The sequence below is a fragment of the Oenanthe melanoleuca genome, chromosome 20 (genome assembly GCF_029582105.1).
Source record: "Oenanthe melanoleuca isolate GR-GAL-2019-014 chromosome 20, OMel1.0, whole genome shotgun sequence".
NCBI classification, from domain to species: Eukaryota; Metazoa; Chordata; class Aves; order Passeriformes; family Muscicapidae; genus Oenanthe; species Oenanthe melanoleuca.
The window spans coordinates 1-497,500 of NC_079353.1; the positions used below are offsets into that span (position 1 = coordinate 1).

Consider the following 497,500-nt stretch of genomic DNA (forward strand, 5'->3'; position numbering starts at 1 on the left):
ATTATATAATAATATAAAGATAATATAATAAAAATAGTATAATAATATAAAAACAAGAAAACTATATAATTTTATAATATAATAATATTGTAATAAAAAGTATATAATAAGAAAATAAAGTAATAATATAAAAATAATATAATTATATAAAATTATTATATATTATATAAAACTGTAATACAAAAAGCAAAATAATGAAGTAGGTTAATAAATAAGAAAACTGTAATTACTGCAAATAAAAGCAAAACAAAATACCAAAAATGCGAAAATCCAGCTTTATTCCCGGTATTTTAAACGTTTCTGTACATCCAGAAACCACACAATGGCTACTACTTCCCGGCCCCCAATAGGAGCAGCCGCTCCCCCTGTGCCGCTCCAGGCCCCCAACCAGCCGCCCGAGCCGCGCAGGGCGCGGCGGGAAGAACTGGGCATCGCCGCCCCAGGACACCGCCAGCCCCGGCAGATGCGGGCGCCGCGTCCGTGCTCACCAGCGCTTCGCGGTCCGGCATCCGCGCGGGTCCCGTCCTGCTGCTTCGGCGCCCCTCGGATCGCGCTCCAGCCGCCGCTCCCGCCGGTGCACCGCCGCCGAACTACTGTCCGGCCCCACCCCAGCGCACGCTATTTATACCCTAGGGCCAGCCAGCCCAGCCAATCACAATCCGAGGCACCGCCAGCCCGGCCAATCCCAGCCCGCCCGTTCCCGCCGCGCTCGGCTCCGCGACCCCCCGCTGTCCCCTCAAGCCCCGCTCCCGTGATTCTGCCCGCTGTGTCCCCGTTTCCCGGGCAGATCTCCCGGCCGCGACCTGAACGGGGAGCTCCCGCTCGCCCTTCCCAAGCCCAAAGAGCTCCTGCCGAGGCTGTGGCAGCGGAGCCAGGGCTCCGCCGTCTCCCAAAGCGGCGGCGGCGGGAGCGGCGCCTCAGGCGAACGCGGGAGCGCGGTCGCGACTGAGCGGGCTGAGTTTGGCGGGGCCGCGCCCGGATTGAAAGGGCGGCTGTGATTGGACAGGGCGGAGAAATGCGGGACGGGATTGGCGGGGCTTGGAAGCTGCGAGGCTGCAGCCCGTGGGAGCGCGGGGCGCTCGGCCGGGCGGAGCCAGGGCTGCTCCAGGGGTCCGCGGGCCCGCTGGGTCCCGCTGCTCCCGAGGCCCCCCTCGCCTTCTCCCACCGTCTCTCGTAACCAGGTCCCGGCTAAAAGGCCCCCGTACCGGAGCGCTCCATCGGCACTCGGGGCAGGGGGCGGGGACGGGCGTGGTTCCGGGTGGCAAAGGCGGGCTGTGCGGTCGCAGCGCGGACCGGGGGACGGCGGTGACACGGTGGGGAAAGGGTCGGTGGCGGGGAGGGCGTGCAGGGTCCGCTGCCGTTCCGCTTCTGCGGGGACTTGGACTGCCCCGACTGGGTGCTGGCCGAGATCAGCGCACTGGCCAAAATACTGAAGTGCCCGCCCCCGCCTGCTGCGGACCCGCTACTTTCCCTTCTCCTCCGCAGTCCTCGGTGAAGCCGAAGCTGATCTGCGCCCGGTGCTGCGGGACCTGCTGTGGGAGGCCATCGAGGCAAATGTGGGGCTATTGCAGTGGACGTGTAGTGTTTCAACACTACAATGGCATAATCAACAACTTCAATTAATCTCGTGTTCTGCATGCAAGCCTCAGTGTTAGGAACGCTACTGACCTCTACTAGTAGAAATAATATGCATAGTGTTATTGGTATTAATATTTAGGTAAGAATTGTTGGTGTTAACACTGGTAGTCAGTGTGTTAGCTGGTGTTTACCATGACGCTCTGCTCCCCACAGTATGACAAGATCCTGAAACTGACCTCAGATGCAAAGTTAGGTGAGCACTGCTGTCCTTACCACCATCCCCCGATGGAGCCATGCTCCTGGATGGGCGGCAATGTGTCTGGGAATACCTTGCCAAAGTGACAGAGCTCACCCTCCCTCCCGTCTGCAGCGTCAGGGGATGTGAAGGTAACTTTATCCTCTCCGGTGCAGCCAAGCACAATGTAGACAGTGAGTCTCTGCCAGGTGAGCTGCAGCAGCTGGGACTGCCCAAAGGTAAGGGAAACCCTGGGGGTGAACTGTGAAGCAGAGCTGGTGGGATGTTGCTGGCAGTTCCCAGCCGTGCCTCTTTCACCCCCAGTGCAGGGCAGGCTGGCTGCCGTGCTGTCCTCCATCACCTCCCTGCTGTGCTGTCAGTCCCCGGGGGCTCCTCAGGCGCTTTGGTGGAGTTTGGCAGCTGCAGGTCTGGTGTGAGCTGAGGGGTTCTTCTCTTGTCTCCCCTCACTGGCAGAGCGTGCCAGTGGGTTGTGCCATTTTGAATGTGACTGACTTACAAAACTGCAGGAGACTGAGTGTGGACACCATTGAAGCCTCAGCCTGAAAATTGAAAAGGCTTGGAACTTTTTTCTCATGCTAGGGAATCTTTCCCAGGCTGAGACAGTTTTCTCAGTTCCAGCCTGAGCCTTTCCCAGAATGATAACATTTGGGAAAAACAGAAAGGAATTAATAACAAGATTAACACCTGGGCTTTACTGAAAAACAGTTTCACGGTTTGTGAGAAAGTTTTGTTTTCTTCCATTGTCCAAGGGACTGCTGTTCTGTTTGCAGTTTGCGAACTACATTATAAACGTGGTTTGGCCGGTCAATAAATCGCTTCTTTGGCCACCTAGCTGGAAAAGTCCGTGTTGTTATTACACGCTATTCTTAGCGCGTAGCGACTACTAGGGACTTGTTACAGGTGTAGGACAGGTTCAAAAGAGACTTGGGAAAAAACCTCTGTCTTCCTCAGTCCAGAGGGACAGCAAAACTCACATCTGCTCACAATAATCCTCTGGAGAGTGGAGCAATGTTTGTGTGGAAGGATGACTGAGGGTAAAATCAGAGGAGATGAAGAAGTTCTATTTATATCGTAATGTTATAATGGGGCAGAAATTTTAGGGTAAAATACAGGTGCTGTTCCCAGGGTGGAACTTGGTTGGCGTGCTCCACGATGATTCTCCAGCAGAGCAGAATGGGAACACCACGACCAGGCTCTGCTGAAATCCTTGCAGGGGCAGCAATTTGGTGGTACTTTGAAGCTGATTAACTGCAGAGCAGCTGTGAGAGAGATGCCTTGCCGCCAAGCCAGCAACTGTAGCAAAATCGCTTTCCTCAGATGAACGTGGTTGTCATTATAGCCTAATTGTAATGTTAATGCACACCTCCCTCTCAAAGTTACTTGCCTCCAAAGAAGGACCACCTCTCACGGGGCACCAGCTCTATACTTTTTTTTTTACTGTATCTTTAAAAGTGAGGAAATTTTACACCAATCAGTAGCAAATATATGCATGACTAGAGTCACTCAAGCTTCACCTAAATGTAAAGAAATAGTATGAAATAAACCAAGAATGGAAAAAAAGTTAGGGAGGGCTCCATAATAACTGCTGAGATCTGAACCTGTCTTCTCTCCCATAGGAACACCTGTTAGGTTAGAAATGCACTCTGCCTGCTGAATATTTTTTTGGGGGACTACAGCTTGTCTGTGTATTACTTTGAATAGGTTTTTGTAATCAAATACTATCACTGACAGATACCATCAACAACAATCCCTGAACCTTAATCTGTCACAATTTTATATTAATAAATTTATATTCTGTAAACTGTTAGTGTGACTCCTTCACGGACGCTAGCAGTTGCCAGCAGCAGGTGACATACTCAAATAGAAAGTCCCACTGAGGGGTCATAAAGTGGGAAGACCTGCTGAGGGGTCTCCCTTATGCTATGTGCCTATTTCCCTGGATATCCATCAAACTTCCCTCCAATCCAGCAAGACTGCTCAAGGAAGGATCCCTGTAACAGGATGCTGACGGACTGGTCAGGCATAAGGGTCTCAGCTTTCCTGGGGCGCTGACAGACAAATTCAATACTAAGGGTCGAGGAAATCTTCCCTTTTCATGTGACAGTTCTCCAATCACCAGGTTGTGATTCCTTGCTGAAGCTCTAAGACTGCAGACATGCATGTGCCAGTAGGGCCTTAAGCATGAGCATGCCTAGAAAACTACTACTACTGGCTACTCTAAACATGATCACTCTCTCACACTCCAATGACAGTACTTACTTAATCTCCCTTACTAAATCTTCCCTTCAGTGAAAGCCCAGACACTGTTCAGAAAACTGCTGTGGTGGATGGACCCTGGCTGGATGGCAGGTGCCCACCAAAGCCTTTCTGTCAATCACTTGTCTCCTCAGCCGGATAAAATACAAAAAGGCTCATGAGCTGAGCTAAGGACAGGGAGACATCACTCACCAATTACCATCACAGGGAAAAAGGGGATAAATTAATTTATTACCAATCAAAATCAGAGTAGGATGATGAGAAGTAAAACAAGTCTTTAAAACATGTTTCCCCATCCTTCTCTCCTTCCCAGGATTAACTTTATTCCCGATTCTCTCCCTCCTCCCCACCAGAAGAGCAAGAAGGTGAGAAGGGAAGTTATGGTCAGTTCATGCCACTGCTTCCCCCTCAGGAGTCCTTGTGCTGCTGCAGCATGACATTACTCCTACAGGAGACAGTTCTCCATTAATCTCTCCAATATGAGTCCTTCTCATGGGCTGTGGTTCTTCACGAGCTGATCCAGTGTGAGGTGCCTTCCCTGGTGTCAGTCCTTCAGGAACTGCTCTAAAGTGGGTCCTACCAGGAAACCTGCTCTTTTCTCCACAGGTCCTTCCAGGCCCTGCTCCAACATGGGGCTCTTCCACAGGATGCAGTGGATTTCTGCTTCCTTCCTGCAGACCTCTGTGCACTCCGGGAGGACAACCTGCTTCACTATGGACTGCATCATTTGCTGCAGGAAAATCTCAGCTCGTGTACCTGACACACCTCCTCCCCCTCCTTCTTAGCTGACTGTGGTGTCTGCAGAGCTGTTTCTTTCACACATTCTCAGTCCTCACTTCTCTAGCTGCAATTGCTTCTGCCCAATAACTTTTCCTTCTTAAATATGTTATCCCTGATGTGTTACTACCATGGCTGAAGGTCTCAGGCTTGGCCAGTAGCATCCTGGAGCCGGCTGGCATTGTCTCTGCCAGACACAGGAGAGACTTCCAGCAGCTTCCCAAAGAAGCCCCTCTGCTACCAAAACCTTGCCATGCAAACCAATACAATGAACGTCACAGAAGCCTAAATATAAGCAAGAATAAGTCCAATCTAAAGTTTTATTACAGGTCTGCAAGCTCTTCCTCCTTGCACAGGAAAAACATGCCAACTATGGGATAGGCACTCTGTTGAACATTTCCTGCATTCTTCTTTCCTTCTGGTTCTCTTTCTAGATTCAGAGGAGCTTCTGATCATGACCTTATCTAATGAACTGTGAACAAGACACAGTTTGCTGAGTCTATCCATGCTGCATCACTCTTGCCCTCGTATACAAAACTGGTCATTTATGGCAGCACTGGTCTGGAGTATCAGCTTCACTCTGGCATTCACATGAACAGCACAAGTCACAAATCACCTTGGTGAGTTATTTATTTCAATTAGATTGTCTCCTCAAGAACAAGAAGAAAGACCAATAAAGCATGTGTGAGGTAATAATATTAGGATCATCTTCAAATACTTCATTTATCGTAGAGTCATAGAATCGTTTGGGTAGGAGGGGACCTCAAAGATCATCTTGTTTCAGCCCCATGCCATGGGGCTAGATCAGGTTACTCCAAGCCTTGTTCAGTGTGACCTTGAGCATTCCCCAGTGACTCAGTTGTATGAGAGGAGAATAAATAGGACCATGAGTGTATAAAGATTTGATCTCCCAAGTAATTATTCTATTTTGGGAAGAGAGAAGAATATGAGTAGCATATTTTCTCTGGTTACAGAAGGTGCTCCAAACTGCTGACTTGTTTGCTAGAGTTCTTTGGCCACAGAAAACTCAAACAGCTGCAGCTAAGGACAGATTTGTTACTATCAGACTGGTTTTTCTTTCAGTTTTTGTGACCTTATGACTAAAGCTTCTGTAGAGACTACCAAATCCAAGCACACTGGTATGGACAACCATGCTGGTGTTTATGAACCAATAACATGACAAGAACAATGCAAGTTACATTCTTTTGATAGTTCTCTACACCAATAACAGCTTGAAACTCATCTGCTGTATGTCAGAGTATTTCCTCCACACTCCACCACCCAGTTGTGCTACTGCTCTTCACAAAGTTGGCGTTACTTTTAGTCCATTTCAAAGTGATAATCTGGGACACAGAATAAAAAGGGAAATTGTGCCCTGAAATTTGGCCTTTACGTTTTAGAAAAACAAGTCAAATACTGACACCCAGATTCAGTTTTTCTGAACCTGCCCTGCATGTATGTGGCTAAGCTTCAGTATTTGTACAGGAACATGCACTCAGTTACATAAACATAGCAGTGTCTTTCTGTTCCTACTTCCATATTCGTGTTTATGGAAATTTTGTTTTGAAAAACACTGCCTCTCCTTTCTTGTGTTTCTACACCCTTCTGTCTGTTGGCACAGCATTTTCTTCCAGCTTGATTTATACACTATGCTGACAGTTGTTTATCATGGCCACAATGTGTGACAGGTCCAAACTTTTCATCATAACCTCCATGAACTCCTCATCTTTCCTTGCTCCCTCCACAAATTCATCCAGAGAAAGTTCACCTGTGTCAGACATAAATAAAAGGCATCAGAATCCACATCTGACAGGAAAAGGAGTACAGTTATCCAACAGTAGAGACCACTTACTATATCGACATTGTTCTAAGGCACTGTTCTAAAGTCCTCAGAGAGTCTTCCTAAGCATTTATGAAACATCCCCAGTATCCAGACAACACCTGCTTTCTTTCTTTTACCCATACATGGGAAGAGATACATAAGAAAGAACAATAGAAGTGGGTAGCTAAGGAGTGGGATCATAGTATCCTTTTTGGCTCAGCCTATGGTAGTATTAACCTGCTCTATACTTGCTGATTTTCAAGGATAAAGGAACTGACAGAAGGAGCCTGTGACAGGCAGAAACAAATTTTTCTGTCCTAGGCCAAAAAGCCCTTGTGCAGGGAAGCAGCTCAGCAGAGTCATTCTGGAATATCAAATGAGCCTGTCAGAAAATAATGAACACCTGATGTAACAAGGAGAGAGATTCCTCTTGGGGACATACAGGGACCATAGTGACACTGGGCACTTCATGTTCTTGCTGTACTGCCTGCAGTAGACCCAGTGAAGAAACTCTGAATTTAAACTTTAAATTCCATTTCCTCCTTTCCATGCTGAAGTACGTGGGAGCAGCTGGGGCCATTTGTTAATATTTCCCACTTCTAATTGGCATGAGCTATATAGCAACATACAAAAAGAAAAATAAAACACCACTCCAAAACCCCACTACCAAAATCACGTGGACAGAACAAAGCTGAGACTCAGTAGAGGGAACAAATCCTGTCACACTGATAATGTATAATGCCTGGAGAAAAATCCTTTTTGGTCCATGGAGAACACATTACTAGCTGAGAATGCAAAAAGAAAGAAAATATGAAGTGAAGAGGCCTAAAGTTCAGCCAAGAAAGGAAAAAGTGGGTGTTACTCTGAAGAAAAGAGACTGAGCTGGGTGGCAAAGGCAGGAATCTTACCGTCGCCGTTCACATCCTGTCGAAGACTCGGTTGGTGAACTCTTCTGCACTAGTCTCATGGTCACCACCATTAATAGCTTGAATAGCCTGAAACAGCAGAGCAAGAGTAAGAAGCTGCCTAACGACTCCCACACTGATTCCATGTGTCAGCATAGATTCAAAATAAGACTCTCATGCCTGGTACCTTCTCCATACAAATGAACCAGCATCATAGGAAAGCAAAGCACAAATCATCAGGCCTTAGGGATGGCACTGAAGGGTGCAAAGGGAGCACCTTTTTTGGACTTTTTTGGGGATTTTTGGGGAGTTTTGGGTGGGTTTTGGAATTTTTTTCGGGGGAATTTTTTGGGGATATTTTTGGTAATGTTTGGGGATTTTTTGGGGAATTTTTTGGGGATTTTTGGGGATATATTTGGGGTATTTTTGGGGAATTTTTTGGGGATTTTTTGGAGATATTTTTGGGGTGTTTTTGGGTTTTTTTTTCACATTCGCCTGCCAGGTTATGGCAGTTATGGGTTTTTTTTTTTTTTTGGGGTGTTTCTAGGGGGTTTTTTTGGGGGGTATTTTTGGGAGGTTTTTTTGGGTTTTTTTTCTTCCCTTTGGCTGACAGCTCCAGGTGGTTTTTGGGGTTTCTTTTGGGGTTATTTTTGGTAATTTTGGGGGATTTTGGGGGGATTTTTTTGGGGGAATTTTTCTGGGATTTTGGTAATTTTTGAGGATATTATTTGGATGGTTTTTTCAGTATTTTTGAGGATTTTTTGAGGAGATTTTGGGGGATTTTTGGGAATTATTGGGGGGTAGTTTTTTGGGGATTTTATTTTATTTTATTTTATTTTTATTAATTTTTGGTGATTTTTTTAGGGGTATTTTTGGGCTTTTTTTTGGGGTGTTTTTCTTACCTTTGGCCACCACCTCCACGTGGCTTTTGGGGTTTTTTGGGGGGATATTTTTGGGCAATTTTGGGGATTTTTTGGGGGGGAATTTCTTTTGAGTATTTGATAATTTTGAGGGATATTTTTCGGATTTTTTTGGGGTTTTTTGAGGGTTTTTTGCGATTTTTGGAGGGAATTTTTGGAAAGACTTTCTTGGGGATTTTTTTTTTTTTTTTTTTTTAATTTTTGGCGGTTTTTTTGGGGTATTTTTGGGGTTTTTTTGGGGGGTTTTTTCTTACATTTGGCCGCCAGCTCCAGGTGATTTTGGGGGGTTTTCTGAGGATATTTTTGGGTATTTTTTTTTTGGGGAATTTTCTTTGGGTTTTTTGTAATTTTTGGGCATATTTTTTGGGTGTTTTTGGGTAGTCTTTGCTTGCCAGCTCCAGGTAGTTTTTTGATAATTTTTGAGGGGTTTTTGGTAATTTTTTGAGGATATTTTTTGGGTGGTTTTGGGGGTTTTTTGGAATTTTTTGGGGATATTTTTTGGGGATATTTTTTGGGGATATTTTTGGGGTGTTTTTGGCTGGTTTTTTGGGGTTTTTCTCAGCTTTGGTGGCCAGGTCCAGGTGATTTTGGGGGTTTTATTGGGGGGATATTTTTGGTACTTTTTAGGGATTTTTTGGGGGGAATGTTTGGGGGATTTTTTTTGTAATTTTTGGGGTTTTTTTTTTGAGGGATATTTTTGGGGTGTTTTTTTTGGGTGGTTTTTTTTCACCTTTAGCTGCCAGGTTATGGTGATTTTTGGGGGGTTTTTTTTGGGGGTTTTTTCTCTACCTTTAGCAGACCTCCAGGTGGTTTTTGGGGTTTCTTTTGGGGATATTTTTGGGGGGGAATTTTTTGGGGGATTTTGGTAATTTTTGAGGATATTTTTGGGATGGTTTTTGGGGGTTTTTTTTTTGAGGTTTTTTTGGGATTTTTTGGGGGGGATTTTTCTTTTAATTTTTGGCGATTTTTTTTGAGATTTTTTTTTTTTGTAATTTCTGGGGAGTTTTTGGGTAGTTTTTTGGGGCTCTTTCTCCCCTTTGGCCGCCAGCTCCAGCTGATTTTTGGGATTTTTTGGGGGGATATTTTTTAAAAATAATTTGGGGTTTTGGGTGTGTTGAGGGTTTTGGGGAGGTTTTGGGATTTTACGGGTGTTTTCGGGTTTGTGGGGCTTTTTTGGGTTTTTTTCCTTGTTTTTGGCCTTTTTTGCTTTGGCCGGGTTTTTTTCCACTTTTCTCCCCCCAAAATTTCCTTCTCCAGGTCTGTTTTTTCAAGCGTAGCTACAAGGAGATGCTGGAGGAGATGCTTTGTCACCGAGAACCCCCAGTAACAAAACCTTGTGTGCGGAAGCAACTGCTAAACAGGTTAGCCAGTGTGGCTTTGTAATGGGAATTAGTCTCTTTTCCCTTTTCAATTTTATCTTGCTGATCCCTCCCTCTTGCCCCCAGAAAAAAATGGGGGCTGTGAGGACAAAAACAATTGAAATTGAGGGGAATAGCCACTCCTTCATTATTGTGTGTGTTTGAACTGCGGGGAATGCCCCTCTACCTGTGACTTTAAGGGGACTGATAGAGGCGGGTGGGTGCGAACCGTGCAGAGCCGAGCCGAGCTGTGCCGGAGCGGCAGCCGGGAGCTGCGGCACGGAGCCGAGCCCGTCTCAGCCGCTCTGCCCGCTCCGGAGGGGGCTCGGGCACGTCTCACTCGCGTGGTCAAATAAGTCTAATGTAAATTGTGAAAATTTGAAGAGTAACATGAAAAACGATTTTTTGGTTATCCTGCTCTCTCACTGTGGCCACCGGGCGAGCAGCTCGAACATGTGCAAACACACGCTGCGCACAAACAAAACAGGAACCAAAACTCCCTAAGAACTATTAAGAACTATTAGTTACGGGACCAGAGGTGCAGACCCACAGCTAGAGCTCAGCAGAAAGAGCGGGACATTGCCGCACTGTATTTTGAACAGTAATGCGCAGTAAAACGCGCCTTATGATACAGATACGGTATTTTGTGACCTCTAGGAGCACTGAGCTAGTGCCGCGGGAAGGCGCCGGGGGTGCACGGGGGATCGCTCCCTCCTCTCCTTTTGAGCCCGCCCTACTGCAGAGAGCGCGGCGATGCAGAGGCGACAGCTCCGGCAGCGAACCCGGCGCGGACTACAAGTACCGTGAGCCCCGTGTCAGGGGGGTGTGCGTTCCGTGAACACCCGCGCGGAGCCGCACTACAAGTCCCACAATGCCTCACGCCGCCTGGTGTCTCTGCACGGGTCCCGATTTAAATCCAGTGAGGAAAATGGCGGTGTGGGGCTGAGTGTGGGAGACGGAGATGTAGCTGGGCTTTGGCTCATTTCCCAGGTGAGTGGGGTTTGGACGCATGGAGGAAATGAGGGAACGAGCGGAGAGAGGGGAGTTCTAGTTCGCTTTCCTCTGCTTCCCTGGTGTGGGACGGCGACGGCGGAGGGAGAGCTGCCCCTTGCCGGGGAAGGGAGAAGCTTGGGGGTGGCCCTGAGGGGCGGCTCTTGTCTGTCTCTCGCTCCCCTCCTCAATATGAATGTGGCTCCCTGAGGGGAGGCGGAAGGGGACCGTCGATGGGCTGTGTGTGAGGAGAATTCCCAGGCCTGGAGATGAGATTTCCCGGGCAATGTGTCGCTGCCTTTACCTCTTTCCAGCTATTGTAAGTTCACTGGTGATTGAGTTTTGAAGGGGCATTCCTGCGGCATTGGCGGGGAATTGATGCGCGGACTGAAGGCTTCTCGTATCGCTGTGTGATGCATATCTAAGTATGGTGATTTGGGGTGGAGGCTCCTCGTAGAATACAAAGAGACCTGAGGTCTCTGGGGACTTGGCTTTAGAATCGTCTGACCCAGGGTTTCTCAGTCGGAGCAGAAGGCGGGGTGTGGGTGAAATAACTCGGTTAGAATGGCCCTCTCTGCCATTCATCAGGGCTTGTCCGGTACCGAGGCGGTTCCAAAGACCTTGAGACCGCATTCTCCTGGTCATCCTTATACCCTCGGTGAGTTTTAGACCTGACTTCACTTGTCTCCTTATCCCTGGTAATAAGAAAAAGGATGAAAAATCCTGCAACTGAAAGGTTCATTTTCGTGCCTCTTAACCATTTCTGCCTCGTAGTTGTAATGAAACTGTTGTTGAAGGTCGCACGCCACTGTAGGTGTTAGTGTTTCTGGGATATAAATAGGGTGATTATGAGTTAGAATTCAGCGTGAGGTTGAGATAATTCCCACAGTTCTCTTCCTTTGGTTCTAAAGTTGGTTCTGTTTGTGGTTTCTGCTCCTACTCCTAAGCACGGTCAAGTTACCCTTTGAAAGTGAAGCTTCTCTTTCAGACTCATTTGAATTCTCTGTATCTTCTTCCCGTTTTAGAAAGAAGTTACCAGAAAATGTTCTAACTGAAATGTCAGGACAAAACAAAACTAAATCTGAAAGTGTGAGGGATGGCAATATCTAGTATACAGTACCTGTAATCCAGTTAAAATGGATTCTTACAGTAAGCTTAAGATTCTATCATCACTACTATGAAAATAAATATTTTTTTATGGAATATTTCTATCTTAAATGTTCTGCTTCACATGAAACAAAATTGTATATTCTGAATATAAAATATAGCTTCATAGAAGCAGGTAGTATGTGAGTGAAAACTAGAGAATAAAAGCTTGGGTTTAGAGAAGAGAGACAAAATTGGGTGCTTTTTGGGGGGTTCAGGCTTTTTGTTTTGGTTTGGTTTTTTTACTTTTGTTTTATATACAAGATTGTGCATTATAGAATGCAGCAGTTATATTTGCAGTTAACTGCTGTTACAATGGGCTGTTCAACTGACTGTTGTAAAGAATTTCCTTCAATTCTGTTACTACTACTACATTTTTATTTTTTTTTAACTAATACCAGTGCATTTGATGGATCCACTGCTGACATGTGAAGATAGAAGCTGTGGGATATAGGAAGCAATAGACAAAATAAGCCCAGCGTTCAGCCTCACTTTAAGTACATCTCCTGTTTCCTGATTACAGTGTGTTGTTGCCAGTCTGATTTTATTTGGAAAATTACTTGGGTGCATTTTGGGCATTATACCGTAACGTATAGCTGAGACAAAATGCAGATTAGGAAGAAGATGCAGATCTATTTTATAATAGAACCTTAACATCATGGTGGGATTTTTTTATTAATAATGGACAAGAAATCGCAATCAAAAAGCCTTCAAGATTAATCCCTGTGGTACAGCTTCATAGAGAAGGTGGGGTGTGTTTTTATTTTTCAATAACGCTGGGAAAGAAAAGGTGTGTTGATTATGTTTGCCTGCAGAGTTAAACCATTTGTAGCATGTGAAAAGGTATTTGACACTACAGTCTGACACTACAGGCTGCTTCAGCTCCTGCATTTAAATGAGTCTCTCTTGAATAGGTGATCTTCAGTGACTGTATGATACAGGATCTTCTGCATTCCTTGTTCAAGCTTTTTGAGTATTTAGAAATATCTTAAATATTTCTGACTTGTTTTAATAATTAAAAAAAAAAAAGGAGGAGAGTGGGATGGGGGGATTAGTATAATTTATGCCAGGGATATAAGAGGGTGGTGAAGAATATCTAGCCTGAATGCTGGGGCAGCCTGCCTGTGCAGGTTTTTTAATTTGTTTTCCTCCCTTTCCCCCCAGCTAGATCTATTGATGTTTCTAGATGTGGGGTATTAGGAAAGAGGCAATTGTGAAACAATTTGACTGCTACCGATTTAAATCTGCCATGGAATGTAGTTCCACTCACTTTGATTTTTGTGTGTCACATTTAGTTGAGTGAAGGTGCAATTATTTTGTGCACCATATAAATGGGATGCATACTTCATATGGATCCTGTTACTAATACTTAATTGGTAACTTTTTAAATTCGCAGTTATCAATAAACTAATTTTTGAAAAGTGAAACAAAATTACCTTGTCTTCAATCTCATGAAGGATTTTTAGTCTTTTGTGTGCAGTGTGTCTAATAACAATCTCCTGCCTCTACTGAAACATCCCAAAGTAAACAGGTAATGAAACAGGGATTGGGTTGAGTGACTTTTGTTGCCATATCTTTTAAAGGAAGGGTTAAGTAAAAGATGGAGCAAAACAATTTACAGTGAAATACATATTCTTTCCAGTATTTTGGGGAAATGATTGTTCAGGACAGTCAGTCGAGAAAAGAGTTCTCTGTTCTGTGTAAATCTAAATCACAGATAGCATTCCTCTGGTTTTGCTTTGTGCATTCAATTTGTAATTCTAACCCTTTGCCAGTTGCCCTGTAGAGTATATTAACACCTTAACATTTCTGGGTTTTTTACATCACATTCTCTGGAGGCTAGTAAGTCACAGAAAGAGATAAACTGTGCTACTTGCTTTTTACTGCTATGTGCGTGTCTGAAGGAGTAGCAACTCATATAGTCTATGTGGATAAACTTTTTCTGAAACCTTTTAGACAGACATTAGGAGCATACACATGTGTGCGTGCGCGCATAAACAATCACTGTATGGAAATGCTACATTGTTTTTTCTGAATGTTATGGAAGAATTAGTAAAGGTTCAAAAATTAATTTCTTGTGTTAATAATGACAGCTTTAAATGGTTTTCCATTTTTGGCAGCTTACATCTTAAGGAGATGATTTCACACAAAAATTTTCAATTTCTTTGCCAGTGATCTGAATAGGCTTTTCAGACATCTTCCTCTATATCTTTTCTTTCCCCATAAAGGCTAGGCTAGAGAGGTTAGGTGGAAATAGGGAATTGTGACTTGGTTTGCTGTTCTTTTTGTGTTCGGTCCATCTTTGCTGCTGCCGTGAACTAAAACAGACATAAGCAGCATCTTCCATTATAGTACCCTCCTCGTTTTATCTTCTATGGCAGCCTTTTTGATGTTCAGAGTAGACATCTCTGGCTCAATGGGCTGGATGTCAGTCAGCATATGGCTTAACTTTCTTAGGTAGTAATGAAAGAATCCCCTCCTGATCGGTATTTCAAGTGTTTATCTAGTCATAGGTCCAAAGATAGCGCTAATAGCAACAAAAGCAAGAGTACTTTATCTTCAAACCATTGACTCGATTAAAATAGAGCAAAGCCAACATTTCCTGTTAACCTAGAGTATACATGTGATCCCTCCTTTTAAAGGAAGGCAGTTTCTCTAATTCACACAGAAAATTGAAAAAAGAAAACATCTTCCCTGGCTGAAGTAGCTTTCAAATACTTTCTATTACAACTGTAGGTTTTTTGTTGAACCCCCTAATCTTTGATGTACATTCAAGGCTGATGAATAAGATTTGTAGTGGTAAGGTATAGAACTAGTGCTAGCAAACTTGCCAGACTGAGATTGACTGTGTGAGAGACAATAAGCAGGTAACAGGGATGATGTGTGGGATTCAGGAACAATGGAAAATGAGTGCAAATTTGGGAAAGTTGAAGGACAGCAATCACTTGATAGGAATAGAATAGCTTGTATTGTCATCCACTGTAATTTCTGTTCAAAAGTACAGCTGCAAGGTAATTTTATCAACTGCTTTGTCTTCTCTTAACCATCAATCTCTCTGCAGCTGAACCTCAAGTGACCTCTGTCAAGATTACACAATACACAGTTTGATAATATTTCAGCTTGGCCAAGCAATTCTTTTGGTATATGAGCAAAATTTTTCCTTTCCCCCTCATCTTAGCTCTGCTTTATAGCGATGAAACTTTTGCTTTAAACTAAAGAGGAGGTCTAGATAGAAGTGGAAGGTTGTTTGGCAGTATATTTGAGGGAGCTTTTTTAAAAGCTAGCTCTATAAAAACAGTGGAAATTTCCAGGCTTCACAAAAGAAAACAAACAACAAGCAAACAAAAAAAAACCACACCCCAAAATCACACACGCAAAAACCAATAATCCAGAAACCAGCCAACCAAACAAACACTTTTAGGGTCAGGTTTAATAACTGCTTTGCAAGAAGAGAAATGTGGAAAGGAACCGCAGACATTCTGGATGTCAGCCTGAGAAATTTTCCACTGTTTTCTTTAATAACATGCAGCCATGCTTTTATTGCTGGAATTTCAGTTAGGAATCTTTTCCAGACTGAAACTTCAAGCTATTTGGTGAGCAAGTGCTTGCTGAAAATCAATTGTCTAGAAATAAATTCTCATGTGCAAGATTGTGCATAAACCATTCTCATGTTGGGTATCAACTACTGATTATATTACTTCAGTTTCTTCTTTTACAGTGTGTTAACTGTTTCTGTTTCTAAATGATCACTACTAGGTGACAAATACATCTTTTCTTGCTTCTGGAATTCTAGACCAACATTTCCAGTAAGGATTGTATGCTGCAAAGCTAGAAACCTTCATTATCCTATCTTTAATATCCAAAGGAAGAAAGACAATAGGAAACACATCTTTTGTAAAAGAGTTAAGTTTAAAGACTATTTAATGGTTATTTTTAAAAATTATTGTAGTTTCAGATACAATGGTGAAAATCGAACTGGAGGCATCTACAGGTTCAACCTCATTTGTCTACCTTACAGCTCTTTTCTCTGTAAGTTGCACTTATTTACTAAAAGCTACCTGACCTTTTTTCCAAGATGTAGAGGACTCTGTACTCAGAATGTATCTTGTCTTTCTGTCACTACAGATATTTATTGTTGACTTATGCTGTTTTGGGGTAGGGCCTAAAGAATCCTTCGTTTATTGGTTTGAAGTTTTTGTTTTCTTAAATGCCAAGGTGGGAGCTAAGCTACTGTATTATGTAAAAAGTAAGCAACATCACAACAAACTCTTGTCTTTCTAGTATTAATTGAAAATATAAAACCAGAACCCTTTACATGCATTTTAATGTAATTTTGTCTTCTTAAGGCAGCATAGTACGCTTCCAGAGCTCTCAAGCTAAGTCAGGGCCATTATGCTTCCTTTTGTGTTACCTCGCTTTGTTGGGTTGTTTTGGGGTTTTTTTTAATAATTATGTAAAAATTTCAACATCTGACTTCCTGACTGCTCTTAATCCTTTCTCACGTATTCAGTTACTGCTAATGAGAATGCTAATGACTAAAGTTAAAAGAAGAGTACGTTGTTGAACTTGACATGAACCTTAATATGTTTTCCACCTTATGTAAGGATCGTGTTGTGAATTGTTTAATTGGTTGCTTGCTGATTGAAAATACTGCTGTTGCTTTGTATTCCTTTTGGATATCTCATATAAATTTGTTACTTAACAAATTTGATATAAGGTTTAAGCTTGAGATGGGATTTCTAAGTCATAGTGAGACTTCTTCTTCCTGAAGGCAAAAATGCATTGCTGAAGACATAAGACAGCTGAAATGTGTTTATTATCAAAGCGTAAAACCAACTTACTTTGTTTATTTGGGCTTTGGATAAAGCTAGGGTGGCAGATGAGATATTTCACTATAGTGCTAGATTCTACAGCCTTACAGAAGTTCCAGTGTTCTTTGAGCTTGGTTTTACATTTATCTTTATTCTGCTTATTGCAAACTCTTTCATTGACTTAATTGGTAAGTTTGCTAAATACTTGATAGAGATAAGATTGATCTTTACTGAAACAATTCTGCACTGAGCAAAAGCTTAATGCGTGAAGATTTGGTCAACTTAAAGAAAAAAACTCAAATACTTCTTCTTGTTGTTCTGGTAGTAGTTTCTAGAGTGGTTTGCTTACCTCTGATATTTTATTCTTGTCCTCTACAAATGTAGATTCAGTAAACACAGATAGTAATTCCAGTCAGAGTGGTCACTGCAGAAGAAGCCATGGTGATTTAACAGAACTTTTTATTCAGGGTGACTGACTGGATAATATCCCTACCACTTGGTTTAGGAGACTTGTCCTTACTCTAGTAATGCTTTGGTTTTTATTCTTAGTGTTTTACGTAGGGAAGAAGAAGGTATGCTATAGCCAGTAGATCTTTGTTCGATTTTCCTCCACTCAGTAAAATAAAAAATATGCTTTTTCTTTCTAGGCATTCCTACTGGCTTCTGCTGTAGCAAACACTGTGCTAGGTAAGTTTTCTGTCACAACTACTTTTTCTCTGCATCAATTCTCATAAACTCTTGGTATTTAGGGAGTTAAAAAGGAAAAAATTACTTCACTTCCCTTAGAAGAATGAAGTTTTTTGGGGGTTTTTTTGGTTTTTTTTTTTTTTTTTTTTTTTGTTTTTTTTTTGTTTTTTTTTTAAATGTTCTATGTTAATATGGTATATAGTTTGCTGTCTTCCACCTCAACTTAAACTTGAGGAAATGCATGGTGTGACCTGGCCTTGGTATGTATCATGGTATCTATCACTCTATCACACTATCACTGTATCACACTATCTATCACTTTCTTAGGCTTTTGGGGAATACTTGGACCATTAAAGGATGCTCCTCCTAAGATGTGGGATATAGAATGCTAGTATCTTTCTTTGTATGTATCTGCCTTTGGTTTTTAATTCTCTCTATCATAGGTACTAGAGTTTTCTTCTTCCTGAGCTAATCGATAATTGTTTCGAGCAAAATATTCATGTTATTTTGAAAGACCGATGATGAAATAGGATTTCTTAGCTAGATCTGTTCTGGGCTCAGTGCAGATATAATGCGAATCACTGTTGGGTATTGTTTGTTTGAGGTTTGGTTGTAGCTTCTGGGTTAAGCCTTAATTTAGCCTTCAGTACTCGATTAGATGGATGTGTCAGCTTCTATACCTGTTGCTGGAGAGTAGTGAAACTGAAAGCTGGACATTCTATTCAGTGGGATTTTGGTCACAAGAGAGGAAGCACCTCCTTTGGAATAATCTCTTGTCTTAAATTCAACCACCATACTCTGCAGTTTAGCAGGTGCCCTGAAATAGAGTTCAGGTGCGCTGGCTTGGTTAGAATAAGGTAGGGTTAAAACAAAATGAAGAAAGTGAAAGTAGACAGTTGAAGACAAACTTTTGGAGAATGATCTCTTCCAAGGACAGAAGAATTTGTGGGGTTTTTTCAGATAGTTGTGCTCATCAGTTCCTAAGCCGTGTTTTGCAGATATATGACATTCTGAGGTAAATAGTATGAATTGGAGACAAGAGATAAATAACTTTTGGTCCTGACTGGATGCAGGCACTTGTCTGAGCACATTGTCTATCATAAATCTACTTTCAATAAAAAAAGATCACATCAATTTTATTCTTTAAGAGGATTAATGATATCAGGCTTAAGTTTTGTGTGCTCTTTTCTTGTGTTCCCTTCATGGTGTGGTGTGATTATCCTGTTACTGTTTGTACTCTGTTACTTACAGGCTTCATCTATATGAGTGTATAACAAGTTTTTGTACTGATGAAAACTCAGGAGTAGGTAAAGCATTGTAGCTTTTGGAACTTTCAGTGGACTGTTAGGTACACTAAAAAATGCTTACTGGACTTTGAAAAGAGAAGCTATTCTATGCCTAGAGACAATTAGTAGTAACTTTTCTTCTAAGGATTTTGACAGGGCTCAAGAATATAAACTGACTGCGGTGTTCCTAAAGGTAACTTCCCGTGCTGTGTGGGATGAACAGAACAGGTGGGATGAACCGTGCAGAGTCATTCACTGGATGAAGACAGTGTGGCATTTACTGATAAGAAAATGCGTTGTACTGATCACACTTCGTAGCCGATCTTCTCCAATTGCATGACATAAATGTGTGACCGTGTGCTCTTCATTTAGTTACTATGTTTTATTTGCTTATCAGATGCTAATATGACAACTTTTCAGTTGATGTGGCAGAATACTAACTTTGAAGGTCAAACAATGACTCTCCAGCTCAGGGTTTTGTTGAATGTTAGGTACAATTTATGTGGTCTACTGGTATGGGCACTGAAGAAAAAATGCACATAAGGAAAAAGTAAAAATAAAAAAACTTAAAGCTCTGTCCTGGCATTTCCACCAGTGCACTATATAAGAATACATAAAATTTGCTTCCTGATGATGTGAAACTGCACAACTGCTTAGCCATTTATCTATAAACAAGGAAGGAACTAGATCTGAAGACATTTTAAATGCTTTTGACATTTGAAGAGGAAGAGTATCATCCCATCTGGTTTTGGTAGTCATTGACCTCTTGTGCTAGTTTCCAGAATGGCTGCTAATCTTCCTAAAATTACTTGGAATTTCTATGCTAATGTTGATAGTGTCATTTTGGAGTGTCCTGCAGATAAACCTTAATGTTTTAGAAGTGCCATTTACCTAAAAAATTTCTTGAGTAAGACTGATTTTCTGCCTGCTTGAGGAATCCTTGGGAGCTTAAAGTGAGATTTGTTGATGAATGGCTTTTTAATGAAAATTAAAATCCTTTTCTTTAATAGAACTTTATAAAAACTAGAAGCATAAGGTTTTTATGTAAAGGAAAGTCCTTGTAAAGAATAGACGAGCTTGGACCAAAAAAAACAACCCACAAACAAAACCACCAAAAAACCCCCAAACAAAACAAAAACCAGAGAACACTGAGAGCTTTATTTAAATCATGTCATTTTTTACTCATAAATGGGAGGAAAAAAAGATCCATGATGGTAGGAATGAATGTTGTGGTCAGGATACTGTGTGTCCAGTAAAGATGGGACTGTTGATGTGTGTATGCAAAATTGTAATGTTACTTTCCTGTCTTAGTGGGCCATTGTTATAATGGTTTATCTCAGTATATTATGTACTACATCTCAGTTTATCTTTGGGCTGTAGTACATATTTCCCTGATGAAACTCATCGTGTAATTATGCTAGCATCGATCTAAACACCATGAGCAAAGTTATTGCTGGTTGATCAGGGTGTTGGTTCAGTCAAATATTAAAAGTCTCTAAGGGCAGGGATTCTGTAAGCTATCTGAAGGTAGTTCCTGTGTTCAATCACTGTTTATAAACTGGAATTTAACTTGCTGCGGGTAGTAAAGCTTGCCTATTGCCCTTTTCTCATAGTCCTTGGAGAAGAGTCTGTGACTCTCGAATCTCTAACACCTCTCTGGGTAGTACTGCTCTGTTTTATGTAGCATTGAGCAAAGACACCAACCTTTTTATTAATCCATCTTGCTTAATTTTTAGATAATGGAGCCCTTAAATCTAAGCTTTCATTTGACCAGAGACATACGCAATATCACTACAGCTTTTTTTGAGCAGTAAATTGTAGCAGATGCTCTGTGATAACCTGACTGTATTATGGAAAGATTAATTAACCTGATTGGGGGTGGGGGGGGGGGTGGTTTGGCACGGGGTGCAGTTTCTATTCTGTCCTTACTTTGCAATTCCACTGAAGATACTCTACTAAGCTCCATTTGCTAGGAATGAAATATAGTAAGGAATATGAAAAAGAAATAGAGGAAAGGAGATCCTAATTAATGGAGTGCTCAAATCTGTTGGGATAACATAGGTAGACAACTGATTTTGCTTCAAATATTGAATGGTAAGCATTTTTGTTGAACTAAATGAATATCTCTTGCAGCCAAAGGAAGTGTGCTTGTATATATTCAATCAGTTTTTAACTACAGCATTGAGCTTGAATCATTTCCGTATTTCAAGGGCAAATTTGGGTTTAGAAATGGCGACTTTGTATTAAGTAGCTGTACTTACTCCTTTCAATTAAATAAATCATATATAAGCGCTGATGCTATGCATGGAAAATTTGAACTATTTTGATTTCCTTTCTTCAGTAGCTTATTTTGGTTTTAGTCGTTTCTGATCTGGGAGTCTAGTCATGCCAAAAGCTTACTAACTTCATTAACAGACCTTTTATTATTATTAGGCCTCTAGTTATTATTAGATCAGCAAATATTTTTAAGATCTAATCTTAAAAACAAAGAGGATGTGTAAATTTAAAAAAATAATCTATTTTAGTAGCGCGATGGAAAAGGATACTAAGTAGAATTCTCAAAAGCATCCTTAAGACACCAGGCATTTAACTCCCCTTAAAGCCAGTTTGTGTGAGTCTGAGTACAATATGAAATCTGTAATGGATAGATGCCTTCCCCCCTACCCTCTCCTCACAGCACTCAAACACTTTTTCAGGATATGAATCTACATTTTTAAAAGTGTAATGTTTCCAGTGTAAAATAATATATTCCCTGACATTAATTCTGTAACTTAGTTCTTGTGCAAACATGAATAAATGTTCAAAGTACTACATCTGCCGACTAGCAAAACGGGTTAGTATATTTCTTTCATGCTCATGGGCCCACCCGTATTGATGGGTATAAATATATTCCAACAGTGAAGTTGGTGATTTAAATGTCAGTTTGAAGTCTGCTCTAAAATAACGTTCTTAATCAGAAGTTGTGATCTGTCATAATCAAGACAGTATATGTCAGCGTTGTTTACTCTGCATTGGAGAAAACCTGTGTGTTCTGATTTGATTGTCTCTGGAGCTTTCTGAGTACCTATGCTGGGCAAAGGCCATGTTAAGATACAGGTTCTCAACAGACATCTGATCTCTGTTTGAGACCATTATCTATTACTGTGTAGTAAATGGGAAGTGATTGCTGTGTTACTGCTTATTAGACTTTGTGTGGAATTGGCCCCCATCAGTTCACAGAGAAGACTACTAATAGTCTTATTTGTCTGTTGTATTGTCTGTGCAGTGCACTGTATCAGGAATCTGCTTACATTAAGAATGTGCAAGAAGGATTAAAGAAGTGTTGAGAGATGGAGCTGACAATACTGTTTGAAGGTTTGAAGGGTTTTTTTTAATGACCTGACATCCTTAGCACTTTCAGTGTAAGTTTTTGTATGTCTTTAAAAAGCTTAGGGAAAAAACAGTACAATTTGCCATAAGGAAATTTCTACTCTGTTTGCCAGCAAGGTAGTCATTGAGCAGGGTGCCGCCTTGGTCACTAAACTGACTGCGTCTTCTACATGGGCTACTTGCTGGAGGGCTGGGAAAGTGGGTTTTTAGCACTATTGGCTGAGACCTCCAGCTACCGCTTCAAATGAAATCTTGATTTAGGAGGGAGGTAAGGGCAGCCTTTGCTAAGCCGTTGATCCTGCTGCTGCCTCATGCTTTGTGGATGATGTGTATTGGGTGTGGCAGTATAACCTAGAAAAATGTCCCGGTTCAGTAGCTAATGTTCTGCCAGGCACTTTAATTGCATTGTAGCTGTCAGGTTTATAGAGAAGTTGCTCTTGGTCTTGGTAATATAATGATAAAGCATGTTCTGGTCTGTCAGCATGGAGGAGCTGTGCTGCAACAAAGCTAACTTGGTTAGATAAAATACTTGAAGATCTTGGCCACCGGTTTAAAACAAAACTGAGCGTGTTTGAGAACTTTGAATAAGGCATTTACCAGCTATACAGTTATCTTCATTGGAGCCAAAAGATAAAGTTCAGTTTGTTTAAACATTTGACCAGTTTCTCTTCCAAAGCTTTAACTTCTTGGACTGAATAAAAGGCTACACTTTGTTCAACAGAATTCTCCGTTCATTGCTTAAATATCTGAACCAAAAAGTAGTTCTGAGGGGTATGTCAGGGACAGGCATTAAAGAATTAGAATAGGCTGCAGCAACGGAAAATGTTAGGCATCCTTAAGCACAGATGTAGTTGTGCCTGCACAGACACTGATAGGCTGTAGTTTTTTCTCTATTTTAGGCAAAGATGCCTACCCAAAATGAGCAAGGTTCCTTTCTTTTTACTGTACCAATTTGTGAAATTTAAGTTTAATTCAGTAGATCATCCTAATTTTGGCCTGAAATGAAACATCTGTTGCAATCCTGGGTGTATCAAGGCCATTTTATTAAAGATGAAGTATATTAAGTTGAGGGTGTGTATGTCTATGGGTCTCCAGATGTCCTTGTTGGAAATGTCTGTTGATGTATGGTTTGAAATGTTTTTTCAGTAATAGATTACTTCCACCCTGCCAGTGTGGTGCTCCAAATTGTAGAAAAAGGAAAAATAATACTATTTCAGTTTGGTAGGGTATTACTTTCATGACCTGTTAGTTTTAACAGGGAAGGGAAAGCTACATCTAATTTGCCTGATGCATAATGCAGATGTGGCATGTTTTACAAACAGCTTATTTTAAAATATCTTTATAGGGTTTAAAATGTCTTTTCATGTTACAGGTGAACACGGTTTTCTTCTAATTGTTTTTGTAAGCTAGGTACAGTATTCAGAAACTGGAAAAATACATACTGTAGACTTCTGTAAAGAGCTTGCATGTTTTCCTAAAACGCATTTTTCCTGCATGACTTCAGAATAGGACACTGTGGATTGGGTGGGGCTGCACAGTCTCAGTAGGACTGAGACACGCTGTTAACTCAAGGGCAGTCTCTTAATATCTTCATGAGCTGCATGATAAAACATACACAGGAAAAAAAAAGGTACATTTTTTAGGAAATTGCATACAGTTTAGTAAAGGGTCCTCAGAATTAGTCATTTTTTGCAGGCTTGCTGGTGCATCATTGTGAATCTTGTTTGCTTGGAACAGTAATTATACAGACTCAGACTTTAATTATTAGGTTACTTACGTAGTGATGTAGTAAAAAATTCTAAATTCTACTCAACTTTTGTAATTGGTATATTTTTGGAGACAGTCAGTGCTAGCAATTGCCAGTATTGTCTTCCCATCCCCCAGCTATTGAGTCTAGCTTGCTTGCAGCTGCAGTAGTAGCCATCTTTCTTTCAGGAAGTGACCTTGGCTTGTATTAATCAAAATCAGAAAACACAGAAAAGGTTCTTGGTAGCATGCTGACTTGATATAAAGTTTTATAGTATCCGTTTTTTTGTACAATGAGGCCATCTTACAAAAAGGGAATTCATTTATGATATCTTACTGTAAAATAATTTCTCTAAAAAGATACTGTATTCAGAGAAGGCAAAACAGCAAAACCAAACTGCACTTTCTTCTGAGAGGAATGTATTGAGAGCTTTTTATAAAAGTAATTAAGTCAAATTGGTATTGGCAAAACTACCCTAATCTAGCTAAACTGTGAAAATATGGCATTATTTGATGGCATTTTCTGTGGTGTCCTTCCATTTTGAACTACAGTAGGAAAGCTTGGTAGTAGGGTATGAACTCAATCAGCTAAGATTTTATGATGTCTTCAACTTTCTGACTTTGTGTTTTAATCACTTCCTGCATCTTTTGTTAGCAGCTCTTGAGGCTTTAAACTTAAACTCGTAGTAGCTGCCTTAAGCTGCTGCTGTGCCTATTTGTGTAGATTAAGAAAGGAATCTACCTGTGTCAGTTCAAGAAATCACTGTTTGACCTTGCCCATGAGCTGGAAATTTGTTTTCTTCAGCTGCTCTGAAGTGGAGTGGCTGAGTATTCCTGAAGCAGGCTTTAAGAGGTTTTGCATGATTATCTTATTGCCTAAAACTCTTTTGTGAATTGAGTCACACAAGTATGATTTGCAAAAGTATGACATACATAAATTTGATTGGCAATGTTTTCAGCTAGCATAGCTTTTTGTAAGAGTCTTTATCCTTTTTCTGGACCTATGTAGATATCTGAGACCAGAGTATCTGTCACCATTACAAAGTGCACTGAAAGCCTTTAACGTTCTGGGTAAGGTAATTTACTGATTTTGAAACTGTATGCTGATGGAAAATTAGTAATAGCTGCCAACTGACTAATGTTTTTCCCCCTTAGGTTGTCGTGTGCCTTATCTTGTACAATCTCTCTTGGCTTCGGGGTTTGGAAAACTGAGTTGTATTTTCGCCGACATCCTTACCATATACTTTTTCTGTATGTCATTGGCATATTTAGTCATTTTACCTCTTTGCAGTATATTCAGATCCTTGTCATCCTTTCTGCACTGTGTTGGAGATCAGACTATGCCAACATACATGCCTCCAAATGTTTCCCAGTTTGACTGTCTCCTGGTTTGGAATGGTTAGTTCCATATATTTTACTCTGCAAATTAATGCAATGACTTGCCATTCTATTTGGTATCAAATCAGAGTTGTTAAAATCTCTAAGTAAGGCTACCCCTTTCTGCTGTGGTGAATCGTACTCTTTGGTTACAAAGCTAAAGACGTTGCCTGAACTATGTACTTTACATACTTCCCTTCATGCTCTCTAATATTACAGTGTCTGTCGCTGCACTGAACTGAGAACTCTATCCACATCTTCACAGGAGCTTTAGTCCTCTTTCCTTGCAAGACAAATAAAGAGGTGATAAATCTGTTTCTCTCTTTGCTTAAGTGTAGTTGGACATTGACTTTTTTCAAGTTCAAATGCCAATACACAATCATAGATTATGTAATTCAGATTTGCTGTCATCAACATTTTCTTCAATCTTCCAGAGAAAATCTGCTGTGTGGCAGCACTGGTTTTAATGTACCCCACTGTGGACTGATTCACCTGATTAATCTATAGTTCCTGAGGTGAAAACTGCATTGTTAGTAATGATACAGTGGAACAAGGAGCCTGTTCTGTTTTTGTGCTCTAGTTCTGTAATAACATAAGTGAAGATGCATCTTTACTTTTTCAGTGCTAAACCAAGACAATCTATTAGAAATCTCGTGTCCAGAGCATTTTTTACTTTTTTTGTAAAGTTTTTTGTTTTCCTTTGCTTTTGCTTGTTTTCCTTTGCAAGACTCTGAAGATCTGAGGATTTTTGTAGGCAAGAGCCATGAATACAATGTCCATCCTTCATGGAGTGGATGATGTCCTGTTTTGTAGTTGACATCTAGAGCCAGGTTATTATTACTGGTACTATGAGGACTGGACAGCAGTACTTGGGCTGCCCAGCCTTATGCCACAGCACAGTGGATTCCACATTTGATGTGAAGTTAAGTAAATGACTGCAGCTCTGGACTGCACATTCAGAATCTTTTCTGACAGTTTTGTGTTGGTGCTGTCCCTCCACTTTCTCAAGGTCGTTCCTGTTTGCCAGCACAAACAGGCAGCTCATAGCTGTAGCACCTCCAGAGTTAAGTGATGCTTTGATAATGCCTAGTAGCAGTTCTAGCCCTTTGCTTACTGCCATATTTTTCAGCTAAAGCAGGGGAAAGAGGCCCTACTTTTGCAGGTCTCAATTTCTGACTCACTGCCATACTGCTTCCGACGACTCCCCTTTCCTTTTATTTCCATGCTGAAAGCAATGCTCATTCCGGAGCAGCTGCACGTTGTTCTAATGCACGTTGTTCTGCTGCTCATTCGAAGGGAGGATAAGGCGAGGAGAGGCCCTTTCCCCTCGCTATCCGCTCCCCGGCGGGCCGGGCCGGGCCGCAAGGGGTTAAGGGCCGCTGCCGCCCACGGTTCTGTCTGGAGCCGCCGCTTGCTCATTGGTTGCGAAAAGGTGAAATTGAAACCACGGTAAACTTTTGACCCTTTGGCAGTTCTTGTGGAACGCCTTCCTCTTGCCAAGAGCAGAGGGCTTCTTTTCCACCCCCCTCCCCTTTTCCTGTATTTTTTTCTCTGTGATCGTGCTGTGCTGCATGCAGCCTCCCCGGCGGAGGGGGAGGACGAGAACAAGCGAGTAGTTTGGTTATGTGTCGCTAACGGCAGAGCTAGAATTTGCTTTAATGAACGGCTAGTACCAACTATCTTCTAAAAGTCCCATCCCTGAGGTACTAGGAGTCCATTCTTTCAGTTTCCAACATGTTTCTGTATAGCTGAAGAAAAAACAACCCAACTAAAAGCAACCTTGAAATTGATGCTTATGATCAGAGCTAATTAGAAAGTGGGGAAGGGAGGATAAGTCACCTGGTACATTGCTTAATAAACGTGTTGAGTTTTTTAAAAATTGAGGTGGTGTCTCCTTACTGAAATCCGATGTAGAAATGTCTCAGTATTACTGCTTAGTTCATACATCTGTGAATTAAATACATATTTACCTAACTAACTGCTTTTCTATTCTGCATCTTCCTTAAACAAGAAAACACCCAACACCTCAGTATGAGAGACAAGTAGTGCCAGCTGAACTTCACTTCCAAATTGTGAAGTGTCAGGGGCCCAGAGTAGCCAATGTTAGGAATTTTTATTTAGGGTGTGTGATGCCAGCAAATTCTGGACCTAATTAATGTGTGTGTCATTTTCATATTGTGTAGGTTTATCACAAACCCGAAATATCGGTGGCCAAGAAAATTCATCTTCCCTGTGTAGCTTTGCCAAACCAGACAAATAATAGCAGCATTGCAAGTATGAATACGAAATTTAATTATTTTACGTTTCTTTCCCCTTAAGTATGTGTCTTTCCACTGACAAAAGAATCACTGATGATTAATTTTCTGCGTAAGCTTCCATTTCCTCCCTCACTGGCTTGGAGGCACAGGTATCCGGGCGACCAGTTCTTGCTGGAACATTAAATTTACTGAATGTCAAGTGTCCCTTAATCAAGGAGTCACTCAGCATCTTCAAAACTCTTCCTCAACAAAGAAACCTGATGACTGACTACTTCAGTTTGTTGTTTTCACGCCTCTCCTGTCTTGTTCTTGGAAATAGTTTCATCGGATTTATACAGCGTGCTCGTTTTCCTAAGAGATTAAGCAGGGGAGGGACCCACGACTGCTGTGATTTGGACTCTAAAAATTCAGTTCTGTAAGCAGTTTAGTGGTTAAGAAGTGTTTCCTTTACAGCAGTGTTAATATGGTAGAATTGTGGCGGTTTGATGTGGGCTGGTCTTGTAGTGCTGCTGTTCTTGATGCAGCTTTTTCTGGGAATTGAGGGAGTCTCCAAAAGCATTACAACATCGAGGGAACAGTGATTATTAAATTATTTATAGCAGATCCTCTGCACCCTCGTGTGCAATTCTCCTTGCAACTGCAGAAGAAACTTGCACTTAGAGTGATCATTTGTAGCCTCCCCGTTTATTCCAGCTAGTGTGCCTAAGCAGAAGCTATTATATAGTATATTTTTTCCTGTTCCCTGTGATTCTTCGTTCTGTCCTCCCTGTGCCTGCTCTGCTGCTCATTGTCCTCGTGGCAGTTCACCTGCCTTCACGGTGGAGATGCAACAAAGTTGCACATCATGTTGCCTATCGCACTAAAACGGAATAAATGCTTTTCTAAAAGAGAGTCAGTAACAACCGTCAGAAATTAGGAATCACTTCTGAACCCTATTTCTGAAGCATCGTTTAATGTATCTTAGCCTTGTCCTGAACAGTTACATGATTGCATTGTGATAACATTGTGTGTACATGCCTTTTAGGGGTAAAAATCCATGAACTCTAAAATTTTTGCTGACCATGCCAGCAGTAGGATGGGAAATGGGCAAAAAAAGGTGGCACTGATACTGAAGCTACAGAAGCACAAATTTTGTTAGTCTTGTAAATCCTATAACCTCAAAGGACCCCACTGGAGGGAGTGTTTTTCAAGGCATTATCGAGAGCTAACTGCTGATAATGAAAATTGCTAGTATAACCATTTCGTGTAATGAGTGTGGCTGAAAATAAGAGTATCATGGATACTGTGAAGACATTTTGTGACCAAAGAGCGTTAAATGAGCACTCACAGACTGCAAATATGTGTTGGCCGTTCTATACTGCTTTATTCTGCGTGTTTATTCAGAATAGATCTTGATGTTGGTTTCATCTCCCCATATTCCACAATGGGGTCTTGCCAGCTACTTTACAGCTGCCATATTAGAATTTTCTGCCCCGCCAAGGTTTCTACATGGTGAATGAGAAATTTACAGAGAAGTTCATGCCACGGTGTTTTTATCTATTTTTCTCTATCTAGAGTAAGCAGTTTTCTAGCTAGAAAGCAGTTTTATATCTACTTTCTTCTAAGCAAAAGGATGGAAAGGTGATTTAGAGGAAATTCTAGAGCACAGCCTCTCAATTTGGAAAACTATTATGTTCAGTTGGTGGTGAAACTTACTACCTTCAGTGCCATGGTTTCATCGTGGGAAGCAGTAAGTGGCTTTTTCTTAGCTTCTTCCTCAATAGGTTTGCCTCAAAACCATCCTGTCCACATCCTTGTTGCTGCTTTTCAGTGATAGGTGAACTCTTGGTCTTCTGCAGCAATAATGACTTGTGTTTCTGGATTTCAAATGCTATTTCAAAGACCATGTTTATAGCAACAACTTATTGAAAGACATTTTTTTAAATGTTTTTTGATGTTTTTTTCTCTGCTCCAAAAGCTATGTAGGTGTAACAGCTATTGTCCAGAATTCACTTGAGAGGCAGCATCACTTTCTCGCTCTCGCTCGCTCTCTCTTGCTCTCACTCTGTTGTTATTACGATACAGTTGTAAGAGGGCCACTGTAATCACTTTTATGTCTTGAGGACTGAGGATGTGTGGTGATGTCCTCACATATGTCTAGAGATGTCTAGATTAATATTCCACACTGCTTCTAAGCTGCATGTAGTTTTGTTAAACACAACAAACCTCATAGGACAATTGTACTATCTTTCACAATTTCTTTGATTTGTGTGCACAAGCAGTAACTGATTAGTTTTCTTTTCCTTCTTTCCCTGTTAAAACTGTTTGATGAGATACCTGGTTTTGATAGTTTAAACTGGAGCTACAAATGATGTGATGTAACAAAGAAATAAATACAGTTTTGTAATGTGGTAGAAACTTCAGAATATATGTCTCATGCAGTGTATATGTCTGTTTAATGAGGGAATGTCTACTTATGTTTTCTTTTCCTGTTTCTGTGTTTGCTTCATGACTGCTGCCTGATTAATCTAAAAATCAAATTCATCAGAAAGATCCAGCAAGAAACAGACTAATTTAGTTATGCTACATGAGGCTTCCTAACTGCATTTTACAAAATTATACACATCTTCGTGTTACAAACAAAAAAGGTTTGCAAGCCTTCCTCCCCCACACCCTCCAGTATAGCTGTATAAGGTTTCTATTGTCTCTGTTTGTATTGAGATGTCACAGATGTGTGCACTCTTCTGGGTTCTTTTCTCACATGAAACTCTAATGACCGTTCCTCCTTTGATTCCTTTCTCAGGCAAATTGGCATGGCCTATACAAAAGGAAATTTAGGTCACAAATAATTTTTAAATTATTCTACTTGAGTGACTGGAAGATTTAGCTGCCAGTATTTGTATATACTGGAAATCCATGGTAAAATATGGCAGAAGATACCAACTTTAAAATATCACCAAAGGAGTGTGCATTTTTAGTGTGAAATCTAAGCGTGTGGTTAAATTTTAAAGCTGTATTTCTGCTATCCTAAAGAGTAAAGGCAGATGTGTTCACCTGTGCTGTTAAAACAACTAGGAATATTAGAAACAACTAATTTTAAAATAAATACTTAATTTTATGTGTTTTAATTTCGATATGAACCTAGGAATTTTTGCTGTGTTTGCTATGATTTGAGACTGGCAATTCTCAATACCATGTTTCCTGTCTGTCAGAAGAGTGAATTTAGATTTTCGATCTTATCATAGCTGTAGATTTCCTTGAAGTACAGGGAACACCACATGTGTTTCATCTCTTGATTCCATATATTGAGGTGTCGTGGTAGACAATTTATATTTGCTCAGGGACCATTTTAGTTGCACTGATGTGCAAATGGTTTATTTGAGCAAGTAGTCGCAGTGGTCTTCCACTCATTAAAAATTATTTTGCTATAAGCAAACATTTCTTTTCCATGGTCTTGAGATAGGTTATTTATGTATAGATAATGCAAGCATTTACAGAAACAGGAAACTGTTCTTTATTTCACATTACATGTCTTGTACCAACAACCTTTTATGTTTGGCTACTTTATTTCCCAGCACTCAAAAGGTAAACAACTGTTGATGAGGCATAATTTTTAGTTGTTTGATAGGATTCTGAGATTAAATCAAACATTTAGCTAAATTATTTAAGGTGCTTCCTGTTACTGTTTGTTGTGTTGAATTCTGTTCCTTCAAATACAAGTTCCCTTGAAAGTATTGAGTATTTCAGCTGGCCTCAAATTCATGACTGCATGCCTCCCAGTTTCTGGCACCTTTTTTTCAGAGGGTGATCAGTGCTCCTGTTCAGTACTAGAGGTTTGGTTGTGTGAAATGCTGTGTTTTTTGGAACTGCCTTTCAGTATTTAGGAAGAGGGACTGCAATTATTGTGAGCATGTTGTTACATGTATCATATCATTATCATATCATTATCATATCATTATTATCATATCATCATTATCATCATATCATTATCATATCATATCATTATAATATCATATCATATCATAATCATATCATTATAATATCATATCATTATCATATCATATCATTATCATATCATATATAATAATATATAATAATAGTGGTGTTCTGTTGTTTCCTACTAGTTACGTAAGTTTGAAGTCCCATTGTAGAAACCCAGGCATCACATCCTGTTTCTTTCTTTCTGGTATTTGAGCTAGAGATTTTTCTGTTTCTATATATGTATATATTCAGTAAATATCATGCTGTTTTTTTAAAAGTAACTGTTTACCACCTCTTTTTGGATACCAGTCTTTAAGGACTTACATTAAAAATATTCTAAAATACATTCTATAACAACTCAACTGAAGCCATCAGCTATAATGAAAGCCCAAATTGCCTCTTCCAGCAGAGTGTCTTGGAAATTAGTCAAGGTCGAAGACCGCCCTTCAATATTTTCTTGGCTGGCTGTGTTTGAGCATACCAATTCTCACTGCCAGGATCATGCAAGTAAGTGGCATGACTGCATCATGCCCAATGGCCTTTTCCTTACAAAAGCTATATCCTGAACAAACTCATCTAGCCAGATAAGCTGCTACCTGTTTACAGCTGGCTTCTGAGGACAGTGATTGTTCTGAACTAATAACACAGCTCACGTAGCTTTGGAGCTGCGATGAGATCCAGTGACCACTTCATCACAGTGCTTTGTTTGGAAGCTGACAAGTGACAAATTCTTGCAAGTGTTTGGCAGTGTGTGGTGAAGGCATAAGGATAAAAAATAGTCCTTTTTATAACTGTGTGTTCACTGGGGCCCCACTTTTCTCTGTCATACATTTTGTTTGCTGTTAGCGTGGTCCTTTATCTGTTGCTCTGACTGGCAAACCAGGATGCCTAGGAAACAAATTAATGAGTAATGACATTCCAAAAATAGATCACACACATTATTTATCAGAGGAATAGGAGACAAACTCCAAGCATCTTCCACCTCTGGCGATCTCTTAACAGAAAGTGTCCTGTCATATTAATACGTGCAAAGTGGAAAAGGTTCAGGTTAATTGTCATGTCTGAGAAATAGCCCAGGAGTGCATGGTGTTTACTAAACATAAACACTGCAGGGGAACTGGTAGGAATGTGGGACGGAGAAAGAGTTGAGAATGATCAAATGCCTTTGGAATAGTATTTTATTATTTACTGTACTGATGGAGAAAGTGCTGGATTAGCACAGTGGTATATTAATACAACTAATATAATTTCCTGTGTGCTTCATAATATAAGTATAGGTGCTTTCATCTTAAAAGGTGTTGAAAGACTTTTTAGTATGAACTATTTGTGGTACATGAAAACCTCTTTATTTACTCAGTGTACGTAAGTCTGTTTCAGTCGTTTGTTACATTGCACTTTCAGATTCACAAAGCTGTATAAAAGGTTCTGTGGCATTTTTTATCTGCTGCATTTGCCCCTGCCTTAGAGGTTTAAAAATATATGGGTCTTAGGCACTGTGATTTTAATTGTATTGTATTAGGGTTCATTTTTTTAAAAGGCATATTAATTATTATCTCTGAAACATTTAAAGAAGATCGCAAATGCTACCCTTCTTATGTCTTCTTTTAAGAAGTGACCGTTGTGTTTACCATATCTGGCACATTATATGTAGGCATATTTGTAACCTGAGCAGTGTAGTGTGTTCTGTCTTTAGGTGCCTGACATATTGTTGTCTGTGGCACAGGTGACAATATGACTTGTCACTTATCCATCTCATCCAGACTGTAATGTAATGATCTTTCTTTGTGTGTTTTAAAAGTTTGGTCAAAAAACCTACCATATGTAAACATAGATTTGGTAGCCAAAGCTGTGTTGGATGCTAGGTTTCTTCACATTTCTGGTGTGAATTGATTATCTTTCTAGCTCATTCATCCTGAGAGTGGGTAAATCAGTCAAAGGTTAGTATGTTGAGCTCATTGAGATCAAAAGATTCTGAATGACGTTTTTGTTTCAGCACTCTTGGATTTTGGTTGAGCAGGCTTTAGACAGGAAATTGTATGCTCACATGTTGAAGATTGTACTGGTATGGTGAGATCTGATGGGGAAGCTGACTGCTCAGCCCCAAATGCCAAGTGCTTAGTGCATGCTGCGCTTTGATACAAGCACCCTAATAACATAAACTAATTAATGTGGGGCAGAACAGACAACAGTGTTAAAATAAAATGTGGTTTTTGTTGGTTTTTTTGTTTTTTATTTTAAGATGTTAAGATACTAAGATGTTAAGCATATTAAGCATAAGTATTTAGAAGAGGAGCCTATGAGTTTAGAGAGGGACAACAGAGTTGAATGGTCAATTGTTCAAGGTATACCAGAGAAGACCGTTACTTGCAGTTACATATTATATATTATTTTTGTTTTCCAGGATGTGACTTAAAATGACTTCTGATTTTGAAGGTCTTCTGAAAGATATGCAGTGCTTGAATGTTTGCTAAGGACTAGTAAGTGACTGATCTCATATTTGGACTATATATACCTGAACATTTTTAAAGCTACACTTTAGTATATGAGAAGCATGTACTTAAAAAAAGGAAAAGGATGGGAGGGAAGAAAGAAGAAAAAAACCCAACTCAAACCAAAAAAACTTACTGCACCACTGCCAGAAAATGAAATTGCTGCTTATATTCCTGTGGATTCCTGTCTATGTAAGTGGAAACATAAGTTGTTTCTGTGGTCAGTCGGAGACCAAAAGAATCTTTGCATAATATCAGGAATATTTTGAATCAGAAGCCTCACAGGAAACCTTTGATACTTTTTAATGTGTATTTGAGGGAGATACAAGGTTGAAATAACAAATTTCCACTAAGTATACGGAGCTGTGGAATGGAATATCCTCTAGTTTTATTTATTATCAAAATTTAAGTGTTGCAATCTGCATCTTGCAAAAATTTGTGACTTATATTTTGGCTTTCAGGAGGGGGAGGTTATATTTAATATTTTAACATTATATACAATTTTAAAAATTCCAGGGCATCCTCATGATTCATTGTCATGAACTCGTTTGATTTAATTCTTTGTAACTGACTTATTCTGATAATGCTGAGTTCTACTTAGTCAATTTTTCAAACAAGAAATCAGCTCAGACAGAAGAGCTTCCAAGGATGCAGGATACTACAAGTACACATACTTAATATAGGAAAAACTTGGTGGTTGCACGGGACCAACAAAGTATTTAAAATGTTTTCATGCAAAAAAACATGATTTAAGAAAATATTTTGTATTTGTTTTGTATTGTATAGTTGTGTGTTTTGGAGGGTAGTCAACAGTTTCAGCGAAACAGATACAAAAACTAAATCTGAAGCAAGCATGTAATTGTTTGTATTTTTGGGCCCCTGCTAGGACAAAACCTTCTTACTTGCCATGTCCTGTTTGGTGAACAAGTCTTTCATCTACCAGCTACTGAGAGCAGGGGCACAGGGGAATCACGCTTGAGCTGGACAAGGAAACAAGTGCATTGAAAGATGAGCTAGCAGAAAGCAGTCTAAGGGATACTAAGTTAGTAGCTTTCCAAATTCTATGGGCATATGAGTTGAGTAAGACCAGGGAAGAAATAGTTGAATCAAACAGAAACTTTCTGCTTACTGTGCTTAGTAATTTCAACATCGTTTTGGCTTGAATGCTCTGAAGGAAATGGCCTAAGGACTTTGCCCATTGCAAACATACTGCACTGTTGGCATGTGCATCATTTTCTTGTTACTCCAGGGTGGAATTTTAAAAGGCAATGGATTTTACTGTGTTGAAGTACTGAAAGCGTGGCAGGTTGGACACTGCTGCTCATAAATGCTCATGATTTCTTTAAATTCAATGTTTTGTTTGGAAGGCTGTACATACGTTGTTGCAATGGATGGATTGCTAATTACTGTAACATATTTTATCTGCAAAACATATTTTATGTGCAGAACCCAGTACCTTTTTAGCAGCTCATTCATGCTTTTCACTGAGAAGGAATAGACTTGATATATGAAAAGTGTATGGTACATTGCAAAGGGTGTAGGCATAAGCACCTTAACAATGACTGGTGTTTTTTCAGTACAGTTACTGCTGAACAAGAAGATCTTTCTTTTTTTTTTTTTTTTTTTTTTCTTGTATTGAGAAGAATGTTGGAAAATTTAAGACTTTGTGTTGGGTAATTTATACTGATGTAAAATTTAGCAGAGTTTCTTGCATTTGCTCAGTTTTATGTAGTAACTGAGCTATTCAGTCAAATTAAGCTAGCTTTTAGATTCATTTTAATCATGCAAGTAACAGAAAGAATTTCACTCTAATTCTTTTCTTTAAAAAAATGCTTTATTTAGCTAGGTAATATTGTGTGATGTAACTAGCAGAGAAGCCTTTCCAGCTGCCATTACTGTCTCATAAGCCAGAAATATCATTGTTGCCTCTTAGCTCAGAAAGTAAGTTTACAAAGATGCCTGTGTTAATTTGTTTTACTTTTAGTAGTAAAAATGCATGAAAGTTTCAACTTTTGAAACCTGTGTTTCAGAGCTGTCTTTTGAAATAATTAGCTCCAGGAAAACTCCCCAAAACCCCCTAAATAGCCTTCCTTTTGGAAAAGCTTCTTAGCCCATTAGACATTACTGGTTCATCTTCAATGAACAAATGTAACACCTGGTATTTTAAAACTGGTAATTTCTTTCTTTATTAACTCACTGAGTAGTAGCTTCTTTTGCAAATACTAAAGCTGGGAAATTAGTTTGGCTGTTAACAATTTGTACTGTAAATCCATCTGCATTAGGAAGCAACTTCTGTTATTTCTTTAGCTGAACAGTTACAGAGTTCTAGGCATGACTTGCGTGTGCAGCTTGCAGTGATATTCTTAGCAAAAGGAAAATGCATGTGCAGCAACTGCAGCTTCAGGCCTGAATAAACTACCACTGGCTACTTGGGTGTAAGAGTAGGGGAACAGCCTATGCAAAATTACTGATTTAAAAAAAAATACTGATTAAAAATGTCAAAATTAATGGTTTTTCCTTCTTATCCAAGGTCCTATATTTATCACATTTCTGAGACAAAATGTAGTAATTTTTTGTTTTCTACTGAATTACATTGTGAGTTGTCTCTCAACACAAGTAGATGTTAGGCCCAAAATGACATTTCTAAATAATTTAATACTGCCATGTAACCTTCAAAATTATGTTATAGTGAATGTCTGTCTTAGCTCAAATTTTCAACTGCTTAATGTGTTTCAGATGTTTCATTCTCTTAAACAGAATTTACTTCTGGCTTCAGACATACTTGCTTTGTCCACACCCTTCGTGAGCTAGCCTTGAGACTTACATTTTAAGCTCTTCCTTTCTCTTTCCACATTAGCTCTTAAACCTTCAGGTCTGTCTATATTCAGCCTGTAAACTTAGTTACAGGGAAGGAAGCAGCACATCCTGGAAGTGTATGCGGGTGTCACCTTCAGCATGACTGATTATACAGCCTCAGCTGTGAGGTCTGTAGACATAAGACCTTGAGTCATATGTAATGAATGATAAGTATCAGCTTCGGATAATCAACTGCTTCTTGCATGATCATAAGCTGTTTTTATAATCTTTTCCCCAACTGCTTACTTGTTCAGATGAGTGAAGCTAATTGAAGGAAATACAATCCCTGCAGTTGTCCAATTCTGTACTGTCATCTAGAGGCCCAACAGTGTATTTTTCTTGAACTTTTTGTGAAGTGAGCCACTATGTATGTATTTGGGATCTTTTTGCCCTGGAGGAATATATGAATGGATAAAGGTCTTCAGGCTTGCTCTTCCATCTCTGTTGGGTTTGTTTTATTCATCCTGTTTCATCAAATATTCATATGTAAGACCAAGTTCTTAACTGTGCCGTTCACGCCCGTAGTACAGAGTTAGGCATCTTTTGTAATTGTTTATTTCAAGTGGAAGATTGTTTGATTGTTGGGTTTAATTCTGTTGTCATTTCAAAAACATGTTATCCTTCCTTTTGTGATGTATATCAGATTGGCATGAGGACTGTTATGATACAGTTTTATGTTAATCATTGTAACATTTTCTTAGCTGCAAAGACAATTTGTACTTTAAAGATGCCATTTTATTTCTGGGCTTTTTACACATGCTAGAGTAGTCAAGTCCTCTGTCCTATCTAGCTTTCAAAATTTTGCACTGTTGTAAGAAGAATGTTCTTTTAAGTTCCCCATGTGTAGAATTAAAAACCTCCATGCTGCTTCGTGCAAATCTGTTCTTGTGTGCCTTTGTCCTTTCTGTTTAGACTTTTGAAAAACTAAAGCAGATTTTCTTCCCCTCCCCTGCCCCTCACAAGAAGCCAGTAAGCAAAAATTCAGTCAGTCAAGGTTAGTAACCTCAAAAGTAATGCACACACTTTTTTTTTTTTTTTTTTTTTTTTTTTTTTTTTTTTTTTCCCTTCGCTATCTTGTCCTGGAAGTGGTTAGTTGATTGGGTGCTCTTTCTTTGGGGCTGGTTGTCTTTGCTGCAAGAATACACTGCTGACTTGCGTTTAACTAACTTCTTGTTCCATAGGGTGCTCATATTCTGTTCTGCAGAGCTGCTTGAGCCAATTGGCCATCAGCCTCTGATACGTTAACATAAACTTCAATTAGTTCTATCGTGTACCTGGGATATGTGATCACTGACTCCTAGGAATTTGGTCATCCCAGGCCAGTTTCTTTTAACAGGTATCGTAATGATAGTTTTTGCTTATGGAGACAAAGAACTTTTTCTGTAAAAGATTTTAGTGCCTAGGTTATGTTATGCAAAAAGGTTCTCTCTAACTGACAAGTCTAACTCTATTAATTAAATATTTAGCACCATTTATTGCCACTGCTGTTTGGGGTAAAGAACTGCAGTCTGAACTAGAATGCAGTAAATTAAATTTACACTTACTTTGGAAATTTCTGTAAAAAGGATAAAATAACTGCGTAGATTTGTTTTGTCTCGCTATAGTACAAAAGACCAAAAACAATTTTTTAAATTGTTTTATAGTTCTAGTTTTGTTCTAAAATACTCCAACTAGATACATAGCATGGATCCATTAAATTTTTCCCTCCCTCATCATGTTATTTATCCTAGTATAGCAGGACCAGACACTGCTTTCTTCTCTCATCTGTGTCTGTGCTCCTTTTTTCTCTTGGGAGTGAGGGGAGATGAGTGTCACATAGATCTAATCTGCTAGGTTTGTTTAATGTAACTAGCCTTCAACAAAATCACCTGGTATTTTCTTGGGTTATGGCTCAGTCTTTGCTGCAGAAGCAATAGAAATGAAAGACAGTTGAAGTCTTTGCTTGCCTTGGCCTTAAAGTTTTAGAAAATGGTATTGATTTTTGAAGGTTTAGCATGAGATGTGAAAACTCTAGTAACATGTGAAGATGGTAATAGTAATCTGTTTGCTGTATGCAGAGATGGGTTTGAAAATCCTGTAAGCTCCCTGATACACTCCTAAGGGTGAAAATTATTTGCTTCTGCAACTGTGTTTTGGTATAACATTAATTTATTGCTTTCTTTTCAGGGTATCTAAATATATGTTTAAATACTGAGAATCTTTTTTTAGACTAATTGGAGCTATACAGTGGTCCCAGTTCAATGGTGCACATTTTAAATATCTCTGAAAAAAAAATTAAATGCATTTTTAACCTTTACTTTTGCTTACAGTGATAGAAAGCTTTAATAACCTGTGTTTTGGCTAAATACAGGGCAGATTTTAAAGAAAGGTAAGCAAACATTATTTTTTAGTAGGCAAAAAGTTTATGGATTTGCATTAAGAAAATTCACTTGTAAACCTGATCAAAATAAAATACTTATCTGGATAAGTTCTCTGTGTTTTGAATTAGTATTTTGAGCATTTTATTCACAATTATTATTTAATTGCTTTTAGTTGCTGATGTGTGGTCAAGATGAGTGGATTAGGAGAAAACTCCTTAGATACTTTGACTAATGAGTCAAGGAAGCGCAAGCCATTGTCCTGTGATATACCAGGTGCAAGGTAGGTTTATATAGAACTTTCCTGCTTTTTAATAAGTTTTTAAAAATGCTTTTCAAATTTGCATTGTAATTAAAGTTCTAACCAAGGAATTTGTTTAGTTGAAAAACTCTCTAGGCCAGCTTCTGTTGCAAAGATCAGTAACTTTACTATTAGGAGTAGGTATGCCAAAGTTGATGAACTGTTCTTTATGCTTAGATTCTGTGGAAATTTTAATACTGTGGACATATAGAATGGTTTGAGTTGAAATGGGCCTTAAAGATCATCTGGTTTCACTTCCCCTGTCAAGGGCAGGGATACCTTCCATTAGATAAGGAATCCCTTTCCAAGTTGTGATTGCAAGGTAAAAGAAGAAAAACCTCTTTCTTCAGAGGAATTTTAAAGGCATAATCTCGTATCTTGTAATTGATTTGACAGGCCTCATTTCCAGCAGTTACATTTAGCAAAGAATACTGCAAGAGTTTGAGCTTTTTGCTGGTTTGGTTGTACTTCTGTTTCTTTCAAGTTCATCTCAAATTTTAGCAATGTATGCTATCTTCCTGCCCCTCAACCAGCTCTGTCAGATACTATTGTCTGAGGGACTCGGTTTTCTGTTCCCCACAAGCTTCATTGCTCTCCACCACGTGCAGTCTCTTTTATGCTTTCGTGTTCTTCTTCCCATAGAGTATTAACATTTATTAAATTTGTCCTTAGGCATTGTGTGTACTAATATTTGTCCCTTTTATATATACATCCCCAGTGGCCCATGCCAATTGCCTTCATCATTCAACAGATTGTGTATGACACCCTTAAATGCTTCCACTGGATCCCACTGGTTTTTTTATGAGTGTCCTCCATTCCATTTTCTCTTTCCCTTTCTACAGTGTCTCTCTGTCCATTCAGGAGTTCTTTTTCAGATTGTCACCCTTCATTGGCTTTCTTTATCTTTCAGTCTCCTGCTTTGTCATGTATTCGTTTTCTCCAGTGTTGGTCCATGCATACTTTCCTAACTTCTTCACTTGCTTTCTTCTCAAAGAATGATTATTCTCTTTCAATTGCTTTGATGTGTCCATTCTTACCCCTGCCCTGAGTCCTTCTTTTTCTGTTCTTGCCATACTGTGACATTTCTGCCTGTTGATTTAGGCTGTAGACAGTCTCTTTACTCAGCACATTAACCTGGGTAGGAAAAGGAATTTCAAATATCCAGCAGCATTAGGTTCTGTGATTCTGCTTTTCTTGCATGTTGAGATGGCATTTAGGTCCTGATGCCTAGAAATTTTTTAGGTATATACACCTTCTATAGCCATCTCTTTACAATCAAACTGAAGGGAGTTAATAGAATTCTAAAATTCAGTTTCATTTGTCTAGTAAATTTTAAGCAACTTTAAACAGTTTCTAAGATTAAAATATACTTTCTGTATGAGTGCTACAATTTTATAACAAAAACAGCTGCTCGTCATTAAATTTGACAGTAGAGTAATAGAGTAAAACCAGGATGATTCTTTTTTAATTAATAGCTTTCTTCTATTCTCTTGATATAAATTTGTACTTAAAATTCTTTAAAAATATGCAAACCAAACACAAACCCCAAACCAAATAGCAGTGTAACAAAACACACGCATTTATCCTTCAGATTCATGTTTGCTGGAAGAATAACTGCTGCCTAGGTAGTAGTTATGGATGGGTGTTAAGTGAATACATTATTGTTCACATAGTGAGCACAGGCTTTGTATGGGATGGTATATAAGTATACAAAACAATGTTTTTGATTCCTAGTCTGGGCTGCAGTGGTGAGAAGCGTCGACGTGAGCAGGAAAGCAAATACATTGAAGAACTGGCTGAGCTGATATCTGCTAATCTGAGTGACATTGACAATTTCAATGTCAAACCAGACAAATGTGCTATTTTAAAAGAAACCGTGAGACAGATTCGACAAATAAAGGAGCAAGGTATAGTGCCCTACTAAGTCAAAATTAATCGTTTAATTTCATTGTGATTCTTTTTTTGAAGTAATAGTTACTTGCAAAATTGAGCAGTGGTTTCCACAATAGCATGTAACTATAATAGCAGGTCTTTGGACTTTGACTTGATTCAAACCTTAAATGCGCCTTAAGTAATTTTCTGTTTAAAAGTAAACAAGTATGTGTCATCACTTTTTCTTCAGGATTTTAAAACTTTGTGCGGCCTTTCTTACCAGTTTTGTACCGCAGACATAGTTAAAGAAAGGAGATGGTACTCTACCATCTGCTTGTATTCTCTACCAAATACTCACCACTATGAAGAATACATACTGTTGCCTTTCACTTCAAGGAAACATATCCTTTTCTTATGGGCAAGCCTCCATTCAGAGATAGTGATTTTTTTAATGGATTTTTTTTTTAATTGCTTTTTTACTATGATTGAATGTATTCAGCCAATTCAGCAAAGGGGAATGGAGCAATGCATCATTGTTCTTGGTGATTTCTGTCAGGTAGGGTAAACCTAAGTGATATAATACTTTTTTTTAACTGACAGTTGTATGCAAAACCCATGTTTTGAGATGCAGAGTGAGTGATACATATTATTTCTTTTTTTAAGCACCACTCCACCCCCATCTCCACCTCTCAATGACTAGCCTCCCAAGCTTATGTGTGTCATTTGTGCAGTAAAGCGTTAGAAAAACGGAATATGCTGTGGTGTGTATCTTACCTGTTGCTGTAAATTGCCACATTTTATGAAGACATGCTACAACGATTTTTAAAAATCATCATCTGTTTTTACAGTTTTTGTAGTGTCATCTAGCATATTCTAGTTGAGATGATGTGCTCCTCTTCTGGTCTGCTTAACCTGCAAGTACCACAAAATAAAGTTCACAGTGTTTTTTCTGTAATTCTGCTGCATAGCATGGATTCGCATTACACCTTCCCCTGCAATCAATTAACTTAAGATAATTTGATTCTTAAAATATGATTTTATTATTCGCATGCACACACATACACATATCTGTACATACTGACTCACAACTGTTAACATGAATCAAAGCCTTTTTATAGAACAGTGGCGATGGCATCTGAAGACTATGGCCAAAGATAATGAGATGATCAGAATAAAAACACAAGAAAGAGATATATATAATGAGTGTGTTTAATGGCTAATGAGAGACTCGTCAGGTACACATCAGACAATGTCTAAGAAACAACAAGAAGTGTTCACAAAGCAAGTTCGTCATGTCAGCTTCAACTGCCATGTCAATTTATGTGAGCAAAGAGTTTGGCCTCACGTGACCATGACATTTTTTCTAGTCTTAGCGACCAACAGTTTATGAGCCCTCCTGTCTCTTTTGTGCTTCTTTTTGCCTTTATTTTGCACCCTTCCTAGGATCTGGCTTGTAAGACTAAAATGTGGCCTTCACGTGAAAAGTCACTTTACAGAAATGTATCTCTTGGCTTTCAGGGAAAGCAGTTTCTAATGATGATGATGTTCAGAAAGCTGATGTATCATCCACGGGTCAAGGAGTTATTGACAAGGATTCATTGGGGCCTCTTTTATTACAGGCAAGTACAAATTAGGCGCTAGTAAGCCCCTGTGGAACCAAGTATGTGGGGCAGGTGAAAATATTACAATAAAGTATGCAATCCCGTAGTAATGAAATAGTATGCAAGCACCATGCAGAAGTATGTTTGAATGGGTCAGGAATAAAATCTATCATGTTTTCTTAATTTTGGTGAAATTCTCTATAGAAGGAAATAGAATAGCCTTTGATTTTGTCTAATATTCCTATCCTTTATTTACTCCAGCAGTCATTAGCAAATTACTGCTGAAGCAGTGCTTATTTGTGCAAGGAATATTTTATTTCTTGTAGGGGATAGACCTTAAATGGAGGAGTTTTTGCAAGGAGAGGTTTGTTATATGTGTTTGCATTTGTGTTACTAAATTATGAAGCATTTTAAATTAATGTTGCCATAAGTAAAATAACCCAAAAATAATAGTAAACAAAGGTACACAACAGATAGCCTTTCTTTATGCCTAGAAAACCAATGTGATATTTACAAGTTCATCAAAGTATTTTTGAAGCTTAATTTTTAACATAGATATTGAATTTCTCTTTCAATTAAGAACATACAGTATTTTGCTTAATCCTCCTATCTCATCACTTGGTGGTAGAAATGTCGTCATGTCTTACTACTTGTTCCTACTGAACTTCTTGTTTCAATTTGCTAACTATTGAATTAATGTTACAAATTCATGATCTAGTGTTCATATGAATCAAGAATGAAACAAGGCTGGTTATCAATGTGAAAGCTGAATGGAATATCACATGGACATATTAATTATTATTATTATTTTTCTTTAGATAATTCCCTTCCAGACACACTTTTCCTCAAAGAAGAATTTAAAATTTCATCTCTGTCCTGAAAAGAAGTGAATATATTGTAAATTATGTTTATCACCCACATAGTTTTTAAACTAAATTATGCTCAGAATTAGTTGGTATGTCTTATATGATATGTTGTCACATTAATATTTAGGCATTGGACGGCTTCCTCTTTGTTGTAAATCGAGATGGGAACATCGTATTTGTATCAGAAAATGTCACACAGTATCTGCAGTATAAACAAGAAGATTTGGTTAATACAAGTGTCTATGGTATCTTGCATGAAGATGACCGGAAAGACTTTCTTAAAAATTTACCAAAATCTTCAGGTAGTAAAGTTGATTTATTACACTTACTAAACTATTTGAAAACAATCAGAGAAGAAAAAATGCCTTGTAAAGGATAACTTTTCAAAACAGATTACTAATATAAAGAATATTTTACTACAAAAATATGTTAATCTTGATAAATAGTACTGAATTTTTACAATAGCATGTCATCAGAAGTAAATGTGCTGGAAATTTACACTTTACTTTAGCTTTTGCAATTTGTTTGCCTATAACTTTGAAATAGCGACACTAAAGGAACACCTTCCCTAATACCACAAGGCTAGCTGAAGGAACGTCTCGGTACTCCTTCAAGTGATTTAAAGTGTCATGCAAAAAAGAAAGAGTATTTTTTACATGGTTCTCAATACTCCTATTTTATACCAAGCTATATTGATGGTATATTGAGAAGGTTTCTTAAAATAGTCTTTAAAATCTGTAATCTAGGAACAGGGTATGTAAATTAAGAAGAATCAGTTATGAGTTGATTTTATCTGAAAATCTTTATTAATTCTTACTGTGTTCTTTAAAGTTAATGGAGTTGCTTGGGCTAATGAAACATCCAAACAGAAGAGCCATACATTCAATTGCCGGATGATGGTGAAAAGCTCTCACGATCCCTTTGAAGACGCAGGAGGCTACCAGGATATACGTCAAAGATATGAAACTATGCAGTGCTTTGCTTTATCACAGCCAAGAGCTATGATGGAAGAGGGGGAAGGTAGGAATTTTTGTGTAATTGTCATGCATAGAAATTTCTGTGAAAAGCTCTTTGATATTTTCCAAACCATTTTCAAGAACAGAGCGCCTTTAATCCTTTGTCTGTACTTCCATTGTAACAATACAAGACGCTTCAGCTATTTTATTAGATTATTCAATACAGGAAGACAATGAAAGAAGAAACATTCTTTTTTCAATACAGATTTGCAGTCCTGCATGATTTGTGTGGCACGTCATATCACAACTGCCGAAAGGGTATTTCCAGCAAATCCAGAGAGCTTTATTACAAGACATGATCTTTCAGGTAGGAAGTATATCCAGGAGGAAGGTATGAAGGAGTCTTCTTTGTCCATGTGCTCTTGTTTTAAGTAAATGGAGTATGTCTTGTGTATCTGTAGTTACTAACAGAATTCTTACTGAGGTTTCCCAATTTGCTTTTTACAATATACCATTGTTGGTAGTGAGGGGTAATAAAACCTGTGGCAGGAATTTTCTTACATGTGTTACTGTTCGGTAGGTTGGTAAAAGGCATTACTTGTGTTTTAACGAGCATTGCAAATGGTTGTCGTTCTGCTTTCCTTTACACAGAAGAAATATTTTAGGTCATAACTGATTTGAGTGCAAGTCCTTTAGAATGTTTGTATTTTTATACAATACATGAACTATCATTTAAATTGGTTTACGGTGTTTAAATCAAAAGAGTTGTATAATCTAAATGGGATTTTTTCTGATGCCAGTTTGTGTTTGTGATGTTCATTCAGCGTAGTTGGTCAGTATTTTAAAAAATTTTACTCTATGTGCATGCCTTAGGTACCTGTAACAAGAGACTAAAGTTACTGTTTTCTGAAGCTCTGACATTGACCTGCGGGTGATTAACCTCCTCTTACCCTGTTACATAAATCCCTTTAAATATAGTGATGCTTTAACAAGCAGTATCATAGTCTCATATGGCAGATAATTCATAAATGTAACTTCTGCATGCTCAGAATTTTGTGGTTAAAAGTGTTATATTGGAGCCTTATGAAATGTACTGTATTCATACAAAAAGAAATTGTCATAGTCATAAAGAGTTTAACTTTTGTATTTTCTTTCCTGTTAAGGGAAACTTGTCAACATTGATACAAACTCATTACGATCTTCCATGAGACCTGGCTTTGAAGATACAATTCGTCGGTGTATTCAGAGATTCTTATGCCACAATGATGGGCAGTCATGGTCAAATAAACACCACTATCATGAAGGTAAAAATTAGTTTGCAATGTTTGGGTCATATTGCTTCTCCTAGGGGCTGCATTTTTTTCTGAAAAACATGCTAAATTCTGCCTGTGTTCCTTTTTTTTCATGGTTTTTGTTAATTACTGTGATTCATTTACCAGCTGAAGGAGGATGACCCCTTGAGAACAAGAAATTCTACTGGAAGTTGTTTTGGTTTTCAATTTGTTTGTTTTGGAAATTGTCACCTGGAAATATCAAATACCTGGAAAATACCAGATACATCTGCAGATAGATACAACAATGACAGAGACAGTTATATGTCTATGATAATATGTCATCCTTAATTATCATTAGCTTGTTATTTTGGTTAATGTTACTTTAATGTTATTTTAATTCACCCTTTCCTTTGTTAAAGATCCCCCCCCTCTGAAAGTGGTAACAGTTGTGGTGATGCGTTTTTCTTATTCTCAAGACACAGAGCTCAAAATATTTTCAGCTTTACAGTGCCACAGATAACCTTGCTAGATAAGTGAAGTAGTGCCACCGTCTGTAGTAAGAAAGATGATGTTTTCTAATTATTCCAAACTCTAGTCTTTTTGAAGGATTTACAAAGTAGTTAGAGCACAGGGGATATTAAATAAAGAGAAACTCATACTGTCAGAAAATGGATTTTTCCAGAAGTTCTTCAACATAACTGATCAAATGAATCCTAAATTAACAAGATGCAAAGCTCAAATTAAAACTAATAGTTTCCACAATTTTTTGATTGAAGAAAACTTAGAAATGCTTCCCCGAGCCGGAGCCATGGAATCTATAATCTAGCCTTGGAGGTCTATTGACAAATGCAGAAGTTGTGTCTGGTGAGCACAAAATATTGCAGCATCAAAATAATCTCATTTGCTTTTATTGTGACTCTATTGATAGAGGAGAAATTGTGGAATACTTTCTTTTTCCTCTCTCTCTGTCTTGGGTATGTCTTTTTATTTATTTCTAAAGTTTTATGGTTTGGGGTTTTTTTTTTAAATCCTCAGTAAATGAAAAGTGTTGTGTCAAAAATATCTTATAATTCATATTAATAATTCTTGGAATTTTAAATATTAACTATATTTGTGTATTCCCTTTACAGCTTATACTCAGGGTCAGGCTGAAACCCCATTGTATCGGTTTTCTTTAGCGGATGGTACCACAGTGACAGCTCAAACGAAGAGTAAACTGTTTCGAAATCCTGTAACTAATGACCGCCATGGATTTGTCTCTACCCACTTCCTTCAAAGGTGAAATTAGTAGTATCTGTTTATAATTTAAGTGTCACAGTTTTAAAAGATGCATCTGACCTTGAAGATAACCTGAGAAAAATACTAAATATTTTGCCCGGTACAAAAATATTTTACCTGATTAGAGTTCAGATGGGGAATAGTTTGGGAAACAGAGCTGCATAGCATACAAATAAATGTGTAAACCTAACAGAGTCTCATTTTAACTGTGCGGCAGAAAAACTGTCACAGTCAAAAGATAATTTTTTTCTATACCTGCAAAAAGTCTGCGCTATGTTTTTATTAGTCTTTTGTGATAGCATTGATGAAACACTGAAAATATAAATGCTCGGTCACGTGCTTTTGCAGACCAATTAAAAAGACAACAAAATCATCTCAGGTGCATCATCCATAACTGAAATGTGCCTTAAGTAGTATTCCCTATGACCTGGTCTTGTTCTTTGTAAGACTAATTGAAATGTCACTTTGGAGGGAATGTGTCTCCTGGCATTAGAGTGCTCCAGATGCTCAAAAATTGGTAACTGAGCTTGTTCAGGGTCACACATCTTTGATATGCACAGTAGAATGGTGTCAGGCATTGACTCAGGAAGGGGGTAAAAGAAGAAGGATCTTTGAATCTGATTAATAATCTGACCATTGATTAAAGCTTTTTGAGGCATTGATACTGTATGTGCTTATAACTCGAAGCTCCCAAAGGATCAAGCATTTCTGTAGTGAATAAATGTGGAAGCTTGAATTCTCACTGTTCTTTTTTGGAAAAAATATTTGGGCAATTATTTAATAATGTATTTGTAGCACATGATTCCAAATAAGGTTTTAATTTGTTTTCTTTGGGTTTCTGGGGACAATATTGAATTTACAGAGAACAAAATGGATATCGGCCAAATCCTAATTCTGTTGGACAAAACATCAGAACACCTGTGACTGGAAACACAAATTCTGTTAATGGCCTTATGAACATGTCACCTTGTCAAGCCATGCCAATGCAGAACAGGAGCTATGGGATGGAAGATCCCAATGCAGTGGGTCAGCTCACCAGCACTCGATATGGAGGCCCTGGGAATATGGGGCCAGTGAGCTCTGGACCTGGAATGCAGTCCTCTGCTTATCAGAGTAACAGTTGTGGGTTAAATATAAGTAGCCCACCGCATGGTAGTCCTGGCTTAGCTTCCAACCAACAGAATCTAATGGTATCTCCTAGGAGTCGAGGGAGTCCAAAAATAAGTTCACACCAGTATTCTCCAGTTACAGGTATTTTATTTTTGCTAAATGCTGTTTTTTCTTTTCAAGCTGTCTTTTCTCACGTCTATCTGAATTCCATCTTTCATCCATTTTAACCATTCTATATGATCTTATATGTGTTACTTGAATGTAGTATACCTGACTTCATGGTAAAAATATATTTAAAAATTATTAACTCAATGTGGCAGTCATACATAATCCAAAGGAAGAGTAGATACAGGCAGTACTGTAATCTAATAAGTTTGATCTCTGTCACATGATAACAGGTATGCACTCGCCAATGGGATCTGCCAGTAACACTAGCAACAGCGCTTTCTCCAGCAGTTCTCTTAGTGCTCTGCAAGCCATTAGTGAGGGTGTTGGAAATTCTCTTTTATCAACACTTTCTTCTCCGGGTCCAAAATTGGATAATTTCCCAAACATTAGCATAACTCAGCAAAGTAAGACAAGTACCCAGGACTCCAAAAGCCCTTCTGGTTTGTATTGTGAACAAAACCAAGTGGAAAGTTCTATCTGCCAGTCAAACAGAGATCTCCTTAGTGAAAAAGATAGTAAAGAGGGAAATCTGGAGGCATCTGAAAGTCAGAGAGGACCATCTGAGAGCAAAGGGCATAAAAAATTGCTTCAGCTGCTCACATGCTCCTCAGATGAAAGAGGACATTCTACAGCATCAAACTCACCTTTAGACTCAAATTGTAAAGAAGCTTCTACCAATGTTACCAGTCCTTCAGGAGTTTCCTCATCAACATCTGGAGGGGTATCTTCCTCCTCAAACATGCATGGCTCGCTCCTGCAAGAGAAGCACAGGATTTTACATAAATTGTTGCAGAATGGTAATTCTCCTGCAGAGGTGGCCAAAATCACAGCCGAAGCTACTGGTAAAGACACGTATCATGATGCTAGTAACACACGCTCCTGTGGAGAAGGCACTGTCAAACAGGAACAACTGAGCCCGAAGAAGAAAGAAAACAATGCTTTACTAAGATATCTTCTAGATAAAGATGATATTAAGGACCCACTTTCCAAAGAGTTGAAGCCTAAAATAGAAGGTTTGGATAGTAAGATGGGACAATGCACAAGTTCTACAATTCCTACTTCAAGTCAAGAAAAAGAAATGAAAATAAAAATGGAGCCAGCAGAGGAGGTACAGTAAAATGATGGCAATGAACTAACTAATATTTTGTTATTGCAGTGAATGACTAAATATAGAACGCTCTACAGAATGCGTGTGTAAACATCTCTGAAAAAGTTCCCTGCAAATGATGTGGGACAATAAACTCAGGTTTAATTGTGAATGAAAAAGCACAAACAGAAAGAACTACAGAATATGTATATAACCAGATCTGATGTCCTGAAGTCCTGGACTAACATTTTTAAGTTATGGTACGATTAAGGTAATATTTACAAATTATTCCTTAAAATTAGATCTTAGCACATGTTTGGTTTTATGGCTTCGGAGGAAGTGGGGCCGTAACTGCCTCTGTAATTAGCTGGCAATACAAGAGCAAAAGGTAAAATATGATTTAGTTTTGAAAATATAAACAGTACACAAAAATGTGTAATACTTGAAATAGCCATGATTTGGTTTAGTTCATTTGTTGGTTTTAGTGCTTCTTTCCGTAAATGAGGGAATATATTCTTCCAAATATATATATATATATATATATATATATATGTCATGATACAGAAAACTAGCACCATGGAACAACTACTCTGAAACCAGCAGTACACTTATTAGGAACAAATGTTCTTAAAATTATAATCTGTATATAACATTTCTATATTTAAGTTCTAAGATTTGGAACTTTGAAAGAAACAGTACTGGTCAGTATGGCAGAGTTTACTGAAGATATATTGATTTCTTAGACCTTGAATTTGCCAAATCAGTAATAACTGGGCAAATCATAAAAAAAAACTGAAACATTTTTTTATATTAGCTCCTGGATGACTATAAATGAAATATCTCATAACATTGTTTGAATACTACTTGCAGAAAAGTCACTAACAACTCTGTAATAGTACACAACATGTAGTTTCAGTACTGGCTCCTGAGATGTAATTAGGGTATTCAGAGAAGCTTCTTTTGTAAAGATGCAGATCCACTATGTATGAATAATTTTTTTCCATTGAAACTGTACCTGATTTAAAGACAAATTTTTAAAGAAAGTTGGGACTCCAACTGACCAGAAAAACCTGTGCATAATTTTTGTGTCTTGTAGCGATAGATACATTATTGCTGAATGGGTAGATATGTTATAGCTGAATGCTACACTTTCTCTATATTGTTTGCTATCATTAGTGGTTTTATCTTTGTAATTTGTGAGGATTGAAGTATTTGTATTCAGAAGTGTTTATCATGTTAGTTATGTGTGTTTTGTCTAATTCTCAAAATCACCCACACAAAATACTCTTTAAAAAAAAGGTACCTAAATGATAGCTGAAGTTCTTTCAAAGTTAAAAGATAGCTCAAGATAGTGTCAGTGAATTAAAACATTTGTCTCTGAGTCATATACTTTAAGATAAGTGAGCTAAGTAAAAATTGAAGTATAGCCACATGCGAGTAAATAACCTTGGTATTTTACTGCATCATTTTCAGATGAATGGAGACTTGGATAATTTGGACGCAATTCTGGGTGATCTTACTAGTTCAGAGTTTTACAATAATGCTGTGTCTGCAAATGGAAATAACCCTGGAACAAAGCAAGCGTCATTTCAAGGAAATGCCCTATTGGGTAAGGAATTAAATCTACCGCCTGGGTTTTAAAGTTAGGGTTTTCTTCTTACTTGATGTAAACATAATGTGTCCTCAAACCCTTAGAGAATACTTTCTTCATCTCCTATATCTTCAAGGACAAATGTAATGCAAAATGGCTAATTAAGCTTTCATAGGCTGTTATATAAGCAATTAACTGTCTTGACAGAACTTACCTACTCAATGAAGTTCCTTGTTTTATGGTTTATTCTGACTTTATCTAATGTAAATTTCTCAGAGGCAAGTCATCAGGAAAACTGTTTGTGAGTTGTAAATTAAAATCAGGAATTTTTATCCCTTACTGATGACTAGGGATGTAATATAGGATTGGTGACAAGCTTTTAATTTCTTTCTTATTCTGTGTGAAAACATCTTGTGACCAGTAAATTCTAATCGTTACTCCCCCTTGACATCAAAAGGAATCCTCTTCCTTAGCAGGATGCTGAGGAGGAGGGGAGGATGACCCTGCTCACAGACCAGCATCGTGGCAGTTGTTGCGTTCTCTCGTGACACTGGTCATCTCTTGATTATATAGAGCAGTGGATTGCTGAGATAACCGAAGGAGATGAAACATGGATAATGAAAAATATAAAACCAAGTGCAAGAACACATGAGGTCACTGACACTATTGGCTGTGAAGCACAGTGATTTGTGGGTTAATTGTCTGTAGGGGACACTGCTCAGGAACACACCATGTCTGGATTGTAGCTGTTTCAAACAGAACCATTTCTTTTTACCTCCATGTGGGAGTTAAGCAAAGTATGGGCAGTCCACTTACAGGTGTCAAGAAGTGTGTAATACTAAATTCATTACAGAACTTAAATTTGAATGAACCTCTTTTCTTGTCTAGGGTCAAAGGGAAGTGCCTTTGACTTTTTCTGCAGAAGGTTCTAACTATGCGTTCAAAATGGGAGTTTTTGTTGTGAAAACATAAGCAACATAACTGTTTCTGGCTTCCTTGAGATCAAATGTATGAGCTCATAAAGAGATGAGACTAATTTAAGTCATTAATAGCATCTTTTATTTAAAATGTACAGTTCCATGCATCTTTTAATTCTTTAACAGGTGTGAAGAGTTCCCAGTCTGTGCAGACTACTCGCCCACCTTTTAACAGAGCCTTGTCTTTAGACAGCCCTATGGGCTCAGGTGCTTCAGTGAAGAATGTCAATGTGTTCCCCATGTTACAAAAGCAAAACTTGATGGGTGGAAGCCCAAGAATGATTGAAAACCAAGAAAATTTTGGAGCAAATCTGGGTTTGTTGGTTGTATACAAACAGCTCTTATTTTAAAGGAAACAGCTTTTATGTAAAAAAAGTTGCAAGATAAAAATACAAATTTCAGTTAGAAGAAACTTTAAAGAATTTTATTTTACCATCATTAATAATTCTGAATTATTATCTTAGCTAAAATTATAAGAACATAGCTATTTACTGTGTCATTACCAGTACTTTTAAGTAGTTAAATTATTTTTTACTATTTAAGAGTTTTTAGTTTAACAGGTGCTTTTGATGTATAGAAGCAAGAACAATTCACAGTGGCAGCCAGTCATTATGAACTTTATGTATATTTAGGCTCATACAGTTTTTGTATGATTTAGAACTTGGCATGGTGAGCTCTAGATGCTTTTGTAGGACTTCAGTCAATTGCTCTGACATTAGCAGGTGCACTTGGTGAAATAGCAAAATAATTCTAAAACCAAAATACATAATGTACTCCAGATAATACTTTTTTGTGTTTTCTGCTCTTCATTGTAGCAAGCACTCCCAGCAGAAGTGTGGTGATGAATCAACATCAGTCAGGAGACTGGGGCTTGCCAAACTCCAAAGTGAACAGATTGGAATCCACAAGTTCTGCTTCACTGTTGAGACCAGGAGCTGAACTTAGTGCAGCCCTCCTGAGGCCCCCAGAGGGGGGTTCTGTGTCTGGTCTGCCTGTTCGCTCTCACAGCGTACCTGGTACTAGGCCAATGCTGCAACAGCAAATGGTTCACATGAGTAAGTTCTTAACTTCTTATTGTCCTACATAGCACTATCTCACCAGTTTCTTGGCAAGCATTCACCATAAGAATATTTGCACTTCTGGTAAAATGCTAGATTTTCATTGAAAGGCTTTTTGAGGTAGAGACTCTTATTGTTCCCTATGACATTTTATGACTTTTTGGCGATGTTCTTGTTTTCTTCTGGTGCTGTGTGTCTCATACACAGATAATTTTTTCTGGGTCCCGAGATGGGGGTGGGGGAGATAATTTTTCGTGTTTCTTTAGTGCAGTACTTCTCTGCTAAATTCCAGGAACTAAATGGCATCTGTGATTCCATATGTGACGATATTGTGGTTAATTCAATTCATCCTATTTGATATATGCCAATAGTATGCCCCAAAATAGCTTAAATACACAGCATTCCTTTCTTATCATGGAAAGCTACCAGGGATGTCATCAGTTCTCTTAAACAGACTTACTATTTCAATGCAACAAATGCATATAAGATTAAATACAGAGAAAATTTGTGCAGTCCTGACTAAGTCAGAGTTTTCCAGTTTAGCTTCCTAGAAATTATTGATGCTAAGTGATTCACATAGATACTGGAAAATAATGGGATGTCATAAACTCTCCTATGTAGTGCTGTATGTCCCTGGATATGTAGATAGAAGAAAGTACTCCAAAGAGCAAAATGTTATGTACATCATGTTTCTTTTGATTTCCCCTCTGTATTGGAATTTAAAATGCCAGATTTTGATGTCACTATGACCGTGTATATTTGCTGGTACCCAGATGTCATTGTCCAGAATTTTTGTACAGTTTTTTTTGCATGTAAAGTGCTATGTCTATCATGCTCCAATTTAGAGGCTAAAGGATTAGAAATAGCAATTCTGCTCTAACAGGGTAGTGGGTCTAGATCACTGTCTGCTGTATTTAAATCTGTGGTCGGTTATATATGAGAAATTATCTGGACTGTGAGTTTATGTGTGTATACACTGTAAAACACAATGGAAAGCTCACGAAGCTGCTTGACAATTTGTGTGATCATCCTAATGTGAGCACTAGGACAGCAAGATAAGACCTTTTGGTCTTCAAAAAAGTACACAAATGTTTTACCTTGCAGGGCCAAATGAGATAAACATTGACATGGGAGGGAATCCATATGGACAGCCTCAACCTTCTAACCAACCTGGATTGTGGCCTGACAATATGATGTCCATGGAGCAAGCATCACGGGGTTTGCAAAACAGGTAGAATTGGGGAAGGTTTTAAGGTAATCCTAAATACAACTGTTCGCTGTCAGTCAGAAGAATTTAAGACCTGGAAATAAAATTGAGTAGCATATGCAATGGGGATAACAGATTTGAGCTAGAATTCCATTTCTGGAATGCTTCAGAAATGTTTCCATTTCTGCTGGTCACCTGACACTGGATATTTTTTTAACCCAGCTCCACAAAAGGCATTGCTAACAAAGTCTAGTAACCACTTAGTTGGGAGGCACAGAAAAAAGAGATCGGAGACTGAAATTGTATCTCTGTGGCACATGGCAGAAACCAGGAGAAAACAGAATTTATATGTTCAAGGATGCATGGAAGGTGACTGGATATTTTAAGACATAAATTTGGGACTTAGGTCCTACTTAAGACTTAAGTCTCACTTCAGTCATCTGGGTGACTATAATACTTAATCATATCCAAGTCAATATATTATATAAAAACTGTTGTTTTCCTTGTAATGGTTGTAATGAATTTCTTCACTGAAAGAATGGAATGGTCAGGCGTTGGAATGGGCTGCCCAGGGACATGGTGGAGACACCATTCCTTGATGTGCTCAGGAAATGACTGGATGTTGCACTTATTGCTATAAGCGTGGTTGACGAGGTGGTATTTGCACAAAGTCTGATCTCCATGATCTTGGAGTCTTTTCCAACCTTATTGATTCCATTATTTTAGTGGTTTTTTTATTTATAGACAACTAGTTAGAAGCTCTTTGGATGATCTCTTATGTTCGGCACCAAATATGGAAGGGCAGAGTGATGAAAGGGCACTTCTGGATCAGCTGCACACACTACTGAGTAATACAGATGTCACAGGTCTGGAAGAAATCGACAGAGCCTTAGGAATTCCTGATCTTGTAAACCAAGTAAGTAAACAGATATTTTGGCCATTTATTTTCCAAGGACCAATATTTTGTTATTTGAAAAGAAAGTGAAGAGAGCCTCCTCATTTACTTAGTCTCCTCATATCCTCATGTTCATATTCATACATTTTCCTTTGGAAACCTTTACATTGACTAATGATTTTCAATGGAGGAGCTCAGTATGGATTAAATTTCTTGTGCATGACAAGAAATATAAAGTAGCATAATCTTACAGAAATTTATTGTATAATGCCTTGGTTTATGTAGGTGGAGCTTGGGGTGTAATTCATTATAATTTTATAAGATGAATTTGATATAATTCTATTCTATTCTATATATATATATAATCATATATAATATAATTCTGTTGGGTTTCCTTACTAGTCTGCTGTTAGCTGAGTTTAAATTGTGGATTATTTGACTGGCAGTGATGTGGATACTTCCCTCTCCTTCAGTTCTAGGTTGAATTTGCATGGCTAGCAAATAGGAAAAAGAAATTCTGTGAGTAATTTGGAAGTTTCTAAGACCCACATGACACTATCATTTGTACAAATAGCATCAAACAGTGCAGAAGGGCTTGAATGGCGACACTGGTTTGCTTGTGTACGCAGTGTGCAGCAAAATTGATTTTAAAAGGAATTATCATTATTATTAATCACTTTTGTTATTTCATTAGTTTGGAGACAGAACTAACAGGAACTGTCCATGCTATGTTCTACCCAAGAAATTGCTGGCTGGTGTATTATGCTGCATTAGCTTTGTTGCTTCTTTAGGAATTCTATATATACTCCTAGTGAAAGCACTTCTGTATCTGTTGAAGGGACAAGCTTTGGAACCCAAACAAGATTCATTTCAAGGTCAGGAATCTTCAGTTTTGATTGACCAGAAGCCTTTGTTATATGGTCAACCCTATCAAGGGCAAGGGGCAGCAGTGCCAGGAGATTTTAGTACCATCCAGGGACAACAACCATCTTTTAATTCAATGATGAACCAGATGACCCAAGCAAGCAGTTTTCCTCTACCAAGTATGCATTCCCGAGCAAACATGGTGAGACCTCGGACCAGCACACCAAAGCAGCTGCGCATGCAGCTCCAGCAGAGGCTTCAGGGACAGCAGGTAATTTTTTGCTCCTATATTTACACTTCCTTCATGTTTCAGAATAGAATCACTTGCACACGGAATTGTGTTGCTTTACGTATATGACAATGGACATTAAAACAGAGGATTGAGAGGGTGGATCTTTCCTTTTAGCAGTGCTTCATGTTGAATTGCCTGATGGCTGTAGGAGTAGAAGAACATTTATTAGGACAAGTGTTTCTCCTTTGTCAGCCTCCCTGGCTACAGATTGGTTTGGTTAATGCTGCACTGTTTAAAGGGTTTTCCTTTTTGTGTGTTTGAGCTGTTTAAACAAATAGTTTGGTTCTTCAGGTACATCAGAGAAGGCAAAAATTAGCCATTGCAGTTTATGGATTCAAGAGGTCTATAAAGAAAGTGTTTTTGCAGGAGTTGTCATTACTTTGTTCAGATACTGATATTTTCAAGCTAATTTTCAACCCTAATAGTGCTAAAATATCTTTTTCCAAGTTCATGAATCAGACCCGTCAAACGATTGAAATAAAAATGGAAAATCCCATCAGTGGTACTAACTCTGTGATGAGACCAGTTATGCAGCCACAGGTGGGATCCCAGGTAAGTACATATCACAGTAGCCATCTGTTTAGAATTTCAACCTTCTTTCACGGCTTTACAGCATTCCTCTTTGGTTTTGTTTCTCTGTATAATTTTTTTAAGAGTTTTTTTTACCTCCCTTACCTTTACCTTGCTGTGATTTGCAGTGGAATTTGTTCATTAGGTCATGCTGTCAATTCAGTATGCCAAGTTTTTCCACATAAAATACCATCATTTGTTTAGCACCAATAACAATTTAATGAAAACTTTTGTCTTAATATTTTCATGATTAATTTTTGTACTGGCTGTGGGTTTTCTTTGACTTGCTGGGTCTTAGGAATGAGTTTGATTGACTCTGACATGATTTTATTTGTAAGAACGTCTTCTAATATGATTTTTCTTCTCTTTGGGGGATAGCAGCAAGGTTTTCTTAATGCTCAAATGGTGGCTCAGCGTAACAGGGAACTAATAAGTCACCATTTTAGACAACAGAGGATGGCAATGATGATGCAGCAGCAACAGCAACCTCAGGCCTTCAGTCCACCACCAAATGTGACAGCCTCAGGAAGCATGGATAGTGCTTTGACAGGCCCTCCAATGGCTCAAGTTCCTTCACAGCAATTCCCCTATTCATCTAATTATGGTACTAGTACTAACATGTTTAGCTTTTTTTTTTTTTTTTTCATTTGTTTGGTTTTCTTTTCCTTTTTTTATTAATCCAAACTACCTAAATACCAATCATTCTGAAAAATGGAATATACTGCTACAAAAAAGGATGACTTTTCCCCTTCCAAGTACTGCAAGAAGATAAACTAGAAATACTAAGTGATGATAACTGAAGTATTTTGTATCTGTCTCCTTTGTTTTATTTTAAGGAATAAGTCAGCAACCAGATCCTGCATTTAGTAAAGTATCAAGCCCTCCCAATTCAATGATATCATCAAGAATTGGACCCTCCCAGAACCCCATGCTGCAGCATCCTCAGTCAGCAGCAATGTACCAGTCCTCAGAGATGAAGGGTTGGCCCTCAGGAAGCATGCCCAGAAACAGGTGAACCTCAAGATTATTATTACAACCTGTTTCTCAAAAAGTGTCTTTCATTTCTGATGGAAGTAGAAACTATGTTAAATAGCATGTAGTGGGAAAAGGATTTACAAGGTGAAAAAAATAACTGTCTAGTGTCTGTATTGTCCTTCATCCTGTTCTGGTTTAGGAAATAAAATGATGAAGTGTATTTTATGCTTATCTCCATTGCTTCATATTGCACCTCTACAATCTTTGTAACCAGAAACAACGTTCAGTCTTTAAATATTAACTTAATATTTAAAGAAAAAATAACTTGGGGGAGGGGGTGGAGAAACAAAAAATATGAAATAGTGTTACAGTGGATGATACTATAGTAGTGGCCTCCAAATAAGTTATATAAGGCATACGCATATAACTGTGCATTTCTAAAAACTTAAATTCCTTTTAGAAGGGGAGTTTCCACGTTAAACAGATACTAGGTAAAAACGGGTAAATGTGAAAATAGTTTTATTTTTTATATGTTAACAACTGGTGCAGGGAAGGCAATACATCAGTGTGTGAACTTCTTGGAAGGTAATTTTATTTGTCCTTTTGTACTTCAGCTCTTTTCCGCAGCAGCAGTTGAGCCACCAAGGCAGCCCAGCAGCGTACAGTGTGATGCACATGAACGGCAGCAGTGGCCACGGGCAGATAAGCATTAACACCATGCCTATGGCAGGACTGCCCATGGCTCCAGACCAGGTAAGCTGTACATCAAGAATGATGAAAAGATTTCCTATCTCACAATGAACCCAAGCTGGGATTAGCTGTTGATTTCGAAATATCATGAGCAGGATCAAGCCTTAAACTGCACAAAGAATGATTAAATACTTCTGAACCTGGAGAAACCCCAGAAAAAACCCCATGGACATTGTGAAATGCATCTGCAGCAGATGTTGAAAATTATATTTAATAGCTCTTACGAGTCAGGCTAAGAATCCTGATAGTGCAATATCCTTCTGGCAGACGTTGATACTGGTAATTGTTCTTACAATAACTTAGAATAACTTGTGTATGCATATCTAGAAACTGCGGAAAATTTAGACCCCTCATGTAAGGTGAAAATGCTAATAGCAGGCACTGAAAGGAAAACTGAAATACAAAATTTTTGTACACTTTGCTACAATCCTTCCAAAAAATACCTAGAATGAGCAACATAATACTGACATAAGCTAAATCTATTGAAGTAAAAATTACCTCACGAAATTTTATCCAGCATACCTGAGGAAGCAGTCAGAATAATGAAGACTTCTGGGGGATAAGTGAAGTTTTGGAACAACTTTAATACAATAAATGCCTTTTATAAAGAGGCTAATATAAAGGTGAAATGTCAGATTTTCCAAATCTACATGTCATAAAGATACCCAAATAGTGTGTGTAGGAAATTCTAGGACAGCATTATTCTCTAGAAATTTATTTTCAAAGTGGAGCACTAAAAAGCTATTCTTCTGCTTCTAGGCATTGGTTGTCAGTAGTTCCTTCTTGCAAATGCAGTGCACAAACCATTTCTTTCAGCAAAGATGTCTTCTCTGATGAAAGTATCTTTTCTTTAACAGAAATACTGCTGACACCTAGAACCACATCTTCAAACAAGAATGGCTGAATGCACTAATGTTAGAAAGGAAAGTGACACATTCTTCATGGCAAGTCATACTGGGCTTACAGAAACCAGTGATAAATTTCCTCATCCAGAGGAAAACAAACAAAAAAACCCCTACCCAACAAAAATACATTTTAGCAGAGGCAGCCTATGTATTACTGCATGATTTCAGGTACAAAAAAAGGTCACTAATACTTTTGACACTCTTCCTCTAGGAATGTAAATTTCATAAGGCCGTTTTAATAGATTTGATGGTAGACTCCTGGTATACCTTATCTATTTACTGTAGCTATCCAAAGCCCTTTAACCCAGGCAGACAAAAGTGCCAGTGACACAAGAAGTGACAGTGGTAAGAATTTTCTGATTTCTCTCACAACAATATCTGACAGAGAATGTAGTTCTTATCCTTGACTCTTTTATACGACTTCCTGAATATAAATGCTGCTTTTAGTCTATTACACCAAGAGTCAGGGATTTCCCAAGCAAAGTAGCAGTGCAAAATCAATTGGCACGAGCTAGTCCAAAATCCTGTCAGTTGAAACCACAGGTTAAAAAGAGAGGATAAACAATTTAAATTATTTAAAAACACAATTGTGACTAATATTTACATAATGCTGTGCAGCTGAGTGCACTTTATAGAAGAATATATAATGGATTAATGCAATGTCTTTGATAGGGACTTAATATGAAGACAGGGTGTACTCATGTTCCTTCTCAAACACAATCTCTTAAGAATTATTTGAAAAGACTGCATAATGTAATGTTTTCTGTCTATGGAAATTAGAGCAATAATTTAAATCTTTTTTTGAAAATAACTTCAGAAAACTCAAGGCAAGACACTGCAGTCAGAATCAGAATTTTGCAGTCTTTTTGTGAATAAATTTTGTAAATATGATCTTTAAAACAATGTACTATATATATGACTTTTGTAGGTCACTAACTCATTTTTGCAGAGTTTGTGAAGCTAAATATTTAACAAAATTGATTTCTGGAAACAGAGTGTAGTTGAGGTCCAAATGGAATTTTTTTAAATTAAATTTAAGGACTTCAAAGCTGGTTGACTTTGGCCAACATATTTCTATTCTTTGGTCTTCAACACTTCATTTGTTTTTGCATCTTTAACATAGAGCTTTTTATAAAAAAAAGACCGGTTGTTCAAAATTTTCTCCACCTGTGAGCACTTTTGTCGCATTTCTTTTTACCTAAGGCAATTTAACACGAAGGCTCTGCGCTGTAAGATCTTAAAGCTTGTCAGGACAGACATGTCTGTCTGCAATAGGTTGCCTTTTCAGTTGATGTATCTGGATTTATTCTTTTTGGTCAATTTTAATGAACTCTAAATGTTCTTTGAAAATGTTTATCTGTTGCAAAATATTTGTTGTTATGTAACATCCATAAATCTTTAAGGATATTAAGCCACACTTTAACCAAATGTCTACACCTCATTGGATTATTCTAATAGTAATGAATGTATTTTCTAGGCAGATTTCTGTCATAGCAGTATTTAAGTCTGGTTACATATTACTTGCTGATAGCATGGGGTTTTTATTTCCCCCTCCATTTTGGGTACTTGAAATGAAGATCCCTTTGCACTTTTTGCAGTTACAAGGAATTAAAGCGCTAAACCTTCATAGGGTATGACCCAGAAATGTTTAGGAGGTGTGGTGCTTCTGTTGTGTTGTTCATTCTGTAATGGAAAACTGCTTTTTCCCAAGTGAGTAAAAGAACCAAAAAAACCCCAACCTAATCTGTGTTCCTGTTTGCTTGTTCTTGGTACTGTTATCAAGAGGAGGTTTTATTGTTCACAATATTCAGTGATCTTCCATTTTAATAGAAGTAGGTTTCAATAGAAGTATTCTCAAAAATTCATCCTTAGCGCCTAGCCAGCTGTGTTTCAAAGGGAATGCAGAGTCGATTGCTCTATTTCATGGAAGCCTGTATCTTCCGTTAGTACTCAGTATATAGATTATCACAGCATTTATTTGAAATTTTCAGTCCAGTTAATATGTGTTTGTAATGCAAAACTTTTAAGAGCCTAAGGAACTTCCATTTTTTCATTTCTTGGAACATATCTATTTGTTAAATGCTGCTTACTGAGGGTGAAAGGCAACAATCCCTTGCTTTTTGTATCAAATCAGAGTAGAACACTATTTATATTTTCTAGTTGTTCATTATACTGATGGAAACTACAAACACCAATTGCTTTCATTAGGTGAGCTCTTAGACTATATACTGCTATATACATCTTGCAGTACAATTTTTTTTTTAAATTAGTAATTCTATTTATACATCTATGTATAACTGGTACCTATCTAACTGACATTATAAAGGTTCATCCTTTTCTCATATGTTTAGATGAGTACCTACTTTTTTTTTTCTCAATGAAAGGATTTTTAGTTTAAACTTGATGAAGGGGCAGGGGGCATTTTTAAAATGCATTGATATCATCTTTCATGGCAGCACTAAATAGTACATCTAGTTGGAATCTTTTGACATTTAGTTACCACCATCAATTTTGCTTTGGTCCTAGAGCAGAAGACTTTTCTGAATGTTTTTTTTTTAAATAAAACCCATGTAATATTATTCAGTAGTAAGAGATGAATTAGCTAGTACAACAGCCTCTGATCACTGCTGCACAAACGAGTGTTGTTTTGCAATATCTGTTACTTTTTTGATCACAGAAACCATGTGTTTATTAAACTCGTGTGTAGTATACTTTTTTCCTGGCCTAAAGTACTGCTTCAGAAGTGAGATTCAGACCATGTTTCTGTCACAAGACAAAACTTACTTGAATGTTGCACCAGTTAGCACACCTTTTATTACAGAATTTATGTGCAGACCACCAGATGACAGAAGATACAGCAAGTGTGAAACCATGTAATTCTGAGAGCAATATTTTAAAAAATTCTCAGGAGAAGGCATACGGTATTGAGAATTGCATCTAAGTTTAGTTTACATTTTAAGTACTGCTTGAAATATCTGTTCCTTTATTGTGCAAAACAGAGAAATCATGGGGACTGATGGGTTGGTTGTAAGGTGCCCTTCTGGTTTTTGTGTTTGGATGTTAATAATAATGTAAATAAAGGTTTCTATTTAAAATCAAATCTTGGTGACGCTGTGTGAGCAAATATTTTAAGGCTGATTATTCAGTAAAGGTCAGAGAAAATTCCCTGCTATCACCGATGAAAACTGTGTATAAAGAATGATTTTACATTTTATCTTAGTTGGCTGTTAAAGATGAGGGAGTAACAACTGAGACCTTTCACTTATGAGACATATTTAGCACTGACACCAGCTAGAATTTATGTCTCTTTCAACTTAAATAGCAAGCTCCAGAAGAGCTGAAAGGAGAAGAGGTGGTATCTTTCCCCAAACTTGACAACAACATACCTTTCATTAAATACCAGCTGCTTCTTGTGTCACATCCAAGTCTCTCAGTTCAGTATTTTCTATAAAGGGACAAGGTAACTCTTCAACCTTCTCTGTGACAAGTAACGTGCAGTAACACTGGCCCTGCAGGATTGTAACAGTCACAACCCCACCTGGCCAGAGACTAGGCCAAACACACAAGGGTGTGCAAATTCTGCATGCACACTGGGAATGGCTGCTTTTCTCCGGAAAGCAGCAAAAATGTGAGGGTTTTGGGGAACTTAATTGTTTTTTTACTTACTTTTATGGATCCAGGATTTTATAATCTAGTAGATTTTTCTGATAATCCATGAAAACATGTTATAATGAAAATACATGGCTAGATTAAGACAGACATTCAGATTTTACTTCCATACTTTAAAAAAATTGCAAAAAGTTTTGGGCAGTGTATTTCACTTACCACGTGATACAAATAAGTCCAATCTTACTAAGCATATACAAAGATTCCACTTCTGCTTTTTGAGGTTGTTTTGTTTTTTTTGTTTTTTTTGTTTTTTTTTTTTTTTTTGTTTTTTTTTTTTTTTTTTGTTTTGTTTTGTTTTGTTTTGTTTTGTTTTGTTTTGTTTTTTTTTTCATTCCTAAATTCAAGTCCATTTTTTGATTAAGGGTTGTGGTATATAATTCCACTTGATTTTCCTAACTGCAAAACCAGGAACAGTTTCAAAATAATTTCCATGCTGTATTTTTACACTGCATTTCTACAAGAAAAAGTTAAGTTTGCATTTTGAAAAAAATACTTCTTTGTTAGGAGTGAAGGCCACAGTTGGTTGAGTCTGTCCCATAAGCACCCTAAGGCATTTGCCTTTAAACATGGTAGCAAAGTAACATAAAACAAATGATAAATACAAATCTCACCACTAGTGCCTGTACTACAATGTTCCTATGAAACTACTCAAATAATTCTGTACACTGTGCTTCCTTAGTAAAATTATAGGGTTTTTTGCCCTGTGAAAGTCTTTGAACAGTAACTCTCATTCAGAACATTTACTTTTTTGCAGACTAAAGTATAACTAGATTATTGACTACAAGTATTGAACTCTCAGAGCTGACATTTTTAAAAATAAGTGTAAAAGTTACACTTCTAAACAAATGCTGCTTTCTCAAAGGAAGTGTTTTGGTTTTGAACATGCAATATAATATTACCACATAAAAAACCTTCATACAAATCTGATTTTGTTAAAATTTAAGATGTACATTTACTGAAACTTTTCAGCACTTTTAAAAATTAATAGATTCTGACTTAGCATTTTGAGAAATGGTGTGTGGGCGTTACACTCTTTTTTATTAACAAATTTCTTCACAACCTGAAGGAATTTATTTTCAAACAGTACACTGAACAATATTTACACAACCCCTCCAAAAATCTGGCATCCTGTTAGTCAAGATTTTCTCTAATTTTCATAGAGGTGACAATATGATGAACAAGTAGACATGGAACTAAAATGTATTCTCAGACGAAACTGAAGAAATTCAATGGTGTTGAGAACACTTAGTGCTGCTGACTTCAGTTCCTGAATCTTTTCAAAGTTCTTTTCAACCATTACCTTTACCCCAGTGATAAGCAAAAGCATCCTTGTTTTCTAAATCTTGCTTTAGAATTGTACTTGGCTCTGAAGTTTTTCTCATGATCTCTAAAGACACAGGTGAACTGGAAATTGTCTGAAGGTCCCTTCAACTGTCTGTGTAAACACTGCTGCAGTGGCAGTCCTCTTTGGGATGTGGCTGGGTTTCCTCTGTCAATTCCTGAATCAGCATTAGTTGTGTCTTCTTGAAGTAAAATGTCTCTTGAAGCAGGTGAGGTATAATCCAAAGCAAAAAAGCAGGTACAACAGTGGATTTCAGAGACCTGTATTTCTGGCAGTATTTCCCGTAATTTCACTGCTTGTATTCAGCTCACTCAGAAGTGCAAACAGTCTATCTATTTCAGCCTCAAAGTTTATCCAGTCCTTCAGGTGGATGTTACAATTCACTGAGTCTGTATATGGATTCAAGTCCTGGTGTGTTTGCGTCCTCACAGAGATGCAGCAGCTGGGGGAGATTAGCCCTCCCAGCCTTCCCACAGTTGTCCTCTTTAAAACAGAACAAATGCAGTTTAGTATATAATATTCTAGTCAAAGGTAGCAAGAAAGGTATTTTTAATGGTTCCACACAGTAAAAAGCAATGGAAACACCAATAAAAGCATAGCACGTGTATGACACAAACAATCCAACAGTGTTTGAAACTTAAATCTGTATAAAGCTTTTAATTCAACCTTCATTTTGTTTCTAAAGCCAGTCTTAGATCTCTTCAATTAGAAATAAAACCACTGCATTATATGAGCAACTCCTCTCAGGCAGGATGATCAGACTTAGCCTAAGAAGGGACTTGTACCTGTGTTTTCCACTGCACAGTTTGAGAGCACTTTATGATTTTTAATGAATTGAAGTCTCTGCCTTCTTTTTAAGAGACTAAGAGACAGTAACAGGCAACGGTAACTTTTTAATATACTTAAATTTTTACCACACCTTTGGGCTCTGGCAGTTTAAGAACTGCCAGATCATCATCAAGTTTTAAAGGGTAGCTCAGTAAGAAAAAGGCAGTTTTAGACATAAATGTGTCTTGTAGTATACTTTCTGTTTTAAACTCCTTTTTCTGCTCACAGCACAAGGCTGTAGTTGAATAAAAAGCAAGAAAATACATGATGCTGCCTCACTACTCATGAAAAATTACAGTCAATTTTGTTCTTTCTTTTGATTGTGTGAAAAACCACTAGGTAGCTGCTACTAATTCAAATTTAGACAAAACCAGTGTACTGGTCTTTAATTTTTACTGGCAATTAACCATAATCGGTTTCTTAACTGAGCATCTACCTTTACTTGTTTGAAACTGCCTTGACCTTAATGCTCCAAGATTCCCAAAAAACATGTACCAAGAGGTTTTGTGCAGCAATAGTTATCAGTAATGATGGCAGTATCGTATTTCTTGCATAATTTAGAGGACTTTCCTCCTAAGCATTTTGTGACAAAAGATGATGATGTGAAAAAAAGGTAACGCATGCGAAAAGAGAAGGGAAAAGGTAAGTAAAAGTTAATGCTTTTGGTGACTTGCTCCCAACTCACAGTGACTTGGCAGATGATGGTCTCTTCACATCTGGCCATTTTCGACGCTGAAACTGCCTAATTTTCAAGTAGCAAAAGGAGAAAAAATGTTAACCATCACTGAGAAAACAACCATCACCACAATCTGAAAGATGAGGAAGGAGAATTCAGCCAGAATTTTGACTACTAAGATCAGAACAAATAGCTCCAATGTTTCAAAGCGAGTGGGGTGGAAAGGTTTTTCAAATGCCCTTTCAGGCAAGGCCTTTCCCTGTGGTTCCCAATCCCACACTTAGCTCTTTCAGCATGAAAGTAGTACTTGTAGTACTTAAGAATAATAATATAAGGGGTTTTTTTAAATGTACCTGTACTGCTCGTAGCTTCCATCTTTAAGCCCTAGGTGAAGAAAAATTAACATTACTAACAATTGCCTGTATGAGGTAAATCACAATTTAAAAAATAAGGACTCAAGATTTTAACAAATTTCCTGATGCCTTGAGTAACCTAGTATGCCCTGACATCTGAGCAGAAGTCTGGAGCAGAACTCCAGAACTCCCAATTTGAACTGACCCATGAGCTTCATAGTTGCTATTGGGGTATTTTCTCCCTCTTTCACCAATATTGTTCCTTCCTCGTCTTCTGCATCTCAGCAACATTTATCACTATGCTAAGGGTCGTTCTTCATCTTAAAAACATGACATAATACAAACTGAACATGTTTGTAATGAAAAATCTGAGAATGCAGACATTACCTTCAGCAGGACATTACTAGCAAAAGTAACTCCTAAAATGCTTTTGACTGATTCAAGTTTCATAAAGGTAAGAGTCCTTTGGGGTTCATTGGGGAGTTTGTGAGTGCAATGGAAGAGGCACTTACCGAGATCCATGTTCCTAGTTCTTGGATTGCATTGCTTATAGCCTCTGCAACTTCTGAGTTCCATGAGCTGGACATGCAGTTGATTAAGAACATCTCTGTCAAGTGTATTCACTGCATTAATTAGCTGCAATGAACAGGGGTTCTTGTTAGTAATGGTTGCTCTGTAATTTGGTAACTTTTGGTATACAGGTAGCTTATTTGTAACAGGAAATAACCATGTTATACTACTTTAAATGATACAGGCCTTAACTACATCCTTCAGCAATACTGGATGATTTCAATTTATTTTTGATAAGTAACGATGTATTTCTTGAGCTGTGGTCTCAAGATCTATGATTAGATACCTGATATGGATCGGTATTGAGATCAAAATACTCCAAAAATCCAGTAGCAAATTCACAGAACAGGAAGTTGTGGGTCTCGTTGATTGTCCTCAAACACCAGTACGTGTTGTTGTTGGCACTGGTACAGGCACAGAAAGGGCCCACTGCAAATTGAAGAGTTATAAAGACATAAGCTACGTGCTTCTGTCTTTAGCACTGCTAATTAACTTCTGTTTATGGTATTACTTTATTCAGACAGTTACTCTCATTCTCACTCCTGAGGTCTAAAGCAGAGAATGCCTTCCAGCATCAGCTCCTTGTTCCCTGCATAAGTAAGCCACATGACGTGACTAATTACAGTAAACATCTAATGTCTAGTTGCTTTGTCTGCTTGTGAAACATTCCAGATGGTGAAATATCTTGCAGATCAGTATACAGTATTCAATATCTGTAGCTTATTTGCAGCTGGTTTTACCTCCTTGTTCTAGCCAAAATTTGCCCATCTATTCACTGGTTTACAGTATTCTTACGTGTCCAGAGGGGAGCAGTTTGCCAGTGCTGGTTATCGTGGGTGAAGCACGTCAGACCAGGCATGCTGCATGTGTCATTATTTTTAATTCTCTTAAGCAATTTGCGCAGTTTCTTCTTCCGTCTCTGCTCTCGCAGCAGCCACAGCCTGTCTTTCTCCTGTAGGGCTTTCCTGAACACATGAAACATTAGGGTCAAACAAACTCTGTTAGACTTGAACATACCTAAAACACCCCGAAGCAGCTAATAAAATAAGCTGCTTGGAGGGAAAGAACCCACATTTTTTAATTAAATGGTGCTTCATACAAATGGAGATGACTCTGAATTTCAGTAGCACTGGGAAAAAAAAGCAGCCAAAGGGGCTTGTAGGCCCAAGGTTTGCAATGTGCTTTTTTTCAAAAGCAGAGACCTTATCTTAGAATTTACAAGCATTTTGATATGGGCTTAGTTCCTCGCTCAGGTGTCTCTGTGTTTATGCTTTTTAATACCGGATAAATTGAATACTACTACTATTGCCTAGTGTGTAACTGTGTGTACAGACCAAATATTAATATTACATTTTGCACGTCCTCTCTCTTCACTTACTTGAAAGGATGAAGACTGGATCCTTTGTGTCTCAGTTTGCTCTTGTGTTTTGAATGGTAACTGGAAAATAAAACCACATTGCTTGTGAACAACGTCAAGACAGCTGCCCTTGTTCTGATAATTACATTATCAGACTGATATGAAGCAGATTTAATCCAGCGCCACTTCTTCCCTTCAGTTTATTAGTGTAGGTGATGAATAAAGGCAAACTCACTCGACTGGATCAGGCAATTCACAGCCTCACTGCATCTCAGATCCTTTGTCCACAGTGACACCCGGTGTGCTAACACTGCATTGCAATGTATATCCTTGTCCAGCTACAAGTTACTATCATTCTAGCTTTAACTGGTTGTTTTTCTACATGAGGCATGTAGAATAAATAGATTTTTAATTAAATTACATTTCTGCAACTGAGTATTCCCTAATTTGTTCAGATAATGACAAGTTTGTACTGCCCTCCTGTTATTTTCCTTCTGAGTGCAAAAATTTGCACAGCTTTGTGGATGAGGTGTGGGGGTGTCCTCCATTATTACTAGCTGGAAGTTCCAGGAAAACTTTACAAGATGGATTGAACTGTCCCAGCAAGAGCAGTGTCTAATATATTCAGAAATAGGCAGAGTGTAAGCAGACATACACATTCTTGTTGGGTTACTATTGCTTTGCCTCTCCAGAAACTCTTACAGAGTTTTGCAGAAATTTCCTTTCTGCGGAACTACCAAAGTTAAAAAAAAGAACAACCTCAATCAATGGCAATATTTTCTTATTGATAAAGTTACTATCTACACAAAACAGCAAACACAAACTTAATTTAATAAATATTGTTTTTCTAAACTGTACATCAGAATTCAATTAGTTGCCAGACTAAAATCCCCTTCAAAACAAATCTTTTAAATTCTTAATACTTTTGGGAGCTTTCATAAATTTAATCAGTATAATATAAATTAACAAAGTAAGATTATTAAAGAACTATCTTCTTCAGTCAGTTTTTAAATCTGGCATAGATGCTGGGCATTTCATAAACTAATTCTAAATGCTAAATCAAAGTAATTGCAATGCAAACACTTAACCAGTAACTCATGTTAACTATGTAACTCAGATGACTAATTTCTTTGATTTCAATGGGATTAGTCATTTTAATAATGCTATGCATGAATATAAGTGTACCCTGTATCAGTCTGAAAAATAACACGTTTTTACATTTTCTATAAAACATTCACCAAAAATAACTTCATCTTTACAGTACATATTAAATAAACTCAGTTCATGTAAACTCAGTTAATCAGTTTTGAAAGCAGTGGATTATAAACCAATATAAACTTTCTGTCTATTTACCATCTAGAATGTTACATCTTAAGCAGTTTTTGACATGGGCTCCCATAATACAAGAAATTTTTGATCTCCGTATTTTAGTGGATCTGCTGCTGAAATGGTGTTGCAGGATCCACACTGGCCACATCCACAATCCACAACAATTTCAAACACTGGACCTGTAGAGTATGTTGCATCTCCGAGGTTTTAATCACAATGTTCAAAAGGGCATTCTGTGACACCAATGAGATAGAGAAGTTTTATCCACACCCTCTCACAGAGTCTACTCGGGTGCTTTAGCCACACAAAGCACAGCTGCCTCGTGGTTTTGACTCTATTCAGGTACAGCCTTCTCTTTTTTGGTGGCACTCATACCATTCTGCCACTGTGGCTGCAGTACTCTCAGTGATACCTGCCTCTCAGCAGCCTCAGAGCTGGCTCTGTCATCACCATGAGCAGGAGAAGGTGCTCCTGGGTCTGTCTCTGAACAGCTTTTCTCAGAGACAAAATCTGTTTGGGTTACCTTTTGATTTTGGAAGATTTTCTGTTGAACTTATTTGCAGAGCAAGAGCTCGATTGTCCAACTGAACTCCTGCCTGGCAGATGGTGGGCCTTGTACTTGTGCAGCAGCCCAGCATGCCCCAAAAGTGTACCCAGGAGTACAGTAAGCAGGCAGCCACTGAACAAACAGGTCCTGATCTGTCCTGTGAGGACATAAATCAGTTACAGTTGCACACTACAAATAATTATTCAGAAGTACGCAAAAAAAATACCTTTGCTTGTTACAATCACATTCTTCAGGTCGCTTCTTCTTTAGATGACCTCTCACCTCCCTCAAGTTTTTTATTTTATTTTGCAAAGTTTCAATCTTAAAAAAAAAAAGAAAAAAAGAAAAAAAAAAAGAAAAAAAGTAAAAAGAAAAAAAAAAAAAAAAAAAAAGAGGTTGAAAAAAACCAGTATGATTTAATCCTATTCTAACTTTCTCATTCTCATTCTACCAAGAGCTTCCTCTTCACTACCTTCCGTGGCTCTCACCACTAACAAGCATTTTCAAATTATCTAGCTTTCCTGAAGGAAACAACAGTAGGAGGAAGCTGATTCAGTTTGCCTGCTCTGGTTCTTGAGTGTGGAAGCAGAATGTGGTGCAGAATGGGGGGGACACAGCTGCAGGGAGACAGACACTCCTGCATCCACTGGGGCTGCGCCTCTTGTGCCCTACAGCACAGGTACAAGGGGAGAAAGGCTGCTCAAAGGAAACAAAGTCCATAAATTTCAGTGTGTTCTGACACTGGGAAGGGGATGGGGCAGTAGTGGATATCCCCTCTTCAGAGGTTCTAAAAAAGCAAAGCAGCAAGATCCTGTCACTTTGCATAGCAGGCTTTAGCAGTGTCTGGGCACATGGGATAGCAGTCAGTTAAGTGTGCCACCCATGGGGTTTATTTTTACCTGCCTATTTTTCACTAAATGAAACTCCTGCTTTTGCTCAGTCTGGCTTACACATAGCATGGTCCATTCCCACTCAGATATTGCAGGCCTCTACCTCAATCCTCTACATAGCAGAAAAATCAAAGTAATCTAACATGAGCAAGTCTCTGCAGAACTAGCATTAGCCATCAGTGACCATAGGTGTAGCAGGAGCTTATGACTGTTGAATCAGACACAGAACAGTGTGTTCAAGGAAAATGGACCAAGAATCCAGCCCTGTGACCCTGTATCAGGAACACAACTGGACATAAGTGGGTTCTCATTTCCCTTGACGCTCCACATTGGCTACCTTTTCAGAAGAAAAAACAATTACAGGACCATGGTGATATTGTAAGTGCCCTTTTTTAATCTTAGCAGACTAGTAAATTTTTAAGTATCTGCCTTGTGTGCCAATCTCTACAATAAAAGGGGTCCAAGAAGTTCTTACATAGAACTTTACTGTGAATTTATGTAATTTGTTAAGAGATTACAGGATGTCCATCCTTTGTGCTTCTCTTTGGCGTTTGTTCCATCCTTACCTGGTCCTTAGACCCTCTTTCATACACAATACACATTAAAGGTTTGAGCTTATATTATTGAATATTAGTGACAAAAATGTCAGATAAAGTTTTACGGGCAAATTTCATAGGGCAAATTATCTCCAGGTTCTCCATATATACAGTCCTATGAAAAAAATTTAATTCAAAAGTGCAAGGTTAAGAAAAGAAGTAGCAAGTGAAAGAAATTAATTCTAGAAGCATCAAAACTAATGAAGCTCACTTTTCCTTGGACTTACATATTTGATACTGAATGACTTTATTTTGAGAGGTTCCCCCCTGGAGAATAGGGCTACTAAGATGCTAAAAAGATCCAGATTAATTTTTTCTCAGGATGGGGACAGCTTTAAGTCTTATTTGTCTTATAAGGCATACGGTATTTCTCAGCTGTGCCTTCAGTTGCAGTTCTTTCCTCCACTCAGCATCTTGTCGTCACAAACTTGTAATAATTTAATTATTTCTGAAATGTCTATTCTGAAATCCATCAGCAAGTTCAAAGGGTTCCAGGGAGGCACAAAGACACCCAGAGGCTGACAAACACAGAGACAGTCAGCATGATCCTATCAGCCGACAGAAAATAATGCTAAAAACACGCACTGAAAACACCACTAACCTCATGGTCAATATGAAGTTTATGGTCCTTCCAAGCTTGCAGTGACCTGTACAGATTGGTGTCACACTGAACAGTATCGTTCTCCAGGATATAGCACCTTGGCATGGAAAAGCAAACGGTGTTTATTACAGAGGATATACACACACACAGAGCAATGCAAAGAGCCACTCTTAATAACACAGCTCCAGGACAAATGAGACCATGGATTAGAAATGACATGCAGAATTAAAAAAAAAAAAAAAAAAAAAAAAGTTCCTTCAAGAAAATACAAGTGTGCTATGAGCCAGGAAAAAAGTCTAGGTTTGAGTTGCCATGGAAATTTTTAAGTAGAAAAATTAGATGAGAATATTTCTGTCAAGCAGAACCTGCTGACTGCTTCATTTCTATATGTAAATTGTGCTACACAGAATTCTTGCTTATTCATTAGATTTTCTGTATAAATAATCATTACTAACTAGCAAGCACTGAAAGCATTACTCAGAAGCAATTTCCCAATGCATAATTACATGAGGTAGGAGCTTCTAGTACTAAAAAATATAATACTTCCTTATATAATAAGGAAATAAAATACTTCCTTATAAGATGTATTACTACATCATAAAGAAAAGAGAAGAAACACAAAACAACAAACCAGAAGCAAAAAAGCTTTTCTGTTTTCTACTAAAGTGATAAAATCTTTCAAGGGTATCTCCTTCACTTTGAAAGCAAAACACCCTCTGACAATATAAAATTTGCATGTTTCGCTAACTTCTGGTGGAATCCAGTTTTAAAATTATTTAATAAAGAAGAAAGCAAAAATCACCACTTGACTGATTTACTTGGAAACTTTATTAGGGGTTGAATATCATGCAGTTTCATTTCTGAATGCTTTTTTAAATTAAAGCTGAATATTTTCAATACTCCTTTATTTTCTTTCAACCACCTCATGCATGTTGTCCCACGGCCTTCTTCTCTGCTATGGATGGCTCATGAATAATGTACAATCTTCCTGACAGTTCCTTGTACAAATTTGGGATTCACTCACTAAGGCAGCAAAAGTCAATTCAATTTGTTCCAGAAGAAAAAAACATACAGTGATTCATGAGTCCTGAACATTCTTGAGAGATAGGGTAAGAGGGCACAATTCTCTCATGATATTTCCTAATATTGATGAGTTTCTAATTCACTTCTGTGAACAGAAGTCAAATGGAAAACAGATCTCAAGAGCAGCTACCTGGCACCTGCATGCTTACATGAGCTAGTCATTAAACAACTGAATGCATATCATGATTGGTGGATTTTCTGATAATTCACAAGTGGAAATGGTAACTAAATGAATTAAAGTATAGCTGAAAGAGACATCATCAGTCCCTAAATTCACCACTGAGGAAATTATTTTTAGCTGTCAGAGTGGTCGGACAATTGCCTTCCCTCTCTCTCAGTATGTTCCATTTCCCAATGCTCCTGGTCCATCCAACTTCATTCATAATACAGATTCTCTTCTCCTAGCACTGGTTACAGAAAACTCTGTACAAAGCAACCAGTGACACAAAAACAGTTCATGCTCCAGTTAGGGCCTTTGGTCTCCAGCCAGGCCTCTGATTTCCAGGGCTAAGGCCTCTCCTGGTTTCATGCAGGTTTAACACCCCTGTTGCCAACAGTTTTGCTTGTTCTCACTGGAAACATAGGCACTAATGAGTGGTTACTGTCTCCACCCAATGCAGAAGACACAAAAGCACTGCTGCAGATCTTCAGGAGCTTCATGCCCCTCAGAACTGACAAAACTAAAACAAAACTGGAGACTATTATACACTTGGGAATAAGAATTTGAATGAAGCTAAACTGGGTATCCAAAAGGGACACAACATGCTTGGCACACTTCATCCCACTCACTTACGTAAAGCAGTCACTTAAGGAGCAAAAGCTTTTAAAAGTCTACCATGTGCACTTACCTGTGGGTCACTTTGATCAGATTAGGGGCTGTGTACTCTGCAATGCTACCAGTGCCACTATATTCCCCCATGTCTCTATCTTCCTCCTCGTGGAAAACAGCCCTCTGCACCTTGTGCCGCTTGGTGATGTTCCTCGGTACGATGGGCTGGAATCCATCCTCTAAAGGCTGGTTATAGGCAGCTCCATCCAGCTCAACAGCTACAGAACGGATAGAGCGATTCCGGACATAGCTTGGTTTGAATTCTGCATAGAAAAAGTGAAAGAGAGGCAGAAACAGCATGTTACAATTTGCTCCTCTTTGTGGTTCTCGGAAGGAAAATACCCAGCTCATACTGTGTTGTTTGGAATTAACTGGATGACAGTGTTTGTTGCAGTTGTCCTGTGAGCTGCTGCTTCCTTAACTTTGGCATGGACAGACGGGTGGGTGGATGGACATCTCAGGGCATGAGAAGGCAGGTACAAGGCAAACACAAAAGAATGGCAAAGGGGAAAAAAAATGCTCTAGTTCAGCACCAGTGAGAACAAATAGCTCCTTCAAATGGATGCTTGCACTTCCCCCAAGATCACCAGATGGCAGCCACACCTTAAGCAGTAACTGTGACAGTCATGACAACCAGGACACCAGTCACCCTCAGGGACCAGTTAGTTCTCTGTGCTTTTCTGCTGTACACCATACAATCCTTCCCTGCTAGGATTCCTACAACACATTCTTGAAGTTGTCCCAGTATTCCCAGTGCTCAGCTTGAGCCTTTTCCCAGTTCTATATTCATTCTTCAAGGCTAGATCCTTGATTTTTTTGGAAGGGATTAGTACATGAATCTTCACTTTTATCAACATGCAATTCTTCTCTCTGCAGTTCTTTTCCTGATGTGCAGCCCAGACAGTTTCTCCATGTAGCACGATCCTCCAGTGCTATGTTACTCCCTCAAACTCTGCTTCTCCATTTGCAGCTCAAAAGCAAAATGCAACATTTATTATGAATTGCCACTGTGCAGTATGAGATTCACATTGATCTTTTCCCTATGACTATTTTCCAAAGTTCTCTGTTCCAGCCCAAATCCCTGGCTCCTCTTCTGTTTGGTCTGGAATGGCACAAAGAGAACCTAGTTATGAAATCCAAATCTATATTTAAACTTCCCTGCTATATGATGGGGTCCATCTCTGACCGTATTTCCTGCTCAGGAAATATTTCCACCAGTGACTGCTGATCATTGTGCCTAATGAGTCATGCTGACTCATTAGGCACAATCATCTCATTCTTGAGAAAAAAGTACAACCTAGGTACCATAGACTCTCTTGTGCTCCCTGCCCTAGGGGAGCCCGAGGCTTTACTCTGTATATGGGTCTTGGAGTTACCACAGACATTACTAGAAACAACTGAGTCCCTTGGATCCTTTGGTCACTTCTAATTTAAAGAGACTGAAACATACAGCACACCTCATGAGATGGGACTTCCCTCTGCAATCTGATAAAGGGAAAATTCAACCAGTGTGCCAAATGAGAAGACCAATCCTTCCTGCAATCCCAAGCTCCACAGAAAGGCCAGCTTCTTCAGTGGGATAATCTCTCCAGCAAAATAAGTAGGGGGAAAAGAAAACATGGAACTGGATGTCAAACAACAAAAATTGACAAAAAAGTACCTTAACTGTCACGCTCTGGCATTAATGCAGAATGACTTTTTTCAATAAGCCTTACATTCATTTCAGATAGATTGCACAGTCTCAAAAGCCATTTTGCAGACTGTGGGCAGCAGAATAAACACCTCCTCCCACCTGAAACTGGGCCAAGTATGATATTTTTGTTAACGTCACACACAGAAAGCAGAATACCAGCTGGATTGTCTGGCTTTGCACATTTTCCATGTGTGGTTCAAAGTTTACTGTTGATATTGAGCCAGATGAGTCACTACTGAAAGGATAAAAAATGCCACAAAAGACCAGCCCTATTTCTGGCACCCATTCAGGAAATGTTTGAATAAATGAGAAGGAAACTCCCATCTTTTCCACGGTGGGAGTAAGTTCTGAAAAGCTACACCTTACCAATGAGATTCAAAGTATAAACTCACATTTCTTCAATCATTCCTTCATTTTATCTTGCTCAGCTCAGCCAACCAGCAATTAATCTTCCAAGACTAATACACCAACCCAGCATGCTGGACCTCAGTAGATAGCCCCAGGGAATCATCAAGTACATGTTCCTGGACAGCCAGGGGCCAGGTTACTCCTCTCTTTGCAGCCAAACTAACACAGACGTGGCACTAATTGGTGTGGAGTGAGGTAGCTCATAAAGGACTGCTTCTATTGCTTTATCCCAACATGCTACTAACAGTGCTGACTCAGTGCTATGATTAGTATCAAGCTTTGAAGTGGTTAAAACATTTAATAAGATCAATACTCATTTGTACAGTGCACTCCCATCTGCTAAGTGCACTGCAAGCATAAATACTAATGTTTAATTACTTATTAATCAATCCTTCCCCAGGTTTTACTCTCCAATCCATTTACCTCTGTACACAGGCTAGAAACAGTCAACCCAGGGCTCTTAAATATCGCTAAAAACATCTGTGCTCCTTTCTTCAGGTTACTAAATTCTGGCTTTGGTAAGCTCTCTGAATCTGATGCCTCTCTTCCTCAACAACTACAGAAACCAGCTGTCTTAGAAATGGTATTGCTTAAGAAGTTGCAACCTCAAAATTGAGTCGCAAAATGGAGTCCAAGAAAGTCAACTGCTTTCAGAGCCCCACTCATCCAGCTGGCGTTGCACCACTTGACCACGTTTGTCTTCACTGGAACCTGAAAGGAACAAAGTTTTGCACCAATGTCTATGTATTTTGCATTTGGTAGTCAAAAGAGCTTTTTTTAAATTTTTTTTTTTATTCCATAAGATAAAACTGGGCACTTTAAAGGCATTTAAAAAAAATCTCTAGTGTCTAGAAATATGGATAAAGTTTAGAGGTACTTTCTTGTATCCTCACAACTGCCATTAAAAATCATACTTCAAATGCATTATCTGTAAAGTAATGGGCTTTTTTTTAGTAACAAAGAATGTTATTAAAAATGTCATTTTGATCCTGCATTGAGACCACCTCAAAAGTAAAATGAATGTCAGAGACATTAGAATTCAAATGCACTAGCCTCTTTGTACACGTCTCTGTTTCTTTATTATTCAGTGTGGCCTATCATCATTTTCCTACATGCAGCTTAAGAATTCCTTTAATCACATGCACTCATTCATCACAGGAAGAAGATATCAAATCCACAGCAAGAAAAACATAATAGCCACAACACAGCCAAAGATTTTGAGAGCTCATTATTTACTTTAAACTTTCTACCTGCTGCAAAGCTCTGTTTGATCTTTCTTATAAAAATAAGAGCATATTAAAGAAATAAAGAGGACAAAAATGCAAGCATTCCAGACACCTAAATTCAGACATACCAAATATTAATGTTTCTGGGTTTCTGGCACTTAAGCGGTTTGCAGTCAAGTTGTGTATTTTTCACATTGTCCAAATGGTGCATATATGACACGTCCCTGTCGTGAAACTGACCTTACTCAATTCAGAAAATAGTATTGCCTGCTAAATGCACTGGTGCACCTGAAAATGCACCACTTCTAGACCACACCTACACTAGAAAGTAATTATTTTATCAAAAAGTCTGGTGCTCCAGCCCCTGTACCAGCAATTTAGTCTGGTCTTTTAGGCCATCTGTTCTCATATGTGACTGGTTTCAATCTTCCGGAAAGACTAATCTTTATGCCCTGTTAGGGTTTACAACATGCTTGATACACCCTAGATGGAGGGCATCTATTCTGCTTTTCTGCAAATGACTTAGATTGGAATGCAATAAAAAGACCTTTTGTAAATCTATCTCTGTTGTGCACAACAGAAATGAGTGATCAAGGCATTTCCTTCAAAACTCCTCTACATGACCCCTAGTCCAGTTAGAAACTTATATTTTCTGTTTGGTAGTCGTTCAAACTAACACGTAGCATTTACTGGCATTCAAGCAGGGCTGCAATGCAATCTCATGCACTTATCAAACTCTGAGTAGCAGACCCCAAAGTTGCCCTAACAATTATGCAACCCAGAACAGACCACATTTTATCCCAAGTCTCATGGAAAAAAGTCCCAAATACGCCTAATGAATATCCAGGTCACTCTTAACTAACCACAGTCCAGTGAGACAGCTTTACACATAAGCTGTTTAGAAAAACCTTGGTATGTTGCCTTAACTCGTACTTCTCTGGGCGCACATTTGGTGTGTGATTTATTAGAGAAGTGCATGTAGAAGAACAGCCAACACCAAATGGAAAGGTTTCTGTAAATACGTCCAAGCTAACCTCTTCCCTGTATAGTACACCCTGAATGTGGGAAGAGAGAAAAACAAAGCATCTGTGGAGGTAAATACTTTACTTTAGACATAAGCAATGGCAATGTGATTGTCAAGACCCTGTTTTATGTTGCTAAAGTTTATGCCATAAGGTTCAATGAGGCTAATGAGCTGAAGGGTATAGTGTAAACTCTGTCTCTTCTGGCAGAACATAGCGAAATAGAACCATTCTGATCCTCCCCCGTGAGAGGGAGCAAGCTTCACTTTTTTACCTCAACTTTCCACATACAAAAACTAAAGGTAATTATTCACTTAAAAACCTCCATTGGATGTTGTGAAAACTAGTTAATGTTTAGAAAGCAACAATGTGAAGTACTTAAGTAAGTGTTAACTATTATCAGATAGCATTCTGTTGCCCTCACTCAAATTGTTTTTCTTTCCTCATTAAATGCCTTCCATCTGGTGACTCTTCACGACTTAACTTCCTTCTGTGACTTAAAATAATGTAGTTAAATAAGTACAAATTCTAGTGTTTTTTACAGATTGTTGGCTGTACGCCATATTTAAACATCAAGTATAGTTGAGGGAACCAGTAATATTTTTTCAACTAAGAATTTGCTTAGTAACTACTAATCAGCTTGCAAGACAAATATAATGGGAGAAAATAAATTTTAACTCCATGCTTCAAGTTTGTGCCATTATATAGAAAGACTAATCTGCTAAATAATTAAGGCTCTGTATTTGTGGAGTGAGATGAAAGAAACATTACAAGCAACTAATAATTCTGTGTTGCCATTTACTTCAAATCTGCAATTAGACTACATAGTACAAATATAGATGTTAGTCTGACTAAGTTTTAACAGAGTCAGTAAAATGAGCTTTCTGAAAAAGCACTAATCTGTGTCAAGGAAACCAGAAACGTTCATCCCCTTCGGCTGTTATCTCTGATTAAAAATCAGTCTTGTCTCTGCTGACTGAGCAGAAGAAAAGGATGTTAGAAGTAAGCAGTCTTCTGTAACAAAATCCATACATCCTTATTTAAAAATAAATTACTGAGGTAACAGCTCCAAGCATTGCAGGAGCTACTGAAAACTGAAGTATTTGCTGTAGAACACTATTCATATTCCATATCCTATATAACTGTGCAATTTGCCTTTTCAGCATGGGCACTGGATTTCCCAGAACTAAACATTCTTCCTAAAGACAGATACTCTCAAATCTGATTGTCCAATATGAGACATGCTGTTTCATAGTTGAGATACACAGGAAATATGCTAACACAATTCAATGCCTGTAACAGTCAAGATAATTATGTGAGTTAGCAAACAACAGCTTTCTAAAGCAGAGATATAAGATGCAGTGGGTTTGCTTACTTTTCTTGGAGAAGAGTTTCTTTCTCTGTCTGATGTGGCTCAGCTTGTATTCATTCTCTTCACAATTGCAGTCTTCACTATTCCTGTTGTAGTACTTGGGCAAAATATTGGAGGTGCCTTTGCTGCTGCTTGCAGCTGCCAAGTCTGCCATTCCCTTGCACTTGTGCAGCTTGAGTTTTCCACTGGCATCTTCCACACACTGCCATTTCTGGAAAAAAAATCTGGTCATTAAAAATCTGTCCCAACTGTGGTCTGTCTAATGGCCAGCTCCAGTAATTTATCAGATATTCTTTGTAGTAAAATGGGCAAATGTAGTAAATAGTAAGCAACTATTATCAAACCAGATTTTTGTAATCTTCCATGTTCAGACAAAACAGCAACTCCTTGAAACACCACTGCATTTGTTTCTGAATGTGCCTCTTGGAGGCAGAACAATTGAAATTTCTTTAAAAAATCAGTATTACAGCTAAAAACATGAAGGTGGCAAGTGACAATTTTCAGAGGCCTAACTGTGGCATAAACCAAGGACATCCAAGCCACATCCTAACCCTGAGAGTCTTATTATAACTCTCAGCACAGTGGGACCAAAGCCTTCCAGCTTCATGAGAGCTCTCCAGATAGAATCATATACTGGTTTGGGGTGGAAGGGACCTTAAAAGACCATCTCATTCCAACCCCCTGCCACACACAGGGACACCTTTCACTAGACCGGGCTGTTCAGAGTTCCATCCAACCTGTCCTTGAACACCTCTGGGGATTAAGTGTTTTCCAGGATTGCTCTACAAAAGTGCCTGTTTCACTTCAATGACCTCTCAAGGGGTCAGATAGCTGTTGAAGTCCTTAGCTGCATGAATTTATCTCCATCTTGAGTGGTTCCCATAGTAGCTTTTTCCATTCAACACTCTTGGGCTTGACTTGTAAGGGTGAGTTGCACAGGATGTCTCTGATGTGAGAAACCTCTCTCTCTTGCACTAACACTAGAGAAAATACTGTCCCAGATCTCCAATTCACTCTGACACTCAAAATAATAATACTGAAATAATTTGCTCACAGTTCCTTTGTTATAGCTGCTGTCAGAGCTGTACCAAGGGCAAGGGAGTTTAGCTGCCTTCACCTTGGCACAGAAATTCTACCCACTTCCCAGGTACATCACAAAATTTCTTCACCCACTCCTTAATTTATCACTTAAAAAAACCCCTTACAGTAGCAGTTGCTACTGCTTTAAAAAAAGTTTCTCAGAAACACTCAGCTTCTTGTTGAGTCTTGAGAAGAGTTCCTCTTCTTCCCTATTACAAAATCTCGTAAGCCTGTGCCTCCAGGACTTGAATTGAATTCCAGGAATTGAAATATTGAGAATTTTCCAAATAAAAGAAATTTAAAAAGCAGCATCTTCCAGGGAAGATGATATTTTACAGCAGCATACAGCTCTGCAAGGGAGACTCAGCCACTTCAGTTTGCACAGCAAGATGTGCAAAGGTAGGACAACAAAGTGTCTATTTCCATTGACATTCACTCCATTGTTTGCAGGACAGCAAAGTAAGAAAACAAGATCACTGCATTTTGAATATCAGACTTTAATAGGAGTCGAAAGTGAAGTGGCCAGTTGCACACATTTAACTATCACCGTAGCAGAACCTTGCCTATAAAATGATCCATTTTATGGCCCACTGACTTCCTCAGATACCTGGACACCAAGATGTATTTGTGTTCCAAGGCCTGGGCAGCCCAAGCCTTGCTCGGATGCAGATAAACCCAGTTTAATTTACAGAACAATTAATCAGGAAATCAAGGAGACATACTGAGAATAAAACCTTTGCATGACTATCTTCATCTGGAAAGCAGTACATATTTACCCAGATGCAGTAAAGAAGTAGCATCTGAAGAATAAGTTGCTCTCGGACTTTTATAAATGCTAACACTGATTGATGTACATACAGAATGAGGTTTAAACTAAAAGTTACTTTACCAGAATAAGCAATGCTTTCTTTTACAACTAAAATAGATGTAAAAATGTTTATTGCTGTTTCCCATTTCATCTGAACATTATTTTTGAAAATATATAAACAAATTGCATTTTCTGCTCAGTAAAGCACTATGCTCTAGGTACATTTTAATACATGAAAAATGAAGTTTCAACAGAGGGCAAGTTCAATGCCATGACAAGAATTACTGCAAGTACTCTACCTATAAACCAATTTTTTCTCTATTTCTTTCATCTCTTGTCAAGAGATTGATGCTCATTTTTCCCCTCCAAGTGAAGTGGAAAAACTCCTTTAGGTTTTGGTGCAGTTGTATGCTACTTTGCTTTGGGGCACATTGTATGCATTAGCAGGCCCAGTGCTGAATGGCTGCAGTGCAGAGCTACAGAAACTATATTAGAAGCAAATGCTGAATACATGGGGGGGCAGTGGGGAGGCAGTGAGCAGGGGAAGGGAAGTCTGAAGCCTTTACTTTTTTCCCCAAAACAGATACAGGCATGCATGTGAATACATCTGGGATTCAACTCTTACCCTTGATCTGCTTGTTTGCCCAAATTAAAATTCTCTGGGTTGATATCATAGCTCTATCAGCTGCTGTCATTCCCACAGGATGTTTTCAAACTTAGGGGAAAAGGGCAGGAATTTCAAGAAAAATGTGAAAACCTCTGCTTAACTGCTACGAAGCTTTAACCACTGTTAATTCTGCCATTTAAAATTGCTTTCTAGTGCACAGCATACCATCTGCTCTGTGGAGAAGGACTGAGGGGTCCTGGTGGACAGCAAACCATGAAAATTAAAATAATGATGATTTATTAGGGCTGTTATCTGAGGATTGTATTCATTTTAAGGAACTTTAATTAACAGAACTGTTTTACTCCTTGAACTAGAAACAGCCTATTATGATTTTCAGAGGCTATTTTACTTACGGGATTTTTTTGATTGTTGCTTCACAATCAAAAAATCTGCATTTCTGGGTAGGAGATATTTTAACTCCTTGTCATTACAGCATTGGCCGTTGCAAATAAGTTGCTGAAATTGACACTAAAATTTAATAAAAATCCCAGCTTTTAAAAACATACTGATATGGATAGTGGTGCATTTTAGTTAAAAGACTACTGGAGGTCAGGAAACTGGCTTCAGTGTCAGTGCTATTACAGGCTCAGTTTGGAACCTCAAAACAAATCAATTCCCCTTTTGGTGCTGCTGTTTTTTTCCTTCACAGCTAATTTCTGCTGGGACTGCACTGACTTCTTAGCTTATGCCTAAAGCAGCAGCTGGGACCATTTGATACCACAATCCAAGTATTATATTAATGATTAATTATATCATTATAATCTTAAAATTAGCTGAATACCTGATTCTTCATTTGCATGCTAGTTGTGATTGTCCCACCTGCCTTATGTCAGCAACAGTTTGTGGCAATAAAAAGCCCTCAAAATATTCTGTCAAAAAATTGTTCATCTGTCTAATAATTTCAAGGTTTGAGTGGTATGTAGTGTGTACAAACTGAAATTAAGCTGAGAGTTCAGAGGTCTGAATCTTCAAAAGTCATGAGTCAGTGTAATGGAATTATATCGTGCTGGAATAAAAACCAGGCCATCGTCTTCATACTGATAACATGAAGCAGAGGAAACCAAATTTAATCCTTTGCCACTGGATGAAGGGGAAGAAGGTACCAGGGAAAGGGATGAACCCAGCAAAAATGTTAACATGTTAAGGAAGCAAATACCTATTGGGAAGAACTAAGGCATAATCAGTTAAAAAAATAGCTTAGAAGAGAGAGGTCTGACTGCCTGATTTGGAGAGATGTTGTGAAGAAGACATGAACTGATTAAGTCAACTAGAACAGAGAAGTAGTAATATGTACGGAACAAAAAATGGTAAATTCAAGTTGTTTGTTCCCTGAACCTAGTACCATCTGAGCAGTAGGACTAGCTGCCAGCAAAAACAACAGAACAACCTCTTGTAGAGTAGGATCTTTTGTGTGTCTCTCTGGATTTTGTTACTTTGTCCTCATTAGCCCTATGGAAAATAACACAAGGAGCAAGCCACAGCAGAGAAGAGGTAACTAAACTGAAACTGTACTGTTTCATTAAAGGAAAAAAAAAATGTATTCTGGCTACTCATGAATCAATTAGACTGTTAGAATATTAGAAGAATTAGAAGTTAGAATATTTCTAGCCATTAAAGAAGGTAGCTCACCATCTAATGTGGCAGCAACACTGCGTTCAGAAAGCATCTGCATAAATTAAAGACCGATATTACTGATGTGTTTTTCTCAGGTTATTGGCAAAGACAGAAGACTTTATTGTCCTGTAGAAACTTGAACTCCTAGAGCTGTTAGGGAAGCTTACTAGCAGTTCAGTGTTTCACTTTTAATTTTTCTGTAAAATAAGATGGAATCTCTTTGGCACAACCAAAAGAAAACAAACCAAAACAACAAAAAACAGCTGCTGAGACACAGAATGATGAATTACGGCTCAGGTCTGAAAGATATGTGTTTCAGTGGAATATGTCATAGTAAGATTTATATGATTGGTTTTTTTCCAAAGGAAGCAGTGTCAATTGAGAGATGCTGAGGGAAATGAGTGAATTGTAGGAAAAAAATCCTACAGGGAAAGTTTCAGCTATTTATTTCTGACTGGGGACTCAGATAATGACTTTGAATTAACATCTGTGATTGCTGTAATGGTAAGAAGGCATTGATGCACTAATGCAAGACCCACTTCATGGTGATAAGGGTTGTCAAGGAAATAATAGCTTTTTAACACACAGAAAAATACAATTCTGGTAATGGGTCATTTGCACGTTCAAGGTAAATACTGTTATTGGAAGGGAGCAAGGCATCTGTTCAGTCTACAACTGCTGCCATGAAGATTCATGTTTCATAGATATTGTAGTCCTAATTTACTCTTGGGTATGTATAGCAGATAGTTTAGGCTGGAGAGAACATGCTATGAAGTGTGGTTTGATTTTTTTCTTCCTTTGCAGTGTACATTTGAACAAGATTTCTATTCACTGTCAACAACTTGTCTATTAAACCAGTAAACCCTAGACTTTTCTGCTTTGCTAGCAAATAGCTGGGTAGCATGAGTTGTGCAATGGAAAGTGGGATAAGGAATGAGGCAAAAGCATCAGAACATGCTTAGCACAGCCAGTGACAGAAAGCATGAGAACAGCAACTAACTTGGCCTGAGGATGGTGGGAAATCTCCAGCTGGAACAGCTTTTATGTTAAAAGGAGGTGTCTGGAAAGTTTTGCACAATGTGAGCTTGACAGACTTCAGGATATATTGCAAAAGCCACTTATGTGATGGTTTGAGTAGCTGTTCTGCCAGGCTTTGCAGGAGGAAAGTCAGGTTCTTCTCTTGGAATTTTTATATGAGCTGATTGCAGTGCAGTCTGGGTGGGTTTTTCACTGAGTTTTGGTTGGTGTTAAACTCCCCTCTCTTTCAGGACTTTCTGCTTTTGACATGTTACAAGCTAGAGGTCATGATTTAGGAGCATATCATTTGCCCTAAAGAAGAAAATATCTGAAAAGTTTGGGGCAAGTGGTGAACTAAGGGCTTTTAGTTTTCTTGGCAGTAGAGTTAATCCACTATTTATAAATAATTGTTTTGCTGCTGGATGGTTATCATATCTACGTGTGAGCCAAAGTGTCTCTGAGGCACTCTGAAGTTATTAGTATAGAGATTTAATTATTTGATTCTCTCTTAAAAAATATTTTAGTTGCTTCCAGGGTTTTCCACAGGTATACACACAATGACAGAATTGCATAATGGTTGGAAAGGACCACATGGGTTTCCCAAGTCTGGTTGTTACAACCTCAAGCTACAGTGGCCCCCAAAATAGGAGAAAATATAAGCTTTTTTTTGTCTATTGCTCCTCCCTTGGCACTAAGCAATGGCTAATAATGATTGTGGTGGAATCAGGAATATGATGCAGAGGTGCCACTGCTAAGGAAGGCACACACTGATCAGAATTAGTTTTCATCACTGGTGTGCCATGGGGGCACCAAGCAAGTAAGTTATGTGCTTTTACTTATGGTGTCTTCAGGCCAGTTACAAAAGAGAGTATCCCTTCATGATCCTGGTATAGTACAAAGCAATTGGAGGGAAGACTCTATGCCAAATCTTTCATTCGCAGAACACCTGAAAGAAACAAAGTGCAAACATTTGCATTTTGAATGTTCTCCTGTGAAAACTGCCATATAAAATGATACTTTTAATGCTCTTTAAAAGCAATTTCTACTTGTATCAGATTTGCATATAAATAAAGCTTTTAAAATAAAATGAATTTGAAAGGAAATAATGTAAAATTGGGCAACTATTTCTCTTCCTGAGTGAGCAGTATAACTGTAGTATTGCCAGGTCCTGACAAAGAAAAAATTACTTTTAATTTTGGGAGTTTTTACATGTACTGCATAGATCCCTATAGCAGTCAGCACTGCTGCAAGTATTGCATGTTTATAAAATGTGCACAAAATTGGCAACTTACGTAAAGGGATATTTTGTGCAGCTGTTGTTATGATACTGTGGGGTTGCTGCAAATACTCCATAGAGCAGTGCTGGTATCATAATTGGCTTCCACAAAAGCACATTAATGCAGGCTACCAGAAAAAAGAAGCTCAGCTTCCACTCAGCAGCCAGCTTCGAATGAAAGGCCAAACTACACTGAAAAGAAAAAAATTGTGTGGAAGCCATTAGATACTAGGATAAACATTCTGCCATTTTTTAATTTCATGTGGAAAGAGCTCATCTCTTTTAAATCCTTGAATATAGATATTGAGCTGCTCTTTCACCTGATTCTAGAGTCATCCTTTGTTGGATGCAAATAAGTAACACACACCAAACCCTAAAAACTGAGAAAGAAAATGTGGCAACGCACAGATTCCCACTGCTCTCAGAAGAATTTACATATATTAGTGACACTAAAAAAATTCCACATAGTGGACTGTGAAACAAGGTTTTAGACACAACGAATAGCCTCATCTCCATGATCTTGGTAATCTCTTATAAAAACGAATATAGGTTAAGGAGGGTGACAAAGATTTGGAAAAATATTTTTGTGGCAATGAAGCTGTATTCACATGCTCACAAAGCAGAATTTCAAATTCTCCATCTCATACTCAAAGCTTTATTTACCTCTCCTTTAAGCTCTGTCCTTGTCTCTTATCCTTCACCACCCTTCTGAGTCTTTGTTCTACATTTGTGCTTCTTGTCTCCTGCTCACACTTCAGATTCCCTGGGACTGCTCAGACTTCTCTGTGCATGGAATAGCAGGTACCCAAAACTTGTTTAAGTCAAGAGTTCCAACGACTCAATTAATTCAACTAATTAAGCTTTCAAGTAATTCTGACAAAGACGGGTACTTATCTTTGCATCAGGATATGAAAATTCACTTTTTGTACTGAACACTCCAAGTCCTATTAACCAGAGTGTCCTGCAGGATCAGAAGGATCTGCTAAATAACCATCGCGTCTGCAGAGGCAGTGAGATGTTGTTAGTTTGGGCTCATTCTATTTAAGATGCAGAGCTGTGAACAGCACCAGCAAACAGACAACAGCCATTTGTCATTGCAGAAGTTAGTCTTCCTTCACTTCAAAGAGCTTTTGGGTGCACCCATATTTAGATACAACTTATCCTCAATCAAGCACATTCATCTCCCAGTATTCCTACCGTCTAGTCAGACTACTAGCACATAGTTAGATGGATTGAGACTCCCTTGAGAGTCCTTCAAGGATTTTGATTGACTTGATTGTCTGGCAGCTTTTCCTGATGTCCAACATAATTTCTTTTTTTGCTCAATTTCATCCTATCATTTCCTATTATGCCTGACCAAACTGCTCAAAACAATTCTTCTTCTCTCTGTCTCCTCACAATAAGGATGCAGCACAAGCATTTCTTATTGCCACATCTATACTGCAGAATTTGTTGGTAATTTTGACTATGGAGTTGACATTTTATAATTCTCTCGAAGAAAAACAGTGATAAAAAAAAAGAGCTGTATTTCCCCATACAACTTACTGGATAATGTTCTAGTGCTAACAATACCTTTTCCTCCAGTCCCTCAAATAACACTGCAAATTTATAAAACAACGGCTTGCTCCCATTCAGCTAAAATTTCAGCTCAAGAGTTGTGATGACAATAAACTATTGCATATAGTATTCCTTTAAGTTTAGTATTTTTACAAAGAACAGCGCATTATAATTGCTTTGTATACTAAATCTGGCATAGAAGCCCCAGGAGGAAAAGAATATTTTGAAAATTCTTATAACCGTAAATTGGATCCAAACACCTAAGGAACAATGGACTCATTTAACAAGTGCACTGAACTACATGATCAGTAGAGCCAGAAGTATGGAGTCTGGCCTTTGACAGTAAAAAAATTAGCTACTGCAGCCTAAGTAGCCTGTTACTGACTATATCTTGGTAAGTCATTCATATCCTGCCTGCAAGAACAACAGTTCTGTTCCACAGACTAACTTACCCTGACAGCCCTCTGGGCTGCCGGGATATGAGGTAATGCCCGTGTGACAACAGACACATCAGCATTCACCCCTTTATCCACAGAATGTGTTACAGTCCTTGGAAAGGGGTTCTCTGACCCATACCTGCATAAGAGACCATTAACACAGAGTCAGTTTTGCCAAGGATGGTGAATTCTTTGGAGATAGCCATGCTTTGCCTTTGCACTGCTCTGGTAAATTTATAAAATCCTCTCCTGTGCATGTCAAGTCCTTGTACTGATACTACCCTAATTTTTTTTCAAATTATTTCTTCTATGTAACTTGTATCTAAGGTGAAAATATTATCATATCTGCCCAAAACAGTTATGCAACATGGGAAATGACACACAATCAATGAGCTTTATGCCCATATGCAGCCTGCCTCCAGACACGAGTGCACCTTTGTTTTCCCAGCATGCTTTTTGTTAAGAGGAGGGATACACTGAATTAACAGAATTTTAGCTTCCCATTACTATATGCAATTCTAAGTAACAACAACAAAATGAATTAAAGAGAGACTTCAAAGCAAAGCAAGCTGTATGTATTTGTGTTACGTACATTGTAGCTTCTCATCACTAATGAATCCCAAACCACATTCTCTTTGGGCAATAAAACATTAAAACAGCCTAGGCAGTTTTCTTAATGGTAGTCAGGAATCAATACAGAACACTTGAATCAGCAATTTCCTGATTGGCAGTCAATCTCATATATGCTGTAACAAAGCTTTGAGCAAAGGCCACAGAATGAGCCACTGGATTTGTATGTTGACATTGATGATGAGGTGAAGGACACTGACACAGTGAAGGTATTGAGCTTAGCCCAGTTCCAACTGCTTACTTGCAGTCAGGGTAATAATGCCCTACCTGGCCAAGCTGTTCACAAGCTGTTTGATACTCAGCTCGCTGACAGAGGTCTTTCACACGCTGGTATTTGGGTAGAAAGTTTTCTTCTTGGGCATCTACCTTCTCATTCTCCCTTTTATGGAGCAGTTTACTGGAAAAAAAAATAAAAAAAATATTCTTATATTAATATCAACTCCAACATACAAATACAATTAGCTGAAAAGACTCAGAGGAGTAGTTATTTTCCAAGTCCATAGCATCTCTGGTAGTCAAAATGTAACAGTGACACTAGCACTTAGCCTGTCCAATAACACACAAGTTATTCATGTCCTTCTCTCAGGAAGCATACAAAAATGTGTAAAATCAAGACACTGTGTTACATGCCTAAGTGACAGGCAGCGACAACTGTTAATATAGAGAGACTACATCACATTCTGCACTTTGCAAACTCTTCGTGCCCCCATTTATGTATAAAAGCAGAGATGCAGATGCCGAGAGGAAGGGCTATTCATAATCCCATGATACAAGCAGGAGGATGGGGGACAGCAGCTGAAAGCAAAATGGAATGCCTTCCTGTCTCTCAATCCAAGTAAACTCCCCTGCCCCCACCACAAGAGCACATTTCTGCAGGCTCTAGGCAGAGGCCATGCATTTCCTCCAATCACACAATCGCTGCCATTAGGCATACTGCAGCCGTGTCCCTGCTGGCACAGCTAAATGGCTTTAGACTGCACAGAGTGCTGCTTTGGCTTCAGCTATTCAATATCCTTCTACTTAAAAAGATTGAGCTTTGTGATTAACACTTTCCTCACCCTCTTTCCACTAGGAACGAGTCTCTCCACACCTTCATCTTTTTCTTTAAATGAAACCTAGGAGGAAATGAAGAGAGAAAGATGCGATTCCCATACAACAGTAACCACGTTATGTCTCAGTTTTCTTTCCCACCTCTACTTCCAACAAGAAACTATGTAACCATGCCATGTAATTGCACAAGAGGACATCCAGCTCTATGAAACAAGAACACATGCCTCTCCACTGAAAACCATAGGACATGTTTCTCTCACAGGAACAAAATCCTCAACTAGTTTACATAGTACAATTTCTTCAACATAAGCATGTTTAAGGCACAAGGGATTAACTGGGATTAATAAGGAATTTTCCTTGCTCTCAAAGGTTCACAAATTAAATCAGGATTTCCTGACTCAAATCTGGGCTCTTACCCTGCATCTACCCAAAAAATATCCTATTCTAAAGCAGCTACTCCATTCCCCCTTCCCCCCCACCCAGCTACTTGTAAAACAAAGTTCTCCCTTCTTTTTTTGCTGCTTTTCTCTTGTAAGCATTCTCTAGCAAGTCTAATTCTCTTTCTCAGTCTTTTTCCAATGAAAGTACTTATGGAAAGTCTTAAATAAAAACTGTGGGTTTTAGTGCTAGCCTGTCTTTATACAACAGTGTGACACACAGCCAACACCTTCAATTATTCTGCTATTTATTCAATATGAAATGCTTTGCTACAAATGATGCCACAAAGACATTTAAATCTCTAACTTACATAGCTAAAGACCTTCATGTGTAACCCTCTCTCTTCTACACAGACTACATTTAGTATATACAGATGCCAAGTATGCCATACATCTAGAATATGAATGCACCAAAATGAAAATAAATAACTGAAGTGAGTTGTATATGCCAAACAGTCTTCAGACTTTCCAGTGGATGATGTACTCAGATAGATGGTGATTTTATTATATTTTCCTTCAAATTTTCTGCACACCGCTGAACACCTGTCTCTTGTACAAATACATGTATGTTTCCACGCAACATTTCCATTTCTTACCTATTTACTGGCCTCTCAGAATCCAGAAGCTTTAGAATGGATTTACCGTCCATATCAGATGGAATATCCAATCCAGCAATATCTAGAATTGTGGGTGCAAGATCAATATTCAACACAATATGAGGATTCCTGAAAAAACATAGGACAAAACAGTTTAAAGTCTCTACAATAATACCAAGCAACTCCAACTTCCACAGAGTCCAAGGATCTGAAAAGGCTTATTTTGTGACACCTGCAAATAAAAGAGGACATAATCTGATTCTTTTCCATGAAGGGAATTAACATATAATGTATAGACAAGTCGCATAACCTCAAGGGGACTAACACAAATATTTTAAACTTTAGTGCAGAACATTTTTGAGAAAGCAAAGCAGCTCATAAGGTAAAGGTAGTTAATTTTTGCAAAAGACGGTTTAAAAACCATTGGAAAAACTGTGTGGATATCTTACAGAATCAAAATGTCTGCCAAATATGCTGATGTCTTTCTTAAAAAGCAGATTTGGCAGGCAGCACATGCTTTACCTGTTTCAAAATCTGGTATTTATAGAAATGAGTACCTCAGTTCCTATTACAGTAGGCATGTTCCAAAGAGAACATGAGAAATTTATTGCTAGGCATTAGTAACAACTAAAAGTGCCTGTTAATTTACAGTGTGAGACAGAAAAAAGAAAGGGATGAAGAAAAAAAACAACATAGGGGAACAGTGATGAAGAAAAAAAGAGAAAAAAACAGCTTCAACTAAAACAATCTTTCGAAGGGCGCAAGTTTGCACATTCTGCAAAAACTTACAAACAGCCATCCTCTGGTACTTTGCACAGTATGGCAAACGCTCCTCAGCCACCACAGTTAACAGTACATGAGTTCAAACTGACTTCAAACTTGGATAAAGTACTAGCATCAACTCCCAAGTAGTCAGACAGCTTCTATCCTCAAACCCACTGAACTGTCACAGCTAAATATGAGCATCTAGCTCTGATACATGAACTCATATCCATCCAGCCCAGAATTCCGTAGCTAAATGAATGTCCAAAATTTTGAATCATGTGACTTGGGTTTACAATAGGTCTACTTTTGCAGAAATGTTTTCCATTTATGTTCAAGAACCACAGAGTATCCTGAGTTGGAAAGTACCTACAAGGATCTCCAAGTCCAACTCATGGCCTCCCCAAGCCTGGACAGCCACAAGAATCCCAAAATGTGCCTGGAAGCACTGTCCAAAACGATTCTTGAGCTCTGGCAGGTTCAGTGCCATGACTGCTTCCCCTGGCAGCCTGACCATCCTCTGTGAGAAGAGTATTTTCCTAATACCCAACCCAAACCTCCCCCATCAGAACTTCATGCTATTGCCTTGGGTCTTGTCACTGGTCACCAGAGAGAATGAGCATACTGGTACGCAGTGTTGTACAGCATTAAGCATATAGAATCACTGTGTTACAATGTGCAGGCACCAAGGAAAGATGGGACCAGATCGGCTGCAATACATGTTAGTGCAGAATTCCAGCTCAAAATACAGGAGAGAAGAAAACTGCTCAAGTCACACCATTTAATGAGATACTATTTAAAAATTACTACGTCTTTGAGAGAGTAAGCAAACAGGCACTGATGAGAGCATAGGTGATGAATTAAATTGATGCACCTGATTTGATCTTAGCTACTAATAATTATGATGTAGGATATTTGGTAACAGGAATGAGAGGTTAGCAATGACTTGCTACAATGATTGCTATTAAAATTTCCCTGCTGGAAAAACATATGGCTCACACAAAACATGGATGACTGAAGTTCTACCATTTAAAGAAAATGAGACTGAGGGGGAAGATGAATTTATTATGTGATGTATTCCCTCTCCAAAGTGTTTTATCCTGTTCTTCCTGTTTGCTCTTACTGTTACAAGCTCTGCTCTGATAAGGATCTGTCAGGCTGACTATTTCCATTCTAACAGAAACATGCTTTCATCTTCAGAAGTCTTTTAAAAATAAAATTCAGTGGGAAGGTTTCAGAGCTTTTATGGATATCTGGGTGTAAAGATCCTTGAACTACAGTAGACACAGTGTGGCTGGTCTCTAACCTTACATGTTGCAGAAGCACTAGCTCAGTCACTTGAGCTATTTTAGCATTGACTCTCCAGGAAGGCCAAAAACTGCAGTCAAAGGGAAAGAGAGAAGGTTTTTAGAAGGCTATTCCAGCTCATTTGAAATTCTGGGCTGCTGCAGACAAAACTCTTTCAGTGCTGAGGTAATATGTTTAATCCCATATGAGGAATCCCTCCCTGCTCTTTAGAGAATATTGTTTTTTCTCACATGCACAACTGCTGAAAATAAATCAGAAACAGTGCAAAATCTACAGAATTTAGCGTTTTTCTGCCTTCAGATAATGTAAATCAGTGAATTTAACCAGCATATGGAACAAGATGTTTCTAATAACTATTTGCTATCATATCACACACTAGATCCATTACTCTGTGGTAAAGAAAAAAACGTGTGGAAGATTGTGTATGTTAATTATGCTATAACATGCACACTGATATAAATATTAGGCAGCAATTTATGGCAGTCCGTCCAAAATCATTACCTAAGTGCAAATATTTGCTATCTGGAATAATTGCTTAGAACGTGTATTTACTTAATCTTTTAGTTGATCAAAGCTACCATTTTATAATTAGCAGTTATAGTCTGCATGCTTGTGTGCATCCAACAAACAGCCCTAACCATGTAGTCTCAAGGAATGAGCCAAAAAGAATATTTTGGGGACGATAATATATGAACAGGTCTTTAAAAATTGAAACAAGTGACTCCAAGTGACAGCAATAATTATCTACATTATACAGTATATTTTTAAACTTTAAAGTGACAGTTATGTGCATAATTTGCACTCCTCAATACAATGCAAGTGTTGCCTACACTGGACAAAATTCAAAGTGATTTTTCAACTATATCCACAGAAGTGCAGTGGCATGTGTTGCACACCCATGCAAGCAAAAAGGCCTTGAGTTTGTTATCCCATCCTGTGCTATCAGTTCCGCTTTATGAAGAGACATTTTTCTGCCAGAGAGAAGCAGCATGGGCAGAACTTTGTGCCTCCATTTGGTTGCCAGGTCAATACAACTAGAGAGGGGAACATGAAGTTTTCAGGTCACAACATCCACAAAAGGAAAGAACTTACAAGGACCCAGCCTCCACATTTGGTCCTCGGACATAGAAGGGAACTCTGATATCAAACTCATATGGCATGGACTTCCCTTTCACCAGTCCAAACTGCCCAATATGATAACCATGGTCTGCTGTGTATATTAGATATGTATTTCCCAGTTCTCCTGTTTCAGCCAACATATTGTAAATCTGAAAAAAAGCAAAACAAAATATGAAGTTTATTCCACTGAGTAACTCTACATGTAGAATGCTGGATATCAGTTTCTGCCTGTGTGTAACACACAGATAACAGCAGCTAAGGATGCACTGGCTTATCACAATGAATCTCTGAATAATACATAATCACATTTTAATTTTACTAACTGACTACTATGGCTATTACAAGATAAAATTCTGCTTTAAGGTAAAACACATTAGCATGCCATTTCAAAAATGTTTGGGTTCAGCATTTTGCATGAGAGCTGTCAAGTCAGTACTAAATACATACAGTAACAGATAAAAGCTTCAAGGTGTCATTTTGAAATTTTCTCTCCACCTTTATATTTTTCTTGCAGTAAACAGTTTTAAGAAAATGACAGCCCTTTGAATCTCACACATATTTAGGCAGCACTCAACAACCCTGCCTTCAGACAAATGACTCCCCATTATGCAGAATATCTGCAAAATATCTTCCAGATAAAAATCGCTCAGTCATACTTTCTCACTATGGAGAATTACGAGATTTAAATGTAAATGCTTCTAAGATTTACATAAGAAACTATGTGAAATGTACCAACTTGAGCATCAAAGATCAATTTTTATGTGACATTTTCACTTCAGAAAGCTGAGAAGGTGGTGTGATACCAGCAAAGTGGTGCCTCACACAGGTGCAAAACATCAGTACAGGAGAAAAAATATTGTGTTGGTTTGGGAGTTTATTTTTTATTCTTTTCCAGCTTGTTTTGTTTGCTGGTTTGGTTTTTTTCAGTTTTGTTTTGGTTTTGCGGGGGGGGGGGGTTTGTGTTTTTTTACGGGGTGGGAGGGTGTTATTTTCTTTTTTGTTTTGCTTTTTTTGAGTGTATGAGATCTTTTGTTGTTTTTTCTTTTTAATTTGGAAAGACTATTAACACATATAATTCAGTAGAAAAAGATTGGGCTAACTTGATAATTAGAACCAAAAACCAATCTAACTGATTTTGCCTGCAGTGAATCTACCCAGAGTGAAACCATTTTACTTAACAGAAAATACAAACTGTGTAGTAAAATCACCAATTTCCCCTAATGCTGTTTTCTGATCCGTCTAAACATGAAGCAGGGATCAGTAATGATATTAATAACAGGCTTAGGCAACGATATCCAGATAGTCTCATTTTTGCCTCCTCCAATTTTATGTTCCACCTGTTTTGAGTAATAATAACAAGAGATAAGCAGAAAAATTGCAACACCTTTAAATCTGTAAAACCATTATTTTTCAGTATAGCTTTTAGTGAATCCAGGAATTTTGTTGATGAAACATGGTTTGCATTAAGAAATCTCATGGTTATACAATTATGGTTATACAATCATGGTTATACAATGACAATTTTAAAAGTACCACTCTATGTATTTATTTACTTCCAGCATTTAACCTCCTGGGACGGGTTTACCGCGGGGCCATGCCAGTTAAGACTCCTGTATCATCACTTTTTGCTGCTGTTGTTTTCTACTTTCAGAAGGTCAATGTTACAGGATCAAAATAGACACACATTTAGTTAGTTATTTCCAACAAGTTGTAGGATGACTTTTTCTTTATCAGAGGATTCATTTTTAGGATTTATGAGGTGTAGTTTCTCAGGCAATCCCTTTTTCTTTCCCTTTATCAGTAGTGGTTCTGGGGCAACAAATCAGCTTGTTCACACCATCCAACTCAGGGTACCTGTCATTAGGAGATGAGGAACCTTACACATAGAATAAAGAGACAAAATGAACAGAGGTGAGAAAATTACACGCTATTAAAAAATTGATGCAGTCCTCCTCCTCCTTCTTTCTCCCTTATCTTCGTATGAAGGACAATGTGGAGCTTAACTCAAGAAATCAGCACCTGTTTAGCCAAAAAACAAAACAAAAGTAACTGTTAATCTTACCATCTCCATAGAGTCATCCACAGACATGAGTGTTTGCAGGCGCTTTCTCTGTAGCATATTAGTGAACTCCATGTGTATAGGTTTCATAGGACCAGTATACCTCATTATCCAGTGCTTGTCTGGGTTTGGAGCATAATTATAACTTGGAGTACTATGGAATAGAGAGAAAACCACAATGTTTTAGCAAAGTAGAAAAAAGTCATAGTAATGAATATTAATTTCTATTTTATCAACACTATAGTAAGTACTATCTGAGGTGCACGAGAAAATATTAAGATTACTTTTGAAATGTCTACTTACGTGTTCTGAAACATGGGAGAAGGAAAACCACTCGGGGAGCGGGGGGGAATAAAAACTATGAAAATATTCAACACACCCATTATTTTTCCAGTGGTTTTCAGATTAACATGTATATATTTCAAGGCCAAGAGACTCAGCCTCAGAAGTCTTAACTCCACAAGTATGATCACAATGAAGCATGTATTACAGAGCTCCTACTCATGCAACTGCTTTGTTTTCACTCTGCCCACATTAGCACCAAATACTACAGCTGGTGCAAGCTGTTTAAAAAGAACTATAGAACTTCCTGTAAAGGTGCTACTGTATTCTTTAACAGCTTTTTGGAGTACAGCACAACTAGTTACTTGAATATTTTCATACTTATGCACCAGAGGAGCATAGGCACTCAGCCTACTGGTATGCAATTGCATGTGAGCAGCAGAAGTGGACACACAGCTGGATTTTAAAGACCTGTGAAGAAAAGTGGAATGAGGAAATAGGGCTGTATTTTGAAGAGTCATTCCAGCCACCAACTGACTTGCTTGAAGTCCCTGCAAAATCTCAAGAATCTAGTTCAATGTCCCCTGGAATCTCACTGTCCCTCCAAGTTCTCATGGTCCTGGGACATAATTAAAGTGATGAGGAAAAACACCATCCATAGTTTCACACAGTTGTAAGTTCCAGCAATCACTTTTCTATGCATAATTACATTACTTTAGTTTAGCTGAACCTAAATAAAAGATGTATTTTACCACCACGATGTCAACTCTCTGCATCACCAACTCACTAAAAGCTATTATTACAGCTTACATTTGCAAGAAATACTATTCTTATGTACTATATTTATTCCTTGTCACTTCAGGTTGAAGACCACATTTTACAATTTCTTTACATCATGGCTTGAACACATCACACGCAGAGTCTAAAACATTAAAAATTACTTTTCCTATGTAATTTTGTTAGGCTTCCTTTTTTCATTCAAAACAATAAACTCGGTCTATGCAAATGCACAAGCCAAGAGAGTGACATAGTAACACAAGAAAAAACATCAAATATACATTACTTTCCTCTTAGCAACACAGAATTTCCTGATAAATTCCTATTTGGGAAATTTCTACTTTTGGTTTTGTTTAGGCAACAGAGCAGCAATCTAAGTTATTAAGCTAAAACATAATGTAAATTGAAACTTCTCATCAAAATATTGCATATCTAATGTATCTTTGAATGAGAGTCTTATGAGATTTAATATAAATATTAAACTAATAATCTGACAGTGATATGTTTTATGCTGAAAGCTTCTGTTAGATGCCATCTGAAAAATGTGCATAGGTGGCAAGGGGAGGCTTCTTACAAGGAGAAAAGGGCTGGTGCCTATTCTCTCTGTGTTGTTAATAATCTCTTGAATTTCAGAACGTTATTTGGTTGAAATAAAGACATTGCCTCTGAAAATGCTGACAGTTATGGAAACCGTTGCTATTTGATGCCCAGAATGAATTAAAAATGCTTTGAAAACACCTTTCCCAATTACTTTGTGACCTCCTGGCTGATTTGAAACTTCCCACTACTTAATCCAACCAAAGCCCACAATTTTCTTTGATTACTACAAATGTAACCTTTTAATCCTTAACAGACTTGTCTGTCTTATGGGAAGAATACAAAAATTAAATAACTCCTAGAAGCTAGTTGAGACAACTTCTTCAAACCAGAAGCAAAGCCCCAGAGAGATTGCAACCAACCTTGAAAAAGATGGATGGTAAAATGCACCTTCTATTGAGGTAACATTTCTGATCACTGTTAAACTGCCCAGCTGCCACATTTTCTACAGCTCAAAATGCAGGCAACACTAAAGAAAAACCACGCAGCTGAGGGATTTGCTCTGGGAATAATTTTCAAACAAGACATGACTGCAGATGCACATGAAGAGGAGCTCTACAGAATGAGATGGAGAGAGTTTGCAGTACAGGGCAGAATGGTCACACCAGCTAGAACACGGTACAGAATCAAGAGAACAACAGCATCAGTGAGCCACACAAGTACACAAAGGAGCTCAGAAGCACAGCAGCACCCTGACTGCAGTCCGTACCACCGGCTTTTAGCTGTTACTAGCCCCGGCACATGATGCAGTATGTGCATCAGTCAATGCCAAGCACTACCATCCTACTTTCCCTCGGCTCTTCTTTTCCACAGAATCCACTGACAGATCTCACCTGAGCTGCAGAGGAAAAGGTGGAGTGTCACACCACATGGTGTAGTGCCTTCTGCTTTGGGACCTACACAAAGACTTTGTTCAGGATATTGCTTACTGCTTTGGGGCAATTTGCAACTGTTCCACCTGCATTCTGGTTCTTCCTTAAAATGTCCACATGACAATGAAACAGTAAGAACTGCCTGCAACCCTGTATTACTGAAAGATTTATCTGTCACCGAAATCACCTGAAATTTGGGAACAAGAAGAAAATGGAAAGTAAAGAAATAATTTGCATCATTCCTCACTGTATGTACATGTTTTGCACTTTTACATTTACTCTTAAATCTAGGCCGATGAAAACTCTGGCACATTACTATCATTATCATTATTGTTATTGTCATTCTGCAGTGCTGGAAAATGTGTTTAGAAGACAACTGTAAATCTCTTTGTGCAAGATGTACATAAAATCCTATTTTACATTCATAACCAAAATAAAAACACAGTTCCTTAATCTACCAGGATAATTAATTTTTTTACAAACAAAACTTCTTTTCACGAAGTGATACTTCCTGTGTAACTGTAATCACTTTAAGAAAAGTCACCTAAAAATTAAAAAAAACCCTGTAATTACTTTATAATTATGAAGATAAACCTAATTTGTGTGAACAATAAAATTTAAAGTACTAGCAAAAGAAAAATAGATGTATATAGTCTGTATTTTTCATTGCTCAAATCCTTCTACTCTTTTTCATTCAGCTAGGAAGTAAATTGCTACAGAATGTTGCATGAGAATCATCTCTGAGATCCAAATGCCTTCCAAAAGAACCTAATAAAAGTAAGGTCAATACTGGATATAAGCCATGAGAAGTTGCTCATCGGGTATTTCTGTAATTTTCATTTCAAAGAAAATGAAAGAGTGTAAAATGGCAAACAAACAAGAAACACTTCATTGCTGTAGATCTGTGCCACAGATTCTACTGGACACAGCAGAAAACAAAGAAATATATAATTCTAAAGTTACGCAGTAACCAGACAATAGAACAAAAGAAGCTTTCTCTCTCAGACTCTATTTTAAATAAAACAAAAAAAACTCAAATGGATTTCACTGGACTTTCAGTTAGGCCTGACAAGCTTTGGCCACCAACTGACAATTATTTCCACTAGTTCCCAGCTCCTCCACAAAGCCAAAGTAAAACAGAATTCTCCTTAAAAAAGGAGGGGGCAACACACAGGAAGGAAGTTACAGATGTTGAACAACAAGTACGGCATGAAGCCAGCAGTTAGAAAACTATAGGAATGTTTTCATTTGCATCAAGAGGTGATTTGGGAGAAGAATTCATTTTACTCCATGTGAGAAGATACCTGTAATGCAGCATTAAGACCTGTACATGCAAAACGTCTCTCCGTTATAAAAAAGAAACATCTCAACAGGGAGTTAATGAACATGTTCCTTCAGAAATCTGGTGATACTGCTTTGGGGATCTGTTCAAGACCTTGTATTGGGTCATGTACAGACACAGCAGCTTGTTCCGAAATAATGCTGGACTTGGTGCTGCAGGCCTGGATTTCTGTTCTTTCCATATGTAAAACAGGAGCAATATGTACTGCGTAGTACTGTAGGTTAGAAGTAAGGACAGGGACACAGTTTCTTCCCCTGAAGAGATTATAGCCCAAGAACCAGATTTTGATCACCCTGCTCAGAATAAAAAGTTCTTTACTTCCCAAATAGACTGCAACAATGTCCAATGAATTCAACATTAATCTTCCCATTTATCTCAATGAGCTATGATTCTGAGTTCTAGATGCAGCAGCCATTTTCAAGATACTTGTACTAGTCTAAAGAGGTACCAAAAAAAAAAAATTTGGAAACTCTTCTTACATATTTGTGATAAAGTTATGCCAAGAGTACTACAAAGAAAACATTGTTACCCCTGAAGTACCCAGAACTTCCATATTCCAGAACCTGAAAATCAATCAAAGGTTTTGTTTTTTCCTTACATGTGTTCTGAGGCATTAGGAAAGAGTTGTGAGTACTGAGGGGCTGAATCTTCAGGACCATGAGGAGCAGCATGGCTTATAACCATCAGTACGGGCCTGTGAGGATACATCTTCTTTGATATTCTAAAGAAGGTAATACTGTCATTGGTAATCAGATCAGTCAGATAATCCTGTAAGTAGAAGCAAAAGTATAATGAGACACTTGAAAAGGAATTTCAAACTCAGGGGCAATAGGAAGGAGAGGTCTGAGGTATCATAAGAAATAGGAAAAAAGAAGCTACTTCACTTAGAATGGTACAAGGAGGAAGTAAGTTACCGATGTTAAAAACTCAAAAAACTATAAACAAATAATTCTTTCTTCACTGCCTAGAAATACAAAAAACAACAGCTTACAGCTTTTTCTCAATGGCAGTAAAGGAGATCAAACAGTACCCTTTCTTCCTAAAGTGGGTAACTATATTATGAAAAACACAATACTAAATACAATGACCAGGTACGAATTAAAAAATAATAAAATCAATGTTAGTATCTTCAAGGTGTATAATCCAACTTTACATCATAAAAATACCTTGAGAATCCAAATGGCTCCATGTTCTTTCTTTTTAACCTCCTTCTGAACCAGAAATCACTAGCATGGAGAGATGGTGGGCTAACTGAACCAAAGACTTCATTCAGTATTCCAGTGACAATCTGATAGAGATATAGCTCTATAACATATATTGTTGAGAATTAAGAAAACTTCCTGTAGAAGAGTTGGACTATCTCTATGTTTTCTAAGAAGTATCTTTATCATTCTTATGATATCTGGAAGAGCTATAGGAATTGAAGACAGGATTTTTAATGACAAGCCATGCTTTCCTTCAGGTGCTTCCCAGGAAACACTACAAATATAAATACCCCTCAAACATGAGTAGGATATGAAACCACATCTCAAAAAACCCCAAATAACTGCTGTGTCACAGCAGAATGTAAAATCAGACATGACATTTGCCTCTGGTCAAGCCAACAAGTACAAGGAGTGGCTCAGACTGGATTACATTTCCTTTAGAGTACAGCTTTGTGTCCACGCTTAAGATACTTGCTCCTCTTCACTTCTGTCAATGCCCTTTGTCTGAGAAGTCAGCTCGTCATTCAAAGGAAGTCTTTTCTATTCACTATATGTACTTCCCCCACAAGTTGCTTCTTGACTATGGGCATGCCAGAACAAGACTGGCAAAGTCTCCATTTATAATTTTACACACTGCTCCCAACACAAGGCACAACTGTTATGAAACTGCCGAAATTATACCAGTTACTGGGATGGCATTTTCACCGTAAACAGGTATTAAGGGAAGGACTTCCACTCATAAAAGTACACAGGGGAAGGGAAAATGTACCAAAGAAGAACTGACTTCTGAACATGCTTTCAATGCCTGAGGCAATATTCATAGTTGAGACAGAATACTTAAGTACTCTCAAAAATGCACTGCCGTTAATCTTCATCATGCTGCTTCTTTAAGCTGGTCAATCACTTTAAGCGTGCAACTCATTTTCGATTTAGCCATTAGAAGAGTATAGTTCTCCAATTTAATTTTAAATATATAGGTTTCTACATGGTCAAAGTGAAAATCACTGCAAATCCAGCATTTACCAGGCCAAAAGACCAAAGAGAAACATTTAACTGAACTGATTTCTTAAGGGTTTTTTTTAAAGGTCCATATTGTAGAGGCTGCAGTTGTACAAAGATAAAAACAATATAAAAAAATGTTGACAGAAATTGAAAAAGGAAAATCAAAGTAGAATATATCCTGTAAGAAAATCTGAAATAATTTCATTTTCAGAGAAGTTTAGCAGTAACTTTAGAGGACAAAATAATCAGTGGGGTTTTTTTCTAGTTTTCCTCTGGCACGTAATTAACATTAACCATGTTAAATAGATAGAGCTGAAAAGAAAGATTATCTGATTATATTGGTCATTGCTGGAAAATCACATTTCCAGCAACAAAAATGGCAGGAAAGCAAGAGAAAGAGTCTTCAACTTCAGCTTCTTCAGTTTGTTCATTTGAACTCCAGCATTAACATCAACTACTGCCATTGTTCTGCACACCATCTGTTTATTACTGTAGCTGTTTATTATTCATAATTATGAAGACTATAAAAAGTTGGTACTTTCAACATCCTTATTTTCTATTTATTACCAAACTCTGTAAGAAAACTAAAACAAGTAAAAATGTAAACATTTTCAAATCTTGCGTATAAAAAACAGAGCTGAAGGTACTGGAACATAAAGCTCCCTGTTGGCTCTTTGATACAATGGAGAAGGAGAACAGTGCCTATGAAATCACTTGACTGACACTGTTCCACTCAAGATATTTCCATCATAACGTTTCAGTACACAGCTATAGAGATTAGCTCTGTTATTCTTTATAGATCAGAAGGAAAATAGAAAACAAGTAATTCTGTACACTAGTCTGCCTCTTCCCCTTAGCACCTGGTAATGGAAAAGGTAACCCCAGAAGACTGAAGTTTCATCTCTCAGCACAAAGAACATTCAATTATATAAGGCAAATAGGGCAAAGGAAAGTGGAAATCACAGACAGGAAATCCCAGACATCAACCTTTCAAAGGAGAAACTGACTGTGAACACCATGCTAATGAAACACAAATAGGATGGCAGGATTTCCAATCAATAAGAGAAAGTGAACAAAACATGTGTGAAACAAATACACATTACAAATCACTCCAGAGTGAGTCAATTTCCTTAGCTATACACTAAAACTAGAGCAGTTCATGGACAGATTTAATGACCATCATATTTCAGAGTCACTTCTGCCTACCTTAGGGCTTCAAGTAAAGCCGGTTCCTTTGGAAAGGAACACTTTTAGCTGAAATAAACTTATTCCTGACTGCAAGCAGGTATTGAGCTGTAACATGTCAGATGAGGAAAAAATAAAACAGCTATTTGACAATGACTATGAAGCATTTTTTGTAAGTTTGATCAGAATGTAAGATCCTTGAAAGGATACTAAAAACATATGCATCTCTATGCACAGAAATGCAAACGTAATAATGAAATTCTCCACTCATTCAGAATTATCATAAATTGTACCAAGATTCTTTGAATATTCCGTAATATCAAGGCTGTGAAAGATGTTCTTTAAAAGGGTGGAGGGAAGTGGATTCGAATCTCATTAATGCCTGTGTAACTACACTGCCATAATAATTATTGTACAAAGCACAGAAATAGTTAACATGAAGCATTGAAGCATTTAAGTCTCCTTCCACATCTTCAGCTTGTAATAGGTAACACAGTCTCAAACAGTTTACACTGTTAGTAACAATGGTTTCAGTAACAAAACCCTCCCAGAATGGAAGGTAGCAATACCCCAACACTACTGTTACTGGTTGTACATAATGTTACATGTAGCAGCTTTCCAGTACAAAAAGATACTGAAACCATAAAGTGCAATTTTCTTGTGGTAGTGTCCAAATGTTAGTAGAAATGAATCAACCGGACCTACCCTGGAGTAGTCATATCCATGCTTCTCCTTCACTCCATTCCTACATAGTGTGTAGTTGTAAAATCGAGAATTTTTAAGTAATCCAACCCATTCTTTCCAACCAGGGGGCACATAGGAGCCATTGTATTCATTAAGGTACTTTCCAAAGAAAGCTAGGGGTACAAAAAGCAGAAGCATAGTAAGAAGGCATAACAGAAACAGCATACTTAAACAGATTCATTCCTTCCTGGTTTTCCTCAAGATAACTTTGTTCTCTCCATTACAACAGATCTGAGATAAGTTCTGAGTCTTAATCTTGCCTCTGTTTTTTTCTATTTATATCTCCATAATGCAGATATTTTGATTTACAACCTACATACAGGAGAAACTGGACCAGGATTCCAATTATACTTTCTTTTTCAGTACTGATATATTTGTAGCCAGACCACACATTCCTACTCCCAGACTCTTCTCTTCATATTCTTCATGCTATTGAGCTGCATCTATCCGCCTATTAGTGCCCCATGAAACTGAACCTACTACCAAGAGTGTGAAATTAAAACTCACATTTTAACATATTAACACCCTACATCAAAAAAAAAAAATGCTGTGCATTAGGTATATTGAAAACTTAGAGTCCTCTTCTGACCTATTTCAACAGACAACTTCCAGATATTAACTTGGATTTTGAGCATTAGTCTTAATTACACATAAAGATTTGTTTACATCTGTAAAATCTTTTCCTTCTGTATCTGATTCCAGTTTTCCACAGCTCAAAGTCAAACATTTGCCCAAACCCTTAGTATAGTGATGGAGTGTGGGGAGGGAGACAACACTTCTGTCCTTTTTTCTGACGTACATCTAGCAAAAATTACTTTTAACACATTTTGTCTTCTGAGAGACAATCAGAGGAAAACAGATGAGAAAGTACTCTCAGCATTGCATGGAACAACCAGTTCTCCAGGTGTGAAATTGCATTTTATTAATTCTTTGTATAATCAAGTATGGGCTGAGCACCACAAAGAGATACCGACACATTACGATACAAGCAGCAGCTTTTCCCTTTGCTAATACGTTCATTTCACTGAATACGGTTAGCTGTGCTATAGGGTGCTGCTCAACAGGAATGAGGAGGGGAAGTTAGTTAAAATGTGTGCTGCATTTGTTGCATACTGAGCCACATTCAGCCCTAACATAAATTAAGGGAACTCTCAGAAGAATCACTGAAGCAAGTGTCCTGCCCGGCTGCAACTGACCCACCATCCCTAGTTCTTCTGAATTTCTTAAGATGAACACGTATTTTCATTTCCTGACTGCAGAGAAGGCTAACAAAATTCTCTAGAATCAGTCATCAATTTAAGACCCCATCATTCAGCCACCCGGATGAACAGAAAAGAGAAGCTTTCCTCATTAAGTAATGTCAAAACAAACTTTTAATCTGTATTCCAATACAGTATCTTGGTATTTGTTGCTGTAGGACTAAAGTATGCAACAATGCATTGAGCAGTTTAAAACCCATCCTATAGAAAGATGCACATGTTCATAGAAAACAGATCCTTATAAACGTGAAGACAGAAATGCTTGGCAGAGAACTGCCTTTCAGAAATGTTTGTCACAGGATATCTTTGTTTCTTTTCCATTCTAATAATGTCCTGCTCTAGGCTGAAGTACCAGCATCCACTGTTTTAAGATAGCCATGATTCAGATGTAGCTTACAGTGACTTATATTTAAGTAAACCAATTCAGTTGATAAATCAAACTGTCCTTCTTGCCCAATTTCCCACATTATGCTACCAGAGAATATACTGAGATGGGGAGCTCCAGTTGTGGGAAGGTGTCATGGCTACATAACATGAACACATGTTGCTATTCAGGACACTGGAAGTTTTGAAGTTGTGGGAGCCGTTAATGCAGAACATAACGTACTTGCAATGCCTATTGCCTCAATGGCTCCCCTTGGAGAAATAAAACCCTCCCTCTGTATTCCCATGATGTTTAACTGATCGACAAAAAGTGACAGCAAGCCTGTGCATGACAGTCAAAACTCTGGCTGTTACAGCCAAAGACTGAACTTCCCTTGAGCTCGGCCCCTCTGTTCTTTCAAGTATAGTGCCTAATGAAATTTGTCAAGCTTTTCAAAGTGCCAAAGTTAAAAAATATAAAAACGACAACCAAAGTTGAAACCAAAGAAACAATTAGGGGAAAAACACACCTTTTCCATCTCCTATTTTTCACTTGCAACTGGTGAAAGAAAAATATGCACCACACTGCTCCCTCCTGCCTGCGACTTAGCACATTCCCAAAGGTGTCAGCAGCAGCACAAGTCTATATAGATCCCAGCCACAAATGCCACTACCCCGGAGAACACACTACAGTGCAGAAAGACGGAAGCCATGAAATGGAACAGAAGAGTACAATTTCTGCCTTCAAAACTACACAAAAAAGAAAAGATGAGAGAAAAAACATAGGGAGATGGCCTGGGTTATGAATTTATTAAAAAGGTTTCTCACTCCAAGGTTGTGAACCAAAATACAAATGCAAGCCTCAAAAAGCTTTACTCCTCATAGCCTCTTTTTCTGCTCCTTAAAAAAACCCAAAAACAAACAAACAATAAACTCATCCAAACCAACAAACCAACCAACAACACCAAAACCAAGGAATTAAGAAGCTAAACTGTACATCTGCAGGGCAAACCAGTACTACCAAAAGACTGCAAAAATAAAAACCAACAATTTAATTCCACATCTTCCTCTGTCCACCGTAGTCATGTTCCAGGAGGACTCTCCATTTCAGAGAAATTTTATTAATAATCTTCAAAATATTCTTCTTAGCAGGTTTCTTTTGAAACTTGAGAAACTGAGTAGACAAGGTTGTCAAGTACAATCTCCTGCTGTTTCTGAAGCAATTAAAGCTAATTCATCTTTGGGGGGGCGGGGTTTGGAGGGGAAAGAAAAAAAGGTAAAAAATTACCTTATTACTGCTGACATCCTTGATAGTGGACAACTCTAAGACTTTAACTGCAGAAAAGAAATGAATGCCAGCCTCCAATTATGGCAATTTCCATTTAAATTTGCATAACATGGTACATTTAACTACATGAATGAGGATCTCATTTTCACCTTATAATCACTTTGTACCTGTAAAAATCCTATTTCTAGGAAAATGTTCCAGGAAATTTAGTTTCCAAATTAAGAGAGGCAGACTGAAAACGTAATACAGATTCACTAAGATTTTGGGCCTAAATTTAAACATTAAGTTAACGTAAAAAATGTAAGACATACGAACACAGGACACTTGCAATAGCTATGCAAGTTAGTAAAAATTGCAGGATCTTGAAATACAGCCACTGAATATAAAAAGTATTACAACAGACAAAGCTGAGTAAACACTAACCAAATAATCTGTGAAGAATAAAACATTAACCTTGGTTTGGTACTTATATGTTCATCAGTATTGGTGCCAGGGAATGGTAAACAGAGGGAAACAGCAAGCAATGAATAAAGTATGTGCACTTCCCCTAGTTTATTTCTTTCCAAATTAATTCAGGTCTTCATTTTAGAAAAATAAAACAAGGAAATCACTTATTTAAGACCAAGACTTTGAAAGTAATAATATGCAGAACTCAAGTGAATAGTTAGAGAGAAAATAATGATCTTGTTACAATTAGTATTCAAGGCTTCTACTAGTTTCTGGAAACATCTAACAACCATGAATTCACAGGGAAAAAATGCATACTACTAATAATAATACAATACTCCAGTACATATACACTATAAATAACACAAAAAGAACCAGGTTTATGAATGTTTCTCATCCTGACAAAAGGCATTAGCAAGAAATGTAACAAAACCCCTGTCACAGGCAAGGACCTAAACCTGCTGTGAGAGGAAACAAGATGGAATTAGGTGTGAAACATATGCTACATGTTTTCTGAAATCCTTTCTACATGATACCTGCCCCTGAGGAGCACACATGCAAAGAGGGTAATTTCTTTCTCAGAAGTACATTTCATCTTGCTCATTATTCCTAAATACCTTTCCAGGAATTGATTGTCTAGAGAACTCATAACAGCTGACTGCCCCAAAGCACAATTTGCTTAATATATCAGTTCTATGAAAAAAATCAAAGCACTAATTCCTTTTCATAGCACCTTTTTTGGATGTTCTGCACACTCGAGGTAATTGTAGACCATATTCTAGGTTTGCTAGGCCTTCAGTTCAAGCATGCACAGTACTTTATTCCCACCTTCTGAAAAACAGAAGTCTTGGGTTTTTTGTTGGCTATTTGTAAATAGAAATTTCCTCAAATGAGGATACAAGGAAGCCAAACCAACACCAAGACGTATGTTCTGGCATTATACACTGCAGCAGTCAAGAAGAAATTAGAATTAAAATATCATATACATTAGCCTCTCTATAGTAAGTCTAAGGCAGCTTTCAGATGGACATAGCCTTGATCTTACCTGTCCTATAGCCTGTATTGTTAAGGTACACTGCAAAGGTGCGTATTTCATGCTGAGCCTGCCAGGATGGAGAAGAACAGTTCTCATTGTTAGTGTAAGTGTTGTGGTTGTGGACATACTTCCCCGTGAGGATAGAGGAACGGGATGGGCAGCACATGGGCGTTGTCACAAAGGCATTGATGAAATGAGTGCCTCCATGTTCCATGATACGCCTTGTTTTATTCATCACTTGCATAGAACCTGAAAGAGGGAAAATATTTCAGAAATATTTTCTTGTTTCAGTCACAAGAGCTCAGATGTTACATTAGAAAGCAGAAGGAAGCACAAGTAGTAAGGGCATTGTTTTCTCTGAGTGCACCCAAATCCAGAGAGATTACTCATCCTGCCTCAATGAAGTTCTCCCATCGTTTCAGTAAGGACTAAATAGTGAATCCTAGGTAAAGGTTTGACTCGCTCATGTCGACATTGACCATAATACTTCTTTCATTTCTCTCCCTCTAAATTCGAGATTTACAACCGTAACTGTCTGCAGCATTTCTACATCCCTTCTGGAGCTGCTAGTACTGTTCCAGCAGCTGAGGATGAAAAACACTTTCTGCAGCAGCCCTGACCAAAGCTTGCATACTCTGTAAGTGTTATTTAATCTTTGGTTTCACAAGAAACCTGATGTACTACCTTCTGTGCCAGCCTTATTCAGAAGGCTGGGGGCTGTAACCACAGAATCGTATCGTTTGGAAGACTATTTAGCCCAAACTACTGATCAAGAAGAGTCCGCTAGAGTTGTTCTCTGGTTAAATCATTCTATTCCCAAATTTGAGGTATTAGGAAGTATTGATTTCTGTGATTGTCACTGAACCAAAGACATGGAAAAGCTCCCATAATAATTGCCATAACAAGTTCACTGAGTTCTAGCTTTCTGCTTCATCCATTCTGGTAGTCTTACTATTTACATTTTCTTAGGCTTGATTCTGCAGCATCAGATTTTCAGATGACTACATGGAGCAGCTAACACTATGTTTTATATAACCATTGTCTAAAAACAAATAAGCAAGGAACTTGGATAAACTGCGGTAACATGGATAAAAGTCTTTTTGACAACAATTACTGAATGCCACAGTGCTGCCAAATGACAGCACTGACAGACAAGGTTTTGGTCAAAGACTGGATCTTTACCATAGACATCCACCTAGCTAATTCTGGATTCATATCAGCACCCTTCCTAACCCCAGAAACACCAAGGATCAGAGAAACAAGAAATTTAGCTTCCCTCCTCTTACCAGTGCCTAATAGTTAAAACTGCATCAGAACAAGTTAGGAAAAACTTTCTTGATCTAGGAAGAATTACAATTTTCTAAAGAATTTGTCATGGTACCTGTCAACAGCATGACCTTGCAAAGGAGATTAAACCTGTTCATCACCAACTCTCCCTTCTTGTTATGAGCAGAGAAAGCCAACTGACAACATGGAGAGGTAGGGATGGGCTCATGTAGAATATGGTTGGGGTTAACTTGCCCAAGGCTGAATTGGATTAACAGTTCCGCTTTAATCAATGCATCCTGCAACCATCTGGCACAAACTACGCTGTTTCTGTCAATAATGGATTTAGGTTTCTTCTAAGCTCTTTATGCAGGGATTTCATTATGCAATTGCAACAGTAAGTTGATTGATACAGAGCACATTGATACAACCAGGAGCCAAAACCTAGATGGAAAACGGTCATAAGCCACATAAAAAATCTGACTCCGGCACCATGAAGGAAGATTAATTGCTACGCTAAGTCATTTTACCTAAAAATTGCCATGGCATTAGTTTGAGACCACGTTGTAGGAATGAGTATTAAAAAAAAAAAATTAAAAACTGTGAATTTCTCAGGTCAGAGCACATCACATCACTTTATGACAAGAACCAAGGCAGGTTATTGCACTGCCCCCTTAGAACTTGCTAAACTTCACATATCAAAAAGGAGTTTCTGAAGAAAGTAAGATTTTACTTTTTTGTTTCTGTAATAGCTGTGGGTTAAGTGTTAGTGCTTTAAGGTACTAACAACACAGTTAACAATTATAACAGCTAATTATACATTATGTGAGCCTGAAAACCATGGATGTTTTCTCTGTGTTGTCTTATGAGCTAGCCCAAACATAGACAGGCAGTCTGAAAGAATGTTTTGTCATCCCAATATTGAAATACGATTTAACAACCCCTTTAAACAACAGAGGCATCTGTGAATAAATAATAGTACATGTTAAGACTCCCCTTGGGGACAGTAAGCTTCTTTAATAAAAGAATCTGTACTGCTGTAATGACAATGCCCTATATATCAACAGCCTTTAACAAAAAAAACATATGATCTAATCTGCTTCTCCAGCTTGAAAACTAATACAGAGAGACAGGGCATTGCAAGGTAAAAATCCAGTATACTCTTCTGTATAAGCTTAAATAGGCTAGCTTTAAATATTTTAAACAGCATTAAACCAGTCAACCAAAACTTATTTTCTTCAGTTTCTTGGGCAGATTACTTACATGTTAATCAGCAGCTGGAACATCACCATATCACCTTTTGAGCTGAAAACCTTCTGAGGTTTCACCAGTGGATGTACAACAGGAAGTCATGTTTTGAAAGGGTCAATATTTAATTCAGAAAATGTTGTTACCCATCTAAAACCACTGATAATAAAAAAAAATCTAACAGTTAAAAATGAAATTTCTAAGCCATTTTAAGAAAATATTCATTGGACTACTGTAAAATAAGGAAGTTTAATCAATCTGATGTGTTAAAGCTACCCAGTGAACAAAGCTAAGCAAAGTTTACGTTGAAACTTCACTTGAAATACGTGCTTTCCATAACTTTGCTTTGCATATCTTCACAGTTCACCTCAGGGATAAAGCTGAGATTTTGACTATTATTAGTGGAGAATATATGCCAATTATTTCTGAAATAATACTGACTTCCTATTGGTTGTGTTTTGTTGAAGGAGGGGAGTAATTTACACTTTATGGAGATCCAACTGTTGAAGAACTTGCATGAAATATCAAGTGATTTGTCTACTCTGATGCACAACTTCACAAGCGTTTTCCAATAAACTGAACCCCAGAATTTTAACTGTCCCCTAAAGATTTCTCTTTTTATTGTATTTGAAACTTATTAGACACCCTTTCCACATCTTCATTTCCCTTTCTTCACCCCAAGACACCCTCACATCCTCACCTTAACAAAGCTCTAAAGCCCAATCTCCACATAGCATAACCACAAAAAATTATCTTCCATGCTAGTTTTGTAGCTTTTTAAAAGAAGGTCTCAAAACATACAAATCACCTCGCACTCAGATTTCTCTAATGTGGTTGAAATAGCTCCTAAATAATGAGATCTTTCTCCAGCTAGACTATGAAATGAGCTGGTTTGTTACAGCCATAGCAGTATCTCTCAACTGGAGATGCTGAGTCCACCACACAGGGGACATCAGCATTATACTAACTTGGACTTAAATGGCTCTAATGGGGAAAAAAAGTCTTTGTTCCTTATTAATTATTCCTTCTCAGTATATTCCTGCTCCTTATATTATGCTTGTCAATACAGACAGTCTATCAAATACAAATGTGTCAGTAGTTCTTGGTGTTCTCATTTGTCCTCTCCCATTTCTGTATCCCACGGATACAATAATTGTATCCATTACAATCTACACTCATTCTCCTTTGATGTCTTCCAGAGATTCTGCATACAATGTACCAGCCCTTCAAAAGTTTTTTCCTTATTTCAGTATAAGGCTGAGGTTTGGTTTCCCAAGAAAAACTCATGATTAATAGCAACGTGAATTCAAACAAATAAACAAACAAACAAAACCACCACCAAAACATCTCCTTTCAGGAAAGGGAAACATTGTCCTTCTGGTAAGCTCCAGCTGCTACTGGCACATTGCTAAATCCATCTTCAAATAAATAAAGGAAAGGCTGTTAAAGGCACTTTGGATTGTGCTGTACTACGCCCTTTCACCTTCAAAGCAGCTACAAAAGAACAACGAAAGCTAAAACACCCATCAGTTACAGAATACTCTTAGAAACAGATGAAATCTTACCCACAGTTTTCTCTGCTATGCGTTCATAGCTTCCAACTTTTCCTTAGCTTTTATTTGTAATTCACATCTTGTTTTCATCTTTCTTAAATACACTAACCACAATCACCATGGCAAATTTTATTACATTGGACAGCTCACGAGACAACAGATAAGAATAAAAATTATTCCAAACAAATATTGGGTTTCCCAAAATCATTATTGGCAAATGATGACTATCCAATCTCAGCTTCATCAAATGGATTTTTCTTAGTTAGATCTTAATTTGCATGGACACATGCCCATTATCCTTGAAATTTGGAAAGCATCAAGTTATCAGAGAAGTGAAATATAATGCCCAAAGGACTTAGACAACTGCATCAGAAACACAAAGGCTAGCATAAAAGAGAAGACAATATATTTTTTAGACCCTTCAAGCCTGCAAGAAAAAAATGTACTTAGGTTCTTTGGGATATACATTCTTGAAATTGCTTCATTTGTGATCCAAATAACCATTAAAAAAAGGTGACAACAACAAAAACAACACTATCTGATCCTGATAATTTGAATGGCATTTAACTTGATGAGATTACTTCTGTAGCAGGCTTTCTTACCACCTTGGAGAAGAATGTGACATCTATGATACTGCAGACATACAGTAATGTTGATAAGAAGGAAACACCTGTAAAAAGACTGCCACATTGCTGTGATTAACTTCCCAACATGGTAAGTGTATGAGGAGTACAAGTTGATTAATTGTATGTTCTATTTCTTCTGTGAGGTCCGCTTGCCAAATTTTCCTATCCATGCTAGAAATCGGATGCAGAAAAATATGGTGGCAAAGCTCCCCCCTCCAGACTACACATAAATGAACCAGGCTTCATACACATATGAGAGTATCCTTCTAATGCAAAATTATTAATGTTAACTGGTTTGTGCTAATGACTTCTCATAACTAAAGACAGCATTTGGTAAATACAAGCTTGTTCAGGTAACACAACAAAAGCCAAACTCTGTCAGTTAATTCACTATTCCAAATGATTAGGCAAAGCATGTGTTTAATCTTCATCTCCTTTCTCTAACAATTAACATAGCGTTGATAACAGAGTAGATCCTTTCATCCTGTGTCATTTTGGTCAGTAATCAACTACACATCTAAATGGACAATTACAAGAATGGTACTACTGTGTCAGGTAACATTTAAGTAAATAAATGCCTGCAATCACACACATAAAAATTTGGATAATTACATGGTGCAATTATCAGTTACGAATTTAAATCTACTGTTTTGGCATGTAGATTACCAGGTTTACTTGCAATTGCCAGAAGCAAAGTTTAGGTGTTTAGATGAAGACAGGCAGGCATGAACTGTGTATTTCTACAGGAACAGGAACTTAAACATTATAGGACTAACTGTTGTTGTCCCTGAATTGCAGGCAGATAGAAAGGATGTTTTACATAAAGACAGGTTTAAACCTCTTCTTCCTATCATTTTTCACACTGAAAAAAAAAATTCTTATTTTGAATGCAAGAATCCAGCTCCAAGAAAAAGCAGTGTAATTTTCATTGGCTAAAATTCTCTTTATACTGGGCTCTTACCAAGTTCTACATCCTGATCATCAGTAAGAACAAGGATGATGTTTGGGCGGATGTTTCTACGGTCTCTTTGAAATCTTCCCTTCAGACGTTGATTTAACAGGAAAGTTGAATTTCCATCCAACAGTGATAAAACAGTCATCATGAACAATCCAAGGGCAATACTACGCTGTGCCATGTTGTGCTGATTTAATGTCCTCTCTGAACAAGGTAGCTTAACGGCTTCTATTTCTTTTTCTTTGTAGGTCTCCTATAAGGGAGAGGGAAACAAGTATTTATCTATATTTTTCACCCCTCTGCACCAATCAAGAGCCAGGTTCTCTCCAAATAAGTAAAAAGCAATGTACTTGAAATAATCTTAATTCCCAAGACAAAAACACTAACCGAACTCCCAATGCAAACAATTATTTTTCTAGTGCCAGCTAGAAGCAGAAACTTGAAAAATTAAATTCATAAGATGTTCTCAACATAGGCAATGAAATTTCACTCAGAGCTCAGATCTGGCAGCAAGTTCAAGGATTTAGCAGGGTTTCAAATTCTTTCGTTTTCATACATATAAATAGTCATCACCTTCCTCTTCTTTCTTAGTGATCTGTTTACACATGACATTTTTGTTTACATAAAAAATGCAGACGCTGAAGAGAAGAAACCCCATATCTACCATTACTTTTAAACAGGACTGTAGCAAAATTTACTGAGCTAACAACATATTTGCAAAGTCAGAGAACACTCAGACAGAAGATCTGTTATACATTGATTTATCTTATAAATTCCATTAAAAAGTAAAACAGCCCTGATCTTAGAACTACAGTATGACACTGTTTGAAGTCTACTACAGCTTTGATGTTTAAAACACCATGATTAGTAATGAACATATTCGAAGGCCCATTACTGCACATGTTTGGGAATGGATGCACCAAAGTGATTTCCACTACCTATGACTGGATTGCAAAACAGAGAATATGCCCCAAAATTGACTTGAATGCAAAACAGAGCACACCTAACTGGTACTACTCCTGCTAATGAGGCAGTAAAAAAAATCTTAGCAATTCCTACAAGGAGATTACAAGAAATTACTTAGCATGCTGAAAAATCTTTGAAATTGCAGTTTTGCTCAGTCATCTTCTGATATAAAGGGATCTCCTCTTGCTTTCAGAAGTCAAAATAACAATGAAAATGTGCTGAAAATATCAAGTACTAATTATTTCATCAGATACAGTAATCAATGAGTCAGTTTTTAATGAAATCTCTACTTGCTCCCCATCTTTTTCTGGACTGATGCCAGTGACCTCTTGTACGAGAAGAAAAATCAATTAAAAATTCTGCAAGAGGGATTCTCTGCTGTTTGTAAAGCTCAGAAATGCCAGAGCAGAAAGAACATAGCACAATGTGTTTTACCCTAAGAAACATGTTGGCTATTCTGTCCCTGCAGAAAAGTTTTTACTCCAGCAGATTATTTCATAGCCACATTATTACGTCCTCCCTGTTAGCAATTGCTCCTTGAGATAAACTTTCTTAATCAAAGTTTTCATGCAATAGCAAAACCACTGGTATGAAAAATAATAGTCAGTTTCTATGCTCACAAAAGAAATGCATATTGAATTTTCACATAAGTCAACAGATACATTGCTGTACTATGATGGAATATTTAAGGATACTTCCCAAATTTGCACACTAATAGCTTTTTGAAGAAATGAAAAATCCTCCTTCCTTACTAGTCTGTCCAGAGAGTTTTACAGGTGGGAAAAGTTACCTTTTTTCCTAGAAACTAAAAATTCATTTAAATGTCCTAGCACTTGTTCCAATGGGTGGTAAAGACCTTTCAAATTTTACAGATGCAGCTTTAGTATATGCTGCTGCTGCTAGCTGGGCTATAGTAAAAGAAACACTGAGAAGTCAAATCAATTTTCACTCCTTGTACTAAGAATTCCATCTGCAGCAGTACAAGTGGGAAGAATGATGTCAGAGTCAATGTGTTGCTACTCTCCAGAGTAGTCGAAAGCAACTTGAGAAAGAAACCTGGATCTGTTTCAACAGGGGAGGATAGAAAGAAAGTTTGCTTAGGAGGCACATATTCCTGGACACAAGCTTTTCGAGGGATGAGGTAGAGAAATGCCTTCTGCTCTTCAGAAATTACTACATAAGTATTTTTGTTAAAAAAAAATAAACTGACAATACAGATGTTTTCATTACACACAAACATTTTTCTGAACATCTGAAAGTTCATGTGGGCTTTCTCCAGTCTACACTAGCCACTATCTTCTCAAAATAAAAGCATTTGCTAGCTTTTCTCGCAGCATTTGGAAGGCTGCCCATGCTTTCTACATCTGGCCATAACTACCTTCACTACAGTGCTATGCATTTAACAGTCTTTCTTACATTTTTCTCACCTTTAAAACAAATGCATGGAAGTAACCTCATGACTTCATTGCCATGACCTCTCCCTTTAGCCAGTGCTTTCCTCACAGTTTATTGCCCCTGACACACTCCATTTGTAACTAAAAATAGAAGCTGTCCCCAGCTCAGAGAGCTGCTTAGCTATCTATGAAATACTTAAGACATTTGGGGATGCACATAAACTGCTCTCCCTCAGCTATTCTATCCACACTTGTACATTTGTGGTTAAAAGGAATAGTGATCTCTGGCAAGATACCACGAGTGGAAGAGAGAATTTCACGTCAGGTACAGCAGGCATCTTCCACCAAACCTTTCTCACTCCCCCACAATGAATATTTTTCAGCTATTGTGATGTGTTATGTTCCCATTGTTATTAGTGTAAGTACTCCTGGGAATCAACTCAAAGTACATAATTATATACAAATGTCATAGCAAAAACTAGGCAAGACAATTAAAGCAATTTTAGAAAATAATCTATTTCTTAAAGTATGTTATCACAAGACATACATGCCACAACTAACAGCGTATATGCAGTACAATCCAAAAGCTACCCTTAAGTAGTTATGAGAAAAGCAACATGAGTGTCTCTCATGGACTGCCAGGGGCCAAGTACAGATTGTTTTTTTTAAGCCCTAGTCTTCGGTGAACTTCCAGGAAAAAACACAACAAAGTTTCTATTAACACTTCTTTTCCCATTTCTGTCAACAAGGTTAATCTGCAACTCACAGATAAAGCCAGAACAGTTCCACAGCAATGCCCCAATCTGCCTTCACTTTTAATATAGCACCCTCTCCAACAATGCATTTTGATCTGAGTGGTACAGATGGTACACTGCTCTCTGTGCCTCTGCACGCCATCCTCTAGTATTAAAGATGCTTAATCTGTAGTGGTTCTCATGAGAACGAAGTATGTGTCGTACTTTCTTCCAAATTACACATATGAACTTGACAAAGCTAGTCATCTATGTTTTATATTTAGGAAACTGCTGCCAGAAATTTATGAAATCTTCAGATGGGGCATCTAGCTGAGCTTTCTTAAGCCCATCAAACCTCTTAGAAGGCTGCTTTTGAGAAAGTGTGGTCATCTTACTTTCTTCTATGTGGCAACACAAAAAGTTACACTAACTCACGTTATAAATGTTGAAGAGACAAAGCCAGACATCCACATTCCATTTATAAAAGAACTCAGCAAAGGGCTGTTTCCAAGGAGCATTTACACCAAGGAAAGACTTCTTTATAACACTGCCCTCAGTAATTAATGTCAGTTCTATAGCAGCATAGGCAGAATGCACAGGGATGACTGATGTCAGTTCTATCCCAGAGGGTATTTTTAACATGCTATTGATTAGTATTGCTGGGCACAGATACAAGAGGCCCCATGTATGCAAAATTAGCAACTGACAGTAGCTTGCATGGTGCTCCCAACCTCACTAATGCAAGTCCCAGCACAACTGTCCCTCTGTGTAAGCTCTGTGCAACTTCACTGAAGACAGGTAATTCAGTTATTAAAACATTAATAAGCATAACATCTGACTCTTTCTGTAACTCTGCATCAAATGTGTAAGTCCGCTTCAAATCTAGTTCTAGAAATTACTAGTAACGTAACGTAATAACTAGTAATGCTTGCATTAACTAGTTTTGGGTTTATTTGTTTTAGTTTGTCTTTCTTTTAAATAAGTAAGCTGAAAAACAGAATAAAATACAGAATTGGTATGAAAAGTTCAACTTGCCCAGCAGCCACCACAGAACAGGGTAACTGCATGTCAGCCACAGGGTGGAAGTGCAGAGTAAGGGAAAAACTAGCTAGAGAGAAGCAATACACACCTGCTCTCAATATGGCTAGAGCCAACACCAGGTGGATTATTTAAGCAGACCTGTGTCAGGTGTGCCATTGATCCAACGTTTAAATTCATTGAAATACACGGTATTCCCTAGCAACCAACCCAATTAAATCCATTCTGCCAGTTAAATGGATTCAGCTCTGCTGCTGTTCTTTTAACTGGAGTCGCCCCTTTGCATCAAGCTTTGGTTATGCTAGGTCTTTTCTCACTACAGCTGTCAACCACCACTTCAAACCATTATATTGTAAGAGATAAACACATTTTCATATGTGAATTGGGAAGACTCTTGTTTGCAATCTAACAAGGTTGCCAGGGGAAGAGTGGTATCAACATTACTGCTGTAATCTAACAACATGCTGCGTCTCCTTATAGTTTTCTACTTTCTGATTCTTTTTTTCCCCAGGCAGTCAAAAATTTATGAGGAAAGTTCAAAAATCAAATCCTCAATGCTAAATGTGACTATTGAAGATTACAGCTGTGCTGACCTACAGTCAGGAACAGAGCTGAGTACTAGAGCACTGAATTACTATTAAAACACATTCTTCTAACTTGCTTGCCTTATGCTGGTGAACACTACACAAAAAGGAAGTATTTATCAGAGAGAAGCTTGGTCACATTACAAAATCCCATTCATATTTTGTAACTTTATTTTAAATAAAAAAGAATTGCAAATTAGTTATAAATTTCCCTAGGACTTGATATTTTAAGAAATGTTTTAAGTAGCTCAGTCTATTTTCTTTCCGTCCACTGCTTGCATATTACTGTTAGAATTTCCCAGCGACACACAGAGAATTAGTCCTCTGATAGGTTAAATTGCCAATCGGATCCCCTGAATACACAATAATAAACACGTTTTATCTGCACCATATACAATAACCAACAACCTGAAGGAAACAGAGAATTATTTTTCTATTTTACCTATTATCATCACATAATTATATATAACAGATCTTAGACTTTAAAAGTAAATATACTAGCTTGTATTAAGTACAGTAAAAACCACAGACTTACACTTCTGAAAATACCATAAGGGAATGAATACAAGCCTTTAAGATAGAAAAAGTAGGCAAAACCAGATACCTTTACACAAATACGTCCTACGAAGTAAACACCTTTTTTGTAGCTGTATACAGTGGGAGAAAAAAAAGTCTCCCTGTGTTTATATAGCTGCAGACACACAGGCATTCAGATGCACACGCTGCCCGGATCCGTCCGGTGATGTGCCGAACGTGAAGCTGAGCGCTATGACATCAATTGTCATTTGGGAACTGTTTTCCACCCAGCCCGCACCCTCCGCCCCTCGCCAGAGGGCGGCACGGCCCCCCGGCCGCTCCACAGCCCCCACCCGCCGGGCCGCGCCGGCAGGGCCGCAGCAGGGCGGGGCAGCTCCGTGGAGCTTCCAGCAGGGCCGGTAGGACCACATCGCCTCCAGTCGCCGGCCCCCTCACTCAGCTTCCAGCCCCAGCCGGTCCCTATCCAGCTACCCGAGACCCGCCGCCCAGTCTCCCTGCGCTGGCAGCCCCGCTCTGCGGCCAGCAAGCACACAAGGGCACGGCCGCCCCGCTGCCCCCGGCTCGCCAAGCGGGGCGCGGCCTCCGGAGCTCCCCACTCACCGCGGAGCCGCGCTCAGCCGTGCCAGGCCGGGGCCGGCGCACCCACCGCCCGCCCGCACAGCTCGGGGCCCGGCGGCGCGGGGAAGCGCATCCTCCGGCCGCGGAGCCGGGCAGCAGCCGAATCCCGTTTCCCGAAGAAGCGTCTAGAGGAAACGCTCGGGCGGGTGGTGCCCCCGCCTCTCCTACCTCCTCTCCCTTCTTCTCCTTTTCCCTTTTAAAAAGTTCATTTACCTCGAGGATCCTCCTCCCAGGATTGACGCAATGCCCTGCGGCGCGCAGGGAGAAAACCTGTTCCACCAGCGCCGGGTTCGTTCAAAGTCCAGCGGCAGCACCGCGGCGAGGATGATGGCCGCAGCCCCGCAGCCCGGCGCGCAAGGGGGAGCCGGGGAGGTCCCAGAGCCAGGCCCGCTCCAAAGAGAAGGGGCCGACGCTGAGCTCCCGCCTGGTGCACAGTGTCTTTATAAGCTCTTCTCGTCCCCCATCGCTACCAGCCAGAGGCAGCAGCTGCTCTCCAACCCCAGTGCTGTGGGGCGGAAGGAGGTGGGAGACTCCAAAGGAGCTGAAGGCCTATGTCTGCCCCGGACCCTGCCCCGAGACACCTGGAGGGACAGCCTAAAGGCTTCTAAAAGTTCACGCTAACACGGACCACGTTCCACTGGTGCAGTTGAAATGAAAGGGCACAATATTCATCAGTAATTAAGAAAAACTTAACCAAGCTCTTCAGGTAGGGACTGTGCTCATAGAAGGTGCTGTCTGCACTACTTGCAACCAGTTACATTTTACTCCTGGAACTATTTTGGGTAACTGTCTAAATCGGTAAATTGGTTCAGTGGAGTCTTTAAAGACCGCTTAAACAAGTATCTTTCAAAAACACTAGTAGATGAACATGTAAAAAAAAAAAAAAAACAAAAAAAAACATAAGAACGTGTCCTAGGGTGACTTTATGATGCTTGTATCCCCAATTGTCTGTTCTGTTAGTGTTGAATATTGAGTTCTGCAGCTTTAAGACTGGATCAGGAGTGAAGGGGGAAGAGAAGAGGTGCCGAGTTTGTTATCAGGGACTGCACTTACTCCCCTGCATCCTTCACACAGACTATGCTGTCTGCAGTGGACAGCAGGAGAGAGCTCTCCTTTGCTCTTTGTTAGTTTCCGGCTAGCTGAGGCAAAGAGAGCAGCCTGAGTGAGCCAGGCTGTGACCCACAGAGGGGACTGAGAACAGCCTGAGAGAGCTGGGCTGCGACCCACAGAGGGACTCTTCTGAATTTGTCATCTCTTCAGAGCAGCGAGAGGTTTTGCTGTTTAGTATTGCTCATTTTGTGCTGGAAAGTGCTTTGCCTGTTAAATAAACAGGTTTTTTTCCCCACTTCTCCCCCAGGAAATACTTCCCCGAACCAGCTGGGGGAGGGACTGCTTGAATCTGTTTCCTAAAGGGACCCCATTCAGAGGTTCCCTCCCAAATTTGCCCTAAACCAGGACAGAATGAAACATTTTCTTCTAGCATTCCCATGCTGCTAAGCATCAGACATGCAGCACAGGTTACCTCAGAATTTCCTGATGCTTCTTATTACATCTAATATTCTGTTCAACCTATGATTTATTAGGACTTGTGCTTTAAAACAAGCATTGCCCCTAATGACTTCATCTGGACTTTGCTGAAGAAGACTATTAGTCTTGAACAATTTTTCACTGTTGGCTCTGTCCTTGGCTATGCAGGCAGCTCCTAAATTAACATCTTGGGGTGACACTGTATGATACTGTACAGTGAAATGGCACACACTTCCTCCAAACACAAGGATGTCACTGCTAAGGTACCAAGTGTGCTCCTGTATGGACAGGAATGAACAATAGAGGTGAAACACTTCATGTCAGTACTACAGTGTTCACACTAGGGGCTGCAACAGCACAACTGTACTGGAATAAATAAACCACTCCCTAACAGGGAGTTACACTAATCATAGATCCACATGATGTGCATAAAACAGAACCTACATCTCGCTAACATTGTGATAAAACTCTTTTACTACTTTCTGAGATAACATCTGACATTTTGCTAGCAGCTTTCAACTCACAATGAAACAACTTACAAACACACCCATGAGCCAGGATGTTCTGATTCTGATTCATTCTAGACATTCTAATTCATTTTAGACATGAATTAGTGTCTAACGGCAGCTGAGTCACCCAGACTCAAAAAGCCTTTCAGGCGAGGAACAGAGTGAGGAGCCTAGCATTCCTCTGTTCTAACCACAGGCCACAGTTTGCTACCTGCAAAGCTCTATGAACTGCCTCTAAAGGGATTGGAAGCAGTAACTACCAAGCTAAAGAAAATATTCAGTGTGCAATACAGTGGTCCACAATCCACATTGAAGAAGAAAATTAACTATCTTCCTGTATTTCTAGAGGACTGTAAATGGAACTTTCCATTTTAAGGAACAGATGACCTAATATAAAGCTACCATTTCATTAATATAAACTAAAAACATCAAAATAAACTAAAACTAGGATTAGTGACATTAGCATAGGAATCTAAATTTGACTTAATATTACTGGAAAATCTGTCACAATAGATAGCTCATTTCAACAAAAGAGTGTGTTCACCTCACAGGGAGTGCATCTAACTTCCATTAATGTTAATGGGAGTTATGCAAGTGCATTAAGAGGATAATACAACCCCTGGTCTCTGAGACAACACTGCAAAGTGGAAGGTCTTCCTCTTTGAGAGAATGACATTTCCATCTCATGCATTTCAAAAGAATTTGTTCTGGCATGGTTACAAAACAGGATGGGTAACAACTATTGTATATCCAAACTTAAAGTGGTTTAGTGATTTCAGCTAGTTTCCCTATTGCCAGAAACCTCAAGGGATACAGATGTATTTAAAATATTGTGGTTTATTTGAAGTCTAAGGCAATAAAATAATGTGAAATTACTGGTAAAACAAGAAAGTCTGAAAACTGACTCATGCAATGATGAAGAAACCTTTAAGGAATCTCCTTTTTAAATAAAGGAAGTAATTTTATTCACTACCTAGAAATGAACTATTGTTGGTCACAGCCCATAAGAGGAAGAACAGTAGCCTTCTTTAACCCCATTAATAAGCAACGCTTAAAATAGCTGCCTGTAAGACAGCAATAATTTAGTAATTTATTTTAATAAAGAATTTTCCTTTTTATAAAGGATTCATATTTTTCTTTAATAAGCCAATCATCAACTGTTAATTGATGATTAGCTGCACTCTCAGCACAATCTGGTATGTGATGTAAGATATGAAAGACGACTACATTATCTTTTATTAAAAATTCTTCTAGGGAAGTTAACAGCCAGTCCCTTACCTAAATAAGATCTCCTAAGAAAATAATAAAGTATGTAACAATAAAATACTTAATGTCTGTCTAAAAACAACTATGCTCTGATTTGTAAGTATTGAAGCAGAAAAATGTATTATCAACTGATAAAGAGGATGGCTAGAGCAGCAGGCCTCAGAGCGCCAGCCATCAGTCCCTCCAGCACTCCCCTGGCACTCGCCGTTAGCCAAGGCTCCCCTGGGGCGGCCACACCAGCCCCGTTTATCTCAGCAGCCCAGTCCAAGCACCCTGAGTGGTCACTTCCATGTCTTGGCTGAACATTTCACACACTGGCACAGCTATACAATCTATGTTATACACTTTTTGCCATAGAAAGGTTTTGTTTGCAGTCTTGAGGTTCAGGTGAATTTGATGCACTCACGGCAGAAGTACTTTCACTTACAAAGACCTATCCTGTAGGAAAAAAGTCCAAACAGATACACCTGAACTTTATCTCCATAAGGACAGTTGAGTTTACTTTGCTTTTAATTGTCTTTGAATTTCCATTGTTTAGCAGTTCTCCCCCTCTACCTCAAATACTTTACAAAGCAATATATAAATCTGGATCTGACTTTACATATTCTAAGCTGAGCTTCAAATGGACAATTGCAAGAAATAATAGCAGGGAAAATTACACAACTGCCTGCATTTCACACATGCAGAAAGCAATTTTCTGGTTCTCCTGCATCAAGAGCATGAGTGAGGAAAAGCTTATGGTGGGATGATACCTGTTATTAGATCAACTGCTACAGATGGGAATGAACAGACATGGCCTCAGGCATAACAAGCACTTCTTCAGATCTGAAACACAAGCAGCTATCTTCAAAGTTAACCTGCTCTGAATTTAACTAATGTGTTAATCAAGCCATGTGAAAGTAGTTCATATCTCTGATATATAAAGGCTTTCTTACAAAGAAAAATGAGACAGTTTGGATTGTTAAAATAAGGTAGTAACTCATCTGCTGAAAAACACAGACTTGTTACTGAGGTAGGAGAAATGAGAAAAGAGGTTAAGAAAATTACAATACCTTTAAAACCAGTCTAATAAGTATGTAATTTTTACCTTTTATCAGTCATGAATTTTAATATTAAGGCTTATCTTTTGAAGGTGCTTTGTGGATTTCCCTTGAGGGTCAGGACTGATTCATCAGAGATACAGTAGTTACTTTATGAGAAATGCTCACCTACCAGTCATTGGCATCTCTCTTACTGATCATCTGCAAGGACCTTGGGGATTTCTTGATTCCCATTGTGTAAGGTCATTTGGGTATGCAGGTTAATTCCTCTAGAGACCACAGAGGTGTATCAGCAAGTAGACATGAAGTTCTGATAGAGTTATTATGGTAGCTTCATTACTCTCAGAACTGGTAACGTGTAGTCTTTTGAAAGATACATCGTCTACCTTGGGCATTATTAAAATATAAACTACAATAATTTTGAAAAAGTTGTTTTTTAATGACAAATCAGTTTCATTTTTTTTCTATCAAGTATCAAGGGTAGAGATTATTTATATAATGTTTAAGGGACACTAAAGCCATCCAAATTCTTTCTACTTCGTTTGAGACTAAAGACACTGGAACAGAAACATATGCTGCCTCTGGCTAAAGAACATTTTACTTTCATTTCCAAAATGTTAAAACAAAGTTGAACCGACATAGGAACTTTGGCTTCACTTCCCAGCCTTTAGAGTTTACAATCTTCCATAAGATAGTGACAAGATTTCTGCATGTGACAAAACTTAGATTCATAACCACTATATCATTACTGGCCACGTACTATATCATTACTGGCCACGTACTATATCATTACTGGCCACGGACCCAGTGATGTCTCAAATCATAGAACTGGTTGGGTTGGAAGGGACTTCAAGATCATTCCTTCCAATCTCCTGCCATAGGCAGGGACACTTTCCACTATCCCAAGTTTGCTCCAAGCCCTGTCCAACCTGGCCTTGACACTTTCAGGGATGGGGCAGCAACAGCTTCCCTGGGCAACCTGTGCCAGTGTCTCAGGTGCCACCCTCAGACAGAAGAACTAAACTTCATGGTTGCCCTTCTGGCATATAATATGTATTATTTCTGATCTGAATTCACTGATCCTGAATTCAGAGAGAAATGTATTAATAACCAGAAGCACAGTTTATTTTTCTATCACTGCAAAGCTCTGGCATTGCCAATAAACAACAAATTACAGGTAATATATCTTACTTATAGTAAATATCATTTATACCGCTAAAACAGAGAGGACTGATTTTTCTGAAGTAGCCATACAGAATAGTTCTGAAAATTTATGTAGCTTTTTTAGGTCCTGAAACTGTAGTCAAACACTCTTGATGTCCAGCAATGCAACCTCTTTATTTGTACTTCAGTTTACTTTATGTTATTACTATGCTCATTACTCTCATGACTGACCCCGGCAGTAATTCTTGAGGATTCTTCGAGAGTCCAAAAGCACATTCAGTACTTCTCATGCCAAACAGGAGTGTCTGACATGAGAATATCTGAGTATATTTCCACAGGGCTTTAGGAGATTATTTTTCAGACAGGTTGAGCCCCACAGACTAGAGCTACAGCTCTCAGGACACTTGAACAATTCCATATGCCCAACTTAGGAGTCCATATTTAAGTGCCCAGAGGCCTCTGACTTAGCTCCATGCTTTGTCATCTCCTGTGCTGCTGCAGTGAGGCACAGAGATGATGTACCAAATGGAATGACAAACAAGAGTTCTCCAGTCCCTTTTCACCTGAGAAGGAAAAGGTAGAAGCTTATACAGTAAGTCAATACTCACTAAAATGAAAAAAGGTTAAAAGACAAAATGATTGAGCAGAGTTCAGCAGGCAATATATTCCACTGCTGGAAGCAGAAAATTTGATGGCTTGAGCTGCAGCCTAGGTCACAGTCCCAAAATTTTATATCAAGTGCGCTGTTAGTTCACTGATTGAGAAAAGGTCAATCCATGAATGTGTCTGCCAGAGTATATTTTTTCTGGCTACACTCCAAACTGACAGAAATACAGGAATAATTTAGATGAATCAAATGAATATAAACTGTCTGTATAGACAGCAAATAACATTAAATCCATGTGTATAGATTCCTCCCCTTTAAACAGCTCCAAAAGCTAATAAAAGCCAGGAGAGAAGAGAGAAGCAGGCTCACAATGAATGCCAACAAGAAACAATGGCATGCATGCAATAAAATTTAATACACTGCAGTTCCCATTCAAACGGGCCTCAGAGTTTGATGATGCAACCCAACTGATCGTATCAAACATAATGAACTGCCCAGGAACAGGAATACCACCATACCACTCAGTAGAACTGGCAACTGTGTCATCTTCCTTCACTGGTAGAATAAAAAAAGCTTTTTATTTCTTGCACCATAGTACAGTCAAGAATGTTAAAGAAAATAGGGTGGATTAATTTAAATTATTAAAAAAACCTTACTTATTATTTCAAATTACTTGAAATAATTGGAAAACACCTCAGGATACCATTTCTGTTCTTCCAGGGGAAAATGGTTAAAATTAAAATAGCTGATTTTAATGCAATTGGAAGATCAGTACCAGACCCCATAGCAAACAAAAAATATGTGTAATAAACGAAAAGAGGCTGCTGCAAGAATGCTGAGATGTCACTGGGCAATGGATCTAGGGGTCCAAGATAGCTGCAGCTTCCTGACCTCACTGTGAAAGTGAGTGAAGTATCAGAATCACTAGATGAAAACTTCACAAAAAAGGCACAAATCCTCCAGAACAGATTTCTGTAAGATGAGTGGACTCCATATATCTAGGAAAGACATGCATATGTATAAGAAGAGTAGATCCAAGGGAATAAGGAGAATACAAGAGAAGAATAGATCATAGTAGGAATTCCTCTGAAGAGCTAATGGGTTATGTGAAACATAAGGTACAAAGATGTCAAAGTTAAAAGGATTTTTTTTACTAGGGAAGTGAGGAAGCATGCGAGAGAACATGATGGTGAGAATAAAACCCAGAACAGTGATGACATATCTATTAAAAGCCACGGGATTAATTCAGGCATCTAGAATGTAACTATGCAAGAAGTCAGCACTGAAAACCAAGATAACAATGTGTTCTTGAACTCAGAATAGCTTTAGTTTATTCAAATATAAAAAGAAAAAAACCAAAGAATTCACCAGTGCTCTACTTTTCCTACCAAATGAAGAGCCTTTACAAGCCTTTGGTTTTCCAAAGGTTTCATTACACAAAGAGGAAGCTGTAGCGCTACATGGAGATGTTGCTCTGTGCTACAACACACAGTCCTTCAGGACTCCCTGCTATTATATCTGCCCCAAGTAGAGATTTCTATGCTTCTCTGAGCTTGCTCCCACCCACACACCTTTAGAAATGCAGACATATTTTGCTGTGCAGGAATGGCTTTGAGATACCTTAGATATCACTCTTTTCCAGGATGCAAATTCAGAACTCTTAAAATATAGAATTTCAACTGAAATCCGTAGCATTGCTTCCTGCAGAAGTTGGACTGGCCTGGAAGGTCTTCTTCTCGGACATGGACAACTTAACTCTCAGCCACTAACAGCTAACAAAACTATTCCAGTTACGTAATACTGACTCCTCTCCATTTCTGCATATTTCCACCTTTGGTGAGCAAGGTAAGGAAATTGGTCCTGCCTCTAGCTAGCCCTCTCAGTTGTCAATAAACAAATATTAGGCATTGTTGAGCATATATCATTAATTTTTTTTTTCCATTATCCCATAGGAGCTCTAGCTTTTAAATTATCTTCTTTGCCTTATGTCCTTGGCAAGTTTCTCTTTTCACTCCTTTAGCAACATTCCTTTATCACCTGTTTGAGTAAGTGCAATTACCATCTTACAAAACATATGAACACTTTTATCTTTGTACAAACATTCAGAGTAATCAACAATACTGGCTATTTTTTTTGTCTTTGCCAACAATCTTGGCAACTTTAAACTGTACAAGAGGCAAACAATTTTAACTATGAAGTTTACATACCTATTTTTTGAAGCAGCATGTATTTTATATACAGAATTACTGGGCCACAAGTGACAATGATGAAGAGGCAAGATTTTTTTCACTGCATTTTAAAATGGCTGCATCAGATGCCTTTTTTAGTCCTTGGAAGATTGATGATTCCATTATTTGTAGTACTCAGCAATAAATCTCTGAGTTTAGGCTAAAGTGAGCACTTTTCCCTACTTTGCATCTTCCATTACACTGTTATTAATCATGTTTAATCATTCATTTACCTCTCGCTGCTGCTACTGCTCCTTTTGGGAGGACTGGAACATTATTGATTTTTGACTTTTACCCTTTAGAAGTTGGGTAACGGGCTTTGCAGTTGCTTAATCAAAAGTGACATGACGAGGGCAGGGGAGCTGCAGACCTCAGGAAAACAGCAACTAAACAACATGCCAAGTTATGATAAAATGAAATTAAGGGTCAACAAAGAAAGTAAAATGTAATAAATGAAAATAATAGCAGATCACAAAATACAAAGCACTTCTTTGCCTTGCAAAACACATTGCTAGGAAAGAGGAGGCCAAGATTAAGGAGGAAGTTAACACTACAAATTCCCACAAAAAGAAAAATGCAAAGCCATGTTCTGTTACAGAAGCGTTAGTCAATGTGATTTGGCTCAAGTAGATTCTCAGTTGCCTATCACGCTTTTTTCTCAGCGGAAGCATCACTTCAGCACTGTAATAGCAACTGTAACAAGAACAATACGCAATGTAATATTTCCGTAGCTGGCTTCTTCTCTGCTTACCAAAAACATAGCATTTTTAAGAAAGTCAAAGAACTCCATTTGTACCTTAAAAAGAGTACATATAAACCCTAATTTTCATCTATAATATCTAGAAAATTATGCACTAAACGATCTATATAAGTACATTATCAGCTCAGTATGAACAGCAGTAATGCTAACTTAATATTTCAGAATAGAGGCCCCCTCAAAAAAAACCCAAACAAACAAACAAAAAAAACCAACAACAAAAAGGTAAGAGATTAAAAACTGTCAGGTTCTTGTACAACTCAGTTAGAGATAAGGAACTAAAAGTGGGAGAATTTGTGGTCTTACAAAAAAAAGACCTCAAGCTCCTATTGCTCTTTTCTGGAATTCTCAGCACTGTTTTTTTCTTGACATCGTGTTTTGTCCTGTTTGTCCTAAGTTATGCCACCCCAACTCCACTAACCTCAGTGTAGAATATGAGAACCAGAGGAAATCAAATTAACTCATCAAGCAATATGTTTCATTAATGTGGTTGTTTTTTCTGAATATCACACTATTAAAATGTGTAACACACTTGCAAAAGATATTCTCAAGACCAAACTACACAGACCAGTAAAACTCTCATCAGAAGTTTGCCATGTACCATGCATCTACAACACTTAGTTGTCAGTAACTTTTTACACTATGGCTACTATGCAGTAGCAGCTCAGGTTGCATGACAGTGACTTCTCTAGGATCTCCTGCTGGTGATTAAAATCTTATATTTTGTCAAAGGCCACTGCAAACCTTCCAGTATCACTTATTTTGTAAGTTAAATGGGAATATACAAGGTGTACCATCCACAGCATGACTTTAATCTGTCAAAAAGAATGCAGTAAAGTAGTTCCAATATGAAAAATGCCACTACTGCAGGTGAGGTGTTGTTCCCTGGCTATGCTAACTGAAAGAAGATTATTAATAAACTGTTTATGAAAGTGAAGTTGACCTCATAGAATGTGATAAATGGCACAAGAAGCTCAAGAAAGGAAAATAAATAATGATGCGTCATTAAACATAGTACACATAAGCCTACATATGTGCAAATAGCATGGGGAACTCTCCTGGCCAGATTTGGTTCCTTGGGTTTCATGCACTTGATTTTACTTTGTTACACTGCAGGAAAACATGAGCCAAAGAGCAGAGTAGAACATAGCTGAGTTTGTGGACACATATTTCCTTTTTTGACATCAAACAGTGTTTGAAAATATGAGCCAAACTTATTTGCCTATATGACTTGAAAGAATATTCACCATTCTGGTTCACTTCTAATGATTGATGCAGTGCATGATTACAGCTCCAGGCCATGAGCTGGTCACACAGTCGGTCTGAAAAGAGCAGCAGCAAAATTAATGGAACACAGGAACGGAATAATGGAAATTTGTTAGTTACTTAGACCCCAGAGACCTTAAATTCCACAGTTTCTGGTTGGCATCACGAACTGAATCACAGAAACATCCCAAGAGAACAAAACCAATACTAATGCACACTGCAACATAAGATATCCTCTGACTACCAAACAGTTAATCCAAACCAATGCAGTTTTAAGGATGTAACACCAAAGTATCTAAAGCTAAAATAATAAAGTGCTGGATATAATAAAGCCATTCAGAGTGACAGTGCTGAATCATTCAACTTGGAACATGCAAACTCTTTTACTAACTGAACACAGAAGTACAGCCAGCCTTGCTCTTGCTGTCTCTGAGGTTACATGACAGACTTTAACTACCAATCAACAGCCAAGTGGACAAGAGTCACAGCATATCTGCTTCCTGGCATCCAGAAGGATACTAGCTGGTCAAAAATACTCAGGCAAAAAGGCACCTGTCTAATATAGGCAAACAGGGAGCCCCCCTTAACTTGCCAGCAGAGCAAGTAATGCATGAGTGGCTTAGAGAAGATGTAGCTGTACACTTGTATTGCCAGTGGCTATATATACATGCTTTTCTTGCATCCAGCTGCAAGTTGATGGAGACTGGCATAGAAATTGGAAATAGAAAAAAGAAAGCTTATTTTGGCAACAGGAGGCTTTCCTGAAAGCATAGTAACTGAACTCTGACACTACTCGGATTCTCTGAATCAACAGATGCCATTTAATTCAACATCTGTTCAGCAAAGCTAATCACATTCAGTGTTTAAACTTTAGACTAGACAGTGAGACAAATTAGAAATCTGAATTCTTAGCAAGTAGAATAGGCAACCATAGGCAAGTTTTTAAAAGCCAAAAATTGCCATGGTTCCCTTAGGTGAGGAAAATTTGAGATGTTTGTAGTTTTAACTCTCCACTCTGCAGACATACATTGTCCCACTAGTTGTCAAAACAAGTAAACTACTGTCCTAACACCTCCAGTATTTGTAGCCTATTTTGTTTTGCAAATCAATTATTAAAACTCTTTTCTCATGAAAAACAGATCACTTTCCCCTTTTCCTCATCTACAGCACTGTAAGCGAGATATTTTACAAAACAAGCATTATTTCCAATAAAGCAAATTAGCTGAAGCAGGTAAATCCCTGAAACTCACTGACAAGAAGTTTTATGAAAAATTAAGTAGATGATATACAGCAACATTACCATGAGCCTCTTACTCACTCTGGTGCATTTCTCAGCATGACAAGACTTTGTTTCTGAGGTATAAAGAGACTCCTAATTAAATCTTCATTCTTCAGTGTACCCAGATTTATTCTTCTTTACATGACCTCAGATTATTATATTTAATGCTGAATAACATTAACTTTTTGCCTAAATTCACCAAATTACAGATGGGATTTCCTTACAATTCCTTGTTGTTTCCATTTTCTTTAAAATACAGTGCTGCACATTCTTTAGATAGAAATTCATTGCACTACTATTCCAGTTTTCAAAGTAGGAAAAAAATTTCCGTTTTAACATACTATTAGTATGTTGGAGTGATCTTAATCCATAGTCATAAAATTCCACATAATTGCCTGTGTCTTAATAGCCTTAGGCATTAAATACAACCACTGGTCTTTGCACACTGCCTGTCGCGTTTAGTGCTTAAGTATGGACATTGTATTTTTTTTAGATTCTTTTCAGTCCTTTAATGATTATGTCAATTAATAATGCATCATTCTCTCTCCTCTAGCTAATTTTAATTGCTGTAATTTATGTCCCTAGACAATTTTTGTACTACAGATGGAATCTAAAATACTGTAGCTCAGTTAAAAGATCACACTCCCAAGATCCTTAGCAGACAAACAATAGAATTTCAAGTTTATAGACACCACCAATAATTGACATGAATTACTGTACAAGGAAACAGTCATGATATTACAGGTAATAAACAGATCCTTTTTATGTTCTGGAGCAGTGTGGACTTCACCCGTAGGGTTTTGACAATTAATTATAGCTTCACAGTGCTTTATGAAGATAGTCAGATACTCAGTTTCCCTTGAAAGGGAAAAATCTGTGTGTTCTTTTAACTAGGCATAGTACAATCCATTCAATTCACCCAGTAGGACCTCACACTGTACTAGAATACTTTCTCTTCTCAAGTGCATCAAAATCCACTAAAGATTTTGGACCAAATCATATTTCCCCTTTCATGGAGAATGAAAGGTCAGATGAATGATTCAACATCAACAAGGTCAGAAATCCATGAAAAAAAGATGTGAGTGGCTAACCTGCTTGCTATTTCAGTAGACAAATATATACTCTGGATTTAATTTACTCTCACCTGGAGTTCACTGGAACACTGTTGCAGATTACTTTAAGACTAGTGACCCCTCCCTGGGGGTTCAGTGCTGTACTGAATGAAACTAAAGATTCTGGACATAATTTGTAATTTCTGCTCTTGATATAAGTAGTATATTTCATAGGGGACAAAAACATTAAAACAACTGCCCTCAAGCACAGTAATATCCATAATTCTTGCAGGACAAATGTGTACCTGGTTAAACAATCAAATAAATTTACCTCTACAAGTGTCACAGACAGTGCAATTTATCCCAGTCATCCTTAACTGATCCTTTCTTTTTACACAGAGTATTGTTTCTTAATAGACAAGATGACTAAATGAAAGATAAACTGGAAAGCAAAACTTGTTGCTAACAATGCATAATAATAATTCAATTTCCAAGCACCAACTGAAGAATTTTTGAAACAGTACACATTTTTAAGTAGTCTATAGTAACATGCAAGAATGGATGTCATCTTCAGAGCTCGTCTAAAACACTCCATAAAAATACAGGCACAAGTAAACAGAAAAAGGTAAAATCCTTTATCATCCTGCTAATACACATTCAGCCAAAGCATCCCACCTTACAGAGGTAACATCCATCCTTCTTGATTTCTAGAAATTATCAATTTGCACCTGCAGATGAAGTTTGCATCTAACGACTTCAGCATTACTGTCAAACTCACTTTGAATTATTTTTTTGTGCCACACATCTGACAAACTTCCTACTGTTGTGAACAGCCATAGCAGATGAGTCAATTAAGAGCTATATACTTTACACTCATCTCTTATTTAGCACTGCAGTTATTTCTTTTTAACATCATGTACTGTATCTTATTCTCAAGCTGGAGGAAAGCTCAGCTTCATATTCGTATCTGCTTATAGTTCTGATGACTCCCTCTCTTTTTCCCTCTAAGGCATTAAATATGCAGAGATGTACCTTCTCTCACGTCTTTCAGAAGAAATATCCTATTCCAATCCCTGCTACCCTCTTTTAACCTCATGCACACACTCCCTTCTCCACCCTTCAGTCTCTAATAACAAATGCATGGCTGACAGCCACTTCTCTTTCAGAACTCTGAGGATAGCCACATGTCAGACCACAAAATGAACTGATTTTTTTTTTTTTTTTATTTTCTGACTACAAAACTCCCCTTCCCCCAAGCTGACAAACTGGTATCTTTTCTTCACATAGTTACAGTCTCTGCAAACTGCTAACGTCTCAATGAGAGCCCAGCTGAATAAATCATTCAAAACGAAAGAGCAGCTTAAGCTGTAAGTGACCTGAAACAGCTGCTGAATTTTTAAATGCTCACATCCTCCCGTCAAAGCAATGATATATTCTGTATAAACAAACACCAGCTTCTCCAGACCTGCTGGGCTTTCAGAAAACAGGGTTAAGGAAGCACAGGAGTTGTGAATGAGCAGGGATAATTAAGCTTTTTGAAGGACTGCAACATTTGCCATTAATTGCCTTGACGTGTACAGAGTGTAGGAACAGCCTCAATAAAAACTGATGTTCAAATTCCACCTGCACTCATCTTTTAAGCACGTCTTGCACATTGATTTTGACATACATGTGTATTACAGAGTATGATATTTGTATTGTGAAAATCCTTTAAGACAAAAGGTGCACTTGGGAGGGAAAATGTCAGCATTATTCTGTGGACAATTATATACTGTATTTTCCACTAGTTGTAACAACTGTTGTTCCAACTTGAAAAGACACTTTTCTTCCAAAACAGAAAACCATTTACATATATTTTTCTATAGGAAGTGTTGGCTATTTTTCATTTATTTGTTACTCTTAAGTTTAAACTAAAACTGGAATGAGCTTAAATTATAAGATCCAGTGTAGAGCTCCCAAAAGCTTGATGTAGATTATTTATGTAACTATTTAATTCTATGGCCTAGATAATATAACATTTGAAGAAAATAAGACAAGTGAAATTTGCTACCAGTCATATTTTTGTAAACACTTTGTGGACCACACGGAATATAGTACTCTCTGTAACACACTGTCAGTGAAAGGCAGCTGCTTCCTAAACTAGGAATTTCTAGGCAGGAGCAAGGAATTGTAACAGAACAGAGAAAATAATTACAGGGGAATATAAAAGGCATTTAGCTTCAAAGATGATAATAGCAGGCAGAACAGACTTTTTGTAGTTCTTAATTTTTTATTGTTACCATCAAAAAATGCCCATTTTATTTGAATTTGTCCAATAAAATAAATCCAAAATACAACATGCAAAGTTCCTTGCTCCTGCCTTCATACCAGCTCATTCTATGTGAATAACTGAAGGGACATTCTGGTCTCCTCTACTCACTTATCCTTTCCAACAATTTCAGCTATAACTCCTTTCTAGCCACCAGGATAAACTATGTTTGATGGCTAAATTAGAGAAGTAAAAAGTAAAGTTCCAATAAGAATGACTAAACCCAGCAAGAGCTGACAATACAGGTGGAGAAAAATGGAAGCTATCAATGAAACAGCATGTAAATTCAAGCCAGGGAAAAAAAAAAAAAAATAAAAAACCACTACTATAATCTGCAGCTTTTGGGAAACTATTCTAGCCATCACCAGTGACTCAAGACAGCTATAACCACCTTAAGCATCTTCCTTTGATTTACAGATGAGAGGAGGACTCAGTTTGATCCCCTCATGTAGAAAATAACTAGAATCCAGTCACACCAAACCAAGAAGGTCACAGTAACCCTGTTTTGCATCCTACACCGCATTCAGTTCGGGTTCCTGGCTCTCTTTAGGTTCAGTAACTGCCTCTGTCCTATGTCAGGTCATTCTCTGCTAGAAGAGCAACACAGTAATACCAAATATGAACCAAATAAGCTAAGGTAGCAGCAGAGATCTCCATATGAGACACGCTGTCTCCTCATTCTCTGTGGGACATGCTTTGATGAGTGGACAATATTTATGGCATATTCTAGACTTGTCCTAACGAAGACTGAGCTATTCAAGAACTACTCCGGGTTTTCCCTAGTAACTTCTCCAATAATGTAATGGAGACATCTCCTCATTGAAAATGGGTATCCCTATTGCACTCTCCATTAGCAGAGACATCAGAGATGCCCATCGCCATACAAGAGGCTGACTGGATGGATTTAGTAGGTCGGACATAACACTACAGCTGCACTTCATTTGGAAGGAGACAGCTCATAGTATAGCAAGGGATAGCAGTAATAAATTACAATTTAATTTTTAAGTACTCTCCTGCTTGGAAGGAATTCAACTAAATGACTTCCACAGGTCCCTTCTAGCCTACATTATTCTATGATAAAGAAGCAGAAACAAAAGAAACAACAGGAGATTTCAGTTTACCATAAAATCACCCAAAGCTTGTTGTTGGTTTTGGTGTGTACTGCACAACAGAACAAGCACTAACTATTTTGTGCATGTAAAGCTACACAAACCATAATCTACCACACCTTATTTCTAAGAAAAGCTTTTAATTGTTACGTTATTCAAACAACTGCTCTAACATTACAAGAATATTCAAAAGAAATTCGGAAGCGGTCTGAAAGAGGCAGCTTCTTCCATCTCTTACATTTTTATGCAGGTAATTAAACACAACTTAAATTTGAAACAGTTCATTCAGATTTGTTAAATTAACCATACACAACATAGATCAGGTCAGGAGAAACATGAAGAATCAGCAGTAAAAAGGACAGAATTCTGGCACATATGTGTCACTGTAGCTTTCTCAACTCTAAGACTGCATCGCACATTTACAAATGGTATTAGCTTCAGGCTTCTACTTAGGAATAAATACTGAACCTCTTTAAAATTTGGTCATAGCTTCTTACAAAAGAGTCATTTCTGTATTTCTTTAAAGTCATTCTGAATACACCAGATGCACAAAGGCAAACTGAAACTATCAGAGCCTGATCAGATGAAACAAGTGAAAAATCAATCTCTGGTTGACAGAGAGACACTAAAATTGAAACATTTTCTCTTTTTCGGTGAGGGCTATACTGCAATGCAATCCTGAAATCACAGCTACTGCTGAAGACTGACAACCTTCCAGCTATGTTTCAGAAAGCACAGCTTGATGAACTTTATGGTCAGCAGAGACTTATGTAGGAATAACTGTCACAAACTCAGTCACATTCATGGCAACTTTGCAAGACAATTTCACATCAAGCTATCAAAATATCTACTGCATTTTGAGGTATAAAGAAGGTAACATCATCTGCAGAATATATAAATTTAGGATGGCATTCATGCCTGCATAAGAATGTTGGTACATCATCCTTTACAGTAACAGATTTAAGAACTGTCTTAAAAGCACATTTGTATTTTGGATATTTTAAACTGCAGCTCTATCCTGCATGTGCATCTGCAACACCAGTGTTTTTTAAAAGGAGGTTTAAGAGACATGATAGAAAATAATAAATAAATAACAAAAGCCCAAATACAACTCATCTATGGTGTCCCATGTATGACATAGCCCACTACAGTGCGTGCAACTCTGTCAGACATTTGCCTGGCCATATGGAACATGTAAAGGAACTTAAAGTAAACTTAAAGTTTCACATATAGTAAGTTGTATTCCTCTCTGTCATTTCTCTGATCTGTTTCATCTTTCTTTTTTATCCAAGTATGTGTATGCATAACCTACACTAGGAGACAAATAGTGGATGCATGTTTCTAAGTTTACTGTGAAAGTGTCTGGGATTTTCTATTTCTAATGAACAAAAATGCTTGATCAAAAGGAAGAAAGGCAATCTTTATACAGTTTAAGTACTAAAATTCAAAGTGATCTACCTAGCAATAAGCATAGAATGAAAACAACCCATCTGTTATTGCACATGGAGGGAATAGGTAACAGTATTAAAAAAAACAAACAAACCGAAAACATGAAAAACCCACAATCTAACACACATGAGAACATTATCCAGAACACAGTACAATAAACTTAGTATATTTTCCTTACCTGGTCTTGAAGGAATTCAGGTTCAGCCTGAATTCTTCGATCTGAGAAAGTTCTTCTCGGCTTAGTAGCAGCAACTGCAAATTCATACAAATTAACAGAAACATCAGATATATCTATACAGGAATAATTTATCTCATTGATTTCTTTTTAATCATAAGAGATACCACTGAGCTTGAGATTTGAAAGATATAAAAAGCATGCTCCTAACTTTTTTTGAAGTTTGCAATCTGGTTCTTTTCAACCACTACCGAAGAGAAGCAATTCCCTTATAAATTTATGAATAAGGGAATTACACTGTGTGTAATTCCAATCTTCTCAGTCACAGTTGTTTATTTCCTCTAGCAGTAGGAATATTCAGAGTTGAAATAGGGAAAGGATCCATGGAGACCACCACCAAATCTGAAATCCTGTTAAGCAGCTAACAATACCAAAACTAACAGACCCTGACAGAATAAGCTCATAAAAAGAAAAGACCAGGGACTAAGCTGTGGGGAACTTTAATGGCCTTTATACATAGAATTCCCTGCAGTCTCAGATGACTGACAGAAAAAGTTCTCATTTTCAAGATGTTCCAGTCAGTAAAGAGAGATGGATTTAATACCTCACAATGATAAATTCCTTTTGTTTCAACTTAATTTTCAAGAAAACCAAAACAAGACAGAGGCTGACATTCTAGGTCTTCTGCTGCCATAAGGAAAAAAAAATCCCAGGAAATTACAGGACATATTTTCATCATTTAAGTACAAAGCCACATTGTAACAATATAGCAAACTACAACTTCAGTATTATTTCTACAGATTCACTCTTTTTCCCTCACCTTTACAAAAAGGAGAAGGGCTGCAGTGCCCAGTAGAACTCAATGTGGTGGATCTTTTACATACATGCTCTTAAAATACAGGAAAAAATCTGTTTAATCACCAGTGCAAAGTCCCATTTGGATGGCAGTGGTTTCACAGCAAGCAAGCCCATTTGTACAGCCCTGTACCAGGAACGTTTTTATTATGTTCAATGTGTTTTACAGGTAACAAGGACATGAGGACAGATAAAAGGGTATGCGAGTTCTCCCCAGCTGCTGCAGGTACATGATCTCAAGCAAAAGTGCAGAACATATCCATGGAATACACCAAGCAAAGACACTGCTTATTTGGTGTGGTTCTCTAAGTTGCCTGACTGAACAGACCAAGTTCCCAAGAACCTGTAAAAGGAAATTTCTCCTGTCCCTCTAGATATTGCTTATTTGTAACATATGATCATCAGTAAGTGATTCTTGTGTCATAAAAAATCCCAAAATAAACCAAGTGTGAACAAATGTCCTGTAACAGCCCAAAATTCCACACTTCCCCGCCACACCCATCTCACTACATGGACAACAAAGGTCCCAGGATTGCTGTAGAAGTGTTTCTGTCTGCTTTTTGCAGAACATTCAAAAAGCTATTTCTAGCTGCTCTTGTTGCTGTGACAAGCAAAACAAAAACTAAGTAAGGATTTTATCTCCAAAGGAAATTTGTGGTAAAAACTTCAAGGAACAGACAGTGCAGAAAGGATTGGCTCTAGAAGAGCAGTTTCTCAAGGCCCTGTAAGCAATCGATGTTGTAATTGTCAGAAAATGCTAAGGTTGTTTTGGATTATGCGTTACTTAATAGATCTGTGATACAGACAGTATGAACTGCTACCAGAAATGGGTGTGAATAATCATTCCGCATTTTTCAGCCAACTGCTGTATAACTTCACTTCCTTAAAAATGTATGTAAACTTCATGGATGAGCCCACCCAGGTGCCAGAGAATCCCATTTGCATCAGAAAAGATCTGCCCTTAGACAAGATCTTCATAACTATTTTATGGTTATATTCAGGTTTATCTGCATAACACAGCCATTCAATTAGAGAATTGCATCAGTTGCAAACCTCCCTACCAACACCTGTATTGGTTCTAGCTTAATTTAAAGCATGAAAAAGAGGGGAGCTCCTGGGTAGCTGCCAGCAGTAATGTCCTCCTGCACTTTAGTTTGTTTCCTCCACAGGAGACAGATCAATATGCAAGAAACAAAAACAAAATCAAGAAAAGCTAAAAGCTTAGTCATGTAAATCAGGGTGGAGGAAAAGTGAAAGAAAGCTCCTCATTGGCATTCTACAACTTCTGCAGACTCCCATGGCCCATTAGCTAATTTCTGTTAAAACACAGAACTCTGGAATGATAAATGCCAGTGGCACATTTCTAAAGGTTTGTGGTTACTGAAATAAACATGTCCCTGTTCCCAGGATACCAAGAGACAGAAAATTAACCAGAGGTTAACTGGGTCATTAGCTACAGCACAATATAGGTCACTGGAGATTTAATTTAGTTTGTATTCGGCTAAAGAATCAAATACAGCAACCAGTTCTCACAGCAGGAAAGCAAGTAACTTATCAGGATGCTGATGTATCTTAGATACCAGGGCACCATGTCTGTCATGATTCATACCACTTTCAACTGATGTCACATTAATTTGATTAAACAAAATACAGTGTCTACATGCACATGCATACAACTTAAATGGTTCTGAATCTAAGAATTCAAATACATGCACAAATATTGAATATTTAACATTGTATGCAGTCTAGAGTTTTAACCTTTTTTTTTAATACACTGAAAAATATCTAAGAAAGCTTTTCCTCCAAAATAGGGTTGACAAGAAAGTAGTCAATACACAAGTCTAAAAAAAAAATCATGTGGGTTAAGAAAAAACCCAGATCATTAGGTTTTAATGATTTTGGTCAGCACCTAAATAACATATAAGTATTTTGCCTCAAAATATGTCTCTTATGAACAACATATCTCAGCAGCTCTAACATGAGAAGCCAAATACCTCAAACTCTGCAAGAATTGAAAATATTAAACAAACATTTAGAACCTGCTTGTACCAACACATTTGCATCAGTCTGCATTAAAGAGGAGAGTTCTGAAAGACAACATGATTAATCAAGAATTCTGTATAATGTATTTCAAACCTGAGGGGTTGATTCACTTTTTTAAAGTAGATTGATCTTAAGGCCTTGAAACAGGATTAGATAGATTTTCAAAAGAAATAGATTTAAGCAAGAAGTTCAAAACCTTTAATTCTCTGCAGTAAAATTTTTATTAAAAGTGTGTATCTTTCCTAAAATTCAGAGACTTATAGCACCTGATTTAGTAACTTATAAACCTTAAACTTTTCATTACTTAATGCAAAGCTGCAGAAATGTGGCTTATGCGTTCTCTTGCCAAAACTTTCAACAAGATCAGAACTGAAAAAAAAAAATAAAATCAGTGTTTAGCAAAACTCCATTCCATAGTACTAACCAGTCTAGCTTCATAATCACATGAACATATAATTTCTGCAGCACAGGGTTTGCAGAACAGATGATGTAAAACATAACAGCATTTAGACATCAGAAGAACCACCATGAAATCATCCCCCAATACAATATGGTTTCCATACCATATGCTTTAGTGTCATTGTTTGGAATTTGTTTTTCCGCCCATCCTCCAATAGATGATGCGAAATATTCGGTAACATCTAAAATTTACAGCCAGCTAAATGTTATTAAACTCCTGAGATACCTTTTTACAATGCAGTAGTAAATCAACCCATAAAAGGCTGTCTGGGAAATTAGTTTATTAAGTGCCTCAGCTCTATGCCTACCAAGAGTCAAAGAAATCCTTACCATATTCCAGCTTAACACAATATACCAAATACATTCACAGGTCATCAGATAAGCAATTCTAAATGCTGTTGCTTCTGAATAAAGCTTACATGGGACTTAGAATATAGTTTTAAATTAACAAGTCTTACTGTTTGTTTTTTTTTTAACTAAGTCATAGAGAATCATTAAGTGTTTTCTTTCATTGGAAATGTTCTCTTTGAACCTGCCATTTTTCTAACAATCTCCTCTCTTTTTCAGCTGTCTTTTTTTCCTAAACAATCTTATTCCAATCACAGTTACACACGTATCTTCAAGTTAGTTATCTTCTCTTCTTATCACCTTACTGATCCATACACAACAGAGCTCAAACCTGCAAACCACCATCCAGAAGAAAGCTTCAAGAATCTTTGCGAAAAGTGCAATCCAATCATAAATTGTCAAGAATTGTTAAAACAGTAGTACAGGTTCAATTTAGTGAAAACATACATTAATAGGCAAAGAAATTCCATCAGGGGTTCCTAACGGTGACATGTAAACCCAGTACAACCAGCAGAACTTGTTGAGCCATGGGGACTTCTCATTATCATACCTCTTTGCATCTGTATTCTTGTTACACGCTAAAGTGCCTATTATCAGCTGCAACAGGAGATAAAACACTGAGCCTGACAGGTCTCTCTAACTGCCTTGGTGTGAGAATAAGAATACTGGATTAGGCCAGGATGTTACTTATCTGCAGTGGCCTAGTACTATCTTTACTTTTGATATTCTTAAACAGGCATTTTTTAAGTAGACCAATAAAATACACACCAAGTTATTTTCCAATTTCTGCTAATACAAGCTGAGGCACTCCATTGTTCAAAACATGTTTTCACCACCTTCAGTACACGCTTGATAATATTGCTTATAAACCCACCTCAAAATAAAGTCTTGAAACAAACAGGAGCAATGAAATTTGGTCTAATATTTATGCCATTTCTTGATACATTAAGGACATTCATGCCTTACGTATTGACATTTACAGTTGTTTACCCATCACCACAAAGCTGCAACCTTCATTTCAGAATACTATATATAGGTTAGCAACAACTAATAGCCTAATAGATTAATTTTATTTCAACACTCTCTCCCAACAATCCATTAAATATGGCTAATCAGTACTAATGATTACTCATCAGAATTTTTCTTTCAGCTCCCAAACTGTTTAAACTCTCTGAACTTAGAGCTGCTATTCTGATTTTACTGCAAAAGGTGAACTAATGCTGGAAAACATGCACAGAAATACAAAACAAAGTAAAACTAGTATAACATTTTTATAGAATTCAGAAATATTACACATCCTTTTTCTTCCTACAAGGTCAGCCATTAATTAGCTGAAATCCTCCCTTACTGAACTTGTATTATCATTTCAGAATTTCTTCCCCCACACCATTTAAGAGAAGGGTGAGGAAGAGTGGTAGGGACAGGCAGTGGAGAAGCAGTTAACTAGCAACAAACTACATGGAGAAAGTCAGACCATTTCCAAAAGTTAAACAAAAATTCATAACCAGCATACTGATAAAAAACAAGAACATGTTCTGTCAAGAATACTGCAAGAGACAACTGAAAAGGCAGGCTTTATCTGCTCTTCATGAAAATTGGCAAAGTCATGGAGTATTCTTCCCAGAAGTATGATCTCACTGAAATCTTTAACCAAGAGTGTCTGATGGGTTTGTAGACGTTCTTGACCTTACTTTCACTCAATTCTAAATTCCACAGTAAGACAATGCCTTCAGATGGCTAAAGGAAGTATGTTCAGAGGAAAAAAGGGATGAAAAAATACTGTGTTTCATAGAGGAAACAACTATTTCAAAAATATTTTAATCATTTTATGCTATCTACAAAGATGTAAATTAGAGATACCTGCCACTTAAATTAATTACTTCTAAAAATAACCCTGAAGGAAAGGTAAAATATAAGTTTGCACTATAAAATATATGTTTTAGATTTTTTGGAATTAGATATTAAATCTAGCATCTCAAAAATACGTATTTCTATTACTCAGCTTAAGTGTTTGCTTTATTTGACCACCTTCTCTCTCACAACAATGGTTCTTATTCATATATGTAAATCAGTAATATTTGCGAATTTGGTATTACCAAGTCTGTTTGAAATATCGTTTGTAGGTAAGCAACTGTAACTCTTCCAACCTGAGATCCTCATAACAGAAATGCTCAAAAGGAAGTTACAACAGTGAAATACATAGACTCTCTTAAAAACAAAACATAGCCAGAGCAAAACATCATCCATTACAACTTACCTTTTTTTTAATGAAATACTACCAGCTACTTAGATTAAAAAAAACTACAGACATTTTCCTATCCATTTAGAAGAAATGACGGAAAAGCTGGTAGTAAAAGGGCAAACTAATCAAATGAGTTTATGAAGTACGGACAAACTTCAAAATTCAACTAGAAAACAAAATTCAGCTAGAAATTACCCAAAAGAAGACTACTTACAAGTAATCTTGAAGGAAAAAAAAAAAAAAAAGAAAACAAATACTAAGCAACAAAAAAATTCACCAAATATTATATAGGCAAAACACAAGCACAATTAAAACTTTTTTTTTTTTTTAAATATCCAAGTCCAGGGGAAAAAAAAAAAATACAATAAATGATTTGAAAATAACACTCTATTTTCTGAATGAGACTAAAACAAACACCTACAAACCCCTCCAAATTGAAATGACAAAATATCCACACAAGGGAAATCCTGTGATATCAGAAATCTGGCTTTGAATTCCATAATTTGTCTTGAAGACTGTACAGAGTTCACATAACTCCTTAATAGAGATTAAAAATAAAGCTGTCCTACTTACACTAACATATTAAGCATTTTACTAAACTTCTCTCATATTCTGTTTCCTATTCCCCCCACAGAAAACAAGAGGAGCAGCTAAGGAAAACTGAGACGGTAGCAGGGACAGTTTAGCTTTTGAACAGCACATTTTAACTTCACAGTTTCACTGCTGCAGGAAATTTTACAAAATGCAAACATTAATTACAGTCTATAAAAAGGATTGACTCTGACTACTCTAATAATACTTTTAATCCAAAAAATATCCTCATAGTGAGAAATTCAAAAGAAACACTAACCATTAGCAGGTATAAACTACAGAATATCTTCATGCAAATTCATTGAAATTATTCCTGGAAAGGAGTGTGAGAAGGAAAGATTTGCTATGTATATAGATAGCACCAAAACAAACACTCCAGTTGCATCCTTTGGAGAACTCAACCACATTATATTCTAGTGCATAAGTTCTTAAAGCATGGCCTGCCATGCCTTATATCTCACATGCACTGAGAATAAAAGCTATTGCACTACAGATTAATTTTGGAATGCAGCTGCCTCTTAACCAGTTTAAGGGCTTTTCACAACGACTCTCTGATGGTATAAGAAAACACTCACTATTAATATTAAAAAAGCCCAAAAACCAATTTTTATTACCATGGTAAAAGCTTCGAGAAAAACATTGTATTTTTACCAATAATCTTCTACTTATTATTAGTCACAGAAAAGCATACCACTTACGCATTTATTTCCATGTCTGAAGGTTGGAGAAAACAAAGGAGATGACACAGATGCTGCACCTCTGCATGCTTTAACATCCACACATAATTTTAAAACAAAACAACAAAAAAAGTAGCTAATTAGAGTCCTAGTCACAGCTCAGCCAGATTTATGCTTGGGGCCTTGCAGTGCAGCTGAATAGCCCAGGGCCAGAAATCAGAAGTTTTTACTACAGCACGTTATTTGCCACTGCCTTAGAGAGTGACCTTGGACAAGTCACTTCCCCCGCATCTCAGCTCCCCACCTGCCAGTCCGTCCCCCGCTGCCCATGGAGCGCCGAGAACCGAAACCCGGCAACGGCTCACTACAAGTGGCTCTGCATCAATGAAGCTGCAATCAAGGGAAAGGGGGAGCAGGGCTTTCCCCTCACCTACAGGTGATAAAAATCCCCCAGCCTGGATGCCGTCTCCCACCCGGGGGAGAATCAGCCCAGCCCTTGCCCGTTTCCCCAGCGCACAGGTTAGACCGGAGGAGGCGGCAGCTCCGGCTCTGAGCGCGGGCGACAGCAGCGGCAGCCGCGCCCTCAGGGCCTCCCGCCCTCCGCGCCTCCCGCCCCGCTGCCGGGGCAGTCCCGGGGCCCTGGCCGGCTGCGCGCGGATGTGGCCCCACTCGCAGCCCCGCCAGGCGGACACTCACATGTGCTGAGCCGTGAGAGTCGACCAACGTTCCGGAGCGTAGGTGGTGTCGGCACCCCCGCGAGAGGCGAAAGAGCGGGACGGGTTGTGAGCGCTGCGCTGCCGCCGCGGAACCGCCACTGCGGTGCGCCCGCCCACCCTTTCCCGCGCCGCTGGCCAATGCGGACCGCGCCAGGAGCCGGCTTGAACCATCTGTTGTGAGGCGCCTCCCCCAGCCTTTTGCCGGGGGCTCCCGCCCAAGAGCAGGCGAGGACGGGGGAGCCTCCGGCCCCTGCAAGGAGCTCTTCGCCCTACGCATCTCGGGGGCTGTGGCCGTGCCCCGCCTCCTTCCCCCCCAACCAGGAATCGCCCTTCCCAGGGCTGCTGCTTCTCCCTCAGCGCTCGGCTCCCCTCACGCACGCCGCGCTCGGCTCCCCTCACGCGCCGCTCTCGAATCCCCTCACGCACAGTGCGCTCGGCTCCCCTCACGCACGCCGCTCTCGGATCCCCTCACGCACACCGCTTTCGGCTCCCCTCACCTGCCGCGCTCGGCTCCCCTCACGCACGCCGCTCTCGGATCCCCTCACGCACAGCGCGCTCGGCTCCCCTCACGCACGCCGCTCTCGGATCCCCTCACGCACAGCGCGCTCGGCTCCCCTCACGCACGCCGCTCTCGGATCCCCTCACCTGCTGCGCTTGGCTCCCCTCACGCACGCCGCTCTCGGATCCCTTCACGCACACCGCTCTCGGCTCCCCTCACCTGCCGCGCTCGGCTCCCCTCACGCACGCCGCGCTCGGCTCCCCTCACGCACGCCGCTCTCGGATCCCCTCACGCACAGCGCGCTCGGCTCCCCTCACGCACGCCGCGCTTGGCTCCCCTCACGCACATTGCGCTCGGCTCCCCTCACGCACGCCGCGCTCGGCTCCCCTCACGCACGCCGCTCTCGGATCCCCTCACGCACAGCGCGCTCGGCTCCCCTCACGCACGCCGCGCTTGGCTCCCCTCACGCACATTGCGCTCGGCTCCCCTCACGCACGCCGCGCTCGGCTCCCCTCACGCACGCCGCTCTCGGATCCCCTCACGCACAGCGCGCTCGGCTCCCCTCACCTGCCGCTCTCGGATCCCCTCACGCACACCGCTCTCGGCTCCCCTCACCTGCCGCTCTCGGCTCCCCTCACGCACGCCGCTCTCGGATCCCCTCACGCACAGCGCGCTCGGCTCCCCTCACGCACACCGCTCTCGGATCCCCTCACGCACACCGCTCTCGGCTCCCCTCACCTGCCGCGCTCGGCTCCCCTCACGCACGCCGCTCTCGGATCCCCTCACGCACACCGCTCTCGGATCCCCTCACAGCCCGGACAGCCGCCTCAACAATGCCAGGTGGGGTAGCGACAGGTTCGTGGATGCCAGGGAGCAGGAGCTGCATGTGGGGCTGATCCTCCTCAGGTGCGCAGGTGATAAAGTCCCAACCTGATAAAATTTTTGCACTTCTCGCGTAGTAACCGGAATTCTCCACGTGGAATGTTGCACGGGTGTCTCATCCCGCTTCAGTGTCACAAACAGGGCTAGAACATGTCTGTGTCTGGAGTTAAACATCTCTTGTGAGCAAGCTCTCCCAAAAGAGTCAAGTCTCTTTCACTATTTAAGGGGTTTGAGTTTTAGCCTTTCCCGTTCCCAGCCGGAGGGTTTTCCCACAAACATGAGGTCAATCAATGTGCCGAGTCCTTTATTTTGGGTCTCCACTCCGAGCAACAGTAATTGAGATACTTACAACGCGGGTATAAAATTTCACGGAAGCAGAACGATAGTTCTTGTTTTACTTCTCTTTTTGTATTAATAATTTCTTTGTTACAGACGCCTTTGATCATGCTTTTTAACTAGGTGCCTGTGTTTCCTGTTCATTCTGCAGAGAAGATCCAGGGTCTAAGACACTAGCTTTATTCCAACAGGTTCTAGAGTAATATTTTTAGGAAGTCATGTCAAGAAAAAGATGTAAATTTATCTAAATTTTTAGCGACTTAAAGTTAAGAAAATAATCTTGAGATTCATGCTTTGTAAAGGAAAAAATGTGCATTTCTTTAATGGGTAAACACAAATTCTAATTTTGTCTTTTTTTTTTTTTTCTTTTTTTCTTTTTTTTTTTTCAACTCTCAGATTCTTATTTCTCACCAGAACAGTGTCAAATTACAGATTTAAAACCAGAGTATGGACCAGACACAATTTGCAGGACTTGAGAATTTGATGTATAGTCAATTTTATGATGGGGTGAACGTCAAAGGGTCAAAATAAGCTGGATAATCTTGCAATTAAATTAATCAGAAATTAAATTAATCCTAAATCCTTTTATTGTAAAAATATATGATTTCTGGAAGCCAACCAGTTGTATTTTATATGAATGCTGTTATGACATGGCTTGTAAGTGATTTACTTACCACTTCATGTTACTCCAAATAGACTTTCAAAGATGGGATCTATTTCTTGCCTGATAGGAAAGTTTTATCTTTGCTTTAAAGGGGCTCAACATAGCTGAGCTTTATCTTATTACAAAAAAAAGTCTAAAAAGTATACAAAATTAAGCAATTGCAGTCTTCCTTGTGAGACTCCAAATGGATGAAATTTTGTCCTCAATATGCAGTGTAATGCCTCTAAATCTGAAGGGATGATTTGTCATTGCAAGACATTTTTAAGGAACGATTTCTATATAGTTATAATTAGCAGAATGATGAATTGGCTAGTGAATCTTCCATTAATCTTACAAAGCTATTCTCAAGGCTAAGTTATTCCCATATATATTCTAATCAAGACTGATCATAATAATTTTGTGAGATATTATGTCTAACATTAATGCAAGGTTTTGTCTTACTACTTTAAAATGTTATTATTTATTTTATTAATATATAGAAATTCCTTCTAACAGCTTAAATAAATTGAACTAGATACCAAATATGAAAAATTGCTCTTCACTTGAGTGAACTGCATGCTGTCATCATAAATGAGAGACAAAGGATGGTTGGAAATAAAACCACATCTAGGCAAGAAACTGATCTCTGAAACTGAAAATACAAATAATTTGTTCAACTGTACAAGAAATCTTGGCAAAGTCTAAAAGCATAGGCAGGTAAGCATATCTCAGTCTGCTGCTATAATAAAAAATACTGGTAAATATAAAAATTTACGTCTTAAGTCTCAAAGTAATATTTCTCTATTAAGTGGTTTAATTTACAAAATTACTACAGCAAAGGCAGTTGCTTACCTTTTTTTTTTTAAATATGTATTCTTTCTGCTTGCTAATTACCCTTTTGTTACTTTTTGTATAGATTAACTGTATCACAAATTCTGCATGCATATGCCATGTATGTATGTCATGGATGTTAATAGGGAGAGATCAATTTAGGGTTTTTCTTCTGTATTTTTACTTGCCCTTTACTTTGGAATGTGGCCTTGGGCAGCTTGCTGAACTTGCCTGTGAATCACTCTTTCATCTGTGAGATCTGGGATCATCATACTTGAAGAAGGGCACCTTACTAGTAATAGCTTTTCATGAATTATCTATAAAAAATTAACTAGTAAATAGCATCTTTGAATATAGGCGTCCGATCATTGTGCATCATAACATGTGGCCATGTGTGCCGCAGCCCAGAAAGTCAGCTGTATCCCAGGCTGCCCCAAAAGCTGGATGACCAGCAGCTTGAGGGAGGTGATTCTCCTCCTCCACTGCTCCTATGGGATTCCCCCTGGAGCACCGCATCCAGTTTTGAGGCTCCCAACACAAGGAGGGTGCTGAAGCCCCTCTGGAGACAGACTGGAAGAATTTGGGCTGTTCAGCCTGGAGAAGAGAAGGCTCCAGGGAGACTTTTGAGACCCTTGCACTGCTTAAATGGCTCCAAGTGAGCTGGAGAGTGACTTTGAACAAGAGGCTGGAGTAATAGGACAAGTGAGAATGGCTTTCCACTGACAGAAGCCAGGGTTAGATCTATATTAGGAAGAAATTCTTCCCTCTGAGGGAGATGAGGCACTGGTGCAGAGAAGCTGTGGACATCCCATCCTTGTAAGTTATTCAAGGCCTGGCTGGATGAGGATTTGAGCAACCTGGAAGATGTCTCTGCCCATGGCAGAGGGGCTGGAACTAAATGATCTGTGTCTCCAACACAAACCATTCTATGATTCTAGGATAACAGCATTTTCTCCTATTTCATTCTCAGCAGCAGATATTTGGCAGTTTAAAGAGTGTAAAATAAGGTTTAAAACCCAGGCAGTGTTTTTTGTCAAATATAGTAAACAAAATCATCAAAGATCCTATGTGAAAGTCATTTAGCGAAAAAGCCTTTTTTTCATTGGTTAAGCAGTGCATTGACACTGTGTGCAGAGGTAAAGCTGCAAGCAATTATAGTTTAGGAGACTAAAGATGGAGAATGAGCAGGTTTCCACAGAGTTAATGATGAAAACACTGTATCTCTGAAAAACTTGGTTTTCTTCATGAAACATTATTGCAGTGCCTAGTTATGGGACTTCAATGACATGAGGATCCAGTACCACCAAGAAAACAATTCAAAAACTATTTTGGTGTGTTTTTCATGTGCAGAAGGTGTTCATTAACACAATAAGCTCAGGAAACACCATCTCTTGCCATTTCCACACTACACATTTGTTTACCCTAAGAATTTTGGTTTTATGGTTGTGTGCATATTGCATATAGTTATGCTGTGATTTTCTTTCCCCATCTTTTCTTTATGCAAAGTTGAGCAAAATGTGATCTATTAGGGTGATGCTTTCAGGAGAGTTAAAAATATTAATATACACTAGCTGTTATAATCAATTTTTTATCCCTAATGTCTTTGAAGATCCATTAACCTTAAATCAATCCAACAAATCCGATTATTCTTGCCAGCTTCCTTTTTCCAAATAAAGATATATCAAGTTACATTAATAGCATCAGTAATTAAATATTAGTGTGAAGGTAAAAGCAAACCCTAAGATCCAAATAGTGCAAACTTGGGCCATGGATTTAGTTCAGATCTTGAAGCAGGCTGTTCTCTGAAGTGAAACAGCCAAAACCATACAATGGGAACTCAGCATGTGAGTGTAAAAACAAAGTTGGAATTTTAACCCACCTCCTCCTTTTCCTTTTTTTCTGTATGTTAAGTTCCCAGTGGAAAAAAAAAAAAAAAAAAAAAAAACAGAAAAACAACAACCCTGGGACTGCAGAAACTAATCGGAAACATACCTTGGAGCCTTCATAAAGTTGCTTTGTTATGAGGACAAAGCAGATTTGTGGGAATGTTACCACATTTTATAAAGTGTCAAAAGCTAGGATTTTTTTTTTTTTTTTTTTTAATTTTGGTTATGTGCCAGTGATGACTCAGGAACTGTTATGAAAATGAATGTGCTATTTCAAATGTGGCAAGATCTAGCCTAGATTTAGACAGTGTAGTGTATTTACATAAGCAAACAAATTCACCTCGGAAGCTGCAGAACTGAAACCAGTTGAAATGTCATTTTGCTGCTGACACTAATGAGCAAGCAAAAGCATGGATGGACAGTGCTAACTGCTGGAAATGCCAGTGGATGTTAAGTGGAATGTCAAGTTCCTACCCCACAGGGCCATGTCTTCTGCTAGCAAGCAACTGTATCTGCAAGGGGAAGGGGAAAACAGGAAAGCAGCAATAGCAACAAAGAGGCACATGAAGTACTTTAAAATATAGCTGTCTAAACTTCAGCACGTAAGATAGCTGTCTGTTTGATTCCAAGATGAGTCTTTCCGTGTAAACACAGCTACCAAAACTGTTAGTTTTTGCATGTTCTTTGATAACTGTGGTAACTGGTAAGTGCAATCTCATGTTTCCTATCCCCTTCCTCAGAACACGTTAAGGGAAATGGATCATAACTCCAGTGCTGACAGGGAAGTGTTCAGCATTGACAGTCTGTAGTTTTAGAACACTTTTCTCTTCCGAAGGGCTTTGCAACCACTGATTAGTTAATCAGTTCTGCGTTAGTTCTGGGGAAGCACACAATCCTTCCTCTAAACATTTGGGCTTTGTTACAGGTCCTAAAGACTGAGCTGTGCTGTGAGCTGGGTGAGAACACGTGAAGAGAGGCAGCTCAGACACAGCTTCTCATCTTCAAATCACTTGGCAAACAGCCTGCTGTTGATGTTAACCTTGGTCATTCCTTGAGAGGCAATGACATTCCATATAATGATGGAACTAATTCTTTTTTCATAGTGGCTGTACCACTCAGTCATTGTCTTGCTGTTCGTTCTGAATTCTTGTTATTACCCTCCTGTCTGCTACAGACATTCTGTTGCATGTCATATTAAGAGATACTGCATATAAAGAGAGGTTCTGCTATAGGCTGAAAGTCAAAATAGCTGGTGTTGTAATTTTAATACAATTTTTTCACCCAAAGCTCTTTGACTATTAATCATATGTCATGCTATTTTTTCCAAATTTGTTGTATCTTGTATCTATCACATCAAAAATCTTTTTTTCCTTCCACCACCTTTTCCCTTCCCTTCATATTTCATCGCTCCCTATTTTAATGGCAAACAAAACAAAAATTCTGGTTGTGATCTGATTCATTTTCATTGAAGGGTGAATTCTGGTATTTATATAGAGCTGTTTTAAAGTAGGCAGTTTGCTAAATCCGTCGTCTTGGGTTTTAACTTTCATCCTTTAATTTTTTAACTTTAGGATATTGTCGTGTGCTGTTTCCAGTTTTCTGGGTGCTTTGTGTCTCTTATCTTTCCTGCTTAATCATTAACAGCCAACTCTCTACGTGGTAATGTGTTTAGAGTTAAAAATACTTTGTGCCATTGTACCACCTCCCAGGAATTTGAAAAAGATTTACAGCTGCTACTCAATGGAGGTTGTAAAAAAATGCTGTGATTCTTTTTAACATGAAACTAAGGCATAGAAGGGGGAAATGAACTGACTGAAGTGCTTTACACTTCTTAGTGCTTTACACTTCTGTTCAGTTGTGAAAGTCTTTGCTACTGGTCTCTCTGCAGACACCTCTCATGTTTTTGTCAATCTAATGGCATTAGCAGCTTTACAATTGGTCTCTTGCTGGTATGCAGTGCACCGAGGTGATATACAAGGTGGCTATATGGTCACAATATATAGATCTTGGTCTCTGAGATTTATAGCTGATTTGGCTGTAAAGAACAATGGGTAAGACTTGGATGAGTTGGTGCTGCATTATGTGCCACATCTAAGATGAAACTAGATGAAAAGTTTTCTAAGATGAAAAGTTTCTGCTGAAATACTGCATTGTGGGCCCAGTCTATTTCTATTCATCTTATACTACAAAAAAAAAAAAAAAAAGAAAAAGAAGAGAAAAAGGACAAGACAAGAGTATATTGAAGTTATGCGCATTTTAGGAATCTGTCATACTGTGAGGTTTTTTTGTGCTGAAATCATACAGCTACTATCATCTTGTACAGAATTCATGCAGTTTTAATCACCATTCTCCCATTATTGATGAGCAGGAATTTCAGTAGCAGTTTGGCCCTTTGTACTTAATTCTGGTATAATTTAGAGCCTTGGACAAACACTATTATTCTGCTTTACCTGCCTAGTTGCAGGAGATGAGGAAGTTACCTGGAACTGAGGGAATTCTCTTTGTTGTGAGGGTAAAGCAAGATGTGCTCATTCATATATTCTAAATCTAAAGAGCTGGTTCTTGCATATATTTCACTTGAGTGCACCCTCTGCTACTGTTCTCATTTGTGCTTTATATCTGGCTCTCTGTGTAGGGAATTTGTGCACTGGGATTTGTGTTCTCACTCTTGGATACAGTTTCTTAAGGCCTTTGTCCAACAGACTGCTTGCTTGTGAGTAACTGCCGGGGAACCCCATTCTGTGCGATGTTACTGAATGTTTCCTTGGTGCATGTAGGAAACATTTGCAGGTGTTTCCTGGTTTTGGTGGGGAGGGTTTATGCGCAAAAAGTAAATAGCAAGCACAAAATGCTACAAATTCCCTTTCCTGGTTCTTTTGCAAAAGGAAGGAAAGATTATGTGAGAAGTGAACTGTTGCAAATCTATTTTAAAATACAGCTAAGTACATTTACACCATGGATTTGCAAACCAGAAATTAATTAACTGCTTTGTATTTTGCTAGGATGGGCAAAGATTTTTTTTTTCTTTTCTTTGTGATTAAAAAGAAAAAAAAAAAAAGAAGGAAGCAAGAAGACCTCTGTTCTTGACCTTGTTCATTGTTACCATCTGCAAAGTATACAGTATACAAACAAGGTCTTACATGGAGCTGTGTCTGTGTTTTTTTGTGGGCATTGTTATTAAACACATCCTTGTATTTAAATTAAAATAAATCAACAACATAAAGATAAAAAATAACCAGCTTAAAGGTTGTGTGAACCCTGATGCTCTGAGTGCAATAAGAGCCAAATGCTGTTTGCAGAAAGCCAGTGAAGCACAAAATATAGCAGCATGTATCCCTCCCTGTGTGCCTTATTATCTCTCACACATTATTGAGGCACCCCATCTTGCACAGTGTGTGGCTGAATAACCCCCTGCTGCTGAGTGGATTCATGCCTGCTGTTCATTTTTGAAAAGTAATTTTGTACAATTATCCTGCTAAATATTGATAGCTTTCACCGCTCCAGCCACGGCTAATTAAAAGACACACTGTGTAAAATTTTAATTAGGATTCACGTCAGGGTGAAAAATGACAAAAAAGAAAGAAAAAAAAAAAAAGAAAAGAGATAAAAAAGAGGAAAAATAAAGGAAAGAAAGGGAGAAAAACAAAATCTGTCGGCATTTGTGGGGGGACTGTTGAATCTCTTTTTATCTTCAGATTTATTGCCCTTCCCAGGCTGTTCTCAGCTCCTGATCTGAGGGTATGGAAGAAAAGAGTTCCTCAGTGTAATCCTGTATTTTATACATTCTCAGTAGAAGGTTATATGTTTTCTACTGTGCTGGTCGCTATCCTTTCAACTGCACAATAATGACTGCAGGAACCAGACTTTTCCTGAGGACTGATGGCCACTGAGCTGGAACCTTGGCCCAATGAAGAGAAGGCAGTCATTAACTCCAACTGGGCTTCATTCATATTCTATACATTGGTTTTGGTTGTACATAAGTCAAAATAATCATTAAAGGGAAATATGTGTGAGACAGGGAATGAACCCTTATTTTAACTTACATGGCCCACATTATTCCATTTGCTTTAAAATGGAAAAAATGATGTAAAATCTATAGTATCTGTAGTATGGATATCTCTCATGAAGAAATGTGTAATGCTGATTGTTACGTGTCAGCTGCAGGGAAGTTTTGGAAGTGTTTTCAGACTTCTCTGATAAAATTTAATGCATGCAAATTTTAATTAAAAATTAATAGAAAAGGAGTGAGCAAGTATCCACCAAAAGTAATTTAAACTCTAAAAGCCACCTACATTTTGTAGTGAAATTTATTTCTATTTGGGGGCTGACTTTGTCTCCTTCACCATGCTCCATATTTGAGGAATTTGCATTTAGGTGTTAGACAACTACAAGTGTGTCCCTCATACAAGGAATTTCCTCCAGTGCACAAAAATAACATTACTTAGTGTTAACTTTCTAAGACTGCCACTTACTAAAGGCACTGTTAATTTTTTTTTTTTTTTTTTTTTTTTACCCATTTACTAACAGACTACATTATGTAGTCTTTCTTCAGTAAGAAAGGTTAAAACCCAGAGGGGCTTGTGCTCACGGGCAAAATTTTGGGATCCTAGAATGGTGATGAAAGCAACAGTTGACTACAGCAGAGCCTTTTGGAAGCACATCTTTTTAATACATCATATCTATAGAGGGGGCAAAGTCAGATTAAAGATTTTAAAGGACCCTTTGTTACACTTGTGCTGCCAATTTATATTTGCTCTATTCTCCTTAAACTGTGAGGGAAGAATGTAAATTGTAAGTATTCTTGGCTGGAATATATGAATGATCCAGATTATGTAATGTGAATAAATGAAGAGACACCATCATTGCTTAGAGATAAAATTAACTGAGTACAGAGAAAAGACGATTTGCATTCATAAAACACTGAAATTATTATCTTAATAATATTGGAAGAAAGTGTATAGGAAGTAAAGCTCCAATGTTAATATTTGCCAATTGAGCCTTTATTATTTGTCAGTATGTAATTTAGTTATGGGTAATTTATTATTAATGCTGATTTTAGGGGTTCATTCTCTGGAATTCTCAGCTTTGCTGAATTCAGCAGCTCCTAAAGCTGGTGGCTTCTTTGAGCTGAAAGTCAAACCCTGGCCCATCCAACCTGTGCTTTGCCTAACTGTAAATGGAATGGGATCACAATATATCTTTCAGCTCTTTTATAGGTCAAAACATAACCAGTAGAAAAAAAAATTACCTCATATTATGTGAAAGCTATGTGTGCACCAATTTATGTATGTATAAATAGTGATTGTTTTCATATGTTGTGGTTTGGATTTTTCATTAGCCAATATAAATATGATGACTAAGGTTCCTAAGTAACTGATTTACAGATCTTCTGGGAAAATAATAATTAATAGTCATAAATGTTTGCAAAATTTAAACAGATGTAGAAACCTGACATGACAAATACATATACTAATTTGGAAATCTGAAAAAGCAAAATGCTTCTGTGACTGTCTTCCAACATGAAGAATCCTGTTATGGAAGTGGCTGTCTTCCCCTCAAAACAACCTCTGCTAATGAGCATGTTTGTCACTGTGGTACATCTGGTAATTTGCTCTTACCACATTGTTATGGGGCAGTAGAGGCCTGGGCCATCAAACTACTAATCAGAATGCTGCATTTCAACCCATCTATGTTGGAGGTAATTTCACGTCATCCACCTTCTGTCCCCCAGTCCACCCAGGGGCAGCTGAACAAATACTGGGTACTAATAATGCAAAGTAAGAAAAGATGAATAGCCTCAGGAGCCTCTGGATCAGTCTGTAACAAAATATAATTGGGGTTGGCACTTAGATCTGCACAGCATTAAAGTCTTACCTGCTGAAGAGCAGGATACCCCTCAGGTATGGAAAAAATTTGGATAGCTTGGCTGCCACAGAACATGTAGGGGTGCAATGTAAATATATCCCATGCCATGGAAGCACCTCTAAGCATTTGGGGCTAAGCTCTGTGATGAATTGTTGGGTTTCCACAGGTTCCAGATCCTGTGAAGATATTTCAGTTCAGGCAGAGCATGAGGCTGATTTATCTATATTCACACTGTGCTGTTGCTGAGTTAAGAAGCCGCCAGAACTCAGAGGCAGGAGGATATTAACTACTCTCTAAAAAACAGCACTGAGTGCATAGCAAACATGATACTTCACTATGCCCCTTGCTCTTGATTGTAACTCTTGAGTTTCCTGCAACTGTGAATGACGTTACATGGCTTGTCCCTGGGAACAATATTGCATAAATTATTATTTAGGCAGAGGAATTTCTGTCAAATTCAGATAGATAAGAGATTTCTTTATTGGAAAATCAAATCAAAAGCTTTCCTACTCCCACTACAATTTGTCTGAAACAGAATATACAGCAGGCATTGCAGCATGACTTATAGGGAACAGTTGTAAAAAATAATTCTTTAGAATCCATTCTTTCCTGATGCTGGTTTACACATTATTATATGTAATGCCTGCATAATCTCACAGTAAACTCAGGGTAAACTGTTGGTTACCATAATTTCATTAGCATATGTGTCACAGCAAGATTAAATCATATTAACTTCATTATTCACTTAATCTTACAATATTGTACCATTAAAGTAATTACTTCTTCACAACATTTTCTCTATCACAAACTCTGCAGCAGTATCACTAAGTACCACAAGCTAGTCCTGCCCACAGACAAACAGCCCAGCATGCTAAGTACTTTGCCTTTTATTGTTTGGGTCCTATTTAAAACAGCAGGGATTAATGGTAGCATTGCTGCTATTCCAGTCCTGTTAGGCAACAAGAAGGCACTGTCTGCTCATCCTTACAAATATAGGTCCAAACTGTTCCCAAAGGCAGTGCAGGAAAATTAGCCATTTGCTACTGGAAGCATGCACTGAATGGCATGTGAGGCCTCTTGTCAGATGACAAAACTTTACTTGCTACATGTAGATCTGCATTTGAAAGAAAAGATTCCTTATTCCCCTGTGTTTGTGTTCTTTTGCCATATCTGAGCTGAACATTGTGATGTTATTTCAGGTACTTCACATTTTATGTATTTGAGATCCACATATATCCCTGGCAGTATTTCAGCGGCATTGAAGTTTTAGCCAGGACCAAGTCACTTCTTGCTACGTAAAAACCAAACAAATTAAAAAATCCCCATGCCTCTCCCCCATCCCAAAACCAAACACAGAAGAAATCACTTTAGCAGAGTTAAGATCACTTCTTGTGTAAGCGCTGGTGGGTATTATGAATGTTTTACCTCTAAACTGAAATACACATTCGAGAGGTTGGTTCTAATTTTCAAATGAATGTACAAAAAATTCCTTAATTTTTGAGGCTTTGCTCTTGTTTAGGTCCATGCATCACTAAACATCCCTTTTTACCTGACAGTTTGGCTTATCTAAGTCAGTCTATTTTGTATTAACAGAGGTTTTTCCTCCACCTTGAAAAGCTGGGATTTAAAAGTATTTTCCTCCCATCTCTCCACCTTGAAAAGCTGGGATTTAAAAGTATTTTCCTCCCATCTCTCATATGAGAAATCTCTAATGCAATTGCCCTATACCCTCTGGTTACTCATTTCTTACCTTCTCTCACAGCTCCTCATCGAAGAGAACATGTCCAGGCAGAGGGGCAACAGCAGATACATGCACAGACTGGAGAATGTTGCCATCTGAGGTGTGTGTAGGCAAGAAATGTACAAAATCAAGCATGGAAATAAAAATGAATACATGCTGAAAGGGTGTAAAATTTAAACTCAAAAGTTATTCAGAAAGAGGTCAAACAAGAGAGTGGGGGGTGATGGAGTATGAGGAGGGAAACTGAATAAAGAGATTCAGCTTGAAACAAAATATAAGACAAGATGATAATGTTCTTGATTGTCCGAAATGAACTAGAAAAAAGAAGTCCTGAAAATCTCTGAACTGGACCCTATGTGAACCTTTCTAGAAGAAAATGCACACCCGCACAGAATAATTCATAAAATGATAATATATTAATAATCAATAATAAATTTTTGAGTATAAACATCTCTCAGACTATTAGATATTTACTTTAATCCAGGGTGTAAAGTCATATATTCTTAAGAATATCACTGTCTAACTCTGAATTCTGTTTGAACATCACCGTCTGATTGATTTTTTTTTTAAAGACTGATATTTTATTTAGGACTGTGTAAAATAGGTATGCATACACAGATAGCCCCAACATATTCTTATCAGGATCTGTCACCTTTGCCTCAAGATTCTGTGCCGAATGAAATCTGCTTTAGATTTATTTTTCTTTTAGAGGTGGAGTTAGCTAATTCAGTACACTTGAGTTGAAATGAGAATTACAGAAACTCTTATGACTAATCTATACACACTGACTAGTATGGGTTTAGTTTCAACAGTACAGCTATTTTTGTAGCGACTCTTATTTTGGATTTCTTTGATTACTATCCTTACTTTAAATATGTTTTTAATCAACTTTGAATGGTCACAGTGAGATGTGGACAGCTGTGAGATAGCTCTGTTTGCATTTTATACTGGTTTGCTGTTTGTGCAGATTACTGAGGGACTGTTCTCGAACTAGCAAATCCCATGCTTTTAAAGCACCAGGGCTAAGTTGAATCTAAAACTAAGCTTTTATATCATTGCCTGTAAACAAATTCTGTTCTGCTTTTGGGAAATCTGGAACTATTCTGCCTATGCCTACATAATGAAATGATTCTGAATTTAGAGTAGCACTCGAGAGCTCACCTGAGTAGAATGTGCTTGACTGCAGTCGCTTAAATTCTACAAAAAATACCTGAGCACTGCTGGCATCCATCAATTTACGGGCTTATGTCTATTTGCTGTTCTTTAAACTCCTACCTCTCTATTAACTGAAAGTTTGTTTAATAAGTCTGTTGATCTTGAAGGAAAGATTATTTAAAATAATTCATGATGGAATAAAAAATAATGAAGCTTGCTGCAGAGAAAAAAATTGACAGTGTTCTGCTGAGTTCATCTTTTACTGTGCAAACAATCTTAAAAGGAGCTCATAGGCTTGTGTGAAGAAATTGTAAGAAATGAGGTGTTCAGAGTATTTTCCCTCTGCATTGTCTCTCATGGATGCTTTTCATGCAATATTATGCCATTAAATTGGCAGAAGTGTTCCATTTTGTTAAGTTTTACCTATTAAATGGGAGGATTCTCTGTATTGTTGTTTCTGCTCCATGCCAGGACACAAGCACCATCAGGTTTATGCCATTAGATGTGCAGTATCTGCACGTGCCATTGAGTTGAAATTTAGATATACTTTTCTATTTTAGTGGAATTCTTGCTATTTATTTGCTTTTAGTTGTTTAGTAGAAGTTGTTGCTATATCATCATCAGTTTAATGAAGCTAGTAGCAAGTAATCCAGAGAGATGGTACCAATGTTGGAAATAAGTGAATTCATATAAATGAGAACACCTTGCCTGTTGCATATTTAGGTATTTTCCTTCTCTACCATATGTAATTTTATGAAAAAGACTAATTTTTTCAGCAACTGTCTCTACATTTGAGTTCCTATGTTTGTATGTGAATAAACTGAATAGATCATAACTAAACTTGTCATTACAGCAATCTACATCAGGAGTTAGTCCCATGTTTATTCTTGAATTTTACCTAAGGTTGAGCACGAGTTTTAGGTAAAAAAGGATTATGTATAAAAGTATGTGTATGTTGTTGTTTAAGAGAGAAAGAATAGGCAAGAGGATGGTTCATTATTTTTGAAGTAGATTTCTGAGTAGATTTCCAGAAATCAAACATCAGTGTGAAAGGGATGTTACTGTGCTGTGTGGGCTGCACTCTATCCTCTCCATACACAGTCATGTCCTTCACCTGAACTTGCATCTTTGTGAAGCCAGTGAGTATGATTCAGAGTTTTCATTATTACTAGAGAGGCAGGCATTTTTTGCTAAACAGTACTGAGTGATGTGTGGTGATTTTATGATCTTATCCGGGCATTAGGGAGTTGGAGCTAAACTCATCTCCCTTAGAGTCACATGAACCACAGTTCATGGACCATGGTGATAAAAAGCAAATTGTTTTATTCAGTTCACATTAAACTTAAACTTCAGGCCCTGGAGACTTGTAGAAAGAATGTGTTAACATTTATCTTACAGAGCTCAGTCTTCTAGGAATAGCAATCATTCAGCAGCAGAGCAGAGAGAATGCTAAGGCTTTCAGGAGTATGGCATTTTGTCCTGAAGGAAGTATTGTGCTACAAACTAAATTTTGAATTTTGGGAATGCAGTTTTCAGGGGATGTGTGTGCTGCTCCCAAAGGGTCATAGGAATAATATTTGTGCATTCTAAAGTTAAGTCAAATCTTAATTATTGCTGAAGATAAAACCAAAAGAGCAAAGTCTGTTCCTGTTACCTGAGAGATTCCCATCATATTTGAGTAGGGGACAGAATGAGAAGAGCTGGGTGGGAAAAGGGCCTCAAACAGAGGTTTTGGCTGATCCCCATATCCCCTTATAGTACACATAGTAGCAAGTATGTGTTGATTTAGAGCAAAGAAGCATTTGCCTGTCAAGTATGATCCCAAGATTATATTGTTGTTCATCATCAGTGATGAATCATCATTCAGTGACAACAGTGCACTAGAAGGCACTGGAAAATTAAAACCAAATTGACACACAATATGGAAGCGGGTGGATGTATCATAGGGAGAAATTAAGATTCAGGAACTTATTTCCAATGTAGAATCATTGTGGAGGAGTATATTCTGGATTCCAGGAATAAAAGACAGCACATTTTTCTTTGGAGTAATATGCTCATAAATATCTGCAATATTTCTTCAATGTTTCAGCATTGTGAATTCACAGAAGGAATAATAATGCACTTGTAGTTTGAACAGCGATAAGCTATTTTTCTGCTATCCAAAAATGGGCATCAGCATGTAAAAATCCCTTTTTCCCCCAAGTCTGTGTCAACCAGAAACAGCTTTGATTTCACAGCTGGTCACCATTACAAACTGAGAACTTTCAGCAAGTTCTTCAACTCTGTTTCTCCTGATTAGGTAAATGGGTGCTATTCCCTGAAATTATCAAAGCACAAATGGAATGAAATTAAAAGATAGCTTAGTGCCTAACATAAGTTAATAAAACTGGTTTGCCTGGGGAAATAGACTGGTTTGTCTAGGATTTCAAAGAGATTAAACCAACCAATTGATGATAGCATAATCAGCCAGAATACTGGCTTATATAAGCTTACAAAATTTACAGAATTTTAAATGATATCTCTGTGTTCAAGAAGCCTGCCGACATAACAGTGAGTGTTCATAGCTAAGCCTGGCATTCTTTGTTCAAGAATTAGATGGAACCTACTATATCTGTATGTTTCCTTCATAATTAGGCAAAGACTTAACAAGGAGGTATAGGGACTGTAGGTCTTGCACTAGTTCTCTCCTGCAGCAGGAACTCCTCCTGTAATGGGAATTGCAACCGTCTGCCCAGTACTCACAGAACCTTTATGGCTTGTTTGCCTTTCCTGTTTAAAAGTCAACATAGTAAGTTAGAGGCTGATTTCATCGAGACTGAAGAAATGTTAACCAAAGCAATGAGAGCAAAGCCATTCTCTAACTACAACATGGAAAGACATATCAGAAAGTGTTGGATAATGCTAACCTTGGAATCATCACAAATATGAACAGTCACATTCTTTTTGATTACTAGCACTTTATGGGTACCTAATTCTCTTTATTAAATTGCCTCCCCTCTGAAAATATTGCAGTACATACTGAATAGGCTCTACAAAGTGTAGGAGTTGTTCCTTCTTTATGGAGTTTTATTTTTGTACTTTTAATGAGGGAAAATACTAACTGCCTTTTTCTGAAGTTCAATTAGTTTTTGCATTAAGTTCAAGTTAGCATCCTTTTAGATGCATGGCTAATTTCTCTTCTGCCTGTCTGGATAAAGATCTCCTAAATTAGATTAATTTCTACTATGAAACATATTTTTCAAGGGCACCTTTTAACTCTTGATACTCTGTGTTACAGGACATTCTAGACTGTTCCATATTTAGTTTCTCTCCAGTTGTGCTCATGTCTCTTGCTGTTCCCACATTTCTAAAATCTCTCCAATTCTTCTTCTTTATTCTTACTTGGTTCGCCAACCTGGAAGCACTATCCTCATTTCTCAAATGGAGTGCAATAGATTGCATCTGTCTTACGCATGACTCCTGTAGCAATGCCTCCCAGAATGAGATCAGTCTTTTGTGTTTGAGCATCATGTTATTAACTCATTATAGGCTTTAGATGTTTTTATGCTGAAATGATGCCTTGCCAGATGGTCCCCATTTTGCTTTTCTGTATTTCATCTGTCTTTCCTAAGTGTAGAGCATTTTACACTTACCTTTATTGAATTTAACTTTGTTCAGTTTAGATTCTCTCCAACCTGCCAAGATAATTTTGAATTCTCAGCTCTGAAATGTTTGCAGCAGCTCTAAAGGATGTGCCACAGACAGATTTTTTAATTATCCTCTACTTTTATTATCTGTACTGATAACAGAAAATACTTCTTAGACTGAGTTACAACACCACCCCTCCATGGATCCCACTTAAAATATTTTCATTGTTTGACAAAGGAACATATTTCAGAACTTTTACATGTATATAACCTGATAGAACTTATATATATATTCTTTCTGCAATTTCCATCAAGGACATATACCAGTCCTTAAGTATTTGTCTCTCAGTGCAGCAGTGCTTCAGAGCTTAAGGAAGACTCAGTCCCTCAGTATTTTTGTACTGCTTCTGTCTGTGAACCATGCCACAGGCACATCATTAACTATCACATGCTTGTAACACAGAATGTTGTACCAAAGTAATTCTAAGATCACAGAAAATCTTCTATCTCAGCAACATTTCTGCATTGACTGGGAACTCTTGGGACACACAGCAGAAATATTAGTTATTGGAATTAGCAAAAATTTTCTTCATTATTTATGCTGTTTTTGATTCATGTAATGTTATGCCATGCTACTCTTCAACTGAAAAATCATACATTTCACTAGAATAGCCAAATACATTAATTCCTGTTTTAAATGTGAAAAAATATGTTTCTGGAAAATTAGAAGAGAGAAAAATGAAAGAACCATCAAGCTGCCTGCAGCTCAGTACCACAGCAGGTGTATGTGGGGGCAATTTATTCCACAGCTCCCTTTTCCTTTATACTCTTCTGCTTGTGGTACCGAAAAGCCAGCTCCCCTTAGCAGCCCTTTTTGTCCTGATTTTCACCTGTTGCCTGCTTCTGCTACCCTAATATCATACTCCTTCTACCTCTCTTTATTATTATTGTAATTAGCCTGGGATGTGGACTGTACCCTTTTTACTCTAAGTGTGGCCATGTCATTAAATTCCTTCGCCAGTATTCTGAGAGGTATAAAAAATCACGGCCTAGCTGAAGGAGCTGTGAAGCGACTGTGAGACGGCTTCAACTTCAATGGTCTGAAGTGTCCTTCCAGAGAACACCTGCCCTGCAGCTGTGAAATCCGCTTATCTAGCTGACAATTAAATAGCTTAAATCGCGACATGAACGCCAATACCTCTTCCGGCAGGGTGTACTTAGGGCGGGGTAGCTGATACCTTTATAAAATATATATTGAAAGTGTGGAAAGACAATTGACCGGAAAGCGCGGGCAGCCGCCCTCAGGCCCCAGCTCTCGCGAGAGCCGCCCGCGCACCCCAAGGGGTTCGAGAGGGAACGCGGCGCGCGAGCGTACTGCGTGTGGGGGCCGCCGGCGAGGGGAGCGGCTGAGCGGGCGGCGGTGTCCCCTCAGCGCCCCCGCAGCGCCGAGCCCTGCCCTCCTCACTGACCAACGATGTTGCCAGGGGCAGAAGGGCCAAATTGTGACTTGGTCAAAAGAAAGGTAGGTTATGGTTGTAGGTGACTATTCCCCTTCTGAGAGGAATAGAGGGTCCAAATACCACACCCTCCTCTTGGAGAAGTCTGCTGCTTCCCCAGGCCTAGGTTAAGGATATCACTAGGAAACTTCCTGATCTGGCGTGGTCCTTGGACTATTGCCTATTATGCTTTTCCTTGTGGGTAGTGATGAAACCACAATGCACAGTCCAGAGTTAACCAAAAGTGTCTTCAGGGCCTTGGGGAAGGAATCTGGAGTACAGGTCACCTTTTCCTTCCAGCCATAGGCAGCAACATTGAAAGAAATAGAAATAGATGGGCCCAGTCTATTAAAACATGACTCCAAGATGTGCTAACAATGCTGCAGCACACTGGAAAATTTACAAAGAAGAGCCAGGTGCTCCTCAGATGATAGGACTTACCAGGGAAACTACTAGCATGTGTCCATAACAAAAAAGTTTGGTGTTTGAAATTTCTGATGTATCTCTAAAACATAATTTCTGTTTCTTTACTGTTATGAGGATTTTGTGTGGCAAACAGTAATCATTTCTATTTAAGAGAAGGTAACTTAGAGAAAGAACTTATTTCTAGGCTTGTGGCCACATCTAAAATTTGATTAGCGCATGATGGGACTATTTCATGTTGCAGATTAAAGATTTCACAAGCGGGAATGATTAATAAAATGCTGGAAAATTAGGAATGCGTATTGAAGGTAGTGTGTTGTGATAAATGTGGCTTTTCTAAAAGTAATGACTTAATTTTGTGAAAAATTATTTACCAAAATACGGACAAAAGACTCTCTAACAATTTAAAGTTACAAAGTGTGTGTTTATTCAGCGCTGGGCAGCAGTGTGAGGCAATCCTCTAACAGCACTGCAAAATCACAGGTGATCTATTTATTGGCAAAGGATTCAAACAAATACATATTCATAATAACAGCCCCTCCCATCCCCACTTCCTATGGTAATTAGCTTGAATAGCTATTAAGCATGAGTGATTGACTTCTTAAATTAAGTCTGGGGTTGTTTTTGTGGGGAGAGGTCTTAAAAGGAGGAAGTAAGGTGAGTCTTCCTCACCCTAAACTCTTGACCTTTTCTATCAATGACAATACAAATGATTTCTGGGGTAGTGTAATTTTTCAAAGAGTGGGTTTCTGGTTGCATTGTCTATGTTCCTTTGGATCTGCTCACTAGTTTAGTCTTTTTCCATTGTAAGTGCAGCTGAGCAAACATAAAATGACAGACAATCAATTATTTAAGTTTCAGATAACTACTCCCTTCTAACTTCTAACTTTTATTTTCAGCAAGGTAACTAAAATCCTAATTGTCTAAGATTAGTGTTTCAAAACCACTTCAATTCTGGTAGGAACTCTTTTTTTCTTATTTTCTCCTTTTGCAGACAGTGATCTTTCCAAGTGGTATGTTCCATTATGTTAGTGGATTTACAAGGAGCATGGGACATTCTTATGACTAGTAAAAACCAGTTTCACGTGCTTCAGGCACTGACTGGACATTCAGCTATTGAAATAATGAACCCTGCTTCAACTTCTGTTTTCCTTCGCCAGTTCTTGGAACATCTTTAACAAGGAACAAAACTGACACCACTGCAGGGCAATGTCTTTTTCATTAACTGGCAGTGTGTCAATGTTAGGAGAAATGTAAAATAAGGTTACAGATAATGTAGCTTTCTTGTCAGGCCTTGGGAATTACTAATTTTTAGAGACTACACAAAGGGCAACAATGTATAACAGATGTGACAGCATTATAATATCATGCCATTTCAGAATGGTAGAATATTGCATTTCTCCTGATGGCAAAGAGTTCCTGCATTTATATTTCTTTTTCTTGCCCTGTAACACTAGCTTAGCGTCAACTGTTTTGTTAACATTATTTTATTATTCAAGAAACACAAACCCTGAGCTTTGAGATACGGCTGTAAACTCCACTGCTCTGCTCTTCTGGTGACACTGATCATTGATGGAAATGGACTAAACCAGGTTTCCTTTTTCATTGTGTGAAAAATTATCTCCATTTCTGCCTCGAGATAATATTTTTGTTTCCTACAACAATGAATTCTGTGTAGAATGCTTCCATCAGAAGTGTAAAAAGAAAACAGATGTGTTTGTATTGTCTCCATGGAGATACAAACAAACAAGCTAAATTCACACGAGCATCAGGGAGAGGATTCCTCCTACTTTTTCTTCCAGAGAAGGAGAATTACAGACAGAATATTTGAAGCAAATGACACAGAACTGTCTACAGACCAATTTTGTCCCTTGCCTTTTCAGCAGAAGATTCTTTGATCCTTCAGTGAGGATTCTGGAATGCCATGATGGCTGCTTGTAGTTCCACTAGGATTTTGGTAAGAGTTCAAAGTACTGTAAGTTGTATGAATATTTTAAGTAATGATAAGCAAGTAATTGTCCGCAACTACTTCATTCCTTGTCTCCACCATTAGAGTAACTTCACTTTATTCAGTGAGGAAGTATTATTAAACCACATTATGTTCCTTCTGCTCCTTGTTTGGAGGACCATTGACTAGGTTTGCATAGACATTAACTATACATTTTTTTCCTACTGTATTTTCATCACTTTGCACATGTCTATTTTCATGAACCTTTACAAACCACTCTGTTTCTCCAAGCAACTGGAGTTTGGCAACATGACACGTGAAAACAGTTTGAGGCTCATAGTGACTGGGAAAGGGAGAAATCTTTCCCCTTTCTTCTCTTTCTCTGGAGGTCATGATTTCTTTACAAATTGTACAGGGCTGAATATATCCATATAAAGTAATGTGGCTTCTTAAGTTCTTTTAATGGAAGAAGAGATCTCATCTTGACAGAATAGGTCATTACATATGTGATGTCAAATGCATCTTTGTGTGATATAATATTTCGCTCACCCAGCAGTCCTTAGTCTAGTAGATCGCCGGGATTATAAATCTACTGAATATGGTTTATTCCAGTATGATTTATCCTGTGATTCCTGCTGCAATCACAGGAATGGACATTATTGCTGCTAGTGACAGCTTAGTGTATTAGCTGCTCTTTTGCTTTTCCTTCTCTCTAAATTAATGACTTTGTCACTATCTGCTGTCCAAAGACAACTTTTCGGGGAGCCTAGGGCATTGCTGAGGCACAGCACTTTCCAAGCTACCAAGATTTTTGTTATTTTATACAGAACAAATTATCAGAAAGTAGAGGAGAAGGAACAGAATCAGTTGAAGTTTAAACATAAAAAGAAAACTGTTCTCATAACCAGTTTAGTTACCTAAATAGTGGCATTCGAAATTCACCAGCCAGTTATGGTTTATTTTCATGGGATGTGTTTGCCCTTCCCAGGAAGCAAATGATAAACAAGTATTCTGCACACTGACCTAGAGGGGCCTTTACTTCTGCAGCCACTATCAGCTTGTCTTACTTTCATGGCTAAAAAGAGAGAAAAAAACCACAGATCGTGCTCTATCACTTCTAGCAGTCTGGCATCTCAGTTCCAAGTAAACAAGCCATATATATTATTTCTGCTGATATAAGTAGAGGAGCTCTTTCAAAAATTAATATGTAAATACAATCTGACTTACAATCAAACTTGCTGCCATTAATTTCTTTTGCCACCTACTGTTCACTTTAACCCATCTATTTCTTCTGTTGCATAAGGGTCTGTGGTTCTTTTCAAGCTTTAGCTAACTGTTTAATAAAATTAATGGAAATGTGCCTTTGTTTGTCTCAGTTCTAGTTACTTATTTCCAGCTTCGAGGAAACATTAACTGACCACGTAAATCACAAAGTAGCCAAAATCCATTGAAAAACCATAGTTTTACTAATCTCTCAGGCAATAACATACTTACAAATAAAGTTATGCATAACCAACAACTTCATAAATACTAAGATCTATTTGCAGAAATTTACAAATATTTTATTCATGCTATTCATAGTTTATTACAGATAAAACCCCTGCATATTTGAATGCAAGATCTGCTCTGTGTCCTTTTCTTGTATGCATAGAAAAGTGAGGAAAGTATTTACAGTGGACCATATTTGCTAGCAAAATATAATTTCTCTGAAGACGAGTGGTCTAATTGTACAGAAGCCTTTTGCTAGCTGTAGAAATGTTTCTGTGGAGCTATTTAACAGAGTTTTTTTTCATAGAACCCCTGTTTAAAGGGGGTGAGCTCTTCATTGCAGAGAAATCATACATATTTAGCTTTTGATTCATAATGCTTCCTGGTACTGAAATGCAAAGGCTCAGGTTGAGTTGAACCAGCAGAAAAAGCCTCCCCTAATTATGATTTCTCACAATCCATCTCCCTACAAAAACCAAAAATAAAGACAAAGCACACCATAATTTGCTAAAAAGAAGAGTGAAAGAAGGGAAAAGAGAAGAAAGAGAATAAGGAGATACGAGGGTGTTTCTCTTCTTGAGAACCCCAAGGATAAATTTATTGGCTGCTTGCTCACTGTGGATGCGATCAACCAAAGTAGTGCATTCAAGAGATTCTGAACATTATTCTATTCTTTCCACTCTTTTGCATTCTGTTATGGTGCCAGGTTTCCAAAAGTACATTAAGAAAAAGTTGGCCATGGAAGGCAGGAGGGGGAGGTCCAGGACCATAATTCAAGCCTTCAGCCTGGCTGTTTTTCCTGTAGCTATAGTGCAATGCCAAAACTGCTTGCATGCAGACTTACAGTGTAATTCTGATCACACTCACCTCCAATAAATTTCAAGCCAAGAGGTGGAGATGATACAACATGGCAGTAGTAAATGGAGGTGCTTTTATGGCCCTTAGTGTATATATCTTCTTCTCACATCACCAGGAAAAAAAAATATATTGCTCAGGATAAATGAGGAGTTTAATTAACAAATAAAGACATTTGGCTATCAGGGTGTCAAATAAATGCAATTACTGAAGTAGGGAAATAGAAGGAAATGTAAAGTGACAAACCTTTTCTGTTGGCATTTTGTGCATTTTGAATACAGTCTTAACCTGGTATATGTTATATGAACATGAACATCATTAAGGAAAGAAGAGGAGCATCTTCTGTCAGCTGGTGATTAGTATTAGTTTAGATTATTTTCTCAAAGCTAGACTGAATAATATTTACATGGTGCAGTCTATCATTCATTATTTAGAAGAATTTTCTAAAAATTTTTGAAAAGCAAAACCTGGAATTTGGTAAATTAATGGTCACAAAAATTCAGTAGTTCATACAAGAAGAATCAGACTGCAGTGAGAGTATTTACCTTTAAATTAGTGGTCTCATACAGGAGCTTCTGCCCTATAGAAAATTCACCTTTTCCATTGTGGCTTGTCTCTTGGTTTGTGTACAGTCAGTAGCCACCTTGATCCCCACTTCTTTCTAAGCTCCAGCATTTCAACTGGGGGTTCAGTCTCTCAGTTTTTACTCAGTACAGCTTCAAGCAAAAGAACTCATTGATCCCACATCAGTGGGAGCTGGGCCTAAATAAGAACAGCAGATTCTGGCCCCTGAATTGTAGCTCTGTGCAATGCATTTTTTCTGCTAGTTGGGACACACATTTATGTAACTCTTTATGGAAGATTTTTGTTTTTCATTTCTGCAGTGGAACAGTGAAGACTGACTAACCTTACCAATAAACTTATTAGAGCTGTGAGGGCATCTGGGGGTGAAGCTGTGAAAGTGCTCAGCACTTTCCATTTGGATGTTACATTATCTCTTGAATTTAACTGAACTCAGGTAAGACACTGGCTCTTCACGTTTATAATTATCAGAGGGGTCTAAATTCAGCAATGTGTTGGGTCAGCTGTCCTCTTTTCTCCTAAGCAGTGCATTTACATCACACACGTTCTCAGCTGATTATCGTCTTAGCAATTATGGCATCTAAACTTTTTTCCTGGTAAATCTAGTTCATACAGATCTACAGTTCAAGTGGTGTGTTTTCTGGGTCTCAGGAGGAAACGTATGGCTCACTTTTGGTTTAGTAACTTACAGAGATTGAGTTTTGAATAATGTAAATGGGACGTGGGTGATAATTTGTAATGCTGTGAGTGCAATTAGTGAGATAAATACACAGCTAGATTAATTTTCTCTGAAAGGAAGCAATCTGATTGCTATCCAGAAATCACCTTTCTTTGTGATACTGGCTGTTCATAATGTAGTTTGCAATGCACAAAGTAGCATTTTCTTTTGGAGCTTTAAAGAATTCTGAGATAAATAAAACATGAAATTAATTGCCAGAGAAGAACCTTTGCCAAACTAGATGAGATCTACTGTGCTGAATAGAAGCTATAAGTTATGACAGGGTCTGTTCCACTCCCAAAGGAAATTATGTCAATACCAGGAAAGGTTAAAAAACACTTCAAATAATTTGCAGTACTAGAAGTTCTTCCTCGTGTATCTGGATTGAGGGTACATATGTAGGTTGAGGGTAAACATATATTTATGTGTCCTATCATCCTGCACTAGGTATTAGAACAGAAATATGTAAAACTTTTAACTCCATGCTTTGTATTAATTAATTTGAAGAAGTGTTGCAGTCAATTTTGACCTAGAGAAAGCTGTTAAATTGGGAAAATAGGCAGATTTGGATGTTTTGATATATGGAGGTATTACTGAAATCCTCTGAATATTTGGGATTAATAAGACTCTTTGCCTTTTTAGTGTTAGGGAGTAAGACACTACTTTATTCTTGGTCAAGAGGTATGTGTGTGTGTGTGTGTGTGTAGCTGACAAAGTTCTGGCCTCTGCATAGACCCCAGTACAAGACTTTTCCACTTATCTATACATTTTTATCAAACAAAGAAATTAATAGTCTTTGGTTCTAAATTGCATAACTCTCTTCATTAGTTAGTGTTCTGTCCCCTATTGGTTATTGATTTCTCTTCATGCTAATCTGGTCCACATTCTTTAGTCTCTATCTCTTGCTCAGATGGGGAGTCTCCAGCTTTCCAGACCTTAATCTCCTCTGCATCTTCTAATAATGCCAATGTCCTTGGAGGGCCATAAATTTAAAATCCCAGATGCCCAATCTTCAAATCCCTTTGGTTTTGTTTATTAAAGTTTGTCAGGGTTAATTTTAGCAAACTTTAGGTTTGGATGATTTAATGATCAAAATAACAGTGTCTGTGAAGGAACTTAAATGATGCTGGCCAAAAGCGGGCACTACATACAACTAATTAAAATGATTAATTAAAAATTAACTGGGAAACTTATATATTTCCAGCAGAGGATCCTATGTCCCTGTGTGAAGCTGTATATGGAATGTTCCATGTACATACAAAACCCTGCTAGAATCAGGGAACACTCCACATGCCCATGAGAAACCCGGGTATCAGTTTAGGAATCTCAGTTTATGCATGTGTGTTTGAAAAGGCTTCTGTTGTGGAAGACTCTGGTGTGAATCTCTAAGTAGCTGTTGCTAGAGTGACTTGCCCTGTCAATAGATGGATTTATAGAGGAAATTTAATCATTCAGTTCTGTCTCACAGTAGAAGTCCAGAAGAGCAAATTGAATGAGTATATATAATTTTAGGAAACATACAGTAGTGAATATTATTTAAGTTACATTATTTTTTACCGAGCTATTAAATTCACCCAAGGTTTGTTGCGAATTTGTCTTGAATGAATACATGAGTAGATTTTTTTAGCTCGTTAACAAGTAAATTTTGTTCAGTTTAATTCATGTTGTCTTTTATACTAAGAGTCTACTTGAACACCCCTTGGAAGTGAAATCTAGAAAGTGAACCAGTCTGGAACAAAATAGGGGAAAATGCTATGGGGGAAATCAGTAATGAAATGAAGAGGAGCTATCCTTTTTTCAAGTTCTTACACAAAATACACACAAACTCCTACAAACCTAGAGCTGTAAAATTTAGTATTCCAGTATGCTTTTAGAAAGCACTTGAAAGGGTTGTGTACATGTGTCTAGTGTAATATGATATGGAGGAGAAGAAAGAAGATAATTCTAAACCTCTTTCTCTAGTGAATGGTGCCAGAGACCTCAATGAAAATTACAGTCCTTCTGGAGGCTGTGACAGGAGGGAGTCTTTCTGGTGTGGAGTATGGGAATGTGATCTCAGTTGTAGCTTAATTCTTTTGTTTGTAACTTGAGTGATAAGAGATATGGAAGGAGATGAAAAGAAGTTTAAAGGGAGGAATGCATGAGCGAAGATTTTCTTTTCCGAAATGTGCGTAGGTTTCATGAATTTCTGTTTATTTCTATGTAAATTATGAATTAAAGATGGCTTGGGGGACTCACAGGAGCATTCAGCAGAGGCAGAGATAAGTAGAATATTTAGTTAAACAATCTTGAAATTAATAAAACACCCATACCCAAACAATTTTTGTATCAATATTTGTTACACTTTTATTGATATATTTTAACTGGATGTTTTCTGCAGACCTGTGAATACCAGTGAGATGAAGTATCTTTTAAGAAAATAGAGAAAGAAGGTAGAGATTTCTCTGAGAAATTAATATCCATGCCCTGGATATTCAGGGTTTTGTCTGTAATATAATTAACCAGAATTTGAGCTCTTTCACATGTAAATTAGGTCACTGAGAGCACAGCCAATTGTAATCCTTTTTCTCATTGTTTACTGGATTTTGTAGGTTTACAGGCTACCTTTTAATTGGAAATCTTAAAATTTAAATATTTGGTCTTTTGTGTCTTTTCAGCATTCCACTACTATCACACTTTATTATATAATGCAAATCATATTACGGTCAATTTAATTTGGGGTTAATGATTATGTTGCCTTAAACTTCTCTGAGGCATCATTTAATAGAAGGACAGTTCAAAAAAACGATCTTACCTTAAAATTTCTAGACTTGAGTATTTCCTATGGGTGTTGAATCTCTGTATTTGACCTATTGCACATGTAATAAATAAATGAAATATATTTGTTTGTGAAAAACTTCAGCTGCCTATCAGAGCAGGCATGGAAGATTTTCACATATTAAGATCTGTCTAAATCACAAAATGTTATTATAAACCTATTTGAGCCATTTTAGCTCAAGTATTGTGGATCAGATCTTCCGCTGTGGTTACGACATGTATGTTGTCTGTGGAAGTATCAGTTTACATCCAGAGGTCTAGAGAGCAGTTTGTGGCTATTGGATTTTTTTTTTTTTTTTTCTGAATGCAATTCTCACATTTAATCTCTGTACAGGTGGTATTTCAAAATAATGAAAAAAAAGAATGTGTGTGACCTGTGTGTGGGGCAGCTGAATTTGATTCATTGGTTAAGAAAGGATGGTTTGAAATTCTCTGGACAATGTTGTGTGTCTCTGGATGAAACCCTAAAAGTCTTCTCCTGTTCTAAGGTCACACATACCGTCTTGGGACTCTCATGTTTTCCCAAGACCGAGTTGTTTACACCCACAGATTATTACATCAAATCAGCACGTGGTGCTGGTGCAGCAGTATGGGTATCATGTTACTTGGCATTTCAATAGCTGTTCTGCGGTGGAGAGAGGGTTTGTCATACTGGTAAAAATATTCAAATCTAGTTTATTGATGTCCATGGTAGGGATTGTGTAGTATGACATTCTAAATAAGGAAAGAAAAGTTAAAATCTCAACCCTTTAAGCCATGTACTTAGCACTGGTTCAAAAACTAGGTTAACCAAGCATAAAAAAAACCCGAGAGGCAGGGGAGGAAGAAAACTCAAACTCTTCATTTTAAGTAACCTTGTGGTGGGTTCATGAGATCTTAATTGAACAGAACCTGACCCAGTGACTCTCTGGTTCATGATTTCCTAGACAAATAGGGCCAGAAGGTACACTGAGAGACCATGAGAACTCTCCCTGAGTTCCAAACCACGAAGAGCTGTCCTTTGCAGGATGTTTGCTTGGTCTGTACCCAACAACCATCACAATGTCACTTTGTGACCTGTCCCCTTGTTTCATTTTGCTTGCTGTTAAAATAGGCCCATCCATTCCCACCACGGATTTAAAGGCTGTTACCATGTTGCCCTTTGGTCTTCTAAGACTGAAGAAAATTAATTTCAGTCTTTTGTAGTCGGTCTTTGTTCTGGTCATTCTTGTTCTCCTCTCCATTCTCTCTATATTCTTCTTGAATTTCTTGATTTTTTTTTTTTTTTTTTTAATGGAGTTGATACTGCATTCCAGCTGAGGTCTTAGCCATGCTAAAGAGCCCAGAATAATTATTTTGCCCATCTTGCAGGTAGTGTTAGCCTTTAGGAAAACCAGAATTATGGTTGCACTTTTTTGCAAAAGCGTGACATTTTTAAAGTACGTTGGCTGATTTATGGGGTTCTTTAGTACCATTAATTTGGCCTACATGTCATACATAGCTATCATCTGTTTAATTTCCATTGCTTCTCTTAATTATTTCTCCACTTCTCCAAGAAGCTGCTTGTCTGTCTCTGGTGTTTGGCAAGGAAGCAGGTCTGGGTTCTACCTGCTCCTCTCTTGGGCCTCCCATGCAGGAAATATGTATGTGTGTGTGTGTGTGTGTGTATGTTGTGATTAACAGGATGGAGGGTATGAATTTGTTTCTCATGGAAGACGAAGATTTTGGAGAGGTGCCATCTGTGTAATGTGGCACTGGACCAGCCAAGAATTGTGCATTTCTGTGATATGCTGTTTTAGAGTGACTGCACTTCTCTGTACTCAGACTGATCTGGTCACATAAGGTGTGCAGTGTTCATACCAGCTTGCCTTGTATCTGCTTGAGCTAGTGGACATTATGGCCAGTTAGCCATTTTCCTCTTTTAAACTTGATTTGATTGTTTTGTTGAAAGATTAATTCTTAAAAGCTAAAGATTGAAAATTCTATTGTCTTCAGGATTCGCCGGATCGATAGTATCAATACAAATCTTAGTACTATTATCTGAGGAACACTAGAGTGAATAAGAAGAAATATATGTTTCTATAAACAGAGAAGGTGATATTGCTGCTGTTGTATATAATAAACTGCTAGAGAGAATTTTTCTTTAGTTCTGACATTTGAACAAGCCTATTAAGAACAAGTCACAAGCTATTTTGTTTTCAGCCACTCAAAGCTGCCCAGTTTAGACACATTCCTTGTTTGCTTTGTGGCAGTTTGAAATCACTTTGTTCTACATCTGTATGGTTATCTTGATTAAATTTTAATGTGAAAGACATATGCATAAGGCCTCATGAACTAACAATCAGGGATAAGGTGACCATCTGCTCACTTAGTCAAATCTTTATGCTTAGAATTGCTTTTTACATTCAATGACAGGCTCTGAATGGTTCTTACAAATGGTTAGATGAAAACAGGAGATCAACAGAAGGCACATCTCTGTTGTATAGAAACTTGTTGCAGAACTTCTTAAGGTTTGGGTCAGGCAATACAATTTTTGTTTAAGATACAACCTTTTCAAACATCTGTACCTTGATTCCAAGTCTCAAATTCATTCTTTTTGTCAGTCCATTAACTTTGAAGCATTCTTGGGGATACTTTTGGCTTTTACTTTGCTTTCAGCTCATTGTATGTCACTGATCTTCTGTACTGTACTTCTGCTCAGCCCAACAGTGTTTTCTTGTACTGAAGAAGATGGGACTGACTGATTCTCACGGTAACCCAGGCCTTGGTAAAGTGGGAACAAGGATGTTGTTAGGTGTTGTTTTAAAGCAGCCAGCCAGTTCCATCATTGCTGTCATCCTCTGCCCCTGCTTAGGAAGAGTGACCATACTATGCAGTATTTCTCCAGCTGAGCCGATCACTTATGGCTCTACTTTTCCATTACCTTGTCTTCACATGTGAATGCTTCAAGCTTCTATATGAAAGGCCCAGTATATTCCTGTACTACATGGAATTACTATCATCTGAAAATTGTGTACCTCAGGAACACTAAGTTCAGAAATTGAAGCCAAGAGAAATCAGATTTTTAGGCTGGGCACTGAAGCCCACATCTGTTTAAAAAGCTGTATTGCTATTTTATTAATAAACTCTTGTCCTTGTTTTTTTCTCTTATCTCTTTATTAGGTACAGTTTCTCATTGGCAACCTGACAACCTAACTGTGTTTCAATTCCAGATTAAAAACTTCCACAGAATTAACTTCTTAGTAGTCTTCTGTTACATGGCTTAACTCATGCATCTCTGAATGCTTTGAGCATTACTTTGCAACTAACATTAATGCTGTGATTCTATTGTACTTGGACAGTCAGAGTGACCAAAAGAAGCCCAAGTCACTATTTAGTCTTACTTGTTTAAGATAGAAGTTATTTAGCAGCTCTCCAATGACATTTTTTAATGAAATGCCAACAAGCATGCATGATGACAGGTGCCAGGTTTAAATTTTATGTATCGGAGGGTTCTTTCCCACTCTTCTACCCCACAGACAATGAGAACATTAATGCTGTTGGCTAATACATCTTCATTTCAATATAATTTATTTAATCTTTTCATGCATTAATTCTCAACTAAAGAATAATTCAAATTAGTAAGAAGAGGAACAAATGAGTTTGTTTTCTCCTAATGACTCCTAATGAAAAATACTTCCATATGAAGAAAGGACTCAGAAAATTCCATCTGGACTGGATGAAATTAGACTGCATCTCCCAGGTTAATTGAATTCTTTCAACCTTCTTTTTCTGTGCAGAATAGGACAAAAGCCTACTTCTTTTAAAGCACTTTGCATGCTCTCTTCAGACAGCAGAGATGGCTGCAGTGAATAAGATTGATGACATGAAAATTTTGCACTGATCGCAGTGCATTTTGAATACTCAATTAATTTACTGTTCCATATTCATGGGGTTTTTTTGCAGTAATGTCTGTGTTATGGTTAAAAATGACAGCAAAACAATTTTTTCAGCAGCATTGGAATTAATGAGGCCTAGTTCATAGTGGCACCATGTTGCTACTCACTAGTGCAGCAACTCACATCCCTCCACAATGCTTCCAGTTCCATGCCATGCTTTCCTGCTCCTCAGCATGTAGGCAGTGTTTCTTCCCTTTCCCTTTCCCTTGTTGTCTGTACCATGAGAAGCAATATCTGCTGTGATTGATGCTAAATGTTGCCTGCTGGAATCCATGTGATAACTGGATAAGCATAAAGCAAAGTGAGTGGCCTAAAGTGATAGGACATTACAGGACTGGCTGGGAGTTTCTGAGGACAAGGTCTGCTAGTGAAACACTCTTCAAAAGCTAGATATTACTATCTTTTATTACGTTCTTCAAAAGACTGCCAGGGTGTCAAGGCAACCAATGTGTGGAATGGTGTTCTTACATTAGAGACTAGTGAAGATTCAAATAAATAACTAAAGTACTTCTTATGGGTTTATTAATTTTAGACATTTGAATAATATAATCCCTAATGAAAATGCTTATAAACCTCTATTTTAACACCATTTGTAGACTCTGTAGAGAGCCTTAAATAGTGGGGGATTTATACATTTTTAATTAGATTTTGATAATTTGTCTTGGGGTACATGTGTATTCATGAAATCTGAGAGATCACAGTTAATCAGAAGGATGGTGCTCAGCATCATCAGCTCAGTTGTGTGTGCAGCTGCATAAATGTTTGATAATTGGTATTCAGAAGTGCTTGTGCTGGTTTTAAGTATGGCTATACATATGTTTGGTCAAGTTTTTTGATTAGGATAGATTGCACGGTTTTGGCTACTTTTAAAAAAGTTGGCAAATACATGCAGAAAAGTATGATTTTAATTTATGTGTAAATTCCCCATGACTGGGTGGGTGTAAATAGGGAATGCAAACATACCTGATTAGTTGATTGCAGCTGAATGTGCAAGTTTCTGAATTGAAAGCATTTGCATAACAGATATGTTCCTGCAGTGGTAAAATAGTTACTAAAATTGGAACTCCTCAGCTCATTGACACATACACGTTAGGAATAAAAGAGAGAACAGTTTTGGAATGTAGTACTCTTCCAAACTACACTTCTCAAATGTACAATTTATCTTTTGGAAGGGCTTTCCATCAGAAGGTTGTTTTGGCACTGAGATAATGATGTTGTGTTCTGTGAAAGGATGGAAATGAATCGGTCTGTAGTTGCTGGGGAAATAGTTCTTTACCTAGCTTGAAAGCAGGGACAATGCTGGCAAGAATGGTGTAAAACTGTAAAGAATCCTATGTAGTATCAATCCATCTTCATAACAACAGATCCAAACTTTGTAATACTTCTGCTGGCATATAATGAATATGTTATATCACTATGTTAACAAGCCGCTTCAGTGTTTTTGTGAATTCCAAAACACTGTTGAGGGCATAGAAGCTGTTTAGCTGTATCTAGCTGGAAATGAGAATGAGTGGATATGACTAAAATCCTGTGCAAAAATGAATACAGTTTAGATTTGTGTGAAGCTAGATTGCTTTTTAAAAAACAATTTCCATTCTGAAATGGGTGAAAATGATGTAACGGAATACATTATCCAAATCAAGATTTTCATTTTAGCATGAATTTCACAGTATTAACTATTTTAAGATTAACTAGCAATGGACCATGTGTTCTTCACTTCAGATTATGATAGCTTGTTTTAAAATCAGCAATCCACTCACTGCTAATGTAACAGGGCCAATTTTAACCCGCATGTAACACCCAACAAAAGCCTGTTGGATTTACATCCGACCCTGGTTTTAAAGTTTGCCATTTTTGTTTTGAAAAACAGTTTCATATTGCACTCTTCTTCCTGGAGACAGCTGTGTAGCTTTGGAATATTGTACAGGTTCGCTAAAACGTTGAGAACCAAGATCTGATCCCATTCCAGAGATTCATGCTTGCCAGACTAATAAGAACGTGGTCAATTATTGCCCTTTTAATCCCACTGCATTTCCCTGAGGAGCAAGGAGAAGACTGACTTCATTGCCTGGCATGTCAGGATTGTGTAAATCCACTGCTACTGTTTCAGTCCTGGTGTTCATATGAAGCAGGAAAGCAAGTCTTGAAATTACTCTGGAATTTGAACTGAGGTAAATAAGAAATTAGGCCACAGTAGCTCAGAAAGTAATGTGGGTGAGAGTAAAAGTACACATGCAGCATAGTTGGTTTTTACTGAACTTACAGACTATGAACTACATTTTTACCCCCCTTTGGATATTCTGAGAACCAAAAGTGTCCTTACTGTATCCTGACTACGTCCACTTTGAGTCCAGCATGGTGATCTGTTGTTCAGAACTGAGACAGAGAAGAACAAATCCTCTGTTCTTGGTAGGTCACAGAGGAGAAGGAAAGCTTCCATTAGAAGTTTCTGCTCTGGTAGACTTTCAGCCTAGTAAGTAATGAGTAACATTGCTGTTCCACTTCAGCAGGCTGTCAAATTAAATACGTTTCTGTGATGATGCTTCTGGCATAGCTGGCCTAATGCAAACGCAATTCATGTACTCAAGTAAAATAAAAATGAAATAAAGTACACAGTGAGGGTGTGAGCTGGAAAACATTATGCCATCTCTGTGACTGAGGTAGGTGACTTGGGTGTTAAGCTGTGTTTCCCTGGAGCAGGAGGAAAGGCCTCCTGTGTTGAAAGTTGTAGCACTAGTACAGCCAGGGTTCCTGAAATCATCAGGCTACATGCCTATCTCCTTGGCACGAAGAGGCAGAGTGAGATGAGCTGCAATGGCTCCAGCCGTGGGACATATTCGAGTCTTTTGGTTAAACATCTGTAGAAATAAATGGCAAAACCTGCATTGCAAAGTGAAGGGCAAAAGCCTGACTTTCAGACGCAGAAATACTTGAGTGAAGTCAAAATCTCCACGGGCATCTAGGAGACCTGTTTTTCACAGGGGCCTTGATGTTTGTTCTAGTTTTTAGCAACTGCTGACCAGAACAGAGACAGGGCTCTTCTACAGCCGTATAGGAGCTGCTGCAGATGACTGACTCTCTGGGAGCTTACAAGGGCTACAAATATGGGAAAGCTTTTCCTCTATAATGTTGTTTTGCCTTGTCTCTCTTAGAGGTTATACTGAGCACCCTTTATTGTTGAAACAAGGGCTAACCCTGATCCGATATAAGATCCTATATTTTTATTTCGCAGAGGTAATAACTGCACAACTCTTCCAGTTAGACAGGTATAAAAAATGTTGAGTGAGGCAGACAAGCAGTTGAATACTTTGTGTGCTGGAGGGCATGGTGAGGCAGGGAGGGAAATGGCAAACAAGACTGGGAGAGCAAGGACATCTGATGCTTAAAGACAAATGTGGTGTAATTGGAATAACTGAAATGTATCCTGTTCAGGAAATAGGCTGTGATATTACATTATCCAGATACAGAGTGTAAGGACAGGCAGTTGTCACTGAGAACAGAGGAGATGTGACAGTCTGAATGAGGAAGAATGTTATGCTGAAAACAGAGTAATATTCACATGGATGGCAACTAAGAGACACCTTGAACTGGAGGCTAAAGACTGAAATGGTAAAACAAGTATAACAGAAAACAATTTCAGATCTCCCAGGGCTGGGTAAAAAGACAGATCAGGAAACATTTATGCAGATGGGGGACTGTACTTGGGCTAGGACATTGATCATATGAAACTGCAATTACTCTGATACTGACTGGAATGAGAATTACAGAGGGATTTAGGAAGCTAGAGCTGTGTGTATTGACAGATTCTTTCTACCCTGCAGCTTGACAACCAACAAGATTAGAGGCCATCTAGAAAAAGCTGCAATGGCTAAGCAAAGCAGCACATCTGCTGATGCCAGCACTAAGGCCAGAATGACATTAGCTGAAAGTTAGGATGGAAGGAAATTGATGTTGAGTGTGAGCATGATTCTGATTTCCAGATGTGAAGAAATCCACGCTCTTTTATACTCTGTGGGCCATAACTCTTGGGTGAATTGAATGGATGCCATTTTACTGGATAACATACCACGTTAGTTTTCACGACTACATGTCCTGACATAGGTTTAAAACAGAATCACTTATCCTAGCGGGGTTTGGTTGTATTTGTCTTAAACTTTTGAGAATAAATAGCTGATGCAAATATGGTTTCTAAGTAGGATCAAGGAAGTAGACAGCAAGTAGCTGGCCAAAATTGCAAAGGCCTTTGTAAGAAGATTTATGCCTGTTAACTAATAGATCACAAAGTACTGGAAAATGACAGGCCCAGAGCATAATTTAATTCAGTTTGTTTTGATTCAGCAAAAGGACAGAATGTGGTGGATTTAAAGAAAAATGTAAAGAGATGTTAAGAAGAAGTAGATCCTTCTAATGATCAAATATTAGACGGAGGTGAAATAATCAGAATTTATTGTCACTGAGACATGTTACTGTAGTTATAGTAATCACATCCAGCAAAAATGTAACTTCTCCAGCTTATCTCTTTGGAGCTTTTCATTTTCCTGCTGTCATGTTGTTTCTGATACACTTTAGTTGTGCTGTGACACCCGTCTTTGTTCAAACTAAGCTATTCTCTCACTAAAAGCAATTAACTCATAATTTGGTGTATTCAGCCAAATAGCCTTGTCATTGTTTTTGTGACTGTATGAGGGTAAACCCAGCAAGCTGACACTGAAGAAATGAATCTTTAAAGCTGTATCAGATGGTTACAATATAAATCGAAAATAAACCAAAATAACATAATGTAATGTAATATAATAATATTCCTTCTATAGTGAAAGTATAGGAGGGAAGTTTACAAAGAATGTATAAAGTGTTTAAAGAAACTTACTAAAAGCAAACTGTGTGAGTAAATACTGGCTAGTGGGACAAAAATCTTCACCCTTTACCTTGCTCAAACAGTGCAGTAATGTTTAACAGTAATGCTTTTTCCTATGGATATGACAGTAGACTATAAAACAAATACATATTGATGCAAAGTCTGTCATTTCCCTCTTTGGACTGTTATGAGACAGGATGGTAGAAGCTTAACGGGAAAATAATGCTAACCTCTTCCATGTTGTTTTCCTTCACTCCATGGCAGTGTGCTTCCATCCAAGTGCCATACACTCATGTACCTAGTGTTGACATACATTTTCTAGACACTAAGAGACTAAAGGCTGCTTTTAGTTTACATATGCCATCTGAAAGAGAAGTTACTGCTCTCCTTAGGAATAGATTACAATAGTTAGCCAAATGTAAGAGCAATTTTTTTAAGCCAATAGAATCAGAGGAGACTGGTTGCATCCACAACTAGCTAAAACTGGATTGGTTTTTGTAGATGCACAAGAATTATTGCTTGAAAGGTAATCTCTGTCCTCTAACCTGTGTGAGGCGAATTTGTTCCACAATGCTACAAGCTGTGTTAATGTGACTTATCAGCTTCTTGGCTTGAAATCTAAGCCTGCTTGCTTAGATCCCATACAAAGTATGCCTACATTTATTTGCAAAATGCCTTCTTGCCACAGTGTGGTCCAACATAACTATTTAACTTAGAGTGTTATGTCTGCAGAGCTTCAGTGTGAGCCTAGAGTACACTTACATCCTCCAAGAGACTGGAATATATCTGCCTGGAGGATGGAGGATTGCATGATGTTGGAGAAGTTAATGCCAGCTGCAAAAAGACAGCTTGAGGAGTTGTTCTTGCTGGGTAGAAGTTGAGACTGTCAAGGTGGGGATAGATACTTTTTCTACAGGATGCAGACAACAGCAGTTACAAATCATCACACATAGCTATTGAAAGGCAAATGACAAAGATGCAGAGAAAGCCTTATTCCAACAGTCCTCAGTAATTTGTCCTGCAGAAGTCTTTTAAAAGCCACAATACATAATTTACAGAAAGACCCATGCCCTTTCTTACATTGACATAATATTGTGGACTAACTTGTGGTGTATATTTACGGTGATGTAATGAATATTTGATGTAAAAAGTTTTTCTCATGGGAGCTTCTGTGAGCTGTTTGCTAGGAATATTCATCGTGAATTTTGAAGTGTTAACTCCTTCGAATGGGCAAATTATATTGCTCTACTTATTCTGCTAGAGTTTTGGTAAAAATCTGCAAATTTGAGATTAATGGAGCAGCATCACACAACCCCACCTGGATCTATCATAGTAATCTAATAAATTTATAACTTTCATACTTCTAGGATAAACATGATTTTGAAATGTGGTTAGCATTAATATCTTTTAAGAACCATACCAAATTCACTATATTTTTCAGCAGTCTGGCCTGTATATTCCCTCTCTAGAGTGTTTGTAGAACTTCAGCAAAATGAGGGAAATAAACTGTTTCAAAAGCTTTTTTGTTTTGTGTATATGCATTTTGCAGGCCAAAGAGTAAGGGTTTCCTACACAGCCACACAATTCCTCCTGCTTCTTTAGGAAAGCAAGTTTTTTTCTACAGAATGCTAGGGGTTGTAAGCGACCCAGTTCCAACACTCCCGCTACCATGAGCAGGGACACCTTCTGCTAGCCCAGGTTGCTCCAAAACACCTCCAAGCTGCCTTGGACACTGTGGTCTCTGGGCAGCCAGAGCCCCCTGGGCAGTCCAGAAGTGATGCTGTCAGTGTGGGCCAGGCTGAGGCGGGCAGGACCTGCAGCACACAGCCAGGATGTGCTCTCAGGACAACGGTGGGATCTAGGAACTTGTAAGGGGGGAAGATGGGCACAGCACAAAGGGGCAGTGGCAGGGAGCAGTGCTGAGCAGCTGCCTGCTCTGAGTTACAGCACTGGCACAGGAATGTGCAGCATTTCTCTGGGGAGGAGCCTGGTGGGGGGGAGATCTCTTCTGCTTATTCAGGTTCTTTCTAATGTACAAGCTTCTGAGCATGTTTTCACAAATAACACTAAAATACTAACATACAGCTGCTGACTGACATATAAATTTATTGCTCTTCTTGAAATAGGATTAGTACTAACTGAAAGGTCTGGATGCTGTGCATCTCCAAGAATTTTTCTTTCTTTTAGACACCAGAGAAATAGTAAAGATAGTCACAGAAGCAAGAAAAACAGCTTAGCTCTGCTCTCTGCAGAATGTGATTTTGTTCACTGAGTTCAAGCAGGCTGTTTTCTGCATGTCTTTCCCTATCTACTAAATGCAGTTCTTTGTCTTCTTGGAGCTTTATTTCTGTAAAGGAATCACTGCCATCTCCTGGTCAAGCAACAGAGAAGAATAAAATCCTTCCACCCATAAATGAGCTGTACCATTGCCCCATTCTGTGGAAGCAGGGATTTTCAGTGGGGATCCCTATGGATTTGGTGCAGCCATTCCTTTACTATCATAGCAGTTATTTATCTGAGCATTCAGAGAAAAAGGGAACACTTAATTCATTGTAGGCTAGCTGCCTGGTCCATGGGTCTTGACTAGTCAAATTTGAACATTTGTTCCATCACTGTTGTAATATGTAAATGGAGATGAATTCATTATTTGTCATTCAAGAGCACAAAAATCTATTGGGAGTGAAGGGCTGAAGGTGCAGCTGGATGCCATCAGTCCTATCAACTCGTCATATAGTGCCAATGAATGCCTTATGTTTTCTTTGCTGTTTAAGAAATAGAAATACCCCTGTGACTGCATGTGAAGGGACAAAACTATTTCCTTTCATTTATTCAGAACAATCATTTCCATAAGACCTTTATGTCTCTCCTAAAAAATCTAGTCTTCTGCATGATTATATTTTCTGTGATCTTTCTTTGTCAGAAAATTCTGACTTATATTTAAGTCAGCTTAAATACTATTTACCCAAATACCAGTTTGGAATAAGCATTTCCTAATTTTTTATCTTCCAATACCTTGCCTTCATTGTGACCTCTGAATTCATAGCCAGAAGTAGATTTAAAAACTCAAGTATAGCCACTTCGGAGTGAATCTGCCAGCTAGTGATATATAAAGGTTGCACTTCAAAATGTCAGTATGCATTGTACCTTGTGTGTCTGGAAAAGACTAGTGGGTAAGGGGGTAAAGCTGGGAAGTACCAGCATTTTGAGACTTTGGCTTATGTATTATGAGGAAAAAAATGAAAAATGTTCACAAAAGAATGAAACCAGGGGCTTGCAGCCATTTACATTTAGGTTCATTGTGTTCGTTCACATCCTTTCTGTGCTCTAATTCCACAGCTCTCTCAATCAACTGCATGGAAGAAAAAAATTGGCCAGAAGCTGACACCACTTCTCAATTCATAATTTAATAATGGACACTTAATAGTGTCCATTCAGTTGTATCAATCAAAAATTGCTTTCTGAAAACAATTTCCTGTGACTGCTTAGACCGTATTTGCTTATTACTTATTTGCTTATTACTCATTATTATATTAGTAAGTGGGAAAACTCATTTGGAGAAAGAGAGGGCCTGGGAGTGATTCCCTTAATTTCCTCTGGCTTTCAGAGGCAAGAAGCAATTTTGCATGTTTGAGTGTCATTCAACTGCAGTGAAGGACAGCAGCAGGAGAACAGAAGTTAAGGGCAATGAGTCATCATGTCGGGGGCTGATGGATGTGTACATGAGAAAGCTGAGTTCCACATGTGTCTCTTGGAAAGCCTGTTATTTTATGGGTGTGTATTTCTGGACTGGTTTTCAAATGTCCTGCTGACAAAAACAGCCAAATTATCCCAGTGGAGCTAACTGAATATTTACTTTTCTCTCTTTAGGGGATCCAGCTACTCGGACAGGATTGCAAACCTGGGCTACTGTTCTTAATGTCCTTTCAGCTGTAGATACAAGCAGCATAATTGTAAGGTGATAGTGGAAATTTCTTTGCTTGATAGGGATTTTTTAGTTTTAATTCTGCAACCTCTGTCATTTTTTAGAATCTGACAATGGAATATTCAGATTCACATCTAACACGACATTAATTTGGAAGAGTTGTGAGTTTATGAGTTTCCTTAAACATGAATCCAGAATCATTCTGACTGTGATAAACACACAACTTTAATGGTTACCTAGTATTTGGTTGTTCCGGGAGGAGAAAAAGCCTTGCATTGACTGTGTGCTGATCACGAGCAACCTTCTGGAAGGCTGGCTTGGCCTAGCAGAAAAACTTTCCATCTGAGAAAAAGACGAATCTTATTCTCTCCTTTTCTATCTTGATATGGTAATTTACCTTCTCTGTTTTTCATTTCTCCTCGTACAAAGAGAGATAAGGCTATTTATAGGCCAGTAAACACAGAGTTGAGCTAGTTTCTGTGGATTGTTAGTGCATAAATATGCTGAAATTGTAGCTTTAATTCCATTACTAATTGCAAATTGGGAAGTTTCCTAGAGCCTTTATCAAATAGAGACATAGTAAATGGGACTGTGGTTTTGTAAGCCATGGCAACTTGTCATATAATCTTTTCTCCTGCCTGATTTTATGTCTGAAAAAGGCTGTTGAAACCAGCAGGGGTTTTACTTACTGCTGCTTATATAGATATTTCCATGAGATTTAATGTATTTTACAATTTTATGAGTATCCATTAATAAAACTTAACTACTAATGAGGAATTAAGCTAGAAATATGTGGTTTCCTATGGGTTTTCTTCCATCACTTTGAGACTGGACTCAGATGAGTCTGATCTCAGGTATTAGGCAAATTCTAAACAGTATTCTCGACATTTTTTAATGGTTATAAATACCCAAACGAAAGGAAACTCACTTGATGAAGGGAGAAACCCTGAGCTTCTCATCAAGAACCTTTCTGGGGTACATACAGAGAAGAAAGTCAGGAGGAAAAATTGCTAAATTTGAAGCACAGGTTGTTCAGAGGTCAGAGGATGCCTACACTGTCATGAACTGGAGTTATTTCTGTGCTGCAAAAGCCATTGTATGGCACAGGACATATTGCTTGTGTGCAGATCCTTAAAGGGGTTCAAAAGCATTTCATGCCTAAACCAGTAATAATTCTTGTAGTGGTTAAGACTCAGGGGCACCATGGAATTAATAAGCTATGGCTTCTTTTCTGTTCCTAACAATTCCAGTTTCTTTTGGGTTGGTACAAAATACTGAACTAAAGATTCCAGAAAATGGTTCATGGAAACTCGGAAAGATTTTCCAAAGCTTGGGTATCAAATTTAAAACCTGACTTTGTACCTCCACTGCCTAATAATTTATTTTGTGTGACCAATGCTCTGCAGTTGCTGATAGTTCATTTTATTACAATTAAATCACTTCAGACACTCATTACTTTAACTTTCTTTTGCAGCTTTTTTCAACTGCCTTTGGATTTTGTTATCCTAAATGACATTTTCAATTTTTTTTTCTCACCAGACCATTTATCCCATTTATCAGATCACTGGTGAACAGTGACAGATCCCAAGAGAGATGTGAACAGTGTAGTGCTGATCACACCCATCCAATACAAAAACAAATTTGTTTCTTGTCACTCCACAATTTTAATGCAGTCATTTCAGCTGGAATTACTGTTCTTATTTCTCATCCATACAGAGGTGAAATAGCTCCCTAGTTCATAGTTTTAAACTACTGCTTAAGAAGTTGAAACTTCTGTCGCATTTGAGATATATGCTCAAACCTGTTGGTTGCCACTGGTTGGCAACCAAATCTAGAACACTGATTCTACTGAATTTACTGAACCTACACCCAAGCAGGCATAAGAAAAAAGGCTCAAGGTTTGTTACTTTTTGTAGCAAGACACACCATGTGTTGTACCAGTTCTAAAATTGCTTGTTATTTACAAAAACTATAGTAAACTCCCTGAAAATAAAACAGAACTGAGTTCACATGGAATCACAGATGAATGATGCAACCTTGCCAAATCTTGCATTCATGTGATAGCCACATTAACTTTCATGTGATAATTTGCAGATAAATTCCATCAAAAAACCCCAATATTCAAGCACCTCTAATAATGTGAATTTAATTTTTGCACATTAAAACTGTGATAAAGCCATTCTAATTATTTTTAATTATATTGAGATGAAAATATGTCACTCATGTAAGTAATTATGTAAGTAATTTAAATCTGATTAAATAATGATGATTCTTTCTGCGCTGCCTTCAAAGTGCTTATAACTAAATCTAATTTTAAGCAGGATCAAGAAAATAATCACTTGATTCAAAAATCAATTACTAATTTTTATCCTAATTCGTTTAAAAACAGACCTGTTTTTCTTTTGCAGACTCTGCAGGGCATTAATTGACATTTTACAAAATGAGTCATTATTTTGGCAAGGAGAAGTATTTTTCAAATAGTGAATCACGACAACCAGAAGGGGTTGTTAAAGAGCTCAAAGGAAGCCTTGGCAGCTCAGTGAAAGCAGCTTTATTTAGCAGCAGTTTGGCTTCTCCAGGCTGACTGGAAAAGTTGTGCCAACTCTGCTCTTCACACCAGCCAGGGCACTGCTCTCTGCTTTCACTGCTGCCAGTGGGCGAGAGAGCTGAACAAAGTGTGTCCTAAAGCATTAAACAGCTTTATTGAGGCATGCTGGAACAGGAGAGAAAACACTTGAGATCACTTTGGAAGTGTTAAGAATCAGGAGGTTTATGGCTTTGTTTCTAATCCGGTTTGAAACGGATAGAGGGTCTGAGCAATCTTCTCAGGATCTGACCCAGGACCCCGAGCCTTACAAGAGTAGGACTGGTTTTGTTGGGGTTTTTCTGTCTGGACCCTGTATCTTGTTCGGAACTGGGGGAGTAACAACACCCTCCAAAAACAGGCCAGATTTTTGGATGTATATTCCTTTGGTAAAGAACTAACTTTTTGATATGTAACTTGTAAGAATGAAATGGCTGACTGGTTCTATAGGATAAGAAAAACTGCATTCATATATCAGTAATTTTTCTGATAGTAGATCTTAAGCCCCAATGAGATTATTATAATGATTATGTGCAGTAAGTGACAAATGTCACCCATGGGTTTTATCACTTTTTTCTGAAGCTACTAATTCAATCACTCAATTTTGCTCACTCAAATCATATGCTTTGTAAGCTCAAAGGAGACCAGGATTCCACCTAAGGGAGTGTACTGTCATTTCTTCACTGCTTGAGCCTTTACAACTTGCTTTGGACAAGTTATTTCTTTTTTTGTCAAAGCCTGATGGAAGAAAAACTATCAGTATTTCACCCTGATCACTTTTTCTCCTTCAGGCTGTATTTATATTGAGATTGAACTGTCTTTGTCTTTCTCATTATTATTTTCTTATAAAAGTATCTGTTTGCTTCAACACCTAGCTACTGCATTTTCACTTACTTGCCCTCATCAGAGAGGCCTGAATAGTTCTCCATCATAACTGACCATTTGTTTCCTAGCAGAAAGCAGGCTGAACTTTCATGATTCTATCAAATTGCCTCTGCACCATCTTGTGACAAACTCTGATATGATACGGTCCTTTTATTATAAATTAAGAAATACAGCAAAATATTTTGTTTAATCTTCAAAGGCATGAGCTAGTATTTCTGTGGAAAAATCTAACCCCACTCATTTCATCCTCTTCAGTGTTCAAAACAGCATCACCCCAGACTGCCAATATCTGTTCTTCAGCGGTTACTGAAAACGTTCAGCAAACTCAGTTACGAGACACATACACAAGCAATTCCACTTGCAGCTGCCACCCTGCCCCACCCACCTCATCATCAAGCTGCTCTAGTTCCCATCTTCTCCATCTTGACTATCTTCCACACTTCCACTGTATCCAAATAGTAGATATTCCAAATCTACACAATCTGCACTTGTTTTGTTGTGCCAGGCCTGATTCTTTGCTTTTAGCCCTGGAAATTCTGCAGATCTAATCTCTCTTTGCTTGCAGGTTGGTTTGTGCATTGCACTCTTCTTTTTCCACTTGAACCTGTTAGTTCCCAGCACTGGTTCAAACCCCACAATTCTGTAGCATCAAACCAGTTTTTCTTTTCTACCTTAACCAGAGTCTGTGGTCTCCCTCCCAGCTTTTGGTGACTGCACAAACAGGAAGAGTTCAGCTCTACACTGCCAGTTTGAGCTGAAATCAAACCCAGCTTTTTCCTTACCATTTAAAGTTCTGACTGCTCCCCATGCTAAACAAGTGTAACTGCTCAACAGAATGACGGCTGAAGCAGCTAAGGGTAGAAAAAAAACAAGATTATCTTTCTTTCCTTATAATACAAACCAACTTTTAATAATAAAAACGTTTCTCAGGTTTTCAGTGAGAAGAACATATACATTTCAGTGTAAAACAGTGCACAGTGTCAATGCCCTTGGAAACCCTTCTCTGCATCTCTCATGTAGCCAGAGGCTGCAGAGCACAAGTGATGGGGACACAGGCAGGACTCACCCAACAAGTGTTTTTTTACTTTGGGGTGTTCCTACGGTTCTTATAGTACTAAGCACATTTGAAATTGAGGATTCAGTGAAGAAACATCCATTTTTTCTTCAAATAAAAAATGGTAAGGGTAACTTTTCCAAAATTAACAAAAAGTGCATTGAAATGGATCTGCTCATCTGGTTGCAGTCCAGAATGGACTCTCAGTACCAAATCTGTATCCCAAAGCTTGCAGTCCATGGGCTGTCCTAGTTCCCTGCAACACGTTGCTGTAGATCACAGGAAACAATTAGAAGTAAGAAAACTAAAAAAAAAAAAAAAAAAAAAAAAAAAAAAAAGATAAAAACAAATTCCTTCCCAAAAATTATATCAGTCTGTGAGAGAATAAAACAAATATTAAAAAATTAAGAAACAAGATTCAAACTGCACCCCCAACTTGCCGTAAGCAGTTTTGTGTTCAAGAGAAGATTAGAAAAGATTAGAGGCCTTCATGTCCAAATGAAAACATCCAGTTTTAGAATTGCTTTGGATATTAAAATAAAATTAAGCCCACTAAGAAACAAGCAACAACACAAATAAAACCCCCAAACCTTTATTTTCTAAAATATACATTACTGCAAAGCTCCTGGGTCTCCTCACTGGGAGCTGGTTTAAAGGACGTGGCAGAGAACAGGAATGGGGAGTTTCTTGCACACCTGCCATGTTAAGGGAGGGTTGGTCTTGTTAAGGCACTCACTCCAAAAGAACATTATCTCTGTCCTGAGACTGCTGATATGTTTTGATGAGTTTCAGCAAGTAATGTGGAAATAACTACAGTGCTTAAGGTAATACTGACAGAATGGAGAACAATTTTTCAAACAAGAAAAATATAAAGAGCATTATATACATGATTCCTTTTTTCTTTTAACTTAGAAGCATCCCTAATACATCTTAATAACTGTATTAAAGACTACTTAAATATTGAGGATTTTAAATAATGTAGATTTTTTTTCTGTAAACTGGGAGTAGCTGTGTAACTGCCAGTATATTGGTCCCATTTTAAACAATATAATTTTTATTTTAATCTTGTACATATAATAACATGATCGAAAACACTTATTATTCCACTCCACATAAATAAGTATAGTTCTTCTGACCTGTTTTAAAAACTACATCTGTTCAAATAATCAGATTATAAGACTGTATTTTTTCTTTGTAAAGTTTTCTTAAAAATCCTACACTCCTCTTCGCTAGCACTGTATTCCAGAGTACATAATCACAGGGCATTAGTAAAAAGAGTTAATCAAAAACCTGAAAGCTACGGTAAGTAAAATGTAGTAATGGTAACAAGTATTATGGAATGTATACTCTGCAGCATAGAGAGAGTCTCTCACTGGGCTGAAGTGGAAAATTACTCCAGAAGAAATTCGTTATGTTCCTATTTGAATAAACCATAGATTGTGCTCTTTGCTCAAAAGTGCCCGTCAGTTCATGAAAAAGAGGGGTTTATGAAACTACCGCTAAAGGATGTTGACCAGAAAACCTGCTGGCAGTTCAGTGAGTGCCAGGGGCACTACAGGGGGAGAGAGGTGTGTCCAGCAGGATTTTCTGAACCAAGCCGTATCTTGAAGTCCACAACATTCTGGTGGTTGCACAAACAAATCACCAGGAGAACTGTGCTTTCTTGAAGAATAATGTCATTTCCCAGGCATCTGCTGAATGGCAGCAGCATCCATTCTTGCCTGTGGTGCTTGTTTCAAGAATTTCTTCAAGAAGACAGAGAAACACATGGATCCTGCACAGGCTCCAGGAGTTCCAAGGCAGGTTGCTGATGCCTGGGCCAGCAGGTCCCTCTCTGCAGAGCCCAGCAGCACCATCGGGGTCAGTTCCTGGGGTCAGCAGGGCTCCTCCGAGCTGAGTGCTCTTGTGGGGCTGCCAAGGGCTGCTCTGACTTCTACAAATCCCCCTCTGTCGGCGGCTGGCACAACCTATAGAGGCTTTTGTGCAGAAGGAGAGCAGGGAATTAAAGTTCATAGGGATAATAGCAGTTACTAGAATCAGGTATGAGGGTCAGCAGATTCTTTGTTATTCTGCAATCTTTAGAGGTAATGATGTTATCAAAAATACCCCTATTTTTAATCTTAGTAATTTCAAGCTTAGAAGGGCCACTAGCCATTTCTTTACTAAAGTATTTACAATCATTGATTACAATATTATTTGAGACTTCCCATTGCGTCCTCTTAATTTTGGCTCAGTTTGGTTCTTCAACAGTCCCTTCTCTCTTTTTCTATTTCTTTTGGTTTTAAACCCAGTTAAGCATTTTTGCTGAACAAAAAAGTTCTCCCGCTCATACAGGCTGGGATACCAAACACATAAAAAAACATATCCGCTTGTTGACATGCTTGAACAAATCTTAAAATTAATAATCATCTTTCTGAAAAAAATTTTGACTCACAAGATTATCAAATTGAGAACAGTGGTTAAATCTAAGCACATGTTGACTTGTAATTCATGTGTGACTTTGTGAGCTTTTTCTTGGCTTCTTCTTCTTTACATCAGAATATACATATAACTTCTCTTTCAAGACAGCTATTACAGATTTGTGCTAAGAAATATAATCCTGGGAGTTAATTCAGCAGATTTCCTTTTAACTTTGCTCAGTTTATTTCGCATTATGATGAAACCCAGTAGGAAAACACAGATCTGGGCTTTACTGCCCCAAAATAATCCCAGTAAATAGTTCTGTTATTTGTCATTGTGATTTAGAGTATACTCAAAAGAAAAAAAAAAAAAAGCCTTATTTTGTGATTTGTTTTTAAAACTGCTTCTTTTTTTAAGGTAATATGGTTATGACCATAACAACGGAGCCAAAGTAATGTACAACCATTAATAAGGCAAAATAACTACACTCTATGGTACAGGAGCCAACACCATTGTTCCATTTGTTTTTGAAACACCAATTACAATCCAACAGAAGGATAATTCTACTCTTTCTAACGTCTCTGAGAAAATGAACTGAGACTGTTAGAGGAAGCATCACCACAGTCTCTAAAGTTTAAAATAATTTTCTATAAACATTTTGAGGAGTGGATAGGAGAGAAAAAATAAAAATGAAAAGAGGGGCTAATTTATACTAACTCAGAAGTCTTACTGGGTGAATAAGGTACCAGTGTTTAAGGAAGTCTTCTTAACACTGAACCAGTGTGCTCTTTGGAGGACTGAGGCACTAGCAAACACATTTGTTCTGTCTGAAGATATGGCAGAGACTTTGCTGGACCTTTTTTGACACTGATTGTGACCCAGAACTGGTTTTCCTTCACATAAACAATGCCATTAACAACAGCATAGTAAGTTTTTCTGGGATTCGTACAGACAGATTCTGTGTATATTGTCATCTAAAACATGACAAATTGTTATTGGCATTGTGGGAAAATGCTGTGTTACAGCTTACTGAAGAACATTCTTTTCTCTCTGAGAAGTGAAATTGGAAGAAACTGACTCAAGATACTTTACTTAAAAGCAAAGGTATTATTCTCCTGTAAAGAAAGATGCACATCTCTATCTCCCATTAGGTGCAGTAGGATTCACAAATGTACAGAATTTTTCAAAGCTGCCTTCTAGACAAACCCAGATATAATCCTGGGCAACTGGGATTCCTTAGGTCTGCGTTATTGTGTGGTTACTCTGACTGGAAGTGCTGGCTCTTAAACCTGCTCTGGCAGAACTAAGCCATCAGACTCTTGTAAGCACACTACTGTATTATCTGCATATCTGCAGTCAAATTTGCTGTTCAGGAATTTTTCTTTGTAAACATTCCAGAGATGACTGTCCATCACTAGCTTTGCCAATTCCTAGAAACAGTCCAAAAAAGATCAGCTATGTCTGATTCAGAAAATGCAGAAACCCTTGAATCTGATGATCTGCAAATCATAAGCAGCAAAGCTGATTAATCTACAGTGTGTACTTAGTTTAGTACAGGAGAAAGAAGAATACGATTTTTTTTTCTTTTTATCCAGTATTGCTACTAAGATCATCTTTGGTTATAGCAGGACGTCCACAATTGTTACAGAAACAAAATCAGCACTCAGGGAAAATGCGTAATACGTAATAACCTACCGAGGTGCATGCTGTGGCATTTGGTCCATCACTTTCAGATTCTTGGCAGAGATTTCAACCCTTGGTCCCTGTGAAAACAGAAAATTTATGGTACCAGCAGTACTGATAAAGCAAATGACCCTTAGGAAAAAATACTATAATGGGAGCATAGTTCCTATGTGAGAATCCATGAACTACTTCTAAAAGATCTGGAATTCATTGGGTGGATACTATTATCATCTCTGTTTACTTAAAAGATAAATTAGCCCCAAAGCACTTTACAAGCACTGCTGCCTAGCACTAGGTAATTTCTGCTATTTTAACACTATGATTGAGACTTGGATTTTTTTTTTTTGTACAGATGTTGTCTTAAATATGCTGCACATTCTCTCTTTTCTAACCATCAGGGCACACACAATATATGCTGAGGCATAGATTTGAACTACTCTAGGGGCTGTACATGCAAAAGTTAACTTGCTCCTGTCACACACAGTAGTTATTCAGCAATTAGAAGGAACAGGGATATGTAGGTTTGCACAAAGTACAGTGCCATCCCAAAATCAAGTAGTGTTTGCCCCCCGATGCTACTGGCATGCAGCAGACACATGCAGCACTCACCTGCTTTCGCATGATGTCTGTAGCTTGCATGATGCACTTGGGCAGCAGCCCATGGCTGCGGGCCAGAATGGCTGCTTGCTCCAGGGACACACTCAGGGTACTCCTGCACAAGGGAACGAGAGCTAGGAAACCACAGATCACAGCTTCCAGAGTATACATAGGTGTCCTGCTTTAGGGCAAACTGGGGAGGAACCTCCAAATAGGGTCCCTCTAGAAAGCAGATTCAAGCAGCCCCTCCCCCAACTGGTTCGGGGAAAGATTTCCTTGGAGAAAAGTGGGAAAAACTGTTTATTGAACAAGCAAACCATTCACAAGCATGAAAAATGAATAATATTAAACAATGGAACCTCTCATTTTTCTGGAAAGATGGAAAATTCAGGAAGTCCTTGCCATGGGGTGTAGCTTGGCTCGCTCAATCTCTTACCAGTCTCTCTGGCACTGGCAGTGCCATGTCCCGGGCCCTGGTGGGCCACAGGTGTGAGCTCCTGCTGTGCTTCTGGCTTTTCGCTCCACACCAGAGCCCAGCAGTTCCAAGAAAAAGGAAAAGCCACAGTCTGGGGAACTTCTCTGCCTCAGCCAGCTAAAAAAACTCACTAAAAGCAAAGGAGAGCTCTCTGGCACTGTCTGTGCTGACAGCACAGCCCAGGAGCAGCTATGTGGTACAAGGACAGTCCCTGGTAACAAACTGCGCGCTTCTTCTCGCTCTGGATCCAGCCTTAAAGCTGAGAACTCAACATCCAGCACAAAGAGAACATGACTGGGGATACAAGCATCATAAAGTCACCCTAGGCAACAGGCATGTGCAGAACATTTAGCTGTTATGTATTGCTTCTGTTAGCTATTTACTTTTATTTAACTTTTTTAGATTTTTCTTACATACAAAACTACTAAATGACCTCAGTCTTGTTCCACCTGGATACTGCAGGTGAGTCTCCAACATTATTACAAGGCTGTGTGTCACTGCTCTTCTGCATTGACTCATTTTAAAGGGATTCACAAATAAATCTTTAATTTTGAAACACTGCCAGAACACTGATGTGTTTCGAAATCAGGGTGTGCACACATCAAGATTCTAAAGCTATTTTTGAGCAACTTCGTACATTTTCAGTGTGTGACTGAAGACAATGCGGACTACAAGTTCTATGCAATGAGATCACTTGATCAGTTGCATGGGATGACACACTGAAACACAAAATATTTCGTGTCAATACTACTTAATAACAAAAGTATTAAAAAGTTACAACCAACCCTGAAAGATGCCAGTAGACTTAGGTCCTTATTACATTCCCTTAAAATTGACCATATTTTGCTTTGAATAGGATCACACGTCTAAAAAGGCCAGAAGGAGCCATGAACAGAAGCAGCAGACGCGTTGAAGCCTCCCCTCACCTCTGCATGCCAGTGGCGCACATGGTGATCTGACAGGCTCCCAGCCGGTAGCAGAGCTCCGAGGATATGGGCAGCAGGCCAGCTCCTGCTGAGGCACTGCTGGAACATCCTGACTGCCCTGGCTTTGCACTGATGAAAGACTTCAGCAGCCTGCAAAGCTCATCCATTGCATTGATAGGGCGAATAAGCTGAACAAAGCAATACCAAAACCATCAGTAGCATATTAACACCTTCAAGCTATAAAGACATTTACAAGTCTTTATCCTATGTCTAATCCTATGTCTATCCTATGCCTAATCACAACATTCTACACAGAGTAACTGCCACACAGTAACAACTATTTACAATATATATGAACTTCAGAAGTGGCAAAACAAAATTACTTAGGCTTAGGACAATTTTTTTATCATAAATCATACAGGTTGTTTACAATGTGTATTACAATTGCAAATATGTTACCTGCAATAGCATTTTAATGCTTTACATGCACATACCACATGTTACCTGCCTATAGGTGAGATGCTGGGCAGTACTATTTTCTTGTTTTCTCTGCAACAAAGTCTATAAAGTGAAAAAACTTTGTAACTTGCAAACTGAACATTTGTTGGTTTTCATGCATCTGTGGGAGAGGAAAATGAGCCCATTCTGTCTTGGCATCCGTGTTTGGCAAAGACAGGCAGAGTCAAACAGAGTCACCTTAGGGCTGCATTGAAGGGCTCTTGTGTCTACCCAGGTTCTGATTTTCTTTTCAATAAAAGAACTGTAGCCAAGCTTCAGAGAAATTTAGATTCTCCCTTTAAGGGTGGGAATATTTTAAAATGCTGTTTGGGTTTGTACAGATCTGCTGTACAGGTATCCCTCAACCGGAATTTTAGAAATGTTGAAATATGAGAGAATTTATTGCAGAAATAAATGCAGAAACAATACCTGGTCAATCTTCACTGCAGTAGTATTGGAATCAGTGGGCAAGTTTGATCTCTCTAGGTAAAATGTCCTGCAAAAGGCCAGCAGGTACTACATTAGTTGGGTTTGTCCCACTTCAAGCACATATATGTGTACTATCTTTTATAAAACAGCTGAGAAAGCTATGCTAAAAATCTTGCACTTAAAGATCTGCCTCCTTATTGAACCACTATGATTGCAGTAATTTACAGAGTTTAACATATTCCAAATCCCCTTTAAGAAAAATATAATTCTAGCTCTGCACAAAATTCTGAGGTCAAATCTGCATTCCTTCTGAATGGGCTAAACTATTGGAAGAAAATGGCCAATCTCCAAAAATTCTGTATGTGCAAAAAATGCATCAGGAACAAACAATCTTTTTCATTAAATTTTAAGGCCCTTAGCAAGGAGTGCTCTGAAATTTTCAATGTCTTTTAAGGCAAAGCAGAAGTACAAAATACCTGAGTTTACGGTAGTATTGCTGCACTTTTTCAAGTGAAATACCATTAATTTGCTGTGGGAGTTCTTCTAGAGATGAACCAGCTGGTTGTGGTTGCCCCTCTGTACTCTCCAGAGCTGAAGAAGAAAACATTTTACTAAAGCTATGTTCTTAGTGGTTTTTTAAAATTCATTTATTTATCTCTGTATCATTTCATTGCTCAGCAGACGACTGTTGGATCATGTCAGGCAGATTCTGTTACTCTATACACTTAATGCTTTTCCCAGTATGGGAGTACAGTGATATTATCACAGAGGTGAGCTTCACAGAAAGCAGTTCTGTCTGACAGCAATTACTGCCCATTAATGGTACCTTGAAAGAAATTTCCTGCCTTGTATTTTGGTGTGAATATTTGCTTATCAAGTCTATTCCTAGCCCAGATGATTCTGTCATGGTGTTTGCTTTTTAAAACACTTCTCTGTAGCCTGGGCACAGATCTCTTGATCCTACACTACATCAAACTATCCATGTAGTCCAGTACATGCCTCTATGGCTGAGGTGCAAAAAAGCCCCAAGCCAGCACGTCTTGTTCTCGTGACTGTGTCTAATTCTGAAGTCTAGCACTCCCCCAGGGCTTCCTAAAATAGAAATATCTGCTTCCTAAGTGAGTCTGTAGGTCTCAACTGCTTGTTTTAAAGAGCTTCATGGTCATTCTTTATTTTTAATCTTTCAAAATCAGTGGTTAGTAGCTTATTTTTCTCAAGAAAGCTTTTTATAGGCACCTTTTGTAAAGAGCACTGTGTGCAGTTTCAAGGTTCCCCCATTCTGAAACCGAGCAGGCAGTTTGGAGAAGTAGTAGCTGTCAAGGTAAAAGATAACCTTCAAGGCCTGACGACTTCCTTCGATGTGGTAGAAGACATGAGTATCTGGAGAAATAAAGATAAAATACTTGCTGCTTTACCACAGCAGGAGAATTGTGAAACCACTGTTATCTGAGTTTGTTAGATTACCTAATGACGTATCATATCTCCACCATAACATGAATAAGGGAGAGCCTTTATGGAGAGAATGCAGGCTCTGAAATCTTACACTTAAAAAGATCATAGTTAGTGTGACCTAGTATGATGTTTGATCCAAATACAGTAAATATAGTTAATAATTAGAATCCCAAGTTGTTTCATGGCATTTCATAGCCAGTGGACATGAAGAGAGAGATCTGGCAGGGGTAAGACATTGGACACTGAAAAGCTGGGAACTCACCACAGGGCCTGTGGTGCTAATTCTCTGTCATATCTCCCCCCCTGCACAGAATCACACAGATAAGGCACCCTGGCACAGGCCCCAGCTACACAGCACAGCACACAAACCCCCATTCCACCATGTCCCTCGTGCTTTAGGGAGCCTTGTGCTTCAGGGGAAGCTCAGGGAATACAGCAGTGCTTCAGATAAGCTGCCCAGTGCTCTCCAGGGGTGACATGGTCTCTAAGATTTACAGTCATAAGGAATATTAAATCCATAGAATAAAAGAAAAAAGTGCCTCAAAGAAACAGAATACTCACTAGCTACAAGGACTTCATCCAGCTGCTTGAAAAAAAAGGCAACTTTGTCTAGTTCAGCCAGAGTGACCTGGATGTCTTCCAGCATGGTGCGCTCCTCCTTCTGTAGGGCAAGGCAAGGGACACAAACATGTTATTATCTGCCAGAAGATGAGTGACAGGAAGGTACTGCTGTTATGGGCATGTTTTGGTTCAGGAAACCTAAAGCAGAGTGCAGAGCTTTCCATGAGCTCCATCTCAGCCAGGAAATCACTAACAGCTTTTTAACGCTGTGATACAACTTTAACCACCCTTTGCTTAGATGTCATCTGATGTGATTCACGGAGTAGAGAGGTTTAAGAACTGAGTAAGTTTGAAGGGATCTCTTCCTCCAAAGTTTATACCTAAAAATGTGACGAACAGTTAATCAGTTGCAGCAAAATAAATAGTGATACATTCTATGCAATGCAAACAAATAGCAGTTTCATGCATAGATAGTTTGGATTGTGTTTTATAAAAAAAACTCCACACTTGATCTACAATATCTACAAAGTAGAGAAAAAAATCTCCCTTCTCTATAATGTCAGAACTACTATTCTGTTTTATGCCTCTCTTTTCTTAGCATTTTTAGAGGTTCAGCAGCTGATCTACTGTAGCTGTAGCTCATCTGTTCATTAGGTGCAGATGAACTATGCAAACACAGCTCCTCTCCTCAGACATGGTGCCTCAAGTCCCAGCACCACAGACCTGAGAAACAGACCGGACTCTTACCTGTTTGTCTGAACCCTTGCCATTCTCAGAACTTCCTCACCTGTTTGGGAACTGCATGTCCTTACCAAGGGACACTCATGCCACCAAGAGCTGGGCACTAAAATCTCTCTAAATACTCTCCAAATACAAAGGCTGACTGTTTTCTACAGTGTTCAAAGAGGTGAACATGACCAGAAAAGGAATACAGCACTTGTTTGTCAGCTGTGGAAATCTCCAGAGTTTGCAGTAGTGAGAGTCTGAATACACTGCTGGAATGCAGGTAAGAGGCTCAACAGCTCTGGCTGTGCTGAGTGACACAGAATCAATCGCACAGGCAAATATAGGCAGACCCAAGGATACCACAATTCTTCATCTTACCACGGTGGGGGAGAGAAGAGACTGGTAGTTCAGTAAAACGCCAGTGGCTGCTATCTGTTCCAGCCATTTTCTGCTGGCATCTCTGCTGCTCTCTTCATACTCCCCATTGTTGTTGTACCGATAGTTGAGAGCAGCCAGTAACTGCTCTGAAAAGGTGCAAATAGCAGCCACAAGAGACTGACAGAAGATGGAATCACGTCTCAGCTGTAGCTCAGTATCTGTCAGAGAAAAGGAGAGAAGCATAAAGTCATGAATATGCTCATCTTCCTCCTCACTGCCAACAAAGTATTGTGTGTGTGTGTGTGTGTGTGTGTGTGTGTGTGTGTGTGTGTGTGTGTGTGCGCGTGCACATGACATTCAGCTTCTGATGTAGCTTTGCTCGGACTGCACAGATAACCTCTCATTGCTGTGTGACCTGGGTGGGTAGATAAAAACAGTACAGTTGGCACATGTGCATGTTGCAAAATTTTCTAGTCCAATTGGCTCGTCATTATTCCCTCTGCATGCTCCTTCTGACTGGAAAGAAATTAACTACTAGAAAGTAACTCCTTAGTTACAGCCATATCTGGGCTGATTCCCTTTCTATGTTTACAGAAGCAAGAGAATTATTGAAAGAGGGTCTCCACCATTACATCTCTCCTGGGCTATTAGAGATTAATCTTACCCCATCCATCTGAATTTTGTGGGCTTCCCATATGCCTAATGCACTAACTCGGCCCACCCATATGGTACCAATTGGTTTGTTTCTTGGGAGAATTTCCCCATGTTAATTTTGCTTCCAGAGTGCCTGCCAGGCAGCCACATGCTGGTCAAATCAATCTTGTCATGCTTCAGGGGATTGCAGGCCAGAGACGCACATGAATAAGTAGAGTTACTTCCTAGGTGCCCCCAGCCCCTGCAGCAGGCTGTGCAGTGCTGCAGCAGTTGCTCTCATTGGCAAGGCACTGTTCCCTAGGGAAAGAAGCTAAAGACATCACCCAGAGGCTTTGAAGGTCTGGATTATTTTTGTAAGCACTGAACACAACAGACTGACAAACATACTCCAGGCCCTGGGCCATATTCTCACCTTAAGGACAACCATCCTTCTTTCCAGCAGATTTTCATGGAAATGCTGCAGGAGATGGGGCACACAGAGAGAGACACTTTGGGAGGCATTTTATCTACTATCAAAACCCAGCCTTTATGGTCAGTAGACTGACATAGCTTGGTTTGGACAGACTCACAGACCCGCCCCGGCAGGAGCTGAGAAATAAGTTAGAGCCATACAAATCTCTGATCTTCATTCTGTGAAGATCTGAGAATCAAGTGTGGCACAGTGAAACACCAGTTTCCAGTTATGTATTATCTTGTTTTCAAACAAAAGGACACCAAGTAAATGCTGCAATTACAAAAAGCCTGTGCCCAGGCTCCTTAAAGACCTGTCCCTTGCTCTGCAAGTACAATGTTTGGTGTGTGGTAACAGGTTCCTGATGTCCCCAGCATATTTGGGTTCTCCTTGCACATTTAAGGTCTTGTCTGCTCTTGGCTGTAATTCCAGCGTGCCTGCTTGGTTTGGAACGATGACAGTCCATGGGCTCAAAAAAGTTGCACAATAGATCTCATGTTTGCTGCATGTTCTCACCACAGCAGGAAGGAGTAAAGGGGAGGAGGGTTCTCTTCCATCTGGGAAGGAGGGTTGTACAAAGGAAAAAATGAAGACAGAAAGACCCTGTCTTAGGGACATCTTGAGTATGTTGTTCTGTAAAAAATGAAAACCCCTTACCTGTGCATTTTAACAAGGCCAAAAGCAGCTGATTCTTCCCATCTAAAAGAGTGAAGAAAATAAATGCTGTAGCCAACATAATACCAAAGTAGATGTGATTGCAGCTGGTTAACAGTTTCCTCATTCCCCCAAAATCCCTGGCACCTGCAGGGCCATGTCTATTTACTCTGGTAGCCCTCACCTGCACAGACATACTCATGACTGAAAAAAAACCTAAGTGTAAAGCAAAGAATTTTATTGGCTACATGCTCTGTTAACTCCCGTGAATTACTGGAAACAAACTGCATTTGCAAATGAATTCCCAAGGAGATGATTTCCATTCAGTGCTTCACACTGATCTGTAAATATCAGGCTCATCTCCTGTTTCAGTTCAACCAGACTGCAATGGTTTAGGATGTTTTAATATCTGATTAGCATTCACTTCACAGTTTGGAATATACCAAGCATCTCTCTCTTAATTTTCTAAAAGGATTTAAAAAGCACAAGGGAGATAGATCAGTCTGACAGCAATCTGAACAGGCTGATGAAATAACTTAAGAGGAAAAAAGTTCTTTGGAATTGCTGCACAGGTTCAATTCTACCATAAAGCACCAGGACTCTGCAAACCATAACCTGCTCTACCTGGTCCTCTCTAGGCCTTATTACAAAATGAGTTAAAATTATGAAATCAACTGCTAGATTTGGCTAAGATCTCTTCTCCCCAAAGCTAGTAACAAATTTTCCTTATTTACAGACCTTCCACATGTTTCTGTATGATGTCAACAAGGTTCTTGATTCGCAGTGGAAGGTTCCATGGATCTTCCTGAATGCTGGCTTGAATATTATTCCGGCACCTAACTGTGGTTTCTTCCTTCTGTTTAAATTCTAGGAAACACAGTGTGTGTTAGCCATTTAGAAAATGCCACATAACTAAGAGTGGCTTAGGAGCTAAAATATGAATACAGATGAAAGCAGAGAGACAGTACCAACAGCAGCAATTGGGAATTAAGAAGGTCCCTAAATAGAACTAATAGAGAGGGCAAAAGACTCTTTTCATGTTAGCATTATCAGCAGTCTCCCTGCATTGCTTTCAGGACTGTGGGCCTGGCTGACATGCAGGTGCAGGGAGCTCTCCCCCATTCACAGACAAAGAACCCCTGCTTCCTCTGCCTTTAATGGCCTGCACAGCTGTACCGGGCAGATCCAGAGAGTATCAACTTCTTGGCTGCAACTGTCACATCCCATAATACTGATGAGAAGTTCTGAAATATCCTGCTTTCTCCCACTGATGAAAGCTAACTGTTTAGTTATAGAGTAGAAAATTTATTCTCCATGACTTAGCTACGTAGTTAAGTCAAACATCCCACTGTTGGTGATGAAGTGCATAAGATAGAGAAACCAAAAAAAATTATGCCAAAAAACTGATCCTGGACAGGACCAGGAGAGCATTCCAATGTCCATCCATAACAAAAAGGTGGCTATGGTAGCTATTAAACAGACACTGTGGTCCAGGATTCCAGCTGAGTGTAAGCAGGGCTTGTCTGTTCCTCAGTGTGATGATTTAACTAAAAGACTCTCTCAGGGTAATTAACCTACTTTTAACAAATGACATTCTGTTTAAGCAAAATAAAAGAAATGTTATTTCTTATTCCAGCAGTGCATAAAAAGGCTAACATTCTACACAAATGTGAATGTGTTTACAGAGATGAGTACATATAACAGAACTCCACAGTTATTTCTGGAGTCAAGAAAAAAATAAAGGAGGAAAAGATCTCTAGTTCTGGAGTTTGCCACTGTAACTAAAAGCAGAGCCTGAGAGAGGTTGGAGCTCTCACCTCCTACAGCACCTGAGGTACAGCAGGAGTAGTAGGGAACATTTCAGTTTTCAAGTGGGAAAGAAAATGCAGCGAATATTTAGAAAATAAAATCTTTCGTATTTCAGGCAGAAAAGAAACCACATCCTGAGCCCCAAAAGTACTAAACCAAAGAGTCATCAAGCTCCCTGAGGAAAAAGAAAACACGGTATCATCTGTTTGCTCTCTATGGGAATCAGTTTTCAAAGTAAGTGTTATGTGAGGATGCGTTTACTCTGGCAATCATCCATCTGAAGAAAAGCAGAGCAAGCCATTAAGCAAACTGAGGCAGAACCTCTGGTGCCTTGGAGCTCCAGTGGTCAGCCCCCCATCAGCTGATCAGAGGACTCCTTCACCTTGAATTTGACTATCCCTACATTGCATCTTTTCAAATATGTGCACATCAAAGCAGGGGTTTGGAAACTGGTGAAAGAGCTTCGAGAATTGAGCAGCATGTAACAAAAGAGGCCTCTGTGTGTTTCAGGAGGAATTCCCATGAAAATGACCTCTTAGAGATACAACATTTCAGTGGTCAGATATGGTACCTGCCTAATGCATGACTGGGTAGACTGCAGAGTTAAGGAACTGCGTGGCCATAGCACATTTGCTTTCATGTTAAGCTCTTAAGTCTTGGAAATCACATTATTAAATACAGTCAATCTATTTCTTTACCTTGAAAACTGTGGTCCATGGGAAAATGCTTGGTTTCCTCAAAGGCCTTATTTATTCCTGGTCCTTTTAGAAGTGCATTGATTGCGTCAACCTACAATAGGAACGTTATTCAATCAGTGTCTGAGACTTGCAGAAGAAAATCTGAACAGAACTCTTGTGGGAAATTGCCAAAGCCCTTACACTACTTGTATTTTGGAATGACTGACACACAGCAGTCAGACTTTGTAGCCATGAACTGACCTCAAAGAGCTTCTCACATTTAATAACAGCATTTTCCCATTTTCCACAACGATGATCTATGTGCTGATGAGATAATAGCAAACAACTCTCCAGGGTCACACATTATGACCACATTTACACACCAGACTTGTGAGAACCTCCTGAAATCTGCAAATGTGATCCATTTACATCAAACAAAGTAGTAGAAGTCTGTCCTTTTTTTTCATAAAAGCTTTTTTTCCCTTAGTCTCATGCCTTAGGTAGGGCAAGTCAGCCTTGCTTAAATCACAAGGCGACTTTAATAAAGCAAACAAAAGTGATTCATCAAACAGTCCTACAATACACTTGCTTACAGTGCACCCCAAAATCTTGATAGTACACCTTCCTCAAAATATTTCATAACACGATTTAGAACTTCCAATTTCTTGATTGACATTGATAAAGAGAAAGCAATTCTGTGTAAGAATAACGCTTTACACACCTGGTTAAAAAGGTGTTCCAGACAGCCATGAAGTTTGTCTTGCTTATCTAAAGGTATCCTCATATCATTGGGAAGTTCATCTCCTAATACAGAAGAAATGAAAATCTTTTAACTTACAAACATGATCTGTGATGAGGTATGGGCACACTGCTCTTCACACTGGTGTGAAGAAAATAATGATTGCTGCTTTATCTCCAATTCTTAGATCAAAATACTCACTATTCTTACATTATGCAAGTATCCAATAACTAAAGAAACTCATCCCTGCCTAATACCTCTCTCATGTCCCAAATTTACTGTGGTTTATTAGAAAAAGGTAAATCTGTACCTTAATGTTCCCGTGATTAGTTTTGATGAGACCACCAATGCAAGTTAAATATGAAAGTGCTTATAATCAGCAAAGACTTCTCAGAGCTGCTGAAGGGCCAGGCATGAAATGGAAGCCTGTGACCTGTGCCCACACTCCCCTGAGCCCATCCCATCCCTGACCTGTCCCCACACTCACCTGAGCCCATCCCATCCCTGACCTGTCCCCACACTCACCTGAGCCCATCTCATCACTGCCCAGGTAGGAGCTGTTGCTCCGCACGCTGGTGTAGGACACCACGGAGTCCCGGTTACTGTTACACTCACTGCAAAAGAGAGCACAGAGGGCACTGAACAAAAGCTGGCCCCACATCCAGACACCCACACTGCTATTCTGCCTTTATTAGCACTGTCTCCCCACACCTGGTTCTGTGAAAATGAACTGACTAATGCCATGCAGAACAGCCATCAGGAAAGGACTCTGGAGCCAGAGTGCCACTGGATGCCTTCTTCTATTTGCAGTAAGCACTGAATGCATAATACATCACCCTGCTTTGGGAAATAATGAAAACAGACATCTCCCCTGATCGCTTGTTACCAATTGTCAGGGTATTACAGCACCCAAATTCAGCATTTAGGGAGGCTGCAGTAGCACAGATACTGGAGGTGGGAGAGGAAATTTAGGGAATCTAAGACACTGAAGAATCAGGCACTGCAGATCCTATAATGAAGCAGAGAAGTCACCACAGCTCCACGCCCATCTTGGCTCATGCACACCTAAAAAATTCTGGAGTTAATCTCCTCTCTTTAAAGTTCACTTTAAACTAATCTTACTAAAAGTAATTAAATACTATGGATCTCAGGCTGTCCCCTTCCAATGAAGTGACAATGAGAGTAATTTTAATGGTAGAAGCCCAAAACAAAGCTTAAAAAATTCTCCACTGTCTCTGCCTCTGAAGCCATTTTTAACTGACATGAGAGAAAAATATAAAAGCAACTGCAAGTACCCTAATTGGGATTCTTGCTGTCTTTTTAAAAATCTAGTATCAAACAAATCAGTTTCTTTTCAGGAAGATTAATACTTACGGCAACTACTCTGCAGTACAAACCCTTATGCATTACACCTCAATGTACATCATTTGGATCCGGATCCAAATGATCCCAGAAAATAAGCATGGCTATTGCAAATAGGTATTTTCTTATCAGCAATTTGCTTGGGTTTGTAGCTAATCAATGCTCTTTTAAATCAAAACCCATAAAAACACATTCCTGCTCGAGTTACTATTATCTGTAATATATGCTTAATTCTCTGCCTCTTTCTAATAAAGATAAGACAGAATAAGGTTTCTCAAATTTATGTGCATAGTTCTGGAACAAGTGACAAACCCAGAGAGACTGTACTGTCACTTTGTTACCCGGAATAAATTAGCCTCAGTTACAGAAATTTAAACCCCAGGGATACCCTATTAACAGTGAAAGAAATTCAGCACATTTCATTCAGAAAGCTCCAAAGCACATGTGCAGATCGAAATCTCACACCACAGAGATGCCCCAGATCTCAGCACTGCAAGTACTCGCTCTATTTCTTTATTGACTTCGTATTTGCTGTCCTTTGAGGTGATCAATATTCAACTGGACAAGACCCCAAGCAACCAATCTCATGGCCCTGTCCTGAACGAGGGACTGCAGGCTCCAGAGACCCCTTCCAACACAAACTATTCCCCTTCTGCCATTCTGCAGTCCTGCATGGCTGGCACCTATTGCTACTGGTACGAGTGCCCAACAAGAGCAAGTAAAGCCTCAGGACTGCAGTGGGGACATTACAGAGACAGCTCATTCACTCAGGTCCCTGGAATCCTCCCAGATCTACACTCTTACTAGAAATGTAAAAATGGCCTATTAAGGATGTTAAATTGCAGTGATCAGACATGGCCATAACTTGTTATCCCAGTTATTCTGAAGATGAGTTTCCAAATGTTTCCCCCCGAAACAGAAAGAACTGGGAGTGAGATTCCCTTTGGCAGCAAATATTCCTGGAGAACCAGCAGTCAATCATGTACCAAAACGATTTTGAGACACCTGAATAAATATTTCTATTTGTGGTTTCAAATGCCCATTAAAAATAAAAAACTCAATGTCCATTTCTGTTTCTCAGGGTCTTAGACTTTCAGGAAAATTGGCTGCAGAACTGAATGTTAATACCAGCTATTATAAGACCAAGCAGTCTGAGAACTCTGCTGGGCTTCTGTAATTTCTGGCTACAGGATGCAGAAAGTCACACTAGACCTATTTATTTAATTTTATTCCATTTTCTAGGAGCTTTAGCATTTTGGCGGAAGTATTTTTGCTCTGTATGTCTCCAGGGTAAAAAACATAATGAATACTTAAGTGAAGTGAATACTCTACTATGTGAATACTAGGTAATTGACTGACTGGAAAACAACCTGTTTGTTGAATCCATACTGGAATCAGAACTTTGAAATACTGTATTACTAAGGTAAAAGTGGCACAATCTTCAGACTGACCTGTAGGAGTCTCTGAAACTCATTGTGTCATGTCCAGAGTCTTCCTGGTCCTCCTCAGAAACTTTGAAACAAACCTTCTTGATTCCACCATGCTCAGCTTTGTCAGGATCACTCTCTTCTGTTGCCAGGGAAGGTGAGGATGCCTCCTCAGCAGATGGTGGCTCACAGGCACCAGCTTCTGTAGGTTCTGTTATAGTGGACAAAAGTCTGCAGAAGCACAACACAGAGCTCTCAGTCCCACAAATGAACCATCATGACTAAGGCTAAATGCAGCTATGTGAAATCAGAGCTAACGTGAGCACTTCACATAGACTACTACCTAACATCTGATCTGAACTTGCTCTCAGTTGGAGGCCATTCCCCCTTGTCCTGTCACTCTAGGCCCTTGTAAAGAGTCTCTCTCCATCTTTCTTGCAGGCTCCCATCAGGTACTGGAAGGCCACAGGTAGGTCACCCTCCAGCTTAACAATCCAAATTCTCTCAGCCTTTTCTTACAGCAGAGCTGCTCTGTCCCTCTGATCATCTCCATGGCCTCCTCTGGGCTCTCTCCCACATCTTTCCTGGACTGGAGGCAGCTCTGCAGGTAGGGTCTCACCTGAGCAGGGCAGAGAGGCAGATTCTCCCCTGGCTCCACCTGCGGGGATAAGCCCAGGACAGAATGGGAGTGCTGGTGGATGAGAGGCTGGACACAAGGCTGATAACACAGAGATTACTATTGCTCTTGTTATTGCTGAGCTTACACAGAACCTTTTCTGCCCCTCATCCAGCCACACTGGGGAGGAGGTGGGGGTGCGTGGGAGGCTGGGAGGACACACAGCCAGGACAGGTGAGCCCAACTGACCCAAGGGATATTCCAGATCATGTGACACTATGCTAAGCATATACAGTGGGCAGAAAAAGGAGGAAAGGGAGGATACTGGGAGTGGTGATGCTTGTCTTCCCAAGTCACCATTCCACAGGATGGGACCCCTGAAGGTGGCTGAACACCTGCCTGCCCACGGGAAGCAGTGAAATGAATCCCTGGTTTTGCTTTGTTTGTAAGTAGCTTTTGCTTCACCTGTTGAACTGTCTTTATTTCAACCCACAAGTTTTCTCACTTTTACTCTTGTGACTCCATTCCTGATCCCTCTAGCAGGGACTGAGCAGTGGCTGTGTGGGGCTGAGTTGCCAGCTGGGGTCAAACCATGTCAGTGCACAATGGGCTGTTCTGTTCATGACTGGGATTCCTGGAAGTGGCTGTCATCAGCTTAGGGCATTGTACAGCCTCTTCCTACACAACTCATCCCTGCAGCCCCTGCTACCAAAACCTTGCCTATTATGCACAAACAGACACAGACACACTACTCCATCTTTTGTCACTGCTACAAGGAGACCTGTGATGATAAAGAGAGAAAAACAAAAAGAGGAAGAGAAACCATAGGTTCCATGAGAAACTGGTCTGCAATTACAAGTTTTGTTTAGTCTGCCTTATGACAAACCAAATCTCAAGGGCTCTTGACAACAAACAGATTATTATTTTGGAATACAGAGTAAGCAAAACAGTGGCTGTTAAATTCAGGTAGACTTTTAGAAACAAAAGACAGTGATATGAACATGGATGGACCTAGTAGTAGATTTGACACAAGCAGCAAGAACCCATGATACATGGGCAAGAGTAAGAGGTGAGTAAAGAGGCTGACAGCTGGGGTAAACAGCACAATGTGTTTGTGGAGGTTACTGCCTCAACGTTGTAACAATTTCTTTCCCCAGTGCATACAGGATTTTCTACTCACTTATTTATCTGAACGACATACTGCTTCATTTCCTTCACTGCAATGTCAAGTTTGTTAAAAAGGTGCAAGTAGGAGTCCTGCATCTCCCAATCTTCCTGCTTCAGCAGGAAACTGAGTCCCCTTTCTTCCCGATTTGTTCCTTCATTCTGCTGGCCACAGCTTCCATCAGGATCTCCATCTTCTGGGGCTGGACATCTCCAGGATGGTGCAGCCATAGTGGTGATGCAATGCTGAGTATATGAGACTGGATTTAAGGTACCTACTAAACATTAAAGGATCTAGTTAGCATATAGGAAGTCTCTCATGACTTTCTCCACTTCCTCCCAGTGATGATCGTTTAGGATAAGTGGAGTTTTAACAGGAAAAACTAAAATTTCACAGAACAGTTTATATAATTACATTCTATGACAAAATCATTTTGAGATAAACCAAAGAAGTTGGGCTTTTTTTCCTGGCATGCCAACTAGATATTTTGAATTTATTGCAGTTCAGAAACTGGCTAAATTATGGAAGTAAAGACCGATGTCCACATGTATACTCATACAGACAAAACAGAAGCTCTCTAAAAGCATTTGTTGAAAAGTTAATGAATTTGGGTTCTCAGGAGTCAGCCTATGCTATTATTCCAGCTCTACAGACATTTACACTTACACACATGCATATATAAAGGAACAGAATTCTGTCCTTACAGAAGATAAATTAATTCTTTTTCATTTAGAATTGCTGACAGTTTTGGTTTTGGTTGCAGTACTTTGCTAACTACCTCAGCTCACATTAAAAATACTAGTGCCAAAGCAAGCAGGGCACCTTTATAGACTTCAATTTGAATAGTCAATGCCATTGTTCAGAAGGTTGGTTAGTCTGTACTTCCCTCTTCCAATTCCTGCACTCTTGACCTTCACGTAGCAATGAATCAGAAGCATGTTAAGTGAGATCATGATAAAGAAATGTTGGAACTCAACAGACTGTAGGAGAAATGCTGCATAGCAGCAGTTTATCCGAAAATAGATCCCCTGTCAGAGAAGAGACTTTCAACTCCAGTGCACAGAATTTATCTAGCAGTGAGAGTAGAAAGCAGCACTACAATGTGATTGACTTCAGTTTTCCCCCTGAATGAAGCACTAGCACTGCCATCAGTCCCTGCTCACTTTTAGTCAGCAAGTCACCTCTAGTAAGGGCACAGCACCCCAGGCACACAACTACCATGAGATCACACCCAAACCAGTTTAGCTAGCAAAAGCTTGGCACCTGAAGCCCCTCCATGCTGAAAGCCATTACTTTTTCACAACACAAGAGGGCTGCCATTTAACTATAAAATTTTAAGGAGGAAGAAAGGGTACTGGCAAGACTATGTTTCCTTGGAACTTACATTTGATTTTGCTGCGTGGTAGAAAAACACAACTTTTTATACAGATAAAATCAGTATGACTTGAAAGTTAATATCACCTTGCTCTGGATCAAGACCAATAATAGAAGGTTTCCGTCCAATGCGAATACTGAACGATCTCCCTGCTGAGGTAGTGCTTTTGGGGTATGACACCTCCATGAGGTTAATATGGCAGTTGGTGGGGCAGAAATCCATGCTGTTGAGGGAATGTGGTTCCATAATGGCTTGTTTGAAGGCTGGGCTCACCTTTGTTTTCAATTCATCTGCAAACTGGGAGAAATTAAATATGTGTATGCTACTCCACTTTCCAAAAAAATTTGATGTAATACAGACAATTGTTTTCTTTTCCTGCCTCCTATTCCAGAAATCCAGCAATTCAGATTTCTGCTGCAGCTGGAGTAACACGTTAAAATAAAGCTCAGAAAACAACAAGGGAAAGCAACTAGCTATACCTCCTAGCACTCTCTTTTCAAGCAGCTCAGATAACTGCACCAAACAAGCACACACACTTTGTTTGTTTACACCATCATACACTGTAGTTACATTCCTGTTAAATAAGACATGTGTCAATCTGTTCTCATATTTATTCATTCCCACAGTGGAAATGAATCTGCAATAATATGTTTTAACCTACAGCTCTGACAAGCAGAACAGAGTGATTTACAGACAAGGTATTTTTCACTCAAAACTTGCAGTTTCAGTAACTTGCAGAGCTGTTCTCATGCCTCCAGGACACCCACCTCAGAAACAGTTTGGATTCATTAATAAAGAATACCAAGACCCACTTAAAACAATGAAGCATTGTCTCAAGACTTCACCAATAACTAGTAGTGTTGTACCTCTTGGTAGCTCGTGAGCCTCCTGCTAATGCTCTCCAGCTTAGTGTCACAGATTTGCCGGAACTCATACTGGGGCATGGTGGCCACAGCACTGCCAAGGGACAGGAGCCTTTCACAGCTCCTTACAAAGTGACTGTCCTCTGCTGCAAAGGCCGCTAAAATCTAAACAAAAAGACAGGATGTCAGTGATATGAGTCTTGACAGGGAGGGAAAATAGTTTTCTTCCACTCAGTGAGTAGCAAAGCCCCATGGTTGAATGAAGCTGCATCCAGAACAAGCTGCCTTTATTACTACCTGAGAACCACTAATGTGTCTAACCCTCAGAGACATATAACGTTCCTTAAAAAATGTTTAGAATCACAGAAGTGGATCAAAATATCCACTGTCCAAATTACCTGCTCTTGCATGCTTTCATGGGACATAACAATAATGTTACTGGGATGTGACAAACATTCACTGCTAGCTCATTTTTGTCAGAGATGACCAAGCCACTCAGCACTCTCTGCTACCTTCCAATAGCAGCAGTTCTACCCAATTGCTGTAGCAACCCATCCATCCTCTCAGGTGGGAAAAAGCAAGAATTCTACAGCTGAGGGCTCCCCTCCATCTGCCTCAACAGCTAAAGTCCTGGAAGCACTTGCTGATTTGCTCATACCAAACAAGCTATTGTAACTCAGTACATTCTACTGAACAAAACTCTAAACAGCCTTGAGAAGGCCAATGTCAACCTCAACTGAAGAGCCAAGTCCACAGCAGGCAATAATAAGCTCTATTATTGGTTTCCCATTCTGTTTAGGAACAAAGCTGACCACATATGGTTTTTGGTACCTTCGCAGTGAGATTGAAGCAACCTTTTGGTTCCACAATTTTCTCCAGGACAAAGGATTTGATTCCTGCACTGCTAACATATTCATACACCACCCCATGCTCCAGGTGGGTGTTATCCACAGTCAGGCTGATGAGAGGGGTTTCTTCACCAATGACCAGTGCAGAAATAACAGTCTGTGGTGTCTGGGCTGGAACCAAAGTAAGTCATTAGATGTGTCTAGCAGCACATGTGAACATAGGTCTGCCCAGGCAAGAGAAACCTGCTGAGAAGAAGTATTGAGTGCAGAGACACAACCTTTGGCTCAAGAACTATGTGCTGCTGGAGATTGAGAGAATATTCTTAGGACACATTTTTCTTCCCCTGAATAAACTGCAGAAAGGAAATACTTCCTCTGTCAGACGTCATTCAATTACAAAGCTTTGCTAAGACAACAGATATTCTACAATAATAATTTTAATTTATATTTCTACTGTGTTTTTCCTTCTGAAAGCCCCTGAATTGTCCCTAGGCTTTCTTCCCTCATAAGGATCTTTACCTGATTCCTGCTGGCTTCTTTGAAGGGGTTCCAGTTCTGCATGTTCTTCTAGTGCAGAGTTGTCTTTGCTGGAGCCCGGGCGGCTGCCATTCAAAGACGCAGGGGATGCTGCTTGCTGAGCTCTGTCCTCTTCAGCATCTTCATGTGTTCTGTACACCCACTGGTACAACCCCTGTCAAAATATAGGCTTCAGCTAGGACCTCAAAATGCCAATCTCCAAATATTTGGACTACAAAGGTGAATCTAACCATCAATTCTTTATCTTCTAAGTAGGCTGAAATATCAACATTCCCCCAGCTTTTCTCTGAACTTCAGAGAACATAAAATTTACGTCAATACTGGGTAAACTCCTATGGTCAGTAGCAGTTAATAATTTTCAGTACTGTATGCATGAAATGACTGTGATATTATTTCTAGGTATTTTGCAACTATGGGCAAATCGAATTAGGTCCCCTCAGTGACAGCAGGACCCTGGCACAGAAGAAAATTAGTTAAAACAAACATATATATGTTCTTTTTCCGAATATTTAGTGAGCATAAAAGCTCACAGGAAAAGGGAAGGGCAGAAGAAGGATGGGAATTAATGTACTTTGAGGCTGTGCATTCATACCAGTGCTTCCTGCTGCCTGGCCCTATAGGCTGTGAAGTGCTCCAGAACTTCCTTGTAACTTCCATGTGTTGCATTATTCCCATTAACTTTCAAAATACACTGCCCTGGATGAAGGCCTATGGCTGCAGCCTCAGAACCTGAAAAATAACAGGAGAGAAGTTGGCAAGAAATGTCATCTGCCTATGGATGAGAATACTGGAAAACTTGCAAAAGCTTTCTGGCTAGAAAAAGTAAGAAGAGCTGAGTCAGTCCTGTCATGACTTAGCTACTATTCAGAGAGCTTTGCTGTGGAAAGACAACATCATGTGTCTATCCTTCATGTTTTCAGCAGTGCTGGGAGGATCAGCAGTCTCACAGATCTACATGAATTCATGCTAGAAATTGACATGTCTGTGGGAAACTCTTTGGGATTCTTATATGGTTCTGTTTTAGCCTTATGGTTATATTAGCTGTGGTCTTGCTTAAGGACAAGCTGTTATATTTCTTCAAGCCTCTTTGCACCTGAAAGACAGAACACACTTGCATATTACACACTTTGCCACAGAAAAAGACTATGATGTCAAATGTAATTTGTCTTTTCCAGGCAAAATCCTGAAAAGGGACAATCTTCCTATCTGCAATTTCCAGCTTGCATTCCAAACTGTGAGAAAGTAGTTAATTTCAGGTACATAAGTAGTAAATATCTCTATCAAATTGTGTTTTCTTCTTTTAAAAAGATCAAGGAGAGCAGTTTGCCTCTGCCTTATAGTAGCAATTTGTAGCAATATATGCCTATGTAAAGGGAGAAGTAGTCTCCAAGTCTTATGTCATACTTTATGATGTCCAGATGGTGTTATGACTTGTCTACCAACCTGCCGATCCTACTGCACCTTCAAAACCCCATGACCCAAATTGTGGACGACTACAGGAAAAAATATTGGGGAATCAACAGACATCTATTTAGATGATCAGCAGTTTGAGACAGAAAATCTCACCCTGTTCTATGGTTATGTGAGTGTAATTCTTGTCTATCACAGGTTCTTGTCACTATGGTCACTAAATTTGTCAGAACTTGTATAGAACAAGCTGAACAATGAAACTTGGATCTGTCTTTGTTGAAAGATTTTTATATATATATATATATATATATATATATATATATATATACATACATACACACACTTCATATACACGTGTCTATTCAGCTGTACTCCCAACTTCACTGCACCACAGAGTCTCTACTGACCTCTTCCTACTGCGTGAATGTACGGTGGTGCTGCTCCCCGGATCTGAAAGCAAAGGGCTCCAGGACAATCTGGGATTTTAATAATCCTGCAGATAAATCAAGGAGAAGAGAAAGCATGGTTCTAATTTAGGCTGTCAGAGTTCTGGGCAGTTCTTAACAGCATCTTTTCTTGGCATTCACAACTGGCTTGGGATGAAAGAAAGCATCCACAATATTTACAAACAAATAACAAACAAACAGATCTGAAGAAATATACTCCATCTTCAATCTCCAAGGCAGACAGAAGATTCTATCTGTTAATTAAAATTTGGCACATCTTAATTTATTACATCTTTAAGTGAATAATACTTGACAGAAACTTTCTAAGGCATATATATTCACTTCCATTTCTATGCAATCTTCAATGCAGCTGTGCTGACCTATACCAGCAGAAGATTTTTTTCCACTAAAAAACTGAAAAAAACAAAACAGACTGGACAAGACATTCTGGACTAGAATTCAGCAACAAATGTTCACTGAGACATTCAGTTCTATGGCACATTCTGGGATTACTAAATCTAACAGTACACAAGACACTAACAGGGCCAACTTTCATTATAGGAAACAGACTGAAAATCTGTAAGGTCTGATATTGATAGAGTCATCCATAAATAAGTCAAGTTTTAATGGATGAAAATTGTTTTCCCATGCACACAACAGAGTGTGAGAAGCTTCACACCTGAGAAAGAATGACAATCCTTGTGATTCAGTTTTGTTTGTACACAAGGAAACCAAAAGTTATCTGCAGTATAAAGAGAGCACACATCAACCTCTCCTAGCAGCCCAAGGGCCATCACTAAAAACAAGCCATGACCTTGTACCTCTCATTTCTGTCAAGTTTTCCTATTGAGTGGCTTCTGCACAGCAAAGTGTTTACACAGGTCGCACTACAACTGTGAAAGTACTACAGAGTAACTGACATTTCTCACTAATCTTCTCTCTCTGCCCATCTGGGCACTTACTCTTTTGATTTGGTGGCTACCAGAAGCCTGAGTGGCCTCCGTGAGCAGAAGGACTGGGATAAGATGGTTTCCACTTCAGCAAACGGGCGCAGGAATACTAAATCCTCATTGATGGAATAGATTTTTCTTCCTGCTTGCAGGCCAGCCATCTGCAAAGGGAACAAAAACCACAGAGCACTTTGTATCACTGGCACCAACTCAGAAAGCTCAGGCTTCAAGGTTCAGCTGTTCCCTACTTATGGACATTTCTAGGATTACTTTCACATGGAATACTCTCTAAGTATTGTTGGTTCATCAAATTATTTGTCACTCCCCCTAAAGTTTTGTGCATTTATAGAAAACTAAGGGATTTCTGCAGTATCCTTAGAAATATGCCACTCTACAGATGTATCTTAGTTTGCAATGGATAAATCTTAGTACTTTTCTGCTACAAATTTTAAAAGGACTATTAAAAAAGGAGACTATAGAAAAATGGGTGAGGGGACACAACTGAAAACTAGGAGCCCATAAAAGACTGGCTGTGACACCCAGTGAGACACAGAAGTGTGACCTCCCACACCTTGGGCACAGCAGCTGTGGACAGTTTTCAGCCATCAGCCTTGCAAAACCAACCTATGCCCAGTCATGTCAGTAAATGTAATCTGGTTTGAAGTGGTGATAAAAACTGTCTCTGCTTTAAGTGAAGTACTAGCTCTTCACTAGCCTAAAAAGCCGTAAGATTTTGATTTTAATCCCTAGGTTTTGCACCTAACTTTAGTTATTTGGCAATGGTCACAAATCCAATGACAAGACTGAGATCCCCTACTCTGCCCACTGGACAATAGCCTCAAACATACCCCCTGATGATCTCTACCAGTTAAAATGTAACACAACAACATTTGGACTAGGTGTTAAGTATCAAGGAACCACTAAAAAATTATTACACAGTCCTGATTAGAATTACTTTGTATAACTTCAAGGTTCAGCAGTTGGGTTTTCTCCTAAATATGGCAAACACTTTTCTATTCTGCCTGGAATCCACGGACAAGTTTCTTGACTTGATAAATGAGGTCCTACACTCTGGATCAGGGAGATGCAGATTTAGTTCTTTGCTGGACCAGCATTATTAGATCAAGTCCAAAAGATTGGCTCATGGTCAAAGACTACCTTGAAAGATCAAGAAAAAGATTCCTTAGGAAATGGTATGCTGTTGTTGTCCCCAAACACAACAGATTTGCAGGTTATTTCCCAAGCTTCCAGCCAAACAAAGGGCAGAGGATTATCTGGCAGGCAATGGTTCACAGCACAGGTTTAGATTAATAACATTTCTGGCCAACCTATGTTGATTTTGAGCACTAGATATAGCATAGTGTTGGTTTCTTTGGTAACTATAAACCAAATGAGAATCATGAATACTGAAATAATTTAATTCTAATACTAAACCTCAGTTCAAAATTCCTTCCTGTGTAACATTCTCAACTTTCTAAAACCAGTCCGTCTGCTTCAGCTGTTTCCATTAAGCAACTTATCCACGAGTTATTTGTAGTCCAAAGGAGTAACTCACAAATCTTAACGTGGAATTCAAAAATTCTAATGGCTGTCCAGGACTTGTAATTAGAAGCTCTGTCCTGCATGCTGCCACAATTTACTGTGAAACCCTTGACGAGTCATTCAGTCCTCTCTTATCTTCACCAATTTATCTGTGCCTTATTTTGGTAAATGGAAGATCACACTGTGTTACCCACATAAGGATCCTGCAGGGCTAAACGTGTGATTAAGAAATACTCAGATCCTAACACATTTGAGTCATCTATGTGCTTCAAAGAAACAAAGCAAATACATTCTACAGAACTCCTGAAGGAAAGGCTCTCATCCTATCACTTACCAATAACATTCAAGTCTCCCAGTAATGCCAAAACTCTTATCAGTTTACAGAAATAGCTTATTACCAGGAACTGCAGAAGACAGCCATCTTCTATTAGCTGCCTTTAAAGGAAACAGCTTTTAAAAGGATGGTTTGTAACTTTTCTAAGTATTGAAACTTCTTAGGTTTCAAAATATGAATGTGAGGTCCTACCTCAGCAGAAGACTCTCGTCGAACTGACTTCACCACAATTGCTTTGTTCTTTTCTTCTATGTCAAATCCATAGTCATCCTCTTCTGGTAAAATCTTAAACAGAGCACAATATTTACACATATTTGTGCTTCATAAATATGGAGTTCACAGAAAAGGTGAAGACTCAAAATGAGAAATGAGACCTTTCCGTACAAACCAGAGCTGATCTGGACTTTTGTATTAAGATGGAAAAGGTACTACCAGATCATTTCACCTACATAACATGAGCCATAAAATTTAATCTTAGCTATTTCTGCATTAAGCCCTTAATGTACACCAAAGCAGATTTTCCAGAGCTACTAGGTATGATCTGCAGTCTTCAAGAAGTGAAGAAATCTATTCCCACTCTTGAGAGTTTGTTCCAATAGTTAATCAACTCTTAGAAATCTCATTTGGTTTTAACTCCTAGGCCTTCATCCTTCAATAGAGCTTTCACTTTTAGATTACAGAATTCATCATTATTCAGTATTTTCCATTGGTGAATGTACTACAGATTCAGTATAGTCATTTGTTTATTTTTTAGAATACATCCCACCTACCTGATAATGAATGATCTGCTTCTCAGCCATCAGCTTCAGACAAATTGCAGATCCCAGGCCTACCTGTTATAGATCTAACTACACACTACATAATTGTAATTAATACAGCCCTTCTGTGGCTGCACACACCTGGATGATGAATGCCTTGTCACCTCCTTCCCAGCCTGTCCTCTTGGGATCAGAAATCCCTAAAGGAAGAGCTCCTTAGTGGCCTTCTTCCCAGACGTGTTTGAAATCCATGACTTTAATTCTCTAGCTACAACAGACTGTGGTACACCAGCACAATGAAAAACAGAGGGAAAGCTCTTCTTTGCTCTCTCTGCTGAAATCTTGCAGAGTTGAGCAACTACTGCCACACTTTACTGAGTATAGGAAATGTGGGATACCGTGGAGGAATCCCAGGAGTTATCAAAGGCCTGAGAAGTTGATGACCTTTTGAGTTCCAGTTCAGACCTACAAGTCAGCACAAGAGTTTTGAGAATGCTACAGAAAAGGTACACAGGCATCATCTTTACAAATCCTTGAGAATGTTTCTCTTTTGAGTCTTTTGGGACTCCATCATCACACGTGCAATCAAACCTCTCACCCAACTGTGATCGTGGCCAATCTCTACAGGAAACTCTCCTTTGTCTGATACCCAGATCCAAGCAGCCAGCTCTGATTTGTGATGTGGTCAGTTTGGGATAACAAGCAGAGGTGCTGACCACAAGTTCACAGCACACTAATGTACCCAAATCACAATGCCTGGAGTCAGGCCAAAATCCAAATTTCCTTCAACTATGCAAAGAATGTTGCCTATTTTTTCAGTCTGTCAAGATTTATGTCCTTCAATGAGAAATAATTGTGCAAATAATTAAATACTAGATCTTGTTTGAATCATGTTTTCCAGACCAAAAGCATTTTGTTCCTTGGCAATTTTAACAAGTATTTGCCAAGGTTTCTGTTGTTTTCTGTTTCCAAAGGCAAACTCTCCTGTAATAGAACAAACTTAGATGAAGTGGGTGGGGAAACCTACTCACTAAACAGCTAGGATTTCACAGCAGTAGGAAAATGTATTTCAAAATAGTGCTGAGGAAACTCCAAAAAACCTCCTGTGCTGGGATCAGAGGATGGGAAGGAATAATGCCCTGTCATCAGTGTGGAGGCAAGCAGTGAAGTTCCACAGATAGCAAAGCCCCAGGATTACAGCTGCTCGTAATTGCTAAGCACAGCATAAAGCAGAAGTCAGGCACAATTATTTGGTGGATAAGTGTAATGAATTCACTGTATTGCTTTTGCAGGGTCTTCATAAGTCACTTCACTCAAGGGACTGTTAATCTATGCATGCAAATGAAAGCAGCTCATGACTTAAGCATGACTACTACACATTTGACACAAATCTGTGCCCTCTAAGTAGGAAATTTTTCCTCAGCATTTGCTCTTCATTTGTTTTCTGTATGAGAAGGGAATGCATTTTGACAGAGCGACTGATGCACTTCGGAACTACAAGAGCAGCACTTGTATGGCTTAGAGAATGATGCCCGGAAATACCTGTGCTCCTATCAGTCTTTTAACTTGCATCTGAATTTACATATAAGCATGTCTGAATTCAAACTGTGCTTAAACTTGATGGCAGATCTCTTCCAAAAGAGTAGAGCCCATTACTTTTTTCCTCCACCATATCAACACTGTGGTACCTGCTAAAACATCTCCAGCTCCCTTTTACTCTTGCAAGGGCTTCCTGGGAATAGAAAGGGCTTGAGCTTTGCACTGGGAACAGGTGAGAAGTTCCATGCACTTGCACCTGTGTGAACTGTACATCCAAAACTGCAGGCCCAGAAATGGGCCTGCAATGTCAGAATTTCCCCTGCTCCCAGTGTAAGTTATGCTGTCTGCCTAACTAAAAAGTCAGAGCTACAGAAGTTGAGATACACAGCAAAGCAGACCAAGAATTAGTAGCATTTACTAATTTACTAATTAGTAGCATTTACTAAATGAAGAAAAACCTAGCTAGGTGTGCAACTCCCAATTTTAATTCTACTCTCTCATTATTCTCCTCTACTATAAAACAATACTTTTTCAGAAGAAACGTCAAGGTTTACATTAACATATTTCTTACCAGAAGATTCTTTCCCAGGATGTTTTCCACGAGCTTGAAGTCATTACGTAATTGTTTGGTCTTGGAACTGGTGCCCTCCATCTCCTCATCAGCATAAAAGCGGAAATATAAGGATTCATCCTTAAATTCACTTTTCTCCAGGACTGGAAATGATATATATGAAATAAATACATGCATTTACATGGAGAAAAAAAGAGAGAAACAGAGAAGAAAGTTAAAGGAAACTGTAAATATTTCCCCAATCTTTACAGAATACAGATCAGATGTGTCTCTATCAGTCAGTTCCTCAGCTCTGTATTTTTAAGCTAATTCTGTATTTTAGGACAATAATTTTCTTCACAATGTATAGTAGCTCATGACATGATGTGACCTCTCTGGCATGCAGAATTTATATAAAATGTGAAAGATCCTCTTTGAAGGAAAGTGCTGTTCAAAACCTCACGCTCCTTTCCTACATCCAAATGAATACTGTGAAACTATAAAAGGGGCAAAGAGGGGTAAAAGGGCTCTTTAAAAGTATGTAAGTATCCACACAGACTAAGGCTCAACCTTAAAAAAAACTGAGCAGGAAGTGAGATCTACAAAATTCTAGAAGGCACGAAAAAGTTCTCTGCCAGTTTTTCAAATACAAGACCTGAGGGCTTCAAATAAAACCAGCAAGTGATGAGCAACTCCTCCATCCAACATGTACTTATGGAAAGGTCTTCCTTAACAAAGGATGCAATAAATGCCAGAAGTTTGCATGGGCTCACAAAAGACCAAACTATTTTTAAAAGATTCCAACTGTTCTTACATTGTTATTAATTTCTGCAAGTTCTCCATTAGTTATTTACAATTATCTGCCCTCAGAAACACTATTCAAAATACAGAGAGTAAATGTTATTTATCTATGACTAAAACAGAATGTTTCATTTGACAAACTATGTTTACACTTAGGACTTGTATATTCTATTTCATACTGATACAGATGTGATTTGTTTACTTCCCCTGTTTGAGGATGGATGATGTCTAACTTGGCAATTTGGATTGTCTAAGTTTTTAGATTTGGATGCTTGAGCACTGAGGATTATGTTTGTTATCCAAGAGGCAAAAATTAGCCAATTTTACATAACATCTGTTATTTTTTGGTGATATTTCAGGACAGTACTTCACTCATGCATTGCTCAGATGGCTCTGGAAGAGATGCAGTGAAGGAATATGCTCCTTCTAGCTGGTATAATCCCTTCAGTGCTTCCCATAACTATCAGCAAGTGTACCCCTGGGAAGGCAGCAGCCTTAGCCATGAACTGGCTTGGGGACTGTGCTCTAGAAGGACTGGCAGGAACACCTGCAAATCGTGTATAGAACGTATGGAAAGCCTAGGAAAACCCATCTGACTGACGTAAGAGCTCATTTCATTGGCTGGGGGAAGCAAATTAATGCATTACCATGATGCATGAAGCCGTTATTGCAGAGTCCCACACCCAGTGCAACAGCTTCCTCCCGAGTCTGACAGTCTCCCTAGAAACAAGAGAAGAATGTTACACCTCAGACTGTTTTCTGAGATAAATTATTCCCCCTTCCCCCTGACATAGCTTGAGGTTCTGAAATTAGCAGGATGATCTATGTAGGGAACAATTAAAACAGGTATCCCACTGCCCAAACATAGGTTGTTACTCCAGACACCATCTCGCCCTCCTACAGGAACCAGGGGAACAGGGACCAGCACTGAGGTAAGATACCACATTATCTCAATGTGAAGACATTTTATTTGAAATCAGAGTATTTGACTTCAAGACCCATTAGTCACAGACAATAAAACTCCTTCTTTGAAGCTGAGAGATCCCATCCATATTCAGCTCAAGGGAGAAAAAGCTAAGCATGTGAACTCCAAGGGTCAGACAGGTTAAAACTACAGTGGCAGTTTGCTTACACAGGAGATTACAAAGGCTTCAGTTTCTCATGACCTGGAGCCTTGAGTGTAGTCATTCAAAACAGCTATCAAAGGTGACTTGCAAATTTACAGACTTCCCTGAAACAGCAGCCTTGAGCTTCACATCTACAACTCAGTTAAATACAAGAAAAGCCTAGTTTTCTCCATGTATCTGCTAATTTTCAGTCACAAGTAAAGACTTTACAAAAGGGGGTTGAATTTTTAGGCAAGTAAGCTTTAAATAGTGCTGGTAAAAATCAGAAGGCACTACTGGTCTTATAAAGATTGTTAACACTGGTCCCTTGATGTGAGGTGAGCAAAGGGACAGGGGAATCTGGTGTCTGCTATCCCGTGACAGCAGCTGCTCAGCTTATTTCAGCATGGAGGGCACCTGCTGCTTTGGCAACAGAAGCAATTTCAGTGTATTATTTTCAGTCCTATTTACTGAGAAGCTGTATCCTCCACAAGTATTACACCTTTCCTCCCCTCCATCTGAAGAACTAGATACCCGAAAGCTCTCACAGCAGCTGCAGGGTAGTGAGCTGACTTTGTTTTAAGCAATCAAGCACCCTCTGATCTTGGCAGCAGAACATCAGTTCTTCAAATACTGCTAAGGAGAGCAGTACTTATTTGCAGAGATTTGTAGTTTTGTCAAGATTCATAGAGATTTGCCAAGCAAATGCTGGCAAAGCCCAACACCAATATGGTGTATCAGCATTATTTAAATACAGGATAAAAAAGGATCAGCTTTGGCCAATCCACAGCACTACTAGCTTTTGTTAACGAGGCTGAGAGCAGAAAAGGCACAACATTTACAAATTAAGAACTAAATACTATTGTCTTGGTAGAAAAGGGATCAAGGTGGTTCTGAAAGAATTGCATGACTGTGTAATCATATAAGGAAAGTCAAGAAAATAGCTTAAAGAAACCAGAAGTTTAGTTTTTATTATAAACTAATTTCAGGTCTTCAGAAGTCTTCTCTTATTTCCAACATCCTGTCATGAGACAATGCTCAATGCTCACACTGTTTTATTTTATGGGATAAACAGGTAGTTTATTTTACACAGACTGGGATTTAAAAATCCCATTTATTCTTTAAACTGTAAATACTGGAGAAGAAATACCTTCTAATGTTACCATCTTAAACCTTGAGCAGTCTATGTTTGTTCTAGGCAACAAAACCTTTGCATAGGAAGAGTCTAAACCAGACTTGGCTACTCCTGATGACGTTACCTTGGCCTCAAAACATTCCCCTAGAATCTCTAGCATCTCTAATTAGAAAATAGAGCTTAAATTCTTTCAGCTCACTAAGTACTTCTAAATGCTATGTAGGTATTTGTCCAACTACAATAAAGACAATAATGAAAATCTTCAGAAAATAGAGCTGTTTACAACCATCAATCTTGAAAAAACATGTCTCAACCTTTTCATGCAGAAACTAGATACACTAGTTTTGACGTGATAACTTAGGTTTATTCCATACAACCTCTCCATTTGAGTCATCAGAATTACAGAAACAGTTTACAATCAGTACCAAAGTAAAGAAGCATGTCCAGAGTGCATTACTATTACTCTTATTACTACTGCCACCATTAAATTATTATTGCTGTCTAGTTTTGGTAATGATGCGATGTCTAAAGCCCTAATCATGGTGGCTGGCTGCTTTGGGATGTGTAAACCCAGCAATTAAGATGGTCTCAGACCAAGACTGTTAATAAGCTCCCTTGGAGGAGGAAAGAAAGCACATGCACACAGGTAAGAGCAGTAGCCAAACCACTTTTAAATTTTCCACTGGTATATTGAAAAAGGAAAGTTTTAGGATTATGAAGTGCTTCTTAGCAAAGAGAGTATCCTAAACTTTTCTTACCTGTGCAATAAGCCAGTCCACTAGTTTACTCGCAGGGATTACTGATTTGTACGTCTTTAGGTGGTAGTCACGGTCTCTAATTAAAAAAGAGAATGCAGAGCAAATCAGGACTAAAAGGTATACACTCCTTTTATACTCTAAATCTACATATACTATTGTGACCTACTACTAACAAGCAGTCATCCTTTCTCTCTAGAAAGTTTTAAACTTTTCTAGCAGCTTTAATTAGGAAGATACTTCAGATCAACACAAAGCAGTGTTATTTAAAATTTCTCTAGATGTTGTTTCAAGCCATCTTCAGGGAGCTCACATTCCCACCAGAAGATTCTTTTCACAGATGTCCTAAGCTGCTGCCGTAACTCAGGTTAGAATACTGCCACCAGCAGTTGCACTAAAAATCACACTCTTCTGGCTGGAAATCTTCCAAAATCCATTGATGTCCAGCTTACATCTTTTGGCTCAGCACCAGTCCCATCTATAAGCTTCAATAATTCTTCTCTAGTGTTTACCTATTGATGCATTCACAGACAAGGACTCTACACATTCCCTCTGTGCCTCCTTTTCGTCAAGCTCATGGAATTAGGCAGCTTGTACTCTATCTTGTCAAGACATTTTCCATACCTGTTCAGATTTTACTTCCTTTAGTAAAATCTCCCATAGTAGCCAGACACAAATGGAATACACAGTATCCTTTTATGGAATTAGATTATTTCATTCATTGTAAATAAAAAGGGTTGTGTTTAGTTCTTGTAACACCACTGACACCAGCTCACACCCAGCCCTTGCAGAGAGCAGCACTGCTCCTGAAAGAAGGAAAAGGAACCCTATTATAACTTGATGCTTTTTGCAGTTTTCTTCCATTTTTCTTCTCAAAGCCATGGAGATAATTGATGGCTTTAGCCTTTTGTGAAATATTTCAAAAGAATTTTGATACAAATATAAGATGACTATGTGGCTCAGGACATTGGGCTCTAACACCTTTCACGTCCAAGGTCACTGGATTAAATCCAGCCTGGAAGAGGAAAAAAACATTTTAAAGCTGTTTACTGGCCCATGTGAAACAAGTTTCACGGTCTTGATCCAGTTCCTAGTTCCACATCACAAAAGCCACTACCACCATTAATTTGCATTAATTGGCTCCCTCTCTTTGAGAGTCTCAGTAGAGAGGCCAAATGCTGAATGGGCTATGAAGAATTCATTCCTCTCTCACCCTTGGGGTGGTCCTTGTATCTGAAGCTTGAGCTGCACTGGCATGACTGTGGAAGGAAGCACAGCCACTGAGGCTGTTTCGTAGTCCAGCTGGATCCACGAGGCAGGTCAAGACAAGACTTTATTCTTCAGTTCTGTCAAATCAGCCTCTCTCATTAGCACAACACTATCTGATACTGCCTTTTTCCTAAAAATCGAATATCCAAACATCATCTAAAATCCATCCTACCTAACCCTGTTCCTTTTACTAATCATCCATAGATACAAATATGTTGTGACTGGGTGTTGTAAATAAATGCAGCAGAAATGTTTGTGTGTTTTCAGAATGCAGGGTGTGAGAAATTAGAAAGAGAAGTCAGACTTTCAGAGCTTGCAAAAAAACCCAACAAAACATGACAGCATTTCCAGAAATGTGTGTCCTCAGAAAAAAAGCTTTCCTCATAGTGCTTATACAGTTTTCAGCTTGTCTTCCAGTAATGCACTAAACCCAGCACAAATCCCTAAGAGTTTTCTGGGCAGTTTTTTCTTCTTACACTTTTATCTTGGGAAAACACACTTTTTAAATGTCAGCCCAATAAAGGAAAAAAATTAAAATACTGAGCACTAATGAGTAGGGGGTTCCAGATGAGAAGTATCTCCCAAAACTTTCCTAGAGATGCTGACAGTATTGAATAAGCTGCCATCAATCTTGGTCCAAGGCCCAGTCTTTCCCTGCTTGCAGGTCAGTGCTGGTCAGGATCAATGTTAGTTCACTCTCTTTTCTCCCCATTTCAATCTACCCTGAACAGGAGCAGAACACAGAACATTATCCAGAACCATGAATTTTAGGTGAATAATCAAATATAGAAGTGGGACCATTGAAATTTTGGCAGAACCTTGCTGCCTCACAGAAATTAGAGGAATATTCTTCACAGGGTCTAGCCCAACGATGCACTGACATATTATCCATCACATACATAAGTGGGAACAAGTCCTCTCACCTCATAACTTCCCAGAAGTACATCAGAGAAACATTCAGAATTTCCAAAATGCTTTACTTTTTATACTTCAATCCCCAAAGTAGCATGATTTGTTTCCAGTGGTGAATGTAATCTTGCCCTCCAAGTACGAGGGTGTCAGATTTTACTTGAGGAAAAATATAAAGGCAAATACTACTGGAAACTCCAAGGTTTCCAGGCAATAAAATAGAATTGTATCTCAAGGTTGTCAACAACACAACACAACAACACAATTTTGAATTTGTGATTCCTCCAGATCCCTGTGGCACATGTACCTGCTATTCCAAGCAGCTTTGCCAGTTTTCTAGAAGGAAGGTTGTGCCAAAAAGGCAGCATGAATGAAGGGATCAGCAATCCTAAGATGCCAGATAAAGCACAGCACAAAGCAAAGGGCTTTGCCCAATGAACTTGGCAAAAGTTAGCTTCCTCAGCCTAAGGTGAGGCTTGTCAGAGGCAAAATGTCATGCTAAGAAGACATAAAACAACAACAGCCTGAGAGATTTTTTCTAGAATGGCTATAAAAGGAAGGATGAGTATGAAAGAGAATGGCAGGAAGAAGAGCCTAAACATACTGAGAATTTAGTCCATTCACAATGATCCTAAAACTTCTGAGAGTCTGGTACCTTGCACTGATTATACAGTTTGTGTTAACAATGCTGCTAGCACAGATCTATCCTAATATGAGAAGACTCTCCAGCTGGGAAGTTACTACAAAAACAGCACATTGACAAAGCACACAACACCACAAGATGGACCAGTGGAAGTTATTTTGTACTTGTTGATTCCTTAAAGCATTAGGGTAGATCCACTTCAGTTTGTGGAAACCCTCAGGTCAGGGACATTTTTTGAGCTTCACATCCCATCATGTCTACTCTGCATATGAATTGCCATCTTCAGGGGTGAAATGTGTACATGCAAATACACTTGTGCATCTAGAGAAGCATTCTGTCTGTCACTGGCAGCATCACAGAATTTTGGAATCATGGAATTTTCTGCTCTCTCCACACCTTTGGGGCTAAGTGAAACCTGTGCCTTGGAGAACACTTATTCTGGGAGAAAAACTCACAGGTATGATGATGCAAATTTATGACTTATGAATGGTAATTGTCATTGCAGCTCCTTCTAGCATGACAGTGGCATCTCTCAATGAAAATTCAGTTGCACAACTCACGAACAAGAGGCCAGTTTTGTTGAATTCGGGAATCCAGTCATCTCTACTAGAGGCTTTTTCTATCTCATCAGTTTTTTATTTGTAAAAAAATAAATTCTCCTAAGCAAAAATGCCCTAATCTTTCATCATAAATACCTAAACAGAACAATAACAGAGTTCAGGGTAGTTTCCATTATAGGCCAGAAATGTTCATCTGATGTCACAGTTCAATAAAGAACATCTGAAAATCATCTCCTGGGCTCTGGGAAGAGAGTCACCTAGCACTCGCAGACTATCTGAATCCTTCAGCAGTTATTTATACAGAACCAGGTTCTTAAGATTCCACACAAAACTCCCAGAGCTTCTTCAAATTACAGCTTCAGCTTTTATTCTGCTTCAGACTGGCTTTGTTTGTTTAGGGAGCTCTGAATGACAAAATCCTAGCACCACACTGGAATCTGTTTACATCACTTCAGCATCTGTTGGCATTTTCTGTAACTCAAATAATACAGCAACTACAATCCCCACCACATGATGTGCCTTAAATCAGAGTCACTGTAGCCATACCCAGCTGCTCACTCTCCTTGAATCCCCGGTTCCAACATCCTTTAGCAGCAGCACTACAGATCTAAGCTGTGGAGATGGAAGAGCAGTAAAAGAGCCAAGAAAATTCAGAAAATTATTGTTTATAGAAGAAACAAGAAAGATTTCAATAGTAACACCATCCTTTTAACAAAGCCAGATAATAAATCCAGGGGGATCACGAAGAGGAACTTACTTTACCACTGGAGTATACAGGCAGTGCAGCCGGCAGTACAGCCTTACCCCCTGAAGAACAGGAGATGCAGAGTGTTAGCAACTTTTCCTTTTCAAAGAAACACTGACTAGCTGATGTTAACAAAACCTGGACACTGTTGTCTCTACTCAGCCGGAATCTTCTATTGATTAATATTAATATTCAGTTCTTTTAGCCTCTCTGTCAAACATACTTTCCTCTTTCCCGGCTTCCAACAGCCAGAGAAATCTGTTTTTACCTCTAATCACCTCCATTCCAACACTTTCTCCATTAATCCTTCCTCATAATTAACCCATTAACCAATGTCCATAAGAAAAAAAAATCAAATTTATTAAAAGGCATGTGGACAAATATGGGACCAACAGAATTCATTTGACAGACAGTTATTAGGAACAATTAAATATTGATCTCTTCTATCTCCCTGAACCATCATGCTCAGATTTTCAGCAGACATGCTACCTCCTACTGTTTTAACTTGTGTTACTCTGTTGGGACTGCAATCAGCAGTCTTGGGTGCAGCCACAACTGAGCTGCTGCTCATTGCTCTGCCTCCTCTCCCTGACACGGAGTCTCATGGCATTGGGATGGAGGCTCAGTAGAACACAGATCCACAGCAAAGGCAACCTCCCACACTACAGGGCAGTGATACTTGGAGGGAGAGCAAATCACAAAGTTCCAACAGACCTTGGACACGATGTCTTCCAATTCACTTCTCGGCTTGTACGTTCCATCATCGTAGCGAAATCTGTACATCACCTGTTCATTCTTAAACTGGTGCTTATCTGAAACTAAAAATCAGCTTGATAATTAAAATTGTCTTTTGTCCCCACCATGTTCTACATAGGCCAGTTGGTAAAAACTGAATTTTTAAAATTTTACTTCAGGTTCAGTTTATGCAAGGCTTTGGCAATAGTCCTAGTGAAGGGAATTGGGAACATCTGACCTTTCTCGATGAGTTTTCAACGAAGTGTTGCAAATTCCCACAACAGTTATCACAGCACTTACAGACATTTTTGCAGTTGCCCAAAACTCTGCAGCTCCAAAACCAGAAGCATGTTGCTGGCAGAACTACAACTGTCAGAGTTATTCTTCTATCATGGTTCTTATAGTTACCAAAGAGTTCCTTCTAAAAATTAGAGTGTTTTTTTTTTTTTTCATCCAGAAAAGCAATTCCCCAACAGAGCAGTTAAAATCTATTGGGTAATGCTATCTGCTGATGGGCTTTAAAGAGGATACAAAAGATGTTTCAATGTGATCAAGTGCCTTTCAAAAGAAGCATTGGCCAAAATCAGAAAATACTTTAAAAACATACCCAGATTCAGATTTATCCAATGCATCAGACTGGAAGATGGTTGCAGTCTACATCCAATTACATGTAGGTTTATCCAATCTCTATTCTAAGGCAAACTATTTCCATGGAAGGGGAGAACCATTTCCATGGAGGTGGGGAACCCTTATCCTGAAGATGGCAATTCAGTAACTAGTAGAAATTATTTGTTTCACTGAGTAGTAAATAAGTGACAATTTTAAATATAAAAGTGTCAAGAACTGAGCAAATAAAAATTAAGTAATAGAGTATCTTGCAGATTTTACAGTATGTAGCAGAGAAATGCCATTATTCCCACCCTGATTTAGTAGAAATGCAGGTAGCACTGACAATGTTCAAACAAGCATCCTTCAGTCATGCAGCACTTTTGTACACACTGTGCTACATCCTAGAACACCTTGTCACAACACTGCCAGGTCATCAGCCAGGTGACAGGAAGAAATATGGTTCCTCACTATTTTAAAGAAAGATGTTCTTGCCAAATGAGCTTCAAGCACAACAAACTCCATCATCTCTTTCTTTTGCGACAGGCAATGACCCATCACTTGTGCCCCAGTCTAAAAGAGCACTGCTCCACTCTTCTCTGGATTGCTGGTGTCTCATGTGCAATTCTGTATTTATGGACTGCAACACATGTTCAAACACACACAGTACAAAGGAATATGCACCTCCAACTAAGATGCTGCAGAGAAATCAAGCAATTGCAGACACGAACACTTTCTGGACACCAAACAAGTTCTCTTTTCACGGCATAAGTCTGCCGACTAATTAATCCCAAAAATCACTACACATTTTGAGGATTTCATGGATATGGCAGAGAAAGTATTTGAACATATGTGAGCAGCTTCAGTAAGTTTTACACCCTCATTTCCAGGGCATTAGTGAAATCTGATATCTTTTCATGGCATGGCACACTCACCATGATGAATGATTCCATTTTCCAATAGTGCCTGTCCTAGGTTGACCCCTTCCTCTGGTTTGCTTATCTCTCCAATCTCAGTGAGCCAGGAGACAAACTCGCTGCAAAGGGGAGCAGAACACACACAATTAGCTCTGAGTGGCAGCAGGCACCTGCCTGTGAGTCATCAGCCAAACACAGGAGACACTCCTTGAAGCAAGTGTGAGAGCTGTTGCAAGCAATGGTACCTCTAGCTAGTGCCTTCATTTCCTAAATTCCTGGAGGAAATGCTCTGCAGAAGATTTAGGCTCCCCCCATCACTGCCCTCAGCTCACAGACAGTGTACACACAGAAGGAAAGATGACCTGGCTGCATCATTAAGGACGATGCAAATCCTTGTCCTACGGAGCAATCCAGACATCCACGGGGGAAAAGATTAGCAAGCAAGACTAACTGAAGACCTCAAAGCAAGTTCAACAGTAGGGTATTCTCCCTTCCCAGCTACTTCTTCCCAAGTTACCTATCCAAGTGGTGTTCATGATTTGACTTAATTACACATGCTCATCTTCCTTCACTGGATCTGATTTCTGTCCCCAGCCCCATGGCGTAATTGGATTGGCTTTAATGGAATCACAGCTGGACTCAGGATAGAAGACTCAACCTACTGAATTGAAGCACAGAGCAGTAACAGGTAGCATGAGTCCCACTGACAGGTTAATTTAAGGTCATTTTCTGGAGGAGGTGCCTGGCAGATTACATACATCAAGCTTCTAATTTATACACAGAAGACGCTAAGTGTCATCAGCTGCTCATGCAGCACAAAACAAAACCTCTCTGTTGAGAGGCAGAGCTGCACATATAGGCAGAATAAAGGACAAAAAAATTGATAGATATGTAGGATCTATTAATTAATTAGAAACAGGAAATCCAAAAAGGATAGCAAGCCTGATGAATCCAGCTCTGTCAGAGCCCCAAGGGACTGAGCTGTTTGCCAGGTTAACTAGCAATTATGCCAGAAATGTGTTACAGTCCTGGAGAAGAACAAAAGGAATATATGAAAGTAAAGCAACTTATGGGAAATGTGTTCAATAAAACACTTAGGTGCTTGCCAATGTGCAGAAGGTTGCTGCTTTACAAGACCAGTATCCATGTCTCCACCTGTGGGCTTTAACTGAAATATTTTTAGTCTCTCTGTATTTATCAGCACTGACTGATCTAAGCCAGTGGATCTAGGAATTATTTGTATTTTGCCTTTAGAATAACAAAACAGCTTCAGGTTGTTGGTTTGCTGAGGGGCTGCTTTGTAGATGTCATAGTGCAGAAAAAGCAGCAGCTATTCAACTATGCCAGGATATTCCCATGGAAACCAGTAGGGTTTCATGAAGCCCCTAAAGCCAGAGTAGTGATGAGTCAGGCTGTCTCCTAAGGAAAGTTCTTTTCCCAGTGATTCTGAACTGTTTCTGTAAGGCAGGCCCAGTGTGCAGGACCCTGCTACCAGGGACTGCAGCCAGGGCAGCACCCCAGGGAAAACCCCAGCTGCTCTGGAGCTCCCCATCAAGAGCAACGGGTCTACGGCACTTTAAAGCACTTAAATGGTAGCCCAAAACTTCAGTGGAAGCTACCCTGTTACCTTTCCTGCTTCTTTTATTTGGATCTGTCTCTGGAGTTTATGTGGATTGCAAACAGAAGGTTGACATGGTGAGCTGAAATAGGAAAATAACTGAATGCTACCCTCACAGCTCTGGAGCTTCCCAACCATGAGATGATTTGCTTAAAAGCTGCTTTAAGATTTCTACAGCATTTGATCTGAAGGCATTATAAGCCCTGAAAAGGGCACGATCCAAAAATATTCCAAGAGGTTCTTAAGGAATATGATAGACTGTTTCTAAAAAGTCATCAACTCAAAGAGTGGATGGCAAAGCTTAATTTGTTTCCTCATCTTGTCTGAATCAGTTCTCCAGGATAATTGAGAGCATCCTCACTTCCCTGCCAGAGTGCTGCCATGCTCAGCTCTCATCTGACATCCAGGCCACGACGTCATCTCCCAGCTACACTTTGGAAACTAAGGGATTTGGAACAACTGTGCTTCTACACAAGCAATACACAGGAAAATCCAACCCCTCCAGGACTGTACAATCTGATCAGATGTGGTTGAACACCTCCAGAGGTTAGCAGATGCTCTCTCTTACACACTCAAGGTTTTGCAGTACTGAAAAGAAGCACAGCCAGCATATCATTTACACACAGTGACACCAACACACATCTTTCCAACTGTACCACCAGTTACTTGCCTAAATGCCACAAAGAGTGATCAGGAAAACAGATTGCCACCCAAGCCAGTCAGATGCTGAAGTTAAGTTCAATGAACAGCCTTATAAATAAATGCATGTGGTATCTCTGAAAATACTAGGATCATGCTGTTTTCCCCCAAAAAACATTTTTTCTCTTGAATTATGAGATGTTATCTGATATTCACATTCCAAGAGAAAAAATATTTTTGTGGCCTTGGTATTGCTCTCAGCTGCTTTTAACAAAAAAAACACTAAATGCATCTCAGCACAGTTATCAGTGAGCTCCTTAGCCAGGAGTATCTGCAAAAATAAACAGATCACAGCCAATATGCGTTGTTCAGGGAAAGCCCTGGGAATGATCCAAAATCTGCCAGGCACGACTGGAATGCACAAGTTGCACTCAGCTGAGTTTCCCAGGACTATACCAACAAGTGAATGCAGAAAAGGCATCAGAAGAGTTATGTGGTGTGTGATCAGCTACAACATTAGGAGCAATAATCCTTTTGTCAGAGATCAGGATACCTGCAGGTATCTGAGTTTGGGCTCAGTTAGCCATTAGCAAAGTCAAGTCCTCACTACTAGACTGTCAGGTGGCTGTCGAGCAAACTGAGGGCATTGAGCAGGACAGACTGTAAGAAAACAGACATTTCAAAAGGAAAAGCAGTAGTAGGAAATCCTGGATAAGACTTGAAACTAAGCATAGTATCAGGGTACCCACAACAGGCTCATACATAACAGCACTGGAAGAATGTTAAGTTTCTGGCCTGGTACTTCTTTTTGCACGGAAAATAGGAACTACCATTATCAGATCTAAAAGCTTTCAGTTTTAATCAAGATCAGCTGGGTGGGAGGAGGGGGAAGAGGATGTGTGCGAAGAAGAAAAAAGCAACTACTTCTGCAATATCAAGGATTTTTTTTTTTCTAGCTGAAGTATCACTAATCTATGCTACCAGCCCGCCTTCTGTTGGGCAGAAAGACATTTCCAGCCCTGAGCACTGGCAGTGCTGCTGCAAACTGTTCTTACAGAGACCAGAAAGGGAAGGGGAAATGAATGCACAGTCCAGGTTAGGCCACCAACAGCCTGAGCCTGTAAGAGTTGAAGGTTGTTTTCTTACTCCTTTTGCCAGTCTGAAGCAGCTGTATGACTCACTGTAAAACAGAGTGAGCTGTCACACTATTCTGCCTGCGTATAGTGTGAAACAAAAATCAATGATTCTTTTTAATACATCACTACTAATTTCTAGTAGTGGGGCTCATGGTCTTTTTAATTAAGCTGTATTTGATCTGTGTCACAATGCCATCCCCAGAAATTCTGGAGTCCATCAATTGGCATGAAAGACCTTTCCAATTCAAATGCCACTTACTTGCCAAGAAAGCACTTGGGAACAGTACTTAATTTTCTTCTCCTATCTTTGATAAGATTCACTTTCTTGCTCATCATCATTTGGTACAGCTTCTCTCCTTTCTCTGCAATCATGACATATGCATCCCTCTCCATTCCCAGTTTCAGACCTGGAATACAAAGCAGAAAATCCTTCAGATCTTTAACATCAAATAAAATGTTTGCTTGAAGTCAAAAGCTGAGGCCAAATAGCAAAAAATGGTAGAAACACAAAAATCGATCGACTTATTTTCCATTTAAGGGGGAAATTAGGTAATGTTTTTATTTGAGTACAAAACTGTCATTGGTAAGTTTAGCACCACCAAGATGCAGCTTTTGTTCTCCATTTTAAAAAGCAGCTTTAAACATATGGTTATATCATATCACACAAAACAGAATGGCTTACAAAACATGAAGAAAATCCAAAGCAAGATGAACATGGGTCAGGGCAATCCCAAGCACAAATACAGAATGGGAGAACAGACTGAGAGAAGGTCTGGAGAGAAACACGGGGGCAGCAGGAGGAAGAAAAGCTGAATGTGACCCAGCCACACACTATTTACTAATACTAAGCTAAAAATAGTGTTTGACAATCATATTATCCAGTAAATTAAAGAAATACTGCATGACTTAAAGAATGACTGATAATTGAATATAAAGAACATTTCACGTTCACTTTGTGAAAGTTCTCAAGTCCACAGTTCATGCCAACTTGAAAGTTGCTACAGGCAGGGGGATGATCTCTGAAAACTGCAGGTGTCTCTGTTATAACTATCTTCATAATTGGCATTTTCTGGCCCACTTCTCCTCAGATATGCAAACTGCTTTAGGAGGACAGCATTTCCAAAAGCTGTTTTGATGCTGTACATGCTTTATGTCTTCCAGCCTGAACACATCATTTTCTGGGTATGCTACTCTAAGACTTGCAAATCTGGGCAACTCTGGAGTCCAAAAGAGAGACAGATTCTAGACATCTCCAAGACTAGCTTGAGAACAGGAAGCCTGAAGTGGTCCTGTACTTCCATGCCTAATTTTAGCAGAGACCGACATTAGGCAGAATTTAAGTGATCGGTTAAGACTAGGGAAAAGAAGTGTGATTTTTTGGGAAGAGAAGCTCATCCTAACTTGATGGTAAGATACTGCAATGAATCAAGGACCTTCTGAGACCTCAGAGCTATTTCCTAGCTTTTGGAAAACATTAAGGACAAATTTAAATTCTGCCCATGGAGTAAAATGTGCAACCTTTTCCCTTTCTCTCAATTACGCATATCTGCATATACATTTGTCCTGCAAGTTCATTCAGTGCAGTACAAAATACATCATCCACTTACTCTCTCTCTGCTCCCTTTCCTTGATGATAGCATCCAGCCACTTCTGCTTATCTTCGGCAGTCTTGGCCATACAGACAAACCACTTGTTTTTGGCTGTGTTGTGAATCTTCCAGCCATTTGTCACCGTGTAGCCATTGCTGTGGTAATCTGCTGCAAAAGACCAAAGCACAAAGCACACAGTGAGCAGGAAGCCTGCTCCTTTAACCAAACAGTGTAGGACACTTTCAGCAAAATCATCCTCTTTGAAGACCTTGATTCCTGAGGTGTTCCTCACCGAATGCCCATGCAACCAGCTGTATTTCCCACTAGAAGTGCAAGCATCACCAGGCTGTTCAAACGGACTGAATGCTTCAGTCCTAAGAGTGACACCTGCTGATTCCACCTCAGAAGAAGAACTAAAGTCTTTTAAATACAAGTCCATCAGCAAAAGAGTCTATGATGTTTGTTCAGGTTATTTGTTCTGAATTTTCTGGGGACACGCTATCTTCCTGAACTGGAAGGATTTTTGTCCCCATGACACAGAAACTCTTTGTGTTGACTTTGTGTTTAAAGGAGATCATACTAATTCCTGACTTATTACAATAGGGGCAGCAGTGGTGAGGCCTTTATGGATGGAATCAGAAACCCACCCGGTCTTCCTGCCTGTGTCAGGATACAGGAGTCATAACAGAACTGCCATTCTCATGTTTTCCTCATGGTCACACTTAGTTTGGATACTAAGACTAGTATTTAGAAGCATTCTAAATGAGAAGAAGATCCAGAAATTCTGTTCTTTTAGCTGTAGTGGCTTAAGATGTTAAAAAAAAGGATGGAAGGAAGACAGAAGTATCTTTTATTAAATTAACTTGTATTAGGACAAAAAACAGACAAGTTTTGGGAACACATGCTCTTAATAAGGTCATTTCAGAAGGAAGGACTAGTACCTGAAAGCATTCCCAATCTTTCAACTACATAAGTTGGTCCAATAATGAAGGCACTACAGGTTCCATAGATTGCTTCAGATTTCACTAAAGGAGATGGATGAGTACTTTTGCACCACCTTCTGACTTGCAGTGTTTGTAAAAGACAGCATTTCGTCACTTACCTGTTCCATCTTCCACATTCTCTACCTCCATGACTTCTGTATTTATTCGGCCCCTGAAGATATAGAGGGACCCGTTGATTGACTTTGTTCTTTTAGACGCTTTTTTCCCAGTAACTCTGCAATTAGGATGAAGACTGTTAGCAACACATTAGCAATCGGTCTAACAGATATATGAATAAATCAATGGCTATTAAAGGAGGATTGCAATATAGTAACTGGTGGTATTTGACCACCCCTCTGACATGAAGTAATTGGAACACTCATTCAGATTTCCAAGATAGGTGTGTACCAGTGTTAGAACAGCAATAACAAGCTTGTTTTGCCAGATGCTGTGAAGAGATGGGTGGCTTCAAGGTTTACGTTCTCCATGACTGGCTGAAATACATGTTATGAACAGCACATGGCCTCGGGGTGACAGCTGCAGCATCCCCTGACAACATCACCTCGACTCCTCTACTCTCTAAAGCTGTGATCAATGTGTGGTGTTCACCAAGCTCCACGTGTCAAACGAATGAAGAGGCCAGTGGCACACAGCCTGCCACATGTGTTACACGTTGTTGTAGGGGAAATCCTGCTAGGGCAATCTTGCACCCAAGTTTACATCCTTCTCCATAAGCTTTACAGAACCTCTCTTGAATCCAAAGCACAGCACTTTTCATTACTACTTTCTGATTTTTATGGCTAAAATAGGTTTAAAACTATCCAAGTGACACCTGTTGTGCTTTACCCTCCAAGAATAATCCTGCTATGCAAGACAAAACACAACTGGTCAAATGGTCATTAAGAGGTGGCAGGTGTCCAAACTCCAGTCAGTGAAGGTTCTGATGTGACAATTTTCCAGTACCTCATAAGATTCAAAAAATATTGCAGTAAAAATCAGCTAGGGAAAAAATTTCTTGTCAAAGTGAAGTGCCTATAATAAACTGAGGTGAGATAAGAATCACCAAAAAAAAATATTATGCTTTTTAGTGGAAATCAGATCCTCGACATCCCATCAGTTCGAGTTGTCAGACAAAGGTAAACAATCCCAATCCCCTGAGAAATCCAAGTGCTACAGCAGCCTCCTCCAAAATCAGGCCAACCTACAGAGTTTGGAGAGGAGCTTGGTAGTCTCCTGTAAAAAAGAAAGTTCTGCTTAAAGGGCACTAGCACATTTTGTTTTCTAAATCTTAGTGTTCCAGGAAAACTGCCTGGCCAGCACTGGAGTTAGGCTAACCTCAACTACAAACAGGCTAGAAAAACAGTTTCTAAGAGCTCTGAAGAAGTAAAAGATTAGTATCAAATTAACTGGGAGTTTTTAAAGGAACAGTTTCTGTTAAAAAAACACTCAAATTTCTGAACTCTGTTTCACACAGAATTTTGAACTTTGATAAATCTGGTAAAGGGTCCAAGTTAAGTGTTTCCTCTCCTTTGTGTCATTTCAGAGTCAGAATGCTTCAGGCAGACGACATTTTAGGTCTTTTAGATGTAATGGTGTAATACTTTTTTTTTTTTAATTTAAACATTTATTTGAATTTTAAATGTAGATATCACCTAGTAATTTGTATTTAGGTTGTACAGGTTCGGCATTATACACACTAAAAAGTCTGAACATTACTGAAATTAGTTTTCACAGCTTAATGGTTCCAAAATTTTCATTGTTTCCCTGGGGGAGGGGAGGAGGAAAAAAAAAGAAAAAAAAAAAAAAAAAAGACCCAAATTTTGAGAAATGTGAGAATTCTTTGGAGAGAACACTGGTTTTACAGAATTTCTAATTGGGTTGGCTGTTCTATTTGGCCATCACCAGTCAGGAAGTATAACTTGAAGCAGGGGGACTGGATTACAGGAAAGAGAGGATGAGGAGAAGGCAGTGCAGAGAATTAAATACTGTATAATTGCTGCAGAAGAAAGTTGCCTTCCACTCTGCCAGTGCTTTTAATTACAAGCAGCAGGTGTTAATAACACTTAAGGTTTATTAGGTGGAATGATAAAAAAAAGAAAACAAAAAAAACAAAAAAAACAACAGGATAAGAAAGGAAGAAAACAAACAGAGCACATGGGCTGTAAATACTGACAGCAACAGCCAAATCTTCATCTTTTTCTCACTCCCCTGGATCCTGTATCTATTTTATATTTGCTTAGTCTTCTTTCCCCTATCTTTTTATCATTTTCACATCATCCTCTTATGCTTAGCATAACTTCACAATGTAAGTTGGCACCTTCACATAATTCCTGGAGACGCAGCTGCCCTTGGAAGCTTTTTGTCTGTAAGAACTCACCCTGAGCTTTTGCTGCACTGTTTTAACTCCTTTTTGGACTGCACACTTCTCAGAAGGGCACTCCTATTCTGCCTGGAATATTTATCCTACCACATAGTCATTTCTCTCTCCTATTGCCTAAGTGATAGAAATAGTCAAGAACAAAGGAAAGTTCCACCTGTGACAGCCCTACAGAGCAACAGAGAATACAGTGAATGATCAGTATTGATCACAGCTTCCACTTACAAATCTTCTGAATGGTAAAACTGAAAATACACAGAGGCTCACCTGGATTTCCTCTTGCAATAGACCAGGAGATTATCAAATAGAAAGAACATTCTCTCCTGGATGTTTCCTGCTGAGATTTTTAACAAAGTCCCTTGCAGCAAGAGCTGTGTGCAAATATCTGTCAGATTTGACCCCTAAAACATAAAATAGAGAGATTAACTTTCCTTTATGAGTGCTCAATGAATGTCTTGTACTAACATGCTCTTATTTATCTGCCATTAAACTGTAAAAAAACTGATGCACTCATAAGGATTTCACCCAGATCTATTTGCCTTTCAAGTGAGATCTGCCCATTAGAAATGCCAGCTCCATTCTAGCTCTAACACCTTCCTTTCTTTCATAAGTCGCTTGTTCTGCTACAATTTAGCACCAACCTGCACACACAAAATAAACACTAAACTTTAAACTCCTCAGAGTGATTCTGCCCACACCTTCAAGAGTGTTTACATGTCATGAAAGAAATAGAAATAAATCCCTGAACACAGCATAAGTCATTAAACTGTCATTAAATGCTTGCTGGTCCTGCATCCTACCTCCCATCCTTCAATGTGGGACTGCAACTGTTCAAGGGCTTCCAGTTTCTCCATCTGTCTCTTGGTCTCATTGATATTTGTACAGACTGTCTTCATTGCCTGAAGTGCATTCTGGACAGCTGGGTGATCAGGGTGCTTAGAGGGAGTCCTCTTAGCTAATTCCTTCAACAAAAAGACAAAACATGGAAACTGAGAAGTGGTTCATGGAAAGGTATGAGCATTAGCAAGCAATCCTGAAGGAAAATGCAAGAACTATTGTAAAATTAAAGAGGATTTCGGAGTATTTTACTGCAGATGCTGTTCTCTATTCTTCATCTGCACAGGTTTAATAGGAATGCTGTTAAATAAATAAGGCAATTGCTCCTGGTAAATATGCTACGTTAAAAGAGCTCAAGACAGGTATGTTTTGCTGGGTCAGACGTGTTTGTTTTCTGTGTTTAGAAGGCTGGGGCATGTGTCCTGACATAGAGACAAACAACACCTCTGCTCTTAAGGAATCTTGCAAGAGTCTCTGCTTCACGTGTGTCAAAGCACAACCCAGTTAAGCCCCGTCCACCAAAAAATAGCAGAAGCAAAACTCAGAACCTGACAATATTAATGATTTTGGCAAAGGGGCAACCACTGTCAACTCACAATTAATAATTTTTTTAGACCAGTATTATTTCACAGTCAGTCACAACTGAATAAGAATACATTAAAGAAATCTAAAATATGGTGATTTTACCTTAATATATAATATGGTGTTGAAGACTGAAATACTTAATTTTCTCACTACCTTTTGCCTCAATATGTTATTTGGTTGTTTAAAAGTCCTGTGCTGCTGAAGAGACACAAGAATGAGTTTGGATACAGCCAGAGCCTGCCCAGCACCATGACTGGATGGAACTCAATTGCTCCCATGCATCTGTGGTTTACAGAGTAACAGATGCACAGCAAAAGGAGGTTCGCTGCTGCAAATGTCAGGTGATATCAAAATGAAATTCCCCATGGAAGTCTTTACTCCACTTTTGCTGATAGTGAGGCCAAGAAAAGTAAATGCTCAAAAAGAAGACAGGTGTTATACTTTGGCGACACTAGCTTCTGCTCCATGACTGCATCACAAATGACTCTCACTAAAAATCAGTGAAGTTCTGTAGTTCCAGTGTCACCCATACTGTGCGGGAAACAGGAACGTACACACTAGCACTGTCTGAACATCCCACTCAGAAATATCCCCAGCATCCAGAGAAACACCTCTTCATCCACAGCAGTGAGCAGCATGCTGCCCATGCCAGCTGCAGCCCAGAGCAGGGGAGGAGGCTGCCAGGGCAGGGAGCTGCAGCCTGGGCTGCCATTCGCCCCTCAGCCCTGCCTGAAGCCATCCAAGGCAAGGCTGTGCTCCCTGACACTGCCATTCCCAAAAGAGCAGAGCTGGGCACTTCTGAGACACGGCAGGAGAGCTCTGGCTACTCACTTCTTCAGTGACACATCCAGGATGTGTCAACTCGAGGAGCATTTGACAGCACTTTCAAAGGCAGCACTTGGGCAAGCCTTGTCTTCCAAAAAGCCCACAGCCACTGCTGCTGGAACTGCTATTTCTGCACTGCACCTTGTGTGCTCAGAGAGACAGGAAATGAGGCTGCTGCCACTTGCAGAAAACTACTTCTTGCCAAGAGTTTCTTAAAATAATTAATAAAAGACATTTTTCTTTCTTTTTTTTTTAAGAAGTCTCTGACATCCTTCCCCATATCTGCCCTTGTCACAAATGAAAAAAAGAGCTCCTTACAGCTCTTTAGAGAATAGGAAATTTTTAATATTATGCTACATAAAGTTGGATTTTAACCACACAATGTCATGAATCAAAGAGCAGGACAACTTTTCTTGGAGGAGGGAAAGAGGTAGAAAAAGCCAGTCCTCCAAAGATAAATCTATTCAATGATGTCCAAATAGGAGGTTCTGTTTCTTGAACAGCTACAAGAGGAATGGAGAGACAAGGGAGACAATGAGGTGAGTGTCCTTCATCCCGCTCTGTGTGCACAGCAGCGGCCGCCCGTGCCTCCTGTCCCAGTGCAGGCGATCCATGAGCGCCGTGTGCGCCCCTGCTGCCTCGCCTTCCCTTGCCTGGCCTGGCCTGGCCTTGCCTTGCCTGGTCATTGTGCCTGCTCACTGCTCACAACTTCTGCCCCTCCCAGGGCCTGTGACTCTGCCCCACACACAGCAATACACAATTACTGCCCTCATCACCCACGGAGCTGTGTGTCCTCTGACGTGTTTAAAGGATCAGAGGTACAATGTGCATTTCTGGCTGGAGTCTGAGCAAATCCTTAGCAGAGCAGAGCTCAGGCCAGGCCCGAGCCCTGAGAGCTGCTGTCATGTGCTGCACATTCCTCGTGTGCCAGGGAGGAAACACAAGGGACTGTGCCCAATCCCCACACCATGGTGTGATCAACTCATGATCACTGCTGCCCCAGGCTTTGCTTCCTGCTGACATAAATGCTCTTTATTAAGGGGAAAAGACTATTTTTGTTCAGAGACTGCTTTACACAACAGCTGCTTCTACCCTCAAGGAGTAGGGCTGAGCTTAGTTCACAGAGTCCCACAGTCAGCACGAGCAGACAGAGCTGCCTTCACCCAGAGCCCTGTGCTGTTCCACATCTGCTCTGGAGCTTCTCCAGAGCTTCTCCAGCCGCCCACCCTTGCTGGCTCCAGGGGCTCCCACGGCTGTTCTGCCCCCTGGCTGGCCCTTCACCTCTGCTGCCTTCCTTCTCAAAAACCAGTGTCCATCACAGCCAACAGTTTCGTTTTGCTTGAGTCTAGTCCAAACCCCTTTCTCAGTTATAAAGAACTAATTTACTGACTGACAAATTCTACACTGATTTTCTTGTATGCTGTCTGAAAGAGACAAGAACTGCATTGGAGCAAAAATATTAATATATTGTTACTTCTCTATTTGTACAGAGATTATGAAATGCCATAGCTAGGTTTGGGTCCCATCCTTCAAACCACACAAAAGGCTTGCAAATTAGACAAAATTAGACAGAGAAAAAGCAACAAAAATTAAAATATATATCACTCCCTAAAGCCAATAATAAAAAGCACCACACAACAAGCCCCACCCACAAAAAAACACGCCACCCTTCTCCGTCACCCCACCCTCCAAAGAACATTGCCAAACTAAAAAACCCAACCAAAAACCTGTCCAGCAGTTCAAAACTGCAATGTCATAAAACCTGGGAAGCCATAAATAGAATTGAAATTTTATGATCACCATCATCTGAATCACTGCTCTGTCTCCATCATTTGTTAGTTAAAAAAACCCAAACAGCTTCATCAGAAGGTATAACATAAAGTCATCTGTTGCAGGATGCCATATTTAATTGAAAAATATTGCAATGCTTAAAGTGGATCAACACTTGGAGATACTCTAGTGTAATATTCCTAATTAAGTAACTCAAATCAACTCCATGCCAGATGCTACTGTTCGGAAGAAGAACACACACGTACATATATACATGTTATTAATAAAAAGTAATTACAGTATTTAAAATATGTGCCTTACCCTACTTCTTCAGTTTACTTTCAAGCAAGTCTGAATTACTTTGTGCATATTAGCTTTATCAAACCCACCTACTCAGCTACACTAAATACTTACATTAGACAAGGTCATATCAAAGTTACCAGACAATCTGGATGTTCACAAAATAAAAACAAAGAGGAAAGTAGGTTAGCTTTGGTCTAAAACTTTTCTCAGCAGCTGGAATACAACAGTATCTGTTTGCCCTGGGAATTTGATAAAGAAAGATCCAACCCCCACGAATACAAAAGAGCTATTTCAGGAGCCATAACCGAAGTTCAGTAGCAAAGGGAGAGCAAACACTTAATTTGAGGGTTGTGCTATTTTTAAATCTATCTCTTTTTTTCCCTTGCTTGGAGAGCTCCATTTTCCTGGTCAGCGCGAACAGAATCCGCCTGTGCTTTCCCTTAACTGTTCTCATGTCTGAGACATTTGTGTCTGCTCTGGTAATTTCATGCTAGTCACTATCAAGCAAGTCTTGAATGGGGCACAACTTACTTGCTATGAATTCACTATCTTTGAGAATCAGAATCAACCAGACTTTATAATGGTCACTGATATTTTCTGAGCAGAACAACTCCTAGTTATGGTATTATCTCACTGACTGAAGCAGATTTGTTGCCTAATGGAAACCAAATTCCTCTTTGCTTTTTCTTAAAACTTTTATTTTCTGTCCAGGAAGCTTCAGCTAGTGAACAGTGTGTGATCTCTATCAGCCTGTACACAAGAGGAAATCCACAGCAGAATGGAATGCAGTCCCACAAGGTGCCCAGTGACGGTCCCTCCCTACAAAGCTGTTTGTTCACATGGGTGTGGGTCAGCTGCCCCAGAGCCAAGGGCAGGCACAGCGAGGGCAAATTCATTTCTAGCCCACTGTGGCTCAAAGCAAGAAACTGTTTCAGTCTTCATCTTGGTGGAATTGACTTTGGCTTTCAAAGAAAGGATGTTTGGTCCCCAGGAGTTTTGACATACGTTCATCACAGAATTCCTACTTTCTTCCAGAACTCATAAAGGGACCTTTCTTTCAAAATGAGGGAAAGTCCTTGCATTTTTTAAATTACTTTTGTTTTAGTAAACACAGTGTGACTCTGCTGAGGAAGAGAAGATTGATGGCTGTCAGCCACAGAGCATCTACGAGGCCACTGCGGGATATTCCTGCTCTCCCAGGAACTTCCTCCTTTTGCCTCTCCTTGTCCCCAGCAGGCAGGTGACACAGGCCTGACTAGAAAGGATGAGAGGCAAGTCAGCTCTCTGTAGATCTTTTATGCTTTATCTTCTAGGGTAAGAATACTAGCAAGGGGCCCAGTTAGGGCCACATAGCACAGTCATTTCTGGGCTGACACCCACCCATGGGGAACTCACCTGAGACAAACACAGAGTTTTCAAACAAGCTGCCAAACAGCTGGCAGAAGATAGAGGATTTTGATCACTACTGACCTGATCACCAGCAAACTAGACACCTTGTAATGAAAAACACATCCTGTTTAGAGTCCCCAGAGCCATGCAGCCCCTCAGAACACTGGCACAATGCTAGCTGAACACAGCTTTACAGGCAGTGCCTGAAACAGCCTGCACAGGCCTTAACAAACATCTGAAGAACACTGAAGTCAAAAGGCTTTGGTTAGTCACTAAGGCACCCTGTCTGCTCTACCCACACCACAACAGGATTTAGCAGCCTGCCAGCATCAGGCAGCTTCTTGCCTGTAACCAAAAAAAGCCATTTTCTTCAGAGAAGATTCAATTCTCAGAAATGTAAATCAGGAAAGCAATAGTGGCAACAAAAGTCAGGGCTAAAAAAAATCAGAATCATTCCAAGAATAAAACAACCATATGGAGAAATATTTTCTCTGGTTTACCTTGAGCAGAAGAGGATATTTGCAAATTCTCTGAATTGGAGTCAGCAGATAACCCTCTAATGGAATATCTGTTGTCTTTCTGCCTCCCAAAAGCATGCAACCCTATGATCAAAAAAGAAACAAATGTTACCTCAGACACAGCTTTCAGATGATTTTTAACATGACTTTGTGTTTCTAAAACATGTGTTTTAGAAAGTGAGAAAGCACTTTAACACACCTAGGGTACAGGAAACGGCACTTCATTCACCACTGACATACAGCCATCAAGTCTGCAAAGCTCTGCAGGCATCAGCAGAGGAAAAATGTGCTGTGGATTAACAATGGCTGTGCAGAAAGGTATCTTCTCAGAGAAATATTATACAGCTGGTGACTCAAAAATCATCCTAACAATACAATGGCAAACAGCAAAACTAGATGGACCATCACCTAAAACAATCCCATTTACCCCCACAACAGGTATGACCCGTTGTCTTTATTCACTATGTAAAGTTGTATACTGTTAGTCCAGAAAACTCTTGAAGGCTAAAATAAAGCCTACTAACCAAGAATCATACAATTAACTTTAGTCTGATTCTTATGTCTGAATTGAACTGGAATTGAAACAAATGAGTCATCTGCATAAATCCACCAATTCTCTGACAAAACATTATGCCTGAGCACAGCTGGACAAACAGCCAGCACACTGGCTGGCTAACAAGCACACATGGAACTTCTCAGCAGATTATGAAAATTAATTTCTCAGGATTCATACAGAAATAGAGTTTAAGAACAGGGTAGGGCACTGGGAAAGAAAAAAAGCCTTATAGTCCTTGATCTGACCTTAATTTGTAACAATAATCTGTAATCTTTGTGACAAATCAATACTGCCCCACTGTAAGTTTTTTACACTGATGGTTCCACTATTGCCTGCTGCCAGAGACAGGTAGTAGATTCAGGTGGACTTCAAGTCTATTTCAGATAAACTAGTCCACATTCCTATGCTCAACCATGAATATGGACTTTGCTTCAAAAGTCACTCCAGTTGCAAACCTGTCCTGTCCACACAGAAGCTGAACTTTAAATGAAGTTCAGGAAGTGCCTGCTTTGGGGCACCACCAGTAACATTCTCCCCTGTGAAATATGTGCTGTGGCTCAGACACACTCTGAAATTTAGTTTCTTGGCTGTAGCTCTACAATTCTCCTCTGCAAGGAACATTCACAGACATCATATATAAAAATCTCATTAGTCCAAACTGGTATTTTTACAGACAATTGTCTGTAAAATAACCTGTCCCCAGGCTATTCTAGATCTGTGGCATTGGCTACCCAGCTCACAATGCTCCCTGTCCAATTTCTAAGTCTCAAGTGACTCAGTCCTTCCCATCTCTTCTTTCAGCTGCTCTCTAGCTCTGGGCTCAAACATGCCCTTTAACACTTACTGACTTTTCAAACACATTCCCATATTCTATGTTTCAGCAGCTGTGAGGGGGCAATTGGGCCAAATCTATCCTCACAAGTAAAGCTACGTACTTCAGCTCTGCCTTCTCTGCATAGCAGCACTGTAGCACTGGTTTCAGAGGCAGATAAGAAGAGAAGGGAGGCCTGGAAGAAACTACAGCACCACAGCTAAACAGACACATCAGGGCAGCCCTTGTTCCCAGATTTACTGCCATTTTAATAGTCCCTTGGATTCAGGTGCTCCCCAAGCCACAGCAGACAGTGTGACATCTTTGATGTTCCTCATAACCAGTTTGCAAGCTGCTGTCTCTTACACAAACAGAACACTGTGTCAATCCAGAGGAAGTGGAGAGTGCTCAGAAGATTGGGAAGAGTGTTGTTTACATGCACCTTCTCTCCCCTTTCTCATTGGTTTCACCCACCAGAAGCATCCAAAAAAATCTCATGAACAAGGTAAGGGTCTTTTGGTAATTCAAAGTAATGGTTTGATAAGGTTCATTAAAACTCAGACATGACAAAGAGACTGCCTATGCAACAGCACGAGGGAAGGCTCCCTCTGAGGCCTGTATCTTGAGGCTAAAGGAATGCTCTGGCCCTGCTTGTGATGGATATTTATGTGGAAGCTTTCTTTTGCTGTACTACATTGGGAAAGAACAGACCTTTCACAGCAAGCAAAAAAAAAACCAAACAAACAAAAAACCAGAAAGAAAAGCAGGCCCTTTGCAAAAAAGACAGCCTTTATTTCACTTCACAGAATTTACTAGGGAAAAAGCTGATGTGATGAATTATTCCCTCACCTATGTGCCAACTCCATTACAAAGGACACACATCCATGGCCAAGAAAACAAGACATTCAAAAATCAAGCAGAATTGGGGTGAAAGTAAGGAGGAAAAACAACCAAGAAAGGAAAGAAAAGTAAGGAATGCAGAAGTAGAGGCAGAGCCCACTGACTGTTTCTCCTCCCAGCCCAGCCTCCATGGTGTGTTTGAAGGCTGGATGGCCACAGTCCCTCCCTGGATGGGCGTCAAGTTAGTTTTGATTTAAACAGCAATGAGGCACTCAAAATAATTCATCCACACTACATCTCTTGCCCACAACTGGACACCTGGAGGAAAGGATGTCAGAAGCAAGTCACATTTTTCTGATGAGCCTGCAAATGATGAGTTGGTCCGAGAACTGAGCAGGGAGCCAAATCCAGTGGGAACTAGCTTCAGTCTTGCTGCTGACTTATTGCATTACTCCTTTCATCATCTGTGCTTGCTTTATTCTGTTGGTTCTTTAAAAAAAAATCTTCCTTGCTTCCAGTGCAATTGCTCATGCTGGTAGTACTCAGCTGTGTGCCTCAGCTCATGAGTGATTCCAGTACCCCTGCACTGAGTGCTCCATAGCTGCCAGGTAACACCTGCAGCATGCCTGGCATTCCTGTGACACCAAGGAGTTCTCATGAGCAGAGGGCAAAGTCAGATCTTCCACTCAAGAGTGCTAGAGAAGGTGCTTACCAGCAGGAATGTTCTCACTGTCGGGATCTTGTTCAATTCCATCAGCAGTCTGAGTGCTTTCTCGTGGTTGCTACAGTACTCCTCATACACAAAGAATCTGTCTTTCTGAAAGGAAAAACAAAGTCACTTATTGATTCAGACACCACAAGAGAGATTATTTTGCCATAGTCTGTTACCAAATTCTTTACAAAGAGAGGTGGACTCCAAGTGACATTAGCACTGGAGTTCTCATGAAGTGTGTGACACTCACGTAATGTGAACAACGCATACAGCCAAGAACAATATAATTCCTGACTTACTCTATTGTAAGTTAACAGACACTTTTCTGAGCACTGGGACTTTCAGCACTTTTCCTCTTAATGCTTCACTGAGATCATAGGTACTCTTTCTTGAAAGGGATTTTGCAATCTTGGGAATACTTGTGCGTGTGTCAGGATATTCCATGGAAGTAGCCAGGAGCAAAACAAAGCAAGGGGGTTGACCATTCCTGCAGGAGGAGGAAAACCAGGTAGCTGGGAAGAATCAAGGCCTGAAAGAAGCTCTGAGATTGGGAGGGGAACTACAACACAAAGCAGACAGCTGGAAATCCCCTGCCTTTCAAGGGGTGAGAGCCCGGCCCCAGTAGCTTGGCTGGTTTACTTTGTGTTCTGAAACAAGCAGCAGACAAAACAGCTAGATGTAATCCTTTCTGTAACTGGATGAATTTCACCAAATACACACCAAATAACCAACCCATTACAGATACTAAAGGAAAGAAGGGTAGCTTCACAACTAGATTGAGCTACTAATACTGGGACTGTCACAGCCACCAGTACATGCTGGAATTAAATCCCCTATTAAGAAATGAAGGTCAGCTGGCAGGTCAGAGTCAGCAAGTTCTGCTCTACTGATCTCCAGATTCAAAGACAGTGCAAGTCCTTCAACCTAAAATGATCAGAGAGGCTGAACCCATTGCAAGCACTAGAGTGATTCACAAAAGAAGCAGGAACAACTATTTCCATGCCCGAGCAGATAAGGCAGAAGGCAAGTTGATCCTCTCAAAGCTGATAGGAAGAGCTGAACTTTCAGCAGCTATGTTCAGAGCTTCCAGTATTGCATTCACTAGAATAAAAGGGGGGCCATGAGATTGTACTAGGCTTTAGGCAAAATGAATGATTCAGATGCCAAAAAAAGCATAATTTTTGAGTGCTGCTCGCAATAGTAGCTTATTTCCTGGCTCAGGTTGGCTTCTGTGCCATAATGCAGCACCATGTGGAGGCACCCACACAAGCTAGTTTGCATATCAAAAGTAATTTCAAAGCATTAGTGTGGCATTCTACAGGGTAATATGTGAGGCTTTCCAGAGCTACCATCTCAGGGCACTAAGCCATGTAGCCAACACCTTCCAGAGTTTGCTGTTGCATTCAAAGCAGGATTCTAAAATCTAAAAATATTCTATCTGAACCTTTTAATCTCCCCAGAATATGGAAGTTAATTTTTTTGAGTTTTGATTGGAGTCCTAGCACTCTTAGAGCTTCCTGTGTCAGCTGAAGGTATTTGCAGCATCTAGCTACTTTAACACAGCTCAGAGAGATCCAAGGAAAAAACTCCTGCCAGCTGAAGTTTACCAGCAGGAAACCATGGGAATGCAGCTGCAGTCACTGGGTGTTTCCTTTGCTATTGTCACAAGGAAAAGATATTGCATTTATGTTAGTTTAGGAGAATTTGACATTCTGGTCAGATGTTCAATAGTAGATATACGTGTTCAGAGGCTGTAAAAATGCTCTGGGGTTTGGTTTATCACTAACCTGATTAATTTTTACCCTTCTTGCACTTCAAAAGAAAGAACTGAGAATAAATAGATATATATCCAAACACAAGAACAATGGTACAAAGCAAATGAAACAACAGCCACAAAGGGTATGGTGCAAAGAGCTGGAATGCAGATGTTCAGGACTTATATCCTTCACTGGCAGCTGCTCATATTGCTACTGGGGTGCAATGCTGGGAAGCTACAAAGAAACAAAAGCTTCTGAGCAGCAAATGCAGGAAAAGGCAGGCCTGGGTCACAGCATGATAGAAAAGACAGCAATAGGACTGCTGTCAGCCATAAAAACAGGAGAGTTAGAGAGTAAAACAGATAGAGAGGTTTTTCCCACATCTCCTCTCACCTCTCCTCAGCTCCCTGGATGCACACAAGCACCACGCTTGAAACTAAAACCAGCATCACTGATACAAGATCATCTGTTACAGCAGTGACACAAAATGTCACTGCTCAAGCTTCCGACTGCAGCTCTGAGCGCCTGCAGCTTGAGAGCCTATATTGAGATGATGACAAAATCCTTTTGCTAAAGCTCAAGACAGTACAACAATTATACACACACCAAAGTGCTTTCCTCAAGTCTTTTCCAGCTGTACCCCATGCCAGTGACCCACAAATATGAGAACTATGCTTAAAATTACTCTGTGTCTGAAGTGTTTCATTTCCTCTCTGGGTGATACTCAGTCCTGGGCTCTCCCACAGCCTGGAGAGGAAATTATCAGTTACATAATTAGAGATGTTAGCCCAGGAATTCTGAACCTACAGTTGCTCTAGGTTAAAGTGCAATTATGGTCAGAGACGTGACCAAAAATGGCACTGTCTTACTCAGCAAATCTGCTAGATACACAGCTAGGCCTTCTGTTTTGGTGACGGAACTAAGTCTGTACTGTTCTCAGTTTGGTTAAAATAAGTCTTTAAACCAATAGCTTATTCTCCAAATATGTCATTTTGGATTCATTAGTCCTGCCCACAAATTGTTGCCAATTTGAAAACAGTTTTGACTAGAAAAAAGCAAATAAGACATTTGAAAAACTCTAACATTTTATTTGGACATATTTTTAACAAGGTATAGAATTTTCTTGTTTCAAAGCAGGCTGAAGCCAACCTTGTCAACATCAAAACCCTAAACAGAAGACATAACTCTCAGCAAAACAATATCCCTGGTGACTTAGACAGTAAAACTGATCACTCATGCAATATTACTCCAAAAAAATGAGCACAACACACCTTTCCCTAGAACAAGTTTCTAGCTGCTTTTTTGAAACTTCTGGAACAAAAGCAGACTAATACTCAGCAATAAAATGTGATCAGATGGGTTAGAAGAAAAAAAAAAAATCAACAGGAAAGGGAAGAGTTTCTAAAAATACATCATTGTTTAGCTCAGTTTGATGTGGTATCCATTGTTCTAACCACATTCACAAGTTTTTTCCCACCCTACTTACAACTTTCATACAAGACACACATTGTCATAGTATTGCTAGAAGCCTTAGAGACTAGGGCTTGGTAAGGGGCCAGACAGCTTATGACAGGAAACTGTACTTTCAGATAGCATTAAGTCTTTGTACTTACAAATTTTAAGAAAACATTTCCCAGTTCATGCTGAGACTGGGGCTCTGGTTGCAAACAAAATTCCAGAGCAGCCAGGAACTCCTTGTGAACACCAAGAATGTCTTCAATGTTAGAAAATAAGATCTGAAATATAAGGAGAAAAGCATTACTAGTTTTTAATATGTCAGAGTTTTTTGCTAAGTAACACCAAAATACTGTGGAGCTCTAGACCTCCCACGATAGGATTCAAAGCTCAGACAGGGACTTGTAAAGAATGAATTACACTGTATTTGCCCCTTTCCTAGCCCCCTATAAAAATCCTTATTGGTTCTGAAGTAGCTGCTATAAATTAAGATCATCTTTGCAGACCCCTAAGCATGATAAATGCAAGCAACCTCTTTTAAGTCTTGAGAATATATCAATTCCTGGTTTATAACCAGTTTCTATGTGGTTTAGCAAGGGTAAACAAAATCAGGAATTCAAAGCCTTTCTGTGTGCAGGTTGCCAGGTCCAATGATGTACTTCTGTTACTCACAAGGATGGGCAGAGTATTTCTCTCAAACTCATCCTTCATGCTGACTGCACATCCAGAGCAGAGTCTGTTGCATCTTCCTTGTCTCTGCTTCCCAGAATTCCCTCCCCTTCAGGAATTCTGAGATCTGGTGCTGTGCACCATCATCAATGCCCACTTGTACCTCAGAGCTCCTTTCCAGCTCTCAAGAAGCTGAAAGATCCCAACACGCTGAATTTGCACTGGCTGAATCCAAAAAAAGGCCAGGGAGCTAGGATCCTTTCATTGCTCCCTAAAAAATTCCCATGCTAATTCAAGTGGAGCCTGCAAGTGTTCTGTCACATGGCTGAAAGTGATGTGCTGATGCAGGAGCCCTTGCCTTTACTGCTTTGCCAGAAGCTGTGCCAGAAGGGGATTAACAAGCAAGAGGAAAACATCTGTCAGGGATGATTTTACCCTTCAGGACCAGTCTTCAGAGGTGGTTTTTGATCCAAGGAATATCTGTGCAAGCTAATAAATTCTGAGGGGATCAGTAAAGCTCTGCTTGCAGCAAAATCTGCAGGCAAGAGTCACTTGAAAACCAAGGCAGCAGACAGACCTTGACTGCACATGCTCCTGTACCAAATCCAGTTAGCAGCCTTGGGCACATCCCCAAGTTGCACTGCCTTCAAACGGCTCCATCAGGGAAGGGACAGCCTAGCACAATAGAAACTCATCGGGAGAGTTACTCCCACATGAGGCAGTGAAGAAATTCTAACCAATTTTTTGCAATGTTGCTGCAGCTGTTAGTCTCTGGTGCTTAGCACTAGCTACAGGAGAAATATGCAAAATAATACTGGGGAAAATAACCTAAATTATCTTAAAAAGCACTTTCTCCTTTTGCTCAGAGGTGAGTGACTGCCTGAATGCCCTGTATTTTCCTCTAGGCATTTCTGCCACGTGAAGAAAGAGAGCAAAGGCAGGCTTCTCCTTACATAAACTGCCAAACCACTTTTATAGTCTCTTCTACTGTTGGCCACCTTACAGCTCTTTGGTGACTCAAGACACGTAATATCAGCATGCAGATTATCAGATGTCCCAACACCACCTTGCTTTTCCTGGCTCTACCAGCAAGATGGGAGAAAGGAGTGGGAAACACAAAACAAGTGTCTTTCACCTGCAGGAAACACACCTTACTTGGCATAGCAGGAGATGGAGGGTGGAAGGAGGAGACAGTATTGACTCTGGAAACTATGGACACATGAAAACTGTGCCTTGTGATTCTGTTTCACCAGAAATAGGCATAAGCCTTTTATTACTGAAGGGAAGCTTTCTTACTGAAAGTTGGCTATTGTGATAACAGCAATAAATGAGGTCTCACAGTGGCCTCTGAAAGACCCCCCAGGTATTTCAAGAATGACACAAAAATAAAGTGGTACTTCCCCAGAGGAGTATTAAGAAACTTTAAATACAAATTCTGCTGTACAGGATTTGTAGGCACTGCCTCTGATTATGTGGCCGTCCATTTTGATGATAGGAATAATGACAGAATAATAATTTTCATCAACATCAACATTGAGAAACAGTTGTGTAAGTTTATTTTCATGCAGAGCTCAGTTTTTGCACACTTCTATGTACACAAGATCTACTGTCACTAATCACTTGTCTACTTTTTCTTCAGCCAACCCTGAACTTACTTCAGATGCTAGATGGTGAGTCTTTGGAGAGTGGGGATTTCCAGATTTGAAGACAGCAAGAGGCTGAGCTTCACAAAGCTGCCAGCAGTCTTGTTCCCAGCCCTTTCCAATGCCAGCCAGTCAACAGCACACCTTGCTGGCCTGAAGAACTGGCAGCCAAGGCGAGGCTGGAGCCCTGCTCATCTGGTTCATGCAGGAAATGCAGGAGGCAGCAGGGGAACTGCAGCTCAGCAGCACTGTGGGTGTGACATCCCTCCTGTGGCTGCCTGTTCCCACAGGGCTACAGGGCAAGGCTGCTGCTGCTGGAGGAGCTCCAGGACCAAACAAGGGCACAAAAGCACTATCCAGTGGCAAACTGTGCCTGTCCCACTCACCAGGGCTTTCACTTGTGTTCCTATGCCCAGAGGGGTCTGATGTCATGTGCATATGTGTACAAGGTGAGTTTTTAAGCCAAATAACTACAAGAAAGTGTATTGTGTATTTATGACATTAATGAGCGACATGCACCCCTGTGACCACAGGAACTTGAGAAGCCTGTACCTCACAGTTCTCTATGTCCCTTAAGTCTTCCAGTGCAAAATTCATTCAGGAACCTCCTCACACAAGGGTCTCACAATATGTAGACCTCCCACAAGAACCCAAATTCCTTTCCACAAGAACATAAAGGAAAATTCCTGCCTCCTTCTCGAAAGCCCTATCAAATTTCTACTAGTAGAAAACAGCAGATGCAAATTGGCTAACTGAATACTGTCAAACAAAACAGACAAGGGCTGTGATTCCCTGCCTTCCCTCTCAAAGATATTGAAATGGCCCCTCTGTACTCCACTCAGCATTTCACAAATCTTGCCAAAAGTTAGTATCTCTGACAACACTACACTGTTGTCAGATTTTACTAAAATTAGCCAATGAGATGAAAAATTACTGGAAGATGACAGCTATAAGAATGGGCCAGCAGATTGACAGATAAACTGTCAACATGAGCTCCTTTCCTTAGGGAACCCACTTAATAACAAACATCAATATGACAAGAGGATATTTGATATTCATATCCCTGAATCTAGCCTTCCATTGCATCACTTTCCCTACCAAGAAAACAAGGAAGATAGAAGAAATACCTTAACATTCTCCTCTGTTATGTACTTCTCAGCTTTATCCACTGCATTCTGTCGGATCCGGTGAAGAAATGCCTGCAGAGATGAAAGATGTTTAATAACACTTTAACTCTTTTATTTCCTCTAGGCTCTCATCAACACAGTGTGGCTGGTTACCTTTAAGACTGAAAGAATGTAAATATTTAGGAACTGCCCACCACAGATGTGCAGGCGGCATGCAGGCACTACCAGAGACATTTCCTACAACACTGCTGGGCTTTGCCTGACAGCGAATGTCTTCCCTTTGCTGAAGCTTTTAGCTTTGATAATCTCTTACTAGCAGTGGACTTCAGCAGGGTCCATTGGCTCCCCTGGAGCTTTCCTGTGTCTCCAGGATGCAGCTGCTCCACCCCAGGGGCAGCGAGCTCAGCCCACAGTGAGATATGGGACAGACAGACACTGCTGGAGCTGAGGCACAAGGGACTTGTCTTGTGCCTTAACTCTTTAGGTCTTACAAATTTAATAGTCTACTTTCCAAAATGCAATTCCCCTCAAATTATGAAAAATTGATGCTGAAGTTTGATCCCCATTTTTCAATACTACTGAGGTGCAAGTAGAATCTTTTGCAACAATCATTCAAATAAAAAGTATGAAAAACACAAGCTATTAAACAGCAGCTCACGGAGATAATGCCACATGCCCCGTTCACATGGCAACACCACTTTCTTCCAAACCACTTCCTGCTTGGGAAAAGCAACCCTTTTCCCAGAGACATTATTCTGACATTCAGGTCAGCATTTCCCAAACTTCTCCAGTGATTGTTTTGTGCTACTCATTAGGGTTTCATAAATACTCATGTGTTTCATTAGGGTCTCAGCTCATCTGTACCAGCACTACTTCTCCAACCACCTGTGACAGAGACTCCAAGGTCTATTACACGAGTAGCGTGCAACTCTTTTGGGGGAAGGGAATGCTATGATCTTTCACTAGACCTATCGATTTAGCTTGAAAATCAGAGACATTTGGAACAGGACATGACAAAAGTGATGCCAAAAGAGAGAAGGTGGTGGTGCATGAATATTAAAAAATTTGCCATGCCTATATCTTAATTTATATTCCAACATATTTTGTTATAAAAGAAGTAAGTAGCTGAAAGGGTAAAGGCTTGTCTGGCCACCTACAAAGTTACTGGGACAAATTCTCTCTGGCTGCTCCAACCTGTTCACACTCCCCACAACTCATAAATTCAAGAGGTCTGGTCCTCGACATTTTTCACAAGGAGCTTTCAGGGACCCCACAGTATAACCCGTTTCATCTGCAGCACCTTCAGTCTCTGTAGAAACTAGCCTCCAAGGATTTGTGGAAGCATGGGGTCAGCTTTCTCAGGAGATCTTGGAAGTACGACCTGGGCACTCTGAAAAACATTCTGAAAGATGATCATAATCACATTCCACTGCAATGAAGAGCAGAAATCTCTATTGTGGCACACTGCTGGTTTCCTCCTCTCTGAAACTATTAGGGATTACTGAAATAACAACCAACTGCAGATCACAGACTGCTGAAGAGCTGAAGCTGATGAACTGGCAACAAAAGCCGGCTCTGCTTCCTTCTGTCTCCTGCTCTTGGCCAGTCAGGACTCACAAGGATAACAATTCCACAAAAAGCAGAGATAAGATGGCTGAGAGCACAGCCCCTCGCTGCATTGCTCCACTGTGCTCACACTGGGCTAGCTCTGAGCAACCCAAGCTTTTTGCTTAGGTAGCAGAGGAAGACAGATGCACTGAAGAGCCCATGGATCCAGAACAAGAACAGGTCATGGCACAAGGCAGGGGAAAAACAGGAAACCAGGCTGACCAATTTTCATTTGCCTGATAAAGATTGTAAAGGTGCCATCTTCCATTTTAATGTGCTCAGTATCAGGGAAGCAGTCCAGAGAGGACTTGTTTTAGTTGAAAATTCTGCTGTGATAACGTGATGTTTATTTGTGCACTGAGTCTTGTTGTCCCAGAGGTCTGCTGTTCCCAAACTCAGCAGGCCACAGCTGATGCTCCTCTTGCCATACATAAGCACAATTTATAGTTCGTCTTACAGTAGAAAGCCTTACAAGATTCAAGCAAATCTATGACAAATTAGAATGAGCAGAGTGAAATGTTTCCTTTCTGTCTCACATCATGCTGGACAAGTTCCTTCCAATACAGACTAATAGAAACATGTTATAAATCTAAAACGAAATTTAAGTATAAAAGTTCATTTCATTAAGTAAGTGCTTTTTAATGGCCCCTTTTGTATAAAAGTCTTCTATTGTTCTTCTATTCATGTTCCTCACAATCCACTGTTTCAATGAAATCTCATTGTTTTGAGTGTCTTTGCAGCACCTCTAAACCACAAAAGCAGAGTATATTTTAAGGAAATAATCTGCTAATTGTTAGCTGTTGTCACATGAAACAGCCACACACATGAAACACAGGAAGCAACAGGGATTTCTCTTAAATGCTTTCCATATGGGCTTTGTTGAACTCAGTTTGTAGCCTTAATTAGGGAAAATTAGTATTTTCCATCTTCTATGTAGCAGAAGTAACACAAGGCAAACACTAGGGACGACGCAGTGACAGTTTGCTCATGCCCCTTCTCAAAATTCATGCTTAAGGCAGATACTTCCTCCAACATTCAGAAATAGCAAGAGACTTCTTACTAAACAGCAAGGCAGGCAAAGTGTGCCTGGCCCTGAGGGAAACAAAAAGGAGAACAGAAACAGATGGTGATGCAACAGGTCCCCTTGTCCTGGAGAAGCAACAACTTAAAGCACAATCCTGTAAAACCTGTTTCCTGAGCAGCTGACCGGAATGCCACACTGCACTTCAGAAACAAGGGAGACAATTCTGTTAAACTCATCAGTGATCAGGACTGATCAGAACATGGGTCCAGGGATTTAAATGAGTCCAGAATTTTACACTTTACACTTGTGCCATCAATTGTTTAAAGATTCTTGCAAGTGCAGATATCTTGTTTCCAAGAAAATGTGCTCACAATGACAAGTTAAGAGGTAACATGAACAATAAATTCCAACATTTGACCATCACTTGCATCTTCACCTTGCACACAGCACAGGAACCATACATATGAACCAGAACTTGCAATCGTAATTTTCATTTCTTCTTTTTTATCACTTGAATTAGTGTTGTCACTAAATTTGGCTGTTAGAAGCCTCTGCCTCCAATACCAAAAACCCTATTGTCTTTAGCAAAGCAGCTTGAAGATCCTGTGGGAACAGCGCTTTACTGAAATAGTCTGACAAATTAAAATGAGTGTTTAGCGTAGTTCATGTTTTAAGAGCAGATGCATCCTTGCTCCTGATACTCAGTTGTTAGCTTTGAACCTTATCATTCAACAATTCTGATCATGTTCTTTTGCTTCTATCAGATGTGCAGCTCACAAGCTAAAGCTCTGCACAAAGGACAGAATACAAATATCCTGTATCCCCATCCCATGTGTCAACAGGGTTCTCACCTGCACTAAGGTCTGAAAGACAAGGCAATAAACCATCTCCAAGTAACATAACAATGGCTGCACAGGGCTCCTGAAGCCTTCCAGCCTTTCCCTTCAAGCAGGCTCTAAGTGCCTGAGTGCAGGACTGCACCCAACTGAGAAGGCAGACAGCTCAGCTGGGTCACCCTGCTCAATGCTGCTGTGCCCTGGCCTCAGTGCTGGGCACTGGCACCGAGTGCTGCTCGTGCCCATCCCACAGACAGCTGCCTTGGAATGCACAGGAGTGCTGAGCAAATACAGGTGAGTGCCTTTCCACATCCCTGCTGTCCTGGGCAAACGCCAGCACACAATGAGAATACTGCACCTGACTCAGCCTTTTCAGTTATCAAATTAAGTTATAATACTGGAAATCAGAAGCAACTTTTTTGGCATTACTAGCACTGCACATGTAAAATGGAGCAATACTGAAGCGACTGTCCACTTTTAAAGAGCCTGTTATGTTACCTCTTACTGGCCGTCCAGTACTCCCTCACTGCTCAATTACTGGCTGCCATATTAATATTTCTATAAAAACACACTTTAAATTATCAGTGTCTGGAGAAAGAAGGAAGAATTTAAGCATCAGATGAATGCATTTTACTAAAATTCTCCTAAACAACAGAGTCACAGCTGTGAGAGAGAGCAACTGCAAAAACATTGTAGCAGTAGCTGAGATCTACAGGCAAATTAATTCATCAGTGAACACCTGAACAGGGACTTGCCCGACAGACAGGTGTTTAGTAAGAGGAAACAGCACCAGAAATATCTTTTACTGCCCTCATTTCAGGCTTCCTGTGTATCAAACTGGTTTTAAAGCCTCAAAGCTTTAGGTTCTTTTTTAAAAAATCTCTTCCCTGAAGAGGAACTAAATTATTACCTAACCAAGATGATTAATAAAAAAAAAGAAAAAAAAAAAAAAGTCACGCACATCATGGAGTATCAAACTTTCTCTGCAAACAGTTCAGGCAGTCTGAGATATAGAAGCTGCACAATCATTTCACACAAAAGCACGGGAGTTACAGGAGGCACCATCTCTTCCCACAGCAGACTGCATGACCATCTGCAAAAAATCCAGATTCCATTTCAGGTCGTCCTGGTTTAGGGAGACCAGGAAACCAGGAAAAGACCCTCAGAAAAGAAATGCAGCTTCAGTTGCAAAATTCAGATATGTCACAAGGGAGATGTCCTTTGACCTGAAACATACTTTTGGTGGGTATTTTTTGTAATTGTATAGATACATAAGCAATAAACACATGTACCCATGTTACAAAACCACCACTCATACTGGCAATTTAATAAACATTAACTAAGCACTGATCATGGCAATTTGAAACTTCTTCCCAGTTCTTAGTCTGACATATGGTGAATGCTGATAAATACTAAATGAAATATAGAGGAGGATTCTGAAATTCTTCTATTTAAAATTATCTAGATGCATGTATGAATAAAATGTTTGAATAAATAGATTTGATTAATTCTTTAAATACTAATACTAATAAGAGAAACAGCTACTGCTAATATGACATACATGCCTGAAATAATTCCAAAACTCTGATTTGTCCTTAGCCAATCCTGAATTTTAAGGTTCACGCAGTTATGACAACACTTGGCTGATTTATCTTACATCTATCTTATCACTGTTACACTGTCTATAACATCAAATCAATCACAAAATACTGCCATTGCACAGCACTGGGAGTTTCAGCTGTGTTTAAGGACTCAGACATTCCAACTGCTTCCTTCTCACTTTGAACTTATCAGAGGTCCAGCGCAAAATGGCTTCTGTCAACAAATCTCTGGGGCTTCAATGAGGACTCACCTCATCCACTGGCACCCCCGAAAGCTGGAGCCAGTGAGCCAGGCCTCCAGCAGAGCATGGGCAGGCAGGCTGCAGGGGGAGGGCAGCTATGGACAGGCTGAATTACCATCTAGAAAGGCTTTCTCTCTCCATCAACAGTGAGCCTGGGTGACAGATTGAGCTCAGCCCACACTCCTCAGCTGTGCCCCTCTCAGAGCATCGGCAGATACAGATCCCAGGGCAGCGAGTGCTACTGAACCGGCTCCAGAAGTGAACCGGGACTGGCTCAGTCACTCCTGGATGCTTAAGGAGGCACCTGACACACGCAAAATTCACATGCACGACACTCTCAGCACGGTGTATTTCGGGACTAATCACAACTGAGCTGACCTAGCAGCACTTCCCACAAAAAGTCTTTTACTATGAAAGCGCCAAAAAGGTCCTGGGCCATTATCTGCACTTCCAGCCTATTGCTGTTTACACCGCAATTCTGCAACAACAAAGCAAACCACTCAAATCAAATTCATACTTTGACTGAAGGAGGGAGGTGGAGCTGAAGGGAAGCCACAGAGGAATATGTTGCAGTGTTCCTCACTCCAAAGAGCGATCTCTTTCTTAAGGAGGAGCTGCCTTCATTTGAATTACAAAAAGCCTTTTGTGAACTGAAAGACAAGCTGGTGCTGCAGAAGGGCCATTGTTCTTCTCTACCATTGCCCTGACCTCTGCTAGCCCATCCTTCTCCCAGTCACTAATATTTGCATTCTCAGACAGGTCAGAAGATCCCAATTCACTTCCGGGCCCCAAAAGCTACATTTCTCACCCCTAAAATCCTTCAGGACTCATTGCTACTAATTTCTGCATATCTCCCATACCCTGACTCCTCTTGACTCCTCTTCATGCTCTCCCTCCTGTACAATGTTACCTCTATATCACTTTGAATAATCTCATTATTGTAGACTTTAAAAACCCTCCTCCCTCCTCTTCTTTGCTTAAGCATGCCCTTTTATGAATATCTATCCCTGGAAGATTCCAGCCCATTCTAATATCAATAGTAAATGTATTTGTCTGGATTTTCAGAAGAACTTAGAAAAGCTACGTGTGTAATTCCCTCAAGCCTTTGGAATATTCTTCCTTTAACTGGCCTCTTCATGTCATTTTCCCTGTTCTACAATCATGAGATGATTTTAAACATTTTACTGTACCACGGCACTCTTCAAAATGCTTTCAGGACAAAGTTTGCTTGAACAGTGTGGTTTACTTCATTCCACTTTTATGCAGAGAAATAAATCCGGATAAGTCTGTGTCTGCTTAGTCTTTATCGTACTTTAACCAAAGTTTGTTTCAGAAGTAAGGATTCAACTCACATTATTCACACTGTGTTCATGGAGGAGAGGTGCCTGCAGATAGAAGTTCTACACTGGAGGTGGCTCCAGCTACTGAAATCCAATCAGCAGCAGGGGATTTTTACTCAGTTTTAGGGCTCTGCACAATTACTCTTTTTTCAGGGGGGAGGTAGAAGCATCAGAGAGACTAGAAACATCAAGTGGTATCCAAAAAATGTAGAATCGAGGTGATGAATAAAACTGCAGCAAAAATTACAATTTCTTCAAATAATATTTCAAGATAACAATCTAAGCTGAAGAACTTTGCTATCAGAAAGACTATTTTCTTCCTTTTCTACTCTTTCTCTTTTTGGTGAAGGCGTCTTAATACAGTAAATATTAAACAGACAACACAGAGGAAAACTTTAAATCTAGTCCCTAAAGTCCATGGAATATTCATTAGCTGCACCACAGCCTAGGACTTGAGTTAAGTGAAGCAGAGCAGTCCAGCTGACTGCCATCAGTTCACTGGCTCTTGCTCTAAATGACCTGCAAATCTACACTGGGCCCACCCAGCATCATCTCGGGTGACCCACAAACCTGATCTACATTGCAAACAGGTAACAGAATCCCAGGATCTTATTTCCCTAGGAACACTCTCTGTGTCCTGATGAGACGTACTGAAGATTGTCTATCATAAGCCAGTTTAGCATCAGACTTCGGATCTAAATATTGAGATTGCTTTCTTCTCAAGGGCAGTGCGGCTGGCTGGGCAGAGGCAGCCGGGCTCGCAGGAGGGGAAGGGGCTCGGGGTCCCCGGGCTTCCCAAGCAGAGTGAAGGGCCGTTTTCAGTGAGGCAGGGTGTTGATGAGGTCCCAGAGCCAGCCCCCCAGCAGAGCCCCGCTCTCGGCAGGGGAAGGCAGCAGGAGACGGAGCTCAGGTGGGGCGAGTTCCCGTACAGCACCCAGAGCCTGTTTGCCCCCCGGACCGAGAGAGAGCCGGGAGCTGCGCAGCCCCTTCCCCTACACGGGCCCAAACCTGCGCAGCCCCTTCCCCTTCCCTTCCCGAGCCCAAAGCTGCCCGTACCTCCGGAGAAACCCCAAGAGAAAGCCCTCAGCTAAGAGAGCCAGCCAGCCCCACCTGCCCTGGAGCCTCGGCCACTGCTTTTGTCTCTCTTTAAGGCCGTTATCGTCTCTCAGCAACAGATGGGAAGAAGGAAACAAAAGCAGCAAGCCTACCCTCGCCACAGTGCATGCACACCTCTCGCACAGGAAAGGACACCGCGCCTGAGCCGCAAATCCTCTGCGTGTGCTTCGCCCCCAGCCAGTGAGAGAGCCTGCACACACAGACGGGCTGCACGCACAGCTGCACCTGCAAAATCTGCCTCCATGTGTTTACAATTATTTACACACAAAAAAAAAGAGAGGGGGAAAAAAAAAAAAAAATAGCATCTTTTGCACGTTGTTAAAAAAAAAAAAAAAAATAGGCAAAAGAACCTCAGAAGTACATTTTTATTACTATGCCCGAGCAGGAACAGAGGGTTTTGGCTGAAGGTCCAGCAGCTGATCTGAGCTGGGTTTCCTAACCAGCCTGCACTATTTGAAGTGTGCACCACCTACCTGAGTGTTCATGGCAATGGCTCAGTTTTCCCACAGACTGTCTATACTGCAAAACCTGGAAAGTACACACTGTTTGGAAAAAAACAGGCAGAAGAAAATCCTTAATTAATTATGAAATATAATGCCAAAATTTTATCAAAATCTGAAATCTCCCTGATGGCAATGTCATTCATGGGCCTTGTTTTTTTTCTTCTCTTTCAGAAACAGCACTACAGACCTGAAAGGCACTGCAGAGTGTTCTAGAGCCAAGTTCTGGCCCCAGAGCACCTCAGAAACATCTTCAGAAGACTTACTCATGTCAGGGCTCCTGCCCCGCTCTACACACCTAGAACATTTAGCCTTTTCAAAAACACACCCGCCCGGGGCACCCAGACAGACCTAAACTCTTCACTGCACTCAATGCTGCACCCAATGGCAACCAGACACATTTCCTCTTGGACAAGTGGAAAATTATGCCATTTTGTCAGATCTAAGAGCTAGACAAGTCTAAAAAAACTGCCTGCCCCAAACCAGCCCAGAGCTAGGTTTCACAGCTCCCCTTCAAATACATCTGTTTTCTCATGACATACCAAAGAAAACCTCTCTCATGGTAGCATGCCTTCTCTGCTCACACGCTCTTGCAGAACACAATCATATCACACAGTCTTGAACTCCAGCTTCCTGAGAAGCAGAATGAAGAATGAGACCATTATATTTTAACCACAGCAGGGAAACTGAGCTAGCAAAGCTTGCTGAAGGCCCTGAACTGAAAGGCTCCGGCAGGCAGCCTGTCCCAGCCCCAGACTGGCCTGGAGAGGCTGATGCCAGTCCCGGGCTCTGCCTTGTGGCAGTTCTGTCAAATCCATGCACTAGAGCAAAGCTAAAAACATACCTTTGGTATGTACACTTGCTCTTTCTTTACACAGATGCAAATTGATGGGAAGCCTTAAAAGGAACTACTAAAATTTTAATTTTAGAGGGGGCTTTACGATCAAAACAGATTTTTTTCAAGTATTATGATATTTTCAAATGAAAACCAGATAAAATTTTACCTTCCTTCATCTGAAGCCAACTGCATTACATTGCTAGGAAACATAAAGCACATCTCTCCTCAATCTGTTTCTGCAACCTGCCCTTTTCTCAGTACTGCCACAGCTTTCTTCCCTGCATTAACAATTATTAAAGCAACTTGGGGCTCTATACCAGGACAGTCCTCTGGAAACTGAACAACTATTTTCAGTGAAGTATCCTGTACCTTCAGAGCTGCCATTAGGATTAGGTACGACTTTTTTCACCACTCCATCCAGCCACAGGAATTGCCCCTGCTGACCAAAGGGCAACAGCCACCCTGCCTGCATGCCAATGCACTGGCTGGGGAGTTCAGCAAACCATCCATTCAGGCTGCCATCTACTCTTCTGCAGTGCTTTCCCTCCAGCTGACTCTTCATTAGAGGCTGACTAGTAGCACCCACTATCCAGCAAAGAAATTCCCACAGTGAGTTCCTTTAGAGCTGTGCTCTCATCGTGTGTGCCAGTACAGCAGCTCACAGCCCCAGGGCACTGCTAGACACCTCAGACACTGCTGGCACTGCTTCCCCGGGGATCCATCTCTATTACTCCAAAGAACAAATCTCAAAAGATGCTGCCAAAGCTCAGGTGCATGCTGGGCCAAAGCAAATAGCTGCTTTAAACCTCATCTACCACATTTACACACTGGACTGAATTTAGCCTTTGCAAGAGTCCCAACTGCATCTGTGAATGCAGCTGATTGCCAGTTACTGAGTGCTCACACAGAGCAGGGCTTTTATTTGTAATAAAATATTTAGAGTGGAAAAACACCACAGAATTTAATAAAAGAAACACTCTCAGACTGCCAGTGCCTTGTGGTGCATCTATGCAGATGCTTGGAATTCCCTACATAAATAAAGCTGGAATTTAAAGTTCTGCCAATTAAATAAATGTCTGTTTCTACTCAGTTTTGTATTAAAACAGTAACCAATTTTATTTATACAAAATAAAATGTGAAGTCTTGGATTATAAATAGGCTCCATTTGTGGATTTCTTTTCACAGTTACTCTGCCTAAATAGCTGACTGTTCAGAGAAAAAAAAACACATCCAATTTGCATACCTAAGCACAATTGCATTAGCCAATTTAAGAGGCAAAACACATGCAAAGTCGAATTTAGACGTCAGACATTTTAAGTAAGTGTTGGTCATTCCCACAGAAAATGCAACAGACCTAAAAGCTTTTTAAAAATAAGTGTTTAGGAGCTTATAGAGGCAACATCTTTTCTAGTGGACTGTTTCAGTCTTTGCACAGTAAAGGTACCGGGAAATTCTGGATGCTCCATCAACTGCCACATGAATACAGGATCCTTTATCAAAACCCCTTTTATGTGAGCCATGTACCAAATTAAGGAACTGTGTTTAAATGCAGAACAGATGGTGGACAAAGCAAGAACAGGAGGAAGCTGGAACTGCAACCCTTCCTTCTCTGCTAACAGCCTAAGCAGAGTGTCCTGCTCTCTGGGAATCACTCATCTGAACTGGGAAGAGCCCACGTTCCTTTTTTCCATCTACTGACACTGAAAGTTGTCCGGTGGTTTTCTTGGGAGGAAAGCTTAGAATACTCTCTGCTAGTCTTCTAGCAGGAAGCAGAAGAGAAGCAAAACAAGAAATGACCAAAAAAATCTCCAGAGCACTTGACTGAACTTTGAAAAACCAACACAAAGCTCTGACACCAACAACACAAAAACAGCCATGGGCCTTGCAAAAAGCACAGGACCTTGCTCTTGCTTTCAGCCACTTGGGACTGAAAGCAGGTAATACAAAATGCCCATGAGAAACACTGAGAAACCACAGCAGGAAGTAATATGCAGAGCATGTCACAAGAAGTATTTATATTTATTTTACTTATTCTTTAATTCATATCCGAAAAATCTAAAACTTCTTGAGGGCAATGCTCCACTGAAACCACCTCACAGCTGGGATCACATCACCACTACAGCTAGGTGGCTGTGCATGCTTTGATTCTGATGCTTACCATCATTTCAATGGAAAACGTGGTTTGTCACGCTACTAGTGCCTCCAGATTTGAGTGAAACCTAGAGGCATTACAATCCCTCTATAGATATTCTGGAGTTGATGTTTTGACTAGTGTATTTCTCCCCTAGTAGGATGGTCCTCGAGGTACTGCAAGATCCCTGAATGGGAAAGGGCTGCTGTCCGCTCAAAGCCCTTTTCAGAGACTCCCAGCTCTCTCCAGCTAGCAATGCAAATGTTTGTTGGCTTCACTTACTGCTCTAAACAACAACATAAGGCAAGATGGGATTACCCACAAGGCTCTATGCTACTCCTCATTTTATTACTTCTAGCAAATGGAGTAGAAAACAGCAAAACAAAAGCATTTGATTACTCCTTCCTAAGTACAGAACCTGTGCAGAGCCTGTAATTTTTGAATCCCACAGTAAAGCTATGTGTGACCATTTGCTTTGAAGGAGACCACAAAATTCCTCTCTGCTCACTGGATTGACTCTCAGCTGGTTGCTCTTCCACCACTGGCACCATACAATAAAGCATCAACCTGCTTCAAATGCACATGCTGATTGAATGGGCATAATTCTATAGAATTAGGAAGTTCTGACCTCAGCCTCAGAAGTGGCAGGTCCCTTGGTACCGATTGGATTTCTGGCTCGTTATCACAGTGCTAATTTACATGGCATTTATCCCATCACTCCCCATGCCTTGTCAATCACTGATTGCAAAGGCAGGCTGGTACCTCATCTTCACCTTACACCTTGACCTGGGACTGCCAGTTTCTAATTACACAACTGTCACAAACCAAACCCCATCTTTAGGGCAGAACCCTTACAAGAGTGAACCACCCATGAAGTGATGCCAGAAATCTTCTGAGATGTAATCCATGGTCCTGAAAGCAAGGTCTTCCTGTACATTATAGTGCTGCTGGCACTTCATACAGGAGGCAAGAAGATAACAGCAATGACTGCTCAGAATCTAGATGATTAATTACGGTGGTTATTACTTACAAAACCATCTCATTATTCTAGAATTCCCTTCAAAATCCTCTGTTTCTAATTACATATTACTACTATAACAATATTAGGCCTTATTACCCAAATAAAGTAATTTCTAGGAAATGGCTTTCTTTCATCGCAGATGATGCCGACATTTTTTATTTTCTAAGTATTTAATTTTTCATGTCTCAATGCTGAAGCAACAAGATAACCACAGGGTTATTTCAGGAAAATCTGCTTTAAGTGCTCTTTGGATTTGTTATCTTTCCTACAAAAGCTTAATAAAAACCCACTAATTTGTAAGGGAGAGATGGCATGGTTCATGCAAACTCTGCAAAACACCAGAACATTTCAAACACCTCCGCAAAACAAAGAGAACATTGATCACATTAACATAGGTTTAAACTAAGTATTTACAGGTAATTATGAAAGAACTTTGATCAGAAACTCAGTAACCAAGTAAAACAAAATCCTAGGACAGCTGGTCATGAACAAAGACATGCTATAGACACTGAAGCCCACTGTTCTCATCAGAATAGTTTCATGACACCTATATGCACGTTTCACAATTATCCAAAAGGGTCGGGTAAAAGGAGGTACAGCACGAGTGACAACTTCCTTCCCAGAATTCAAACTTCTTTCCTTCAGCTTTTTCCAGAAACAGCAGAAGGAACAATAGAGAATATGGGGGAAGGAGACAGGCAGACGTGAAGAAGTGAGATGTGTTAACAAGAAGGCAAAGTTTTCCTTACAAGTTTTCACATGGTGCCCTGGCATAAGATAGCACTGGAGTGCTAATGAGCCTTCACCTCAGGGGAGTGACTGCAGAGGTTCCTTGCTTAAAATTCAGAATATGTCTAAATGCTGTCTCTGAAATAACTGATTAATTTTGACTTAACACAGAATTAAGATTGCTAAGATTTCTGCACTCCACTGCTTCTTTTTCACTCTTTGATAAACGCAGTTATAACATCCTTGCTTTTAGGTCTGTAATACGTGATGGGGTGTTTTGTTCTAGTTCAGTGGCAAAAGGAAAGTAAATGCATTGCTTGTATATCAGAAGGTGTTTTTTCCCAGGCCTCACAAAGATAAGGAGCACAGCCCGCCCTGGCTCCGTGGTGCCAGTGCACACAGGTCTCTCTAAGGACAGCAGCACGCCTGGCTGATCTGTCTTTTGGTACACATTGCTCCAAGAATGCACCTAGGATCTGGCAGGATCTGCTCCTCTTAGTCTTCGTGCCTTTGCATTTGGATCTCCAAACTTCATGCTAAGCACTCACTACCTACCCCTTCCTTAGAAAGACATTTAATATGGGAACTCCTGGTCAGTAAGACCCTGTGGGACACAACTTGCATGTCAGACCACCAATGCAACTTACAGCTGCTTAAAAGGGATTCTGATTTTATAGAAAGTCTGTGGCTTTTACCAAGGTTTAATTTTTTATATGAAAAAGTATACAAATGTGTATACATCTTCAGTTCTCAAACCCTCGCTACACATTCCCTCTCCCGAGGTCCAAGAAAGTATGAATTGACACAGAAAGATAAGCAACGTGACCACAAACCGCACCCCAAATGCAAGGAGCAGATTTATTTCATTACATTGCCAACAACGCTGGGCGGCAGAGACACACGGGCTCTGTTAGGCTCAGTTCATCCTGGGGCACAGACACACACAGGCACACACGGGCTCTGTTAGGCTCAGCTCATCCTGGGGCAGACACACACAGGCACACACGGGCTCTGTTAGGCTCAGCTCATCCTGGGGCAGACACACACAGGCACACACGGGCTCTGTTAGGCTCAGCTCATCCTGGGGCAGACACACACAGGAACACACGGGCTCTGTTAGGCTCAGCTCATCCTGGGGCAGACACACACAGGCACACACAGGCTCTGTTAGGCTCAGCTCATCCTGGGGCACAGACACACACAGGAACACACAGGCTCTGTTAGGCTCAGCTCATCCTGGGGCACAGACACACACAGGAACACACGGGCTCTGTTAGGCTCAGCTCATCCTGGGGCAGACACTCACAGGCACACACAGGCTCTGGTAGACTCAATTCATCCTAGGGGCACAGATGGGCTCTGTTAGGCTCAATTCATCCCGGGGCACAGACACACACAGGCACACATGGGCTCTGTTAAGCTCAGCTCATCCTGGGGCAGACACACACAGGCACACATGGGCTCTGTTAGGCTCAGCTCATCCTGGGGCAGACACACACAGGCACACATGGGCTCTGTTAGGCTCAGCTCATCCTGGGGCAGACACACACAGGCACACACAGGCACACACAGGCTCTGTTAGGCTCAATTCATCCCGGGGCACAGACACACACAGGCACACATGGGCTCTGTTAAGCTCAGCTCATCCTGGGGCACAGACACACACAGGCACACACGGGCTCTGTTAGGCTCAGCTCATCCTGGGGCAGACACACACAGGCACACATGGGCTCTGTTAGGCTCAGCTCATCCTGGGGCAGACACACACAGGCACACACAGGCTCTGTTAGGCTCAATTCATCCCGGGGCACAGACACACACAGGCACACACGGGCTCTGTTAGGCTCAGCTCATCCTGGGGCAGACACACAGAGGCACACACGGGCTCTGTTAGGCTCAGCTCATCCTGGGGCAGACACACACAGGCACACATGGGCTCTGTTAGGCTCAGCTCATCCTGGGGCAGACACACACAGGCACACACAGGCTCTGTTAGACTCAATTCATCCCGGGGCACAGATGGGCTCTGTTAGGCTCAATTCATCCCGGGGCACAGACACACACAGGCACACATGGGCTCTGTTAAGCTCAGCTCATCCTGGGGCACAGACACACACAGGCACACACGGGCTCTGTTAGGCTCAGCTCATCCTGGGGCAGACACACACAGGCACACATGGGCTCTGTTAGGCTCAGCTCATCCTGGGGCAGACACACACAGGCACACACAGGCTCTGTTAGACTCAATTCATCCCGGGGCACAGATGGGCTCTGTTAGGCTCAGCTCATCCCGGGGCACAGACACACACAGGCACACACGGGCTCTGTTAGGCTCAGCTCATCCTGGGGCAGACACACACAGGCACACACGGGCTCTGTTAGGCTCAGCTCGTCCCAGTGAACAGTGGCGGGGGAGGCCCGGCCCTGCCCTCCCCCGCCCCAATATAAAGGACTTCACACATGCAGGGTTTATCACGGGGCTGTGTTTTTATGGTCTCGATCCCTCTCGAAGCAGGAGGCTCACGCATGTCCGTGAGAGTGTTATCTCTACAGAGGAATTCTACTTCTCAAAGCAGGCAGGGGATGAACAACACTAAGCATAATAAATGGAGTTTCTCCACACTGATACTCAGCATTCTCAGCAGAAAGGTCACTTTAAGCAAAACTATTCCCTCCTTGCCAAATCTTCTGGGTTTAAGCCTTTCCTCTCAACACAAGTCTTGTTTGGGTTAAGAATTTCACAGGATGTATAAAGACACATTTTCCTTATGTGTTTCTCTCATGAGAGTCCAGCATATTTATTCTTTGCGTTTCTTGTGTACTGCTTCTAGAGATTTCAGCTTTATTAAATTAACATGACTAGCCCAAGAGAAGGGAATTACTTAATCCCCTGCCAGAATATATGGGATTATTTAGAGAAAAATGTTTTTACATTGATGAAAAGTAATTGTCTTTCACTGTGGGGGTTAATTTTTATTGTTCTCTAGTCTCAATCTATTCCCTGTTGTTAAGTTTCAACACAAAATGACAAACAAGTAATTCCTGAACTTAAAACCCACCAATAAAACGGTGCCATTTATAACCTGGAGTAATCCACCTACAGCCCACAGTAAATCCCTCTGGATTCTTCACTGGCATTTCTTCATTTGCAAAACATAAACAGCATCATTTATCTTCATCCTTGCCATAACAACATAAATAATGTACAGATGTAGACAAAGCCTATCTATCCTATCTCTAAAGAGCAAAGAAAAGTTCTTAAAAATAAAAGAGAGCAGCGGGTCCACCTCCCTCCTATGCTGGGGGTCCCAGAGGTAGCAAAGCACTCTAGATGGGTCTCAGGAGAGCAGAATAGAGAACTCGCATCCTAGCCATGTATAAAACACCAGATTTTTCTTATGGGTGTTAACAAATGTTTCCAGGGTAACATAATGGAAGCAAATGACAAACAATACAGAGCTACTCTTACTTTCCCAAATGGACACAGCAATGTGCATCTCCTGCTAATGGGGCTCTCTTGCACATGAGCACCTTCTACTCATGGCAGCCACCACCAGTTGTGCATGGAGCAGCTTAAGCATGCCTTAAGAAAGCAGGCACCAGACAGCTTCTTGAGCACAATGTTGAAGTTGAGCTCTTCAAAACCATTCAGCAAAGTTAAATTAATCAGCATATATTTTATATCACTGACACATATACCACAAAAACATCCAAATATGCTGGCAAATATTAATCCTTTCTCTTTACCACTCCACTCCACTTACCAAGAGCAATTAAGTCTCAGTTGCATAATTGTTTTTCCATTGCAATATACTCAGACTGGAAAGCAAAGCTTTCAGAGATAAAAATGATATGACTGAACTACATAGAGATAGAAACTGATACAGCTGAACTGCAAGGTAATAGAAGCTCTCTGCCTAAAATGTCCAGGGAATTACTGCCTCGCCTGTGTGGGTGTCTTCTTTGCTGACTCTCACCTGCGAATCAAGAACTAAGTGCAGAGTTTATAAGGAAAGCCTCTCCTATGTCCTTCTTCCTCTTGAGTCATCACAGCACTCACTGATATTCTTCAAATTCAGCAAAAAACAGTAATAGAGAAACAACACTTTCCAACTGTTTTCCTCCAAACAAACTTTCATGTTACCAGATTTTAAAAGATTTGTTCATGTACACTAGCATAAACTAGCCTCTATCACATAAAGCACATGCAGAACAAATGTTTAAAAGTTTATTCCAGGCAACACCAGTGAGCCATGCAAGGATGCTTTAAATGCTCAAACTCACCAGATATAACTTCAGTCATTGTAAGAACATCTTGTCCTACTGAAGCGTAGAACTGAAGAGACAATTCTGCACTGGCTGAATATCTCACAAGCTATTGTTTCTAATCCCTGTATTCCATGATGTTACATTTTTGATAGTTTTTGTAGGACATACAAAGAGAGCGGCTTAGCAACATCATCTGCCAGCTCCCTCAGTACCCATAGGTGCATCCCATCGGGGCTCATGGATTTATGGGCATTTAGTCTGTCTGGCTGAGATCTAACACAGCCGTCTACAACTAAGGATAAGTCTTCCTTTCTCCAGCCTTCCTCTCTTACCTCCATGGCCTGGGACTCCTCCAAGCTGACCACTTGTATCAAGACTTAACGTAAAAATGAAGAGCTATTGGATTTTTCAAATGTGGGCAAAAGACAGTATTTTGATCTTGCTAATTTAAAGGGGTTTAGTTAAGCAGGTGCAAACCTCAATGCCAACACTTTGATTTCTACGGAAGTATCTTAGGTTAGTTTGAAATTGCTCTCCATAGATCTAAGATGGACTGCAAACAACCACTGCTAAAAGGTTTGCACATGAGTAGCACTTTGGTTTAAAATCCTTTCTCAGGTCCCACAACCACAGCTGTTTGTGTAAACAAGGCCTACTGTGACACATAAAGGAGAAAGAGTGGCAGTTGAGGTTGGGAGGAAACAATTCAATGAAGAAACGAGTACTTTTTCATGCAGGGCTATAACACAATAATAAAAGAAGTCATAGCCCAGCTCTATCTATCCTTTCAATATCTGCTTCAAGTCACAATGAGAACACAAGAACTATAAGCCTTTGTCAGTCTGATATTTGCATGACATTGCCAAGAGTTCCTTTGTGTCAAACTCATGCTCAAGGCACAGTTTCATGGCTATTGCCTATGCTGATTGCAATGATGCTGGCTGCCAAGAAGCTCCAATTCTAAAAGGCCCCATGAACGTTCTATCTATGGGTTGAAATCTGGAAGGGCATTTTCAATAGGATAAGTGATTTTACTGCTCAGGTATCAGTGTGACACTGATGTCACACAGCAACACAAGGATGGATTCCAGCCCCTGCTCTCGGATAGCAACCCTCACAACCGACAAGCTCTTCTGTTATTCATTAAGGATCACATACTCACATGGTGAAAAAAAGGATGTTCCATTTCTAAAATCTGAGGATTAATGAACTTCATGAAACTCTCACTCACAAATCTATAATATTCTCAGGACTTGGGGCATTTAACTAACAAAATCAGAATAATCAGAAGTGCCTGATTAACTCTGGACATTTACCTAGAACCTGAATGTACCAAAGGCAAGGTTTCATCAGCGTGCCTGGTGGTTCAGCAACCCTCTCTTCTGCAAGTTAGAGCCCTGATGGCATGATCAGGATAACTCCAGGACGCCCAGGAACCTCCTAAGCTGTCCTATTAACTGAAGATGCTCTCCTCAGTATCACCCACTAAGATGAAATATGAGGAGCTGAAAGCCTCTCTCACAAAGAGAAATAGGCTCAGTTACAAAGTGTCACAACATAAGCTGTCATTGACCCAGAAGCATCAATTTTACATCACACCAAGTACAATGAGGCAGTCACTGTGGCTGAGGTAAGTCTCCCATCACAAACAATATTCCTAGCAATATTTCTGCACACAGCAGACCTTCCTCAATGGCTTGCATTTCTCTCGAATTCTGAAGTCTTACCAACAAAAATGCTCTTATAGCTTCAGTACCCATAAAGAAGCCACAGGAAATCTGACTACCAAATGCAAACAAAACTACCAGCGCTGGGAGCACTTAAAAGAAGAAGTGTGCATTCTATTTAAATTTTGTTATAAATAAAATGAGCAACTGATCAGCACAGCTGTCTCTAGAAAAATCAAGTGTTAAGAACCATTGTGATAATCAAACCAAGACATGCAAATCAGTGCAGGGATTTTTAATGGTAACGTAAGTCAGATGCTCACAAATCTCTTAATTATTGCAGCACAGTGAATGCAAAAGAATACTGAAATCAAGATAAAATGTTACAGGCAAACAATACAAGAATGCAGAACAGGAATGATTATGGTCTTTGTGTTCCTAAGGAACCTACCTCTCCCATCCTGCAGCCCCAGTCCCTGCACAGCTCCCATCCTGCAGCCCCGGTCCCTGCACAGCTCCCACCCTGCAGCCCCAGTCCCTGCACAGCTCCCATCCTGCAGCCCCGGTCCCTGCACACCTCCCATCCTGCAGCCCCAGTCCCTGCACAGCTCCCATCCTGCAGCCCTGGTCCCTGTACACCTCCCACCCTGCAGCCCCAGTCCCTGCACAGCTCCCATCCTGCAGCCCCGGTCCCTGCACACCTCCCATCCTGCAGCCCCAGTCCCTGCACAGCTCCCATCCTGCAGCCCTGGTCCCTGTACACCTCCCACCCTGCAGCCCCAGTCCCTGCACAGCTCCCATCCTGCAGCCCCGGTCCCTGCACACCTCCCATCCTGCAGCCCCAGTCCCTGCACAGCTCCCATCCTGCAGCCCTGGTCCCTGTACACCTCCCACCCTGCAGCCCCAGTCCCTGCACAGCTCCCATCCTGCAGCCCCGGTCCCTGCACAGCTCCCATCCTGCAGCCCCGGTCCCTGCACACCTCCCACCCTGCAGCCCCAGTCCCTGCACAGCTCCCATCCTGCAGCCCCGGTCCCTGCACAGCTCCCATCCTGCAGCCCCGGTCCCTGTACACCTCCCATCCTGCAGCCCCAGTCCCTGCACAGCTCCCATCCTGCAGCCCCGGTCCCTGTACACCTCCCACCCTGCAGCCCCAGTCCCTGCACAGCACAGTGCTTCTGTGCAGAGAGTATCTGCAGCGCTGACCCTGCAAAACACAAACACCAGGATTTAAAAACCATTACGGACTGAACAGACACCAAATCACACTGCAAAAGCCTGAAGAGCTGTAATTCCTGCACAGTCTTGACCTGTAATCCATTTCCACAGTGAGCAAAAGGAACACTGGTTAATCCTTCATGCTAGGATCCACTTCTCCCACAATTGGAGCTAGCCAGTTAGTCCTGATCTGGGATGAGAGGATTTTCTGAAGTATCTGAAGTTATTATATAAGAGGATCAATCTGAATTTCAACCAGATCTGCATGTAAGATACTCAGGCAGCTTCCCAGCAATGCATTGGAATAGGTCTGAGAGCAGCTCAGAGAGACAGATTTCCATAGATGTAGGATTCTCAGTTTTATCCATTAATCTTGAAAATAAATGAGATGTGACTTAGGTACAACTCTTCTACCTACTAGAGAGGACAAAGCCTCAGTCTCAGACAGTGTCAAGCCCACCAGCCTCACCAAGACTGCACAGAAGCAAAACAAGTGAGATACCAACAAAAACGTCTGATAAGGAACTTATTTGCAGATACATATAAAACATTACTGTGAAAGGCAGTGAGGAAGAGTTATTACGTGCCTATTATGTTCTGTACAATTCCTAATAGTATCACAATTAATGTTGTGTTTGTAGTGCTGTGTTCCAGCGTTAAGAAAGCAGCCACGGGAAGCTTCATGATGCTGTAGAGGTTAACTTCTGGGCTTGGCTAGAACGACAGTATTCTGGGGAATTTAACACTTCAGGAGAAGATGACACTGTAGTGATGCCTGTAAAAACCAAGCCAGATGCTCAGCCTGTAACGCATCACACCCTAAATGCATTAGCAGTGAACAGTGAGCCTCCAAAACAAGGCCTCCAAAAATGAGTAACATCCAGGCACTTATTGCAAGACACTCCAACATTTTTCACTGCAGCCCCAATCATTCCTCTGAACCAAACGAGGCAGAGAGTATTTCAATTTTCACATAATATGCAGAAAATCACTAGGCTTGATTTTCTGTATGTCACTCCATTCTGCCCATGGGATCTTCAGGGATCCCAGGAGAGCTATACAGGAAAAAAGTACAGCCTATTGTGCAACTGTGTGTGCACTTATTGCAGCACCTACAGACACAAGCAAGTGACCACCATGTCAGCTTCTCTTCTGCCAAAATACATAACAGAATAATAACCTTGATTTGCCTTGAGAGAGAAAAGATTGAATCTCTCTAAGCAAACCATTCTGAACTAACATCTACACTTGACTTTCTTGAAGAGAATTTCTGCCCAGACAGCATAACTACTCTGGATGCTTCCATAGCACACTGGAGGAACTGATCTGGCCTCTATAATGTTTAGATTCTTGCAAAAGGATATGACATCTGTGGAGCAGAAGGAAAGGAGGCCAAGCTGGAGCTCTGAAGGGCAGTTCTGCCCCCACTACAACACAGCACAGCACAACCTCCTCCACCCCCTGGGGAGGGATGGAGAAGCCTCAGCAGGAAATCTGCAATGCCAATGGAGTGATGAGTATCTAAAAGGACATCTGAGCCATTAAGCCAAGGTGACATCAGCCAGAGATCTAGACTGCTAGACACTAACTCAGAGATAGCTGCTTCCCTGCATGCAGAGTTTGGCCAACCTGTGAATAATTTCAAACACAGAGCTCTGTGGGGGATCGTACCTGATAGGTGTGGGGCCCTGGATTTCAGGCCTGTTTTTCATTTGAATTGAGTTCCTAGTGTAGGAAATCACAGGCAGACTCCCTCAACCAGAGAGAAACAAGTAGCTCTTGAGAAATAATTTTTAACCCTTCAGGATGAGAGGACTGAGATCTACTGCAGTAATTAGTCACACAAAACAGGAGGGGAAGGAAAACAATTCTAAATGTGTTATAGCAACAAAGTCTTCAACTGGCCAGTAACTGGACAGCACCTGAGGGGATTGCCTACAAAAGCCCTGCACTTTCTGATGCTCTAAATTAGACATATTCAGCCTCATGGATAGGTAGGCCATCTTCTTTCTGTGTGTGGAAGCACAGGATTTCCTTTCCAAAGCCAAGGAGTAGCATGCAAGAATCCACCACTTCCTAGGAAACACTGCATGTGTACCAAAAACCCAGTGTTTCTGGATGGCCACATTTCTTGGCTTGCACACTAAGAAAGGCTAGATCAGAAGAAAAGGCAAAAATAGGCAGGCCACGAGCAAAAGCTACAGCTCAGTATCTCCTTCAGCCTATTTCTTCTCTGTCACCTCCACTACTTCTAATGCTGTGTATGAAAAAGTGAGAGTGTTGCCAGCCCAATCCTCACTGGTTCAATTCTCTATTGCTCCTAATTCCTCAGGGCAGCTTCACTGTTGTTCCAGCCATTGGCAAGCATGCATCTACTCTGCACAGGGAAATACTCAAGGTCAGTACTGCAATACAGCCCATTTGGTTACACACCAAACTTTGTCTCAAAACTGCCACATCTAGCTCCTTCCAAAGGAGTTATTTGCAGTCTTCTGGGGAACCCCAGATCCAATTAAAGGAATACAGAAAAACAGCAAAAAATTAGTTTTTATTCAGAAGTGAATTTAGCTTTTATTCAGCAGTGAAGAAGCCCCAATAGGTGAAAAAATATTTTTTCTGCAGAGAAAAGTGATCCACATTACAGTGTAATTCTCTTCAAGAAAAACAGAACACTTCGAGTCCAGCTCTTCTTTTGTTACAGTAACCACAAGACCAGATCCCTTTTCCAGTGACTCACAGCTCTCTGCTAAAGATCACAGACGAGAAGGATCTGCCTTTGTCTCTCTCCTGGCTACCAGGCTGCAAAGAACATGAATCTCTAATAACAACATACAGCAATCAAAATAAGTGCAGAACAGCAACACCCAGGAAATCAAAGCTATCTACAAAAGCAGCCTGTGAGCCACAACATGATGTAGAATTCAAAACACCTTTTCTAATTCTGCCCCAGAAACATGCCTGATGCAGAAATTGTTCTAATAAGATACATGAGCACATAAGAAAGGAGTAAGGGAGGTGTAAGAAAGCTCCAGAATTAGTGTGGGCAGTATCCAGTTTGTTAAGACTTCATTTGACCCAGTGACATTCACCGAAATGAATTCAACTGCAAACAGTAATACGTTTAAATATAGGGGACACACCAATGACCTGGGCTAGGTCTATTTGCATAGGCCAGTGCTTTCACTACAGTAAATACTTAGCAGCCACACTGTCTTGCATGCAGAAGGTGGCTTTGGAGAGGAAGCCCAAGTGACTACTAGAGAAAGCAGCACACCTGGGAAAGTCAGTGAAAGGTCAGAGCCAGTCTATTTAACAAAACAGTCCCTTCAGTATTCACGGCTTTTAGATAAGATCTTTTGATCCCTGACTGAACTCAGATGCCATATTCCATTCACAGAAATGGATGAAATAATTTTAATTCAATAGCTGACAAAGTTTCTCCAGGAAGACAAGACAAAATGACCTTTATTTCCCACTAAAACAGTTGTTATTGAGACTACGGTACCTCATGTATTACTATATATATTAGTAAAAACAATACACTAAAAAATACTGAAATAATGAAATAACACCACATAAAAGAGACACAACCCATCTGGGATGTCTTTAGACTGGGATATAATATACGTATCACCTTCAGATTTCCTATAGCTCCCCTAAAAGTCAGTGCCAAAACATCCTGGTGTTCTCAGGCTGTAATCAAGGCTACTTCTTTAGACTTTAGACAGATAAATCCTGTCAGCAGTGGTGTTTCCCTTCCAAACTCCAGGGTCTTGCTAAGTATTTTTATTATTTATCCCTATCTTTGCAGGCAGAGGTTTAAACCTTGTAAATGCTGCACTGAACAACTACAAAAGGTCTTTAAGATGCAAGGAAAATATCAGGATTTCAAAGCACCTCACATTATTCCTGATCTCTCTTTGACTGGTGTCCATAACAAGGAACTGGTGAGAAGGAAACGCAGAGCTGCCCTGCAGAGGTCTCATCTGGGAGAATGTCCCAGGCAGAACCATCTCCTGGAGATCTGCCCTCATTTTCTTCCTGTGAACTTGTATAAAATTGTCTCCACTTGACTGCTCCTGAATAATGCACAACAGATGAGCAGCAGTGATTGCCAAGGGAGCTGCAGCCAAGGGCAGCTCAGCGAGCCCACTGCTGTGCCCCAGCTTCCACAGGCACTCTGAGGGAACCACAACAACACGTGCTCAGGCAAGAAAGAGTCACACTGTTAAAAAATGCATGTGCCACAAGAACAAAGAACACCTGACAGCTCACTTAGGGCTGAAACAAAATTCCCAGATCACCTTATGCTCGCAATTTTCCCAACTAAAATCCAGGCAACTCCAAAACCTATACCAGACATTACAAAGTAAATAAATAGCTTTTTTCCTGACTCTTATAACACACTTTACTACCCTTGGTTATTTTATCCTTAGAGAAAACTCTGATTGGTGACAAACTTATTTCAAACTTATTGAAATATTTGCCTTTTTTTAAAAATAGGATTCAAGTGTTAATAGGAAAGGGGGGTTACACTTTAGAAAATTAAATGCATCAAAAGGGGAATATAAGATTCATTACATTTACACTTGAGCTGTCAAGACTGCCCAGCGAATCCACAGCAGCTCCGCATTCTTCAGGCAGAGGGACAGGTGTACGTATCTATCTCACAATAGCCTGAATTTGTACCAATATTCAAAGTACTGCTAGTCAGAGGAATCACTAAAGGGGTTTCCTTTCTAGACAGAACCAGTCTGAGGTGTTTAAATTTGAATCGTTTACTCCCACACCCCACCACCCCCCATCAGTGAGGCTGGTCAGGTGCAGGTATGTAAAAGGACAAAACCTTCAGGAGAAAATGCAGGAGTCTCAGCAGCCATGAAACCCACAGAGCACAGCAGCCAGAACATGCAGCACAAGCTGCATTACTGAGCTCCATACAAGCCCAGCACGTCGCTCCTTCCACCTCAGATCAGTGAGTGAAGAGGCTGCTGTGCTCCTGTCACGGCTCCACAGACAGACAGCATTTCCTCTCCAACACTGCCCCTTGCTCTCAGCCACAATGACTTGCAGTGCTGGATCTCTCCCTGCGTACCAAGACTGTGCTTCAGCCTCTGAGAGAAATGATTCCTTGCTGAAAAGCACAGACCAGCATCACCTGTCTGCACTGAATCCAAGAGAACAGGTCAACCAGTTTACAGCAGAAACAATCTCTTTCCATTACATCCCTGCACACAAATCGACTCTGAGAGCTTGTCCCAGCCCCTACCAAGATGTTGGCTGACATTACTCAGCTTTCCTTACCCTCTTCTTTTAATTTTCCATGCACACATGCTTAGTATGAAAATGTTTTAAAATTATGTTTAAAATGCTGGTCCTGCTACCAAGGGCATTGTAGGTGATGCATCTGTTTGTAATCTGTGTTACATTACTCAAGAGTCTTGCTAACACACAGTGTAAGTTGGTACTGTGATACTATATCTTTACATTGAGTTCTTATTACAGAGAAAAGAAGAAATATTACCCAAAGCAAAAAAACAATTTCTGTCTCCTTATTCTGAAATTACAGTGAAACCTGAATAAGAGTGGGAAGGGGCTGTTTACACTGAGGCAAGAGTTCATGTGAAGCTAGGGACAGATGGAGTTTTTCTAATGTGTAACTCCTTTGCAATGCATCATTATGGCTGTGGGCGCAACACACAAGAGATCTTTGACAGATGTCAATTCCAGCCACTAATACACAACCAATCTTCCTAAGAACAGAAATGTTTATTTCCTCTACCTGACTTTGATTCCCACTTGGGGAGGAACCTAGTCTTGTCTTTTTCCCATTGTTCATCCTGTCCTCCCATGAATCGCTGTCCATTCCCACCCACCTCTGCTCAAGCAAAGAATCACGGGTTATGTGCTGGCCAGCTGGTCACAGTGACAGGATTAGAAATGCCACTGGAAGCTGAGTGTTTTCAGAAACAGGCAAATACATGCCTGCCACAGGGCAATGGTCTTTCCAGGGATTTGGGTTTGGCAGCAAACAGCACTCATGCAGCAGTATGAAAGGCCTCATGAGACAGAACATTCATGCCAGCAAAGCAAAATGCAGCCCCAGAGGTTTTGATTAAATCCTGTAGATGACAACGCAGAATAAATTTAATCTGCATTGCTTAGTTCACAGTTTTTCCATATGCTAGAAAACAGAGAGGAAAGAAATAAAAAATATAAACAGGTACCTCTTCCCTTAAGACAGGAATCTTTGCACGAAGGTCAAATTACCAAATTACCAAGTACTGAAAGCTGGAAATGATGGGAGAGAGGAACTACTGTGAGTAAAACTCACAGCAATACCTTCCCTAACCACAAACAAGACTTCGGGAGAGATAAGCAATCTCAGTTTGGGGAGATGCTTTACTTCATATTCCATCCAAGTCTGACAATGTTGACTACAAGCAGCAGGCATATACTGATAGCATGTATTTAGGACAGATCCTATTCTGTAACTGCTAATCCAGCTCTTCTGCAAACTTGGAAACTTCCATAAAACGTTTAGGGGGTTCCTCCAATCCAAGAAAATGTGGTAACATACTTAAGAGTGCATGTCAATCCCTGACTTCCAATCATGTCACAGTTTGTGATCAAAGCAGCTGCTTATATTGATGTCAGCAAAGGTGACATACCTTGTAGTGTGAGGGAGTGTAGTATGTAGAGAGCAAGGTGTGCTGGGCACAGAATCCCATATCCACACAAAGCTGGTCCCACCATACACCTGTACAAACCTGTCTGACAGTGGGTACTGCAGCATACTTGACTGTAAGAAGCCATAAATGCAGCAACTACACCTGCATTGTAGAGACAGTTTGCAGACAACTGGCATGAGGCAGCCAAATCCTCCTTCACAACAATGCTTAATCCACACAGCACTGTGGCAACAAGGAACTACAAGCTTCACATCAGTGTTCTGTAACTCTGCTCTGCCAAATTCTAACAGGAAAGCTTGCTCCTTGTCCCTTCCACAGCAGCACCAAAATAGGGCAGCATCTCAAATCCAACTCTGTACATGTGAAAGAAAAAAAATTGCCTTCAAAGTCAGCAAACAGATACAACTTTGGAAAGAAGTTAAAAGGAACTAGCAGAATGTTACGACAGTATCAGTCAGAGAAGCTATCAAAATAACCACCCCATTCAAGGGCTTCCATCAGCCTGATTTCATATGCTGAGGCAAACTGCTATTGGAGTTGAAACGCTACAAAGCACTCAGAATGACCTACTTTCATCCTCTATGGACTAAGACACACTGTAGTCCCTACTAATAATATACACCCTTCAGATTAAATCATGTACCACAACCTGAACATTGCTTCAGTCCTCAGAGCAATAAAACCCCCAAAAAACAAGTTTACTGAACCATCTTTAATTCAGATGCTTGCCACAGACTCATGAGATGAGGCTTGATCCTAAAGAATGTGTTTCTTTTCTGTAGACTCCACTGAAGTTAAATCTCCTTTACTTTAGTGAGTTTGGCAGATTATGGTACAAGAACCCCCATTCTTTTCTCACAGGTTATGAATTTTGTAGATCTGATATTGCTAAATTCAACAAAGCATGCTTTGTGTTCCACTAAGGTATTTCATAAACATTAAGAAAATCTCTTTCCATTCCATTACTCAAAAGACATATGGCAAGGGAATAAATGTGACGGCTTTATCCTAACTTGTCAAATCACAGTTTGCTCCTGGTTCCCTCACACCCCCACCCCCCATCTTCCACACAAAAGAATTCCAAAATCCTTTCAAAGCTCTAGATAATGTTTTGATTATACTAGTTCATCTTCTGACCAGAAGCAAGAAGCACATGGACTCACAGGAATAACTGGGGATTACCCCTCACCCTAGAAATGTGGTTGCTAAAAATGTGTCGGAACTGCCATTAGGAGAGTGGGAAAGCTTACCCCTCCCCACTCCCCCCCTCCCCCCCAAAAAATATAAGAACACCAAAAAAACTTAATCAGGCTAGTCCACAAGGTAACAGTCCTGACTCCTTCGGGGTGTCTCCATACTGTGAATTAATCCAGGAAAAACTGATCAGGTATGTGTAATTTTCCAGAGCAAAACAGTTGAGGTTATCTAGGCAAAAGATCAAGAAAAATTCAAGCAGCAGACAATGTACTTCCAAGCCAAACAATAATCAAGGTTCACAGAGCCTCTCTGAGAGCTTGGCCTGGGGAATAAACCCCTTGCTTAGTAGAAAGAGGCCTGTCGACTCAGCACCATGAAATGGAATAAAACCTCTCTTTGTGGAAGCAACCAGGGGAGCAGCACAAAGGCCCTCTGCCACAGCAGTGCTTGTGAATGACAGAGGCCTCCAGCACCTCCAGCATGCCTCCCACCCACAGCAGAATCCCAGGAAACTGAGTGCTTATTCATGACTTGGGCTCTGTCCATTTTCTGAGTCTCCCTCTACATCCTCCAATGCAGACTATTTAACAATATCTTCTTTTAGCTCGTCTTTTGTTTGCCACTTCCGCATTTAATTGCAAGTTCATGGGTATAAAGTGGCCTGAACAGCTGAACTCAGTCATCCTGATTTGAAGGTTCCCTTTCCTCACAAAAAGAGAAACAGTTCTTTCTCTGTCTTTCTGTCTGTCTTCATTTCCCTTTCCTTGGCCACTTCTCCCCTTCCCCCTCCAACCCGGCAATTTTTCTCCTTCCTGTTCCCTTTCCCATCCTGTATTTGTTTCTGTCTCCCTCTAAATCAAACTGCTACTTCTCAGAGATGTTGATGTGTGCAGGGAAGGGAAAGCAAAGCTCTCAAAGGCTGGCACCTGTCCCTAAAACAGCTCCCAGGCTTCTGCAGCCGTTCCCAGAGCGTCACCGAACAGCCCCTGCCGCCCCTTGTGCTGAACACACAGACAGACAGCTCCTGGGATCCCACTGATAACAAAACTCTGCCAAGGCAGCAGATCTGTCTCATACAGCAAGCTTCAAGGGAAAATCTGTACACTGAAGCTGTAACTTCTGCATCAGTTAAATGGGAGGAAGCAGCAGAACAGATAAACAATGCACTTGAGTTCCCCACTACAACATAAATTCTGAACTGCACTGATGTCACCTGTTCTCACTCATTGGGCAAAAGAAGTTTATTAACATTGTAGTGTGCAAAAAATAAAAAAAAAAAACCCAAGCAGGAAACAAACATAGAAACAGACATCAGCTTGAAAGTACCAGCAGTCCATTCTGGCCTGGTTTTTGACAATTACCATGCTGAAAAGGGGGAAATCTGGTGCTAAAACCAAGAGCCATAGTAAAACCACTACTGTCATGTGAAACCTGAGATACAAACTCACAGCGTTAATTATTTAATTGGGCCATACGATAAACAAAATTTCACCTCTTTCTGCACTCTTGCCTCTTTCCACTCTCCCCAGTCACACACAATACCATGATTTTATGCAAAAATGAAAACTAGTGGGAAACAGAAGTGCAGAAATTAACTATGACTTCCCTGCTAATAAGGACAAAATTTATTAAAGCTATCTTTTTGTTTCATTTTATTCCAATTAGTTAAAAAGCAGTGCAGAAGGGAGGAGGCCTTCTCAACAAGGGTTAGTGCAACAGTGAGTGTTCTGCTGTGAGTTTTGAATACAGCTGTTTGAGGAAATACTGACATGGAATTTAAAACCTCTTCCTGATTTCAGGAATCTATGTGATTCAAAACAAACCTCATCACAGTTTGCTCAGCAGTACAATGCACAAGGCACAAAGGCCAAGTCCTCATCCTAAATAAGCAGCTCAGGCTCTGCTGACCTGAAGATGACTGGAGGCAGGAGAGGTGTCCCTTGACAGAGCTGCAGGAGCAGCAGGCAGCAGCAGGGACCAGCAGCAGCAGGGACCAGCAGCAGCAGGATGAGCACTGTCCATCTGTTCCCATGCACGCTTGCGTTCACCTCTCCGCACTGCCGGCACTCCTCACATTGCCACAGGTGCCACACAGGGCAGGGACAATAGCAAATTCCTCCAAGGAACAAACCTCAAAACTGCCCGCAGTTAACATCGTTTAGTTGTCAAAAGTGCGGCTTTTTAACAGCTTGTTACTGCTGGGATGGTGACTCTTGGTAAGACAGATGAGGCAGTTCTAACTTCTCCCAGTCCTACATACCAATTTTATCAAATACTCAAGTAGTAGTGCACAAACACAAATGGTTTCTGGTGCCACAACTTCCAGAGGCTACTCTTATTAAGATGTTGTCTGATGATACAAGCATTGCTCTGGGTTGGAAGGTTATGGAAACAACTGTCAAAAACAACTACACCAAGGCAAAGCAACAGAACAACTATCCTGCAGCAGAGAGCTCCAGCCTCTGTTACCAAGCACCTAATGCTGCCCAAGTTTTGTATCTGCTGAAACACAGAAGCCAAACTGCCTCAACAGCCCTGCACACCAAAGCGTGTATCTGTTTAGCAGATGTCAATAGTGGCTAGAGGTCACCTCAGAGAGGCTTTGGGCCACTGTCCTACATGTTCTGTGCAGAGTGGCACTAACACTCAAAAGCAGATTTTGCCAAGTTCTGTTGGCGCTGAATTTGTGGAAGATGATGATAAAATATTTCTGGCTGGCAAGTCTTTTTGACACCATGACCACAGTGATTTGAAAGTTCAGAAACAAAAGCCATTTGCATTATATTTTTCTACCCTCACTAGTTACTCAGCCTCCTCAAAGCCAGCTACTAATGGACTTAAATGTATGGACAAACCAGAGCATGGCCCTTGGACAGGCATAGTTTGGGCATTCTACAGAAGATGACAATGCCACCCATCCTCCTCCTTGCTAATCTGCCAGCATGATTTCTATCCAGAAGAAAAAGAAGCTGAGAGTGTTAAAATTGTTGATCATGGAACAACAAATGAACCTACATGGCAAAGGATGTCGAGCAGAAGCCTATGAACCGTGAGAGTTTAGCTGCCTTTAAAATCAGAAGGGTGTCTGTGGGAGTGGGGGTTGGGACAGAGGTATTTTAATTATTTGCCTTTTGAATTCTGAAACTTTCAGTGCTCATACACTGATTCCACAAGCTGGTCTCAACTCGACTGAACTACAGACTTTAGCATACTCCATCACACACCTCTGCTGTACAACTGCAGAGCTCTTTCTTCAGAGATACAACTTCATAAAACTGAAGCCATCAGAGACCTCCTTACGGCATTTAGTGACAATTTACATGCTTAAGAAAAAATGCTAAGGCACCCTAAATGCCAAAGAATTTTTGTTTGCTGGTTTTAAGAAACAAGGAATGTAAGCACATAAAGAGATAACAGATGAGAGAAAAGAAAAAGTGGCAATACAAATTGCATGAGACTAAGTCCCAAGAGAAACCCAGAAGGACTGTGTGCAAGCTGCAAGGGGGTAGCTGAGACCCAGCCAGGCAGTACAGGCACTGAGAAACCCAAACCCCTAGTACTGCTAGAACTACTGCAAATGCCTCTTGATACAAAGCTAGTAATTGCTACTAATTGGATCATTAACTGTCATTTACTACAGATCATTAAATAGTATTTTTTTAATTAAGCTCAAAGAGCACTAAGTCTTTTGGAAACAAATATGACAAAATAGCACTTAAGTCTAAGCAGATTTTAGACATTACCTGCGCTGCTGTGGCAAACAAAAGGACCCAGTTCCACTGACTCATGGCATTTAATGAAGCACAACTTTGATACAGCAAAAATAACCCAGGGATCCTGAAAGGAGATCTCCCAAAAACAGACGATCAGACATACGCTCAGGCAGATTATATCTTGCAAACAGATTTCAGAAGCAGACTTTGAAAAACAGCACCATCTGGATCAAATTTGCAATTCTATCCATAAATAAGAAGGGACAGCGTATGGCACCATTGCCAGCATATTTATAAAGTGTGGGAATACCCGGCTGTGAGGCAAGAGCGCTAGGGGAAATGCTGTCTACAGGAGCAAAAAATGCAGATGAACCACTAAGGAAGTAGAGTGAGGAAGCCACTTCTCAGCAAAAGAAAACTATCCAGGACAAAGATGAGTGGAAATGAGGCAGCTGGATGCCAAGAATTTAGAAAAAGGTGAAGCCGGCAAGGTCCTGGAGCTAAATTGTAACTTACGAACTACAATCCTTCTGACTGCTCAGCAAACTTCCTTTCTACCACGGTGCTCCTAGCAGCAGAGCAGAGCCAGGCATGGAGGGAAAGCTGACAGTGTCTGGTTTCCCCAGGAGAACCCAGAGAGAGAATTTCAATGTATAAGTGAAAACGGTCCAGTGATTTATACCTTTGAGAACCCAGGCAGACAAAGCACACACACTCTTCTGGCCCAAGAGACTTGCCAGAAATGTGGGGGAATTTCTTGCTGTCCCAATTAAAAGGAGAAAATTCTCAAACAAGTTAGGTCATTTTGCTTTAAAGAGGATATTAGTATTCTGACAGTCATATCACAAATTTATATTGCCATTTATTGCCACAGAATCTTCAAGCCACTGTATTTTCAGGACATATTTGGAACCAGAAATAAAAGAAATTACCTGGTAAAAGAGGATGGCTTAGGCAGTAGTTTTACTTTAATAACCTCTCCCAAACATGAAACACCCACCCATTATCACAGGATGTCTCCCATGGTATCTTTCCTACCACTGGTAACAGCCTCATAAAACTGGATTTCATATTTTTACTCTAGAAAAATGCTTAGTTCCAAAATTACTTTTATTTCACTTTTTTTTTTTTTTTTTTGTTTTTTGTTTTTTGTTTTTTGTTTTTTGTTTTAAGAAAGAGTCCACATTTTTTATGTGTGTTTAGGGATTTGTTCTATTTTTAAATATGCTTGGCTTTTGGAGAAGTCAGGGTAAATAGTCTGGACTTACAAAAGTAAGTCACAATTACTTTGCTAAGAACTGGAATGATCTGGGAACTTCAACACCTGTTTTCCTGGTTACCCCTGTGCTGCTGGAAGCTACAGTCCCTGCTCTCAGCCACTTTACATGAGCTATTCTTCTGCCTCAGCATCGTGTCAGCCTGCTCAGTTTGAGCTACCAAAGACACACCTCAAACTAAACCTCCTAACTTTCCACACAGGTATCCTAAAGAGCCCTCACAAATTTCAATGAGAGCAAAAGGATAAGGGTTGTGAATATATCAAATCAGATAACAGGAAAGAATCAGCCAGGGGAGCTGCCTAAAAGCTTTGAGGCTGCTGCGATGCCCAGGCACGTTGCTGAAGGAGCACAGCCAGGGCTGCCCATGCTGACCAGCCCAGCACCCACACGGGACATCCTTGGTGGCAAACCCAGACAGGGAAATATGGATTGGCTCCTTGCTTCTGGACACAACACTCAGGGCACAAACAGGACAGGATATGAAGTAGCATGTCAGACAAACGGCCTTTCAGCTGCTTTTGAAGGGAACAGTAAGCCTCAGTTCCTGAAGTCTACTCATTGGAATTTTTTGTGGGATACTGGTGAAAGCCAGGGAAAGAAGCAGCTTGGATTTCTCCTGCTCAAGGAAAACGTAAGAGAAAGAATTAAAACATGACTAAGCACCTGCTGGATGTGTGAGCTATGTGACGTTTTCGTGAAAGCGTGTTTACCAGGGGTGTCACCTTTCTTGCACCAATGAAATCACTTCTATCCCTACTACCACGATCTACTCTATAGAAGTGTAGTTTGATTCTTTAATAAAGGGCTTTTTACTTCTCTTCTGCATGAAAGAAGTTTGTTGCTACATTCTTTTCGCTGCTCACCAAGCCCAACAGCAACAATTTTTATCCTTTTTCTTCTCTTTTCAAAAATCTTCTATTGTAATTTGCTTCCAGGGGCTTGCCTATACCTTACTGTGCCTACTCTTGGCTCTGCTGTAAGCACAACTGCTCTCCAACACAGCAGCAAGCTATCACTCAGAAATCAACAGAAATGCTTTCTTGTTGCTCCCTCATACCTGGCCCTTGGAACAATCATCATATGCTGCTTGAATTATTTGTCTCTAAAGAATTGGTGGCCTCATATTCCTCCACTCATTTATAGTTTACATTCTTTCCTCTTCAAATTTAAAGCAGCAGGGACTGAGCTGGTTTTCCCAGAACTAAAGCAAATCTATACCTCTCTATTTTATTTAATGAAAGACTTGCATGTGATGAAAAAAATACCATATTTTTCTTGTTTCATTTTGATGTTTGGCTGAAGAAACAGCCATTGCAACTGCAGAATTCGAGACCTGGAAAGCAGATATGAGCTGCTAAGGAGGAGCAGCTTCATCTAACATTTAGCATCACACTCTATGCAAGAATACCCTACATAACTCACTTCAGATTCTGCCAAGACTTCAGCTCATGCATGCTTTAATAGTTGTGCCACACATCAATAGCTTATGCATTTGGAGTTATCACTGCTATGTAAACTCATTGAGACTCCACTCAAATGAGTAATAGACAAGAATCCACCACAAAAGAAAAACAACCTCATAATTCTGCAATAGCCTAGAAGGTACCTCCCATTAATAAACAGGCAAAATATACATACATGTACATATATCTAGATATATGTGTGCATGTGTGTCTCTGGGTGTGGGGTGGGAGGTACTATTCTGGCATAAGTTTTACAAACTAAAAACTGAAATACTTGAAAGCAGGAAACTGCTCCAAACTAGCAGCAATTTACTGCCAAACAAGATTTTTAGGTAGGACTGTGCAAGTATTCTAGCCAGGCCTCATTGCTTCTGTTCCTGGGCACATACAGGGTGCAGACCCTTCTGCCCAGAGCATGCAGCCCCAGGCCCGGGGCAGGTGGGGACTTGCACACAGCTCCTCTCATTGCACAGGTACAAACCTAACAGAATCTCATTCCTCCATTAGTGCACAGGAACCAAATTTCAGAGATGTTGTAGAAGTATTAGCACTCCTGCATTTGTAATACTGCCTGCAAAGTGAAGTTTTTACATATACACAAAGACTGTAAAATCAACTGAATCTGAAACACACGAGACATTGTTTATCTAATCTGTTCTCTTGTCATCCTCTTTATGTCTTTGGGTATATAATTCTCTCGTAAGCCAAATGACTGCTAAACTTTACATGAAGGGAAAAGAAAACATACTTTATTTCTCAGCAAGTCATAACCTTCTGTTTATCACCTTGAAAGTCAAAATAAGTACTAGAATCACCTTGAAAACAGCTACTTTATACTAAAATCACTATAAAGGCAGCTCCAATTAAAGCTGGCAAATAAAGAGTAAGGGCAGATGAATCCTCAAAAAAGTGGTTTTGTGCAAGTAACACCAAAAATAACAAAAAAATTTGCTGCATAGATCTGAAGATCAAACTAATAACTTCTCAGCATTCTCCTTTAATCCTTCATCAAGAGAGCTTTGTACAATTACTTTTGTCAAGTTCAGGACCCATGGAAATTTTCTCAGTTGACTGTATACCTAAACCCTGGGATCTCTCTTCTTACACTAACAATTCCCCTGTCCATACCCATATTGTCTTCAAGAAGAGACAGAACGTGGAAAAATGGCATTTTATGGTTCCTCTCCATCTCTCTCCTGAAATACCTTTTTCCTGAAAACAACAAGAACTTCTTCAATGGGTATAAAATATTGTATGTGCAACACACACATCTCACACACATCTCAGTGCTGATTAAAGAAAGATGTGGAAAGAGAACTTCCTATAGCATTTCACCACGTCTGAACGCCGGCACTCAAAACAACCTGAAATTGATACACATCATCTCTCTTCCTTCTCCCTGACTTCTGCAAACATAATAACTCCACCAATACGGACACGGTGTGATAGAAGAATTGCCTCATCAGGCACTCAGTTCCCTTTTCAGAAATGCTCTCAAGGAGATCTACACATAATGAAGCACCAAACCTTTTTCTTCCAGGTACTCTAAAGCAGATCACTTTTTTGGAGAGGCATCCCAGAATTCTGACAGCACCACAGAGCCTCATATGAAGTATGTGCAGGAAATCATGCTGGGTGTCTAGGATTGTGTTTCCTACCCAAAAGCTTCTAAAGGTAGGAGAGTTGCCTCAGAAAAACTGACAAGTTTGGCAGCTGAACATCATAGTACCCAGACAGGGTACTCAATAGACAGGGACATTTCTATCTAGCCCCTGTCACTGCCTGATGCTTAGATTGCTGGGAGAGACTTTTTCTTTAAGAAAATATTTGTATAATGATGAGTGAAGACAGAAATTATTAACTTAGATTCCACTTAAATGCACATTACAGCAGACAGGTAATATGCCTCTAAATGAGAAGCTTTGCAATGAAAAAATTGTGAGATTTCTGTCACTGGTGCCACAGCTGGTGTATCATTAAACAAAAAAGGACACTAGAGCCTAAATTACCCCCATACACAAAAACCCACATAGGAAATTTGCTTTCACTTCGTTCCAGCCTCAACCCTTCTGACCAATTCCAGCAGCTCAGCTGAAACTTGCTTACACAGCAAATACAACAAAATACCATACGCCTAGAAAACAGAAGTAAACTAAGATGGTAGGTTTCTCTTCCTCCCTTGAAATTGTCACTCAAATATAATCTGTATTTAACATTTCTTGATTCTAAAAATCAAGGTAAGTGCCTAATATCCTCAGCCACTCCAGCTGCATCTCCCAGTCAAACTGTTAATGTGCATTTGGGCTAAGGACTGTGACTCTTATTTGCAAACTGATTTAAACAAGACAATTTTTGTCCTCTATTCTGTTCCTCCCTCTCCTGAAGGTTAGATCTCTGTTTCTGACAAGACTGCACAGAATGTGCATCTGTTGCTAAAACACAGTGCCCTCTACAACTCAACATTTAAGCATTTAAACAAACGACTGTAGCCTTTAACTCGCATTCATACAAAAAGCTGTAGAAACTGAGGAAACAGACCCAGACACCCATTCACACTGTGGGACTTCACCTCCAAGCAGTGGGGCCAGGCAAACAGGCATGGCAATAACTGGAGTGGTCACCTCACTTTAACACACCATCAAACATATCAAGGCTCTAAGCACTGAGTAAGAGTGAAATTGCTGGGAATATCTTCTGGTTTGGTCTACTGCACTCTAAGATAATTAAGTAAAATATGGATTCCAGGATAATGGCATATCACATACACCAGCATTTCCAATTGCTTGCAATGGCCAATACTGAAATTATGATCTCAAATTATGCACAATACTAATGTTGTGTTGTGTTCTGCATCAACCAGTCCTGGTGGACCTTCACCTGTCCATCTCCTTTGACCCATGCAACAGCAGCAACGCCACTCCAGCACGAAGCTGAAAACACCGAGCTCTCTCTTTTCTTTCCCCTTGTACAAAGGTACTTGCACCCCACCTCATGAACTGCTGGAGTTAAAGAGAACAGAAATAGATTGTGGGGATAGTGGAGAATTTGTGATGTGGGACACAAGACACAACAGGATGCTGCAGTGATGCAGGGATGCAGAACTGAGGAAAACTGTCCAACCCCACCTCGCGCTAAAGCACCCACCAGACCAGGTGTCTCAGTGGAAGTCTTGGTTTTCCAGACAGATCACATCAGCTGGCATGAGACAAAAGGCAAGCAGTGCTCCTATGAGGGTACTACTGCACCTCTCCACACAGCACTCTTGCTCAAAATGTCAACAATCGCTTATGCAAATGGTTCAACAGGCCCATGGTTTGCAGAGATGTATCATGCTACTTTTTTATTTTGGTACTGGGTTAGTTTGAATAAAATATCATGGCCTCTCAGAGTCAGAACTGGTGAGCAAAGATCTTTTTGTATAAAAAGAAGGAGAATTTTTAAGGACAACACCCAACAGGCATGGACTGAAGAGGTATCTTTAAAATGAATGAAAAGGAAGTAGGTGAAGCCTTAGAAGATCAGAATTGTGCAGAGGGGTACAAAATCTACCAAAAATAAACACTCTAGTCCAGAGGACAGGTTTCCACAGTGAATTTCAGGATTAAAATACTTCTTTAATTCGCCTTCAAATTTCAAGTTCTGGAGCTAGAAAATTACAGAGGAAGAAACTTCCTTTCTGTGGCATCTCTGAAGTTCCAGCTCCTCATCAAAAAAAAAAAAAAAAAACAAGTGCAGATAAGCCACATAAGTGAAATGTTCTAGATACTGACTTTTGTAGTGACTTTTTCAAAATTTCACCTTGGATTCAGCTTGGCATTAGACAGTTTTACTTTGCTTGACCAGACTGGCTTTTTCTAGCGAATGCAAGGGCATTCAAACCCCTCTACAGCAGTACATCCAAGCCACTGACATTTTCACTTAATTTCTGTCTTTTACACCCTTTGTGCTCAATATGTGCCTGACTGCAGAACTCAGGCTTGCACTTACTGCTTTAAAAATTACTTCTGCATAGTGTTGAGAAGGATTTGTTTCAGCAGCTAGGACACAGACTAGGCAAGCATGAAACCAGATGTCCAAATGTTTGCACTTGGACTTGCCGAGATTTTAGCATGAGCACAACTGTTCAGACAACTGCCACTGAGTAATTCTGAGACCTAACATCACTTCTTTGTTTACATTTTTACTGTTCCCTGAGAGTATTGGGAAAAAGCTGACTAGCAATTCCTGAAGGGCCAAGATTTACATTCTATACCTTATGTTCACACAGGAATACTTTGGCAGGAGGAAAACTCCCCCAGCACAGTCTCTTGAACCCAGCAGTGGTACTCCCAGAAGGGAAAACTGTTAATGCCTCCTGTCCCCATGGATTCTTTGTCTGTACACAGAGACTGCCTCTGGTTATGCATAACAGACACCCTGGAACTGAGCTAGGAGCACCAATTCATCAATCAAGCTGGTTGTCAGAAGACCGAATTGAAGAATTAACATTTTTGTTGCACTTTTTCACAAAAAAAGTCACATAGCTTATGTGACATCGTTTGCTCAGCTTTTTCTCCTAAAGGAGGTAAGAAATGGAGACAAGGCTCTGTTAGTGACTTCACCTGCACCCTCTGGACAACTCATTTTGCCTTTCTGCACCTCAGTTTCTCCAACTGCTAAATACTGGTTCTCTATTTTGAGATGATCCAGTCAAAAAAGCGCTGCATAAACCAGTATCTTTATTCTTAATGCACATCACAACAAAATCTTCTTCTCCTCTAAGTGAAATAGTCTGAAAAATTTCTTTGCACCAGATTGAGCTGGTTTTTGACACCATGCTGCCCCAGCAGCTCACCCACACACTAAAAGAGAACTGATGTCATGTAGCCTTGCCTCCACACACCACCTGGACATGGTAACTGCTGCCACTGCAACTTCATTCTTGCTTGTTGTTTGCAAATTTCAGTTCCTCTGGTTGTGTGCTGTAAAAATTTTGATTCATACTTTATTTTCCAAATATTGTGGCTTTTCTTGTGCAACTGCTTAAGAAAGATGGTCCATATTGTGCAAAAGATCTCTTATGACACAGTGCATGCACAGTATAACAGACAAAGCCCATTAGGAGCCTAGCTGTTCTTTCAGGCTTTATTTCACACCAAGATGTGTATTAGCTGTTTTTCAATGGGGAAGAAAACAGAAGTCCCAGTGGAAATCCCAGATGTACCTTGCTGTTCACGGTGCTCACATTCTAGAAGCAGAAAATGCTGATACTGCAAGGTGATAGGCACTGCTAGAACAGACTGAGCTCCCCCAGCTCCTCCTGGCTTCTGCACCCCTCAGGATGAAGTCTGTGGAGGCAGCAGAATCCCCAAAAGGCACTCTACCACACATCATGCAAAACAGAGTGCCATCCTACATATTCCTTCTTGTATGATTTTCCTCTGCTACTCAGTATAACTGCAGAAAACTTCCAGCACCCTTCACCAGCAGATCAATCCACAAAGCAAGTTTCATCAGCCTGATCTGTTCACCATGCCAAAAATCAAGATGAAACTGAGCACAGTTAGTGAAAGAAAGGCTTGCTTAACAGTCAAAAAGAGGAAAACACACATTTCTTCAGGGACTGTTTTGCCCACTGAATAATTGCTGCATTTGGCAAATGGACAAAAACCCCAACCCAAACCAACAATAAAAATCAAAGCAAACTAATAAAAACTGTGCATAAGTGTTAATTTATAACAACAGGAACTTTCCACAGCTGATTTTTTTAGAGAACCACCATGGCTAGTGAATAGTGAAAGATTGTGCAAGGATGTTATACATCTTTGTGACCCGTCCTAACCATGAAAGTATTTACTTCAATACAGAAGTATTAATCTGTGATTCCTTTTGACTCCTTCCACTCATCTAAAACCAATACTCTTTCCAATTGTGTTTAGTTCAAAAGCCTGGATTATACTTTCAATTCAGTGGTCCAATTTTGTTTCTAAATGCTTTTTACTCTTGTTCTCTAAGTGCAGTGATTTTGGTGTCTTCTAAAAGTTGAAGGATGAACGCACAGGAGTGAAAAAAAAGCCATCTACAGTAAGATTATCTGTCCTTGCACAAGGGCTTTGCCATCACTGGAAAGGAAGGCAGCAGCAAGCAAGAACATGGAGGCAATGTCACAGCCTGCTTTAGCACTGAGTGCCAGAGCCTGGGCTGGGACCTAGGGCCACGCCTCCACTGGCGAGCCCACAGGGCCAGGACGTGAGCCTGAGCCTTGCAGCTCTGGGAGAAAGCTGGGAGAATGTTTCTGGCATGCTCTGGCCTGGGCCTGCCAGCATTCCCCCAAACAATTGTCAGGCATGGTGCCAGCTAGGATAGGCCAAGGACCATTCCCAGCAGGCAGTCTGAATGCAGCCATCCTGCTTCGAGACAGAGCTCAATGGGACAAGACATGACCAGATCATGCCAGTTGGCCACAGGGCCAAAGAGTAAAGCCTGACACTGTTTTATTTATGACATTTGTAGCCTAAGTCTCTTGCTTAACAATACAGGGCATTAAACACCGATCACGTCTAACAGCAGAGACAAACTTTTGCAGTCCGTGCCTTCTGCTCTGTGACCTACATATCAAATAGCTACTCATGTATACCTACATTAAGCTTGTCCACTTTTCCCACAGTAACATGGATGCTATTTAAGAATCAGGTTTGAGAGTCCAAACCACTTTTACAGCCATCCATTTGCCCCCTCATACAGAATGGAAGAGGCTTCTTTAGCCACGTAGTGATGCAGTTACAGCCATGGCTCCCTGGGAGACCATGCATTCAAAGCTGTTGCCAGACTAGACAAAGTGCCATAGGACCAGAGACTGTGCTGTGTAGCTGAAACCCACCCACCTACCTGAGATAAGAATTTGCATTTTAGTGAGTTCTTATCAGGAGTCTGCTGCCAAAGCAAGGCCTTCCACCAGTGACACACACTTGGAATGTCACGGAACTCCTCTCATTGTCAGCTTCCTCAGCATCCAAAATAATCCCTGAAAGCAACCTTTAATGTTTTCCCCTACTTCCTGACAAGTATTTCCCTCATGTATCCCATGACAGGTTGTTCCAAATTACCCAAACCATGCTAGGATGCCAAAAGCATGAGCAGGCAAAACTTCCAAGACAAAAGTGGTATCACTAATGTGATTTACTGTAGATAAAAGGTGTAAGAGGATATGGATGATGTTGTTAGCCTTTTTTAAAATCTAAGCCCATTCTGTCATGTAAAAAGGTGGCAAACATCTGGCAGACATTCAGTAAAAAGAGACTCGTGGGTTTAAAGCTGTTTCTTAGTAAATTGCTCAGATCCCAAAGATAAGCATCACTCCTTGGTGGCAAGCTCAGCAGTCAGGGCACTGGTACAAGGGACTGCAGCAAGCTCTCTGTAAAAGAGGTGTTCTCAGAGAAGAGCCAAGCAATATGCCTCTCAGGGATCAGTATTTGCTCATTCTGACACCCTGAGCCAAAACATGTCAGCAGAAAGGATGTGGGTTTGGTGTCACCGGCAGCAGCTCTGGTTCGCCCTAAACTAGCAGCCTGATGCAAGCCAAACTTCTGGCCCAATCTCATCAAGTTTCACACCCAAAACAGACAGCCAAACAGTTTCTAACTTATGCTTGAGGCAGGAGCCCTGGAAATGTTGGTCCTATCACTTAGCTAGTGGTAACTTAACAACTGACAAATCCACAGGGAATATATAAACAGCACTCTGCCTATCAGATGTTTGCTCCTTCTTTTTTTTTTTAACTGAAAGTGTATTACTGAGCCAAATAAATTAGGATTAGTCTACAAAGATTTTTAAGGACTAAACAACTGCACTTGTTAAAAAAAAAAAAGTGTCTTCATTTTAGATAAGCAAAGTGGTTTGGGAACCAACAAATTAATGTGTTGGCACAAGAACTGACCACAGCAAAACCAGAAGTACAAAATGAAAGGTTAAGAATGGTCACAAAATTTACTCTATGAGTCATGAAACATCAGATTAACTGCAACAAGGTATTATTTGTATGGCTGATATGCTTCCACAAAAATAATTTCAGCAATGGGAATAGCAGTGAGAATGACCCAGTATCCTCACATGAACCTAAATGTTCCTGTAATTCAGTCCCACAGTCCCATCATTTCATACCAACCTTTAAATAATCAGCACTTATAAATCTATGGCCCTCTGTGCAGCTCAAAGATGCATGACATAAAATTGTCATTGTTTCCAGAACTGTAGGAAGTGGCATTGCCAGCTGGTTTGTAACAAGCTCTTGTGCCGATAGCACTGGGTGAAAGGGCAGACAGGCCCAAGATGAGACTCACAATGCCAGAACAGTCAATTCTGCCTCTCTGTCCTTAAGTTTGAAGCGGCCTGTCAGAGCAACATTCAGCTTTGGGCACTCAGCATCTCATGGCCTGACATATGGCACTCAGCTGTGTAAGCAAGGAGGAAGACTCATCAGGAAGAGTGAAGGGACAGCTTCCCCATCACAGAGCTGTTTTCTCTTACTCTGCTCTTGAGTTCTGCAGTTCAAAGGCAGCCAATGTCTCTCCAGATGAATGGCATCTACAGAAGGGTGAAGGTGTCATGCAGAAGGCAGGTGTTTTAATCAAACAGCCACCCTGAGGTTCTGTCCCATACAGATCTACTGCAGCTCTCTACATCTGCTACAGTTTGACTTAATCACACCTGCAGAGGCAGAGTGAAAGCTTTTGATCACGCCTGACTGGGTAATTAAGCAGGACTCATCTGCAGCAATATTTAAATCCAACAACACTTTGGTCAGATCTCAAGCATGCTGTTGGTGCAATCCCTGGTCCAAGCCTCAATTTGTGATCCAGAAGGGAAAACGCAGTCAAAGGTAGCCTGGCTGAGATGGCTTTGCATGAATTGCATTGCTCCACAAGAAGTCTTTGTGATTGAGAAACGACGTGGCTGCTTATTTCAAGTCTTTCCTTGTCTCTGGTTGTACTCACTCCTGGTAACCAGGACAGGCTGCCATTCACACAGGAATTTCGAGCATCATCAAAATCAAAAGATACATCACCATCAACATTCTAAACCACACTACAACTGTGCAAGGCCTTTACCATTGCAGGCTGGAAATCCATTTGGGGAGACAAAAACAGAAAAGGGATTCTACAGTTGGAGAGAAGACAGAAGTTCACACAGTCCCTTTATATTTTCTTGTAAGTGCCAGAAGCAAACAATAGGCAGGCAACAGAAATAAGTAATTTCTTGAAAGCTTAATCTGTCCCAGACTCCTCTGGGTGCCTGAAGGAAGACACTGCCTGGGAGATGCTGCTTTCTCAAGCCTCAGAAACCCTCAGTGTCGGGTGCCTCTGGGAACGCCAGGAAGTGCACACAAGAAAGCTGGCCTGCAAAGACATCACTCTCTTCCCCTCAGGAGGGCTCAGTGCTCCACTTCCAGGCACTCCCAGCAGTGTGAATACCTGACTGCTCCCATAAATGCTTTATGCTGACAGCCAGTCATAATCACTGGTATGAGCAATGAGTTGTCTCCAAATGCAGGTACAAGCTTAGACAAACCTTTCTCTCCTGTGACAATAATACTCCGTCTACTGTACAAACCCTGTTCAGTAACCCACTGCCTCGCTTAGTACTGCTAAAGCCTTGGGAGTGCCCTGCACCTGGTGTTTTGGGCACTAGAGTTCAGAACACAGATTAGAGAATCCAGATAACAGCACAGAAATTATCAGAAGTAAAATTAAATCATTTTTTAGAAAGAAAATTAAGCAATTTGACTATTTAGCATAATCTGAAGCAAAATGTGAAAATATTCTTGAAATATTTAAGGGATTGGCACAAAGGAGAAAAGAGCACTAAAAAGATTAGACATTATGTTAGGCATTAATAAGACATTTCTAATACTAACAACACCTAAACACAAGGATAAACCATCAGAAATTAAGATCTTTCCATATCAGAACATGATGGGATAGTTTGTCAAGATTCTCTCCAAGGCTAGTTTTCATGATTCTATGATACAATGTAAAATTGAACAATTTCATTTCCCACCCCTGTAAACCAGTACTCCTGACTACAGCAGAAATACTGTGTGACCTGGGGAGTAGAAAATTATCAAAGCTTTTAAACTTTTTTGCTTCCTATATTTAGGGACAAACAAGTTCCCATAATGGATATCTGGACAGTCTGCTTCCTGCAAGCATCAGCTGAAAATGCTGTAAAATCAACTATGCATCCAGCTTTGTACCCAGCACCTCTAATATTCTGCTCTCTGCGATGCTTGATTCACTTCCTGACCCCCATCCCTTTCCTACCAGAGCCCAGGGTCTCTGTCCCCCCCTTCCCTCTGCTCCCGTGGTGCTATCGCAGGAGAGTTTTGCTGCAGAGGCACCAGCGTGGCTCTGGGAAAGCCCAGGGCAGCCAAGCAGTCCCTCCTCCCTCAGAGATCATGGCACATGTTCAAACAACAACTGGCACGCCTGAAATGAGAGGGAGGGACAAACGGCCAAAAGGCTGATTGATCACAGCGTAGCAACCAAGAGGAGAGAAATGCAGAGCCAGAGCGAGGTCAGGCACCTCATTCCGAAGGATGGAACAAGACCAAAGTAGGTCGGAGATACAGGCTGACAGATGCAGACCAAGCTGGAATGAGTTCAGGGAAGCAAAGAGAAATTTGTTTTAGTTCTCACCTGTATGGCAGTAAACTGGTGAAACAACACAGGGGATTTATTGATATTTTCTCACCATGGGAATTCTGTGAGAGCGCAAAAATAAACACCTTTCATATAAAAGGCCTCCTGTACTCCTAGAAAACTGATTTGTAAAGCCTCACTGCAAAGGCATGGGCTCTGCACACTATTTTCAAAGCGACACACTAAGCTCATACAGCTCAGAGCAGGAGAGAACCTGGGTATTCTGGATCCTGCACCCCTGATCCCTGATCTTAGGCCTGTGGCTGTAAACTGGGCTCTCGAGACCACAGGCTCAGATGAATAAATATTTTCAGAGCTTTCTCTTTGCTTTGTTTTTCTTTTTAGTTTCTCATTTTTACTTCATCTTACTACATCCAGACTGTTTCTTTCACTTTCTTACTTTGTATCTGGGGCAAAAGAACCTTTTAATCTATTTGCATTTCAGCCTTTAACCGCTGATTCTGCACTACACTTGGTCTAAACAGAAAACTCTACTAGCAGAATTGCCAACCCCAAACTCAAGAGTCATAACAAAAGCCCCTAAAAACTCAGGAGTATTTTTGTTTTGCTAATGTTCTATCTTCAAGTCGTGCTTTACAACCAGAAGGGCAACAAAAATGTCACTTGAAATGAAAGCTGTGATCTTCCTCAATTTACATACATCAGGAACAAGGCTTTAAAAGAAAGAAAAAAAAAAAGTTCTGTGACTTTAAAACTAAACAGAAGAACATCTTGATCATTTGCAATTTTAACAACTGGCTGTAGGTGACCAACTGATCCAAAATAACAAATCAGCAGAGCTAATTTAAATAACTTCCAAACAATTTCCTTTCCCATCTCCTTTCTGTCCCCCAAATGCTCTTTTAGCTGTCTTGTAATAAAGGAGCAACACTGCCCAAACTATATGGTTCACCTTTCAGAAGTGAAATCGGAATCAGCGTTTATCTGTGTCTGCTAAGGGTGAACAGGCAGAGAACAGGGTAGGACAGTAAACTTCAGCTAACAGTTGAGACAAATGGTCTGTTTACTACTCTGTTAGAGCACCAGAGCTCATCTTGGATGCAAACAAGATTGTGAAATAGAAAGGGGAGGTGGGGGGAGAGGAAGGCCAAACAAAGCGTGTGATGCTTATCATGTTTCAAGATGGGTGGAGTGCAAAACCTAGAGACAGATCAATTACACCTACAAAGCAGGCAAGAAAGGGGAGCAAAACATAAATATTTTGAGTCTGTACGACATGGGCTAATTTCTCATATCCTAACATAAAATTTATACAATTGATAGGATTGAAGTGGACTTCTAGTTTTCATACAAAAATAAAGGAATGCACGACACTAAAACCTAAAAATAGTACTGGTACAATTACTTATCCAACTTGATACCTATCTGGTAAGAACAATTCACCTTTCCTGCTGTTTTCATGCCTGCACAGAACAAACAGCAATTGCTCAAGCTAAAAGTACATCCTGTCATTCTGACATTAAAATTCACAAGTTGGTGGTTTGTCTCTGGAAAGACAAAAGAGACATATTCATATACCATGCAGAGAACAATCTGGCTTTATATATTTGCAGTTATCTAAGCTGTGGGAGCTGCACGTGCAGGTTTGAGCTGAATGTTCAATGAAATAAATGAATGTAGAGGGAAAGAAGTGATGCAACAAAATACCTACCACTGCAATCCAGTGTATTGGATAATTGCTGCTCCAACACTTCCACATGTAGTTCATGATTATATCTACAAAATGGTAAAAAAGCCCCTTGAAAAACTTGACAGCTAACTGCTGTGTATTCACTATTTCATCTACAGAATGATGGTCAATGAGTATGTCTGAAATTGCTCAGGGCTCCTGTGTCTCCTTACTAGAGAGCTGGCCTTTAATTACTGAAATATTAGTGTCAGATTTGACTGGATTTCTGTGGAATGAAACAGTCAAACACACCACAGCCTTTCTTTCCCCAACAAACTGCATGACTTCTCCATGCCAAGCGACACTCCAAGCAAGAGCAGTTCCCAGAGCCCGGGCAGGGCTGAGGGCTGCACTGTAGACACTGCACCTCCAGCAGGGCTGGCAGCCCCTACCCCTGCACAGGACTGCATGCCACCAGCCACGTGCTGCCACTTATCCAGCTGCCCACTCGAACTAAATTATCACCCGCTCTGATTCCATCACACAAAAAACAAGTATTTACAAAATTATGTAGGACAATATAAACATTTCATGTATACAGTACAGAGTTAAAAGAGGCAAAAGGATTAATTGAATCCTAAAGTCTGAAGACTGAAAATTCTTATGGTTTATGATCACATCAGAGACTTCCAACAGAATTCTCTGTTTTTACATCTTTGAAGTTTATCTTACTCCTGAAACTTTCACTGAAGCTCCATTAGGTTCTAACAATTTTCCATTCTGCTGCTTCTGTGATCAGCAGTTCTTCAATGATGTTAGCAGCAGTACATTTCCATCTACTCCATGCAACTCTCCCTGCTGCTTAAAAAGTCTGGCTGTGTAATGAGCCTTTACTAGTACAGTTAGTAACACAGCTGCATAACTGCAGTATTGTCTATCAATACTCCTGAGTTACACAGCATTTCCTCAAGGATGATTCCATAATTAGCAATAGTACCATCCCTGCCTAACAAAATGGCAAATAAGACAGAACACAATATTGTATGTGTATATTCGTAATTAAATCAGCAACTTCAGTTCACCAGCTGTGAGCTGGTAGAAAAGAGTTGTCCCCTCTCCTTCCTTATTGTGAGGAAATATCTAGGACAGCTCAGACTATTGAAATAATGGTATACATATAGTATCATATCTGTATTATATTACAATTTAATGTAAAATCCAGACTCTGTTTCAAAAAACAGCTATATCCCTTGGAATTGATCACCTCACCTTGGTAAGATGTGGAACAAGTTTCATTCTCTCCATAGTTATGATACATTGAAAATATATATGAAATATTATACTATAATAGATAATACACATTATATATATATACATATATATATATATATATATATATATATATATATATATATATACCTATATAATATATATATACACACACACATAATACAAGTATCAACAGCAGTACCAGAAACTAAACAGGAGCTAAGCTAACTAGGAACATCTTCTCATGTCCAAAATCAAATGCAAAAAAATTACTACAAATCACACACAAAATGAAAAAATAATAGGACATCTAAGTTAAATTTGCAACTCCATTTGTCAAAATTACTTTAGGTATAAAACATAACAGATTCTAGAGACTGTTTCATTTAAATAAATAAACACATGTAGCATTTTCATTAAATACACAATAAAATACTCTTAACAGTGATTAACAATTTTTATTGTTAGAAAATAAAACTCTATGTTCTACAACTTTAATTATTTAATTATAACTTTAATTATACTTTGTATTAAACTATATATACTCACCTTATTGATTTACGAAAGCAAAATATGCACCACAATCTTTTAGGCAAAGCAAATAAGGACTGAGTCTTTATGCTAATAATGAACCTATCTTCCCCTGCAGCTTAGTGGGGAAACGTTTCTAAGCATAGAAAAAGAAAAGAAAAAGGAAACTTTTCCTTAAACATGATCACATATTCATCTCCCAAAACAGATTAAAATACTGTAAGTAAATTGAAGTTACTTTGACTTATTTGCAAATGCGTAGTATCATATACTTACAAGATTCTAAATACTTAAGAGATTCTTGTACATTAGCAGGGAACACAGGAAGCTGCTGCTAGCAAGCAACTTCAGTGCTGTGAATAAAGCCATAGAATATAGCTGTTTGCTTTTTAAAACATTGTTTATTCAGAACACTCAATGAGGACTAGGGCTTCAATGGCAAATATTTAACCAAGAGCACAGATTCCCTCACATAAGCACAACTGTCCCAGCCTACTTGGGGGAAACTCATTATGATGATAGAAGATAGGAGATTTAGCCTTCCTTTACTTAACCCAAGCTGTTGAAGTTTTTTGAGCAAAGGAACCCATACTACACATCTGTCTCATCTCCTTTTTGACAGGAATAAGTTTCCAGAATATTTGGGTACTGCAGTACACCTGCACAGAACTGCAGTCTTTCAGTGCAGCCAAAATCATATGGAGAACAAAGCATTTCAGTGCAACTCACACTATAGAGAAAACAATCAGCCTTGCCCAGTCACAGTGGAGTGGTAACCAACTGTGTTATCCCAGGAAGCAGAACAGTGTGCACTTATTGCACACTGGGTAAGTGCTGCCCACCCAGAAACGAGCTGGGGAAACACAGATCCATGGGGCACGAGGGGTGGAACAGGAACACAGATCCATGGGGCATGAGGGGTGGAACAGGAACACAGATCCATGGGGCACGAGGGGTGGAACAGGAACACAGATCCATGGGGCACGAGGGGTGGAACAGGAACACAGATCCATGGGGCACAAGGGGTCGAACAGGAACACAGATCCATGGGCCACGAGGGGTGGCTCCAGTGCAGCAATGCCAGCATGCCCAGGGGAGCCAACAAACCAGAGTTATGTGGTCTGCATTTGTGAGGCCAAGCAGAGCTGAGAATGCAGCAAAGTACAGCAGTACTTTCATCAGTGTCATAGATCAAAACTTTTATAACTGCATCTAATCCCAGTGATTATATAGATGATATTATTCTTGCACGTTCCTGTCCAGTGTGGGAGGTGGGGCAGAATTCTTTCTTGGGGGCTGTCTTGTTAGAAGGATTAAGTTATGGCCATCCACATCATTTATGCAGAAAATATTTCACACTCCAAATTTCACTTTTAAAAAATTTAATCCCACTACAGCTCCTTTTACCCTGACACAGTGCTGTAGATCCTCGCTCTCCTCTCCTCGGGGCTAACACCATTCAGCTATCCAAAAGCAGTTGTACAGAGATTCAGGCCATAAGATGTAGGTCAATGACTGAAGAAACTGACATTACTTAGGACAGCACATGAATATTTGACGTGTGCACCAAGTTAAACCTGTGCAGGAATGCTCTTTAAACTAAGGCCCAAAGATGAGAAAGATCCTATCCCTCAGTGCTTTACTCAAACATAATGAACAAAACACAAATTCTGCAGGGTTGAAGCTGCACTTCCAGAACTAAGACCACAAGATAATACTGTGAAAAAGTGCCTCAGAAGGGCTCTGACTGCCAGCAGTGCCAGCCAGGACCACGATCTTCTCCTGCCATTACCTAGGGCGTATTGCTCACTACTGCTCTAAGGAAAACGGCTAAGTTAATGAACACAAATAAATAAAAGACCTGTTTTGATTTTTTCAATACATGAAAATCCCATTTAGCTAACACTGCGAATACATTCAGCTGAAAGAACTGGAATTAAAAATATATGTAGCTTGAATCTACATTCTAGCCTGCAGCTAAAAAAATCCTCAAATTCAGTACTTAGGACAGAGGAGTTTTCTGAGGGATTTTGGTTTTGTTTTGTCTGTAGGGTGGGGCTCTTCTACATCTTACAGCTTTTAGAAGAAAACCTCCCTGCACTAAGACAGAACCACAGTTCTAAATGAAGCTAACTGGCATACAACTGGGACTTCAATTGGAAAACTCAAATTAAAGGCTCCGAGTTCAACTACTGGAGAGAGGAGGGTTCAAGTAGAGACTAGTTCATAAAGCAACCACATCCTTGTCATTTATATTTTAAGCTACACAGTTTGCCACTTTGGTGAATCTGAAGAACACTGAAGACAAACTGATTTTAAAAAGCAAACAAACAAAAATCTTGCCAGAAGGACAGGTCAAAAGGGGCTCAGGGTATAAGCCCTTTTAGATGAAACCAGAGTTTAGTCTTTATCTAGGAAAACACCAGAAAAAATTCCTGCCCTGACCAATTTTTTTAGAAGTCTCTGCAGAGACTTCCTTTGCTTTGATTCTTGATCTCTGTGTGATCACTAGTTTCTTCTTCTTTTTTTTTTTTTTTTTTTTTTTTAATGATGTATATGTTATCTAGTAACTTTTACTGCAAGCTGTCCTAGTTATTTGCAGGAGTCTGGTGGTACCCAGATGAATTCCACATTTAGAACCTATATAGGAAAATGGAAATATCCAGATGGATTTTTTTCTTCTGAACTAGCCCGTGAATAATTTCAGAGGCAGGTATAATTGTTTCCACATGCACAGACACACCCGGCACAATCACAAAATTCTGTTTACCATTAAACAAAGACAGATGTACAGTATTTATTTGTAAATAACTGTCAGTAAGGTTAGATTTTCCAAGTGGGTGTAAAAGCAACTTCTAAACAAGAACCACCAAAGGGACGAGGCGCTGAGAGAGCGGATCAGCTCCCCGGGCCGCTGCGGCCACCCCGCGGGGCCGGAGCGCTGCGGGGCCGGCGCTGCCCCCGCTCCGCGCCGGGGCCGAGGGACCCGCCGCGCCTGTGCCGGCCCCGCGCTCGCCCCCGCCCCGGGCCTCTCCAACACAAACTCCTTCTCAGCGGCGCGGACCCGGCCACGGATACTTCCACAACTTGTGCCCCGCCGCCCGCGGCCCGCCCGCCCGGCCCCGAGGGCGCTCCCGGCCCCGAGGGCGCTCCCGGCCCCGCGGTGCGGCTCACCGACTGCAGGAAGCGGAGGGTCCCCACGTAGTCGCGCTCGGTGCTGAGGATCTCGTTGAGGACGCAGAGGCGGAGGCGCAGCTGGCGGTCGGTGTCCTTGGGGCAGCCGGCGGGCTCGGCGGCGCCGGGGGCGCCGGGCGGCTGAGGTGGCGGCTCCATGGTGGCGGGCGGGCCGGGCGCTCTGCTCCCGCTCCCTCAGTAGCCCCCCATGGCCCCGCGGCACTGCCTCGCCGCGGGCGGAGCCCTCATAGGAGCCGGGCACTGGGCGAAGCCCGGCTGCGGGACATGCCGGGATAGCGGCGCGGCACCGCCGAGCAGAGGGGCCAAGGGAAGTCCCTGGGGAGAGAGGGGAGCGGGGGAGGCAGGGACGGGGCGGGCGCAGGCGGCGGAGCCCGGCCCCGCGGGCCGGCGGAGGGCAGCGGGGCGGGACCAGCGACGGCAGCGCGGCTGCCTCGGCTCCTTGCTCAGCATACCCGCATAGCGCCTGGCTCCATCTCCTCGAGCTGCGCACCGTCATAGCGGCCTGTCCTCCTCACACACACAGCGCCTCACACACAAAACACACACGCACACACACACACACACACACAGCCCCTCACGCACACAGCCTCTCTCTCTCACACACACACACACACACACACACACACACACACACACACACACACACACACACACAAAACCCCTCACACACACGCACACAGCCCCTCACGCACACAACCTCTCACACACACAGTCCCTCACGCACGCACACACACAGAGCCCCTCACGCACACAACCCCTCACACACACAGCCGCTCACACACACAACCCCTCACACACACCCACACAGCCCCTCACACACACGCACACAGCCCCTCACGCACACAGTCCCTCACGCACGCACACACACAGAGCCCCTCACGCACACAGCCCCTCACGCACACACACAGAGCCCCTCACGCACACAGCCCCTCACACACACAACCCCTAACACACACGCACACAGTCCCTCACACACACGCGCACAGCCCCTCACACACACGCGCACAGCCTCTCACACACACGCACACAGTCCCTCACACACACAGCCCCTCACACACACGCGCACAGCCTCTCACATACACGCACACAGCCCCTCACGCACACAGCCCCTCACACACACAGTCCCTCACGCACGCACACACACAGAGCCCCTGACGCACACAGCCCCTCACACACACAACCCCTCACACATACAGCCCCTCACGCACACAGCCCCTCACACACACGCACACAGCCCCTCACACACACAGCCCCTCACGCACACAACCCCTCACACACACGCACACAGCCCCTCACACACACAACCCCTCACGCACACAGCCCCTCACGCACACAGCCCCTCACGCACACAGCCCCTCACACACACGCACACAGCCCCTCACACACACAGTCCCTCACGCACACACACACACAGAGCCCCTCAGGCACACAGCCCCTCACACACACGCACACAGCCCCTCACACACACAGCCCCTCACGCACACAACCCCTCACACACACGCACACAGCCCCTCACACACACAACCCCTCACACACACAGCCCCTCACGCACACAGCCCCTCACGCACACAGCCCCTCACACATACAGCCCCTCACGCACACAGCCCCTCACACACACGCACACAGCCCCTCACACACACAGCCCCTCACGCACACAACCCCTCACACACACGCACACAGCCCCTCACACACACAACCCCTCACGCACACAGCCCCTCACGCACACAGCCCCTCACGCACACAGCCCCTCACACACACGCACACAGCCCCTCACACACACAGTCCCTCACGCACACACACACACAGAGCCCCTCAGGCACACAGCCCCTCACACACACGCACACAGCCCCTCACACACACAGCCCCTCACGCACACAACCCCTCACACACACGCACACAGCCCCTCACACACACAACCCCTCACACACACAGCCCCTCACGCACACAGCCCCTCACGCACACAGCCCCTCACACACACGCACACAGCCCCTCACACACACAGTCCCTCACGCACACACACACACAGAGCCCCTCAGGCATACAGCCCCTCACACACACGCACACAGCCCCTCACACACACAACCCCTCACACACACAGCCCCTCACGCACACAGCCCCTCACACACACGCACACAGCCCCTCACACACACGCACACAGCCCCTCACGCACACAGCCCCTCACACGGCCTCGCAGCCGCGCTCCCCCATCCCGTCCCGCACACAGCCCTCACTCACCTCCGTGGCTGCAGAGCCGCTCCCCGGCCCTGCGGCCGCAGCAGGAGTGCCCGCAGCACAAGGGACACTAAGGTGCAGAAATGGCTCTTCTGTCGCTGCGTGCCGGGGCTCAGGGGGGAAGCACCGGGCGGAGGGACTGGCCAGGGTGACCCCGGGCTCCGTGCCGGTCTCGGCTGCGCTGAGGAGCGCTCCGGGATGTGGGAGAGCATTGCAGAGCGGCTGTGCGACATGGACGGGGAAACGGAATCTCCACAAGCGCAGATTAGACTCTAAATTCACTGCTTTTCTTTCAAGTTATTTACATTTAACCTTTTCTTCTGAAAGTCACTACAACACTTTCATTTATTAACTCATTTTGTGTCCAGCTGATCTCTTTTTAAAAATCATCTTTCTTTTTATAATTATTATTTTTTCTGTTTGGGGCAGGAGGCAAGACTTTCTTTTAAAAATCATAATTGAATAACAATGTACCCTGCTAGGAGAAATCACCATCACCAAAGCTACGCCCCCATCCTGTGGCTGAGTAAGAAAGTTGATCGTTTCAAAGTTGTTATTTTACTATCTCTGTTTCCCGTGTTTTCCTCAAAAATCCTATAATAATTTCATTTCTCAGCAAGTTCTGAGACAGAAGCCCATCACAGCTCATAGGATGTTACCGGGGCGATGCTGCCACCGCTGGAGGGTGAGTGCCTTTTTGTCACCGTGGTACACAAGCTACACTGCTTCAAAACACTCCTCCAGCTTTAGTGGCAGTATTGAAAACTGATTACTCTGTAAGGATTTTAAAAAGGATGTCACTGGAAGGATTAAAACAATAAGGAAAAAGGCTTCCATTAAAATTAAAGGCAGATTTTTCACTCCTTTTTAGAAAGTGTTTTCTTTTGGCTGTAGGAAAATTCATTTTGGTTAAGTCCAAATTATTGCAGATATGCACATAATCCTTACTTTTAAATGGATATTCCATTATTTGCTAGCATGGACTTTTATTTTAAAGACAAATAATATGTAATTAGCCAGCAAGCTCTTTTATTATTGAAGGGCTACTATCTGATAACTGACTGAAACTCCATCTGAAAATGTTATTTCTAGCTTGTTTTCTTTTTGCTTCATTTTAATTTTTTATTTTTTAAAAGGAAGAAATTTACAACAACTGTTCAGTTTGAAGAGAATTTTTACTGCCAATATGTGTTTTCAAGTGCGCACTTCAAAAGCAAACAAAAAAATACTGTTACTTTGTAAAACAGTCAGGGAGTCAATTACAATAGTCTGACATCAATTACCGTGAATTCAAGGTTTTTCGTGAAGATGTAATTAATTTTCACATGCATGTATGTTGTTTGCAGCTGTTACATTTTTATGTCCTTTCTCCAGTAGCAGCAAGGTGGTAAGGTTTCCACATGGTATCACAATACCAAAGAAAAGAATCATCCACGATGTGTTTGATTGCACACTGGCAGTATTCAGCCTTGTAGAAGAAAATGTTATTCACTCTTGGCCTGCTGAAGGCTCCAGGAAAGCCCCAGAAAGTTGTGTGAGATGACTCCAGCACCTGTTTATTGAATGGCAGCAGCTCATTTAAATCTGTAGATACACAGAGTAATTCTAGAAACTTCAATCAAAATTATGTAGTTAATAGAGATTTCCATGTGTGTGATTAAAATCAGATTCTGGTCAGTGTGCAGCGGACAAGAGTCACCTTCCACTTGCCCCTATATAATTCATTGCAGATAACTGATTTTTCTAAAGCCACTGATTTATTCTAGCTAAGAACTAATCCCTTTGATTTCTACAAACGATTAATTTTCAAGCAAGATATATGGAGGTAGTTTGCAGTGAGCTTTGCAGAAATAATTTCTTAGCTTCCCACTCTTCAAGAACCTAGACTGCCAGTGGAGCATTTGCATTTCTCTTTTTAACATCTGCCTAAAAATAGACTTAAGATAAAGATGCTCAGGTAACTTGACAGCAGAGTGACTTGGAACAAATAGAGGCTTAGAACATGGTGAACAAAGAAAAATAATTGCTAGGAAGGGTTGGATGGAATTCTCAGTGATTAGAGGATAATATAATACACACATTTGGTTAAACTCTGAAAGCACTTAATTAGACACATGGTGTGTGGTAGAAGGACATAAGTATTACATCCACTTGAAAACAGGGGAACTGAGATGCACAGGTATGAAGTGGCTGCCCAAGAGTGCTGTAAACACGTGCAAAACAGAGCCCACTTAAAGGGCCCCACAATGTCACACGAGTTTCCAGCCAGCAGCTCTGATTGTACCCTGAGGTTGCTGCGATGAAAGCAGTGCCCAGGGCTGGGCTTCTCCTTGGCGTCCCCACTTGTTCCAGAACTCCAGTACCCTAGACAAACTGTCACTTCATGACCAAAAGGATTTGGGATTTGAGAGGAAAGAGGGAGGTGCTATAAACCGTGTCATGGGACCTGCACACAAGCTTTTGTAAAATGTTACTTCAGTGTCTCACTTGGCAGAGGGACACACAATGAGAATGGCGAGTTGCAGCCTTCCCAGGAGGTATGGGGAGATGGACAAAACTTGTTTAAAATATTCTTGGTATTGAACTCACTAATTACTCGGAAATACAGCTTATTTCCTTTCCAGAGGTTTCAGATTTGTGCCAAATTCTAAACACATATAATTGGGGAAGAAACTTGTGTTATTTTGTACAGTCTGTAGTCAAGCCAAAACATTCAATTTCGGAACACACTCTGAGAGAAGGCAGTATTTGCTATTACTCACTCCTCTGATACCTCTTTTCTTTCCACTGCCTGATTCACTTCTTTTATCATATTTCCCCTCTTTTGCTCTTCCTCAATCATACCCACCTACTTAAAACTAATAATGTACTAAAAAATGCATAATTAGATTTTCATTATGTTCTTTCCTGACATAATTTTTGATTATGTAATTAAGGGTTCTCACTGAGCTCTTGAACTGAGAGAAGATTTTTGGTTTAATTAATCAATAGTCCTTCTCAATTCAGGGTTTTTTAAGTAGTTTTAAGTCAGCTGCAGAAAGTGTTTCTATCACTCCTGACATAATGCTATATGATCTGATCTTTACCCTCTAAAGCCAACAATGGAGAAGCATTGCCTTGACAGCAGGCTCAGGTATATTTATCTAAAGAAAAGAAGATGCATCAGACTTCAATATACTGGAAGGAGGACAATTAAAAAAAAAAAAAAGCAAATTCTTTTTTTTTTTTCTTTTCAAATTGGAAGTTTGTCAGATTTTGATTAAATTAAACTGGAGTTGTTCCAAGTGATTTTTCCCCATATGAGACCATCTACAAATTTGCAACTCCTTACATTTTTCCCTGACAAATTAACATTCTTACAGAATTTATTCTTTTGGGGAGGTACTTGAAAAGACTGCTGGAAGCTTTGCAGATTGTATGCATGTAGGTATTTGCCCTGAGCTAACACAATCAAGGTTCACTTGCTGTATTTTGTTCTCTGTAAATACATAAAGTAAAAATAATGTGAAAAATAGTGCTTGTTTTTGTTTTTGTTATAAATTACCTCTTACTGACTATGTTTGCATTATTTCCTCTGCCAGTACATCAAGCAGGAAAAGCCACCTTCCTCTGTGTCAGCACAACCAATGTATAGAAGTTGTAATGAGAAACTGGAGGCTGGAACTATGTAGCCAGTTCAAAACTCGTGGTGTTTTCACAACTAAAGCTGGGAAGAATCTTCTGTGGAACTGAGAGTTGAAGATCAGAGAAGAAAATCTTTTATGGCACATAAGTATGTGTGGAATATGTGGCATACATCCACCTGCTCTCCCTTTCTCCAGTTCCACTCTCTGCTGTTCCCGATGCACCTGAGTGGTGGTGATGATTTTGGAGCAGGGGATTTGCACTAGCTCAGCAGTCTGTCATTGCTGCCGTCCAGTGTGCTGAAGGGCTTTGGTGAACTGTTCTCAGCTTAAGATCAGAGCATGCCTGAGGGACGGACTGGGCTGGGCCCACGCCGTGTGCTAGGTGAGGAAAAGGAGCAAACCTCCCAGAACGAGCTGCTGCATCTCCTGCATCTCTGGCACTTGGTTTTCCCAATGCAGCTCTACAGAGATGGAAGTGTTGGCATTTGTTGTCTGCACCTGCAATTTTGGTCAGATTTTCTTTCATATACTGGAGTATATGAGTAAGCTAACATGCATTTGTGAGACAATATTTGAATTCTTCTCCACTAAATACTATGAGTAATGGAGGTCTACATTTGATAAATTAAAGATCTTTGCTAAGGATGGGCCGAGCCAGTTTGATATCACATCAGCACAAAATAGAGAGCTTGGTCATAATACATAATTTTGCCATTTATAGGCTCCCTGTGCACCTTGTATCCAGTATGAAACTCTCTCCATGGTTATTGTAGTGCACAAATTTTGTATCTATAAGACTGAATTCATGTAACTGGGAAATATTTAGTCCTGTGTGTAACTGTGTTTTTATTGTTGAACTTGAGTTAACTGAAGTGTGAGCTACCCTTTTGACTTTGCTGCATGTTTTCACCACTTCCTTTGTGACACTGTGGTGAACAGTATCAGGAACTGATCAGCTGATCCAGCTCAAATTAACTGGAAGGCAAATAAACAAAAGCTCCTTTTTTATTCAGATTTGCTCCCTGACAGTATCAGGGTGCAACCCCCCAGAGCTACTGGTATGAGAGGAGGTGTTCAGTCCTGTGGTAAGGGCAGGGCTGGGCAGGGCTGGGAGGATGGGATTGCCTCCTCTGGCAGTAACTCACCTGAAGATCAGTTTAAAGCCATTTGTGAAACTATAGCCTAGCACAACTACCTGCATCAACACTGGATGCAGACCTTGGAATTATACCACTTTTAAAAGGTCAGTGCATGGGCTGTGAGTTCACAGTGTAGGGGGAGAAAGATATTCTAGGAAATCATCACCAGCTCGAACAGAATACTAATCAACTACAGCAGTCTCACTAGGGAGGGGGAATCAGACTTTTTTGTACTATTGATATGTTCAGAACAGGCTTTTTTCCTTTTCTCTGGTTGATCTTGTGCAGAAACATTAAAAGTATAGCAATAAAAATACCCTTAAACTGACAATGTCACTCATGAAATCACAGAACATTTTCATTTGAATTACAGTGTAAATACAAGTCTTGACAGGAAGCCATTGGTAACAGTTAGGAGGAGGCACATGTGCTTTGCCACAAAAGATGGAACTGTAGGCTCAATGCTATGCTGAGGCTGCTTTTCAAGGGGAAAAAAAAGGATAATTTGATAATTTTGTTTAAGCAAAATCTACTTACCAAAGTCAAAGGTATCTGTCTCTGGCTCACACAATGCCTGGCTTTTATAGTTCATAGGGACACCCTAGTGTGCGGTGAGCATAAAGTGTGCAGAGCTAAGCAGAATGCTCTTTCCTGTCCTCAGGATGCTCTGAACTGGATTGTGCAGTCACTTTTACAGCTTTACCTCCACTGCTGACTTCCGTGATGTTCTATTACATCAATAGTCCCAGATGCTTGAATGGACCTCCACAATTCAGACTTTTCTGAAAGTCCTCGGAGACTTCTGACAGCAGCCCTGAGCTCTGAGTCCCTGGGGAAGGTGACAAAATGTCTTTTAAGCTTCCTTTCTCCCAAGCACCAGGAGAGAGAACGGCTCTGTAGAAATGTGCAAAGTCTTCTCTTGGAGTGGCTGATGCTCTGTTGGTGGCTTTCGCTAGACCTGTATTGTCATCGTTCCAGCACCAAAGTCCCTGCAGACTCTCACCTTTCCGGCGTGCAGACTCCTATCTTTCCGGCGTGCAGACTCCCACCTTTCCCGTGTGCAGACTCCCATCTTTCCGGCGTGCAGACTCCTATCTTTCCGGTGTGCAGACTCTCACCTTTCCCGTGTGCAGACTCCCACCTTTCCCGTGTGCAGACTCCCATCTTTCCGGCATGCAGACTCCCACCTTTCCTGTGTGCAGACTCTCACCTTTCCTGTGTGCAGACTCCCACCTTTCCTGTGTGCAGACTCCCACCTTTCCCCCTGCAGACTCCCACTTTTCCTGTGTGCAGACTCCCACCTTTCCCGTGCTCCTCCAGAGGGGTGGAAGGCAGTGGTTTGTGTGTGAAGTGTGGGCTTTGGCTGGAGTTCTGTTTGCACACACATGGCAGCAAAGCACACTGGTGTGAGTGCTCACACAAACAGCCCATGACAATGCTCACTTACTAAAGGGTGGAACGGGGTGAGTTAGTAATTTTGAGTCCACATTTCATTGCCATGATGATATGGAAATTATTTTTCCATTCTACTAGCTGAACAAATTACAGAACCATTTCAGTTTCAAATTGAACATGCTGCTTTAGAACACCAGACTAGGACAGTTAACAGGTTCTTTCCTCTGTGTCAGTTCAACATACTGCAAGCCAGTTTTTTGTACCTTTGCTTTTTGGAACTTTCCTTGAAATGGTGATTGGGACTTATGTGATGAAGTACAGAGACAAGGGGAAACTTAGAGCACTAAAATGGCAGTTATGGAAAGAAGGCCAAAAGATATAATATAAAGATAAGACAGAGATGTTCAAGAAGATTGTGGAAAAATTTTCATTGGCAACAGCATAGAAAAATAATTTTGCACTTTATAAACTGAACCAGTCTGGACAGAGAGAGAAAGGATCTGTTTCATAGCTCCAAATTCTACAGATACTCTTCAGTTTTGTCAATATGTTTCTTCTGATCTGATAACATTTAATCTCATAAAGCATTTGGGAAATTCTTCAAGGACAAAGAAAATGACGCTTAAATAAAATAAGAGTGATTGGATAGCTCACTGCACCTGTTGGGTTATGCATCTTAAATCTAGTCCAATAGGAAGAAGATAAAATAAGCAAAATCAAAACAAAGCTCCTTTTGTCTCAATGAAGATGCCTCTAAAGAATATTTAACCGCAACTCAAGAATAAATGAGCTTAGTAATGAGCAGAGAGAGGAAGTCCTTCCTGCTGAAAGGAAAGGAAACAAGCCTCCTTAAATGTGAACCAAGGAGCCAAGGAACGGACTTTGTGAAAGACATGAGGAGCTCTGCACACACATGAATATACTGTATGGTAAAGCTAGGGACATTTCTTGATGACACTCTGACTTTCTTAGAAGAAATGATGAGACATAAAGGTCAGATTAAAGGTCAGGGAGAAGATCATTTATCATTTTAGTTCTTCGTAGAGCTACTCATATCTTCTGACTGAAGTTATCCTGATAGAAACCTACTACAATTGTAAATCAGGATCTTCAGCATTCCGTTTCCTTTGTTTTTACGGAATACAAGGTTTCTATCAACAAAACCCGCCTCGTTATACAGGTACCTTGGTGAAAAGCAGAGTGCTGTGCAAAGCAGGCTGTTCTATGCACACACACCATGTGGAGCAGCCAATTCTGTGCCATTCAGACACACACAACTCTAACTAGCACTTGCTTGTGTGGTAAGTGAAGTCTCATTATCACCTCTCAGACAGGAAATTCGGGAGTGAATGATTATCCAGCCCCAGGTCTTCCACCTCTCCAGCATCTCAGGCTGTGGGAGCTACTCAATTGCATTTGCATCTTTCCAGACAATTACACATCTCGCTCTGCAGGCAAAAGCAGAAGTTTGCAAAAATATTTTTCCCAACTGCTCCCTCACTCTGGTTGCTATCTTTTAAAAATAAACACACTTTTTGTTGTTTTCAAAACATGCTGTTTCTAATGTTTCTCTGTATTTAGGTACTTGCAGACTTTCGTGGCCTAGATATGGTTCTAAACTGTAAAAGGAAAATAGTTGAAAAATTTCAAGCCTGAATATGTTAAGCTCTTAAAATGACTGTGTTTAGGGCTGCTGCTATCAGAAACCCACACTGGTCTCTGTGAGAGCAGTGGTTGTTCAGTAATATGAGCCATGAAGACAATAATATTTGAGTATATGAACACTTCGATTTAAAGTCTGATCTCCAGATTCTATTGTGTCTCTGGTTGTCTGAACACTGTTACATTCCTAACACATCCTTCTATGGTTACATATTCTTTGTTATCATGACAAGGAATAGAAGCTGCAGTACAGCATCGAAGGGTCTGTGTCTACTGCTGCCCAGCACATGTGATTCATTGCAAAGCTTTCATGTGAGTCTGGTACCACTGCTGATCTCAGGATTGGCTCTTTCTGCCAGGACAAGTGAAAAGAAAAAAATCTCTAACGTGGTTTTTATTGAAAGGTGGGATTTTAACAAAATTATTCTGTGGGATAAGTGTCTGCTTTCTTCGGACAGGCTGCTTATCCTTTGAAAAATGAAAACTATGAAAACTACAGATTTGGGGTATAGCCAAAGTGTGTATTTCAGATTTTTTTATAAGAAAGTTCAAGTTCACTTGTGAGAGAGAGAAATGCAAATCTGATCTGACCCGATGGCTTTCTAAGGAAAGAAAAATTTAATTTGTATTGACTCAAAATTGTATAAATCTCACATATTCCAAATGTTGCTATTATCCTTCATAACTTCAAGGTAAAATATTGGGTTAAAAGGTAAATCCCTGCAGCAAGCAGAAGTGCTGCAGTCAGGTTTGAGAGCTGGGTGGGGCTGGGAGATGTGCAGGGCTGGCTGCAGTGCAGGGCTGGCTGCAGTGAAGGGCTGGCTGTGGTGCAGGGCTTGCTGTGGTGTAGGGCTGGCAGAGGTGCAGGACAGGCTGCGGTGCAGGGCTGGCTGTGGTGCAGGGCTGGCAGAGGTGCAGGACAGGCTGTGGTGCAGGGCTGGCAGAGGTGCAGGACAGGCTGCGGTGCAGGGCTGGCTGTGGTGCAGGGCTGGCTGTGGTGCAGGGCTGGCTGCAGTGCAGGACAGGCTGTGGTGCAGGACAGGCTGCAGTGCAGGGCTGGCTGCAGTGCAGGGCTGGCTGCGGTGCAGGACAGGCTGCGGTGCAGGACAGGCTGTGGTGCAGGGCTGGCAGAGGTGCAGGACAGGCTGCAGTGCAGAGCTGGCAGAGGTGCAGGGCTGGCTGCAGCTCCTGCCTGTCCTGGCAGTGGGAATGAAAGGGAGAGCATTGCCTATAAACATCATGGTGAAATGTCTTGCTAATACCACAAGAATACTTGTATAATTACTCACTTAATCATTACCTCAATTATATTGCAGTGCGAGAACACTTTTACTATGTGGATTTATTGCTTTTAAGGCATGCAGCGTTGAAGCGGAAAAATTTAGAGAGCTGAGATAGTGAATCAAATGAGGACCCCCTGGGAAATCCACTAGTAAGTACATTACTGGACAGCAGAAAAAGTGGCTGGAAGCCAGGCAGAATAAATAGAATAATTTCCAAAGGAAATAATTAAAAATGGGCAGAAGGGAGAAAAGTTCTATGCTAATGTTGGGCTGGGATATAAGCTACTATACAGACCAGTGCTGGTTTTCCAAGAATTTCCTGGTCCATTCTGCATCTATTTTTCCAGCGTGGTTTCCTTCCTAAAGTAAACTATGTAGCAATATGCTAGTGGGAAAGTGCTGCGAGGTTACTCCTGTCAGTCAGTACATAGCACCTGGCCTCTGGGCAGAAATCCAGAGCAGCTCCTTGCCAAGGAAGTAGCTTGTACAAACTGTGAACTCTGTCACCTGTTAGCCATTGTTTGCTCATGATTTATGTCTCACACTACAGACGTCTTTGCCACAATGAGCTATTTACAGCGGTTTAATAGTAATTCTTGTAATTGGCACGGAACCCACTGGGAACACGTGCATGCAGATACAAGTATTTCTTCCCCTCTGGTCTGCTTTGTCTCCCAATGGAAAGGCTGGCTGTCTTTGCCTGCGGCCAGTGACACACGTCATGCAGCTATGCTCTGCAGCACAGCGCTGTGCTCACTAGCGACGTTGGACTGGGCTGTGCTGCTTTTGAATTAGCACATAACGCACATTCCTCCCTCAGAAACCAGCTACCGTCATCTTAAAATACTTGGATATTTGAAAGTAGTTGTAAGAATGATATCAAGCTCATTATTCTTTCACTGCATTTAGTCCCATAGTGATGTCAATGTAAGGAGAGCACTGTGTGCTGAGCAGGCCTAATTGGACATTGGAACTGTCTGTGTCTGCTGATTGAGACTTCATGCGGGGCTGGGAGACACTGAGCCATTATGCCATGTGCTGGAAAGCTCAGGTGCATTTGGTGCACCGGTGAAAGAAGCGCTTGATGAGGCCCTGGGCAAAGATAATGTAGACTAAAACTTTTGTATTTATGATATATTGAGCAGGCAGTCTTATGAGGCAGGTGAAGGGGCTCCACTAATATGTGTCAAACCCGCAGTCAAATGCACCTTTAAGGGCAGAGCTTCAGTCCCTTCTCTGGTAGTGTGTTAACAGCTACTGTTTCTTTGACAGGCCACTTCATGGTCTCATTCAGGCTTTTTTTGCTTATACTTTAGAATACTGTAAAATAGACATACTACATTCATGTGCACAGCCAGGTGTAGCTGCTGAATCACAGGGCTTTCCCAAGTAGTATGATGACTTGGTGAGTAGCTACTAGGTTTTAAGGCTGCATATTATTTATGCCTTTTGGGGGGGTTCATAAATGGTTATTTACAAAGAAGAGCAATTGATTGCTTCCCTGTTCTGCCTGTTCTGAAGTTACACAGAGTTGAATCATAGGAGTCATAACACTGTCTTACCTGTCCTGGTCATTTAAAAAATAAATTTGTTTCCTGTTTCCTCACCGAAGTGCAAAGACATTAGACAAGTGGAGGAAAAAGAGTATACAATCACTTCTTTGTGAGATCTCTTGATGGAATTATTCTAGCACAGTCAGAACAATTTTGAGTGACATTCTAGTTAGAAACAAGCAATTTCTAGGCTCATCTTCGCATATCAAATCACCCACAATTTGTGACAGCATATCTTTCATTTTCAACTGGATGCATAGCTTTTGAGATTGGAGAGAAAATTTTAAAAACATTAATTCTTATGATTGGAAGGCCAAGAAAGAATATTATTAAGAATAATTTTTAAATTTTGCAAAATCTCGTGCCCTTTTTAAGGCTCTGATGACTGACTGCCATCACAGGAGAGCTCACTGTAACAGAGAGCTCACTGTAGCTGAGGCCTGCTTGGCTCTTTGAAATCCAAACCAGAACCTCAGTGTAGCCCTATGCCTAGGAATTCAGATACTACTCTATGATTTCAAAAACAGGGGTTTTGCCAGATGGAAATTTTTTTAAAATCTTGGTTAAACCATCTGTTCAATCTATTTTCTAAAAACTAGCCTGCATCCATTTGCTTCTCTCCTGAGAAATAATCCTGTCCCACAATAAAAACCCTAAAATCAGAACTGATAATTTGGCTGACAATATGTGAAGAGCTCTGCTGTTAATTAGTTCTGCAATGCTGCTGACAGTAATTACAGCCTCCTTTTGTGTCAATAACTAAGTCAGCAACTCTCAAAAAAGATTCAGGGCCTTATTTGTCTTTTGGTTATGCCACTTCTGCATCACTGTAATTTCAGTGACAACAGTAGAATTGCCCTTAATGTGCAGTAGTGTAAGTGAAAAGACATGTCCAGACATGTACATTGGGGGTTGGGTTTGCAGTCACATTTTTGATTTGGAGCATGTTTAGAAAATATGTGTCTAAAAATACAAGCACTGGTCAATTTTCCCCGGGAAATAATACTAAACTAATGCTTTGCATAGGTGTTGGAGCCTTTGTTAGTGGTTTTGGGGAAAAAACTTGCAGTTCTTGACAAATCAACACTAAAGGTTCGTTAATTTTAAAGAGTTAGAGTCCTGCTGTTTGAAGAAAAGGAAATAAAACCGTAATCTAGAGAATGGAATGTGGTCCTGTATTCTCCATTAGATGTGGCCATTTGAATTTGAAGGAGACCTTTGTGGAACTTCATGGAAAAGATGGCTGTGTGCAGTGATGGTTAATAGAGCGAGGAGGGTGTCAAAGGAGTAAATATGGATTATTGCCACAGTCCTGCTAGCTTTGGAGCCCAGAACTGGATTTCAGCTGTGAGGTGCTTTACCACATAGGCAAAGGGTAAACGGAGAAGATACAATTAGTTATAAGGTTATTAACGGAGGATTAATTTCTGTGACTGGAAGTACAACTTTTAGTGAGTCCTCATTAATGTATGACTTTGACTTTTTTTACAGGCGCTTTCTCTCCATGCCTCGTTAGAGGACTGTGTGAGAGTTAGCAGGGATAATGCGAATGGCGCGATACTCAGGTTAGAAGCATTATAAAACCGAGTATTCCACCACAAGTATTTCACCAACGCGATTTCCCGGACAATAACTTACAGTTTCATTCCTGAGGGGAGGGCGGCGCGATCCCCAGCCCCGACTCCCCCTCGGCCCCGGCCCCTCCTCGGCCCTGGCTCCCTCTCAGCCTCTGCTTCTCCTCACCCTCGGCCCCGGCTCCCCCTCATCTTCGGTCCCCCTCAGCCTCTGCTCCGCCCCTCGCTCCGCCTCTTCCTCCGCCCCTCGCTCCGCTCTCTGTCCCGCCCCTCGCCCCGCCCTATTTCCCGCCCATAGCTCAGCCTCTTTCCCGCCCCTCGCTCCGACCTCTGCCCCGCCCCGTCACGCGGGCCCCGTGGGCGGGGCTAGGGCCGGGGCTAGTCACGTGACGGTGCCAACATGGCGGCGCCGTGGCGGCGGCGCGGCCGCTGAGGGAGGCGCGTCTGTTCCGGGCGGTGCCGCGGGCCCCGACTGCCCGCTCGCCGCTTGCGGCCGGCCCCCGCCCCTCCCCGGCCTCGTCATGCAGCCCCCGGCTCGCGAGCAGGACGCCCGCACAAAGAGCATGTTCGTGTCGCGGGCCCTGGAGAAGATCCTGGCGGAGAAGGAGGCGAAGCGGCCCCCGCACGGGCAGCTGCGGACAGCCTGCCAGGTGGCGCTGGGTGAGTCGGCCCGGCCCGGCCCGGCCCGGCCCGGCCTCCGGCACACGTCCCCTCCGCCCGGCACCTTGGAGCGGAGAGACACTTCTGTCTCCAGTACAGGACGTGCAAAAAGGAGGGGATAACCCCTAAATACCTGTTTTATTAGGTTCTGGTCTCGGTGTGAAACAGGAGGGACTTGGTCTTTTCACTTCGGCTTTGAGAAAATTTTTTGCATCTTTTAGAGTAGGAAACAAGAGTTTTCAAGGCCCTTGATTTACGGTGTCCCAGAGCTTCGCGGGGTGTTAAATCTGACCTCTAATCTCCAGGTCGTGTTCGAACTGGCTAAGGACTGTTAGCATTGTGGCCAAGTACGTGTAATATCTGTGATGTTTTCAGAGCTGAAAGAGCTTTTTGTGAAGCTGGTGGACTGGTCCTGAAATCTGCAAGTACAAGCTTATGTAAAGGTCTCTGTGTTAAAAGTTGTGACAACATATGGTCACAGAGAGCAAAAAGATAAACTGGGTAGAACAGTAGAGCTCTGCAGCTGGAGTTCTCTGTGGCCCTTTCTTAATTTGCAATAGTAACATCTCTCTTTCAGTTTCGAGTGCTTCCCATCAATATTTTCCTTTGAATGGGGAACATATAGTGTATCCAAGACAGAAGAAAGGGCAGGTTGGGTAGGCTGTAAGGAGGCTGGGCAGATGGAAGTTCTGTCCCAGGCAGAGTGAGAGCAAGCTTAAAGAAATGCTGTCATTTTTATCTTCCTCCCTGCACTCTTTACTGCCAGGACATGTCTAAAAGCTATCTGAAGTGACAGTATATCGATAGAAGGGTATTTTAATTATTATTTAAACTTGGCAGTGTGAGCAAGAGAGTAACATATGCCCCAGCAGTTAGAAACTGCTTTTCCTAAGGAATTCCTTTTCTTGATCTCTTCCCCACGTGCGCTGAACCCATTTACGGGACTGAGAATCTGTTTTGCTGCTATGTAAATGTATTTAGAGGTTGAAAAAGGGAACTTCCTTGTAAGATGCTGAGTGAAGGTCTGTGTTTGCTGAGGCCTGGCAGGTGAGGATTTTGGGAGGAGTGTTGTGCAGTAGCCCTCGTTGGTACCTGCCACTTGTATTGTGGCTCTGCCGTGCCTGCGTGTTCTGAGGTGCAGTGCGATGGAGGGGAACTAATGCTTGTGATGGTGGACATTGCTTCCCTAAACTTGCTTTGAAAAAGAGTCCATGGGCTCTCTGGACTAAAACAGAGGTCAGCATAAAGAGATAACCTTCTGTTGAGCAACTGTTAGGGGTCTGGATGACTGTATGGCACGGTCTCTGTTACATTTGGACTGATACTGACCAGTTTTGGACTACAAAATACACATGACCTTGTAGAAATCAGAAGTACCATTGGTACAAGTAGGACAGAAATACAAGAAGTGTGGAGGAAAAGGTGCAAAACCACTTCACAGTGTTTTTTTTGATTTTTCAGGGTTTTTTGCCTCTTTCCACCCCTCCTTTGAAATACACAGCATTAATGTTAGGCAAGCAGAGTTTGAATAGATTCCTTCATTCAGTCTCTTGCTTCATCAGTAAATGTAATGGTTGTGTCCTGCACTTGTAGTGCTGGTAAACTCCAGGAGAAATTGGGAGAAATTGAGGGTTTTAAACTGTGAAGCTCTTTTGCTCTTCTTTAGAAAACTGTCTTTTAAAGAAAATTTGTTTTCAACAGACCACTGTATTGCATAAAAACAATTGTTTAATAAGCATTTACATGAAGCTCCAGGTACACATGATTCTTAGTAAATTTACTGAAATTATCCTGAAAAATTTGCAATGGAATACTGACAGTCTGTATCACAGCAGTTCATGTTAGACTAATGCTAGTTGTGCACCTGGGTCCCTCACATAAACTATTACTCCTGCCCTACTGGGGCTGTTTTCAATGACGTCCTGTGCAGCCATCTGGTTCTGTGCTCTTCTTCGATAGCCTGGGCAGTTCCACGTACGGATCTTCAAGCTTTGTAAACAACGGAATTTGTTTAGTTAGCTTGTTAACAAGTGAAAGTATTTTCAACCATGCCTTCGCTTAGAAATCTGGTTGCGTGTTCAGGAAGTCCCTGTGTATAAATGGCAGATGTCCCAAATAAGTTGTGTTTCTTAGTTTGGCCTCTTGGCCAGCGTGTTCGGAGCTGGGGCAAAGAGGAGAGTCCGGCTCCCCGCCCTTCGCTGCGGGCTCCGTCCAGCCGGCGTGATCCGAGCTGGGCTGGGCTCTGCACGGGGCTGCACTGGGGGAGGGAAGCTCCGGCTGCTCCCCACGTGTTTGTGTCGGCGCTGCTGCCTGCTCGGCCCGCGCCGTGTCCTTGTGCCGGGACAACTCGCCTTCTGCGCAGGGCTCGGTGCTGCCAGTGCCACAAGCCTGACTGTGGCCGCAGAGCAGCGTCGGGCTGCAGCAGACAGCAATTGTCCTCTCTCGAAGTGGGTGGCTTTCAGTACACGTGAACTGAACCCATTCATCTGCTGCAGAAAGGCAGCTGCTCAGTGTAAGCTCATCCTGCTTTTATGGCCAGAAGCTCTGGAAGGGATGGCTGCAAGGCCATTCTTGTTCCAGTTCTCTTGCCTGGTAGGAATGCTGCAGGACTTCCATTAGGTGGGCAGCACAGGGGCTGAGGCTGTTTCACTGGAGGAGATGCTGTGGCAGAGACAGGGAGCTCTGGTACCTAAAGCAGCAAGTGAGGGGTCAGCACTGTGCTGAGGTGACCAGATGTTGGCCAAACTTGGGGCTGTTCTGTAGCTGTGGAAGAGAGTTGAGCTGTGCCCCTTACTCCTGTGACTGGAGAAAAAACAGCACCAGTGGCAGGTGGTTTCTGGAAGCTGCCAGTGTCTGCTTAGGGCTTGGCAAGCTGTTCCTGGCAGCAGACTTCAATTAGGCAACTATTTCTGTTTCACTCACTTGTGATGGTCAGACCACCAAATGAGTACTTCAGATGTGGAGGTTTTCAAACTGTTTTGATGCAATAAGTAGCATAACTATGCCATTAGCTTTCTTTTGTTATTTCATTTATTCTTTTCTGCCAGCATTATCTATGAAAATACCGTTTGGTGAAGATGTTATTATATAGCTTTAGAAAAGCTTTTATTATAACAAAATTGTGGGGAACTTGGTCAGGCCTTGGTTAGCTTGTTGTTGTTTATATAGTACTTCTGAGAGTTAAGCTGTGGTTGCTCTAATATGGGATGTTACTGCATTATTTTTCCAGTGCAAGACCTAAGACAAGTAAGTATCAGTAAAGAATGGCGTGATCATGTCTCCTTAAGGTTATAATCTTTGTGAAGTTTCAATTCAACATCTCTTTTACTCTGCAAAGCAGTCAGTATGGGGGAGAATGATCTCCTTGAAAGAAAGAGAAACTTAGTGGAGTTTTTGCACTGGAAAAATTGCTTCATTAAGAAAAAGCTCTGTACACCATGGTTCTACAAGATATCTGAAATACAGCATTAATTGTGTTTTTCTAGCCCTGGCATTTTGCTGTACTTGCCTTTCTCTGCCAAGATCTGGAGGCAGGAATAAGTGTTCTGAAGGTGTAGAGCTACCCAGAAGACTCTGTGTTTTAAGCAGCCAGTTCCTGCATGCTCTGGGAATGCTGTGCTAAGAGCAAGGTAGATTAAAACAGGGACACAATACATTGGTGGGTCACATGTGCTGTTCTCAGTAGCTCTTTGGATCATAATATGATGTTAAAGATGGAGAGGGTAATTAAATCAAAAGCCTGAAATTATGCTGAACTGAATTTTTGACTAGTCACCTTGTTGGTAGGCCAGCTGGATCCTGGAATAAAAAACACAGTGGTTTGAGAAGTGGTGCTGTGCAAGATTTACGCTGTCTGTTTGGCACAGAGAACCTTGGTGATTTCTTACCAACAGCCTCCATTGTGTTGTCTCTTCCCCAGCTGAAGCCTAAAGCATCAGGGGTTGGTGGTGCTGGGTTTGTGCTGCCACAGAGCTGCAAAGTTCCTGCTGATCCTGAAGTGCCCCAGGGCTGAGCACTGGGCTTGGCTTCTGCAGGGCTGGCAAGTGACAGCTGTTTTTTAAAGCTGCTGGATGTGATTCTTTGTGTGATGGACTTGAGGAGAGCTGGAACACTGTGCACCCAGGGCTCTCCCGTTGTTTTGGTGTCTCTTTGGCTGGCTCTGGGGTGGGTAACATCACTCCAGTTTGTGTAGTGTGACTGGTGCCATGAGAACTGAGGGATGTCAGACTAATGCTCGTTAACGAGCAGATATGGCAGAGAACAGCAATTCTGGATGGAGCTTATCACCCACAGCTTATAGTAACACAGGTTTTCACTATGTTCTCTATTCCATTTTCTCTATCCAGTGTGGGCAGTAACTTTACAAAGTCAATGCACACTGTGAGGATTAATTCCTGTGCCATTCACTGTCAAGCAGGCCTGTACAAAACCCTGTAATCTGTGTTTGTGTTTGTTGCTGTCCTTGTTCCTTAGTGTGATTTGTGTATTGATTCTCCTGAGAAAGAAACTCCTGAGGTTCACAGACAGCATTGAAATCATCTGAACTGTGGACATCTGTTCACAAACAATGGTGCCTCTCCATAGCTGTGGAGAACAAGTACTGAATGAATGATCATTTTCTAATACCTGCAATTGAAACAAGATTTGTAAGCAGGATAGTTTGCAGAGTCAGGGTAGTTTGCAGGTTGTGCTGTAGGGTGGGATGGAAGGTTCCACTGGTGTTAGAGGTGATGTGGTTGTGCAGCCTTACTGTGTGTGCTGGTTTAGATGTGGGTTTGTCAGTGTTCACAGTGGGTGCTTATGCTGGTCTGTATTGGGCATCGTGGTGATACCTCAGAAAACCTTGGAAAGCTTTACCAGGATCTTTGGGACCTGCTGCTGTAAATAAGAGAAATGAGAAAGCAACTTTCCCCCTCTATTTAATTCTATGAAAAGCTCTTTAAGAGTGTGATTAAAAAAAAAAATCTGCTTGCAAAAGGACAGAGTGCATTTGGGATTTCCTATCTCCTGGGAGCTCATCCAGCTGATTGCTGTTGCAAGGCTCAGGACCAGCAGGCTGCTTGGCACTGCAGCTAACAGGGGGTTGAGTGCATTGAACTCATGGTTTGTGCAGTACCTTAAGGGCTTCTGCAGAGCTGAGTGCTCTGTCATGTGGACGTACACTTGAATAAAAGTTGCGTCTATGCCTGACTGTTCTAAAGATGCCTTTTGTTGAGCATGTTTGCAAAAAACAGGTTTTTTAAATGTTAAATTGGAGAGATACACCTTTCAATAACTGGTGAAACTCTGATCTCTGAAACTGAAATGTTACAGGAAAGGAGTAGCAAATACTGAAGTGCAAGACTGATTTAAACAACTTTGCTTTATTACTGTATTATTGATAATGATAACTGAGGCTTGATTTCTTTTCTTTCTTCCAGATGAAATAAAAAGTGAGCTGGAAAAGCAAAGGTAAATTATTAATTACTCTGAACAGTGTGTGAAAAGAACAAATGAAATAATTTTGTGGAAGTGTAAGAGTGTGTATATGTTACAGCAGTGACTTTGTGAATAGGCAGTTACCCACCTTTCTGCCAAGAACACGTGGCCTGGCCTGTGTGCTTCACTTACACAATGTTTGTGGCTGTGGGTGCTCAAGCCGTAACTGCCTATGAATTTCACTAGGAGAAAATTGCAAAATTTCTAAAAGGTGCCAGTTTTTGGCTTCCCTTTACTGGACTTGATAGCCTGACAGGAAGTCATGGGAAGTAGTGCATACCCTCTGTTTGAGAGCATGTGCTCTTTATTACCTAGATCAAGAACACCAATTGAAATACTGCTTAAATGAAAATGTATAAAAATTTTCTAGCACTGTGCTATGATTGAAAATGAGCAAATGCGTCTCCAAATGTGTTTCTATCTGCTTAGTGTTCTGCTTACAGGCTCTGTTTAATCCATTTGGAGTAATATGGATAGATGTAACAGTTGTGTAGGAGTTTTCCAGTATTTAAGGTAGTGGGACAGTGTTGGAGTATAGTGGGGAGGTGGAGTATAGTTAAGCTGAAGAAGATACAAAAAAGATCAGATAGAATATAAATGTAAAATGGGTTCTGTGCAATTAAAAAAAAAATTATCTTTGTTTGAGAAAGTATATGCAAGAAAGCTGCAGTACATTTTTAGGCTGCTGTGCATTATTTAGTTTTAAATTTAGAAAAAGGAGAAAGTGTAGTTTGCTGTGATATACATGTTTAGAAAAATTAATGACTCTTCTTATCTGACCTAGAGAAGGCACTGCTGCTCCACCAAAAGCAAATTTCATTGAAGCAGATAAATATTTCCTTCCATTTGAGCTGGCCTGCCAGTCAAAGTCTCCACGCATCGTCAGTACTTCCCTGGATTGTTTACAGGTGAGTGTTGTGGTTGGTCTTGGTCAGAGTGGGATGGAGAAAGCTGCAGTGACCAGATGTGCGCAGCTCCCTGCTGGAGCCTTTGCTGGGGCTGGGGCATCCTCACAGCAGCCCTGAAGGGGCTTTGTGTGCTGTGCTCCACAGGGAGCCTTACCATGGGCTTCCTGTGGTGCTGATGTGACAGAGGGGCTCACACTCTGGAAAACACTGGTGTTAAAAAAAATTCTCTGGTTATGGTATGAAGAAATGGCCTGTGTGGAAAAAGTTTTTGTGTCATACTAAAATCATTTTTGGCCACATATGTGAGCAGTGAAAGTGTTTGGTGGCCAGACTATAGATGGTGTTAAATTTTTGGTCATCTAAGGTGCATTTTTCCCATCCAGAAACTGATTGCATACGGGCACATCACTGGCAAGGCTCCGGACAGCGGCGCTCCGGGGAAGCGGCTGATCGACCGCATCGTGGAAACCATCTGCAGCTGCTTCCAGGGGCCTCAAACAGATGAGGGAGTACAGCTGCAGATAATTAAGGTATTTTATGTAATTTATTTTGGTGCAACATTGATTTGCTTTCTCTCTCTTTTGTTTTGTAACTGAAAAAGAAAAAAGCAAAATATTACTGAGGGCCCATTTGCTCCATTTTTTCCATTGTCCCACATGTCAGTGCATTCAGGGAGGCTGTCACCAGGGCAGAATTGGTGAGGAAAATGTACTTCCTATTGGGAAAGAATGTAAGGGAGGGTTTTATAAATTCTTGTCCTTTCTGAGATAAGCCATGTTTCAGACAGCTTGGTGCTTCTGTTAGAGGCTCACAGTGCCCACCTCCATCAGGCCAGGGAATTTCTTTCAGCCCTGACAGCAGCCCCTGGAACTGGGGTGCAGTGCCCTGGAATGCTGTTCAAGCCTGTCTGCTCCCCTGGCTATTTTCCCAGACAGCTGCCAGTGTATCTTCTCAAGAAGGCGTAGTAATGTCCAGCAGTGCTGTGTGCTTTGTCTCTGAAATCTTCTTGGGCTACTGTAGCTGAGGGTGGAAGTTGCTGAACCTTCTAATAATCCAGCTTGATGTTAGTGTAGGCCAGTTGGCTCTTGTGTGCAAATGAAGCTATGGAATATAGTAACTTTATTTTGGAGGTGGAGTATCTCCCTTGGTGGAGAATGAGTTTTGATAAGACCCTCTAAGAACAGCTCAGGAGACAACAGAGATGTGGAACTCTTTTTAAACTTTGATTTGAGATGTGGTTGTTTGTAAAGTCTTAAAAAAAAGATATCTGTGTTTTGTAGCAAAGCCAGTGATTATTCTTGAAGACATGCATGAAGAAGAACATGAAGAACATTGCTGCCTACTTGTTTAGGTTTCATTTTTACCATATTATGGACTTTTCTAGGCTCTTCTCACTGCAGTAACATCTCCATATATAGAAATTCATGAAGGAACAATTCTTCAAACTGTTAGAACCTGCTACAACATCTATCTGGCCAGTAAAAATCTTATTAACCAGACAACTGCCAAAGCTACCCTGACACAGATGTTAAATGTCATTTTTACACGGATGGAAAATCAAGCTGTAAGTAGCTATTACTTTTTCTCATCTCAAATGTTTAGGCTTGCAAGTGACCAAAAATTTTATTATTGTTATTTTTAATGGATCTGTCATTGTAGTTGCATATCTGTTGATTTGTCATGTTAGAAAACCTATCAAATCCTAATGCAGTGAGGCATGCTGAGTGATTTGAAAATAAAAGGTGACCTGCACTGCTGATAATGAAGTTTCACACGCTGTAGCTTCTGCCAAATGGCATTGGATAAACAAATGATGCTTTTCAAATAAACTTGAAGTGTATCTTTTTAATCTTATTGGCCAAGTGATTGTAGTTTCACTGTTTCCTGCTAAGGAGCATCAGTCATCAGAGACAGGATTTCCCTGTGTGTATTTTGTGCTTAGATGAACCTTTATCTGTGTGTGTTTCAAGCTGCAGGAGTCCAGAGAAGCAGAGCAAGCACAGAAGCCTCAGTCCCCACGGCCAGGACAGAGACAGCAGAGCTGGGGAGGCAGGGCTGGGATTGCCAGCAGTGTGGTGGCCAACGGGGACCCTGGGCAGGGGGAAACAGCTGGGCATGGTGAGCCTGGGCAGGGGGAAACAGCTGGGCATGGTGAGCCTGGGCAGGGGGAAACAGCTGGGCATGGTGAGCGTGGGCAAGGGGAACCAGCTGGGCATGGTGAGCCTGGGCAGGGGGAAACAGCTGGGCATGGTGAGCCTGGGCAGGGGGAAACAGCTGGACATGGAGTGTGGCATGGTGAGCCTGGGCAGGGGGAAACAGCTGGGCATGGTGAGCGTGGGCACAGGGAAACAGCTGGGCATGGTGAGCGTGGGCAAGGGGAACCAGCTGGGCATGGTGAGTGTGGGCAGGGGGAAACAGCTGGGCATGGTGAGCCTGGGCAGGGGGAAACAGCTGGACATGGAGTGTGGCATGGTGAGCCTGGGCAGGGGGAAACAGCTGGGCATGGTGAGCCTGGGCAGGGGGAAACAGCTGGACATGGAGTGTGGCATGGTGAGCCTGGGCAGGGGGAAACAGCTGGGCATGGGGAGTGTGGGCATAGGGAAAGAACTGGGCATGGGGAGCCTGTCCATGACTTTCAGTGAGAACTGCTGAAGAAAATGGATAAATTTTTATGCTTCTGCCTCTGTCATGTTTTTCCTTTTAATCATCTTCCTGAACAAAAAATACTAAATAAAAAATTCTCTGTGTTTCATTAGAGGAAACAATTGATGGAGGAAAGGAAATGGTCCAAGGCATTTTGGAAGATGTGGTGGAGTCAGCTGTGAAAGGTAGTGAATGAAGTCTTCTAAAGTTAGCTAGTTCCATATGTATTGATTACAGAAGCATGAAGTAATTTTTATTGGGAAGTATCTTGACAAGAACAACCTACTAAGGCAGCAAGAACAGGTTCTGATTGTAACATGATATTCTTTTGATGATAGCTGAGAAACTTTCTAGGTTATCAGTGCTACTTCTGTGCCAGTAGGTGCTAGAGCTTCCCAGAGACATAGGATAGAGAACTCTTCATGCGTGATTTTAATCATTTTTCCTTTTTCCCCTTTAGTGGCTGAAGAAAAGCAGGTAACAGAACCTGTCAAGGCTCTGCCTGCATTGGAGACTGCAGATACTCTTTTATCTGGCTCTAGCAATGAAAATGTACAAACAAATGGGATTCCAGATGATGGGCAGTCTGTTTCCTCCACCGATAATCTGGTAAATAACTGGACTGAATGCCAATATACATCTACGAAAGAAGAAATGTTTTTATTGTGACAACTAATAGAATGGGATTTGGCAGAAGAAAGAGACAGAAACTCTAATGTGTGTGTCCTGCTCAGGTTCAAAAAGGAAGCAGCAGCTGCACTTTATATATTGAAAATACCTGTCCTAAAATGGATTATATTAGTTGTATTTTAATACAGAGTGGAGACAGAGATAAAAGGTCAGTCAACATGTGTGAAAAGAGCCAGATCCCTTGTAATCCTGCTTAGGTGTGGTTTAAACTGAAACTGATTCTCAGAGGAGCTGTGGAATCTCCTAATTGCTGTTTCTTTGCCTCAATGAGGGTCTGTGTTGTTTCTTACTCTCAAGGAAACAGATGTATCTGGACATCAAGCTGCTGCCAGATTTTCCCATGTTCTACAAAAGGATGCCTTCCTTGTGTTCAGGTCGTTGTGCAAGCTCTCGATGAAACCTCTGGGGGAAGGACCACCAGATCCCAAGTATGAGACTGTGTTTATTCTTCTGTCCCCTCCTGGCAGCTTTTGGAGATGGTTAAGTAATTGTTGACTAGGTGTTCAAAATCCACTTGGTTTAGTTAGCATGATGAATCTAGGTTTGAAAATAGCTTCAGATTATTAAAAATATAATACTTGAGAATTTTGGTTTTTGTATAATAGGCTTATTAATCTTACCAGTTGAAGTGGCCTTGACTACAGTATTTGTGAAGCTCTTGATGGGAGAGTGGATAAGTGCTTAAGAAGCACGGAGCTGCATTTGTTAGGCTAGGCTAAGATGTTAGTATTACTGAAAAAATTTTCAAATTTGGATGGTAGAAGTTAAAAAATCACTTGGTTGATTTCTACCCCTCTTGCCCCCTGCATTTAAGTGAATCAAAACAGCAATAATTTCTTTGTGATGTGGAAGAAATGCTGCAGTGCTAATGTCAAATGCAAGTATATACTAAGAAAATACAGAAATGCATTTACTGTTGAATTTTTTCTAGATCCCATGAATTGCGTTCCAAGGTTGTGTCTCTCCAGCTGCTTCTCTCAGTGCTGCAGAATGCTGGTCTGGTCTTCAGGACACATGAAATGTTCATCAATGCAATCAAGCAATATCTTTGTGTAGCATTATCTAAAAATGGAGTATCTTCTGTTCCTGATGTGTTTGAGCTCTCCCTTGCCATCTTCCTCACATTGCTTTCAAATTTTAAGACCCATTTAAAAATGCAGATTGAGGTGAGAGAGTTTTAATTTATAAATTGTATTTGCTCTAGTTCTCAAAATACTGTAATGGTAAAATACAGCTGGAACTTCCATTTTAATGTCTTAGTTTGGTTTGCTTACTAAACTAATATATTACTACTGTATCCAAATTCTAATATGCCTGAAATGCTACTCTTCAAGAGAAATTACTGAACAGAAATGAATCTTTACATTTGATGTGGTTCTAATATGTTTCAGATCATTAAGTCTTTAACCTTATTTATTTTGCAGGTGTTCTTCAAAGAGATCTTCCTGAATATTCTAGAAACTTCTTCAAGTTCTTTTGAACACAAATGGATGGTGATTCAGACTTTAACAAGAATCTGTGCAGGTATTTCCACTGTGTAAAAGAATCACTTCTTCTGGCAGCAGATAAAAATTATTTTGAAAAGAAATGCCACATATAATGTTTATGTATGAAAATTTAAATTTGATGGTAAAGTGCTTGGGTTAAATGTCTGGAGCACTGCATGCTCCAGCTGGCTGATTCCTTTAAAAAATCCTGTTGCACAGAATCCTAATACTTCCATTTCCTTTTATTTTCCAGATGCCCAGTGTGTAGTGGATATTTATGTTAACTATGATTGTGATTTAAATGCTGCTAATATATTTGAACGTCTTGTAAATGATTTGTCCAAAATCGCCCAGGGACGAAGTGGGCACGAGCTGGGAATGACACCTTTACAGGTAAGGAAAGCACCTTTGAAGATAAGGTACTGTTGTTTTGTGAACAGTGCTATCTTTGCATTGTTACTGATCCTTCCAGAAGTTCATGTTGTCTGTAACCTACTGATGTTACTTTTGATTAGTTTGATGATTTGCAATTGGACACTGAAGCAGTGCCAGTAATTACTTGGAGATCTTGCTGCCTGTGTACACTGTGAGACCAGGCTGCTTTTGTCTCTTTGGTTGCACTGCCAAGGGAGAGAGAACAAACTGAGCCTTCCTGTGCCAGTTAAATGATTTCCTTTTGGAGCTCATGAACTGGTGGTACTGTCTCTGGGGTTTGCTTTGCACAGACTTTGTGTCATATCTCCACCATGAGCATTTTATTTTTTAGATTACACTTTTCCAGCCCTTAGAGGGAGACTGTTGTAGAGACTGTTTTTAGCACAGTTTGTTGGTTTGGTTTTTCTTTTTTTATTTTATTCTTCTTCATGTTTTAGGAGCTAAGCCTGAGGAAAAAAGGACTTGAATGTTTGGTTTCTATTTTAAAATGTATGGTAGAATGGAGCAAAGACCTTTATGTGAACCCAAATCATCAGACTAGCTTGGGTAAGATTGTTTCTGTATGTATAGACTGGTTTATTTAATCAGTTAATTCTTGTGTTTGTTCAGTGTTTAGAAGCTATTCAGGAGTGTGGATGCTGGGTTTGTACCTAACAATTTGTTTACACAAGTGAGGTATTTTACAGACAGTTGCTAGTGCTGTTGCAGTAGCTGATTCTCCAGTGTCTGGTTTGAATAACCAGGTTCTGTTGATGAGCTTTAGCCAGACCCTTGTCTACTAAAAAAGCTCAAGTACAACAAGATGTGTGACCAGTCTTGAGTTACTAAGTTGAAATTAATTTCTCCATAGATGCTGCTGCTTTTCTGCCTTTTGTTGGATTATTTTAGAATTGCATCAATAGAGCATTTTCACGTAGTGTAGTGCAGATTGCCAAAAAGTATACATGGTAAAATAAGAATATTGACTCACAGATTTCTGCTTACAAGTTCTGTAACTAAAAGCTCTTGACTGAACAAGGGTAAGTTGAATCTCACCTTGTTTGTGAATAGGATCATATAAACCATCTGAACAGGAAATGGCTGAAGGGAAATGCCTGGACACTGGAGGGAGACGGAGCAGTGTCAGTTCCTTGGACTCCACTGTGTCATCAGGAGTTGGAAGTGTTGGCACCCAGACTGCTGTCCCAGATGATCCAGAGCAGTTTGAAGTCATCAAGCAGCAAAAGGAAATAATTGAACATGGGATAGAACTGTAAGCCCAGTATGACAGGAAAATTAAAGTTCACCCGTAATAAAATGTATTGTTTCTTATTGTGTCATAGTCACACCTGTAGGGACACTTACAAATCAATATTAATGCTGAAGGCTCTTGTCTGCTGTTGTCAAAAAACAGTGCTGGAGGCACTTCATAAAATTTCATAAAATCCTGGGTAGAGTGGAAGGGGTTTTGACAGCTTTCCTTTTTTGCTGGCTCAGCTTCACAGGAGTGTGTATGTCTGCAGAGAAATTGGTTTGTGGGGCACAGTTGTCTTGCAGCTCTTAAATGATTTGTTGTCCTTTATTGAAATAGAGTTTGAAGAATTAAATCACTATGTAACTATGTTTTACTTCTTTTTCATTAATTTGAAAGTCTTCATTTCTGCAAATGTTAGAAAAAGGTCTTGAACAGCAAAATATTTAACATTTCATGTAAAGTCTCTAATTTTTAATGTTCAAAAAGGTTAACTTTGGAGTTTTCTAAGGTTATCAGCAGCTCAATGTACCTTATGAGATAGAGCCTATGGTGTGAAATAGGTAATAGATTTGTTGCACTTGGTTTAACTCTCTTCCTAACTAGAAAGAAAAGACATGGACCTCCAACACAGAATCTTTGATTTATGAAGACTCTGTAAAACTCAAATTTTATAGGCTGTGATATTTTTAATTGCATGTCAATTTTTTTCATGTTTTTCTCTGAATAGGTTTAATAAAAAACCAAAGAGAGGAATACAGTACCTACAGGAGCAGGGAATGCTTGGCACTTCAGCAGAGGACCTGGCACAGTTCTTGCACCAAGAGGAACGCCTCTGCTCTGTAAGATTACGTGCAGCACAATTAATACATTTGTACACCCAGTTCCTTCAGCCCTGCTCTGGAGTTCATACCTTGCAGAAATGAAGGTGCAAGGCTCCTCACGGACACACCTAGTGCCACAGCTCCCTGCTGTTTGCTCGCTGTCCCAGGCTTCTCAGTGAATACTGTTACAGTGAGGTGCTGGGAGGTTCCCCATCATGGAATGTGCATTTTGTCAGTGCCTGGAGGCTGGCAGGAGGCAGAGTAGTGTCAGCAGTCCCTTGCCAGCAAAGGAGTGTCCTGTGCTGCAGGGGCAAAGCATTCTCAGCTGTGTGTGCAGCTGGGCATGGTTCAGCTTTGCTTGGCTCTGCAGTAGTGCAGGTCTTGCCTTTGGCAGTGGGGGAGCAGGAATCTGCAGACTGAGGGGGATATCTGGGACCCCTGAGCCTCTCCACCCTCCGTCAGCTGCTCTGCCCACTCAGCACTGGTCAGCTTCACAGAGCTGGCAGCTGTGTAGTTCTTGGCCCAGAAACCCTCTTGCAGAGCTGGCACTTGGATTGCACAGTAATAATAACTGTCCCTTGTGTTTTTTAGACACAAGTAGGGGAATTTCTTGGGGAAAGCAGCAAGTTTAACAAGGAAGTCATGTATGCCTATGTAGACCAGCTTGATTTCTGTGGAAAAGACTTTGTCTCTGCTCTGCGGATATTTCTGGAAGGTTTTCGTCTGCCAGGGGAAGCCCAGAAGATTGATAGACTGATGGAGAAGTTTGCTGCTAGATACATTGAATGCAACCAACGGTAATTCAAACCCTTTGCATCAGATCAGTGCCTGAAGAACATTCCCTGGCTGTACTGTTGTGTGGCCCTTAGGGGCAGGGGGTAGATTTAGCTCATACCAGGCCAGGAACTTGTGCAGGCTTGTGTGAGGAGGAGATCTTGCTGGTCATATTGCATAGGAGGGAAACTGATGCTTGCATTTCCTTAAATCCCAAGTGCTTGCTAGAAGGAATTACTGGAAGAGGGAAGCCCTAAGTATGTTAAAATGCAGCAGCTAATAAAGAGATAATTTTAGACAAATATAGATCAATCAAGTAGAAAGGGCTAGAATTAAAAATTCATTACATATTCAGCTGATAGGATGCCACAATGCTTCTGCTTGCCTGTTAGATGTAGAACAAAGTGGGTATATGTTGTTTGATACCAAACATTAGCAGGCAAAGCTGCTATTGTTCCTAATGCAATCACCACTGAAGTGTAGTCAGGCTTAATTAGTTTCCTTTCCTTAGTCCAGCTGGTGTATCAGTGGGTTGGTTTTGTATCAATCTTTATGAAACTCTGTGAGTGAAATGTGAACTGTCCTTTAACTTTTTAAAGATGATACATTATTGTTCTTCAGGTAATTGGTAGGGAATATACTTGAAAATCTCAGTCACCTCTAGTTTTTAATATTGCAATGATGATGTGCTTTTCCCCCCCTTTTTAGCTGTGCTTTAAACTGCTTGGGGTTTGATGCATTTCTAATGGCTAGCTTCAGTTTTTGTTGGCTCTTTGGTTGAATCCAGAGCACTTCTGGGTATTTTTCTTGCATATGGAAATAGAGGTAATGGATTGAGGAATTGGGAGTCTATAAACCTGTTTTGTTTTTTTCTCCCTCAGGCAAACACTGTTTGCTAGTGCAGACACTGCCTATGTTTTGGCATACTCCATTATAATGCTGACTACAGACTTGCACAGTCCACAGGTAGAAATTTAAAAAATCCAAACTTATAGAGGTTCAGATTTCTTTTGAACTTGCATTCAAAATCTGATATCCAAATTATTGCTACTTACAGGTAAAAAATAAAATGACCAAGGAGCAGTACATTAAAATGAATCGAGGAATCAATGACAGTAAAGACCTGCCAGAAGAGTATTTATCCACAATCTATGAAGAAATAGAAGGAAAGAAGATTGCAATGAAAGAGACAAAAGAATATGCAATTACAACCAAGTGTAGTAAACCAAGTAAGGAGAAACTAGAAGCTGGGAAGAGCACAGTGCTCTAGAGCTGTGCAGGAGCTTAGAGAGGGCACAGTGGTGTGCAGAGTCCTTGTGGGTGCCTGGGGCAGTACCTAAACTACATTTAGAATGGCTGGTGGAGGCACATGGAACGGAATTGGTTCAGTCCCAGCTTCACTCTGCCTTATGTGGTGGGAGCAGCCTGGATGTGCCTCTGGCAGCACTGCAGGGCAGCACTGGAAACCAAAACTCTTGGGGTTTTCGCACAGGAGCGTGAGGAGGAACTCGGGGGAACTTACTTTGCAATTAACTTGGTTTTTTTGTGCTAGACAATGAGTGAGGGCTTGATTTGGGGTGGTTTCTTGTCTCCCTCCATAGTTCAGTGGGAGGAAGGTGTCATAGTCCTTGTGACAGTGTTTGCAAACCAGAGGGATTTGAGTGTTTATCATGATCTATAGTCAGTCACCTCTCCTCATCCAGACCAAGTGAGGGTGGCATGCAGTAGAAACCAGTACCCCCAGCTGTACCCTACTTTTACTCACAAGAGCTGGTACTAATTTATATAAATTAGTGAATTCTGAATCTTCAGCATAGTGTTTTTTCCAGTGTTTTCATACTGTTTGCAGGTTTTCTCAATCAAAATAGGAACAAAATTGATTTGCTTGAAAGTTGAAGTTGCACCCTGTAGTATAAGGATAGAGAAACACTGAGTTATTAATTTATTTATCATGCTGGGGTGAGGTTTGTTTTGGTTTGGGAATTTGAGCCTCAGAAGATACAGGAGTATCCATCCACTTTTGCAGGCAGAATGACTTTATAATAGAGTTTCCACCTCTGACTTGGAACAATTAGGTAATAGCATGTGTTACATAGTAGAGGGCTGAGTTAGTTGTTTTGGACAAAATAAAGTTTGAAGTTTGCATGTGGTTTTTAGTGCTGGACTTCCTTGCTTGCTTGCAGCCTGGGGCAGCCTCCTGACTTCTAAGATTTTGTCAGATTCCTAGCTTTAGGTTTCATTTGCAATAGCTTTATAAATGTTTTGTGATGCTGTGTGAAGGGACAGAGTACACTCTTGTAAGAAAAGCAAGCAATGTGTGTGTGTGGTGTTCCCTTAGGTGTAGCTAATGAGAAGCAGCGGAGGCTGTTGTACAACTTGGAGATGGAACAAATGGCAAAGACAGCCAAAGCCCTCATGGAGGCAGTGAGCCATGCAAAAGCACCTTTCACCAGTGCCACCCACCTGGACCATGTCAGACCCATGTTCAAAGTGAGTGTCATGTTCTCACTGTGCCTTTGTTATGAAGAGTTTTAAGCTTGGGAAAAGAAGTGGAAAATTACTCTGAGGAGTTTGCTAATGGAGCAAGTGGACTCTTGGGATATATTTGGCTTCATTAGCCCAGTGTTTTGGGCTAAAGTTGTAAGAGACTTCTGAATTTAGTTTCTTCCTCTGTTTAGCTTGTCTGGACTCCGCTGCTGGCAGCTTACAGTGTTGGCCTGCAGAACTGTGATGACACAGAAGTGGCGTCCCTGTGTTTGGAAGGAATACGCTGTGCCATTAGGATAGCCTGTATCTTTGGGATGCAGGTTGGTGCCACACTTAGCCTGGGACTTGCTGAGGGTTGTGTGGGCTCTGGGAGGCAGATAAAGCATAACAGCTTATACATAGAAGATGAAGTGTCTCATCTGCTTTCTTGAAGTGGTAAAAGGTTGTGGTGTAATCCAGCATTTCTTCAACTCTGCTTTCTTTTTCTTGCTGAATCTTCTATTAAGAGTGTTTGCTACTCTCCTTTAGCTGGAAAGTGCTCTAACAGTGCCAGCTAGCCACAGAAGGAAAATCTGGGCAAGCTGCTTTCTCTGGCTCTTTGGGGATTTGATTTTGATGCTTGTTTCTCTGTCCTGTAGCTCGAACGAGATGCTTATGTGCAGGCCCTTGCTCGCTTTTCCTTGCTGACTGCCAGTTCCAGCATTACAGAAATGAAACAGAAGAACATCGATACCATTAAGACACTCATTACAGTTGCTCACACAGATGGCAACTATCTTGGCAGTTCTTGGCATGAGGTAAACCTTTATTAAATTAAATAGTGAATGTGGTGTTAAATTTTTTCTTCTACTATCAGCTCCCAGACCCTCTTAAAAATGTGAAGGAAGTGCATTAATTGTTACATTTTTTTTTTTTTTAATATATATATAAATAATGCACTGCATTTTTTAAGACCCTGTGGAAACTGTGTGACAATATTGTAATTTTGTGGCTGCATTTGATATGGAATTGAAGTTATATTAAAAAAATCTCATTTGGTTTCAGAAAATTCTGCATATAAACTATTGTATTCTTATTCATGGAAACAAAAATATTCTGGCTCACGGGTCCAGACTTGTCTGTGCACTGTTTGGCAACATTTACACCATTAGCACATGAAAAATTAGGACTCCAGTACTTTGGTGGATGATTGGTAAAGATGAGTTATCAGGATTATATGCATTTTCTTAAAGCCTGTTTTCCAGGAGCAATTCAATCAGCTCTAAATCTGTTCTGGTATGAGCCAAAGTATACTAGAGCTGCCAGGTGCCTCAGACCTGGCTCACAGCACACTCTCCTGTGTGCTTGTGCCAGCCAAGGGAAGTGGCCATGGGGGAGCAAGACGGAGGAGAGGCAGTTTTGTGTCGTGGGAAGCACAGCACTGGCGTTTAAACTGTCCGGGCTGCAACATCGTTACTCAAGTGGAGACAGCTGCAATGTTTCAGTCTTTTCATCTCTTCAGGACAATGAAGTCTGTAGATCAGCTCCAACCTGTTTATAGTCTTGAAAGTTGATGCTGTGAAAAGTAATAAAAAGGTATCCTTTAGTAGTTAGAGATCCAGGTTAGATTTTGGAGCAGTGTTTATTTTATTCTTGTATTGGAATGATTCATGGTGGCTGATGATATTGAGTTAACCACTCAAGTTCAGTGTTATTAGTAGTGTTTTAGCTCCATCAAAGCTGTTATCATGGTCAAAGTTGCTTGAATGGTTGGAGAACCTGGGAAGGTCATAAATATTAAATACAAATATATGTTAAAAATCAAAAGATGGTGGTGTGCAGAAACACAGTGTTTAATTTCTTTTGGTTTTAGATCTTGAAATGTATTAGCCAGCTGGAGCTGGCACAGCTGATAGGAACTGGTGTGAAAACTCGGTATCTGTCTGGTTCTGGGCGTGACAGGGAAGGCAGCATTAAGGGCTATGCCTCTGCAGGAGAGGACTTCATGAGCCTGGGATTGGGTAAGATTATTAATCCTAAACTTCACAAAGATGCACATACAACTGGAGAAAGGATGGTAAAGAATCCTTAATGTTGTAAAATGCTCAAATATATTTACTTGCTTCCAGGGAGGCTGTGTTGGGTTAATGAAACTGTGTATTCAAGTATGTGTTCATCGTTACCAAATCTGTTTTAACTTTGGAATTGGGTTAAGCTATTTGATAGCTACTCCAGATTTATTTGTTGGAATATGTTGTTGTCAAAACTGTTTTGCCATACAAAGTCATGGTTTTGTTACAAGTATTAATTAATAGAAAAAAGAGCCATTTATTTTTAGGAATTAATAGAAATTTATATAACTGATAACTGATTTTCCAAAGGAATTTCTTATCTCTGTATGTAGGGCTTGCTATTCCAGTTCCTATTGTTTCTGCAGTATGTACAAGAAACAAACCTTAGATTTTTGGCTGTAAATTAGACAGATGGGGCAAGTTGCCTTAATCTAAACCACTAAGGAAACAATTTAATTTAAAAAAACCTCCTACATGATGATTATAATGAATACAGAATTGTGTTCAGCATTAACTGTTTGTAGCTGGCTTAGAGTTCATATTTTACAATAGTATTTTATCTGTTCCAATTTTATGAACAATATCTTATCATCTTAACCTAATAAATATGATGTTTAGCTGTGTAATGATCTGGCACAGGTCTGGCAAAGGCACCATCTGCTCCATGTAAATTATATGGTAACTAGAAGCAATAGTCACTGCTCTTTGTCTACTTGTTTGATGTTGGAGTTAGTATTTCCTGGTGGCAAATCCTGGTTTTAATGGGTTTATTGCAGGGAACCTGGTTGGGAGTGGGGCTGACAAACGGCACATGGCGAGCATCCAGGAGTCTGTGGGGGAGACCAGCTCCCAGAGCGTGGTGGTAGCAGTGGACAGGTACTGAGAACATAGCCTAAATCACCATCTCTGTCATCTGCCCTTCTGAAATGTTGTCTAAAGGCATGCTTCTATCCTCAGCTATGAGCGGGAGTTCTTAGTAACTACTGATGCAATTGTGCGAGTCTGCACTATCATATATTCAGACTTGCAGTGTTTATTTTAACCGTGAATGTGTCTGGCACCACATCAAAGTCCAGAACATTTGGGAATGTTCTCTGCTGTATCAGTGTTCTGTATGGACCACTATCAGCAGTCTGAACTCCTCTCAAGACTGAACAGCTGAAGGGGAAGAAGGGACAGTAGTGCATCCCTGTCTGTCTTGACAGCCACAGCCAACTATATTCTCAGAGGATTTAAAGATCAAAGGTGGCTGATAACAAGTAAAGTCTTGTAGCAAAGCTTTCTTACTGTGCGTGTATTGTCCCCATGAAATTTAACATGCTGTCACCCAAAAGAGTGCTCCAGCACAACTTGGCCTGGGTAAACTTGTGAACCAGTGCCTGTTCCTGCAGCGAGGCAGGAGCACTGAGACTGAGACTCGGTGCAGGAGAGAGGATGCTTAGACTCAGGACAGATGCACGTAGTGCTGCCAAGGAGCAGGAGCACAGGAGGGGCAGAGCTCCTGGCCTGGAGGACTGAAGCACCTCCAGATGTGCTGAGCTGTTCCTGCGGCACTGAGCTGTCGGGCTCCTGCGGGCACGCAGCTGAAGCCCTGCTGTGTTTGTTGCAGGATATTCACGGGCTCCACGAGGCTGGACGGCAATGCCATAGGTAGGTGAGGGGGTGCAGGGCCCCTGGCAGGGGCAGCCCGCTGACTGCCCTGTCCCCGCAGTTGACTTTGTGCGCTGGCTGTGCGCCGTGTCCATGGACGAGCTGGCGGCCCCGCACCACCCGCGCATGTTCAGTCTGCAGAAGATCGTGGAGATCTCCTACTACAACATGAGCCGCATCCGCCTGCAGTGGTCCAGGATCTGGCAGGTCATCGGGGACCACTTCAACAAGGTGCTTCTGCAAATCAGCTCACTGCATGCATCGGCAGTGGGGCTTCTTTAACCAGCTTCTCCCTCCTGTGTTGTTAGTGCCTTAAATTCTGATATGGAAAAAATTCCATTCAAGGCACCTGAAAGAAGCACCTATTTAAAAATCTAAAGTGTACAAATAGAAATGTTTATAGGAGTGATCTTTAATTAAATAACATTCATTATATGATTTGGTATTTTTGTAATTTTTGTTTGTCTTTTCCTTAGAATGAAATGCCAAGTTAGTTTTCCTCTAAAATGTACACAGGAGATCCTGGAACAGCAGTGGTTTTACTTAGGAAATTGAATCATGTTAGGATGGGATTTTTTTAACCAAAGATTTTGTTTTATTTATTATATTGTACTGTATTTTAATTTTGGCATCTAGCTGGCTTTTGTAGTCCTGCTTTGATGCATTCAAAATCCATGGGTCTGTTTAGATGGATGAAGTGACAGAAAACCCCCTTCAACAAGAACCCTTTCTTTCCCAAGTGTCTGAACACTGGAATGTGATAGCAATGTTTAGTGGGCTGAGATGGAGCTTGAGTGACAAATTTGTTACTCATATAAATGACACATCAACTGACAAGCATTTGAAAATATGCTTTTCTTCTAGGTTGGGTGTAACCCTAACGAAGATGTCGCCATCTTTGCTGTAGACTCATTAAGGCAGCTGTCAATGAAATTTCTTGAGAAGGGAGAGTTAGCCAACTTCCGCTTCCAGAAAGACTTCCTAAGGCCTTTTGAGCATATTATGAAGAAAAACAGGTGTGAGGCACTGCAATTTCTCTTTTAGCTTGCTTTAGTCCCACTTAAGGATGTCCCTGGTGTGGATTAGGTGGTCATGTATAGGCAAGTGGGGCAGTTACTTTGTGCTTTACAGTGTAAAGTGGTCTTGCTTTCCTTTCTCCTGTATTTTTTAAGATCTCCAACCATTCGAGACATGGTGATCCGCTGTATTGCTCAGATGGTGAACTCCCAAGCTGGTAACATTCGTTCAGGCTGGAAAAACATCTTTGCAGTCTTTCATCAAGCAGCATCAGACCACGATGGGAACATCGTAGAGCTGGCCTTTCAGACTGCAGCACACATAGTTAGTAAGTATTGCTTGACAGATGCATGCACCCACATCAGCCTGGCTGCTGGAAGTCTGCTTCAAAAGGCTCATCTGAATAAGGCTTTTGTATTTCCAGGCAGATAAACACACAACCTCATAGCCAGTCTGTTTAAACTCTGCAGCTGGGTCATACCCTTGAAGTCTCCTGAATGCTATGGACAGGATAACTAGATACAGATATCCTGCTGTAGAACTTTGCAGTGTGGTTGCTGAGGTGGGACAGGGAAGAATTCAAGAGAGGGCAAAGAGCCATATTTAATGTAGATCTGGTCCTTTCATGATTGTCTGTTCCATAGCAGTATACCATGGGTGACATGCCTAGATTGATGCAGTTTATCTATGAATTTTAATAAGTAAATTTTAAAAAGTATATTTGTTTGTTCTTCACAGCAAATATTTTTCAGCAGCATTTTCCAGCAGCAATAGACTCCTTTCAGGATGCAGTGAAATGCCTCTCTGAGTTTGCCTGCAATGTTGCCTTCCCAGACACCAGCATGGAAGCCATCAGGCTTATTCGCTACTGTGCAAAATATGTCTCAGAAAGACCACAGGTACATTTGAATTTTTACCCTGCTGCATTTTCATACTCTCTTCTACTGCTAAATGGAGATTAATCTACTAAGAGCTTTCATACGCAAACTTCAATTGCAAGTGTTTGTATTCAAAGCTTATTTGGATTTAGGAGAAATTTGGTATTATGTAAGCAGCAAACTAGGGCTAGTTAAGTAGCCTTAAGTCTTGTAAGTCCAAATGGGAAATAACTGAATTAAATAGTCCTTATTTTTTTGTTTTTGTGGTGTTAAGATGACTTGGAAAGCAGTGCTTCCTGGTCTGTCACTCTAGTTATGTCTAGTTCAGTTGGTTACAAACGTGTATTCTCCATCAGTCTGTGGTGTGAATATTGAATGTAATAATCACTGGCTGAGGAGAGCCTGGAGTTACATTGCAGTTGCATGTCCCCACTGCATTCAGGGTACCAGAGACTTGTAGAACTGGTTTATGCCAGTTTTGGATTTGCTTGTTATGTGTATTTATGTTGTCTGTCACTGTTAAACTTGCTTTCTAAGGAGTCCAGACCTCAGCAACTTGTAAGGCTTTTAGCTGGACTGAAATAAAACCAGACTGAAGTGTTCATTTCCATATATTATTTTCTGGTATTTTTGCAAAAAGTTACATCTCAGAGCTATACTTACATTTGCAGAATTGGAGTGTTACAGTAGGAACTAAGCTAACTTTCCAAGTCTGTCTGCACCACTGGTAGTATCTACATTTGTCACATAAAAAGATTTTTAAGATAATTTTTTCTTTGAATCTTTTTTTCCTGCTGATCTTCAAGGTATTAAGAGAATACACAAGTGATGACATGAATGTGGCTCCTGGGGACAGGGTGTGGGTCAGAGGATGGTTTCCTATTTTGTTTGAGCTTTCTTGTATCATCAATCGTTGCAAGTTAGATGTCCGTACAAGGTAATAAAGCTTTTCTTTTTTTTCCATTTTAATTAATTCAGTGAAGATATCACAGGAACATATTTCAACATCTGTTCCTATACTTGTTTGGGTTTGTTTATAGAGGCTTAACAGTGATGTTTGAAATCATGAAGAGTTACGGGCATACCTTTGAAAAGCACTGGTGGCAAGACCTGTTTAGAATTGTGTTTCGGATTTTTGATAACATGAAACTCCCTGAGCAACAAACAGAGGTAAAACCAAAAAGCAAGCATTCCCTAGAGTTGTTTTTAAGAACTCACACACCTAAGGCAGCAGTTTCTATTGACATCAGATAGTGCACCCCATACTGCTCCAGACTTAACTAAACATGTTCTGTGTTCTGCCAAGTTCTGTGGCATGAATGAAACTGATTTCCAAGGAGAATGTTCTCCCTCTGTTGTGAATATGTACAGTTTTCTGAGCAGTGTTCATGTGGCCAACTGAGTGCATCTGACAAGACACCTGCAGTCATGAGGCTTTAGTTGAGTTCTATTCCCAGAGCTGTTTCTTGTTGACCAGCTATGTGTAAGCCAAGTGCCGTCATCCTGGGAGAATCCCACAAAAGCAAAGATTTTTCATTTTCTGTCCCAGAAGTCAGAGTGGATGACCACAACGTGTAACCACGCCCTTTATGCCATCTGTGACGTGTTCACACAGTTCTATGAAGCTCTGCACGAGTTCCTGCTTCCTGACATCCTTGCACAGTTGCACTGGTGTGTAAAACAAGGTACCTTATTTACCTGCATCTTCTGGTTAAATGTAGTTTGAAGTGTTCAGTACTTAAGAAGGGGAAGGATAACTGAATTTTGGAAGAATAAAAGTTCCCATTAGTTCCCAGGTTGCAATAGATTGATGCAATGTCTTGAATATCTGAGCACCAATCTTTTTATTTTTGTTACTGTGTTCATAATGGGCTCATGGTGTTACTGTGACAAAAAAAAGCTTTTGGAGAATGGTGTCAATCTTCTGAACCTTTTGGCAACAGCCTTCCTTGGTTTGGCTGCAGCCATGCATTACCTCCTTTATTTACACATATGGATATGTGAATGCGCTCTGATTTTTTTTTCTTCTTCCTTATTTTCTGGCACCCACTTCCCCTCCTTCTCCCAACAAATGAGTACTTCAAATACACCTTTGTAAAGAACATGTATTCTTTCTGGCTCCAAGTCTTACACCTGAAATCCTGCATGTCACTAGCATGGAATGTTGGGGGATGGTCTTGCAGTAAATCAGAAGTTTTTGATTGCTGCTTTTCCTTCCTTTTTTTCACTGTGTGCTTCCCTTCTGCTTCTGCCCTGTCTTTTGTCTTCCCTGGTTGGATTTCCATCTCATGAAGGGGATTTTGAAACTCTTTTTTTTTTAAATTCAGTAGGTTTTTCAGCTTCACATTATTTGAACTTATTGCATACGTAGGCTTTGAGCCAAGAGACTGTGCATTTCACAGTATTAGTAAAAATTTTTAATAGAGCAGTAATAGGGAATGCTTAATTTTCATTGATATTGTAGAAGTTGATAAATATGGAACATTTCTTTCACAGATAATGAACAGTTGGCACGATCAGGTACAAACTGCCTAGAAAACCTGGTAATACTCAATGGACAGAAATTCAGCCCTGAAGTCTGGGGCCAGACATGCAATTGTATGCTAGAAATCTTCAAAACAACTATTCCTCATGTGTAAGTTTATAAGTTTAATTCTTATATTGATACCCAATTCCAAAGCAACAATATTTACCTTTTTTGTTTTGTTCTGTTTTGTTTGATTTTTTTGTTTGTGTTTTTTATTGTTGTTATTTTGCTTTAACTCTGTGAAGCTTGCTGACATGGAAGCCTGTAGGAATGGAGGAAGATTCATCTGAAAAACATTTGGTAAGAGTTAACTCAGGGTGATAAACTGACTTGGGTTTTGTGTTAGGTTAGCTTTTGAAATATTGTGTTATAGTCAATACACTTGACAAGGAATTGACAGTAGATTGCATTTGGTGTTATTGTAAATAAGGATGTAAGGGGTGGATGCAGGAATCCATCTAATCTAGGATTAGAGAAGTCACCTGAAAAGTGATAGCTGGCTGGGAGTCAGTGTTTCAGATAGCTGGAATTGCTCTGCCCTCTCTTCTAGGATTTGGACCTAGATCACCAGTCTTTAAGCAGCATGGATAAAAATGCTTCTGAAAGAGGACAAAGCCAATACTCAAATCCAACAGACGAGAGCTGGAAAAGTGGTCCTTACACAAGTAAGGAAAGCATACAAGCTTTTCAGTGCACCTTTATAGCCAGTCTTGGTTCACTTCTGTAGTTCTCTACACAAAGTTTTGGGGCAGTTAAACTTGGATGAGTTTTTGCAATTTGTGTTTATGCCTTGCAGTGAGATTTTCTCTTTAGAAGATTATTCACAGCATTACTAAATATTGAATTGTTAAGGGGAGTGTCATATTTTGCTAGCCTGTTGTAAGTGAGTAGTCATGAATTGCTTCTGAAACTTGTGTTGCTCCATTTCATTAGATCAAAAACTATTTGCTGGCCTCCTGATCAAGTGTGTGGTACAGCTGGAGTTGATACAGACCATTGATAACATAGTGTTCTATCCAGCAACAAGCAAGAAGGAAGATGCTGAGCACATGGCTGCAGCTCAGGTACTATCAGACTCACTTGTGACCTTGTGGTGACGGTAAAGAACAAACTATGGAGAGCTCTGAGGTGTTCACAAAATGCTCTTTTACTGACTCTCAGCATTACCCTGAATGTGTGTGTAAACTACTCTTACCTAGTGAATTTTTTGTCTCAACACCTCCAGTGTTGCCAGGTGGTTTGCCTGTTGTAGTATTACCTTAATTTTTATTATCAATATAATAGATTATAATTGTTTTTATCATGAATACATACTCATCAGAAATGGTTTTTGTTTGTTTGGGGAAAGCATTCTTTTCTGCTCATTAGACTGAGTGTCTTCATTTGGCCACAGCTGAGGCTCTGCTCAGACTCTGGATGTTTGCACAGGAAGTGTTGCAGAAGTTGACCTTCAGCAAGGTCAATGGTCAAGATTTCACTCACTGCTGACCTCGGAGATGTCCCTGTCCCTGAAAGTTCTGATTCTGGGTACTAGTGCACAGTAGCTCTGGCTTGGCTGTTAATAAAACCCTGAGCTGGAAGTTCTGGCTAGTGCATTCAGATAATGTTTTGGGGATGGTATATTTTAGCTAATTTCACTAGGAATTTAAAATATTGACTAAATTTAACATAACCCTACTGAGAAGAGTGCAGCTCTGATCTTTGTCAGGGCCACCCTGCTGTGTTGTGCTGCACTAACACTGCCCTGCACCTATAAATGCAATTAGAGTTACTGGAGTTAATGGCATGCTCTCTCTCTGTCCCTCTCCCCCTGTTCTTTAGCGAGACACGTTGGATGCAGATATCCACATTGACACAGAAGACCAAGGAATGTATAAATATATGTCTTCACATCACCTTTTTAAATTACTGGATTGTCTGCAAGAGTCTCATTCATTTTCAAAAGCCTTTAATTCAAATTATGAGCAGCGAACTGTGTTATGGAGGGCAGGTGAGGCTTTCATTTTTATTTGATAAAAATGCTGAATTGCACTTCTAGCTTTAAGTGTCATGACACAACAGTGTGCCATTGCTATCACTTCTGGAGTTTATGGGACAGTTGCATGCTTTTATTGCTTGTCTCCTTCCTGATGACTTGAATAATTCTGTTTGCTGAATTATCTGCTTTTTCTTGATTAAAGTAGAGCTACACAGCTGGTACTGCTGTAGTTAGGTATCTTTATAAATAAATGAGAACTCAATCAAAATCAAGCATGAGGAAATACTGTTTGGACAAGAAATCACTGCTGGTCACTAGTGCAGATATTGTTGATAAAATTTATTTTTGGTTAGTAACGCCAGCTTTGGATGTTCCCTCTTGTCCTGTGTGGGACTGATTTCTAGGGTTCAAGGGTAAATCAAAGCCCAATCTCCTGAAACAAGAGACCAGCAGCCTGGCGTGCTGCCTGAGGATCCTGTTCCGCATGTACGTGGACGAGAAGCGGCGGGAGGCGTGGGACGCCGTGCAGCGCCGGCTGCTCAGGTGGGACAGACAGACACAGAGAGAGGCTGCTCAGGTGGGACAGACAGACACAGAGAGAGGCTGCTCAGGTGGGACAGACAGACACAGAGAGAGAGGCTGCTCAGGTGGGACAGACAGACAGAGAGAGAGGCTGCTCAGGTGGGACAGACAGACACAGAGAGAGAGGCTGCTCAGGTGGGACAGACACACAGGGAGAGAGAGAGGCTGCTCAGGTGGGACAGACACACAGACACAGAGAGAGAGACTGCTGGGGGAGCGGACAGACAGAGAGACAGAGAGAGCTGCTGGGGGAGGGGACAGACAGACAGTGAAGATCTCCCAACTTGCTCTTGGTACTAATGCAGTGGATTCTGATCTACCAGCATGTATGTTAATCTGCTTAGTCCTTCTTTAATTAAAAGAGTGTCCTAAAAATAGCCATAGTAAGTGGTACAGTTTGTACCTTGTGTTGACAATCTGCAGCAGGGACCGAAAATCTATTAATACAATAATAATTATTCCTTAATCTGTGACGCTGAGCTGTAGATTTTTATGAAACCAGTCCATATTTGGAGGGAGAGCTCTCTTGTGTTGCTGTTGCCTAAGCTGTCCCAATGTCAGGGTCAGGAAATAATCTTTGCAGGTTGAAAGTCAGAGCACTTCAATTGCAAGTTGTTTATCAGACAGAATAATTTTCCTTTTCCTTCTCTGTCACCAACATGAAAAGCATTTCAGTTCAGTTATCTGTATATTCCTGTACCAGAAAAAGCCAATTTGTGTAGTTAAAGTTGTTGCATGTGTTGAGAACTTTCCCGTGGAAGGGCATTTTGTTTGAAAACTAAGTACACTGAAAGGACAAACAGAGCATGTCATCAAAAACTTTCTAAGGGTTTTCTTTATGGCTGGTGTGAACTGTGCCATCTCTGCAGCGTGTGCAGTGAAGCCCTGGCGTATTTTATTACTGTCAACTCGGAAAGCCACAGAGAAGCCTGGACCAATCTCCTGCTGTTGCTTTTAACAAAAACCCTAAAAATCAGTGATGACAAGGTAAGAAGGGGCTGGAAGTCATGTCTGCATTTGGGTATGTTTTTCATTCCTGCTTCAGCCTGAGTTCAGTCTTTATTGCCAGCCAGATTGGAGGTGGGAGGTTCCTCATGGCGAGCGCTCACCTCGCAGTACAGCAGTGGCAGCTGCATTGTCTGCAGGCATTCTGCATTGTGGAAATGGGGCTGCATCCATGCAGTTCCCAGTTGGATGGGAATGTGGATAGAATTACTGAATAGCTTTCATAAAAAAGCACAATGAGTGTGCAGTAAGGAAGAGGCTTATGCTGTATTACAGCTGCACAGGAATGGTAAGGGGAATTTCACCCCTGTAAAACTGGAATTCCAGTTTCCTTTACAGTGATGGCAAGAATAATTTTCAGGATGTTGGCCCTTTTGAGGAAAAGGAAATGCAAATACTCATATTGCTACAAACAGACTCTAATACTGCCTCTAGGCTGAGAAGTCACAAAACCCTGGCTGTGTTCAGGGAGTGACACCACAGCAGGGCTGTGTGCACAGCACAGAGCTTGGTGCCCCGGGGCCGTCGGGAGGGCTCGGGTCAGACCTGGTGTCTGCTGAAGCCACCAGCGTGTCAACACTTATTGTTTTGCTGTAGCAGTGGAGAATGACGCTGTGTTTCTGTGTCTTGGCTAGTTCAGGGCACACGCCTCCACCTACTACCCGTACCTGTGCGAGCTGCTGCAGTTCGAGCTGATCCCCGAGCTGCGCGTCGTGCTGCGCAAGTTCTTCCTGCGCATCGGGCGGCTCTTCAACGTCTGCCCCGCGGAGCAGCGCCCCCCGCTGGGCTGGGCTGAGCTGAGCCTGCCTTAACCAGCCCCAGCATCTGCCCCGCGGAGCAGCGCCCCCCGCTGGGCTGAGCCTGCCTCTGCCAGCCCGAGCATCTGCCCCGCGGAGCAGCGCCCCCCGCTGGGCTGAGCCCGCCTCTGCCAGCTCCCGCCAGCTGCCACACAGCTGCCCCACAGCTGCCCCATGGCTGTGCCCAGAGATGGAGGGCAAAGTGGAACCCTAGGGCAGCACCACCACGGGACAAATTATTCTTACAGTGGCTTTTGGGAACGAGGAAAATAATCCTGTTCTGTCCATCCTACAGAAGTGTCAGCAGTTTTATTTAAATTATTGCTTACAGAGTCAATACAGTAGGTATGCAGTCTCTTTGTTTCAATGCTAATCATTTGTATGATCCAGTATGTCTCTTATAGTCTTTTATCCACTGCTCAGTCTTTCATCCCAGCTAGAGCTGGTGAATCAGCTGGAGCTCCGCAGAAGTTATGCCCCTTGGATCTAATGACTGTATTTGTGTAGCCTTGTGATGTTGGCATGTGTTCATAATAAACTCGACCGTGGTGGCCAATGACCACCTGAGATCCCACTGGGTTTTCCTTTGTGCCCAGGAGCAGCCCAGGCAGGGCACTGGGCTGTTGAGCTGGACAGCCTGTAGGATATTTGGACTATTTAGCTAATGACGTACATTTTTTTAAAATATCAGTACTGCATCTTCTGAGACTTATTTTTAGTTTTATGGAAGATTTTACATCAGGAGCACCAACAGAATCTACTCCTTTAGCTTATTAGGCTTGAGTCAAAGGCATTTAAGAAAAAGAAAAGGTTTTTTTCTTTCATACATTGGCAGATCATAAAGAGAGCATACACAGGAATATCAAAAACAAGGCTCAGAACAAATTAACCCACCCTTTTGACCCTTGAATATAATGTATTTATGAGTAATGCTGACTGCTTAGCAAAAAGTCCAGTCCTTAACACAAGTTTGTCTCCTTTTACTGCAGATCTGCAAGTTCTGATTTGTCATTTTGTACAAATGATTTTTGTTCTCAACTCTTAATTCCTAGTGGCACCTAAAAAGACCTGAATTTCCAAAAAACTGCTCTAGCAAAATTAAACAACTTCATTAATGTGCTCTAAGTTACCAACACAATTCTGTGCTACCTATGAAGCAAAATGTGACATGACAGCACCGCTTTGCTTGCCCAATTCTTTCTTTCCTTGAAATGCATCAGGTTTCTGTGACAATGTTTCCATGACAGAATGCTGTCTTGACCTTTGAAATAATTCTAAATTTCAAGTTTCAAGACTTCTCTAAACCAGGAAAATATGGCAGGATGGGAAGAGAGGCTCCACTTCCTAAAATAATGCAAAGTGTTATATTAGCTACTGTGCTATCCAGAGTAGCAAACTGAAAATATTAACAGTATTTAAAGAAAAAAACCAAACCAACAAACAGCAACAACAACCTTGAATGGAACTAAGTGTATAACATGATTTTGTTTTTTGAATTGAGTTTCCTGGTAGCATGGCCTCAGGTGAGGTTGTATTGGGATATGCTGCTCTGGGCTGCTGGGAATGTGCTGTCTTTATTCGTTTGGTTTGTTTTTGTGATCTTTTTCCAAAGGGTTTTTATGGTGCTTCTCAATGCATCAGTCCTGTGTAAGCATTGTTTGGGGAAGGTTTTACATACAGTCCATAGTAGTGACAAAGCTTTCACAATTTATTTTTACTTTTTATTTTTAACCAAAGAAAAGTGGTAGTTGTGGCTCTTTGACTTTTAAATGCCCATTAGGTTAAATCTCTACACTGCTATTTAGTAGAAGGGAGTGAATGGCTGTATATGACAATAGGAGAAGACTGAAAAATAAGCAATGCTGGTATTTAACTTGCTGCATTTGAGATATCCTTTTGTGTTGCACCTCATGTAGCTGCTCGTTCCCTTGGGAATGTCAGTGCATTGGGTACTGCAGATAATGAAGTATTTATTTTAATTCTATTTAAATCTGTAATAATATGCTATTCTTTTTCTTCTGGTCATAGGTAGTCCTAAGGAAAATATATGAACCATTATTTTTCAGATTTGGAATGTGTCACTGCCTTATGGAATGTGTTCCCTCATGTCCCATCAGACACACCTGGCCCAGCTGCATGTTCCCCTGTGAGTCACATGTTTAAAAGCCCCACAGTTATGTCTTGAAACAAGTCTAAATTTTGAAGTCTTAAATGACTTCACAGTAGCTTCATGGGCTTTCTTTACTGTAAGGGGCAGCATTTGTACTTCACATAGGATAAGGATGTTTAATTCATGCTTCCTTCAGCCCTTGGTCTGAGACTGTTCTTTTCCGTAAGAAAAGCTTTTGTTGTATTTAAACCAGTTACAAGCTGCTGAATTTGTGTGTGTGACAACCAGGCAGCGCAGGGTGTGCAGTGCATGAAGGAGAAGGGCCCGGGCTGCAGCTGCGTTATCAGGGGCCAGCGCTGCGCTGCTGCTGCAGGCACTGTCCCCGTTACAGCAATAATCAGGGTGTGCTGAGGGCACTCAGTGCGCTGCTTGCTTCTGCTCGGGCAGGAGGGGCCGAGCCCAGCAGTTCAGCAGCTGCCGGTGCGGCCCAGCGCTCCTGCAGCGGCCCCGGCCGGTTCCGTGTCCCGCCTGCCCGGGGCTGCTCGGGCCGGAGCGGTACCGGAGCAGGGAAGCGCCCGGGGCCGGCTGAGCAGCGCGGGGAGCTGCAGCTCCTCGGCTGGGAGCGGCACCGACGCGAGGAAAGGAGGGAATGCAGGAAAACTCCAAACCCTCCCTTTGGTGGCGATTAAAAACTCCCTTCATGCTGCTTCTGTTGTCCAGGACAAGGTTGTTTTTACAGCAGTCTGTTGTCCATGTCTGGTACCTCACCTTCTAAACTGTAAACGCAACAATCCAAACCAATGTCCTCTACTACAACCAGCACCCCCCAGATTTTAGCTCAGTCTTATTATTCAGGAAAAAGATTAAAAATAGTAACTCTGTCAAAAGTGCATCTCCCTTTAATCCGTAACTTCAGTTCGTTCAGCACCTTTCTTTAAAATGTATGTTTTCATATATTTAAAACGCCTGAGTTTTAATATCTCTGTATTAAGTGCATTTACTATCGATAATTTAAAGACCATTCCTTGCCAATCGATGTATAAAGTTCTGAGAGAATACCAAAATTATATAATATGATAAACTATGTAAAGTTTTCTACATGAAGATACGATGTATAATAGTTATAATATTCCATGCTTTAATCAAGTGATAAATCAATAAAGTTTTACGAAGTGTTGCTTTTTTGCTCAGGCACTTCCTTAAGCGGCTCAGAGACTTCGGCGCCACTCGGGTTTCTCTGCGGGGCTGGGGGGATTCGGTTCGTGTTTTATCCCCCCGCACGCTCCGTCCCGTCCGTGCTCCGCCGCCGGGCCGGGCCCGTTCCCTTCGTAGCGCAGGGGCTCCGGCGGGTTCCGCCGCACCGTCCCGAGGCTCCGCCGGACCCCGCTCCCTCCCGGCCCCGCTCTGTTCCCGGGCCCCGCTCCCTCCCGGCCCCGCTCTGTTCCCGGGCTCCGCTCTGTTCCCGGGCTCCGCCAGGCCCCGCTCCCTCCCGGCCCCGCTCTGTTCCCGGGCCCCGCTCCCTCCCGGCCCCGCTCTGTTCCCGGGCCCCGCTCTGTTCCCGGGCCCCGCTCCCTCCCGGCCCCACTCTGTTCCGGGGCGGGGCGAGGCCGGAGCGCTGCGAGCGGCGCCGCGGGGCCTTGTGGGAAGGGCCCGGCCATTGGCCACCGACCATTAACGCGGCGCGGATTGGCTGCGAGCGGCGCGCCCAGGGCCGGAGCGGCCGCTGATTGGCCGGGCAGCAGCGCGATGTCACCGCCCCGCGCGATGCGGTCACGGAGCCGCCGCCGCGCCCTCGCCCGGCGGTTTGAATGTGAAGCGCAGCCGGAGCGCTCGGAGCCGCCGCCGCCGCTGCCGGGGGGAGCCGCCAGGTGAGTCCGGGACGTGCCGCCCCGCGCGGCGCTGGGGCTGCAGCGGCCCCGCGCACCGGCGCCACCGCGGCCGCCGCGCGCCGACTCCGCGCCGCGCGCCGACTCCGCGCCGCGCTCGGCGCTGGGCCCGCGGCGCGGCCACAGGCGCAGCGCACCATGCTGGGCCCTTCCGCCCGCCCCTCGCGGGCCGCCATTGGTCCGAGGCCGCCGGGCCTGCGCAACCCGCGCCCCTCATTGGCTGCGGCCGCTGCCAGTCGGGGGGAAGGGGCCCGGGTTAGTCTGAGGGTTCCGGGGCCGCTCGGGCTCTCGCCCGGCCTGGTCCCGGTCCCGGTCCCGGTCCGGCCCTGCCGCCCCTCACGGCCCCGCCCGGCTCGGTCCCGGGGCCGCCGCAGGAAGCAGCGCGAGCGGAGCAGGCGCGGCCCGGCGCCGGGACCCGGGTGAAGGGCCCGGGGGGCGCGGGGCCGGTTTCGGCGCTGCCCTGCCCCGGCACTGCCGGGCTTTGCACAGTCTTTTGTCTCTTATTTTGAAAAGCATTTTCTTCTGAGATTTTTCTTTTTTTTTTTTTTTTTTTTCTTAATAAGGAGTATTTGATTTTTTAAAAATGCCTTGACTTCAACACACTTTGAATGGTTTTGTTTACAATTATGTAGGGCAGGACTGTTCAGCTGTTTCAGTCAGGAGCAGTTTCTGGGGCTGGCAGCAGAACCAAATTCCTCTTGTCCTGAAAAGACAAGAGATCATCTTTTGGCTGTACCTGGCTCATGCCTGCTGGATGTGTAAGCCTCTTCTGGAGTTTGGGGTCCCTAACCCAGCCCCCAGCAGTAACCTGTAGCTTGAGCAGTGGAATGTTTGCTGTGCCTGGTGCCCCCTGTGGGGACTGTGCTTGTGAGGTATTGTCAAAAAGAGCTGATGTTGCTTCTGTGGGAGCTGGTTGTACATGGGTAGCTTTAGGACAGATTTTCTGATCTCTGGTTGTAACAAAACTTCTTGTGTGTTTTAGGTTCTGCCAAAATGGAGCTCAGTGATGCCAATTTACAAACTTTAACTGAATATCTAAAGAAAACACTAGATCCAGATCCTACTATAAGGCGCCCTGGTAAGTAATTCTCATGATTGAGAACAAGAAAGTTCTGTTTCTTGTCTCTGTGTTGAAAACTTCAGTGGATATTTATGCAAACTCAGAAGTTCTCAGTATCCCTTTAAAGTGAAAACCAAGTGAAGAATGTATATAAATACAAATAATTTTATCTGCTTTTTGTTCTTTTGTTTTTCTGTGCTCTTGCTCTTTTTTGTTGCTGTTTTTGCATGTTGTTTAAAACAGTGCTGCTATTCACAGCAAGCCAGGATATACTTCTCTGGGGTTGTGGCTTTTCCAAGGGTGAGGAGGCAGTGTTTCTCCATCCTGCTGGGGATCCCAGAGCTGCTGTTGATGGCAGGAGCACTGAGGAGCTGGGGAGCAAGGAAGTGTAATACCTTTTGTCAGACATGTTCTTGTGAAGCTCTGGGAAGTGTTTGTGTTGGGTATTTCAGACAAATCGTAGGGTTGCCATTATTGACAAAGTTCAGCTTTTGCTAAGCTCAGTGTATTCTCTTACAGCGGAGAAGTTCCTTGAATCTGTGGAAGGAAGCCAGAACTATCCTCTGTTACTCTTAACACTGCTGGAGAAATCACAGGAAAATGTCATCAAAGTCTGTGCATCTGTAACGTTCAAGAATTACATTAAAAGGAACTGGAGAATTGTAGGTATCCTAGTAAGGAGCTGTGCTAAGGACTAATCATCCTTTTAAGGTACAATAAGCAGATTCACCTTCCAGCCAGCTCAGAGTCATCTGTGAACCTGCTGAGGGAGCCCTTGATGCCCTCATCCAGATCATCAGTAATGATATTAATTAGTAGTGGCCCCAGTACTGAGCCCTGGGGACGCCCATTAGTGATGGATGGCTTAGATAAGCATACCCCAAACTTCTGAAATGGCAACTTTTGACTTAAGTGTGTGGAAAGATGGTAAAAGGGGTATGAGAAGGGTAGTGGTGCCATCAGTTTTAAGGTATCTCAAGACTGAGTGTCTCTCTGGAGGTGCTTTTCTCTTTTAATTGTTGGATGATTTCCAGGTCTCTGAACTTCAGTGCTGTTGTCAGAGATAATGTGACTGTCATGCTGTCACTGGCTGGGACAGTCCACCTCGTTATTTTATTTCTTTAGTAGCAGCTTTGCAATTTTCTACTACTTGGCACTGCTGAAAGACTGGACTTGGAACTGATTGGTGTTTTGAGCTGGTTAAATAACTGTTAAAGTCAGTGTTAGGGTTTGGATTGTGTAACCTTCATGTATAGTCTCTAGAAAGGATGGCTTGAGACAGCTCACACAAAATCAGTTTGTGGGGTTGGCAGAGGTGCTGTTTGGTGTGGTGGAAAAGGAGACTTGGTTAAATGTGGGGATTGTGTTGCCATGTGCACCCACCCTCACTGCTGCTCAATTGCTGACCTGAAAAGTTACCCTTAGGGAAGGAGAAAAAAACTTTGAAAGTTTTACAGAAAGACATTATTTCTTTCTTTTTTCAGATGCTGCTGTTCCAGATTCATTGAAGGCAGTGTCTCTAACAGTCTGCTTCTTAGTTCTTAGGTTCTTCAGCATTGCAATAGTTGCATAAATCAGTATAAACAGTTGGTTTCTGAAATGCTGATCATATCTCATTTCCTAGAGAATACTGAGATGCCCATAACTTAATTATTGTTTCCATTTTAGGTTGAGGATGAGCCAAACAAAATCTGTGAATCGGACAGAGTAGCCATTAAAGCCAACATAGTGCCCTTGATGCTTAGCAGCCCAGAACAAATTCAAAAGCAGGTAATAAGTCTTTCCTGGTTGTATCCATTAAACTTTGGGAATATTCTAAGCATGTCTAGAGGTTATTGGCAGAGCTCAGTTCCCTTACCAGTGAGCTCACCCTGATCCAAAGGATATTGTCACAGGTTTTTCTACCTACTTTAACTTTTTTTCAAGATGATTACTTTTAGCTGAGTTCTAACACAAGGCAGTTAAACAGCAATTCTAGAAGGTGAGAACTTAAGGTGAATTTTTTGCATTTGTGTGGAAAGCAGTAGATACTTAAGGCAGTGAGTTTTGAATTGGGCAAGAGTGAGCAGGATTTTCTGGGATGTTTGCAGCTGGCAGGGCTGCCCTGTGCTGTTCTGTCACGTCCAGTTGTGTTTCCTTTGCAGCTGAGTGATGCCATCAGTATCATAGGGCGGGAGGACTTCCCCCAGAAGTGGCCAGACTTGCTGACAGAGATGGTGAATCGCTTCCAGAGCGGGGATTTCCACGTCATCAACGGCGTCCTGCGCACCGCCCACTCTTTGTTTAAGAGGTACAGAGAGAAGGGGGTGGGCTGTGGCTTGGAAATGTTCTGGGCAGCTGGTATGTTGGACTGTTACGCTCCATTTTGGACACCTACAAAACCTGTTGTTGTGGCTTCTACGTACACCTTTTAAGTTGTTATCAAATTGTACACCTTGCATGGTTTTGAGCCATGTTGTTTAGTTCTTGTTTACTTGACAATATATGTTTCAGGGTTCAGTACAAGACAAAACTCTGTGTGAATTAATTTGGCAATAAATGTGAAGCCTATTCTGTTTTTCATGTGTTTCTCTCTAACTTGTCAGGTATCGCCATGAATTTAAGTCAAATGAATTATGGACAGAGATCAAACTTGTTCTTGATGCCTTTGCTTTACCCTTGACAAATCTCTTCAAGGTATTTCTTGTTGAGTCATTTCTAAAACAACTTTAATGTTCTGAATTGCTTGCTATGGGTACCTGTAAAATTAAAACTCAAGAATTATTGTTTGAAACTGTTAAAAGGGTTCAAACTCAAGTAATGAACTGGGACCTAACAGGATTGATAAGAACATGAAAAATAACCATATTTTCCAGTTTAAAAAAAACCCAGTCCATTACACTTTTCAATATTTTTTTGTTGGTGTGGGTTTTGTACTTGACAAGCTTGCATTTTTTCTAGGCAACTATTGAACTTTGCAGCACACATGCAAATGATGCCAGTGCCCTGAAGGTTCTCTTTTCTTCACTCATTCTGATTGCAAAGCTGTTCTACAGTTTAAATTTTCAGGTGAATCTTCTTGTTCTTGGGATAGTTTCACTTTGTTCTAAAGAAGCTGTTACTATAGAATTCATTTGAGGCAGCCTTCAAAGCCACGCTTTATGGCAAAAGGAAAAATCACCAATGCATCTGCTGGAGTAAAAGCACAACAAGGAAGGGTTATTGGAGGCATTAGCTTGGCCCTCTGTAAACTCAAGTTCAGGAGAGTCTGAGCTGGCATTGCTGCAGGGAGGTGGTGTGGGAAAGGCAGGAGTCCAATGCCTGGGCTCCTGTTCACTGTGCCCCTTGCTAAAGGTGTCTGTACTGACAGGAACAGCGTCACATACTGCAGGGCTACATGGCATGTGGCTCTGTGCACTGTAGGGCAGTAATTCTGGGAGCAGGGTGGGTTGTCTGGGTTTGGAGTCAGACCTGCATTTGGACATTGCTAAGTGTGCTGTATGGGAAATGGTAAAAAGCTCCCTTGCTGACATGATGTTTGTTTAGTATCTCAGCATGAATGCAAGTCTGTGAAGTGTGGTTGTGCCTGGATTCCTTGGGATGTTCTTCCATAGGGGGCAAAAATACAAGCTGGAGTCAAAAAAGACTTGTGTTTTCCTCTTTCTGAGAGTAGGAGGTGATAAGGCTCATTAATTATAAAAATGTGATCTGTTTAGAGTCTAAGCAGCTAGTTTATTTGGGACTATTTTACTTCAGGGCTCTGCCAGAACAGCTTTTGTTCAGGAAGAGGAAGGGGCACTCTTTCAATTTGAAGACTGTTTTCCACAGGTTATTGTCCCTCAGTAGATTGTAAGGTGAATGCACTGCTTCCAGTGTAGGTATGTTACCTAAGCATGGTAATCAGAAATGAAAATGTAAATTTATGCTTTTCCTTCACAGGATCTTCCTGAGTTTTTTGAAGATAACATGGAAACATGGATGACAAACTTTCACAGCCTTTTAACTTTAGATAATAAACTCTTGCAGACTGATGTAAGTACTGCATAAACCACCTGGCTTGCATCTGTAGGGGAGAGGGTGGGCTGACAACTTAGGTTTGATTCTGAACAATCAGTGGCTTTTGTGGGGCAAACATAGGAGTAGAATGACTGTAAGAGAATGGAGTTTAAGAGGAGTTGCTCTGCTGTCCTAAAAAATTTGAGGTTCAGTTCTTCAAGTTGTGTGACAGTTACAGCTATACCCAGCTATGCACAGAAATCAAATTACCAATACTGATCACTGAGTTGGTTCTTTCAGGAACAGCTGCTGAAGTAACCTGACCATTAGCATCACAGGGCTCAGGCTTTCTGTACCTTTCAGCTGGTTCATGCACTGTGTTCTAGAAAACAGGGTAATTTAAAGAGCTTGAAACAATTGAACATAGAGGGCAGGGCATCTCTTAAGCACTTCAGCATTTGCTGTCTTGGTCTAGTTAAAGAATCAGTAATTTCACTGGTGAAAGCTGATACCAGCTCAGCAAAGCTCCAGTTATTTTTGTGCATGTTTTGTGCATTTTAAGTGCTGATGTCTTCCAAAAACAGCACAATAGTTTGCCACTTGATGGAGCCAAAAGAACTCTATAAATTTCTTGGCAGCACATAGGGAGGCATATTAAGTGTATGTTATGCTCTAGTTACCCTGCTGCTAGAAGAAGCTTTGCTGCTCTTTTGTCTCATGTCTGTGGACTGCTCCCAGCACAAGCACTGTGAAGCTGAACTGGGACAGGCAATAGAGCTGAAAGGTGGGGGTGGAGGGAAGAGGGGCAGACAGAGCTGGGGTACAGTTTGGTTGAGTTATTTTTTTTAATTCCAGCTCAATTTCCCAGTTCACATTGTTGTTCCACAAACGTCTGTGCTGATCTGGGGAAGGGGAGGGGACTTCTACAACTAGTCCAATTAAAGAATCATGATGTAGTGGCTCTAAGCATATTTTTCAATGCCTCGTGTGGTCTTTCCCATATTACATTTGTAAATTAATTTTGTGTGAACCATTGTGTTTCTTTTCAAGTACACAGTACCTTGATTTGAAATGCAGGTATGATTTCTAACTTTAAGAGCAGTTTGGGTACAGATTAGCAAAATACAGTAGTTCCAGGGACATGAGGAATTTCTTTCACCTGTTTAGAACATGGTGAAACAGTGATGTAAATAATTGAAATACATTGATACTTTTGATGTTTAAGTAGTGTTGAAGTTTGGATGTTTAAGTTCTTAGTTTTGTTTTATGTGAGGATGAAGAGGAAGCTGGATTGCTGGAGCTCTTGAAATCACAAATTTGTGATAATGCTGCTTTATATGCTCAAAAATATGATGAAGAATTCCAGCCCTACCTGCCACGTTTCGTAACAGCAATCTGGAATCTGTTAGTCACGACAGGCCAGGAAGTGAAGTATGACTTGGTGAGTTGCTAAAATGTGATCTTGTCAGGTTTAATAATAAATTATAGATCACAAGTGGATCAGTCATACTGAAGTTTTGTGTTCTGTTTGTGGTGCTGCAGCTGGTCAGTAATGCAATCCAGTTTCTGGCCTCAGTTTGTGAGAGACCACATTACAAGCATCTGTTTGAAGACCAGAGTACATTGACAAGCATCTGTGAAAAAGTTATCGTTCCCAATATGGAATTTAGAGGTAACTTTTTGAGAGTTAAATTTTGAAAAACACAACAAAAATCTAACTAATTATCATGACATGTTGCTTTGCAGGGCTAAGAATTGAGGATTCCCTCTTGTGTACCTTAGTGCTAGATTCAAACCCAAGTTTCTGCAGCAGATTGCTGTCCTGTGGGCTTTGTAGCATTGTATGAATAAACCTAACTTTACATGTTGAAATCCCAGTGGAGGAAGTCTAGGTCATGTGCCACCAATAAATTTCTACAATTGAAGTGAGTATCTCAATAATTCAAGGAGCCTAAATAGGCAGGAATATCAGGCCTACCAAATTGTAGTGTTTAGTTCTCTAGGTTTTGATGGCTCATATTGATGGCTCATATTGATCCTATATTTAAAATGCAGTGAAAAAATGTTGCAGTGATAAGAAGCTTCTCCCTCTTAAGTCTGTGACTCTGAAAGCCTCTTCAAATGCCCCTGGTGTTGAATATGTGTTGGAGGTTTTTCTTTGAATCCATACATCAGCCCATGGATAGGAAAGACTAATTTGTGGGGCAGAAGCTAAACAGACTAGTCTGGCTGAGTATTTCTTCTTAATTAATGTTAATGTTTTAGAAAGGCCTTTGGAAAAAATATCAAGTTGATAATGATACATGCTTTTACCATAAAAGCCAGAGACTTCAGTACTTCAACTTCCATGTATTTTATATTTTCAGCGGCTGATGAAGAAGCGTTTGAAGATAATTCTGAAGAGTATATAAGAAGGGATTTGGAAGGATCTGGTAATCCACAGATTTATACTAAGAATACTTGGTCTTTAAATATAGCTCTAAAGAGCTGAAGTAATTTACTGAAGCTTTTATAACTTCATTTTGAAATGGAGAAGGTTTCCACAGCACCCCCAGCTGGATTTTATCCAGTCTGTGATCAAGCCTGCTGTCACGATATGCTTGTCACAATGTCTTTCTGGTTTGAGCAGTGTTTTTATGGGGGTTTTCCTTAATTGGATTGGTATGTCTCCTGCACTGCCCACTTCTCCTTTCAGCAAATACAGCTGTAAGTCAATGCTGAGTAGTAGCCAGTTGTGTATTAGATACTATGTGTGGAGTTTTAAATAGCAGGGAGAGACTCTTGGTGTTTAAACTGAAGTTCTGCCTGGGGCTGCACACAAGCTGTGCTTAGCCAGCTGGCCAGCAGCCAGCCTGGGCCGTGGCATGTGTTCAGAGCAGTGCCTGCCCTGGGGCATGGCTGTGCCAGCCCAGCTGCTGCAGTGCTGGGGGAGCCTGAGCGAGCCAAATCTGCCTCTGTGACAGCTCTGCCCCCAGCACTTCACTGACAGACACTTCTGAAGTGACGGCATTTCATAATAGATTGAAGGAATTACTGTATGCTTGCAGTGGAGGACAAAATTGGAGGAAGCGTTTTTGAAATTTTTTCAAGAAAACATAATTCTTATCCAGCATTGGCTGCATTTTAGGTATTTGTGAAGTTGTTTACAAAAATGTCCTGTCAGGTGTGGTGGGCTTGTGGTCTAGCCTGCTGCAGTGTGATGGGAGGGAGAGAGTGGGAGGGGTGAAAGGGAGAAGATTCATGGATAAAGACACTTTAAGTGAAAGAAAGAGTAAGGAAAGGGGAGAAAAGCTACTGCCTCACCACTGGCCACAGGCAGGCTTTTGCCCAGCCTGTCCCTGAGCAATGGCTACTTCTCCCAGACCCCCTTCCCTGTTTCTACTGCTGAGCATGTCATACAGCATGGGATGTCCTGCTGGTCAGTTTGGATTAGCTGCCCTAATTAGTTGTCCCCTCCCATCCTCTTGCCTGCCCCAAGCTACTTGCTCAGAAGGCAAAGCAGGAGGAAGAGGAAGCCCTGACAACTGTGACCATGCTCTTCAGCAGCAGCCAAACCCTGGCTGTTAGCACCACCCAGAGAAGCACCTTGAGAAGCTGTTACTGTTTGGTAATTTATGTTTGTTAATATGAAAAGCTGTCTGCTTTCTCAGATTCTAAGAACCTTTTGTTCTCGTGCAGATATTGACACCAGGCGCAGAGCAGCTTGTGATCTGGTCAGAGGCTTGTGCAAATTTTTTGAAGGACCTGTGACAGGGATTTTTTCTGGATATGTTAATTCTATGCTGCAAGAATATGCAAAGAATCCATCTGTTAACTGGAAGCACAAAGATGCAGCTATTTACCTTGTAACATCTTTGGCATCCAAAGCTCAGACACAGAAGGTACTGGTACATTCTACTCCTTGTACTCTGCCTGCACTCAGATATTGCAGTGCAGAGGAGGCCTGCAGTGCTTCAGAGAGGGAGCAACTGTGTGTGCAGTAGTTGATGAGATGGAAAGCTGCCCTTTTATATAATCCTATCACAGTTTTTTTTTGCTTCTTGCAGCATGGAATAACACAGGCCAATGAACTCGTTAATCTGACAGAATTCTTTGTGAACCACATTCAACCTGACTTAAAGTCTGCTACTGGTAAGTTAGTGTTCATTTTGATATGGTGTTTTTGTGATTTATCATAACCTTGACAGCAACCATTGCTTGTGAAGTCTCAAGCACTCCTTTGCCAGCAGGATCTCTGAGACAGGCTGTTAGCCCCTGGCACAAATGCATTTTTGTGTGGCCAGCAGAGAAGGAGCTGTTACAGCAGGTGGATTGCCTCCTTCCCTCCTGCTCTCTGCAAGATCAGGCCATGTATACACACATTGCTATCAGCTGCATGCTTGAACTTGTTGAATCAAAGTAACTTGATTTCTGTATTTGAGACCTTATGGTTAACTTCTATGCTCTACAAAACCCTGAGAAGTTAAAATCCTGAGGCTAGGTCATGGCCTGTATAGTCCCCATTGATGAGGTTGTGGATGTCTAGATTTAAACCACATAGTGTTTTTTACACTTAAACAATTATCTTACAGCATCTTGAAATGTGTAATTGAAGGCTGCTAAAATTGAAAACAGAAGATGACATTTCATCTGAGCTTACTTTTAATGGTACTGGGGTGTGATTTGTACCTAAAACTGATATTCTAACAGTGCCCATACTGAAGTGCAGGAGCTAAGAAATGTAGAAAAAGATTGTCTTAATTCTTTTCTACAGGGGAAAATTATTACTTAGTGTCAGGTATCACCTGTATATATAGTACATGTTCAGTAATCACATTTGAATGAGAAGTATCAACGAAGTTTGCATCTTTTTCTATTTCAGTGAATGAATTCCCTGTGCTAAAAGCAGATGGTATCAAATATATCATGATTTTTAGAAACCAAGTAAGTTTTTCATTTACTCTTATGGAAAAACATATTGTAGGTTGTTACTTTATACTTGCCAAACCTAATTTATTGCACTTGGCCATATGGTAGCTCAACAGGTGTTTGATAGTCATATACAACACTTCATGCTGAATTTTCAGTTTAGAAACTAAATGATACTGTTATAAATATCCAATTAACATGAGTCTATATGCTGTCCATATGCTGAGGGAACACTGAATATCTTAACTGCTTAATTCTGTGACACATTCAGATGTTTCCAAGTCAGTGTTAGTGCAAATACCCTTGATTGCTTCTATCATTGCAGTAATAGTTACAGTCCAGCAGTTTTGTCCTTCACCTTTTCTGATTCGTGAGATGGGGTGAGAAAATACTGCATATTATTCCAGATTACCTTTATTCATTTTTTATGAAATATCTGTGATTTTGGTTTTTTTAAACCTTGATTTTTTAAATTACCTATTAAGGCAAAGTAAAATGGAAAGGGAAATGTACATTAGGATTACCTGCACTTACTGCAGATCCAATGTACCATTGGTGTTCAGGGGCATAGTATGAACAATGACAGAAGCAGGTACCCCCTTGTCAGGATGTGAAGTAGCAGCAGGAGGAGCCTCCCAAGATACTCCCTGTGCATGTCACTGATGAGCTTGCTTGTGCTCTAGACTTGAACCATCTGCATTTTTAATGTACTTGTGATCTGTTGCTGTACTTTTGTAGGTACCAAAAGAACAGCTGCTGGTGTCTATTCCTCTCTTAATCAATCACCTCCAAGCAGAAAGTATTGTGGTCCACACCTATGCTGCCCATGCTCTTGAAAGACTGTTTACCATGAGAGGCACAAATAATGCTACCCTGTAAGTTTTCAGGCAGAAATAAATCCATTGCTGCATAGATTTTTTGTATTAAGGGTGAGGAATACCTGTAGAGGATCCTCTGTGTCATATATTATATTGTATAAGGCTGGAAGTTTGTGACTCTTTCATCATTAAAGAGCTGTGTTTCATTTAACAGCATTACAGCTGCAGAAATGGCTCCATTTGTAGAAGTGCTGTTAACCAACCTTTTCAAAGCTCTGACACTTCCTGGCTCATCTGAAAATGAATACATTATGAAAGGTAAAGGCCACAATATAAGAATAACTTGGTTAACTTCAAGTAAAGGCTTACAGTTACAAGTTCCTGACATTTTTATTTGAAAACCTGTTTTATGCAAATGTTTTGAAGAGCCTGCAGTTACTCATCAGGCTATATCAAGTCATCTTTGACTAAACTTATGGTACCAGAGAGGAGCACCAAACATAATGGTGCTGTGGGAAATGATTTCTCCAATGGTAGCCTTGGAGACAGGAGAGTTACCTGGGCAGTGTCAGGGCAAGTCTGAGCAGTCTGATCATGGCTGAGAGGATGTAAGATCTGAGACTTGCCTTTGTAAAGTTAATCTGCTATGTTCATCTGTAAAATGGGGATAGGGAGACTTTGTTTTGTGCTTTGTCTTGATTGTAGATTGAATGTTCTTGCAGCAGGTGCCCTTTTTGTTCTGTACCTTATTTCTTGGGATCCTATTTTAACAGTAAAAGGTAAAGGATTTAGGCATATATTGAGTGGCAGAAATGTATTTTGTCTTCAGAAGCTAAAATTTTCCATTTATTTGCAGCCATCATGAGAAGTTTTTCTCTGCTACAGGAGTCCATAATTCCATACATCCCTTCTGTCATCACACAGCTCACACAGAAACTGCTGGCTGTCAGTAAGGTAAAGAAGCAGAGCAAAAGGCTCACCTTTTATCTTTCAGAGCAGTCTTCTGGGGACTTATGTGTGCCTTGTTGGTGGTGTTCTGTTACAATACTCTAAATAGTTCAATATTTTCTGATGCAACTAATTTTAAACAGCATTCCAGTGAGGTACTACCTTCCTTTTAGAACATATTCTCAGATCATTCTCCCTGCTCTCATCTGAAGTTTGGAAGCAGCATATGAACTCTTTCTGTAATGCTAGTTTGTTGTAGTATAAATGCTTGCTTGTGCAGAGGCCACCAGTACAATAATCTGGTGTTATCACAACTCCTGTATTCTTTGCCCATGAAACTTCTGAAGCTAATACTAATTTAGCATTGAAATGTGGGATTGAATTAAATAAATTACCCTTCTGCTTTTGGTGGGTAAAATTCCCTTAGTATTTTATTTAGACTTGCTAAATTCTTAACCATTGACAATAGGGAATGCCTTAGAATACCTTCATTGAGTGTCCAGAAAACTCCTTCTCTGGGCAGTTTAAACTCAGTTGAAGACTATAAGGAGTATTCCATAGAGAATTGACTGAACACTTAGAAGATGGAAAAATAATCTTTTTCTGGCTTTTGTTCTGTGATATTTTAACTGTTTGCTAGGTTATATAGAGCTTCTGAAAAACACTTGCTACAAAAAGACCCTCTCCTTTATGCCTTAGAGATCTTTATGTTTGCTTTTATCTATGGAATTAATTTCATAAGCATATTAATACATAAGTTACAAGTATCCTAGTCTGAAATGCTATTTAGTCTTCAGTTGAAATAAAAAATATATTTAGCAAAAATAAGTGACTTGTGTGCAAGTTTGGGTTGATTAATCTGTTTATAACTTGTTTTCAGAATCCCAGCAAACCTCATTTTAACCATTACATGTTTGAGTCCATCTGCTTGTCGATAAGGATAACATGCAAGGCAAACCCAGAGGCAGTGGGGAGCTTTGAGGAGGCTTTGTTCCTGGTGTTCACAGAGATCCTGCAGAATGATGTGCAGGGTAAGGACAGTGCCTCAGTGCCTGGGCTCTCCTCACTGGGCTGGCTGCTGGGATTTAATTTAGGGCAGGTTTTTTGCAGCACAGGAAATTCAAGGGGAGAAACAACATTTTCACAGTCTGAAAATGTTTAGATTGTTCCATAGGGTATGTCAACAGCATTCACTTACGTTAAATTGCATTTTTAAAATACCTAGCAGTTACCACTCCAAAGCCTCTTAATATTATTCTTAATTCTATTGCCTTGTTTGTAGTAGTTTGTTTTTATATGTTCTGAAACATTATACTGGTTAGAGGAGATAGAAAGTGTATGTATGCAATGCTTGCTAATTTTTGGAATAGTTACATTTGGGAATATATATTTCTTCAGAGTTTTATTTATTGAAATCTTTGTGATAATATTAAATAGTGGGTTCTTTGTGATAATATTTAATTGTGGGTTCAGTCCACAGATATGAGGTTTCTGGGAACTGACAGTGACCATGTTGTCTGACTTTGCAAATGTCCTCATTTCTCTTCCAGAGTTCATTCCCTATGTGTTTCAAGTGATGTCCCTACTTTTAGAAATGCATAAAAATGAAATCCCATCGTCCTACATGGCGCTGTTTCCCCACCTGCTGCAGCCAGTTCTCTGGGAAAGGACAGGAAACATTCCCCCTCTGGTCAGGCTGCTGCAGGCGTACCTGGAGCGGGGCGCCAGCACCATCGCCAGCGCTGCGGCCGACAAGATCGTGAGTGTGCCCAGGCTGCCCCAGGCTGTCAGAGCCTGCCCCAGGCTGTCAGAGCCCTGCCCCAGGCTGTCAGAGCCTGCCCCAGCCTGCCCCAGGCTGTCAGAGCCTGCCCCAGGCTGCCCCAGGCTGCCCCAGCCCTGCCCCAGGCTGTCAGAGCCTGCCCCAGCCCTGCCCCAGGCTGTCAGAGCCTGCCCCAGGCTGTCAGAGCCTGCCCCAGCCCTGCCCCAGGCTGCCCCAGCCCTGCCCCAGGCTGCCCCAGGCTGTCAGAGCCTGCCCCAGCCTGCCCCAGGCTGTCAGAGCCTGCCCCAGCCCTGCCCCAGGCTGCCCCAGCCCTGCCCCAGGCTGTCAGAGCCTGCCCCAGCCTGCCCCAGCCCTGCCCCAGGCTGTCAGAGCCTGCCCCAGCCCTGCCCCAGGCTGTCAGAGCCTGCCCCAGCCCTGCCCCAGCCCTGCCCCAGGCTGCCCCAGCCCTACCCCAGGCTGTCAGAGCCTGCCCCAGCCTGCCCCAGCCTGCCCCAGCCCTGCCCCAGGCTGTCAGAGCCTGCCCCAGGCTGCCCACAGCTTGCCCCAAGCATGCTGCCCAAGCATGCTGCTCTGGGCTTACACACTGAGGAACTCCAGCAAACTGCTGCATTGCACACAAAGACAAACCAGTGCTCACAATGGGGCTTTCTGGCTGCTTTTCCATTACGTGTGTAAGATGAATTCTAGGCTATTGTGCTTTTGTCAACTAAGATAAAAAATTCCTGCTCTTGGCTCTTGCAAGCAGATAAGTTTTCAGTTTTCCTGTCTTGTTTGCCTCATGTTAAACACGTGGATAATGAGAACTCTCAGGTTCTGTTCAGAACAGTCTTGAGAAGAGAGAGTGAGAAGGAGCCAAACTGGGTCTTTCTTGACCTGAACCACAGCAGCTGAATCCTGGCTTAGCTTATGAAGGCTTATACCTTGGTGTATGCCTTAGATGGTAAAGGTCAATTTTTTGGTAGGTCACATATGAAGAATTGTTGCCTAGGGTTTTATATCTGCTTTTCTTGCAGCCTGGATTGTTAGGTGTGTTCCAGAAGTTGATTGCCTCTAAAGCTAATGATCATCAAGGGTTCTATCTTCTAAACAGCATCATCGAGCATATGCCCCCGTGAGTATGAGCTGACATTGCATCTAAAGCTAACTTCTGTAGACTTTAATTATGAAGTGTATAAACATACCAAATGTTAATTTTTAACAACTGAAAACGTCACATTTTTCAGTCAAACAGATTTGAACAATTCTCTACATGTTTTCTGTGAAGTAGCATCAGTAAAGTCCTAGTGTGAATTGAATAACTATCCTTTTAAATTTCCAGTGAATCAGTTGACCAGTACAGGAAACAGATCTTCATTCTGCTATTCCAAAGACTTCAAAATTCCAAAACAACAAAATTTATCAAAAGTAAGTTCCTTGCTCTGTGGAAAGCTCTGGTGACAGAGGTGCAGCTGCACAGAACAAGTGTCCTGGGGGAGTGGTGACTCCAAGGACTTGCTCCAAAGTATTTGTCATCAAGAGGGGTGTATGGGGCAGGTGACACTTACTTCATGGAAATGGAAGGAATGAAATTAAAATAATGGACAAGACTTGCCTATTTCTCTTCCTTTCCTAGTGTATGATGTCATTATCTGAAAATGTCTCCATTTAATATCCAGCCAGTAGCAGCAAACTTTCCTCTTGTGCAGCACAGCAATGCGGACCACATGTCCTGTGTGTTAGTGCTCTGAAATACTCCATGCTCTTGTGTCATTTTGGCCTTAGTGTGACTAAATTTACTGATAAGGTTTCATGTTAAACTGGCAAAGCTGTGACAGTTTATTGAAATACATATTCTGGTAATTCATGCTGTCACAAGAAGATTGCATAATTTGTGTAGTATCATTAAAATAATTTTGTAAGTATGACAATGTCCATTATTTAACCCTATAATTATCTGGTTAATGCTACCTGATAGGAGCAAGAATGATAGAGTTGCTTATAATGGTCTTCCACAAACAAAGTTGAAGTGGATCATTTAATATCCTGCACCTGTGCAAAGGGGCTCATACCTCACTTCAGAGTCTGCATTGTGTGAAGTTTTCTGCTAAAAGTGGAGGTTTTTAAAGAGTTTCTTTGGTGCTTGATCTGAAAAAAATTGCAAATGGCTTTTCTAATGCTTTTTTCTAACTGCTGTAAGGGGAAAAGGAGTGACTCTTGTCTTGTTGTACCACCTTGTTTTTGTGTCGTGTGTGACAAGTTGAGTTTTTAGACAAATTTCATGGTAGCAAGTTCATGTACTTCACTTAAACTGAACACATATAAAGACTGCCATTTCTATCCCCTTGAAAAACTTGCTGGAATGTATTTTGCTGCTGACTCCAAAGCTATTCCTTTGTTTCCACATTGAGTTTTACTTCGACTTTTTTCTTGTTGCAGGTTTCCTTGTCTTCATTAACTTATATTGTGTAAGATATGGGGCACTAGCTCTGCAAGAAATATTTGACAGCATACAGCCAAAGTTAGTATGTTTTGTTGATTATACTTAATACTGCTGTGTTATTTTTATCTTTTGAAATAAGAAAGAGTTGTCTGTTTAGCAAGACTGTCAGACTACATTTATCACTAATTTGACTGGCCAAATGTTTCTCTTAATGTGGTTTGTTTATTTGTCTAGAAAGTCTTCTTTTTCTGAATTTCTGACCACAGTTCCTCACTAATGGTTAAAGTTACTAATCTAAGAAGATTATGAAAAGGAAAGATGGATATTTTTAGTCGTTATCCTTTGTGAAAAGTTTGTGTATGCAGATGTCCACTGCAACAGGGCAGCATCTTAAAAAATTATCTGGTTGTCTCTATTTCCTAGTGATACATATTCTGGTTCTCTTTTGTCACCATAAGGCTGATAAGGCTTTCTAATGTTTTTTCTCTCAATGCCACCATAGGATGTTTGGAATGGTGTTGGAGAAAATTATAATTCCTGAAATCCAAAAAGTGTCTGGACAAGTTGAAAAGAAAATCTGTGCTGTTGGCATTACAAAAATACTAACAGAATGTCCTCCCATGATGGACACTGAGTACACCAAGCTGTGGTAGGTACCACACTTCTTCAGGCTGTGCTAGTGAGGCTGTTTGAGTTACTGAAAATATGAGCTCAGATTAAAACACATCCTTGAAGGAAACTCCTTTGTGATTTCCTCAGGCCCACAAGGCTGTTTTAGGCTTTTCATACTGCTTCTGTTTCTCAGCAAATGAAACTGTGTTTTCAGAGAGGATAACAGAACCGGTTTGAGATGTTTTGGATGGAGATAGCCTGATTTGGGTCCTGGAGATGCATTTAGGGAAATATGCTGCTTTCCTCCAGCTTGTGTTCTTTCTGAAAAGCTAGACCCAGTTTCGACTTAAAACTCTTCTAGTCAGGAGAGCTGAGCATATTCATAACCTGACAGAAACTGTCATATCTTAGCTTGAGAGTGGACTGTTGGGGGAAGCTGCCAGGGAAGTTTGATTGTCAAGCAGTCCAGTAGTCCAGCATGCCAGGTAGTTTAAATTTGATGATAATCACTGGATCCCAGACTAGATCCCCGAACTAGAACTTTTTTTAATGTGCTTAGAGGGAAGTTGTGATTGGAATCATTGCTCTTTTTAGGTGTGTTTCATGACAATTTGTCCTGATTAATACATAGATTGCTCAAGCTGTTGACAAGAGTACCCACATTATGCCTGTAAAATATTCAGACCCACAGTTCTTCTGGTCCAACATACCTTGGGCATTTACAATTTCAGTAGCCAAGCAAGTACCTGCAAAGGCTAAATCATAAGGGTTCCAAGTAACTTGAGCGTCCTTGTAAAATACCCCTATCCTGTATTTTAAGCACTCCAATTCTGCCTCCCCTCTCTGCTGCCAGGATTCCTTTGCTGCAGGCCCTCATTGGCCTCTTTGAGCTGCCTGAGGATGACACCATCCCTGATGAGGAGCACTTCATTGACATAGAGGATACTCCAGGCTACCAGACTGCATTCTCTCAGCTGGCCTTTGCTGGCAAGAAGGAGCACGATCCTGTAGGGCAGATGGTGAACAACCCCAGGATCCACCTGGCACAGTCCCTGCACAAACTGTCCACAGCCTGCCCAGGCAGGGTAGGTGCCTGCACAGCTGCATGCTGATTCTGCCTTTGTAGGAATGGGTCTCTGCTGATGTTTGATAATCAGCTAAGTGAAGTAGGTCATGACTAGAATGCAAGGTGCTATGTTTTTATTCTGTATTGGGGTGTAGCTTTTGTGAGGGTTTTCTTTAGGAGCCTTAGAAAGACCTTATTTTCACAGCACTTAATTTTGCAATAAGCTTAAATATGCCATTTTTAAAAAGAAAATTTATACACTTGATGGTCTGTAACTCATACTTGTCTTGAGTTCTGCTGGTTGCATGTACTTGGGGAATTAAGGCAGCTCATATAAAATTAGACAGGGTGGGTGCACAGTTAACTCTTGCAGCTCACAGCCCTTTGTTTTGCCCAAGATTTTGGTGAGTGAAGGTTGCCTGAGAAATCAGCCACTTGGCCGTGGCTGGCTGCTGCTCTGACCTGTGTGTGTGATGGCAGGAGGCAGCAGAGCAGGGTTTGTGTTTCACTGCTGACAGCTCTGCCCACCCTGTGCTTGCAGGTCCTGTCCATGCTGAGCACCAGCCTGAACGCAGAAGCCTTGCAGTATCTCCAGGGGTACCTCCAGGCTGCCAGTGTCAGTCTGCTCTGAGTCACAGCCTCACAAGCAGGAGCAGAGCTGGATTGTCCTGCAGAAGGTCGACACTGACTCTTATAGCAGGGCTCTGACAAAATGAAAAAGCTGCTTGAAATTGTATTGCAGATTCCATCTTGTAAAAGATAAGTGTGGCTTTAAGCTGAAACTGAAGAATTTGAAGGTTTGTGTGCTCGTAGATAAAGGGGGCTAACTTCCATTCCCAGTTTTATCTCAAAGGGAATAGTCATAGCAGTTTGTTACGGGATTGATTTGAAATCTGCATCTGCAGTGTTTGGATAATATTTGGAAATGTGTGGAGAGCACTGGCTGTAGAAATTCACTTCAGTCACTAAAATTCCTTTTCATTTTAATGTTGTCCTTTGTATTTCTTTTGTCTTTCCTTAAACTTTATCTAAATTGTGAATAAATAAGTACTTGTTTAAAATGCCTGTCACTGTGCACTTACTGTTTGAGAAGAATCTAGTTGTTTTAAAAAAATGTTTTACACTTAGGATAGAATATGAAATAGTGGAACTGTGAGGGTTTTTCTTTACGTACTAGTTTAGGTACATTGTAGGATCATCCAGAGCAAATCTCAAACTTTGGGAGCAGAGCATGTGAGGGCAGGTGCTCTTCCCTGGGAGCAGAGATCGGGCTCCAGCTGGGGTTTTCCTGCTCTATTAAAACTGAAGCGGTTTTGGACATTTTGGGGTTAGGTTTAACTGGTGTTGTCGCTGTCTCCACAGACGCCCTGGTCAGGTTTGTGTGCGCTCTCAGGAGCCTGGGCTCCCGGTTCCGGGCTGCCGTGCGTGCCTTCCTGCGCCCGCCCGGCTCCCGTTTCTTCTCCCGGCACGCGCAGCTGCGAGGACAACACGTGTTTTACCGCGTGCCCGCTGTCCGAGCGGGGAAAGGCCGTGCGGGCACCGGCTGCGGGCGGGGGAACGGCCGCCGCCGGAACGGCCGGGGCGGGGCCGGAAGCGACGGCGGACGCAGCTGCACCGCCCTCCCCGCGCGGGGCACGCCGGGAGCTGTAGTTTTCCGTTCTGCGGCCCGCGCGGAGCGCGACGGGAGTCGTAGTCGCGGCGGAGGAGGCGGTGCTGCCGGCAGGCTGCGCGCCCATTGGGCAGGCTCGCGGCGAGGGCGGTGCGGCTGCGGGCCCGCCCAATGGCGATTGGCTGTGCCGAGGCCCCGCCCCCGGCGCGCTGCCGTCAGTTCCGGCGGGCCGCACCGCCCCGCTCATTCTCTTTGGTGTTTGCCCTGTGCCGCCCCGCCGGTCCCGCCCGGCCCATGGACTGAGCGCCCCCCGCCCGCCCCGGCCCGGAGCCGAGCCTAGCGCAGGTGAGGGGCGCGGGCGGCCCAGACCCGGCGGGGCCGCGGGTGGGGGGCGCCGGGGCCTGGCGGGCCGGGCCGGGCCGGGGCTGGGGCCGGGGCCGCGGCCGGGGCCGTGGCCGTGGGGAGGGGGCGGCCCGGAACCCGCTGCCCGTCTGGGGCTCGCCTGTGCCCGTTCCCGGCCCGGTGCTCGTCCCGCGCACGGCTGGGCTGTGCAGCGGGCAGCGGAGCGCGATGGCCCCGCGGCGGCGGGGAAGCGCCGGGGTGGCGGCGCGGGCGGTGACAGCGGCGCTCCGGGCGTGCCGAGGCGGGGGGTGCTCGCTCCCTGCCCGCCGTGCCCGGCTCGGGGCCCGTGGCAGCGGGGCCGGTGCTGCTGGCGGCCCCGGGGGCCCTCGGAGCGCCCGCAGCCCGGCACGCAGCATCCCCGGGGCCGGCGGTACCGGCACTGCCGAGGCGAGCCCGCTGCTGGACAGCACGTGCGAGAGCGGGGACAGCGCGGGGACAGCGCCGGCCCCTCCGGCACAGCCCCGCTCGCCCCTCGTTCCCCCTGCTCTGGCAGCAGCCGCTGCTCCAGCGTCGCTTCTTGCTGGTTCCGGAGTAGAACACTAGTTTTTCCTGAGATGCAAAGCAACAAGTTCCGTTTAAAGGTTTCCCCTGTCCTAGAGACGGTGCAGCTTTGGGCAGTCCCGGGATGCTGTGCCTGGTGATGCCAGAGCCATTTCTGTGATTCATTCATCTGCTGGGTATTTCTGTTGTTGCTTTTCTGGCAGGTTTAGGGCAACCCTGAGAGGAGCATCCTTTGGAATGTCAGTGAAGGCTAGGTGTGTGTATACACACACATATATCACTGAAATAAAGTACCTGAACGAAGTCTGTTGTCTGCTTTTGGAATGGAATATTTATAAAATCTTGTTTCTTCTAACTAGAATGTGCAAGTGTTCCCTTGCTCAGACTTGAGGCAGTGTTTTGGGTTTGGTTTTCTTTAACACTAGTGGATGTGAGAATTTGAGTTCTGATTATGCAGCTATGGCTGCAGTGTAATAAAGGGATTTCTGGTTTGTCTGTTGATTATCTCACACATGCAACAAATGTGTTTGTCCTAACTTTTACAGAGATTCACTGAAAGTCTCACATCTCGATGAGAATGTAAAGAGCCCAGGAGCTGAACTTTTTACTGTATTTTCTATTTTCTGAAGTTGAATCACAAACTTATTTTGAAACTCTTCTAAAAGGATGCATGCAAGAAACTATTCCTTTTTGTACTGTTATTTTAAGCAGACACTCTGTTCAGAGTTTTTCATAACATCATGAATCATATTTTCACTATCAGTACAAGTCACTCAAAAAGTGTTTTGTGGCAAAATTATTCATAGGTTAAAATAAATTTGAAGTGATGTGAGTGTACAACATCAGAGCAAAGCTGGAAGTTGCTTTGTGCCTTTCAGATCTTCCTGAAGAACAGCCATTTTCTTTTGGAGAGAAATGACCATTGCAAAGCCCTTTTGCTGGTTCCTTTGGCCAGGGTCCTTGCTGGGCTTGTTATTTCACTGGAGGTGCAGGAGCCCTGGGCATGCTGACTCCCAGCAGTGGCTCTGTGGGTCTCTGGCTTCTGTGGCCTGTTCTGCTGCAGGGAAAAAAGCCAAAATCCCTGTGCTGCTTTGTCACAATGCTAATTGAGCTGGAAGTAAACAGTTAGGTGTTTATTCACTATGTCACTCCCAGGTTTATCAATTTGCATTGTTTGGAGCTGTCTGATTTATAGGTGTGTTTGGTAGTTCCCTCTTTTCCTTCTTTCTTGTCCTTCCAAATTTTTGCTTTTCTTATCTCTTTAATAATCCATATCTTGGCTTCCAGACTACTTTGCATAACATTTAGTGTTTGTGCCCTTATCAAAAACAGCAGCATCTTTTTCCAAAGTGTTACTTTTGGGATGGATCCTGTCCTGTGGAGATGTTGCAGATTTATCTAAGAAGAAAACAGCCTTAAGTCTGTAAAATTTAGTCATTGTTTATCAATTTATAGTGAGTTTTTGTTTGTACTTTCCCATTGTAAATAGATGCTCTTAAACACTGTTGCAGCAGCTTGAGAATGTTATGCTGTATGTTACAAAGCTACCCCTAATGTGGGTTTTTTAAAGGTATTTTAGGTAACAGAGCATCTCAACAAATTTCCTAGAGTTTGGGGATATTTATTTTTTGTGCCTCAGATCAATGTAGTGGCTGATTCTCTTGTCCCACACTCAATTGAGTTATTTAAAATTCCTTAAAAAGAGGAGGAGAGAAGGAATCCTTTAATCAGGGTTTTATTTAGGGGTGAAGCACACTGATGTGTTCCAGTCTGCACACAGGGCAGAAGGTGCTGTTCACAGTGGGGACTGGATTGCAGTGTGAGCTGGGCCTGGTCTCTCCCAGCCCCAGACTGTCCTGCTGAGCCCTGGTCCCCTCCCCAGGGGCAAGGCTGGGCTGGGGGCTGGGATAAATGAACTGTCCTGCCTGAGAGCACTTTGGATGAGGAGCAGGGAACGTGCCTTGCTCTGCTGCCCCAGTGCCAGGGAGCTTCTGCCCCTCAGAGAGGAGCCAGTGCTGCCTTCAGCATCTCACTTCCCATGGCTGAACCTGCTCCTTGGCTACTGTGTGTCAATGGCTTTGCTTGGTTGATGCCAGGAAGCCTTGTGATACCAGCTGCAGGGAATGCAGCCCCAGAGGTGCAGCCAGGTGTGTGCAGGGAATGTAGCTAGGTGTGCACAGAGGTGTGTGCAGTGCAGAGGTGCAGGCAGTGCAGGGAATGCAGCCAGGTGTGCACAGAGGTGCAGGCAGTGCAGGGAATGCAGCCAGGTGTGCACAGAGGTGTGTGCAGTGCAGAGGTGCAGGCAGTGCAGGGAATGCAGCCAGGTGTGCACAGAGGTGTGTGCAGTGCAGAGGTGCAGGCAGTGCAGGGAATGCAGCCAGGTGTGCACAGAGGTGCAGGCAGTGCAGGGAATGCAGCCAGGTGTGCACAGAGGTGTGTGCAGTGCAGGGAATGCAGCCAGGTGTGCACAGAGGTGCAGGCAGTGCAGAGGTGCAGGCAGTGCAGGGGATGCAGCCCCACAGGACTGCAGGGTCCATCCAGCCCCTGCAGGGCAGCCTCAGTGCCATCCCTCAGGTGACATCCCAGCCTCATTCTCAGGACATGGCAGTGACCTGCAGCTTGCCACCAGCAGGGAACTCCTGTCCCCTGAGCAGGGCACTGGTGTGACTGGCAGGAAAGGCTTTCTTGATGTGTTTTAAGCTGCTGTCCCTCGTTCTGTCACTTTAACCATAAAGAACAGATCGTTCTTTTCCACTCCAAAATCCTTTCAAGTACGTGAACTGCTGGATCTCAGGTCCCAGCCAGCCCTCTCCTCTTCAGAATACACAAGTTCAGATCCTTTAGTAGTTGTCCCATAGGTTGTATTTCTCTGAAGCTGGGTGTTTTGGGCTTTTCCTCCTTTCCTGCTGCCTGGGGCTGGTTCCCAGGTGGTGCAGGCTCCAGCTGAGGGCTCAGTGTCTGAGTGCAGAGCAGGACTAGTGCACACCTTGCTTGGGCTGCTTCTTATGGCTGATCTCAGCATGGGGAGGGCTTTTCCTGGAGCAGCCTGGCAGTGTCAGTGTTGCTGGGAAGGGGTGTTGGTGGAACTCTTCTCCATCTGCTGGTGCCCTCAGTGGTGTCCGGTGCCATCCTCCCTTGTGCCAGCAGGAGAGCTGCTCACAGTCCTGGGAGTCAGCCCAAGAGTTTGAAATGCCTGTCTGAAGTAAATTCAGGAGCTCTGTCCTCTTCTAACCCTAACCAAGATTGAGGTCTCCCCCATTTTGTGGCTGAGAATGATGTTGCTGGCATCTGCACGCAGTTGGCTTAGGCATGGAGAAGAAGGATTAAACACTTTGTGCTATATTTGTAAGCAGAATAAAATAGGTTTTGATTTCCATTTAGAGTAGTCCATGTAGTGACAGTTTTCATATGCAGCACTGAGATAATTTCATTCTGAAATGGTTTTAGCCTATTTGTTAGTGGAATCACTAGATTGGAAATGTAGCCAAAAGGTAGAATTTGTATCAATTATTGCAATTAATAGCCACCAGGGTTTCTCAGTGTCTGGTTTACTTTTGGTTTAGCTTTGTGAATTAAGGTCTGGGCCTCAGTTTGGGAGCTGATCTCTAGGGCTCTTAGGAAGAAGAGCCTCACTACAGAAGAGCTGGAAGCCTTACTACAGGAGGAAAATTGGCAAATGACTTGTAATTCTTCAAGGAGCACTGTTGTGAGATTGCACTGCTTGGGTGAGAAACATCAGTTGGGGTTGGGGAAAGGGCAGGGAGGGTTCCTGATCAGGCTGGAAATTCTGCTTGGGAAAGCAGCTGTGCTGAGCAGTTTGTCAGTGGTGAGGGAAGGCTCACACAAGTCCTCGTGATCCAATAGAGGTGAACTCAGTGTAGGGTGAGACATTCTCTGCTGAAGATTTTTTGTGCCTTTAGGAAACAAAACAGTGAATCTCTGTTTTCCCTTTTAGGCATTCTCCATCATAAATATCCTATTTAGAACTAAATACAAATCTTCATTCTCTGGATCTCCTAAAGGAAACTTACTTAAAACATTAAAGTTTCTTACCTTTCAATTTGCATCATATTAAAATATGACAAGTTGTGGTAAAACATGAATATCCAGAGGAAGTGTTTGATTTTTGCTTGGTCCTCTGGCTTCTATCTGCAACTCCTGTGTGAATTATAACACAAAAAAAAAAAAAAAAAGAAAAAAAAAAGAAAAAAACCCCAATAAAACAAAACAACAAAGCTTTTTTCTAAAAATGTTACATTCTTTTACATATGAAGATGTTTATTTATTTTTGGCCGAGTGGACTGGCCATGCTCACATCTTCGTGCATTTCTTTGGTTACCTTAGTGACACCTGAACTTGCATTTTAATGTGTTCAGAATTTCTAGGAGTGTTCCAGGCACTGATGCACCAAAATAAAACAAAAATCTAAGAGCAGGTGATGAGCAGTCCTGTGTCATGTGGAATCCCTTGGAGTTAATATTGCCCCAGGTCCCTGAGGTGTTTGGTGCAGCCACCCCCTGGGTGGGATGCCCTTCTGGTTGGGAAACACTTCAGTAGCCTTGGGTGAGTGAGCCAGAGGTAACTGTGCAGGTGGGAGAGCAGCAGCTCTGTGCTCAGCTGCTGGCTTGGACTGTGAGTGCAACATTTGTTCTTTCACCTCTCTTGCACATCTGAGTGGCCTCAGTTCTAGCAGCACCTCCAGTGGTCAGTAGGGATCAGTTGCTTGCACCAGCAGGTATCTTGGAAAGTCTGCAGTATCTAACCCCTGACTATGTGGAACAATGCCTGAAATCCTGGCATCTTTGTTCCTCTGTCCACTGAACAGCCTTCATGAGTTGTTAGCTTCAGCTTCCTGAATTTTAGAAGCCTGTTATAGGGTAAAGAGCATATTTCTTTGTAAAAGCCCTGTAAACCCTTTCAGAATCCCCTGATAGCCCGTAGTTAAATGTGCAATGATGGTCAGTGAGTTTTTTACCTGAGTGAAATGCTTGCCACGAATCAGCTCCAGGATTGTCATCTGCACAGTAGCTGTGAATGCAAACACAGATTCCATTTTGTTTTGTCAGATGTTCCTGGAGGTTCTTGTGTGAAGGGCGGGATGTGCCCTGGAGTCCCCAGAGGTGAGCAGGGGCTGTGCTGTGCCCTGGGGGAGCAGAGCTGTGCTCTGAGCTCCTGGGGGCTGGGCTGGCAACAGGCAGAGCAAACGGGGCTGTCCTTGCCAGGGTCCCTTCGTGGGCAGCCAAGCCCTGAGGATGGTTCCCTGCTCCTGCCAGCCCAGCCCTGTCCTGTCCCATCCCACTGCCAGCCACCTCCCCGTGTGCAGGAGCCCAGGCAGCCAAACCCTGGTGTTGTCTTCTGAAAACAGGTGGCTAAAAGCTGTGACTTCAGTCCTTAGAAAGACATTGCACTTCACAGGACAGGAGTGTTTGCTTTCTCTTTGAAGGCTTCATTGCATTTCTTCATCTGCAAGACTTGGGTACAGTCTTTGCCAGGCAATTATTGCTGTTGTGTTACAGCTGAAAACTTTCAGTGGTTCTAGGGATGCTCTTGGGAATGAAACTCAGTGATTGTAAAGTTACTCTGGAGTCTGATTCTGCACTTTCTTAGAGGTTCTTTAGACAGACTCTCTAATACCACTCACAGCTACAATGCATCCAGTGTGTAACTACAAATTTGGTAGTCAAATATAGGATTTGTTTTGAGTTTAATCTGCATATGTGTCTTCTGGACTAATGAGACCTGAACTAATCTTTGCTCTCTAGTAAAAACAAAGTTATCCAGGTGGTACTATGATAAGTCTGACATGTTTATGATTTTTTTTTTCCAAAGTAGAAATACTCCAGATGGTAGATTTGGTGGTGTATCTGTTGTTTCCCAGTAGTTTCTTACATCTTATTTAATAAATAATTGAATCTTTCTGTCCATGAATGTATTAATCTAGGTTCTCCTCTCAGGCTTGTTTTGTCAGTAACTAGCTAAAAATTTCCCTCTGACTCATTGCTGCTCCTCTCAGATTTGGAAGTCCATTCACAGGTTCAGAATTTGGAGCTCACAGAGCACTAGTGGAGTTGTGTTGCTGCTAGCAGCCCCCTGGTGGTAGCTGGAGCAGTGATTTCTCCTTTTCACCTTTGAGTTAGGAAAGAATAAACCTTTGTTTGCTGCCCTAATCAGGTCTGCAGGTGGCCTGCGTGTGTGTTGTGCATGTGTGAGTGCCTTTGTGTGTAAAATGGATTTACTTGGCTGTAAAATGTGTTTCTAATAAATAAATTGATATGTGGCTTGTAAGTGGATATGGGCAGCTGACCTGTTTGTGTCTATTTAGGTTCCACTGGCTGAACATGAAGATAATTTTGCATCCATGTGTAAGAGAAATCTAATACTGATTTGTGAGCACAGGGAAGATCTGTCCCAGCACTGCACACGGGCTGGGACGTGTCCTGTGCTCCAAGGGGCTTTTAAATGGCCCCAGGTGCCATGGGCACTTCCCACCCTTGTCTGTAGTGCTGAGAGCCCAGTGACTCTGAATCCATGCTTGAGCTGTGATGAGACATGTCCTGACTTAAACAGAAGAAAATAGAAATAGAAGAAATAGAAACTTTCACAATACCTGTGGCTGATACAGTTTATGAACTCTTACACCTTTGCTTTTCCCAGCCAGAGCTACTTCAGCATTTCCTGCTGTCCTCCAGCTTCCTCCCTTCATAAGTGGCTTGGCATTCTTGGTGATCCTGGGGGAAAACTCTCTAGTTAAGGATGTATTCTCTAAACAGTTTTTTTGTAAAGACTGCATTTATTTGCCCTCCAAGTGAAAAAGTTGAACTTCAAGTGGTGGAATGCATGAAATGTGATTTGTCCGTGGAAGTTGCTCTTGTCCAGTGCATAACCAGTGGCTCTGGGTGTAAGTAACAGGATTCAGTCATGGGGAAGAGAGATGGACAGTAATGAAAAAGCACAAATAAAGCTTCTGTGCCCTCTGCTGTGAATGGAAGGAGTGTGAGGCACGGTGGGGTGTATGGGTGGAGCTGCTGGGCCCTGGGTGTGTGAGTGACCAGCTGCACAGAATGGGAGCAGTGGCTGCTTGCTTGAACACTGTTTGTCTTTTTACTGATGGAGGAATAATTTCAGTAGGTTGTTAGAGAATGCTAACTATTTGGTATAATCTATTTTTCATCTTTACATTTTAGGTCAGCAATTTGGCTTCCAAAATTGGAGTTTGTCTGCGTTCAAAGCTGTTTGCCTACAGTAATCTGCTCTGCTTGGAATGAACATGTCTCAAGTTCAGATTCAGAATCCTTCTGCTGCCCTTGCAGGGAGCCAAATACTGAGTAAAAACCCATCTCTTTCACAGCCTTTGAGTATTCCTTCTACTACCAGTTCTTTGCCCTCTGAAAATGCAGGCAGACCTATCCAGAACTCTGCTTTGCCCTCTGCTTCAGTTACATCTACCAGTGCAGCTGCAGGTAAGATCCAGGGTCAGTAACTGCATGTATTGTAGTGCTTATAGTTTGGCATGATGTATTTCACATTTCTTGCACCTACACGTAATTTAAAAGAAATATTTATACAACTGCAGTAGCTCCCCATGGAATGAAATCTCTTGGAGACAGGTGGAAGCATAATTTTGCATAAAGTTCCAGAAATTAATTGGTATGTTTATTGGTATGTAATAGTTAAGAACATTTTTAATTGTATGACGTTAAATTTTTGAAACATTAATTTCAATCTTTTCTACTAGTAGCTTGCTTTAAATATGAAAAAATGTTGTTTGAAATAGTTTTAGTTCTGTTATCTTTAGTTCTTTTATAATCAGTCTAATGATAAATATATTATGCTAACAAAATGCAATAGAACAAATAAAGGGTAATAAAAAATAGCTAATAGGGGAAACTAGGAAAAGGGAAATGAAATTAACTGAGTTTTTGAAATTATTCAAAGTGAATGCTGATGAGGAATACTTGGTTTGGTCCTTATCACATCTGGATAAGATGTGAGTTGTGTGCAGGAGTCTTCTAACTTCATAGTTCTGGCTTGCATTAGAACCTTGAATTTGATGGTGGTGCTTTTTAGGCATGAGCTCTACTGGAGAATCCCAAAGTTCAATAGATTGTTACCAGTTTGGCCACTGAGCAAAGCTGTTCCAATATTGCAGACAGCTAGAGGCTAAGACACTGAGGTGTCCTTTTGAATTAAAATGGAGTAGAATTCACAGTTATCAGTTAATTTATCTGATCTTATGTAACCTTTCAGCTCCTTCAAACATGGCAAACCCCAAAGAGAAAACCCCCATGTGTCTTGTGAATGAATTAGCCCGTTTCAACAAGATTCAGCCTGAGTACAAACTTCTGAGTGAGCAAGGTCCAGCTCATTCCAAGGTAAAGGTTCATCCCAGTTGCTTTCTGCTCCTGCTCGTGCTCCCTCATCCTCAGGAGTGGAAGGCAATGTGTGTGATTTTGGTGCCAGATAATCCAGAGTAAGAGACAGGAAAGGGAAGCCCCCCAAAGCATCAGTGGTAGGGAAGTGTGAAGCTGGTACCTGGGAAGTAAAAGGTTGGATTCCCAAAATGTCACATGAGCTTCAAGGTGTGAAGGAGTTGACATTTACAAAAAAAATATAAAATAGAAAAAAAAAACAAACATTCAGAACATCTGTTCAATTGTCGTTTCATTCACCTGTGGGCATGTAGAAGCTTTAATGGCACAGTGTGAACTTAACTTCCTTCAAACTGCTGGAAAATATCTTTAATAAACCTTTCAGAGGATTAAAGCAGGAGTGGATTTGTGTGTCCCAAAGGTGAGTTTCCAGCCTGCTATTCAGTGCCATGGGCACAGCAGCAATCCTGGGCTGTCACCTCCTCACACTGCTCTGAGTTTTCAGCCTGTCACATCTCATGCAGGATACCTGACAGCCACAATTGTGGTGAAATTCTTGGTTCAGGAATCAGGAAAATCCTGTTTGTGTCCAAAGTGATGGAAATGTGGGGATGCCATGGGAGTTAAGGAGAGCTTGGATTACCATATTCTCAACTTGTGCATCACTGAAAGACTCAGTGTTTTGTGTAAGAGGGTCTAATAAACAATAGGAATTCTGAAGCAGCTTTTTACAAAATGCCTGTTTGTGATTTTGAGGTGTTTACAGTGCAGCTGACTCTTGGGGACCAGCACTGGGAAGCTGAAGGAACTAGTATTAAAAAAGCTCAACATGCAGCAGCTGCCAAAGCTTTGGAAGGGACAAAATTCCCAAAGCCTACGGCTCGTCCATCTCGTAGTGAAGGCAAGAATCCAGGTAAATGCCTCAACCAACTGATTTAAAATAATAATACAGAGATTACACCTTTCTGCTTTTGCTATGTATTGAAGTTGCATAAGGATAGATAAAAACTGTGATTCTGCCTGTTTAACAATGGCAGTGTCAGCTAGTGGGTGCTTAAATTTGTCTGTGCATCTGTTCCTTAGGTCATTTTCTTCTGGCAGTTACCTTACACCAGGCCTCTTGGTAGAAAAAAAGACACTTAGTGACACTGAAAGACACTGTTCTTTCTGTGGTGAGAATGGGCTGGGAGTCAGTTCTTCATACCCACTATGAGAGAAATGTTGTAGCCCTCAGTAGCAATTTACCTGCCTTTGGCAGGGCGAGTTGCAGTTTGGAAATGAGGAGTCATAGAAACCCTTCCTGGGTCATTGAGGACAGATAAATGTTTGATCATTCTCAGTAAGCAGGAGACACAGAAGGGATGTGGCATGTCTGGTAACTTAAAAGTGTGTTTGGAGAAATTCCTTTACTGCAGAAAATTATTTTTCTGCACTTTGTTAGATATGCTGTAAACATAGGTAAATTGGCAGCTTCAGAAATTAAAAGCAAAATAAAACCTCCCAAAACATATCCAAGAAGAGCTTCCAGCAAATTTACTCTTTTGTAACAGGATTTGTCACGACTGTATGAGGCTGCTTTAATGTGCATCATCTAGGCTTGCTCTGTTTCTGTTCATTAAGAGTTCTGTTTGGAATCCAGTCATTTGAGATGCTGCATGTGGCAGAAGTTGAGCTGGTTTTTGCCTGCTGTGAGGCAGCAGGGAGAGTTGAGAGTGTCTGAGTTCCCTGTGACAGCAGGGCCTGTGCTCCTCTTGCAGACAGTGTGACCCCCACGGTGGAGCTGAACGCGCTGTGCATGAAGCTGGGCAAGAAACCTCTGTACAAACCCATCGACCCCTACACGGGGCTGAGATCCAGCTACAGCTACAGCCTGCGGGGCGGCACCTACCCCCCCCGGTGGGTACCTGAGCTGGGCACCCAGCACCCTGGGGAACCCACCTTCTGAGACCTGCTCTGGCTTGGGGGTGGGCAGGGGGGCTGGGCTGGAGCTGAAATGGTTTTGGGAGCATTCAGGTATAGCCAGCTTCGTTAAGCTAATAGCTAAATATCAGGTAAATATTGCTTGCATTTCCTTTCTATGTGAAAGCAAAAGTGAAGAAAACAGTTTGATGATTCTTCTGAAACTATTGAAATTAAAGTTACAGTTTAAAGAATTTTAAACTTCCTGGCCTGCCAAATCCATAGAAGTGCTGTTGTCTTTGTGTAGCACTTGGTCAGAAATGTGTTCTTATTATGAAGCAAGGAATGTCAATATTTGTTTCAAAGGTAGCTCTCTAAATTCTTTTAGGCTCTAAATCAAAATTTGGCTTTTTAAAACTAGTGCTTCAGTGCTGGTGTGGTTACAGGTATCTAAGAGATCGACCCACATCTGACTGTTTGCTTTCTGGGCCAAATCATTTGCTTATTTACCTCTCTTTACAGGTACTTTTACCCTTTTCCTGTTGGGCCTTTACTTTATCAAGTGGAGCTTTCAATTGGAGGGCAGCAGTTTCATGGGAAGGGAAGAACAAGACAAGCTGCTAAGCATGATGCAGCTGCTAAAGCTCTGAAAGTTCTGCAGAATGAGCCCTTGCCTGAGAAACCAGAGGTGGGAATTCATCTTAGTGCTGTAAGCATAAATTGCTAGAATAAACTGGGATATAATTGTAGATTTTTTTCTTGTTGAGAGGAAGGGGACAGTTGGGAAACCTAATTCTGTGTAGCAGTGGTGACTTACTTTGTCAGTAGAAACACTTTGATTTAAAAGGGTAAATTTCTATGGAACTAGAATTTTCCCAGATGAAGTTATGTTAATTTTTTTACTGTCATGTTTTTCCACAGCAATGCTGTAGACCTCTGTCAGATATGAGCACTGGAAGCATAGATAGGAATTAATATCTTACCAGGTACAGATCCTACACAAACTTCTGAAGAAGTGCATAAATGGGCAACATAAAACTCAGGCATGAATTTACTTCCTGGGACAAATTCCTGCATGATTTTGGAAAGAACCATGGAAGTTCTAGGAGAGCAGGAAATGCATGGAAGTAGTAGACTCATACACACATTTTGACAGAAGTACAAGAATTACGTTTTTATCCCTTCCTATATTTGTGGCTGCCCAGCACTTTCCATTCCGATACAGTTACTGTGTTTTTGTGCTTTTTTGTGGAGTGGCTTTAGGCAGGAGGTGTCACTTTGAGCACAGGAGTTGCTCTGCTGCTGGGCTGGCTGGCAGCCTGCACCCCTTGTGTGTGTTGGCTGCCATGGGCAAAGGGACAAGTGTGACTTGTGAGTGTGAGAACTTGCTGGGTATGGAGTCTGGCTGTGTGCTGAGCGAGAAGGAAAATGAAGAATTGGCCAAGAAGGTAACAGGGGCTGTCAGACTGAGAAAAGGATAGCTGGGAACTGCCAGGAATGGCAGAGCAAGAGGCCTGAGGAGATGTGGGGTCGAGGGACTCTGAGTCAGAGCTTGGTGAGTGGGAGTCAGCATTGCCCAGAGATTGGCCAGGCCCTGGCTCTGCCCCTGCAGGGAGGAGCCTTGGGAGGCACTGCTGGAGCTGCTTCAGGTGAGGGAGGAGTGCAGGCTGAAGGATGGAGGCTGCTAGGGATTGCTGTGCTGTTGGGAAAAGGGAGCGATGCTGGGAGCAGGAGCTGGGGCTTGGGCTGAGCCCTGCACTGAAACCTGAGCTGGGCACTGGCACAGTGTGGGCAGGGGCCAGCTGGCTGCAGGACAGGCCAGAGCAGTGCAGGGAGCCCCAGATTCTGGAATATTGCTGTGTCAGTGGTGCAGAACATCCCCTTTTTGTGCCCACCCTTGTAACAGGCCAGCTCCTCTCGTGGACCCTTTCCCCCTCAGGGACAGCAGCTCTGCAGGGCTCACATGGCACTGAATGATTCTCTGTTCTCTGCTTCAGAAATGCTTCAGGACAGGTCACTTTCTGGAAATGTATAGAATTGTGTTTTGGGGTTGGATAAATGTGATTTTCTCAGAACAAACTGCAGTTGTTGTAGGATGTCTCATTCTGTATGAGGGGTGTAAATCCAGGGGTGGAGGAAGTAAATGATGCAAGAGACTGCAGGAAAGGAGAATTAAATAAGAATTACTTTATTAATAAAGCAGGACCTGAATTGTGTTTTGACACTGAGAAAACTGCATTTGTCATTTTATTTTTCAACCTATATTTGACTTGTCTGTAGAGGAACAGTAGGAAATGCAGCTTAGGGAAAGGAGAGAGGGCCTTGGAGCAGGGTGTGCTGGTTTGTAACAAGTGCTTGAATGATCAAGTTTTTATTTAAAGTGATGGAAGTAGAATAAGGAAGGTTGTGGTGCTGAGTGGACCCTGTTCATTCCTGCATCCAGTGAGGCAAGGGCATGAAAGGATACAGGAGTGCAAGGTCATGAGAAATGCTGTTAAGAATGTCTGTTTACAGCAGAGGCAAAGGAAGATTTCAGAAGCAGACATAATCCTGATACTCCTAACAATCATTTGATGTTGCCAGTAATTTTTCTTTTAAATGTAGTTGTTTTGGTGTACCCCATTTGTGTGCATGCTTGTGTGAACAGAATATTCTGATGTTTGAACTCACATGTTTTAAGGGGGAGTAATTTTGTACATTTTTTTGTTATTTGGGGGGGTTTTTTAGACATTTTTGTTTTATAGAATTTTACTCTTGTATTTCTAAATTAGAAAAAATTCAGTGCACAATAAGAGATGAACTCAATGATCTTAAAGATATTTTCCAACCTTAATGTTTCTGTGATTCTTAGAAGGAATCATTGAGTTAAATGATTAGACTTTAAGGGAAAGATCATTTCCCACACCTTTAGGAGCAAGTGGAGGGAGAAAATGTGTAATGATATTTATTGTCACTTGGCTGGACCAAGGCTGCCTGAGGAGCTGAGCTGGATGCTGAGCCCTGGGAGGGGCTGTGCTGGGAGATCCCAGGGAGCCTTGCTGGGGCTGGGCTGGGCTTACCTGGTGATAAATGGTGATAAAGCTCAGGAAATGTGGACAGCTGGGCTTCTTAGCATGATTCTTAGGCAGGAATTCTAATTTTGCCTCAGAATTTCCTTCTGTGTTTGTTGCCTAGTGCCCTGGTAAGTCCCAGCTGCTGTTGCTGGCCCTGCTGTGGAGGGACAGCAGAGCTCAGGGCTCAGCAATGCCCACAAACAGTCGTGAGGAAGAGAAGGGAACTGCAAGAGTTCCTGGAGGAGGGCAGGTGCCTCTTAGTGGACTAAAAAGCCTGTCTGAACTGGTGGGATAAAAAAATCCTTTGTGTTTTAAACTAACTTGTTAGTAGCAGGCATGGGGGATACTCGCTGCCATCCACCAAGTCTTAATCTCTGAAAACTCTAGCTCAGCTCCCCTGCTGCTGCTCCAGGAAGATACTTCAATCATTTTTATTACCTGTTTGCATTACTAGTATTGTGGCATTATATGATCAGTGATATTGTTGCTGTTCATTTTTATCATGGTCTTTCCAATATCACTGCTGGACACTTAGTCCTAAACTTTCTCTTGCTGCTGACATGCCTTAGCTCATGTTGATGCCAGCATCAGTGAGGACACTTTGGAATCCCAGTGGAAGCTTTACCTGGGGCTGTGCAGACGTGCCTGTAGGAAAGCTTCACAGGCAGTGCTGTCCAGCAGGTCTGAGCTCTCAGAGGTGGCCAGGTTTGGCTTGGGGCAGGTTTGAGCTCTCAGAGGTTTGGCTTGGGGCAGGTTTGAGCTCTCAGAGGTGGCCAGGATTGGCTTGGGGCAGGTTTGAGCTCTCAGAGGTGGCCAGGATTGGCTTGGGGCAGGTTTGAGCTCTCACAGGTGGCCAGGTTTGGTTTGGGGCAGGTTCCTGGTAGGATGTTGTTGACATGAGAAGAAAGCTGCAGGTGAAGCACTTACAGGGGAGCTTGTGGAAGGACAGGGCTGTGCCAGGGGCTCATCAGCCATCCCTCATTCACACTAGTACCACTGTCAGAATCTTTATTTTTCCTGCCCTTTCTCTTACCTGATCCTGTCCTAGTGCTTTTGGTGCAAATGTCCAATCAGTATATGAAAACTGTATTTCATAAAGGTACTTCCATTTGGAAATGAGTGCACTTAGCACTTCAGTTTCATTTTCTGTAAACACATTTTTAAACCTATTGGCCCTTATTCCATTTGTTCTTTCTTGCAGTGAGCACATGAAAATATGAAGGTTTGAAAGCTTTTACACAAACACCTTAACGAGCTTCTTGAGATTCAGTTCTGTAGGAAGTGGGCTGCATTTCTCCACATTTATGTAACATGGCAGTAAAGGTTAGAGTACTCAAAATTTGGAGAGTTCAGTAAAGTGGTTGAATGGATAAAATTCAATTTAATAGGATCTTTATTTTAAATAGAGTATGCTTCTTTTAGGTTAACGGAAAAGAACCAGATGATGAAAATCTCAATAAATCTGAAATAAGCCAAGTTTTTGAGATTGCACTTAAAAGGAACTTGCCTGTGAATTTTGAGGTATGTTTACTTTACAAGCTCTAGATTTGTTTTTATTAGACTATTAAGGGTTCACATTAAGTTGAGTCTCTCCTAAATAACCCAAACAACTGACTTTTAACATAACTTGTTAGTTGTGAATACACTTTAAGCTTTGACAGTCACCCTGATTGTTTTGGAGTTTATATGGTAAAGGGAAGAAAAAAGAAAAATCCACCTGTTCACAGATTCATGCCTAAAATTATCACATGGAGTGAACAGCTATGCTGTGGTTGTCTGTGCAATCTTTTTTTCCAAGCTTTTTGAAAAAAACTTATTACAGTGAAAAACCAAAACACAACCCTGCACTAAGGATTAGAACATGGAAGTGCAGAGTCGAGGCAAAAGAGTAGAGCTTGCTCTGAAAGACACATATGGAAGTATTTGCTTTATTGAGCACTGATCTGGACTACCCACAAGTGCAGAGTCTCACAGTAGGTTTCTTTTCTTGCCATGAGGTGACCTCATGTGCATCTGACTTTCCTTTCCCTTTGGCCTGGCTGCTTGCTGCCTCTTTGCCCCTCCTTGATCATTTCAGTTATCCTCAATCAGGAGCTTCCACAGGAGCATCAGTTTCACTAAAATATGAATTTATCACACTGCTTTCCTGAGCTGGCAGAGTAACATTTAAGCCAACTGTCTGAATTATTAGAGTAAGAAAATGCAATTGTGTGTAACTAAATTACGTCTGAAACTGTTCTCTGAAATTTTACAAGAAACTTTCAATTATTGCAAATTAGCCTGAGCATCACTGGTATCAATACACTGTCACACAAAGCCAATTGTGGGTGGAAGCACTCAATTCATTCTTACTGTTTGATTTCGTGGATATTTTGGAGTGTGAGGTGTTATGAATGGAGTTAAAAACCTAAATCTGTAGCGAGCATCTATCTTTTAGATGTCTCCAGAATTTCTCAGAACTTCAGAGTTCAGTAATCAGAATTTCTGGACTAAAATGTTAGATCCCAAAGAGTTGCTTTGTCTGTAATGTTTTGTTCCTGTACCATGATATATTTAATGAGGTGCTGTTAACTGTGGGGAAGGACACACTGGTGAAATAGAACAGTCCTATTTTTATACTGAAACAGTAAATCAGTAAATTAAATAAGTTAGGTTAATGACTTGTGTAAATACTGTTTGCTGCATCTGATTTTTTAAAAGTGTATGCTTAGTTGGGTGGGAATAGGTTGTTAGAGTGAGTATGCTTTACTTTTTGGATTGTATGAGAATGTAAAACCTTCTTGAGAGAAGTTTGCTATAAACAATGTGCCCTGCCATTTTTAATAAGTGTTTATCACACTTTCACTCAGTTTTTCCCTCTGAAACAGGTGACCAAGGAAAGTGGTCCTCCCCATATGAAGAGTTTTGTAACCAAGGTATCAGTTGGAGAATTCATGGGTGAAGGTGAAGGAAAGAGCAAGAAGATCTCAAAGAAAAATGCTGCAATAGCAGTCCTAGAAGAACTGAAAAAATTGCCACCCCTTCCTACAGTTGAGAAAATGAAGCCACGAATCAAAAAGAAAACAAAATCAATAGTGAAGGTAAGAGGGAAAAGGTTGGAATTTTGGCTGTGCAAATAATCATCAGAGGCTTTTCTGAGTCAGTTATAAATACTCTGCAGCTGCTCAGCCTTTACCAGCTCGTGTTGAAACAAGTGAGCTGGTACTTTGCTCCCACTCTAATGGGGTTCTGCCACCACTTTTATAGCAGTTATCAGTAAATTCAGGATGAAAGAGAAACCTTATAAAGGGAAGAGCAGCACATAAAAATCAAGCTCTGACTTTCAAGCCTCAGACTTTACAGCTTCGGGTTTTGCTTGATTTGCTTGCACAAGTTCTCCTGCAAACTTGTCCCTCCTAAGACAGCAGGATTAGAATTTGTAAAGCTATTAGCAGGGTAGGTTACATGTGGTCAAGTGTGGCAGCAGAGCCAAATAAATGGAATATTTCTCTTTGGCTGTGACAGTGTTTAATTAAGCAACTTTTATTTCAGTATTTTTAAAATCTAGAGATGAATTAATTCAATGTCATGCTGCATTTTGTCTATTAAACCAAATATTCATAAAGTTTGGTTTTTTCCTGAACACTGTTCTACACAGCTGCAGACAAGTCCAGAATATGGCCAAGGGATGAATCCCATTAGCAGACTTGCCCAGATCCAGCAGGCCAAGAAGGAGAAGGAGCCCGAGTACCTGCTGGTGACAGAGCGGGGGCTGCCCCGGCGCAGGGAGTTCGTCATGCAGGTGGGGCAGGGCAGGGCAGGGCCAGGGGGTGACCCTGGGGGGGCCTGGGGGTGACCCTGGGAGTCTGGCTCTGAGCATGGCACACACCAATTTTTTTAAAAGTCACAGCCAATTTAAAAAAAAAAAATGCACAGGGCACCATTAGTCTATGATGCAACTGCTTAATGTTTAATTAACAGGAGTATGAATATTCTGCTAAGAGATACTAAGCTGCTTGTATCTTGTAATGTAGTATTTATTAACACTGACCTGGGTACCAGAGGTGAGATGGTGGAATACAGGTCTTTGTGTGACTTCTGTTTGGATTCTTTGTGCTTGAAGGCCAATGATTATTGATAATAAATGACAACTTGCCTAGAACGATGATCACTTGAACTGTTCTGTGACTCACTGCATGCTGGAGACAGGTCACTAATAAGGGCATCCCCCATTACTGCTTCAGAATTGAATTTTCTTCCTCTTCTGTCCAGGTGAAGGTTGGTGTACACACAGCTGAAGGAATGGGCACGAACAAAAAGGTTGCTAAACGCAATGCAGCTGAAAATATGTTGGAAATTTTAGGTTTCAAAGTCCCTCAACCTCAGCCTCCAAAACCAGCATTAAAGACAGAAGAGAAGGTGAGTCCTGAGGAAGCAGCAGCTGGTTAAGGCTGAGCTGAACAGAAGCAGCTTTGTGAGGTCGTGGCAGGGTAGGAAGTTCATTCTCTCTGCCCTAGACAGGAAACAATTGTATTCAGGGGACTGCTCTCAAGAAAAAATATGGAATATCCAGGGTTTTGGATACATTAAACTTTTGGGTTTTCAAGTAAATCAGAGTCTCTTCAGAAGGATAAATGAATGTATTCCTGCTTTATGAAACATGTCAGAGCCTGTGATAATCGAAGTGTTAGTCTTAGCAGCTTGCAGACTCTGGAGCAATAGTTGTGCACAGCCTTGTCACAGTTGCAGTGAAAAGTTTGTTATGGGTCTGTCTGGTGGTCCTTTAGGGAAGGAGCCTTGTGTTCTGCTGCTGATTCAGCAGATGCTGCTGGGGAGTTCAAACAGCAAATCCAGGCTTGGTTTTCTCTTTTTCATGTCTGTGCTCATTTGTGCTTCTGTCAGCAGTAGCAGTGACCAAAGTCTGTTTAACTGGCTTTATTCTGGTAGCTACTGGGGAGCTGTGTCCCTAATACCACTGCTCTGGGGTGTTTTAGGCCTTCAGTGAATAAGAATCACTGAACTTCTCTTTTCTTGATAGCAATGTAATTGTTGATGTTTTTGAATAATAGCTTTTCCTTTTATTTTTTTAAGACCCCAGTGAAGAAACCAGGTGATGGAAGAAAAGTAACCTTCTTTGAGCCGGGCTCTGAAGAGACTTCAGCCAGTGAGTAACCTGGTGAAAGCAGCAGGGCCCTGCTGGGGGAGCCAGGTCTGTCCCAGTCCCTCCAGCACTCTGGGATGGGCACAGCTGTGCAGCTGCTGCCTTGCAAACCATATAGAAAGGATTGCTTCAAACCCCAAACCAAATGGAAAGGATTTTGCTATCCTGTATTCTGCCATCTACAAATTTTGGCTTTCATCCTTAGACCTGAAACAGCTCAGCCCTTCAGAGCTTCATTAATCTGTTCTGCCATAAAAATGACTCCTTGGTTTATTTTGGTGGCACTGCCTTCCCCATCTTTCCTGAGCACACCTGTGCAAGTTTCACCCATAGCTGTGTGTGAGTTCCTTTAAAAAGCTGGTCTTACCCCTCTTTAATCTAACTTGCACTGTAATGTCAGTAAATTGCTGTCCATTGACAGTCTTGCCTCTTTGTGCTAATGTTCCATTTTACCTTTCCTATCTGCTTGTTCTCACAATATACAGTTTAAACTTTGCAGACTGTCCCTCTCTTTACATCATTTAATGGTGGCTCTGGCCATTCTGTGGTTTCATTATTTGCTCCTACAGTTTAAATGATGGAATACAACATTCTGAAAGCAAAAGATATGTCTAGAATGTGGTTGCAGCTGAGGTGTCTGTGAGCTTGGCTGGCCTGTTTGAGCTCCTCCTGGAGGTCAAGGTGCTCCCTTTGGCAGAGGCAGGTGTTGCAGAGTCAGTAATTCAGGAAGAAAACTCCATCTTGATGATGCTGAAGCTCTGGCCCTCCAAAGGCTGGTTGAGCTTACCAAGTTTGTTAGTATTCCAGAAGTAATTTGAAAAATGAATTCTTTTCCCAAGTGACTTTTGGTGCCTGTGTGTGCCTGCAGGAGGACTCAAACAGCAGCTCTTCAGCGTGCCCTCTCTCCTCACAGGTAATAAAGAAGATGAGTTTAGGATGCCTTATCTCAGCCATCAGCAGCTTCCTGCAGGAATTCTTCCCATGGTCCCTGAGGTTGCCCAGGCTGTAGGAGCCAACCAAGGCCACCACACCAAAGAGTTCAGCAGGGCAGCTGCCAACCCGGCCAAGGCCACGGTGACGGCCATGATCGCGCGGGAGCTGCTCTACGGGGGCACCTCTCCCACGGCCGAGACCGTCCTGAAGGGCAGCAGCTCCTCGGGCCCCTTCCCCCCCGGGCCCCTGACCCGGCCCTCCGAGCAGCTGGACTACCTGTCCCACGTGCAGGGCATCCAGGTGGGTCTTCCACTCTGCAGGGCTTCCTCCAGAGCTCCCAGGCTGCTCTGGCCTGAAGCTTTGTCCTGAAGCTTTTTGGTTCTGCTGCTGAGAGATGAGGTCTGAGCCTGCTGAAATTCATGTAACATTTTATCTATGACATGTACTGAATTTTACATCTTCTAAAATTTAATTTTCAACTGCACATTTCTGTGCCATTCTCAGCCCCAATTCAGTGCTACTCTGAGGTCTTGGAAGAACAAAATTAAGGAAGCATGTCCTGAAAACTGTCCCAGTGTAGGAAGACAGTGTACACTTGAACTTGGCTGATGTGAAATTAGGTTTTTTCACTAATCATCTGTCATACATTAACATTTGCTGTAAGCTCTGCATTTTCTTATATTTGCTCCCTTTAATGAGAATTGCATTAATTTCCTATATTCATATGACAGATGAGCTCAGTGGATCAAAAAGCATAATATAGAAATATGAAATGCAGCAGTTGTCAGAAGAAAGGTTCCAGTAACAATCATTATGCAGGAACCTTGCCAAGCTCTTGTGAGTACTAAAAAACATTCTAAGGTTAAAATTCAAATGGAGTGGCTCTACTGGCTGAGAGAATGATAAGAAGAAAGGCTCAGCTTCATATATGGGCAAAGAATCTGTAGCAGTTGTGATATACTTCCTGTACTTGGTTAACTGAAAAGAAATAAATCCTTCTCTTTTCTTCAGGTTGAATATAAAGACTTCCCAAAAAATAACAAGAACGAGTTTGTATCTCTTATAAACTGTTCCTCTCAGCCACCGCTGATCAGCCATGGGATTGGAAAGGATGTGGAGTCCTGCCACGACATGGTATGATGGGCATTGCTGAAATGCTGCTCGTGGGCCTTCCCTGAGGGGAGGCCAAGGTTTGATATCACTGCTGGGAGCCATTAGATGTTCTGCGGTTCCTGGGTCATTGCTGTCTAACACTTCACAGGTTATGGAAATAATGATTAATAATATCAGAATCTAATCTAAATAATGCTTATTATGCTGAACATAGAAGCACAGTTTTGATCTACAAAAAGCACTTCATCCAATTGTTTAATGAAGAGAGATGAAATTCTATACCTTTGCATTTTCCACCATAACTATGGAACTTTATTCTTTAAAAATTCCGCCAAAATAAGAACATTTGTTTGGGTTGAGTGCTTTCACTAAGTTACTGAACTGGCCAGAGGCTGAATTGCTGAGTGCTCTCTCTTCCCTTTAGGCTGCACTGAATATTTTAAAGTTGCTGTCTGAGTTGGACCAACAAACCACAGAGATGCCAAGGACAGGAAATGGACCAATGTCTGTGTGAGTGCTTCCCACGACTTCCCTTGCACTGATGCAGATGAACCCCAGGAGAGTTTTTAGACCAATAACACATGGGGGTTGGTTTGCCAGAAAGGCAGGAGCAGAGGGAGGGTTGGATGGTCAAAGCTGCTGCTTTCATGTGCCCAAGGCAAAGCAGGGAGCAGCAGTGAGTGGGTGGAGCGTGGTGGCTGTGCTGTGACCCCAGCCCTGTGGGACTCTGCATGGGGCTTGGGGCTCCAGCTGCTCCTCTCTCTCTCTTGCAGTCTTGTGTTCCACAGCTGAAGGGATGTGCAGGGGTCAAAGCTCATTCTCAGCAGAATCATGGAGAGGGTACAAATTATTGCTGTGGCTGGGTTTGGGAGGAGAGAAAGTTGAGCCTCTCACTGAGATGATAAGCTCTCAAATTAACTGTGATGGGATTAACGAAGTGCTAATTGATTAAAAATCGGAGCAGTTATATGGTAACAAATGGTTAAATGCACATCAAATTATTTGTATCAAAGAATCTTATTTGTGGAAATAGTGTTTTGTCTCCTATGTAACAGGTGTTTTCTCATTTCAGATGTGTGAAACAAGAAATGGAAAGTGACCCTCTCCTCAAACCGGCGAGCGCAAACCCTTTGGGACAAACACTGGACAGCACTGCCTGAAACAGGCCCTTGACTGAACCCAAACCTGAAAGCACCAGAGAAAATCAAATGCTTCCTCTTAATGTAACCTAACTGTTGGAGTGCTACAGTCTCTACAACCTACTGTAGTGTCTAAATCATAACTGTTGCTTTTTCTTCAAACAGTGATACATTTTTAGTTTCATTATGTTGTTTTGATTGAAATGACACTATAAATTTTTCATTTAAAAGTTTCTTAATTGTATCTAGAACTATAGCACAGTTTAGAAACTTTGTCTTCTGAGACTGACATGTTACCTGTGAACTAACTTGGGAAGATCATATCCATGTATGTGGTTATTTTGGTTTTATTGGAATAGCAGCGTTTCACTGGAAACAGGCTGTGTCCCACCATTTTAAAAAGCCCCATATTTTCGCAAAACAACCCTAATTATCCAATGGTTGAATGAATTTAAACACTTTATGAATTTTAAACTTGGTTTGATCATTTTTGGTTAATTTCTAGTTTTCTTGAGTGTGGGGTGGGGGAGCTCGAAGCGCCGTGACTTTCAGCGATCTTGGAGCTGTTTTAGGGACTGTGCTGGTGGCTCACAGCTCACTACAGTACAGGATATGATCTCAATGTAGTGCATATAAAACTGCAGATTGATTTTCCTTGAGTGCTTTATACTGTTTAATTACATCTCCATGTAGGGCTGAAAAAAACGACCTATGTTTCTATATAACTGTGTTGCTTTTGATGTTGTGTTCCTGCGCACGGGGGTGCGCCGGGGTTTGCATTGGTCCAGGTACAGCACGATAGCCGCGCGAGTTCAGTACTGCTTCCGTTCATTGTTTACGCTGGAACTTTTTCTCCCCATGGAATGTAAGTAAAACGTAGTGTTTGTCACCAATAAATGGTAATACTAAATTTTTTTGGTTAATTTATTCCTGTACACCACCACAGGGGCTGCTTTTTTCTAGGTTTGTAATGCTTGTGCTCTAGTCCGGGCAGTGTGTTAAGCTGTGGAGTAACTTCCCGTGGTTCTCGAGTGCATAGAGAATGTTCCATGTTCTGTGCTGTGCAGGGTGTGTAGACCTGGCAGGGCAGGGGAATGCAAAGTGACGTGGGTACAGTCTGTTCTTTGTGCCACAGTGTCAGTGCAGCTGTGTTAATGGGAGCTCAAACTGGACTTCAAAGTGAAACTTAAAAGTTCATGGAAACGAGGAACCTGGCCAGTGAATGGGACTTCCTCGAAGTGGAGATGAAACTCTGTGTCCTTGTTTGCTTGTGAGTGGAGGCCAGTCCTGGCTGGGCCCAGCATGCTGGGCAGGGCTGCAGGCAGAGCTGGGTGCTGCCCAGGCTGGCACTGGCACTGTCTGTCCAGTGTGAGTATGCTCAGTGTTTGTGTGCTGTGACCTGCAGGAGCAGCTCCTGCACAGAGAGCACTTCCTGCAGGTGCTCTCTCACAGCTGGATGTCTTGGCCATTTTATTTGCATCATCCAAAGCAATCGGGCCACAGGAACTGCAGACCAGATTGCATTGAATTACATTGGGTGTGGTCATTATAAGCTAAAAACCCCCAAACATTGTAAAGCTTTTTTTGTTTTTAATTTTTTTTTACATTTGTAGAACTAAAATGCTGTACATTTAAAAATTAAAAGAAACTTGCTAGGCTAAGGCTTTGTATTGCAAATTTTTCCAACTCATAAACTCCTTACTAAACAATTCCTATTGGAGAGCAGGGAGCACACTGACAGCAGTGGGCCCGGGTTCTCCCCACCTGCATCTGCTGCTGACTTCTCGGATGGGGCTGGAGCCTGCTCTTGGGACTGTTCTGCAGCAGTCACTGTGGCCAGTGCTGTGTTCTGTAAGAACCTGGGTTAAGGCACCTTGCCACAGAGCTGTTCAGTGCTGCTGAGCACCCTGATCCCCTCTTGGCCTGTGGAAGAGAAGTGTCTCCTGTCCCAGCTCGTGGCCCCGTGTGGGTTTGGGTAAGCTGACGTGAGCTCTGCATTAAAGGGGGCTTTGCCTGACTGCTACAGTCCCTCACTTTTCCTGATGCAGCAATGGCAGGAGACACAGCTGACAGTGTTCTTGTACTCTGTAGGAGGGCCAAATGGGAATGGGACCCACAGCAGTAATCCATTCTGTGAATTTTGTGTTTGGGATTTTTCCTATTCTAAAAGAACAGTGTGTGTGATGTGGCAGAAGCTCATGAAGCTTTTTTTCCAACCCCCATTGTGTGCTGTTTTATTTTGACTATCACAGAAGCTGCCGACCCAACAGTTCAGGGAGATCTTTTCATGGCTTTCTTGAAGTCTATCTCTATTTTTTAATAAAGTCCATTTGCTGGAAAATCACAATCTGTATTAGAAATGTCAAGAATATTGTAGGCATCTGGTGCTGATTTTCTGGTTTAGGTTATTATGTTGGGAAAGCAGAGGTTATATCCCAAAAAAAGTGTGGATTTCTTCATAGTCCTGATTTTAAAAGAACCCTGAACATACCAGTGTAGCAGTTAAGAGGATGGCACATGAAACATTTAATCTACCAAGGCCTTGTTTAGCAATTTAGGAACATTTAATCTTTTCCTGTCTCCCCTGCCCAGAGAAAAGAATGATTCTGTGCTGGCACTCGTGAGCTGGCACAGGGAAGATGCTGAGAGTGAGTCCCTGTGAGGGCTTTTCTACCTGGTTTTGCCAAGGAGAATAAAACCCAAACATAAAATCCAATAAATTTAATACTAAGTTTTGCTGCAGCTATTTCCTATCTCAGACCTCCCCACTTTCCCTTCCTTGCCAAGCTAGGCAACACAAATCACGTTTACAGTTCCTTTTGTGTTGTGCATGTGACAGAGGTTTGCAGTGTAACAAGATTAGTTTTCCCTATAATCCTCTTAAAATACCCTTCCTTTGATTGTCTTTTCATCTTTTGGTGTTCTGGAACTTGGATTAACAGCACTGAGATTTATTCCACAAGTCCCGTTTCATAAGCTACTTTCAAAAATTAGTTGCCTACAAACACACTTAACTCTGAAAAAGCATTTTAAGAGGAGCTGGATTAAGCAGCGTGTATAAGGAACAAAGCACGGAGCCATGGCATGATTCAGAGCTCCTTCCTGCAGGACTCAGCTGTTCCTCTCCTGTGCTGAGTCCGGACTGATGTACAGGCCTCTGGCTTTGCTCTTCTCCCTGCCCGTGGCCCTGGGACTCCATTCCACCCCCATCTCCTGGGCTGCTGTTATTGCAGAGACAGAATTCCTGCCTCCTGAGCCCGCCGGGCACGGAGAGGGGATGGGGCACGGAGAGATGATGGGCACGGAGAGATGGGCATGGAGAGGGGATGGGCATGGAGAGGGGATAGGCACGGAGGTGACGGACATGGAAAGATGATGGGCACGGAGGTGACGGACATGGAGAGATGGGCACGGAGAGGGGACGGGCACGGAGAGGGGACGGGCACGGAGAGGGGACGGGCACGGAGGTGACGGGCAGCTGTGTAGCCCAGGCAGAGCTCCGGGAACAGCAGGAGCCGGGCTGGGCCGAGCGGGCACAGCGAACAGAGCACGGCCGCGATGGATGGCGGCGCTGCAGCAGCTCTTAACTGTTGTTTTTTATTTTGTTTTGTAAAAGAAAATTGGGTGTCGAAAGCCACGCTCGCCCATCCCAGTAATGGACAGCACACGTACCGATACCCGGGGTTGTGCTGCTCGCCCCGGCCGCCCTCACCGGCCCGACCCCGTGCGGCGCCGCGAAATGGCGGCACCGCCTGCCCGGCGCCGAGCCGGCGGCAGCGACAGCGACAGCGGCAGAGACGGGAGGGCAGGACAGGACAGGATAGGACAGGATAGGGCAGGGCAGGGCGGCCCGGCCCCTCCGTCAGCCCGCCCCGCTCCCGGCCCCGCGGCAGCGGCTCCCCGCGGCCCCGCCCGGCGCGGCGCGGCGCGGCCCCTCAGCGCGGGCGGGCCCGGGGCGGGGCCTGTGGGCCCATAAATTGCACCGCGCGCAGCTCCGCAGCCTTTTTCTCCGGGTCGGCGAGGTGAGTGCGGGTCTGGCGGGGCTGGGAGGGTCCGGGATTCCCCTCTGCCGCTCCCCGGGGCGGGCGGAGCCGGCTGCGCGCCCCCGAGCCCCCCGCCCCGCCATGTGCCCGCGGCTGTCCCCAGGGCGCCTCTCCGGCCCCGGGCCGCCCTTCCCGGTGGGTCCCGCGCCGCTCGCTGGTATTGGTGATGACTCTTTCCCCGTCGGAGCGACAGTGCTGACCATCGCTGTCCAAGCCAGGCCGTGTCTGACGCCCAGCGGAGGGGCCGCGGGCCGGTGCTGCCCCCCGCCGCTCCCGGTGCTCACTGTGCTTTGTTTCCCGCAGGCGCGGCGGAGCCCGAGGCCTGCGGAGCGGTGCCGGAGCCGGAGCCGGGCCGCCATGAGGGCGCGTCCGCGGCGTGCGGCGGCAGGGCCGGGCGGTGAGTGTGGAACTGTTCGTGCCGAGCTGCGGCCGCTCGGGTTTGTATCGGCTGTTCCCGGGGCTGCTGGGTTACCTGGGCCGGGCTGGTGTGCGGAGAGCTGCCAGCCGAGGGTCCCTCCTGCAGGACCCCGGGAGCGGTGCGGGGCTCCTGCGGCCCGGGCTCGGCGCGCTCCCGGCCCGGGCTCGGCGCGCTCCCGGCCCGGGCTCGGCGCGCTCCCGGCCCGGGCTCGGCGCGCTCCCGGCCCGGGCTCGGCGCGCTCCCGGCCCGGGCTCGGCGCGCTCCCGGCCCGGGCTCGGCGCGCTCCCGGCCGGCACAGCGGCCTCACATGGACACCGGGCCTGGGGCTGCAAAGGCAAAAATAACCGGTTAATATCTGTCTGACCCCTCTTTTTCTGTTAAATGTCTTGGCTGTCTTGAGCTCTGCTCTAGAGCCCCCTTACTTCGGTGTTGTATTTTTTTTTTGGGGGAATATTTCCCTGTTCTGTGTACCTTAGAGCACGCCAAGCAGCCACGTTTTGGGGGAAGGATTTACATGAATTCCCTCATTGCCCATAGTTCTATCATGGACATGGGAGTGTGGCACAGCTGCCCTGGTGTGCAGCCACAGCTCCCAGGGACTTGCTGGTGTAAGTGATGACTGAATTTTTTCCCCATCAGAGCGACAGTGTTGATTTCTTTGCTCTTCAAGCCAGATCATGTCTGATGCACCAGCAGGGAAGTGCTGCTGTGTCCTACAGCCTGGTGTTTACCAAATGCCCAAAATATTGGAGTGATAATTTTAATACTGGAATATTAAAATATTGATGGTTCCCTTTGGCTTTATCCCCAGGGCACTGTGAAGGCAGGAGTTGAGGGGCTGAGCCTTGGGGAGACCTGAAGTTAAGGCTGCAGCTGACAATGAAGAAGTGTGTGATGTGGGCAGCTGTCTGCTCTGCTCCACCATGCCTGAACCTCTAGCAAGTAATAAGTCTTTGAAGTAAGTGTGAATCACATGTTAAATTAAATTTAAAAAGAAGAGGGGAAAAATGAGAGGAGCAGAAATACCTTTCTGCAAGGGAATTGCTTCTGGTTTATTCCTCAAGACCATACTTGCTGGTGTAAGTGATGACTGAATTTTTTCCCCATCAGAGCGACAGTGTTGATTTCTTTGCTCTTCAAGCCAGATCATGTCTGATGCACCAGCAGGGAAGTGCTGCTGTGTCCTACAGCCTGGTGTTTACAAATACCCAAAATACTGGAGTGAGAATCTTAATACTGGAATATTAAAATATTGATGGTTCCCTTTGGCTTTATCCCCAGGGTACTGTGAAGGCAGGAGTTGAGGGGCTGAGCCTTGGATAGACCTGAAGTTAGGGCTGCAGCTGACAGTGAAGAGGTGATGAGGACATTGTCTGGTTTGCTCCACCATGTGCCCCTTTGTCAGGGGAGGATGGTAAGTCTTTAATTCACCTAGGGCTTTGATAAAGAAAAAGGGCAGGAACACCTTTCTCCAAGGAATTTGCTTCTGCAGTGCCTTGACAAGTTAAAGTCCCTGGAGGTTTGGCAGAGTGGGCATTAGTGTTGCAGAAGGAGCCCTTGAAAGTGTTAAAACCTGAAAATCCCTGTTCAAATACTTCAGTTTCCTTCAGGGAAGTTCAAGGGCATAAATATGTTTTTGTCTTGCCCCATTCAAGCAGTGCTAAAACAAGGTACTTCTTGAAGAGTGGGAGCTTTTGTTCTCTGTAGTTTTTGGGGTCCCCTCCCTGCAGGGGAGCTTCTCAATGTCCTGAGAAGTGGATGAAAGTCACACTTTCAGCAGTGTGTCTGTTTGCAAGAGAGGGATTGCTTTTGGTTTTCTTTCTGTTACTTGAAGATAACCTGCCTGTCTGGTTAGCATTTCACTAATTCTGATTTCATCCTGTTTGGGGTGCCTGGCAGGGAGAAAACTTCTGCTCTGTGCAGAGCAGCCCTTACCTAATGGTTTAATGGGGACTGGGGTGGGTTTGAAAGCTGGGGTACAGTGGATAGACAAAATGTTGGCTGCTCTCTTGACAGGTTGAGGTTGATGAAAAGTTGTCCTGGGCCCTGCTGGAGTGCAGTGTTGTTCTGCTAAAGAAGATGGATGGTGCTGCTGCTCCCATGCTGCTGCCACGGCATTCCCATCAGCCTGCAGCGGCTCTGACCTTCCCCCAGAGTTGTCAGGAGTGATAAATTTGTGTCCTGCCAACTTAAATGGAGGGTGTTGTATTTTTTTGTCCCCTGGATACTGGGCATGTAACTGGAATGGGTTCTGGAACTTGCTGCATGTTTGCAGTTGGGTGCTTTTGTCTGCAGGGGCTGCATTCCCTGCCTGGCAGCTCTGTCATGCTGCCACAGGAAGGGCAAGGAATCCTTTCCTCAGAGCAGCTGCCAGGTGTGGGAGGGTGGCCTTGTGAGAGAGGGAGGGAGGGCTTGGGTCTCCCCTGCATGCAGAAAGCTTCAGTGGTGTATCCCTGGCAGCAGTTTCTGTACTGCAGAGCCTGTTTCCAATAAAATCTTAGTAATGACTGAGTTTGGCTGGTGACTGAAATTCTCTTGACCCATGTTTAACAGCTCGTTCTGGATCTCTGAATTGTCTGGGGGGTTGGAGAGCCTGCTGCAGCCAGGGGAGGAGGCAGGAGCTCATGGCAGCTGAGCTCCACACCCCCTGGAGTGGCAGTGCTTGGCTGGGGCTTGTGGCTGCTGTGCTGCAGGTGTGGGGAGAGTGCAGGCTGTGCTCAGCCTCTGCATAACTAATCCCTTCCTGTGGTGCTGGGCTGGGCCTTCTAGTGTCTGAGCCCATAGTGGCCTTTGGCACACATGCTTAGTAGGAAACAGCAATGATGGAAAATCAGCTACTGTTCAACATTCAAAGCAGTCCTCAATTAAATTGAGTAGAGATTTTTCTCATTCAATTAATGCAAGCAGCCATGATCTTTTGGAACTGCTTATTGGTGAGGGACCAGAACTGCTGCTAATACAATTACTTTGGTTTATTTAATAAGCAGACCTACCAGCAAGCATTCTGTAGGGAGGGGAGAGTGCTTGTCCAGTGGGAGCTGGAGGGGCAGGTGCAGCTGAAACATGTTCTTGGCATGTTTTACCTCTGAGAGCCGTTACTCAGGTGAGGTTTCAATCTCTGCACCAGGATAAATTTGAGATGGTTGGGAGGTCACTGATCCTGAGCGCCCCGAATGCTGCAGGGCAGGGTTGGGGGCCCGGCCGGCAGGGGGCGCTGTGCGGACCCCAAAACCTGCTGCAGTGACCCCAAAACCTGCTGCAGTGACCCCAGAGCCACCACAGTGACCCCAAACCCGCTGCAGTGACCCCAGAGCCACCACAGTGACCCCAAACCCGCTGCAGTGACCCCAGAGCCACCACAGTGACCCCAAACCCACTGCAGTGACACTAGAGCCACCACAGTGACCCCAAAACTCACTCCAGTGACCCCAAAACCTGCTGCAGTGACCCCAGACCTGCTGCAGTGACCCCAGAGCCCCCAGACCCAGGGCAGTGACCCCAAACCTGCTGCAGTGGCCCCAGAGTAGCTGTGACGGACCCTCCCGGGGCCTGGGGATCTGGTTCATGCCCTGCGTGGGCTCAGCAGCCAGGGAGGACAGACAGCCGGTTACAAGATCTCACTTCAGTGCTCGGTAAGCGGTGGGGAGGAGGAGGAGGTTTAACTGAGTTTAAAGCAGCCTGACTTGCTGGCCCTGGCCAGCGCCCGAGTTTGTCTGCGGCATGATTTGAGGACGGGGTCAGAAGTGCATTCTGGACGAAGGCTGCAGCTGCCCCTGTGCGAGGAGAGCTGCCTTGGAGAGCCGGCACAGCAGAGCCACAGCGTGGCTGCTGTGTGTGCTCTGTGTCTCACATGTCCCTGCACAGCAACAGCCACAGCGTGTCCCTGCTCTGTCCCTGCACAGCCACAGTCTGTCCCTGCTCTGTCCCTGCTCTGTCCCTGCTCTGTCCCTGCACAGCCACAGCCGGACCCTGTTCTGTCCCTGTTCTGTCCCTGCACAGCCACAGTCTGTCCCTGCTCTGTCCCTGCCCTGTCCCTGCTCTGTCCCTGCACAGCCACAGTCTGTCCCTGCTCTGTCCCTGCTCTGTCCCTGCTCTGTCCCTGCACAGCCACAGCCGGACCCTGTTCTGTCCCTGTTCTGTCCCTGCACAGCCACAGTCTGTCCCTGCCCTGTCCCTGCCCTGTCCCTGCTCTGTCCCTGCACAGCCACAGTCTGTCCCTGCTCTGTCCCTGCCCTGTCCCTGATCAGTCCCTGCCCTGTCCTTGCTCTGTCTCTGCTCAGTCCCTGCCCTGTCCCTGCCCTGTCCTTGCTCAGTCCCTGTTCTGCCCTGCCCTGTCCCTGCTCGGTGCCGTGCGGGGGCTCTGCAGAAACAGACCTTGCTGTTGGTAACTTTCTAAACTGGAGCCTGGAGTCACTCTCTGGGCTGGTATGTTTAAGCAAATGTTTACCTTCCTCTAACAGATCTGTTTCTTGGTGCCATGCACATTTGAATGAAAAATAGCATAGATTATTTCTCTGTCTGATGTTGCTTTTAATAGAAATTATCGTACACATTCCTATTCCCAAAGAGAGAGTTTTAACATCCCTATTTCCAAAGACCCAGGCATATTTTGACTGCATGGTGATTATATTCTTTTAAACCCATGTGTTAGCTGCTGCATTAGCATGAGTGCTGGGCCTGGGACTGTGCTCTGCTACTGCCCCTCAGGGAATTGTGCAGAGCTGTGCCTGCCTCTGGTTTGCCTGAGCTAATTAGCTGAGAATTGCAATCTCCTTTTGAATGTCCTTCCTGTTCTAGAGCAGCAGCGAGACATGCATTGCTTGAGTGACTTACTTGAAGTCACACAGGAAATTCCAGCTTCCTAGACCCCATAGCTGCTGCCTTCTGCTCTTCCTTCCTCTCCTTTGTGATTTGCCACACGTGCGATTTCCAAGGTGACAGTATCTGACCACCGCCAAGGAAATGAGATGCCTGTTCTTTGCTGCAGACATCTAGTGATGTATAAAGAAGCTAACGTTCTATTTCTTATATTTTTTGAACATTTTAGCACATTATGGCCAAGCTGATGTAGTGCCCATGCCTCCAAAATTGTACATGCTGAAGGTGTTAACCTGTCTTCTAATGTTATTTTCCATTTTTCTATAAACATCTTTGCAGCAGTTTCCCTGAAATGGGAACTCTGTCCATACCTAGTCTTAGCACAATAGCATAGTCACTTGCAAAAAGGAGATTTATAAATCCCACTTCAGTGTTCAGCAAGGTATAACATCTGTTGTGATCAATATTTTAGAGCAAGCCTCTTTGAATAAAAAGTTACAGTAAAGCCCTTTGCTTTGTGCTGAATAGCTAAATAATTCACAGGAGTGGCTGTAATCTCTCTAAGCTGCTTGCATTTTGAATTAAGAAGAAAATTCAGGGTAATTCTGTAGAGAGGTAGCATAGCCAGCTGGATCATTCTCCTTAGGAGCTGCTGTTCTGGCAGCTGTTCTTCCATTTTTAATGGCTCCTGAGGTATGCTGGAGTCAAATCCAGCAAAAAAAAAAAATAAATTCCTTTCTCATCTGTTTTTGATGGTAATCTTTCGATAATCTGGTGGGTAACTGCCAGCATTCAGGGCTGAAGAGTTTTTGATGAGTCAAGAGAAAGGGACTGGTGGGTGTATGGCCAAAGGGAGGAGCCACAGAGAGTGTGAGAGATGGAGAGGGGATGGTGTGAGCAGCAGAGGGTGCAGGGGATGAGAGGGGATGGTGTGAGCAGCAGAGAGTGCAGGGGATGAGAGGGGATGGATACCGTCCCAGAGGAGGATGATTTTAAGGAGAAAACCAAAAGGTCTTGTGCTTCACTGTGTCACATAACCTGTCACCAACTTGTGGCCTCTCAGGAGCACTTGGTGGTGTCTGAATGCAGGGGTGTGATCCCCAGAGGTGCCGTGGGATAAATCTCTGGAGCAGGTCATTTGGCTTCTGCAGTGAGGATCTCTGCCCAGCTGAAAGGCAGTTTCATTTCTTGGTGCTCTGTAATGAGAGCAGCATTTTGTCACTGGGAGGTTTTCTTTGTGCTGCCCCTTACTGAGCCACCTGCTCCTGAAGAGGCAGGAGGTTATTTCAGGAGCAGAATGGAAACAGCTACTGGAAGAGTTCTTCATTTTCAAAATCTACCCAAGCTGTTGATCATGGGAAACCCAGCTTTTAGCAAGTTCTTTCAGAATTAAATATTGAAGCTATAAAGGATGCAGTTTTTGTGTACTAGTTTTTAAAAAACCTGGAATCTTCCACAAGGGTTTTCTTTTCTGCTGCCTCATGCCTGAGAGCTGGTAACACACGGTCCTGTCAAGGGCTGGTGGCACTGCAGGACTGCCAGGCCTTCCCTGCTGTCACTGTAGCCTGCAGATGCAGGAGGATGGAAGGTGCAGCCCCAGGGACCCTGGCAGCAGCTGTGATTCTGCACAGGCTGTCTCTTGGTGACACAGGCACTGCAAATGTCTCTGCATCAGCACAAGTGAAAAGGGCTGTGCAGGGTGCTGGCTCCAGCTCCACCCGGTGTGACTGTGCAGGCAGATCCTGTGGGGAATCCCTGGGGCAGTGTGAGAGAGAGCAGGACTGAGCCTTCTGAGGAGAAGCAGATAATGATGTTGTCAGATCACTTTCCCTGCAAATGAAAATTAGCTCATGGTGCTGACACTTACTGGATCCTGCCTGTTTCCCTCAGGAGTTTTATCCCCATTCATCATTGTGATCTCCATAATTTCTACTCCCTGGCTTTTGGAAAAATGAAACTGTTGGAAATCCAAGGCTAAATGCTCCTGGAGAGTGGCTTTGTGCTGTGAGCAAGCAAGGCAGCCTGGCATGGGGGAGAGGCTGTTCTCTGGAGATGACAGCCGTTCCCATGGCAACCCAAAAACCTTTCACCACTGGGGATCACCAGGAGAACATCTAACCTTTCACCGCTGGGGATCACCAGGAGAACATCTCCCACAGCAAGCAGCAGGGCCAGGGGTGTCCCCCTCCTCCAGGAGCCCTCCTGGGCTCTGGCACTGCAGCATCAGCCCAGCCCTGCTGAGTGGGGTCCATGCCCCAGCAAAGGAAACTCACTGATCTGCCCACACTTCCTCCTGTTCTCCAGCTGAGGAGCTCAGTTTTTAATGATGAAAACTCAAGCAAAAAATTCAGATCCTTTTATGACCTGCTGAAGAGCCCATGTGATTTTATTTTGTAAAGAAATCTTTCATTGGTATGGGATGGAGAGAGGGGGGGCCATGGGGGATTTGTGCTTTTCCTCACCCTAACCCTGTTCTAAGCATTTGAAACAGAAAGTGTTAAAAGACCATTTTTACATGAGTGTCCTGGTATGTGGGATTGCATTTATCTGAAAATTTCCATAAGGAAAGAGCCCTTGCATATTTAGAAACAAGAGATAAAATATGCCCAGAAATGGAACCACAGGTAAAGAAAAAAACAACAAAAATTGTAATTTTCTTAAATAGCTGTATTGCTCTAAGGGCAAACTGTTCCTTCTGTGAGTTGAGCATGTTCTGCTGGAATGGCAGGAGTTAGCAATACTTCTCCATGACTTAGACTATTCTGTTATCTCTAGCTTTCCAAATATTTTTTGTCCTTAATTCTTAATTTTGAGTACTTTGAGTCACTAAATATTAAGATCACTGACTTTTACATTTTTCCCCTTTTCTTGAAAAGCACACTCATTCCCCAAAAGGTCTGAGTAGCAAATGCTCATTATTGCTCCTGCCCTTACCTGAGGGTGTCACTAATTTGGTGCAGGCTCAGCACTGGTGTGTCCCCAGCTGTGCCAGCTGCAGCAGGAGGCAGGGCTGGCCCTTGCCATGCTCAGCTCTCCTGCTCCATCTCCTCAGCCCTGGGCCCCCAGGAGGATGCTCTGTGTGCAGGGAGCAGCTCCTCCAGCCCCCCACTGATCCCATTAAATTCTGCTCTTAACTGGGGATTTGGGATTTTGTTGTCGTTGCTGCCACTGCTGGTTTTCTGCATCACCACTGTTCTCACAGTTACAGTGGCAGCTCCTGAACTAGGGTGTCAAAGCAGCAAGGTTCAGTCAGAAAAGGTCTGGGAGGATCATTTCTAGTCAGTGATTGACGTTTGGCCAGGGGAAGGCAAGCCCTGGGTGCTGCTGGCTCCTGGAGACGCCTCCCCAGGGGTGGGGTGGGTGTGGGCAGCACCTTGCACACCTGGGCTGTGTGATGGAACCTTCAGCACACAGAGTGTGCTGTGCCAGGGCTGCCCTGCCAGCTCTGAGCCTTAGCAAAGACTTGCACACATTATCTAGAAGCTGTAAGGAAAAAAAGAAACATCAATGAAATGATTTTGGTTTGAAAACCAGTTGATATTTCCAGGTTGGCTGGAAATCCATTGTTCCCAGGAGTTCCAGCTCTTTCTGCCCTGGTCTCTTGGCATCACAGACCAGGTATGCCAGTCCTGGAGGAATTCTGGAGAAATCCCAGCTGGGTGATGTTTGCAGCTGCAGGAATGTGCATCTCCCTTGTGCTGTGCGGGGCTGGGCAGGCCCTGAGAGCTCTGACTCTCTGCTTGCTGCTGCTCCCAGGCTCAGTCTTGGTCAGGTTCTCCCCCTTCCTGCTGCTTTCTGTGCTCTGCTGGCAGCAGTCCACGGGCTCTGGATATCCCAGCACGTCTGTGTGTCTGTGCCCTTTCTGCTCGTGTAAGGTGCCCTGGGACTCTGTGGCAGCTGCACATGGGGAGCCTTTCAGTCCATCCTGCCTACAGTGCCTGTTCTCCAGCAGGCTACAAGAATCCTGGATTAATGGCAATATTTTTATATTGCCTTAAATAAACTTCCATTCTTGACCAGAGTGTTTTACTTCATTTCACAGGAATGTCAATGCAGTATTTATCTGCAGAGCTATGCAATCTTACAATAACAACATTTGATGCTGCTTAAGATTAAATGGCTCTGGTTACAGGAGCAGAGAGGATTTCCAGCTGGAAGGAGCCAGTGCTCAGGAACATGGCAGGAACCTGAGCCTGCAGCTCATTTCCCAGAAAAGTTTCTAGGGCCAAAGTCAGTGACCTTTGTGAGAGCTGGAGTGTCACTGGAGTGTCACTGGAGTGTCACTGGAAGTGTCACTGGAGTGTCACTGGAGTGTCACTGGAGTCACTGGAGTGTCACTGGAGTGTCACTGGAAGTGTCACTGGAGTCATTGGAGTCACTGGAGTCACTGGAGTGTCACTGGAGTGTCACTGGAGTCACTGGAGTCACTGGAGTGTCACTGGAAGTGTCACTGGACTCACTGGAGTGTCACTGGAGTCATTGGAGTCACTGAAGTCACTGGAGTGTCACTGGAGTGTTACTGGAGTCACTGGAGTGTCACTGGAGTGTCACCGGAGTCACTGGAGTCACTGGAGTGCCACTGGAGTCACTGGACTGTCACTGGAGTCACTGGAGTGCCACTGGAGTCACTGGAGTCACTGGAGTGTCACTGGAGTGTCACTGGAGTCACTGGAGTCACTGGAGTCACTGGAGTGTCACTGGAGTCACTGGAGTGTCACTGGAGTGTCACTGGAGTCACTGGAGTCACTGGAGTCACTGGAGTGACTGGAGTGTCACTGGAGTCACTGGAGTGTCACTGGAGTGCCACTGGAGTCACTGGAGTGTCACTGGAGTCACTGGAGTGTCACTGGAGTGTCACTGGAGCCACTGGAGTCACTGGAGTCACTGGAGTCACTGGAGTCCCTGGAGTGCCAGACTGGTGCTGCAGGCGCTCCTGTGCTGCTGCTCGAGGCACTGTCTCTCCACCCCAGGGACATCAGTGGCTGCAGCCCTGGCCCAGGGGAGGGCAGTGGGTGGGTGGGTGCAGCCCTGGCCCAGGGGAGGGCAGTGGGTGGGTGGCTGCAGCCCTGGCCCAGGGGAGGGCAGTGGGTGGGTGTGCCGCTGTTTTCACTCCTGCCCCGGGCTGCAGTTTGTGCTCGGGCAGCAGCTGGGGCAGGGCAGGGCTGCAGGAGGGGCTCTGGCCCTGCTGGGACCCCTGCCAGGACACACTGAACTGCTCAGAGAACTCGGTGGGTGGCAGAGGAAAGGAAAGGGGGTGTGGGGATGCCTTTTTCTCCTGTGCTCTCATACAGTGGGAAGCTGCTGGCTGGGAGCTCTTGAAATGCTTATAATTGTCTCATTGGAGACAGTAAATGTAATTAAAAGGGATAGCAATCTCTCTCCAAATTCAAAACAGTGCAGTCTGTCTTTGAAAGCAATTCTGGCTATTAACACAGGTGGAAAAGTCCCAGCAATTGAACCCGAGCTAATTGCTCTGCCACAGCACTGAGGAGAAAAAATGAGAGTTCCCTTCCAGGTGCCAGCAGAGACATCAGCAGTGTGGGAGTGGGGAGGGGCACGGGGGAGGGAGGGCACCCCCAGGGGGCAGGGGGCAAAAGGGGGAACAGGGGGCACAGGGGGGCTCAGGGGGCACACAGGGGTCTGTCTGTGCCAGGGGCACACAGGGGGCTCAGGGGGCACACAGGGGGCACACAGGGGTCTCTCTGTGCCAGGGGCACACAGGGGGCACAGGGGGGCTCAGGGGGCACACAGAGGGGCACACAGGGGGCACAGGGGGCTGAAGGGGCTCAGGGGGCACACAGGGGGCACACAGGGGGCACACAGGGGGCACACAGGGGTCTGTCTGTGCCAGGGGCACACAGGGGGCACACAGGGGGCTGTGTCTGTGCCAAGGGCACACAGGGGGCTCAGGGGGCACACAGGGGGCACAGGGGGGGCACAGGGGCTCAGGGGGCACAGGGGGCTGTGTGAGAGGCACAGACAGAGCTCCCACTGCCTGTGCTGGGCACAGCTCCACTCCCCAGTGCAGCCCTGCCCTCCCGGGCACAGGGGGCACACAGGGGCAGCCCCAGCTGCAGGGTACTTGCACTTCACAGCTTTTGTGCTCTTCAAGACTTTCAGAAGGGCCTCCCATTCTTCAGAGCCTTACACAAATTACAATAAATTTAGTTTTGTATTTTTTAGATAATATGAGGTTGACCAAAATACTTGGCACATGAAGCTCGACTTCAACCCCTGGTGTGTTTCCTTTGAGACAAAATCTACAAAATTCTCTCTCCTGCTCTCTCATTCAGTTGCATGTGTTGCTTTTCTTCTGGGACCAAACCAAAAAGCACTGAAGTGCAGAGAAAAAAAATCTTCCAAGGTCCTCCTTACCCATGAAAAATGGATCTGTGAGGTCACTGGGGTGAAAGCTGTCCCTGGTTCCTGGCTCAGTGCTGGCTGTGCCTCTGCTGCAGTCCCTGTGTGCAGCCAGAGCCACCTCTGAACCTCCTGCTGCTCCTCTGCCAGGGGGGCTCAGCAGGGAAAGCCCTGCCCAGAGAACCCTGAGTAAATGTGAGACCTGGAGGAGCCATCTCATCACAGCTGGCCAGGAGCTCACAGAGTGTCCCTGGTCTGAGACCTGCCTCAGCCTGGAGAGTGCTGGAGGATTTGGAAAGGAAGGAATCAACAAGGGAAGTAAAACACAGAATTTTTTGTTTCATTTCCCAAGAAATAAGAGAAGATTTCTGCAGCTAATGAATTATTTCTGAAAACACTAGTAATAGCTGCAGGCAACATTAGCTTCAAGTTTCCCAATGAGCAAGAATCACTTATGTACCCTTTTCAAATTCTAATGTATTTTCCTTTGCTGTAGCTCGGCTCTGACATGACTGGAGGTCTGGAAAGGGGCCAGGAGGAGCAGCCATGCTTCCTGCAGATTGTGTCTCCTCAGATGGAGCAGAGGAAAGCAGCTCCTGCATCCTGCTGCAGCCTGGGGCTGCAATTATCCCAGCAGGGGCTCAGAGCCCTTGGTTGGTGCTGGGGATGGTGATTTCAGCTGAGAAGGAGAATTGCTTGTGCCAGAGGTTAAACAGCTCTGCTGCTGGTTAAAGATGGGTTTGCTCTGGGCTCCAGGGGCACTGGGGCTTCTCCTCCTTCTCAAAGAGAGCTGTGGCAGAGCTGGAGGCAGAGCCCAGGCAGGAGTGTGGGCTGGGCTGTGAGAGCAGCAGTGACCCTGCTGTGCCAGTGATCCCTGGAGCCCAGAGCTGAGCCATGGGCAGAGCCCCTCAGGGCTGGGCTGTGAGCAGCAGTGACCCTGCTGTCCAGGGGTTATTCCTTGGAGCCCCAGAGCTGAGCCTGGCTAGAGGGAAGATGCTCTGCAGAGCCCCAGGGCTGGGCTGCCTTGCCATGGCACTGCTCAGTGACTGGGGGATGCATCATCTGAGAAAGAAAAGGAGCAGATGGTAGAGGGAGTTACAGTGGGAGGAAAACCCAATTAGAAGTCCCAGCATGGCTTGTGTTGGGGATATGGATCTTAATACCTTAAGTAAGAGCCAGGAAAAGAGAGATACCAGGCTTTGTCACCCATGGTGGAGAAAATTCTTGTTTCAGGCAGAGAATGATATGAAAAAAAAAAAAAAAAAAAAGCTTTGATAAAGCTTCTGGGGGATTCTTCTCTGAAGGGAGAGTGAATGAGGGAGATAAACAACAGGAGAGATGGATTTAATGTGTCCAGTGGACTTAATATGGCTCAGTATTCCAGCAGAGGTTGGGGAAGAACTCCAAGAAATGCTCTTTGGTGAGCTCATTCTGGAACTTATGAGAGTAGCAGCTGCACAGACTTGTCCTGATGTGGGCATATGTTAATAAAAGTGCAAAACAGGCTGGGGTGCTGGATTCCCTGGGAATGCCCTTTAAACAGCTGAGTGTCTGCAAAACCTTCCTGCAGCTCAGGGTGAGGCCCAGCACATCCCATCTCAGCTCCCCCACCTGACCCAGAGCAGCAGAAGGATTCAGCTGGGAAACTGGCACTCACAGAATCCTTCCTTCACTTTCTCCTTCTGTTATATAAATCCTGTATTTCCTGGAATAGAGGCTCTGAACTGCTGAACCCAGTCTGAAGGCAGCCCAGATAACGAGCTCATTTCCATTAATGAGAAATCAGCTGTTCCTTTCTGCTGGGCTCCCAGGGGAGCAGCTGGTGGTCTGCTTTTCCATACAGCCTTTCTCCTTCCTGAGATGCCTCAGAAACATTTGTTTGCCTGAAAATGTTACTGGAAACCGAACTAGCTAATGTGGAAAGCAAAGAGAGAAAGCCCTGGAGTGTTCTGTCCCTGAGGCTGTGGGAGGGCTCAGGTGCTGAGGCCATCACTGCATGGCTGTGCTCAGCTCTGCATTTCCACCTGCCCGTGCTGGGGCAGCCCCAGCTCTGCCCCACTGCCCCTCATCCCTGTCTGCTCTTCCAGCACCACTCCCACCTGTCTGCTCCTCCCAGCACCATTCCCACCTGTCTGCTCTCCAGCACCATTCTCACCTGTCTGCTCTTCCAGCACCATTCCCACCTGTCTGCTCCTCCCAGCACCATTCCCACCTGTCTGCTCTTCCAGCACCACTCCCACCTGTCTGCTCCTCCCAGCACCACTCTCACCTGTCTGCTCCTCCCAGCACCATTCCCACCTGTCTGCTCCTCCCAGCACCACTCTCACCTGTCTGCTCCTCCCAGCACCATTCCCACCTGTCTGCTCCTTCCAGCACCATTCCCATCTGTCTGCTCTTCCAGCACCATTCCCACCTGTCTGCTCCTCCCAGCACCATTCCCACCTGTCTGCTCTTCCAGCACCATTCTCATTCTCACCTGTCTGCTCCTCCCAGCACCATTCCCACCTGTCTGCTCCTCCCAGGCCCACTCTCACCTGTCTGCTCTTCCAGCACCACTCCCACCTGTCTGCTCCTCCCAGCACCACTCTCACCTGTCTGCTCCTCCCAGCACCACCCTCACCTGTCAGCTCTTCCAGCACCACTCCCACCTGTCTGCTCTTCCAGCACCACTCTCACCTGTCTGCTCTTCCAGCACCACTCCCACCTGTCTGCTCTTCCAGCACCACTCCCACCTGTCTGCTCTTCCAGCACCACTCTCACCTGTCTGCTCCTCCCAGGCCCACTCTCACCTGTCTGCTCTTCCAGCACCATTCCCACCTGTCTGCTCCTCCCAGGCCCACTCTCACCTGTCTGCTCTTCCAGCACCACTCCCACCTGTCTGCTCCTCCCAGCACCACTCCCACCTGTCTGCTCTTCCAGCACCACTCTCACCTGTCTGCTCTTCCAGCACCATTCTCATTCTCACCTGTCTGCTCCTCCCAGCACCACTCTCACCTGTCTGCTCCTCCCAGCACCATTCTCATTCTCACCTGTCTGCTCCTCCCAACTCCATTCTCACCAAGGCAGCCAAACAGCATTTACAGCATGTCATTGTGGGCTTGCACAATTCATTTTAGCTCCAGTTATTACCAACCACACCTGCCAACATTAAAAAAATGGTACTGGGTATAGCAAAGTGTAAACTATTATTTTTTAAAAAATCTAAATCTATTTTCTATAGATTAAGATGTATATCTCTTATGTCGGTATGTATCTATAAAGCAAATAGATATATAAATAAATGTATTTAGATCTATAGATCTAAATCTAGAGATAGAAAAGATAAAAATCTTAAAAAATTTGATTAATAATGTGGGTTAATTGTTAAATTATAAGGATTAAACTCAATGATGCAGTATTGCACATATTTGCTTTTATTTTTCCAGACTCAGGTTATTGCTCAGTACTTGTGTTTCCAGCCAGAAACCACAAACTTTCCTTGCTGTCATGCATTAGTCTCAGCTTGTGCCTGGATGTTGGAAATGATACTCTGGGGCAAATTTACCTCTAAATGCTCTTGCCTGCTAAATGATAATGATGCTGCATCTCTCAGTAGCCCAATTTCCTTACAGAAAGTAGGGAGGGAGGGAAGTCAGTAGAAAGAGGCAGTATGGAAGCATCTAATCAATATTTTATAAACACTTTGTAAATTATTTATATTATTACTTTCTCTTCTGAAATGATGAAAAGATATTGAAAAGCTGAGCCTTTTGCTGAGGTGCTGGTAGGAAATGGAATACACAGGTGATGGCCCAGGGACTTGTGGCAGCTGGTGCTGAGCAGGCAGAGCTGAGCTGCCACTGGGGCCTGGGCTGGGGGTCCTGCTTTGCACTCACTGCTCCAGTCACTGCATACACATATAGAGCTACGTATATGTGTATCTATATATATCTGTGTATCTATATATATGTATATCTGTATGTCTGTACATCTATGTATCTGTATATCTGTACATCTATATATCTGTATATCTGTATATCTATATCTCTATATATCTGTATATATGTATATCTATATGTCTGTATATCTATGTATCTGTATATGTATATATGTATATCTATATATCTATTTATCTATATATATCTGTGTATCTGTTTATCTGTATATCTATATATCTAATCTATGCAACTATATATCTATATGTCTCTGTATCTCTATATATCTACATATCTCTGTATCTCTATATATGTATGCATCTATATATCTATATCTCTATATCTCTGTATATCTCTACACCTGCTCCTTGGCTGGCCATAAAGCAGTGTGGCTGTGGGGCTTGTGTGGGATGAAGGGCCCAGGCAAGGCAAGACAAATTTCTGTAGTGTGTGCTAACTAGGGCAAAAATATTTCTTATCTAGAGGTCTGGGACACAATAATGAACCACCACACCTCGGGAGATAGGCATTATTTTAATTTACTTGATAAAGTAAATAAACTGATAGAGAAAGCCTCCTTGGACAGTATAATTACAGATACTGGGCCATAACTCATGAGCTTACATACTCAGGCTGGCAGACAAATAACAGGAGAAGTCATTAGCAGAAAGTGAAAGAGGAATTTCTCCACTTTCTAATTCTTCATTTGAAAACTTCCCTTCATGTTCAGCCTTAGCCTTCCTAGCTGTGACTGTCACTGCTCATGATGAAACATCTGATCATTTAGATTTTTCTTAGAAAGACCTAAACTTAGAATGAGCACAAGCAAATGCAGAACCATGGCATTAAATAATCTGTGCTATTTGACCACTTATGCATTTAATGCACTCATTTCATGCACTTTGTGCATTTAACTTTCTGGTTTTCTTCTGCAGCTGAATGAAATGGGATGTGGAAATGCAAAGTGCACTGGGCTTTTTTCCTGGGATGTGTGTGCAGGAACCTGCCAGGGTATGTGGAGTGCAGAGCTGCACAAACAGGGGATGGTCTGGATGCAACATGTGCTTACCTGGTCTGTGTTCTTCTCATTTTTCCTGGCCATAAATCAAGGTCTCCACCAATCAGGGGCTTCACATTGGAGCTTTGAAGCTCCTACAGAAATTGCATTCCAATACAAAACAACATTTGATGTAATAAACTTAGAAAATATTCCTGAGCGGTTTGAATTGCCTTTGCTCTGATGACTTGCACAATGAAGGTTTATACACTGCAGGTTTGTACACTGAGGGTTTGTACACTAAGGGTTTATACACTGCAGGTTTATACACTGAGGGTTTGTACACTAAGGGTTTATACAATGCAGGTTTGTACACTGAAGGTTTATACACTAAAGGTTTATACACTGCAGGTTTGTACACTGCAGGTTTGTACACTGAGGGTTTCTGCATTGGATGTTTATACAATGAAGGTTTACACACTGGAGTTTTATACACTGGAGGTTTATACACTCCAGGTTTCTGCACTGAAGGTTTATACACTGCAGGTTTATACACTGAGGGTTTCTGCACTGAGGGTTTCTGCACTGGAGGTTTATACACTGCAGGTTTATACACTGAGCGTTTCTGCACTGGAGGTTTATACATTGAAGGTTTATACACTGAGGGTTTCTGCACTGAGGGTTTCTGCACTGGAGGTTTATGCACTGGAGGTTTATACACTGAGGGTTTCTGCACTGAGGGTTTCTGCACTGGAGGTTTATACATTGAAGGTTTATACACTGAGGGTTTCTGCACTGGGTCTGTCAGACTCAGAACAGGAGGTGTCAGGCTTGGCACAGCTTTCCTGACTCGTGGCCCCAGCCATGAACAATAAAAAATGTCTGAACCTGCTGGCAGCTGCCAGGAGCTGAGGCAGGAGCTCAGTGCCAGCCAACAGGAGTTTGATTTTTGGCCAGTGTATGTGACCACAAAGCAGAGCAATGCAGGCTTTAGGTTTTTCCATTCCTTTTTATTTATTTCTGTAGGCTGTAGTAAGGGACCATTGCTTTAAAACCCTTAGACATTTGGACATATTTTACAAGACAGTACAGTTTCTGAATGTCACACATTGATCACAGTTTCATACTATTACATGCATATAAAGACACGGATTTTTTTTAATAATTTGTTTTACAGAAACAATTGGAGAGGTCAATAAACTTCAACAAAGAATGATTAAATCAAAGTTACAAAAAATGTAAGACTCTAAGTACACTAGTATATGGCTAATGTTGCTGTAATCACCCCAAAGTGCCAGGACATTGAAACATTTCTTAAAAAGGAAGAAAACATCTGCTGGTGCATTGGACCAATCTAACTGAGTGAATTCCAATGTAACCCAATGAAGAGATTGTGCAAGACATGCAGGACCTGCTGGGCTGTGGGCACAAGCTCTGCCCTTCCTCACATCTCGCTGGGCTGGGCTCCCCAGTGATTCCCCATTGCGAGGCTCAAAAAACAACTCAGTGCAAGGCACTGAGAAACCCAGTCTGCCCTTTCTGGGTCACAGCCAGCTCAGTTTCCAGCCACAAAAGCAATTTGATCTAAATGTACCAGCAGAGCCACAGGAAACACATTTTCCAGTTTTTATTTGTCGTTAAGTGTCACTTTCTTGTTTGAAAGGACCCCCAGCTTTCCTGTCCTTCAGTGGGGATGGGCACTGAGGGGATGTCCCTTTGCTGGGCTCAGGGGCTCCTGGAGGGGACCCAGGCATGTCCCTGGCCAGCCCAGGTGGCCCAGCCCAGGTGGCCCAGCCCAGGTGGCAGCACAGCCTCGGGCACCGGGCAGCACCCGCAGCCCTTGCTGACTGCTGATGTTTTCTCCCTTTTCCAAAACTGCTTCACTGGCCTGATGAGAGAGCAGGATTCTGCTGCAGGAAGTGGGGGTGGATTTTGTAATGCTGATCTAGTTGGAAAGAGAGTTTGGTTGGTAGCTGTGGCTGGCCTTTCTGAGTGCAGTATCATGGCTTCAAAATTCAAAGTGAAATGGAGATGCTGCTCCCCACCTTCCCCCCAACACACCACTGGGGAATGGTTCAGTGCAAAAGCAATTTTCTGCACCGACCACCAAAAAGCCAGAGAATGGGCAAAAAATGTTCCTCATGAGCCAAGAAAACTGACATAAAATAAATCACAGGGGTTGCAGGAGCCAAGGTGTGGTGAAGAGTATGTGGAGGAAGCAAAACATGACAGGAAGAGGAGTCATAAATGGCAGAGCTCCTAAATTAAAAACACAATGTAGAGAAGAACAGGGGAATGAAATGTATTGAATCTGAAATGTAGATTAGCAACAGGAGCAGAGGCTGGGCCACAACTGCAAGTTAGCCATGGCCCCTCATGGCAGTGTCCTGGCCAGCAGCCCTGGGCTGGGGCAGAGAGCTGAGCTGTGGGGCTGAGGCTGGGACAGGCTGGGAGTTTGGGATCCTCACCTGGGAGTTTGGGATCCTGCTGGGACAGGCTGGGAGTTTGGGATCCTCACCTGGGAGTTTGGGATCCACTGGTGCCATCGAGTCCAGAGTGTGATGCTCAGTCAGGGCTGCAGTGGCTGCCACCTCCTGCCTGAAGGATTCCCCCTTTCCCAGGCAGCAAAGAATTTGGCATTTCATAGAAATTAGGCTCCCTGGCTTTCACGAGGCTCTAGTTTTGAGGGGTTTTTATACAGAGTTCAGCCTTATTATTAATTTTTGAAGGTAGTGTCACTGCACTGTTGAAAAGACCCCTTTAAAAATAAAGGTTAATCCTTGTCCTACAGAGTATCAACAGTATTATTTTAGTTAAAAGGAGGAAGGTTTTGCTTTTTCTTCTAAGCTTCTAAGACTGAAAACTTCTTGTGCAATGAAGCCAGAATCAAACAAAGCAAAATTTGGAGTAGCATTTACAGATATGAACACTTGTGGCACCCAACCATTGGTGTCAAAGGACACTTGTTGTGGCTTAGATAACACCAGGAACCAACAGGATCACATCCTGCATGCGACTTTCACTTTTCCTAGGGTTTCCTTTGCCTGGCCAAGACAAAGGTCCAGTGCAGGAGCCCAGGTGTGATCAGCAGGGGCTGGGAGGTGCATGCTGCAAATAAACATCTCTTCTTCCAAGGGCTGGGGTGGCTCCTGCCCTGGTGTGGGGGGCACAGCTAACACTGGGCTGACCAGAAGCATTCTGAGGTTTTGCTGATATGGAAGGTGCCTTCTGAAGGGGTTTATGTGATTGCTGACAATAGATATGGCAGCCCATTGCATTAACTGCTTCCTAAGAGAGAAAAATCCCACCCAGCTCCAGTACCCTCATTTGGGAATGGTCTTGCTGATAATCACATGCAGAACTGGGTCTAGTGGTTATTCCTGTCAGTTGAGGGATACCTGGACTTTCTGAAACACACACCTTTCCAAATCACATCTGTGCCAGGTTTGCTGGCTATTACAGTGGGCATGGAAGAAAGTCTCACAAACAAAAGAAAGGAAATGGAACCAAAACACATCTCGGGCAGCAGCATGGTCACTGCCCAAGCTGCTGGGCTGAATCAGAGGAAATGTCTGTGCAGAGCTAGAGTGGCTCTGAGGCTCTTCATGGTGCTCAACTTCAGCAGGCCATGAGATGAACAGGGTGAACATTGAGCTCATGGACTTATTAAATTTCTGTGAATATTCTGTGGGTACAGCTACAAAGGAGCAAAGAAATAATTACATAAGCAGCTACATGGACATGGACAGATTTTACCATAACTAAATCAAAATCTGGTCCCTTTTTGAATGTTTACACTTCTCATTGCTCCACAATTTTTTCTCGTTTCCTGATTTTCTCTGGGATCAAAAATAAAAATTCAAAACCCAGTGGGAAAGGAAAGTCTGGACACTTCTGTTTTAATCCAGAAAAAACTTCCCTGCAGGTGCCTGAGCACTGTCAGGTCACTGCCTTGAACAAGAGCCGAGATTTTGATGCTTATCCCAACTCCATCATGCCACTATTAGGACAATTGGATTCAAAACCTGTCTCCTCTTTGTGTTCTCAGCACAGTGGATGTAAATCTGGAGGAACTGCAGCCAGGGGCGTTGGGTGGCCTTTCCCTGAGCCTGACCTGCTCCCATCTCTCAGCAGGAATATCTCAGCTCCCACAGCCAGTCCCTGGTTGAAGTACCACAAACAGGAAAATACAAAAACATGACAACATCAGACACACCCCATGACCTTTCACAGATGCACTTCCAGGAGGAACGTTGCAGGTGTTTATCAGAAAAAAGGAAAAGAACAACAACAAAATGTTGGGGGATCAGCTGTGTAAATGAACACTGAGAGAGCTTCTAATATATTATTCTGTAATACAAAAGAAGAAATCTGACTTGATTGCCCTATTATAAATTTGCTAAAAATACAGATATATATTTATATTTTTATATATATATATAATTTTTTTTTCAATCTGAACAGAAAAATAGACTACTCTGGAATGCATGAAAGTCACAGGACTTTTCCATACATCAGGTACTTATAAAGCCAACACAATGGCAAGCAGGAGGTACAGAGTAACCAGAACATCTGTACTTCATTTAAAGCCAGATTCTCCCCACATGGGTGATCCAAAGGAACCCAGGGCAGCGCCTGTTGTGTGCCTGACACAGCTGGGGGCTCTGGAGCCCGGGAAGCCCCTCTGGATCTCCCTCCCCAGCAGCTGCAGGGTTTGCTTTGGGATGAGGCGTCATGTGGAGCTCACCAAGAGAGAGAAGGTGGCTTTGGAAACCTTTGTGATGAATTTTACACACCCTCCTCGTTGACTAGAAACTGTACCGCTCAGAATTCCGCCAAGACAAATATACAGTAGGTACAAATATTAACAATACATTACAATTTTACAGAATACTATTTTCCTTAGAAATGTGTATCTTATTAGCTGCAAGGGAAGAAAAGGCTACAGTTTATCACAGCCATAGTTGCCAAACAACCCGATGCCTCCGATGCTTCTGGTGACTGGCCCAGGCAGATCTCCCGGCATCTGACACAGTTCAGGAAGGGAATGTGCGTTCCACGGCTTTCTTTTCCTCTCTCTTGCTTTTGCTTCTTTCCTTTCTTCTACCTTTTGTTTTTTTTTTTTGGTTTTTTTTTTTTTTTTTTTTTTTTTTGGCTCTCGAACTTTTCAGAAAAAATGTGGATTTCACAGGAGACTCTTTTGTTTTGGGTTGGGTTTTTTCCGTAAGTGTGCTTAGGTGAAGTTTTTAAGAAAAGGCACTGAGAAGTCTACTGCAAAGTCACTCCTTTTTCCCTCTGTTCTGGGCCAAAGCTCAGAGAATCTTCAGCCTCCTGGTTGAGAAGGCTGCACCCTCTCCTCACACACACACACAGATATATATGTATGTTCTACACATATATATTTACAGGTATGTGCTAGAGGTGATGCTGATGGCACAAGATACAAGCAAGTGCAGACATCACCTGTGCAGAGGGTCCTGGCAGGTGAGGTGTGTCCTGCAGCAGCACGTGGGGCCCTGGCAGCTTGCTTGATACCTGGTGCACAGTGAATCTGCAGAGCTGGAGCCAAATCTCAGTGATGGAACCCCAGGCTTCAGCTCCATGCAGGAGGTGCTGCCTGTTCTCCCCAACCTCTGGGAACTTTGGGAGACGTATCACACAAACACAAATTCAACTGTCTTGCTAGGATCTGCAGGATTTGGTGAGCACTGTGTTCTCAAAGCATTGCCTTTCCTCTGCAGTGAGTACAGATTGAGTCCAGCCCAGCTTTAGGTTGGAGTAGATTTCCCAGTGCTTACATTATCTATATGTGCATTACGCACACACACACATATATAGATACATACTTGGTGTTCAGACTTTATTTCATTAAAATAAATTAAACATACTTCCTTTTTAATTGGGCACAAAATGAGAGCTACATCTTTGTACACAAATAAGAAAGAAATGCTCTTCAAGCATATTATATGCTAAATTTTAAATTATTTGCTTTCTATAAGAAATCTATAGGACTTTGGCTATTCAGACTTTAAAGGAAGAATTTTTAAATGATACTTTTGAATTTGGCTTTCAAAAGTGACTCAGTAAAATGCTACTTTAAAGGTAGGACTAAATAGGTGACAGAAGGTGTGTGTCATGAGCGATCACGCAAGGCAGACAGAGGGCCTTTGGTTACAAGGAGAGTTGCACCAGTTGACTATCAGATAAAAAAATGATAGAATTGTTGATTTATACACTTTTGTCAGTGCCATCTATAAACCAAATACATCAATTTGGATGAGAGTGTGGTAAATACTACACTATATGGCTATATTTAAATACGCTCGCTTTCATGATATGCAAAATATGACTTTTTTTCCACATGAAAGCATCAGCTCTAAAAATATTTAACTTGGAAATCACTATTACTTTGTTAAAAAAAATTCCCTGATTTTTCTTCTTTTTACATTTGTGCTGATGGCAGACATGACTGATCACTGAAACACAGAGATTATATTAAAACTGTTCTCTTTAAGATTTTTTGTTGCCGCTCCGTGGCTTCAGAAAGCCACAGAATTAATCACTATTTAAAGCTTATCTGCTGGAAAGTTACTTTTTACTTTTTCGTGACGACTCAATCTTAGCCAGCATCTCAGCAATACATCGGTTCCTCTAAGTACACTTGGATTTACTATGGCCAAATCCTACACCTCATCCTAATCCCTCCTTCACCGGGCAGAGCCCGCCGGGAGGGCGCTGGGGCTGCGGGAAGGAGAGAAAGGGCGGAGAAACCTCGGGGCTGGGCGAGCTTCACACCCGCGGGATTCCCGCAAACATAGCCAGGAGTTCATATAGACACACACCGGCGGGATTCCGGCAAACTTAACCAGGAGTTCATGCACACACCCAGGGAATTCCCGGAGACTTAACGAGCAGTTCATATAGACACACACCCGCGGGAATTCCTACAGACACCCGGGGAGATCCCGCACACACCCGCGGAATTCCCGCACACTTAACCAGGAGTTCATACACACACCCGCGGAATTCCCGCACACACACCCGCGGAGATCCCGGAGACTTAACCAGGAGTTCATACAGACACAGCCGGGGAGATCCTACAGACACAACCCGCGGAGATCCCGCACACACCCGCGGAATTCCCGCACACACACCCAGGGAATTCCTTCACACTTATCGAGGGAATTTCTACACGCACACCTGGGGAGATCCTACAGACACACAGCCAGGGAATTCCCGGAGACTTAACCAGGAGTTCATACACACACCCGCGGGATTCCCGCAAACATAGCCAAGGAGTTCATATAGACACACCCGGGGAGTTCCTGCAGACACACCCGGGGAATTCCTGCACACTTATCGAGGGAGTTCCTACACGCACACCTGGGGAGATCCTACAGACACAGCCAGGGAATTCCCGCACACACACCCGGGGAGATCCCGCACAGTTCCCGCACGCACACCGCCCGGGGCTCTCCGTGCCCTGCCCGGGGCTCTCCCTGCCCGGTCTCTCTCCCTGCCCGGTCTCTCTCTCCCTCTCCCTGCCCGGCCCCTCCCGAGCAGTCACAGCACGGCGGGCACAGCTCCGTGCCAAGGACAACCTGGCAAAGCCACAACCCGCAGCAGCTCCCCAAACAGAAATGTGCTTATTGCTTTTGTCCGTACATGCTGCGTTCACTATTACGGGTTACAGACAGTGCTGCACGGCCGGGACGGACACACGGCTACATTCAGGACTAACCAACACCTGTTTTTCACAATAGGAAGGAACGAAATGCACGGACTGGAGTGGCTGCGGGGGTCTCCCTCCCACGCGTGCCCCTCTGCTCCGCGCCCCTGCCTCAGCTCCTCCCCGAGCCGCTGCCTGCGGATTGCTACACCCCGGCAGGACCCAGGGACAGGAAACGCTCCGAGTTATTTACAACTGAGTTTTACAGTAGAAACAGAGAACAACAGAAAAATTACCATCACAGTTATCACAGGACAAATCGTGACTTGCTACAGGCGTGTAACAAATCACAGTCACAACAAGAGGCACAAATTAAAGTAGTGCTTGGTTAAAGTGCTTGATTGTTACACTCTGCTATCCTACTCCAGCATTGCAACAACGACAACAAAAAGTCAACGTAAAGTGCTTTCCCCCCCCCCGAGATTAAAAACCAAAGACAAATTATTTCCTACACAATTTGACATAACTTTATTGAAACAATAATATTTTAAAAACCTAGGCTGGTGGCTGCTAGTTCTGTTCACTTAAAATGGTCCGATCCTTTTTTTGTTGTTTTTTAAACATTTTCTTTCCTCTTTATTTTCTTGTTTCATTTAAAAATGACTGGATGCTATTTAAACACCAGGCCTGATTCTCCTGCCTCTCGCAGCCTCTTGGTGCCACGGCCCCGCAGGAGAGGGAGCACAGCCCGGCCTGGCACGGCTCACTAACCATTCCCTCTTTTTGCATATTTATATAACACTTGCATATCTTTCACTGCGCTGCTTGGGCGCAAAAAGCTCCGGAGCAGCCCGCACTGTCCTGCGGCCGCAGCCGCGGAGCGGAGCCCGGGGCAGCCCGACAGCGGCACGGCCGGGCCGGGCTGGGCTGGGCTGGGCTGGGCCGGGCTGGGCTGGGGCAGGACCCGGGCAGGGCTGCGGATAACCGGGCTGCGGATAACCGGGGTCTCCAGCCGGGGTCTCCAGCCGGGCTCCCCCGCCAGCCCCGGCTCCGGCCGCGCTCCCTCGGAGCCTCCTGCTCCTGCACGGCCCCTCGGACCTTCCCCGTGGCCACTCGCTGGCCCTGGGGCAGGTTCCGCCTTTTAGCAGAGGGTAAGTGCAAGTCTCACTATGTCCTAGGGCGTGTTTGGAATTAGATACAAGTGGTGCAACTCACCCTGCTGATATTTCAAAAGAAAACATCAGGTCCTACAGGATATCAGATTGTTGAACACACAAAGAGCATTTTAGGAATTGGTTTCTCTAGACCATTATCTGTTTCAAATGCTTTTCACTTGGATTTTCCAATAATGCAAGTGTTCCCTGTTACCTTTAAACATAATCTCCATCAGAGAAAGCTGTAGATGGGGAACAGCTGCCCTGAAGCAGTGAGCATTGTGTTTTTGAAAGCTTTATACCAACCCCAGCAATTTATTCCAGAGTTCAAATCTGGCTGCCTTGGCATCCTTTATGGAACTAATGCAAATCAGATGTTAATATTTCCAAAAGGAGCTCTAGCGTTCAAGGGGAATGGATGGATATTTGGTCACATTGGCTTCACTGGACAACATGAAAGGAGATCAATGTGTGATCATGATTTGCAATCATTTTTTTGACTGATGTGGGCAATGTCTTTAGAGTTGTTTCAGAGAAGGACATTTTCACAAACCCACACTGGACCTCCCCCAGACTTTTAGAAACAGGTGGCTTGTTTCAGCCAAGTTCATGCCATGCAGAAGCTCTTTTGTTTGTGTTGACTGTGAAGATACTCCTTTAAAATCTCAGTAAGTTCTTTCAGACCCCACCTCAGATGCTTTGATCATGTGTGTTAGCATGTCCTCCGCTGCCTGGTAATACATGGACTTCTGGGGAAATGTGATTTTCTAGCCTGACAGTCTCCTGATTGCCCGGGGTTCTTCCAGTGATACCTTCCATAGAGTAAATGCAGTTCTGCCCTATCAGCTTAGGGGAGGTGGGTAAAGCAGCAGCCTCTAGATGGTTCTTCTCTGTTCTATACCCATGGTCCTTTTGCTTTAGGTAGCCACTGTTTGCAGCACTGTACTTGGGGCTGACGCTCCCGGGCGGGCTGGAGTCGTACACGAGCTGCCCCTCGTCGTCGGTGTCCGCGTCGATGTACCGGTGGATGCCGGCATGGTGGAAGTTGAAAGCTACGGCAGCCTGGGGCTCCGGGGACTTTGGGGGGGTTCTGGCGCTGGCAGTGGTGTAGATGGAGGGCTCTGGGCTCATGAGGGACCTGTCAGACAGCAGGGCCGTGTCTGCGGCAGCAGCGGCTCCCCGGCTCTTGAGAGGCTCTGGGTACGCTCTCAGCACGCTCGATGCCGGCACTAAGGTGCTGGCGTCCTCTTCCATGAAGTTGACTTTGAGAGCTCTCAGTTTCAGGGGGTTACTGGCCTTGCTGGAGCTCCTGGGGCTGTCGATGAAGAAGGCAGAGCGGTGGCTGTCGCAGGGCGGGTTCATGTCCCCGAACCTGGCCGGCTCGGGGCCGGCGCTGGGGCCCCCCTGGCAGGGCAGGGCGCTGAGGGGGCTGTGCGAGAAGCGCCCCTCGGGGAAGTCGGCGGCGCAGCTGATGAAGCTGTCGATGCTGGACATGCTCCTCATGTCCAGCACGCCGTCCGTGCGCGTGGCCAGCAGCGGCGCCGCGGGGCCGGGCAGCGCCTCCAGCTCCAGCTCCTCCTTCTGCCCCGCCTGGCCCGGCTCCTTCGTGTTCAGGTTGGGCTGGGACTGAGCCTTTGCCATTTTGTTGTACATGTCCTCGAGCTGCTGCACATTCAGGTGCTGGGGACTGGAAGATGACCTGGCTTTTTCTGGGGATCCTTGTTCCTTAGTTTCAAAAGATTTACTAGAACTAGTTTCAGAGAGTGTTCTCTTGGTCCATTTCCATTTGCTTGGAGATAAATGATTGTCCTGAACTTTATCTTTTTTGGCTATGCTTTCTCCATTCTTCTCAACCACGATGTCCATGAGTTCTATGCTACGGGCAAATGCATCCTTCATGTTCATGGAAACGATGCTGCCGTTTCTTTTTGCTCTTTCAAGAGCCTCCCTGCGCTTTATGGCTTTCTCCTGCCTCTTCTGCTCCTTGTAAAACTCAGAGAAGTTATTGACAATAATTGGGATGGGAAGAGCTATCACCAGCACACCAGCAATGCAGCACAGTCCTCCTACAATTTTACCCAAAAGAGTTTTGGGGTAAATGTCTCCGTAGCCTACCGTTGTCATGGTGATTGTTGCCCACCAGAAAGAAGCTGGGATGCTCTTGAATTTTGTATCATCCTCATCCTTTTCTGCAAAAAACACTAAACTGGAGAAGATCATAATGCCCATAGCCAGAAACAAGATGAGTAATCCGAGTTCATTGTAACTCCTCCTCAGCGTAAACCCCAAGGACTGCAAACCCGTCGAGTGCCGGGCGAGTTTTAGAATCCGCAGGATCCTCATGATCCGAAATATTTGGACCACCCTTCGTACATTTTGGAACTGAAGTACACTTTTATTGGATTCTGTGAGGAAGATAGTAACATAGTAGGGTAAGATAGCCAGCAGATCTATGGCGTTGAGCGGGCCCTTGAAGAACTTCCACTTCTTGGGGGAGGAGAGGAAGCGCAGCAGGTACTCCATGGTGAACCAGGCGATGCACACCGCCTCCACGTGCGCCAGCTGCGGGTTGTCCGTGGTCTGCCCAAACTCATCCACGCCCTGCAGCTCAGGCAGCGTGTTAAGGGACAAGGCAATTGTAGACAGGACAATAAACATGATGGAAATGATTGCCAAGATCTGGAAAGGAAAGAGAGAACACGAATTAATCTCCGAATACACGCCGCTGTCTCTCCTAACTCATGGCTGGAGTTTCACTCACACACTGCCAGACCCATTTTGCTCAGTACACAGAAGTCAGACAACCAATGCATCCTGAGCTGAGCTTATTTTGGAAGCTGTTTCAGTTATGGCAGGTGCATAAAGGAGATAAAGCATCTTCGTCAGCTCCTGTGCTTTCATCTCCGTGTAGCCAAGGAGCACGTGAGGAGCAGCCAGGCTGCCAGGAGGGCTGTGAAGCAGCAGCAGCTTTGATTAATACTAATGAGGTGCCCAACAAGGCCCATCTGGACAAGAAGCTCTGAAATTTAAGGAAGAAGGAATGCAATTGTGAATACATGATTGGATCAGCGCTGTGCCCTCCTTTTAATGAACAGCTCCTGCTGTAATTTGGGGTGCTGATGGCTAATTAGAGGTGTGTGTACAATTCCACTACATAAGCTTACAAATAATACATTCTTACTCAATGACTCATCTCTAAGTTGATTCTCGATGGTTGTGAAGAACATGAAAACTTCACCAAGTTTTCTAAACCATTCTGAGTTTCCCAGAGCAGAGAGCAAGCATCTGAGCAAACCAAACTGGACAGCACTGAGACAGCCAAGGCAGGGCAGGTCCAGTCACTGGAGGCCTCACACATCTCAAACTCAGGGAATAAAATGTCAGTCAAGTGTCTCATGGGGAAGTGTGGGGAATTTTTTTTTTTTTTTAATTACTTCTGCATGGTGGCTTGTTTGAAAAGAGATCTCCTGGAGGCCAGGCACTGCCCCTGAGAAGCAGAGAGCCTGGTTTGCTTTCCTAGAAGGCTCTTTTGGAGGTTTTGCTGTTGTTTCTTTGTTTGCAGCCCACCATTTCTGAAAGTGTTTGGGATGTTTGCAGTGGTAATTTCAATTAGTTTTGCTTGGCTTTACCTCTGCCCACTATACACAGAGGGTCTTATTTGTGGGCTTAGATGTATGTACCTGTTGGGTTTTATCTCCTTCCCTTACAGTGTAAATATTAACGCTCCATCTTTATTCAGTGAATGGCATCCAGCAGCAGTAATTGGTGTCAAACCTTCTGTTTCCTTTGATACACCTTCCTGCTTTGAAGATCAAGGCAATGCCAGATGAATAGAAATAAATAAAATGGGAGATCTAAGGGTGGAATTTGATTTTGGTTTAGGAGATTTAGCCACAAAGCTAAGCAATAAACAGAGACAGACATTTGTCATTTTTCCCACAAGTTGCAGCAAGATGTCACCTGTGCTCCCAAGATCTCCCCCTTACTCATCTACTGCAACCTCATCTTCAGGAATTTTCTTAGGCTAAGGAAAACTTCCAGATGTGAGCTGATTGTCCTCAGTTATTCAAGGCACTTTTCAATTGTGAAGTGCATGAAGCTGAGATGGAGTCTCTCCAGCAGGGTTCAGAAGATCCTTCTCCTCCTGTCCTGGAAGCCTCTCCCATCCAGTGAGCCGCCCCAGAGCTGTGCACAGAGCACTGGATCCAGCTGCTGCTGCCAGGCTTTAGCACTGCTCAGTGGCACAGGGCTCTGTCCCAAAGTATTTACAGTCTGGGACTGCAGATTATAGAAATCACCATCTGTCTCTCTAATAAGGTTTCCCATCTTGGCTGTACTGAAGCTCTGGCTTGGCAGCTCCTGTATTTTCCACTGTCAGTAATGAGAGACAGAGCTGAAGGGAAGATGTTTGCACTCCCAGGGAGGCTCTAGGGGTGCTCTGCACCTCAGGCAGCCCTTCCATTCCACCCCTGGCCTCTCCTCCTCCATTTACTCTTCAGGTTCACTTCTTTGTAACAAGAAAAGCCAATGGGGCCAGTTTGCATTGAGCAGGAACAATCCCTCTGCAGTGCATGAGCCCCAGCTCTTACAAAACTGGAAATCTCTTTTCCAGTCATTGTAAAAAAAGCCCCTGGGGTCCCTGTTCCAGAGCACTGACCCCAAACCTCATTCTTCCCCAGCTGCTCACAGCTGCATGAGATGGCAGGAAGCATGGCAGAGGGGTCTTCAAATTTAATTTAACTGTTTAATTCCTGAAAAGACATTAAACATGGTGCTGGTGAGAACTTGGGATGGGCAATCAAAGAGCTGAAAACTCAATTCAAAAGAAGAGGAAGGTCCCTGGAGCTCAGGCCAGGGCTGGCAGAGGAGCAGGGAGGGGAGTTCAGCATCAGAGGCCTCTCAGATTTTGTGAGAGCTGCAGAAATGTCCACGGCCCATCACAGAGCCAGCTGTGCCTTGTGCAAGCCCCAGTGCCTCTGCCAGCTCTGGCTGCTGCCTGTCTGCAGTCTGTGGCTGTTTGCTGGGACCAGGGAAGCACCTCCAGCATCCCTGCAGAGCACCCAGAGCTGCTGCCCCATAAAATGCACAACTAACACTGGCAGAGCTTGCAGCCCAAAGTTCGGAGGCGGAGGAAAAGTCAGGAGGCACAAGAGCTGAGATGGGTGCCCTGAGGACAGGCCAGTGGCACAGGCAGCTCAGTCCCTGTCTGTGCCCACGCTGGCCCTGGGTGAGCTCTCAGGAGCCCTGGCCAGGGCTGGCAGCTCAGGCAGCCCTGCAGCTGCTCCAGGGCTCACTGGCTCTGCCTGGCTTCTCCCCACACCTCCTCATAGCATTCCCATTCCAGATTGCCTGAGAGGAGCTCTGCAGCCCTCTGTGCTCCTGCATTTGCTCTTGCATTTCACTTGCAGCAGTACACCATCAGCTGTGGGATCCTTCAGCAGCTTTACCAGGTTACTTGCAGAAGGACTTCTGACAATGGCCCTGGCTTGTGGGCCATGCTCAGTGTGGGCAGGACTTCAGGACAGAGTTCTCTTCCCCTAAATCAGCTGTTTCACAGGTTTTTGTGCAGTGAATGCTGTGGCTCCTTTGTGGGAGTAACCCAAGGACAGGCAGGGCAGGGTTGGGATGAGTTTAAAGCAGTTGCCTGGGAGTGATTAGCATGATTGTACACACATGCTGGTAATTACACATGCAAATGAGACAAACAAGCTGATTTTGGGAGCCAGTGCAGCCAGTTTGTGCAACTGCTGTTTCCTGAGGCGAGCTGGGTGTGCCATGCTGGCAAGCCTTTAACCCCATCTCCCCAAAACACCCCCAAATCTGGGCAGGCACCTGCAGCTGGCACTGGATTTCAGGAAATCAGCCCCTGTCCTGGCCTGGTCCTGCCTGCTGGGTGAGAGTGGCCCCAGGGGCTCAGTGGCCAGGTCTGTGCCCATCCTGGGGAGCAGAGTTCCCCTCTCCTGCTCTCTGCAGTCTGTGTGTTCTGCCCACAGCTGGCACACAGAGGGGGGAGCTTTAGGCAGCAGGGACAAACCCAGCACTGAGGGCTGCTGATCTTTATTGCTTGGTTGTTTTCTCTGCTAAAAACCCTACCAGAGATGAAGGCTCAAGACAGGAGACTTTCAAGGCCATTAAAATTTATAAGAACTGGCTGTCCCAATCCCATAGATGGCTCTAAAATCTCAGGGTAAGCATCTGAGATCTCTCTGCTCGTGGCAACATGCCCTACACTTTTTCTGTCTTCATGCTGGGTAATGAAGCTGATATAGCAAGGAGAAGGGAGGTGTGTGGGAGAGAGTAGGAGGCTGTTTGAATATAGATTGGATATTCTTGGAAATACGATGAGGAAATTGTTATGTAATCAAGAAGTTCAATAATGGTTTTGTCTAATGTGCTTTTTTAGCTCCATCAAGGCCTGCAGAATAAATCTGGCATCAGGAGCAGGTTTCATTCATATGCTCCATTTCCCAAGGGGTTCTTCCTGCAGCCCCTCTGTTTCCCACTGCAGAGCACTTTGAGTCAGCCTGTCCAGCTCCATCCTCCACGCCTGTGCCAGCCTCTGTCTGCCCAGGCTCTGGGAAACAGGGAGCACAGTGTATTCTGAGAGAAATCCCACGTGCTGCACAGAGCAGAAACAGATGGAGAGTTCCTTCATCTCCTCCCCACTTGGTTCTGCACAGGAATAACATCTCCTGCTCACAGCAGCTATACATGTCTGTGGTATTTATTGACAGGGACTTGTTTTAGGAAACATCTCTTCACTAGAAATGCCTATTTATCCACAAACTGAGAGTTTGCAGAACACAGTCACTTCTGATGTCAAGGTTCTGACCACTGGGCTTGCAGGAAGTTTTTCTAGAAAATGCTGAAGCCACAATGAAAGGTAACACTTGCTTCTTGCACCATGGCAAGTTGGGACTGGAGTGGGGGATATGGCTGAAGGGAATACAGAGAATCTTTAATCCTCTTTTTCCACGTGGAAGGATGTCAAGATGGAATGTAAGACCCTGAATCTCCAAACCCCTTAAGTCCTGCTGGTTCCTGTGGAGTATAAACCTCTGCTTAGGAGTTTTCCCTGACCTGGCACTTTCCATGTCACCTGCCCTGAGCAGCTCTGTGCTCTGCAGGGCCCTGCACACCCAGGCATGAGCACAGTGTGTGTGCAGACCCTGCACTCCTCTGCAAGCACAGCACAACACCAGGAAAACAACACCAAGATAAAGCCATTACACTTTGCTTTGGAAACATATGAGATCTTAATTTTGGCATTTGCCTGGAAAAGCCAAGATTGAACCATGCTTAATTATTTGATTTCAATTATAGCTGTAATAAGTTTATCTGTGGAGAGAGCAAGCCTATTCAGTTTAGAAGAGGATTCAACACCCCAGCTGATTCCATGTCAATGCTTTGTTTGCCTGCAGGCACCCAGAGAGCTGCAGCTCCAGGGCTGCTGACTGAGGTGCAGTGGCAGAGTCCCCCCAGGCACAGCTGGCTGTAAACTCTTTAATACCCCTAAAAACATGTTCAGTTGTCAGAGAGCTATCAAACCCCATTAACTGATAAATGGTGTCAGGCTTCTCTCAGAGCAAAGCCCAGATGCAAATGGTGTGCTGGAGAAGAGAATGCTAGATGAATCAAAGTACTGAAGAGGCAAACTTGAAAGACATGCAGTGCCTTTAGACATGAGTGCAGTGACAGTTCTCAGGAGAGGATCAGAGGGAAGCATCTGTCCTATTTCTGCTGCTGCTAGCACGGGGGAGAGCAGAAAACAAAACAAGGGAATGTCTCATGGAAGCTGAAGTTTCCCTATTTTCTGCTGGCCTTACCTCGTGCCAGGATGATGCAACCCCAGCAAGCAGCACTGCTGGGACACACCCAAACCCCACAGCCCCAAACCCCACAGCTCTGCACAGCCCCAAACCCCACAGCCCCAAACCCCAATTCCCTGCACAGCCCCAAACCCCAATTCCCTGCACAGACCCCAAATCCCTGCATAGCCCCAAAACCCACAGCCCTGCATCCCTGACCCTGCACCCAGCTCCTGGGCCAGGCTCCCCACCTGCCCCAGCCAGGGCTCCCCTCTCAGCTGCTGCTCCCATTCCCACTGTGAGTCCTGCATTCCAGCACACAGGTTTGCTCTCAGGAAAAGCAATAAAATAAAGTAAAAATAAAAAGCAAACCCAAAAAGCCTGCTTTCCACCTCAGGCTGGTGAGAGCCTGGGAACAGCTCTCAGGATGCCTCTGGGGTTTCACCCTCACCAGGGAGATGCTGCTGGTCATGGACTCCAGCACCAGAGCAGTCTCTCAGCCTCACACTATTCACAGGGATGCTGCTCAGTGCTGCTCTTTGCAGGAGTACTTGTGGGAGGGTTTCTTTAATGGTTAAATTCAATCAGGAATGTGCCAAGATAGCGTGAAATCAACTAAATGCAATTAAGCAAAAACTATTAGCTTGATTGCTAAACCAGTCTTCCTCTCATGAATATGCATGAGAATAATTGATATTAATTCTATTCAAATCTTACAGGCACGTTAGTCCTGCATACTATAGAGTAGAATTTTTTGGAAGCCTGAAGCAGTTCACTGCTGCTTTCCCACCAAAAGGCACAATGAGTCCTGCTGCAGGGAGATTCAGCAAGCCAGAATCCCATCCTGAGCTGCCACACTGAGACAAAGTAGAACAGAGGGCCCTGAAGAGAATTGAACACTAACAGTCTTATTTTGTTCAAAAGGGACTCGTGAAGGTTCTGCAGGTGATGGGAAACAGACTTGCAGGATCACTCCAAGCTCTCAGCACCTTCCCAGCTCTTGGTTCTTTATTCTCTCAAACCTTTTGCTTTCTTGTCAGCTGCTCCTCTCCACCACAGCCACTGCCCTGCTGTCTGGCAGGCAGAGCTTGTGTCAGACACAGGACTGTGACACCACGGGCTCCACTTGCCCAGCCAGGGCTCCCAGGGCTTTTCCCAGAGCAGAGATGGAGCCCTTGCTGCCAGCTTTGGCACAAAGGGGGTGAAGTGCTTTAATCTCAGGCACAGATGGTTCTTCCCTTCATAAGCACCAAACACTGGGTTAGATGTCACATATTTAATAAATAGCAACAACTCTATAAAACTGTGTACAAAAGCAGCTAAAACCTAATCCTTGGCAGCAAATCATTGCTATTAGCCTGGGCCATAGCAAGGGGTAAGTAGAGCCAGTGGACAGCAAAGCTGTGTGAACATAAAAGGAACGACAGCTCTACATGGGCAGTTCAATAAGAGTTTGATCCTGCCTCACTGGGAGGGTTTTGATGCATCCAGCTATAAATACAGAGGAAAAAACAGAACTGTGAAGATGTGTACTTGGGTCTTTGTTGGGGCACCTTTTCTCTTTCCTTCTTTTTTTTTTTTTTTTTTTTTTTTTTTTTTGTATGTATGTTTGTTTGTTTGTTTGTTTGTTTGTTGTTGTTTGAGGGTTTTTTCAAACTCAATTTGAGCTCAGAAAATGCTCAGACTCTCTGAAGTGTTCTCTGGGAATATTCACTCCCTGCCTGCTGGCTTGTGGGCACTGACAGGAGAGGAAACCTTTCCAAAGGGTGAGGGATGAAGAGCAGCTTGGAGAGCCTGGTCTGTCCCTGAGCTGTGCCTTTCCTGCATCCCTGCAGCCTGTGTGCTCCCACACCCAGCCCAGGCAGCCCCTCCTGCATCCACAGCAGGAACAGAACACAGACCCCCTGGGAATCTGGGCAGGGAGCAGAGCTGGGGCTGGTGCTGCTCCTCAGGGGTGTTTGATTTTCAGAGGTTGCCTTACTGACATTTTGCACTTTCCCCCTGTAGAAGTCACCTGAAACTGTTTTGAAAATGCAGGTGTGCTGCTTTCTAGTGAAGGTTTATGGAAGAGAGGGGAGGGGAAGAGAAAGGTTTTCTGTAAGTGGCAGCTGAACAGTGCCAGGTTTTACATCCTGTCTTAATTCAAGTGAAGAACAGCAAAGAGCAGCATTGAAGATTGAGGGAAATGATACACCTCACTGGGTTTTAGTGCATTTTTCTGTTTTTTGTTTTTTTTTAATTTTGGGGTTTTGCATTAATATTGGATGGTGCAACACTATACACTGGGTGGTAGAAATTAATCTTAAAATGAATGTACTTCTCTGAAGGGCTGAGCCTTCCTGAGCCCGTAATGTGAGCTGATTGGACTGGCTCATTATCATAGCAGCAGATTTTGGAATGGCAAAGTTGAACCTTACTTGAACTTGTTGGGTACATTAGCACTGCTTTTCTTTCTCACCCCCACCTCCACTCATGAATAATAATACCCAATGCCCCATTTTAAAAACCCTACCAGCTATCCTAGTAACCATCTGCCAAAACACGCACTGACATTAAGGGAAGCACATTGAATAGCCTGAGCTTTGTTTGGCAGACAGAACTTGTCATTCCAGGGAAATGTGGAGTGCTGATGTCCTGGGAACCTCGGGATGTTCTGCCAGGCTCATCCCATTATTGACACAGGGAGCTCTGTGAGAGCAGAGCTCTGGGGTCTGCAAAGCACAGAGCAGTGCCAGGGGCTGGGCCAGCCCTTGCTGCTCCTGCTCTGAAATCCCAGCTCTGCATTCAGGGACTCTGAGCTGGGCTGTGCCCGACCCCTCCTGAGCCTCCAGGTCAGTCCTGGGCTGCTCCTGCTCTCAAATCCCAGCTCTGCATTCAGGGACTCTGAGCTGGGCTCTGCTTTCTCTGAGCTGGGTTCTGCTTTCTCTGAGCTGGGCTCTGCCCGACCCCTCCTGAGCCTCCAGGTCAGTCCTGGGCTGTTCCTGCTCTGAAATCCCAGCTCTGCATTCCCTGCCATCCCCTGTGGGGTTTGGGCAGCACAGCCCAAATTTTTTGTGCAGAATCCCCCACAGAGCAGGATTTGCAAGAGATCCCAGCTCCGAGGGAGGCATTCAAACATTTCAACGTGGCCCATTAAAACGTGGCTGTTCAGTGCACACAGTGCCCGTGATCTGTCACTGCAGCCCCCTGGCATCACCTGGTGCCACCTGTGACCTGGCCAGTGGGAACCTGCTCAGCAGCTCTGGGAATGGGGCACGGGCTGAGCCCAGCACAGGCAGAAACTGATGGCTGAGCGGGGAAACAAGTCCAGTCCACCCTGGGAGCTGCTTAAAGAAGGCAAAAAATAAGGGAAAAACCTGTCAGCAGCCAGGGGAACAAGTGTAAGAGAATTATCCAGGGATAATTCTGCAGCCTGGCACAGATGTGAGGGAGCAGCCCTGGCAGCTCAGGCTCTGTCCCGGCGCCCTGCAGGGATGAGCTGGCAGTCCCCAGGGCTGCTCAGGGAGCTCAGACTCACTGCTTTCCTTCATTTCTTGGAAAGAAGAGTCCTGAGGGCAGTGCCAGTGCAGCTGTGCCCCGGTTCCCCTCTGCAGGCTGTGTCACTCTGCTGCTGCTGCCCCTCCCTGGGCACAGAGCCTGTTCCCACGGCCACCCTGCCCTGGAGGGGAAGGGGGAGCAAAACCGAGCTGCTTTCTATTTGTGCCCGTGCTGCCCCTCCTGCAGCCAGGCTCAGGGCTCTGACTCCCTCTCCCTCTCTCGTTCCCACTTCTCTGTCAATGGATTGCTCGCTGCCAGAGGGCATTACTGGCTTCAAAGCTGCATTTTCCAGTTCCTGAGCTGCTCATCTTCTCCGGGCTCACTGCTGGTCCTGGAGGTCAGATCCAGCTCCCAGAGCCTTTGGGCTGCTCTGGGTTTGACCTTGGGAGCTCCTTTTGCTCACCCCACCACATGAAACAATCCTTTGATCATTGTAGGCACATACTTAAAAAAATACATCCAGCGGGCAGGGATGATTTAATTGTGAGTGGAAATCAGCTGGAACTAAAACCCCAGGCAGGTTTAAAGAGCAGCAGTGCCTGGGGGCAGCCCTGCTCTCTGTGCTGCTGGCACACACCAAAAACTTGCTTCAGTTCTGCAGCTGAGCAGCAGCTGTGCTCTGGCCCCAGCTTTTCCTGGGCACACATTCAAGGCTTGCAAGATGTGTAATTCACATGAAAATTACAGCCTGTTCCTGAAGTATTTCCACCTGGAGTGGAAATCCCTGAACTGTGACTTCCAGCCATGGTCACTGAAAGCACAAGGGGAAAAAAAAAAAAAAAAAAAAAAAAAAAAAAAAAAAAAAAAAAAAAAAAAGGAGATGGGAGTAGAGAATCCTGAAGTTCTGTGCCATGCTGTGCCAATCTGGCCTGGCTGGGGAGCCACAGAGAAGATGGGGGTGAGAATGCAGTGGTAAAAACACCTTACAGAAAACATTGTCCTTAGCTAAGCTACTTATAGACTGCTCCCTGCAGGACTCCAGAGGCTCAGAGTACTTGTTCAGAATTAGAGCTTGTCTTGCAGGGTCTCCTGAGACCGAAACCTTTGACAGGAGGTTTCTGCTGTCCCCTGGTCCACACCATGTCCATCAGAGGAGTTTGCTCAGGAGTGGCTGCTCAGATCAGCAGTGCCAGCAGCAGATCCTGCCCAGGGTAAACAAACCTCACATGCAGCTGAACTGGGTTTGGGCAAGGGGGATGCCAGCCAGACAAATAGGGCATTCTGCTTTTGGAGACCTGAAGAGGCATTAAAGCTGCCACATGTAAGAGATGGTAGTGCTGGAAAACAAATAAAAATCCCACACACACTTTGCCAGCAGGGCAGGAGGGAGAGGGATGGGTCCTGTGTAAAGATGTCTCAATCAAACCCGTCCCCTTCCACACCTACAGGTTTTGCTCCAAAATTAAATTAAATTACAAAGCTGCTAAAGATCCCAGTTACCAAAGGAGGATAATGAAGACACAAGGAAAGGGAATTAGTGGCAAAGCTGCTCCTGGATTGTTTCAGCACTCCACGGGAGAGCACTGAGTTCTGACAATTTACCTTTCAAGTCTCTCAAATGAAACAACTCCTGAAAATTGCCAAAACATTGTTAACACAAACAGCAACTCACAGCAGGGTGGCTCTGTCAGATGAGAGCAGGGGCTGCTCTCCAAGTGCCAGAGCTGAGGGTGGGACTGGCTGTGTGCAGGGCACGGGACTGGGGCCTGGAAATTGAGAAGAAATGGGAAATTTGGAGGGGATTGGACAGTTTCTCAAGGAAAACCAAGTCTCTGTGTTTGCAGTGCAACCTGTGATGCCTAAAGATTTTTTAGCTTTTTATATATTTTTCATATATTTTGTAGCCTTGTAGATTTTAAATCTATAGTTGTATGGTCCCTAGCACTTTTCCTGCCTTTTCTCACAATAAGCTAACCTTTACTAAGACATTCTGGAAAATCTGTTTAGTCTTACTTTTAAGAAGATAATTTCTGGCAAGGACATCTTGTTTTCCACCAGAACTTAAGAGACATAATAAGAAAAGGGGCAAAGAAACCCCTGGGCCACCTCTGAGGGTCTGACCCAAGGGTGGGTAACTGCTAGATATACCAATTAATTAACCTCATAAAAATTGCAGAAATCCTCCATCATGTGTGTGCATTTGTGCACCTGAAAGCTTTCATTAAAGAGCTGCCTTTTCTATTCTTACTCTTAGCACAGTTTGAGAAGTTTTGTGGTTTTATTCCAGGCAGCAGCTGCTGCTTTGAGATCAGGCTCTGGCAGATGTTATTTTGGGGTATTTAAGCCAGGCTCTTGCTGCCACCATCTCAATGTTCTTGGCTTTGTTAATGTTTCCCTGCTTTATTATTGTGAAGAAAATAACTCTGTCAATGTTCTTTTTCTGGCAAGGAGGGGCTGTGCCAGCACCAAGTGGAGGGGCTGCAGTGGCCATGGCTCAGTGCAGCTGTCCCTGTCCTGCTGCAGGCAGTGCAGTGACACAGGATGTCCCTCCTGTCCCTCCTGTCCCTCCTGTCCCTGTCCTGCTGCAGGCAGTGCAGTGACACAGGATTTCCCTCCTGTCCCTCCTGTCCCTCCTGTCCCTGTCCTGCTGCAGGCAGTGCAGTGACACAGGATTTCCCTCCTGTCCCTCCTGTCCCTGTCCTGCTGCAGGCAGTGCAGTGACACAGGATGTCCCTCCTGTCCCTGTCCTGCTGCAGGCAGTGCAGTGACACAGGATTTCCCTCCTGTCCCTCCTGTCCCTGTCCTGCTGCAGGCAGTGCAGTGACACAGGATTTCCCTCCTGTCCCTCCTGTCCCTCCTGTCCCTGTCCTGCTGCAGGCAGTGCAGTGACACAGGATGTCCCTCCTGTCCCTGTCCTGTCCCTCCTGTCCCTGTCCTGCTGCAGGCAGTGCAGTGACACAGGATGTCCCTCCTGTCCCTGTCCTGTCCCTCCTGTCCCTGTCCTGCTGCAGGCAGTGCAGTGACACTGGATGTCCCTCCTGTCCCTGTCCTGCTGCAGGCAGTGCAGTGACACTGGATGTCCCTCCTGTCCCTGTCCTGTCCCTCCTGTCCCTGTCCTGCTGCAGGCAATGCAGTGACACAGGATTTCCCTCCTGTCCCTGTCCTGCTGCAGGCAATGCAGTGACACTGGATTTCCCTCCTGTCCCTCCTGTCCTGTCCCTCCTGTCCCTGTCCTGCTGCAGGCAGTGCAGTGACACTGGATTTCTCTCCCACCCTGAGCTGTGCCCACCCTGCCCTGGATCTGTCCCCACCCAGTCTGATCTGTGCCCACCCTGAGCTGTGCCCACCCTGCCCTGAGCTGTGCCCCACCCAGGCCCGACCCCAGCCCCATTTCCCAGAACCAGCTCCAGTTCTGTGTCTCTCTCTGGGAGTTTCTGGGCTGCTTCTCTTCCCAGCTCAGGCTGCTCCAAGACATAAACACAGCAAGGGCTCTGCACAGTGTTTGATGTCCCAGAGCTCTGCTGGGCTGCTTGTGACAGTGCCACCATAAAACACGTGTTCCTTGTGCTCTCCATTCTGACATGCCCAGCCTGAGGCCCAAAATTTGGCTGACTCCTCCTTCCTCAGCCCCCTCCCACATCACTCCTGTGGAGCCAGGAGTACAAAAACTCTGAGCCTCTTGCTAATGGCCTAAGCAAATGATTTAATCAGTGATGTAAAAGGAATGACGAGCCTGCAGGATGGAAAAAATGCCAGCTCGACAGTGAGACTACTGAGGTAATGTGTAAATCAGGCGTTTTCTAACAGATGGGCCATGGCAGAGCTGACATGGAGATTATGAAAAGGGACGTAAGAACAGACAAAACAATGGCCCGGGCTGGCCACAGCCTGATTTACGCAGTGGAAACATTTTTTCTTCTAAAGGCAAAGGCAAGAAACATAGCAGGCAATGCCTGGAAATGAAATCACAGTGTCTGTATCCAAACACAGCCGGGCTCGGCAGGGACAGGATCCCCTGGGATGAGCAGGGACAGGATCCCTGGGATGGGCAGGGACAGGATCCCTGGGATGAGCAGGGACAGAATCCCCTGGGATGGGCAGGGACAGGATCCCCTGGGATGAGCAGGGACAGGATCCCTGGGATGGGACAGGGGATAGGATCCCTGGGATGGGCAGGGACAGGATCCCTGGGATGAGCAGGGACAGGATCCCCTGGGATGGGACAGGGGATAGGATCCCTGGGATGAGCAGGGACAGGATCCCTGGGATGAGCAGGGACAGGATCCCTGGGATGAGCAGGGACAGGATCCCCTGGGATGGGACAGGGGATAGGATCCCTGGGATGGGCAGGGACAGGATCCCTGGGATGAGCAGGGACAGGATCCCCTGGGATGGGACAGGATCCCCTGGGATGAGCAGGGACAGGATCCCCTGGGCTCTGGAGCTAAACCAGCACTGCTGAACCACAGGGACAGGAGCCAGGGGGACAGCTCAGGGGAAAATCTGGGGGGACAGTCAGGGGGGACAGCTTGGTGGGGAACAGTTCAGGGCACAATTTAGGGGACAATTTTGGGGCACAGCTCAGGGCACAGCTCAGGGCACAATTTGGGGACACAGTTCAGGGGACAGCCAGCAGTGGCTCAGGCCCCACGGGCAGCAGCAGCCCTGGTGGGCAGGGCTGGGGAGCAGAGAGAACCCAGGGACAGGGGCAGGGGCACTGTGGGGTGGCCAAGGAGGCAGGGCTGTGTGTTTTCCTGCCTGTTTTACTGGAGAAGCCCTTGGAAATTCCTGGTGGTGAAATGCAGAAAACTGTAAAGCAAAATCCCTGAGTCATCCATCTCAAACTGTCACAGCAGCTTCCCCTGTCAATCCACATGACCCACTCAATTCTCATCCATTTCTCCATTTTGGGGGAGTTGTGAAAAATAACTACAACCATTCCAACGGATTGGTTACAACATATGCTCAGACTGCAGCGATTTGGCCACATTCTCCTAAGGCTGTACCACATCTCAGGCTTTATATCATCCAGCCAAGAGCAGCAGACACACTCAGACTTGCTCTGTGCCCTGGACAGACAGGCCACAGCTCAGTGCTCTGCAGCAGCTCAGACAGGGGAAAAAGAATATTAAAAAAACATAGTTACTGATGCCATCTTCCATTGAGATGAAATCAATCTATCATGCTAAATCTACAAGTTCAATCTGTATAAAGAAGGTACATGAAGGGATTTGGGAAGATGAGGACTAGCTCCAGTCTGTGTGAATAACCCCAATTGTTTTATCAGTGAATTACCTGCCCCTGCAGGACAGGCAGAGAGAAGGGAAGCTCCTTGGGAGCAGCACCAGTGGGAGCTGAGCTCTGCTCCAAAAACAACCCCAAAAACAACCCAGGGGTGCCAGAGAGGTGAGAGTGGCACCAGAGCAGCCACACACTGACCCTCCTGTCCCTGCTGCCAGCAGAGGCTGGGGTGAGAGGCTGGTCTGGGACAGAGCTTGGGGACAGCCCTGGGACACAGCCCTGATTTGGGACAGAGCCCTGGGACACAGCCCTGATTTGGGACAGAGCCCTGGGATACAGCTCTGCTCACACAGCCCTGCTTTGGGGACACAGTCCTGCTCTGGGGACACCTCCCCACTCTCAGACACCTCCCCGCTCTCAGACCCAGCCCCTCTCTCTCTCTCTCTCTCTCTCCCCCGCAGGAATTCCCGCAGGAATTCCGGATTAGAGCAGCAGCGTCACTGCAGAGCTCAGGCTGCAGCGCTCCCAGGGCTCACCTGGCCCGACACACCTGGGCTCCAGGCCCAGGATTGTTCCAGGGGGTGGAACAAGAAGGGATGTTCCCGGGGCTGTGACAAGCCCCAGCAGATGGAAATGTGCTCCCAAAGCTCACCTGGGCTGGCTGCAGCACACCCACGGGCAGGACACCCTCCCAGCTCACTGCTTGCAGAACTGGGGGTTATAAACAGCACCCTCTGAAGAGATTTTCCTGCTGGGTAAAGGCACATTACCAGGACTTCCCGGCTTAGGAGCTGTATATAGCAGCAGGAATCCTATTATGCTTATCCTGAACTGTCCTCCACCGAGCAGGGAGTGAACTTCACACAGCACCAGCAGCCTGATTAACCCTCCCAGCCTGCTGTGAGCAGCTCAGCTCTGCCTCTGTGCAGAGCTGTGGGAGAGCTCACCAACACCTGGGCCACACCAGGGCTGCTCCTGTCCTCTGCCAGCTGCTCCCAGTGAATGAACCCAGCTCTCTGTAGCTGTCCTAATTCTAACTAATTCCTCATGACAGAGCCCAAACCCATGGCCACATACCTATGGCAAGAGCCTGAAGGCTGAAGGCTGCTCACACACTTTGTATTTCTGTTGCACAGCTGTGAGGATAAAGAAAGCTGGTACCAGAAGAAGAAGAAGAAGGAAGAAAGTGAGAAAGCAAGAAGAAAAGAAGAAGAAAGCTGTGAGACCCTGAGGCTGTTCTGGAGAGGCTGTGAAAGCAACAATGTCCCACCTCCAGCCAGGGCAGGGCATGGGGCAGAGCCTGGAGCCTGGGCAGTGCCCCAGGGGTCCAGGGATATTGGCATGGCCTGGCTGCCCCTGACAGCACCCAGCTCTCCACCCTGAGAGTCAGCACCCAGCTCTCCACCCTGACAGCCCTTGGGTGCCTCCAGAAAAACCTGCCAGGGAGATTTCCTGGGCAGAAGCCAAGGGTGGCCAAGGGGAGAGCAGCTGGGAAGGGCTAAATGGATGATTATCCTGAAATCTTAATTGCTAACTAATGTCTCAGCCATGGCTTTGAGAAGCCCAGCACAGCTCCAAGTGCTGCTGGGGCAGTGGGTGATGCCCAGCCAGGATGTCCCAGCACATCTGCAGCACAGCACGAGCTGCTGGCACCTCCTGTGCATGGCCAGCATGGCTCAGCTGCTAACCACCACTAAATATGGATTTCTCTGACTTTCTCAGAGCTTCCTTCACCTTTTCCTAGTGGAGGGCACATCTGACATTTAGTTCTAGAAATGAGTATCTTCAAATGTTTGTTTTTTGGTGACAGACTGAGACAGGCTGAATATTTGTGCTCTTGTCTTGCCTGGCTGGTAACCCAGATACTGTTAGTGAAGCACAACTGGGTCATGAGAATTAATATTAGCATCTGCATTAGCTGCTTTATTTCCAGCACTGTAGCTGTCAGAAGCTGTGGTAGCTCACGAGGAACGTGGCTGATTGATGCTGACACTGGCAGTGGAATGGCTGGAAGAGGCTGGCTGGCCCTGGGGACCAGGCTGGGCTGTGGCCAGCACGATCCAAGCTGGGCAAATGCCCTGGGGCAGTCTGGGCAGTCTGGGCACAGCAGCAGCACCCCCTGTCCTCCTGCACTGCCCCAGACAGGGCAGAGCTTCTGGGAAAACAGCATGGCAGGAGCCTGAGGCCATGGCCAAGTTATAAAAACCCTGGTCACCGTTTCAGTGTAATGAAGGAATTAATTAACTTCCCAGCTCAGTGATTATGGAAGCTCCAGCCCCATGAAGCAGTGCCACAGCAGGAATGCAGCTGCCTGCCCTGGGGTCCAGGGCTCTCTGAAATAACCAAAGCATCCTCCCACATGGGCCACACAGATTCTCACATTCCTCTCCTATTCCTGTCTCAGCTCTTGTGTGGAGAAATTCTTAAGCCATTATATCACAACGAGGGCAACATCTATTTTTTAAAATGAGGAATCTGGCAGTCCCAGAGCCAGAGGTATTGTTCTCTGTTGGATTTGGATACATCAGCTGCTGAGTTTCTCTTTTCCTTCAGGACACACAATTAGCCATCTGGAAGCTTCATCAACACACCAAAGCAGCAGCAATAATTGTGCTTATTAAGTAAGAGTCTAAATCTGTCCCAGAGAAAGCAAAACTCTCCCTAGCACAAGAGCCCATGGCAAGCCTGACCTCCAGTAACTGCTGAGAAGAGAAACTGTGCCTGGAGCCTGAGCTTTGGGGTGAGGGATCAGCTCTGCTCCAGCTGTGCTGGGTGCTGCCCTTGGCACAGACACAGCAGAGCTCCAGCCTGGGCACAAAACTGCCAAAATCCTGCAAACCCAGTGGCCCCAGAGGGTATCTCACAGGGACAGCCCAGCAGGGACAGCCCAGGGACAGCAGGGACAGCCCAGGGACAGCAGGGACAGCCCAGCAGGGACAGCAGGGACAGGACAGCAGGGACAGCCCAGGGACAGCAGGGACAGGACAGCAGGGACAGCAGGGACAGGACAGCAGGGACAGGACAGGGACAGCAGGGACAGCAGGGACAGGACAGCAGGGACAGGACAGCAGGGACAGCACAGGGACAGCAGGGACAGCAGGGACAGGACAGCAGGGACAGCAGGGACAGGACAGCAGGGACAGGACAGCAGGGACAGGACAGGGACAGCAGGGACAGCAGGGTCTGCACTTCACTGGCAACACCCAGTGCCCAGCTCACCCCTGTTCCACCCCCTCATCCCAGCTCCTGCAAAGCAGACCCCAAAGGTCCCCAGTGCACATCCAGTGGCAGAAATGTGTCCCCAGAGGTTCTGATCATGTTGTAGGGGGCAGGAGCTTTCTGCACACAATCAAGTGTGATTACCCTTGGGAATACATCACTGCCACCTCAGCTCCCCAGAAACCCACCCACCCCCATCCTGCCACAGCAAACTGGATTTCCCTGAACAAAAAGGGTTTAAAGGGTTTCCACAGACCAAGGAGATGCTTCACTGCACCCCTCCCACACACACTGGCCAATCCCACCTGAGGGTTACACACAATTCCTCCCAGAAGTAAAAGCTCCAGGAGTACAAAGTAAAAACACTTGGAAACACTGCCAACTGCTGCTCCTGGGTCTGAGGAATGGGCTGGAGCTGTTTTGTTGCTCTCTGCATTGCTGTTGTGGGGCCAAGGGGTTGGTCCAGGGGCTGCCCTCCTCATCCAGGGGTTCATGGAGAGGAAATGCAGGGAGAACAGACAATAAATGCACAACTGATGGAAAAAAAGAGTTGCTATGGCTGGTCATTTGTGACAGAGAGCTCTGAGCTTCTGCTGGCTTTAGTTTTGCTTAACTGTACTTTTTAATTTTGGCAAGGATGCCTGGAGCCCAGGAAAGGAATGCACTGTATATATAATTATAAATCAAAATACAATATAATACAATAAGTAAATGAACACTGAAAAACACCACTCACTAGCTGCAGATGACATCTACCTAATTGTTCCAGGCTGTGAGTCACCACTTGAATTAAAGAGGTGCAAAGGCAGCAGGCTCTGGCTCCCCTGGCACCTACCTGGGGAGGTGGAACCAGCCCCAAACCCAACCCCAAACCTAAACCTAAACCTAAACCTAAACCTAAACCTAAACCTAAACCCAAACCCAAACCCAAACCCAAACCCAAACCCAGCCCCAGCCCCAAACCCAAACCCAAACCCAAACCCAAACCTAAACCCAAACCCAAACCCAAACACAAACCCAACCCCAAACCCAAACTCAAACCCAGCCCCAGCCCCAGCCCCTGGGCTCAGCCCTGCCACCTCAGTGCCTGGCACAGCCCCAGCTTGTGTGACCAGGGGTTCAGAGAATGGAAATGGGAGGGGAGAGGGACAAGGATGCAAACCCAACAGGTTTCTGCTGCTACCTTAACGCCCTGAAGGAAAGAGAAATGAGCAGGGGGTGGTGAGAGAAGGAAGCATCACCCTGAGTGCAGTGACACCCCAAAGAGCTGCACACCCTGCAGGGCCCCTGCCCCTGGGGGCCTCCAAAACCAGCACTGCCAAGCCACTCACTGCTGCTCCTCTGCAAGCTGTCAGGGCCCCACCATCACCAGGATGATTTCTCAGCAGCTTCGAGCCAGTCCCACCCTGCTGTCATGTGCCCTGGGCTTTAACCTGCTCTCTGCCCTGGAGCCCAGCCACTCTCGTGGGACACACTGGGATTTTAATCCTCTAATTGACAGCATCAGTCCTGGCCTCAGGGGCTTCCCTGGGAGCGAGGAACACGCTGCAGCATCCCTCACTTCTGTTCCCAGACAGCCACACATTTCCAGCTAGCTATTAATCTGTGAGGAGTCAGCTGGGCCTTGGTCATCATTACTTAAATGGAGTGGATGGCAGAAGGCAGGTACCTGAAACCTCCACGGGAACCCCAGCCAAAAGGTGTGAATATTTCATTCCTCTGCTGGAGCAGCAGCAATAGGATGTGACAATGCTGATGGCTTGCAGCTCTGGCTGGCCAAAACCAGGCAAAAAAATCCTTTATCACACATTTTTCTTTACAGGATTCCAGAAAAGCTCTTGGTCTTTTTGAAACATCAGCAACAAACTGAGCAGACTGGGAGTATTTAATTGCAGGTTTTAGTTCCTGATGCACTCTGTGTCTGTGGTGCTTGGGATGGGATTACAGCCCATAAATCGAGGCTCCCAACACCTTGTGTGTGGTTTCAGTGGAGCAGATTTGTTTGTGGCATAATAAGGGCACTGGGAGGTTTTACCAGCTGTTCCTTGTGCTTTCTGGCAGCTCTCAGGATGTCATTGTCATTCCCAGCACGTCTCAGGGTGGCTCTCAGAGCCAGCCCTGCACACTCTGCTGGCTCTGGAGGAAATCCCACAGCTGCAGGGCTTGGAGCCTGGCAGGGCTCCCCTCACTGAGGGCAAGGTGCAGAGACAGAAAGGAAGAACACTTTTAAAATATTATTTTAGTCCTTTCAAAGCTTCTCACTAGAAGCTTTTGACCTGCTGAGAGGAACAAAAGGCATGAACTGTGATGTGGAAATAGAGCCCCCTGCTCTCAGGCTGGAGCTGCTCAGGGTCCCCAGGTGATCTGAGCACACCTGGCTCATGGGACTGTCCCTTACAGTTCCTCTTTCTGACTTTTGATCCACATGCACTTCCCTCTGCAGGAAATTCCCTGCTGGGCTTGGGGGCTGCTCCTTCACCTGGTGAGGGATGGATCTCTGATTCTCACAAGACCTTCACGATACACAGGCTGTAATTTGGTGGTTCCCTTTCTTGCACACCAAATTAATTTTTGATTTGCTCCTGCTACAGAGTAGGTTTTTGTTTGTTTGTTTGTTTGTTTGTTTGTTTTCTGTGGTTTGTTAATGTATTTTCTTTATTCACTGATAACACTTCAAGTGACTGTGACACGTTTCCCTGTGAGCTCCAGCAATGCAGAGCAGGTTTTGTCCTGGGACAAGGCTCAGTGCAGGGAATTAACTCAAATAGTGCTGATGGCCACGTGGATGCAGTGCCTGCTCTTTCAAACTTGATTACAGCAACAGGTCCCTGCATCAGGATTACCAGAGACTGGAGGCTTTGCTGTGTTCACAGATCTGATCTCAGTTCAGGCTGATGAAACAATCAGTCCCACCACTTCACAGGACAAGCTTTTAAAACCCTGTCACTATAAAGGTTTAAAAAGCTATAGTCTCCCAGCCCTTCCAATAGAAAACAGAGCACAAAGGAGAATAAACTGGTGCCTGCACACAACTGTGCAATTTGCATTTAGGCTGCAAAGAGCTGAACACAAGCCTGGACTGGGACTGAGAGCAGGGTGGGCACAGGACTGAGAGCAGGGCAGACTTTAGCAAATGACACCACAGAGGTTAAAAGTGTAAATAATTAGTATTTCTATTGCCTGAGGTAGGTGTTAATCACAGATGTGTCAATGGTGCAGCACTGACCAGAGGAGACACCTGCCAGGATGAATTGCCAGGCCAAGAAGAATAACAAAATATTGTATTTTCTCTAAGTTTTCTCCAACCTAACTGTAAAGCACAGTAGAGGAACTCACTTGGAATCTTGTGAGCTGCCTGAGGGTGATACAGAAATCCCTCCCATAGAGCAGCTGGGATGTGACCACGTTTTCAATCCCTTTCTACAGAAGTTGTTCCCAGTGCACAACACAGCTCCCTGCAGAGCCCTCCTGTCTGCTTTTGGTACCCAACATGGACTTTTGGGGTCCATAACCAAGCATTTTTACTGCAGCCCTGAGTACCTGTGAGAATCACACAGTGGAATGTGGAATAACCACAGAACATTCAACTTTGATTGATTCAACTTGATCAACAGAGCAGCTGGTGGAGCTGAGAGCACGGCCTGGAAGCACTGAAATTGTGTGAGCAGCACCAACACACCTGAGGAGAGAGCTCATCTCCCAGTAACTGGGAACCCTGTGCCCCACAGTGTAAAACACTCTGTGCCCTACAGTGTAAAACACTCACCCTGTGCCCCAGAGTGTAAAACACTCTGTGCCCCACAGTGTAAAACACTCTGTGCCCCACAGTGTAAAATACTCACCCTGTGCCCCACAGTGTAAAACACTCACCCTGTGCTCTACAGTGTAAAACACTCACCCTGTGCCCCACAGTGTAAAACACTCACCCTCTGCCCCACAGTGTAAAACACCCACCCTGTGCCCTACAGTGTAAAACACTCACCCTGTGCCCCACAGTGTAAAACACTCACCCTGTGCTCTACAGTGTAAAACACCCATCCTGTGCCCCACAGTGTAAAACACTCACCCTGTGCCCCACAGTGTAAAAAACTCACCCTGTGCTCTACAGTGTAAAACACCCCCAGGGTGCAGCCCATGCCCTGCCAAGGTGAGCAGTAATCCAGCCTGGACTGCAGGTGATTTCTCCTGAACAGAACCCACAGGATTTTGTGGAATTGCCCAGATTTCTGCATCTTGTATAGAAAAGAAGCCATGTGCTCACCTAAGGGAGCTCACATTTTAGGAGTTTCCTGTTACAGCTGTCATTCCCAATGGTTAACTCATCCAAGTGTGACTTGAGTAGCCTACATCATCAATATTAAATGTGACATTTACTATCAAGAGCAAAGTTTTGGGGCTGCTGCCAGCCCCACTCACTGAGCTGTAAACATTTTGATCAGAGAACAGGGGAAGGAGGGCTCAGCACCTCAGCTAGACACGGTGAAGAAATCTGCAAGGTCTCATTACTAAGGGATGGAAAAGCATATAAAAAACTGCAAATACCAAACCCTGTCACCTTTTGTCTCTGTTTAATTGTTTGTGTCCGTGTTCAATGAACTCCTGTGCCTGTTAGATGTGACTGAGGCTCTCCTGGGCAGGGTCACACACAGGGCAGAGGGCAGGAGCAGCACCCCGGGTATTGTGGCTGCAGGGGCAGGAACACTTGTTAACTGCTCTGTAACTGGGATCTCAGTGCTCCTGCAGACAATGCCAAAGGCTGCAGCTGGGCAGAGATGAGCCATTCACTCCCGTGCTAATTGCTGAACAATGACACTAAAGGAGCATTCACCAAAAACTTCTCTGGCTAATGATGTTTAATTCATTATTAAATGCAGCTCATTACTGTTGGAAATAAGGCCATTTAGCAGCCATCAGCTTTGCTAATACTTCTGAATGTCTCCCAGCGATCAGACAGCACGAGGGAAGGCAAGTTTTAAAACGTACATCTTCAGAATAAAAACCAAAAAAAAATTCTGCCACTCTTTAGTAATGAAATAATTCCTAATATCATCTGAATCTCTTGCTTCCATTACAACCAGAGCAGTCAGTTGTTTGCTCCTGGAAGTAACATGCCCTTTAGAGATTTTTAGGGGGAATTTGGTGCAAGAGAACCTCTGTGCTCAGCAGTGCTGCCCTGCTGCTCCCCAGCTGCTCCCCAGGGGTGCAGGCACTGACACCAGAGCCTGTCTCAGCCTCTGCCAGGGGCTGGGCACGGCCAGAGCCCTCCTGGCACACAGTGCCAGGGGCACTGCCCTCCCCTCCCCTCCCTCCTCTCAGCCCTCAGCTCCTGGTGCTGCCCCTGGATGTCACAAATGCAGATAAAACCAGCAAACCACCAGCAGCCAGAGCAGCAGCAGGGCAGCAGAACCCAGGGAGGCAGATCCTGTGCCCTGCCAAAAACCCAGGGAGCCAGGAGCAGCACAGGGTGGGAGTGCTGGGGACAGCTCTGGTTTTACCTGTGGGATAACTCTGGTTTTACCTGTGGGATAACTCTGGTTTTACCTGTGGGATAACTCTGGTTTTACCTGTGGGATGGGGCACATCAGCCTGCCCAGCTCAGCTTTTCACCAGAGGACTGCAAACTGAGGGAGCTGAGGTGCCAGTTCCCTCCAAGGAGATATCTCAGCACTAATTCACATCTTTGAGCTGAAAAGAATGTACAGGGTAATGTCAGGTTATAAAACAGGCCCTTGACTTGCCCTGGTTTAATTAAGATAATGAGAAGTGTAGGATGATGAGCTATGGTTCCAGACAGCAGGAAAAAAGGATGAGGAGCAATTTCATTTGGAACAGAGAAGAGTCTATGGAGCTGGGGCTGGGGAACAGGCTGTGACAAAGGGGATGTCTGCAGGAGATTTATTGGGACTGAAAATAGAGCAGGGCAGGGCTGGTGACTGGGGAAGTTTGGTGGAGCAGAGACTCCTGCACCTGGCAGCAGTACTGGTGCAGCCAGCAGGGTCTGATGAGGGAGGAAAAAAGAGCTGGTGGAGGAAAAATGGCTGATCCCAGGGTTCTCCATCCCAGGGCTCATCCCAGGGTTCTCCATCCCCAGAGCTGATCCCAGAGCTGATCCCAAGAGTTCTCCATCCCAGAGCTGATCCCAGAGCCCCCATCCCCAGATGTGCTCCCAGAGCCCTCAGGACAGCTGTGGCAGCCGAGGCAGCCCTGAGCACCCACCCTGAGCTGAGCAGTCCCTCAGGCTCAGACAGCCTGAGCTGTGTTTGTCTCACAGATTCGTGGGGCTCGTGTGGCCCCAAGCTGCACATCTGATCACTCTCCTGCCCTGAGCTGAGCCGCCCTCAGCCCCCAGACACACACCAGGACATTCCTTCCTTGATGCAGAGTGCTGGGGAGTCCTGGATAAAGCTGGTCTTGCAGGGAGACACCATGAGCTCTGCTAGCTGTGCTCAAACCCAGGAGAGGTTCAGCACTCTGCAGTTTAAACACAAAGCTGGGTCTGTAGTTTAAATGTCCCCCCTGAGCACAGCCCTGTGGTTTGTTCCTGCCCCAGCTCAGAGCCCACCACGACAGAATTTGGGTGAAGTGTGAGAGCCCAGAGTGCTCTGCTGATCTTTCCTAACTGCAATAACTGCAATGGTGCAGTGACCCCCTGACACCCCCAGCACTGCGCTGAACTCACCATCCTGCAGCAGCACTGCCCCTGCAGCCTGCACAGCTGGAGCACAGCAAACAGCTGGAGCTGTCTGCACAGCTGGAGCTGCCTGCACAGCTGGAACTGCTCTGCACAGCTGGAGCTGTCTGCACAGCTGGAGCTGCTCTGCACAGCTGGAACTGCTCTGCACAGCTGGAACTGCCTGCACAGCTGGAGCGGTCTGCACAGCTGGAACTGCTCTGCACAGCTGGAACTGCCTGCACAGCTGGAACTGCCCTGCACAGCTGGAACTGTCTGCACAGCTGGAGCTGCCTGCACAGCTGGAACTGCCCTGCACAGCTGGAGCTGCCCTGCACAGCTGGAGCTGCTCTGCACAGCTGGAGCTGCCCTGCACAGCTGGAGCTGCTCTGCACAGCTGGAACTGCTCTGCACAGCTGGAACTGCCCTGCACAGCTGGAGCTGCCTGCATAGCTGGAACTGCCCCACACAGCTGGAACTGCTCTGCACAGCTGGAACTGCCTGCACAGCTGGAGCTGCCTGCACAGCTGGAGCTGCCCCACACAGCTGGAACTGCCCCACACAGCTGGAGCTGTCTGCACAGCTGGAACTGCTCTGCACAGCTGGAGCTGTCTGCACAGCTGGAGCTGCTCTGCACAGCTGGAACTGCCCTGCACAGCTGGAACTGCCCGCACAGCTGGAGCTGCCCCACAGAGCAGGAGCTGCTCTGCACAGCTGGAACTGCCTGCACAGCTGGAGCTGCCTGCACAGCTGGAACTGCTCTGCACAGCTGGAGCTGCCTGCACAGCTGGAGCTGCCCCACACAGCTGGAACTGCCTGCACAGCTGGAGCTGCCCTGGAAAGCAGGAAAGCAGCACCACTGCTGCCCTGGGACAGGGCTGCAGACAGGGCTCTGTGTGTGTGTGCTGCACAATCCCCCAGCACCACCAACCCAGATCTGTCATTTCACAAGAAGTGCTTCTGCAGAGTAATTAAGCTGATGAGTGAGCAAAAGGGTTCAACTCCAGGTAAAATTAAAAGAGCAGCCAGAGAAACAACTGGGAACAAGGGGTGTGAAGAGGAGAGGTCAGACAAGTGACAGCTGGTCAATATTGGGGTGACAAGAGACTTATTATATCCCTCCTTAATAAATATACATCCAATTCCTGATCTGCTGTGTCAAACCCACTTGTCTGACACTGCACTCTATTACATTTCTGTGCTGTTTTTATAGGTTGAGTCCCAAGAACCATAATTTATGACACTGCTTTATAAATCTTTCAAAGGGCACGAGAGACTGACTTAATCAGAACGAATCGTTTCCCTTTGTTTGGACTGGTTTAAAGTCAGTTGCTTGCTGCTTGATACAATTTAAATGACTAATTATGACTTGATTTTCTCCCCTCCCGATCCCTTTGATTCATAATCAGTGCTTTCAGCTAATGAATTTACCATTCTCAGAGCACTATTAAAGAAAGACTGGGTATCTCCATGAGTAGTCTCATTTGTGCAAGTTCACTTCAGAGAGCTGAGTGATTAATTCACAAATAATTTATCTGACAAATGCTGCCTCCCTTCTCCCCTCCCCACCCTTGCAAACTGCCTGGGGGCGAATTCGAAATTTCTCAATTATTCATTATCCAGAATTCCTGCAGGTTTTCCCCCAGTAAATAATTTTTGCTCTCAGCACTGGGTAGCTGCAGTGCCCGTGAGCACACTGTGTGCCCCTGAAGCCCCTGGCCTCACTCCACCCACAGCCAGCATGGTCTCCACACCTCAGCAGCACAGGGGCAATGGGAGTTTACCCTCTGACACACACAGCACAGCTGCTTCTGGATTACCTTCAATTATTTACCTGTAGGCCACTTTGCAGTATTTTGGGCAGGGGTTACATAAGAGGGAAGCACTTTGCTGCTCCACGTGCCCTCCCTCTGTGGGGATGCTGCTGCTGGGGCTCTGGGCAGCTCTGCCAGGGGGTCCTGGGGCTCTGCCAGGGGGTCCTGGGGGTCCCTGGGGCTCTGGTGCTGCTCCTGGCTCCTGGGCAGCTCTGCCAGGGGTTCCTGGGCAGCTCCTGGGCAGCTCTGCCAGGGGTTCCTGGGGCTCAGGTGCTGCTCCCCACCCCAGCAGTGCCCAGGGCAGGAATTCCCTGCAGCTCCTGCCCTGAGCCCTGACACAGCAGAGGCTGAGCTCTGGTTTGGGGATGGATGGGATTGTGGGAGCCCAAAGACAGCTCAGTGAAAAGCCCAAAAACAGCTCAGGGGAAAACACAGGAATAACCCAGGGAAAACTCCAGGGAAAACCCAGGAACAGCTCTAGGGACAGCCCGGGGAAAACCCCAAAGACAGCCTGGGGGAAACCTAGGAAAAACCCAGGGAAAACCCAGGGACAGCCCGGGCAAAACCAGCACTCCTGCCCGGTGTCACCGGGCCCTACAGCTCTGGGGTGACCTGGCACAGCCCAGGTTTGGGGGAGCAGCTCTGGGGTGACCTGGTACAGCCCAGGTTTGGGGGAGCACTCTGAGCCCAGGGCTGGAAGATGAGCCCTGGCTTGTCAGGAGATCACATCCTGGCCTGACACTGAATTCCAGACAGCCACTTACTCCACTCCTTCTGGGGAAGGTTTTCTCACTTTTTGGAGTTAATATTACATGTAAGCAGAACAGATTTATGTCTGGAGAAGCAGCTTCTCACTGGGGGAAAGCAAGCAGGGGCTGCAGAGGGAGTTTCCAGGGAACATGTGATGTGTCTCCTCCAGCCCTGCAGAAAACCCTTCACTCACAGTGCTGGAGGCTGGCAGAGCCTCATCGAATTTAAATGAGGCTCCCTCGTTTCCCTCTGACCTCTGGCTCCTGCTGGTTGTCGTGGAAAAAGGGCAGATGAAACCCAGGAAGAATTTGAAGGAGAGCTTAACTAAATTGAGCTGCAGCCCTGGAGCCCCGTTTGGCTGTGTGTGCCCCTGTAGAGCTGAGCAGGGGCAGGGGCTGGGCACAGCCCCGGGGCTGAGGAGGCAGGGGGAGCCTGGTCCCTGCAGGGGCAGCTGCAGTGCCTGACTGTGCCCAGCCCTGGGGCTGCCCCTGCTCTGCCAGCCTGAGGGGTGGCAGGGCAGCCCAGGGGCTGCAGCCAGCCAGCTGGGCACCAGGAGCCCTGCAGGACCTCTGACCTGGGCTGGAGCTCCCTGTGCATCCAGGGACTGCAGCCCAGCCAGCTGGGCACCAGGAGCCCTGCAGGACCACTGACCTGGGCTGGAGCTCCCTGTGCATCCAGGAGCCCTGCAGGCATCACTGACCTGGGCTGGAGCTCCCTCTGATCCAGGGACTGCAGCCAGCCAGCTGGGCACCAGGAGCCCTGCAGGACCTCTGACCTGGGCTGGAGCTCCCTGTGCATCCAGGAGCCCTGCAGGCACCACTGACCTGGGCTGGAGCTCCCTCTGATCCAGCTCCACCTGCAACACAGGGGGAAGCCCAGCCCAGCCCAGGAGAGCTCAGGAGGGCTCAGCCCAGCCCAGCCCAGCCCTGGTGCCCTCTCTGCCGTGGCCATCCTGCCTTCCCAAAGTCCTGCCAGCCTGGGCTGAGCATTCCCAGCCAGTGCAGCTCCTCCAGTGCCCACTGAGCACCCAGACACCGCTGGGCTCAGGCCCTGCCTCCCCTGTCCCCCAGCTCATGCCCACGAAGCTCAATGTCCCAGGTAAGTACCTCACCTGCATTCCAGACTGGCAGCACCAGGCTTGGTACCAGCCCAGATCAGGAGAAACCTCTCCTGGCAGCAAGGGCAGCAGAGCAGCAGCTCCCTCACCTTTAAACACTATTTTGGGACTTCTACCCCAGAGCAGTGTTTGGGCATGACCTGCAAGCACTCAGTACAGTGAGGGGGTTGGTTTTATCCCAACAATGCTGGATTCTCTATTAGGGGTCACTGCCATGCCCCCTGCTCCTGCTCCCCACTCCCTGTGTCCAGCCCATGCTGAACTGGCCAGTGCCTGCTCCCAAGTTTGTTTTTAAAAGCTGTTTTGCTGTGCCTGGGTCCTTCCTGGGGAAGGGAGGTCAGCAGTCACTCCTGCTGCAGGTGACCCCAGCCCCTCCTGCACGCCCTGCTGGGGCAGCCTGTGCCAGGGGACCAAACCATCACTGAGCCCTGCACTGACCCCTCCAGTGGGTGAGTGACTCCCATTTGCCATGCAGAGTGCTCACTGTCTGCCACTGCTCTCCAAGTGCTCTCTGTATATCCCACTTTGGGAATTACCAGTGTAACCAGTCTGTATTTTCCCCAGGGAAAAAACAAATTTTTTTTTCCTGAAATATTTTTTCTCCTTACTGGAAAAAGCTTCAGTGCTGGAGTTTCAAACATGAGATGTAAATCTTTCTTTTAGATCATGAACTCCTCCTTGGCTCTTTGAATTTTTTCAGCTGCCTCTTGAGGGCATGCAGATGCTGGAGGAGGGAGATGTGCCCCTCTGTGAGGAGCTGTTTGGGAGCAGGAATGACCCTGTTGGCCTTTTGGCCCTTTTGATAAAGGGAGGGGGATCCAGATGTACTGCCAGTCTGTGATCTGCAGCCCATTGAATTTTCACTGAGTTTCAGCAAGATCAGCACTTGGCACAGGCTGCCCATGCCCCCTGGGTCACCAGGCTGATGTGGGATGCTGCAGGAGGGCAGAGCCCCAGATCAGCTGCAGTGCAAGGCTCCCAGCCCTGCACAGGTCCCACACCTCCCTGCTGTCTGCAGGACAGGCACAGACCCAGGGCTGCAGCAAGGGCACCCACTGAGATGGGAAATGCCCAGGCTGCTTTTGCCACCATCACTGTCTCCTTGCACTGTAACCTTGGGGCAGCCAGTGACCAGGCTGGCCTGGCTTGGGCTCCTCAGCAGGTGTAAGAAGATTAATATCCACATCTTATTTCTGTGGTGATAAGCAGCTTAGACAATATGACTAAGGGTCACTCCACACAGCAGGTCTGTGGAATTATTGTCATTTTCTGGTGGGCAGTGAAGTGACTGAAGGTTTCCAGCTGCAGCCTCAGGGCTTGGCAGTAACCAGGCCAGCACTGGAGCCTGTCTGGAGGCTGATGTTCTGTGTCCCACAGGAAGTAAGGACATTCTGACATTCAGTGCATAGCCACATTTCTGAAAATACGTTTAGGATAGATAAGAGCATTTTGAGAACACTGAAAATGTTTGTTGCAGTCATGACCTTAAGAAACACTGAGTTACCTGCGTGACAGAAAACAGGAAAAACCTTGGAAAGAAGAGTCATTCCAGAACTAAAGCTGGACCATTTCAGTGCACACAGATCCCTTGCTGTTTCCTTCCACAGCACCCACTGCACTGGTACCTGCTGTCCAGGAGAGGCAGAACAGCCCCTGCCAGGGCAGCAGCACTGGCTGACCTGGGATCTGCTGCTCTGGGAGCTCCAGCAGCCCAGCCTGAGCCAAAGCTGGCCCCAGAGCAGTGCAGAGGAGCAGCCAGACCTGCTGGAGCTGCCAGGGCAGGCAGAGCACTCTGCCTCTCTGCTCTCTGCATTACCCAGGGCCACCCTCACTGCACTCCTCAGCTGTGCTGGACCACCCAGAAACATCCTGGGGCTGCAGTGCAGGGCACTAGGAGACAGGTCAAAGAGCCACTGGCTGGATTTGCCAAGGGCAGAAGCAGCATTAGGGAATTCACAGATAACCAGGCTCCAGCCCCAGGCAAAGCCAGCTGACCCTGAGCTCCTGCAAATGCCCAGTGATGGCTGCAGGAGGGGAACCTGGGGTCTTTCAACTGGATCAGGACATTCTGACTTTAAAATGCCTCAAATCCATCCTGCTCCTGGTGATCCTTGGGTCCCCCTGGGCTGAGCTGCAGGGCAGGTTCTGAGCTCCTGCAGGGCTGGAGGTCCCTGCACAGCCTCCATCCCTGGGGGCACGGGGACCCCTGGGCTGCCTGGCAAGCTGAGTGTCCAGCTGAGTGTCCAGCTGAGTGTCCAGCTGAGTATCCAGATCAATGTCCATCCCAGTGTCCATCCCAGTGTCCATCCCAGTGTCCAGCCCAGTGTCCAGCCCAGTGCCCAGCTGAGTGTCCAGCTCAGTGTCCATCTCAGTGTCCATCTCAGTGTCCAGCCCAGTGTCCATCCCAGTGTCCAGCCCAGTGTCCAGCCCAGTGTCCAGCTCAGTGTCCATCTCAGTGTCCAGCCCAGTGTCCAGTGATAATAATCACTAATATTGACAAATAGTTCAAGGCATGAGGAACAAGGTGTCCAAATGAGCCCAAACCCCAAAATCAAGGAGCTGATGTTGCAGAGACCCCTCTGGCTCCTTCCTTCTCTGGTCACCCCCAGTCCTCACCACTGCTGGTCCTCCAGTGGTCGAGTCCTTGTGGCTCTTTAGGTTTTGGGGCAAAAGGTGAAAATTCAGTCTTGTTTTGATGGAAAGAAATCCTCTCTCCATTCTCTAAAGAAAGGTTAAGCGCTGTTCCAATCTCTGATTGATTCCATCCCTGTCCCAATCTATCTCTGATTCCATCCCTGTCCCAATCTCACTGATTCCATCCCTGTCCCAATCTCACTGATTCCATCCCTGTCCCAATCTCACTCTGATTCCTTCCTCTCTCTGTCCCCTCCATCCTGAGGATGCTGCTGCCCTGCCTGGAGCCCAGACCCAGCAGGATCCTTCAGCTGTAGCACAGGTTCCCCTGAGGCTGGGGGAGCTCTCAAGTGCCATTACTGCCTGCATTTGTAATGACTGGGAATCAAGAGCCTCGTTTGGGAAGCCCCATTTGTGCCTCACACAACTCTGATGGAAACTAAAATCTGCCATTAATTTTGCATGAAATGCACATCTTTGGCTTTTAGGGACAGAGGAAACAGTTTTGTCTTGGGAATAACAGAGAATTATTCTGGCCTGGAGTCAAGAGCACACAGCCCAATTTTAGTTCATTTCCTTTGGTTCTGGGTTCCTTTCTAAGTGCAGGCAGCTCTCTGGAAAGGGGCTGTTTCCTACAGAACAGAAACTTTTGTGTTCTCTGCACACTCTTTCAAGGCACCCCTTCCAAACCCAGAGTCAGCCCCTGCTCCTTCCCTGGCCCCAGGGCTGCCAGGATCTCGGGTGGCTCCAGGGCAGTGGCCAGGCTGTGCCCCCAGCCCCAGTGTCTCAGAGGGGTAAAATATAAAACTCCTGGTAGGTTTGGAGCCCAGGGCAGTGGCCAGGCTGTGCCCCAGCCCCAGTGTCTCAGAGGGGTAAAATATAAAACTCCTGGTAGGTTTGGAGCCCAGGGCAGTGGCCAGGCTGTGCCCCCAGCCCCAGTGTCTCAGAGGGGTAAAATATAAAACTCCTGGTGGGTTTGGAGCCCAGGGCAGTGGCCAGGCTGTGCCCCAGCCCCAGTGTCTCAGAGGGGTAAAATATAAAACTCCTGGTGGGTTTGGAGCCCAGGGCAGTGGCCAGGCTGTGCCCCAGCCCCAGCTCCAGGCACAGCTCGGCCATTCCCGTGGGTGTTGGTGGGATGTGGCCCAGGTGGCACAGAGTGGCCCTGGCAGTGGCCAGGGTGGCTGCAGGGCTCTGTCCCTGCCAGGAGCCCCTGCCACAGCTCAGCCCCAGGGGCTCCCCAGGAGCTGCCCATGCCCAGATGCTTCCCAGGAGAGCAGACAATGCAGAGCTGGTATATTTAACCATGAGTCACCCTCCTAGAAGTGATCAGCTGTGGGATAATGCAGGGATGGATTCCATGTGAATCAGTGCCCAGGTAGCCATGGCAACCCCATCCCTGCCGTTTGCCAGCACTTGGGATAACCGGCCTGGAGGAGCTGCAGGAAATAAACCTGCATATTATGGGATTTTAAAGGAGAATTTGGCTGGTTGTGGATGCCAGGAGGGTGTCTGTGTGCTCAGCTTGGGCTGCCTTGGTTGGCACGTGGTGGCACCTCTGGGGGGTCCCTGCCAGGGGTTGCAAGGGGTGACACCCCCTCCCCACAGCCCCTGACTCCTGTCCCTGCCGTGCACAGCCCAGCCTGGCACTGGCACAGGCACAGCCCAGCCTGGCACAGCCTGGTACAACCACAGCCACAGCCACAGGAACAGGCACAGCCACAGCCCAACCCAGCCCAGCCTGGCACAGCCCAGCCCAGCACAGCCCAACCCAGCCCAGCCCAGCCCAGCCCAGCCCAGCCTAGCCCAGCCCAGCACAGCCCAACACAGCCCAACCCAGCCCAGCCTGGCACAGCCCAGCCCAGCACAGCCCAGCCCAGCCCAACCCAGCCCAGCCTGGCACAGTCCAGCCCAGCACAGCCCAACCCAGCCCAGCCTGGCACAGCCACAGGCACAGGAACAGGCACAGCCACAGCCCAACCCAGCCCAGCCTGGCACAGCCCAGCCCAGCACAGCCCAACCCAGCCCAGCCTGGCACAGCCCAGCCCAGCACAGCCCAGCCCAGCCCAGCCCAGCCCAGCCTGGCACGGGCTCAGCTCCAGCAAGGGGACTGTGCAGAATTGCTGCCCTGCTCCCCAGAATTGTGAGGCCAAGACACAGAAATTCCCTGTGTGGGTGAGAAGTTGCTCTGAGCAGCCTCCTGCACTGCTCAGGAGCTGGACTTTGGAAACCATACATAAAGCATCAAAGAAAAAATCCATTCCAATCTGCTCTTTGCTCTGCACAGACTCTCCGTGCTTCAGCAGTGGGATCTACAGAAAATGAAAAAATGCAATTTCTCTGCACGGTAGCAGGATTTTCATGAAGTTGTTTAAACACAGCAGCTCCTGGAGGAGTGCCTTGGCTTGTGTCGCACTTGCTGGGGCAGTCTGGGCTCTATGTCTGCCCCAGGGAAAGGAGAGAAGGGCAAGTGTGGGGCAGAGCACTCAGCTGTGGGGCAGGGCACTGGGCACTCAGGTGTGGGGCAGGGCACTGGGCACTCACAGCTGCCTGCTGCCAGCTGCACACGAGCTCAGCACTGCTCAGGAGGGAGAGCAGCAGAGCTGGGCACCCCTGTGGGGCCTGGGAACGCAGAGCTGGGCTCTGCTCACACTCCTGATGGAGCCTGGCAGCCCAGCCTGAGCAGCACAAACACGACCTTCCCCTCAGTGTTAGCAGCTGAGTGACTCCAGCCCATCTTTGTTTCCTCTCAAGCTTTATGAAAACTGAACACTCCAAGAGGATGGCATCCATTCACAGCATGCCAAGGCCACTGGCATGCTGGTACAAATTCTAATTGCAGGAGGGTAAGAATCTCTGACTCATGCTACAGAGGATGCTGAAGAGGCACTCTTGTTTTCCTCTCTCCAGCATCCCATCACAACAATCACCTCTTTGTGATAACATCCATAAAGCACATGCAGCTCTTGATAGGTTCCTAATTTCACTGAACAAATCCTTTCTATTTCCCTATTAAAAATAAGGAAAAACAAACAGGGAAAGGATGAAAAACAGCAGAGAGAAGAAAATGGGGTTAAGGAGGGTTAGGAAGAGGAGGAGTTTGGCTTCTGTCACCCGAAGATTGTTCAGTTCTGAACAGTTAGAACCAAACATTTGTCCATTCTCTCCACAGCCTCAGCAGCTCTGTGCCACCAGCCCAGCCCTGGGACCAGCAGTGCCACTTGTCTGCAGGCACAGCTCAGGGGATCCAGCCCTGCCCTGGGCACGATTTCCAGGATGCCTGGAGAGATCCCCAAACCAGCCAGCCCCAGAAAGTGAGTTCATGGCTGGATCCATTATCATATTAATGCAGAGTGGCTGCAGGCAGCAGAGCTGTGCCTGGCACTGCCCCAGAGCTCCCGAGCCCATCCTGCTGTCAGCAGCACCAGACAGCACAGCCGGGGGACCAACGTGAGCAAAATCTCATTTTCTGCTGCTCAGCCTGGGCTGTGAAGCAGCAGCTGAGCTCTGGCTGCTCTGGGCTGGGCAGGACCTGAGCTCTGTCCAGGCCTGGGCAGAGCCTGGCACGGCTGGCAGGAGCTGCAGGGTCAGCAAGGAGGGATGGGCACAGGTACCAGAGCCAGGAAACCCTCTGAGGGCAGCTCCTAACCCTGCTAACCTGGCCTAACATAGCCTAGCCTAACCTAGCCTAACCTAACCTAACCTAGCCTAACCCTGCTAACATGGTCTAACCTAGTCAGCCTAACCTAACCCTGCTAACCTGGCCTAACATAGCCTAGCCTAACCTAGCCTAACCTAACCTAACCTAGCCTAACCCTGCTAACCTGGCCTAACCTAGTCAGCCTAACCTAACCCTGCTAACCTAACCTAGCCTAGCCTAATCTAACCTAATCTAACCTAACCTAGCCTAGCCTAACCTAACCTAACCCTGCTAACCTGGCCTAACCTAGCCTAGCTTAACCTAACCCTGCTAACTTAGCCTAACCTAACCTAACCTAACCTAACCTAACCTAACCTAACCTAACCTAACCTAACCCAATCACAGCCCAGCAGGGCTGGTGACCCCTCAGCTCCCAGAGCAGATGTGCAGGAACAGTCCCTGTGCTGAGGGCAGTGCAGATGTGCAGGGACAGTGCAGATGTGCAGGAACAGTCCCTGTGCTGAGGGCAGTGCAGATGTGCAGGGGTGGTTTTAAGGGCCTGCCAAGCACACTGGGGTGCAGGACTGGGACCTGCACTGCCATTTCCAGGGCTGTGTTCTCATGTTCATGCATTGCTGGGTCTGCAGCAGGCAAGCCACACAGGGGAGGTTGGAAAGACTCTGAACACATAGCCCCAGACAGGGGAGACTGAGCTCCAGCCTACTGAGAAAAGCAAACTGAATCTGCCATTGATATTTTCAGAAGGTGAGTTTTGCCCTGGAAGTTCCCACCCTGGTAAATGTCTCATGTCCTGTCACCTTTCATTGCTTGCATCTTGCACCATGAGGGGGCATCTCTGTGGAGATAAACTGACCACTGATGACACCATGTCCAGAGGGCAAATAACTTTATCAATGTTCTGTTAATAAAGACTCCATTACTCTTCATTGCCTGCCTCCTTCTAGGTGCCTTGAAACCTGGTGGGAGCAGAGTTCTCATGTTCTCAGCTCTCTGGTCCAGCCCTGAGGACCCCCAGCCTCCCCTCAAAGAAGGTGCAGTGTCACTTTACAGAAGAGCTCCACAATGCCAGTCATGGTTTAATTCCAAATGCTCACTTTTTGCACTCCCTCTGATTCTGTTTCTTTCCTGGGCTGTGTGTGCAGGTGCTTGAGGGGTTTAGAGATGGTTTTGGCAATCACTCTTTGCAAGCAGTTCCTCCCATGGACCAGAGCTGAGGATGCTCCAGAGGAAACAGCCTGGGGTCCTCCCTGCCACCAAAAGCCACAACTCCCACTTTTCTAAACCCTGCTGAAGGTCTGCAGCTAAAGAACCATCCTCAAAAACCAACCCATGAAAGGAATCATCTAGATAGGTGCCAGGATAACATTGTCCTACTTTGTAGGAATTCATGTTCTGAAACGGGTTGAGCTCCAAACAAAGTGAGTAGAAAAGCAGAAAGATCTGTGAACACAAATTTCCACAGTTGGTATGACAACAGGGATGTTTTGTTCAGATAAGACAGAAAGGCCTTGAGGGGAGAATGAAAGAATATGTACACTCAAAAAAAATCCAGATCTGGAATGGCTTCCCCAAGATAGATAAGAATTTATTAATAATTTCCTTCAGAGAGAAGATAAGGCTGGCACACAGGAGAAACAACCTGCAGCTCTCTGAGCTGGAGCCAAGCACTGAACAAACCTCCAGGTTCCACCAGAGTGCAGCTGGGAGGGTTAGTTATTCATTGTTAATTAATTAAGTAATTGTTAATTGTTAATGTCCCCTGCCTTTCCTAGCAGAGTTCAGTGTGCTCAAGAGATAAAGAGCCCCAGCCCTTCTGACCCATTCACTCAGCCTTGGAGCTGCCCCAGGGCTCAGCTCTGGGCCAGGGCCCCCCAGGAATCCCCATTTTTCCCTGGGGTCGCTCCCAGGGACACAAACTGCAGCCCAGCCGTGGCCCCCGGCAGGCTCAGGCAGAAGCTGCCCCTGGCTTTGTCCCCTGCAGTGGATTTTGTTCCAGAGATCCCAAAGGGGCAAAGCAGGAGTGCCTGGAGCAGCTGCCAGAGAGAGACTGGAGAGAGGTGAGCATGGCATGGGAAACAGCAGCACAGGTGGGCTCGACTGGAACACAGGTAATTCCCATTTTCTGTCACTGCTCAGTGAGGGACTGGCAGATTCCACCCCAGCAGTGCTCCCCCTTCCCCTGGGTGAACTCAATGAGGGGATGAACATCTCCCACTCTGTTATCCCCTGATTTTATGCACAAGGAGCTCCCAATTCTCCAAACTTACCAGGTATGGCTGGTTTTATCTCTGATTTAGCAGTCAGAAAAACCTCTCTTGTGGAAACTTGTGAGAGCTGTTGTTTTTGTGTTTTCTTTGGAGCAACAGAAAAGGGAGCATGAGATAATGGACTTTGATAATGTTGAACTGTTCCAGTTTGATGAATTATGATGTTTTGGGCTAAAACTACAAAGTCATAATCCACTGTAAAAAACTGAACAGCTTGTGTATCTTATAGTCCTATACATCCCATTTTAGAGCTTGTGTTCTCATCTGCCTCAGAAGCCACAATGACACAAATCACAACGATCAAATCAAAGGGAAACATTTTTACCTCAACCAAATGGAAACACCTTTGATGTCAGTGAAACTAAACAAGAAAGTCAAGGTGATTTGGCATTTCCCATCAGAACCTGGCACTGGCACACTTGTGTGGAATGTTTGTGATGTGAGGATCGAGGAGTGCCCTCCCAGCAAAGCCTCCCTGTCCCATCCCTGTCCCTTTTCCCTGTCCCTGTCCCCGTCCCTGTCCCTGTCCCCATCCCCATCGCTGTCCCTGTCCCCATCCCTGTCCCCACCCCTGCCCCATCCCTGTCCCATCCCCATCCCTGTCCCAATCCCCATCCTGTCCCATCCCCTCCCTGTCCCTGTCCCATCCCTGTCCCATCCCTGTCCCCATCCCCATCGCTGTCCCTGTCCCCATCCCTGTCCCTGTTCCCTGTCCCATCCCCATCCCTGTCCCATCCCTGTCCCATGCCCATCCCTGTCCCATCCCCTGCATCTGCATCATCCCATTCTTGTTTAAGAAAGAACTCACAGACCCTTCATTAACAAAGAACACCAAGCTTTGTAAAATCCAGTAGAGATTTTTATGGCAGGCCTAAGAAAGGAAACAAGAACTGCATCTTCCATCTGATACATTCAGCATCCAAGAAGTATCTTAATAAAATCAGAAAACAGGATAATGCAGACCATAAATACTGAAAGCCTTTCAGTCCAGGCCTCTCCTGCACAGGCCAGTCCTGGTGGAATAAAAAGAGGAATTAAATGTGACTTTATTCCAAAATGCTCAGTATTTCCAGGCCTGCCCTTCAATATTCCAGGGAGGAGAAATCTTAAAGGCTGATTTTTGTGTTTTGACTTGAGGGAACTCCTGTTTGCAGAGCAGGGTGTGAGTCAGGAGATGGTTTCACTGTCACAACAGAGACATCAGCTGTGACTCAGCTCAGCTCCTCCACCTTTGCAGCCCTGGAGTCTACACCTGGCTGCTGCAGACACAGCCTGGCCAGAAACCCTGCACTGCCCCGGCAGCCAGATCCAACCAGGGGCAGAAAAACTCATTTACACGTGGCACAGGGTCCTTTGGCAGAGGGTGAGGATTCTGTGCTGTGCAGAGGCAGCAGGGGAAAGGGGAAGGGGAAAATGAAAGGGAAAGGGAAAAGGGGAAAATGAAAGGGAAAGGGGGGAAAGGGAAAAGGGAAAGGAAAGGGAATGGGAAAGAAGAAAGGGAAAAGGAAAGGGAATGGGAAAGAAGAAACGGAAAGGGGAAAATGAAAGGAAAAGGGGAAAGGGGAAAATGAAAGTGAAAAGGAAAGGGAAAATGAAAGTGAAAATGAAAGGGAAAGGGAAAGGAAAAGGGGAAAAGGGGAAAGTCTCATTTCCATGAGACCAGAGGCACTGACTGAGCTGCTGTCAGCACAAACAGGGTAGAGCAAACAGCTGCAAGAGTGAGGTCAGAGCCAGCCTTTCAATGGTTAAACAGCAAACCATGCTGGCTTCATTATTTCATTAATGACACATGAACTATGGAGGTGTGGGAGTAGAAAATTAATATCTGGGAAAGCCAAGACTCGAATGAAAACATTTTATCAGACAAAGATTCCTTTCCTTTCTTTACAAAAGCTAAAAAAAGAAGAGGGAAGTATCCAGAATAATTAATCCTGAGCAGAAGAAGACACTTGCTCTTGCTGGTGCCTGGGTGGGATGGGAACATTTCCCCACTGCAGTTGCTGCCCAGCTGGTGCTGCCAGGACAGACACACACCCAGACCAGGGCCAGGAGCTCTGGGGCACTGGGACCCTCCTCCCCTGGCAGCCACTGAGGACTGGCAGGAAACCTGCACCCCTGCACCCTGCCTGCTCCCCAGGCCGAATTCACACTGGGGACTGGTGGGAAACTTATGTCTGCGTCAGAAAATAAGAAAAAAAATCATATAAGCAGAATAATCTAAATTTCTGACCTCTATAATTTCAAAGTATTTTTGTAATATAAAAGGTTAATTTTTAATGTTAATCTTTAGCATAAATTAGCTGAAGATTTATTGTAAAAGCTGTTTTGAATCACACATCAGAAAACCATTCCAAAGCTTCTCCTAAACTCCTGTTTTAAATTTGTTTCAAAGGAGGGAGCCCTGCAAACTGTCATTTTCCTGTGTCAGCTTCAACAGCCATTTCCAACAAAAATATTTTCCCAGAAAAGTTCCCAAACAGAGTTTCTACAGCATCACATTGTTTCTATCTTAAAATAGGAGACGTGGGGTTATCAGTCCCACAGCCCTTCTGGCCACGAGCACTTTTTCCTTAGAGGGGAAACAGAGTCTGAGCAGGGAGGTGCCCCAGGGCAGTGCCACACCCGGGAGGTGCCACCAGGGAGGTGCCCCAGGGAGGTGACACCAGGGCGGTGCCACACCAGGGTGGTGCCCCAGGGCAGGACCTGCCCCTGCAGGGCCCGGGGGATCACAGCTGGGAGCCCTTGGCCATTCCCACCCCCAGAGCTGTTTGTAGAGCTCTGGCAGAGCTGAGCTCCTCCCCAGCCCTGTCCCTGCTGGAGCCCCAGGCTGTGCTGTCCCTGCCCCCCCGGCCTCTCTCTGGAAATGAGAGGTTCAGCTTTCCCCATCACCCCTGTTCCCCCTCCCTGAACATAAAGGAGAGAAAGGATAAATCTCTTCTTCCTTCTGCCCCTCTCCTGAAGCTGCAATCAGCTCTGCTGAGATGCCACACGCACCCCATGGCTGTGCCACCCCTCCCTGAAAATGCAAACCAGCCACTCTAAAAGCCACAGCTGCCTGCCTGGAGCTCACACACACAGATCCTGGGCTGTCCCCCGGAATGTCTGCCCTGTGACAAGGGATGTGCCTGGCACAGGTTCCAGGTGCAGCCTGAGTCAGAGGCATTTCACAAAGGAAAGAAAAGGCCCCTCGTGTGTGCACAGATGGGAGGCTGAGTGCTTCAGTGAGCACAGGGCAGGGTCAGAGCAGGTCTGCCTGCCTTTTCTATTTCTAGTCTAAAGCTTTACAAATAACTGTGCCAGCAGCTCCCACAACCTCCTCGGCATGGAAAGGGCACTGACCCCGGGCCAGCTGAAAAATGGAGAGATCCAAGGTCCCTCTGCTCGCTCTGCCTGCCTGCAGAAGGGCTGGGAGAGGAGAGAGCCCAGGGTGCCAGGGGACACTCAGGGTGCCTGGGGACACTCAGGGTGTTTGTGGACACTCAGGGTGCCAGGGGACACTCAGGTTGTGGTTTTTGGGACACTCAGGGTCCCTGTCTCCCTCCTCACAGCGTTCTCAGCCAGGCTCCAGCTCTCCCCATCTCGGCCCAGCTCAGCCCAGCCCAGCCCAGCCCAGCTCAGCCCAGCCCAGCACACACAGCCTAGCAGAGCCCAGCCCAGCTCAGCCCAGCCCAGCCCAGCACACACAGCCTAGCAGAGCCCAGCTCAGCCCAGCCCAGCCCAGCTCAGCCCAGCCCAGCACACACAGCCTAGCAGAGCCCAGCCCAGCTCAGCCCAGCCCAGCCCAGCACACACAGCCTAGCAGAGCCCAGCCCAGCTCAGCCCAGCCCAGCCCAGCACACACAGCCTAGCAGAGCCCAGCCCAGCTCAGCCCAGCTCAGCCCAGCACACACAGCCTAGCAGAGCCCAGCCCAGCCCAGCCCAGCACACACAGCCTAGCAGAGCCCAGCCCAGCCCAGCAGAGCCCAGCACACACAGCCTAGCAGAGCCCAGCTCAGCCCAGCCCAGCCCAGCCCAGCCCTTCAGTCCTGCTCAGAGCAGCCGCTGCTGTAACTGCAGCTCACACAGCCCGACCCTGCTGCCTGTGTCTGATCCTGCAGAGAATGCTGAGGTTTGTCACAGCTAGAAAAGGTTTTGTGTGAGCTGCTGTCCCTGCTCAATGTCCTGCTCCCTCCTCAGCCCCTCTCTGCCTGGAAACAACAGAGCATTCCCTTATTTCCATTTTGCACTGATAGATGTGGGCTGTTGGGCATCTGCATAGCAATTAGGGCCACTAGAGCCTTTCAAAACAGAACTTAAAATTTGTTTTATCCTTACTGAACCAGAAAGCCTCAGGCACCATCATGAGAACAAATCACACAGGGGCTGGCTGTTTTCCACATCACTGCCTTGTCCCTTGGGCATTAACAATTTTGAAAATCCATGGGAAATGCACACATGAGACTGCTTTGGGCAAAAATCCCCAGCCTCACAGAAAATCCAGTGGTGAATGATGAGCTCAACATAAAATTAATGGCCTGAGAATATTTTTTACTTTCCTTGCCATAATGATGAATTTGTAGAACTAATAAAGACAGTGGATAAGTGGTTAATGTTCCCCTGCAGATGGCCACAGTTTATTACTATTATTACTATATTATTATCATCATGATTCAGAGGCTGGCAGGGAGAACAGGACCAGCAGTGCAGAATGTCTTGGAGGTGAATGTCACTTTTAGCTCCTTCAGAACTGTCCCTTCTCTGGAGTTCTCTTACAGCAACTGCACAGGAGCCTCTCCAAAACCTCATCCCTGCCATTTGCCTGTTTTCCAGGAAACAGCCCAGGAATTTCGGCAGACAATCCCTTCTGAGCAGGCCCAGGGGCTCTTGCCTGGGCACACTGTGCTGCTCCCAACCCCATGCACGTGGAAGGAAGATCCTTCTGTGACCTACCAGGATGTTAAATGGAAGCAGAACTAAAACATTTCATAGCAGCAAAGTTTCCTGAGCCTGACTCGTGGCTGAGGAGCCTCCCTGGGCCCAGCTCAGCTGTCCTGCCCAAAATGCAGAGTACTGAGCTGTCTGCTGAGCCTGCACAGCTCCACTGCCCCACTTGTCTCCAGACCATGCACATGCATTGCTCCTTACACAGCCTGGGGAGAAGGGCACAGAGGAGCAGGGAGCTCTGCCCATCACTCCCTGAGCCAGCTGGCACAGCCTGGCACAGCTCCTCCTCCTCCTCCTCCCCTTCCCCAGGACAGCCCCAGCCCCACAGAGCCCCCAGAGCCCTGGGGACAAGGGACACCCACACTTGTCACAGCCACGGGCTGACAAACAGCCCTGGGGGCATCCCCACCATACCTGGGTGGTAACACTGAGCAGCAATGGAAGGAAAACGAATTCTGCAGAGCCAAACCCAACTTCTGCTCCCCAAATGGATTTGTCACACATCAGTTATCCAGCACCAATAAAGCCAACTGAGCTGCAGCTAACAAAGAGGTGAAAAACACCCATTTCAAACATGCCTGTTCCCAAAACTGCACCCAATTTATGCACATTTAATTACTGCAGTTGCAGAATAAAATGGCCTTGCATGTTCCCAGCAACTGCACATGGTCATTAGCAAAGTCTATGCATTAAAGAACATCTTAATATTTAGTGGTAAAAGCAGCACCAGCTCTGTGCTGCTGTAAATGAATGGCTGTGAAGTTCTCACAGTTTACTTCCAGTAAGGTTTGCTCTGTCATTTTTAACCAATCAACATATTTTTGGCTGACAAATGTGAGCAGATATGGATCATGTTGCCTTGTGAGGCTGAAAATAGACACTGCAAATGTTCCAGGCTGCGGGGGCGGCGCCTGCAGGGGCAGGGACAGGGGGGAGGGACAGGGGAGAGGGACAGGGAGAGGGGACAGGGACGGGGGAGAGGGACAGGGGACAGGGACAGGGTAACGTGACAGGGAGAGGGACAGGGACAGGGACAGGGGGGAGGGACAGGGGGGAGGGACAGGGAGAGGGTACAGGGGAGAGGGACAGGGGCAGGGAGAGGGACAGGGACAGGGACAGGTTCTGTTTGGGCTGGGCTGGAGCCTGCTCTGTGTCTGTGCCCATCCCGAGCCAGAGAGGAAACCTGGTCCTGTCCCAGGGGCGCAGGAGGGACAGGGCTCACCTGGGCAGGTGTGGGACGGCACCTGTGTGTGCTGAGTGTCACCTGTGTGACCTGTGTGTCACCTGTGAACGTGTGTGTCACCTGGCTGGGTGTGGGATAGCAGGGACAGCACCTGTGTGACCTGTGTGTCACCAGCTGTGTCACCTGTGTCACACCAATTCATGTGTCCCCTGTGTCACCAACTGTGTGTCCTGTGTGTCACCAATTGTGTCACCTGTGTCACACCAATTCGTGTCCCCTGTGTCACCTCCTGTGTCCCCTGTGTCACACAAATTCGTGTGTCCCCTGTGTCACACCATGTCCCCTGTGTCACACCACCTCGTGTATCCTGTGCCCCACCAGGGAAAGGGCAGGCATGAGAGCTCAGGTCCCAGTTTCTGATGGAGCCCACGGGATTTTCCAATCTGCATTGACTTTAAAACAGAAAAAAAGAATCCAGAGACTTGTAGGGTGCAACAAAATTTGTCAGAAATTCTTTTTCCTTTCCACTCATGTTCTGCACACACAAGGAAGGCAGAGAAGGGCTGGCTGAGGTTACACAAAAACCAGGTTTAGGCTGAGGTTCCACACAAGCCAGGCTTAGGAGAAGGGCTGGCTGAGGTTCCACACATAGACCAGGCTTAGGCTGAGGTTCCACACACAGACCAGGTTTAGGAAGAGCTGTAACAGCTGTAACAGCTGGAGTGGAACCACTGCTTGCTCAAAACTGAAATTTGCTACAACTGTATGATTTTACGTCTGGCAAAATATAGTAAAATCATTGCATAATAAATTACTTACAACTGACCTATTTTTATTTAGAGCAAGCAAGAGAAAAAATATCTGCAAATGAGCTGGAGGAGGAGGAGGGGCTGAGAGAGTGTCTGCAGGAGCCAGAGGAGCAGAGCCCGATGGGGAAGAGCTCCAGGGAGCCAGGCTGTGTCTGTGTCTGTGCCTGCCTGAAGGACTCTGGCACATCAACCACCTCCCAAAGAAACAGCAACCCCTTTCTCCTTTGCTCAGACTAATGCAGACACTAAATGAGCTCCTGCCAAATACCTGCAAGTGCCTCTAACACACCAGCACTGCTGCCTTCAGCTTGGCCTTTCTCAGCAATCAAAGGTGGAGCCTTGATTCCACGACAGCTGAGGGACACTCCCAGCTCAAAGCCTGATGTTCCACCCTCTGTACTGTCTGCCAATGTGATGGGAACAGAAACCATGGGAGAGCAGCAGAAGGAATCCATTCTGGTGGGAAATGCCCTTGTTCAAACAGTGAAATCCTCCAAGTGAAATTTTGTCCAACCACTGTCCCCTGACAGAAACCCCATCAGGTTTATGGCTGCAGCTCGTTCCTCCTCCTCAATCCTGTTTAGGAATTTTTTCCCACTAAAGCAGTCAGAAATGGCAATGGAAATGCACGAAGGGCAGCAGGGAAAGGCATTTCATTTCCCTCCCACTGCCCTGTGGGTCCCCCCTGGCTCAGGAGCAGCACAGCACAGCAGGGACACGGGCAGCTCTGCTGCAGGTGGCACAGGCTGCCACCAAGAGCTGCACCAAACAGGCAAAGGAAACCACAGCAGACACCTCACAGCTGGCCAGACCCAGCTTTGCAGTTTGAGCAGAAACTTCTCCCCAGGTCTCACACAGAGCACAATCCTTCCATGAATGAAACACCAGAATTAGACAAATTCTTCTCTGCAGCTTCTCTCTGCTCCTGGGTATTTATAGCCCCTTTCAATCCAGATAACGTGGCTGACAAAGCAGGATTGATTTGATTAGCATGTAAATAAAGCCTCATTGCTGCTCCTAGCTTGTCTGTCATGGTTGTGTTTTGATGGGATTTCTGTCTGCCTTTTCTATTTACATCTGCTCTCAGCATCTTAGAACCACTCAGGGTGGAAAAGACCCCTAAGATCATCGAGTCAGTTATTAACCCAGCACTGCCAAGGCCACTGCTAACCCTGTCCCCAGGTGTCACACCTTCCAAACCCTGCAGGGATGGGGACTCCACCTCTGCCCTGGCAGCCTTGGAGGAGCTCCTGAGCTGGTCTGGGAAGGGCTCAGGTCCTGTCCTGAGCCAGCTGCAGGAGCAGCACCCACCAAGGCACCCTGCAGCCAATACTGACACACCAATAGCTCATTTTTCAACAGAAGGGTTCTGAACAGCTTGTGGGCTGAGAAAGATTGAAGCACATTCCCCTGAGTGCTGGGAGCAGAGCAAAAGGAACCTCAGGTTCCAGACTGGTTCAAGGAATGCTTAAATACATGATCCCCAGAATTAAACAAATCCCCTTTCCAAATAAATTCTACCACACCCCTGTCAATTCCAGAGCTGGAGCTGTTTTGAATGACTACAGCAAGGAAGGATAAATCTGCAGAATTTTCTAACAGTGGGAGCTCCAGGACTGGATCCTGACACTGAAATCCTGACACTGACACAGCTGGACACAGCTGGACACAAGGGGACACAGCTGGACACAGCTGGGCCCAGCTGTGTCCCCCCATGTCCCCCCTTGTCCCACCCGCCCAGCACAGCCCCAGCACAGCCCCAGCTGAGCTGTGTGGGCACAGAACCACAATTGCCAGCCACAGGAAATCCGGGTTATTACAGGTTTGGATCATAAAATCCTCCTGCCTTGGAGAGAAACAGCTCCAAATCTTGAAATTTCCTATGGAATGGAGCTCAAGGAAAAGTTGACTCACTGGAATGCTGTGCTCTAACCAGACTGGTATGCATGATATGGATATTAACTGTAATAAGGAAATTACAGTTCAATACAATATCTGTACTTAACATAAAGTTAAACAAAACAACCATCAGTTCATTTGGGCTATTCCAGTGGGGAATTCAGACTAAATTAACACAGCCCACAAAGCATCTTAATTTGAAGATGTGACTGAAATCTTGTGGTTCTGTTGGCAGATTTCTTAACAAAACCAAAGTTTTTAGCTACGTTCTGTGGTCTCAACAGTAAACCCCTTTTTCATGGGGCACAGTCCCACCCCAATAAAACCCTGGGCAAGGTCTGAGCATCTCCAAAGGCCAGGACTGCTCCCAGCTGGTGGGACCACAGTCCCTGCTCCCATTCTGCTCTCCCACAGCCCTGCATAAAAACACGCAGGGAACACCCTATTGAAACAGGCATTATCCAACTTCTGTTCAGAATCACTCCTGCTCCCTTCTCAGGGATGGACCCTCCAATCCCTTCCATGTTTTGGGTCCCTGCTCCCAGCCCTGGCCAGGCTGCACACCAGACACAGGGACAGAGCAGGGCAGCCAGGCTGGGCAGGCACAGCTGCTTCTCACAGCACTGCAGCTATTTCTGTCCTTTGCACAGAGCTAAAGAGAGGGCTTGGGGTTTTTATAAGCAGTACTTCAGGGAAAAGAGACCGCACTGGAACCTTCAGTGATTTCTGAGCAGCTCACCCCCCACTCGGGACCCCCAGCCCGTCCCCTGAGCAGGGACACAGGCAGGGCTGGGGCTGTGTGCCCCTCCAGGGCTGCTCCAGCCCTGCACCCTGTGTGCCCCAGGGCTGCTTGCCATTTTTGGCAGTCAGGCCCAGAAATATGCAGGAGACATAAATAATTCCTTTTTTGCAGGCGGTGCAGAGGAGGAGCGCTGGCTGCAGCGGGGCTGGGGCAGCAGGGGCACCCCAAAAACTGCTGAGCCCTGTCTGTGCCATGTCAGAGCCCTGCAGTGCCCCAAAAACTGCTGGGCTCTGAGCCCTGTCTGAGCCCTGACAGAGCCGTGACAGAGCCCTGCAGTGTCCCAAAAACTGCTGGGCACTGAGCCCTGTCTGAGCCCTGACAGAGTCGTGACAGAGCCCTGCAGTGTCCCAAAAACTGCTGGGCTCTGAGCCCTGTCTGAGCCATGTCTGAGCCATGTCTGAGCCATGTCAGAGCCATGTCAGAGCCCTGTCAGAGCCCTGTCAGAGCCCCCCATTGCCCCAGCTCTGCTGGGCTCTGAGCCCTGTCTGAGCCATGTCAGAGCCCTGTCAGAGCCCCCCATTGCCCCAGCTCTGCTGGGCTCTGAGCCCTGTCAGAGCCCTGTCAGAGCCCTGTCAGAGCCCCCCATTTCCCCAGCTCTGCTGGGCTCTGAGCCCTGCAGGGTGCCCTGTCCCTGCCAAGGCTGCTGGCACCAGCACTGTTGGCAGCACAGGCACCTCGGGCTCCCCAGCCCAGAAACTCTGGGATGTCCCTCACAGGAGCCTGCAGGGGCAGAGCTGGGCTCAGAGGGAAGGTCTCAACCTGAATATCTGAGCAGGGTCCCTGAAACTGGCCTCATGTGCAGAAAGCAGCTCTGGAGCAGCCTGTGAGCTCCTGAGCTGCAGAGGAGCCTGGCCAGCAGAGCCCTAGCCCTGAGACACTGCTTCACACCACTGTTTACATCAGCTCCCCAGCTGCAAGAAGAAAAAAACAACCCTGAAATGTTTTCCTGGTGCCCTGAAAACAAAACACTCTGAGTTTGGCACCACATGCTGATCCTCAGGAGGGGCAGGTTGGTGTTTGACTGCAGCTGAGCTCTGCTCCTGACATCAGCAGCAGCACTGCCTGTGCTCTGGAGGGCCCAGTTTAGTGAGTGATGGGGGGATGGAAGGGCTGCAGCACCCCAGCAGGTCTGCTTCATGCTCAGTGCTTCCCTTTCCCATTGTGATCCGTGGCTCCAGGAGTGCAGAGTGGTGCCAGTGCTGCTGGGGACACTCAGACTGCAGGGAGGGATGCAGCTGGGGGGATGCTCACACTCCTACACCCCTCACACTGGGTTCTCCCCTCTGTGGAGGGATGCTCACACCCCCCTCACCCCTCACCCCAGGGTCCCCCCCGGCCCAGCCCACCCTGCATCCCCTCCCAAGCCTCTCCAGGTGCTGCAGCTCCAGCTCCCCACCATCCCTGGGGTCCCAGCTGGCCCTGAGGCTCTGCAGGCTCCGGGGCTGGGCTGTCTGGATTTCCCTCCTCAGAGCATCCCCAGCTGCAGCAGAGGGAAGGAGCTGCCATGGAAACCTCCCCTGCCCTTTTCTGGCAGCTCTGAGCACACACAGCATTCCCTCCCCAGGCACAGGTGGGAAATCACCTCTGGGTGCCTGCAGTGGGAAATCACCCTGCTGTCACCTCTGGGATCTCCTGGTGCCTGCAGTGGGAAATCACCCTGCTGTCACCTCTGGGATCTCCTGGTGCCTGCAGTGGGAAATCACCCTACTGTCACCTCTGGGATCTCCTGGGTGCCAGGGTGGGAAATCACCCTGCTGTCACCTCTGGGATCTCCTGGGTGCCTGCAGTGCTGAGATAAACACTCTGGGAACCTGAGGAGCAAATCTCTGCAAATGGGGTTGGGCACAAAAGCATCATGAGCCAGGAGTTCACAGAAATCCAGATATTCACCACTATTTTCAATCTTGTTGTGAGCTAATGAGTTTCCTTCAATATTTGCTGCCACAAAGGCATTTCCTGTGCTATGAGACTTCCAGGGGAAGAGGAATATTTCCATTTCTTGCAGGTAGACCTTGATTCCAACCCTGTCTCAGCCACGTCTCTCTCTGACCAGGGCATCTCAGAGCACTGTCAATAAGCACAGATGCTCAGCTGAACGTGGCAAACAGAGGCAGAGATGTGAGGAATGCTGAGCTGCACACAGCAGTGGGAGCAGCAGCTCCTCTGGCTCAGAGTTTGGTGAGCACCTGAAACATGAGAGCAACAGAAACCCAGGGCTGCCCCAAAGCTCAGCTGACTGTGCAGCTGAAATCTCCTGGCCCAGAGATGCTATTCAGGAAAAGCCAGCAGATGCTGGAAGTGCCCGAGGTGCTGGAGGCACCAGAGCCATCCCTTGGCACCAGCAGCCCTCAGAGCCTGCCCAGGTCAGGATTTGGGCTGGCAAGGGCTGCAGCAGCACAGGGCTCCCCTGGCTCCCCACCCTGCTCTGGGCTTAGCAGCTCCCCTGAGCTGTGGGACTCAGAGAGGCAAACCCCAAACTTGCCTGAGTCCTGACAAGGGCCTGCTGTGAGCCAGCTCTCACACCAGCACCAAACTCACACTGCATTTCCAGCACATCTCTGGAGGCCCCAAGCCAGGACAGCTGATAACACCTGGGTGAGTTCACTGGAGCAGCCAACAGGGGAACTTTGACAGAGCTGATAAGCAACCAAATGTCATTCCTGGCCAAGAGTCCCAGACAGTTAAAGATTAATGAGCAGCAGCCTGTGGAGAAGGCTGCAGAGCTGCAGGCTGCCCCAGGAGACACTGAGCACATCCCAGGCATGCCCAGGCTGCAGGAGCAGCCCCAGCACAGGGACACTGCACAGCACATCATCCCAGGCTTGGCTCTGGCTGCCTTCTGTTGGGGTCCAGACTGGCCTTGGTGAGGGCATTTCACAAGCCAGATAGAAACTATTTCCACCAAACAACGCATGAGTGCTGCCAGAGCACACTGCAAGGAGAGAGGAGAGGAGAGGGAGAGGGAGAGGATCACTATTCACTGTTTTGAGCACAGGAGTCATTCTGGATTTCAGCTCCGTGGGCACTGACCCTCAGCCTGCACTTCCCTCCCCACCCCTGAGCCAGGAGGGCTCCAGCCCCACTCCCCCTCCCCAGAAGGAAGGGTCCTGCAGAATGCACCAGCCTGCTGCCCCCCTGCCATCCACTCCTTTGTTCACTTGTTGTGCCTGGCTAATCTGTCTTTAATCACTTTAAATTATCCAGCATTCAAAGGAGATGCCATTTATAGTCTCTAATTGCCAAGCTCCCACCAGTTCTTGCTGCTGCACAGCTCCTGTGCTGTCAGTCAGGGATGGTCCCTTGCTGCAAGGTAACAACACGAAATTTCACTGCTCAGAGAGACCTTGGACAGGATGGGATCTAATTACCAGGAAGAATCCAGAAGTTGCTAATATCTTTATCAAAACAAGTATGTTGGACCTACAGAACAAGCAAGGCTTACTGTCCCAGTGCTGCCTGGCACTTCATTTAATTACCAATTAATTACTTCGGGAGCCCCACCCAGCCATGGGATGTGCCCGAGGAAAGCAGCGAGCAGCATCTCCTGTGGCCGTGGGGCAGGGCAGCTCCAGCTGCAGCTGGAGGGGCACAGGGGCTCCCCAGCTCAGCAAATAAATCCCTCAGGAACTTCCCCTCAAAGCCTGGAGACAGCCTGAGCTCTCCTCAGGGCCCTGTGGCTGGCAGTAAAGAAAAAGGCAAATTCCTGCTCTGAGCTGGGCTCACTCCAGCCAGGGTCTGATGGCTCTTTGCCTGTTCTCCTTTGGTTTTGGAGGTGCTTTTTTGTTTTCTCCTGTTTTTGGAGGTGCTTTTTTGTTTTCTCCTGTTTCTGGAGGTGCTTTTCCAGCCCTTTCCTGCCTGCTGCAGCTGCCACAGGGACCCTGCAGAGCCCAGCTCAGCCCTGCCCAGCACACCCAGCACACCCAGCAGGGCTCTCTCAGCCTCTCTGGGAATCTTCCAGAGCCTCCTTTAACTTCCTCTTTTTTTTTTTCTTTTTTTTTTTTTTTTTTTTTTTTTTTAAGCCTACAGCTCTTTATTACAATTTGCTCTAATCTCATTTTAATTCCTTCTGCAAAGTCTCTTGCCGCCTTAGATCTGCTTTAATTCCTTTTGCAAGGTCTCCACCTCTTGTTTCATGTCTCCATTTAAAGTCTTTTGGCCCGAGCTCTGGGCTGGGGTGTTTGCTCCACCAGACTCAGCAGCAGCTCCAGCTCCTCTCAGAGCTGCTCCTGGCAGCCAGGCTCGTCCTGTTTGATCTGGATCAAAGTTTGGGGCCCCAGTAAGATGACCCAATTAATAGGAAAAACTGACAAAACACTCAGGCATTCCTCTGATGAAATCCCACTTTTTATGCAGATTGAGCAGCCCTGGGTCCCTGGACAGAAACAGGAGGGAGGTTTCCTCTCTCACAGCTCCAGGCTGCATCAAACAAGAGCCAGTCTCCCCAGCTGCTCCTTTTAAACTTTTCTGGGATAACCCCCAGGATGCCCCCCCTGATTTATTCCCCTCCCTGCCTCTGTTTCTCCATTCTTCATTCTCCTCTTGCCTGGACTGATGAAAATTCATCCCCCATCTGCCTGGAGGTCTTTCCCCAAGCTGTGCCAGTCAGCAGACAGAGGGACAGGGACGTTTTAGAGGCAGAAAGCCAAGGGGTCAGCTCCCCTGCCCCTGCATCCCCCAGTGCAGGCTGGGGTGAGTCACTGCTTCACCTCCTCCTCTGAATTACATCCTCCCCTTCAGCAGCCAGCACACGACACAGCCTCCAGGAGAACCTGCTCTGGCTTGGGCAGAGGGTGCAGAGTTTGTGAAGGAGAAGCTCAGTGTGTGCCAGAGGCAGAGCCAGAGCAGCACTGCCTGCCCTGCACTCACCCTGCAGATCCATCCCACCTGCTGGGGCTCCTGGCTCCCCTCCCCAGGCAGGACCCAAAATAACCCCTGGAGCATCTGCAGGGGGATGCAGCCATCCTGCAGCTGCTGCACTGGCAGGGGGCAGGGGAGGGAGAAGGGAGCTTGTTGTGCTTGTCAGCTCTTGGGAGGGAAAGCAGCAGCACCAAACTGCTCTGGCAGACAGACAGACAGACAAGTGTTCACTGGTGGTAAGACCTGAAAAGACAACTGTTTATTTGAACTAACTCAGGGTCACAGAGATGGCCAGTTTGAGAGGACTCATTCTTTTTCCTTTCAGAATTCTGCATCTGAGATGGGCAGCAGGGTTTGGTGTCTATAAATACAGGCACTGTGTGTGTACCTGCTCAATAAATAAATATGAGATGGAACAGGGTTTTGGTGTCTGTAAATACAGGCACTGTACCTGTTCAATAAATATATATGAGATGGAGCAGGGTTTTGGTGACTGTAAATACAGGTACTGTACCTGCTCAATAAATATATATATATATATATATATAAATATATATATCTGCAGACTTTTGGCCCTACAAAATGAACCACCTCAAACAATCCCCCACCCAGGGCAGTCTGGACACACTAAAGCTTCCTAAGTGTCCCATCCCAGCCTGCAAACCACAAGTGTTCCATTTTCCAGCCCTCCCAGTCCTGACCTCTCCCAGCCTTTGGAACACTCCTGAGACTCATACTTTCCTCAGGATCACAGTGAGCTTGTGTTTTTCATTCTCATGTGATTAATAAATTATGCTCTACAGATATTTAAGCAGCTGATGTTTATTTTTCTGTCAATAGAAAGAGAATGTTTATTTGATCTGGGAGCACTATTTTCCATTGTCTGAATTTAAACTTCAAAACAAAAACTTGAGATACTAGGTGATTTATGAGGCTCTAAAAATAACCCAGCCCATTCTCATGGGTGAATCTCCCATTTTGCTGTCAGCTGTATCCCAGCAAAGTTCTGGGAGAGGGGAATGGAGGTCCCTGGCTCCTGGAGAGCATCAGAGCCCTGGGCTGGGCTGGGCTGGGCTAGGCTGAGCTGGGCTGGGCTGGGCTGGGCTGAGCTGGGCTGGGCTGGGCTGAGCTGGGCTGGGCTGGGCTGGGCTGGGCTGGGCTGTGTGTGCTGTGCTGGGCTGGGCTGGGCTGGGCTGGGCTGGGCTGTGTGTGCTGTGCTGGGCTGGGCTGGGCTGGGCTGAGCTGGGCTGGGCTGGGCTGGGCTGGGCTGGGCTGGGCTGGGCTGGGCAGGGCTGGGGCTGGGCTGGGCTGGGCTGGGCTGGGCTGGGGCTGGGCTGGGCTGGGCTGGGCTGTGTGTGCTGGGCTGGGCTGGGGCTGGGCTGGGCTGGGCTGGGCTGGGCTGGGCAGGGCTGGGGCTGGGCTGGGCTGGGCTGGGCTGTGTGTGCTGTGCTGGGCTGTGTGTGCTGGGCTGGGCTGGGCTGGGGCTGGGCTGGGGCTGGGCTGGGCTGGGCAGGGCTGGGCTGAGCTGGGCAGGGCTGGGCTGAGCTGGGGCTGGGCTGGGCTGGGCTGGGCTGGGCTGGGCTGGGCAGGGCTGGGCTGAGCTGGGCTGAGCTGGGGCTGGGCTGGGCAGGGCAGGGCTGGGCTGGGCTGGGCTGAGCTGGGGCTGAGCTGGGGCTGAGCTGGGGCTGAGCTGGGGCTGGGCTGGGCAGGGCAGGGCAGGGCAGGGCTGGGCTGGGCTGGGCTGTGCCGTGCCCAGGGCTCCAGGAGCAGCAGCCCCTGCCCAGCACCCCCAGCCCAGTGCTCAGGGCACAGACCCAGCCAGGACCTGGGGACAGGATGGACTCAGGGAGGATTTATCTGTGGGATAAACCATGGGAAGCAAACAGAGCTGGGAGGACAAACCTCAGCCATGCTGCACAACAGCTCAAACTCAACAGCTGGGTCCCCAAAAATCAGAGTTTGCTCTGAGTGTGCCCAGCAGGGGCAGACAGGTCCCTGCTTCCTCCTGCAGGCTGAGCATCCATGGATAGCCTGTCTTGGGGGGGCAGTGGCTCCCACATGGCTAAAAATCCACCTAAGAATCCTCCAAAAATCCTCCAAAATGCCCCAGCAGCAGCTGCATTTGCTGCCAGCGCAGTGGCAGTGGCAGGATTCCCTTCCCACGGAGCTGGGACAGGCCCTGTCCCCTGTGCTGTGCCATGGCACGTCAGGCCCTGCTGGGGAGGGGTTCAGGGTGACTGGGTCACCCCCAGGGTCTCACTGGGTGGGCACCCCCAGCCCAGGGTTTCTCTCCATCCCTGATTTCCTGAACACGTCAGACAACTCTAATTAAGGAGCCCTCCCCTTCTGGAAGTCTGCTTGTGTCAACAGAGAGACAGGAGTATTCAGCAGACTTCTTTTTCCACCCTGCTAATTTTAGGCCCTTATATAACATTTCTTTCAATACAACCCAGTTTCTGTAGCCCACTGGAGGAGAGGCACTTCTCATTTGTCTTACACCAGTGCCTAAAATAGCCCCAGAGCCCGAGGGCTGCTCTGTGCTGCCCACCCAGCAGGAGCTGAACAGCCAGGGGTGGTGGGACAGAGACGAGAGGGGCTGTGCAGCAGGGATGGAATAAAAGCCATTTATCCCTGTCCTGAGGAGCCCAGCGCCCTGTGGCCAGCAGGGAAGGGCTGGGGAGGTGACAGCTGGCACGAGGAGGTGACAGCTGATGCCTGAACCTCCTGTGAGCACTGCAGCTGCTCAGGTGATGCTGCACCTTTCAGCCCTCACTGCAAACCCCCCCAGCCCCTTCCTGAGCTGTCATCTTTGATGAGGAGCAGCTCTCACCTCCCTAAGCAAAGCTCAAAGTTTGTGATGCTCCAGAGCACATCAAAAATACATCAAAATAACTCCAGCTCCCTTTGACGGGCCACATAAAGTTTGCAATTTGCATTTCAAAGCCACAGTGAGGAATGGAAGGCAAAAGCAAACAAGGCAGCAGCAGACACCCAGACCTGTCAATTATCCCACTGATGGTTTGGCACAGGCTGGGAGAGCTGCAGGAAGAACTGCCTGGGGCCAGGCTCATCCCTGCCCTGGCACTGCTCAGCTTGGCTCCACAGGTGAGGACAAGATCTGGCTGTCCCACAGACTGCTCCATGTGAGAGTGCTGCCCTGGGGCAGCCTGGGGACACACTGGTGAGGACAGTGACAGCTCAGGGGATCCAGCCAGCTAACTGGGTACAAAGAAGGAGCTTTCACTGCTGCTGAGAGCAGAAAGGAGCTGGAGCTGCCTGAGAGCACAGTGAGTGATGTGAGATGCAGGAGATGCAGGAAAGTGTCAGCAGTGCAGCAAGGAGAGCTGCTCCCTGCAGAGCAGCCCTGCCCTGCCCTGCCCAGCTGGGTGTGAGCCCCTGCACCCCTGATCCCCCTGCCCAGCAGAGCTCCAGCTCACCCCACAGCTCCATCCCCTCCCAGCTCACCCACAGCTCCATCCCAGCCCAGCTCACCCCACAGCTCCATCCCCTCCCAGCTCACCCCACAGCTCCATCCCCTCCCAGCTCACCCCACAGCTCCATCCCAGCCCAGCTCACCCCACAGCTCCATCCCAGCCCAGCTCACCCACAGCTCCATCCCAGCCCAGCTCACCCCACAGCTCCATCCCAGCCCAGCTCACCCACAGCTCTAGCCCCTCCCAGCTCACCCACAGCTCCATCCCCTCCCAGCTCACCCCACAGCTCCATCCCCTCCCAGCTCACCCACAGCTCCATCCCCTCCCAGCTCACCCACAGCTCCATCCCCTCCCAGCTCACCCCACAGCTCCATCCCAGCCCAGCTCACCCACAGCTCCATCCCCACTCACACCTCCCAGCCTGCACCCAGTGAAACTTTGAATAAGTAATGAGCCCCTGATTTCACTTTACAGTAATTAGTCTAGGGGATCATGCACTCATTTCCCAATGCTAGGAGCATTTATCTTTTCCTCAGAAAGAAGTTTTTGCTCTGCCAGAGTCATGGCAGGCCAATGAAACCTCAGCCTCTGTATGCACTGACAGCAGCAGCTGGTTTCAGCAGCAGTTTGGACAGGGAATATTTTCTCTGCAGACTGTGGTGTGGTCCCCTCCCCTGTCCAGGAAAGAAAAGCTTTGTGTCCTTCCCAGCACCTCCTGTGAGATCTGGCAAGAAGACAGATGGTATTCCCCAGAGTCTGAGGGAGCCTCCTGCTTTCCTGCCAGAGCAGAGCAGTGCAGTGCAGCCCTGGGCAGGATGCTGTGCTGCACCTCACTAACAGCAGCTCCTGCTTTCCTGCCAGAGCAGAGCAGGGCAGCCCTGGGCAGGATGCTGTGCTGCACCTCACTAACAGCAGCTCCTGCTTTCCTGCCAGAGCAGAGCAGAGCAGAGCAGCCCTGGGCAGGATGCTGTGCTGCACCTCACTAACAGCAGCTCCTGCTTTCCTGCCAGAGCAGAGCAGTGCAGCCCTGGGCAGGATGCTGTGCTGCACCTCACTAACAGCAGGCTCCTGGCCCAGACCTCCCAGGCACTACCCTCATATAAATAAATATGATTCACAAAGTCTAACTTCGAGTTTGGCAACTGATGGCCTGAAGAAAGCTGGTGAGTCAGTCCCTGAAGAGGCTGCACGCTGTGTTAGTCAGCAGCAGGATGAGGGCAGCTGCTCTGACGTGGGAGCACAGCGTGGCTGATGCAAGCCCTGGCAGGAGGGGCTGATCACAGCTCCAGCTGCTGCTCTGCCTCACTGCAAATCACACCAAGGATGCATCTTCCCAGCTGCCAAGCACTGAGCACCAGCCAGCACAACCTGTGCCCACAGGGGCTGGGAGTGCTCCCAGCTGGATGGCACCAAGGGAAAGGAAGGAGGGTCCATGGCCTGACAGCCCCAGGCCAGAACAGGGAATGACCCCGGGGTGCCTGGCACAGCCCCTGCTGCAGCTGGGCTGGTGGGAGGATGGGAGCAAAGGGGAGGTAAACTCGAGAGAGGAGCTGTCAGTGCAGCTCCAGGGGAGGCACCACAGCTCCCACCTCGAGCTAAACATCATTTAAACACTCTGGAGCCCTGGGGTGAGTCTGAGTGAGGAGCCACAGGGGTGACGGGGGCCAGGACACCCCAGAGCCAGGACACCCCAATACCACAGAGCCAGGACACCCTGACACCCCAACATCATAGGAGCCAGGACACCCAAACACCACAGAGCCAGGACACCCCAATACCAGGGGAGCCAGGACACCCCAGAGCCAGGACACCCCAGCACACCCCAGGACACTCCAGGACACTCCAGGACACCCCAGCACACCCCAGGACACTCCAGGACACCCCAGCACACCCCAGCACACCCCAACACACCCCAACACCCCAGGACCCCCCGGCACTCCGGCGCAGGAGCTGCCGTGCTCTGTTTCCCAGCTGAGGTTCTTGTTGTGACAAGTGAATCACCAGGAACCAATCTAACAAAGAGAGCGTGGTAAACTTAACAGAAAAATTACATCCCTCTGGATGGGTGTTGTGTTTTGAGGCTAAACTGAAGAACAAGGCATTCCCCAGCTTAACCCCTCTCCTGGGTTTGCCTGGGTGAAAATACAAACAAGCATTGTTTTTAATTCCCATTAAAGCTGCCTTTGTGAAAGGTGGGACTGAGACAGTCCCTGCTGACCTCAGAAGTGTTCAGAAGTACAGACTGACTGTGGGTTTTTGGTTCTTTGCCTTCTCAGGTTGTTCTGTTGGCAAGGATGAAAGGTCCAGACTGGTGTCACTGAGCTGCTCCTGCCCCTGTCACCCTGATCTCAGCCCACTGACCAAGCACTGACAAGCACTTGGTTTGCAGACCCTGAGTTTTTCAGTGAGGATATTACAGGGTGGACCCAGCTCTGATGGTGTTGCTGAAGGAGCATTGAGGTTCTCCTCTGTGCAGCTCTGAGGGGAAATCTGGGCCCCAGCAAATCCATCTCCTTCCTGATGATCACCATCCTGTGTCAACTGAGGGCAGCAGCTGTCCTTACAGGAAAAGCCTGCTGAAATCAAATCACACCTGAGGAAGTCTGAGATGCTGTGGAAACCTACAGAGAGTGGAACCAGAGCTCCAGGCTGGCAAGGACACTGCTCAGCAGGGCTGTCCTGCCCATAATGACACCCATTTCTAACCAACCTCCCACACTACAGCTGAAGTGAACCACTTAGCCAAAAGTCCTGTTTGAGCAGTTTTCTACCACAGATTCACTGGGACCCAGCTGGAAAAGCAAACCCCTGCCCCAGTTTGAGGGAGCACTGCTCTCCCTTTCCCCTCCTGAGGAGCTGTGACACCCCAGGATCCACCTGCTCCTAATGGGAAACCAGCTGGATGGGAAAGGCTGGAGAAGGGGCTGCAGGGCAGCACAGGAAAAGGCCAGGCTGATGGGAATGCTTCTGATTCCTCTGTGGGTGTGGAGGTGTGCCAGGGGTCCCTGGCACTTCCTGCACTGCCAGGGACAAGAGCAGCCCAGAGCTGAGTGCCAGCCTCCTGCACCTTCACCTGCCCAGCTGGGACTGACAACGCTCAGCATCCGTGCAGTGATGAGCAAGGGCAGGGATCTCAACCAGAATGGCAGGGACAGCAGGAGAGAGCTGTCACTGTCCAGGCACGGCCACCCCTGCCATGCCACCAGTGTCACAGAGACACAGCCACCTCCTGCCATGGCCACCGGTGTCACACTGCCACCAGTGTCACACAGGCACAGCCACCACTGTCACACTGCCACTAGTGTCACACTGTCACAGCCACCACTGTCACACTGTCACAGCCACCAGTGTCACAGCCACCAGTGTCACACAGCCACCAGTGTCACAGGCACCATTGTCACACTGTCACAGCCACCAGTGTCACACAGGCACAGCCACCAGTGTCACACTGCCACAGCCACCAGTGTCACAGAGACACAGCCACCTCCTGCCATGGCCACCAGTGTCACACTGCCACCAGTGTCACACTGCCACTAGTGTCACACTGTCACAGCCACCACTGTCACACTGTCACAGCCACCAGTGTCACACTGTCACAGCCACCAGTGTCACAGCCACCACTGTCACACTGTCACAGCCACCACTGTCACACTGTCACAGCCACCAGTGTCACAGCCACCAGTGTCACACAGGCACAGCCACCAGTGTCACAGGCACCACTGTCACACTGTCACAGCCACCAGTGTCACACTGCCACAGCCACCACTGTCACACTGTCACAGCCACCAGTGTCACAGCCACCAGTGTCACACAGGCACAGCCACCAGTGTCACAGCCACCACTGTCACACTGTCACAGCCACCAGTGTCACACAGGCACAGTCACCAGTGTCACAGCCACCAGTGTCACACAGCCACCAGTGTCACACAGGCACAGCCACCAGTGTCACACTGTCACAGCCACCAGTGTCACAGCCACCAGTGTCACAGCCACCATTGTCACACAGCCACCAGTGTCACAGGCACCACTGTCACACTGTCACAGCCACCACTGTCACACTGTCACAGCCACCAGTGTCACACAGCCACCAGTGTCACACAGGCACAGGCACAGCCACCACTGTCACAGGGGGAATCACCAGAGGCAGGGCATTTAGCCCAGGTTCCATGTCAGGAGGGGCTGCAGAGGTGAAGGGCAGCCAGGATAAATCCCAGAGCAAGTGCCTGGGCTGTGACACAGAGTTCCAGCTCTGCCACCTCCTGCCACTGAAACTCCTGGACACAGGAGAGCAGACTGCAGGGAGACCAGAGGACAGCACGTCCCAGCACCACGTTTCCTGTTCTCAGCTGTGATCAGACGTGCAGCAGCAGAGCTGGGGCTGCAGGGCTGCCCCTCCCCTGGCTCTGCACCAGCTCTGGCTCCAGGCACGGCCACCAGTGACTCAGACTTTCCACTCCCCATAATCCCTCCCAGACTTAAGAGTGCTCCTCTGACTTCTGACTTCTATTTTGTTTTAATTTATGCACCTGCTTTGGAAGAGCCTTTGAAAAGTCTGACAGTGGAGAAAAAAGGAATGTGTTTCATCTGTCTGATGGACAGGCTGAAAAAACAGCCCAGAGCAGTGAAATTCTGCATTACCAGGAAAATAACAGCATCTGCAGCTTTCTACAGGCTGCTGGAAACAAAAAACAAACTACTAGAAATCCTTTGGCAGAACAAGGGCAGAGCATTAGTGAAAGAATAAGCAGTTCAACTGAGTCAGAGGCGTGTGGCTGACACAAGGCAGAGCAAAAGGCTTTTTAAAAGCCACACCAATGAATTGTGTACCAGGCCAAGGGCCCAGATCCCGTGTGTGGCTTGCAGTGATCCCAGCAGAGCCACGCTGCTCCCAGAGCCAGGCAGAGGCTCCTTCTGTAAAAGGACTTCTTGCTATGGCTTTTGGAAAGGTCAATAAATAAAATCTAGCTTTTGACATGCCAGCTATTTTAGGAAAAGCAGCTTTTTTCCCATTGTCCCTGGGTCTGAAACAGGGAACACCACTGCTTCAAAGGCACTCTGCAGCTGCAGCTTTGTACACAATGCCAGAAAGTCACTGCTCCATCCCAGCCCCAGCTCCAGCCCCATCCCCATCCCCAGCCCCATCCCCAGCCCCATCCCATCCCCATCCCCATCCCCAGCCCCATCCCCATCCCCATCCCCATCCCCATCCCCATCCCCATCCCCATCCCCATCCCCATCCCCATCCCAGCCCCATTCCCATTTCCATCCCCATCCCCATCCCAGCCCCATCCCCATCCCATCCCCATCCCCATCCCCATCCCCATCCCATCCCCATCCCATCCCCATCCCAGCCCCATTCCCATTTCCATCCCCATCCCCATCCCACCCCATCCCATCCCCATCCCCATCCCCAGCCCCATCCCCAGCCCCATCCCCATCCCAGCCCCATTCCCATTTCCATCCCCATCCCCATCCAGCCCCACCCATCCCCATCCCCATCCCCAGCCCCATCCCCAGCCCCATCCCCATCCCAGCCCCATTCCCATTTCCATCCCCATCCCCATCCCAGCCCCATTCCCATTTCCATCCCCAGCCCCATTCCCATCCCAGCCCCATTCCCAGTTCCATTCCCATTTCCATTCCCATCCCCATCCCAGTTCCATTCCCATTTCCATTCCCATCCCCATCCCATCCCCATCCCATCCCATCCCCATCCCCATCCCCATCCCATCCCCATCCCCATCCCCATCCCCATCCCCATCCCCATCCCATCCCCATCCCCATCCCATCCCAGCCCCATCCCATCCCCATCCCCAGCCCCATCCCATCCCCATCCCCATCCCCATCCCATCCCCATCCCATCCCCAGCCCCATCCCATGCTATCCCCATCCCCATCCCCATCCCCATCCCCATCCCATCCCATCCCATCCCATCCCATCCCCATCCCCATCCCCATCCCCATCCCATCCCCATCCCCATCCCATCCCCATCCCCATCCCATCCCCATCCCCATCCCGATCCCCATCCCATCCCCATCCCCTCCCCAGCCCCATCCCAGTCCCATCCCCATCCCAGCCCCATCCCAGCTCTCTGCTCTGCCCATCACTGCAGAGGGGAGAGCACAGACTGCAGCTCCTGTCTGCCCTGAGAGCAGAGCTCATCTCAGAGCACAGGTTTCAGTGCTCACATCCCACACCAAAGGGCTCCTGCTGTGTCCCCACTGCCCCCCCAAATAAAGTCCTGCCCTATAACCTTTACTGCCTCACCCAGGAGATAAAACTGTAATGAGGAAGATTTCCTTGAGTTGCTGTTGATTTAACATCATTTTACAGCTCTCTTGGTCTCAGGTGGGTATTTTTAGTGTCTCAGATTGCTTCTTCCATCTAGAGAAATAACAGTGAGTGCACAACGTGCTGGAAAAACAAACAGTTTTACTGCTGGCTTTCTGCAGGCTTTTGGTAAATAGTTGCACCTGGTTCCAGGTGTACTTTGCTCTAAGCTGCTGGCAGTACCTGCCTGATGTCATCTCTCTGTGCTTGTTAATTAAGGACTTTGTGGTTTATTGGTGTTTGCATCTGGGGCTGTGTTTGAATGAATGGCGCCCCTAGAGAATATTATTATTTCTCCTGGAATACAAATTGAAGAAATATATGAATAATAGAGACAGACACTCTTAAAAACAGCTCAGTTTATCAGATCCATTTCTAGGAAGTCACATTATCCAGCAGAGAGTACATCAATGATGCAGAATTGCCCAGGTGGTGAGCTATTTCAGGATATTCCAGACCCAAGTAATAACATCTTGGTGCTCCTGTGATGGATTTATTGAGTGCTAATCCTTCTGCACAGCCTTGTCCTGCAGTCAGTGAGCAGCTCCAAAAGCTCAGGAGCTTTCAGCATCTGTCATCCTGATCACTGCAAATCTCTCTTTAACACCCACGAGGGGTTTGCACCTGTGTGAGAGTATCAAATTTTAGGAGTGCTCTTTCCCCTGGATGTTAATAATGGGAAGGGGGCAGGAGGGCAGTGGAAGGGTTGCAGAAGTCTGCTGGTCTGCACCAAAGGTGGATCCCATGGGTGCTGCCTTTGACCTGCACTGCTGTTAGTGCTGCCAATGCAAACACCTGACTCCACACAAACCTGCTTGTGGCACTCAGCAAAGCAAAAAAGAGCACATTTGGCAGTTTAAGCACTTTTATAGCCTTGCCCCAGCATTTGCCCAGAAATCTCAACCCTGCTCTTATCTCTGTGTTTAGACAGGTTTGGTCATTTTGAACATGGTGTGGGCTGCTCACCTCAAACAGCAAATAACAGCAAAAAACAGCAAAAAACAGCAAAAAACAGCAAAAACAGCAAAAACCTGGCACTGCAGCCACCCTGTGCACCTTCCCAAAGGCCCAGGCGTGGCCATGACCCTGATCCTGTGGGAATGGGGGAGCCCTGCAGGGCTCAGCTGGAGCAGCTGCCCCAGGGAAGGAGGGAGCTGGGATTCCTGCAGCAGCCAGGCTGGAGAGGCAGTGCAGGAGTGCTGGGAGGCTCTGTGGGCAAGGGGACATGAAGGAACCCTCAGGCCATTCCCAGCACATGGAATATTGGCATGGAATGCTGCCCATGGAGCATCCCAGTGCCTCTTACACCCCTCCCAAAATCCCACAAACCAGCAGAGCCCTGAGTAGCAGGGGAAGTGCAAACCAAGCCAAAACAGATCCCCAGCACTAATGCTGCTACACCATCAACTGCTGAACCAAAAGAACTCTCTCTATTTCCTTTTTATTTTCCCTGAAGGTATCTGGCAGTCCCATGGCAACCAGCCTGAGTGGCTGCCGTGTGGTCAGTGCAGCTTAAGCATCAATCACAAAACCAGGTCCTTTCACCTCATCTATTTCTTCACAAGGAAGTAATTTGGCCTGCACAGGTGCTGCAGAACTGGATTATTGTGGGATCACGTGCAGTGGGGTCACAGATCACAGAATCTTTTGCTGCCAGGCTTCACCCAGTGAGTGCCCCAGTCACAGACAGCAGCCTGTGGAGCCTGCACACACAGGGAGGGTTAAACTGTCCCACAGCAACACAAACACCAGCCAGGCATCCCTGGAAGCTGCTGGAGGTGAAGCCAAGCCCTGGTAGAGCAGCCCCACTGCACCCAGGAGGCCCAGGGGTGCCCAGGGAGTCCCCCATGCCTGGAGGGAACAGAATGCTCAGTGCTGGCTGACACAGCCACACCAGTCAGGGTGTCCTGGACTGCTGGCACCAGCCCTGTGCTTGCAAACAGACACTGAAAAGGGCAGAGAAATCTCATTAATGACAGGACAGACAACCCAGCAGTGCTTCAGCCCCAGATCCTGACAGTGGCAGATTTCAGTGTGCCAGCATTGTGTCTCTCTTGCCAGAGAGTTTTGAATGGCACAAGGTCACTGGTCATTAATTAGAGACAAATTTTATGTTGTGGCCCTACCAATGAGGGCTCACAGTGCCCAAAGTCCCCCCTACAGGAGCACTGTGAGAAAAGGGAGGATTCACCCCATGGGTGACAATGAGAATGGAATTCACATGTGAGTGCCCAAGGTGAGAATCTGTGCCCAACTCCAGTGCTGGGATCACAGCCAATAAATGGGTCCATTCCTCTCACCTCTCTGCGTTTTTCTTTAATTCCTTCATTTCTTTTCAACGTTTTTGAAGTGGAGAGTTGCAAATGAGCTCCCAGGACATGACCTGAGAGTGAAGGCTGAGGAATGGCAATGGGCACTGCAGGGGTGGGAGCTCCTGGGGCCACCTGTGGGTGTGAGCACTGCAAGAGGAGGAAACACAGAACACCACTGCTGCTCCAGGAACAGCCATGAGAGAGAAAAACACAGAACACTGCTGCTCCAGGAACAGCCACGAGAGAGAAAAACACAGAACACTGCTGCTCCAGGAACAGCCATGAGAGAGGAAAACACAGAACACTGCTGCTGCTGCTGCTCCAGGAACAGCCATGAGAGAGGAAAACACAGAACACCACTGCTGCTCCAGGAACAGCCATGAGAGAGGAAAACACAGAACACTGCTGCTCCAGGAACAGCCATGAGAGAGGAAAACACAGAACACTGCTGCTGCTGCTGCTCCAGGAACAGCCATGAGAGAGGAAAACACAGAACACTGCTGCTCCAGGAACAGCCATGAGAGAGGAAAACAGAATGCTGGCTTCAGGCAGGATTTCAGACAGGAGGTAAATCCTGAGGCACCACAGTCCATCCTGCTCTGGTCTCCTGCCACTCTGGGGCAGGACAAACAGGACCCTGCTGCCAGCACTGACTGCAGGAGGGTTTGCTGGTGACAATCTGTGTGCCACCCTTGTGTCTGTCACTGCAGAGCACCAGCAGTGTCAGTGACACCCAGTTCACCCCCTCCAGCAGAGCCCAGCACACTCAGGCAGCCTGGGCATGTCCAGCCTGATGGAAGCACTCCCTGGCTGGAGCCAAGTCTGGCTGGATTAATTCCACTGGAATTAATAAGCAGCAGGGAAGTTGCATTCAGAGCTTTGGTGCAGATGTTGGCAGCTGAAGGGAGCACTGCCTCCCACAAACAGGGGCAGGGCAGAGATCACTGCTCAGAGCCATGCAGACACTGTCTGTGACAATCCCTGCACAGGACCCAGTGCCAGCTGCCTGGGGGTTTGCACGGGCTGGGGAGTCCCAAACCTGGCTGCTCTCCCTCCCTCACTGCCACACAGCCTGTCCAGCACAGCCTGCAGGGCTCCCAGCACAGCTTGGGCTCCCAGCACAGCCTGCAGGGCTCTGAGCACAGCCTGGGCTCCCAGCACAGCCTGGGCTCCCAGCACAGCCTGCAGGGCTCTGAGCACAGCCTGGGCTCCCAGCACAGCCTGCAGGGCTCTGAGCACAGCCTGGGCTCCCAGCACAGCCTGCAGGGCTCCCAGCACAGCTTGGGCTCCCAGCACAGCCTGGGCTCCCAGCACAGCCTGCAGGGCTCCCAGCACAGCTTGGGCTCCCAGCACAGCCTGGGCTCCCAGCACAGCCTGCAGGGCTCCCAGCACAGCTTGGGCTCCCAGCACAGCCTGGGCTCCCAGCACAGCCTGCAGGGCTCTGAGCACAGCCTGGGCTCCCAGCACAGCCTGGGCTCCCAGCACAGCCTGCAGGGCTCCCAGCACAGCCTGGGCTCCCAGCACAGCCTCCCAGCACAGCCTGCAGGGCTCTGAGCACAGTCTGAGCTCCCAGCACAGCCTGGGCTCCCAGCACAGCCTGCAGGGCTCTGAGCACAGCCTGGGCTCCCAGCACAGCCTCCCAGCACAGCCTGCAGGGCTCCCAGCACAGCCTGCAGGGCTCCCAGCACAGTCTGGGCTCCCAGCACAGCCTCCCAGCACAGCCTGCATGGCTCTGAGCACAGCCTGCAGGGCTCCCAGCACAGCCTCCCAGCACAGCCTCTCTCCTTGCAGCCCAACACACAGGCATGCAGAGACACTGTCCAGAAGGAGAACAGAGCCCAGGGTGCATATTAATTCCTGGTGGCACAAAGCCCAGGCAAGGCTGCTCCAGTCAGGCTATAAATCTGTCCAAATAGGATTCTGACCACATCTGCCTTGTTTACATTGCACAATTTTATGTGATTCTTCACCTGAGAGGAAGAGCATCCTTGCACAGCCAGTAAGGGCTGGGATTTATTGCTGGTGAGAAGGGCCAGGCTGTCCCTGGCTGGGCAGTGCCTGTGGCTGCAGAGCTGCCCTGGACCCCAGCTCCTGCCACAGCTCCTGGAGAAGTTTGATTTCTTTGTTTTCCCCAGCAAAGGCTTCAGAAGGACAGGAAGCTTCCAGCCCCTGCAGGCTGTGGAGATAACCCAGCTCTGCACTTTGGGGTGTTTCCCAATGGGGCCAAAAGAGCTTTGCTCCCCTCCCCTGCACTGGGACTGGCTCTGCAGTGCCAGCAGGAGAGAATCAAATGCTGCTTCCACCAGGGAGGGAAAGGACTGAGCTGAATGTGCAGTGGCAGACTGATTGCTGAATTAGAGTAAAAACCAGGTTTCCTTCCCTGTGCTGGCCCTTTCCACAGCTCCTGGGCCAGCACTGTCACAGCTACAGGCACAAAAAGCAGATGACAAGAAGTGTCCAAACCAACCAAGACATAAAATAAAATTCAGATTGTTAAACATCTGTTCCACAGAAACAAATCTCTGTAGGCTTCTTGGATGTTGCAGGTCACATTAACCTGAAGCACTTAAAAATTTTAACTGGAGGAGGAAAATGTCCCTGTTTTATAGAAACTTCATCAGCACACTCTCCTGGCCTCTTCAGTGAAATGGGTCCTTTAAATGCACCATCAGCTTCCCTCTTTGCTCCGTGCTGATGGTGAGAAGCTGCTTGAGGCTTGCTGACCTTGAGGAGACCACCCCAGCTCTGAGCTGTGTGTGCTGGAGTTTCCCTCTCTTGGCAGGGTTTCCTCTTGCCTGCAGGCACAGCTGGGTCAGAGCCCTGTGTGTCCAGGGGGACCAGCTCTGGGGGGGAACTGTGAAAAGGCAGGGGAAGGCATCTCCCATCCATCCCTGTATTACACCAACATACAGCTCCAAAATCCTTCATTCTGTGCTGTGTCCCAAAGGAAAACATTTGAAATAATGTTTTATTAAATGATCCATATCCATTGGAGATTTTCATCCCTCCCAAAGCAGAATTCAGCAGACAGCTAAGCAGTCCAGCACTCAGAGCAGAGCCTGGGGCTGAGCCCAGCACTCACCTGGGGCTGAGCCCAGCACTCAGAGCAGAGCCTGGGGCTGAGCCCAGCACTCAGAGCTGTGCCTGGGGCTGAGCCCAGCACTCACCTGGGGCTGAGCCCAGCACTCAGAGCAGAGCCTGGGGCTGAGCCCAGCACTCAGAGCTGTGCCTGGGGCTGAGCCCAGCACTCACCTGGGGCTGAGCCCAGCACTCAGAGCAGAGCCTGGGGCTGAGCCCAGCACTCAGAGCTGTACCTGGGGCTGAGCCCAGCACTCAGAGCAGTGCCTGGGGCTGAGCCCAGCACTCACTTGGGCTGAGCCCAGCACTCAGAGCAGTGCCTGGGGCTGAGCCCAGCACTCACTTGGGCTGAGCCCAGCACTCAGAGCAGTGCCTGGGGCTGAGCCCAGCACTCACTTGGGCTGAGCCCAGCACTCAGAGCAGTGCCTGGGGCTGAGCCCAGCACTCACTTGGGCTGAGCCCAGCACTCAGAGCAGTGCCTGGGGCTGAGCCCAGCACTCACCTGGGGCTGAGCCCAGCACTCAGAGCAGTGCCTGGGGCTGAGCCCAGCACTCACCTGGGGCTGAGCCCAGCACTCAGAGCTGTGCCTGGGGCTGAGCCCAGCACTCACTTGGGCTGAGCCCAGCACTCAGAGCAGAGCCTGGGGCTGAGCCCAGCACTCACTTGGGCTGAGCCCAGCACTCAGAGCAGTGCCTGGGGCTGAGCCCAGCACTCACCTGGGGCTGAGCCCAGCACTCAGAGCTCTGGACACCAGGAGCAGCCTGGCAGAGCCAGCAGGGAGCTCACTGCTGGGGTGTTTTACTGGAGACACAGCCTTTGTGACAGGGCTCCAATGCACAAAGATCATTTTTGTGAGCAGGAGGAAGGAGCCTTCTGCCAGTGCTATGGCTCATTCCCCTGGCAAATGCTGAGGAGAACTATTCCAACAGGTGGGTGATAGTAGGAAACAAGTGATAAGATAGCAAAGAGAACTGCTTAAGGACCTGGTGGAAAAGGAAAAAATAATAAATTTAAGAACAGCTGTAGTTTCCCTCAGGGTAATGAATTTCTAAGAGAAAGGTTCTGATTTGCTGACCATTCCCACACACAGCTCACACAATTTTCCTGCTTTTACACACACAGATCAAGCCGTGCTTGGGTAAGTGTCAGGACACACTGATGCACTCCAGCCACGTGCAGTTGTGGGCACAGCCCTTCTTCCCTGGGACAGAAGACAGTGCAAACTGTATTTCACAGAAAGCTCTTGGAGCATCTTTAAAAACAACTATTAAGTCAAGTGGGTTTTGTTCATGGCCATTCATTCATTCATAGCCTGAAACTTCAGCAAATGTGTTCATTAGCTTAATGAACATGCAAAAATAATGGAATTGCACCTGCCCCAGTTCAGCAGGCAGGAAAGAGA

At 43.1% G+C, this 497,500-nt stretch overlaps 9 protein-coding genes, 2 long non-coding RNA genes, 2 other non-coding genes and 1 pseudogene across 54 annotated transcripts in view; 10 read left to right on the top strand and 4 right to left on the bottom strand.

The window, feature by feature from the left end:
• The first annotated feature begins 1,015 nt into the window (after positions 1 to 1,015).
• On the top strand, positions 1,016 to 2,153 carry LOC130261500 (COMM domain-containing protein 4-like; annotated as a pseudogene).
• Positions 2,154 to 10,758: 8,605 nt separating this feature from the next.
• On the top strand, positions 10,759 to 62,901 carry NCOA3 (nuclear receptor coactivator 3). Of its 15 annotated transcripts, XM_056507734.1 has the most exons (26): positions 10,765 to 10,862; positions 15,958 to 16,037; positions 17,467 to 17,506; positions 29,221 to 29,271; positions 33,904 to 33,979; positions 39,380 to 39,487; positions 41,240 to 41,412; positions 42,896 to 42,996; positions 43,972 to 44,146; positions 44,676 to 44,864; positions 45,066 to 45,167; positions 45,964 to 46,104; positions 47,205 to 47,352; positions 48,215 to 48,603; positions 48,861 to 49,738; positions 51,191 to 51,326; positions 52,412 to 52,600; positions 53,101 to 53,340; positions 54,448 to 54,574; positions 55,277 to 55,466; positions 56,284 to 56,580; positions 57,049 to 57,153; positions 57,550 to 57,775; positions 58,008 to 58,182; positions 58,761 to 58,899; positions 59,754 to 62,901. In XM_056507734.1, the coding sequence occupies exons 6-26, from the start codon at positions 39,399 to 39,401 to the stop codon at positions 59,763 to 59,765; spliced, it is 4,221 nt and encodes a 1,406-aa protein (XP_056363709.1). In that variant the 5' UTR covers positions 10,765 to 10,862; positions 15,958 to 16,037; positions 17,467 to 17,506; positions 29,221 to 29,271; positions 33,904 to 33,979; positions 39,380 to 39,398; the 3' UTR covers positions 59,766 to 62,901. The 15 variants fall into 15 exon arrangements, with proteins under 15 accessions (XP_056363707.1, XP_056363706.1, XP_056363703.1 ...); XM_056507732.1 differs by lacking the exon at positions 15,958 to 16,037 and having other exon boundaries at positions 10,759 to 10,862; XM_056507731.1 differs by lacking the exons at positions 15,958 to 16,037; positions 29,221 to 29,271 and adding an exon at positions 38,029 to 38,183 and having other exon boundaries at positions 10,759 to 10,862; positions 33,904 to 34,183.
• Positions 62,902 to 64,491: 1,590 nt separating this feature from the next.
• SULF2 (sulfatase 2) lies at positions 64,492 to 146,296 on the bottom strand. 6 transcript variants are annotated; one of them, XM_056507742.1, is made up of 22 exons: positions 146,175 to 146,296; positions 138,267 to 138,340; positions 114,663 to 114,909; positions 109,018 to 109,257; positions 104,577 to 104,728; positions 101,078 to 101,247; positions 96,613 to 96,763; positions 94,524 to 94,699; positions 91,362 to 91,490; positions 90,337 to 90,393; positions 89,546 to 89,675; positions 80,196 to 80,403; positions 74,491 to 74,734; positions 72,560 to 72,656; positions 70,699 to 70,793; positions 68,618 to 68,677; positions 68,035 to 68,204; positions 67,526 to 67,668; positions 67,182 to 67,305; positions 66,670 to 66,700; positions 66,326 to 66,382; positions 64,492 to 65,295 (listed from the first exon to the last, which is right to left on the bottom strand). In XM_056507742.1, the coding sequence occupies exons 3-22, from the start codon at positions 114,835 to 114,837 to the stop codon at positions 65,265 to 65,267; spliced, it is 2,640 nt and encodes an 879-aa protein (XP_056363717.1). In that variant the 5' UTR covers positions 114,838 to 114,909; positions 138,267 to 138,340; positions 146,175 to 146,296; the 3' UTR covers positions 64,492 to 65,264. The 6 variants fall into 6 exon arrangements, with proteins under 6 accessions (XP_056363717.1, XP_056363721.1, XP_056363716.1 ...); XM_056507746.1 differs by lacking the exon at positions 146,175 to 146,296 and adding an exon at positions 145,783 to 146,003; XM_056507741.1 differs by lacking the exon at positions 146,175 to 146,296 and adding an exon at positions 145,500 to 145,567.
• Positions 145,938 to 159,037, top strand: LOC130261501 (uncharacterized protein DKFZp434B061-like). Its single transcript, XM_056507810.1, has 3 exons — positions 145,938 to 146,176; positions 146,217 to 147,599; positions 158,899 to 159,037. The coding sequence occupies exons 1-3, from the start codon at positions 145,938 to 145,940 to the stop codon at positions 159,035 to 159,037; spliced, it is 1,761 nt and encodes a 586-aa protein (XP_056363785.1).
• A 5,951-nt stretch (positions 159,038 to 164,988) lies between these two features.
• On the top strand, positions 164,989 to 191,553 carry LOC130261466 (uncharacterized). 3 transcript variants are annotated; one of them, XR_008841988.1, is made up of 4 exons: positions 165,009 to 165,180; positions 167,461 to 167,534; positions 170,753 to 170,886; positions 186,625 to 188,131. It is a non-coding gene; the product is annotated as an uncharacterized LOC130261466 (long non-coding RNA). The 3 variants fall into 3 exon arrangements; XR_008841986.1 differs by lacking the exon at positions 170,753 to 170,886 and having other exon boundaries at positions 164,989 to 165,180; positions 186,625 to 191,553; XR_008841987.1 differs by lacking the exon at positions 170,753 to 170,886 and having other exon boundaries at positions 164,998 to 165,180; positions 167,464 to 167,534.
• A 225-nt stretch (positions 191,554 to 191,778) lies between these two features.
• PREX1 (phosphatidylinositol-3,4,5-trisphosphate dependent Rac exchange factor 1) lies at positions 191,779 to 308,471 on the bottom strand. 4 transcript variants are annotated; one of them, XM_056507749.1, is made up of 40 exons: positions 308,117 to 308,471; positions 256,354 to 256,425; positions 253,073 to 253,195; positions 249,703 to 249,807; positions 246,766 to 246,867; positions 241,357 to 241,518; positions 240,824 to 240,957; positions 238,299 to 238,414; positions 237,215 to 237,364; positions 235,867 to 236,014; positions 232,233 to 232,333; positions 230,671 to 230,774; positions 229,969 to 230,018; positions 225,834 to 225,909; positions 223,482 to 223,554; positions 222,055 to 222,197; positions 219,379 to 219,471; positions 217,323 to 217,471; positions 216,322 to 216,407; positions 215,097 to 215,233; positions 214,487 to 214,658; positions 213,951 to 214,138; positions 213,123 to 213,284; positions 212,343 to 212,553; positions 210,897 to 211,155; positions 209,125 to 209,331; positions 206,837 to 206,925; positions 206,294 to 206,376; positions 205,594 to 205,684; positions 203,825 to 203,953; positions 203,090 to 203,131; positions 201,328 to 201,545; positions 200,224 to 200,323; positions 199,447 to 199,590; positions 198,687 to 198,801; positions 198,211 to 198,277; positions 197,284 to 197,471; positions 195,895 to 195,997; positions 195,298 to 195,365; positions 191,779 to 193,178 (listed from the first exon to the last, which is right to left on the bottom strand). In XM_056507749.1, exons 1-40 carry the CDS (start codon positions 308,273 to 308,275, stop codon positions 193,136 to 193,138), a joined length of 4,962 nt encoding a protein of 1,653 aa, XP_056363724.1. In that variant the 5' UTR covers positions 308,276 to 308,471; the 3' UTR covers positions 191,779 to 193,135. The 4 variants fall into 4 exon arrangements, with proteins under 4 accessions (XP_056363724.1, XP_056363723.1, XP_056363726.1 ...); XM_056507748.1 differs by having other exon boundaries at positions 210,897 to 211,158; XM_056507751.1 differs by lacking the exon at positions 308,117 to 308,471 and adding an exon at positions 303,185 to 303,242 and having other exon boundaries at positions 210,897 to 211,158.
• Positions 308,472 to 322,963: 14,492 nt separating this feature from the next.
• ARFGEF2 (ADP ribosylation factor guanine nucleotide exchange factor 2) lies at positions 322,964 to 355,990 on the top strand. 8 transcript variants are annotated; one of them, XM_056507270.1, is made up of 40 exons: positions 322,977 to 323,261; positions 328,682 to 328,712; positions 329,524 to 329,647; positions 330,031 to 330,177; positions 331,032 to 331,211; positions 331,618 to 331,731; positions 332,056 to 332,074; positions 332,404 to 332,475; positions 332,751 to 332,899; positions 333,278 to 333,408; positions 333,912 to 334,146; positions 334,405 to 334,504; positions 334,721 to 334,860; positions 335,340 to 335,448; positions 335,953 to 336,154; positions 336,864 to 336,975; positions 337,549 to 337,754; positions 338,613 to 338,697; positions 338,789 to 338,960; positions 340,070 to 340,221; positions 340,410 to 340,538; positions 340,857 to 341,015; positions 342,071 to 342,218; positions 343,046 to 343,145; positions 343,879 to 343,919; positions 343,981 to 344,150; positions 344,784 to 344,935; positions 345,092 to 345,264; positions 345,675 to 345,835; positions 346,621 to 346,751; positions 346,855 to 346,984; positions 347,364 to 347,499; positions 348,311 to 348,449; positions 348,587 to 348,641; positions 348,892 to 349,006; positions 349,275 to 349,405; positions 350,163 to 350,331; positions 350,724 to 350,862; positions 351,771 to 351,888; positions 352,542 to 355,990. In XM_056507270.1, the coding sequence occupies exons 1-40, from the start codon at positions 323,123 to 323,125 to the stop codon at positions 352,716 to 352,718; spliced, it is 5,292 nt and encodes a 1,763-aa protein (XP_056363245.1). In that variant the 5' UTR covers positions 322,977 to 323,122; the 3' UTR covers positions 352,719 to 355,990. The 8 variants fall into 8 exon arrangements, with proteins under 8 accessions (XP_056363243.1, XP_056363245.1, XP_056363246.1 ...); XM_056507271.1 differs by lacking the exon at positions 332,056 to 332,074 and adding an exon at positions 332,134 to 332,152; XM_056507268.1 differs by lacking the exon at positions 332,056 to 332,074 and having other exon boundaries at positions 322,964 to 323,261; positions 331,618 to 331,765.
• Positions 355,991 to 356,570: 580 nt separating this feature from the next.
• CSE1L (chromosome segregation 1 like) lies at positions 356,571 to 375,350 on the top strand. 3 transcript variants are annotated; one of them, XM_056507465.1, is made up of 25 exons: positions 356,571 to 356,681; positions 357,682 to 357,777; positions 358,279 to 358,421; positions 359,428 to 359,529; positions 359,904 to 360,049; positions 360,345 to 360,435; positions 360,700 to 360,807; positions 361,678 to 361,770; positions 363,008 to 363,175; positions 363,277 to 363,406; positions 364,101 to 364,166; positions 365,413 to 365,615; positions 365,781 to 365,865; positions 366,596 to 366,657; positions 367,381 to 367,517; positions 367,675 to 367,778; positions 368,317 to 368,414; positions 369,289 to 369,439; positions 369,959 to 370,167; positions 371,202 to 371,299; positions 371,507 to 371,592; positions 372,604 to 372,685; positions 373,110 to 373,256; positions 374,073 to 374,304; positions 374,827 to 375,350. In XM_056507465.1, exons 2-25 carry the CDS (start codon positions 357,693 to 357,695, stop codon positions 374,914 to 374,916), a joined length of 2,916 nt encoding a protein of 971 aa, XP_056363440.1. In that variant the 5' UTR covers positions 356,571 to 356,681; positions 357,682 to 357,692; the 3' UTR covers positions 374,917 to 375,350. The 3 variants fall into 3 exon arrangements, with proteins under 3 accessions (XP_056363440.1, XP_056363439.1, XP_056363441.1); XM_056507464.1 differs by lacking the exon at positions 356,571 to 356,681 and adding an exon at positions 357,233 to 357,457; XM_056507466.1 differs by lacking the exon at positions 356,571 to 356,681 and adding an exon at positions 357,479 to 357,571.
• Positions 375,351 to 375,619: 269 nt separating this feature from the next.
• On the bottom strand, positions 375,620 to 378,837 carry LOC130261502 (collagen alpha-1(II) chain-like). The gene is made up of 2 exons (XM_056507811.1): positions 378,831 to 378,837; positions 375,620 to 376,845 (listed from the first exon to the last, which is right to left on the bottom strand). The coding sequence occupies exons 1-2, from the start codon at positions 378,835 to 378,837 to the stop codon at positions 375,620 to 375,622; spliced, it is 1,233 nt and encodes a 410-aa protein (XP_056363786.1).
• On the top strand, positions 375,977 to 399,353 carry STAU1 (staufen double-stranded RNA binding protein 1). 6 transcript variants are annotated; one of them, XM_056507468.1, is made up of 15 exons: positions 375,977 to 376,239; positions 383,982 to 384,257; positions 385,045 to 385,169; positions 385,923 to 386,079; positions 386,924 to 387,062; positions 387,588 to 387,753; positions 391,541 to 391,639; positions 392,968 to 393,198; positions 393,756 to 393,899; positions 394,370 to 394,516; positions 395,189 to 395,261; positions 396,172 to 396,491; positions 397,203 to 397,325; positions 397,729 to 397,814; positions 398,377 to 399,353. In XM_056507468.1, the coding sequence occupies exons 2-15, from the start codon at positions 384,059 to 384,061 to the stop codon at positions 398,462 to 398,464; spliced, it is 2,097 nt and encodes a 698-aa protein (XP_056363443.1). In that variant the 5' UTR covers positions 375,977 to 376,239; positions 383,982 to 384,058; the 3' UTR covers positions 398,465 to 399,353. The 6 variants fall into 6 exon arrangements, with proteins under 6 accessions (XP_056363443.1, XP_056363444.1, XP_056363445.1 ...); XM_056507469.1 differs by having other exon boundaries at positions 392,986 to 393,198; XM_056507470.1 differs by having other exon boundaries at positions 376,107 to 376,239; positions 398,391 to 399,353.
• Positions 399,354 to 402,474: 3,121 nt separating this feature from the next.
• The window catches only part of LOC130261511 (uncharacterized), a 284,970-nt gene continuing 189,944 nt past the window's right edge, over positions 402,475 to 497,500 (top strand). Inside the window, exons 1-4 of one of the 4 annotated variants that reach the window (XR_008841995.1) lie at positions 402,475 to 402,923; positions 403,716 to 403,862; positions 404,186 to 404,318; positions 404,921 to 405,098. This is a non-coding gene — a long non-coding RNA (uncharacterized LOC130261511). Of the gene's footprint in view, positions 402,924 to 403,163; positions 403,863 to 404,185; positions 404,319 to 404,920; positions 405,099 to 497,500 lie in introns of those variants that run through there. The other 3 variants (XR_008841997.1, XR_008841996.1, XR_008841994.1) reach the window with 3 other exon arrangements.
• LOC130261544 (small nucleolar SNORD12/SNORD106) lies at positions 403,507 to 403,598 on the top strand. The gene has a single exon (XR_008842000.1). It is a non-coding gene; the product is annotated as a small nucleolar SNORD12/SNORD106 (small nucleolar RNA).
• On the top strand, positions 403,978 to 404,069 carry LOC130261545 (small nucleolar SNORD12/SNORD106). The gene has a single exon (XR_008842001.1). It is a non-coding gene; the product is annotated as a small nucleolar SNORD12/SNORD106 (small nucleolar RNA).
• Positions 427,164 to 497,500, bottom strand: part of KCNB1 (potassium voltage-gated channel subfamily B member 1) — an 84,677-nt gene continuing 14,340 nt past the window's right edge. Inside the window, exon 3 of the mRNA XM_056507814.1 lies at positions 427,164 to 430,495. Coding sequence (XP_056363789.1) covers positions 428,507 to 430,495 — 1,989 coding nt within the window. The 3' untranslated portion in view covers positions 427,164 to 428,506. The remainder of the gene's footprint in view (positions 430,496 to 497,500) is intronic.

Excerpts from the sequence above, each read along its gene's own strand:
- PREX1 (XM_056507748.1), bottom strand. The coding sequence starts at position 308,275 with ATGGAGCCGCCACCTCAGCCGCCCGGCGCCCCCGGCGCCGCCGAGCCC. Across the intron at positions 256,426-308,116 it reads CCCTCCGCTTCCTGCAGTCG|GCATTTCTTCACCGGATCCG; the intron begins GTGAGCCGCACC and ends TCATCTCTGCAG. Across the intron at positions 199,591-200,223 it reads GGATGAAGTCCTTGTAGCTA|ATACTCATGTCTTCTACCAC; the intron begins GTGAGTATTCTG and ends TTATTTCTCCAG.
- SULF2 (XM_056507741.1), bottom strand. Across the intron at positions 96,764-101,077 it reads CCTAATGCCTCAGAACACAT|TACTCCAAGTTATAATTATG; the intron begins GTAAGGAAAAAA and ends TCTATTCCATAG. Across the intron at positions 66,383-66,669 it reads GGAAGCTACGAGCAGTACAG|GCAGTTTCAGCGTCGAAAAT; the intron begins GTACATTTAAAA and ends CTTGAAAATTAG.
- ARFGEF2 (XM_056507268.1), top strand. The coding sequence starts at position 323,123 with ATGCAGCCCCCGGCTCGCGAGCAGGACGCCCGCACAAAGAGCATGTTC. Across the intron at positions 336,155-336,863 it reads ATTGAACATGGGATAGAACT|GTTTAATAAAAAACCAAAGA; the intron begins GTAAGCCCAGTA and ends TTCTCTGAATAG. Across the intron at positions 351,889-352,541 it reads TAAAAATCAGTGATGACAAG|TTCAGGGCACACGCCTCCAC; the intron begins GTAAGAAGGGGC and ends TGTCTTGGCTAG.
- STAU1 (XM_056507468.1), top strand. The coding sequence starts at position 384,059 with ATGAACATGTCTCAAGTTCAGATTCAGAATCCTTCTGCTGCCCTTGCA. Across the intron at positions 393,199-393,755 it reads AAACAAAATCAATAGTGAAG|CTGCAGACAAGTCCAGAATA; the intron begins GTAAGAGGGAAA and ends TGTTCTACACAG. Across the intron at positions 393,900-394,369 it reads GCAGGGAGTTCGTCATGCAG|GTGAAGGTTGGTGTACACAC; the intron begins GTGGGGCAGGGC and ends TCTTCTGTCCAG.
- NCOA3 (XM_056507732.1), top strand. The coding sequence starts at position 39,399 with ATGAGTGGATTAGGAGAAAACTCCTTAGATACTTTGACTAATGAGTCA. Across the intron at positions 44,147-44,675 it reads AAATTTACCAAAATCTTCAG|TTAATGGAGTTGCTTGGGCT; the intron begins GTAGTAAAGTTG and ends TGTTCTTTAAAG. Across the intron at positions 53,341-54,447 it reads ACAGCAAATGGTTCACATGA|GGCCAAATGAGATAAACATT; the intron begins GTAAGTTCTTAA and ends TTTACCTTGCAG.
- CSE1L (XM_056507464.1), top strand. Across the intron at positions 366,658-367,380 it reads TCATGATTTTTAGAAACCAA|GTACCAAAAGAACAGCTGCT; the intron begins GTAAGTTTTTCA and ends GTACTTTTGTAG. Across the intron at positions 367,518-367,674 it reads GGCACAAATAATGCTACCCT|CATTACAGCTGCAGAAATGG; the intron begins GTAAGTTTTCAG and ends TTCATTTAACAG.
- LOC130261501 (XM_056507810.1), top strand. The coding sequence starts at position 145,938 with ATGCCGTCTCCCACCCGGGGGAGAATCAGCCCAGCCCTTGCCCGTTTC. Across the intron at positions 146,177-146,216 it reads CGCCAGGCGGACACTCACAT|GTGGTGTCGGCACCCCCGCG; the intron begins GTGCTGAGCCGT and ends TCCGGAGCGTAG. Across the intron at positions 147,600-158,898 it reads GTGGGGCTGATCCTCCTCAG|CTCCTCATCGAAGAGAACAT; the intron begins GTGCGCAGGTGA and ends CTTCTCTCACAG.